Source organism: Dermacentor albipictus, chromosome 6 (genome assembly GCF_038994185.2).
Source record: "Dermacentor albipictus isolate Rhodes 1998 colony chromosome 6, USDA_Dalb.pri_finalv2, whole genome shotgun sequence".
Lineage (NCBI taxonomy): Eukaryota > Metazoa > Arthropoda > Arachnida > Ixodida > Ixodidae > Dermacentor > Dermacentor albipictus.
Window position 1 is genome coordinate 83,288,568 of NC_091826.1, and position 428,279 is coordinate 83,716,846.

The window sequence follows — 428,279 nt, forward strand, 5'->3', positions numbered from 1 at the left end:
TAGAAATGCGAAGATACAATGGAATATGCAATTGCGAAGATACAGCTTGTAAAGGGCAAAAGAGTGTCACTGGAAATACAGTTCACTGCACGTATACACAAAATCTCGCAACAAGAGAAACGAATATACGTATAAGTCTCCAATAAATCTAGGTATCTAAGAAAAAGTCACTACATAGAATGCGTCAATTAAGGCAAGGAAAGATGTTGCGAAATCACAGATTCACAGATCACGGAACCCTAAGGTACCCCTCCCATCCCTCCACTCCACCTGATGCATTGCGCGTGACGGAAGGCGGCGCGCTTCCTCCTCGCTTTTGTCCCTTGTGCACACAAGACTGAGCCTGCATCGCCAGCTCACCCGTGCCATCCACGCCCCTGTGTTTTCACTCGCACATGCAGCATGCGGTGCGCGGTCACGATGTTATCGCCCTTCGACTAAATACGGAACATGAGGGCGACGGCGGTGGCAGGAATGCACCTGCTATCGTAATTGCTATCGCAGTAATATAATAAGAGTATCCGGCAACTGGAGCGTCGCGTGCCCCATTACTTTCCGCAAAAGAAGAAGTAACCTAATCGAACTTTCACCTGCGACCATTCGTTGCGCCTCAACAACGTCTTTCTTTTTCTTTGGGGGGGGGGGGGTGGCTCTGAAATAAAAACAAGAACGCCAAGGAAAGCATCTGTACCACAGCCGAATGCATACTTTGGGCACCTACCAAAGGCCTATCGAAGAAAACGTGAGGAACTTGGTCCACATAGAACCATAATAACGCATACCGTTTGGTATCCCACACCGGCGAAACAATACTTTCTGGAGAGGTTGCGCTCAAGAGAACGCGTTGCAATCCGTTGCGTCCTCACAGTATTGGAGGTTAGCGACCACTAGTGCCCAGCGCGGTGATTGGGGCAACATGAGAGCAGCGCACGTGCTTTGGCTAACTGAGGCAGCTCACGTGTAGCGAGAACAAGAAAATTGAAGAGCCTCAATTGGTCCTCGTGAATAATAGTCAAAATAGAAATAAACCAGAACATACTTATTTTTGCCGGCTTTAGAGTCTTCACATCGATGATTTGGCACAGCTGAAAAAAATATTGATATTCTTTTATTTGACATCACGGCACAAATCAACCACCACAACGCTTCCTCTTATCAGACCGCGCTGTGTGATTTGTCAACATTAGAGTAGTACACTCTAGTCAACTCTTCTGATAGTGCGTTCATTTGGCTCGTCTCGTTGTATGGTCCAACGTACGAATTTAGGAAAGTGAGTGCACCTTTGGTGTCAAACGTTTATAACAACATTAAGCACACAAAGTTCAGGAATTGAAATTTTAAACCCTGACTTTCCAAATGTCAATGTACTTTTCGCATCGAAAGTTTGAGAATTTATGCTCAAAAGTTTCGGAATTGCAATCCATGCGTTCCGTAGATTCTGCGCCCTCCACGGGATGCCGCCTCGAGCCTGCTCGCCGGCGAAACTCCCTGGAAACTTTATGCTTTAATGTGGCCACTTGCTTTATGTGACTCCCGGTGCATGGGCGCTGCCACGAAATCCAGCCAGAGTTCGCATGATCACGCCGAAACGTCTTTTCGAGCATAAAATATAAATTCTAGACAGAGTCCGGAATGATTTCCGACGACTGGGGTTGTTTCGGTCGCCGGAAACCGGAAGAAACAATTGCGGGGCAGGGCTGAAGTCTCTTAGAAATTATCTTAGAAATCACAAAATCTCAATAACTGAACTGTCACGTTTTACAACCTTGCAAGTCAGCAACAGCAAAAAAATGACAAATTTGAAACTGAACCTAAAGCAGACAAGGCTGATGTATCACACATCGCTGCGAAATATACCAATTACATGCAAATAGGAATTTTGCGACGTCCTCAAAACGTTGCGACATAATTATGTCAGCTGTAAATTTTTATGTTATGTTTTTCAGCTTAATATTATCAAAAAGGCACAGTTGCAAAACTGCGATATCTGTTTTTCCTGTTTTTTTTTTACTAGCAAATTACACTTTCGTAAGCTTTGTGCTTCTATTCTGTTTTCAAACTCATCAATCTTCTAAGAAACTTCACAAAAACTACAAGCCTTGACTCAAGCTTCTGCTCCTATACACACACTCCAGTTTATATTTCTCTATCATGTGCAATATATTCTAATTTTTACATTCTAAGTTTGACATGTATTTGAATAGGCGGCATAGGAGTTTGCATCAGGCTAAAGCTTCGTCTTAAGTGTAATGCAGTAACAATATGGTGAATTGAAAGGAAAGCTGAATATAGCAAAAGAAAGAAAAGCAGTTGAATCAGATGGTAGCCAAATAGAGACCATTCGCCATTATGCATGCGATACTCTGCAATTAGGCTCCCGCAGTAGTCATTCTTACGTTCGCTTTCCTACGTATTTGAGTATGCGAATTAATAGAGCCTTAGGTGTGTTAAACAGCGCCTCTCATGGGCCATGGTGGCGGCGGTCAAACATCAACTGTTTTACCGTTTTTTTTTTAACTGTTGTCCCACTGTTGAAAGTCTGGCAAATATTTTAAAAGCTAGTATAAAGACTTGTTAGCTACGCAGAAGCTTGTCTTCCATAACCACTGCGCTGAAGCATTTGGCGATTTGCGGATGCTGTAATTCAGTAGTTCTGCGCCTTACGTCCATTCCTTCTTTTTTTAACATTTAACTAGGTTCATGGTTCACCTATTTTTTTTCAGTTCTATGCTATACACTGGTTTCCTGTGCTTGCATTAACGTTGTGACCTTTGAGATCGTAATAAGTCTGGTTTAAGTCATTAAGTATGACACACAGAACATTGTTCTGTTGCATTAAAACTCTCCATAGGGTAAATATGAATTCAGAATGCTTTCCAATACAAAATTCGCAATGTTCACGTGCGTTAGTTCTAATGAGATGCTTAGCCATACTGCGCACTTAAATGTACTCACTCACGTTCACTTCTGAAGGAAGCAACATAGAGACTTTCGAATATACTTGAAAGGATGGGTGAAAATGTTTGAAGGTGCCATGTGGCTTTGTTTCGGGCATCAGAACAACGGCACCACACACACATCATTTAATGTGCTTAAATACAAAATGGTATATGTTCTTGTTGGTCAAACGGGTATGTACATAAAGCAGGCGAATAACTTCTCCATTGACATGTGTGTCAAAGTAATAGTTTGGACACTATGTTTAGGTCCGACAACCATCGCGGGCATGCTACCACATTAGGTGAAGAACTAAACAATTCGATGCGCGTTAAAGCGCAATGAGAATCTGCTATACAACTTTAAGTGAAAAATCATGGTTCAGAAGCCCCATACCATCGGATAAACAATAGTTACTTTTGCATGGAACCAGTAAAACACCCAACTTTTTTGACGTGTCTTGCGTTTGTTTGAGTTAGTTATTTTTAAAGTTATTGCACATAATTATTTTTGATGGCTAAGGGACTATAATTTTGCTGCTCCATATTAAGCATTAAATATAAAACCTGAGCAGTTTTCTAGATCAGCACGATGCATTGGAACAATGAAATAAATATCCTCTGTCCCATTTGATTACCAAAATGAAAAATATGACAGAGAGTGAAGCACGATCAGGCCAGAACAGCTGTCACCTGTTCTTTTTTTTCTTCTAATGCAGTGGTGCAATTTCTGATGCTTTTGCCTTCCTTTTTTTTTCAGTTCCACCTATCACTTTCACCTTATTGATGATATCACTACTTCTAGAGTAATGGCACCAGAAGGCTGTTACAGCTAAAAGGTATAGGTAACTGTTACTGCGGTTTCGGGTAGCCACTTCAGTAACCTGGAGTACCAAGTTTTTCAGAAACCTGAAAAGGAAAGGAATCATGGTACTGGTTCTTAGTGGCGGCCTTTAGCGGAATAAAAATCTCTTTTGGGCAGTGTCAGTCATATAGATCATAGTCATATAAGATCTGTTTTCCTTTTCAAAACAGACATCAAGTTTACCTTGCTTTTTCTTAACACTGTCAGTTTTCCTCGATATGCTACTGTTCGCTCAGCTGCACGATGTGCTGAAGGATTTCGGATTAATTTGGGTCGCTAAAAGCCCAAATGACCCTTTAAAAGCCACTCTCGCGATGTGATAGCTGAAATTTCTTGTCTCTTTTATGTCAAAGGCTGCTTCTGTCGTGCCTGCTTTGCAAAAGTAACATCGTGGGGCCTTTTCTCAAAACATCTTGGCGCAGTGAGTTTTGAAGGCGCTGCCTTACCGGGGATATTGCATAATCAAAGAGTTTTCTCGAAACACTTCCACTCAGTGAAGATATCAAGTTACTTTCTTTCTGACTTCAGCAAACGCCATACATTGAAGCCACCGAATTTGAAGGTATTATTAGGCTAGAAGACCTATTTAACTTACAGCCTTCGATTAAACACAAGAAATCCACCAGCTAGAGCCTGGCTTCCACCATCGACAGCCATTGCACCATCATGCCTCCTATGCTTCGCGAAAAGCTTCTAGCGATGTCACTTGGCTGTGTCTGCAAAATTTCCTCCGTTGTTGCGACTCATGCTAGCGTAAGCATTCCGCAGCGACGCCCGCACACACTCCAGCCTGTCATCTCAACGTGTGCAGCCATGTCAACACTCTATGGTGTGCATAGGAGCTTTTGGTAGCTTTGATTTTCTTTTTTTCTTGCTTTTGTGCTTTTGCAACTCGTGCTTCAGGCTTCGCTTCGAATCAGCGCACTTATATGCGTTATTTATGTAACATCCGCGCCGTAGGTAGTTACGCAACACACGCCTCGAGTATAAACGATGCCTTCAGCGCACCATCTATAACCATCATATAACTGGCAAGCAGATTATTCTGAAAGTGACATACTTTGCGTTGGAGATGACCATGGTGGCTCATTATACTCTGGGTGTTACAACAAAACGAAAGCCAGGTATACAAGACTTTACCTTCTTGCAAAACTGCTAGATGATCACCGCTAAAATTCAGCACTCAGTTGGTATTGTGGATGAAGTTTGGTTTTCATCGCATAAATTGACGTTAGTAACCAGTTTATTCTCTTACGTCATTTCATTAGGCAGAAAACGGCGGGAAAACAGATGGTGTGTGAAGCATTTGCCGTGAAGAAAACCTTTCTTCTTACACGTGTAGGGTGTCAATATTTGTTCGTATACGGTGTTATAAAACGGCCTACATCCAGATCCCGCAGAAATCAAGACGAAAGACGAACTAAAAATGAAGAAATTAATGAACAAGAAGAAGGTGCGTTGTTTAGTGGCACAAGGGCCAGGTATGGCCAAAGAGTGCCATGACTGATAATGTTGTGTTAAGCGCTGATTGGTGAGTTGCGATGATGGGATGTAACATGGCTGTAAAGTGGCCTAAAATGAATCACTATCGTAGAAACGTAAAACAATATGTAGTATAAATTATGACAGTTATACGTGGAGTGGTCTATGGGTATAGTACGAATAAGTGACCACGGGGCTAAAATGCAAGATTATGGAAATTGCACGTATGCATCTTGAAGGCATTTGGGCCTAAAGGCTGAGAGGAAGGTGCTTTCTTTTAATGCAACTATCGCAGCAGAAACCTTTGGTAAAAGGCCGCGCTGCGGGTTTCCTGGGGCTATAACATGAAAACTATCTACATCTTTTAAAAATTTGAAAAGCGATTATTATTTAAAGAGAGGTTCTTTACCTATGATCATTAGAGGATGGACTGTAATTCGCTGCCAGTGTGTTAATCGAAAATGCTTTTTCCCATTAGCGTATGATTCAGTGCATCACACCAGGATGGAAATCATGGTAAGTAGCTCAACACATTTATCACACGTGGGTGTATCACCACCGGACAAGAGGTATGGGTGTGTGCGGTGTGTGCGTGTGCTATCTTAAGTGTGCAAAGTGTTACTTCTGTACGGCGGTTCTTTGATACCGGCGGCCAGTAGCCAAGATGCGGCTTGATAACATGTAGTTTAGTTCCTGTTTCTTTATCTCACAAGCGCTGCCAGTAAGCCCTGAGCGTTTTCCTTAGGCAGGGCTTGAGGTCCATTACAGGGACAGTCGTGGAAGAGCCGGCAGCCTTCGCATTGACGGATGTGGCTAGCTGGTCTGCCAGCACGTTTCCTTCAATCTCTCGGTGCCCCGGCGCCCAGCATACCACGATATGCTGCTTGGACGCATAGGTGGTGCATAATACTGAGTAAAGGAATAAAATTACAGGGTTTTTATATTTTTGGCAGTTTCCAAAGCGTTTACGACGCTCAAAGAATCTGTGTATATAACGGCCTTTGGAATATTCGAATATTAAATTATTCTATGTGTTCACCGGCGGCCAATATCGCGTAGGCCTCTGCTGTGAAAACACTTGTGCTAGGGTGCAGAACACCGGCATCCGAAAAGGATGGACGAACCACAGCGTAAGAGACGCCAGAATGCATGAATGTCGATGCATCTGTAAAAAAATCAGCAGAGGGGTACTTGTGCTGTAGTTCGAGGAAGTACATTCGTATATGCGCGACAGGCGCGCGCTTTCTAACAGCTACGAAAGATGTGTCACAGTTCATAGGTTGACCCTGCCACGGCGGGGGCCGTATAGCAGGGGGCATTAGGTGGTATTCAAGCAGTGCAACTTTTGTTTCTTCAGCTATGTCTCTAACGCGCAGTAGGAAAAGCTGTGCCACTGTAGGGCGGTTGCGAAAAAGTTGAAAACTGGAAAAATCGTTTATGGTGGAATACATGGGCTGCTCACTGTTTTCGTTCACTCTCAGAAAATAAATGAAAGATGTATGTGTTCTCTGCAGATGAAGTGACCACTCATCCGATTCAACGCAAAGGCTTTCCACTGGGCTTGTTCTAAAGGCGCCTGCGAACAGGCGAATGCCTAAGCGGTGGACAGGGTCTAGCATCTTTAGAGCAGTTGGAGTAGCCGACTGGTAAACTATGGCAATGAGGCTTTTATACAAGTTGATAAGACGTTTTATACCGCTACCCCAGGTTTTGCGTGACATCACCTTTAAGATATTCATCGTTTTCATACACTCATTTTTAAGATGCTTTATGTGCTGTACAAAGGTTAATTTCGCGTCTGAAATTATTCCTAAAAATTTATGTTCTCTGTTTACAGGCAGACGCTCACTAGGCAAAACAATTTTAGGATCAGGGTGCAGGCCACTTTTTCTATAGAAAACGACACAGGCGCTTTATTGTGGGTCCACTTTGAACCCGTTGTCATCAGCCCATTTGGAGACCTTATAAAAACCAAGCTGGACCTGTCGCTCAGAGATTGCGAGAGAACTTGATTGAAATCTTATCTGCACATCATCAACATATGTTGAATAGAAGATGTTACGTGGTACATGTAGACGAAGAGAATTCATATTTACTATAATGAGCGTGCAGCTGAGCACTCCGCCCGGCGGCACTCCAGTTTTCTGTACAAATTTCGGTGACAAAGCATTGCCCACTCGAACTCGGAATGCGCGATTAGACAGATAACTTTCGATAACATTGAACATATTACCGCGTATACCTAAGTGTGAGAGGTCTCTCAATATCCCAAACCGCCATGTAGTATCATGTAGGCTTTCTTCATATCAAGGAATACAGAAAAGCAAAAGTGCTTATGAACAAAAGCTTCACCAATACGTGCCTCGATGCGCATGAGATGGTCACTGGTGGATCGACCCTCCCGAAACCCCCACTGCTATTGGTCGAGCAATTTGTTGGATTCGAGGAACTGTAGTAGGCGACAGTTAATCATATTTTCGAATACTTTGCAGAGGCAACTTGTTAATGCTATAGGTCTGTAACTTGATACAGAGGAACGATTCTTTCCGTGCTTCAGAATTGGAGGAAGTTGGTGTGCTTAGAATTAGAAGTTAGGTGTGTTTCTTGCATACGAAGCACTTTATGATTAAATATACAGAGCATTTCTTGGACGTCATCTAGGTTTCTTAATAGTCCTCTAAGATTGCACTGTATGATGTTGTCCATGTTGAAAACAAAATTGTGCTGTGTGTCTCAAAAGGGAGGAGAGTGACCTAGATTACAGAGCCTTTGTTAGGCCCTGCGATTGGTGTTTTGTCTTTTTTGAAGCGGTCCAGAGAACCTCGCTGCTCCTTCGACGCTACCTGCTCCGTTTGGCTTGGACTGCTGTCCATAGCCTCTTGCAAGGCACTGGACACCCGCTCCAGAAAGCGATGTGTGCGTCGCTTAGAATTCGTCTCAAGCGACGAAGTCTTCGCCCGCATAGGGCCGGAGGGCGACAGTAGCACTGTGGCCTCTGCGGGGCCCTGGCTGCTGCCGGAGCTTGAAGAGGCCATGGGTGTGGTCACTGAGAGATGGCAGGGCAGCGTTGGCTGCTCCCACCATAGGGGCGAGTGGTGTAAGCCTCGGCACACTAGGCGTAGTCCGGGTGGCCGTCACAGGCCGTTGTGGTGCCGCCCCCCATTGCACCACTTCAGCGAAAGATGTTTTCAGTAAGAATAACGAGGAGATCCGTTGTGCTTCACGGAATGTTATATTCTCCTTAACGTTTGCCGTAATTATTTCCTTTTCTTTCTTCCAGGCTGGACAAGCTCCGGAGTATGCAGGGTGACTGCCGTCGCAGTTCGCACCATGTACCCCATCATTATGGCAGTCATCATCTGAGTGACTGGTTGTGCCGCACTTTGTGCACATAAGCTGCCCTCGGCAGCGCTGGGATGCGTGACCAAATCTCTTAAATTTGAAGCATCGTCGCGGGTTTGGAATGTAAGGTCGAACATGAAGTTTTACATAGCCAGTTTCAAGAGTCTCAGGTAAAGTAGTAGAGCTGAAGTGAGTATAGATTGCTTTGTCAGGATTTAGTGGTCATTTTTTCAGTTTTTGATGCGCTGCACATGGATTACGTCTTGGTCCTTCCATTCATCCAGGAGTTCTTCATTCAATGCCTTTAAGTCTTCATCTGATACTACGCCTTTGACTGTGTTCATAGTTCGATGTGCCCTCACAGAAACAGGGATGTTACCAAAGGCTACAATGTGTGCGAGCCTGTTGCACTGTTCCTTGTCTTTTAGTTCGAGGAGGGAATCCCCACTATCCATCTTTGTTACGTTATAACCAGTTCCAATGGTCTCTTTTAGGCACTCAGCGCCAAGAAATTCTGAAATTGCTCTAGTTTTTGTAGATGATCGCCCATAGTGAAGGACGTGGTATTTCGGGAAAGTAATGGCTTTTGGGCCAGAATAGTGAGGTTGCATCGGTGCGTACCCTTTTCAAAGCACGATCGGTTGAAAAAGTGTTCGAGGATCCCAAGTGATTTGTTCGGCAACGGCGTCTGCTACTCATCATGAAGCCCCAACAAGGGGACGTGGCAGAACATGCAAACAAGTCTGCACAGCACCAGCAGTATGCCATTTCTATAAGCCAGTACGGTATACACAAGGTAAGACAGCCATACAAGGTTAACCCTTGCCGCCAGGAAAAGTTGTAGTGAATGGGAAAGATGAGAGGACAAGAAAGAAAAGTGGAAGAGAAAGACGGGGATGAAGGTAGAGAGAGACAGGAAAAGGCGACTGCCGGTTTCCCCTAGATGGGGCAGTCTGGAGGTGCCGTCTAAATGAAGAAGAGGCCAAAGAGGTGTGTTGCCTCCTCCGAGAGGCCTTAAAGGTCCGAGCAACCGGCATCGGCTAAAACCACAGGAATCTTCTTTCCCCGGACACAGCGAAGTCGCACATGGCTACACGCGTGAGGGCCCAACCCTCGTTTGCTTGGGTACATGAAGTCGCAGCACACCAACCCCTTGCTGACGCAGACGTCCCTACGGGGAAAAGAAGAAAAGAAGATATCTTCGCTAGCCAGTCATAGACTGTGGCAGGTTCGTAAAAACACATTAGTTCCTGCTCTGTTTAAGCCGAAGGAGAAGAATCACGGAGGGAAAATTGATTTGGGGCAAATTGGGTAGAGGTAGGGCATCCACCTCGCGTGCAAGAGGACCGTGGTTCGAATTCCGCTGGTGCGCAATTATTCACTGGATTAAAAAACAAAGCACATCCGCGTGTTCATAAACAGGTCTAAAGTGCGGCCTGATGCCGGTGACCAGAACCGGTAACGTACGCCCTCACAAGAACAGGATTGGCCACAACTTCCTATATCAATACAACCATCAAAACCCGGCGCTCAGTCCCCAGCGGCTGCGCAGCAACTGACAATGGTGATGGTCAGACCTGTGACGCAGCAGAGGGTGCTAAGAATCCCTGGACCGGACAGGCCGCCACTGGAATCTGAACCTTGCAAGGTTTAACGCTAGAACGTTATCTAGTGAGGCGAGTCTAGCAGTGCTCTTGGAGGAATTAGAGGGCAGTAAATGGGATATAATAGGGATCAGTAAAGTTAGGAGGACAAATGAAGCATATACAGTGCTAAAAAGCGGACACGTCCTTTCCTACCGGGGCTTAGCGGAGAGACGAGAACTAGATGTCGAATTCATGATTAATAAGAATATAGCTGGTAACGTACAGGAATTCTATAGCATTAACGAAAGGATGGCAGGTCTTGTGGATCTTAATCAGAGGTACAAATTGACGGACCTACTTGTCTACGTGCCTACTTCCAGTGATGATGACCAGAAAGTCGAAAGCTTCTAAAAAGACCTGGAATCGACGATGTGTAAAGTCGAGACAAAATACACTATACTGATGGGCGACTTCAATGCCAGGGTAGGCAAGAAGCAGGCTCGAGACAAGGCAGTGGGGGAATATGGCATAGGCACCAGGAATAGCAGGGGAGAGTTATTAGTAGAGTTTGCGGAACAGAATAATATGAGGATAATGAATACGTTCTTCTGCAAGCGGGATAGCCGAAAGTGGACTTGGGGCAGCCCGAACGGCTAGAGTAGAAATGAAATAGACCTCATACTCCGCGCTAACCCTGGCATAATACACGATGTAGATGTGCTCAGCAAGGTGCGCTGCAGTGACCACAGGATGGTAAGAACACGAATTAGCCTAGACCTGAGGAGGGATAGGAAGAAACTGGTACGTAAGAAGCCGATCAATCAGTTAGCGGTAAGAGGGAAAATATAGGAATTTCGGATCAAGCTACAGAACACGTATTCGGCTTTAACTCAGGAAGAGAACTTTAGTGTTGAAGCATCATTAATGATTTAATGATGATTAATAAGTTGATGGGCATCATTAATGACTGTGAAACAGAGGTCAGTGGTAACTTCGTTAGAAAGGACACTTGTAAGCTATCGCAGGAGACGAAAGATTTGATTAACAAACGCCAATGTATCAAAGCCCCTAACCATACAGCTAGCATTGACCTGGCAGAACTTTCCAAGTTAATCAACATGCGTAGGAAAGCTGACATAAGGAAGTATAATATAGATAGAATTGAGCATTCTCTCGGGAACGGAGGAAGCCTAAACGCATTGGAGACGAAACTAGGAATAGGCAGGAATCAGATGTATGCGTTAAGAGACGAAACCGGCAACATCGTTACTAATATGGAAAAGATAGTTCAAGTGGCTGAGGAGTTCTATAAAGATTTATACAGTACTAGTGGTACCCATGACAATAAAGGAAAAGGTAATAGTTTAGTGGAATCCGACATTCCATAAGTAACGCCAGAAGAAGTAAAGAAAGCCTTGGGAGCTATGCAAAGTTGGAAGGCAGCTGGGGAGGATCAGGTAACAGCAGATTCGTTGAAGGAATGGTGAGCAGATTGTTCTAGAAAAACTGGCCACTCTGTATACGCAATGCCTCATGGGCTCGAGCGTACCAGAATCTTGGAAGAACGCCAAAATTGTCTTAATTCAAAGGAAAGGGGACGCCAGAGACTTGAAAAATTATAGACCTATCAGCTTACTGTTCATTGCCTACAAAGTATTTATTGAGGTAATCGCAAAAAGTATCAAGAACACCTTAGACATCTGTCAACCAAAGGATCAGGCAGGATTTCGTAAAGGCTACTCAACAATAAACCATATTAACACAATCAATCAGGTGAAAGAGAAATGTGTGGAATATAACCAACCCTCATATATAGCTTTCATTGATTACGAAAATGCGTTTAATTTAGTCGAAACCCCAGCAGTCATGCAGGCACTATGGAGTCAGGGTGTAGACGAGTCGTATGTAAAAATACTGAAAGAGATATATAGTGGCTCCACCACTACCGTAGTCGTCCATAAAGAAAGCAACACAATCCCAATAAAGAAGAGCATCAGGTATGGAGATGCGATCTCTCCAATGCTATTCACAGCGTGTTTACAGGCGGTATTCAGAGACCTGGATTGGCAGGAATTGATGATAAGAGTTAATGTAGAATAGCTTAGTAACTTGCGAGTCGCTGATGATATTGCCTTGCCTAATAAAGGGACCCTGAAACGCTTTTGACGATTTTCTACAAACGTACTGAGTCGTTAGAGTATGTCCTTCTGATCATTAATTGACACATCTAAGTGCTCTGTGTAAAACGTGTAATTTATTATAAGGTTTTAAAAATGCACATCACTGCCGATCGCAGCGCACTCCTCGGCGGAATTTTAAGCCGCCCCTACCCATATGACCGAAATAACCCATATGACGTCAGTGGGGTGAGCTATCCGATTGGCTGACCAGGGCGCGTGATCGATAATTTTTCCAACTTTATGGTAAACAAATGATCTTCGTAATTGTTGGAATGTTAGTTAATTTGTTTTTATAAAGAGAAAGTAGCAGAAAGAGAATGCACAAGAACAATTTTTCAGTACACTTAAGCACTTCCGGCACACAGCAAGTGTCGTCTGCTTGTGTTCCAACGTACTCCATTTTGACGAGAACTCCGCGGTCAGAGTTGGTCTCAGTCTTTTCGCGAGCACTATGATTCGACTTTGTTGCCTTGTGGACTGCAAACGTAGCGACTGGCAATATGTCAAGCTGCGACATCGTGTCCCTCTGCAGGGCAGCGTACGAGTGAACTGGCTGCTGCGCATCACACTGCCGCTATCCGATCGGCGCTAGGACTTTGCACGTTTGTGGCCATCACTTTACACCGGAAGATTACTAACGCACTAGCGTTTCGCGAGTCCCGTATTGGGGCAAACCTAAGCGCAAGGGGACAGGGTCTGGCCGCTTGACTGCCGTAACGGGATGAGCCGAGATGAGCAGAAGGGCAAAGGTGAATGGTCTGCACGGTGCAGCCACCTGGTGGCATAGAGCTCAACCATACACAGTAGCAGCAACGAAGCGTATTCTTTTTTGCTGCCGGTGCGTATTTTTCGCAGGAGTGTAATCATCAACACGTTGTTTTTGTAAATGTTTAAAATGTTTTACGCTTGGTTAGAGCAATATTAGAGCTTTGTTTGGCTGGTTAAGCGCTGCGCCAACAAGTGTCTGGACCGTGCAGACCGATCATGCCGCTCACGTACGTCTGCGCCAAAGTTCCTTCATCAGCTTGAGTTTATGCCTCCAGTCATTTGCCGATATGACCAGCTTGTCTGTGGCTAACAGAATACCAGACACGTTCGGCGCTACGACAGAATGCTCGCAACGCACGCTGCTTCGATAGCTCTCGCTTGGGGTCGACAGCCAAGCGGCTAGCGGAGAGGTTTCGCGCGGACGGGGGCGGGCTTCAAAACAACCGGAAGTGGACGATGCGACGTCGCATCGTGACGGAGGACCAGTGAAGGCGGAGCTTAGCCCCGCTCGCTCGGCGAACGAGTTGAGGAGGAAAAGCATGGCTGGGGAGGAGGGTAACTTCTAATCGCTTGTAGCTCCATTAATACGTAACGCTTCACTTAAATTATGGTGCGAATGTTCTACTTAAGCTGTACCCTACGCGTCTACAAAATTTGTCCGAACCATTTCAGAGGCCCTTTAACTCAGGGTACCAATTGCAATGCAGGCTCATTGACCTGGAGAAGCAAAGCAGAAGGGTTTGTCTAAAATCTAGTCTGCAGAAAACTAATGTTTCACAGTCTCGGAAGAAAACAGCAGTTTACGATAGGGAGCGAGGCGCTGGAAGTGGTAAGGTAATACATCTACTTAGGGCAGGCAGTGGCCGTGGATCCGGATCATGAGTCTGAAATATTCAGAAGAATTACAATGGGATGGGGTGTGTTTGGCAGGCATTCTCAGATCATGAACAGCAAGTTGCCATTATCCTCCAAGACAAAAGTGTATAACAGCTGTGTCTTACCAGTACTCACCTACGGCGCAGAAACCTGGAGGGTTACAAAGTGTTATACTTAAATTGAGGAGGCGCTACGAGCTATGGAAACAAGAATGACGGGTGTAACTTTAAGGGATAAGAAGAGAGCAGATTGGGTGAGGGAACAAACGCGAGTTGTTGACGTCTTAGTTGAAATCAAGAAAAAGAAATGTGTGTGGGCAGGGCATGTAGTGAGGAGGGAAGATAATCGATGGTCATTAAAGGTTACGGACTGGATTCCAGGAGAAGGGAAGCGTAGCAGGGGGCGGCAGAAAATTAGGTGGACGGATAAGATAAAGAAATTTGCAGGGTCAACATGGTCACAATTAGCACATGACCGAGGTAGTTGGAGAAGTATGGGAGAGGCCTTTGCCCTGCAGTGGGCGTAGCCAGGCTAATGACGACGACGACGAAATCGGGGGGGGGGGGGGGGTGGGGGGGGGGTGGAAGGAGTTAACGGACAAACAAAAGGCCGTAAATCAAACAGATATGAGCGCCACTAGCTATAGCTTTCTTAGCGTACTAAGCACTTGTTACCGCTTTCGTACTATTTGTAGCAGTTGTATCAGCCACACTCTCGGCCTTGTCACGGTAGGTCAAAGTGGGGTTAGTTGTATAGGGTGTTATGTTCTCAAGGATGGGTTGGTGGGCTAGTTGGTAAAGCTTTTTAAAGGGGCAACAGCGTACACATGGGGCTGAGTGAAGACGAACAGGACGCAGTGCTAATTGTTGTTGTTTACTCAAAACAGGTAATGTCAGTATGCAAATCACAGTATACATGCAAAAATACTAAATCGCATAATTGCTGAAAAATATTCAGCAGTCATGGAAACGAAAGGGAAAGAAATGCAATCTCAGGGCTCTTTAGTACATTATGGTCCCACGTACCAGCCATCAACCAACTGCTCCTGCCGACACAAAGATAGAAGAAAAGAAGATGCAGCTTCTATAGATCAACTACAAAAAGAACAAGGCAGCATGTAGTGTTGGACGGGAAATGATGGACAAACTTGTAAATGTAACAAATTTTTGCAAGTGAAAGAAAGTGTGAATGACTAAGTTCGCGAAAAGAATGATCAGGAGATGTACGGTAAATGTTAAATCACTCAGATGCGGAAGGTTTACTACCTTCTCGGGGAAAGAGTGTCTAGCTCCACTTTCTGCGATATGTTAGTTCATGAGGGAATTTCCTCCGGTCTATCGCAAAAAAAATTTGCTCTTTTGAGCAGCGCGTTACTGCTACCTCTTGTTAGCAAACCATTTTTGCCGGAAGGGAGAGAATTCACGAATGAAAATAAATGGATCAGTCGTACAAAAGTCCTTTCCCAGCGATCTTCATACTGATGAAGAAAATAATAACGCTGGATTTGCGCAAAGGATCTAAACCATATGACCTCACAAAAAACTGCCTGTCATGCGGCACAATCCGGAAGCACTTCTTGAAAAGCGCTTAGTGAAAGAGCCATCACCCAATTAGGTCACGCAAATTCGTTTAGTTACATTGAGGCCGCGCCCTTTTAACAGTAAGTGTGGCTTGCAGATACTTCGCGAGATGGACAAAGTGTATATGTAGTCAGTTTCGCAGGCCGCTGCCCTTTTTGTTTGGAAATGAAGGAATAATGGAACTGTATGGGCTGACTTGCGCTGTATAGAAAGAAGACACTTCCTGCACTCAACAATGGGCGCTTTTCATAATACATGTTCAATACTGACGAGAAGCATAAGAAAAAGAGAGGTTTTAACTTTCTAATTACCATACAAATTCAGTGATGAACAAAAGCCATGAACGCATGGAGGAAGTTCTATCTCTGTAACAAAGTGCAAAATTAACTACCAATGAGGATAAAATTTTTAAATAAAATTTCACTTCTTATTCAGAGACGGCGATGAAAATCATCTGGATTAAAACTTGCCGCCGATGTGGGCGGGGCCAATAACCTTTGCGTGTAGCTAGCTAGTGCACCTCAAGCGACTGAGTTAAAATGAGAGCTGTTTCGACGTTTTTGCTCGGTATAGTTATGTACAGGCAGTTCAATGTTAAAGGCAACACCTCAGTGAGTGGTTCTCTCCTTGCCAGCGCTGTAGCTGCAAGTGGTGCTGAAGTATTGTCAAAGCACTTCGCTGGTGCCTAGAAAGCTGTCAGGGTCCCAGAACCACAAATCACCTTCCGCAAGGCAGGACAATTGTACACTTGCCAGAGGGAAATAAGTTCCCATCTGTTCTAACCTTACGTGTTCCTCTCAACAGTGTACCGCACTGTGCAAGTAAATTTTAACATGTAAGGCTGCTCCCTTCGCTCACAAACATAGCGCTGGGCATGGGATACCCACTAAACAGCAAACATCGTGCAAGGCCCACGCAAAGTAATTACTTATAAACTCTCGCATCTGACTTCAAGGCATGAATTTACCAGAGGTGAGGCAATAGTCATAACATGTTTTTCCTGCACTGATTTATTCACTGGATGCATGTTGAGGAAAACACATGGAAAAGACTTTTCTGCTTGCAGAGACCGTGTGTAGAAGTCAATAGTTTTTTTCCCGAGATATTGAAGTGGTAGCCCCATAGCCCCTGGGCATAATTTTAGCTAGACTTTCTACATTTTTTCTCTGGCGCTATAATGCAACAACCTCAAATATTAAGTAGTCAGAAAGAAAGTAGACTCACACAAATGCTCTATAGGGACCATTTGGGATGGCAGAGAGCATTTGATAACCACTTAGCAGGCTTTCTTTGATGGCCTATCCTCGCTATATTTGATAGCGCATATCTTGAAATCGGCGTCATCCTCAGCATTTCTGATTTGATGTTCCTTCAAAACTATCTGAAATTTCTAGATTGAAATTTTTGCCATAAAGTATTTATTAAAAATGTAATTACTGCATGTCTATTATTTGCTCATTTAAACATACTTATTTCTGGTAGAGGTATTGGCTGTCTCGTGGAGTAATTGAGCTCACGGGCGATTTTTGATATTGTTGTGGAGCTAAAAATGGCTGTGGCTTAGGTAAGGTTAAGCCCAGGATGCGAAGCATACTAGCCTTTATTTTAGTTGTTGAACCACTGTTTAGCCTGGTGAACTGCTGTTGCTTGGCTATATTTGGTTCGGCTAGACGAAGAAACAACTCATGCATTACTTCTTCGCCTTCAAGAGTGGAACGCGACAGCGTTCCCGTCGACCCGCCAAGGGGTGTAAGACAATGGGCTACAGGGCAGCGACTACGCGCCCCGCATTGGACGCGGTGAGCGTCGAGCAAAGCAGCGTTCGGCGCGGCAACGAAATGTGCGCCTGAGCAAGAGACGCACGCCTTAGAAACAGCGCGTTTCTAAGGCAACACCGCATTCACTAGAGGCGCTTTTGTACCGCTTTGAAGCGTTGTACTCGTGGCTCAGTGGTAGCGTCTCCGTCCCACACTCCGGGGACCCTGGTTCGATTCCCACCCAGCCCGTCTTGCAAGAGTTGAGCCAAAGCCACTTCTCCTCTGTCGTGACGTCACGGTGTCACGTGATTTCATGGTCACCGCCGCGCCTGAGGAGCTGGGTTGAGCCCTCGTAATATGCTTCGCATAAAAAGATACGCATATAGCATACAGTTACACAGCCCTAAATTTGGTGTGGCGCCGCGCGTGGGATACTTTTTATAACTTTTCGACTAATGTTTTTTTTTCATATTTGAAACCTACTTATAACGTATATTGTCAAAGGAAGCAGTGCAGACAAAGAAAAAAGAAGAGCTCTCTGAAAACGTGCACACGCAGAACTGTTTCCCTCTCTCTATAAGGGCGAAGGGGTCGGTAACACTCCTAGGTGAGATAGCACAACACGCTCAATCCACGGTATAACAAAGACAGATTACTCAAATTATCTGATTCACGACAGCAAAATGCAAATTCAAAACTTTTTTCTTGGATATTAACGCGTATGCTTACAGCAAATATCGGTTATAACGAAGGTATTTTTGTTGAGTATGTTATAAGTACGCTCGATTGCTTAAGAGTACTGCCGTACTTCAACAACGAGATGAAAAGGCCGAGGAGATAAGTCAAACAGAACGATAATTTAGCTACAAAATTAGCTACAAAGACCACTCCCAGTCACTAGGATGTTTCGCGAAGTTTTTAGGTAGCGGCGGAATGGCCACTGTTCCACGATCAAGGTAAGTGACAGGCATTAGAAAAATGCGAAGGTCTCACAAAACAAACTGATATGAACGCATGTTTAAAAAATTGCTCGTATGTACGGGCGCGCCCGAGCGCTCACAGTATTCTATTGTGCAACTTGTGACTGAAAGAAAAAACAGCTCAAGGGCTCCACTAGCTATAGTTTTCTTAGCGTATTAGTGCTAGTTGCTAAGCGCTAGTTTCCGCTCTAGTACAAGTTGTAGTAGTTGTAGCCGCCGCACTCTTGGCATTGGCGTGATCGGTGAAAGTGGGGTTAGTTGTACAATAACAATGTACCCAAGGATGGCTTGGTGGGCTAATTGGTGAAGCATCTTAGAAGGCTAACAGCGCACACAGGGATAAAGAACAGCAGGACAAAACGCTAATTGTTCTTCACTCAGTTCCCACCGGTGTGCGCTGTTGCCCCTGAAGATGTTATGCTACTGTAGACGAATATTTATGCAGCAGGATACGAGGATTTGCTAATGGCTGATTTAACGGCTCTACTGCGCTGTGGACGCGGCGTTACGCACGTGCTATTTAAGATCGGTACCGATGAAAAACAAACATTTTCTATCTTTGTGTGTTATACAATATGATTCTATAAGTGCTCGACTGCTAATTAGGGATCTTCTTGCAGAAGCGATAAACCCAGAACACGCCATATGGCCTCGTTCACATGTGGTAGATATCGAAATCGGGGAGGCTCCTATGACCGACGAGGGGCTAATAATAAAGATGGGTGGCCGACGCGACCGGAAGACTGCGTTACTAGATCGTTCGGTTGCGCCTTGAACATGGAAGGCTGACAACGTTTTTGCATCGAGGTTATGTTTTTTTTTGCACAACACCATGACGTCCCAACTGATTGATTGTGTTCTACCGGGAGAACGTGTACCGATGTTAAGCCGCAGACAAAAATACCTCTGATCGTGTGTCTCCAGTCAGCGTTCGTGGTCGTCAAATAATCATCCACGGAAAGTCGGTGGTACGCTGGGCGGTTTCCGTACGATGACTGCAGGCAAAGCTAGATCTGTTAACGTAGCTGCTGAATTGATAACCGTTGTCTTTTCGGATTATCCGGCAGAGGACCGTGCTCCGAGGCCAAGTTTCGTAACCGTAGGCTACTCTGTGCTCGACGGCCCAGGGCGACGTTGACGTTGTTCTTCGTGCTCGGTGCTTGGGTCATGGCTTGATGGGGGCATCCCGTAAATGAGCGTAAAAGCACCTCCAGCACATGAACGTGGTCGGGACCCTGCAGAACTACACCGTATATAAAAAATATGGGGTTTTACGTGCCAAAACCACTTTCTGATTATGAGGCACGCCGTAGTGGGGGACGCCGGAAATTTCGACCACCTGGGGTTCTTTAACGTGCACCTAAATCTAAGTACACGGGTGTTTTCGCATTTCGCCCCCATCGAAATGCGGCCGCCATGGCCGGGACTCGATCCCGCGACCTCGTGCTCAGCCGCCCAACACCATAGCCACTTAGCAACCACGGCGGGTAACTACACCGTGGAACGATTGCGACTCACAAAACTAACAATTTATACTGCGAACCTGTGCCCCACAAGACAAGTTACACTCGGGCAATACGACAATGACGAACACATGCGTACATCTTGGAAAATTTGATGCGCAGAACAGACTCGTCGGTTATCTATACATGGTTCAAGGAGTCGTTCAGCGTAATCGTTGGTGCTCATGTAAGTTCTAGAACTTACACCACCACTGGCATTGCGCACGTAAGCTGATTACACAAGGCTAGGCGACAACACGCAGATGGAATCGGAGATGAGAATTGATAATGTTCTGGTAAATACAGGCGCGCCCGCGCCGAGTTAAAACTTTTAACCTTTGCTAGCCGGGGAACGCGGTGACGGGAAAACGATAAATGGAGTACGCGGGGCAACATTTTGAATTAGCAAACTTTCTGCACTGATCAAAAGACGTAGCACGTCATAGGGCGTCCGTTTGAGTACCACGACGGTGGTATGCCCTAAAAGCGGATAGTGCGCAGAGCGGGATAGCGTATGCGGAAACGACGCATTGCATGCTGGAGTATGCAAATAACGGAGCAGGCGTTGCCCTTGCGCTGCGCAAGGCAATTCATTTCTGAGTGTACTTCTGAGGTTTAACGTATGAAAACCACGATTTTAGTACGAGACATGCCGTAGCGGAGGACGTCGGATTAATTTTGACTACCAGGGGATCTTTACTGTGCGCGCAGTGCATGAAACATGGGCGTTTTCATTTGTATTTTTTTTTGCGTCGCCGACGGCGCCCGCTCGAGAGGCGATGAAAATGATACGCCATTTCAAATGATAGCGGCCACTTTTCGTCGCTCGTCTGAGTGTTACGCCGTGCGCTTCGACGAGATAAATCTCACGACTGTTTAGACTTCTTACATCGATCGCAAACATGTGCATTCATATGAGTGCCATGGACCTTTCGACGGTTTCACATCTCGCACAGTCTTGCCCCTCGATAAGCAATCGAATGTGTCACGGCAAATGCATAGAGCGTCTCTTCCGTTTTGCTTCCGCCGCTCGTTAAGCTCTGTGTTCTGGCGTTGCCGTGTAGTAAGAAAGCTTCAGCGCAAGGTGCTTACAGGCCGCAAAAGCTTTTGTGTCGTTATATTTTTTTAATATAATTTGGTCATGGTCTCAGAGTGCTGTTTCCGTTGGCCAGTGCTTTCGGAATCCGTCTTGAAAGTCATCTAACAAATTATCACGATCAAAATATAATAGAACACCATTACGCAATATACTCTCTTTTCCTTTGGAAAACAGTGCAAAAATTGAAATAGTGTGAAAATTCCCAAAGTCATTTTTAACCAGCATTTAACGACTGGCTTCCATTCTAGCTACCTGAACTGATTTAAAGGGACACTATAGCGAAACGATAAATTAGTTTAGACTAATGAAGCATTGTTTGAGAACCCTGTAGGCAGTCATTTTAAAGGAATAGTTTAATTATTAGATGAGAAAATGAAGGTCCAGGTATCAGTATTTGAATTTCGCGCCGAAACCCCAGCGCCGGTACGTCAGCGTGACGTCAGGGATCCCAAAGTATGTTTTCGCATTTGGGCCGCGTTGGCTGAATAAAGGTTCCCGAAACTCGACATGTTTAATATTTGGTATCCTTAGAACACAATGTAGTCAATCTGTACCGCTATATATAATTAGTAGGCCCTAAAAGATGCCATTAAAATCCAAGACGTCACAGCACCCAGGTGCGGGAACATAAGTAGGCGTCGCCACCCGTATTTCATTCTTGCGCTTTTTCTGGCTTACCAAACGTCTTAGCGTTGTAAGAGTGTCGTTTTTGGTGTTGTAGAACGGTAATTTACTGATGCAAATGAAATCGTTTTTCACTTTAGTGTCCCTTTAGGAAATTGACCTGACCATAAAGTGAGAATTTATATTTGGGAAAGCACCCGAAATATAAGGCTAATAAGGTGCTTTGCATGTTCTCTCTGCGTTCCAGCTGCATCTTCAGACCTATTGTTTCTTGTCAAACTGACGCAAGAATAAAGTACTCCGCAGTCAGTCGACCTGAAAACAGTCGAAAACAATCAGTCGAGCTGCAAAATGCGCTTGCAGTTCCCATAAGTGGCAAATCACAGTATATGTGGCAAGATTTAAATATGACTTGTTGTGTGAAGAAATTATTGAGTGTATTTGCTAGTGTCGAGCCAGAGAAGCGCCTACGGTCAGACTGAAAATTATCAGGACAGTCATAAGGTTTCCTAGGAGGCACCAAGTACTAGTTCAAGCTTAACAAAGCCACATCTAGTCCCGTATTTACTGGTTCTCAAAAATGGCAAGGTGATGGCTAATATTAGTATAGGTGAGGTCTGCGGTTGTATTAGCGTAATCAAGAGTGATCGCACAAAATTCTTCCACTGCCTGACAACTGACTTCATCTCTGGCAAAACTAGCGGCAACGCTTCTGCGCCTATAAAGGCGATTTTCGTAGGTACACTGATAGCCCAGTGGGTGAAACTTTTCTGACGCGTTATGCCAGGTTTCTCTAAGCATTATTCTTGTAAAAGCAAGGCCAAAGCTTTGTAGGAACATTGTCGAAATGTTTGTTTTATAGTTTTAAAGAAACATTCAAGCGGCAGAATGATAGCAAAGGTGCTTTAGTTCTGACACGGTCGTTAACTTTATGTGGCAAATAGCAGATAACGAGAGCATGTCATCTCAGAATGAGCAAGAGTTGCAATTATACAACGCTGGCCAAGTCATTAATATTATTTATTCAAACAATGGTCGACCCGTTTGTCTTGGGATCACATATTCTTACTTTTTTGTTCCAAGCATTCTTCAAATTACAGGTTTTCTTTCTCGCACTTGCGGCCCCAACAGATCTCTGCGCGGTCGAGCCCAAGTGTTCATTAACAAAATCATGCACTTTTGTCCCCAAGCCGAGACTGCCTGATCACAGCCGATGTGTTTTTACATGTGCAAAGAATGAGTCACGTTTTGCTGTGCCTGAAGACTTAACGATAATACTGGCATCCATTGCATTTCTAGCTATTTGGCTCGGTAACACGTTTCTATGTCACAGTCTTCAAGAGGCATGCCTATTGCCTGCCCTAGCTTTTTTAATAAGTTGAACCTGTTCTCATTGTGGGCTTCCGGCGCACCGTTCTCCTCAATGTTGCAGCATCTAGAATACTGCTAATTTTGTGTGAGTCTTGCTCCCTGTTCCCTAACTTGGACACGCAAGACATCACGATCATCCTGCAGATCTTGCTTGAACTGTCACTTTGAGCCCTTTACACTTTTTTTCCACGCGCATGTCTAACATCTTATTTGACTCGTAACTTTCACTGATAAATGCCAGGCTACTTCCCCAGTCTGCTTAATAAACTTGGCAACATTTTAGACCTAAATAAACAAATTTCCAAAATAGGTTTAAACAAATTCTTCTTGAAAATTGCATTGAATATGTTTAATTACTGTTTAAGTGTTGATTACAACCTCCATGTTTATTGACTTTTTTTTATCTTACTCAATATACACTGTGTTTTATTTCTTGGCACACAGTGTTTCTTTTTTTTTGCTGCTTGTTACAACATGTGAATGTCGATCTGCTTGTTTTCTTTACTCTGTTATATTTTTTGTTTTTTTATAACTAGAGACAATTTAAATTGTTCAATGATTATCTTTTGTCTGCTTATGCCTGCTTGCTGAACTGTATCTCGGAGCAAAAGCCTCTGTCAGGCTGTATAGCCTTTTACTTTTGCTTCGATTTCTGTTGATGTACAGAAAGGAATCAATAAATAAACCTCAAACCTCAAGGCTCTTTCGAGGTGCTTTAGGAAATTGCGAAGGCCACGCCTCCTTTCTTTCTTGAAATCCTCAAACAGGTTAGCACTTTCTCTCGCCATTCTTTATGATAGTTATTGCCAAGCAACTCTTTGGCACACACGCGATGTACACTCGACAACACACAGTCGTACGCAAAGGTCACTGTCGGGCAAATGAGAGAAGCAAACACGCACGCAAAAAAAAAAGGAAACTGGGAAGAAATGCTTAAGAGCACACTAACCTCTGCTGTAACAGCTCGGAATTTACGATGAGCTCCTACTTCCGCAAGCTGCTGTTGCCGACTGAAGCAATCCACTGAGCTCGGTGCGTTTTGAAGGTTTCTTCAGGAATCTACACAGACTGATTTTGAGATTTCCGCACGTAACTTAGACTGTACTGTCAAGACATATTGCATATTGAGTGATCTCTGGCAACTTCAGACCGCTGAGTAAAGTGATCACATTGGGATTGAGGTGTCGCCAGGGAATCATATGTTGCACCGACCTATAGTCGCGCTATATTGGTACACTGGCTAACTGGTACACTGCGCGAGTTATTTGACAGAACGTTATTTGAAAATTGGAGAGCTCTTGGCGCTACCTTTGTGGAAAGAGAACTGTAGCGCTTTAGGCTTTCGATACGCCATGCTTTCAGTTGCAACTGAACATTTGCAACTGATGAAGGGTATGATTTTGTGACTTTCTATGCATAAGTTGATAGGTGGCTTTCATTAATTGTAGTTTTCAGACGTGAGATGCAAGTAATCAACGCGCTAAAGACGAGCAGCTCATTTCAATCTCCAGCTGCTGAAGGAATGAACAACACTAAAGGGCAGTTGTATAAGCACGTGGAAAATCGATTACAGTATGATTACAGTACGATTACAGTATGAAATAAGGAAATCTTCTTGGATCTTAGCTTTTGACGACGAACCAAATATGATTGTCCTAACGCAGCAGAACCCATGTCTCTTACAAAAAATGTTCCCTATACTACAGGACAGCCTAGCAGGTTTCGTCACTTTTTGTGTTCACACAGGAAAAACGCCGAACCGATTGGGGTCATACAGAAGTACACTTACTAATGTTGCCGTTTATAAGTTATCAGACAAAGTAACGTCTTATTTTTGCCCTGCTGTCCGCTGTCTCCTGCTGTCTGGTGTGTTTCCAAAGTCACTGTCTACTCAGGGAAGAAGGGCCAATGTTCCACGACGAATTGCCCCGGCGCACTTGTATCTACTTGCATAGCATGTTCACGCCATCCCGTCACAGCCATGTCTAAGTTATTAGAGCACCTGATTTGCAAACGGAAAGCAAAGCGAAATTGCGCGCGGTGATGAGTATATTTTTCTTTTGTTCTGTTTTTCTGTGCTGAAGGCTATCGACACATACTTTTCGACGCATTCAGCATAGAATTTAAATAAAGTCATCATTACTATTCATATCGCAGCACTATAAACCTTTCAATCTGATTCATTTTTTCATAGATGATTTGGAGGCGCAATAACTTAATGAATAGCGCACTTTTCAGGATTAGAGTTAACACGGCTTTCCCGGGATCTACGCTGAGGGCGATTTTTTTTTAATTTAGGGGTTTTACGTACTGAACCACGATGTGATTATGAGGGAAGCCGCAGTGAGGGACTTCAGAATAATTTTTACCACCATGGAATCTCCAACGTGTACACAATGCGCGGGACGCGGGTGTTTTGGCATTTCGCCCCATCGAAATGTGGCCGCCGCGGCCGAGATTTCATCCCACGACTTCGCCCTCAGCAGCGCAGAGCCAAAGCCCCGAAGCAACCATGGCGGCTCGTTCAGGGAAAGATGGTACCAAATATAGTACATCTCGGCGGAAGAGACGGCTGTCTGTAATACGTGAATTTAGTACAACAGGAAAGTTGTGAAAGAAGCAAAAGACAAAATTGTCGTGTCAGTCAAAGTGAAACAGAACGAAACATTTCAATCTTACCGTACTTCAAGAGCAATATCACGGGTACTGTCGCTGCCGGGTAAACAATATATTCTTGTTGCTCTATATAACCCATACTCTCTGCGATCCCTTTATGATATCAAGTTGCTCGAAATTAGATTTGCAGAAAAGGGCGTAACGTGGCTACTAGACGCGGCTACTACATCTCGGCGGAAGAGACGGCCGTCAGTAATACGTGAATTTGGTATAACAGGAAAGTTGTGAAAAAAGCAAAACACAAAATTGTCGTGTCAGTCAAACTGAAACAGAACGAAACATTTCAATCTTACCCAACTTCAAGAGCAATATCACCAGTACCGTCGCTGCCGGGTAAACAATATATTCTTGTTACTCTATATAACCCATACTCTCTGCGATCCCTCTATGATATCATGTTGCTCGAAATTAGATTTGCAGAAAAGGGCGTAATGTGGCTACTAGACGCGGCTACTACATCTCGGCGGAAGAGACGGCCGTCAGTAATACGTGAATTTGGTATAACAGGAAAGTTGTGAAAAAAGCAAAAGACAAAATTGTCGTGTCAGTTAACGTGAAACAGTACGAAACATTTCCATCTTACCGCGCTTCAAGAGCAATATCACCGGTACTGTCGCTTCCGGGTAAACAATATATTCTTGCGACTCTATATAACCCATACTATCTGCGATGCCTTTATGACGTCTTGTTGCTCAAAATGAGATTTGCAGAAAAGAGCGTAACACGGCTACTAGACGTGCGTAAGTTTTCACTTCATAAGAAGCAAACATCATCCATACAGAGCACTGTTTCGCGCTGCCTGCTGCATGAAAAGAAATGCTGGGACCCAACTTGTCTTGAGCCAGGGTTTGCGAAGAATTTGGCGTGGACGAGCCCTCGCATCGCTGCTTTTATCGCGACATAGCCACGTCTCAGTTAGTCGACTCGCCTCTCTTCTTTATTTATATGTAGAACCATGGGGAGGTAAGGTGCATCAGACCGAGTTATAGCAAAATCTCAAAATTTGTTAGCCAAGAAAAATAAAGATGAAAGTTTTAAAAAATTTGTCACACACGTGGGATAGAAGCGCACAAAGATTGTCTCGACTATTGGCAGCTGCACCAAGAGCTCAGTCTAATATCTAGACTGTCGTCGCAGGAGTGGAGGAGTGCACGCAAGTCCTTTCACATATGCATATAAGGACAAAACCAGCATGGGATGAGCTCGTTAAACACGAACTTCTTTTTATTCTGTGCTTCCACGCATACGTCACTAGGTTCTCGCCCAGCAGCCATGAGACAAACCTGCGCGCCAGCTCCTCTTTCGTTTTAAGCAAGCTGTTGCTCTGCGAAATGGGCGCACGCATCGCGCCAACTGTCAACCGAAAACGCCATTTCTCACGCGACAGTACAGCGGTTGCGTTGATAATTAATCCGCCCCCCCCCCCCCCACCTAAATTCATGTGTTAGTATGAGGCTATCCGAGCCGTCTCCCCCTTTCCTCCTCTCCTCGTTCCCGGTGAAACGTGTAATCCTGCCCCCCCCCCCCCGGCCCCAGAAAGAGAGAAATCTGGCTACGCCACACCTTGTTACCTGCGTGCATAAGACACAGGTAATGCGGGACGACCCGCTCTAATTTAATTCGGCAGGTATTGTTTTCATCCATAAAGGTTGCCAATGGGATGCTTTTTCTACCCTTCTACCCGAACGTCTTACATGGGAAGCATAGTGCCCTCGGTGTTTTTCCTTCGTCAACTTTCCAACCGACCACGTAATCTAATCGCAAAAAACATATGTACACTAAGGCTTCGTCGAAGATATCGGCCTGAGATTGACGTATGGCGATGATGTATTTCGTATGACGCCGCACGTACACCGCTCTTAAAGGGCTCACGTAGTTCTACAATGTTATGCTGGCAAATAAAGGAACAATAAGGTCAGTTACAAAATCAAAAAGAAATTTCTTTTATTGATCAATAACTGTGCCCTCCAAAGGCAAAGCTTCCTTGCCTGCCACAAAAGCGAGAAAGTTCTAACTGAGGATGGGATCGCATTTTATTCTTTGCGGGTACAAATGCAGGTTTTCCGCGGTTCTTGTTTGATCTGTCATACAAGTGAGTGCTTCTACACTCAGATGTTGCATACTTTATCGGGTTGATTTTTTCATCACTAATGCCATTCATGGGCCACGGTGTACGTCGAAAGCGTTCTATATCAAGAAACGTAAAAGTAGGTACATAGCAAGTTTATAACACTTTGTAATGTCAGTGTTCTTCCTGCGAAGATTTCTACTTTGGTTTACTCATCTAAGGAGTTCGATGACCAAGCATCCTACCCACAACAGCCTGAACCCTGAAGTTGCGGGATCGGATACCGGCCGCGGCGGCCGTGTTTTGACAGGGGTGAAACGCAACACACACACCCGTTCCGAGCATCCGGTGCAAGTTAAAGAACTCCAGGTGGCAAAAATAACCCATACTTCCCCACTATGGCATGTCTCACAATCATAACGCGGGCTTGGCACTTAGAACCTCATAATTTCATTTTTTAGCACGCATACTCTACGAATGGGCGGGGTGTCTTCCTTTTTCTTTTTGCTTTGCAGTACGTTTGGGAGCGTAAGCATCAGGTTGTTGCAGCCAAGTCCTTCGAATAGGTTCGATGTAGTAGTCTGCCAGCAATCTATTTCCTTTTTAATGCTTGCTGTATTTTCTTTTATAACAGTCGTTAACTTTACTGCCGGGCGCTTAGCTATAGCGCTATGAAATAACCACCTGCAGGAATCTTTGTTCCAATTTTCAGGGTCCCCCAAAACACCCATCAAGTGAACTAATGTTTTTATATGAAAATAAAATCAAATCCTGATTTCCGCACCTAATAATTGCGAAGAAAAGGCCAATACAAATTGGCCTGACAAACGCTGTGCCACGAGGTACAATGTAGCTGGAGAAAGAAAATGTAACTCGGTATATGAATGAAGGCACATAGACGTGAGCGAGAGACAGAGAGAGATACAAGCTTTATTAATATGCTGGGGAAGTTAGCCTGTCACATGAGCCAGTGCACGGCAACATACAAAATTATTAAATTACAAGAATACCTGGAAACCATGAATAATTATAATATGCACAGACGATGCAGACGATGCATATAGACGATGCATTTATATATAATACATAAAATGCAGGCAACGAACAACAGGCCCTGCACCAATCATAATAAAACTGTCAAGAATACACAGAATTAAATTTGCCCAACGATAACATGCAGTGCACCAACCAAAATACAAATTGATAGCATCATCATCATCAGCAGCAGCGTCCGCAACAGCCAACTTTAAGTCCACTGCCACCCCTCCCCCCCTAGACAAAGGTCTCTCCAAGAGATCTCTAATTACCTGTGTTTTCCGCTCTCTGATTGCACTTTGTGCTTACATATTTTCGAATTTAATCACTGCACATAATTTTTCGCCGTCCTCGACTGCGCTTCTCTGAATACACAAACCAAGATTACCGAGAATTCACTGACGCAGAAGGCTGCGTTTCAAGCAATTACTGCGTCGCACAGGTAAGAAAAGTGTGCGCATTCTTATTCATAGCATATAAAACCACAGTCAAAATTTATGACAACGTTCTTGTTCAATAAGGATGTCAGTTGTGCTAATATCGCTGATATTTTGTTCAGAAATGATTGAATTGACTCATTGTTTCATAAAGTAATCGATATTAATAATTCTATTGCCAAACACAATAAGCTCTCCATTACAAATGTGTTTATTAAGCACAAAATAATTCATAAATTCTCCCTAGAGTTACTAGTTTTCGATAACGCAGAAGGTGTCTGGCTCCTCTACTGAGCATCCCAATGAAATGAAAAACAGCGGCTGCAATTCGGTCACTTGAAAGCGGGAGATAGTGTTACTACCTATGAAAACTATTTGAGAGGGCATAAATGTGTTGCATTAAAGTTCCGAAGGCTTATCCACCAGAAGTTCAGAATAATCAAGTTGTAGGCTATTAAGGGTACTGATTCATGCATACAAACTACACACCAATACCAAATAAAAGTTCAGCTATTTCAAGAAACATTCATAGTTATATAAGAAAACAACATGGGGACAAGTGCAAGGTGATGTTTTATGACAACTAAGGGAAACATTTGGGTCGTCAGTGCTCACGCATGTAAACAAATTTATCCTTTCATGCATTAAGTTTAAGAATGTGTTTGTGTACCTAATTCTGGGGACTTCTACAATATCTTCTTTTGGAATACCTGCGCCTTAAGAATCATTAGGTGGAGAATATTTGGCATCAAAATTCTTTCAAAATATGAATTTGCTGCTACATTGCCTATTGGCTTGTGAGAACTATAGAATTATTGAAATGCGTTCTTTTCGTCATGTGCCCTTTAATATCCACCTTGCATTGATGAATTGGTACATTTTATCTGTAAAAGAAGGTTAATCAATTGTATCGATTCGTATTCACTCGCTTGCATTTTCAGTTGTCTTGCCCCTTTAGAAGATGTTAAACCCCCGGATGGATAATTTGTTGTCGAGGTTGCTCGAACTTGTACAACTGTGCGATACGTGTATAAATGACACAGTTCCGTTTGCTAGCAGCTCGACAGGGATGACTTGGATAACCACCCATTAAACATTTTAACAGCCTTGTGGGTGCATAGAGACCGCTTGGTTTATCCAATAGCTAGCATTTTCACCCTTATAGGAAGGAGTAAGTCTGAAACGCTCAAGGGGCCGAATGATGCTTTCTTTTTCGGCGAATTCCTGAGCCAGGTAAAACTGAAGACTGCTGACATAGATGACACGACAACTGCTACTTCAGTCCCTTCCACTAATGCCCTTAGGTCTTTGAAAGACATGAAAATACACAGACAAATACACCAGCAAATTGTTTGAGACCGTATTAATGGGTGCTCAATGTTTCCCCAAAATACAGCGCAAACCGGAACGAAGGCCAGAATCGACGAAAACGAGCGCTTTCCGAGTGTGATGGTGACGTGTTTTCACGAAGAGAAAGCGCAAGACCCAACCGTATAATACAACTATTTACACGTGAAATGTTGGTGGTACACGCGAAGCCTGGTACACAGTTCGCAGCTTCAGTAAACAGTCTATACCACGTCTTCTTCATCTCTTTCTTGCGCCCGTGGTCCCGTCCTAATACACCGCAACGATTCACAAGTGTGAATGTTATCATCACGAACGAACAGAGAGAAATTACAGAATTTGAAGCGACCATGACTCAACGCCTACTGTGAAACACCTGGGAAACACCAACGCAAGCCCTTGTCTCCGGCCTTTCCTGCTGTTGCTGAGTTGCGCGCTGTAATTCGAGGTCGAACAATTTCAAATTTTCCTTTTGCCCGCATACAATTAAGTAAGGAAGTACTTTATTTAGAGTGAGCCATTTACGAAGCTCACTGCAGGCGCTAGGGCTGAAGGCAATCGAGCCTGACAAAGGCCCCTGTCCCTCCTCAGTTCGTGAGAGTTCATAAGCTTTGAGTTTAGCGCAATAAAACAAGGATTATAATATATTAGTTCCAGGCAAATGGTCCACTAGTAACTTGCAACAGTTCATATATCTAATCACACATAAACAAAAGATGAAGTTTACATAACATCGTTAAACAATCTTGTACAGAAGAGGTCGAGAGAGTCGAATTCGCTGACACAATAACTGACAACGCTTTGTGATGCTGCGTGTGCTTTTTAGCTGCTTTCACTTCCTACCTTTGAACCTACGTTATCAATTTCAGTATCAGATCTGCTTGGATCTTTAACATGATCTGCAGTATGAAATGAGTATTAAAGAAAATAAAGATAAATGTAAACTCGCCCATTAGGCGCGCAGCCAGGTTCAGAAGAGAAAGCACTGAAGCATGTTATTCTGGAATGTCGCAAGCGGCGCCGAAACGTAGCCACGTCATTTCTTCGCTATTTCGATTGTTCGTAAGACGAATAGTTTCCTAACAGTGGTGTACGTTCCAACTAAGTTTCCTTTGAAGTGGTCAATTTTTCGCTCTTGTCCACCAGAAGGAGCACTCAGAATTCATCGGCGAAGTTCGCGTCTCCATCTTGAATCAAGACCAACGCGGCTAAATTCACTTTTCAAGCAGTTGTGCGTAATTCTACTAAAAAGCTGAGGATTCGACTGTCGTAATGAATTCGTTCCTATAGGACTGAGAATAAATGTAAAAGAATTCTCGATTTAGGTACGAAAGCATTAAATACAGAAGTCCTTCACACAAGGAATGACTGCTTTCGGAAACGGCTTCGTCGTTCATCCACGAGGTAGCTTCAATGGTGCAATCACTGGCAGCCCACGGAAACAAGAACTCAATTACGCTACATCCGCCAGCCGCAAGATAAAAAAGCCAGCAAAGAGCGTGTGTGTAACGCAGATCTAATGAGTGTACAGGTGGAAATGCGGCCTCCGTCATGTCTTAGACCTTTCTGTACTGCTCAAAGTTGCGACACGCTTTATGCTCCGGAAATTACTGCACTCCCAGTCACTGCCTAAGTTCGTAGCAGTAGAGATTAGTATGCGTACGGCATTTCAAAACACGGTAATACGCAGCATCAAGTGCGGACCGGAGAGCCGCTTAAGTTGTGCCTTCCTTTTGAGGCCATTTCCAAGACATTCCAAGTATTTCGGTGGTTGATGGCGCTGCTGTTGAAATCTGGAATGAATGTGTGTGGTTTAGTGGCGCAAGGGCCAGATATGGCCAAAGAGCGCCAAGACAGTGTAAGTGATTTAGCGGTGGAATGATGCGTTCTGTGAAGATGTGACTTGGCTGTAAAGGGGCCTAAAAATAGTCGCTGTGAAGTGCGCAAAATCTACGTGCTATAAAATTATGCCGATGACTAATGACGAATACTAGGAACACTAGAACGAATTGGGAAAAATGATGCAATCTACAAAATATGTGGGATGGATGTGTGTTGTATAGTGGCGCAAGGGCCAGGTATGGCCAAAGAGCACCATGACTGATAATGTTGTGTTAAGCGCTGATTTGTGAGTGGCGATGGTGGGATGTAACATGGCTGTAAAGTGGCCTAAAATCAATCAGTGTCATGGAAACGTAAAATAGTATATAGCATAAAATTATGACAGTGATACATGTAGTGGTCTGTGGATATAGTACGCGTGATAAGTGATCATGGAGCTAAAATGCGAGAATATGTAAATAACACTAATGCCTCCGGGGGGCCTTTGAGCGCAGAGGCTGAGAGGCAGGTGCTTTCTTTTATTGCACCTACCGCAACAGAAACCTCTATTAGAGGCTGTGCTACGGATTTCCTGGGGCTATAATATGAAAACTATCTACATCTTTTAAAAATCTAAACAGGGATTCATGTTTGAAGAAAGGTTCTATACCTATAATCATTTGAGGATGGAGTGGAATTAGCTGCCGATGTGGTAATGGAAAATGCTTTTTCCAATTAGCGTCTAATTGAGTGCATTGCAGCAGGATGTGAAGCACGGTAAGTGGCTCACCACATTTATCACACATGGGCGGATCGCCACCGGACAAGAGGTATGCGTGTGTGCTGTGTGTGTGTCCTATCCTGAGTCTGCAAAGTGTTACTTCTGTGTGGCGGTTTTTTGATACCGGCGGCCAGTTGCCAAGATAAGGCTTGATAACATGTAATTTATTTGCTGTTTCTTTATCCCACAAGCGCTGCCAGAAATCTCTTAGGTTTTTTCTTATTGAGGGCTTGAGGTCCATTACAGGGATAGTCGTGGAAGTGTCTGCAGCGTTCGCGTTCACGGATGTGGCTAGCTGGTCCGCTAACACGTTTCCCTCTATCTCTCGGTGCCCCGGCACCCAGCATAGGACGATATGCTCCTTAGACGCATAGGTGTGTAGCAATTCTGAGTAAAGAGAAATAATTACAGGGTTTTTATATTTCTTGACAATTTTCAAAGCATTTACGACGCTCAAGGAGTCTGTGTATATAACTGCCTTTGGGATATTAAATTATTTAATGTGTTTAACAGCGGCCAATATCGCATAGGCCTTTGCTGTGAAAATACTTGTGTTAGGGTGCAGAAAACCAGCATCTGAAAAGGATGGACCGACCGCTGCGTAAGATACGCCAGAAGTACACTTCGATGCGTCTGTAAAGAATTCAGGAGAGGAGCATTTGTGCTGTAATTCGAGGAAATACGTTCGTATATGCGCGACAGGCGCGTGCTTTGTAATAGTTCCGAAAGATATATCACAGTCTATTGGTTGCCACTGCCACGGCGGGGGCCGTATAGCAGGGGACATAGGGTGGTATTCAAGCAGTGGAACCCTTGTTTCTTCAGCCATGTCTCTGACCCGCAGTGAGAAAGGCTTTGCCACTGTGGGCCGGTTGCGAAAAAGTTGACAACTGGACAAATCGTTTATGGTGGAGAACGCGGGCTGCTCACAGTTTGCGTTCACTCTCAGAAAATACATGAAAGAGGAGTATGTTCTCTGCAGATTAAGTGACCACTCATCCGATTCAACATAAAGGCTTTCCACTGGGCTTGTTCTAAAGGCGCCTGTGGACAAGCGAATGCCTAGGTGGTGGACAGGGTCTAGCATCTTCAGAGCAGTTGGAGTAGCCGACTGGTAAACTATGGCTCCATAGTCTAGTCGTGTGCGTATGAGGCTTTTATACAAGTTCATGAGACATTTTCTATCACCGCCCCAGGTTGTGCGTGAGAGCACCTTTAAGATATTCATTGTTTTCATGCACTTGTCTTTAAGATATTTTATGTGCTGTACAAAGGTTAGCTTCATGTCTAAAATTAGGCCTAAGAATTTATGTTCCCTGTTTACGGGCAGACGCTCACCATGCAACACAATTTCAGGATCAGGGTGCAGGCCTCTTTTTCTGGAGAAAATGACACAGGTGCTTTTTTGTGGGTTCAGTCTGAACCCGTTCTCATCAGCCCATATGGAGACCCTGTTAAGACCAAGCTGTGAGATGTGAGGTGTGAGATGTGAATATGTGAGATGCTAAAATTTTCTAAGAGCACTACTGCCTCGCCAGAGCCCTTGAACCCAAGGGACGAGAGGCATGAGCTATAGGAAACAACTATCACAGCGCTATCCTCTATAGAGAGGAGGCGCTACGAACGTATGGACTAATTACATGTATCACAACATCTTTCAGGAAACCTAGGACTGCGCTGGTATCAAGGAGTGGTTCTGCACCGAGTAACATAACAGGATGAAGGGGGATGTACTGCCGGTATGCTAAGGGAAAATGTTTATTTCTTTCATATTCGGCTTCCCGACGCTCCAGGAGGACGTGGAAGACGGTCAGCCTCTCCCCGCATCTCCCACAGGTTGGGGGCTCATTTGCAGTGAGTAAAAAAATTGTGGGTGCCAAATGTTTGTCCTATTCTTAGACGACAGAATAGGACATCTGACCGGCGTGATTTTGTTACAGGAGGCCAGAAACCTAATTGTGGCTTTATTACATGCAGCTTATTATTTGTTTCCAGGTCCCGCAAGCGTTGCCAGGAGTTTCGCAGTTTCCTTCTTAAGAAAGGCTTCAGGTCTGTGACAGGGACTGCAGCGGTAGAATTGACAGTGTGTGATGCAATCGATGTGGCCATCTGGTCCACTAGAACGTTACCCTGGATGCCCCTATGGCCAGGCACCCAGCATATAATCACATGCTGGTTAGATACATATGCTTTACATAAGACGGAATAGAGTTCAATTATTATAGGATTTTTATGCTTACAGAACGATATCAGACTTCACAACACTTAGGGAGTCCGTATATATAACTGATTTTTTGAGTTTTGATTTCCTTATATGCTTCGCGGTCGGCAATTTGCGTAGGCCTCAGCCGTGAAGATACTAGTTTCCGGATACAGTAAATCGTATTCCGAGAAGGATGGACCGACGGCTGCATTGGACACCCCATCGCGTGACTTCGATGCATCTGTGTAGAACTCCATGCAGGAGTATTTGTACTGGAGTTCCCGGAAATGCATTTGGATTTCAATCTCTGGAGCATGCTTTGTGACTTGCACGAAATATATATCGCATTGTATGAGTTGGCACTCCCAAGGAGGTAGCAGCTTAGCTGGATGCATTAGGCGAAGCTCGACGAGTGAAAGATGCATTTCTTGACTAAGCTCCATCACACGCAGCGAGAAAGGCTGTCTTACGGAGGGACGATTGCGAAAGAGTGTAGCATATGTCATATCATAAACGGTATTAAAACAGGGATGTTGAGGATTTGAGTGGACTTTCAAAAAATATCTTTCGCTGATGTATGTTCTCTGCAGATGAAGTGACCACTCATTTGATTCTGCATATAAACTTTCAATGGGACTTGTTCTGAAAGCTCCAGTGGCCAGTCGGATTCCCAGATGGTGGACCGGATCTAGCATCTTTAGCGCGCGCGGGGCTGCAGAATGATAAATCACGGCACCGTAGTCCAAGCGTGATCGAATGAGGCTCTTCTAAAGATTCATTAAACATTTCCTGTCGCTGCTTCATGTTGTGTGGGATAACACTTTAAGTAAGTTCATTGTTTTTAAGCATTTAACCTTGAGGTACTTTATGTGTGAAATAAAACTTGATTTAGAATCAAGTATGATGCCTAAGAACTTGTGTTCTTTGTTCACAGGAATTCGCTGACCATACATTTCGGTACTGGGTTCTGCCATGAGCCCTCTCTTTCTTGTGAATAGCACACAGGAACTTTTGTTGGGGTTCACTTTAAATCCGTTTTCTTCTGCCCATTTGGACACTTTGTTCAAGCCCTGTTGTACTTGCCTCTCACATACTGTAAGGTTAGAGGATCTGAAACCTATATGTATGTCGTCTACGTAAACAGAATAAAAAATGGCTGGCGGTAATGAAGCACGAAGGGTGTTCATTTTCACGATGAAGAGCGTGCAGCTAAGTACACCTCCTTGAGGTACACCAGTTTCCTGTATAAAAGGTCGCGACAGTACGTTGCTGACGTTCACGCGGAATGTACGGTTGGACAAATAGCTTTCAATTGGGGCGAGCATATTGCCACGGATGCCAATTCCCGACAAGTCTCTCAAGATTCCATAGCGCCACGTAGTGTCGTATGCCTTCTCCATATGGAGGAATACGGATAGGAAATATTGTTTATGTAGGAAGGCGTCACGAATGTTTCCTTCAATGCGCACAAGGTGATCGGCTGTAGACCGCCCTTCTCTGAAGCCACACTGAAAGGGATCGAGCATATTGCTGAGTTTAAGGAAATCTACAAGTCTGCGGTTGCCCATTTTTTCAAACCGCTTACAAAGACAAATTTAAGAGCTATCCGAGTTTGTAATTTGTAAGAGCTAGCCGAGTTTGTTCCTGGCATACCTGTGCATATCTTGCGCCGCAGAAACGTTTAATCACAGGCACCAAGTAACTATGAGTGACTATAACCAACGGGAAGTAAAAGCTCAGCTGTCAATACAAGAAGCAACTCATGGCAGCAGCAGTGGCACTGTTTAGGTAAGAAAAAAACAATGCTAGCAACTGAAAGTTCACCACATAACTGGGAAATGCAAAAAAAAACTTTATTAGTCAACGTCCGCGCACCGCCGATGACGCTGCCAAGAGTGACCTGGAAATCACGCTGTTTTATCCGCGCACTTGGTGCTGACGATAAGTCCGACGATGGCAGTAATCTCAGACAGATGACGTTGTTCGTAGAAGCGGCGCGAAGAAAACCGCTGAATGTCGTATCCGCGTTGATCGACGCCGAGTACTCCTAAGATCCCCAGTAGTGTCAGCACCGGTTCCAATATTCCGGAAAGTTGCTCGAAACTGCTGGCCAGGATCAACCAGAGAAATGCGGAAAGGCCTTATTAGTCAAGGTTCGCGCTCCGCCGCTGCCTCTGCCAAAAGCATACGCCCTCGGAGTCTGAAAGGATGGAAAACTTTCATTCGGTCGTTAATTTTATAAGTTTAATGGGCCGGCACAGAAGTTACTTGAGTAAATTCTCCGTGAGCAGATCCGCGCTGCCGCGTTCAGGCTACGAAGTGGTTTGTCGTGCGCATTGTTTGAATCTTTCGTGAATGGGGTCTCTCTGGTTGCTGAAAAGAGATTAGCTTGTGCTGCAAATGAATTCTGCCTAATGATTCAGCCAAAGCTCAGGAAGCCAGAATCACAAAAATAGAATCACTGGCGCAGCTGCTGCCAAGCAGCGTGCACATCAAATGGGGACCACTCCTCGGGGAGGATAAAGTGGCTCCAGGGTCTCACCAAGCGCTGTCTCGAAAACTCGCGGTGCTGTTCGTCGTGGAAAAGTCAGGCTAACGTTGGCTCATTTCGCAAATCAAGGCAAAATCTGCATAAATCATCGCATTGTTCTTGGAACGTTCTCGACAAAGACATTACAGCGCTTTTGCCTACCGTAGAGTTGATGGAGATTGCAGAGTACACGAACGAAGCTAAGGTCATCACCGCGTTGGGTACTTACCCTCTTCAAATAAAATTGCGCGTCTTTTATATAGCGGTGTGCGAGTAGGTTAAGGTTTTGAAACACTTCTAAGGACACTCATTAGAGTGTGCATTAGGGCTTGTGCGCACCAGCGGAAAAGTAATTACGTCTATATTGCAGGCGACGACAACTGCTACAAGGCAGAGTTGAAGTACGACGCGGCTGGCTACTCCACCTGCAGCAGTAATGTTCCGAGACGAGCTACGCAATGCCTTCGGTTCCATTTGACGTTGCACTACACGTATATTATTGGGAACTTGTAGTACAGCCCTCGATATTTATTAGTTAGCACAATGATCATTGGCGTTGTTCTGTGCAGTCTTATAGACACTTTCGTTCGCTTGCAAACGCTACGGATGGATAAACTTCTGAAAGTCAGAAAAGACGCCCGAGGTTATACAATGAAACTTTGTTGTGTGGCTTGCTTTCGCATGCGCATAGGTTAATTGACTGCTTCCGCGATATTTCCGCAATTTCTGAGCATGAAGCTTGTGTTAAGGTTGTATCAGATAACATGGCTTAGACTTGGCGGTTAATAAGTAAAAAAGGGAAGTTAAGAAGCAGCTAAATCAGTTGCGTGCATAATACTTCTCTTAAAGAATGATATTGAAATTCACGAGTGGTCTTTCTGAGAAAAGGATGTTTGCTGCAGCACTGGCTGTGGCGTGGTGGCTTGTAGACGGCTTCCCATTGCTTGAAGAAATGAGAGATCAATTTTTTGGTGTAGTTTAAGGTGGCTGAGCAGAAGTCCTGAGCAAGTTTAAGCTTCTCTCTAAACCTATTGTTACTGGCTGTAGAATGATTTTATTTGCAATTGATGCTGTTCAAGAATTTGTCATTTATGGACAGTGCTTCTCATGTTTCGGTTAAAAAATTGTGAATTGTCAGGCTACAACAGGTCTTCCAAGCTTTTTCTGTGCATGATAAGAATCTGCGGTAATATTCCCAGCCGCGCAGTAGTCCGTTTCCTTATCGAGTCTCTGGCCACGACGCATGTTTAATTAACAAAATCATTAAAAAAAGGTATCAAACATGCGCACGCAGCCTTGTGTGATAGAAGCACATCGATAAAGTGCAAATTTGTATTCCGTCCTCCAACAACTATACTACATTATTCGACATCCCTGTTAATCGTGTGGACAAGATCTAGAGTACCAAGGCACCACAAGAAATGGTGATTACCATCCCCGTCGCATACATACAATGCGAGCACTTTAGGACACGTTCCAGATTTTGCGATTGTAGTTCGCCAGTTTCAAGTGGTAGCAGATGTCGGGACAACCAGAAATCCATCCAAGTCATAGGTTTCAAAGATAAATATCCACCACCCAGCAAAACACCCAGCAAAGCATACACGCGGCGGTATAAGCACACGTGCGCACCGTCGGAACATGTGATGGATGTTGAAAGAATCCTTCGAAGTTATAAAGGAATGAAACTGGTGGGTCTCCGATAGAGAGGGTGAGTGAGCCAAACTCGGGTACGTTTAGTGAACCCCGACTATGTCTGTGATTTAAATGTGGTGTAACATTGGCTCAATGGTCTGACAAGATTTGTTGAGAAGCGTATAAGGTGGATACGTGCACCAAGTTTTGTATCTGTGTTAAAAGTTTTTTTTACGATTGCCTAGCATTTACGTACAGGATTTTAATTCAGTGAACTATTATTCCCTTTCTTAAGAGCAGTGTAGCTTTAAGTAACACGCATCCAGGAATAGTTGAATGAGATCCGTCGCGTGGCGATGAGGAGTCAAATGTGGAAAAATATTTTTAAGTGTGAAGGCGATCCGGTCTTGTGTCTGCAATTGAGGTTTCAATGTGTACAAAAAGAATGTTTTCAGAGGAACACTGTTATTCTGGGCAGAGACAGATGTTAAATGGCCCATTAAAAATAGCGTACTAGAAAGAGAAATGTTTAGTGAAGCACGCATTGAAATCTCTTCGTGAAAGCTATTTGGCCAACAACGAAATGATTACTTGCTGAACCAGGGAGGTTCTCGTTAGCTTAGACATAATTAAGCTTGCTTGGCTTGGTTCCCTTTCCTTTCCCCTTTAAAACAGGGCGGAGCATACGATCTGGTAGGCTGTGGGCAAAATGTAAGCGTTGATAGAAATAAAGGGAGGCGGATCGAAGGAGCAAATATTCTAATGTGCTTGTGATTGCTGGGATATAACTCGCCTGAATGAAAACCCGCCCAGTCATACTGCTGCCTAACGCATGCATGCCATATTGTATGTTTTGGTGCTCCTGACTACGGACATTAAATGCGAAACAGCCAAATTCTATGAAAAGACTTACCTGGCTTTTAAAGAGCAAAGAAACTCGAGGAGGACTTTTGGAAAGGTGGGCAAGTTTATGTGCAATTAGAACCCTGCCAGCGGAGCCTAAAAGAAAATAGAAGGAGGAGGATGAAAAGAAAGGAAGGAAAGGGAGGGAGGTCAACCAGATGGACGTCCGGCTTGCTACCTTAAACAGGGAAAAGGGTGTAACGGAAAAAAAGAAAAGAGAGGGAGGAGAAAGATGAAGAAAAGAGACAGGCCAGACAGAACGAAAGTAATGACAATTTTTCGTTATGTAATATTAGATTCAAATAATTTCTATTGTAGTAATCACGAACGATAAGTAGCAAAAATAGTATCTGTACGTTTACAAAGGCAGAAATGAGAACTGAGAACGTGGTGTCTTTCCTAACCTTTGCTAACATCATTTTCAGGCATCATTTTCGTCTTCTTGAGCACAATTTTCTCGTCTGAGAAAAAGAATAGCTCACGCCACCTATAGGCACTAAGATTTCCGTAAATAGTGTAAAAAGAAATCTTTCTGCGAGAGTGGAAACAATGAAATAAAAACTCCATCCGGTATTTTCAGTGCATAACACCTACTCGGAGGAAAAGAAAACTGACTTTTTCAAACGTCACAAATTCTTCAAAATGGGTTCCTCGATTGCGAGTTTGTCTATGGATTTCGAAGGTTTTTGCGTGCTCCGTTTTCACGTTAGCCTTCATACAAGACGCGCACGCGGTGTGATATGGATGTGTTGTAGCTGTGGTACGTAGTCGATTGCCTTGCTTTTTCACACGCACAAACAGTGCACTAAGTGCACCTTCGTATTATCGCGCTCACGATGCACGAGCGGTAACGCTATTTGTTCATCTGCTGGACCGATAACAAAGGGAAAGGTCAAGCCAGAAAGTAATGAGAACGCCACAGCTCCTTCACATAGGAAAGATAACGCATGAAGCGACGTCATTCCGTAATGGTTCACGTATTTTCCTCGACACTGCGGGAAAGCCCGCGTAGGCTCAGTGCCTACGCGGGCTATGTATATATATATATATATATGGGCTGGTAGAAGCCGCTTGTTTCCCCTTCGTTGCATTACCTCTGCAGGATCTGTTGGCGTGTCTCTCCAGGGTCTGCACATTTAGTGCAAATGCCGTGGCTGGTCGGCCGTATTTCCCACCGATTGAGCGCTTGCACACACACACACACACACACACACACACACACACACACACACACACACACAGACACACACACACACACACACACACGTATATATATATATATATATATATATATAATATGTATTCCGAAAAGACAGATTTACCCCTTTGCCATCAACTCAATCAAAACAAAATTTACAATTTCGCCAGCACGGCGAAGCACTTAGTGCAATAGCAAGGTTTAGCGTTACGCTTGAGCATGTAGGACGGTGATATAATTATATGGGGTGGTCTAGCTAACGCGGACCTGGCGTACGCGGGCGAGCCAACATTTCTAGCACCTGTAAAAGCTTTACCACGTGAAGTAGGCCCAGTAATGACGTCACACAGGCGCCACTATGCTGACCTTAAAGAACCGTATCAGGAAAAGTTACAGTTACAGTAAAAAGCATGCGCCCCGAATGCTATATTTCGTGACATTTGTGTGTGGGCTGCCGTTCTCAATATTCTGAGAAATAAGTAAGCCAAGAGCTTCAGACTTGCTTTGAGCAACTTTGTTTGTCGAATAGTGTTTCATTTCATTTCATTGTACTCTTCCGTCAACAGACTGAAGAGTACAACAGACTGTTATTGCCGCAAAAATGCGACAATAACATCAATACTCTGAACAAAAAACAAAGCATCGTGTAAGGTAGATGAAACATGCATGAATAAGTAAACGCGGAAGCAAGTAAAGCAACCTAAGTGACAATAATCATCGTACGGACAATAGCCCATACGTACTGTTTATATTAGAAAAAAAGGCGACAATCAACTGCTGTTTGCAATGTGTGAGACTGAAGTATATAAAATATGTGCACTTGATTGTTATGACGCACGTAAAACTGACACGCAATAACAAATCCATTCCAAAATACAGAGGCAAGATACAGCAACCAGTGCATGTATAGAACAAACGTGAAAACAGCTGTAACAGATGCTATTTTGAATTAGGAAATCTTCGAACGCACTCTTCGGTATTTTCGATTTGGATCAAACCACCTGGTCGGCGGTATTTAAAAGAAACGGCACCTGGTAGTCTGACTACTGTTTTCCGTACCATGTTCTTGTCCATGGGGCAATATAAGCGACAACGTAGAACGCGGTAGAAGGCTTTAGCGAAGCTAAGGAATAAACAGCCGATTTGAGGACTTCCGTCTATGCCCAGAAGTAGTCCGTTAGTAAACTGAAGTTGCTGTGTGTCAAATGATAGCACCTTCCTAAACCCACGCTGTTTTGAGAAAACGAAACCGTTGCTTTTTAAATGTGTTACCGTGTTAGGTGCAGGATATGTTGGATAACTTTGCAAGATGTGCATGTCAGTGATATTCGGTGACAGTTAGCAACATTAGTGGTGTCACCCAATTTCAAAATTGGAATGGCTTTTTCAATTACAAGTAATTACTGTGTAAGAGCAAGGGTAAATGGATTATGGCTAGAAACGAATTTATGGAAGAGGCAAATAAGTGCGATTGTTCGGCGAGATTCTAAAGACGGATAGGAAAATAATGTCTGAATGTCAGTTATGCGAAGTCACGATGCACGTGCGATGCCGCTCCAAAGTCAGTTCAGATCGGTCGAGAAGCTTCGGCATAAAAGATGTCTAGAGCCACTTGTCACTGAACCAAACCAGGGGAGAGTCGGGGGCCGTGATTAACTATACATTAGGAGGAAATAAACATTGGTAAAGAAAAACAGTTATTTTGTAATAAAAACAACCCGGAACATGAATATATATTCATAGGAAGGGAAATTTCTAATCAATTTTTTGTACATCTGCTGAGGATCGAAATCTTTCACTCGGAAGTTACCACCTAATGCCTGATTTCCAGCGCCCGCTGAAAACAGAAAAGTGATTCACAGCGTTATCAATCACAGTGAAATGCACCTCTTGTAGTATGAGAAAGGCCAGCTCGTAAAGTTCACCTGCTTCTATACGCCTCCTTCAAACGTTGTGTTCTTTCGCTGAACTTCGTCTGCATTTTGGTAGCGTTGTGCTAGTGAGGTGCGTTTCATCGCGGCTAAGGTGTTTGGTAAAATGTAGTGAGTGGCGACTGCCAGGTAATTTTACTGCGAAGCTGCATATGGCCAGCCAATTCGCCAGTCCGTCCGTCTGTCGCCTGTACGCCGCATGCGCGACGAAATAAAGAGAGAAACAGCGGTACGCGATTGGCTGCGCCAGTAGTGACGTAGTTGCTCTCCGTCGTCTCCGAGCGCGCGCGCAGCAGTTTCTCTCCGGCTGTGAGATGGGTACGCCACGCGTCATGCGTACTCCTGAGGAGCAGGCAGTTTCGGTCAGCAATGACCCGAGCAGAACCGAGAACGAGCTTGCCATTCCGATGCTCCAGCCCGGGCACAAGAACAGAGTGGTGCAGCCGGAAGCAGGCAATAACTTTGTACTCATCATCTGGCAACATACCAAGCAGTCGTTTAATGAACCGTGAGGAGTAACCCAATGATAAACACCGGACCGCACGTTCCAGCTTCGCTCGTTAACCATCTGTACAGAGTGCTTGGGCGGTGATTTACCTTTTTTTAACTTAGCCGCCTGCATGCGGCTGCGCTAGACAGCGTGCATAACGTCCGAGGATGCGACCAGCATTCAGCACCGAAAGCTTTCGTTGGCCGGTGAAGAAACAGTGTTCATTGCATGGGTGCAGAAACGTAGGGTACCCTCCTTTTTTTTCACCAAGACTACAGGAGACGCCCACGGGCTTTTCGATGGTTGGATTATGTAGTCACGCACTATTTCGTCGACTTGTTGCCTAATAGCTTCACGTTCTCGCGTCAAAACTCGGTAAGGGCTCTGGCGGAGTGGTTGAGTGCACTCTTCGGTACTTATGCGATGTTTTACAACTGGTGCTTGTCGAATCCTCGATGTCGTCGAAAAGCAGCCTATGTATCTTCGGAAAAGACTGCTGAGCTGTTGCTACTTACTCATGGTGAGGCTTGGATTTACGTAAAAGTCTGGTTCGGGAACTATGGTCATCGAGGTAGCAGCAGAAGAAGCCGAGAGGACAAACACATTGCTGTTTTCTGCAATTTCATATATGTATGCGATCGGTATGCCCTTGTTGGTGCGCGTCAATTTCTGGCTGAACTTTATCAGCATCGCTTTCGCTTCCCCTTATGCATTCGAGTGATCCCTCTTGCTACGCAAATTTCACAGTTCAGCAGTATACGTTGGTCGCTCTGGATGACACCTACGTTTGCGGGGGTTTCGCTGCTGACGGAAATGACAGTGCTGGAGCGAGGCGAGGTGCTGACTTAGTCCGCAAGTACACTCAAGGCACGCTCACTGGAAAGCCTTTTCATCAGTATCGCTTCGACTTTGAACAGCGTTATCGACTTCGACCTCAGGTCTATGATTGCTCCGTGTTGGTTCACGAAGTCCATGCCTAGCAATACATCTCGCAAGCTCTGTTTGAACACAACAAACATCACAGGGCCGGTCCATTCATGGACTCTAATTCTTGCCGTGGAGATTCCAGTCGGCGTAATGAAGTGTTCTCCAGATGTCCGAATTAGAGGACCGTCCAATGCAGACTTCACTTTCTACAACTTGGCGACGAATAATCCACTGATGACGGCGTAGTCGGCTCCACTGCCTGTAAGCGTGGTGACTTCGCGGCTGTCTGAAAGGACGCCCAGGTAGGTGGTTCTTTGTATTCCGTTGCAGTTAGTTTTTGGTCTTGGATCACGGCTGTGTTGCATTGACTTATGGCAGGCACTAGGTGTCGTCAGGAACTCTTTCGTCGGCGTATTCTTGTCTATCTCGCTTGTTCGGGATGGCGGCGTGTTGTTGCTACATTATCGAAATACATCTTGAAGCGCCATCGTTGTTGGTGGAGGATTTTTGTCATTTGGTCGTGCAACAACCGCACCTCCATCGATTGCTGCTTTTAGTTTTCCGGATAGGGGCTTGCGGACTGGACCCCGTCTGGGTCAGTGTATGGTCGGCGCTGCGACGAGAGGTAGCGTACTGGTGACGGCGAACGCGAGGGACGTCGGGGTCTCCACTCAGTTCCGGTCATGTAGTTGGCGATGTCACGTGGCCCTCATACCCGGAACGCCATCGCGTGGTATGGGAATGGGTGGTAGACGTGGCCCGCTTCTCTGCAGCAGTAGCAGAGCAGACGGTGGGAGGAGGTGCGCCGAACATCAGTCTGCCTTGGCATGGTGTGCGGGGCGAAGGGTGATGGCGGTGATGCACGGTGGAATTACGGCATTACCGGGCGCTGGCGAGGGTGCGAAGGGGGACCGGGCGGTGGGATACGGTGGCGTACGTTATCGTTTCTGGCTGAGGCAGCGGCAACTGAGAGTCTCCGAGTGACTGCTGGATCTCTTCGCATGCGACTTCGGCAATCCAAACCATTTGAGGGTGTGAAGAAGCGAACAACTTGTGAAGCTCCTCTCGCACGACCACTCTGATAGTTTCGCGCAGGTCGTCGGCACCCAGTGATTCAACTTCCGGGGTAGTTCATTGTGATCGTGCAGCGCTTGAATTGTCGGCTCCGCATTCGGCATTTTCAGTGTTTTCTCGATGCTCGTGGTCTCGGGAAGAAACTCTTCGACGGTGGGCTTCGTATCACACCGGCGAGAAGTTCTTGGCTGACACCACGCGTGAGTAGGCAAGTGTGTGAGCGAGGGAAAAACTTTACTGAGCTCTAGATTCGCTGGTCTTCTGCGGTCTTCAGATGGCCTCGTCCATCTTCTTGCACAACGATCGGTTGCCCTTAGTCCAGGGCTCCGCTGGATGCGGCTTCAAGTTGCGCTCGCCGAATCAGACATTCTTGGTCGGTCGGCGATCACTGGAGAGCACTCCCTCCCATTGCTCCTCACTCCGGTTTGGTATTACGGATGCCACGTCTATCTTCTGGCACGCGCACGTTATGTGATACAGCGTGGGTGTTTCTTGGCACCAGGGCCATTTGTCATTGTATTGTGTGGGGTACATTTTGCAGAGTACGCTTAGGTTCGAGTACAGGCGCGTTTGTAGCTGCCTCCACGCGACAGAGTCCTCTCTGCTAAGGGAGTTGGGGGTGGTGGATACCGCTTTCTGCAGCCCTTGTAGTAATTTAGTATCGTCGAATAGTCTTGGGGTACAGGTTCGGTCCCCTCGAGGTCGCCTGCGTTGGATGCTCGGTAATAAGCGTACCCTCGAGCTATCCTGTCCACCTCTTGGTTCCCTGCCCCTCCCGTGTGTCCCGGCATCCATACTATCGTATGCCTATTTGGTTCTTCGTTTGGTTGTCGTTGTACTATGTGGTCTCCGGAGCGGAGTATGCGGAGTGCTTCGTGCCCTATTCTGCCGCGTAGGTAGCTGCGGCACGCCGTTTGTGAGTCTGTAAGGATTGTTATAGACCGTTGAGACCGATATTCCTCCGCTGCCGCATGAGCGATGGCCGCTTCTTCAGCCTCGATTATCGTACAGTTTTGTAGTGATGCGCTATTAATATCGCGTAGGTTCCAATCAATCAGCGTTGCTATTGCGTTGCTGCTGCTCTGCCCCTCTGCTCTGGCGTATGTGGCTGCGTGCACGTATACCATCGTTTCTTGGGGTGCTAGTGTGTTTTGTTGGTATTCAGCCCTCGCCTCTCTGCCTGCTTTGTGTAGGTTGGGATCCATGTTCCTGGGTATCGGTGCTACTTTTAGTGTGTTGCGATACTCGTCCGGAATTGTTTCGGTCTTCTGTATCTCTTGAAGTTGAACGGCGCAGCCTAGTTTCTTCAGGAGCTCCCTGCCCGATGGGGTCTGCTGTAGTCTGCGCTGGTGGGAGACTAGTTGCCCCTGTCTCATTTCCTGGAAGGTGTTGTGTAGTCCTAAGGCTAGGAGCTTTTCTATCCCGTGAGGATAGCCTCATGGCTTACATTGTCAAAAGCCCCTTGATATCCAATGTCATTATTATATTCTCCCCACTCCTGGGGACGTTCCCGAGTACTTCTTTGATTTGAAGCAGTACGTCTTGTGTCGATAATTTTTCTCTGAAGCCAAACATACTGGGGGGATACTGCTCGTTCTCCTCTATGTACTGTTGTAGTCTCAGCGTCACCACTCGTTTGTATAGTTTTCCCAGGCACTATGGGAGCGAGATCGGTCTGAGGTTCTCAGTTTGCAGTTTCTTGCCCGGTTTAGGAATCATGACTAACTCCGTATGCTTCCACACCTCGGGGACGGTCTCTGCTTCCCAGTGCTTGTTGAGAAAGTCGGTTAATTCTGCGACTAACTCATCACTGAGATTGCGGATGAGTGATTTATTGATCTTGTCTGCACCCGCGGCCGGTTTCTGGTTGTGTTTCGAATAGCTGCAAAGACCCCTTCTCGCGTGATGGGTCTGTCCAGGTTATCGTTTTCTCTGCTTCGGCGGCGCTCTGCGTAAGCTGCTGGGTTTCTCTCCCCGAAGCACTTAACTCATATCTTTTCCAGGAGTCCAGAGTCTGGTACCTCGAACTGGTGGATGAACAGGTAGATGGCTTTGTTGTTTTCTGCCTTGGTCTTGGTCGGATCCATGAGAGCCTTGGGGATATGCCACGTCCTCGCTCTGCTCATAGTTCCGTTGAGGGAGTCGCTGAATTTCTGCCAATTTTGCCTTGCCAATTGTGCCCCGTACTCCTATCCTTTTGCTGTGACTTTTGCTATCTTAAGCTTAGGCTTCGTGCTGTATTTTTGTTTCTTCCACCTCTTGGTGAGGCCGCGTCTAGCTTCCCACAGCTTGAGCAGCCTGGCGTCTACCTCGGGCGCCTGCATCATTCGCGCGATTTCTTTGGTGCACTTGCGCTGTTTTTCATTGAGCATGTTTCCCCACTGTTCTATCGATCGGATCCCGTTTTCGACGAGATTTCCATCGCATGCGTCTCGAAAAGCGCTCCAGTCCATAATTTTTGCCGATCCCAGCTGACATTTTAGCCTGTCCAAGGTTATTTGCGTCTTGAGTATGTAGTAGTCACTACCCAGGTTCTCCAACAGGTTCTCTCACACTGCTTGTTCCGCTCCTCGTATGAACGTGAGGTCGGGGCAGGTGTCGGTACTAACGCTGCTCCCGATTCTGGTTGGAGTGCCTGGGTATGTGAGGAGATTGCACTCGGTGTTCTTTGCTGCCTCCACTAGCGTTTTGCCTTCTGGGTTTGCTGCTTGGTATCCCCAGCTTTTGCCAATGGCGTTGAAGTCTCCTAGGATGATTAGCGTGTTGCCTTTCGCTAGTTTTCGTGCGCCGTGGAAAAGGTCGTAGAATTTTGCCTCTTATGTTTCGGGGGTATATATGCATTTAAAATAAGGATACTGACCCTCTTTCTTTTCTTCTTTGGTATAATTTCTACTATCACGTGGCCTACGTCGGTGTCGGCTATCCTGTCATGGCTTATGGCACTGAGTGCCTTGCTGACTAGAGTTGCCGTTCTTCTTTTTTCTTGTGTCTCGGAACACGTGTATTCTGCGAGTGTTGGTGTGGTGCCCGTCTCTTAAAGCGTTATGATGTCGGGCGGTGTTTGTTAGTGTGAATCTATTGTTGGAGGAGGCCCTGCTTCTTACGGTAGGCTCTGCAGTTCCATTGCCATATATCTAAGGTTTCTTGCTTGCTTAAAGTTGTACTGGCCATGTTTAAGCCTCGGAATTGTTTTGCGGATATGTCGGCGAGGGGTGCCAGCGCGGGGTGGTGGTAGGCATTTTCTCTAATGTTCTCGGCAAACCTCTGCTTGCGGATGCTGCTCCGGAGCTCTGTGACTGGTAATTGTACTTGCTGCATTTGTTGCTGCTGTTGCTGCATCATCTGCTACATCATTTGCTGAATGTCTGCTTTAAACTTGGCGAAATCATGGTTGCCTGCTTGCGATGGGGCTTGGGTTTGTACAGTTTGTGGCTGCGGAGAGCTGTTTGACCTAAGGTCTCGCACTGCCTTCGTTAGAAACTGTTTACAGCGCAAACACATGCAACCACAAAGTATAAGAAACAGGACACAAGCGCTTGTGTCCTGTCCCTTATACTTTGTGGTTGCATGTGTTTGCGCTGTAAACAGTTTTTATGTCAAGTATGCACCAACTCGCCCAGAAAGAAGTTTTAATGAAGTGTCTTCGTTAGCTCGGCCATTTGGCGTTCTAGCTCTTTCTGCCTAGCGCGTGATAACTCTAATTCGCATCTCAGCGCTATTTTCTCCGCGTCCTCCTGTCAAGGCTGTTCGCGGTTGCTGTTTGTGTCCTTGTTCTGTTTGTTAGCTACCCCACCCGAGTGCGGAGCAAACGAGGGGTTTTCAGCTCCCTAGCTCACTTTGACGCCGCCGCTCTTTCGGGTAGGCTCTTTCTACGTCTTTTTCTGTTGCTGGTAGTGGTGCTGGTGGCTCCCTCTCTTGATGGCTGGGGGTGGCAGGGACGGGAAAGACCGTGACCAGCTCCGCAACGGCCGGAATCTCGAACGGCTCCCCGAGGTCTCCCCCTCCGAGCTGAACCACCTCGGCTTCTTCCCGCGGTCGTCCCAGATGCGGCGTCTGCTCTCGCGTCCACCGCCGTTGTTACCGCCGTTGGTCTTGCCTCACAGCTCCCTGGCTTTCTTTAGTCGCTCTTGGCACTCCCTCGATCCGGTAGCGTGGTTGCCTCCGCAGATCAGGCATCTCGGAGTACACCGGTGATCGTTTGGCGGGTTCTGCATGCCGCACCGTTTGCAAGCATTGAAGTCCGGTGTGGGGCAGATGTCGGAGCGGTGACCTTGTTGGCAGCAAACGTAGCAGATTTGTCTTATGGGCCGATACGGGTAGCACTTCTAGTCCGCTCCACAGTAGATGATGTGTTTTGGTGTGATGGGTCCGTCAAAGGTGATCACGGCCGTCTTGGTCTTGCCTAGCCTTCGGGCGCTGTGGATGGTGATACCCTGTGTGCACGTCCACAAGTCGGCTTTCAGTTCCACCGCTGTCACTACGGGGTCCACTCCGCGCATCATGCCACGTAGGGTGTCTTCCGGTGCGGCCACGTAAGCGTTCAGGTCGTATGAGCGTCTCTCGATCTTGAGGGTAGTGATGCACCTCGCCAGCTGGGCGGCCTCTTCACTCGGGGTGCTCACGATTATCATGTTGGATCCTGTGTGGAGCCTGGTGATCAGGTCTCTTCCCTCGAACTTGTTGCTGCATGCCGCGGCTACGGCCCGTGCCACTAAACATTGCTAAAGCGAATTGACTACGAGTCCCCTCGGTTGCAGAATACGCTTGAAATCCTTTCCCGTCTTTCTTCAGCGCGCCGGCAGCTGGCGCGCCAGCTGTCTGCGATGGGGCCGGGGATTCCTCTCCGAGGTCACCTTGAGCGACCGGGGAATTCCCGGCGCTGGCGGCGTTCCATCCGTTCTTCCTCTGTCGCTTCTTTTGGCGCTTGGTCATGGCCAATTCCCAATTTGCTTCGTCTTCTTTTTGGGTGTTTTGCTGCTCCTCCATGGCGGAGTCCTCGATCTCCCCGTCCGCCGAATTCTCGGAGTCGGAGGTGCCGAGGTTGTCGTCGTCCACCTCTTGCGCTTCTGGCAAATTCTGGGCTAGTCTACTCGTCGATGGCTCAAAATTAGCATATTTCGTGGAGTGGGAGTCGGTTCCAGGCTGCATCGCTGTCGCTGAGCGGGCCTGGGTGCCCGTTTAGCAGCGAGCATTTCCCGCCAAAGTCGTCCGAGCCACGTGGAGGCTGCAAAGTTCAGTATATTGCCAAAAATGGTCCTACCGTCTTGAAACCGGTGGCCCAACGATGTAAGTGTGGACTCCCGGTTCTCAAACCATATCCTTGCGGCATCTTCGAAGAAGTGCATACGAAAGGCAGGTGGTTGCTTGGATTTTTGAAGCACGATGGGGAACGCTGTGGGTGTCATTGTGGCTGTAGATTTGGCCACAGTCTTCCTGGTTGTCTCAGGTAAAAGTGTGTGCTCCGAGGCCAGTCCCTGCAGCCTGTGGCTATCTCGCTGGTCCGTGGAGCCATTGGGGTTGTCTTCGGAGTTCGGGCTCGGGCCACAGCTTGTTGGGGGCGTCCGGTGCATGAACGCAAAGCACCTCCACCAGATGTCACGCGGTAGTGACCGTCATGAACACTGTAGCAAAACTGCAAATGGCGAAACTGACTCTTTATTTGACGAATCGGATCCCATCGAAACGGGTTACACTCAAACCACAACGATAGCGGTGAACACACACAGCGCTCGTCGAAAATCTGCACTTTAGACCAAAGCTCGACTACGTTGTGCACAATGCCGCAGATTCTTTTTGTGTTGCCTTCAGCTAGTATAACAAGTGAAGAAAAATATTATCTTCTTCTCTGTCTCATTAGTTCAACTGACATGTACCTCATTCGCTTGAACTGACTTTGATAATAACCATTACTTTTATTATTATGTCATTTATGACACCCATTTGTCTTTTTCTTTAAAAACTTCTGAGTTCTACTTGCCATCCGGGGACGAACTGGCGTTTCATATTTCTTCTTACCCTTTGGTACTGAACTTCTCGTCACCTCGAATTTAAGAGCGTTAATAAATTTTTGTGTTGTCAAGTAGTAGCGATGGTCATGAACACAGAAGCGGAACTGCTAATGGCGGAACTAACTCTTCATTGGGCGAACCTATGAGTGTAGCCCATAAAAACGGGCTACACTCAAAGCACAACGAACACGGACGGCACTCGTCGAAAATCTGATCAGCGGGTGAAGCGCGTCGGCTTTCTATACAACAGTCATCCAAGGTTCCAGAGTAATCGCTGGTGCCCACCCCACGTGTGTTCCAGAAAATGCTACTCAATTAGCGTCGCTCATGCAGTCAAATTACGCAAGATTCGGTAACAACATCCCCTCCCCCCCCGCCCGCATACAACGGATAGAAGCACCGATAACATTCGCGAAACTTCAGATACATACGGGCGCATCCTGCGCTGAGCGATAACGCTTAGCCTGTTAGCCGGTGAGAAATGGTCACCCGAGGAATATAAAGTACACGTGGCAATTCTGCAAAGAAATTTAATCGCAGAAGTTTGCATACGGCTTTCTGCTTCTTTTATAGATTTAAATTCTTGTACGGCCGTATGATAGGTTGCAAGGTTTCAGAAGTTGCGTTTTCAGGAATAGACAAAATGTCAAAAACCATTAGTAATCATAACTATACATTCGCTTTTCAAATAAATAATATTCAAGAAAAATTTAACGCAGTCCGTATATAAATTGCTTAGTACAAGTCGTAATGTCAGGTGTTGGATGCGCATGCAATATATTTATGTAAGTTCACATTGTTGGCCTGACAAAAACGTCCAAAATATGCAAAACAATTACCCGAACAGTGCCGAAAAGAAATTAGCCGAACAGTGCCACTGGTCTCCCTGAAAGCTGCGCTGTCCCTGCAAAAGAAAGTGGAAAAGCCCGAGGCCTATGATACTCTAGGTATTCACAGTCGTGGGATTTCCGTGTCGAACATCAGTGGGCCTCCACCGACTCAAAAAGGGCCATCTTAAGTTCCTGTCGCTATCTCTTCCCTTGCAAGCGATTCAACATCGGTATCGCTTCAAGGGCGCGGTGCTCACGGCTGAGTCAATTAGCAGGGAAACACCGTCTATACCGCGCGTTCCCCACAAGAACCGTGAAAAGGTCACGTTGCGTACGCCCTCTCAAGCAACTATTTGCTTAAACTCTTCTGTGGCTAGCACATATAAGCAGGCACTTCACAGCGTTCCGCACATCTGCAGCCTTACTTTTATTCGGAAGTAGAAGCGGAATGCTTCTTGCCCGTGGGCTTATTTGTATCCCGAGCCTCGGAGCGATTATTTAAACCCTGAGTGCGTACAAATTATTGCACATAATTGAAGAGCCATTGTAAGGCATCTATCTGCTCATACCTTGGTGCAAAGTTCGGCAACCGACACAAGGGCATCGCTGGGCAACAAGGGCAACTGCTGGACATCGAATGAAACGTGAGAGCTTGAGAAGACGGCGAAGATTTCCATTGAAAGTAACATGGCTTTGCCTTTGCTTCGAAGCCTTGCGAACGTCAGTCTCGTGATTTGCTTGGCTCTAATCACCGTGCCGAGATCCCGTGCGGCCACCATAGAACGCTTCGAGAAATCGTGCGAGCCTGAGCCGACAGCGGAGCATCTGGGAGCAAGAGCAACTTGCCCGTTCGAAAGACGTCTCGACTACGACCCGATGAGAATACCCGCTGCAATACCGACTGTCACGTGCAATTGCCCGAATAGTTTGTGCCGAGGTGGGGGTGCCTTCCGATGCATCGAAGTGAGGGATAGCCTACGAGTGTTCTACAACAACGGGACTGCCCCGAGCCTACTCACGCGGGCGATACAGGTGACCACTTGTTGTGTCTGCGCCATCGGCCAGAGCACTCAAGCTGAGCCAGAAATCACGAGGCCGATGTAACTTGATCTTGACCATGTAGCCTTGTGGACGGTAGTGCGTGATGAACTGGTGATACGAGACTCCATGTGTTTTACAAGATCGACAAGGCCCGGCCACAATGTGCGTGAAGGAAGTTGAGTGCACTAAACTGGAGACAAAAAGTGAAAGCGCACCACTTGGAAAGCGAAGAACACTCACTCAGTTCTTTGTAAATTGTCCACTGCTAGTCCATATTTATTTCGCATATTGTTTTCGCAGATATTGTTGCGTCCTATTGTCACAGTTTTCCGTGAGCTTCCTATTTTTTTTTTTTACATCTCCGTGCGGGCGCACTCAACTAAACATCCAATTTCATACATCAATGGGGATGCCAACGATATTGGCGATACCATTCTGGGTCCGACAGTTACTCGGACTTCACATAAAATACCGCCACTTTAGGAGAGCAGCGAATTCAAAGATAAGTAAAGCCTTTTCTGCCGCGAGAAGCGGTACTGGTACATGCAGTCAACGTTTATGATAGCATTCTGGAGGCGCCCGTGGACACCTCTTCGCTTTGCTTCCTATACTGCTCTTCTGAGGCCCCATGCTAATCGTTTCCGTAATTTGCTATTTTCCTTCATGGCACTAATACAAAAGAGGTGGGAGGCACATGTCTCGCACAACAGGCTTAATCATTTGAATGTGTGCGGTAATTTGCAATCTCAATTTTTTTCTCGTAAGTAGTTTCTTCTATCTGTTATCGTCCTAAAATATGCTATTAAACAGACAACTCACTGATGTTCAGCTACCCCACTCATTTTGCTACTAGTTGGTTAACTGTTAGGCTTACGTTGAGTTGGAAGAGTTGGAATAGTAGTTCCCGCCGTGGCAGCCATATTCTTTATGACGAAACGAGAATCAGCTACGGATTGTTGTTCACATGACCCATAATGAACATGAGACAATAAATATTCACCCAACATCGTTTACGCCATGCGACATTGAATGCCTGCGTGTGTTGCATTTTGCTAAAATATGTCAATCGCGAATGTTTTCTATGAAGCATATAAATAATTTATTCTTGCGCAGGCTAACCTCCCTGCCTTTCTGTAAATAAAAGTTTCCCTATATATACGCTTTCTTGTTGAGTTCTTATTTCATGCCCAAAATTACTAAAAAACGTTTGATAGTTAGTAATGTTATTGAGAAAGCTCTTTCGCAGCCTTCCATACGACTCATAATATGTGTTAATGGCAGTCATAGTAGACAACGCGACATGCACAGATCATTCTTAGAATAAATATTGCATACCTTCTCTTGAATGGTCATCAAATACATGTTTGAAACTGCAATGGACTCTCGGTAAACGGAACCTCAAGCGACCAGCGAAAGAATTTCTGTTTATCAGGATCTAGTTAGTTAGTTAATTGTCGTTTAATGGCACAAAGGCGGCTAAGGCTATGCTGCGCCAAACACGAGGTGCTTTAAAGTCCAGTTTAGGAAGGAAAAAACCTATGTTAATAATTATTATTTGATTTAAAAATCCAGTGTCGTTTACAAACTTACGCACGTCAGATAATGGGATTAGCGGATCATCCCCTAAAATTAAAGCAGGGTGTAAAGTTATGTGTAGTTGATCTAAGTTGTGCGAAAGGTTTCGTCTGTGTATTTTGATGTGCGTACATGTCAGTAATATATGCATAACTGTTAGTGGTTCTTGGTATTTCTCACATATTGGTGTGTCTTCTTTCGTAAGTGAATAATTTTGTGGGAGGTGTGTGCACCCAATGAGTAGTCCGCATAAAACTGCTTCGAAGAACCGCTCCTGATGATAACATGACTTCCACTCAAAAAGTATGAGTTTAGTGAGATGTAGCTTGTTGTCGGCACAACGGTCCCATTCGTGTTGCCATTTTGATGTTAGGCCTTTCTAATCGCACGGCTAATACCTTTATATGGCAGTGTTGGGTTTGTCACGTCTTTGTGCGCTGCCATCGATGCACCTCCATCAGCTGCTATCCGGTATCCTAACATGGCTTGGAACTGAGCAGAAACGAATCGATCTCCCGTATTTCTAAAGCACAACAATGTTTAAAAGGTCTCCTATCAAGGGTTCATACTCAGATTTTAGATGCCGAGGCTTCGGTGTGCTTAAGGTATCAGTGTATATGACTGCTTTTTGGTGTTTATCAGCGATAATCTTTTTAACAACAACCCATATAGCGTAAACTTCGGCCGTGAAAACAGAGGCGTGCTGTGTTAATCGAATACTTGTTTCCCAAGCTAGGGTTACGGCCCCGACACACACGTGTTTTTTAATAGAGCTAATAGTGTAATATTTCATGCTATTTTGATATTTGTGCTGAAGAGCACAAAATTCTTGTATAATGTGTTCGTGTGGAGTGTCTCTTTTCTTTAGATGTGTTAACGCCCAGTCACATATCAGTGTAAAATCGTACCACGGGGACAACCATTGTGGTTTTTTGGCAATCTGGAGGACTTCATGAGCAATGTCTTAATCTCGACAATATTGCTCCTACTGCAGGACAAGCGGACTAATTATTTATATAGTGTAAGCGTGAGTTGCATTGTGCGAGGATATGTAGCATATGTGTCGCGGTGATGACTGAATTCTGAGTACGTAGAAAAAAGTGAGCAAGGAAGGTTCATTACATGTAAGGAAGGTTCATTACACTCAACGCATAAGCTTTGATTAGGCGATGTTCTGTAGGCACCACTTGCCAGAAGCAGTCCAAGGTTGTGTACTGGATCAAGTCGTCGCATGGAGGACTGTCTAACTGAGCCGTAGACCACGCAGCCGTAGTCTGAAAGGCTACGCACAAGAGACCGGCAAAGACGTAAAAGACAGGTTCGGTTGGATGATGATGATATGTGGTTTTTAATGGCGCAAGGGCCAGTTATGGCCAAAGAGCGCCATGACAAATGGTAATTTGGAGGATTTATTCTAAATAGCGTGAACAGTGAATTTATTATGGTAGGTGTGATATGGCTGTATAAGGGCCTAAAAACTTTAAAGTTGATTCGCTCTGAAGTGCGTAAAATACAAGTATAAAAAATGACAGTGATTGATGGTCTCTGCGATGAAAATAGGTGTTTCGCGAGATATGGATGTTCAGTAAAACATGTAATGGCTGTAGCACTAGTGTCTCAGCAAGACCTTGAAAGCAAGGGCTGGGAGGCACATGCTTTCGAAAATGGTTTCATTGCAGCTACGGCCTCCAGGTGGAGGCCGTGCTACAAGTAGCCTGGCCAAATTACATTTAAGGTGTCAGTGTCAGTTAAAAAGTTTAATACTGTTCCAAAAGTAAAAAGGGGTTCATTGCTCAGGAAGAATGCTGGGTGTAATGGTATGTGTTGCAGATAAGCGGAGAGGAAGTACTTTTTCCTTTCTGCCTCTATTTCAGTGCATTGGATAAGAACATGAATAACTGTAAGCCTGTTGCCGCATTTGGTACATGTCGGAGGTTCGCTTCCCGTCAAAAGGTAAGAGTGAGTGGCGTACGTATGTCCTATTCTTAATCTACACAGAAGTACTTCCTTATGTCTAGCTGTTCTTTCAGTTATCCAGTTCCCTAATTTTGGTTTGATAACGTGTAGCTTATTAAGTACTGCATTATCCCATTGATCTTGCCAGTACTTCCTCAGTTTATGGCGTAAGAAGGGCTTAAGTTCTGTTGCTGCTATAGGTCTATTTACATCCGTTTCATTAAAGACGTCTGACGTCGCACTTTCGTCAGCAGCTACGTTGCCTTTTATGCCCCTATGGCGAAGTACCCAACATAGGACGATGTTTTGGTTGTACATTAATGCTAGGCAGATTTGTGTGTATAGTTCATTAAAAACAGGGTTCTTATGTTTTCGAAAACTCATTAAGGCCCTTATTACGCTTAATGAATCTGTGAAAATGATGGCCTTATTCAGATTTGTTTGTCTGATGTGCTTTACAGCTGAAAGTATTGCGTACGCTTCAGCCGTAAAAATACTTGTGTTAGGATTTAGAGTACAGGACGTGGAAAAAACTGGCCCAAGAGCTGCATACGCGACACCAGCAGATGACTTGGAAGCATCTCCGACCCGCCGTGGTTGCTCAGTGGCTATGGTGTTGGGCTGCTGAGCACGAGGTCGCGGGATCGAATCCCGGCCACGGCGGCCGCATTTCGGTGGGGGCGAAATGCGAAAACACCCGTGTGCTTAGATTTAGGTGCACGTTAAAGAACCCCAGGTGGTCAAAATTTCCGGAGTCCTCCACTACGGCGTGCCTCATAATCAGAAAGCGGTTTTGGCACGTAAAACCCCAAATATTATTATTATTATTGGAAGCATCTGTATAAAACTCGGCACAGCAGTACTTCGCTTGGAGTTCGAGGAAGTGTGATAGTATGTGTGCCTCAGGTGCATGTTTCGTTATTGCAACAAAAGAGATATCGCAATCCATGGTCTGCCATTCCCAAGGCGGTGGAAGGCGAGTGGGAGGCATTAGAATATTTTCTGGGAAGTGTATGTCTGTTTTTTCTGCCATTGCTTCCAAACGCAGGCTCAAAGGAGTTCTAATAAGTGGGCGGTTACGGTAAAGTCTGGCAGCGGAGAGGTCGCTAACAATGGAATGGCATGGATGTTCGGCGTCTGATTTTACCTTAGTGTAGTATGTTAAACTTAGGAATGTTCTGCGTAGATGTAAGGACCATTCGTTGGACTCAACATAGAGACTTTCAACAGGGCTCGTTCTAAAGGCGCCTGTTGCAAGTCGTATACCGAGGTTGTGAACTGGGTCAAGAATCTTTAGCGCAGTCTCTGTTGCGGAGTGGTACACCACGGCTCCGTAGTCGAGACGTGATTGTACAAGACAGGCTAAGGATTGTATACAGGCTAAGCAGACACTTCCTGTCACTGCCCCAAGTTGTTCGAGAGAGCAGCTTGAGGAGGTTCATGGTCTTCAGGCATTTTTCTTTAAGATATTTTAAGTGGGGAATGAAGTTAAGCTTTGTGTCCAGGATAATACCTAAAAATTTGTGTTCAGGGCTAACAGTTAGTCTTTCTCCATTGAGGTTAATGTCTGGTTGTGGCAGTACACCTCTCCTGTTTGAAAATAAGACAGATGTGCTTTTTTGGGGGTTCAACTTAAAACCGTTCTCGTCCGCCCACCTTGAGAGTCTATTCAAGCCAAGTTGTAGCTGCCTCTCGCAAATGCTAGCATTGCATGACCTGAACCCTATTTGTACATCGTCCACATAGACGGAGTAGAAGAGTGCGCGAGGCAATATGGTGTGGAGGGAGTTCATTTTAACAATAAATAACGTACAGCTCAGTACTCCGCCCTGCGGTACACCTGTCTCCTGCAAAAATGGTCGAGACTGTACGTTGCCAACTCTAACACGAAATGTCCTGTCAGAGAGATAGCTTTCAATTATTCTTAGGAGGTTGCCGCGAATGCCCATTGCAGAAAGATCCCGAAGGATCCCGAAGCGCCACGTAGTATCATACGCCTTCTCCATGTCAAGAAACACTGATAACACAAGCTGTTTGTGGACAAACGCTTCCCTGATGTACATTTCCATGCGTACAAGCTGATCTGTCGTCGATCTGCTTTCTCTAAAGCCACACTGATATGGATCTAATTTCTTGTTAATTGCTAGATAATGTACCAGGCGACTGTTTACTATCTTCTCAAAAACTTTGCATAAGCAGCTCGTCAAAGCTATAGGCCTATAACTATTTGCCAAAGAAGGGTCCTTACCCGATTTCAGTATAGGAATTATGATGGCCTCTTTCCAAGCAGAGGGAATTTGGCCGGACGACCATATAGAATTGTAAAGACGAAGAAGCGTTTTTTGTGTTTCAGGCGGCAGATGCTTTAGCATTTCATATAAGATGCGGTCAGAGCCGGGGGCAGATTTGTTGCAGCTGTTTAGGGCTGCCTGAAGCTCTGCCATGCAAAAAGGTCTATTGTATGCCTCGCATATTGTGCTTTTCCGGTCTAGTGGTTTTCCTTCTATTTGCTTTTTGTACCTTTGGAATGTTTCAGAATAGTGCGACGAGCTGGATATCTGTTCGAAATGTGCGCCAGGAAAGTTCGCCTGGTCTTCCATGCTGTCGCCTTGAGTATTCACCAAAGGCAACGAGTAAGGCTGTCGACCGTTTATTCTGTTCTCTCTGTTCCAAACCTTTGTTTCATCAGTGTATGAGTTAATTCCCGATATATACTTTCTCCAACTCTCTCTTCTAGCTTGTCGCCGCGTTCTCCGACCCTGGGATTTGACCTGCTTGAAATTAACTAGATTTTCTGCTGTCGGAGAATCCCGAAGTAAAGCCCATGCCTTGTTTTGCTTCTTTCGCGCTTTTCGACAATAATCGTTCAACCACGGAAGACGGCGTTTTGTGGACAATCCACTTGTTACAGGGATACATTTGGAGGAGGTGTCAAGCAGAAAAACCATAAAATATTCAACCGCAGCGTCTATGCTTAAAGCACACATGTCGTCCCAGGATAAAGTAGCAAGATGTTTGAACTTTTCCCAGTCAGCTGAGTCAGTTCTCCATCGAGGTAGTTGTGGAAGGCATGCATTAGACATTGGTGTGCTTAGAACCACAGGGAAATGGTCACTCCCGTAAGGGCTTTTAATAACTTTCCATTTAAAGTGGGGTAGAAGAGTTGGAGATGCAATGCTGAGATCTATGGAGGAGTATGTTTTGTTTGCCAGATTGTAATACGTGGGCTCCTTCCCATTCAAAAGACATGCCCGTGAAGAAAAAAGGAATTGTTCAATCAGGCGACCTCTCGCGTCGCAGCGCGAGTCGCCCCATAAGTTGCTGTGTGCATTTAAATCTCCAAGCACAAGATATGGTTCGGGTAACTGATCTATTAATGTTTGAAATTCTTGTTTGTAAAGCTGAAAATGCGGCGGTATGTATAAAGAGCAAATGGTTATCAGTTTATTTAAAAGTACAGCACGAACGGCCACTGCCTCAAGGGGTGTTCTTAGCCGTATGTGTTGACAGGCTATAGATTTGTCAGCTATGATGGCTACGCCGCCGGATGATGCGAGGGCATCATCGCGATCCTTCCGAAAAATAACATACTGACGTAGGAAGTTTTTATGATTAGATTTCAAGTGAGTCTCCTGGACACACAGCACTTTTGGAGTTTGTTCTTTAAGGATTTCTTGGACATCGTCGAGGTTGCAAAGCAGGCCTCTGATATTCCACTGAATAATTAGTGTATCCATATTAACCTAAATGTTGTGCTATGTGTCAAGGAGAATGGATTTGATTTAGCTTACAGCGCCCTTTTAAGGCCCTGTAATTGGAGTTTTGTCTTTCCTGGAGCGGTCGACAAAGTCGCGGCGCTCCTTAGGCGTCAACTGCGCCTTCTGACTGGGTGTTGTGTCCATAGCCTCTTGAGAGGCACTGGACACGCGGTCTTGCGAGTGGTGTGTTTTCCGCGAAGGCCTTGTCTCTGAAGACAAGGCCTTGGAGCCCACCGTCCTGGTGGTTGGTGGGCTTGTCTTGACCTCGGAGCTGGGCTGACTGGTGCCAGCACCAGCAGAGGCCTCCACTGTGGACAATTTCGGGAGAGGTAGGGCAGCCTTTGCTGCTCCCACCGTGGGGGCGGGTGGCGTTGCCGCACGCTCGCTATGCGTGGCGCTGGCGTCCGCCAATTGCCGTTGTGGTACTGCCCCCCGACGTACCACTTCGGCGAAAGATGTGCTCTGTGCAAGTGTTGGTGGGATGCGCTGTCTTGCTTCTCTGAAAGTTATGTTTTCTTTTACCTTTATCGTAATTATTTCTTTTTCTTTTTTCCAGACTGCGCATGATCGAGAATATGCAGGGTGGCCACCGTTACAATTACTACAACGGGGCTCAGCCTTACAGTCATCTGCAGAGTGATCATTGGTGCCGCATTTCGCACATGTTAGCCGCCCTCGGCAGGTCTGGGAAGCGTGGCCAAATCTTTGGCATTTAAAACAGCGTCGCGGGTTGGGGATGTATGGTCGTACTCTGATTTTGATATATCCAGTTTCTAATGTCTCTGGTAGCGTGCTAGAGCCAAAGGTGACTATCAGGTGTTTAGTTGGAAGCTCCTTGTTGTCCCGTCTGATCTTTATTCGTTGTACGTTTATTACATTTTCATCCTTCCATCCTTCCAGGAGTTCTTCATCGGTCAAGTCCATCAAGTCGATGTCAGAGATTACGCCTTTGGCCGTGTTCATGGTTCGATGTGCTGTTACACTGACAGGGATGTCTCCAAGTTGTACAAGGCTCGCTAGCTTGCGTGCTGTGTTTTGTCTTTTAGTTCTAGTAATAGGTCCCCACTGGCCAGCTTGGTGATTTTATAGCCGCCTCCAATGGTCTCTGTGAGATACTTCGCCACAATGAATGGTGAAATCGTTCTTGCCTTCTTGTCAGGTTTATCACTGTGCACAATGTGAAATTTCGGGAAAGTCTGGGTGGGTTTGAGAGAAAACTGAAATGTTGCATCGGTGCGCCCCCTTTTAGAGGGACGATCGGATGAAAAAGGGTTGGAAGTTCCCATGAAATATCTTGAGTTTTCAGCGACAACGCCAGTCACCCACCACCGAGCCCAACAAGGGGACACGGCAAGGTATGTGGTGAAACAAGCCCTGCCATGCCAACTGTACGTCGTCGCTATAACCACATATGTTATAACCAAGGTAGGTCATACCACACTAGGTTAACCCTCGCCGCCAGGAATGTTGGAAATTATCAGAAGGAGAAGAAGACAGGAAAGACTAAAAGGGAGAGGGAAAGACGAAGATGTGCGAAGAGAGAGACAGGAAAAGGCGACTGCCGATTTCCCCCAGGTGGGTCAGCCTGGAGGTGCCGTCTATGTGAAGCCGAGGGCGAAGAGGTGTGTTGCCTCCGCCGGGGGGCCTTAAAGGTCCAGACACCCAGCATCGGCTCAACCCCCAGGATCCCCCTTTCCCCAGACACGGCTAAGCCGCGCACGGCTACACGCGGGAGGGGCCAACCCTCGTGTGCTCGGGTCCGTGGTGTCGCAACCCACCAAACGCCTGCTGACGCAGACGCCCCTGCGGGGGGGTTCGGTTGGAACCCCAGTGCTTATTAGATACAGGTTTGTGGGCATTCAATGCTTTATTTGCCTTAATCGTTAGTGTTTTAATGTGCACTAGGAAGTTTAGTTTTTTGTCAAAGATTACTCCCAAGAATGTATATTGTTCTACGGGCAGCGCAACACCATTTAATTTTAAAACCGGGTCTAAGTACAATCCTAGTTTTTGCAGCAATAGCACTGTAACAGTTCTTTGAGTAGAGAAGCGAAAGCCATTTTTCTGAGCCCACTCCATTAATTTATTTATTGTTATCTGGAGCAGGGCCTTTAACATGTAGGTAAGTTCGAGGCGCGGCATGCTATTTTCACATCATCGACGTATATGGAGTGCATAACAGAGGGGGAATGACTTGTTAATTGAGTTCATTTTTACTATAAAGAGTGTTGTGCTAAGTACACAACCTTGGGGCATGCCGTCTTCCTGGATAAATGTGTGCGAGAGCACAGGCCCTTGATGGATTTCGAACGTTCTGTTGGACATAAAATCAGGGAGACAGTTTAGCAAACGCAATGAGGTCACGTAAGATTCCAAATCTCCAAGTGGTGTCATACGATTTTCCAGATCGAAGAACACTGCCAGGTAGTGCTGTTTGTGTAAGAATGCTTCACGTATTTCGTATTCAAGTCGGACGAGGTGGTTGCTCATTGAACACCTTTTTTTATACCCACACTGATTAAAATCAATGAAGTTCTGTATATCTAGCCTGAATGTTAAACTTGCATTTGCGACACTTTCGTAGGATTTCGCCAAACGGCTTGTCAGGGCAATGGGTCAAACGTTGCTTGTGGATGTGGGGGATATACCTGTTTTTAACAAAAAAGGCACAACTATTGCATTTTTCCTACTTTTGGCATGATTCCTGATTCAAATACTTTGTTGAAAAATTTAATCAGGGCCTCTATGGACGCTTGGGACAGGTATGCAAGCATGGAATAGTGGATTCGGTGAGGGCCTATTGCAGTTTTTTTGCCAGCACAGGGAACCCTATTGAGTTTTTTTAAAGTGAATGGAGCAGCGTATTCGTCCCTTGGCATACAAGCAGTTAGTAGTTTCTACTTTTCTGCGGGCAGATTGTATTTTAAGAAAGTGTTTGTATATTTACACGAGCTGGAGACGTTATAGAAATGCTCCCCAAGTATATTCGCTCGTTCTTGTAGTGTTGTCTGAGTGCGGGAAGGTATAAGTAAGGTTATCGTGTATGATAAGCAGAGCCCCTTAAACTTCTTGACCTGTTCCCACACCCTTTTGGATGTGGCGGTGCTATGGTTTGTAGATAAATATTTCTGCCAAGACAATGTTTCCGTCTGTCTCCGAATATATCGAGCTTTCGCTTTGCTCGATTGAAATTCAGAAAGTTGCTATGTGTTGGGTATCTGTGTATGATTCCCCAGGCCATATTTTGCAGTTTTTTGCTACGGTGCATATATGTGTCCACCAAGGATTCAACTTTTTCCGAATGATGCCAGAACATTGTGGAATGGCCTTTACAGCTGCAGAAATAATATAGCTATTAAATTTTTCATTAATTTCGTCAGTGCTTAGGTCTGTTAAAATAAGCTCCTCCAGCCTGGCACACTCCGTGAAAACAGGCCAGTCTGCCATTTGTAATTTACAATGGCGCGGTTTGTCGGATATAATGGGTAGCGTTGATGTGAGGTTCATTATAGCAGGTAGATGATCACTGCCATATTAGGTCTTCAGTGCGTCCCATTTAACATCAGTAAATATATCCGGAGAGCAAAATGCTAAATCAAGGCAGCTAAAATTACGTGAGTTGAAAAATGTTTTGGCGCACCTGAATTCAAAAGACAGATGCTGTTTGTCAGAATGAAATCTTCGATAAGTTGTCCACTTTGGTCATTCTTACCACGGGCCCCAAAGAGTGCAATGAGAGTTAAAATCTCCAACTAAAACAAAAGACTCCGGCAGCTAGTCAATTAAATTTGTCAGGTCTCGAGTTGTAAAATGGCTATGGCGAGGAATGTACAATGAACAGATTGTGACAGCCTTAACTGACAAAACAGTGACAGCTACTGCCTCGTACGGAGTATTTTATAAAACGTTCCGTGTGGGGATGCCGCCTTGGACGACAATAGCGACACCTCCTGTTAGACGGCTGGAGTGCTCGAGGTCCTTTCTTACGACAGTAAAACCTTTAAGAAGATGTGTACGTTTGGATCCTAGGTTCGTTTTTGAAGGCAGAATTCTACTGGTGATAACTTATAATGTCTTTGACGTCACCTAGATTTTTCAATCGGGCCTCTGCAATTCCAACGAATGAATAAAGTCATTTTATTGGAATCGAAAAGAAAATACTTATGTGTGTGAGCTTAGAAGTTGTAGTTGACATGTATCTGAAAGCTGATTACTCTTATGAAAAGCGGTAACCGTTTAGGTTGCCTGACCCTTTCTTCGGCGGGGTTACAACATATTTCTCCTTTTCGGAGCGCTCGAAGGAGGGCGGATCTTTCGGCGTCAATGACTCCGCGGTTTTCTTATCGACCCCCATTGTCTTCTCGGAGGAGCTGTATGATCGGGAGCCAGGCGCCGGGACGTCCGTCTCGCGCCGTGTAGTTCGGTCCAACTTTAGGACCTGTAGCACTGCGGTCTGCGGCCCGTCTTCAATGACTATGGAGCAGCACTGGCTGCAACCACTAAGGGGGCGGATGGAGTTTCTTCAAGGATCCCACGCGTGGACCCTGTAGGCTCCTGAAGCCGGTGTGGCGCTGTCCCCTTCCACGTCACACTGGCATATCTCTCTTGAAGTGTCCTAGCCTTTTCCTAGCTTCATAAAATGAAATATTTACCTTTGCAGTGATTGCGATGATTTCGTTTTCTGTTTTCCAGCAAGGGAATCTCCGCTAGTAAGCAGGATGATCGACCTTGCAATTGACACATAGTGCGGGAGCATTGCAGTTACCAAAAGGATGGTCACTGGCACTACATGTCGTGCATGTTTCTTTGCCTCCGCATGATTGTGATGCATGCCCGAAGCTCTGGCTCTGCAAACAGCGCCTCGGGTTGGGAATGTACGGTCTGATGTTGATTTTCATATATCCTGCGTCAAGTGAACTAGGCACAGTGCTGCTACCAAATGTCAATATCACATGTCTCGTCTAGATCTATTGGTCATATCACTTAGTGTGATTCTTTATACCTAAATTACGTTTCGCTCCTCAAATCCTTCAAGGAGCTCTTCTTCACTGAGGCTCTTCACTCTTTGTGTTTTGTGAGCAATGCGGAGAGATCGTCACGTTAGTGTCACCAATACTGGCGAGTTTAGCGAGCTTTTCTGGTTGAATTTTCTTCGTCAGTTCAAGTAGGTGGTTTTCGCTAGTCATCTTTGAGGCCTTGTAACCTGGACCAGTCGTGTATGCTAGGCATTTGGAAACTAGAAATGGCGACAGTTTTCTTATCGTTGTGTTGCCTTCACTGCGGAGAACATGATATTTTGGAAATGTATCTTCATTTGGTTTCAAAAAGAACTGGAAAGCTGCTTTGGTTCGACCACTTTTCAGAGGCCGATCTGAAAGTCACGGGAATGCTTCCGCTGTTGGATGGTTTGGAAATTCGGTGACGGCGGTAGCCACCCACCACCGAGCTCAATAAGGGGACGCTACAGGTTCCGAAAAACCTGCAGACGCCAGCTATACACCGCCAGTGTAACCTAATGTATATACCCAGCTTTAAATACATTACACATGGTTAACCCTTGCCTCCCGGAAATTTGGAAGTGAGAATAAGTGAGTAGAAGACAGGAAAGATTGACAACGAGAGAGAAAGATAAAGATTAAAGAGGCGCACAGCAAAATGCGATGCTGATTTCCTTCAGGTGGGGAATTCCGGGGGTGCCGTCTACGTAAAGCAGAGGCCAAAGAGGTGTGTTGCCTCCGCTTGGGGGCCTTAGAGGTCCAAACACCCGACATCGGCTCAACCCCAAGGATTCCCCTTTCTCCAGGCTTGGCTAAGCAGCGCACAGCTACACGCGGGAGGGTACAACCATCGTGTGCTCGGGTACGTGGTGTCGCAACACACCAAACGCGTGCTGACGCAGACACCCCTGAGGATTTCATCAGGCTTTCATTTACCGAGAGGCAGAGCTCAAATATACACAAGATCATCTTTCGAAAGGCACAGACACTTTACTGTCAGCAACAGATAACAGGTGTGCCACCCTAATTACAGAGATTTCTCTTTAAAAACATCTACTCCAATGCAGCCGTTGACTCAAGCTCACAGCAGAGAACTTAACGCTTTGTGAGGTGCTACATTTTTCTTGAAATTTCATTTACAAAAATTGAAGAATAGCATTCAGGAGGGCAAAAGAAAATTTTTGACATGTTTTTCAAGAAACGTGGTGCAGCAGTTTTCGAAAAAAAGTGGTACATATATGTACCACTGACTTCACTAGAAGAAATGAAATGTGGTACACATTTGTACCGCTGTCCGCAGGCGGTTTGAAATGAAAAGACGCTGTGTAACAGGAACAATATTTACAAAGTCAATGCTGCTGTTAACTTGTGGAATGGCTTAAAACATACGACAAATAGCGGAATTTGGCATTTGCTGCGCAGAAAGCTCGTTCGAACTTGCTGCTGAGTCATGGAGCCCCACCTACACCTCTTTCGACTGGCCATCGCTGAGGGTGACGATCTTGGTCGAAAAATTTGATGTCGTCAGGAACTCCGACCATCTGCTGACCCCTTGCTGTCCCCTTCTTGCTTTTACGGGCGACAGCCCCTTCATGTGCCCTGATGGCTTGTCCATTTATTAGCCTACGGTCAACGGAAAGCCTAAAGAACAGGTATGTTGCCTTTTGGTGCGTGGAAAACTGCACAAAGGTATTTGGACAGGCTAAAGCTGACGCTTTAGCCTGTCCCCTGTTACTTCCGTCTTGAGTATGTAGTGGTCACCAGCAAGGTTTTCTAACAGGTTCTCCCACACTGCTTGTTCCTGTCCTCGTATGAACGTGAGGTCGCTGCAGGTGGCGGTACTAACGCTGTTACCGATTCCCGTTGGAGTGTCTGGACCTGTGATGAGGTTGCAGTCGGTATTCTCTGCTGCCTCCACTAGCGTTTTGCCTTCTGGGTTTGCTGTTTGATATTCCCAGCTTTGGTTCATGCCGTTAAAGTCCCCCTAGGATGATTAGCGTGCTGTCTTTCGCTAGTTTGCGTGCGCCGTAGAAAAGCTCGGGGAATTTTGCTTTCCTGTGTTTCGGGGGGCTGTATGCACTTACAATACAGATACTGCCCCTCTTTCTTTTCTTCTTTGGTATAATTTCTACTATCACGTGCTCTACGTCGGTGTCAGCTATGCTGTCGTGGCTTATGGCGATGAGTGCCTTGCTGACTAAGGTTGCCGTTCTTCCATTCTCTTGAGTCTCGCAACACGTGTATCCTGTGAGTGTTGGTGTGGTGCCCGTCTCTTGAAGCGCTATGATGTGGGGCGGTATTTGTTGTGTGTGCATGTATCGTTGGAGGAGGCCGTGCTTTTTTCGGTAGCCTCTGCAGTTCCATTGCCATATATCTTAGGTTTCTTGCTTGCTTAAAGTTGTACTGGCCATCTTTAAGCCCCGGTGTTGTTTGCGGATGTGTCGGCGAGGGATGCCAGTGTGGGGCAGTGGTAGGCTTTCTCTCTAATGTTCTCGGTAAACTTCTGCTTGCCGATGCTGCTCCAGAGCTCTGTGACTTGTAATTGCACTTGCAACATTTTTTACGGCTGTTGTTTCATCATCTGCTACATCATTTGCTGAATCTCTGCTTTGAACTTGGCGAAATTCGCGTTGCCTGCTTGCGATGGGGCTTACGTTTGTACGGTTTGTGGCTGCGGAGGGCTGCTAGACCTAAGGTCTCACACTGCCTTCGTTAGCTCTGCTTTTTGGCGTTTTAGCTCTTTCTGCCTAGCGCGTGATAGCACTAATTCTCGTCTCAGCGCTATTTTCTCCGCGTCCTCCTGTCTAGGCTGTTCGCGGTTGCTATTTATGTTGTTGTTCTGTTTTTAACTACCCCACCCGAGTGTGGAGCAAACCAGGGGTTTTCGGCTCCCCAGCTCCCCTTGACGCCGCCACTGTTTCGGTTAGGCGACTTTTTCGTCTTTTGCTGCTGGTGCTGCTGCTGCTGCTGCCTCCCTCCCTTGATGACCGAGGGCGGCAGGGGCGCGAAGGACGGCGACCGGCTGCGTGAATGGCTCCGCGACGCCCGGGATCTTGAATGGCTCCGTGAGGTCTCCCCCTCCGAGCTGAGCCACCTCCACATCTTGCCGCGGTCGTCCCGGCGGCGGCGTCTGCTCTCGCGTCCGCCGACATTGTTGCCACGGTTGGCCTTGCCTCGCAGCCCCTGGCTTTCTTTAGTCGGTCTTGGCACTCCCTCGATCCGATGGCGTGGTTGCCTCCGCAGATCAGGCATCTCGGAGTACACTGGTGAATGTTTGGCTGGTTCTGCATCCCGCAGTGTTTGCAAGCCTTGGCGTCCGGTGTGGGGCACACGTCGGAGCGGTGACCTTCTTGGCAGAAAACGTAGCAGATTTGTCTTGTGGGCCGGTGCGGGTAGCACTCGTACTCGGTTCCGCAGTAGATGACGTGTTTCTGTGTGATGGGTCCGTCAAAGGTGATGACGGCTGTCTTGGTATTGCCTAGTCTTCGGGCGCTGTGGACGGCGACACTCTGTGTGCGCGTACACAAGTCGGCTTTCAGTTCCTGTGGTGTCGCTCCGGGGTCCACTCCGTGTATCCCGCGACGCCGGGGTGTCTTCCATAAGCGTTCGCGTATTATGAGCGCACCTCGATTGTGAGGCTAGTGATGCGCCTCGCGAGCTTCATTCGGCGTGCTCACGATTATTATGTTAGATACTGTGCGGAGCCTCGTGATCAGGCCTCTTCCCTCTTACTTGTTGCTGCATGCCGCGGCTACGGCCCGTGCCGCTTGAAATTGCTGGAGCGACATGACTACGAGTCCATTCGGTCCCAAAATAGTCTTGAAATCGCCCCTGGGGAGTGGGGTCAGCCTCTGCCTAGGCTGCCGCTGCGCTCTTTTCCCGTCTTTTTTGAGCGCACCGGCAGCTGGCGCTCCAGCTGTCGACGGAGGGGCCGGGGATTCCCCTCCGAGTTCACGTTGAGCGGCCGGGGAATTCCCGACGCTGGCGGCATTCCCTCCGTTCTTCCTCTGTCCGTTCTTCCTCTGTCCCTTCTTAGCAGTTTGGCCATGACAAATTCCCAATTTGATTCGTCTTCTTTTTGGGTGTCCTGCTGCTCCTGCATGGCGGAGTCCTCGGTCTTCCCGTCCGCCGAGTTCTCGTAGTCGGAGACGCCGAGGTAGTCGTCGTCCATCTTTTGCGCTTCTAGCAAATTCTGGGCTAGTCTGCTCGTCGCTTGCTTAAACTTCAGATATTTCGGGGAGCGGGAGCCGGTTCCAGGCTGCATGGCTGTCGCTGAGCGGGCCTGGCTGCCCACTTAGCGGCGAGCGTTTCCCGCCAAAGTGGCCCGAGCCACGTGGAGGCTTCAAAGTCCGGTAAATTTACAAACAAATGGTCCTACCGTCTTGAAAATGGTGTCCGGGTGATCCAGCTTGTGAGCACTCTCAGATCCAACCAAAAGTAGGCGCCCCGGTGGGTCGAGATAGTCCATGGGGTTGGCAAGGTCGGCGTGGTGGAATGACAGCTCATTTCTTCTGTAAAGATGACAACGTTCTCCTTAGCTATCTGCACTGGGGCTTCGAATTGATCTTGGGTCCTTCCACTAGAAGTTGGGCCCTTCCTTTCCGGACCATGCTCGTGAACGTACTCAGGAAGTTACTGCGGAATAGGCCCAACGACGTAAGTGTGGACTCTCGGTTCTCAAACCATGTCCTTGCGGCTTCTTCGAAGAAGAATTGCATGCGAAAGGCAGGTGGCTCCTTGGGATTTTGAAGCACAATGGGGAACGCTGGGCTGTCACAGTGCCTGTAGATTTGGCCACAGTCTTCCTGGTCGTCTCAGGCAAAAGTGCGTGCTCTGAGGGCAGTTCCTGCAGCCTAGGACTATCTCGCTGGTCCTTGGAGCCATTGGAGTTGTCTTCGGAGTTCGGGCTCACACCACGGCTTGTTGGGGGCGTCCGGTGCATGAACGCAAAGCACCTCCACCAGATGTCACGTGGTAGTGACCGTCATAAACACTCTAGCAAAACCAAAAATCGCGAAACTAAATCTTTATTGTACGAATCGGTGCACATCGAAACGGGCTACACTCAAAGCGCAACAATAGCGGTGAACATAGACAGGCGATTCGCTCATGATATTGCCTTGCTTAGTAACTCAGGGGACGAACTGCAATGCATGCCCACTGACCTGGAGAGGCAAAGCCGAATGGTGGGTCTAAAAATTAATCCGCAGCAAATTAAAGTAATGTTTTACAGTCTCGGAAGAGAACAGCAGTTTACGATAGGTAGCGAGGCACTTGAAGTGGTAAGAAAATACATCTACTTAGGACAGGTAGTTAGTGCGGATCCGGATCACGAGATTGAAGTAATCAGAAGAATAAGAATCGGTTGGGGTGCGTTTGGCAGGCATTCTCAGGTTATGAACAGCAGGTTGTCATTATCCCTCAAGAGAAAAGTTTATAACAGCTGTGTTTTACCAGCACTCACGTACGGGGCAGAAAATTAGACGCTTACGAAAAGGGTTCTACTTAAGTTGAGGACGATGCGACGAGCTATGGAAAGAAGAATGACGGGTGTAACCTTAAGGGATAAGAAGAGAGCAGATTGGGTGGGGGAACAAACGCGAGTTGTATGATGATGATGATGTGTAGTGTTTTATGGCGCAAGGGCCAGGTTTGGCCAAAGAGCGCCATGACAAGTGGTAGTGTTAACGATGTAATATGGGAGATGTGACTTGGCTGTAAAGTGGCCTAAAAATAGTCGCTGTAAAGTGCGTAAAATCTGAGTGCTATAAAATTATGGCGATGACTAATGACGGATACTATGTACATTAAAATCCATCGTAAAAGAATGATGCAAAATAGAAAATATATAATATTCTAAAATTCACTAGAGCACCACTGCCTCGTTAGAGCCCTTGAGACACAAGGGCCTAGAGGCATGTGCTAGATAAAAGAAATTATCACAGCGGCATCCTCTGGAAAGAGGAGACGCTATGAGTGTGTGGGGCTTATAACATGTAATACAACATCTTTCAGGAAGCCCAGGACTGCGCTGGAGTCAAACAGCGGTTCTGGGCCTAGTAACATTACTGGATGAAGGGGGATGCGCTGCCGATATGCTAAGAGAAAATGCTTCTTTCTTTCATGTTCGGCTACCCGACACTCCAGGAGGACGTGGAGGACGGTCAGCCTCTCCCCGCATCTACCACAGGTTGGAGGCTCGTTTCCGGTGAGTAAAAATTTATGTGTGCCAAATGTGTGTCCTATTCTTAGACGACAGAATAGGACATCTGTCCGGCGTGATTTTGTTACTGAAGGCCAGAATCCTAACTGTGGCTTTATCACGTGGAGCTTATTATTTGTTTCCGCGTCCCATAGCCGTTGCCACTGGTTCCGTAGTTTCCTCCGTAAGAAGGGCTTCAGGTCTGTGACAGGAACTGCAGCGGTGGGATTAGCAGAATGCGATGTCACTGACGTGGCCATCTGGTCCGCAAGAACGTTACCTTCGATGCCCCTATGACCTGGCACCCAGCATATCATGACATGCTGATTACCTATATACGCTTTACACAGAGCAGAATAAAGTTCGTTAATTACTGGATTTTTGTGGTTAGAGAAAGCCATCAAGGCCTTCACAACACTAAAGGAATCCGTATATATGACTGCTTTCTGGAGTTTTGATTTCCTTATATGCTTCACAGCCGACAATAGTGCGTAAGCCTCAGCCGTAAAGATACTAGTTTCCGCATGCAGTACATCGGTTTCCGAGAAGGATGGCCCGACGGCTGCATAGGACACCCCGTCGTGTGACTTCGATGCATCTGTGTAGAACTCCGTGCAGGAGTGTTTGTGCTGGAGTTCCCGGAAATGCATCTGAATTTCAATCTCTGGAGCGTTTTTTGTAACTTCCATGAAAGATGTATTGCATTGTATCAACTGCCACTCCCAAGGAGGTAGCAGCTTGGCTGGATGCATTAGGCGAAGTTCGAGGATTGGAACATGCATTTCATGACTAAGCTCCCTCACACGCAGCGAGAAAGGCTGTCTTACGGAAGGACGATTACGAAATAGTGTAGCATATGTCATATCATTAATGGTGTTAAAACAGAGATGTTCGGGATTAGAGTGGACTTTCAAAAAATATGTTTGGCTGATGTATGTTCTCTGGATATGAAGTGACCACTCATTCGATTCTGCATATAAACTTTGTACGGGACTCGTTCTGAAAGCTCCTGTGGCTAAACGGATACCCAGATGGTGAACAGGGTCTAGCATCTTTAGTGCGCTCGGGGCGGCAGAGTGATAAATGACGGCACCGTAGTCTAGTCGTGATCGAATGAGGCTTTTATATAGATTCATTAAACACTTCCTGTCACTACCCCACGTAGTCTGGGAAAGAAGTTTCATTATGTTCAGTGTTTTCAGACATTTTTCTTTAAGATGTTTAATGTGGGGGACGAAAGTGAGTCTGTAGTCAAGTATGACACCTAGAAATTTATGTTCTTTGTTTACAGGTATCTGTTGTCCACACACTTCCAAGCAGGGATCCGGAACTAGGCCTCTCTTCCTTGTGAACAAAACACAAGAACTCTTATGAGGATTGATTTTGAATCCATTTTTCTCTGCCCACCCTGACACCTTGTTCAAACCATGCTGTACCTGTCTCTCGCACACTGCGAGATTACAGGATTTGAAACCGATTTGAATGTCGTCCACATAGACGGAATACAAAATGGCCGGTGGTAAGGAAGCATGAAGTGTTGTCATCTTAACAATAAAGAGCGTGCAACTGAGCACGCCACCCTGGGGTACACCGGTTTCTTGTGCAAAAGGATGTGACAGCACATTGCCTACTTTCACCCGGAAGGTACGATTGGACAAGTAGCTTTTTATTATGTTTAGCATATTACCATGAATGCCCATTTCTGACAAATCTTTCAAGATTCCGTAGCGCCAGGTCGTATCGTACGCCTTCTCCATATCGAGGAATATCGATAAGAAGAACTGTTTGTGTACAAACGCGTCACGAATATGTCCTTCAATACGTACAAGATGGTCGGTTGTGCAGCGCCCTTCTCGGAAGCCACACTGAAAGGGATCAAGCATTTTGTTTTGTTCAAGGAAATGGATGAGTCGCCGATTTATCATTTTTTCAAATACCTTACACATGCAGCTTGTGAGGGCTATCGGGCGGTAACTTGCCACTGAAGAAGGGTCTTTCCTTTGTTTCAAAACAGGGACCACAACAGCTTCTTTCCATGCTGTTGGAAGGTACCCTGCGTCCCACATAGTGTTGAAAAGTGTAAGTAGTGTTTCTTGCGTGTCATTGTGTAAGTTTTTGAGCATTTCATACATGACTCTATCGGATCCCGGTGAGGAGCTTTTGCATGCGCTCAAGGCAGCTTTCAATTCGGCAATACTAAAAAGGCAATTGTACGGTTGATTCTGTCGGTATTTATTGATGAGTGGCTTGCATTCTTCTATTTCTTTATATTTTAGGAAGGATTGCGAATAATGTTTTGAGCTTGATACACTCTCAAAGTGCTCCCCAAGTGAGTCGGCCTGATCTTTCAGTGTATCGCCCTGTGTATTTACTAGAGGGAGTGAATATGTTTGCCGCCCTCGAATCCTATTAACCTTGTTCCAGGCTTTGGCCTCATCTCTGAACGAGTTAATACTCGATAAAAACTTGTGCCAGCTTTCTCTTCTGGCCTGCCGGCGGGTTCTCCTACCTTGGGATTTTATTTTTTTAAAGTTGACAAGATTCTCAGCGGTGGGAGAACCTCGCAGCAACCCCCATGCCTTGTTCTGATTCTTAAGGGCGGTTCGACATTCGCTGTTCCTCCACGGTACACGTGGTTTGCATGCCAAACCACTTACTTCGGGTATGCAATGTGATGCGGCATCTATTATGAATGCTGTAAGATAATCCACAGCAGCATCAATTTCTAAAGAAGATAGGTCAGCCCATGAGATGCTAGAGAGAGTTCGAAATTTCTGCCAGTCGGCTGTGTCTATCTTCCACCTAGGAGCTTGTGGAGGATATTCGTTTTCTTTGGATGTTCTTATTAGTATGGGGAAGTGGTCGCTCCCGTAAGGATTTTTCATAACTTCCCATTCGAGTTCAGGCAATATACACGGGGAAACTAGGCTGAGGTCAATTGATGAAAATGTTCGGTTGGCGAGAGAATAATATGTGGGTGCCTTCTTATTCAGCAGGCATACACCAGAAGAGAAGAGGAACTGTTCAACAAGACGACCTCGCGCATCTATACGAGAGTCGCCCCACAGGCTGTTGTGCGCATTGAAATCCCCAAGTACAACGTACGGTTCTGGCAATTCATCTATGAAGGACTGAAATTCATGTTTGCTTAGTTTGTAGTGTGGAGGTATATAAATCGAGCAAATAGTGATAAGTTTGTTTAGCAAAACAATTCGAACCGCCACTGCTTCAAGGGCCGTTCGTAGCTGTAAATGTTGACATGCTATGCTCTTTTGGATTACAATCGCAACACCTCCCGATGATGCGATTGCATCATCACGATCTTTGCGAAAAGTAACATGCTGTCGGAGAAAGTTTGTGTGTTGTGATTTGAGGTGTGTTTCCTGTAAACACAGCACTTTTGGATTGTGTTTGTGTATAATCTCTTGCACATCATCAAGGTTCCTAAGAAGACCTCTGACGTTCCACTGTATGATTTGTGTATCCATATTTAAAGTAAGTTGGTGCTGTGTGTACGGAAACTGAAAGATGTCTTAGATTACAGAGCTCTTTCGAGGCCCTGTAATCGGGGTTTTGCCCTTTCTGGAGCGTTCGAGGGAGCCTCGCCACTCCTTAGGCGCTTGGCGCGCCGTGAGGGCAGTTGTAGTGTCCATTGCCTCTTGGGAGGCGCTGGACACATGCTCTTGCGAGCGAGTTTTCAGAGAGGGTCCCGCCTTGGAGGGCAAGACCCCTGCTCCCACCAGCCCGGAGACCGATGGGGCTCCCTGGGGGATCTGGCTGCGCCGGCCGTTGCCAGCGCTGGATGGGGCCGGGGAGGTTGGTGTAGCCTCGGCTGCGCCCACCTTCGGGGTCAATGGCCCCGTCTGCTGTGTTGGCGTAGCAGCGTTAGCTGCAGCCGCCGAGGGGGCGGATGGCGTCACTGCCGCCTCACTGAGTGTGGGTCGGACAGCCGCCGGAGGCCGTTGTGGCGCTGCCCCCTGACGCGCCACTTCGGCAAATGTGTTCTTAGGCAGGTATGCCACCCGCCTACGTGCTTCCTTGAATGATATATTTTCTTTCACTTTGATCGTGACAATTTCTTTTTCTTTTTTCCAAGATGGGCACGACCGCGAGTACGCGGCGTGCTCTCCATCACAGTTTACACAATGCAAAGAGTTCGTGCAAGCTTCAGACGTGTGTTCATGGGCACTGCATTTTGCACACGTTTGGCGGCCTCGGCAGCTCTGCGAGCTGTGGCCAAAACGTTGGCATTTGAAACATCTCAGGGGGTTTGGCACGTATGGCCTAACATGGAGCTTAATGTATCCTGCCTCGATTGACTCGGGCAGGATACTCGAACCGAAGGTGATTATCAAGTGTTTCGTTTGGATTTCTTTTCCATCTCGCCTTATCTTAATTCTTTTGACATCTATAACATTTTGTTCACTGAAGCCCTCCAAGAGCTCAGCCTCAGTGAGCTCCAGCAAATCATCGTCCGAGACAACGCCCCGGGTGGTGTTCATAGTACGGTGCGGGGTTACTGTTATTTGGTTATCCCCAAATGACACAAGCTTAGACAGTTGCTCGTATTGTTTCTTATCGCGGAGCTCAAGGAGGAGATCACCGCTTGCCATCCTGGTCGCCTTATATCCGGCTCCAAAAACATCAGTCAAAGTCTTTGATACAAGGAACGGTGAAATAGTGCGCACTGGTTTGCCGGTTTTTTTCCGAGTGAACTACATGAAAACGTGGGAAGTTGTGGACTTGGCGTCCGAAAAACTGAAAAACTTTTCTTTTCCTCCATTCCCGAAAAAAGGGAATGGAGGAAAAGAGATATCCATAAATATATGTGAAATTTCGGCAGCAACGCCAGCCACCCACCATGGAGTCCAACAAGGGGACGCTGCAGGGCCTGAAAAAAATTACCGACGATTACATTACTTCCTAATGCGAAATTTGAGCGCAGCAAATAAGCTGTTTCACCTTTTCGATAGATTGAGGCAAAGAAATCGAGCAACACATGTATGCGCTATCACAGAATTTTTTTTTAATTTTTCACACGTATTCCTTTAACAAAGACTCCACTAACAGTTCTTGACAGTCATGAAGGAAGCTTTGTGGTCGGAGAAATAGACTGATATATGTTCGACTTGGTACACCAATGCTTGATTCTCAAAGACGAGATCTATACAAGTGCCTCGCGAGGTTGTCACAGCCGTGGGACGCGTTACGAGCGAGAGGAACGGGATGTTCTCCCGCATAAGTGTTAGGAAATTGCTGTTTGTCTTTATGTCAACATTAAAGTCCCCCACTACTAACATCAGTGTGGATCGATGGACGGTTAATGCGAGTTGCAGGAAGTGCACGACGTCTTTCGTGAGTGCGGTAGCGGACTCACGAAAGCGGTATCAGTCGGTCGCTGCTAGCGCTGGGGGGATGAAAGGGGGGCGGAGCTGGTTACGAGGCCGACGATAACGCCGACGACGACGCGAAACCCAGGAACGGACGCCAAAGAGCCATTTGTGTAGCCAGCCCTCCTCCACAGTCTCTCCTCCTCCCTTCCATCATCCTCCCTCGCCCGGAGAGCCGACAGCGCGCATGCGCGGCGGCGGAGCAGATTTGTCGGCGAGCTGGTTACGAGGCCGACGACGACGCCGACGACGACGCGAAACCCAGGAACGGACGCCAAAGAGCCATTTGTGTAGCCAGCCCTCCTCCACAGTCTCTCCTCCTCCCTTCCATCATCCTCCCTCGCCCGGAGAGCCGACAGCGCGCATGCGCGGCGGCGGAGCAGCAGATTCGTCGGCGAGCTGGTTACGAGGCCGACGACAACGCCGACGACGACGACGACGCGAAACCCAGGAACGAACGCCAAAGAGCTGCGCTCTAAAACAGGGCCTGCAAACGCCAGCTGTACGTTGCCGCTATAACCTAATATGATATAACCAAGGTTGCCCAGTTGAAAATGACAACAGAGGTTGTGTTCAGTACTACAGAAATTTCTGTTGTACAACAGGATTTTTCTGTAGTAACTACAGATTCCTGATGGAGCGACAGACTTTTCTGATGTACAACAGACATTTGTTGTTGCTACTACAGAAATACTGTCTGTCGTATGTCTGTTGTTACTACAGAAAGCTGAAGCTCTACAACAGATTTTTGTAGTACTACAGAAATTTCTGTTGTACAACAGGATTTTTCTGTAGTAACTACAGATTCCTGATGGAGCGACAGACTTTTCTGATGTACAACAGACATTTGTTGTTGCTACTACAGAAGTATAGTCTGTCGTATGTCTGTTGTTACAACAGAAAGCTGAAGCTCTACAACAGATTTTTGTAGTACTACAGAAAAAATTGTCATCACTACAGGCACCCTGTTGTCCCAACAGAAATGTTCCTGAAGTAACCCGAAAAACTTCTGTAGTGCTACAGAGAGCTGTTGAAATACTACAGAAACCTATTGTGGCAACAGGCCCCCAATTGTCACAACAGAAGTGTTCCTGAAGTAATGTGACCAACTTCTGTTGTACTACAGCAAAATGTTGTTGTATGACAGAAGCCTATCATTGCAACAGGCCCCCAGTTGTCATAACAGAAGTGTTCCTGAAGTAATGGACAAACTTCTGTTGTACTACAGAGAACTGTTCCACAACGGAAACCTATCGGCGGAACATGTACCCAATGATGACAACAGAAGTGCACTGAAATTGTGTGATGCGACAAGCTTCTGTAGTGCCCGGTTGAAAAAGACAAAAGGAATTCCTGTCGCAACTACAGAAATTCTGTTGTACGACAGAAGTCGTTGACATTTCTTAATTGGGAGACATTTCTGACATTAGGACAGAAATTCTGATTTCGCAACAGAAGCAGTCTGTCGCGACAACAAGAGTTTTGAAGTCGGGCTTCTCGCGCTTCTCTGAAGCCGGCAATGCTGATGGCGCCGACACCGGTAATAAAGTCGACGTGGCGAATAGTTACAATTGTGCCGTGACGACGCGGCACCACCAACGCCCTACCGGCCACCTCAAAATCGGCCACTGATCAAAATCATACCATCTGCGGGAATGGCTGCGTATCCGTTTTTTTTTTTGTAAGATGTGGCACACAGGCCTGTGGACTTACATGTGCTGTTACACTGACACACTAGTTAATTTCCCAGGAATATTTCACAAGCTTATGCGAAGCAGAAAAGAAGATTTGGGTTGTTCCACAAAGTTGCGTGAAAAGCTGTCTCGCTCGGGTCTCATTAATCTGGTACAGTGCTGCCGTGAGAAGCCAGTATGCTGTCAGAAAGAACTCTCATCCACGAATGTTCATTAGCTATTTTGCATTCAACACACGAATTATATGCGCGCTCAAAAGTGTAAAGAACGAGAGACAACTGTCGAAACTAGCAGTAATAACCCTAAAAGTCAACGTTGTCTATTTCTGAATGTCTTATTTAATAAGGATATCGTACATCAAAATCGATGTTCTAGCACTGCAAGATGTACGTCGATGGTACGAACACTCTTGCTCTTCTAGAGATGCGGCACTTGACGCGGTGGAGTGATAGCGGATCTTGGCTCTCAAAATGCAAATGTAAACATCAGCGCATCGGCTCGTCGTACTGTTCACATGGCCAAAACGTACCCTCGAAAAGCATGTCAGGGGTGGTGCAGTGGTAAGATGCCGGGCTCGGAATCGTGAGGTCGCATGTTCGAATCCTAGGCGACGACGTTTTTTTTTTAAAATTTTTTATAACTTTTATGTTTTTCTTTTTTTTACTAACAAATTTACATAACCTTACGGACGTCTCTGTCAATTTTTAATTAAATATTGATCAAGAACTACACAACTTTCTACTACAGGACGTCACACTACAGACAACAGAACTACAGACAACAGAACTACAGGCAACAGAACTACAGGCAACAGAACTATAGAAACAACGTCCCAAAATACGACAGACTCTTAAAATTTCCTGTTGTGTTTTTCAACTGGGTGGCTACTCACACAAGGTTAACCCTTGCTGCCAGGAAGGTCGGAAGTAATAAAGAAATGAGAAGGAGACAGGAAAGGTGGAAAGTAAGGAAAAGACGAAGGTTGTAGGTAGAGAGAGACAGGAAAAGGCAACTACCGATTTCCCCCGGGTGGGTCAGTCCGGGGGTGCCGTCTACGTGAAGCCGAGGCCAAAGGGGTGTGTTGCCGCCGCCGAGGGGCCGTAAAGGTCCAAACACCCGGCATTGGCTCAACCCCCAGGATCCCCTTTTCCCCGGACACGGCTAAGCCGCGCACGCCTACACGCGGGAGGGTCCAACCCTCGTGTGCTCGGGTACGTGGTGTCGCAACACACCAAACGCCTGCTGACGCTGACGCCCCTGCGGGGAACGCGAGTTGTAGACGTCTTTGTTAAAATCAAGAAAAAGAAATGGGCGTGGGCAGGGCATGTAGTGAGGAGGGAAGATAATCGATGGTCATTAAAGGTTACGGACTGGATTCCAGGAGAAGGGAAGCGTAGCAGGGGGCGGCAGAAAGTTAGGTGGGCGGATGAGATTAAGAAGGTTGCAGGGACAACATGGCCACAATTAGTACATGACCGGGGTAGTTGGAGAAGTATGGGAGGGGCCTTTGCCCTGTAGTGGGCGTAACCAGGCTGATGATGATGATGATGATGCTGATGATGATAATGGCAGACTGCGCTCGTCAAAAATCTGCACTTCAGAGCGAAGCTCGACTGCGTCGTGCACAATGCCACAGATTCTATTTGTGTTGCCTTCAGCTGGTATGACAAGTGAGGAAAAATATTATCTTCTCTGTCTCATTAGTTCAACTGACAGGTACCTCATTCGCTTAAACTGACTTTGATAATAACCATTACTTTTTATATTAAGTCATTTATGACACCATTTGTCGTTTTCTTTAAGAACTTCTAAAATTCTTCTTGTCATCCGGGGTCAAACTGGCTTTTCATATTTATTCTTGCCAGTTGGTACTGAACTTCTCGTCCCCGCGGATTTAAGAGCGTTACTAAATTTTTCGTATTGTCAAGTAGTAGCGACGGTCACGAACACAGTAGCGGAATTGTTATTGGCGCCACTAACCCGTCATTGGGCGAACCTATGCCCATAATAACGGGCTACACTCAAAGCACAACAATAGCGGTGAACACAGACGGCGCCCGTCAAAAATAGGATCAGCGGGTGAAGCGCGTCGGCGTTTATACAACAGTCATCGAAGGTTCCAGTGTAATTGGTGCCCGCGTGTCTGCTAGAAAATGCTACGCAATTAACTTCGCTCATGCAATAAGACTAAACAAGGATCGACGACCCCCCCCCCCCCCCCCCAGATAACGGATAGAACCACCGATAACATTCGCGCAATTTCCGATACATACGGACGCATGCTGCGCTGCGTGATAACGTTTGGCCTGTTAGCCGGTGAAAAACGGTCACCCGAGAAAGATAAAGCACACGTGCCAATGCTGCAAACAACACTTAACCGTGGAAGTTTGCATGCGGCTTTCTGCTTTTTTAAATTAAGATTTTAATTCGTGTACGGCCGTATGGTAGGTTTCAAGGTTTCAGAAGTTGCGTTTTCGGGAATAGAAAAAATACTAATGTCAAAAATCATCAGTCATCAGAATTGCGCATTCGCTTTTCAAATAAATAGTATTCAAGGAAAATTTATCGCAGTCCCTATATAAATGTTTAGTTCAATTCGCAATGTGAGGTGTTGGATGCGCGTGCAATATATTTATTTAAATTCACATTCTTGGTTTGACAAAAACGTCAAAAATATGCAAAACAATAAAAATCAAGTGATTAGCGGCACAAATTAGCCGAACAGTGGCACTGGTCTCCCTGGAAACTGCGCTGTCCCTACAAAAAAAGTGCACAAGCCCGAGGCTTGTGATACTCTAGGTATTCACAGTCGTGGGATTTCACAATAGCACTCGTTCCTGCATAGATTTCGGTGTCAAACATCAGTCGGCCTCCACCGACTAAAAAAGGGCCATCTTAAGTTCCTGTCGCTATCTCTTCCCTTGGAAGCGATTCAACATTGCTATCGCTTCATGGGTGCGGTGCTAACGCGTGAGTCAATTAGCAGGGAAACACCGTCTATACCGCGCGTTCCCCACAAGAACCGTGAAAAGGTCACGTTGCGTAAGCCCTCTCAAGCAACTATTTGCTTAAACTCTTCTGTGACTAGATCGATTTGTTGCATATATAAGCAGGCACTTCACAGCGTTCCGCACTTCTACAGCCTTACTTTTATTCGGAAGGAGAAGCGGAATGCTAATGCCCGTGGGCTCATTTGTATCCCGAACCTCGGAGCGATTATTTAAACCCTGAGTGCGTACAAATTATTGCACATAATTGAAGAGATATTATAAGGCTTCTATCTGCTCATGCCTTGGCGCAAAGGTCGGCAGCCGACACCAGGACATTTTGCGAACAGCTGGACATCGACGGAAACGTGAGAGCTTGAGAAGACGGCGAAGAGTTCCATCGAGAGTAACATGGTTTCGCCTTTGCCTCGAAGCCTCGCGGACGTCAGTCTCGTGATTTGCTTGGCTCTAATCACCGTGCCGAAGCCCCATGCGGCCGCCATAGAACGATTCGAGAAGCCGTGCGAGCCTGAGCCGACAGCGGAGCATCTGGGAGCAAGAGCAAGTTGCCCATTCGAAAGACGTCTCGACTACGACCCGATGAGAATACCCGCTGTAATACCGACTGTCACGTGCAATTGCCCAAATAGTTTGTGCCGAGACGGGGGTGACTTCCGATGCATCGAAGTGAGGGAGAGCCTACGAGTGTTCTACATCAACGGGACTGCCCCGAGTCTACTCATCCGGGCGATACAGGTGACTACTTCTTGTGTCTGCGCCATCGGCCAGAGCACTCCGGCTGAGCCAGAAATCACGAGGCCGATGTAACTTGATCTTGACCATGTAGTCATGTGGACGGTAGTGCGTGATGAACTGGTGATACGAGACTCGATGTGTGGTGCAAGATCCACAAGACCCAGTTAGAACGTGCTTGAATGAAGTTGAGTGCATTAAACTAGAGACAAAAAGTGAAAGCGACCACCTGGAAAACGAAGGATACTGACTCAGGCCTTTGCAAATTGTCCAGTGCTAGTCCTTATTTATTTCGCAGAATGTTGTTGCACATAGTGTTGCGTCCTTTTGTCGCAGTTGTCCATGAGCTTTTTTTTTACACCTCCTTGCGGGCGCACTCATCTAAGCATCCAATTTCATACATCAATGGGGATGCCACCGATGTTGGTAATACCATTCTGGATGTGATTGTTACTCGGACTTCATATGAAATACCGCCACTTTACGAGAGCGGCAAATTCAAAGATAAGTAAAGCGTTTTCTGCAGCGACAACTGGTACTGCCACATGCAGCATTCTGGAGGGGTCCGTGGATAACTCCTCACTTTGCTTCCTATACTGCTCTTCTGAGGCCCCATGCTAATCACTTACGTAATTTACTATTTTCCTTCATGGCATTAATATAGAAGAGGTGCGTGGCTCATGTCTCGCGCAACAGGCTTACTCATTAAAATGTGTGCGGTAATTTCAATTTTTTTTCTCCTAAGTAGTTTCTTCTATATATTATCGTTCTTAAATATGCTAATAAACTGACAAGTCACTGATGTTCAGCTACCCCGCTCATTTTGCTACCATTTGGTTAATTGTTAGGCTTACGTGGAGTTGGAAGAGTTCGAATAGTAGTTCCAGCCATGGCAGCCGTATTCTTTATGACGAAACGAGAATCAGCTACGGATTGGTGTTCACATGACGCATAATGAACAAGAGACAACAAATATTCACCGAGCATCTTTTACCCCGTGCGACATTGAAAGCCTGCGTATGCTGCATTTTGCAACAAACATGTCAATCGTGGAAGTTTTCTACGAACCATGTATTTTATTTATGCTTGCTGAGACCAACCTCCCTGTCTTTCTGTAAATAAAAATTTCCCTATATATATGCTTTCTTGTTGAGTTCTTATTTTATGGCCAGAATTACTAAAAACTTTTGATAGCTAATAATAGTATTTAGAAAGCCCTTTGGCAGCCTTCCATACCACTCATATCATTTATTAAGGAAATTCATAGTAGATAAAGCGACAAGCACAGATAATTCTTACAATAAATTTTGCATACTCTCTCTTGAATGGCCATGAAAGAGATGTTTGAAGCTACAATAGACTCTCGTTGATCGTAACCTCAAGCGACCAGCGGAAGTTCCGTTTATCAGGATTTAGTTGGTTAGTTAAATATGGTTTAATGGCGCAAAAGCGGCTGTGTTGTGTTGTGTTGTGTTTTATGGCACATAGGCAACTAGGGCCATCATGCGCCAAGCTCGAGGTATAGAATTTTCCGTATAATTTTATACAAATATGGCTAATCGTCGGTGCTGTTGTGTGCTTAAATAGTTAGAGTTACCTCATGATGGAGTAAGAAAAAGTAGGAACAATTGGTACTGATAAAAACTTTTAAAGGAGGTCGGGTAACCTCAGCGGCTATCCTTGCCAGAGCAAGGATCTCGAGGCTCCTAACTAATCAAATAAAGTCCTCAGCCTTTTTCTCAGGAATGAGAAATGGCTTTGGTGTATGAGGTGAAGTACTGCGTCATGATTTACATACTTTTAAGAAAACCAGCTTCTGTTAAATATCTAAAAACGCTAGACATATCCACAATTGTATTATCACTCAAGAGCAGTGCTGGGTGAAAAGGGATGCATTGGTTATAAAATGGGGAAAAGCACTTTTTCCGTAGCTTTACCAGATTACAACATGAAATTAAAATGTGATTGATTGTAAGTTCATCTCCGCAAGTGCAGATTGGTTTGTCTTCTTTCTTCAGCAGAAAGTTGTGTGTAATGTGTGTGTGACCTATACGGAGACGGCATTAATGACTTCCTTGAAACGCTTCTGGTGCACGCATGACTTCCATTCACCTAGAACTGGTTTTATTAATTGTAGCTTGTTATTTAGTTCGCTGTTCCAAGTGGACTGCCATTTTTTCCTTGCATTACTATGCAGTAAGTTCATGCAATCTCTATAGGGCATATTTACATTCTTAATTTGCTTACCGTAAGCTTGAGCAGCGCACAAATCCGCTCTTTCATTGCCTTTTATGCCGACATGACTTGGTACCCAGCAGAGCCTGATGTTTTGGCCTTGAGCTGTGGCTGCTGTAATGCTGTGTATGAGGTCTCCAAGCAGAGGAGCCATTGCATTTCTAGAATGAAAGGCCGTGAGTACACTCAGTGAGTCTGTGTAAATAACACTGTTGGCGAGTCTCTCATTTACTATTTTTTCTATGGCTACACAGATGGCATAACTTTCCGCAGTGAAGATGGAAGCACACTGTGGAAGTCTTACTATTTTATTCCAATCCCCCTGTACAGCTGCGCTTCCTACATAAGCATCTGTTTTTGAACCGTCTGTGTAAAAAGCTGCAAAATTACTGTACTTTTCTTCAAGTGTGAGGAATTCTTGTATTATATGTTGTTGCGGAATTTGTTTTTTACGGAAGTGTGTTAGAGTGAAATGACAGATTTCAGGAAAATTGTACCATGGCGGCAGTGGACCTCGCCTTTGGGCAATGTTTGGCAATATGTCCAGCATGTCGAGGTTTTGGCATATCTCTTCGAAACGTAGGAGGAGTGGCCTAATAGCTTGCGGTTTGTTGTTAAACAGTGTTCTTGATGGGCACTTTGTGGCTATGGGGTAACATAGGTGTTTAGGAAGCGAACGGATTTTTAGAATGTACGAGCATGTGAGCATGGCTCTTCTATCTGTAAGTGATGGCGCATTGGTTTCTACATGGAGACTGCTTATGGGTGATGTTCTGTATGCACCAGTGGAGAGACGCAAACCTGTATTATGTACTGGATCTAGCCGTTTCAGGTACGATGGTCTTGCTGACCCATACACTATACATCCATAATCCAGGGTAGAGCGTACTACAGAGCGGTAAATTTGTAAGAGACAAGTCCTATCGGCTCCCCAGTGTTTTCTTGACAGCACTTTGAGTATGTTCAGCGACTGTGAAGCTTTCTTTTTCAAAGCATTTATGTGAGGCAGGAAGGTGAGCTTCCTGTCAAATGTTACGCCTAGAAATTTATGTTCATTTTTTACGGGTAGATTTATTTCGTTCAGGGGTAGGGTGGGGTCTATTTGTATGCCTCGTCTGAGTGAGAAAAGAATGGCCACCGATTTCTGTGGGGAAAAACGGAAACCATTTCTGTCTGCCCATGTTGCTAGTTTGTTTATTGTTAGCTGTATTTGTCGTTCGCATGTTGATATGTTCGAGGATGTGCAAGCTATCTGGAGATCATCTACACAGAGAGAATACATAACGGATCTTGGAATTATTTTCCTGATAGAATTCATTTTTACAATGAAGAGTGTTGTGCTCAAAATACATCCCTGAGGTACTCCATTTGCCTGAATAAAATTCCTTGAAAGGGTTGAGCCAAGGCGGACACGAAATGTACGGTTAGACAACAAGTCCTTCAGGCAGTTCAACATCCTGCCGCGGATGCCCAGTTCAGCCAGGTCCTGAATGATCCCAAACCTCCACGTTGTATCATATGCCCTCTCTAAATCGAAGAAGAGAGATAGACAGTGTTGCTTCATCATCATCATCATCATTTATTATTCCCTTAAGGACCCCATTTGGGGTATTACATAAGGGGGAGGCAAAACAATAATACAAACATCGAATGAATAGTCATGTACAAAGCAAAAAAACAAAGGCAACAACTGAAAAGACACTAGAAGTACAGGTTTTTGCATGATTAGCTGCAAATATGGGTGGTTAGTAACTCTCGAAATTTCGAAGGGTTTCGCTCTACAACAATGGATTCCGGGAGCGAGTTCCATTGTTCTATTGCAGAGGGAAGGAAGGATTTGTTAAAAGCGTTTGTAGAACCATGAAGGCGTTGGATACATAAAGAATTGAATAGACGATGTGATGAGCGAATGGGTGGAAATAAACGTGAGGAACGAAGGTCAGGAAAGTTATAGTACAATTTATGGAATAGGCAGAGTTGCGAAATTATGCGTCTTAATGCTAAAAGGCGTAGACCAATGGATAACTTTAAGTTAGTAACGCTGATAGTGTTGTCATAATTCGATAAGATAAAGCGGGAGGCACGATTTTGAGTAGCTTCTAAAGTGTCAGTCAAGTACTTTTGATGTGGATTCCAAATTGCAGACGCGTATTCTAACTTGGTACGGATGAAAATTTCATATGCTAGTTTACGAATCGACGGAGGAGACAAGGATAGGGATCTTTTAATATAGTTAAGGGACCTTGAAGCATCGGCGGTTATTTGTTGGATGTGGTTCGACCAATTTAGTTTGTTAGTGATGATAACGCCAAGGTAGCGGTATCTGTCGACCTCGGATAAATTCACAGAGCCCAAGGAGTATAGAAATTTGGATGTAGAGCGTTTACGTGATACATGCATTAACTTGCATTTGGAGACATTTAGATCCATCATCCAGCGTGAGCACCACTTGTCAATAGAATTTAGGTCATTTTGCAGAATGGATTGGTCAGTGGTAGTAGTGACACGACGGTAAATAACACAGTCATCGGCGAATAGACGTATTGTGGATGATATGTCTGTTGGGAGGTCGTTAATGTATATTAGAAAAAGGAGTGGGCCGAGGACGGATCCCTGTGGTACACCGGATATTACTTTGGTAGTATCTGAACAGCGACCGCCAACACAGGTGAACTGGAGGCGACCTGTCAGGAAGCAAATGATCCATGATAGGATTAGAGGGTCGAGATGAAGGCAAGAAAGTTTGGACACTAGTCGGTGATGAGGAACGCGGTCGAAAGCCTTTGAAAAATCTAAGTAAATTACGTCAGTCTGAAATGAAGAATCTAAGTTTAGGTGGAGATCTGTGGTGAATTCGAAAAGTTGTGTTTCGCATGATAAGCCTCGCAAACAGTGTTTTCAAGACGGACAAGGTGGTCGGTGGTGGAGCAAGCCTTCTTAAAACCGCATTGATGAACATCTAGGAGCTCCCGGTCTTCTAACACAAATGTTAATCTGATATTCAATAGACTTTCAAAAGACTTTGCTAGACAGCTAGTCAGAGCTATGGGCCTATAGCTGCTAGGAAGGGTGAATGGTTTTCCGGGTTTTAATAAAGGAACAATAATGGCCATCTTCCAGGCTTCGGGAAGTTTCCCCGATACCCAAACTTTGTTAAAAAAATTTAAAAGTGCTTCCACAGCCGGTTCAGAGAGATGAGCTAACATATGATAATGAATTTCGTCTGGGCCAGGTGAAGTTTGCTTACCAGCGGACAGCACTCTATTTATTTCCTGAACTGTAAGTAAGTTATTATAGGGTTCATTTGTGCCGCCACTTGTCGGCAGTCTTTGTCTTTCAGCTGTGTTTTTGTATTTCAGGAATGATTCTGAATAGTGAGATGAACTGGAGACTGCAGAAAAATATTCACCCAGAATATCTGCCTGTTCTTCTATATTTGTCTGTGTACCAGGGTCGGAGAGAAATGGAACCGTGAATGGGGAGTAGCTGCCCTTTATCTTTTTTACCATCTCCCACATTTGTTTTGACGTAATTGTGCTATTTATTGAGGACACGTAACCTTGCCATGAAGTTTTTTCTGCATTACGGCGGATATACCGGGCTTTTGCTCTGAACTTTTTGAACTTAATGAAATTTTCCTGCGTTGGGTACCTACGAAAAATTCCCCAGGCTTTGTTTTGTCTCCTTTTTGCGTCTCGGCATTCTTGTGTGTACCAAATTTTGTGATTCTCTTTTACTACTCCTGAAGGCTGAGGAATTGCCAGGCGTGCAGCGGTTAAAATACAGTTGGTGATAGCTTCATTCAGTTCGTCTATGCTTAAATCATCTGAAACTATTTTATATAAGCTGGCCCTTTCTTTAAAAAGTGCCCAGTCGGCTAAATGGAACTTCCACCGTCGTGGTTTTGTTGGGATAACTTGTGGTGGAGAGGTTAGGCTGATTAATACAGGCAGGTGATCGCTGCCGTATGGGTTGTCGATGACATCCCATTTAAAATCGCTAAAAACAGAGGGTGAACTAAAAGACAAATCTATGCAACTCATTTTTCCCGTGCTCGGAGAGCAGTATGTACTTTTGCCGGTGTTTAGGAGGCAAACATTATTACTTAAAACAAAATCTTCTAAAATACGGCCTCTCGCATCAGTGTGTGCACTTCCCCAAAAACCAGAGTGGGCGTTGAAATCACCAACAAGCAGGTACGGCTCTGGTAGTTGTTCTAAAAGGATTTCTAAATCATTAAGTGTTACTGTTAGGTGTGGCTCAAGATATATATTGCATATTGTGATCGTCTTAAAATGGATGACAGTGACAGCAACAGCTTCGTATTTGGTTTTAAGTTTGATTTCTTGGGTTGCAATACCAGTCCTAATTACAGTAGCAACACCTCCAGACAGTCTACTTGCGTGTTCTCGGTCAGACCGAAAGGCAATGTACTTGTTTAAAATGTTTTTTTGTTTGGGACCTAAGTTGGTCTCCTGTAAGCATAAAGCCACTGGGGACAGTGTGTTTAACAGTTCTTTTATGTCACTGTAGTTATTTATTAGTCCTCGGCAATTCCACTGTATAAGGAACGACATGTTTGATGAGTGTAGTTAAAATTAGGATGCTGGTTTTCGGGGTGCCAATACTGGGGTTCTTTCTTTTTTTTCCGCTCCAGGGAGCTGTGCTTCTGCTGCAGCAGAGGCGAGTTTTGTGTTATGTCCATTGCCTCACTAGAGCCTCTGGACTTCCGCGGTGAACCCGCGGGTGTACGGTTTGCAGGCCTCTCTCGACTGGGGGAAGCCTTGCGGGTGGCCGACTAAGAGGCCGGCGCGTTTTTGTTCAGAGGTGCCAGAGCAGCCTTCGCTGCGTCTGTCGGGGGCGGGAGTGGCCCTGCCTCAGGCTTTGCCTGGGCGGTGGCCGAGGCCTGGTGTGGTGTGCCGCCCCTGCGCACCACATCGGCGAAATTTGTTTTTGCTCTGAATTGTATTGTTGAGGGGAGTCGTTTTCGTGCCTCTTGATACGTTATGTTTTCCTTGGTCTTGATCGTTATGATTTCTTTCTCTTTCTTCCAGGTCGGACATGATCTCGAGTACGCGGGGTGGTCCCCTTCACAGTTCGCACACAGTGGTGCAGCGGTACAGCTCGCAGATTCATGAGCATTTGATGAACATTTGGCACATGTTTGGCGGCCACGACAGCTCTGAGAGCCATGGCCGAATCTTTGACATTTGAAACATCGTCTCGGATTTGGAATGTATGGTCTTATAGTTATTCTAAGATAGCCTACTTCTATGGATTCGGGGAGTTGGCTGGAGGCAAAGGTCAGGACTATGTGTTTTGTAGGTATTTCCTTGTCATACTTTCGGATTTTGATACGATGGACTTCGGTGACATTCTGGTCTTTCAGACCCTCCAACATCTCTTCTTCAGAAAGGTTCAGGAAATCGTACTCAGATATTACTCCTTTGACTGTGTTTAGTGAGCGGTGTGTAGTTACAGTAACCCGGACGTCTCCAAAGGACACTAGGGTTGGGAGTTTCGAGTATTGTGCTTTGTCTCGGATTTGGAGGAGTAGGTCGCCACTGGCTAGCTTGGTCACCTTGTAGCCAAGGCCCAGGGCGTAAGTCAGAGATTTTGATACTATGAAAGGGGACATTTGTCGAGCTGGTTGATCTGGATCTTCACTGTGTATGACGTGATACCTGGGGAAATGTTCGGTTGTTTTTTGGAAGCATTGGGAAGTTATGTCCTCGGTCCGCACTCTTTTTGGGGTGCGATCATTTACTGAAAGAGGTGGAGCCATAAAGTGCGTTTAATGTTCGGTCATGATGCCAGCCGCCCACCATGGAGCCCAACAAGGGGACGGGACAGGAACTCGCAAGCGAGTCCAGCCCACGCCAGCTGTACACCTCAACTATAACCAAATATGACACAACTCAGGGTAGTTGGTCAAACAAGGTTAACCCTCGCCGCCTATGAAAAGTGAAAAAACTGAGAAGAGAGGAGGACACAGGAAAGTTGTAAGAAAGAAGATAGGAAAGTGAAAGGTGGAGGGGAGGATAGGAAAAGACGACTGCCGATTTCCCCGGGTGGGTCAGTCCGGGGGGGCCGTCTATGTGAAGCAGAGGCCAAAGGGGTGTGTTGCCTCCGCCGGGGGGCCTTAAGGTCCAAACACCCAGCATCGGCTAAACCCCCAGGATCCCCTTTTCCCCAGACACGGCTAAGCCGCGCACGGCTACACGCGGGAGGGTCCAACCCTCGTGTGCTCGGGTACGTGGTGTCGCAACACACCAAACGCCTGCTTGCGCAGACGCCCCTGCGGGGCAAAAGCGGCTAAGGCTAAGCTGCGCCAAACCAAGGTGTTTTAAAATCCAGGTTAGGAAGGAAAAGCCTGTGTTAATAAGCTATATTTTTTGTAAATATCCTGTGTCGTCTAGAAATTTACGAACGTCAGATAATGGGGTTAGCGGATCATCCCCTAAAATGAAAGCAGGGTGTAAAGATATGTGTAGTTGACACAAGTTGTACAAAAGGTTTCGTCTGTGTATTCCAATGTGTGTACATGTCAGTAATATATGCATAGCTGTTAGTGGTCCTTGGCGTTTCTCATATGTTGGTGTGTCTTCTTTCGTAAGTAAATAATTGTGTGTGAGGTGTGTGTGCCCAATGCGTAGTCCGCATAAAACTGCTTCTAAGAACCACTCCTGATGATAACATGACTTCCACTCAAAAACTGCGAGTTTAGTGACATGTAGCTTATTGTCGGCACAACGGTCCCATTCATGCTGCCATTTTGACGTTAAGCCTTTATAATCGCACGGATAATAGCTTTATATGGAAGTGTTGTGTTTTTCACGTATTTGTGCACTGCCATCGATGCACCTGTATAAGCTGCTACCCGGTATCCCAACATGGCTTGGAACTCAGCAGAAACGATTAGACCTCCCGTATTTGTTAAGCGCTACCATGCTTAAAATGTCTCCTATCAGTGTTTTGCACTCAGATTTCAGATGTAGAGCCTTCGGTGTGCTTAAGGTATCAGTGTATATGACTGCATTTTTGGTGTTTATCAGCGATAATATTTTTAATAACAACCCATATAGCGTAAACTGCGGCCGTGAAAACAGAGGCGTGCTGTGGTAATCGAATACTTGTTTCCCAATTTAGGGTTACGGCCCCCACACCCACGGTTTTTTTGTTTGTTTTAGAGCCATCAGTGTAATATTTCATGTTATTTTGATATTTGTGCTGAAGAGCGCGGAATTCTTGTATATTGTGCTCGCGTCATGTGTCTCTTTTCTTTAGATGTGTTAACGCCCAGGCACATAACAGTGTGAAAGCGTACCACGGGGGCAACCGTTGTGATTTTTTTGGTAATCTGGAGGACTTCATGAGGAATGTCATAATCTCGACAATATTGTTCCTACCGCCGGACAAGCGGCTTAATCATTTTCGGTTTATTTGTATAGTGTAAACGTGAGTTGCATTGTGTGAGGATACTGTAGCATATGTGTTGAGGTGATGACTGAATTCTGAGTACACAGGAATAAGTTAGCAATGATCTGCGCTGCTCTAAGGAAGGTTCATTACACTCAACGTATCAACTTTTAATAGATGATGTTCTGTAGGCACCTCTTGCCAGTCGCAGTCAAAGGTTGTGTACTGGATCAAGTCGTCGGATGGAGGACTGTCTGGCTGAGCCGTAAACCACGGAGCCGTAGTCGAGAAAGACTACGCACAAGAGACCGGTAAATACGTAAAAGATAGGTTCGATCGGAAGCCCAGTGCTTATGAGATAAAACTGTGAGGACATTCAATATTTAATTTGCCTTAATCTTTACTGTTTTAATGTGCACTAGGAAGTTTAGTTTCTGTCAGGGATTACTCCTAAGAATTTATATTGTTTTACGGACAGCACGACATCATTCAATGTTACAACCGGGTCTAAGTACAATCCTAATTATTGCGACAATTACACTGTAACAGGTCTTTGAGTAGAGAAGCGGAAGCCATTTTTCTGAGCCCACTCCATAACATTATGTATTGTTATTTGGAGCTGCCTGGCTCCTGTTGGTAAGCTTGAGGCGCGGCACGCTATTTTCAGTTCGTCGACGTATATGGAGTGCATACCAGATGGGGGAATGACTTGTTAATAGAGTTCATTTTTACTATAAAGAGTGCTGTGCTAAGTACACAACCTTGTTGCACGCCGCTCACCTGGATAAATGTGCACGAGAGCACAGTGCCTAGACGGATTTGGAAAGTTCTGTTGGACATAAAATCAGCGAGACCGTTTAGCAAACGCAGTGACGTCACGCTACATTCCAAATCTCCAAGTGGTGTCATACGCTTTTTCTAGATCGAAGAACACTGCCAGGTAGTGCTGTTTGTGTAAGAATGCTTCACGTATATCGTGTTCAAGTCGAACGAGGTGGTTCGTCATTGAACACCCTTTTCTATACCCGCACTGATGAAAATCAACGAAGTTCTGTATATCTAGCCTGAATGTTAAACTCGCATTTGCGACACTTTCGTACGATTTCGCCAAACGGCTTGTCAGGGCAATGGGTCAAACGTTGCTTGGGGATGTGGGGGATATACCTGTTTTTTTTAAAAAAGACACAACTATTGCATTTTTGCTACTTTTTGGAATGATTTCAGATTCAAATACTTTGTTGAAAAATTTAAAGAGAGCACCTACGGAAGCTTGGGACAGGTATGCAAGCATGGAATAATGGATCCGGTGAGGACCTACTGCAGTTTTTTTGCCAGCACAGGGAACCCTAATAAGTTCTTGTAATGTTTATGGAGCGGTGTATTCATCCCTTTACATACCATCAGTTAGTAGTTACTCCTTTTCTGCGGACAGTTCGCATTTTAAGGAGTGTTTGTATAATTACCCGAGCTAGAGACGCTATAGAAATGCTCCCCAAGTATATTCGCTTGTTCTTGTAGTGTTGTCTGAGTGCCTGAAGGTATAAGTAAGGGTATCGTGTGTGATGAGTAGACCCTCTTAAACTTCTCGACCTGTTCCCACATCCTTTTGGATGTGACAGTGCTATTAATTGTAGATAAATATTTCGGCGAAGACAATGTTTCTACCTGTCTCCAAATATATAGAGCTTTCGCTTTGGCTCGTTTGAAATTCAGAAAGTTGTTATGTGTTGGGTATCTGTGTAAGTTTCCTCAGGCCTTATTTAGCAGATTTTTTTTTGTTACGGTGCATATATGTGTCCACCAAGGATTCACCTTTTTACGAACAACGCCAGAAGATTGTGGTATGGCCTTTACAGCAGCAGATATTATAAAGAGTTAATAACGTTTTCATGAATTTTGTTAGTGCTTAGGTCTGTTAAAATAAGCTCCTCCCGCCTGGCACTTTCCGTGAAAACAGGCCAGTCTGCCATTTGTAATTTACAATGGCGTGGTTTGTGGGATATAATGGGTAGCGTTGATGTGAGGTTCATTATAGCAGGTAGATGATCACTGCCATATTAGTTCTTCAGTACGTCCCATTTAGCATCAGTAAATATATCCGGAGAGCAAAATGCTAAATCAAGGCAGCTAAAATTACGTGAGTTGAAAAATGTGTTGGCGCACCTGAATTCAAAAGACAGATGCTGTTTGTCAAAATAAAATCTTCGATAAGTTGTCCACTTTGGTCATTCTTATCGCGGGCCCCAAAGAGTGCAATGAGAGTTTAATTCTCCAACTAAAACAAAAGACTCCGGCAGCTAGTCAACTAAATTTTTCAGGTCTCGAGTTGTAAAATGGCTATGGCGAGGAATGTACAATGAACAGATGGTGACAGCCTTAACTGACAAAACGGTGACAGCTACTGCCTCGTACGGAGTATTTAATAAAACGTTCCGTGTGGGGATGCCGCCTTGGACGGCAATAGCGACACTTCTTCATAGGCGGCTGGAGTGGTCGCGGTCCTATCTTACGACAGTAAAACCTTCAAGAAAATGTGTACGGTTGAATCCTAGGTTCGTTTCGTGAAGGCAGAATTCTACTGGTGATAACTTATAATGTCTTTGATGTCACCTAGATTTTCAATTCGGCCTCTGCAATTCCAATGAATGAATTAAGGTATTTCATTGGAATCGAAAAGAAAATACTTATGTGTGTGAGCCTACAAGTAGTAGCTGACATGTATTTGAAAGCTGATCACTCTTATAAAGGGTGGTAACCGTTCAAGTTACCTGGCCCTTTCTTCAGCGGGGTTACAACATAGTTCTCCTTTTCGGAGCGCTCGAAGGAGTGCAAATTTTTGAGTGTCAATGACTCCGGGGTTTTCTTTCGACCTCCACTGCCTTCTCGGAGGAGCTGGATGATCGGGAGCCAGGCGCCGGGACTTGCGTCTCGCGCCGTGGAGTTTGGTCCAACTTTAGGCCCTGTAGCACTGCTGTCTGCGGCCCATCTTCAATGATGACGGAGCAGCATTGGCTGCAACCACTAAGAGCGCGGATGGTGTTTCTACAAGGATCCCAGGCGTGGACCCTGTAGGCTCCTGAAGCCGGTGTGGCGCTGCCCCTTTCCACGTCACACTGGAATATCTCACTTGCAGTGTCCTAGCCTTTTCATCGCTTCATAAAATGAAATATTTACCTTTGCAGTGATTGCGATGATTTCGTTTTCTCTTTTCCAGCAAGGGCATCTCCGAGAGTAAGCAGGATGATCGCCCTTGCAATTGACACATATTGCGGGAGCATTGCAGTTATCAGAAGGATGGTCATTGGCACTACATTTCGTGCATGTTTCTTTGCCTCTGCATGATTGTGATGCATGCCCGAAGCTATCGCTCTGCAAACAGAGCCTCGGGTTGGGAATGTACGGTCTGATGTTGATTTTCATATATCCTGCGTCAAGTGAACTAGGCACAGTGCTGCTACGAAATGTCAATATCACATGTCTCGTCGAGATCTATTGGTCGTATCACTTAGTGTGATTCTTTGTACCTAAATTACGTTTCGCTCCTAAAATCCTTCAAGGAGCTCTTCGTCACTGAGGCTTAGGAAATCTTCTGATGTAACACCCCTGTTTGTGTTTAGTGAGCAATGCGGAGAGATTGTGACGTTAATGTCCCCAATACTGGCGGTTTAGCGAGCTTTTCTAGTTGAATTTTCTTCGTCAGTTCAAGGAGGTTGTCTTCGCTAGTCATCTTTGAGGCCTTGCAAGCTGGACCATCGTGTTCGCTAGGCATTTAGAAACTAGAAATAGTGACAGTTTTCTTATCGTTGTGTTGCCTTCACTGTGGAGAACATGGTATTTTAGAAATGTGTCTTCGTTTGGTATCAAAAAGAAATGGAAAGCTGCTTCGGTCCGACCACTTTTCAGAGGCCGATCTGAAAGTCACGGGAATGCTTCCGCTGTTTGATGGTTTTGAAATTCGGTTTCGTCGGTAGCCACCCACCACCGAGCCCAACAAGGGGACGCTACAGGTTCTGAACAACCTGCAGACGCCAGCTATACACCGCCAGTATAACCTAATATATATACCGAGTTTTAGATACATTACACATGGTTAACGCTTGCCTCCCGGAAATTTGGAAGTGAGAATAAGTGAGTAGAAGACAGGAAAGATTGACAGTGAGAGAGAAAGATAAAGATTGAAAGGGGGACAGGAAAATGCGATGCTGATTTCCTTCAGGTGGGTCAGTCCGGGGTGCCGTCTATGTGAAGCAGAGGCCAAAGAGGTGTGTTGCCTCCGCTTGGCGGCCTTAGATGTCCAAACACCCGACATCGGCTCAACCCCAAGGATCCCCCTTTCTCCAGGCTTGGCTAAGCCGCGCACAGCTACACGCGGGATGGTCCAACCATCGTGTGCTCGGGTACGTGTTGTCGCAACACACCAAACGCGTGCTGACGCAGACACCCGTGAGGATTTCATCAGGCTTTCATTTATCCAGAGGCAGAGCTCAAATATACACAAGATCACCTTTCGAAAGGCGCAGACACTTTACTGTCAGCAACAGATAACAGGTGTGCTGCACTAATTACAGCTATTTCTCTTTAAAAACGTCTACTCCCATGCAGCCGTTGACTCAAGCTCGCAGCAGAGAACTTAAATACACAAAGAAAAATAATTATCAAGTTGTAAAATGTCCCCTTTTAGTAAAGGAACCACTCGAAGTAATTGATACCTATATTCATGGCAAAAGAAAAGGTATCCGAGGACACTTATGCACTTATGAGCTGCGAGTGCGAAAGCATAATATCCCATTGAGCGGCGCTAAGCGGTCCTTTGAGCTCTGCGCTGCGAGTAATGGACCATAGCGGTACGCACTTCGCGAGCCAGCAAGCAGCACCAACCTGCCGTGCCAACGGCACGTGCCACCGATGCGGCGATGCCCTATCTCCTTACCGATTTCACTCTCGATCAGGTTTTTCTTTTCGCACACTGTGCACAGGCCTCTTAGATAGCAGAAAGACTGTGCATTTGGATCGATTACGTCATTCTACTTTGCCTGGCGGCCATATAATCTAAGGGGTGCTCCCTAGTAAGGCGCGGTGATTTTGACGTCACCGCTTGGTCTAGGTGCTGTTGGTTTGACAGCGGAAATTTCAGTCCAGGTACCACGACATTATAACTCGAAGTGCACAGGCCTACTATCAAGGAAGCATTCGCTGTGCTCAGTGTCATCTAGAAAATGTTAAGGACGCAACAGTGTTGCCGTGACGCCATGAGGTGAATGCGCACGCGCGCCGTGCAGGAGGTACTATACATGCATTTACGGTCGCAGTAACTTTGCTTAAGGAAGCGTATTGACGCTATTTGTATTTCTTTATATGAGCGAACTTTCGGTGAAAGCGTCGATTAAGAAATTACTGAAACGACAATGAACGGGTGTAACCATTTTGCTCGCAGTAAGTGATATTTTGCCAGATTAAATTTTGCACAGATGTCTATCGACAGACGCCCCCGAGCCTTCTTCTCAGAAAGTAGCCTCAGCTGTTCTACCAAGAATCGTTTTGCGTGGCCATTGTCCTCATCCGTCGATGTCCTTGACAGCTTACTGAGCAAAATAAATGGCTTCTGCAATATATCCGGTTCGTCCTTTCGACGGCGAATACGTGCTAGTTTCCCAAGCCTGGAAACTATCAAGTAATTCCATTACAGCCATCAGCGTCTCCATGAAATGGCACGTACTCGTCAAGTGAGCTTACGCAGCTGTGTACAGTATCAAAGCCGCTTCGTCTTTCATGTTGTGGGAAAGCGGAAGATGCTCATCGTCCTACATGCGGCGCCATGAAGTTGACTTATGCGTTTGAAGGGAAAAGCCACGTCTCAAACGCACATTATTATGCCTACCTGTTGTTCTAGGCGAGATGGCTCCGCAAATTCTACAAAAGCAACCGAGACTGTTGCTCTTTCAGCCATTTTTGTTCGGAGTCAGAGCTTTGTCTCGTTGTACGCTCTTCTGAAAAATAAGCTGGGCAGACCGGAAATATCGCCGGAACGACACCGGGACGAATGCGCGGACTGGGAATTGATGCGATCACCATGTGTCCTGTTTCTTCGTCAACCTACGGAGCCTTTTGAGATATGCCTTTAGGCGCGAAGCATATCTAGTAAAGTTACAAAAAAGAAATCGAACCCTCTTTAACCGCTATCTTTGCAAGACGGCCAATAATACGTTAAGTATGTACGCACTACATAGGCTTCCACTATCATGCGCTCTTTGAAGCTGGAACATTGCGTACTTCTAATGCGAAGGCATTTTATTTCGCAGGAGGCAGATAATCCGGTTTCATCAAATGATGGCACGAAAAGTGGGCGACGGCGCAAGTAGTAAAAACACACGTCGAAACATTTGGAGGACGTTTAGGCTTCTACTTTATGAGTAGAAGCCTAAGAATGACAGCAATTTACTGTCATAAATGCTGCAGCCTCACACGTAAAAACAATAAAATATGGTGTGCCTCAGGGATCTATACTCGGACCTGTACTCTTTATTTTATACCTGAATGATATTGTGAATATACCAGGCAGCGAAAACCTAGTGTTGTACGCTGATGACACTAATGTCTTTTTCTCAGGTATTGACCCCTACGCGCTCGAAAGAAAGGCTAACTATTGGTTGACCGGCTTGAGTACATGGTTAAAACTAAACAAGATGCAATTAAATGCTAGTAAGACCAAATACATTCTCTTCAGAGCAAAAGGTGTAAAAGCTCCTGACAACCTAAACTTAAACTTTGAAAACACTCAGCTGAAACAGTGCTCGCAAATTCGTTTTCTAGGTGTTCTGTTTCAAGAAAATCTCTCTTGGAATTCGCATGTTGATCAGCTTCGAAGTGATCTTTGTCGGGCGGTTGGCATTTTAAACAAATTGAGATATCTCCCGGCGTCCATAAAGCGGCAAATATACTATTCATTAATACATTCCCGTTTAAGCTACTGTTCCCTTGTATGGTTAACGACGACACAAACAAATCGAGATTCCCTCTTTGCAATTCAAAAGCGGGCGTTACGAGCTATTGGGAAAATACAGTTATTGCGCAGCTGCTGGCCCTTGTTTAGGTCTTATGGAATACTAGAAATAAGTAAACTGCACACATACAAATTATGTCTGGAAATATTACGCCAGTACAAACTAGACAAAATAACCTTCGAAACCACCTATCACACTAAACTTAGCACATACGAACTTAGGAAACAATGTATGGAAACACCTCGTGTACGCACTAATTACGGTTTTCAGAGGTTAGGATGGCAAATTCCTGACTTAATTAATCAATACCCTATTATTCTGGATACTGTACGCAGCACTCCCTCTATACGTAAATACAAAATGTTAATTAAAGCAATGCTCATAAATGAACCTTAAAGGTGAAAACTGAGCGTATACCTATCACTAGTGTGTTTTGTAAATACTGCTATGGTCGAATTGTGCTTTGAAGTATGCTGTTTTGTTTTTCCGCCGAAAGCCTGTGTTTTTGTAAGGATGTCTTATGCATTGTGTAAAAAATATTGAATGTGTGTTCTATTATGTAATGCTCTTTCTTGATTTTTGTAGCCTGTGGTGCCGCCTGTCATCCGGGTGGCGTGGCCTCGTCAGGCAAAGTATGCCTTTTGCCACGTCACCCTGGACAACCTTTTCGTTGTCTTAAATAAATTCTGAATGAATGAATGAAAAAATGAATGAGTGAGTGATACGCGATAACATTACGAAGATCCCTGATTGCTTGTCATGCTTCCCTGCAGCCGCAGCTTCTTTTTGGATGCGCAGAGGTGAGCGCCACGTGGATGGTGTCCTTGCAAGGAAGCGAGTGGGCCGCGCAGCTCTATGAATGACAGAAACGCTAGAAAATGGGTTTGTGTGTCAGTTTCCGCGCAACAGAAATATCTTTTCTGTTATGTTCAAATTACAACTTGGATCCATCATGTCTGTAGGTTGTGGTTAGTTTGTACTTTAAGATTTTTCTAACGTATTTTACTTTGAGCTGTTCAATTAGTTCAGTAATGCCTCTGCGCCAAGCATAGGACTTGCGTAGTATGGGTTCGGAATGACTTTTCTGCGAAACGACGTCCGACAGGGTGCTTAACGCTTTCATGGTAAAAATTCTTGATTTAATGTCTTATTTCAAGCCACTGAGCGGTCCTTAGAGTCATGCACTCCTGTAGGTCAAGCCAACGGACTGAGATGGTTGGCGCGTTTAGATGCGACCTTTCCGAGGCGCGGTTAGAACGTAGCCGAGAGCTTGCACGGACAGGTCACGCGTGGACAGAACCGTTTTTTTTTTTTTAGTATGTAGTATGTTTATTTGGCCATATTATATACAATACAATATGCCCTCGAGGTAATATGCCCCCAAAGGAACTATAACGTTTTCGTATTCCAACACGTAAGCGGTCTTAAGTGTGCCTTCCGGGTTTCAATCGCACTGTGAAGCATGAAGAAAATACTGCAGGATGACTCACCCTGGAATACCGTGAAGGAGTGAAGTTCACCATGGAATTGCGCGCACGAATTTTGTGCACAGCTCGTCGTCTCGTGGAAATCTGAAGACGCGCGCCGTACACTAGTAATCGTAATGGCCATGGCACTGGTGGACACATCACTTGTTCGGCATGACGAATTCAATGCCCCATCGTGGCTACAGCACGCACGATGCCTTCACAACTTCTCAGAAACGCCACACTGAGGAGACCGATGCACCACGTGTGGCGGCAAGAAATAAACTGACGTGCTCGGTGTGCTGCCGCACTACATGTCCTCCGTCGTAAAATATAGTGCGTTTTGACTTCAACGCTCTCCGGCTAGAGGGTTATATTACATTCAGATATTACTGTCGCATGATTATTACAGTTTTGTTCGGACAGTTGTTCTTTATTCAGAGAAAGACAGTGAATTTCTATATGACGATTACTGACGGGTCTCAAGTTGTATCCGCCCACGCTTGACGTGTTTCCCGATGCAAACTAGGATGCCTCAAAATCCTCCTCGCCCACCGCTCCGTACAGGGTGAAGACAACCGCCACCATTCTCACGGCTGCTCCCAGGGACGCCATCGAAATGCGGCAAGCGTTCACGTCTCGACACGTGACCTGGGCATGGCAATGGCGGTTCTGGCGGGGAGAACCCCGTGAAAAAATGCCTCTACCCTATACAGAGCAGCGGGCGAGGAGCACATTAGAGAGTTTTAGCCCAGCGGGTTTACGGCCAGCGGAGCGGAGCGGTCTACACCGTTGCGCCAGCGGAGCGGCGCGCGAAAAAAGAATTTTAGCCCAGCGGATCACCCGCTCGAGCGGGGTAAAGAGCGGGGAGCTCTGCTGCCCCACCTAGTGGTTCGAATAGGAATTACTGAGAAATGAAATTGAATTACGCTTGCTTTTATTATGCAAGAAATGTTGAATAAAAATATATTACATGTTCTCAGTGCATTATTTGCTAATAATGTACTGAGTATTAATGTACGGGTCAGCGCGGCAGTCGCTGTCTTCGATGCAGAACTGCCGGCGTTCATGTTCGCGGCTGCCGTCTTGCATTTCCCATACACGCCCGCGCGCCCTTACGCACGCTCGCGCGCTGCGTATACGCTCCGCTGGGGAGTGCTTTCCAGCGGGCGTAAACGCTGCTCCGTAAAACCGCTGGCCGCCTCAGCGTGGTGCGCATGCGCAGTCGCGTCTCCGCTCGCCCGCTCCGCTCCGCTGGCCGTAAACCCGCTGGGCTAAAACTCTCTATTTAGACACCCTAACGTAACCCTGTTAAGCGCGCCGCCGTCACCACCGGTTGGTGACGTCATCACTCGGAATGCGAAGAGCCCTCCGGCATTTAGAATGTAGAAGGTGTTGCTCTGTTCCGTCGAGGAGCGCTCGTGCCTAGAGCGAGTGCGAGGGTGACGTGCATCGCCGCGATGCCCTCTCCCACCATGCAACACTTGGCGCGCTATGGCAAGCAAGGTGTTCCCTTTCACCCGCTCTGCTCCGTCGAGCTGCACTTTTCACGTGGCAATGCAGCCAATGAGAAATCCCTATAAGCGCGCTTGTTACGCGGTGTCGCAGCAATTGGCAATGCGCGTTTACGTGCCGTTTCGCTGCCATAAAAGACAGACGCCGGCTTTCTCCCTCAATGGGTGATTTGACGCTTTGACACACACGCATAAGAAAAAAAGAACGCTTAACAGCGTTTATTGTCTCGAAATATTTTATGTGAAGCATACCAGCCGCAGAACCACGCTCTGCCTTGCTGCGCCGCGCGCGGCCGCGTAGCTACCATAAGACGTCATAACAGCTGCAAAAGCGAAGGCTCAACTCGTGCGCTCGCTTGCGGCCGCGTAGCTACATAGCCGGGTCTCAGCTCGTGCGCTCGCCTGCATGAGTTGTTTCTTCGTCTAGCCGAACCAAATATAGCCAAGCAACAGCAGTTCACCAGGCTAAACAGTGGTTCAACAACTAAAATAAAGGCTAATATGCTTCGCGTCCTGGGCTTAACCAGTAAGGTACCGTTCAACGAGCGAATTTTTTTCTCTGGCACCGCCTTAATGCCTTAATGCAAGGCCACCCAAAAACTAGGCTGCTATTCCATTCTGGCGACAATTCTGTTTTCCGAGGTTCTATTAATCGAAAACGATTCAGGAAACTACTTAGCGAAGGGGAAAAAATGTATGGCAGTTGTGAGCGGCAGCTTAGGGTGCTAAAAAAAAACAGTGAGAAAGCAACTCTTGCAGTAATTTTTACTGTGTTAGTTTTCCTTACGGCGTCGAAAGGAAGTGTTGCACACGATTGCTAAGCTCTGTGTCTTACATGAAATGCAAAAGTAAGCGGCGATGAGGGCCAAAGATGCGCTCGTGTATGTCTGGCAGCATAATAAAGTGAAGACCCACCCGGCTGGGATGACGTCGACGAACCGATTGCAGGCCAGGGCATGTGCACAGCAAGTGCTGTACGTCTGCCTCCAGTATACTGGCGCTTTGTTCTCCGTTATGCTGCAACTGCGTACAGGAGTTTGATTCAATATTATTTAATAAATAGCGTTCTAACATGTCGTATTTAGGAAAGATGTTCGAATTATATTGGAGTTGGAGCCGAGCATAGAGAAGTTAATTATGTTTAATTAAAGAAATATCGTTAGAACCAATTTTGATATACTCCAGTTTAAAATGCTTTACAAAATACACTGAAACTTCAGCGGATTCCCAAAATGATAGTCAAGCAGCTTGGTATGATAACTTTAAAACGGCAATGCAATGATTTAGCATATTTCGGAGACACATGTCTAAAACGTTACGCTAGTCTCAGCATTACTATTAAGAAAACATAAGTTCACCACTAATCAAATCAAATCAAATCAAGTTTATTTCAACATACAACAGATGCTGAGGACCATGGACAAAAAGCCAGCAAGGCTTGACGTGGTCCATGGCCCCGTTTTACAGGCAGCAACAAATGCAACAAAGGATTAGCATGGTTAAATACAATAGTAATTGGAATAATAGGATTTCCACACTAATAATTACGAAACATTAATCATGATAACTATGAGTAAGTGTAACCAAAACAGAAAAAAGTATAAAAACAACAGCTATTCATGAAATACATCACAAATACAAAAGATATAATAAAACAAATGCAGCACTATGTACATCGTTATTACGACACAATATATAACATTATTTAATACAGTAACATATACAGAAGGATTCGATACGCACAATAAAAAAAATGATTATACAAGAATTGAGCCTGTTCAAAGAAGATTCATACGTCTATGTACATATTCGCATTTAGATATATGTTTATCGTAGCACAGAAGTAAGCATTACTTTGTTTGCCTTGTTTAAATGGTAGGGTAGTCGAAAACGTAACATTTGATAAGTATAATTTGTTCTAGGCCTTGGTAGATCCCATATTTCAGAACTCCTTGTACTGACCGCCTTATGTTTTACTATTAAGTTGGAAATACGTTTAATCAGATTAAATTTTGCAGTTGGAAAATATGCCCTAAAGTTCGTCAATAAAAATATGGGGTAGCTTAGTTTTCAACTATAGCTTAATGAAAATTGCCATTTCTCGCGCAAATAAGCTCTGCCTCTTCAGGCAGAGTTTACTGAACAGGTTACTTTGACTGATATGCTGTATCGAATGCTTAGAAAAAATATTCACACTAAGAGAAACGAACGATATATTTATGCTTTATTTGTTGCGTCAATTCTCGTTCTTTAAAGTTTAGACGCTGTGTCTTCCAATAAGAATTCCTGGACACCTAACCACTTCTTATGATTTGTTAATACGAAAGCATTAAAGTCCACCTGAACACCGCTCAGCGGGCAAGTGAGACGCTTAACCAACGCCTCCTACGTAGCACAAGTCCGGTGCGCATCAATCCATGACGTTATGCTGCCTTGCCCGACTGCCATACAATCTAATGAGGACACTCCCCAGTAAGCCGCGGTGATTTCGAAGTCACCGCTTTCGTCACAACATGCTTGGCAACGTAAATTTCGATCCAAGTAGGATGACGTCATAATGCAGAGCGCACATGCCTGCTAATAAGAGGTGATGGCTTGGCGCGTTTAGATTTGGCCTTACCGAGGCGCAGTTAGAACGCAGGAAAAACAAATATATATATATATATATATATATATATATATATATATATATATATATATATATATACATATATATAATCATCAGCCTAGTTACGCCCACTGCAGGGCAAAGGCCTCTCCCATACTTCTCCAACTACCCCGGTCATGTACTAATTGTGGCCATGTTGTCCCTGCCAACGTCTTAATGTCATCCGCCCACCTAACTTTCTGCCTCCCCCTGCTACGCTTCCCTTCCCTTGGAATCGAGTCCGTAACCCTTAGTGACCATCGGTTATCTTCCCTCCTCATTACATGTCCGGCCCATGCCCATTTCTTATTCTTGATTTCAACTAAGATGTCGTTTACCCGCGTTTGTTGCCTCACCCAATCTGCTCTTTTCTTATCCCTTAACGTTACACCCATCATTCTTCTTTCCATATCTCGTTGCGTCGTCCTCAATTTCAGCAGAACCCTTTTCGTAAGCCTCCGGGTTCCTGCCCCATATGTGAGTACTGGTAACACACAGCTGTTATACACTTTCCTGTTGAGGTATAGTGGCAGCCTGCTGTTCATGATTTGAGAATGCCTGCCAAACGCACAACAGCCGATTCTTATTCTTCTGGTTATTTCAGTCTCATGATCCGGATCCGTGGTCACTACTTGCCCTAAGTAGATGTATTCCCTTACCACTTCCAGTGCTTCGCTACCTATCGTAAACTGCTGTTCTCTTCCGAGACTGTTAAACATTACTTTAGTTTTCTGCAGATTAATTTTCAGACCCACCCTTCTGCTTTGCCTCTCCAGGTCAGTGAGCATGCATTGCAATTAGTCTCCTGAGTTACTAAGCAAGGCAATATCATCAGCGAATCGCAAGTTGCTAAGGTATTCTCCATCAACTTTTATCCCCAATTCTTCCCACTCCAGGCCTCTGAATACCTCCTGTAAACATGCTGTGAATAGCATTGGAGAGATCGTATCTCCCTGTCTGAAACCTTTCTTTATAGGGATTTTGTTGCTTTCTTTGTGGAGGACTACGGTGGCTGTGGAGCCGCTATAGATATCTTCCAGTATTTTTACATATGGCTCATCTACACACTGATTCCGTAATGCCTCCATGACTGCTGAGGCTTCGACTGAATCAAACGCTTTCTCGTAATCAATGAAAACTATATATAAGGGTTGGTTATATTCTGCACATTTCTCTATCGCTTGATTTATAGTGTGAATATGGTCTATTGTTGAGTAGCCTTTACGGAATCCAGCCTGGTCCTTTGGTTGACAGAAGTCTAAGGTGTTCCTGATTCTACTTGCGATGACCTTAGTAAATACTTTGTAGGCAACGGACAGTAAGCTGATCGGTCTATAATTTTTCGTCTTTGGCGTCACCTTTCTTATGGGTTGGGATTATGTTAGCGTTCTTCCAAGATTCCGGTAAGCTCGAGGTTATGAGGCATTGCGTATACAGGGTGGCCAGTTTCTCTAGAACAATCTGACCACCTTGCTTCAACAAACCTGCTGTTACCTGATCCTACCCAGCTGCCTTCCCCCTTTGCATAGCTCCTAATGCTTTCTTTAATTCTTCTGGCGTTACCTGTGGGATTTCGAATTCCTCTAGGCTATTCTCTCTTCCACTATCGTCGTGGGTGCCCCTGGTACTGTATAAATCTCTATAGAACTCCTCAGCCACTGGAACTATCTCATCGCATCGTCTCATCCATATTAGTAACGATATTGCCTGCTTTGCCTCTTAACGCACACATCTGATTCTTGCCTATCCCTAGTTTATATATATATATATGTATATATATATATATATATATATATATATATATATATATATATATATATATATATATATATATATATATTTATTTATTTATTTATTTATTTATATTTATATTTATATCAACTCGAGTTAGAACTCCATGAATGGCACCTACTTACTTGTGTTCTTACTTTTTTTCACGGACTTATTCTCTTGCCCACCACAATTATAAGTCACCAATATAAAGGCAAATCGTCGAATGAAAAAGCGCTAGAATCTTGTAAACCATTTCCTTTTGTGGAACCGTACTACGATTGCGCCAATTGCGCCGGCACAGGGCACAGTTTCTATATATATAGCTCTTATTTCTCTCTCTCTCTCTCTCTCTCTCTCTCTATATATATATATATATATATATATATATATATATATATATATATATATATATATAGATATATATATATATATATAAATTCTATTTCACAGGAAGAGACTTTAAGGAGGGGTGGTCAGAGCCGCCCAGTCCAGGATCCCACTGGCCTCTGCCGTCAGCCTGAAATGACTAATTACGGACTTTTCTCCTGCCAAGTCAGAATGGGTAAGCTGTGCCTCCCACTGCTCCTATGCGTCACTGCTATTTGGCCTATGAGGGCACTTAGTGCACTCCCAGGTTATGTGTACTAGGGTGGGTACGCCCCCGCACCAAGGGTAGTTGGTTCTATATCGAGTGGGATACGTGGCGCTTAGCAATTTCAGATGAGGGAATACCCCAATCTGTGTCTTGCACTGATCGGTTTCCTCTTCTCCTCTAAGTTGTCGAAGAGGCTTCGGGTATTTTCTGCGGACTCCGCGCTGATGTGCAGCGATGTCATTTCTATTTAAATTGATGGGATTTTGAGACGGATATATAGTGCGAATGGGTTTTTGTTAGAAGAGGCAGCCGTCGCTCGGTTGATACAGCCTATATAACGTGTAAGCATGTTTGTTTCATTCTACCCTCGCGTGTCTGGGACAGCAGAGTAGACCATGATAACTTTCCGATTAAAATGCAGGTGCTGTTTTGTGCATCGTGCTGGACTGGCCGCCCTGAATCATTGCGGTAATTTCAATATACCTTCTTCCGAGTGATATAGGGAGGTGCGTAACGCCGGCCACGTAGATCCTGAGGGTGATTTCTGTGGTGCGCAAATATATATGGCAGGAACTAATTTTACGTTCCTGTGGGTGTCACAAAACATATTTTTTGATGTCACCTTGCATTTCTTGAAAAAAATAGTTATGAGTTGTCTACTAGTGCTGATCTGCAACCGGTCATAATACAAATGGTCCTCGTGTCACCATTAACAGTAAAGACAAAGTATGTTTTTTGTATATTTTGCACGGTTTTTCTGCAAACATGCATTTATCTTAAGACTGCTGCTCCTTGGGCGACGTAGAAATATATATTGTGGCGGGAGCGCTTTGAAGACAAGAACAGAGTCAGGCGCAAAAATAAGCAAACCGGCTATTTCTCCTTATTTCTTGCTTATACTTATTTCTGTGCCTTATTCCGCCCCTATTTTAGCTTTAGTTTTAAAAGCTCCCCCCCTCTTCTTCCCCCCGCCACTGTATATTTGTCTCATCTGCGTGTTTCTACACGTTCTAGGCGTTTTACAAATCGTGAAGGAACATATGTTCAAGGAAAACTTAATTTGCCTGGTTTGAGCCTGAATTTTACTTGGAACATGACTCGTGCATGTAGGCATGGGCGCCTCGCGCATGAAGTATTGGGAGGTTCTTAGACAGGAGGAGTGAATTTGGCTGCAAAATCGAGAAATAGGCTCGTCATCACGCTCTGCTCAATCGGCCGAATGGAATTTCAATAAATAGGTGGACTGTGCAAATGGGGCTTTCGCATAACTTTGACAAACAAACTGGATGGATTCTACGCGACATTTCTCTTTTCTTCGTCGTTTTCTTTTTCTAGTACCACGTCTTAACATCCACGCATTCTAACTTTTGCTTGACTAAGCCTCATTGCAGTGATATTTTCGTTATTAGCGCTGCCTTGCCGTATTATTGCAGCAGTTCAGCTTTGGGTTCCTGAGTTGGTTTTCTGGGATTTTTATAGTGGGAGCATGCATTCTTTATTGTTTTTTTTGTGTCTCTCATATACCTTATGTGTGTTGATATTATAAGTAAATGAAGTCAATCACAATTGCTTTATTAAACCCCCGAACCACAGCAATGTGGTCATTGAGTTTGAAATTATACTTATCGTTTCAGAATCACCTATATAAGCCCTAGGCCATCATACGTTTGTTGCAATATCCATTGCGCCCGAGACACTTCTCGACCGGGAATATGGTTCCGTCTAGCACTCGCGTCAATGTTGTTTGCAGATGTGTCAACAGCCTTCCGAGATTGTAGAAGAAACCGGCTCGGGGTAAGTGCTGTGGGTGTGTTCATTCGTCGGGCCTGTTTTCTTATCGGTATCAGTTCAGCGCATTCCCCACACCCACACGCAGAAAGCACCGAATGAGCGCACGGCCAGTGACATCTCAGCTGAGTAGAGTGGTTCTTCGCCAAGCTCAGCAGTTTATTGAATAACCGTGCGGCCTTGCTTGCCAGTATTATTTGGAGGATTTGGAGAGGCTGCTCATTGGTACCAAGGTGAGAACTGACGCAAGCGGACAGTCTTATATTATATGCAAATGTCAAGGTTAAAATTGTGATACATTCCCCAGCGCACTTCAATTGCAGCATTTTCAACAGAAAAGTGTTTTGTTGCGAATAAATAGGTTCAGAAGGGTCAATTTCTACTCAGTGTAGACTTTTTGGAGATAAGATGATTTTACATACAATGGGTGTCTATGCCGAGTGTATAAGTTGCAAAAAAATACCGTTGCAATAAAAATATCCTCCGTAGTCACCAATCTAATCGCAAAGTGCAACTGAAGTGAAATATGCAAAAGAAAGGCAGAGTGAGACATATTAATTTTAATTGACGGCCATGGCCCACAGGTGGAAGGACATAAAGGGAATTCAGCTACCTACGGCTCACTATGGAATCTGCGCATGCTAAGCTCCGTAGTGATTTATGAATAGCGTCTCTTTGACATTATCCCTTAGCCAGACTCTTTCTTAGAACGAGGTCTCATCATTAAGGGGAAGCTTTACCTCGGGCCTACTCCGATTTCCTTATTCAAATCCTTCAAAAAGGGCGCAAATGCTCTCATTAGAGCACCAGATGAATTCGAATCAGTTACTTTCTAGCAGCAGGAGGGGAAAAAGAATTGCCTTAGGAATCTTAATTAAGAAAGGAAAAATTCTTAAAAATTGAAACACTGAAAAAAAAACAACAACAGAAACATTAGGTTCACAGTTGCGTGCACTCCACGGCAAAATTACTCAATATTGAAGTTACGGAGCTCGATGTGCCACCGTGATTAATAGTTTGTCTGCTGGTGAAAAAATTCACATGCATGCCTGCCGCATGCACATGTGGAGGACTAAGCGTTACACCGTCCTTAGGGTGGCACTTCTTCAGGGGATGAGCGCTATTGGTTAGCGATGCCCTCAAGTCGGCTACCACTGGCTTGAAATGTAAGAAAAGTGAAGAAAATTGCTATGGTGTATTGAAACAGATGCGGTTGAGCATATGGCGTTGCTTATCTAAGAAAAGCAACGATTGATTGAAAGATAGATTGAACTTTAAAGGTAGTAGTGCTGCATTTAAAAAACAAGCAAAGAACTTATTAATTAGCACATGTATACAGTATAAACATTAACCTGTGAATTTTAATGCATCGACCAATGCTTAAATCATTGAAGAATTAGTATTTTGAGTGTTTCCATGTATAATGTAAATTCATTGTATCCTCATGCATTCTTAGTTTCAAATTTCTTGAAGCTATTTTGTGTAGCTTTATATTATGGCCTGCGCGTGACCTCTTCTGTATGATTATTTAGAGATGTTATGTAAATTTTTCTCTTGTTTATGTGATTTCTTATGTGTACTCTTGCAAGTAGCTAGTTGTCCATTTTGCTGAAACTGATGTACTGCAATCCTTTTTTTTTCTACTCTGTTGAACTCGAAGCGTGTGAGCTGCCACGAACTGCGGAGGGACAGGGACCTTTGTCAGGCTTGATTGCCTTTAGCCCCTGCCCCTGCAGTGAGCTTTGTATACTGCTTACTGTAAATAAAAACACTTACTTACTTACTTATCCCTCACTTAAATCTGTGGTGGCTAAACGCCGCGTTGGACTTCCCTGCGCATTCACAGCACCGCGTTTTCACTGGCTGCAAATGGCGGACGTGAAGATGTCTTCGCGTCTATGGCTTTACTCTTACAATATGGATCAATCGATGCGCGAATCCAAGGCAAGTAAGTGATCCTAGTGTTATGTTCATTTTTTTTCCTGCAGAGACACGCTAGGCGAGCGAAATCTACCACAATAGCCAGTGGCGGTAGCGGTACAATCGTGCTCTGTGAGCGCGCCCTGTAAGGTGTAGTCGTACACGGCTGTCGCTGTTGATTTTGGTATGGCGCTCTCTCTTTTTGTGATGTGTGGCCGGTATACCATTTCATGCGTGCGCACCGTACGAAGTCAAGAGTCGTTCATATCACATTGGTATTTAGCTAGAGTTGAAATACACTGAACTCAGTAGGCAAACATTTGCGTCATGTCGGCCTAGTGCGACTTTGCTTTTAGTTCAAGTGCGCTGGAAGCGGGTGCACAAATCACTCTCGGCGGCAGGTTGGCCCTCCGCTGAACATGAAAATTGCAGGCTCTCTTAAGATCTCTCTTAAGAGGTGCACGGCGAAAGCCTACTCTTCCTCCTGTTATCATTCGCCTCATTAGTTAACATATTGAGTCATTTGTAATCAGTGGTGGCTACACTTGGTCGTTAAACATATTGTTCCTTAGTAGTCATTACAAGTCATTACAGTAATTATTATTCATTACTGCTGACTACTAAGCATTTTTATTTACTTGTAATCCATTGTGGTGATTACAAGCCATCGTTAGACATATTGGCCATATCATAGTCATGAGTAGCCACTACAAGTCATTTCAGTCATTATTAGTCATAACTTTTCATTACTAGGCATTTTTAGTCACTTCTAAACAATTGTAGTCGTTACAATTCGTCGTTAGACATATTGGTCATTTCGTACTGATTAGTAGTCATTACAAGTCATTTCAGTATTTATTAGTCATTACTGATCATTACAAAGCATTTTAGTTATTTTTAATCAAACGCCGTCGTTACAAGTTGTCATTAGACATACCAGTCATTTCATAGTCATTACAAGTCATTTCAGTCATTATTATTTATTACTGCTGACTGGTAAGCATTTTAGTCATATGTAATCAATTGTGGTCATTACAAGCCATCGGTAGACATATTGGTCATTTAGTAGTCATTAGCAGTGATTACAAGTCATTGGTAGTGTTTTTAATGATGACTGCTTATTACTGGACATTTCTAGTCATTTCTAATCGACTGTGGTCATTACAAGCCGTCGCTAGATATATTGGTCATGTCAGAGTCATTAGTAGTCATTAGTAGGTATTATTAGACATTTATAGTCATTGTTAGCCTCTATCAATCTCTATTATAACGTTATCATTACTAACTGTCCCCATCAGTCATGTTTTATTCTTTAATCTGTGTTTAATCTGTCTTCATAGGGCGTGATGACGCTACTGCGGACACTCGGGCGGTCAGGTCTGCTGACGCAAACTTCAACATGAAACCTAGAAAGGCTTTCGCCTTAATAAATAATGGCTCAATAAGGTCATTTCAACGGCTGTCGAGGACTGGCTATATATAGTGCATTTCAACTTCGGAAGCACGTTTTTATTCATTGTGAGAATGAACAAGTGCATATACAACACAGCTGTTTCGGGAAACTCGCTGTCAGTGCGATATTTTCGATCTGCCGCTGATTTCACGAATACTTGACCAGCGTTGGTCGGCAGGCTGGTTTCGTGGGCGTCAGCGACACGAAAGCCTACCACGCTGCGCAGACTCGAAGTAGTTGGTTTCGGCAACGGCGTTGTCGGCCTATACCGTGACAGCGGTCCCAGGTTCGAGTAACGGACCAGAACGATTTTTTCTTCAACTGCTAGGCTTTTCTTTCGCGAAACCCGCATGGGTTTCCTTTGTAGCAAGTGCTACAAACGGGTGGATGTCTGATTTGCCCTTTAATTGCGCATTTGTTAAGAACTATTACGTCAAACTAAAATAATTAGTCGCGATGTTCTCTCGGCGAAGTGGGCCGATGCCCTGCACAGCTGCACACTCTGTGAGAAAATCTGGCCCTTGAAGCAGTGACTAGCCAAGGCCTGGATGTCCCGACGTTGGAGACCCGAGCCCGGGTCATCGATCTGCGGGACACCCAATAAAAGATTTGACAAACCAGACTACGTGGTGCACGCCTCTCACCACGGGCTTGTGTTGCACCTTATATAGTGTTGAAAGCGTGTCTTGAATAATTCAGAAGATTTCTGTTCAAGGGGGCATCTCCTGCGTTGCTTCTTTGAGGAAGGTTTGGTTATTTGGCAAGCTATCGCTTTCAGGGCGCTTTGTGTGGCCTCTCAGGGAACGGTACACAGAAAAATTTAAAAAATGTCTTATGTCATTTGCGATCACTTTTTGGCACACTTTGGTGCAATGAGTCTGCCGAAGTAGTAAAGCACTTTGCAGGATTTGCTGGTAGATTTCCAGGCAAAGTGATAATCAGCTTTTAGCCCGCAGTAAAGCGTGTTGTAGGACGATCTGTCAAGTTTTAGGGCGTAATTTATGAAAACGAACAGTTTATCATTGGGTATAAACAGATCATCAGAATTCGGGATGACTGGATCATCCTCCGGGTGTATCTGTCTTGACAGTTTGTCTAGTAAGATGCAAATTAGGGCTAAATCTTTGTCTGTTGAGGTGACGCTGCGGGGACTAACAGTTTCTTGAGGTTCAGCTTGATGGGGAACAAACGTTAAACCTTGTGCTGTTTGTTTCAAAAAGAATTAATCGTTGTTTCAGCGTATAAGTCCCTAAATGGATTAACCACACACCACTTTGATTTTTTGGGGGGGGGTAAGGGTGTACGACTGCACCATAAAATATATCACGGCCCTGTAAATTATTTTTGTTCGAGTATCTTCGGCGTATAAGTTCTCCACATAGGCGAAATCATTGCTATCTTTAGGTTTACGTGAGTTTTGTAATGTTCCTACTGAAAAATTTGCCGTGCATTTGAGAGCTGTTAAATATATATGGGGTGATAATTTTCATGTTTTGCGGAATAAAAAAAAACACCTGTGGCAGATAGCATATTTCTGCTTGAGATGGATAAATCGAAGACGCGGATATGAGAATTTGAAACATTTATTGAACTAATTGACGAATAACCACTAAATAGGTTTATACTAATTGATTTACTGCTCATTACTCGTAACCTAAAGTTTTCAAAATTTTGTGTGTTTAATAAAAAACATATGATGTAGTTAGAAAAGGCGCTTTCTACAATTACTGAGTTTGAGAATCTCTTCTATGCAACAAATCTCCGCGCAATTTTAGTGGTTGGCAAGAAAACGATTTTTCCGTGTACCAGTATATGTAGGAGCTCGCGTGTTAAAGCATCATCGTAAGGTGGCTGCTTTTATCAGAGAATCTCTTTAGGTCTTCTTATTACCTCACGAAGTGATTGCAGTTACCTTGCTTATGTCTGCGTAGCAGTTCACTTGCACATGAGAATGAATGGGACCACGTATGCGTTGCCGTCATTGCTGTCGTAAGTCGATGACGTCGTCTCACAATGTGCAATCTGCAAGTGCCTTGGCTAGAAGAACTCGTACCTTTGGGAAGAAGTTCGTCTGGATCAGAAATCACAACCAGCGGGTTTCCTCTACAAGTTTTCTTGTGGTAGTGTCGTTTCTCTTCAAAACAATTCATCCAGACCTTCCGGGGGGTGAACCGATGGGTTAGGAGTGGTAACAACCATTCAAGGACTGGAATGGAAACGTTCGAACCATTCTCAGTAATTCGCCCAGGTCACTGGTTAACAGTTGTCTGCACGTTTTACTTCTCCAGAAGTATTCTGCGAGGACGCCTTGGCTTACGAAGACTGCTCGAAACCAATTACCAGCCACCCCCCCCCCCCTTTCTTCCAACCTTGGAAAGTTGCTACGAGGCCATGTTGACGCTCTTCTTAAATGTCTGTGAACAGTTAAATGAGTCACTTGCCACTAGAATTAAAAGGTTATTCGTAATCATTATGCGCCGAAAGCGTAATGTCATATGAGGATAAGAGGGGAAAGAAAAGTGGGAAAGGTGCTAGCTCTGTCGATCGGAGCTGCAACAGAAAATATTGTTGAGGCTGTATGGATTCCAACTTCACAGATAAAGTAAGTATAACGGCTCAAGTTACGAAGTCAGAAATTGTGACAACAAATACGTGGAACTGCTTTTTATTTGCTGTTTGATAGAGTTTCAAATATGTTTCAATATTTTAAATTAAAAACATTTGGCCTACTTTAGGTTCATTGCAGCTAGTACATTGTAGTCGCCACAGTATTGTTCACCTTTGCACATAGTTTAGGTAGGCAAACGATATAAACTTTTGTGTTTCTGCGTTTTCAACCGCAATTTTTCATGAATGTAAGTACTATTATGGGGTTATAAAAACTGTTAGAAAGTACGAAGAGCGGAATCTAGATATTTAGAGCAATGTATTGGTTTTACCTATTGCTATAAAAATACTGTATTTGTTTTTCTTCCTGCTGTTCTTGCTAAAAAACATTTAGGAAGTGTTCCTAAGCGCAAGGATGATATAGCTGGAGAAAAATCGAGAAAAAAGAAATGCAGGCTTTAATTATCTCAGAAAACTAGAAACCCCAAGAAGAGAATGCGCATCATTGCGACTACTCACCGCCTTTACGGACAGAGAAAGTGTGAGGTATAAAAGAAATTCCTCATAGTCCATATCTAGCATGAAGGCCAAATGTTTGAGATGGTGGTTCTTGAAGAAAGCGACAACGTAACAAGTATGACTGCATTCATCCCTGGCGTGGTAGCTGCCTGATGAGTTGTGAACTGTTCGCATCAACTTGTCCTTAATTCATTTTTGTATTCCTATTTTCATTACACATTGAAGCATAGAGGTAGCTAGCACTTGTGCCACATGCTAACATTTCTTAAATAGAATGAAGAAATACAGCTTTGATATCAGCCCCAAAGCTTCTTTCTGTTTTTCGATTTAAGCACAACTGGCAAGCAAGCGATAGGCGAGAAAGATAAAAACCATTCGATTAATGCTTGCAAGAACGTTGTTTGCTCGCGCGATGGCCAGCAAAATCTGAAAACACTTTTAGTCGGCTATTGTCATGGGCATTAAAGTTCCGTGGACGGGACAGGAACAGTACATTTTTTGTCATATCTGTAATGTTGAATAACACTGCCACGCAAATAGTTGCAGGCAGATATTTTTTGGTCAAAATATATAGTGCGCTTATAGGTAGCGCGATTAAATTTCGCCAAAATTCAACACAAAGTGTGTGATTTGTTGTACTGCTTAAGAAGCAGCTACCGGTAATGTTGCATTCAATTTAAGTTTTAGTTAAACTCTACCGTGTTCACCCCCATATACTACCTGCAACTGGAACACAAAGTGTGTGATTTGTTGTACTGCTTAAGAAGCAGCTACCGGTAATGTTGCATTCAATTTAAGTTTCAGTTAAACTCTACAGTGTTCACCCAAATATACCACCTGCTACTGTAAAGCAAACGAAACCTTCGTATTAAATCATCGCTTGCCATCGCTGATAGAAATCGCAGCTTATCCAGGGTAATATGTATCAACTTTTCACGGAAAGCGAGGTAACCGACACTGCGGCGTTTTCAACATAAGCAGAGACACATGATCCCAGTTTTCATATAGGCTGCTCACATTGTTTTCTACCAAAGAAGTGCTAAGAAAGTTATCAACAAGTGTTATTCTAATGTGTTCTGACTCCCCGTTTGCCGGTATTAACATTCCTAAAGCGGGTAAAAAATTATCACAGACAATAAGATAGTCGATGTAGGTAGCAAACTTACGTAAAACGCAGAGTATCACTGTGATGCAGCCGGATGGATTGGAGTAAGTTATAATTAGAAGGACGGAAATTAGCGAAATTATGTTACGCTACTAGCGAACAGGATGCCACAATTCTGAAGGCTGGAGCACGCCCCCATGCGAGGGGTCTGAGAGCGTTTAAGTGGTGTTCGTCAAGCACAATAGCACTCGACTGCTGAGGGGCTATTTTGATTGGCTATAAGAGGATAAAATTTTGTTGGGTAGAATGCTTTGCTTTCCGACAATGAACCAGGTTATTAGGTAGCGAAGTGGCATCTAATGTTCAAGCGAGCTAAGCGTGACGCAAAATAAAGGTGAGCCTAAAAGGAATGTCCCGTTTTTAATGCCTGAGAGCAGATAGACTACACTCATGCCAACCCAGGAACAACTTCTAACGCTAAATGCTCGGCTGTAATAGCTTCCAATTTATTCAGGAACTCCTGCCACAAAATACGATTAAGTTAACGTGATAGAAGCTTTACTTCCTTGGTCCAAAGAAAGCAGCCTAACTTTACGATTAGTTGAGCAGCAACTCCTCTTGTTTTTCTTGTAATAGTAAAATTTGTTAAAGAAAAAGTAAAGGTTCGCAAAGCTGGTGAGAGAACGCGCACAGGTTTCTCGGAAAAAATCTTCGCAGCTGAAAAAATAATTCCTCCTGATTCGTGGATGTGACCCCGGCACATCTTTCCAGGTGAATTGTTCAGTCTTCTCAACTAACAAGAGGCTCCAAATGTCATCTTACATGTTTAACCTTGTTATGAAATAAGGAATGTTGCTTTCGGCAAGAAAAAGACCGCGGTCTCTGTCGTTTATAAACCTGGAATCAAAAGGACATTGTGAAAAACTAATGGCCGATATCTGGTCTCTTGATATATTCCAAAAGATGTGAGAAAAATTGTGTTTTCACCTATGAATTTCTATTGGATTATGCCAAAAGATAGTTTTCTTTGGATGTCAGATTATTTTTTTTCTGGCAGTGACCGAAAGGACTTCGTGTTAAAAATGTAACCAACTTCTCAATTTGAAATATTGATCTCAATGAAATCGCAATAAAATTAACCCTGCGAAAACTGTGGCGAGCTTCTTTAGACACCAGAAGAAATATTGTAAACGAAATATTTAGTTTTCTGCTATAGAAATTTAACTCGCGAATGAATTTCAAATTCTTGGTGTATATTTTGTGCGTGTCATTTGAACTGGCGCATTGATAGGCTTTATAAAGTAAAACTATTCCAATATGTGTTTATTCCATTCCCTGACGTCAAATTTGCGAAACTGCCGACGCAAGCATCGGGCAGTTTCCAGCAGGGTTGTCTGATCAGACCAATCAAATGCTCTCCTCGTTCATAGGAGGTCACTTTTGCTTGCTTGAAAAACGAATAACATAGCCTACACTGAGCGGCTTGTCTTATCTAATTGGCTGACAAGAGGCGAGGAGCACGCTCAAATGGAGAGGGATTCAATGGGGCCGGGCCACTGCACTAAAAATCGATAACCGGATGAAAGAGCTGGTGCAGGCGTCTGCGATTGGTCCGCTTTCCCTTACTTAGCTTCCGGTGGCTAGTCGAAAATCACGGCGGCATGCAACGGAATATTACGAATGACGTTGAATGGATCCTTAGCAAAGGAAAGTTGGCAGAACGAGGCGTAAACGTGCCGAAATTGCTTGAAAACGTTACACGGTCACGCAAGAAGTTTTATTATAGGCAGATAAACACATGCTCTCCGGCAGTTGCGAGTAGTCAGTACGTGAGTGATCGGTGGTAGCCAGCTTTTATTTCTTTCGGAACGGGGCAGCCTGCCGCTATTCAGAAGAAAATTCAGTTTTGTTCGGCATAATAAAGGCTCTTTAACACGTACATGTCACTTTGACGCGGTGAGATTTCGCAGTTATGTGACGTCGCGTGACAGGTAGGTGAAGTGGATGCAGCCTCAAAACTTTTGACTAATAGCCGAGGTCTAATGGCGAAAAGGCGTCGAATCTGAAATAACTATTTTTTTGTTCAGTCCAATCATGCATAATCAATGTGTACGCGTCATATCAGATGGGGAGTTATTGCGGTTTTCATGACGTCGCGTAATAGACAGGCGAAGGGTGGTGGGGGTGTTTCCAAAATCTTTCTGACCAATCCTGGAGGCCTGATTGCAGAATTGCAATAGAAAATTTTGGAATAGTTTAACGTTATAGCACCCCATGTACTCCGCAACAGCTCTATGTTATTCACCTCTGTGGCAATGCTGTCTTCTTGCCATACAATGCCCACTGAAACTAAGATCCCGCTATATTTTCCCTTCTTTCCATTCCATATAATTTCCTGGAATATTGTTTGGTCTACAACGACAAAGAAAAATATCAATAACATTACAATTCTGCAGAAAGCATTTAGGCAATATGTTGATAACATTGAGCGTAGATCATCACCTAACTGAATTGCTAAATACAATCAGGCCGCGCCCAATCTCAAGCTCAATAAATAACCACAGATGGCGAAAAAATCGACCACAACGATGCTAATAAAACAACCAGGGTGCCTCCATTTCAAAATATTTCCTCGTTACCACAATATCTTCCACTAGAGGCTCCATAGTGAGCACCGTTTAACCAACGAACTTTCTTCAGCACTTCCGAAACGTTTTGATATCATGACAGAGACCACAAATTTATAATTCTTATTTATGCATTGTACTCTCGAGTACTAACTCTTTTATTTTTTCTTATCGTAAAATAAATATAACGTTCACCATCATGGACGGCCCTCGTTACCTCTGGCCTGGATTTTAAATTTTTTACTGTAACGTTTGCTTGCACAGCAGCCACGGATTCATTGCTTCATACGCTTGAGCTGGTTCCTTGCTTTGTGATAAAACCAATTTATTGCGCTTCAATACTTCCTGTGAAGTTAAGTGTTTGAGAGCATAGATGTATGCCGGAGAGCTGCGTTAAGGTCGTGATCAGTACGGAACGAGTCAGCATCGAAACGGGGAGCGGGCTTATGCTGTGTCTAAGAACGGCCATACCGGTGGCGTTTAACATCCCTGTGTGAATCGTTATGCAATATCCTGATCTGTGCGGAATGAGTCCGCATCGAAACGGGGAGCGGGATTCTGCTGTGTCTAAGAATGGCAATACCGGTGCGTTTAACATCCCTGTCTGAATCATTATGTAATACTCGTCTCGTTAACGTTCAAGTGGCAACAATTCAACAAATTCAATCGTGAGTTATTTTCGACAGTCTGGACCCTCGGTTGCTCTCCCCGAAGAAAAAAAAAGAAACTACAGTTGCGAATCATCGCCAGTGTTCGTCGTCTTCTAATTCTTGTCCTATATTTGCGCTGTTTGTTCCCATTAGGGACACTCCGTGCAACACTGGGTGTGAGATACGCCGCACACTCGCACCAGGCCATCGTTATAGAGACGAAATCAATCACGTTATACAATATCGAAAGAAAGAGAGAGAGAAAGCGACATCGGACCGCACGTCACACTTTCCATCTGTTCTATGCGTGCCCATGGGCTACTGAGTAGCTTTGTGTCTGTGTCTGCCGGTAGCTTCTTTCGTCCCCAAAATCAAAATACCGTTCGGCAAATTGAAGTGAAAGTACTGATTTCAATGTATGGTTTGACTGTACTGATTTCACTGTAACAGTTGCACGCGTGATAAATCAACCATATTTCTTACTTGTTGGTTTCAAATGTTCTTTCTGGTCCGTTTGGCTTATTTTAGGGTATATATATATTTTCAGTAGTGAAGCGGTGCATTGCTCATAGATTTGCTTGCCCATCTAGCAGTCTGATCACTTCTGGTGTATATTGTAAATGACAAGTATTGTAGTTAGGAAGACTTCTGTGTTATGGACAGTAGCACTATTTATTTAATTATCATGCTGCTTCAAGTACCCTAGGACAAACAGTTCACATTTGCATGTGTTCTGCCATCGAGAACGATTACAATGTCGCTTAGCTTCTTGCATTTATTATAACAAAATTGTGTGTCATTTTGTAATTTCTGATGCAGTCAATATTTCTGTACTAGACGTACAGTAAAGACGTTGGCACCAGTGTAAAGCAACACACAACCGGCAATAGAGAGAGGCTACTACCTGCTACAACAAGGTCATTGTGTGGATTTTGGCTGCTACTACAAGGTCCGAAGGGTATGATGTTATAAACCCCCCCTTCCGGAAGGGGGTGAGGCCTGCGAAAGTGACTGTTGAAATTTGAAGACTGGTCGTGCTATAGCATATTAGAGGTAGTATTGCGCAACATATCTCACAAGGTATACAGAAGAGAAACACACACCACAGAATACTCCGTGGTGTGTGTTTCTCTTCGTTGTGTCTCGTCAAAATGTTGCGCAATCCAACCTTTAAAAAGACTACTGCCAGTGGTGCCCTGGAAATCTACCATGTCCATTTTGAGAGAAAGGCTGGGCCCCAAGGGTCCGCGGCCAAGGAGCGGCCCCACAAAACAGTATAAAGAAAAGCTTGGAAAATAGCAATTCTAAAATTCAGGGTATTCCGTGCCGTTGTGCTGGCTGCGGCAGCAGATGCCTGCGCCACCCGATTGCTCCACCCGAAACGTGGGATCTGCTTGCGCTGCTGGAGGTCGCTCGTTACACGACCGCCACGTGCGGTGACGAAGGTGAGCCATTTACGAGTTGGCTTGAATGGCTTCAGGGTATCTCGACATGCAAATCTTGTTTTCGCTATTGTAAGAGGAGGTGCACTGCTTGTCTTCTGTCAATAAAGTCGCATGTACTGTTCCCTCGCTTGTGGTTTGTTTGTATGGGAATGTCTGCAGAGGCTCTTTGGTTTCCTTGTGATCAGAAAGCACCACCTGCAAGGTAGTCAGAGCGCCGAGGCATGCTGCAAAGCTACCACGGCTAGCACAGCGCGTACCAGCGTACGCTACCGGTAAAAAGGGACAATATTGGATTTCGCTTTAAAAACATTTTCCTTCCGCTGCCTCTTTGTATGGCACCATCTGTGGTATTTCGTCGTATGTTCCGTGAACTTTCACTGCTTATTTTCGTGTCACTGCAGAAGGTAGTTTCCTTTCTCTAAAGTTGTTCTTTATTTTAAGGTATCCACTATGAGGAGGCCAGCCGCATGGTGGCACAGCGCTCTACTTACCAATTATCAAGACATGGGGACCTTAAAAAACCTGTTAAGATCGTATTGTGCTCATCCATAGACCAATAATTCCACCTATGTGAGATGCTGCTTCTTGAGTCTGCCTTATTTGTATAGTCCCATTCCATGCACATTTTTGTAGTCACTATATTTTCTCCGCCAGCATTAGACGTAATTATGTGCCTCAGTATGTTATATTTGCGCATTCTTCTGAGATTTAATTTTCTGTGTAAGCAGTGAATTGTTCCTGCTATCCATAGATGTATTTTCTTCTTTGATTCTAGTGAATCAAGGTGACGCATAAACTATATTTCTTGTGTTAATTAGTTGCTGATTGGGCGGCTTCTTCGGGTAAAATATAGGCTATATTTTTAGTGTGTACTTGGCAGTTATTTGTAATGCACTTAAATGGCTTTCTTGCTGTTAATAGTGCCTTTTACCTTGGCTAGCGCACGTTTGTCAAGCTGCTGATTACACCTGTAGGCGAGAAATTCTCCCAGATGCTTGTGGAACATAAAGGTTGATTTCATTTCATATGATGTGACTGGGGCCAATTATTAGACATCTCGTAAACGTCGGGACTCCTCGTATGGGAAATACCCTAACCCCAGTGAAAATTCGCCAGAGGGGCCAAGTTTCATGAAAGTGAGAACTGTTGTCAGCCTGACTGTAACTCAAAGCTGAAAAAAAGACCCTAAATGCCGTACCTTCGTTTGCGATCCTAAAATCATCAATTTATTAACATAGTAAAGACGCCTTTTTATCATCGCCGCTCTATGACTTGTAGTTAACAAGGCGGCAAATGGCACGAGTTGTCACAAAAGACAAAAAAAGAACATTTTTAGTAGCGCTTATGGTATTAATATTGTTGCATGCATTGAAGACCAAACATTTACGCTGCATGTCCCATCTCAGCTTAAAAGAAGGTAAGAGGCAGCGAAGTCACTATACACTGAAGCACTGTGCTGGTGTCCACTCAGTCGTCCCACCATGCGTCCGATGGTTCATCTACAGCATATAGACCACTGTAAATAGACATGTCTCAAGAAAGAAAGTAAGAAGAAGCATTGAGTTCACTGAATTTTTCGGCACTTTGCAGATGCTCTTTGTCCCTTTCAGGCAACCTGCTCACAACACAAATGCAGGGTAGCATAGCGGTGGTCATGAGATCGATGAGAAACGTGCGTGAATTGCAGAGTTCTAATAATGTTCCTGGGTGACCGTTGATTCGCCATTTTCTCGTTCTTATTTTTTTTTTTTTTGCTTCGTCGTGCTCGGAAGATATCGGCTAAGATGAAACGTGCCTTGGCGTTGAACTTGACGAGTGCACAAGATTCGTTGATCAAGCAGTACGAGAAGTCAACAATCCGCTGATCGGGCTTAGAATCGTGCATTCTCAACGCCGCCCTCAGGAGTCGATGTACAGAGACCAATACACACAATTAAGCAGGATAAAAGACGTCGGGAATATGACGCGGCTGATCTTGTCCACGAGCATTGCCCTTTCACGGCACTCGCTGGCGATGGCCTCTGGTGGCTTCGGAAGCTTTGTACCGTTCGGCAGGGCGGAATTTTCCTGCAATGGTAAGAAAAGGAGGCGACTGGTAGGGAGGCAAATTAAGAAGCAATGATCTAAAATTTTTGCTTAATCGCTAACGTGTTATGCGTCATTCTAGAATATTTGCCCTACCCTACTGAATCAATGGCACACTTAGTTCAAGAATGATGTATGAGAGCTATTTGTTCTCCATCAAAAAAAGATATGGAGCGGAATCGAGGACAATACAGCAAACTAGGCACAATATGGCTTATAAAATTTGTAGTATCAAACAAAGGATTTTCTTCGAGCGCATCGTTTCTCCGAGCTACCTTGAAACACAAGATTAAGGGAGACTCAATCGTATCGCAGGCGAATTCATTGAGGTGTTTCCTTCATCACTTCGGCTGTCAGTGAACTAGGAGATTTTGCTGCAAAGATCTTGTTTGGCATGTTGTGATGTGAAAACGAAGCAATTACTCATGTCTTTATGATAAAAATAAGGTGCAATCGTGTACCCATAACAGCATTTCTTCCAATTTCTGCATAAAAGCAAGACGCTCAGTACATCGTCCGGCTGTGTGAAATAAAGTCCTCACTTTCAAGGAATTGGCATTTTAGCGCTATAACCTTTTGCAACTCAAGCGTCTAAGAGGAGACAGAATGGACACACATATAGAGCAGTAATGTGAGCATCATATTTCTGGCGACTTTGACGCACTGGATGATGCATGCCTTCAACCTACAACCAAGTTTCTTCACAGTTCCCCCAGAAACTGTAATGCACGCTGGGAAGGCCTCCTTTCACTGGCAAGAAATTATTTGTATGATTTTTATCGCTGCTTTCGCAGATGGAATCCCACATAGGCATGTAGTTTCATAATTTTAATCAAGCTATCACAGGCAGTCAAAGAATTTGTAGTGGCATTTGTTAAATTTGTCCGGATAAACAACGTTCATTTCGTCCGTCTTTGCAACACACAGCTTCCCTATTCTCCTGAGTTTACCTGCTGGGGGAAAAAAGACGTCCCCAAACGTAATTTTCTGTTCGGAGTAGTTTCGAAAACAAACATTTTGCGGGTTACATGCGCGGAGGTGCACGGTGTTCATCTGAATTTTTTATTTGATTAGTGTCTTTGGTAATGGCCTACCTGCTATTTTCATATATTCGTTACTGCACATGAGGATTCCCAACATTCCCAAGAGCTTCAGTGCATCCACAGATATATTGCAGAAGTCAAGAGCAATCAGTAATATTCTTTAAAAACCCTGCGCACGGAAGTAAGAAGCAGTTGTAACTGAAATCTGTGAGCATATACTTCTTCAGTTTGGATAAAAAAAACAATGGCTATGTTGCACTTGTGTATTTGACGCAAATGTAAGGATTGTTAATAAAGGCTAGAATAGTAGTTTCTCGGAAGTTGAGAGGTTCAAGCAATTGACCTCCAGTATGGAAAAAAAACTAATGGCGCTAAACCTTCCTCCACAATCAAGACCACCAAGACCGATATGCTGGTTCTTAACAGTTCTTAAAGCCAGGAAGCATAAAAATAGTAGTTGAATAGAAATGATACTTATTTTATAAAACGGGCCTTGTTACGAGAACATGACATTACGAGAACATGAAATTACGCCAGCGAATGCAACATTCATAATTTTGCCTATTATTTATTGGCTTGCGCAATATACGCACCTTTCATGGCGTTTCCATATATTACAAAAGAAGGGAAAAATACATATTGTTCCCGAATACACTTCAACTAAGCAAAGCTTTCAGTTAGAGTATCCTTTCTTTAAAAAATTTTATTACTTTCGTAAATATGTAACTAAGAGCATATACGGGTCCCAAAGGACTAGTTCTTAATGGAAGCTGTGTTCGGCGGGAATGAATCAAACAAGGTAAAGTGGAAATGCATTCAGTACAACGTTAACTGCATTTCTAGCGCTCTTGAAGTTTTACATGTGTGCAAAATTCGGGAGTCTTCCAATCATGAACACTTTTTGTTCAAAGGGAGTACTTTAGGGAAAACATTAGTCCCATTAGGGGCAGTTCAACTCACGCGTTGAAAATGAGATTTTCTCAGAGAAGTTTGTTTGAGACCGCGAATAAAGCTGATCCATTAAAATCTTTGTTTCTGAGCAGGCACTATCAAAGCATCTACTAAGAGATTGACTAAAGGACAAGCAAGTTCGGTCACTGCACGAGCCAATGTCGTGCCCCACTTTGCAGACCTCCCGTCGCGTTCTATGCTTTCGGGCACTGAATGCGCTAAAAGCTCTGTGAATTCCACAAAAAAGCGACAAGACAATGGCTTCACCCTTACGTCGTACACTCTTAGACAAAGGTACACCCCTTTGGGCTGTATATCTGCCACACACAACAATAATCGCCATAGGCCTTGCTTGCGTTTCCTTTCTTGAAAACGCCGCACCCGCTACTTCCCTGTTGGGAATGCTACGTCATGCTGATAACGCGCGTGCCGTTCGTTACTGGGAAGTACCGTGCTCGCCGCGTTAAAGAAAGGAAATGTGGACAAGACAGGTCACGATTATTGTTGTGGCAAGATACAACCCAAAGGGTGTTTTTTTTGTTTTGGAGTGTAAATTAAGCATGCAGCAACTTACAGCTATTCGTGGCGAGACTACCACAGCTCTTATGCTTCTCCGGCGACCGTCGTCGTCTGGTTGGGATTCACCCATCAGTATGTTCACAAGAGCGTACTCCATGAGCGAGGCGAACACGAACACGGTGCACGAAGACATAAAGATGTCGATGGCCTTTATGTAGGACACGGGCGGAAGAGATTTCTGCGACTGGGCGTGCTGCGTCGAAAGAGTCAGCAGGCTGGTGACACAGAGGGTCACCCTGGCGGGCACGGCCTCGGGCTTGATCCAGAAGGAGATCCAAGACATGATGACGATCAGGCATGTCGGTATGTACGTGTGGAACATGTAGTAGCCCAACCGTCGCTTGAGCGTGAACACGAGCTGGATGCAGGTGAAGTTGCCTGTCAGAAAAGGAGATACAGTTCTAGCGCCAAGAAATGTAGCGATATATAATTGGCCCGAAAGGTCTGCCATTTTCAAACCAACTCGCACTGATATGTTGAAGGACCCATAATAAAGAAACACGTTAATAATAACTAGCTATAATGAACACGCAAGCAAAGTTGTGTATTTGATGGAGAAATACGAAGGGTAACTTTTATTCGATTACTTCTGAAAAATACGTTTCGAAAGAATTTATGGGTTGCGATCATGCAGTTTGCGTTGCTAGGTGTTTTCTTTACGTACACGCAGCCGCACTACTGACGTCAGCCTTCGCTGTAAAACAAAAACGGCCATAGAAGTCGCCCGAAGACCTTCACTGCCGTACGTTTCTAAGCAAGGTTGTTCGTAAAAGAAGTCAAGTAGCCATGTTCGAAATATGATTAGCGAAGGCAGTCAGCCAATACCAAAAAGCAGCTACGCACTAAATGCCATGTGAATTCAGGAAGGAGCAGCAATGTTTTGTTCCCTCGTACCACATTTATTCCTGTGGCGTCCGTGGTTAAACGACTATTCCATTTTTGTGTGTTTGGTTGAAGCTATGTGCGACACAGTGAAGTTAGAAAAGGTGCAAACTACAAAAAATGCGACCTGTACTCCATTGAATTTACGAAGACATGATCAGCAATTCTTTTCCTTCCGGATGTACTTGACGTAATTCAGTTTATCACGGGAAATATAAAAGAATGAGACAAAATAATGCAAACTGCATTACGCGAATATTATCGGTCAAGTCGGAAAGCAAGGAGGAAGAAAGAGAATATAATCCACTTATGAAAATTGTAAAGCATGCCATTTGAAGAACGGTTCTTTCTGGTGAAACAAAGTTGATGAAACAAGACATCGGCACTATCAGTATTACTCACAGGGCAATTTTAATGCGAAACGTTTTCGTGCACTACATAAGGAATTGGCACCACAGACATGTCGGAGCATTACTTTGCACAGTTGATAATGTTACAAATGAGGTCCTTAACTCCTGCTAGAATTCTGGATGAACGTCGTACGCGACTTCGCAGATGCTAGCGTTCCTTCTTCCCTTTTCTTATTTTTTTTAACATTGACGCGCTCGTGCCTTTTGTTCTTCTAGCAGCCCATATATTTCTGACGATGCAAGCGAATTAATTTCCAGGAGACAGTGTCTGGGCAGAACGATTCCGTTGTTCTCGCTGTAACCCCGCGTTCTTGAGTCTTTGCGAGAAATGCTTCTTGTCGAAGCTGCGATTTGAGCTTGAACAGCTTTATGTTTATTGCAACTAATGCTTCGTCTTGTACTGATCTTTTACCGTCGCAAAAAATGGCGCCACTTCGGCGTGGGCTGGCGCACATACCTGTGGAGTAGACCTGTGTGCAGTCTCCCATGGTGGTGGAGACAAGGTTGTGCTGGGGCAGCTCGATCGAGTCATCCACCACGAGAGGCACGTCCTCTTCCCACGCGAACACCAGGTCGTCCGTTGTGTACGAGACTGTGGGAGACAAGACAAGCGTGGGACTTAACCATGCCGCACGAAGTTAGTGCCGCGTGTGTCGAGTCCCCCGAAAAGGAATGGATCGAAGAGCGATGGAATACTGAAATCGAGTTAGCTTGTCCGTCTTGGGGTATTAATTTAAGCATCTATTAATAATTGTATTCCACGATAGTTTGCATTATTATAACGCAAGGTGGTTATTTGCTGTATTCACTCACGAATGGACGCTTCCACAAAGCCTCAAGAAAGACAAGCGTTTGGACAAAGGTGGTATTATAAAGAGAACGACACCTAGCATGATGACTAATTTGACGATTCCTAAATTGGATTTTGGTCACTTACGATAGTGCAACAGTGCTGTAATCATAAAGCACTCATAAAAATGCACCCAGCATTAGATGTGTAGCGCTCGTTCTAGTTAGAAGGCGAGCGAAAAGGACATCGCTATGAGGACGAACGGTAAAGTGAATGGGCCAAGTTGTTTCAGTGCTCTATCCTAATAGATTTTTCATATGTTAATCAGAAGATAACTAAGCTGAAATGGAATGCCCTTTACCTTACATTTAGTTTTTTTGACACGGTACGTCTACTACTTTCTGCAATTATTCAGAAGGAAGACACGCTCAATCTGAATGTTCGTTCACACTACAACCAAGGAAGGTATAACGATTAAAAGAACTGTAAACTATTAAGGTTAATAAGGATGATGATAACTGTTTGCAATAAAACAGAACTCTGATTATATTTAGTAGGGTCCTACTTGTCGGTTCGCAAGATTCCATGAGGGCGGGCTTTAGCGTAAAAACAAGAAAACGAGGTAAGGAGACTCGACAAACTAAAGCGCAAGCTTTCAAGTCAATTTTATTGTCGAAAAGAGTGGAGGTGCACTCACAGGCAATGTGTGACCTGCTTCCTGTCGACGAAAAAAAAAAAAATCAGCAAACAAGTGGATTACGAAAACAGTATCACATGGGGAATGGATCGAAGGAGCTATGTAAACGCCACGCATACCTAGTTGATGCGAGTTCTTTAGCTGTGGATTGTGTCATTTTCAATCCAACTCTTTTTGTGACAATAACCAGCTCTCTTGCAACGATGCAAACGAAAGGGATGCATCCCCCGCATGCGTTCCCAAGGGGGCTGCCCTGGGCGTTTTACGTCCGCATCGGGGACACGGCGCGTGGACAGGAATGGAGACGAATAGGGAAGAGGGGAAAGAGTGTGGTGGGAGCACTGCAGCAGTGGAAACGGCTAGGGGAGAGGGGGAAGTGTGGCAACAGCGCTGAAGCAATGGAGACGGGCAGCGGGAGAGGGGGAAAGAGTGTGATGCCGGTGTCTGTGCACGTGGCCTGCGTTGCTGTCGTTATTACGTCACGCGCATAGGAGGTGCCGGCGTGGCCACGGCAGATGCACAGGACGTGCGGCGACCGCAGTATCACTGGTGTTGGTGTAGTGCGGTGCCGTATGGTAAAATATGCATGACTTTATATGGCATGCAGCTCATGTATGCAGACCATGTATGCAGCCCATGTATGCAATCTAAGCAGCTTTGCTGATAATTCGCCATAATACGAGTGTTGCAGCCTCACAATTTCTTGTGATTTTTTGGTATCTTGTTTCAACAACCAGTTGCACGTCATACATGGTCGATATTTATAACTTCACCCTTCTCGCCAATAAAATTTAGTTGGCAGTTTGCTATTGTGTGTCTCAAGACTCGATGTCTTCTTTCTTTAGTTTGTGCGTGAATTCCTGCGTGATGGATCATTTACGATACTATAGAACCATTTTCAAAGCAAATAAGTATAGAAAAGTTCACTTGGAACCAGTAAAGCTTCTACCGCTACGAAGGCTAAATGTTATGCTAGAGGCAGAATAAGTCTCCTAACAGCCACTAGGCTGAGTGCAAGATCCGGACAGGATTCTTTGGAGAAAGAGATGGGTGACTTGGGCTTGGTCTGAGGCACTAGTTGCAAGTGTGACTACAAACATCGTTTTTTGCATCCGGCAAGTGGAAGCATTTTTGGTCATTATTCGCAAGGAGATCCCCGTTTGCACCTAGAACCAGCGCATTTTCTCAGGCATGCCCTCACCATTAGAAACGAGGTGGTTTGCACCAGACAGCTGGCACATTTTTATGGCAGTATAATTTAAAATGGCAGTATAGGTGTATTTACGCCGTCACCGTCACGCTATGTCGGTATCAAGGGCGTATGATTTGGAAGCGTGCGGAGGACTGAGGCTGACTTGGACCGGCTTTCGTGCTTGGCTAGCTACTTCGGGCGTCACTGCTGGGATCTGGCGTAGACAGACTTCTGAGATGTCGAGCAAGCGTCGCCGCAGCGTCGAATTGTCGTTGACGATGCCGGTTGAGCGCCCGCCGGCGTCGGCGCCGAATATTTGTCAGAAAGATATTCCTTGTGGTAGGAAACTGTTCCGTCCACCTAAGGCGGAGCCACTCCTGCCAGATGGACGTTCAGGTCACACGCTCCACAGCGCGCACCGTACCCCGCCACGGGTGCAAGTTTTTCGCAGCTGAAGACAAGAAGCGCTCTACAAGCTCTACCAGCTGCTAAGAAATACTAGCCAATAACGACAGCGAGCATATCACAAGCGACGTTAGCCGACCAAGGGGAATGAGCCCTGATGTAAGAAAAGCTTTCTTAAATTAAGCCCCAGGTACACAACAAAATTATTTGTAGGGTAAAATCACAGTGGAATATGTTATCACAAATTTTTCCAGTTCACACAATAAAAGAAAACATCTCCACTCACTGCTCTCAATCTTGAGCGTGCAGACTTGGGTGTCGTGGGGATAGGTCTCGAACTTCATAGCACACGACAGCAGAAGGGTTAGCCTAATAAAAAAGACAAAAAAGGTTGTTTTAGAGTAATCAGGAGGCAGCATGCACCATTGACTAGATTGAATTTTCTGCTTTTTTTTGTTAGGCGACCCGCCAAGAAAGCGAACTTGCAAAAAGCGGATTTCTATTTTGTTGCTGAGCAATAGGTCACGGGTATGATTCAAAGCCGCCACACACACATTTCTAAGACGGAAAAATGCGGAATATGCACTTGTACTTAGATGTAGGCGGGTGTAAAGAAACAATGTCCACGAAATGAACTGTACCCGTCGTAACAGCGTCCCTCAAAACCACTGTGCATATTCGGGAAGTTAAAGTCCAGATTTAATTTTTAACTTTTACCTCACAAGTGGTCAGCTGACGCATTTTACGAAATTTATTTATTTAGTTCTTTACATAATTATTTATTTATTTTATATTTGAATACTGAAGCCCACGATGGAGTTGTAGCAGGAACGTATGGGTAGAAGTGGATGAAGTACAAAAACTGGTAAGAAACTGATTCCGTGAGTCTGAACACAAGACTTAACATGTAGATGAACCGAACAGAATATTGAGAACAACGAAAATAACATGCAGCAGGTCCCCTGATAACCTGATGTCATCAACATAATTAATTCAGTATGCAGGTATGCGTTAGAACCTGCTTGTTAGAAAAAACTAACAAATTTTGTCTGAATATTTAGGGAATACCTGTTGCCTGCCTCTGCAAAATTACCCTCTTCCGCCTTTCAGCAAGAAATCCTGCTTCGTAGTAGATTATCCGCATTCAGCTGCTTCTTTACACCCTCCACTCGCCACTTCTCTGTGGTGGCGAGTGGAGGGTGTTTTCGCCACCACTTCTTGTGGTGGTGAAAAGGACAAAGCTCGTTTGAGATATGAAGATAACTTATTGTTCTAAATTGAAATTTACGCATTCTAAGTGTTTACTGTGAACATTGGCAGGAAAACATCGAAGGAAGTAGAGTGACAAGAACTTTCTTTGAACTGCCATGCGTAAGATAGCTATATATACTTCTGATTGTAGAGAGAGATTATACGCAAACAATGTTTATCGCATACACTCATGTGGCAAAAGAGACACGAAAATTTGATGAATCTCTCTCTCCCTCTGATGAACAATCACGCAGTTAATCGCACTGGCCGCGGTGTAACAAAGGCGAACACGTAAGCTAAGGGCGACCTTGAAACTTATGGCAGCTCTTAAGAACTTAAACATACTACCATTATTTGCAATCAAATCTGAATGAAATTTGCACAATAACAAGTGTAACGTCACTCACTCTAGAAGGTACATTTGAAATAATTATTGCAAATGCATTCGACTCTATTGTGAGCAATGATTTTGACACGGCATGACGTAGCCGCAAGATTACTTGTATGTCAAATCCAAACAGCGGCGAGCTGAAATAACTCTACGTTCATTACGAAAACATTACGGCTTGCTAAAACGTGTGTCACAAACGCAAAATTAGAATACCGAGAAAGAAAATATTTGGTCCACGTGGTGAAATCAATTCTGCGGAAGCCACAAGGTGGAGTAATATTCATGAAACAAAAAGACTGTCACCTATACCCGATTATCCTGCAGGCACAAAGAAAACCCATCGGTTTCTTCAAAATCTGCAGTTGTCACTGTCTACTCTAGATTACGGAGTCACTATCAAGAGCGCGGGCAAATAGTGTCAGAGAATTACAGGTATTTTTTATAACTTTTTGATGCACTGACCAAAAATATATATTCTTCGTTGTGTGGGTTTCCTTTTTCCTTTTTTTTTCAGCTAAAGATGTTGTTGAAGATATCTCGACTTCTGAACATGTACTGGCATTATCTAGCCTTATTTACCTTACTCAACAGTCCTTATTGCTCTGAGCTACCCAGATTTGGCGAACGCTTCATTGTTTAAATACGCATGCGTGGACACTACATCGCCGCCAATGTGAGCTAAGATATATTTAAGCTCAAGTTTGATGACCGCGCAGGTTATGCTATTGCATGCAGTGAGTAAAGTGAATGAAATACTCCTTAACTTTAGTGTTACTAAAGGGTGGTCATGAGAGACTCCCTGACAAGAAATATCATGACATCGAGTGAGAGGCAGTGTAAGTTTGACAGTATTTATCAGAAAGGGCTTTCGCTCTCTCGTCCCAATCAAGATTGTCCGTTACAGTGCCGCACACCAAACGCATGTACACCCGTTAACAAAAGTATACGGACCAGGAGATTGCAAGATAAAGCCGATATTTCTTTCCCCTGCCTGAACGCAAATTGAAATTGAGGACTGCAGCCCAAACTTGGCATTGCGAACTTTCCACTGCACTCGTCAATTTCAGTTTGTGCATGGTAATCACAAAGAAATTTTGTTCTTTTTCGCAGACCCTGTCGTATGCATACTTTTGCTCATGGGTGTACTGCCTGGAGGCACGAATTCAACGCAGATAAATGACTGGAGCATAGTGTACCTTTCTCAGTTCATATGCATTCATAATGGCGGCCGAAAGAGACGTCTGAACATGTGCTTAGAATTTCAACATATTTTGAAAATCGCTTGGGAAAAGCCATGTTACGTCGCGCTATGCAGAAATTATCAATAATGTTTACTTTCATGAGAGTCTGCTGGTTCGCGGTTCACGTCGTGGTAATGGCCCACCTTTCAGACATTTAAATCGTCTGTATCCGCAGAAACCATTACGTATAGTGGCAAATTCTGAGAGCCAGATGTCACTTACTTGACCATGTAGAGGATGCGCCTGTCGGAGTAGAGCCAAATGTAGTGGTTCGGGATGGTCATCTCCTGGAACGTGACCCGCTTGGCGTTCTTGAAGAAAGAGTCGGGTCGCCACATGCGCTGAAGCCAGCTCACAGGCAACAGGCGGTACTTGGACGTCATGTTGCGCGGAAGACGGAGCCGGTAGTCGTGCCAAGTTTGGGACATGAATATGTCCGCGACGTAAGTCTGTGCGAAAGATTTCACGCTAGATTGCATCGTGTGCACAGTGGGAATACCTAATATTTCTTGATCCCGCTTAGGGCAGGCTGAGCAGTGAAGAAGACCGACATTCACAGCAAGATAAGACGTGAAATGAACTCAAGTGGTAGAAGAACAGTCGTCGCTGTAGCCAACGTTTCCGCAAGGAGACATATCCAAGACAAGTCCTGAGAAAGACAAGTACCTTTGTCGAGATTGACCAGATATATTGTGGAACCATACATGCCCAATGGTTAAAGGGAGTAGAAGGAGACAGGCTTCCTCAGCCAGTGTGTCAATTAGGTGACTCGCCAAGAAAAAGCTAAAGATCATATACCATCTTGGCAAACTAAAGATAAGTATTCCAGCATAAAAATGGCAAATGCATACGTACGCTAATTGCAAGTGCCGCAAGATTAAAGTTTAAGAAAGGCTGCCAATGACACAAATGATTTCGAGCAAGCTTAGTATTTTTCATTGCACTCACGGCATCATTGACGTGCTTAAGCCACGGCTCGTATTTTCATGGCGAATACAACACACTGGAATGAGTAATGGTTGGACAGCAAGGCCGCTAGTGTTTCATTGTCTCTGGAAGGAAAGCTATCAATGGATAATTTTTTCGTTACAAATTTGGTTGCGTTTCGCAAATCGATGAAACAAACCAGTTTTCCGTACGGCGAGGAACTGATTTATTGCTATACCTAAACGCCAGCTAGGCGGTCACCTGACAATTCACAATTAACTTTGGTGTGTTTATGTTGAATATTTATGGAAACAGAATCCTAGGCTCGACATTAGGTGTAAGGAAAAGATTGGTGTGGACTGAAGGAAAAATGGGGGCACTCAATATCGCGGGCAAAATTAAAAAAGAAAACGTAATAAACAAAGGCTCGCCATGTTGTGCGTAGCCTGGATAGCTGGTGATCTATTGGAGTTACGGAATGGGTGCCAGAATATGGGAGGCGCAGTCTTGGAATGCATTGAACTAGGTGTGATGTAATTAAGAAATTTGCAGGCATAGGGTGCTGTTAGAGGACGCAAGGGGCAAGTGGACGCAAGTAGTGTGATAACGATAATGAACCCTGCAGTGACAACAAAGAAATAACCGGCTTACCATTGATCCTTCGTCGATGGAATCTAAGCTGAGCACAGTGACGTGGAAGCTCACCACGGTAGGCTTGCCTTGGTGAAGAAAGAAATGCAAGAAATTCCGAGCATTTGCCGCAAATGCACGAATGCATTCTCCGTAAAAGTGGGTCAAAATGTTAATAAAACTGGCCGTCACAAAACGTACATTGCGGGCGAAAAGGCGCCTGAAATGTGCAGTACTTATAAAATAGTGTATTGGTGTTAGCGAAAGCAGTCGCCAGTTCAACTAGAGTTCAGCGTATATATATATATATATATATATATATATATATATATATATATATATATATATATATGAATGTGGAGATATGTTCTACTAGAAATACTGTAGCTTAAAGCTTAACTAGCAATTCGTTCTGACGCATCAATTTTCCTTGAGCTTCTGAAGCTAACAAAGACAAAAGGCTTTATCACGTTCAATAAATTATACATTTCATACCGATACAGTAACATGAGCTTACAAACAGCAACCCATTCGCAAAAGCTCACACAATTCTTGGTTACCTTGAAATTTTGCCTGGAGAAATCACGCCCTTTTCTATATTCTACCACCTCTAAACGCAGCCGCCACAGCTGCAAAGCACACACGTGAGCACATCTCCTTTTCATATTTAATGCCTTCTCCATAGTAACGCATTCGTTGAAGACTTTCAGAAGCACTACAAGCAATGTGGTTTATTGGTTATTTTTGTAAATGCAAAAAAAATCTAATCCATAACGAGCAATTAAGAGACGTCATCAAACTGCACCTTATTTTTCGATTTCAGACTGATTCTACCTAGAGTAGGAAATTTTTATTTGCCTAGTCTTCCGTAGATCATCTCATTTGTAGACGCATCATAAGTTTCATTTCCAGTCAATGACATTTTAAGAATGAATTCCGGAAGATACCTTGATTCAGATAAAGAAAGGTGGGGTCTGCATATATCCGCGAAAAGCAACTCATAAATTGAAAAGTGACCGGTCGTGTCGAAGCAGCCAGTGGGTGTATGTGATAAGAGTATAGCGAATGTAACACAATCAACTGTTTTGCAGAATCACACCTGCAAAATGTGGTGATAGTGAGAAAACTATCGAATAACTTTGTCATATAGCGAACGAATGCTTCCCAAACAGCATGGCAAGTGGCACAAATTGCAGGGATCTTGCACTGCGGTGAATCAACCTGAAAAGGCCGTAGTTTGGCCTTTTCGCCTGTTACTTGGCACCGTTAAGGAAATGTGTTATGGCAAAGATAGTATCAACGTAAGTTTGACAAAAATCTATCCCGTCCAAAGAAGATGACTACATTTGTAGTGTGAGGCATAATTTGTGGAATCTGACATATATGACATGCAATTATTAGCCACGAAGTTGGCAAAGAAAGCATTAAAATGCAAGAGCACAGAAACAACTATTACCATTTTCTTTTGGAGGTTCAAGACTGTCATAGTCTCCGGGATTCTCTGGGAGGATTGACTCCAAGTCCAAAGGCTCTTCTCTGGAACAAAAATGTGCACATTTGATGAAACTTCCAGTAGCCATTGGTGAAAGGCTTCAGAATTTTAAGCTCTTCTCGGACGTCATATTATTACTAGGACCGCATCAACTGATAATAAATTTCTACATAACTATGAAGGCAGAAGTAGAACAACGATAATTCAAGTAAAAGTGAGATACATATTATCAAGCAACATTCCAAAGAACAAAAAAAAATGAATAGCGCTTAAACGCCATCCAAGAAATAAAGGCGCAGGCAAGGCTCTCGCCCCAAAGAAAACGCGGTCACCGTGTTCTATTCAGTAATAAAATGTGCCAGAAACACAGCAGTGAATCTCCTGTGATATAGAGGAATCCTTGCTCCAATGGAAACTTCGAAGAGACTTTGTAATGTCATTAGAATAGCCTCTATATGGGTCTGATATATTTACCTGATTATGTCGCCCCTTATACTTTCTATTAATTGTGGGGTTGCCATAAAGTATGAGTTTCGAGTAGTGCAAAAGTAATAGATTTGAAAAGCAGATATGACACATGTCGTCGGGACCTGGGTAGATAGGAATTTCTGCGTTTAACAGAAACCGTGATACCAGTCAATAACATATTCACTCAATGGGAACCTTGCGGCGAACTCGACAGATAAGGTGCGAATAAATGGCAAATAAACACATAATGCATCCAGGACTGACATATTCAACAACTCACACAACTCAAGAATGACAGGCACGCGAGGGTATAGCTGAGAGAGTGTGAGAACTAGAATATATAGATTAACAAGTAAACAACTAAGTACATAAAACACAAATAAAGAAATAAAGAAATAAATGCAGTAGCTTAACTTCTATATATGCAATTTCAAGTTCTGGTAAATATAATTCACTGCAAGTGCAAAGCCTTCGTTCTGACTTCCGCCCTTTCTTTTATACCTACTTGACGTGAACGTAACTTTTTGTAATCCTTGAGCCATAACAACATACGCAGACCTGCACCGCTTTCTCCGCTCTAACATCCTGGAGAACGCGGGGGGCGCCGAAGCTTCCGCCCTTTTCAACACTGCATATAAAAATTCGATTTATTTACTTCAAGTAGTAACTAGTAGATGTCGCATGAACATGCAACTTGAATGGAATGGTTTCTCACCATGCCAAAAACACATGGCACTAGTACCCAATTAAAGACATAACGAATAAAGGGTGTGAGTAGCCTTAAACACGTTATAGGTGCGGTCGAATGTGCGTGCCTGTGTCGCTGTCGTCATTTGCCGTGCAGCCGCTAACTGCCACCTGCCTCATTGGGCAAGCCCTCCATCAGAGAGAGAGTAAAGTACCGAGTGCTTGATGGAGGAGGGCTGGGTCGAAGTAGCCGGAAAAGCGGAGAGCCCCAGGCGACGTGAGCATCATAATACACGTCGACATGCACATTGAGGAAAACATTCATGCCTATCATTAGGGTATGTGCTTTTGATGATCAGAACGCATTAGGGGAAAAAACAGAAAGTGCGAACCATGTGTCGATGCAATACCTTATGAAATACTATAGAAGTAGGCTGCCGAATGAGTTACCAATTTTTAATAAAAAGAAAAAGAAAAAGACACAACACCGACATTGGTTAAAGATATAATGATCAAATCATGTGAACCGCCCTGCACGTCCACCTTGTTTTTCATTAGTGCTGACACTTGGTTGACCTCTTATTTTATGCTACGCCTCAATAACTCGCCCTTTAATTTTCGTCAGACATCACATGCGAAAATTCTGTAGTTGAGCACCATATATGAACACATAACTTGCGTGCACTCTTCGCATTGTATCCTAGTATGCTTGAGTCCCACAATATTTCATTATGATAGTGCCAGCTTCCGCAACCACTCTGACAAGTGAAAAAGTGCTGTATTGCGCCGGCCATCGCCGCAGGGGATGCGCGTTTCCAGAATAATCTCGAATATATGTATAGCTACTAACGCGTTCTTATGAATTTGTCATCTTCATTCTTATAATACATGAGCGCGTATGCCTCGCAGATTTATGAGCACGCGAACAAGCACATTGCCTGCAATTCTCCTTATGATATCATAAATCATTAGTCACAATGAGCAATTTAACAGCAGGTGCTTTATAATGCTGTGAATACTATGGCCTGGCAACGTTTCTATATTATTTGTGCATAAGGCCCTTTTTATGTTAGAGAACTTTTGCAATATATTGAATTATACTCTCTTATGCCGTTATGAGGGCGGCGCTGAATGACGCATTTTTTTGGTAACGAACCTTCCACTCTCATTGTGAACAGATCCTCACCTTTAACACACACACACACACACATACACACACACACACACACACACACGCACGCACACATTGGTGTTTTACGTGCCAATACCAGGATGATATAATTATAAGGCTCGTCGTAGTGGGGGAGTCCGAACAAACTTTGACCAGCTGGGGTTGTTTAACGAGCACCCAATGAACGGTACGCGGTCGCTTTTGCATTTCACCCCCCATCCAAGTGCCGCCGCCGTGGCCGGGATTCGTTTCCGCATCGTCGGGCTTAGCGTAAGTGACACAGAAATCTGCGTTTCAGACAATATAGTTTATTTATTGCTTAGTGGATACTTGAAAGGAAAAAAACTGGCAGCGACTCAAATTGCAGCACGCAGGTACAAAAGAAACCCATACACGTTTCTCAAAAAGAATGCCTCGCTCTTGAACAAAAATTCTTGCTGGTCGAGTAGTCGAACCCGGGAATAACACCTTCCCGGCGCCGTCGCTCTATCATCTGAGTTAACCAGGAGGATAGATAATCGCAGACCGAAGGTGAGGCACTAGGACACTGCACATGGCAAATCAGTTCGTCTGGAGCCCGCAAGGAGCACGGCTTTCCTCCACCTTGCGGGCTTAAATAGAACTGATTTTCCATGTTAGCCGATACTTATTTCGAAAACACGCAATATGGCTAGTGTGAATACTTGTTTTACGCAAGCACCTTATTTCTGGCTAATTTAACAGATCCGTTTTGTCAAGTCGTCTTGTCGCCACATAGTCAGAGGCTGCAAAAGCACGAAGCGCTCTTTAGGTAATAAAGGCCGAGAAGTGTACCATTTTAGGTGTAAACTAAGTGACATGTAGGTCTACCTGTACCACACCTGCCGGTTCTAAGAGTGTTTTTTTTTCTTCTGAGAATGTTTGTTTCCTTATCCTTATTTTATTGTCTACATTTATGTTTTTCTTTTCACGTGTTTCATGATACGATTAATCATTCACTTTGCCGTCCGCATATTTGTGCGTGTGCTGGCTTCCGCATGCAAGCGTTTGCTGCAGCCCGTCTTTTTAGTATGCAGCCTTCGGACTGGCATTTGAGAATTCATTCACTGATTTACTGTCTTTATTTTCAATCAGGACTCCTTATATCTGTGTGCTATTTCAGCTTTGTTTTCCTTACGGTCGGGATTATCGCATGTCACACTGTTCTGGCGCGCAGATCCTTGCAATACTTATAATGGCTTCTTGTCGGTTATGTTCAAGCAGTGTGTCTGATACCGATATTATTGAATGATTGCTTGCTTGCTTGCTTGATTGATTGATTGATTGTTTGATTGATTGATTCAGAAATGTTGAAATACCTTGTGAGGTCCACGGTGAGGCATAGCATGCAGTGAAGCAGAACGGCACGCAGGCATTTCATAGCGAGGCTAACCGTAGGCCGGTTCCATTGGCCCCACCAAAGCGTTGCCCTGCAAGCATGCAATGTGGGGGAGAGATACGTTAGACACTGTATTTTTTACTACTGCGAGACATACGCTTACATTATATTCAGTCCTTCAATGTTTCGTCTTTAACAAATTGCACGCTATTTCATGGCACCTTCATTATGCGAGAAGTGGAAGAAATTGTATAGAATGTGCTTGCAAATGCTTATGCGAAAGCGCAAACGAGCAATTTGCTGAAGAAAACTAATACTTTACTATTTCGCTCGTGAAGAAAAAGTATGCTCGTGGCAAAAGAACAGAAAGCTAATTGAGAAAAATATTACTATTCCCTAATATGGCAACTTGTCTTAGTTACATCACGCTAAAATAACCGTGGAGGACTTGTTTAGGATACTTGTACGCGAGATGATTTTCGCGCAATACAAGAAAGCCTTTGACAAGAATGTGAAAAACACGTGCACATTACTCAATAGCGCAGAAAACATTTGTTATGACTCATGCTCCTAAAGCCTGGTTGATTTGTTTTAATAACATTTAAACATTTGTAGGAGTGGCTGTAAGGTAATGCAATATATTCCTACTATATTATGTGCGCTCGATAAGCTACATTTGAGAGCGATCTAGCCATACCGCACGCAGTCAAGAAATATTGGAGCTATCGGCTAGTACGGTATAGTCTAAAACTGAATCTTACTCGCTTGTTTTAACAATCATGTTCGATTGCTTCGGCGAAATTTCTCGCATTGACTCTTGCATTGCTGCATCTCAAATGTGGAACCAATCGCAACAAGTGCAGTCTTTCAGAATTCGACCAGAGAAAAAATTGAGCTTGCGTATGCTTAGGTAACATTGTGCGTCAATACGTATCGATTCCATGTTTAAAACTTGCGCTGACAAAAGACACGTTCTCTCGTGGAAATTACAACGAGTAAAATATATCCGCTACTCGAACTGAAACGCGTGCTTATGTGGAAAGCACGAAGGCGATCGATTTTTATTCGACCTCACGCTTACTTTCCAATGAAGTGCGCTTCAACCAAACTGGCAAGCTGAGCCTGAATATGAAACAATGAACAATGCTTCCTTCAACTTATAAGGAAGCAAACTGCTTGCATAAATCTCTAAAGCTGTTAGGAGTCACAAAACATGTATTTGTTCTTGTAGGCTTATTTTGCGTCGTATCCCTGAATAAATGCGCAATCAAAAATGAACGAAAAAAAATCTGAATTACAAAACCAGTCTTCTGCTTTGTTTGCCCCAAACTTGGAAATACTAAGATTTGTTCAGAAGGCTCGACAACAACTATCTGCTCAAAGGCGGGAAAAAGAAAAAACTCAAGTAAAGGAAGGCAAGCCTTCGAAACAATAGTGTCGATTTCGTTGTATTGCGCAAATAGGCTGACAAGCAGTACCAGCGAAGGCTGTATTAGATCACCAGCCAAGAAAGGAATGTTGCATTGGTGGTCTCGAAAAAAGACGATGCGCCGGAGATGTGCATGCCGACAATCGCGTCGTTTGCCAACATTTCTTAACAAGTGTTTGGGGAGGAGAAGGAGAAACAATGTTTATTCGGGAAAAGAAGCGAAATAAGAACGAAGGCAGACTTGGTTTTTCCTGCTTGCACCCACGAAGAGGGGGGGGGGGGGGGGCTTGGACCGATACTTCGGCAGCATCAGCAGCCTCCCGGATCCGTGACATCAATCTGCGCTTGTAACGCGGGCTCGCATTGGTCAGCCAGGATTTCCACTGTTGGGGCATGCGGTCGGTGATGGGAAGAGTATTTCGGGACTCAGCACGCTCCTAGACATCTGACCATGTGCAAACAATTCTGCAGATTGCCTGAGATCTCACTCTGGAAAACGAAAAAAAAAATGGACAATTTATTTTTCTTTCGGAAACGCCTCTTCGCGAAGCTGAGCGTAAGGGGATCGACATGACAACGGCACCTGTGAAGGGTTTTTGTGTTTCTTTTCTTCAAGCATACGAGGACTCTGCTACTGGGAAGTTCCTCTTTAGGCGAGCATAGGAACTAAAATGAAAACGAAATTACAGCAGCACCCATCTAACGATGGCTGTTAACGGTAATGCGATTAGAATCCTAGGAATGTGGTGTCACGCCGCATTCCCGAAGTCACGCTTATATAACATCCGCCTAGTTCATTCTAAGGCTTTCGATGCTTCGACTTTAGGAGACATAATCATTGTCGTACTCTGCTGTTGCACTCACTTGGCAAGGTCGCCCGTGAGCAAGGCAGCACGACAACGACGGTATGAAGCTGGCGTAATGACAACGATGGAATGAAGAAAAAGGAACGACGTCGAAGGAACGACAAAGGCGGTATGATGAACCCGACATGAAGACAATGCGATGAAAATTCTTATATGACGATCGTATAATGGCGACAGCGCGAGGACAAGGACGTGAGGACGGTTGCTTGAGGACGATGACTTGACGAAGACGTTATTATGAATACCGGATAGCGCAGCTGAAATAATGATAGCCTGAAAATGACGGCATGGCGTCAACGTTATCACAACGGATGTATGATAGCAACTGTACGACGACGCAAGGAAAATCATGGGACGCCAACGGTGGCCTGGATTAGAATAACGAAAAATAAATTAAGTGGATGAAGGCAGTGTGACGACAACGACGGAATCACGGTGATGGGATCAAGTTACTAAAGTGATGTCGATACTAAAGCTACGACATGGCGAAGATGGCATCGCGACAACGCTATGACGCCTACTGTGTGACAACCATGGCTGACGACGACGGCTTAACAAGGGTCTGATATCGTAGGCAGAACGAAGATATTGGATTCATCCGGACGGCATCAAGGTGATGGTAGGACAATGAACACATGATGGTAAAACTCTGATGATGACGCTTTGGTGTGACAATCACGGGATGAAAATGCTATGACGATGAGTGTAGGAGAAATATTGTGTGACGACGACTCTATCCTGCAGCCAGTGGGAAGACGATGGTGTGAAGACAACGGCATGACAAGAGTCGAATTTTAAAGCTCGAATGAGACACGATGGCACGATTGCGAAGGCACAACAACGGTGGCGCAATCGCGGTTGAATGATTACAGTATGCTTACGACTGAATGAAGAACTGACACTGATGGATAAACGAAGAGCGCATGGTGACACTGGGATGACGTTACTGAAGAGATGACGATGGTAACGTAACAGCGGGACGACGAAGGTACGATGACAGTTGTGCGAAGACGACTGCGCGGCAGCCATGCTGTGATGACGGCATGAGGAGAGTCAGAATCACAGTCAGAACGACAACGGCATGCCTTCGAGAGCATTTCAACGATAGTATGCGAACGTAGCATGACGACGACTGTATGAGGACGATTGCATAACAACCATGTGAGCAGAATGGGATGACGTCGAGTGAAGGACGGCGATAGCGTGACTACTGTATCGCGAAGCCTGCACATGACGATGGCATGACGACGACGGCATCGCGACCTTGAGCACACACCTATTGGCCCAAACTAGCACAGATAGATAGATAGATAGATAGATAGATAGATAGATAGATAGATAGATAGATAGATAGATAGATAGATAGATAGATAGATAGATAGATAGATAGATAGATAGATAGATAGATAGATAGACTGAAAATGGCAGAAGTCGGCAGAGAATACCAATCGCATTATTATACGAGTTATATTTGATATTATTTAACTAAGCATAGAAATAATTTCTGTTCTGGCTTGCCCGTTACTTAACAGAATTTAGCGCAACAGCCAAACGAGGCCGTAGAGCAAGTCAATTTTCCCATTTCAAAAATGTTCGTTGCTGCACACTCTCTTTTGGCCATTCCAGTTCCCACCTAAGTTGTTTAAAGAGTGATCCTCATTATTGATTTATGTCGCTAAACCCTGAAGTAATTGCTGTTCTGGACATAATATTTTCATGAGGGTAGAATGGGTAATGGAGCTGTTGCAGACAAAAAGAAATATATTGCAGTGTAATAACTTCAACAAATGCACAGCGCTCAACAACGCCTACTACATGAAAATGGGAAACGAAATTATATGGTAAAAAGTATTTCGGCATTGACGGTAGCCCGAAGATGTGCGATTCGCAAGTATGAGACCCGCCACAGCTCAGACGCAGACGCGTTCTGCTTATTTTTCACAAAAACCTTACAGCTTCGGCAACACTCATTCGGGTTCAAAATTTAATGAAAACGCGATTTGAATACCTTAGAAATATTACAACATAATTTTTCAAAAGCAGTGGACTCAGTAGTTATTCAGCTCTTAATTCGCCTTATGATGCCAAATAGCGCGAATTTTGTCCGAACTGAAATGTGACATTAGCTGTACTTCAATATTTGAGGAACAAAAATTTTCGTAAAGGAGCCGGAACATTTAGCGTTCCGTCATGCTTTGTCAGTTTAGCCCACATGTTAGATTAGCCCACATCTCTCACTCACAGCAGGTGTAATGAAAAATGTCAGTAAATTTTTATATGTTGATGATGATATGTGGTGTTTTATGGCGCAAGGGCCAGGTTTGACCAAAGAGCGCCATGACATGTGGTAATGTTGGCGATGTATTGTGGATGACATGCACAATGAACTCATCATGGTAGATGTGATGTGGCTGTAAAAGGGCCTAAAAACTTACGCTGTAAGTGGAGTAGAATATATAGGTGGTAAAATAATGACGGTGACTAGGATGTGATGTGGGCTATGGCAATGGGCTTTCGTTAAAAGAGGATGCAATAAAACATAACACTGACACCAGAGTTTCAAGAGAGCCCTTGAATGCAGGGCTGTTAGTCGTGTGCTTAAAAGTTGCCTGGCCAGATGATTTTTAGGGTGTCCGTTTCGGCTAAAAACTCTAAAACTGTTTCCAGATTAAAAAGAGGTTCATCGCTAAGAAAAAATGCAGGGTGAAGGGGTAAATTCTCGCGATATGCAGCACGGAAATACTTTTTCCTTTCTGTTTCTATTTCAGGGCACTCAATAAGAGCATGCAGGACAGTGAGATTATTGCCGCACTTAACACAAGTTGGAAGATCGCCCCCAGTCAAGAGATGAGAGTGGGTGCCGTATGTGTGGCCTATCCTTAATCGGCAAAGAATTACTTCCTTGTACCGTGCTGTTTTGCCACTTATCCAATTCCGCAATTTTGGTTTGATAATGTGTAACTTATTCAATGTTTGTGTATCCCACTCTTCTTGCCAATGATTCCTCAATTTACAGCGCAGAAGGGGCTTTAGGTCTGTTGCAGGAATGGGGATATTTCCATCTGTGTTGCTAAAACTCACTGACGTAGCCTTTTCGTCAGCAGCTACGTTGCCTTTTATGCCTTTATGGCCAGGTACCCAGCATAGTATAATCGATTGGTTGCACATGTATGCGGAGCATAACACGCTATACAGCTTATTAAAAACCGAGTTCTTGTGCTTTCGTAAGCTAATTAGGGCTCTCACTACACTTAACGAGTCTGTAAATATAACAGCCTTAGCGATATTTTTGAGCCGTATGTGTTGAATAGCCTTAAGAATAGCGTATGCTTCCGCTGTAAAGATACTGGTGCATGGGTTTAGTGGTCCAGATGTTGAAAGTGAGGGTCCCAGAGCTGCGTAAGCAACACCAGCTGGAGACTTCGAAGCATCTGTGTAAAATTCATCACATGAAAATTTCTCTTTGAGTTCCATAAAATGTGAATATATGTGTGCCTCCGGGGCTCGTTTCGATATTTCTAGGAAAGAGATGTCGCATTGGATAGTCTGCCACTCCCAAGGCGGTGGAAGCCGTGTAGGAGCCATTAGGATATTGTGTAAAAGAGGGACACCTATTTTTTCTGATAGTGCTTCCAACCGGAGGGACAGAGGAGGCCTAGTGGCTGGGCGGTTACGAAACAGCCTAGCAGTGGACAAGTCGCATATAGTGGAATGACAAGGATGTTTAACATCTGAGATAACTTTAAGGGCGTAGGATAAAGTTAAATATGTTCTTTGGTAGTGCAATGACCATTCGTTTGACTCGACGTAGAGGCTTTGCACAGGGCTAGTCTTAAAGGCGCCTGTAGCAAGGCCTATACCTAAGTGGTGAATAGGATCAAGCATTTTCAGAGCACTAGGTCCGGCAGAATTGTAGACTATTGCTCCGTAGTCAAGGCGTGTTAATACTAGACTTTTGTAGAGCTTTAAAAGGCACCGCCTGTCGCTTCCCCAAGATGTACGTGACAAGAGCTTCAGCAAGTTCATAGACTTGAGGCACTTTGACTTCAGATACTTCAAGTGTGGTACAAAAGTCAGCTTACTGTCTAAAAGGATTCCTAGAAATTTGTGTTCATGGCTCACAGATAGCCGTTCTCTATTTAGATCTATTGCGGGGTCCGCCATTATGCCTCTCTTGTTAGAAAATAGGACGCATGTACTTTTTTGTGGGTTTAGTTTGAAACCATTTTCGTCCGCCCACTTAGATAATTTATTTATGCAAAGCTGTACTTGTCGCTCGCAGATACTTAAGGTACTTGATTTGAAACCTATCTGGATGTCATCCACATATACGGAATAAAACATAGTATGTGGTATGGCAGTCTGGATCGCGTTCATTTTGACAATAAAAAGAGTGCAGCTCAGCACACCACCTTGTGGAACACCAGTCTCTTTCGTAAATGGACGAGACAGAACGTTACCAACTCTAACACGGAACGTCCGATTGGAGAGGTAACTATGAATCACGTTCAGCAAGTTGCCTCGAACTCCCATTTCAGACAGGTCACGGAGGATTCCAAAGCGCCAAGTTGTGTCGTATGCCTTCTCCAAATCTAAAAAATACGGACAGGAAAAGCTGTTTGTGGACAAAGGCATCGCGGATATTTGTCTCGATGCGGACCAGGTGATCTGTTGTGGATCTACCCTCTCTAAAACCGCACTGTAAAGGATCGAGTATCTTGCTGCTTTCAAGAAAATGGATGAGGCGACGGTTAATCATTTTCTCAAATAATTTGCATATACAACTTGTCAGAGCTATGGGCCTATAATTGTTGGGTGAGGAAGGGTTCTTGCCCTCTTTGAGGATAGGGATTACGATTGCTTCTTTCCAAACAGAAGGAATGTAGCCTGCAGAGAACAAGGAATTAAAGAGTGACAGTAGTGTTTTTTGGGTTTCGGGGTGTAAGTGTCTGATCATCTCATACATTATCCTGTCACTTCCTGGAGCGGACTTGTTGCAACAGCTCAGTGAGGCCTGGAACTCAGCCATTCCAAATGGACGATTGTATACTTCGTTGGATGTGCTTTTCCGATCGAAATTCATCTGTTCTGCTAGTCGCTGATATTTTACGAATGTATCTGTGTAGTGAGATGTACTGGAAATGTGCTCGAAATGTGCTCCTAGACAATCTGCCTGATCCTCCAGGGTGTGTCCTTGTGTATTTAATAAAGGTAAGGGATGAGTTTCGCGGCCTTTTATTTTGTTAACCCTGTTCCAGGCTTTTCGTTCGTCTGTGTATGAATTGATGCTGCTTATGTAGTTTTTCCAACTTTCCCGTTTAGCGCGGCGGCGTGTTATTCTCCCTTGCGACTTGATCGCCTTGAAATTAATTAGGTTCTCTGTGGTTGGTGAGTTACGGAGGAGATTCCAAGCCTTGTTTTGTTTTTTCCTGGCTTCCCTACACTCCTCATTCCACCATGGAATACGTCGTTTCGAGGGCGACCCTTTTGTTTGGGGGATACATACTGATGCAGCATCAATAATGAACGCTGTTATGTATGCTACCGCGTCGTCGAGGTTAAGTTCACAGATATCATTCCAGGGCAGCTGCGTTAGTTCGCGAAACTTCGTCCAGTCGGCTGAATCAACTTTTCATCGAGGAACATGTGCAGGACACTCACTTTGTTTTTTAAGGTTTAGGACGATGGGGAAGTGATCACTGCCATAAGGGTTATTAATGACATCCCACTGGAGATATAGTACAATTGTACTAGACACTACGCTTAGATCTATCGAAGAAAATGTTTTATGTGTAGAGCTGTAAAATGTTGGCTTTTTCTTGTTAAGCAAGCAGGAACCTGAACTGAATAGGATGTTTTCTATAAGGCGTCCTCGCGCATCACAGCGAGAGTCGCCCCAAAGTGGGCTATGCGCGTTTAGATCACCGACGATTATGTAAGGGTGAGGTAGCTCATCAATAAAGCTTTGAAATGTTGTGCTAGAGAGTTGATAACTTGGGGGGATGTATATGGACGTGATAGTAACTACTTTATTGAATAGTACTGCTTGGATAGCAACTGCCTCAAGGGGAGTTCGGAGTTGCAGTTGCCGACAAGCAACGCCTCTGTCTACTAGTATTGCTACGCCGCCGGACGATGCAACAGCATCATCTCGGTCTTTCCGGAAAATTGCGTATTGCCTAAGAAAGTTTGTTTGTGTAGATTTAAGATGTGTCTCCTGAACACACAGCACCTTTGGATTGTATTTGTGTAAGAGTTCTTTGATATCATCGAGGTTATGGATCAGACCTCTCACGTTCCAGTGTATTATTTGTGTATCCATATTGTTTGTGTTTATGTGCTGTGTGTCAAGAGATATGAATTAGGTTGGCTCAAGGGACCTTTCCAGGCCCCTTGATGCGGGGTATTTCTTTTTTCTTGGCGCGCTCCAGGGAGCAACGCCGTTCCTTCGGCGTCTGAGACGCCGGCGAAGTTTTTGTTACATCCATCGCCTCGTCAGAGGCGCTGGATGACGCCCGCTCAGCGGGCACTCTCGGGAGTTTTTCGGGCCTGTCTGCACGGGCAGTGGCCCTGGGACCGGCAGGCTCGGAGGTCTGCTGGTCCTTCGTGGTAGGGGGCGGAAGAGCAGTGGCTGCTCCCACCAGGGGGGCTGATGGCGTAACCGTCGTCACACTCCGTGTGACTTGGGCGGCCGCCGAAGGATGTAGCGCTGCCCCCCGGCGCGCCACATCGGTGTAGGAAGGACTAGAGTGGTTGTGGAGAGCGAAACGTTTACGTGCCTCTGGAAAAGATAGGTTTAGTTTGACTTTGAGTTCTATGATTTGTTTCTCCTTTTTCCACGAGGGGCACGATCGCGAGTAGGCGGGGTGATCTCCTTTACAGTTGGCACAGTGGTTTGGTGAAGTGCAGATGTCAGAAGCGTGTTCAGAAGAACTACACTTAGCACAAGTAGCACGTCCTCTGCAGGTTTGAGACCCATGCCCAAAACGCTGACACTTGAAGCATCGACGCGGATTTGGGATGTATGGTCGAACACGTAGCTTGCAGTAGCCGGTTTCTATTGTTTCAGGCAGGTCGCTGGTTCCGAAAGTAATGATTATGTGTTTGGTCGGTATTTGTTTGTCATCTCGCCTTAATGTTATTCTTTGGACTCTTACTACGTTCTGGTCTTGCCATCCTTCTAGTAGTTCGCTTTCGCTCAGTTCGAGAAGGTCATCTTCTGAGACGACTCCGCGGACTGTGTTCATGGATCTGTGTGGGCCCACTGAGACTGGAGCTTGTCATATTGTGTTTTGTCGCGAAGTTCGAGAAGATCACCACTTCCCATCTTCGTTACTTTATAGCCTGGGCCAATTGCTTCCGTGAGGCATTTTGCTACAACAAATGGTGAGATCATTCTGACTGTTTTGCTATCGTGCTGACTGTGTACAACGTGGTACTTGGGAAAAGATTGCTTTGTTTGCATGAAAAACATGAAAGTTTCATCGGTGCGCCCCCTCTTGAGGGAGCGATCAGGTAATGGTGGAAAGTTGCTTGCCATAAAGCATTGGAAATTTCGGCGGCGATGGTGGCCACCAACCACCGAGCCCAACAAGGGGACGCTACAAGGGTAGAAGAATACCTGCAGGCGCCAGCCATGCATCGCCGCTATAACCTTATATATATACCCAAGGTTGGATATACTACACACGGTTAACCCTTGCCACCAAGAAATACGGAAGTAATAAGAAGTGAAGAGGAGACAGGAAAGGTGAAAAAGTGGGAGAGAAAGACGGAGATTAGAGAGGAGGACAGGAAAAGGCGACTGCCGGTTTCCTCCAGGTAGGTCAGTCTGGAGGTGCCGTCTATGCGAAGCAGAGGCCAAAGAGGTGTGTTGCCTCCGCCGGGGGGCCTTAAAGGTCCAAACACCCAGCATCGGCTCAACCTCCAGGATCCCCCTTTCCCCAGACACGGCTAAGCCGCGCACGGCTACACGCGGGAGGGTCCAACCCTCGTGTGCTCGGGTCCGTGGTGTCGCAACACACCAAACGCCTGCTCACGCAGACGCCCCTGCGGGTAAATTTTTATATGTAGCGACTATAACTTGTAAATAATTATTGTTTACAGCACACAGATATTCTTACGCTGAACAGCACAAATAGCCATACTTTCAAAGTGTATTTTATTTTATTTCCGCATTTTCTGTATAACAACTTCCAATTTTATGCACATTCTCAACTCACAAGTGACATTTGCACGTCCGCAGCTTGCTTGACTGATGAGCAGAGACTACATTTAAAGAAATCACGATGGTGGTTATTAAATAAAAAGAAAGCGCGCTCCAACATTGTCTGAGCCGATGACCATATATAATGAAGGAGACAAGTTCATCACGTTTCTCCGTCTAGTACCATCGAGGAAATATTCCACGAGCGAATCAATGCCAATTCAATCGATATCATCTCACCATCAGAGACAATCGAAAGCGAGCGTGCAGGAAAATTCAAATACTGTGCGATAACAAATCAATAGGGAATTTACCATCACCTAGGCAACTCAAGACATACCCACGTCATAGCAGTTTTACAGTGAAATTCAGATTTCACAATTAGAAACATTTGCAGTTGAATATGCGCAACCGTGATACCTCAAGAGAGTTTTTTTTCCTACGTTCATTGCGTACCGTTCGGTAAACCAAATTGACTTGAAAAACGACTTTGTCCTTGAGCTGTCATTGGGGTTTAGGAGGATGGGGCGCAATAAAATATAATAATTGAAGGCATCGCGCCATCTTTTTAGCAACTGTCCAGACATTTAAATGTTTCCTGAACCCAATCAAACGCATTTGCTTCATTTGCAGAAAAGTCTCTTTAGAGATAATGGGCACGCTCTGAACTTAGCTTAATGTAATCGAGACTCCCGCTTGACGCGTCCCACAGGAACTAGTCTCACAATGGGAGCCAATTAAGGGTGGCCTGCTTTGATGGACGCTCATTACAACAGGGAGCCAAGAGAATGGACTAACTAGGTCACCCCAGCGGTCTTTCAGTCTTGCTTAAGGGATGAATAAAGAAATGTGGAAGGAAGGAAAACGTGCTATGGCCTCGTTGTCTCTGCGAACGTTTGAAAAGCAGTGAAAGTGTCAGCGCTTGGAGCGAAGGCAAAGAACGGCCAGAGTATGCAAAAAGAGAGAGAATGATTTCCTTAGATGACGGCTCTTATCTCGCTTGGCAAACGGATGAGAGAAAGGGAGATTGAGCTAAATATGCTCATTTTAAAGGTTTCACCTGCCAAGATCCACAACGAGGTTAATGCTTCGTTAATGTCACACTGTAATCATAGCAAGTCAACGAAGGTGGTCACTGCTATTTTTTCGTCCAACTACAGCCGGAAAGTGCAGAAAATTTTGGAGCCTACAGTTCACAATACTCCGCTGCACTTAAGAGATACCAAGCAGTGTTCCTACCGATACAAGAGAGGGTCGTGTCTATGTGGCAAGACGAGGGTAAAATCGATACGAATGTTCAAAGAAGGTGCTGAAGCTCCCATCGAACAGATAATATTTTCATCTCACATCTGACAATGCCAATTAATAGAACACTTTGCGCTGCAGGGGACGTGATCCTTTGGTCAGCAACGTTTGTTAAAAGCGATGTACACCCGTGAGCAAGAGTATCCGGACCAGGGTTTCCGCAATAAAATTCATTGTCTCCTTTGTCTTTGAATGCAACTTGAAATTAAAGGCGGCAATCCAAGCTTGGCATTACGAATTTTCTAGTGCACTCGTGAGTTTTTGTTTACGCATGTTAACTACGAAGAAATTATGCTTCTTCGGAGACTCTGTGGTCCGTATACTTTTTCTCACAGATGTAAAACGTAGATGCAACGTTGACGTCTGTGGTAGTCGCCTAATGGCATCGCTGACGCAGACAGAACAAGGTTGTACGTAAAAGACGAAGTATAAAAGTCTTAGAATGGAGGACGCGTCAACGAAGAATATTGTGACCGTATGAGGACAAAGAAGTGACGATGGATGGATGGATGATGGAAGGAAAACTTTATTGAGAGTCCTGAGGTAGGCGATTATCGCGCAGCGGTCCGCTCCTACGTTGCGACGGGCAGGCCGAATCTGACCGCCTCATCGTGGGCTCTCTGGACGGCCCAGCTTTGGTCCCCGTAGCCGGGGCTACGCAGTGAGGTATTCCATCTTGACTGGTCGGTTTGATCTGGGCTTTGTAACGAGGGGTATCACCAGAGCAGGCGCTCTAAGTTAGCTGAATCGCCGCACTGAGGGCAGGTATTGATAGTATAGATGCCTGGATAGATAGAGTGTAATAAAAATGGGTGATGCCCGTGAAACTGTTATTAACAATAAAAACGTATACGTGGACGTAAACAGCACAAGAAAACGGAAATTCTTTTCCCTTGCCTATTTCATTTTTTAGCGTATCCTGTTTCAGCCGATCCAATATGTGCATATTCCTGACACAGAAGTGACATTTGCATATCTGCAGCTTGCTTAATTGAAGCAGAGAATACTTTTAAAGAATACACGAGGGTGCTTATTTTATAAAATAAACGCGCTCCAACATTGTCTGAGCCGATGGCCATAATGAATGGGAGAAGTTCATGAGGTTTCTCCATCAGAATTCTATCGAGAAAGCTTGCCGCAGTCAACAGACAAACAATACTATCGGGCGGTGACATCCAAATCGAGAACTAAGCCAAATCATTCTGAGACCCTTAATTTGTTATATTCGGCGTCCAGTCAATTCGCCAGAAGATTGCATAGGAAACAATTACGCAATATATTCATCTCGCATATAAAACCAGAGCATGTGCAACTGTATGAAACAGGTTTCACGATATTCCACGAGCAAATAAATCCCAATTGAATCAACATCTACTCGTCGTCAAAGACAATCGAAAGCAAATGTGAGGGATATTTCCAATACGATGAGATAACAACTGAATAGGGAATTTAGCGCCTTCTAGGCAACGCAAAACATACCCACGTCACAGCATTTTTACAAGGAAATTGAGGTTTCACAATTTGAAACCTGTATAGATGCATATTCTGTCCACGCACACGGAGAGATAATTTTTTATTATGCGCGACCATGAAACTGAAAGATTATTTTATTCAACGCTCATTGCGCACCACTCTGTAAACAAACCTGACTTGAAAAACGACTTTGTCCCTGAGCTGTCGCCGGGTTTTAAAAGGATGGGGCGCAATAAAAATGGATAATGTGGAGGTGACGCGCCATCTTTTTCGCAACTGTACAGACACTTTCACTTTTGCTGAACCCAATCAAACGCATGTGCTTGGTTTGCGGAAAGGTCTCGTTAGAGATGATAAGAACGCTCTGAACCCAGCTTAATGTAATCGAGTCTCCCGCCTGACGCGTCACACAATAACTTGTCGCACAATGGGACCCAATTAAGGGTGGCCTACTGTGATGGGCGCTCAGTACAACGGGGAGCCAAGTGAATTCGCTAACTAGGTAACGCTAGCGGTCTTTCAGTCGCCCTTAAGCGATGGGTACACAAATTTGCCAGGAAAGTATAAGTGGTATAGCCTCGTCGTCTCTGCAAACTTTTGAAACTGAGTTAAATGGTCCGCGTTTCTGGACTCTCGTGCTATTGTTCTTTTTGGAGCGAAGGCAAACAACGGTGAGAGTATGCAATACAGCAGAGAATGATTCATTTAGGCGACGGCTGTGATCTCGTTTAGAGAAATGGATAAGAACAAATCAGATTGAGCAAAGCGTGATCATTACAAAAGCTTCACGTGCCAAGCTTCACAGCGAGGTTAATGCTTCGTTAATGACACCCTGTAATGAGAGCTAGTCATCGAAGGATGTCGTTGCTTTGTTTTGGTCCTACTACAGCCGGAAAGTGCAGAAAATCTGGGATCCTGCACTTGACAATACCCAGTGCACATCAGCGATATCAAGCCGTGTCCCTTCTGAAAGAAGAGAGGGAAATGTTCGTGTCGGCAAGACAACGGTGAAATCAATATGCAGGTTGAAAGAAGGTGCTGAAGCTGCCATTGAACAGATAACATGCTCATCTCACAACTGCCAATGCCACTAAATAGAACAGTTTGCGCTCCAGCGGACGTGAGTCTTAAATCAGCAACAATTATACACAGCGATGCACAACGTAGACGCAATGTGGACGTCTACGGTATTCACGAACTGGTATCGCTGACGCAGACAAAACAACGTTTTACGTATGAGACGGAGTATAAAAGACTTAGAACGCAGGAAGTGTCAACGAAGATTAATAGGACCACATAATTACAATGAAGTGAGGCCTGTGAAATCATTATCAACAATAAATAGTGTTCGTGGATGTAATTATTATTATTATTTGTTTTGAACACATATACACATATACACACGTATTAGGAAAGGGAAAGCGAGGGGCAGGCTGGCAACTGCCACCGGAAGGGGCACAACGCCTGCCTACTCTTCTGAAGGGAGGTGACAGCAACACAGAAATAGAGGATAGGAAGGAGGGGAGGAAAACGGAAACAGGAAAGGAGAGCAACAGGACACTGCAACAGGACAAATCTAAAGACTAAAATAGAACTCAGCATCTGTAATTAAAGTGACGCCGCGTCGAACAGCCTCCACAATTATCAACCACATCCATGGCTAGTTCCTATGCGGCTAATTGTGTTCTCCACGATGAGACGCCAAGTAAAGCTGCTCGTAATCACCGTTTCACCGTTAGTCGGTTCACAATATACACTATAAGGTGTTTGAACCCGCCACCTCCCATCTTCGAAGGAAGAAGCCTTGGATGTAAACAACACAAGGAAAACGCAATTCCTTTTCCTTGCTTATTTAATTTTTCAGCAGATCAAATCTCGTGAGTGAAGTTCCGCCAGTTGAACATAGATCTTCGACACTAATACTTCTACATTCCAGGCTACTACAGCTATTCGCGAGATCAATATATGTTAGTGCGGCGGGATTTCTTTTTGCAATAGCTTCTTTTGAAACTAAAAGCAAGTGAAAGTAAAAGAAAAAAAATAGATATATATCTTTTTAATTTCTAGAGAGAATTCTTACTGGGCTTGCATTATCTTACAAGGTGCAGTGGAAAGACATATTGAGGGAAAGCAGCTGACTCCCTGCGGATGTCAAGAAGCAGCTGGCTGTGCTTTAGCGGATGGTCGATTTGTACAAACCCTTGGAGAGTTGAAGAGAAAGAAGGTGTCCTGTTGACGATTATATTCAGCAGGTTTTGCGCCAAATGCAGGCGCAGAAAGTGGTGATAGTCACAAAGAAGACAAACAACTACCATTTGTTTGCGCGTGTGCCTCGCACCAAAATTTCAAAAAAAAAATTGCACCAAAATGGGGGTGCGGTTTATACGCGAATTTCGCCCTAGAGTGTGGCTTCACGCCCTGCGCAGCGCGCGCTGCACACAACTCAGGACAAGCTTCTCCGCCATTCAAAGTTTCGTTATCTCACTGGGAATCCCAGCTCCTCCCCAACCCTTCGTGTTGAAGCTCCCTTCCACCCGTCTTTCACGGTCACCCATGCTCCTCGGTCACCCATGGGTGACCATGCGTGGAGCATGGTCACCCATGCTCCACGTCACAAATCGTCAGACTCAGTCGTCCACCATAATGTCCCACCTGTCACTCCAGCTTTGTCGGCACGGTAGAAGAAAATCGCGGTAGAAAATCGCACGGTAGAAGATCGCGCATTCGCAAACGGAGACTGTTCTTGCAAAGGTTTGAGAAATGTTGTATGCAGCTACTTCCTCGGATTAAAAGACATGTTTTTTTGCCGCAAGCTAAAACACACACAAAAGGAAGACAAATAAAGACAACGCCGGCAGGATTTCCATATGTGATTCCTTATGTTCATAAAGTCTTGCATAAAGAAGGTGGCAGGCCGGTATGGCGTAGCCATTGCCTTTTCTGGCCCCGTCAAACTGGATCGACTGTGTTCGAGAACCACTCGCGAGGAGACCGGTTCGCAAGTCTGTGGCAAGAAACATGGCATGTCCTACAGGAGATGAGCTACGGGCTTGGTGTACGAAATTCCCCTTGAGTGTGACAAGTCCTATATAGGACAGAAGGACGCTGCATAAATGAATGAGCCAGGGAAAACGAACCAAATCTAATGAAAGAAGGCGTGGCACATTTTCCAGGGCACTGCAAGGTCTGCATGTACAAACCACGTTTTTCTGAGATTAGGATTCTTAGCAGAAGTAGAAATCAAAGAGCGCGTGAGCTAATGGAAGCTTACTATATAAAAAAGAAAGATTTAAATTGCATTAGCGATACATTTATCTTGCTCTACAAATCGGAAACAAGATTGTTTGACCGCTGGGTAACGTAGATTTGTGAACAGCCTGCGCATGCGCGTATGTGCATATATATTCCTGGGTCACAGCCCAAATTAAATCATTTGGAAGTGCCGCCCGTGTTGTCTTTATGTGTCTTCCTTTTATGTGTTTTAACTTGCGGCAAAAAACATGTCTTTTAGCGAGCACTAACTAGGCCAACAAGCAGTTCCGTTGCAACATATTCCTCGGATTATACGCGGGGTGTATTTTTTTTCCGCGCTGTTCTGATTCGGGGTGCAGATTATACGGGGCGGCGAGTTATACGCCCAAAATGCGATATTTATATTAAAGTGGACGTGGCGCGATTCGGGCTACAAGTAAACATGGCAGTTTACAGGCGCAGTGACCAAGACTAGGGACCGTGTCGCGTGCACCAGATGCCGGAGACATGTGAGTTATACCTGTGCGCTCAGCGGACGAGAAGAGACGAAGTGTTACCTTTCGTCGTAGTGCCTTGCATGCTCCACGCCACGCGAAGCAGGCACTCGCGTGAGCTGACGCCGAATTTACTTACATCAGACACTTTACAAAATCCACGTATACAACCTGCCGCCGCTTCCTTCTTGACTAAAGTGCGGAGTGCTTTCGTGCACCTCAAAGACGTTTTCATTGCTTTCACTGTGCTTGTTTGAATCTTTCTGGTGTGAAAACGTGTTGTACGCGAGCAGGTCAAATATTTCTACGCAAGTCGGTCGAATGCGCATAGGTACACTTGCGATTTGCGAATACCTCCTAGAGCAGCTCTCCGCTTTCAAGCGCTTTCTCCAAGCATGGCACGTTAAAGAATATGACACACATCTAACACTTTCAGTATGTCGATAAAATTACAAACGTTCTTGAACAGCTTTTGCAGGGGACTGCAATGGTGTATATATATATTAAATATTCAACAAGCGAGAAGGGGAGTAGGAGTAGGAGGAGGAGAGAGGAACATGGAGCAATTTCTAGGTGGAGCTAGCCCTGAAAAAGCATGCCGCCTGAGCATCTCTTACCTTGTGGGGACGCGCAGAGGACAGGGGAAAAAAACACCTTAAGGCTGCGTTGTTTTCACTGTCCAGGGAGTCACGGATCCACGATATTACAAGCACAAACTGTACACGTCAATGAGGCATTGCGAGCTCGATAAGTTGAACGCAGGTTGTTTTGATTCCGTCGTACTGCGCAACCTTCCACCAGGGATTCAGAGACGATAGGGAAGGTCAGCTCATTTGTTGATTGCTCGCATAACAAATTACTGAGGCAATTACGTCGCTTTAAGCCCTGTTACTATTTTACCCGCCAAACAGCCACATCCAGAAAGAACACTTACGAAGGACAAAATGTAAATACATAATTATCATATCACGTGTTTTATTAGGTTACTTCCTAGGAAAAGGCTGTCAACGAGGCAATTCTCGTCAGGAACAGTGGTGACAGGGCCAGAACGAGAGCGATAGTAACCATCCATACTTTCGCGCCACCTGGCCGGCCACATTATCCTCCTTTCGCGGCTCGAGTAAATGTCTGCCGGCCGGCAAAGTGTGACAGGCACTCTCATTTGATGTCACTTCTCATTATCCCCTTTTATCGTACCCGTCGCCTCAAGATTCTGCTCCTCGATGTGTATTTATTTTACCCGTTCTACATCCAATGGCCTGTCTAAGAGTGAAAAGTGCTTTTACGCCTATGGTCACTTTGTTAGGGCCGACACTCACCGCGGAGTACTTGGTTGTGAAAAAAAAAACCACCACTACTAGCTTCTGTTTCTCGCGTATACAACAAAACATCACATATGGAACTCCTTCCTGAAGACGCAGTAATTAGACAAATAAACCATTTAGCTCGAGCAACCTAGATCCATGGCTGATACTCTTAGCGCACTAACCGTATGAACGCAGTTAATATTCTTATTTCGTATTGGGCCCTAGAAATAGAAAGATATAGGCCCATTAAGCTGCTTTCGAATGCCCTACCTAATATTCAATCAAGTAATTTTTAAGAGAATTAGGGCAACCGTTCATCTCAATAAACACCTAAAACACATCGTCCTTAGGAAGAGATGTGAAGCAGTGAATTATATTGATATCAATGAGGTAATCGAGAATTATGAGGAATATGCATGTCTTATAGTATAGCTCACTTACAAATTACAAAAGCGCCGTCAATTTCGAAAAGATAACGATCACGAAGGCCTTGCGTAGTTAATGTTTCAAATAATGTTTGCAGAAATGCGACCGACGACATCACGGTTTCAGAAAAGTGCGGGAGAAGATTATTGATCAAGAACGATGTCAGACAAAGAGACACAATCGCTTCAATAATATTGAGTGCGTAATTGAAAGAAATATCCAAGAGTAAATTTGGAGGAATTACGTGCGAGCATCAATGAGAAATTTTATTTATACTTGCGCTTGAACTAACATAGAGCTGTTATCAATGCTTGTTATGATTTAAAAGAAATCAATTATAAACTACGTGCAAAGGGTGCCCGTAGGTTTCACGATAGAGTCGCTGCATCAAAGGCAATGTTAAAAATACTTCCCAAGACACAGGAGCTGGGGCTCGGTAGTCAACCTATAGAAGCTCTGTGAGAGAACATGCATCTAGAACAAGTAATCACGGAGGACTCAGAAAAGAAAAAAATTGCAAGAAGAATATAGGTAGCTTTAAAGGTAGGTTGGAAGCACTTTTTTATTATGACTGGCAGCTTCTTCTTGAATACATATCTAATACCTGTGCAACGCATATTATAGTTGAGATTTGGAAGAAGGTGCGTAATTTGGCAGGTCACGTGGTGCATTCACCATATAACCTAAAAGCAGACATCTGGACTACTTAGAATGTCGCCATTTCATGAATTTCCAGCGCTTTAACGAAATAGGAAAATTAAAAAAGAAGAAGGAAGACATTGAGAGAAAGGCTTCTTATTACTCCAACGTCCTGCCTGTCCGTTCGTCTTCCTTCTCTTAATTTTACTGTTTTCTTGGAGCACAAGAGATCCATGAAAGACCAAGCGAACGCTAGCGTATGAGAATAATATTGTTGGTGCCACCTTAAAGGAAACGCAATTAAGGACAATAGAGGATTAGGTGGAAGGATGACTTAAGAATTGACAGTACTGCACTGCACACTGGACAGTAGCCACGCCCTGTTCCGCACGAAAGAAGAAACGGTCGTGTGCACAGTGCGGGCGTGAGTGCAGCACCACATCAATACGTCTTATGAGAACTTATGAAAAAAAATATGCGGGTCCCATGGGGGAGCTGTGGCGATTGGTTTACGCAAAACTTTCATAATTGTTTGCAAAAACAGATGCTCTTTTTTAGCAACTATTTGCAGCCACAAAGCAAAAGAGCATGTTTTACATATTTTCACCAGAGGACGCCTAATTCCACCTTAATATGGGACACTCCGACAAGCGGGTGCCCAAGAGCATGATATGGCGGTGAACCATGATGACTAAAGGACGACGACGGTGCATTACGGTGAGTTATTACGACGGCTGCAACACGAAGATGGATCGACGACAATCAATCAATCAATCAATCAATCAATCAATCAATCAATCAATCAATCCATAAGTAAATCAATCAGTAAATCAATCAATCAATCTTTATTTTCGCCGCAGACAATAAAGTGTTACTGCGAAAATAAGGGGCCAGAGAAAAAGCTGCATCTGTGCAGCTTGAGTTAGCTCTAGCCTCTAGCTTCACTAAGCTCTAGCTTCACGTTGGAGTGAAGGCATTGGAATGATAACAAAGGCAAGCCGACTGTGAAATAACGACGATAATTTGACGATGATGAATGTGCTCAGAAAGGGGGGAATACGGTAGATTCACAACAATCGAAGGGTTACGCCAGAGCAACAATGACGCAATGGTGACCTGGCATGGCGAGGAAGGAACGAGGGCGACGGACTGACAATGACGGCCTACAGAAAAAAATGCATAACGGCAATTAAATACTAACGACGATGAAATGAGAACGATGGCGTGACAAAGACGCGTCACCTAAGGTGGCATCTCGACAAAGCCATGACGGTTACGAAATGACGATGGCGTGAGCAGGAAAAAATTACGACGACGGCGCAATGATGAAAATGTGACAACAGCGGTATGACAAGGCTGGAGTGTCTACGACGAAACAATGATGACGGCATCGCAACGAAAGAAGGACGCCAGAGTAATAACAACCGAATGACGACGAAGGCATAGTGACAGAACCATGACGACGACGCAATGAAGAAACATGACACCAACGAAGAGACAACCCGACAGTAAAGACAACGGGAAAAAAGAAGGTAGTATGACAACGCATGAAGCAGGACCGCAAAATGAAGGCGAAGAAATGGCGACAGTATGATGACGGCATATTGACAAAGATATGACGACAATGGAGTGAAAAAGACTGATTGGGAATAACACCGCAACCACGATGCGGTGATGATGAGGACATACGCATTTGAAGAACATCGCTATTCAGATAGACGCCTAAAGAGTGCGGGATTTCCGCAATGATTTTCTGAATTAACTGGTTGACAAGCTAGTATTTCGGGCCTAGGCCAAATTCCTGGCTCTAACATCGATGGGGCCGACGGTAGTGCAAGTTGTTCACTATATCCTACACCGAGTAATTCCAACAAGATGCTGCACTGAATTTGTTTAATTTTAAGTCGTACGTGCATTTCGGTGTGCTATAAATGGACCGACGACTTTACGTAGTAACGCTAGGACAGAAAAGGTGTCCGACAATTACGACACTCCCTAATGCGAAATTTGAGTGCAGCTGGATACGTGTTTTATTTTTTCGCGATATATGACGCCACGCAAATTTGAGACCCAGATCACTGCACCGACAAGCAGTGGGCCAGTGCCGTAAGCACCATCGCAGAGTCGGGGGGGGTGGGGGGTAGGCGGCTCGGGGCAGTGTGGAAACACTGGCATGATGAGCAGCAGCGGAGCTAGCTGTGAAAGAGGAGGAGAGTGAACGCGCGAGACGTGGCACGAGGGTGATCAAGCCGTTACGCAGAGGGAAGTCGACGCTTAACCCAAGAACGGGCATCCAAGAGCTGCGGTCTAAGGCATCTGAGTGGAACAGACGGGGAACGAAACGTGTACTTGCTTGTAACTGAAGTTGTCGCGATGCACACGTGTGAAGCAACATTTCAGGTTTCTGTGCCTCTTCGGTCGGTGTGGGACGTACCCGTTCTCGATAATTGGTCAAGAACGGGCATTCTCCCAGGGGCACATACCGAATGGCTAAATCAAATCAAATCCAATATAATCTAAGAAGGCGTCACATATATCACCATTTCTTTTGTATCGCTCTTCCTTTACAGATGCCTGTGAGCTGACATAACATGCAGAAGTGTACGCTTTTGGGCTGGTTGGTTAATTATTACGAGCAGACAACAAACCCAAACAACAGGATGAAGAGAGGGACACAGACCACAGCGCTGTTGTCTGCTCATGACATTATATGTTCAGGTTTGGTGTAGGAATCATAGCGCGACATGCCAACTGTGCAGGTTTGATCAAGAATTGGCGCACACCCCATGGCAGGTATTGTTTGAGTAAATAAAGAAGTACGCAACTATAAGTAATATCCCGTTAAATGTTATTCAGCAATGCATTAACAGATTGGTGAGCTTTAGGGATGCCTGTTAGCTGACATTATGTCTTCTGGCTTCATGTAGGAAAATATATCTGAGTTATCGCTGGTACCTTCGCTCGGCGCAAATATAACCTTTCGATATACATCCACAAACATATCCGCCGAGATAACGACAGGTCCAACAGCACCCAGCAGCCAGACGGCTATAACAAACTCGAGAAAGAAGGGAAAGAGCGCATAATTTCGAGAGCACTTTTCTTGAGAGATTCCTAAGCAAACAGGCCTGTCGAATTTCCTTAGCTTCCGCACTGCATATGTTGGAGGATCACGCGAAGATCCCATCGGCATAAATTTTTCGCCGTAGTGAACGTGAGACTATTCGTTTACTTAGGTGCGCATATTAACCTCGGTGAATTCAACTAAGCTGAGTTAACGCATTTCATGGGCCTGACCACTCCGAGGAATTGCGCTCCCTCAACAGCAAAACGCTGTGGCCATGTTCCGAAATGAGAAATCTTTGCCTTGTTTCGAAGATCTCGAAGCTTGTTAGGGCTTGACAAACCTTTCCGGGAACTTGCTGAAACGCGTGGTTCTCGGACGAAATTACTCGAAGCTGGCACTACTTGAGTACTTACCTGAAAGACGTCCATCAGCTTATTTTTTCCTTCTCTGTCGCTCTGGCTCAACTATTTTAAAACATGGGCGTATTACTTCTGAATATATGTCGCAATCAAGCGCGAACCTTTAAGACGGAATTAGTTGTATTTGTTTTATTTGAGAGCTGAATCGAGGTAAAACAGCGGTAAAATTGCGCGACGGCCACTATCACCCGAGCGCCACTATACCGAGAAGACAGACGTGCGCTTGGTTTTCTAACGTGTGCCTTGCGCAACGGAAACTGCAATTTTTTGTGAAAGTCAATTTGCGTCGAAACCTTCGAGCACAATCAAAATGACTCAGTGACATGATTTATTAAAATCTTACGATGGATAGTTAATTGCACAGTTGATGTTCGGGTGACGTCTGAAACTGAAGGTAGATATAAAAAGGAAAAAAGGAGTGTATAAGGCAAAATAAAAGTTAAAAGACGTGTTTTTAGCGAGAAAAAGGTGTTGTATTTGTTTAGTCGTCAGGTCCGCCTAAGCAATCTTCGATTGATGCGTACTGTGTTATAGCTTTCAAGCATGCCCCCCCCCCCCCCGCTTCCGAATTTATACACTATAATTGAGAAAGAATGTACACCCCTAAGATGGTTTCACATGGGTTCCAGTAACTAGGTACAGCCTATATGGAAACAAACTTCTTGAGAATTGGCTCTTCGTCAGGCGTGGGTTCCTGCCACGTATATGGAGTCGAGTCTAGTTATTCAGACCATTGCGGGACCACCAGACTTGGCCTGGTTATACTGAAAAATCGAATGAATACACGATTTGCAAACAGAACGAATTCAATTCATTTTCATTGATAGAAGTAGCACGTCATGTATCTTTGCTTTTTGCCCTTGAAGCACGACTGAACGAGCACGTGGTGATGAGCGCCGACATGAAAAAGCACTGCCTCGCTGTGACATGGCAATAAACAAGCTAGAACGGATGGATACAAGGGAGGCAGGAGCATCGGCCACAATAAATAAATAAATAAATAAAACACCCAGTGCCCTTCCAATCTGTGAAGAAGGACGACCGGCGAAGCTGTGTATGTGGGCGCGCTAATGCTGAAAACTACAACTCCGCCATGGGTCGGCCCGGCACTGCACTATCTTCGGGATTTTGTGTCTACACAAGGACAAGATCCTGGGGAAACTAGTCCATAATAGCTCCAATGTAAGAAATGTATATATATATATATATCTATAGAAAATTCACGCCTAGTGAAGTAGTAGCGCCATCTGCTCACTTTCTTGTCTTTTCAAGCTTGTGGTTATTGCTGCGCTCACGAGGGGGCTGCCGGTGGAGGGCGAAATAGCTCATGCGGCCTGCTTCGCGCTGGAACAGTACGAGTTTTACTTCTACAGCCATCTATGGTTTCTCACCGGGACTATTCAGTATGTTCAAATTAGCCGAAACGGTGAATTGACTGAGGTCCAATCAACAAGATCACCCTTAAAACTCATTAGGTTTAACTTAACATAACAAAATGCGATATCGTAATCTTTTGCAACATAGACTCCTGCGTAAGAAAGTGGAACATGGTATTCTATTCGCATATAGGTTGCAATCAAGAAGTGCAAGATATTTGCGAAAATGCCTAAGTAGAATTTACGTTACGCATAAGTTCCTTTCCATTTGTCAACTAAACTTTTGCTTACATATTTTAAAGCGAAGCTTTCTTGGCGAATCCTCCCCATTTTCCTGACCGTTGATGCTTGCCGGGTAGGCGCTGCTGCTGTCTTACGAAAGAACTAACATGCACTACCGTGTTTAGTGCCCTTATAGATGCCCAGGCTGCTGGCCTTCTTTTCTGCGGGATTACTCACTGATGCAAAGAAAGAGATCTAAATATCTTCATTGCAACAAATATACGCCACGAAGAGCATACTTTCTTCAAAACGCAAACATTCCTTACCCTTCTACGTCTAGTTTCCTAACATCTGTGCGGCAATCGCAAGTATACTTTCATTGTGTCGACCCCAACTATCACTTGGTGATGATCGCCGCACGTTGATGAAGATCATGATGATAATGAAGATATTCATATTATTGCATGTACACACAACCGGACACTGACCAAGAAGCCAGCGGTATGTTTAAAATAAAGAAACAGCAATGAAGAAACCCAATGCACTACATGAGTTGTCACACCACGTAGTACGGGTGTACGAGTACTAATGCGCGCTCTTAGGTTTTCATCGCGCCATAGAACAATAATGGGTAAATTTTGGAGCACTTCATTAAGCGCTACACGAAAGGTCTCTCTTCACAAATACTCCAAAATGTTCCTGGTAGCTGTGTAATCCTCGTTCCTGCTACCTGACCGCACTTGAGTGAACCCAGGGTGACCGCACATCACGTTAGATAATTTGTACCGTTATTGAATAAGCGTCATTGAATAAGGATGGAAGGCCAACGTGCGAGGATATATAGCACTGTATAATTGCTCCATGTAATCAAATCTAATTTAACTTGATCAAGTGTGCCCAGAACTGCACTTGCGGCAAGCGTATTCAAAACTATGACAGTAGCAGTTCGAATTGTACCCTGCGCTGTCGGTGAGCTATTACGAGCACTTAACAGGAAGACGAAACGAGACATCCATGAAGCGATATCGAGTTATCCAATTTCTCCTTTTTATTTCTGGATTTTCTTCAACGGCAGCGCTAACTTGTAATACACTCCCCATCTTCAACATCTGCGTTACTCGCCGTTCGCACCTTTTTTTACATCGCAAGCTCTGCATTTAGCGAGTTACTTGCTGCTTCAGTATCTTAAGAACCATTCTTGCAGAGGCGCGCACCTACATAATGAACAAAATAGTATGATTAATCCTTTAACTGGCAGCTCAACAATATTGCTGACCTTAAGAAATGACTGTAGAAACTATACAAACGCAAATATTAGTGTGTGGCTTTTAACCTCCCCTAATTAATGTACCTGCTCAACAGTGCTAATCACAAAAATTTCGACCGTGCACCGCAGCATATGTTTTGGTGACAAAACTTGAAGAGCTCGTCGGTGTTGTTTTAGCGGATATGGTGGTCATATCACTTATGCGAAATCTGTTTCCCTCGTATAAGAAACCTATTTTTTTTCCTTTGAGGTGGATCTCAAGAATGCGCATTTAGCTCGTCAAAGCATGTACCAATCAAAATCTTTGGACCATACATTCGTCTCTAATCGCCTGCTCAAATTGATTTCGACCCGCTGTATGTCGCTTAGTTTTCAGAGAAACACTTTTTTATTTCATTCAACATGCATTTGAACAATATCAAAAATTAAAAAAAATCATTCTAGGACAGGTCTCTCTGATCTTGTCAGTTAAAGGGTGATTGCCGTGGACAGTTTCCTTGCAGCCTACATATTCCGGCTCGCATTGCTAGCTGCTGATAATTTATTGGAGGGATAGACTTTTCGGGTACCATCAATGCTTACGTCAATTCCGCTTGCGTTGGCTTCTACGCAGATGTTTTTGTTTTCATAAAAACCGCCCTACAATGCACACCTACGCTGCCCTCACTCCGAAATCACGAACGCTTTCTTTTTCTGCAGACTCATTGATTTCTTCATCTTGGAGGCGAACCTCCACATACACGACAGCGGTCCGCCCATAGCACTGTTATCGAGCACTGTTATCGAGCACTCTGCCTGCCTACGGATATATGCATTGGTGGATACAGTGCTTTAACAATTTATTTATTTAGTGACAATACCTCAAGGATTCTATACAACGCATTTTACATAAGTAGTGGGTGAAAAAACAAATTACTTTGTGTTGACTTAAATGGACTCATTGCTGGCTTCGAAGTGAGCAGTCTTGATATGAAGGACGCGTTGACTGAAGGTGCGTGGCGGTGCGATCTCTGGCAGAGTGTACAGTTTTAACAAAAGCTGACGCGCTGAGAGATACGGTGATCTGGTTTAATGGGAGAACAGTTGGCCAAGACATCAAAAAAAACTATTTTAAAGTTAAAGCATTGAGATTTGGAGACGTACATGAAGAGCTGGTAGACGTAGACGCGCTAAGAGCGTGGCTGGCACCCTAAGCCACTGCAGTACGCAGGGCAAGTGGTTTCTGATCGCGTTTCCCTCGAAAGCCGAAGAGAGTTATCGCTTTCGAGAATGTGCTGCTTTTACAGATGAGTGACTTGCTAACCACCCACGATTACCATTGATAACTGCATGCATGGCAGTGGTCGCTGTGATTCCCTGTTTTGACATTCCATGCTCAGGAAGTTACTTTAAACTTTAAATCCATACTTCCAGCAAAGTTAGCAGTACCTTTGTTAGTATGTTGTACGGACTATAAGAGTTATTTGTAACAATGGTGCACTTTCCAGACTTAGTTCTTTGCTGGATCCCCTTGTTATGATCACGTGCTCGGGTCAGTGGCGATTTACGCACGTGCCAAACAAGCGTCGACTGTGGCGTGTTAAACGCAGGCACCTGAGCATTGCTCACGCGTACTACGTTTTACTGGCAGCACAAGCTTGAGTCTCGCTACAGGCATATGAAGTAGTGGTGAATATTAAAACGAATGCCGGGCACCTTTAGCGTGACAAATCTGTGCAAGTGTACTTTCCCAATCTTGGCTTTTTGAACACTGAAGTGAAAGTGGAGTACTAGTGTAGTCATTCTCGTATTACATGGATGGATGGATGTCTGTTGTTTAGTGGCGCAAGGGCCAGGTGTGGCCAAAGAGCGCCATGACTGATAATGATGTGTTAAGCACTGATTGGTGAGTTACGATGATGAGGTGTAACATGGCTGTAAAGTGGCCTAAAATTAGTCGCTATCGTAGAAGCATAAAACGATATATAGGTATAAAATTATGACAGTGATACGTGGAGTGGTCTCAGAGTATAGGACGAGTGACAGGTCATAATGGGGCTAAAATGCATGAATATGGAAATAGCACATATGCCTCCTTAAAGCCTTTGAGCCCAAAGGATGGGAGGCAGGTGCTTTCTTTCAATGCAGCTACCGCAGCAGAAACCTCTGTTAAGAGGCTGTGCTACGGATTTCCTGGGGCTATAGTATGAAAGCTGTGTACAGCTTTTAAAAATTGAAATAGTGATTGATGTTTAAAGAGAGGTTCCATACCTATGATCATTTGGGGATGAAGTGGAATTTGTTGTCGGTGAGGTAATGGAAAATGCTTTTTCCTATTTGCATCTAATTCTCTGCATTGCATCAGGATGTGAAGCACGGTAAGTGGCTCACCACACTTATCACACATGGGTGGATCACCACCTGACAAGAGGTATGCGTGTGTACTGTATGTGTGTCCTATTCTAAGTCTGCAAAGTATTACTTCCGTGTGGCGGTTCTTTGATACCGGCGGCCAGTTGCCAAGATATGGCTTGATAACATGCAGTTTATTTTCTGTTTCTTTATCCCATAACCGCTGCCAGAAAGCCCTGAGCGTTTTCCTTATGGAGGGCTTAAGGTCCATTACAGGGACAGTCGTGGAAATGTCTGCAGCGTTCGCGTGCACGGATGTGGCTAGCTCGTCAGCCAACACGTTTCCCTCTATCTCTCGGTGCCCCGGCACCCAGCATACGACGATATGCTGTTTGGACTGATAGGTTGTGCATAATGCTAAGTAAAGAGATAGAATTACAGGGTTTTTATATTTCCGGACAGTTTTCAAAGCATTTACAACACTCAAAGAGTCTGTGTATATAACTGCCTTTGGGATATTAAATTCATTAATGTGTTTAACGGCACCCAATATCGCGTAGGCCTCTGATGTGAAAATACTTGTGTTAGGGTGCAGAACACCGGCATCTGAAAAGGATGGACCGACCGCTGCGTAAGATACGCCAAAATTACACTTCGATGCGTCTGTAAAGAATTCAGGAGAGGAGTATTTGTGCTGTAATTCGAGGAAGTACATTCGTATATGCGCGACAGGCGCGTGCTTTGTGACAGCTACGAAAGATGTATCACAGTCTATTGGTTGCCACTGCCACGGCGGGGGCCGTATAGCAGGAGACATAAGGTGGTATTCAAGCAGTGGAACCCTTGTTTCTTCAGCCATGTCTCTAACACGCATGGAGAAAGGCTGTGCCACTCTGGGCCAGTTGCGGAAAAGTTGGCAACTGGACAAATCGTTTACGGTGTAATACGCGGGATGCTGACTGTTTCCGTTCACTCTAAGAAAATACATGAAATACGAATATGTTCTCTGCAGATGCAGTGACCACTCGTCCGATTCAACGTACAGGCTTTCCACTGGGCTTGTTCTAAAGGCGCCTGTGGACAGGCGAATTCCTAAGTGGTGGACAGGGTCAAGCATCTTTAGAGCAGTTGGAGTAGCCGACTGGTAAACTATGGCTCCATAGTCTAGTCGTGTGCGTATGAGGCTTTTGTACAAGTACAAGAGGCACTTTCTATCACTGCCCCAGGTTGTGCGTGAGAGCACCTTTAAGATATTCATTGTTTTCATGCACTTGTCTTTAAGATATTTTATGTGCTGTACAAAGGTTAGTTTCGCGTCCAAAATTATGCCTAAGAATTTATGTTCCCTGTTTACGGGCAGACGCTCACCATGCAACACAATTTCAGGATCAGGGTGCAGGCCTCTTTTTCTAGAGAAAATGACACAGGTGCTTTTCTGTGGGTTCAGTCTGAACCCGTTCACATCAGCCCATTTGGAGACCCTGTTAAGACAAAGCTGGATCTGTCGCTCACAGATTGCAAGAGAACTTGATTGAAAACCCATCTGCACATCGTCAACATACGTCGAATAGAAGATGTTATGTGGTATGTGTAGACGAAGAGAGTTCATTTTTATTATAAAGAGTGTGCAGCTGAGCACCCCGCCCTGCGGCACTCCAGTTTCCTGTACAACTTTCTGTGACAGAACAGTGCCCACTCGAACACGGAATGTCCGATTCGACAGATAACTTTCGATAACATTGAACATATTTCCGTGTATACCTAACTGTGAGAGGTCTCTCAAAATCCCAAACCGCCACGTTGTATCATAGGCTTTCTCCATATCTAAGAATACTGATAAGAAAAACTGCTTATGGACAAAAGCTTCACGGATACGTGCCTCGATACGTATGAGATGGTCAGTGGTGGATCGACCCTCCCGAAACCCGCACTGGTATGGGTCTAGCAATTTGTTTGATTCTAGGAAGTGTAGTAGGCGACAGTTAATCATTTTTTCGAATACTTTGCAGAGGCAACTTGTTAATGCTATAGGTCTATAACTTGATACAGAGGAAGGGTCCTTTCCGTGCTTCAGTATTGGAATTATAATAGCCTCCTTCCAAGCAGAGGGGATCTCGCCGGAAGACCATATAACGTTGTATAGGTAAAGGAGGGTTTTCTGTGTTTCGGATGGTAGTTGTTTTAACATCTCATATTTTACGCGGTCTGAACCTGGGGCGGATGTATTACAACAGTTTAGTGCTGCCTGTAGTTCTGCTATAGAGAATGGATCGTTGTACGCAGCACTTTTAGCAGATTTTCTTTCTAATTTTTGCTGTTCTATTTGTGTTTTGTATTTTAGGAAGGTTTCGGAGTAGTGTGAAGAGCTCGATATGTATTCAAAATGTGCACCGAGAAAGTTGGCTTGGTCTTCAAGGCTTTCTCCGTGGCTATTTACTAGAGGTAAGGAATACGTTTCTTGCCCATTAACTTCCTTCACTCTATTCCAGACTTTTGTCTCATCTGTGTACGAGTTGATGCTTGATATGAACTTCGTCCAACTCTCTCGTCTTGCTTGTCGGCGCGTTCTCCTTGCCTGGGATTTGACATGTTTAAAATTTTCCAGGTTTTCAGCAGTTGGAGAATCGCGAGATATCGCCCACGCTTTGTTCTGGTTCCTCCGTGCTTGCCTGCATGCATCGTTCCACCAGGGAACACGCCGTTTGGAACTCATGCCGCTCACTTGAGTGATACATTTGCATGCGGCATCAAGTATAAAAGCTGTAAAATATCTAACAGCGTCATCTATGGTTATACCGGACATCTCAGTCCAAGTCATATGTGTAAGAGTTCGGTATTGTTCCCAATCGGCTGAGTCAACCTTCCACCGAGGGACCTGCGGGGGAAGTTGATCTTCTTTCGGGGTTGTTAGGATTATTGGGAAGTCGTCACTCCCATACGGGTTGTTAAGCACATTCCATTTAAAATAGGGTAAAAGCGTCGGCGATAAAATGCTAAGATCTATGGCAGAGTATGACTTGTTGGACAGGTTAAAATATGTGGGCTCCTTCGTGTTCAGCAGACATGTTCCAGAGGAAAAAAGCACCTGTTCAATGACGCGACCTCGCGCATCACAGCGTGAATCGCCCCACAAAGTACTGTGTGCATTAAAATCACCAAGAATAAAATAGGGGTCCGGGAGCTCATCTATTAATGACTCTAAGTCGCGTCTGTGAAGGTGATGATGTGGTGGTATATACAGAGAACAGATTGTAATGAGTTTATTTAAAAGTACGGCTCGAACGGCCACGGCCTCAAGGGCCATTTGGAGCTTTAAATGCTGACATGCTATACTTTTGTCAGCAATAATGGCTACACCGCCAGATGCTGCGACAGCATCCTCGCGGTCTTTGCGAAACGTAACATACTTTCGGAGAAAGTTTGTGTGTATAGATTTTAAGTGTGTTTCCTGTAAACACAGCACTTTTGGATTATGTTTGTGGATGAGTTCTTGCACATCATCAAGGTTTCTAAGGAGACCTCTGACGTTCCACTGAATTATTTGTGTATCCATTTTTATAGTAAATTGGTGCTGTGCTTACGGAAACGGCAGTGATGCCTTAGATTACAAAGCTCTTTCGAGGCCCTGTAACCGGGGTTTTGCCCTTTCTGGAGCGTTCAAGGGAGCCTCGCCGCTCCTTAGGCGTTTGGTGCGCCTTGAGGACATGTGTAGTGTCCATTGCCTCTAGTGAGGCTCCGGACACGTGCTCTTGCGAGCGAGAAGTTTTCAGAGAGAGTCCCGCCTTGGAGGGCAAGACCCTTGCGCCCACCAGCCCAGAGGTCGATGGGGCACTTTGAGGAATTTGGGTGCGCCGGCTGTTGCCAGCGCTAGAAGGGGCGGGGGAGGGTGGGGCAGCCTCGGCTGCACCCACCTTCGGGGTCGGTGGCCCCGTTTGCTGGGTAGGCGGAGCAGCGCTAGCTGCAACCGCCGCGGGGGCAGATGGCGTAACTGCCGACTCACGGCTTGTGGGTCGGACAGCCGCCGGAGGCCGTTGTGACTCTGCCCCCTGACGCGCCGCTTCGGCAAAGCTGGCCTTAGGAAGGTATGCAACCCGCCTGCGTGCCTCCTTGAATGATATGTTTTCTTTTACTGTGATTGTGACTATTTCTTTTTCTTTCTTCCAAGACGGGCATGACCGCGAGTATGCGGCATGCTCGCCATCACAGTTTACACAGTGGAAAGCATTCTCACAAGATTCAGAGGAGTGTTCATGCGCGCTGCATTTCGCACAAGTTTGGCGGCCTCGGCAGCTCTGCGAACTGTGGCCAAAACGCTGACACTTGAAACATCGGAGGGGATTTGGCACGTATGGTCTTACACGGAGCTTGATGTACCCGGCCTCGATTGACTCGGGCAAGACACTTGAATTGAAGGTGAGTATTAGGTGTTTGGTCGCAAGTTCTTTTCCATCTCGCCTCATCTTAATTGACATTTAGAACATTCTGTTCGCTGAAGCCCTCCAAGAGCTCAGCCTCAGTGAGCTCCAGCAAATCATCGTCCGAGACAACGCCGCGGGAGGTATTCATCGTGCGGTGCGGGGTTACAACTACTTGGGTCTCCCCAAATGATACTAGCTGTGGCAGCTTCTCAAATTGCTTCTGGTCGCGGAGCTCCAAGAGGAGGTGACCGCTAGCCATCCTTGACACCTTATATCCTGGGCCAAAAACTTCGGTAAGGGACTTAGATATTAGGAAAGGGGAGATTGTTCGTACTTGTTTAGCCGGTTTTTTTGCGTGGATTACATGAAAACGAGGAAAATTGTGGACTTGGCGTCCGAAAAACTGAAAGACCTCTTCGGTGCGCCCTCGTTTCTGAGGGCGATCAGGGAGTTTAGGAAAAGCGTTTTCCATATGTACAGTTGGGTTTTCGGCCGCGATGCCGACCACCCACCATGGAGCCCAACAGGGGGACGTGACAGGAGCTCCTGCTATAGAAACCCTGCCAACGCTAGCCGTACATCGCTGCTATAACCAAATACAGCATAACCGAGGCTGGCTAGCTACACAAGGTTAACCCTTGCCGCCGGGAAACTAGGAAGTGAGGAGAAGTGATGAGAAGACAGTAAAGATGTAAAAGACGAGAGAGAAAGACGAAGATTCGAGAGGAGGACAGGAAAAGGCGACTGCCAATTTCCCCCGGGTGGGTCAGTCCGGGGGTGCCGTCTATGTGAAGCAGAGGCCAAAGAGGTGTGTTGCCTCCGCCGTTCTCGTATTACATGTACAACTTGTGCCACTTTCGTTTGACTTGTGACTTGTACGTATGCTGTCATTTTTGTTTGTACGCCTCCATTTACACAACAAATACTTAACTATTAATTAGATTCCAGTCACACGCGATCACTTCCTGCGCTGGGGTATTACTATCTATACACAAAACTGAACTAATCCACGAGTCAAACAATATAGATGCCATGAGGAAGGAGGCAGTATTTAGGAGACTGTGGAGCTCCATATTCGTCAACAGAATAATCGGTTGAACGTTAAACTGCACTACTGTCAATGTGTTCCTCATCTCGCACGAGATAAATGAATGAAACCACACTGAAAACACACATGCCTGTCGATGGTATTTTCCACCTAATTATGCGAAGCATTTAGATTGACACAACAACATGCAAGCAAGAAGCTGCACAGCTTACTTCTCAAGGAATACCCCATAGCCGTAAAACTCTATACACATGCCTTTTGAAGGGTGCCTAATAAAACTGGCCTGGGTGGATTTGTGCTGAAACAATACAATAATATCAAGCTCCTTGTGTTTATTTTTCTGTGGTTGAATTATAAACCTGAGTCTTTTGAATGGAAGAGCCAAGACAACCTTCGTAGTCATTCAATGGCTACGGCGTGTGACTGATGATTGCGAGGTCGCGCATTCAATTGTCAGCCGTGGCGGTCGCGTTTCGACCAGGCCGATATGCAGAAACCCTCTCGTACTTCGATTAAGGTACACTTGAAGGACGCCAAGGTATTCCAAATTACTCTGGGGCGCTCCCCAAAGGCTTCTGTCATAGCACCAGAGATATTTTGGGGCGTCGTACCACCTGAATCAATAAATTTCTTTTCTAGTCTCAAAGATGCTTACGACGTAGCGGACGTGTCAGTTTCCCAGGCGCTTAGGCCTGGAAACATATGCCAAGGTGCCTGGGCAAATGCTAGCCAGTGTTTGTTCCACCCCATGAGCGATTTCCTGCTGTTCGGCTAGAGTGGGCGTGCAAACACAAAACAACAACATGAATGAATGATTTAATGAACGAATGAATGAATCAATGAATCAATAATTTAATCAATGAAGAAGTGAATGAGGAATCGAAAGTGCGAACAAAGCCCACAGAAACACATTTCCAGCATGGAACTTCTGAGCCAAGCGCAACAGCAAGTCCCGTTGCTCTGCGCCAAAGCACGAGCGCTCCGTATACGGCGCCACAAACACCTGATTTCTCATTATCTGCCTGGCAACGCGACGTTCCTTCGCTGCTCGCAGTTCTCTATCTAGTTACGCGTGTGCACCTGGGACAGGAAAGCCTTCACGCGCTTACGTCTTAAGTGCCGCCAAAGGCAAAGTGGCAAAAGCCGCAATTTGCGGATGCTGTTTGCCGTGGCAATCAGCAATGCGGGAGTCCGACTTATCCTCGGAGCACTCACTAGACGTCGGAGCACTCTCCTCGTCGGCAAAGGAAACAAACTTGAACCGACTGGGTAGTGTTTTTTTATGCCAATGTCGTCTTGCAGCCAAGCCATTACACCACCAAGGATGCTTTCTCTCTGTCCCTCTCCCATTATCCATAGTGTTTGCCGTCGGCTGCACACATGGCACCAAAGGAACGCTGCCATACTTGAAGGTAGCAGAGAGTCAAAAAAGGAGACGCCAGAAAGCAATAGCAATGACGAGTATCAAAGAAGAGTTATCACCTACACCTCCTTTGTGCTGATTCAGAGCTACATTATTCTATTTGCACACTAATCAGGGGCGCGAACGCAATCAGATTATTGCGCGGCCCAGCAATTTCCACCCTATGCACTAAAAAGCAATTCGCGATGGGGAAGGTGTAACACGGCGCGCTATACCGTCATGATGGATCATTTGGGAAAGTGATTGCATAAACTCTGGAATAGCGGAAGTTTGTCGGAACCTTTCGCAATCTCTATGGGAAATCAAGAAGCTTCTATTTGTGCCATGACCGCATATAGGGCTACTCAGATTCTGCGCTCGTAAGCTGCCGCCAGGTTTTCTTGGCGTTATGAATGTTCTGTAAACGCGAAATAAACTGATCACTTTGGCAAATGGAACCTCCACAGAAGGTAAGGTTTTCTTTACGAGTTTGCTATTATATGATGACTCTGGAAAAGAAGTGTTTATTGAAATTAACGCACGCGACAACATCACGCTATGCTATGCCGTTGGCCGACGAATCAACGTCCAATGGCAAAGAAATACGGAAGATATATACAACGTAACATTGGCGCAACTTTCCTTCGAAATCTGTTAATATATTCAATTTGTCATACATTTCAGCGTTATTTGGCCATGTATTCTGATCTAACTGGTCAAGAAGGTAGCATTGCTAAAATGTGAACATACGTTGTTGCACAGGCATCATAACAGTCATTTGCAACGCGGTTTCATTTATCAAGAGCCTCACCTTCCGACAGTGGTCCACTGGGGCCCATCTTTCTATCATGATTGCACGTGTTACCCAGGTTTTAGTAAGATTTTGCCCATGGTTTAGACTTACAGTCAATAGCCTCAGATACTTTTGGCGCGAGAGGGATGCATGCTGTTTAGAGCACATAGGTTTACTCGTGGAAGACACGTAGCAAACCTTATTACGGTTTTCTAAACCTTATTAAGCTTTAGGGATCTTTAATAAAGTTTTCTAAGGCACGTTGCTCTAGCCAACTGTCTTGCGCTAGGAATAGATGAAAATAACGGAGCACAATATGGGCAAACATGATAATCAAGGAAGCTGTCAACAGCACGCCTACTCTACACTTAAGAGTCCATGACGCCCCTTCCTGAAAGTCATGTAAGGCCTTATAACAATTTATTATCGGCAGCTATATGAGCCAGCAGCCAAATACCTTCCGGACCCGGTTCGCGGTCAGAACAGGCATGTGTACTAACTACCCAACCTCAGTAAATCTCATAGAGTGCAGTTGCATAATTGAGGGCGGTTACATAGCACACGCTCTACATATTCATGCACATGGCACGGCTCCCAGTCTGGAAGCCCAGTGCGCCGAACAATCACGACGTGTGCATGGTATTCTCAACTTAAAAAAGTGCTGAAGACTGGTTTTGCTACTTTGAATTTTTGGTGCCACTACGATTATCGTCATGCGTTCTACCCTAGAGCATGAAATGGGCGTATGGCCAAGGCCGGGGCTGGGGAATATTGAAGTTGCAAGAAAAAAAGATATGTTTCAAGCCACGTAGAACGCAGACGTGGAACCCGTACTAATAGCAGGAACTCCATAAATTGCTTCGATGTTACCAAAAGCGACTTTCGGCGTATGGAGAAGACGGTCTTCAGAGCTGACCATTTAAGAATTGCCAACGGCCATGGAGGAATCAAAATCTCTCAACGTGTATGCCTATGCAAGAGACGTAGGTTTATGCACTGTGTTATAGCCTCAGTGAATTGGTCTTATCTGTAGAATAATAGGCTCAGTGAAATTAATTTTTGACATGTTGTGTGATGGAAAGAAAAAAAAACTGTGGTGACTGTATGCGTAGTCAAATGTGTGATTAGATGGCTGGAGGGACTACAGAAGCCGAATGCACTCATAAATACAAAAGAACGCGTCTTGCGAGACATAAGTGAGGCTTTCTACACTATTTTGTAAACTAGGATTATCAGAATATGGCCTCTCGATGAAGATCGACGGCATGTTAAGCGTATTTTGTTTTGCAATCGAATTTCACCATATAAGTTTAGTAACTCACGCTTTTTTCCCTCTCTCTTTCATCTCTCCACAGAAAGCATGGACAAGAGTATGGCAAGAACTAAAATGTCTCATGAAAAAAACAATCACGGTCAAAATATGTTTACGGCAAAAAACATTCCTTCATTTCATATTTGCTTCCATTTACGCGGTGTGTCGCTTACGGATTTCGTCGGTAATTCCAGGCAATCGGAAATATCGTCATAGAGAAATTGCGGGACGTGGTGGGTCTGATTCACTGCTGTAAAGCGAAATAGCTGCAGACTCTTGGTCAACATCGCTGTCAACGCGTACGAGTAACGCTCGCGTACAACCACGCACATGAGGGCGGGTTAAGGTTGTATACCTAAGAATGACAGTTGGTACAGGTATCGGTTTGTTTGAGAGCACAGAACACGGGCGCTAGATACTCACCGTCTGGCATTAAGTTCTACTAGCACACTATGTATATTGACCAACAAGGCAGCCGGCACTGACGCCAAAATTCCTATACTCCATGGGCGCAGCGCTCACTTTGAATGTCTGGCTTTTATTTGTATTTTCCGTCCCTTTCTCTTTGTGTAAGGCATGTGATGCCAGCCAAAAGGAAATGCCTACCGCCTTCATGTGTGGGATTGCCATTATCATCACGTTTATTTCTTTTTTTTTCACGAACGTCAATAAAGCCGCGCTGCGCAAGTCGTATCCATAAAGTTGAGAGTCTCTTCGATCGCGCAAGCTGAGAAGTTTGTGAGACAGCGACACGTCACCAACAGCGAGAATCCGCCTCGAATCTGGTCCATTTTTAATTTGTTCAGAGTGTTTGTCTCTTTCAGTTGTGCAACGAATGGTGTAAGCGATCTTATATTTTGGTGCAGTCATGTTGTGTATGCATGTGGCATGCGAGTGTGTGCTTGCTTTTGTGTGTGAGCATTATGCCCAAAAAAAAAGAAAAATAGACCCAGCTGAACCGTGGAAACCGCAAAAGTACTATATAATAATACAGCAAGGAGGAGACGTTTACTGATTCCCACATGTGTTCACCGATGCTCAGTAGGGCAAAACCCCTACTGTAGGCTTACTTATTATCTTATGCGTCCCGCTTTCAAAGCTGGATTATTGGAATCGTCTGAACCAAAATAAGAATCTGGAAGACAAGCCGATACGCAGAGAAAAAAGAAGCATTATATTATGGAATTTTGCGTGTCAAAACCAGGATCTGATTATGAGGCACGTCGTAGTGGAGGGCTCAGGAAATTTAGACCATCTGGGGGTTTTTAACATTCCCCTAAATCTAAATACACGGGTGTTTTTCGCATTTCGCCCATATCAAGATGTGGCCGCCGTGGCCCGTATTTGATCCCACGACATTGTGCTTAGCAGCCGAACACCATGGCTGCTAAGCAGCGATGGAGGGTTTACTCAGAGAGAGAGAGTGACAACAGGGGTAAGCCAAATTATAAAAATACGCTCGGGCACAAGGCTCCTTTATTTCAACCGAGATGGCGGGCGTCGGCTCACAGAAATAGACAAAAAGCATGTGTGCCCATGCTCTTGCCACTATCCTTGATATCATGGCATGTTTAGAAAATCCTCGCGTTTTGTGAGCCACCCTCATATATATGAGGCCGTGAGTGGGATATCGGCACCTTGTGTAATTCAGGCTAGCGTAAAAGCTTGCTTTAAGTGTTTTACATATTCTTTACTCATGTGTCCGTATTGACCATCACCAGGACGACTTTCAGGTAGTATTTTTCAGACAGTGGCAGCAACAGACGAACGTACTTCCAATTATAGGCGAGAACTTATGTTTGACTTCGTGTGCGAGGAATCGTCGACTTCTCCAAGTATGTTACACATAAAGAAAAGCTATCTCGGTGTAAAGTCAATTCAAGATCACAATAGAGTTTTTTATTTAAGTCCACAAAGGTAGACGCCAACAACCTTTCTTTCATGCGCACGCTTTCTCCAATGAATCGATAGGACAGACACCGTCTTTCAGTCATTTCGTTTTCCTTCATATGATATGTTTACTTCCGAGTCGCTGTAAAATTCAATGACATGGTGCTTACCCAAGGCACTCAATACTGATCCTCTGAAGAGAAAAAGCCTTTGCGGAAGGGAAGAAAGACAGAAGCTCTTTGTTGGAATGCAGATATTAGTTTCCGACGTGTTCGGGACCGTCGACATATTGTACTCTGCATAGAAAAGCGGACAAAAATAATGCATCAGAGATAGCGAGAAACCTCAGGTGTAGCTGGGGTGTATGACACCAGCGTCTGCGCTCCGCGTCTTGTAGACCAAAAGGTCCTGTTGAGGAGCAAAGATTTCTACAGAAAAGGGGTGGAGGCGTCCTGTATGGCGTGCAAGCTAGGGCAAATCATGCGTGAGCGAAGCGTCCATTTCTTTGTTTAGCGAAGAAGAGAGGCTACGGCGCGGCATGTTGCAGTTGAGCGTCTATTCCAGTGAATTTGTTACTTTTTTTTCCGCGCTTGTGTTCACTGCAACAGCGACTGCTTCGATCCTGAATACGCACATCTGAAAAGTGACTTAAGCTGAAGGCTTGTAAGAGAAAAAAAAATGGCTGTCGCTTAGCTAAGGTTAAGCCCAGGATGCGAAGCATACTAGCCTTTATTTTAGTTGTTGAACCACTGTTTAGCCTGGTGAGCTGCTGTTGCTTGGCTATATTTGGTTCGGCTAGACGAAAAAACAACTCATGCAGGCGAGCGCACGAGCTGAGGCCCGGCTATGTAGCTACGCGGCCGCAAGCGAGCGCACGAGTTGAGCCTCCGCTTTTGCAGCTGTTATGACGTCATATGGTAGCTACGCGGCCGCGCGCGGCACAGCAAGGAAGAGCGTGGTTGTGCGGCTAATATGCTTCGCATAAAAAAGGCCAGGCTTAGCTTGGTTAAGCCGAGAATGCGTTGCATATTGCGCGAGTTAGGGCCCAGCTTTTCCTCCGGCTGTCGTGACGTCACGTCACGTGGTTGCGCTAAAGGTCAATGGTGGCTGCCCGGCCCGCCCAAGGGCTGAACTGAATGATTGCATTATGCAACGCATAAAAATAGAAGCAACTTAATAACAAACATAGCAAACTTAAAAGAGAATTAATAGACCCACATATGAGACGCGCAGCAATGAACAATGGCTCATACCCTCAATGGTAGCTACGCGGCCGCGCTCGGCGCAGCAAGGAAGAGCGTGGTTGTGCGGCTAGTATGCGTCGTATAATAAAGCATTTGAAAACTCATTACAGCCTGGATCTGTTCCTTCGTTTGTCCTTGTTGCGCTGTGTCTTAAATAAGAAGCTATTATATTTATTTCCCTGTAGTAAGGACAACAGAAAAAGAAAAAAAGAGAGAAAAAGATTATGTGGTTTTGCGGGCCCAAATCACGATCCGATTACGATGCACGTCGTTGTGATGCCTGATGTCTGCGGAATTGTTTTGACCATCTGGACTTTTCTAACGAGCCCTCCTAGCATGTATACGCGAGCGCGTGTGCATCACGCCCGCCGTGGAATGTGGTAGCCGCGGCCGGGTCCGAACCCGTTACCTCGAGCTGAGCAGGGCAACGCCACACTCACTGGGTTGCCGCGGCGGCTACATATAACACACCGTCCTGGCATGGTCGCAGAGTAACATGGATAGCATGCTTAGATGTATAACATGTAAAACATGTATAAACCGCGTGGAGTGAAGACGCGACCTGCATGAATGGTAAGCGCCTATGCCGACCACGAATGAATCCGACAAATAAGAATAAGATTGCTGGCTAACACCGCCTAACCTAAAGAAATGCAAACTATTGGTGTTATCCTGCCGACGTATTTTACCATATATAGCTCACCCATACGTAATAAATCATGTCACATAGAAACTGGACAGTATTGCAAACATGTTGATTTTATATTTACTATTGACATTTCATGTCCCGCACGCATTGATATCGTCATCTCAGCTCCTAATGAATATCTCGGTTTCTTAAAACCTAATCTGAAGGAAGCCCCGAAGCGTGCGAGACTGCTAGCCTGTCAAACCATAATAAGACCTGAAATCAAATTCGCATATGCCGTATGGAGCCCAAATCAAGCATATCTTGTCTACGCGCTCGTATAAGTGCACAACTACGCCATAAGTTCGATCCACTCAGGATATTCCTGTGGTGTCCACGTGTCATCAGTTGAAAATGAATCCGGTCTACTTACAATCGCTAAACGCCGCCGTGTCTCAACCATCTCTCTTTTTCGTAAGTTGTTCCATACCTTGCTTAACCAACCAGCGTAAATTATCGCCGCTGCCAGCACATCACACTGCACTCGGCGCCGTACTAAAACTACAAGTTTTTGGGGTCATTCGCTTCTTGTCAACGGCAGAACGCCCCCCCCCCCCTCTCCCCTACCCTCCACTTCGGTGTTGCCTCATAGCCTGTGCACCAATATTCACATAGAGACAACGTGCGCCGTCCAAGCGTGTAGAAAGCGCACTTTGATACAATTAACAGTGAGAGCTAGCATGGTCTATCTCGTTTCATTGTGAAGTATTCAGATAACACTGGGCCTACTTCCCAGCTGCGTTACGCTTCCAACACGTAGGGTACGTGCCCGCCCACATTAATTAAGAAAAAAGGTAATCGTGATGGGCAGTGAAGGGACAATAGCGACAAACGTGACTCGGACACTCCTCTTTTTAGCTCGTAGAAAGCTACTTCCCCTTGACCAGATGCGAAAACCAAGTCGCACTAATGAGCGAGACTGACGTATGACATAATCGTACCGTCTTACACAGCCAGTATTGTCGCTAATGCTGGTGGGGTTGTATTTGTGACCACCCGCTACGGACAACGACCAGTGTCCCTGGCATCCAAAGCACATGCGTGCGCCTTTCAACGTAGGCCCTGCCGAATCGCCGATGAAGCTTCGTGCCTCTGCAGGTCAGTGCGGCCGAAATTGAGGGGCCCGATTGTGGGCACCGAACAAAAAATGCGGTCAAAACACCAATAAAAACTGTCTTAATGGACGCGATACAAGGTCTTAGCAGTATATAAATATCTGATCCGTGCTAACACGGACGTAAGCATCAATGCGTGTTCCAAGAAATGGAGACACTGTCACAGACATCCCACTGTGGCCCATAGGCAAAATTAGACCGAAGACGTTAACAAGTGCAAGCGTAGAGCCTAAGCAACGCATCCCCATTCTCATTATCGCGCTTCTTACTTATGCTAGCTCCAAGGTATCGCGCCTGCGCAGCTGGTCGTTGAGTATGAGGCAACTGTTCCCTAAGTAAGGCACCATTTCAAGCACTACACTCTCACGAATTACGCATAACAGCAAGCAAGGGTCCGACGAGGCATGCGGAGTCACGTTTCGAGAGAGTAGGTGGCAGCTCCGCCTACACTCTTGATATTCAGAGCGTAAGTGGGCCGGTATTACAAGCGTGTTATAACGAATGGAAGGAGCACGCGCTTACACGAGTGCGTCACTTGGCAAAATGTCATCGCACGCTATGGTCGAGAGGAAGTATAATTGCATCTGAGAGAGGCGGCTCTGCATATAAAAGAACTGTGAATAAAGAGTCGTTGGGATTAAGGGCGAAGTGCTTCTGTCGTCCACTTTGAAGTAGCGACTTTAAAGATTACTTCATAACCTAGTCTGTTATTTTCGCAGTGTAATGCCACGCACCGACAAGCCGCACTACGAAGTCAGATTACCCTCTTGAAATGCAAAAGAAGAAAAAAATGCTTTGAGAATTGTGGCTCTTGAGTTGATGTGGTTTATAGAAATTTCAGAACTCAAGCGCGTTGATTTTTTTTAAACAATGGCTGAGAAGCCTATGACACACATGTGCACACACAAGAAGTTACTAAGAAGAGTGGTTCTATTTCTTTATCCGTTTGATGGTTCTTGATGTTCTTGATGTTCTTGATGATATCCATGTGCGGGATCATTCTAAGTATGGTTGGGCCCTAGCTACTGGCCTTCACTGTGGATTGTTTCAATCAACTGAATGGTCCCTGACGAAGAGTGCATTTGCTATTGAAATGTATTTGTCATTCTCAGCCACAATGCCTGCCATATCCTTTTATTATTTTTCATTAGAGTTTGACATTGAAGATACGAGCGCGGTACAGTAAACACAACGAATGTTCAACAATTGGCAACGTACACAGCCAGCCTCATCGAATTCGGCGGTGACCTTCAGCCGAGTAATCTGTGACTTAGGGGGGGGGGGGGGGAGGGGTAAAGTTTGAAATCTGTAGTTTAATTAGGGACGTTCTGAGAAGTTACTACAATTTTGTTATTTTGACTTGAAGCCCAACTTGGTACTACACAATGCGCCGTTTAGGAACTATCAAAGAATTCGACAATGCAGCTTGATGAGATTACAGTTCGTCGTCGAACTAGTAAACTGCGCAAATGTCAACGTTGTATAGGTGCTTTAGAAGTGCCGTAGTAGTGAATCAAATATTCATTAACCAGGATTGTTCTTCATACTATAGGTAAAATACGTTTGCATTTCACACTGTTGGATTGTGAGATTATTCGTATGAACTGAGTGTCTGCGACGAGAACTTAGTTTTCGAATCTTCAGAGCCATCGGTGCATTGTGGACTACCTATGAGTGTCCTAAACGCACTCGTAGCCGTTACAATAGCCGCAACTTAATTTGGAGATAATTAAAGTGCGCTTTGTTCGAACTCTACACTCGGTTAACTCGCATGTATGTATCACAGCCAAAAGCAACCAATTGTTTAGAATCGTGTTTGGTTTTTTACAATCGGCAATGAACACTCTGTTTACAATAACTAATTAACGGCCTTGCTCTGTTAAAAAGGGGACAAAAAGGTGATCTTAAGTCGCACGGAATCAATATCAAGATATTATCCCATGAACCCAAACCAACCTTCATGCGCTAAAGTAGGTTCTTTTGCATTCTTTAAAGGGAAGCTGAAAGGTTTTCCAGAAAAAAATGAGTGAACATGTGTACATTATGGTTTTCAACCCTCCGAATTCGAATATCGTATCGAAATTGAGCGAAAGAAAGCGCAAATATATTTTATTTCGACGAAAAGTGCAGCAGCGGACACGCCCAGCTCGCGCGTCTCGTTTCCGCCTGTGATTGGTCGGGCGACCCGTGACGTCAACTTTAGCGACCGACCGCTGCCGCTCCACATGAAGCGCGGTGCCAGGTAGTTTGGTGCCGTAATGGAAAATTAAGAGGTAATAGAAAATTTAGAGAGACTGCGTTTTTCTGAAGAGTTCGGCGTTGCTCCCTACATGTACGAGCCGATTGCAAAGAGCCGGCCTCTCGAAGAAGCAAACGATGCTGGTGCGAGCAGTGCTTTCTACGAGAACGAAAGCAAAGTCTTGGGATCTCCTCGTGTTGGAAATGCTCGTTGGTATGTTTTTTGCAAAGCGATCTAGTGATCTCGCCGATCATTCGCCGATCTAGTGAGCTCGTTTCCGGTCAAACAACTGCAGTGTTGTGTTCCTGCATGCCTCCTCGTGGAACGTAAGCGGGGATGCGATCGTCGGCATTTGTGCGCTGTCCAAAGCTGTCGGCAACCTACAAAGACGGTTCAAACGAGTGAAAAGATTCCCGGTTCATGCAGTACGTGTAGTGACCTTCATCTGTGCGCCATCCGCACACTACTCGTAACCGAAGTGGTAAAGGCGGCGAATTCCGTCGGCTACGTGAGACGGTCGGTTTCTCGCTGTGCGCGAGAGACGGGGGGAGCGTAGCGTCCTGGCGTGCGCCGGCTCTCCAGCACATGCAAACTCTACATTTGCACTGCGTTATGGTAACTGCGTGCAGGCTGTTTTACAACACACGTGCAAATAGAAAATTTGCGGTGCTTTGCGACGAAACCTGCGTCGAGGGCGGGAAATAAACATGCACCTTCCGTTCAGCGTGCTACATGAAGGAACTCGCAGTAAATCAAAATCCAGGTTTGGGCGAGTTCGTGTATTTCTGAAAGAGTACGTCTGAAAGAGTATGAAAGAGTATGTCAAATGTATGTCTGAAAGAGTATACAAGCCTCTTGAAGACCTCCAAAAAGAAATTCTTTCATCAGGATCTACTTAACATAATGAGCAAAAATCCACAAAAATTCTGGAATCTGATTTCCCCTTCTAGCTATCAATCGCACAACATATCTCTTTCTAACCCGGATGGTTCGCATGTGTCGCCTGACGAACGTCCTGATGTTATGAACTCCTACTTTTCTTCGATATTCACTCATGAACCGCATCATAACATTCCGAACTTTTTTGATCCCAAATTTTCTCAGATGCTGCCCATTACAGTTACGGCGGAAGGCATTGCAAAGCTGATCAAAAAGTTGAAATTATGAAGCAGTCCCGGCCCCGATAACATATCTGCTAAAGTGCTCAAAGCAACCGTAGTCCCATCAAGTCGTTTACTACAAATAATCTTTACGCAATCCCTCAATGAAGGCGCGCTTCCAGATGACTGGAAGGTAAGCAAAGTAGTTCCAGTATTCAAAAGTGGTAACCGGTCTGATCCTTCAAATTATCGTCCCATCGCTTTAACATGCATTGCGTGCAAACTAATGGAACATATAATTTATTCCCAAGTCGCCCTACACCTTGATAACAACGGGTTCTTTTTCGCCAATCAACACGGTTTCAGGTCTGGTCTTTCTTGCGAAACGCAACTTTTTGAATTTACCACCGAGCTTCATTTAAACCTAGATTCATTATTTCAAACTGATGTAATATTCTTAGACTTCTCAAAGGCATTCGATCGTGTTCCCCATCTACGACTAATCTGCAAACTCTCTTCTCTCAGCCTACACCCGCAAATTCTAGCCTGGATTAAATGCTTCCTCACCGACCGCCTCCAATACACCGTTATAGGTGGATGTTCTTCAGCCTCAAGCAAGGTATTTTCTGGAGTTCCACAAGGATCAGTCCTTGGTCCCCTTCTCTTTCTCATCTACATTAATGACCTCCCTTGTGGTATTTCATCATCCATACGCCTCTTCGCGGACGACTGTGTCCTGTATCGTCGAATTTCTACTGAGTCTGACCAGGCCCTTCTTCAGAATGACCTGCACTTAATAGATAACTGGTGTACCAAATGGTTGATGCAGCTTAACATTTCTAAATGCAAATTTATTCAAATTTCCCGCAAGCACACTAACATCACCCATGAGTACTCATTGCGCACAGTCAACATCTCGCAAGTACAAACGTATCGCTACCTCGGTATCCTAATCACTAGCAATCTTAACTGGTCGGAACACATCACGAAACTGATAGCCGACAGCTCTAAAACACTAGGATTTATCAGAAGAACATTATCGTTGTCACCCCCTTCCGTCCGTAAACGGGCATAAGAAACTTTTGTTCGAACAAAACTTGAATACGCTTCCGCGATTTGGTGTCCACATCAAGCATACCTAATCAATGCAATAGAATCGGTCCAGAACCGTGCTGCACGATTCATATCTTCAAAATATGACTACAAAACTAGTATCAGTAGTATTAAGTCATCGCTCAATTTACCCACATTAGTCTATCGACGCAAAATAGCACGTCTATGCTTATTCCACAAGCTGTACTACCATTTTCAACATCTGCGCGAATCACTTCTACCACCAGCACGTTCGTCACGACGCCTGTTCAATTCACTCAGTTTACAGCGCCTGTATGGATCAACTGCTGCCTTCAATAAATCATTTTTACCCACAGCAATCCAGGAATGGAATGCACTCCCAGATGCAATTGTCAGGGAGCAGGATCCTGAAGAATTTAAAGAGCGGTTGCTTTCACATTTTGGAAACTACAATTGAACAATCTCTCCTTTCATTCCAAGTGTTGTTGCATTTGAAGTTGCCTGTACTCCTATTTTGTATTCCTGCATTTCTTAACCTACGCTATTTCAATTCATTCTTTATGTAACATCTTTGAGTTATGTATATCTATGACTCCCCCCCCTTATGTAATACCCTGTAAAGGGTCCTTAAGGGTCCTATAAATGATGATGATGATGATTCATAAGGCCTTCCAACACCAGTTATCATCAGTCAGTCCGCACTCGTGCCGTCTTTGTTTTCGTTGCTCCGATCTTTTCGCGCTGCGTTTAGAAAGCCTGCTAGTGGAAACTCTGGTGATAATCGTCGTCACGGAAGTGGTTGGAGCACAGCAGTGTTGTTCTTGAGGGCTTGAAATTTTTTCGCTTTACAGCAGCCTCCCACTTCCTTAAAAGCTTCTTGTCTTGTGGGAAGCAATGGAAGACAACATCGTCGCGGCCGCTGGTGTTCGTGCAACCGTAGGCTGCACAGAAAGACGGCATGATCGGCCCACCACATCAATTGATGCTGCGCACGTTGACCACCACTCTACATACACACAGACGCACCAAGAAAGACATGCAGGGTCGATCGAAGCAGATTACGACGGCACGCACGCTGAAACAAGCACGGTCACGCACGGTCGCGCAGGCTGCGAAGGAGCAAAACACTAAAGTTGACGTCACAACACCGCGGTTTCCGGTCTCCGCTCGCATCGTCAGCGTCAGCAGCAGCGCGCGGCATTCGACGGGGGGCGGAGCTACAGCGCAATTTCAACCGACGATTACGTCGCTCCTATTTGAAAAAAAACCCAAATTTGACCTACATGGTTTATAAGGTTCCCGCATCCGTATATGAGCGTGTTATTGAATTCGACAGACTCTTCAGCTTCCCTTTAACTGCAGCCTGACCCTGTTATTAAATAAGCAATAAGCTGGAACAAATAATGATGGGAATGCTCTTGAGCGCTTTTTAGAGGCTAAAAGACCCAAATACGCGGAATAAGAATTGTACTTTGAACCGAAGAGATCTGAAGCCTTTACCGGATTTTGGCGCATAGAGTGATCTAATCCATTCTCCGTCATTAGAACTTCATGCTCATTCTTCATTTGCCATAGGGTAACATGACGTACCCATGCCTGTTTCTTGTTGTTATACTCGTTTTTTCTCTTTATCCCAATTTTATTCCGGACGCACTAACTTTGTTTGTAATTTTTTTGTTATTTCGCAACAGACTCATTTGGACATTTCTTCACAATTTCACTTCTTTTCATGTTCATTCGTCACCTACGATATTGGAATTGCCGACACATTTTTGCCGCCAAACTTGCCGCGTTTCACATCTAATAACAGTGTTGAGCTAAAGCGCATGCGTCTACTTTCACCAAGCGCCGAAGCCCGGCGGGCCTGTCGGCGTGATAATGTGCCGTGGCGCATGATTGTTATCGTGAGGATGGTTGTTTTTCCCTCTCCATTCGTGAAGACAAGGCTCGTAAAAAGGACAGTGGAGCCACGCCGAGAGATGCTGTGTATCTACCGGCAGCAGTTATGCCGGATTAAAATAACGTTGTTCGTCGTCCGGCGTCGTGTTCCTGTCTCGGCTCGGAGCCCTGCTCCTCCAAACGTAACAGCTGGTGGCAGCGGTGGGATGGCGGATTCCCAGAGGCTCTGCCGCAGCAGTCGGTGAGGACTTGGGCCTAGTACTCTGGCACGCCGAGCGTTGTAATTTCTTGGCATAAGCAGGAAATGGGAAAGGCGACTATAGGGGACTTTTGTCACAGTTGTGGGCAGCCATGGATCTGAATAGCGTGCAAAAAGTAGATTTATGAGCCGTAGCAGAAGAACTCGGTGTGGAATTTAGCAAAGCTATACGGAAACGCGAAATCGTGGGCAAAATTTTAGTTTGTGGGACCAAATACGACATTACTGAAGCAGTGGATGAAATCCAGACGAAACGCCGAGCCAGAGAAAGAGACGAGGAACTTAAGCATTGTCAACTGAAACAAATAAAGCAGGCACTGGCAAAGAAGGCAGAACCGAGACCGGTCAACTATGACATGGGAGGTTTTCTTCAGCCTTTTTCCATCGGCAGTGAATTGGGGCTGTTTTTGACAAACTTTGAGCGCACTTGCACAAGAATAGGCTTTGAGCTGTCTTCCTGTCCACAGAGGCTTCTGAGTTTGTTGCCGGTGGAAGCCACCACATTTCTATTCAGGCTGAGCCGCGAAGAGGCGGAGGATTACATGGACTGAAAGGAGTGTTGTTAGCAAAGTATAACTTGTCGCCAGAAGCTTTCCGGTTGAAGTTTAGAAAAACAGCTTTACTGCCAGACAAAAGCTACTAAGAGTTGGCATACAAGCTAGCAAGCTTTGGGCAAAACTGGCTGAAAGGAGCTGAAGCGTTTAATGACAAGGTGAAAATGTTTGAGGAAATTTGCCTAGATGATTTTTATTCCACGCTTCTAACTAAGTTGAGGGAATGGATGCTCGAAAGGCCAGACGTGACAACTGCACAAAAAGCAGCGGTGTATGCCGATGACTACTGCGCCAAACACCGTTCAGCTAATACCAAAAAAAAACGGACGGGTAGCAGGGGTCTCCACCGCACATCCGGGATAATTTCTTAAGCCAAAGAACAAGGATGACAATGGACTAAAAGAATCCCTTAATTTATGGTTCAAGTAGTTTGAGGCGCTGAAAGAAATTGTCGGCTTTAACTGCCAGAAATCGGGACACGTAGCCGTGGGATGCCGGGTTCTGCAAGCATCCCCATTGCTGCTCGTTCTCGAGCCAAATGAAGACCTTGTGATGTGTGTAGTGCGTGACATGGTGCGGTGGTCGGAGAGGACAAGAAGCAGACGACAAGTAGTGCACGCACCGAGGCAAATTATGTGCTGGATGGAAAGCGACAACGCCAAAGAGCTTCCCACGCGTGAACGCGCAGTGCAGGAAAATGAACAAAAAGAGAAAAATTCAATCTAATCAGGAGAGACCACGGAGCTTCAATCAGCCAATAAGCAAACGACAAATCGGCCAGAGCGGGAGAAAGAGCGAGGCGCGCAGGCAGAAGGGGAAGACGCAGGGAGAGTTCCAGGAAGCGACGCCAGGTGAAAGTCGGCCACCGGACCGGGAGTTGAAGACAGGCCGTCGGGTTCCTGACCCAAGCCACCAGGACTTTATCCAACCGGGGCCTCCTGCCAACCCATTCCTGTGTATCGCCACTCTACCCGATCATGAACTGCTGCCCGAGGCCGGTGAGCTTCTGCGCCCGTGGGCAGGACGAGAGATGTCGGGCTACGGGCCCGAGTTCTACGCCCAGCTGCCTGGCCAGAACGCCGCCGCCATCTGCTCGTGCCGCCAAGCCGCCGAAAATCCCTCTCTAAGCTCTGCCCCCGTGGGCAAGACGAGAGCAGTCGGGCTGCGGGCCCAAGTTCTACGGCCAGCTGCCCAGCCAGAAAGACGCCGCCATCTACTCCTGCCGCCAAGCCACCTGCCTTCCCTCTCAAAGCCAGAGCTATCGCGCTCTGGTCACCCGATCAACAGTCCAACACCCCGATCTTGGCAAAACCGGCACTACTTCTCTCGTCATCTTGTCGCCATTTCTGCACGTTGAGACTATTATGTGCCCTTGCCGTCGTGGTCATCCTCGACTCGCGTACTGTTCACACCACCCTACCCCAAAGTGCGTTTCTTACCGTGATGTATCGTAGAGGGTTTATGTTTGATCATCTTTCTAGCTTTATTAAAAGGTTGTGTGTGTGTTTTTGAAACAAACTGCTTTGTCGTCAAGAGAACCGTCGAGAGAATAGTCTGAACCCTTAAACAAAAGAATCGACCTACTGCATCTGTGCCTTCAGGACATGGAAGTTAACGGAAAAAATGTTTATTGCGTGACACAGGTGCAAGGAATGACGTGGTGCACTCGTCCATCATAGAGGCGGCAGATTTCACGGGGGATTACATGCGCTTACGGCAGGCCTCGGAAAAACGTACGCTGAGCCTACCAGTAGCCAAAGTAACTTTGAAAGGTTCGTTCGGTGAAATTTAGACCGAAGCAGCCGCTTTGGATGAAGTTGTGCTAAGGTGTCCATATTTGTTGTCAAACTGAACGGCAAAAGAGCAGCTGAAGTCGCGAGTCACGCTCCACAGAAACCCTGTAATGACATTTACTACGTCGATGGCGAAAAAAGCTGACACTCAACCGCAGCTTCTGAAACCAGTGGCATCCCTCACCCCCCCCCCCCCCCCCCCCAACGAGCCACGATTTTCAGGCGTCGCCTTCCGTTGTTAAGGGTACGTTGATCGAGGAACAACGATCCCATGAAAGTGTCTTCAAACAACAAACAGGCAGCGGCTCGTCCAATAAAAAATGTGGCATATTGTACCGTGTATTTCACGGAAAAAAAAGGTATAAGCGTTGACCAACTTCTGGTTCCTCTTCAGTACCGCGAGAGAATTCTGGAGCTTTCCCATCGGGCAGGCTGGTCCGGTCATCTCGGCATTAACAAAACAAAAGCAAGGTTGCTATGCGAATATTACTGGCCCGGCTGCTTTAAAGATGTGGAACAATTTGTTCGTAGTTGTGACGCTTGTCAGAGTACAGGTAACTGAACGAGAAACGAAAGGCGCACATGGCCACCATACCCATTATTACAGGGCAGTTCCGCTGCGCCATGGTAGACGTCGTCGGGCCTTTGCCTGTAACAAAGTCTGGGTTTATGTATCCCTTGACCGTAATGTGCCACGCAAATAAATTTGCTGAGGCTTTGCCATCGCGTGCCCAGACGTCTACAGAAATAGTAGATGCACTCCTCTAGATTTTTTTCCGCGTTGTTTTTTTGAGTGAATCCAGTGAGATCTTGGCAGCGTCTATATGAGCGAGTTGACCACCACGTTTCATAAGTGTGATATCAAGATACACCACAGCTCTGTTCACCATCCACGGAGCAACAGTGTAGAAAAGGTTCCTTCAGTAATTAAGCGCGTATTGCGGGCCTTCTATTGCGAATAGAAAAAGGAATGGGACACTGCGTTGCCAGCTATGCCGTTTCCTTTACGTTCTGTGGCCCATGAGCCTACAGGTTTCAGTCCAGCAGAGCTCGTGTATGGGAGGGCATTGCGCTCGCCGCTGAAGCTTGTTTGTAAGAAGTGGGAAGATAAGGGAAGTGATCCAACGGTAGTCGAATACATTTTTCAACCTGCTGCAGTGCTTGTACGACACGCACATTCTTGTAGAGACAAACATGGTTGCAGCACAGACAAAAGCGAAAAAGCGTTATGATAAAAACAGCAGCATACGCCAATTCCAAGAAGGGCAAAAAGTGCTTATGCTAGCACTTCAAACACGAACAGTTTGGAAGTACACTGAGAAGGCCCTGGGACTGTACAACAAAAGCTTTGAGACGCTAACTACGTTATCAAACAGCCGGGTCGTAAGAAGGAAGTGCGCATCTATCACTGTAACCTCATGAAGCCGTATGTAGAACGAGTGCAGATCGTGAACTTGTTGCTAACTGAACTGGAAGAAGTGATAGCCGGACTTCCAGATATCCCACGTAACCTAATTTGTTGTTTTGTTGAGCATATCCTTGCTTTACCAGTCAACAGAACTGTTCTCGCCGAAAGTCAGCTTGCTGATGTGACAGATTTGATAACTGACTATAAACAAGTGTTCTTAAAAGTTGCCAGTCGAACCACTTTTATGAATCATGATATTGAGTTAACCTCTCCTGGCAGCACGAAATGTAAAGCTTACCGATATTCACTTCGGCAAGAAAGACTGATGAGGGGGGCCGCCTAACAGATCTTGTCGCTCAAAGTGGCTGAACCGGGTGAAGGAGAATTCATGTCCCCAGTGATAATTGTGAAAACTAGCAGTAAAGAGCCCCGCCCCTTTATCGATCACCATAAACTTAATGCGGCGACTGTTACCAAAGTGTACCCCATACCAGGCGAAGATTGCCTTGAAAAAGTGAGCAGAGCGAAGTGTATTTCCACGCTCTACTTAGTGCGAGGGTGCTGGCCAGTGCCGCTGAGTGAACGAGCGGGCCACTTAGTGACGCCTTTCGGCACCTTCCGACTTTTGGTTTTTCTTTTGGGCTCATCAATGCCCCCTTTGCATTTGCCTCCGCTCCATCAATGATTGGTTCATTAGCCTTGAATTTGCACTACCCTACCTAGACGACATCGTTGTATTTTCAGATTCCTGGCGTTAGCACGTGAACCAACGGCGCGAAGTGCTGGATAGGCTCCGAAAGGCTGGCTTAACATTAAAAGCTCAGAAATGTAGGTTAGGTTGTTCTGAAATTGACTACGTTGGACAGAGGTTAGGCCAAGGGCACCGAAGCCCACTTGAGTTCAAGATTCTGGCGATCAGAGTTTCCCCAGCCGGAAACGAAAACAGACATCTGCACGTTTTCAGGGCTAGTAGGTCATTACCAACACTACATCAAGGATTTCCTGTAGGTTGCTATTACTTACAGACGCACTAAAAAGCCCCTAATTGGGTAGCAAGGGAAGAAGCCAAACAGACTGCATTTGCTTCTTTGGAAGCTGCATTCGCAGAAAAGTCAGTCCTCGCAAGCCCGGACTACTCAAGCCCCTTTTTTGTGCACTGTGACGGAAGCTAAAAAGGGGTGGGTGTAGTATTAAGGCAGCAAAACGATCACGGGCACGAACATCCGATTCTGCGCGTGAGCTGAAAGATGACTACTCGCGAACAAGCCGACACTGCCATAGAAAAAGAATGCACTTGCCTGGAGTGGACTGTAGGGACGCTCTCGTGGTACGTGTCGGGTTCAGAATTTATTTTTATTACAGATAATAGGCCGCTCACATGGCTTCAGCGGATGTCGAACAAAAACGGTAGATTGCTACGTTGGAGGCACGGTTTACAACCGTATGCCTTCACGGTTAAACACAGGAAAGCATCTCTGCATGTAAATGCAGATGACCTAAGCAGGGCCTTCTGTCACTCGCCGTCACTCGGCAGTTATGCAGCAAAGCATTCATTTTCAATTCATTATCCAGCCTATGCCTGTCAAGGGTCCTCACTAGTGGTCAGTTCTGTTCCTTTAAGAAAGATTCCAAAAGCGTCTGTGTATCTTGGTAGAGCGGTGCCACATTCGACGGTTGTTGTGGGGCTTGCGGGGCTTGCCTTCCTGCCTATGCCCAGGGTCGTGGCCATGGGCGCCTCCACGAGCAGCCCTCTGACGTCAACGGTCACCTGAGGACCCGGTGCCGGATCCGTCTGTGCAACACTAGCTCAATTCCAGAACCACTTCACACCATGGCCTCATCTGTCAAAAATGAGCCCGATTTTGGCATGGACGCCTCCATGAGCAACCCTGTGACATCTGAGGTCACCAGAGGTTTCGGCACCTGATCCATTTACGCATCAGTAGCGGCCAGTATCACCGAAATCACTCCGTACCCTGGGCTCGCCTGCCGAGACTTCGCCCGATTTAACAGCTTAAAAAGAAACACGAATGTGCTTCTCTGTCAACCTCAACAAACTTTCCAAAGTGCGTTTGCGTTGCAGTGTGGACCTTCTTGGAGCACCCCTCCCCCGCCCCCCCCCCAATTCCTTTTCCGTGGGGAGAAGCCGTCGCGCTCACTTTCGCGAAGCGTCGAAGCCCGGATAGCCTGTCAGCGTAATGTGCCGTCGCGTATGGTTGTTATTGTGAGGAGGTTTGTGCTTTCATGCCCCTTCGTGAAGGCGAGGCTGCTAAAAAGGACAGCGGAGCTACGCCAAGGGACGCTGTGTATCTACCGGCAGCAGTTATACCGGAATAAAATAACGTTGTTCGTCGTCCGGCGCTTCGTCTTCCTGTCACGGCTCGGAGCCATGCTCGGCGAAACGTAAGAAACGTTAGGGTGAACACAGGAGAGACAAAAACAAATCTCTAGAGCTGCTAGATCGCAGCGGAACGTCATAAGTCTCTTTGCCGAAAATCCCGAAGGGACATGAGCATGCGCTCTGCTGCCTAGCGCTCTAATCAAAATGGAAAGCAATCACATTAAAAGCAATAGCAAGGTTTCAGCGTATCGCTATAGCTCCTCACAGGTTGTTCTAAAATATTTGCAGACGACATGACACGACACAAGCTAGAAATGCAGAAACAGGGTCCTGACAGAAACCACTCCTGTCACAATCAAGGAACTTTCAAAACAAAATTCCTTTATAGCGAGAGCACTACTTGGCTCATTATGCTTACCGCACCGTCTTCAAAAGGCCGTGATAGTAAAACGGCGCACAGGTTACATCATCTAACTAAATTAAAAAAGGGGCCACGGTAAGGATTCAGTCTCTTCCCCACAACCACTACTGCTGGTCCGTAGCTGAGCCTGCTAGCTACTGCGCTACCGCTGCATGTGTCCACCGTTGCAACAGTCGAGAGTGCTGAATATCGTAGACGCCGTGCAGGTGGTCGGTTGCTTGTCTGGTGTACCAGTCACTAGATGGTGTAGTGCAAGCGCATGGCATATATATATATATATATATATATATATATATATATATATATATATATATATATACATATATATATATATATATATATATATATATATATATATATATATATATATATATATATATATATATATGTGTGTGTGTGTGTGTAAACACTGAAGCATAGCATCACAAGATTCGGCTCAAAAATAGTCCAAGGAATAGAAGCACATGTTAACATAACATGATTTTACGGATGTTACGGCCGGAGTCTTGAACTCTTGATGAAGGGCGGATTGCGGCCGAAACGTCAGTAAAGGCATGTTAATTTTCCAACGTGCTGGTATTCCTCGAACAATATATATATACATATATCTATCTATCTATCTATCTATCTATCTATCTATCTATCTATCTATCTATCTATCTATCTATCTATCTATATATATATATATATATATATATATATATATATATATATTTATTTATATATATATATATATATTTATATATATATATATATACCAGGAAAGAAGCAGTTCTGGGTCCGGGTAAATATTCACACTGAAGTAGACGCGCGTATGAAGTGGTTTATTGACGTTTCGGCCGAGGTCCGGCCTTCATCAGAATGCATTGCATGGTGTCAGTACAGTTATTATACATGTGCTTATCAACCAAATGAAGATACGTTAACATGAAAAACGAATAAAATGGGCGAAAAAAATACATCCGAATCGTTCAAAGGATAGCTGACACGTGTATAGACCGATGGCGATTGCAAACATATAATCTAAGATACAAAGTATAAAAACGTACCGAAATGTAAAAATCGATCGCCACGTGACAACAAAACGTCGATATGCGCTCAATATGTGCTATGTTATCAAGCAAACACAGACACAGAAAAAGGGGAATAGCGACGTACTAGTAGAAGAATGGACAAGTGACGGGCTACAAAGACAGGCAACTCAATTTTCCTACACATTCATTCATACCACACGCGACAGTATCAAACTTATAGATAAGGAAGGATTCGCGGGCTTCTCTATCATAATTTGAGCGAAATCCAGATTCAAGCAACGTGACTTTCAGTTTATCAAATGAGTGGTCAGGAAGATGTACGTGTTTTGAGATGGGCAGGTTGGGCAACATGTTAGCGTGGGATTTATGATTCTTAAAGCGGAATCTGAAAGGCCCTTCTGTTTGTCCGATGTACCGTTTTTTGCAGAGCGTACATTCAAGCATATATATAACGTTTTTTGTGTCGCAGTCGAAATCGCCTTTGATTTTTATACAAAAGTTTGAAGACGTACTAGTAACCTGTTGCGATGTGGCCATGTAGGGACATACTTTACATCGCGGTTTTCGACAAGGATGGCATCCGATGGCATCAGGGCAGTCAGTCTTAGATGATGATGCTAGTATATCTCGAATATTTCTAGCTTTACGGTAGAGCCCACACGAAAACCGTGGATGACGCACCGGCAAATTGACTAAAGGCTGTGTCTCCCGGTAACAACATTTCTTACCTCTGTTCGCATGAATTTCTAAGGCTAAGGAAGGTTACGGAAAAAAGAATTCGCAATGCTCTACATGTAGATACGCTAAATACCTACCTAGCTGCGGCTGTTGCACCAAAGGGTCTCCGTATTGTTGTAAAACCCGCTCTGTCGGACATGTCTGAGCGCAATATAGCTAGATGGGATAACATACTAACAAATGCTTCACTACAACTCACCCGTGTCGTGTTAGATCACTATCGTTCTTCCAGTAAGAAATTCATGAACCAAGAAAGTCAAATTGCTGCGAGCTTGAACTTGTCCTCTAGCCAATCCGCCGCGTTAGAGGCATTCGCAACCAAAAAAAGGAATGAAATCTACACATTGAAAGCCAAGAAACTGTCCCGTGACGGTGTTGTGTGCCCTTCTGGAAGCCAGAACAAAGTATTCAACTCTGCCCCTTTTCAAACCAAACCTCTAGAAGTACACTCCGGCACTTCTTCGTCATCCTCTGTTAGTAGGTTTGCCCATCAGGAGCTAAATAATATTGTTAATATTTCGGACGTTCAGCTAACAACTGAGGAGTGCAGTGTTCTACGTCGTGGTCTTAATTTTTGTCCAGCAACAGGTGGACATAATGAATTTCAACTACTGAAAGATTTGGATAATTTCGCCCGTAACTTACGCTTGCGCGAATACTTCCATGACCGCTCCAATTCAAGCGATTCGAAACAGGCGTTACCCTCTGGCAAGCACTGGGTCCCTCCCACACAGAGCGATAGATTTTTGGACATGTATATCAAAGCAGTACAACGAGACGTTCTGCAATTGTATCAAAAACAAGCACCCTTCCGCCGTAATTTGTCCGCCAGCGAAATGAAAGCACTACATACCCTTTCCTCTCGCAAACACATCGTCATTAAGCCTGCTGACAAAGGTGGTGCCGTTGTCATAATGAACAAGTCCGATTACGCCGCAGAGGCCCACAGACAGCTAGCAGACGCGACGTTCTATAAACGCCTTGATCATGACCCCACTGAGCAATATAAATCTTTGATCAAAAGCACAGTGCTAGATCTCGTCAAGAAGAAAAAGGTGCCTGACAATGCGGTTCATTCTCTAATTCCACTAAGTCCTGTTGCTGGTCGTTTCTACCTTTTACCTAAGATACATAAGATAAACAACCCAGGTCGTCCCATCATTTCTGATATAGGTACAGTCACAGAAAATTTGTCCAGCTACGTAGATTCCCTGATTAGAAATATCCCAGCTACGTTTTCATCTTACGTAAGAGACACTACCCACTTCCTGTCGGATATAATCGATCTCATTATTCCTCAAGGTTCTCTTTTGGTCACACTTGATGTAGCATCTTTGTATACTAACATTCCACATTCTGATGGCATCATGGCAGTCGTCAATTGCTACGAATGTGTATCACCCGAGAAACTCATCGACAACGACACATTGGCAAGTTTGCTAGCCCTTATTTTGGAACTAAATAACTTCGAATTTGAAGGACAACACTATGTGCAAATTAGTGGGACGTCTATGGGTACGCGAATTGGCCCGAACTACGCTAATATATTTATGGGTCAGCTAGAAGATAAATTTTTGCTAACCAGGACCTTAAAACCTTTTTACTACAAACGTTACATTGACGATGTTTTTCTGATTTGGCCTCATGGGGAACAGGAACTGCTTTCTTTCATATCTGACTTTAACAATGCCCATCCATCTATATCATTTTCTCACACGTATTCTGCATCTACTATTAACTTCCTTGATGTCAGCGTTTCAGTGTTAAATGATAAACTATCTACTGCCTTATACAAAAAGCCGACAGATAGATGTCAATATTTACACTTCGATAGCAGTCACGTTAAACATTGCAAGACAAGCATTCCTTATAGCCAAGCCTTACGTTTTAAAAGAATTTGTTCTGAGCAATCAGAGTTTCAAAAGAATTGTGGTACCCTAAAAAACGCTTTAGCCAAACAAAATGACCCGCCACAATTAATTGACGATGCAATAAAACGCGCAGACGTGCATGACCGAAGGACGCTTCTTTGCATTAAGAACAAACCGACTCCCTCACCCCAGGCAAATCTTGTCCTAACCCACACTGCGTCAGTCTCAAATGTTTCGCATGTATTAAAGAAACACCACAATATTCTAATGCAAAGTGAACGCCTCAAAAACATATTCTCTGATCCGCCTAAAGCAGTATACCGTAAAGCTAGAAATATTCGAGATATACTAGCATCATCATCTAAGACTGACTGCCCTGATGCCATCGGATGCCATCCTTGTCGAAAACCGCGATGTAAAGTATGTCCCTACATGGCCACATCGCAACAGGTTACTAGTACGTCTTCAAACTTTTGTTTAAAAATCAAAGGCGATTTCGACTGTGACACAAAAAACGTAATATATATGCTTGAATGTACGCTCTGCAAAAAACGGTACATCGGACAAACAGAAGGGCCTTTCAGATTCCGCTTTAACAATCATAAATCCCACGCTAACACGTTGCCCAACCTGCCCATCTCCAAACACGTACATCTTCCTGACCACTCATTTGATAAACTGAAAGTCACGTTGCTTGAATCTGGATTTCGCTCAAATTATGATAGAGAAGCCCGCGAATCCTTCCTTATCTATAAGTTTGATACTGTCGCGTGTGGTATGAATGAATGTGTAGGAAAATTGAGTTGCCTGTCTTTGTAGCCTGTCACCTGTCCGTTCTTCTACTAGTACGTCGCTATTCCCCTTTTTCTGTGTCTGTGTTTGCTTGATAACATAGCACATATTGAGCGCATATCGACGTTTTGTTGTCACGTGGCGATTGATTTTTACATTTCGGTATGTTTTTATACTTTGTATCTTAGATTATATGTTTGCAATCGCCATCGGTCTATACACGTGTCAGCTATCCTTTGAACGATTCGGATGTATTTTGTTCGCCCATTTTATTCGTTTTTCATGTTAACGTATCTTCATTTGGTTGATAAGCACATGTATATTAACTGTACTGACACCATGCAATGCATTCTGATGAAGGCCGGACCCCGGCCGAAACGTCAATAAACCGCTTCATACGCGCGTCTACTTCACAGTGTATATATATATATATATATATATATATATATATATATATTGTAGCGAAGAGACGCTATTGGGTCGAGTGCTCCTGCTCAGCAACGGCTCTCGTGCTTGGAAGCTGTGACTGCCCCGCCCGTCAACGTTGCGCTGCTCCGAGCTCTGCCAAATAAACACCTTTAGAACTGGTGGAGTGTGCGGGTTGCCTGCCCTCAGACGATCATCCTGGAATTCCGGTCCCATACCCTATCATCTACCATGCCCCAAGACGCCTCCGAGCAAACTCCTCCTCCTGCACCCACTGCATGTGCCGGGGGGCCTCGTTATCGCGACCCTCCTATCGACACTGGAGTGGACGACACTGCCGTGGACGAATGGCTCACGGCGTACGACAGGGTAGGCGACCATAACAAGTGGGACGAAGTGGCAAAACTGAGCCATGTTCTGTTCTACCTCGCTGAAGTGGGCAGCCTGTGGCATAACAACCATCAAGCAGAATTCCAGACATAGTCGGAATTTAAGACTTCCCTCGACGATGTATTTGGTCGCCCTGCTGTTCGCAAGCTGCGTGCCTAGCAACGTTTGCGAGAACGAGCTCAACAGCCAGGCGAAACGTTCACCAGTTATATCGAAGATATCCTGGACCTATGCAGGAAAGTCGATTCGACCATGGCGGAGTCTGATCGAATCCGAAACATCCTGAAGGGCATAGAAGACGACGCCCTTAACATGTTGCTGGCCAAAAGTCCACGCTCTGTGGCCGAAATTGTCACACTGTGCCAGAGCTATGAAGAACTCCGCAGGCAGCGGTCACTGACCTATCGATCGCTACCGCGTGACGAACACCTCGCTGGTTTGGCTGCCATGTCAAATCAGGCAGCGTTGCTCGCAGAAATGAAGGCGTTTGTCCGCGAGGAAGTTGCCCGGCAACTCTCGTTGATGGATTTTGCACAGCCGCAGTCGGTACACGCGCCTACGCCAAGTTTTGCGCCTCCGCTTCGCCGCGTCATAGCGCAAGAACTGCACGAGGTTTTGCCTGAGCACCACCAGCATGTTCCTGCGGCTGCGCCTCACAGCTGCGCCGAAGTCATGGCCAGGCCCCAACAGATCCCGACGGCTGTGCCACTCAGCTACGCGAAAGTCGTCACCCAGCCTCAACAACTCCGTCAACGGGCACCTCTCACGTGTGCCGAAGTCCTCGCTATGCCCCAAGATCCTGCTATGCAATCACTTCACCAGCTGCCACGTCCAACGCGTTCTTCCACATGGATGGGGCCTGCCGCAACGACTCGGTGGCGTACAGCGCACAATCGACCGATATGATTTGCGTGCGGCTATGCAGGCCACGTCGCATGCCACTGTAGTCGCGTGCAGTCGCCTATCGTTACACCATATGTGCCAAGTTCTATGGCGGGTTGTCCGCGCCCTTATTACGACGACGAACCTCGGGCTGCGTCACCACCATTCCGCCGGTTCGCCAACATCCGCCGCTCAACTTCTCCACTCCGATGCTCCCCATCACCGATTCGGCCTCGTTCCGAAGCTCGGGATGAGGAAAACTAATCGTCGCAGCCCATGAGGCAAGGGCTGCGACGCCGTCGAAACGCGGAAGTCCTCAACGCAGCCCGACCAATGTGATAGACGTGTTAGTCGACGGTGTGCGCACATATGCCCTCGTGGATACCGGAGCCGCTGTATCAGTTGTGGACGCAAAGCTTTGTCGCTTCCATCAAAAGGTTAGAACGCCCATTGCTGGATTCGCCCTCCGCACAGCAGGCGCACAACGTATTCACCTGATTGCGGCATGCGCCGCTCGTGTTCTCATCGAGGACGTTGTATACCCCGTCGAATTTATTGTGATTTCCTCGTGCTCCCTCGAACTTATCCTGGGGTGGGACTTTCTCGACCGCCACGATGCCGTCATTCATTGCGCACGGGCCGAACTAGAACTGTCGCCGATCTCAGATATGGCGCTTGCCTATAGTGCTTCTTTTGCGAACAAACTACTCCTCAGGCACGACACCAACGTTCCTCACAACTCGCCAGTGATTGTATCAATGCATTGCAGCAGCCTCTCTGACGCCATCGCACTACTTTCTCCGTCGGGCAGCTTTTATACTCGAAAACGTCTGCTGCTGCCTTTCGCGACTGTGAACGTCAAACAGGGCTCCACAGCTATTCTTGTCTGTAACCCCTTCTCATACCCTATAATGCTGCTTCAAGGCTAATGTCTTGGCCACGTGAAAGTGATCGACGCCGTACAAATTACAGATGTTCCCGAAGACACGTCCTGCGCCAGTTACAACACGCTCGGTTCTCTCTCTACATCCGACTCTTTGCCCACAGGTGTGTTCGATTCATCTATTGCCGATGGCCTCACCCCACCTCAGCATTCCCTGGGCCTTACGTCTGCTGTCACGCACCACATTGACACTGGCTCCCAACCGCCATTGCGGCAACGACCATATCGCGTCTCTGCCACAGAACGTCGTGTGATTAATAAGCAAGTGGACGATATGCTTCGACTCGAGGTGATCCGATCCTCCAACAGGCCACGGGCATCCCATGTCGTCCTTGTTACGAAAAAAGACGGCTCGGTACGGTTCTGTGTAGACTATCGGCGCCTGAACAAGATCACTCGCAAAGATGTACACCCGCTGCCGCGAATCGATGACGCCATCGATAGCCTACAAGGCGCAGAATTCTTTTCATCTCTAGATTTACGCTGCGGCTATTGGCAAGTACCCATGGCTGACATCGATAGGCCGAAGACAGCCTTCGTTACACCGAACGGCTTATACGAATTTAACGGCATGCCGTTTGGAGTTTGTAATGCGCCAGCAACCTTTGAACGCATGATGGACACAGTTCTCCACGGTCTGAAGTGGCACACGTGCTTATGTAATCTCGACGACGTTGTTGCTTTCGCCTCTGATTTCACCACGCACCTTCAACGCCTACGGTATGTTTTGACGTACTTAGCAAACGCTGGCCTCCAACTGAACCTAAAGAAGTGCCGATTTGCAGCGCGGCAGCTCACAATACTAGATTACGTCGTCTCCAAGGATGGAATCCTCCCCGATCCAGACAAACTTCGTGCCATGGCTGAATTTCCTAAAGCGACGTCCGACAAAGAACTGCGCAGTTTTGTACTTCAGGCGCTTCATTCGCAATTTCGCCGCCGTCATATCGCCCCTGACGAAGCTCCTTGGCAGCAACGGACCTCTCCATTCGTGGTCGTCCGAGTGCGACGAGGTTTTCCCTAACCTCCGTCGTTTGCTGACGTCTCCTCCCATTTTGCGCCACTGCGACCCAATGGCACCTATTGAGGTACACACAGATGCCAGCGGTGTTCGCTTCGGCGCGGTCCTAGCGCAGCGCATTGTAGGGTTTCCTGAAGATCTTGTGGCATATGCAAACCGTATGCTTACTAAAGCCGAGACCAATTACGCCGTCAGGGAAGAAGAATGCATGGTGATCATCTGGGCGCTTACCAAATTCCGGCCCTATTTGTATGGTCTCCAATTTGATGTCGTCACAGAACACCATGCACTATGCTGGCTGTCGTTATTGAAGAATCCCTCAGGCCATCTCGCCCGCTGTGCGCTTCGCTTACATGATTACGATATCCGCGTACTGTACCGCAACGGACGCCAGCATGGTGATGCTGACGCCCTCTCACGTTCTCCCTTCCCAGACGACAATGCCTGCTGCGCAATATCCCAGCTTGACGATTCTTCCGTCGACATTGGGACCATCGCTTCTGAGCAGCGCAAGGACCCCTGGATTGGCTCCATCATAGACTGCTTTTCTGATCCGTCATCGCAGCCAACCACTCGTGCATTGCGCCGTCAAGCTCGCCATTTCACCATTCGCGACGACCTGCTTCACCGACGCAACTACATCTCTGACGGCCACCCGTGGTCATTAGTTGTACCTCGAAGCCTGCGTTCTGAAATCTGCGCATCGTTCCACTCTGATCCACAGTGTGCTCAATCGGGACTTTTCAAAACCTACCAGCGCCTCCGACGACGCTACTACTGGCGAGGAATGTACAACTACATTCAAAAGTTTGTTCGCTCATGCCCCGACTGCCAGCACCGAAAATCTTCACCCGACCTCTCGCCAGCTGGTCTGCAGCCTCTACCCTGCCCTACCCGGCCGTTCGGGTGCGTTGGCATCAATTTGTATGAGCCACTTCCCCTGACGTCGGCTGGTAACCGCTGGGCCATTGTGGCAGTAGATCACCTTACACGATACGCTTGAACTGCCGCTCTCCCAGCAGCTACAGCGCGCGATGTTGCATCATTCCTGCTTCGCCGATTCATCCTGCGGCATGGTCCACCTCAAGAACTGCTCAGCGATCACGGACGTGTCTTCCTGTCGGAAGTAGTTGAAGCGATTCTCAAAGAGTGCCACGTTGTTCATCGCACGACTACGGCGTACCACCCTCAAACGAATGGCCTCACAGAATGCTTCAACCGTACGCTCAGTGACATGCTTTCAATGTACTGTACGTTGCCTCCGACCACACCAACTGGGACGCCATTCTGTCATTCGTCACCTACGCGTATAATACCGCTACGCAGAGCAGCACTGGATTTTCGCCCTATTTCTTGCTGTATGGTCGACACCCTTCGCACACCATCGACACCATTCTTCCGTGCAGCCCGGATGCATCCGAGTGCGTGCCTATTTCTACCACGGTAAGACATGCAGAAGAGTGCTATGACCTCGCACCGGCCCTTACTTTCGATCATCAAGAGCGCCAGAGGAGCACTCGCGGTGACGCCACTGCAACGGTCACCGATCCGGGAGCGCTCGTGTGGCTCTCAGTCCCTTTAGCTGCCCCTGGCCTCTCATCAAAACTGGTCCCTAAGTATGAAGGCCCTTATCGTGTTCTCGAACGCGCATCTCCTGTGAACTATGTCATAGAACCAGTTGACCCATCTTCAGACATGCACTGCCGTGGACGAGACATTGTCCATGTCGACCATTTAAAGCGTTACTACGACCAGCTAATCGTGACGAGCTGTTAGGTCGCCGGACGGCTCCCTTCTCGCTCCCGAGGGGGGAGTGTAGCGAAGAGAGACGCTAGTGGGTTCAGCGCTACTGGCTCTAAACGGTAGTAGGTCGAGTGCTCCTGCTCAGCAACGGCTCTCGTGCTGAGAAGCTGTGACTGCCCTGCCCGTCGACGTTGTGCGGCTCCGAGCTCGTGCACATCTTTAGAATATACATATCTTTATAACATCATATAACAGCTTTAGAATATATATATATATACATACATACATATATATATATATATATATATATATATATATATATATATATATATATATATATATATATATATATATATATACATACATAGCGCATTGGGTTATAAGATTTTTAACAGACGTATTTTTTGTGTGAACTCATAAGAAACAAAACAAGCATGCTCTTTTTCTTTTCGCTTACCTCCCATGTCGTCCGAAGCGCGACGTATAAACTACTATTTCCTTCTTGCGCGCGCGTTTTCCATAGCATCTACGAAGTGTCCAGAAACGGCTAAGTGTGCTTTCATGTTCTCAGAAAGTACAGCATAGATATCGGGATTTCTGAATTCACAAGTCGTGTTGCTGGAGTCAAATTGCCCATTGAGCGAGAAAGCCGGCGTTTGTCGTATGTACCAGCGAAACGACACCTATACTACATCTCGCAAGTTAGTTGCAGGCGAAGTTACGAGGGGTACACTGGCAATATCCTTGCGAAGCGGTATATAGTTCCAGGCATAACTACCTGGTTATTGGTTACACTAGATAGTTTTATTTTTGCTGACTGCATGATACGGTACAGCGATACGTGACATGTTAGGGACTTTGAGCATCTACATCCTATACCGAAAAATACTCAGGCAGTTACCGCCGGTTACCGTAATAGCCACCCTAACCGTGGCAACATGGCAGCGCCCATACACTGCCGACTACCCGCTTAGATCCGAATTGGTGCTTGTTACTGGCTCTGAGCCTTGTCAGCAAGAAAGTAGTGGCAAAATATGTCATCGCCAGGTCTCATCTCAAACTGAGGTGAAATCACTAGGTGTGTTTTGTCGTAATTATATAGTTCGGCTTTTTGTTCTCATGCTGCTAGGAACTGCAGGCTCCGCAGCAAGCCGTAAAACTAGTTTGATTTCTAGTTAGCAGATGGCGCCACAGCATTATCAGTGGTTATGCTTTGACGATGCGCGACGCTTTAAAAGCCTAATTGTTCACTGCATCATTAACCTATTAGCCCGCTTTGGCGTTGCACGCGATGACGGTAGCGAGAAAACATCATGTCGAGGCCGAGCAGACGCTGTGGCGCAGGCATGCATGTAAACGCAGCTTATGGTCACGGAGTACAAACATTTCTTGCGGCAATTCTACAGTTATGCAGCATGTAACCGGATGGCAAGCTGACACTGAGAACACGACGCGGAGCGAATTAACACTTCTCGAGTGGTATTCTGCCTACCTATTGGCTAAGTATTCGCGTAGCTTCCATAGTAATACAACCAGATTGTGAGATCTAATTGCATTGCAATCGCATTGCCATTGGCTGCAACGCCATGATGCACGTCACGAGCGCGCCTCGACGGAGTTCACATTGTCTGCGACGCCACGTCTCAAGCCTGCCGTGACGCAGTTCACATTGTCTGCGACGCCACGTCTTGAGCGGTCCTCGACGGAGTTCACATTGTCTGCGACGCCACGTCTTGAGCGTGCCTCGACGGAGTTCACATTCTCTGCGACGCAACGTCTCAAGCCTGCCGTGACGCAGTTCACATTGTCTGCGACGCCACGTCTTGAGCGGTCCTCGACGGAGTTCACATTGTCTGCGACGCCACGTCTTGAGCGTGCCTCGACGGAGTTCACATTCTCTGCGACGCCACGTCTCAAGCCTGCCGTGACGCAGTTCACATTGTCCGCGACGCCACGTCTTGAGCGTGCCTCGACGGAGTTCACATTGTCTGCGACGCCACGTCTCAATCCTGCCGTGACGCAGTTCACATTGTCTGCGACGCCACGTCTTGAGCATGCCTCGACGGAGTTCACATTGTCTGCGACGCCACGTCTTGAGCGTGCCTCGACGGAGTTCACATTGTCTGCGACGCCACGTCTCAAGCCTGCCGTGACGCAGTTCACATTGTCTGCGACGCCACGTCTTGAGCGTGCCTCGACGGAGTTCACATTGTCTGCGACGTCACGTCTCAAGCCTGCCGTAACGCAGTTCACATTGTCTGCGACGCCACGTCTTGAGCGTGCCTCGACGGAGTTCACATTGTCTGCGACGCCACGTCTCAAGCCTGCCGTGACGCAGTTCACATTGTCTGCGACGCCACGTCTTGAGCGTGCCTCGGCGGAGTTCACATTGTCTGCGACGTCACGTCTCAAGCCTGCCGTGACGCAGTTCACATTGTCTGCGACGCCACGTCTCAAGCCTGCCGTGACGCAGTTCACATTGTCTGCGACGCCACGTCTTGAGCGTGCCTCGACGGAGTTCACATTGTCTGCGACGCCACGTCTTGAGCGTGCCTCGACGGAGTTCACATTGTCTTCGACGCCACGTCTCAAGCCTGCCGTGACGCAGTTCACATTGTCTGCGACGCCACGTCTTGAGCGTGCCTCGACGGAGTTCACATTGTCTGCGACGTCACGTCTCAAGCCTGCCGTAACGCAGTTCACATTGTCTGCGACGCCACGTCTTGAGCGTGCCTCGACGGAGTTCACATTGTCTGCGACGCCACGTCTCAAGCCTGCCGTGACGCAGTTCCCATTGTCTGCGACGCTACGTCTTGAGCGTGCCTCGACGGAGCTCACATTGTCTGCGACGCCACGTCGCAAGCCTGCCGTGACGCAGTTCACATTGTCTGCGACGCCACGTCTTGAACGTGCCTCGACGGAGTTCACATTCTCTGCGACGCCACGTCACCAGCGCGCCTCCACGGAGTTGCTGGGCTCTGGCGCGTCAGGTTGGCCAAATCAATATGCGTGAAGCGTATCAACGCGCTCTCTTGTCCGCGATGAGTTCGTAACTCGAAGGACCGCTCATCCGCGTTCAATGGGACAATATTGTTTTTGCATTGTCAACTTATAATTGCTTAGGTGTCCTCAGATTTTTGCTAGACCTCCTTGGTCACAACTCTAGAGCGATGAGAAACGGCGATTTCAGCGTTACCGGTGGAACACATTGATGATGCAAGAGATTGACGGAAACCCGTTGGCGTATTTTTTATTCATGAATCCTAAAGGCTCTTTTACAGGCATAACATAGGGGGTTACATAACTATACGTAACTTATGACGGCGAATAAATAATGAAAATATACAATCAAAACAAAATCTATTTGCTGAGAACATGATAAAACATACTGGAAAATACTTTGACAACATACTGTAAAAAGTAGAACTACGATGGTAGTCATAATAATAGAGAATAATACAATTCTAATAGTCGGCACCCAATAAGCACTTCACTTTGCTAACAAAAGCGTCGTTGTTGTTGACAGAAACGATTGCCACAGGCAGCTTATTCCAATGGTAAATGGAAAGGAACAATGGTGAATGACGCATAAGCTTGGTACGTGCGATCTTTGGCTATAGCTTACAGCCGTGCTCTAATCGGGGAAAGACGCCATGGGCCTGTTTGATATAAGATTCTGTGAATGGTGCAGGATTGTAATAAAGTCGGTGAAAGTCAGATAACAAAGTAACAAGTCATCGCGTTTCCAGTGAACATAAATTTAGATGCGATTTCATATCAGTAATGCTAGAGTAGCGAGATGTCTTCCTTGAGATAAACCTAGCGGCCTTATTCTGCAATGATATGAGTTTCCTGGCACGGTATGCTTGATGCGAGTTCCAGATGCTAGCGGCGTATTCTAGTTGCGATCCGGCTAAATTTATGTATGCAAATAGTTTAGTTTCCTGATTTGCGGAATGTGACGCCCAATAAAACCCAGGGTCTTCGACGCTTTGATGGTGATGTAAGCAATGTGTTTTTGTCATGTTAGGTCTGAAAAAAAAAAGACATTCTATGCGAATGCCAGGGACTAATACAGGACAATGAGAGCGAAGCCTCCATAGACAGGCTCCGCGCGTGATGTCAGGTCACGCTGCTCACCTCCAACTCAGAAGACCAACTCTGGCAGTTCAGCGGGCCAAGGAAGCCACCGAGAGGCAAGAACTCTTCGCCGTAATCTCGCCTGGTGCCCCAGTCCACTAACTTGCCGGACGCGAATCGTTCTGATACGAAATAAAATTTCCTCACTCACTCACTCACTCACTCACTCACTCACTCACTCACTCACTCACTCACTCACTCACTCACTCACTCACTCACTCACTCACTCACTCACTCACTCACTCACTCACTCACTCACTCACTCACTCATTCACTCACTCACTCACTCACTCACTCACTCACTCACTCACTCACTCACTCACTCACTCACTCACTCACCTTAACAGTGGCCACATTATTTATAGAATAAAAGGAGGACACCATGAGTTTAGCCGTGGTAATCGTCGCAGCATTTGTTTTGGAAACATTAATCTCCATCTGCCATTGTTCACACCATTTAGCGATTTCGTCAAGGTAGAACTGTAAGGCATTTGTATCAATAGGGTCAGTGATATTTCTGTAAATAACAGAGTCGTCGGCAAATATTTTAATAGTAGAAGTAAAGTGGCTGCCAAGAACATTAATGTAGGCAAGGTAGAGAATCGGCCCAAGCACATAACCTTGTGGAGCACCATACTTTTCACGGCTTAGTGCAGAACAAGGCCCATTGGCAGAAACTAACAGGTGTCGTTTAGTTAAAAATTTAACGATATAGTTCAGGACATTCCTGTTTATATTACGATTTGCTTTGCACTAGTGTCTGTGCCATTGCGCTCACACCAGTGTACGCTCCACTGCGTGCTATGCGTCTGGCTCGTAGCTCAGCCGGAACGATAATATGATGTTGCGCAGAGGCCATGCCAGCAGCGGAAGGAAGAACACTGCCCTGGATCCGGTAGAGACAATTAGGCAGGGTCTGATAGTGCGTCCACTTCGGCGTTTTTGCAGCCAAACCCACAGGGCGGTTACGGAGGTTTTTCGAATATCCGCGCGTGGGCCACGCATAAGCCGTTCATTCCTGGACAGCACGACAACTGTGGCAGCTACGGGAGGAACGCACCCCGGTTGCACTTGCAACGCTATGTAAAGAAGTATGGCCAACGAACTCTAGAAAACATCTGTGGCTGAAGTTCTTATACTAAGTGGTTCTACGAACACTAAGTAATTTTCATAGAAGCGCTTGCTATAAGAACTTCAGTCGCAGATGTTTTCTAGACTTCATTGGCAGCAAGGCAGCAGATAACCCTTTGCAGATGTCCTGCAAAAGATTATCTGCTGCCCTGTTTCTGACTGTTAAAGGAGCGTACGATAACGTAATGGACGAAGCAATTGTCAACGCGTTATAGGCAGTAGCACTAGGCGGCACGATCTATTTCTCCATTATTAGCTATCTACATAAGAGATCTTTTTTCATGCTTATCGAGAATGGCCCGACCTCCCAGCATTACAGTAACCGTGCTGCGCCTCAGGGCGGAGCATTGAGCGTAAGGCGCTTGAATCTAACACTCATCGGACTCACCAACATCCTACCATGCACCCTTAGGCTCTTCATCTATGCCGACTACATCTGTATTTGGACTTCGGGCGTGGCGCGACTGCAGCTTCACGCGCGGCATGAGAAGGCAGCTACTTTAACATCATTCTGCCTTCGGGAACAAGGACTTCATCTATCATGTGAAAAGTGTGCAGTGGTTCCGTTTACCTGGAAATCAATGTCTCTATACGCGATATCCGTCTACGGACAGCTGATCTCATACAGCGCAAGCCACAGATTGTTGGGGATGGTCATTGACAGAAATTTCGCCTGGCACCTCATGGGAATTATGTGAGAAAACATCTGACGAGAACCTGCCATGTGTTTAAGTTCCTAGCAGGAAAGACCTGGGGAGTACCAATACAATGTACGCTGCAACTGTACAAGGTCCTCTTTATTGGATTCCTGCGGTACAGTCTAGTGGTCATCCCCAACACCTGCACAACTAACCTGACTATAATCCAAAGCATCCAAGCCCAAGCCCTCAAGATATGCGTTGGTCTACCGCGGAGTGCGTCAACGACTGAAGTTATTGCAGTCGCTCAGGATTGCACTATTAAAACGCACATTACCATTGGAACAATGCTTGTGCTCAAAAGATACTTCGCCCGGACCCCTACGCACCACCTCGCAAGTGTCTCAGTAGAAAGGCCCCACACGACATTCAGTACTGTATTCGCGCCTCGCGCCTCTCTCAGGTCAGGTTACGCACCTGCGGCAAGTCCTTCGATCCCTCCATGGTATGTGAGCCGTAGTCAAGTAAACCTTGCAATCCTAGGACTTCAAACTAAGTTGGACTTGCTGTCATCAGCACTCAAGCAACTAACTTTACTTCTCTTGTGCGAGAAATACAGCTACTACACGTGCGTCTATACTGATGGGTCAACTACATCACCCAGTTCCGGGGGCGCTCTAGTTATACAAACATTGAGAATAACACAGTGGCTGAAGACTTCCCATGTCACTACGTCTACGACTGCAGAGCTCGCGGCTCGCCGCGACGCGCTTCCTGTGATAAATGCTGGAAGTGCTCGAAAACGGGCACTGTTCTGTTATTCAAGGCCGGCCTTGCAATGTGTGCAGTCGTTTCTCCGACACCATACTCACGATCAGCTCACGTGCGAAATCGGGTAACCTGTCAATCACTTCATAGAAAAAGGCCATGATATCGCTTTTAAATTTTCATTGCGGTATCATTGGAAATTATAACGCAGATTGGGCAGCTCGGACGTCAAACCAAGAACGCTTCCCCATTCCTCTCTCTCATTTCACTCTCCCTCTTGTGCAGCGCGGTTGAGGTGTCCTCTACTGAGAGACAGTTACTGCGCTACACTTTACCCCAGTTTTTCCTTTCCCAAACAAGAATCTCTCTATCCTATTCCTCTCTCAAGGACTGACGCTGCTAGACAACTTCGCATTCTAGCACGCACGCTCTCGTTAGAAGAGTGGAATACCGCACACACAGGACGCACAAGACTGCACAGACTATACCTTTCACTGCAACTCGGACTTGCGACCGGACTTCTCCGACGCTCTTCGATGTCGGTTATGACGTGGAGTTGCTTTCATTAAAGGCTACTTAGTACTAATTGGAATGGCTGATAGCTCCGTATGTGTTGTTTGTGGATGAGAGGAGAATATTGAACACTTATTGTGCCATTGTCCTCAATTTCAAGCACATAGACAGTATTTGTCCAACACATTGAGGAAAGTGGATGATCGTCTTCTCAGTGAACAGACATCACCAGAGTACCATCCCTGCCGATCGTCGGCTCAGAAGGCAGTGAGAGCACTTTTGTGCTTTCTCAGAACGTTTGGCTTGCGCGAGCGGCTTTAACTCAAGTAATGTCGGTGCACGTCTCTATTCCTTCTCTCTATTCCCCTTCTCTCTTCCTCCAGCGTAGAGTAGCCAACCAGACTTTTGACTGGTTAACATCCCTACCTTCCTGTATTCCCCCCTCTCTCTCTCCCTTTAAGTAATATTTTTAACAAATCACCGATGATTAGCGTGCACCATAATACAAAATTTAGGCGCCGCTATATTCCGCGATATACAGGCATTGCACCGATGACCGCCCCGACTTGCAGAGCCACGACGCATGGCGTTACTTACAGACAGGTAACACAGTCGCCGCTTCCCAGCAACTGCAGCTTATGCAACCGTAATCTTTACCGGGAAACGCTAGCCGCGAATGCTATGCACAAAGGCGAGCTTTCTGGTTCCTTTTTTTTTCTTTCTCCCGCACAGCCGGTATTTGTGTTATCGCGCATGCGCGGACGTGAGGGCCATCTCGTGTTGCTTGAAGGTGGCTTCCTGCGCTTTCCTTCTCGTGCTTTTGCTGCACCCTCCTCCTCTGTTTTCCTCCTCCCGCTCTCTACGCTCTCGCCGTATTTGATCTCCTACCCCGGTGCACTCCGCAATCACACTTTCATTTTTCATTGTGCTCATTCGCTCAATTAAGCCGACGAGGCGAGCCGACGCTAAATGCAGGAACGGGTGCCTAATATCTGCGCTCCAATTAAAAGCGCCGTTTCGAAAAAAAAAATGCTGACCCTCTCTTAATCGAGAGTAGATGTAAGCATGAAGTTGCAACCGGCAAAGCTGATTGGGTGGAGATAATAGCCACAATTTTGAAATGGGTGTAATGCATGCTCGCAACTGCACACCCCACCACACCACACTGCACCAAGCGATACTGTGCACTGGTCTATATGGACGCAATAGTTTACTGTCACAGACAGAACCGAATTGCAATTGTGGTCTCGGTCAAACAGTCCCCGGCCGTGCGTTAGACGCTACCGGCGTTGCCGGCGTGCCGCACGCGCTGCGGGCTTCACGTTCCACTGGCGTTGAAAATAGCACAGGCAACTCACAGTGCTAAAAGATGACAACCAAGTGTATAGGCACCTGTATCTGACTTTTGAAACATCGACATCGGAAAGGACATGAAACTTCAGCGTGGTAGAAGTTACAGCTTGAGTGATATTGTGAACAAACATTAGAAAAAAACTCGGAAACAATGTCTTTTGTTGTTTGGCAGTAATTAGGGTATGTAATATGTGCTGTAGTGCTGCGTCAATATGTCAGTCGCCTTGAAAAAGACAAGTCCACTTGTCGAAATGCTGGCTTCCATTTCACCTTGTTCTCATTTTGCTCATCGTCTACAGTATGAATGAATGAATGAATGAATGAATGAATGAATGAATGAATGAATGAATGAATTGATTTCTCCTTTTTACAACAGAAAGGAAGCAGAAGCTAGAGGCCATGTGGCCTGACGAAGGCTTCTGCTCCCGCAACAATTCGGCACGCAGGCCGTACGCAGCAACATGTATCATGCATACATACTGAAATCAACTGAAATAGTCACGAGACAATATTGTTTTCGTGAAACAAAACATGTATACAAGAAATATGAGAAACGAACAGGATACTCAAAGTACGATGCATTTTGTATGAGACCAACCACAACCAAAGAACAAAAGAAACAAAAGACTGACAATTTATAGTGTGGTTCTAATCAGACGAACTCAATATTGTTCAGGATGAGAAAATGTTTGAATGATTTATTCGAATATTCTATAATTTCATCTTCAAAATCACGTAGGCGATTTAGTAGTGAAGGTGCCTGGTAACTGACTAGTTGTTTTCCGTAATTGGTTCTTATTTTTGGTGTTCTCATGTTATGTTGCCGAAGGCTGTAACGCGGATTCGTGGGTATTTTCAAGATGTACTGTGATTTGTTCTGTTTAATGTATTGCAGCAACTTGTAATAATACACCTGGTTTGGCTTTAACATAGAGTGTTTTATAAAATATGGTGTGGTTCCAATGTTTTGCACAGGGCCATAGTATCCCTCGAATGCGCGTAGGACTCTTTTTTGTAGCACTATCAATTTATTATATTTTTTTTGCGAAGTAGTGCCCCAAATTAAAATACAGTAGGTTAATCTAGAATAAAAGAGTGCGTAGTATAAAGAACTTTTCAACCATGGAGGGACCAGAGTACTCAGTCTGTATAAGCAGCCAACAGTTCTGCTTAGTTCGATAGCAAGTTTGTCGATGTGCATGTTCCAGGCCAAATCCTCTTGGAACCACACTCCTAGAAATTTTTGACATTTTACCTGTTCTATCAGCCCGTCTTCAACGAGAATAGCCGCAGTGCAGTTACGTGGTTTATTAGTAGGAGCAAATATCATATATTTCGTTTTGGATTAATTCATTTGTAGCTTATTATGTTGTAACCAGCAAGAGAGTTGCTTCAGGTAATTGTTAACTTTTGATTCGAGCTCTATTGCAGTAGCAGTAGCAGCTACAGAAGCCATTAAGCCACGGACGCATGCATCGACAAGCGAATGAAATGCCCTTATGAATTTATCGCGGGCACGGCAATGCCTTGAGACGCTTGGCGCGTTTGAATTTGGCCACCTGTACAAGCTCAATCGTTGCAATTAATAGCAATTGCACGCGTTCCCGGCATCTTCTGTACTTCGAAGAATATAGATTGCTATGAAATATACGATAATAAGATTTATATAGCGCAATATACAAAGCCACAAGAACGTCTGAATCCACAAGCACGAAGATCAGACAAATCCATGTACTTCCCATCATTCCCATGGTAGGACAACGACTGCAGCGCCAGAGTTCCCTCTAGTAATTTTTGTAGGAAACTCTATGCCCGGATGGTCTCATTTCAGTGCTCAGGTGATGTCTCTGGCTTTTTTGTGGAGGTCCCTTGAAGGTCGTTGAGAACAAGGGATAAAAGCATTTCATGCTTAAAAATCCGAGGGCACGTAAGCACTTCGCATGAGCTGTGAATGCGAAAGCAGTGATAGCTAAGTGAACGCCGTTGAGAGGCCCTCCAAGTTAAGAACTGCTTGCGGGCCAGCAAGCGCGCTGAGACGCTTGGCGCGTTTTCATTTGGCTTTACCGAGGTGAAGTTAGAACGCAGGCGATAGGTTGAGCGGTCAAGAAACGCCCGAACAACACACGCGTCCGAAAGCGAGAACAAGTGTGACGCGGCGTCGCGGCCATGCCCTCTCCCCTCAAGCAGTACCGCTGCAGCAGGTATTGCCTTTCACCCGCTATGCTCCGCCGAGGCCTGAGGCTTGAGCAAGCACGAGCAATGCCTCCTGTACTAGATGCCTGCCGCGTCGCTAGTTTTCCCATTAGAGCAGGTGTTCCTGTAGTTCGGGGTAGTCGCGAGAGACGACGCTCGCTGCCGGCCCTACTTCCTGTTGCGGAGGAAGTGACGATTACTAGGCTGGCGCGCGCTCGACCAATGGCTTGACGAGAGACCGTGGGTCCTGCCTCTGGTATTGCAACAGACGCCGCTAAAATCTCGGAGGCAGGGGTACGTGAGTCAAGTAGGGAGCAGCCGCCGCGACTAGCATTCGCAGCCGACTCTTGTGAAGCGGAGTGAAGAGGACAGCGGCCGGAACCGGCTGCTCAGCTCACGTGGCAGGCATCTTGTACAGGATGGGAACATTGGCACAAGCCAGCGTCACATGAGCGCGCGAGGCACGCTCGTGACGTGGCTTTGCAGGCAATGGAAAGCCGCCAGCCCGCCAGCCTAGACCCCGCCAGCCTTTTCGATCAATGGGTCATTTCACACTGTCGCAACAATATGAGGGCGGTTTCTTCAGAGACATGCTGCCAGCGGGAGTGACGACAGGGTGATTGGTGATAGTGGTTTTTTTTTTCGGTTATAACCAATGATCCAAAACTTATAGTTTAAATACCTTCAGCGGGCTCATCGTAATTAGGAAATTGAAGTGAATTTTATGCAGAAGCCCTATAAACTGCTTGATCTGGAAAAATGTGACTTCTCGTGTAGCTGTGGCACGGCAATTTTAGGCTATCAGAGGGCGCGAAACTGAAACTGCACGGCAGCAGCGAGCGCAGTGCCGCGCCCGTTGTGCTTACGTCATCCAGCAGCGGGCAGCAAGCGTGATGGGGCTCCGTGCTTCACGTATCACGCGTCACTCCGTGGTCGTCACTGCTGACGGCATCATTCAGAAGAAACCGTCCTTTCTTTTTTATTCCAAAAGCATTATATGGCACATAAAACGGGAAATATGGCATCCGGCTTTATCGTTTTATGGTATCAAAACTCATGTGACCAAAGGTTGACGTCACGTCCCCGGCTCGCACTGCGATATGCCTCGGCGTCGGGCGGACACCGTGGCCCACATACTAAAAAACCGACCTGGACCACTCCAAAAATTCCATTAAGGTGGATTAAAGTGTATTACGGTGCAGTGAGTTGTATTAAGCTGGATTGAGGTGGATCAGTGTGCATTGAAGTTGATCAAGGTAGATTAAGATGGGCGTTAATTTAACGTGATAACTTAAGTCCTCATGCTTTCGCTTCCAAATCAAATAAGGACACTTAATGGCTCAGATTTTCTTATAACGGATATTTTTAAATAATAATTAGCCTTCGTAGAAACACCCATTGTATGAAAAAGAAGTTAAAAACAAAGGATTTACCAGTTATCCCGAGAAATTCGGCAAACTCCTGCTTATTATAACGTCATGCTTAGCGATATGCCGCTTTCCTAGAAAACCTGCATGGAAAGCTCCGCGCACTACGCTTATTCAGGTTCAAGGGCGTACTAAATAATTACATTATCAATTGCGGCTGATTTCATGAGACAAATCAGCACATTTCGCGCTTAGAAGGATTAATTATCCTCAATCCTGCCCTTAGAAAAGTTGGCCTGTCATCGATTGCCGTAGGCACAATGTGTCGAAAAGAAAAGCGGATTAAGCTCTTAGTGGGCTTCATAACGGGGACTGAAGAACTACATAGTATGGCTAAGTCTCTAATACACAGGCTGTTTATTTAAACAGAATATGTGGAACTATGAACAAAATACACATTTTTTATGCCTTAAAGTGGATATTCACGTCATTTATGCTCCTAAAACAAGTTCTGAACAATCTTACAAAGCATGAAGTCATAGAGGGTCTTACAGAGCCGCGGGCAACATGTTCTGGAGAAGGTTTCGCTCAAGAGGGCAGTGGGTTGGAGGATCACAGGGCTGCTTTGAGATTGTTGGCACTGAATAATTATTAGGAGTATGTGGATAGTAACGTTTCACAACGAACTAATTAGGAATAGAAAGGTGCAATGAAATCTTGTACATATCATATATGCTTATCAGTTTTTTTCGTATACCAAGTAATATTTCGAATGAGCGAATGATTACTGTTTAACCTCTAACCACTGGTTCCACCTCGCCACTTCTTACATTGCATATTTACTAAGGCCGTCAGGATAAAATATATCGCAGCCTACCTCCAATCTGATTTTTGATTGAGGAAAGCTGACAATTCTAGAATATTGAATTTCATATTCTGGAAAGCATTCGAATATATCTGTACTACCAAATAGTGATTACCCGATTAGAATACACAGTCGAAACGAGCAATAGTTTATTCCTAATTTGAAAGCTTCAAATGCATCTTGCTTGTTGCGTTTGTCTGCTTTTTGACAGCTGACCATGAGTCAATGTGCCAAAAAGTCTGCTGGATTTCTTGATTCTTATTGTTTTCGCACCTCGTTGTCTTGGATATGTTTGGACGTACTTTTATCTCCAAGCCAAAGCATGACGCCAAAGTGCGACGTAAAGAAAGCACGCTTCCAGCTTTTTTTAGTTTGCTTTGGCACGTACACGGCCTTTAATTCAAATGCTATAGTACGTTCAACCTTTAACGAAACACCACTGTTAACACTTTCCGGGTCGAACCAACGTGTAGTTCGCGTTAGAGTCTATTTTGTATTGTTCTGCAACAATATGAATCTTTCTCGTCCTTTCATGTCCAGCAACATTACAACGAAATATCTGATGGCTCCGGTAAGATATTTAGATCTTCAGTGCAGGACCAAGAACGAGCAGTCCTGATATCGCCTGCAGTCTGTCTAGTATTTCATTGCACTGTTATTGAGAAATGGGATAGGGAATTGCTGCGCCTCATATGGGGCTGCTTCAGAATACAGAAATATTTGATTTTTAAATTGCTCATGTATTTCAAACTGCCTGCTACAGCGGGCGCCAGTACGTATATTTAGAGACACTGCATCTTTGGTTATAAATCATGGTTGATAATAATGTGTCTCAAACCTCCTAAATGTCATTCTTTAAAAGCAAAAACCTTGCTTGGCTTGGTGCTTCCTTTGTGAACAGCTGGCAGCATGCTGCAATCATTTGTAGCATGCCAGCGGCGATTAAGTATTGATGCGAAAGCGTCAAATGCCCCACTGAGCGAAAACGCCGGCGTCTGTTGTCTGTATCAGCGAAGCGGCACCCAAAATTCCATTCGCTGGGACGCCTGGACACGAGCGCCCCTCGACGAAGCATAGCCGACGACAGGAAAAACAGTGGCCGCGATAGCGCGCCATGTGTTGTGTGAGGGGAAAGGGCAGCGCTGTGACAGCCACGTCACCATCCTTCTCGCTCTCGGAAGCCTGTGTTATCCACGCGTTCCTCGTCAGCGCAAGCACTCGCCTGCGTTCTAACAGCGCCTCGGCAAAGTCAAATCAAAACGCGCCACGCGTCTCAACGCGCTCGCTTGCCCACCAGAAGTTCATGGCTCGAACGACGGCTTAGCGGCGTTCAATTGCAAATTCATTGTTTCACACTGACAACTTGTGAGAAGTGCGTATGTATCCTCGGATTTGATTTTATCGCATTTACCATGCGTACTACTGCTGAACTCTGCCGGAGGACCTCTGAGCACGTCGAACATCCACCCGATCGACGTCGCCCGATGAAGTCTGCACGACGACCACATGAAGTCAGAATAGGCCTCAGAACGGCAGAGATCTTATTTAATTTGCTCACAAGCCTCCGACTTTATGGGATTAGCCTGGATTATAGGCGGGGTCGTCACTTCAGAACTGTGAATTAAATTTACGCCCTACAGTCAACGACACATATTCCTCGGTTGTAAAAGCCTCCTTGTTAAAGACTCTCTTTGATTCCGCAGCAAGAAGACAAGCATGCGCAACCTTCGCTGCGGCGTCCCCAACTCCAGCGTTAACAAATAGATGCGTATATCACAGTGAAGGTGAAAGCGGTTAGTCAGAAGTGAAGTCAACCAAATACATTTCACGCTCCACGACACTCGTTCTGAAACCTAATATTAAGCGAGGTCGTCTTTTCAGGACTTTCTATTTATGTTACACGATGCAGCAAACAACTTTCGTTTTGAGGCCCTGAATGAGCAGCTGCTACTACGGCAACCGCTGAATGGAATGGCCTTTACGCTGTTGCTCAAATGTCACTGCCTTTTTATCCAAGCGGGAGCACTTTCGCGTTTACTTTGGGAACATAAGTATATTTCCTTTCATGGACTAGTGGAGTGCTCTTCTTCTGAATTAGATGGCTAAGGTCCGATACTGCAAGGATGACCAAATTAAGGTTAAGAATACTGGAAACCACACTATGGCTCCACAGTATTTTCTAAAAGCTATTATTAGTGCTTCCAAAAATGTTGGTGCTTCATTGACGGCGCCGGCTAGGCCTTTCATTCTCCTTTAAGAAAGTGTTATTCTGCTTGCACATCGTGCACATTGTGTACATCTTGCTCGTGGCCATTTCAGAAAAAAATACATAAAAATTGTGGTTGGTGCACAACGGCACTCAACTAAAAACCAGATGAAAGTTATAAGCGTACTATGAAACCAAATTATTATTGTCAGTTGTGTCAAGCTTCAAGTTACCATAGACGTCATTGGAACTTTTCATTCTGTCCCTCAGGGCTGCTACTGTCACGTAGTTTTCGCGTGCTACTTTTCCAAGCGGCTTCAGGTATCTTTCAAACCACACGCCACCAGTCGGTCGGCAAACAGTTCTTGGTTTTCGATCTTTTTTTATGGAGACATTCTCAGTGGTAATGGTAAACTGCTGTTCTTAATTGACTTATCTGAGATTTGAAACATATCACGCCACACATGAAATCAAAGGCGTAAAATCAAAGGCGTACAAGCACAGTCACATTATTTTTGTCAGCCAAAAGAAGTCAGGAAGTTTGGCGCCGTACTTAAATCTATCATTTAGTGTGTCTACATTTAATGGCAACCTCTAAAAAAAGCAGCTCATGGCCTAAATGTTTTGGAAGGCCCCCAGTGGCTGGCCTATTTTGCGTCCTTTTATCTACTGCATACAAAAAGCCTACAACACATTAAAACAATATTAATATGTCAGCACAAATACTTACATTCAAAACAACCAAGGAAGCTGCCGCCCAAGTACTTTTGCTATATTTTTTGTCGAGGTAGCAGATTAACGTTCATCACCTTTGAGCCTGTACGAGCTCGCGTGGACCCGAACAATACAACGGCCCATCGCATCATTCAGTACAACGGGGTACCAAAGTCGACCCTCATTAAACTTATTTATCACAATGACTACGTACATCATCAGAACCCAGATGGGAACACCAACTCCGTCCACATATTGCAGTATTTCGTCTTTTTCATGACTGCAAGACTTATTGCCACATTCACTTACGCCCTCAGCAGAACTCATCACGTGGTCACGAGCATGCTCCAGTGCAACCAGCATGCACTCACTACCCGCGAACTCTGACAAAAGCAGAACTAGGCAGAATGCATGCAATAGTTGCGTTTTAAGATGGACCCCACTTGCCTAGCACCTGACGCACATGAGAATTAGGTGAAATTTGTAGCCCTTCAGGCACCTCTCTCTACGAGTTGCGCAAGGGTAATTAGTAACTCCTGAACATGTTATTAGTTGAATAGTGCCAGAGCAAACTGCATCCACGTCATTCTCTCCAATTGTTCAGTTACCATACTATAAATTCATTAGCAATTCATTAACGCTCAGATTCAATAAAATGGGAAACATGGCGAGTTGGTGAAGCTTCGTGGTAGCTACACAGGGACAGATGCGGACAAAAGGAGTAGAAGTAGGTGCAATACGGTGCAGTTCAGGTTTTGGTTGCTGTGGCGGCCTTTTAACTTTTGTGAACGACTGCAAAGCTCCTATTGCGTTTGAATTTTGAACCATGCTACCATTTTGTATGTCTACATTGCATAATTTTTCCATATTGTTTTCATATTCTTCTTTCTTATTTAGGCCATGAACATGTTTTACTAATGTATGGTTAGCTATTTACTTCTGGTGTTTTTTTTCTTTACTTTATTTGCGGAAGCTATAACTGTCCGACAGTTCTTTCCGAGCATTTGGCAGGCTATTTGCTCACTCTTAGAGTAAACTGTACTAAGAAAATCAATATAGGCAAACACTTAGCACTTTGCGAGCTTACAGCGTAGGTTTTTGTCAAGAACTTAGTGTTGAAATGGCTCTTTTAATAGACCGAAGCCTCCTCAGCGAGCAAAATTTCTAAATTAATTGAAGCGCGTTACTTATCAGCAATATGTACCTTACAAATCTGTAGAAAGTGCGCGCAAAAATGCGAAACTGCGTTCTTTTCACATGTATATTTGTTTCGGCAATGGAAACAATGTCGTAAGAAGTCACTTAGCAGGACTGATTGCTTCACAGGTCCTAAGTCTTGCCCACTTCTTATCATGGTTGAAATAATCACACAAAAACAAAAGAACTTACATAGTCCCAGAGAAGCAACGTGTTCAACTAATTATGAAAAAAAGAGAGACATGTTCTCACCTGTGGAAAGTGGAAAACGGTTCGACAATACTGCTTCAGTTGCTCCAGGCGGCCGTTCTTTATCCCATGTGACAGATGGCTCTCGCCTTTCTTCCACTCCTGCGGTCACAGTTCGCCCAACACGTCACGGCCGCAAGCAACTTCACTTGCACGAACGACGCAGCTGCAGCATTCTAGCAGCTGTTTTCTTCCTTTTCTATATTTATATAGGCCTGAATTACGAAACGCACAAAGTGTCCTGCACGAGCAGCTGTGGACTACGCAACTGGCAACACGCGCAAATCGTCAGTCATGATGGGGGACGGCGCTGTGGTGTGAAATGCTTAACGAAGAGAAGCGGCGGACGCTAAAGGCATCGCAAGCTCCCCAACGAGCTTCGGAGGAAGCGATCCCTAATTTGCGAGAATTTCCTTGCGCCACGCGGGGATGCGGTCGCGGGGTCGCGGAGCGGCGCGAGAAATGCGCGCGGCTGAGAGGATCGCGAGCGAATGCTGCCGCTAAGCATCCGCCGCGGGAACCGGAGGCGCAGCTCATCCCACTCTCCCTCGCCTTTCTCCTCTTTCCCCGCCTTCTCCCCTTTTCCTGACCCTTTCTGCCAGCGATGCCTTCCCCACAATTTGACAGGCGCGCGCGTCGACAGATGTCGCCACGATTCAGGGAGCGCAACAGGCGCAGGATTCAGGGCGCGCCACAATTCAGAAAGCGAGATCGGGATGCCTTAGAACACGCACCTATAAAGCGAGATATAAGAAGAAACAAGAAGCATGTGCTTGCTGCGGTAAAGCTAGGGAAACGATGGAGCATGTTTTATTAGAATTTGAAGACGTTGACCCAGCGGTCGTTTTAGGCACCACTGGCCTCCTTGAAGCCCTTGGGTTCAGCGGGAGTAGTGGTAAAGCAAACATGTCCGCTACAGGCATTAGTAAGAGGCGATTGGAGGATTGGTGGAAGAAAAGTAGGGAAACGACAAAAGAAGGAGACGTACAAAAGCACAGTTCGCAATAGGGGATCAGAAAATTTGGGCGTGGTAGTTCATAGTGGTTTTTTTTTCTTTTTTCATTGGTTAACCTAGGTAGGACATTAGGCAGTATATTAGCAAGAGCTTGGTGGCGCAACTCACCACCTCGTTCTAAAGGGGACGCTCATAACATCCATCCATCCATCCATCCATCGCTTCTCTCAGTGCGCTGTGGTGCAGCCTTCGAGATCTGCGACGGTGATCGCTCCGTTTCGCTCGTTGTAACCTCTATAGAGTTTGTAATTCGTAGAGCTTGCTGTGCACGGAGCCACTAAGAACGCTTTTCGGGAAATAAACTAACGAAACAATGGACCAATACATCTGAAATTGTTTTTTTCTCTTTAGTGTCCCCTTAGCACCGCCCGAACGGGAAAAATATTTCATGGCGCCAAGTGTTAACCCTATTTCTATAACATCATAATCTCTGCAGGTTATCGCGATCAGCCTTCTTTGAGAACTTCTAAACTGCTAAACATTTTTCACGCTATCTTGTTTGACGGGGCAGTCCATTGTCTTATGCGCACAGCGCCTGCCGGCCCCTGTGCTGAGAGAACCGGGATCAAACCTAACCATCGGAGCAAATTGGGGCATTGGGTATGTGACGCAGTTTCTGCGCCGTTCTCCAATGAACCTATTTCATACCCCTTTAGTCATTGGGCATGTGCCACTTTTTATGTGCAGGTGTTCAACGAACCTCTTACGCACCAGCTTCGGTCCCTCGGAATTAGGGCCCGTGTGAGTTCTCGTTCGTGGGCGAAGAATTCGCTTCCTAGCCCGCTCATTAGAACCACTCATACGCTGCTTGGTATGTGCCACTGGATAGTTGCCACTGGTAATGGCACATAACTAGGTGCGCTATTTACACCAAGTACGCACGCACACCATAATATAGGCTGATAATCGCATTAACGACGACAACTATCTGTTTATGATGGATGTACCACTATCTTTCTTTCTCCATCCATATCCAGCTTTTCTGGACACGTACCAACTAGCGCCCCAAGCGGCCCCGGCACGAAGCTAGCGCGTTTTCAATGGAACGAGCGGGTTTTTCGCGAATAACAAAAGCTGCAGGTCGATTATTGAAAAACGCAGGCGACAGACGTGTTCTGGAAGACAATCCACACGAGCCAAATGCAGTGATCACGCTAAGGCACGTAAGAATTTTGTTCCCACAGCGGTTAAAGGTTTAGCAATGGGAGCCTATGGAAACGACGAAAATTTGTACTCGATTTTCGAGGCACGAACGGTGCCTGTAATTAACCTACGACGTCTATCGTAATACGCAGTGCAGCGTATGTAGTCCGGAGACTCAGCTTTCGATTGATGCCTATCTCGACTCTCCACACATGGTGCAACATTGTTCCCAAAAGCGTTTTTTGAAACACTGTCGTGAAAATTCACGTGGTATCTATAAAAATATGAGCGTAACACTGCCCGTAGCCACGGAAGCCGTGGCCGAGCGGTAGAATCGCGCGCACCTTTCGTCTCCCTTCGCGGTGGCCGCGGTTCGATTCCCGCTTCGCACTTTTCTTTTAAGCCGCATAGGGCCTAGTTTTATAGTCTGTCACTAGATGGCAGAAACACAAAATCCAATATTTGCTTTCGGTTCTGGTTTTGCAGCGTTGCAGTTTCTTTTTTTTTTAGAAGCCATAGGACTTAGTTTTACAGTCTCCCAACAGATGGCAGAAACACAAAGGTCATGGTTTGCTTTCGGTTCTAGTTTTCCAGTGGTTCTCTTGAAATATTATGTTTTCTATTTTCCTTCCTAAAACATAGCAGTGTTGTGTTCATTAGTTAGGTCACCGCATTTATGAATATTTTATTCATTGGACATCATAACTAGAAGCTTGCGCATAGCTTTGTGTTATGCAAAAAAAAAACACTTTAGTGCTTAGTAGCGTGGAACCTGGGAGAACAAAATGGCTATTCTTATTGCGTTCTTCTGGAAGGTCCGTTTTCACGACTTTCGCCTGTCCTTAATGGCACATACTCCGAGCGAATTAGGTCCGCCTGGGCCACAATGCCACCCGGTGGCCAGTGCTATTCCTATGCAACATTCGTGCGGAACAAAGGGTCTGCTAAGCTGAGTCGCTGCCCGAACGTTAACTATTTCTAAAGATTCATTCAAATAAAAAATGCGCCAACTAGGAGAAGACGTGCAGCGTTTGGATTAATAGCTACTGTTAATGTGTTGCCTACAGCCAAGTGGTATGAATGTGTAGGTGTGCCCGTAAAAAATTCATTTGAATAAATGTCCCGTGTTGTGGCTGCCCCGGTCGCTCTACAGAGAAGCTAGCTTGGCTAGCCGTCAGTATTTAGGATCAACACATGGCGTCGCTCGTTCGGTGCAGTTGCTTTTAATGCGCAGCATTCGTTGGCGAGTACCCCAGCAATTTGGTAGCAAAATCGTGCAAAATCGTGTCTGTAACGCCAAAAAACTTGACGCATTTCCCATATGAATACATAGGTCTTCATAAAAAGGGTTGGGGTGGCCAACTTGAAATTGGAAGTGCCATCAGTATCAATTTGGGCGTGATACAGGGATGGGCCAAGCTGAATTTGGTAGTGATATGGGAGTGGCCCAACCTAAATTTGGGGTGAAATGGTAATGAGTCAAACTGAATTTGAGCCTGATATGGGGGTGGCCCAACCTAAATTTGAGGTGATATATGGGTGGGTAAGCCTAAGTTTGGGGGAATATGGGGGGTGGGTCAGTCTGGATTTGGGGATGATACGGGGGTGGGAGAACCTAAATTTGGTGGGATATGGGTAGTGGGACACCTTAACCATGGGGGTGACATGGGGCTGGGCGAAGCTGAATCGGGGGTGTAAAGGGGATGGGCTAACCTAAATGTGGGATTGATTTGCGGTGGCCCATCCTAAATTTGAGGTGATAGAGGGGTGGGCCAGGCTAAGTTTGGGGCTGATATGGGGGTGGGCCAACCTGGATTCGGGGATGATATGGGGGTGGGCCAACCTAAATTTGGGGTGACATTGGGACCGGCTAACCTGACCACGGCGGTGATGTGCGGCGGCGCCAAGCTGAATTGGGGGGTGATATATGGGTGGACTAACCTTAATTGGTGTGTGATTTGCAGTGGGCCATCATAAATTTGAGGTGATCGAGGGGTGGGCCAGCGCTAGTTTGGGGCGGATATGGGGGTGGGCCAACCTCGATTTGCAGGTGGTATTGGAGTGGGCCAACCTAAATTTGGTGGTGTTGTGGAGGCAGCACAGTTTGTATTCGGGGGTGATATGGGGTTGGTCCTACCTAAATGTGGGGGCAATCTCGAGGTCGGCCAATCTGAATTTGGGGGCGATATGGGGGTGGACAAGCCTAAATTTTGGGGTGCGCCGACTCGAAATTTGGACGTCGATTTACGGAAATTCATGCGTGCATGCACCAACTTGAAAATTAGAGGTGGCCCAATTGAAATTTGGGATTGCGATTTGAGTTTAAGAGGAAGCTTTAGCTCGGGCCCAACTCCGACGCGGCGTATTCAAATACATGTAAAACGCAAAAACGTTTTTATGAGATAACCCCTGGACCGATTTTGATGAAATTTGTTGCATTTGAAAGAGAAAGTTAAATTCTAGTGACTGTTGTAGCGGAATTTCTATTTAGGGCTTGAATTTTCTTAAAACGATTTTCAAATATTTGACCGTTTGAAAAAAATAGAAGCACGAAGTTTACAAATTCATAGTTCTGCATAAAGAATTCATATCACGGTTCTGTAAACGGCATCCATTAGACCATTCAAAGCGGACAAATTCAATATGTCATTTTACATCTTACATGAATTTGTTACGTTGGTTACGACGGTTTTGCAAAAGTTGTATTTCCCTATGATTAAATTTTTTTTATGTTCATGTGTAACATATCAATTTTGTCCGCTTTGGATGTACTACTAGATGCAATTCACAGAATTGTATTATCATATTTAGTGGTTGAGTTACAGAGTTGTAAAGTTCATAGTTTCGTTTTTGAAAATTTTCGATATTCGGCAATTTTTAACGAAAAATTGACAACCTAACTCAAGAATTCGAAACCAACAGTCACTAGATTTTAAGTTTTTCTTTTAAATGCAACAAACCTCGTCAAGTTTGGTGCAGTGGTTGCCGAAAAAAACGAATTCTCCTTATACATGTATTTAGATAGGAGCACTCGAGCTAAAGCTTCCTCTAAAGCTGGGCGAAAAGAAAATCGGGCGTGGCCGAATTTAAATTTGAGGGGGGTGGGCCAATTTAAATTTGAGGGTGTGCCAACTTGAAATTCGGGGGTGAGCCTACTTAATGTTTGGGGTGGGCCAATTGAAATTTGGGGGCCTGTTTACGAATAGTTAGACAACACCAGTGGTGTTTCTGCATCTTTTTCATCATCGCAAAGTACGTACATTAATAATTGTTAGCCAATACCCCTCAAAGTGAGCTACCACTCGAGCCTTCCCAGCCCACTGAGCTAATAATGTCACAGGAGTGCTCTCATCGTGACGACTGCGACGTTCAATGTGGAGATCCACAAGAACAAATCGCAGATAGAGCTGACCATTTTCACACCAATGTCATTGTTAACACTACTCGCGCGTGCTAGACGTAACACAAGCCTACAACGATCATAATTCAACTTTCCATTGCACGCTAGTCGACACGCTCTCAGTGCACTATTTCGCCAATCATTGGATAGAGCCTTGCTGGATGTTTTACTGTCGTGTTGCGTCGTTTTTCACGAAGGCCGTCTCCCGAAAAGAGAATACATTTTTGAGATTGACGAGGCAAGCTAGTATATAACTCATACGAAGCAAATGTATAAACGGTTATAGTGATTTTTCAAAAATCAATATAAATAAATAAGATTTCAGATGGTATTGTTTCGACCGGGCATGACAACGAGTTTTTCCCGCCTGTCACAGTGCTTTGATCGAAAACCTAATCATTTTGCTCAAACGTGTTGCCCCAATACTACATGTGTTAAATGTAGAAAAGTGCGGTGCGTGGTCACAGCTTCAAAGCCAGTCTATTTTGTGTACGGTTGTTGATATTGTAGTAATGTGGAGTTTTCTTCTTTATAAGAGCACAAAAAGAAGAATATAACATATGGTAGCTAAGCGCGAAGTAAATTGGAAGATCTTAAACCAGCAATTATTTTTAATTTGTGGGTTGGTCTTCTCCACCGGTAGATCGCTGTCGGATAACTTCAAAGAATTTTGTTTGTGTGCAACTGCAGCAAAAACGAAAATAATACCATTTCATTGCCAGGACCTCTATGCCCTCCACACACACAAGAAGGACACCAGATAATTGGCAATATCAGTTTATAAACTGACATTGTTTTACTAGTTTCAGTGTAGCGTGGTGCCTGCGGACGGAGTATTTTCTTAGTATCAGTCCAGTGTTAGCAGTGAGCAGCAGTTCGGTCTACCATTCCCATGAGGGCATACTAGCCATTGTAGCGCTTTACTGTAGGACAAATTAAGTGCTAAAAACTTGGTGTGCCTTGTCCTTTCCGCAGGTCGTCCATCCATTCTGTTATGGTGACGATCAACGTTGTGTCCGTCAGGCCTCCTCCTCATTTTTAGCTTCACCATCGCGAGAGTGGACAGAGGAAGGAAGCTTTCTTCACAATCAGCCCCAGTGGGATTTCACCACTCGTAACTCGTAAGGATGCCACTCACATTTCACCACTCGTAAGGATGCTAAGCACATCCTTATTTTCACAATGACTAGAGTACGAAGAAAAAGTAGAGCGTTGGTCGCTATCACTACCATGAACCCATGTCAATGCAGATATAAGTACGTGCAGGGGCTGAGTATGCTAACCTCTCCGCTACCACCTGCTTCCACCACCTTAGATTTTCCAGGCATACCTGTTTCTTGTTTTCATCGCAGACGCATGCAGGGTAAACGCGGATAACTAAAAAATCTCAGTGCCCTTCCACTCTGTGGAGAAACATGACCTGCAAAGCTGTGTATGTGGGTCCCTTAATGGCGAACTGCACCTCCACCGTATGTCGGCCCCGCATTGCACTGTCTTCGGGATCGGCCCACGTATGGGGAGTGCTTAACGCCTGCTTCATCTCCGCCGCGGGTCTCCCCGGCAGGGCGTTACATTCGGGATCAGCCCACATATGAGGAGCGCGGAACGCATGCTTCACCACCACTGTGGGTCGGGCCGGTATTACGCTATCTTCGGGATTTGGCTCTACACGCGGACGCGATAGTGGGGAAAGTAGCCTTTAAGAGGAAGCTTTAGCTCTGGTGGTCCTATCTAAATAAATGTAAAAGGAGAACTCCTTTTTCTCGAAAGCCACTGCATCTAATTTGACAAGCTTTGTTGCATTTAAAACAAAAACTTAAAATCTAGTGTCTGTTGGTTTCGAATTCTTGAATTAGGTCATCATTTGTTTATTCAAAATTGTCAAAAATTGCACATTTTCAGAAAACGAAACCATCAAGTTTACAACTCTCTTTCGGCAATGAAAACTGATATCAAAATTATGTACATTGGATCTAACAGCACATCTAAAGCAGACAAAATTGATATATTACGCATGAATCTAAAAAAATTTAGTAATATGGAAATACAGCTTTTCCACAACCCTTGTTCACAACGTAACGACTTCACGTAAGATATAACTCGGCATATTGGAATTGTCTAATGGATGCTGTTTACAGAACCGCGATATCAGTTCTTGATGTGGAGTTAATAATTTCTAAACTTCGTGCTTGTGTACTTTTCGCACTTTCGAATTGTTTAATATCTTTTACCAGAATTCAGGCCCTAAATAGAAATTCCGCTTCCAATAGTCACTAGAATTTACTTTTCTTTCCCGAATCCAACAAATTTCATTAAAATCGGTCCAGGGGTTATCTAAGAAAAGCGTTTCGGCGTTTTACATCTATTTGAATAGGCCGAGTCGGAGTAGGGCCCGTGTTAAAGCTTCCTCTTAACGACATCGCTGTAAAAAAAAGTATAAAAGAATAAAAGAAAACAACAACGCTGCAGCCATCAATATCGCCGGCTCAGATTTCGTCATGATGGCACCGTCCCCATCGGCACGGCTCCGTGAGCAGCTACCAAGCTTTCACTTTCGTTATCTTCCTTCCCTCGGCGGCAGCGCATTGTCTTGATGCCAGCGACGCGCTAAATCTGCACCATCATTGCGTCATGCATCACTCCTGCGACCAAGCAAGCTTTCTGCGGCACACGTACAATGCCGCATTGACACCAAAACTTTAAACTGCTTGCTTTCGAGAAAACAGCATGAATAAAAATGGAACGCGACTATAAGGCCACGGGGAATATGTTCGCGGGGCCATACTATTGATGACAGAATCCCGAAAGGCTAGATGTGGTCAGGTTGACTTTACAGGTTTGGAAGGAATGACTGACGGTCTAGTTGCTTCATTATCACATAAAGAACAGCGCTTAAGGTTAGCGCAGTTTGTGTGTGGTTCCTCTTTTGTGTCCCGTCGTGAACTGCTGTTCTTTCTGTCGCTTTACAGATGTTCCTTTTCTGCGTCAGTTACGCCTTCCAAGAGTGTTTACTTGGAAAATTTTTGTTCGCATGGCTCTTACAGAAGCATGTTTAGTCGAAAGTTTTTCGATTGGCTGCATAATCTCGTGGACGGGCTCCAAACTGCTCACTTTCTTTAGCCACGTAAGAACCATTACTGAAAATTTAATTAACGTAGCTTTGTTAATTACGCAAACAACTTCTCAACTTACTCCGCATCTAGAGATTACCAATCTGAACACTCGAATGATAAAATGATGTTAACATTGTTTGTATCATTTTAATAGTTTTGTTTCGTGCAGTTAAAAGCAGCCGGCATATTGATGGTGTTGTAGACATCTTATAAAGTAACTGTGAAAGCTTGGACAGGTTATCTTGACACAAATCAACTTCATGAGCTTAAGCGCATGTGTCAAACCTTGCACGACTGCCTTTACAGCCGATTCTCATATATTATACAAGACGCACCTCAGCGTTACGGTACATCCCACAAGGTGTGCGAGAACATTGTGCGCGCTCCGGATTAGGTTCCTGAGTGTTGGTGGCATCAGGCTCGGTTTCCTGGCATCATATGGAATAAAAACTGCTGCCTGGAGGAAAGCATGGGGTACATTTTCAGTACTTTGTAACATATGAATCAGCACGGATGTGTACGTTAGAACGAAAAGTACTGAAATATTAAGATGAGGATTTCGCTGGATGTATTTTAGCTGTGTAATGATAAGATCTAAAGAAAAAATACTGTGATTTTGTGACAATTAATGCTGACATGAAATATGAGCTCCGACACAGTACCCGTGGTGGAACTGGCCCCTGAACTATTGGGATACATTGAACCACGATACGCTGGTTTGATAGTTCGCGCTTGAATTTCCTGTATGTCAGTGCCGCTGTGCAGTGTTGGAGGCCCTTTTTAAACGACAAGCACTATTTTTCAGCTAATATTGAAAGCAACTGTATTCTTTTTTTATGGGGGAGGCTTTTTTTAGCGTCTAACCACAGTTCCAGAGTTATCAGTTAGCTCAAGATGTGCCTGCATGTGTTTCTAACATCCAGTATGTTGTCACGGATTCAATAGCGAAAGAGCGTTATCTTATCAGATTGCGCGCGTGAAGCGAATACGGGCCTACATTCGCCGTCACATTTGAGGACCCGAGATTGCGCTGTAATGTACGACCATTTCAGTCTGACGAACTGACGCCTTGATCCGTAGATCGGAATCAGAGCAAGCACTTTGCGCGCAGCCATCGTTGCGCTTTGAGCGTTTTCTTTTCCCGCGCAAGCTCACCTTATAATGACTTATATTCGTGACTCACTCTTTGGAAGTGTTTTGTTCTTGACATCCCTACAATGTGAGAGTATAGAGGCGCTCCTTCTTCATTGAGTGAATACTTGGAAACGGACACGGCCTTTTCTTGCGTCTGCGTTTACACACTTCCCGCATCAATTTATTTTTTATGCCCTAATTTAGGAGGCTGTAGAACACAGCAACCTTTTATTAACAGGTCGTTTTAATAACACAGAAAATATGAATGCTTATTAGTCGGCTTTCACCTAATGGTAAGGAATTTCAATAAAGATATCTTTATGGTAATTAAAAGCCTATCCTCTTGACAACGTTTAATCTGAGTTCCTCTTTGCAAGCTGATACAGACTTGCAGGTGGTTCGTATCGGGGCCCTCAACACATGTCTAACCGTCAAACAAAGAGTTATTCCGAATGCTTAATTTCAGGAAGGCGTGTTACCCTCCTGTCTTTCATTCCCGTTCGCAAACACGCATAAGACGAAAGTGCTGCATGAAGAGTGTCGTTAGTCAAGACCAACGAGCTAGCGTAACTCACCTCGCTTATATCGCTGTCATTTAGGATTATATACGAAATATATATATTTTATATTGACGCATCACGAATCCAAAAAGAGCTGTCCGTGACCAGCCCAGCTAGGTTTCTTTCATTTCGTACTTCGTAGTAGCGGCTAATAGTAGCTCACGAAGCAGAGCACTGAGTGTGGATATTGCAGAGAAAGTGTTCTATATACTGTCTCGTCACCCACCGAAAATTGCCCGCCGTGCTACTGGCCATTCCTAGAAAATTGTATATGTGACGCCCAGTCATTTGCAACACCGCAACTTTGTTTCGCGATTGGAGAGTCCAGGTGAGAGACAGGGTGGTTATGTAGATAAAGACACGCTATTTTTTGCAGTAACAGATGAAAGCATGAATGAATGCCTTCATTTATTGAGAAAAAATAAGACCAACCATCAGTGGAAGCACGTCTCAGCAGATTGGGAAAGAAGCGGGGGACAAAGAGGAAAAGCTGGAGGCCGGGTGGTAGGCGAAGTCGCAGTTTAGGGGCGAGAGAATATAAGCAAGAGTTGGTGAAACCAGTTGAATTCTAGTGTAGATCTGTGATGTGGCGAGTAAATGATTGGAGTCACCGCCAAGCGTCCGTCATTTGCGGTAGTATAAGCACCCGCCGTTCTTGGTAACAAACGTTTACTGAAAACCAATCTTCGCAATTAATTATTCATCAGCCATACCTCGCCACGTATTTCTTAGTGGCAGGGTCAGTGGATTTCAACTACGCTGTCACGACAAGTTACGACTATAACGTGGCGCTTGCGGTTACGGTTGCCATACTCGTGACTCTTACTATTGTGCGAATACTATAAACATGGGTTTACTACACAAGTTAGTGAACAGACATTTTAGAACCGCGTTTCTCACCTTACATACGCGCAACGCAATCACCATTGCAGCATGTTACGGTGCGCGTCCCTTCAAGACAGAGACAAAAATAAAAGAACGCGTTAGAAGACAGGGTACCGACTTGGGCCTCGTGCCAAACATATCCAAGCCAACAATATTTATTTGATTTCAATACCCTAAAGGCCCAATGCGGGCGTTACGTAGGGGGGGATTCATCAAAGAAACTTAACAATATACAACACAGAATATAAATGGCTGAAGACAGGAATAAACAAGTTAATAAGCCAGGTACAAGTTGACAGGGGAAGAAGTGGCTAGGAACAGGTGCTGAAAAAATGCACATGTAGCAAATCCCACAAAACAAAACAAAAATCGCACCTTCAGAAGTTACAAAACATGCCATCTAACATTCCACGGAACGTTACGGCCCACACGCACACACTGCAAAAAAAACGAAAAAAAAACGCTCATCATTGTACAGTGGAATGTTCTAAGTATGGGGGGGGGGGTACCAAAGAGCTGTTTGAAATGATGATGGTCCAGCGATAGCCGCAATGCTAGAAGGAAGCGAATCCCACTCTTCAATAGCCAGGACAAGAGGTGAGTATTTGTGTCGGTCTGTCCGAGCGAAAATGGGTTTAGTCTTCTTCATGTGATCTAGACGAGCCGGTGTGTGCGGCACCGGGAGAAGATGTGAACTTGCGAATGGTGTGTTGCTGTGGTAGAGAGTATGGAAAAAAGATAAACGGCTGAGTTTTCTGCGCATGACCAGAGGCGGGAGACGGGGCGATATTTTCAGCACCATTACACTTTGATACCGAGAGTAACGGAAAAGGATGAATCGAGCAGCTTTGTTTTGTATAGATTTCAACATGTTAACAAGATAGATAAAATGAGGGTTTCAGATCACGGGTGCGTATTCTATCACAGGCTTGATTAGCGCGTTGTATGCGTGTAGTTTTGTATCCTGGTTGGCTTGGCGTAGTCGGCGTTTAAGAAGACAAAGTTTTTTTAAGTCTTTCGTAGTAATCAGTTCAATATGAGTGCTCCACGATAAATAAGAGCTAAAATTTACACCGAGGTATTTTACCGCCGCTGAAGTTTCAATGATAGTATTATTAACTGTGTGGGCATTAGGAATCGTCTTAGCAGCGGAAGTAAACTTGAGATGTATAGTTGTGTCTGCGTTAATTACCATCTGCCCTACCGCACCAATGAGTTAGCTCATCAAGATCAGTCTGGAGAGCAATGATGTTAACAATCATGCCGTCATTTCTATGCAAAGAGGTTATGTATTTAAACTTCTCGAGTGACAGTCCAATCGGCCACCTACGGGAGCGCTTGAAGCCGCCGGTAGCCATATTGTTAGAGGAAAAGGAGCACGGCTACAGTACGTGGCTGCAAGCACGCGCGACGCAACTGTGCTTGCAGTTCTGCGATGAAAAATCAAATGAGACCCTTTTAGGAAGTATATCAGTCCGGCATTGTGTGTCGCTGTTGTAAAAAAAAAAAGAATGTCATGATGGTGGGTGCCTTGTGTTCTGTGTACAATGTGTTGCGAGAACTGAAAAACAGTCGTTTCCTGTTTTCTTCATTCAGTAACCTGCCGCGTGCATAGGCACTGTGATGCCCTTTCGTCGATACGTGGTGCCGGGCCGTATTGACAAAACATGACCTTGAAATACAGTATCCTTATGCCATTTCTTAAACAAATCACTATTTGTGTTAATGAGCATTTTTGCTTTAAACCTTGAAAACAAGAAAAATAGTCAACGATAGGTCTCATTTTTGTCTGGCGTTTCAGTTCTAGCTGAAAAGAGTTGGTGAAAGCAAATTTACATTAAAGCTAAGGCGACCCACAATCTGCACGATGCCGCAAGCCTACATGCGATCCAATGAAGGTCCCCTGCCAAAGTTAAAGTCATGCGTCACTGGCGGCTCAAGCAATCTTTACTTCTTTTTTTCGTTTCTGCATCCGTTCTTCCTGCGTCTGCGGCAAAAACGAGAAGTGGGAAGGCAGATAAACGGAAATTGGTGGAGGCAGGTGGTAGCGTAATGGTTAGAGTGCCCATCTCCCAAATGCAAGATGCTGCATTTGGGAGATGGGCTCGAATCCCGGTGGTTTGTTTGGGAAGACAGCTTTCTGTGCACTCTGGTGACTGCGACGCTCAGAATTAGGCGGCAGCCTGACGACAACGGTCGCCGTCAACGCAACAGAATAAGCGGGCGTGCAAGGTCCCACTTAAAGCGGAAGTACATTCAGCGGAGATACGCTATACTCTTGTCGGGAAAAAAAAAGTGATGAGTAACGAGCGGTGTTGTTGAGCGAAGCTGTAGACCGATAATGTCACCATAGACATGACCACGCTCCAATCCCGGTGCTCAGCGGAAATATACGTCGACAGCATGTCAACTAGCGTGTTATAGATACTTCATTTGGGTCGTTGCGTGTTTGTGTTGTGTCTAGCAGGAGCGAGTAGTGTAAGAGATGACACTGGAGGGAAGGCGGTGAGCGAAGTCCGCGAAAAGTAATTGAGGATAGCCGTATTGAACGTCGACGCCGTGTTGAAGAAAGCCTGCGACTTCAGTTGCTCAGCCGACAGAAAGGCTTGAGTGGTAGCATACCGCTGGGCGTATTTGGTAACCACAGCGATAGACACACACTTTGCGGAAGTAAACAGAGGAAAGGGACGTAGTGAGTTGGCCGCCCTTTTCAAGCTCTGCTTGAAAAATGCATGTGGCGAAGTATGACGCACCAAATAGTATATGCCAACCCAAATGAATCAGCGCGGTCATACTTGCGCGACATGCCATGGTGGCCTGCCACCAGGACATCATGAAGTTGCAGCGATTACAGTTTTCATTGGGTACTTGAGAATAAAAACGAGCACATCAGAGAGGTCTGAGGGATGTTTCTACGGTATAAGAACACATCGCTCTCGCCCCTCCCCCCCCCCCCCCAAGTAACTAAATCACGAATATAAGCTTACGAATAGGGGCATCATAAGATCGAGCACTAGGGCGCTTGTTGATCTTGTTCAGGATGACGTCAGCGTTTCATTCAGCGTTTATTTCTGAGAAAATGAGTTGGAGTTACGTTTATTTGCATCACAATGGTGGGCGTAATCAGGCAAACATTGACAGCATTTCATTAGAGGGTGCCTGACTACTCTGTGGAGATTACGTTTAACAATGACAACAAACACAGAAAGCTTTGCTTACATCGATTCGCAAATACGTGGGATCCGCATAATTTTGTGACTATCAATTTAGGTTCCTGAGAATGGCGCTCATTAACGCAACATTTCCATCCACAGTGAGCATAAGCGGCTGTCGTATCCACAGTAGAATTGATTTAAATGGCTTTAATCCCATGGACTTATCTTCGCCAACTTCCGTGGGAATGGAGTCGTCAAAATGGAATACAGGTGACAGGGAAATCAGGAGGTTGAGGAACGGCACGAAGGCGGAAGCTTGCGCATGACCTCAGGGATATAAAATGACTTTTTGAGCAGCTTGGCCAGGGGGCCATGCAATGGTTTCCACGTCTATTAAAAATCCTCCAAAATATTAAGAGGCCGACGAAAATGCGGGCATTTTGGGAAAGGTGAAACCGCTGGAAATTTCACGACAGCCTTAGCCTAAATATTGTCACGTGGTCGTGACGTTGAATAACACAGTAGCAGTACTGTGAACGACAAAACTAACTTTTATTGGGCGAACCTGTGCCCACAAAACAGGCTACACTTATAGCACAACGTTAGCGGCGAACACGCTCGGCGATCGTCGAAAATATGATCAGCGGGTCAAGCGCGTCGGCTTCTTTAGAGCAGTCATCGAATGTTTCAGACTAATCGTTCGGACCCGCGTGCCTTCCACAAAGTTCTGCACCATTCGCGTCAGGTGATGAAATCAGATAACATAACGTTCGGCGACAACAGACAGCGGATAGAAGCATCGATAACGTTCCAGAAACTTCGGATACATATACAGGCGCGTCCCACGCTGTGCGATTACGTTTTTTAGGCTGCGAAACGTGGTTGCCCGATAAAGATAAGTATACGTGTCAATATAAAAGATGACTTAACATAAGAAACCATAACGTTGACAGGGTGGCCAAATTCTGGCACAAATAAATCGGCTGTTGAAGCAGTTAAGCTGAAACGCAAAAGTGCGAAATAAGGCGAGAATGTCGGCAAGTGTTAAAAAAAGGTCAAGTAGGTCCTGTGGCCGACGCCAGCGCTCGGCAGCTGTCAAACGACTGCACGTATTAGCGAGATACCTGGTCGTCAGTAATTACAGTATGATTCGGCTCTGAAATATTGGACGCGGACTCCATCACATTGAATACAGTGCATTCTACGGTGTCATTCTTGGACAGATGGTACCCATTCTCCAGCAATGAGGATGGGAACAAATTGTCCCACGGGCCGGCCGTCACCTTCCTCCTACTGCCAACATTCGTTTCCCTCCGTAGTTGCTTAGCTTTTATTGGGTTCGGCTGCTAATCACGAGGTCTCGGGATCGAATCCCATCCACGGCAGCCGTATTTCAATGGGTGTGAAATACGAAAACCCGCGTACTTAGGGTTAGGCGCACGTTAAAAATCCCAAGTGGTCTAAATTATTCCCGAATCCTCCACTACGGCGTGCCTCATAATGAAATCGTGGTTTTGGCAAGTAAAACCTCATAATACGTTATGTAACATTCGTTGAGGATGTCCTGGGCAGTCGCACAACTCTTGAATTTCAATACAATTAAGTGTCAGGAGTTGCGCGTGAGGTCCTTGAATATGTCATCATCATCAGCAGCAGCAGCAGCATGATCATCATCAGCCTGGTTACGCCCACTGCAGGGCAAAGACCTCTCCCATACTTCTCCAACAACCCCGGTCACCTACTAATTGTGGCCATGTCATCCCTGCAAACTTCTTAATCTCATCCGCCCACCTAACTTTCTGCCTCCCCCTGCTACACTTCCCTTCCCTTGGAATCCAGTCTGTGTATAATAGCTGTGTCTTACCAGTACTCACCTACGGGGGCAGAAACTTGGAGGCTTACGAAAAGGATTCTACTTAAATTATGGACGAGGCAACGAGCTATTGAAAGAAGAATGATGGGTGTAACGTTAAGGGATAAGAAAAGAGCAGATTGGGTGAGGGAACAAACGCGAGTTAATGACATCTTAGTTGAAATCAAGAAAAAGAAATTGGCATGGGCAGGACATGTAATGAGGAGGGAAGATAACCGATGGTCATTAAGGGTTGAATATGTGGATAGCCTTTATGGCGTTCGATAGCTGCTAGTCTACATTGCGGCTATATAATAAAGGTGGAACGGCAACATGGTAGAAAATGTGGAGAACATACAAATTCCGCATATATTATTCCGCAATAATTTTAAATAGCGTTCTTGCTTCACACACGTGGATAGCCGCCATAGGAGACTACTTTGGAAACTAACTGCAAGTACTGTATATGTCGTACCCAAGGGTGTACCTGGCCTGGTGGCCAGTAAATGTGACGTAATATTGCGAGCAGCTTCGGCCATAGCATGCTAACGGATGACGACACAGACTGAAGTGACTAGCGCAATAGTGGACAATAGAGAGACGCTACAAGGACAAGCGCCCAGTTGGAAGTTTGCGCTTATCCTTGTCGCCTCTTTAGTGTCCCGTGTCCACTCTTGCGCTAGTCACTTTAGCATGGAATACCAACTAGCCCCCTCTCACACCCTGCGACGACACAGGGACAGTTTGCTCAACTCTTGTTTCGTGACTTTTGTGTCAAGGTGAAAAACCGACATATCCATGTATATGTCCTGATACTTAAGCACATCTAGATTTGCAGCTGCGTCGATAGCCCATGAGTGCGCATTGCAAAGTCGCTAGTGAAATAATTGTGTGCACCTTAATGAATTCGATAAGGGAAAATCAAAATCCATCCACGACGGCGTCTCTAGTAGGCGCGGTGCGATGTTCGGACGTTAACAATGTATGCCGATTGAAGAAAGGCTGCCCCGAAGTGCTTCTGACGGTTAGGCTATCTTCTTTACTCCGTAGAATGAAAAAAAGAAAAAGAAAAGGAAAAGAGAAAAAAATAAGAACCGAATCAAAAGCCCAGAATCAACAATTGCTCGTCGCGAGTAAACGCTGGATGACGAGCAATTTCCAGGCGACGAGCGAATACGCTTGATCAAGAACACTGATAACGCTGGCGGGACAAGCATTGTGGCGAAGTTCAATGCACAGGGATAGCTTTTACTTTTTTATTTTTGTTTGGTTGACGTCATCACGCGTCACCGCGGGAAGTTTGAAAAGTTTAAGGTGAGTACGCCACGTGGTGGCATTCCCGCGAACTAAACCCTCGTGTCCAGAAAAGCTGGATACGCGAAATTCGCATTCAACAAGAAAACAAGATATCGCGGCGTGGCGCTTTTTTGATACTTCAGGTTTGTGAGGGGGCAACTATATCCCAGCTTTATTTCTGTGCTTCGGTTTCCAACCACTGGTATATTGCTGTTGAATCTAAGAAGTCTTTTCTTGCATTGAGCCATTTGGGAATCAATAAGCGTTGAATAAGATATGAAATATAAAGAAGTAAAAATAAAAGCAGCGCAATTACTTACATAGAGAAGTCAAACAAACGCCATAGAAAAAGAATGCCTAGGAACACTTCGAAACGCCGAGAAAAGCTGGGCTCGATTGGCAGAATGGCAGGACTTCAATGCCACAGAAACAACAAATAAGGGTATTTGTTGTTACATATAAAAAAATAAAATATTGGATGATTCGATTTGTGTCTAGCCTACGAACACACGCACGAGATAAGTCTCAGTACAGTGGGCTACGAACTGTCCAAGAAATATTTTAGCTTGGACTGCAACAAAAATGGACGATACGCTTTTTGTGCAGAGCTTCGCTGCAACAGTTTTGTTGAAATAATCTCCATTCTTCTTTCCGAAAGCTCTGATAAACGGAATTTTGTTTGAGAGGAAAAAAATGGCCATGAGACTTTGTGAAAGAAAATAACATTCTTACATAAACAGGTGCCCGTAGTGTGAAGCTCTGCATCCCAGACCTCATCTCTTCTCCTCTCGCTTGAGCATCATGTACACGCGACAGCAAAATGCAGTAAATATAACGGCCATACACGAAAGCCCGAACTTGCTCCCCTGGAGCGAAGAGAAATTGTACACCACATCAGTTGACGCAAACCACCGAGGAAAACTTGAATTGGCACACGTCAAAACAAAACACCGAAGGAGAGCCATCCTATGGGAGTTGAGAGTTGCATGCGAATGAAAACGGAAGGATGCCACAAAAAAATGTCTGAACAGCGATTTCTATGTTGAATGGTAGGCCAAGCGAGACCGAAGTACTGACGGGTAGAGGCAAAATCGTTGTGAGATCCAAACAGACTTTGCGAGCGTCTTTCTTCCGTTGAACCGGCTCCACCAAACGAGAAAGGAAGGCGCAAGCAACGTAGGCTTCTAGGCGGCGTCTGTGGAGCTTCTGAACAAGCGCGGCAAAATGCTCGACCATTACGTGTTATTGTAAGGCCCCTCGTCACGCTTGGCCTATTTTTTCAGCCATCTTGTCTCCTGTGAGCAGCTAGCAGCAGGGAAGCTGGCGTGGCTGAGTGATTCTCGAGGTACATAGGAAGGGAAAAAAAAGGACTACCCTCCTTCTATCTTGACCTGTACGTAAGTGTGAGCTTGGTTCATTGCGACTGACCTCTGTAATTTATGCGTGCCCTCTTTTCGGGAACGGCTTTGGGTAGTTTTTATTGCGACGGATTCTTTGCCGATCGTGCACTTTCTAGCAGGTAGATTGTGTACACGGCGCCGCCTTCGCAATTTGCCTAATTTCTAGATCTCCCGGGCGCAGGCTTCGGGGTCACGTGCAAGCTTGCGCGAGTTGCGCCATGCTGTGCTCGGCAGTGCGAAATATAAGTACGTACCCTACGTTCCCTTTTGTCTTTCTATGCGGCGCGCCGCGCAGACAGCCTCTGTTGCGCTTGGCCTCAGAGATCTCCGATGGCGATATCTTTGGCGTCACTGTCTGCTGCAATCTCGGAAGCCACGAGCAGGCCCAGCCAAGACCGTGCGGTGAAGTTCGCTTGCCTTCTCGATCGCAACGATATGTTGTGTGCCACGTAGTACGTTCTGCTTGAACGCAGCGAGCCAAGAGGAAACCAGGCGCGGATAAGCATCACATGCACTGGAACAGAAAGCATCTATATAAAGGTTGTTGCGTCAGGAGCTCAGTGGCGTGTGGCCCACGCCTAAGAATCTTACTTTTTATTTACTTTTAGTGACTGCGCACGGCCATGTAAGTGGTTCGGCGGGTCGCAAAGTCATCTTCTTATTTCCACGTTTAGAATTGTGCACCCGACCAAGCATATATGCCAGTAAGTCACAATTATGGATATAACGAAGTAATCCACATAACCAGGTAATTTCGGCTACCCCTTCAACTTCGTTTTAACGAGGTTCCGTTGCAGCTCGGGGAGAGGATTGCCGCGTATTGACAATAATTATGATTTCCGTACTATGACACATACCCAAAACATGGGATTTACCAAGAAATATCCGGTTCAATTAAAATAAATCAGAAGAAATCAAGAAACAGAAGTCCATGCGAAATTTGTCACATTGAACAGTTCCCGTTTTTCGCGGGTATTGTTAATGCCGACGCCGGTATTGTTAATGCCGATGACGCATGAAGGAAATGGGCCAATTTATAGCAATTAATTAGCCGCTCCAGGAAAGCTTCGCTTCATTGCTTAACATGTGCATTGGGTCTGCATAATATCCTATTCACTCAATTACAGTAAATATTATTGATAATTACCAAGTAAGCGAGCGCAATGTTAATAGAGAGAATACCGTAAGAACAACAGTAGAAGGAAATGCGACAACTGACGACCACCCACCACAAAGATGCAAGATTCACGCACAATTTGAAGTATCGTTTGCAACAGCATTTGTACAAGAATTATTGCATGTGACGGAACGCTACGCGGAAGGTGATTACAACGCAAGCAACTGCTAGGTATAAGAAAGTAATAAATTATTATTGATAGCACTTCGCGTTCTCAATTGGAACTCCTTCTTTATGATGGTGATCAATGCATGTGTAAATCTAAGGGATGGATTTGTCACGAGCTCATCATAAAGCGAATGAACTCTGGGGTTTTTAGTGCCAAAATTACGACTTTATGGTGAGGTACGCCATAGGAAGGACTCCCGAATAATTCTGATTAAAACAAAATCTATAATGTGCCGTTAATGCACGGGACGCGGGCGCTTTGGCATTTTGCCCCCATCAGATTTTGGCCGCCGCGACTGCGATTCCGAGGCGCGATTTCGTAATTATTGCTTAATTTAAAGCTGAACATCATTAAATAGTACATATTTGGCTACTTCTAAAAGTAACTTTCTAAAAATCTACTGCTTTTGATTGTGTAACATTTGTTTACCAGAAATAATGCCTACAGGAACAATAATCAAAATTAGGGTGGCTGAAAGATTACCAATGTTTAAGCGAAAATATTCGGTACATGCAAATTCATTGCTCGTATACTGACCTAAATAAACAGGGAAATTTTATAAATGCGTGCACCTGTAAAGTAACATGAAAGGACTGCACCAGCAGAATATTATTAAGTAAGAGTTATCACATTGCGCTATAGTTAAACTCTTCAGTTTAAAATGTTTACCTCTAAGCAGCATATGCTTCTTCAGGGAAACTTCAAAGTGCGCTTACGTCACCAAAAATTTTTGTTTCTCAGAAGAAACACTTCGTAAAAAGCTCGTTCACACAATAACCATGGCAACGTGCCCAAATTTTAGAAAAGAAACGTTGATCGCATTTTTTCGGGTCTGGTACGTTTCGCGTGGAATGAGTCATCTGGGACACGAGCGTTGTGACGATGGTTGGAAAGAGTGACACCTGATGCACGGTTCTGAATTGAAATAATTGTATTTGTGGGATTTTACGTGCCCAAAACTACGATTTGATAATGAAGCACGCCACACTGGGTGACTCCGTATTAGTTTTCACCACCAAGGGGTCTTTACCGCGGCGGCTGATGCACGGTTTGCACCCCTCTCTAAGACTGCTATGAATGATTAGAAATTAAGATCTCCTAAATAACATTAATACAACGTTCCCTCCAGCGTTTCATAGTGATGTAATTTGAGTGAGACGTGGTCTGAGCAAAATTTTAATTCTATTCATCCCTTTCCCACAAAAGCCCGAAAACACTGCTATCGCTTTTCTAAATATAGAAAAAGAAACCTGCTTAATGCGTCGATTTCGTTGTGGGCTGGTAACACAAGTATAACTTCTGGTGTCGTGAAGCGACCTCGTCATTCCCAGTACAGCCATTGCCGCAACTTCAATTCGCTTCTCTCCTGTGAAACAGTCATATTCATTTGTTTTCACTGCTCATTAGAACAATGTCTAGGCACGTATCTGTCCAACGCCATTGCTGCATATCATTCGAGATGACCTTCAAACCTGGCCTGCTTACAGAAGTTTTAAACCCATTGCTTTTCTTGTAAATCGATATTTAGGACGCAGCTACTGAGGCGGTTGTTGTGTTAAAGGCTCAATGCTTTTAAGCTTGACGGCTCGTTTGTTGAAAACGTCTGCTGCAACTAATGTCACGAGAAAAATCGGGCAGTGCCCTCTTCTAAATTTGATATATTTCTTATTTTTTGGTTCCCAGCGCTTTTGCAGTGCTGCTATATAGGGCACTTAGCGACTGTCAATCCTGTGAGTTACTGTGTAAACAATTTAGTGTTGCCGCTGCTTCATCGCTGTTGGCATTGGCGTTGTCGATGGTTTCGACGTTGTTTTCCACCAGGCGCCTTACTTTCGGCGCCACGTCCACTTTGGTTATGTGCCATGTTTGAGGCTTTTCATTATCAATATGCGCCTGCTTTGTGCAGGCGGTGAGCATGACAACAGAGAATTGCACGCAAACACACCGCCGTCATGTCAAGAAGAATTCCTGCGCGATATCACATTATGTGACCCCCGTGCACCACAGTACTGCTTGTTCCTGCCTACGACTTACACGCACAGATTCCACGGCTCTCAGGAGCGTCTATGGGGAGCCTAATGCCTTGCACTCATTGCCCAGCCCTGCTGTTGCGCGGTAGCGCATTTATCAGTCCGCTGGGCTCCCCAATGCACATGGCTTCACTGCCATGGGTTCAAGTCCCCGACGTTTTGGATAAGTTTAACTTTTCTTACCGATCACGCAATGGTGATGCATGTGGTGACATAGTGCTTTGACAACGACAGAATTGTTATTACGTATTATCGATGACTACAAACATCATCATCAGCGTAAGACAATAGATGGACGGTCGGTCCGTCTGTTGATGAAGTCAACCTTATTTCCGGCACCCCGCTACTGCAGCAGTAAAGATGGTCTGTTGGAAATTCAACGCATTAACGTTCGGAGACCCACGCCAACCCCGCTTTTACTCGTCGACCAACGTGTGGTAAGCGTTAAGAGGAAATAACGACTGAGCGCCCAGGTCCGCCTGTCCAAGCATAGGCATTTGCAAAACTGATGCACGGCACAGTCACATGTGTTATGCTATAGTTTGTACCAAAGTGAGGCACGCAGCATAACTTGTTAACAGATTGCCTTGTCAGTGACATAGCTGGTTCCAGCAGCAGCAGCAGCAGCAGCAGCAGCAGCAGCAGCAGCAGCAGCAGCAGCAGCAGCCTGGTTACGCCCACTACAGGGCAAAGGCCTCTCCCATACTTCTCCAACTACCCCGGCCATGTACTAAATGTGGCCATGTTGTCCCTGCAAACTTCTTAATCACATCCGCCCACGTAACTTTCTGCCGTCCCCTGCTACGCTTCCCTTCCCATGGAATCCAGTCCGTAAGCCTTAATGACCATCGGTTATCTTCCCCCCTCATTACATTTCCTGCCCATGCCCATTTCTCCTTGGTTTCAACTAAGATGTCATTAACTGGCGTTTGTTCCCTCACCCAATCTGCTCTTTTCTTATTACTTACCGTTACACCCATCATTCTTCTTTCCATAGCTCGTTGCGTCCTCCTCAATTCAAGTAACTCAACTCAATGTACTCAACTACAAATAAGTTTTTGCGTGTACAAGTCTGGAAGACGTGAAGGAAATGTGGAGACGGGAAGTCTTAGGAGAGGAGGCAAGAGGAGAGGAAGCTGTGACAGATGTAGCGGGCACAACCGGAGGGTACGTCCAGGCCGTGCAGTCGACTGATTGGTGTTGCCAGTGAAGATTTCAGCTCCACCGCGGCAGATATACATCTGCACTCAGTCAATGCAAAAGCAATGCGCCCCTGCGGCATTTGTTATGCCAGCACTCTGCATTGCCATGTTTCTCCACACTACAGAGATGGCTACGAATGGAGCGATTCCACGTGCGTGCTAGGAGCTGGGCGCCCCGATAAGCTGCTTCAGCCAAAAGAAGACAAGCACGACCACCGACCACAGGCAAGCAAGACATTCCAACAACAATATGCTTTCGTTCCTTCGGGACAATCATATTCCATGGTTTCCCGCTTCCTGATCTCACTTTGTCGTGGTGGCAGTAATAGCCAATAAAACAGAAGACCGCAATTCAACTTTAGTTAATTGACATGCTCAATGAGAAATGCATCGGATCCGCTTCAAGACATGTCCATCCTGTAGAGTTGAACGTAAAGGCCAAAGCTGTACCTGTAACTTTACTGGGTGTCCGCATAAAAGTTAAAGGGTCACTAAAGGCAAATATTAAGTCAAGCTGGAGCGATGTATTAGTTCTGGAGAATATAAGGCGTAAACATTATCGCAAACAGAGCCTTAATAATCGAGAAATTGAAGTAAATGCAGGGCATGATTAGAGACTCCCCCTGGACATCCAAGTACTTGCCCGATGACGAAACCACTCCTCAGTTAAATTCTGTCACTAGTACTCAACCCTTCGATGCAAAAAAAGTAAAAAAGAACACTTGTATTATAAGACAAAATAAAACCGTACTTGTCCACTTCTTTACTATTTCATTTTTTGAAAAAAGAACTCATTGAAATTTCCCTTGACAACGACGCGGGCTGTAGCCCTTATCGCGTAGTGCTGTGCTGGTTTTGCTGGCTCGCGAAACTCGCACAAACTGCAAGTAGCAGAGAATTCAACTTCCACGTGATGTCGCGGGATTCCCGAATGGTCTACGCCGCTTGACCAACAAGCAGCTGCAGCGGCGAATCCACCGATCTGTCTTGGCTCGGTACCGCCGATTGTCGTGCACCGTTTTAATCACTGATGGCAGCAAAGGCTGGTGACGGCGTATGCAACATCACCAGTCCCACAGTCGGGTGGCAGGATGTTTGAATTTCGAAAAAGGGATCCAGACCCTTGAGATTGCAATTTTCTGGTAAACTAAGTTTTTTCTTGGCACGAAAGAAGCATTTTGACGTTTGTGGAATGATATTTAAACCGCCCACGTCGACTTAGTATTTGCCTTTAGTGTCTGTTTAAAAGAGGCACATGTTTAGGGATACGCGGAGGCAAAGATGCAGCAATATTGCACTGCCTTTACAGTTATATAAAATAAAGGCCGTTTTCTGCGTTGAAGTGCCAAAGTAGCGGTAGCCTGAATGTATTTCCTTGCAAATTTGTAAATGAATATCGCGAAACTGGTGTCGTCCTGAAAATTCGTTCCGACCACATATGCTCCGCGTACTCACCACTCACAATTCGTAAATTGCTTTAATTGCCGTAAATGATTGGTTAAATACGGAATTAATCCAGTTGTGGTAATTAGTTGGTTACGAATGTTGATTGTTCGTGCAAGCAATGGTCGCGCTAATCCGGTTCGAACGTTAAGATTGTTCTATTTGGGACAGCCAATTTAAATTTTGCGCAACCTAAAAAGAAAGCACCCTGTACATTTATCAAACCTACTCGCCTGAATGTTTCTGATGACTCTGAGCAATTTATGCTTTTAATATCTCCCGCCTAAATTAAACGTTTAATATGCAATGAACCAAACGTAAACAAATGATCAGACAAGGTCATCTAAAAAGGTCGTGCGAATTGTTGAAGAAGGCACTGAACAGCATTGCGTCAGCCGCGTTTTTGTAGAATGCCAACATGTTTCAAGCATGCCCAATTGACTGTAAAAAAAATTAAAGTACTGTAATATGTAGTCGGTCTCTGACTAGAGGAATATTCTGATGCTGATATTCCGAATACTCTGATTCAGGAATATTTCGGCACGGAAGCACATGCTATCTGCAAATGATAATGCATTTGTCGCTTTCTTATCTTTCCCTCTTTCTTTTTGCAGAAGGCCGGACACACCTGGGAACCGCCACGGCAACAGTTGCTCCCGAAGCCATTGCGCGCTATTTCTCGCATGTGTAGGCGAGCACCAGAAAAGCAGAAGGCATCTTCCGAAGACAGCCCGAAGTCCCGCACATCTACAGTGCGCCCGCTTACGAGCGTACTGAACCTTTTTTTTTTTACCTATCGCGTTTGGTTCGGCGACTACTGAAAGTGAGCACTGCGCCAGTACTGGCGTGCGAAAGCAATTTCTCCTTTGAGGGAATGCCGCTGCTGAGGTGCCCTTTATTGGGAAAGGTCACCGACCGCGCTGAATGGAAGCGCGGGAGTGGGGGCCAAACGCATCTGCGTGCGTGACTGGTCGGCTGAGCAGACAAAAGCGGCGGATCGTGCCGAAAGCAATTTAACACGTTACAAATACGTGCGCGATTCAGTGAAATGAGCATTCGCAAGCTCCACTGCGAGGCGCTCCTGGCCAAACGAGTTTCCCGTAGATCGCCGCGTGCATATGAGCGTTATCATTAAGTAACAGCGCGGCTGCCGTTTGCCCGTGTTAGCAAGAGTGGTATTACCCAGGACTTTGCTATAAATCACGTGCGAATGCGCACCGGAAAATGACGCGTGTGAAAATACTTAGTGATACGCGAGGAATTTCCCTTTCGGTTACATCGGCGATGGTGCAGGAGACACCCAATGTTTAACTGTTACATGTAGTCGCAATAAATATGTCGAAACAAGAAGAAAGCCAGTTAGCGCGTGAGCTAAGTGTCCGGCAACCGACACCAGTTCTTTAGAAACTTCGAAGTACCTTTTTTGTGTATTTTTACGTAAGGCCCAGAACTTTGCCAAAGTACTTTAGATTGTTGGGCCAGCTTTCATTGCGGCGTTTCGAACTAAATGTCTCCGAACATCATATATCATACACGATTATATTTAATTCTCAGTTGGTCTAGTTATTTGTGCCTATACACGTAATTTATTATGTTTTCGGACGGAAGCTAAATACGAGCTCAGAATGAAGACAGCATTTTCTTCAATTACAGTACAAAACAACCCTGGTACACGACTGCCAAAAAAGAGTAGCACAATCTCTGCTTGACTTAATAGTGAAAGAAGGACGACGACCCGAGAGAAAACGACACGACAAGTGCCTTACTTGCGCTATAAGTCAGACATGCGTGCAACGTTACCACATAGACAAATTGACTGCGTCGGTCTATTGTTACAGTCGTTACCTTTAGCATACGGGGCATGCGTACGAGTGAGCATTGGCCCAGGTATGCATATGAAACATAAATATTACGTCAGAACTCATCTCGCGATGTCTGTCGATTATAAAGCGATTAGCATTGGAGAAATTTATCGACACACTGTATTTCTGAGGTCTTGTTTGTTTAACATCTGAAGTGGTCATTGTGAGACTCCCCTTGCTTCTGCTATATGCAACATACTTCGGTGTTCTCTCACTTTGTTGTGACACTGGTTCGTCAAGGCCGCCCGTGAGCATGGCGGCATGTTAGCGACTGTCTGATGTGGACGCAGTGGGAAACGAAGGAACGGTGAAGAAGGGATGACGTCGATAGAACGACAAAGACTATATGGCGACGACGGTATACGATGTCTATGAGATGACGGTTCCGAAATGATGCCAACCGTTTAACGGCGACCGCGTGACGGTGACCACAGGATGGCAACCGAATGACGACGAGTGTATTGCGATGACGTGAAGAGAACGGTTCGACGAAGACTGGGTTAAAAAGTTCGAATGGCGGCGCCGACACGACCGCGATGGCACGACGAAGAAGTTAAAGACGGATAGCGACTGTCTGGCTATGACGCGCAGATGATGATGGCACGCCAACGGCCTCATAATTGCGAGTGTATGACGACAGCATGAGTACAATACAACGACGAAGAAAGAATGACGTGTATGAATTGCCGAATGCGGCATGACAAACACGGCATGGCGACAATGCGATGACCCTATTAAAATGGTGACGATGATAAAATGGCAGCATGAGGTGGCATGGCAACAATGGTATGAAGACGACGGCGCGACGAGAGTCAGCTGATGAAGTTAGAATTACGACGAAGGAACGACCGCAATGGTACCGCAACGAATGCTCGACGGCAACTGTGAGACGATGACGTCATGACGAGAGTCGAGATGGCCAAGCTGGAGTGAGGACGATAAAGTGACCGCGACGGCATCGCGACGGTGGTCGTGTAGGTCTTTCTTTGCCTTTGCTTGACCACCTTCGATGTATATGTTCAGAGTCAAGGTTCTCTACAATTTCACGTTATGAAAAGCTCTGTCCGAGCAGAATACTTTGTCCCAGCAGAGTGCTCTGAGTGTGCGTGTCTCAACTTAAGCCAGAGCGTTGTGTCTCGCGTCTTTAATTTTGATGAAGCGCGAGTTATCGTCACGAACACATGTCGACTGTATACGACGACGATCGCGTGGCGACGACGGCATTATGAGAGTGCGATGACAACGCTGAAGTGACGGCGATGAAAGGAGCATCACCGCATTCCGGCCATGAGCACGCTCCTAACGGCCGCATCTATCAGACCACTCGGGTTACTAGCTCTAGCCGAATATTATTTATTTTATTGCAGTCCCAGGTTACTTACTGTGAAAACACTGTGCCAGCAGAGTACTCATGACGGTGTGCGTCTGAATTTTTTAGATCGTTATCTCTCCAAACGCTTATTTTTATGAATCGCAAGCAATTGTCAATGAAATATGCAGTACCTAGTTATGCGTGTGCGCGGGTGCGACAAACAAAAGGTTTCCGAATTTCCGTAAAAAAAAAACAACCTGAGGCCTTCTATTATCAATAGGTTTGAAGAATAAGCTGTACCAGCTGCCTTCAACTCCCGCATTTACAACAAACTAAACGCATGAATGCACGTAACAGAAGATATCATGAAGCACTAACCGTGTAGAGATGTAAGCGGTCAAAAGAAAACATTGAAAACTACGAGAAAGAAACATTTACTTCTTGCGTTTTTTGTCAAGCAGAATAAAATTCGAAAGAAAAAAAGAACAAAAACTGCCCTTCCACGCCGAATCCTCCAGTTACGATGCGACTCCTTTCGATGTATCTAAAAGTGTGGTGAAAAGAGGGAGTTTGGGAGTCTGCGAAGCACCTTGGTCCATCCGCGTGGTGGCAAGGACTTTGAATCAACCAACCCTTGAGCCGCCTCGCGGGTCGCGTACTGCAGATTCCCCCTTCTTCTTCGGTGCGTGAAAGAAACTGGTCCAACTTTAGGAATCTGCACATCCTATACCGTAAAACTATTCCAATATTTTTATTACAATCTCCTGACGTCAAATTTGCGTCACCACTGACGCAAGCATCGGGCAGTGATCCGCAACGTTGCCTGAGCAGCCCAATCGAACGCTCTCCTTGATTATAGGAGCTGACTTTGCTTTCAAAATGAATAATATTGCCTACTTTGAGCGGTTTTTCTTTTCTAATTGGCTGCCAGGAGGTTATGAGCACATTGAAGTGGGGAGGGCTTCCATGGGGCCGAGCCAGCGCACGGAAAATCGATGACCTTTGTCGGCGTCTGCGATTGGCCCGCTTTCTGTTACTTAGCTTGCAGTGGCTCGTCGGAAATCGCGACGGCATGCAACGAAAGGTTAAAAATGCCGCTAAAACGCATCATCAGCAAAGGTTGGCAGAGCGATATCTTAAACGTGCTGAAAGTGCTCAGAAACGTTGCACGGCCAAACAACAAGTTTTATCGTACGCAGATAAGCCCAAGCTCTCGGGCAGGTGCGAGTAGCCAGAGCCTGAGCGATGGGCAGCACCTTTTATTCCTATCAGAGAGGGGCAGCCTGCGGCTATTCAGAAAAAAAATTAGTTTTTTTGCATAATAATGCATCTTTAACTCGTGCACATCACTTTGAGGCAATGAGTTTTCGCAGTTTTGTGACGTCACGTGACAGGCAGGTGAAGCGGGTGCAACCTGAAAACATTTCACAAATAGTAGACGGCTAATGGTAAAAAGGCATCGAATAAGAAGTAACCATTTTTCTTTTGTTCAGTCAAATCATGCATAATCGGTGCCTACACATCATATCAGATGGGGAGCTATCGTGGTTTTCGTGACGCCGCGTGACAGGGGAAATTGGGGTGGTCCAAAAATGTTTTTCACAAACCGCGGAGCGCCCATTGCAGAATTGCAATAGAAAAGTTTGGAATAGCGTTACACATCAGGCTCGATAAGAATCGCGTGTATAAACTTGCGTATGTGCGTTTGAACCTCAATATCCGGAAGACTTCGTCTGCTGTCCAGCGAAGCGTTCACGTGTCGAGCGAAAATGAATGGACGCAGATTGACGGAAATCACCCGCCGTGGTTGCTCAGTGGCTATGGTGTTGGGTTGCTGAGCACGAGGTCGCGGGATCGAATCCCGGCCACGGCGGCCGCATTTCGATGGGGGCGAAATGCGAAAACACCCGTGTGCTTAGATTTAGGTGCACGTTAAAGAATCCCAGGTGGTCAAATTTTCCGGAGTCCTCCACTACGGCGTGCCTCATAATCAGAAAGTGGTTTTGGCACGTAAAACCCCAAATATTATTACTATTAGATTGATAGAAATCGTTTTTCGTGAAGTTTTGAAGTGAAATCAATGCCTTGACGTGAAATCATGCCTAGATTTTGAACCCGGAAGCTGCGCTGGGACTTTTGTGATGCAATAATGTAACGCTTATATTATTTTCAGCGCTAGAAAAAGAAAATGTGTCAGGTTTCTAATACCTCTGTGCTCAGTCGTCTTTTTTTTTTCAGTTTCTAATATATTTAGAAACCAGTTCTGTTTTGCGTCATTATAGTTTTATGAAATTTTAGATCTCTATAACTGCGTAGGTAATTGAAGTGTAAGCGCGGGAGGTAATCCGGAAAGAACGTCTTTGGAGGGGATTACGCGATGACTCCTGCTTCTTCATTTTTTTATGCGAAGCATATTACGAGAGCTCAACCCAGCTCCTCAGGCGCGGCCATAGAGTTTCCTACAAAATTACTAGAGGGAACTCTGGCACTAGTGTCTACGTGAGCTACAATGGGAGCGGTTGTCCCAGCATGGGAATTATGGGAAGTACATGGATTTGCCTAAGCTTCGTCCTTTTGGCTTCAAACAGCTCTGTGACTTTGTAAACTCGTCATTTTCAACAGTTTATTGCGTAATAAATAAATAAATAAACATAATTAAAATTGCCCGATGGCAGAATTCGAACACAGGGACTCTAGCACAGAAGCCTGATATTGAAACCATTAAGCCACGGATGCATGTATCGACAAGCGAATGAAACGCACTTATGAACTTATCGCGGGCATGCCAGTGCTTTGAGACGCTAGAGACGCTTGGCGCGTTTCGATTTGGGCACATAGACAAGCTCAATCGTTGCAATTAATAGCAATTGTACGCGTTCCTGGCGTCTTCTGCACTTCGAAGAATATAGATTGCGCTGAAAAATACGACAATAAGATTTATATAGCGTAATATACAAAGCCACAAGAACGTTTGAATCCATAAGCACGAAGATCAGACAAATCCATGTACTTCCCATCATTCCCATGGTAGGACAACGATTGCAGCGCCAGAGTTCCCTCTAGTAATTTTGTAGGAAACTCTATGGGCGTGGCGGTGTTGCCTTCAATACCACTTGACACCGTGACGTCACGACAGAGGAGAAGCGGGGCTCCAACTCGCGCCGTCGCTCGCAGCGTCGCGGCGGTATATAAGCAGCTGCGCTTGCCTCTGCTAGACACTCACAAGGTGAGATGCCTCCTGGAGACAGAGCTGCTCGTTGGAATGAGAAGCGAAGGTTGCGGCGGGCTACAGAGACTGATTTTATAGGTGGCTTTGGCTCTACTCTTGCAAGATGGGCTGGGTGGGAATCGAACCAGGTTCTCCGGAGTGTGAGACGGAGACGCTACCACTGAGCCACGAGTACGATGCTTCAAAGCGGTACAAAAGCGCCTCTAGTGAATGCGGTGTTGCCTTAGAAACGAGCTGTTTCTAAGGCTCAGGCGTGCGTCGCTTGTTTAGGCGCACATTCCGTTACCGCGCCGAACGCTGCGTTGCTCGACGCTCACCGCGTCCAATGCGGGGCGCGTAGTCGCTGCGCCGTAGCCCATTCTCTTACACCCCTTGGCGGGTCGACGGCAACGCTGTCGCGTTCCACTCTTGAAGGCGAAGCAGAGTAACGCATGAGTTGTTTCTTCGTCTAGCCGAACCAAATATAGCCAAGCAACAGCAGTTCACTAGGCTAAACAGTGGTTCAACAACTAAAATAAAGGCTAGTATGCTTCGCATCCTGGGCTTAACCTTAGCTAAGCCACAGCCATTTTTTTTTCGACATACATGTTTAGGACTGGCACTTCTCTCTTTTAGGGAGAACAAAGCTATGAGACTGAGTTACAATGTTGAAAGACAGATTGTGAAAACCTAAGAAAATACGCTAATATTCCTCACACCATTAAATTCTGTGGGAAAAAGAACTTTCTATTAGTTCGTTGGATTAGGAAAAGCAGATGCGCTCCCGATGGCAAAATCTTTCCCTGAACGACACATGATAATGAAAATTAGCCAACCAGCCCAGTTTCAGCCGTTTCGGACGCCGGTCATGGCTAAGCTTACGATGCGTCTTGAGTGGGAAGCGGACTAACATAACGAAATCCATCAAAGGGCTTCTCGCACTCCGTTTGTGAAAATAAGCAGTCGGAAAACGCAGTTTAATGTGCGCTCTCAAACTGTACTTCCATTTTGTGTTAAAACACTTAGAGCTTTACTTATCAAAAGGAGCAAGAAAACCAAATATAACACATATAATGTAGCAAAGATAATAAGATAACATGGATATTTATATGTACGACGCAGGCTTCAATATATCAAGTATCCACTCATCTTGCCAGACAAGCAACCATCCTCACACGGATTCCAGATAAACATAATCTTTAGTTAATATAGACTAACATTTCGGAATTGCGCAAGGATTTCTCAGAGATTCATGAAAAACTAAGTAAGGTATGCAGTGGAAATTCACTGTTAAGAAGAACCTAAAGCTCGCGCATACGCCGTATTAGTTTGTTCTGTTTGTAATAATCTAATGGGAAAAAAGTGGTTCACTCTATGTAGAACATGTCAATCTAGAGCCCCCGTAGCCTTACCTTATATTCGACAACCAGCGTCCTAGTTGATGGCAAGGCTTCCGTGGTTTCGCTAGGTAGAAAGAACACTTTTCACAGCCTGGCTCTCAGACATGCAGTGTACTGACAACTCGCAATTAGCATAAGCAAAGCGTCTCTCCCATAGAAAATTTACTTACTCTATAGGGTGCTTGTACGCTTCATGCGCTGTCATAGGAGTCTACAATTTGTAGGGCTTAGTGTAGCGCGCAGCAAAAAACAAAAAGAAAAAAAATAAGATGGACCCTTAGCCACGTTGTTTTCTGTCTGTCGTTGTTTTGCGCCCTTGACTAAGTCACAGATCCCCAACAAGCACAAACTTGTGCGTTCCTATGTCTATATCAGTGGATATGGTGTTAGGCTGCCGAACACGAGGTCACGGGATCGAATCCCGGCCACGGCGGCCGCATTTCGATGGGGGCAAAATGCGAAAACACCCGTGCACTTGGATTTAGCTGCACGTTAAAGAACCCCATGTGGTCGAAATTTCCGGAGTCCTCCACTACGGCGTGCCTCATAATCAGAAAGTGGTTTTGGCACGTAAAACCCCATAATTTCTTTTCCTATGTCTACAGTGTTGCGGAGCAAATGAATGCCACTTCATTAAACCTTGTTAGTAACAAAGTTATTAGCTGAAAATACAAGGACCGTGCACGTTGCTGAAAGCAGGTTTATATACATGTGGCATCGGCTGGGATCGCCGGGTTGATGCGGTTGGTTACGTAAGCGCGATGACTTCACGAAAACTTGGGGCAGCAGCGAGTGCTGGCAGATACAATAATCAACAAACTCTCTTGAAGGGTGCATGGGTATATGCGCATAACTACATGGTTATTGGAGCGTTAAAAACACTAAACATGCACATTTTGCGCTGCTCCGCGAAATTTTAACGTCATGTACGTCCAGGTAAACTTACGGTGCCCCAGCAAATGAATTATCGGAAATTGTATCTGCAGCTTACGCTATGCACATATATTGCGCAATTTGCCCAGCCAATATTTTGTACGTGTGGTTCAACCAATCACTGACGTTGGCCTGTTGACTACTCATCAGCAGTAAACTGTATAAAGTTTCTCATCGCAAACTACGCATATGAGCATTGAACGGCATAACAACATAAATGTAAAGTACTCGCTGTGCTAGCAACATTAATGAGGCAGGGCCCCCTCGCCTTTATGGACTTCCGATGGCGAGACGCCGTTTTCCGAGCTCTTTATAAAGTCTCTTCTCTAGGCACTCGCATTCGATGATCAAATTGCATGGAAATGGCTCCATGCAGCTATTCTTTGGCCTTATTGCTTTTCATGGGTTTGTTTAGGCTTGTTTTTGCAAGGCCCAGACGTTCGTTCCCAGCATGTCTGGGCGCAGATGGTGACAGCCGTACACAAAGGTCTTTCAGGTGCACATCTAAGAATTCGACAATTTGCCGTATAGTTTATTTCCTTGTCAGCGCAGGGAGCGAGGACACGTGGTAGGATGTGAAAGAAAACTACATCTTACATTACGAATACCCTAACTGCGCACAGCGAACTAATGGGATAGTCAAGCACCGAGAGCGCCAAAAGATCCCATTTGCAGCTTTGAATTATGCAGAACACCTGCTTCCTCGAGCTGTTTGAATTACTGAAAGGAGCGTTTTGTGCCCTGCAAAACGTAAAAATGCTTCCGACGTCGGCTGCAATAAAGTATATTGAAAGCAAGGCAAGCACTGCCAGTTTATGTCAATGCCTAGGGATTCAAGCAAAAAATGAGTGCCTCAATTACGGACTTACTATTCAATAAAGAGGCCTCGTCTCATACATATGTTAAACATCTTACAAGACAAAAGAGCACTAGGCTTTCGTCAGTACCTAAGGAACCCCGCATCCTTTTATAAATGTGTGAATGTGTAGAAAGTTGCTGTGTCGAACGTTATTTTTTTATCCTTCACTATCTTTGGAATACGTTATTGCCATTCAGCCAACCGGAATATTTCACTTGAGGACACCCATTCACATTAGTGCAAGCGTTTTTGTCCAACGTTCCGATGGCACAGTTAGGAAGACTGACAATGTCGACGGCAACATTTCTTTTTTACTCGGTTAAGGGCCACGGACTGCATTCAGCGAGTCGGCGTAAGGTGAAAGACATGCAAGAAATTTAGGTTCAGGAGTGGGGAACATTGGACCAGTTGGTCGGACATGTATAAAGAGACAAAGAACAGCGACTTCAGATGGGGCGCGACGAAGGAGTGAACAAGCGGTGACTAGCAACAGAGGTTTATTACCATGAAACACTTAGCAGCAAAATGTCACATCTGCGCGCAGCCTGCCTGTACATACTTATGAACAAAATAAAACACGTGGCAGAAAGCACCCTAGATGACTATGAAAAGTGCCAAGGGGCAATAAATAAACTATCAAAGGTTAATCATAAACCGGGTTTCTCTGTCTAGGAGAGCCACCGAACGCACGCATCTAGGCCAAGTCTGCGCATGTGTACCGCTTCCGTAATTTATCGCTCAAGTCTAGAGCCTCCCGTCCTACCGCGATGCACTGACTGAATTTGCCGCAGCAACCTTCGCATTCCCTAGTGGGTCGCTCGTCGCTACCGCTCGTCCTGTCCACTCCTTCGTCACGTCCCGTCAGAAGTCGCGGTTCTTTTCATCTTTAAAAAGAAATTTAGATACAAAGAAAAACGTTCATTTTTTATACCGCCCTTTATTTCATTCTCAGGGTTTCATTCCAAAACTGCATTTAATATGTGGTTGCCAACACTTGCCAGAGCGAACGTGGAATGTAAAAGATAAGGACAGGTTTTGCACAATGCCTTTGCGAGTCTTAGCACACCGATGCTATCAGTGCAATTCACTCTATGCATTGCAGAGTGAGAACAAAATTAAGTTTTTTTTTTACTTTACTAGAATTTACTATGCAGCGTGGGGGATATTATACACTATGGGGTCTATAGTCAACTTGATATCTACGGTGTGTTTCCCAGCGTCTATTTCTGTGCGCACATTGCCTAGAAAAAAAATTTGGCAGAGATATTTAGGACTGCTTACATGTGGGAATGCGAAAACATTTTATTCCCTTAAGTGAATTAGGCCTCACCTTTAGTGAGCGGTGTGGCGGCAACATGACGTGTGCAATGACGCACTCACTAGGCAAGCTAGGCACTAGGAGAGCCAAGCGGCGTAGACGTGCTTCGCATGGGCTCTGTCGACTTTCATTATTCTTTTAAGAAATTCACATCGGAGGACCGAAGTCTTTGTCGGACGACCTTCGTGAAGTCTTCCGGAACCCCCTTGTGAAGTTTGAAGACCGTGAGTGCATATTATTTTGCGCTTTTGGACTTTGAAGTTCTCCGGGGTGGCGCTGCCATGTTAAGCCTGACGCTGCCGTACGTAGCAGTGCGTAGGTAGGCGAGGCGCTCCGCCGCCTTTGCCGCCGCTCGCTTGCTATGACACTCACTATGGCGCACAATGCTGGATCCCAGCCGGCCGCTTCTACTTCTACCGGAGGGGGTGGAGGTGGTGTTGTTGCTACAGCCCCACCCGCCCCCGGTGCTATTGTTCGAGCTGCCGCTGCGCCTTCGTCGCAAGAAACTACAGCCATGGACTTCCAAGACATTTCGGAAGATCGCCACGACGGCCCTGACACTATGGAAGAGGACCTTTCGCAAGGGATGCCATCGGAATGCCCTTATTCCAACTGGTCATTACACCTCAAGCGAAGAACGAAGAAGAAGCTCGCCAGAGGCGAGCAAGTGTGCGTGCCAGGCAGGGTGATCTCTCCGCTATCACCCTCCTCTGCCACCGCATTATCATCATCATCCTACGCAGCTGCAGGCGCTGAGGCATCAAAGAAGCTTTCTCTTAAGAAGAGGCGACGACTCCCCCCACTGCCACGCAGCGACTTCAAAATCATCATTCGACCCAAGAAGGGCCTTCAGGTGAAGAGTTTCAGCAACCACCAAATATCAAAAGCCGTCTCGGCCGCCTGCGGAGGGAAAGTTGACGATTCGCATTTCACCGGGCGCTTAAGACCCGGTTCCAACATAATTATTGTTAGTACCCCAGATCAGGAGGTCGCGGATATTGCGCGCAAGATCACGCGGATTGTGCTGGGCGGCAACCTTTACGAAGTCAACTCTTACGTTGCGGCACCAGACGGAGTGGCCCGGGGCGTCATTCATGGAATCGACCCGGATACCCCGCCCGAGGAGCTTATGACTCACCTAAGGGTTAGGACCCAAGGCGTGGAAATCGTGCAGGCCCGCATGCTGGGAAAGACCAAGACGGCCTTGATCACGTTGAGCTCTCACGTAGTTCCACGATACGTCTACTACTACGGAGGGGAGACCGAGTGCCACCCCTACAAGCCCACAAAACAAATCTGCTATGTTTGCCAGCGCATGGGACACCGATCGGACATTTGTCCTAACCCGAACATCAAAATTTGTCTCGCTTGCGGGACGCACGACCCGACGGACGACCACGAGTGCTCGCTCAAGTGCGCCGTCTGCGGCGAAGCCCATGCCACGGGGTCTCGCGAGTGCAAACAAAAGCTAAAAAACAAGAGCACTACCACCAAGAAGCATCCTCCACCCGGAAGGAGGAAGGAAGACGACGACAATGATGGAGGAAGGCCAATTCGAAGCCGTCTACGGTGGTTCAGCTCGGAATCCTCGGCGAGCCGCTCAAGGTCCCGGGCCCAGTCCAGGTCAATGTCCCGGTCCCGGTCCCGATCCCGATCCCGGTCCCAGTCCAGGTCCGGATTCCGCTAGGAGTGTCCAAAGCTAGGAGAGAAGCAAGGGCAGCGGCAGCCTTCTACCTCGACATCCACGTCTAAACAGAAGAACCAATCGGGCAAGAAAAACCAAGCCACCAACGACAAGGTGAGCCGGAATCAGTCTAGTACCTCCTCCGCTCAAAATGCCAGTGAAAATAGTAAATGCTCCCCAGAATGTACGCGCGTCAGGGAAGAAAATAAAAACTCAAGGCTCAGGTTAACGACCTAAACCAACGCATGCAACGCTTAGAAGCCTTGCTAAGCAAAACCAGCAACAACACACAGGCAGGGTCGCAAAGCGGAACGATAGGCCACGAGCCCACCATCTCTATTCCTGCCCCCTCAAGAACTACCACGCCCTCATCGCTCCCCGTTGCGGCCTCGGCAGCGGCAGTCCAGTCAAGTGTAGTCACCCTCGAATGTATTTATGCTACGATACAACAGATGCTTTACCAGATGGGCGAATTAAACAATAAAGTCAAGGAGAACACACTAAGCCATGAAGACCTTGAAAGAAGAATACGCAAGGTTGAGTTTGGCTCGCGCAAGCGGGTCGACGACGAGATCAGCAACCCACGTATTAAGGCGTACAGGCGCATAAACAACACGGGTGACGTCAGGGACGCCGACAACTGCGACGACGGTGGCATGAACGTCAGCAATGGCTAACACCACCCGCAGCGCGCCTGAACACCTCGAGATCTGGCAGTGGAATTGTCGCTCTTTCAACAAGAAGGCAAGTTCACTCCAACTCTTCATCCAAAATCACCTATACCCCCCGACGTCATCTGCCTTCAGGAGGTCGGGAACCAGCCGATCAGGCTACGGGGTTACTACGTAATTAAACACGCGGAATCTCCGAAGGTTGCGATTTTAGTTCACAAAACGGTCACGGCCGTGGGAGAACATTATCAACATCATGACATTAATCACGTGCTAGTGGAAGTCCTCCCGCAAAAGAGGGGTAGACGTAGCACTTTCATCCTCAATTTGTACAGTCCGCCCAGGGCTCAGAAAGACGACTTCCGCAACATTATTTATGACAGCGTGAGAGCCGCTGGCTGCAACCAGCTGGTAGTTGTGGGAGACATGAACGCTAGACACACGACTTGGGGCTACCAACAGGACACGCAAAAGGGAAGGTCGCTCCTCAATGCGGTTGACCAAATGGGCCTCGAATTGATAACCATCCTCCTCCAACCAACCCGAGTAGGCAACAGTGTAAGTCGAGACACGTTTCCGGACCTCTCATTTGTCAAAAACGTAAGGGACTACTCATGGGCGCACCTGGGCGAAACATTGGGCAGCGATCACTATATCCTCAGCATCTCGGTATCCACGCCGAAACTCAAGAGAACAATTGGCGAAATTAGGCTTACGGACTGGGAGGCATTCAGGCAGTACTCCCCGCCCGAAAATGGTATAACGGACATAGCGGAATGGATGCAGCACCTCCGGGACGCCCACATCCAAACCACTAAAACCATCCAGCGCACGGTCGAGACGCCCGAAGTCGACCGCCAGCTCTTACACCTGTGGGAAGCCCGTAAGGGCCTCCTCAAACGGGGGAAGCGACAGCGGTTAAACCGGAAACTACGTCTACGAATCGAGAAAATAACAGACGAAGCCAGAAATTACGCAAACGAGTTGATGCAGCAAAATTGGGTACAGTTTTGCACCTCGCTTAAGGGTACCCTAAGTACGGCGCAGACGTGGGCCATCCTACGTTGCCTGATCGAGCCCGACAAGGCGAAATCGACAACCATTCGGATGCTTCTAGAAATTGCCCACAAGTTCCCCGGAACCGACTAGGATCTGATTGACACCCTAAAAACCAGATACCTGGGTAGCGACCCCATACAACCCTGCCTCCTAAAATATGAAGGAGAACCAAGACCAGAACTGGACGCTCCCATCACGGAGGAAGAGGTGTATGCCGCGGCACGAGCCTCACAGCGCAACACTGCTCCCGGAGTTGACAAAATCACTAATGCCATGATTAGAAACCTGAGCCCGATGCGCATCCAGGACTTGACCGAATACCTAAACGAGAAACTCTGGAGCAAGGGCCACGTACCGAACGAGTGGAAACACGCGGAAATCGTGACCATTCCCAAACCCGGCAAGAAGCCCGCGATCGACGCCCTCCGTCGCATCTCGCTGACTTCGTGCCTCGGCAAGCTGTACGAGAGGGTCATCGAAACCCGCCTCCAACATTACATAGAGGACGGTGACCTCTTCCCGCACACCATGCTTGGCTTCAGGCCGGGACTTTCTGCTCAAGATGCGTTCCTAATCCTTAGGGAAGAAGTTCTCAAGGGCATCCCGAAGGGAGGAGAACACCTCCTGCTCGCACTCGACCTAAAAGGGGCCTTCGATAACATCTCCAACGAGGCCATTCTCAAGGGACTGAACGACATCAGCTGCGGGGAGCGCATCTTTAATTACGTTAAATCGTTGCTGACGGGCCGGACGGCAACTATCGGAATAGGCAAGACTCGATCGGATACGACTGACGTGCCGAACAAAGGAACACCGCAAGGGGCGATAATCTCCCCGATTCTATTCAATGTCGCAATGCTAGCGCCGACCAAAGAGCTGCGGAAGATCCACCCCTAACAAAAATGACTTTAAACTGTCTATAGAAAGTCTATAGACTTCTTATAGACGACCTTTCCTTTCTATAGATTTGGACTTTTGTTGATACAAAGTCTGTAGACTGTCTATAGACGAAAGTCGATAAAGTTTCTATTTCTTTTTGTCTATACGCAGTCTATAGACGGTCTATAGAAAAAAGTCGATAAGGTGTTTGCTCTTTTTTGCCTACTTCCCCTCTATGGACTACCTATAGACGAAAGTCGATACAGCTTCTATCTATTTTTGTTCATACTTTGTCTAAAGACTTTCTATAGACGAAAGTCGATAAGGTTTCTATTTCTTTTGTCTACTCGCAGTCTATAGACAGTTTATAGAAAAAAGTCGATAAGGAGTTTGTTTCTTTATTGTATCCTTCCCCTCTATGGACTACCTATAGACGAAAGTGGATTACGGTCTCTATCTATTTTTGTCCATACTTTGTCTATAAAATTAAATTAAATTATGGGGTTTTACGTGCCAAAACCACTTTCTGATTATGAGGCACGCCGTGGTGGAGGATTCCGGAAATTTCGACCACCTGGGGTTCTTTAACGTGCACCTAAATCTAAGTACACCGGTGTTTTCGCATTTCGCCCCCATCGAAATGCGGCCGCCGTGGCCGGGATTCGATCCCGCGACCTCGTGCTCAGCAGTCTAACACCATAGCCACTGAGCAACCACGGCGGGTATACTTTGTCTATAGACTTTCTATAGACGAAAGTCGATAAGGTTTCTATTTCTTTTTGTCTACTCGCAGTCTATAGACAGTCTATAGAAAAAAGTCGATAAGGTGTTTTTTTTGTATCCTTCCCCTCTATGGACTACCTATAGACGAAAGTGGATACGGTCTCTATCTATTTTTGTCCATACTTTGTCTATTGACTTTCTAAAGACGAAAGTCGATAAGGTTTCTATTTGTTTTCGTCTACTCGTAGATTATGGACGGTCTATAGAAAAAAGTCGATAAGGTGTTTGTTTCTTTTCTGTCTACTTCCCCTCTATGGACTACCTATAGACGAAAGTGGGTACATGTCTCTGTCTATTTTTGTCCATATACTCTGTCTATATACTTTCTATAGACGAAAGTCAATAAGGTTTTTATTTCTTTTTGTCTACGCGCAGTCTATAGATGGTCTATAGAAAAAATTCCGTAAAGTGTTTGTTTCTTTTTTGTCTGCTTCCCCTCTATATGGACTACCTATAGACGAAAGCCGATACAGTCTCTATTTATTTTTGTCCATACTCTGTCTATAGACTCTCTATATTAGACAGTTAATAATAATAGTCGGCCAAGGTTTCCATTTCTTTTTCTCTCCTGGTGTATTGAATGTCTATATAAGAAAGTAGATAATATGTAATGCCGAGTTCCCATACTCCCCGCCCTCTGCGAAGGCGATGATATGGCACTGGTTCATGCGCGACCGGCACCGCGTGCAACCCCGGCGCGGCGGGCAAACCGTGCAGACTGCTAGTCGTCATTCGGTGCAGCTGCACCGAACGAGGATCGCGGCGGAACAGGCAACGTCCGAGTCACAAAGGTCTTCCAGGCACCCGAAGGCCCTAAACCTGGCTGCTTCCCGGACGTACACTTCGCGAGACCAGCTGGCGAAGGTCAGATGGTGATGATGTGGCAAAGGTGGTGAATAAGTCGCGAAAGCCGGCAGACCAGGTGGTGGTCGTGGTATTGCATGTCTATAGATTAACAATAGAAAAACATCGTTAATCTGGGCCCAACCCGTGTACGCTGTAACCAAGCGCAGGTACCGGTGGATAATACGTAGCTGCGTTTGATATAAGCCACTGAAGTTGTATACTGCTGAGATTGCTGTAGAGCCTATTTGTAGACATTAGTATACACATAGTGTATACCTCCGCATTTGTTGACCACATGATATGATCTACGTATTCGGTCTCGGCAATCCCAAGACAGTCTTCACAGTTGTCGCATCACTTTTGCGGCAGTAGAATAAAGAAAGCGAAACGCCGATCCAATTGTTATAATAGTTGTTATGAACGCCAGCTTGAGCTACAAGTGGATTCCAAACAGGCATCGAGCTAACAGCAAGGACACTCGTAATGTTTGTAGCTGACAACGCGGACTTTGTGAATGTGCGATGAACCGATGTCACGCATGTGGTGTTCGCGTTGTGTGTCGTCCGATTCTCGGATACTTTTCACATTTTCTTCATACCTCGGCTGCGTCACTAACATAGGGCGGTTTTTTGTTGACTGATATCCTGCACTATAAACCCATCAAAGTTTCTCATTCACTTAAAATAGGTGCCAAATTATCAGAGCCCACCCAGTATTTCGCCGACGGTATGCCTCGGCAGCCACGCATATGAGTACCTCAATGCTGTACTGATTGCTTTGACCTATCACCGGAACAGAAAATTAGCACTAACATACGTGCGGGCATCACATTTGGTGGTACGCTGGACGATATGCTACAAGTATGCTGTATTACTAATCGACGCTGGCAATAATGCGTCTGAAACGTTTGAAGGGCCCTGTAATGGCTTTTACAAACAGCGCATTCAGGTTAGCGTTCCAGTCTCATACGATAGCCCACAGCGTTTGTCATACAACCTGCCAGCGCATTTCCTTCGTCCACGAAAAAAGATGAATAATGGTGATAAAGATGAATAAGCCACCCGTTCCGGCGCGCATGGCGCGCATAGAGAGAGCGAAAAAAAAAACAAAATGAGGGAGGAAAAGGCGCTCACACTCCTCCGAGCGCACGCGCCCTCGCGCGCGGAGCTCCTGCGCATGCTCAGAGATCTTGCGCATGCGCGGCGGTGCGCCATCTCAACGAGTGCGCCGGGCACGTAAACGGTTGTACCGGTGTGCGGTGTCCGCCTGAACGTTGGTGTCTGTGTATGCGTGTCATCTTTGTGGCATCACACGTCAACTACACTGAACGGTAAGCTTTAGCAAAGATGTTTTGCGTCAATAGCTCATGATTATGTGAGCGCATTTCGTAGCGCGAAGCGGCTGCATGTAGCGCAGGCGACTCGGGTATAGTGTCGGTTTGTCGTTGACATGGTTTCATAACGCGCTCTTGTTCTCGCTTCTACTATACGGAATGTTTTACGGCGAGCGATCGCTCGGGCTTGTTGATTTTCGCACAGTAGTTTAGGTGCGTAAAGAAGGAAGCTACACCATGTTTTAACTTGATATTGAGCTACCACTAAGCGGATTGTGTATGTTGGGCAGCCAGTGTGGTAGATCTCATTTCGTGGAGCTTGATCCGGCCGCGATGAATGCTGCGCCGCATGTGTAGTGAAATTCTCGTGACACGCTTTACGTATATATCTCGAAATTGTGTTAGCATCAAGAATGTTCTGACATCATCATCATCATCATCATCATCATCATCATCATCATCATCATCATCAGCCTTGTTACGCCCACTGCAGAGCAAAGGCCTCTCCCATATTTCTCCAACAACCCCGGTCATGTACTAATTGTGGCCATGTCGTCCCTGCAAACTTCTTAATCTCATCCGCCCACCTAACTTTCTGCCGCCCCCTGCTACGCCTCCCTTCCCTTGGAATCCAGTCCGTAACCCTTAATGACCATCGGTTATCTTCCCTCCTCATTACATGTCCTGCCCATGCCCATTTCTTTTTCTTGATTTCAACTAAGATTTCAATAACTCGCGTTTGTTCCCTCACCCAATCTGCTCTTTTCTTATCCCTTAACGTTACACCTATCACTCTTCTTTCCATAGCTCGTTGCGTCGTCCTCAATTTGAGTAGAACCCTTTTCGTAAGCCTCCAGGTGTCTGCCCCGTAGGTGAGTACTGGTAAGACACAGCTATTATACACTTTTCTCTTGAGGGATAATGGCAACCTGCTGTTCATGATCTGAGAATGCCTGCCAAACGCACCCCAGCCCATTGTTATTCTTCTGATTATTTCCGTCTCATGATCCGGATCCGCAGTCACTACCTGACTTAAGTAGATGTATTCCCTTACGTCTTCCAGTGCCTCGCTGCCTATTGTAAATTGCTGTTTTCTTCCGAGACTGTTAAACATTACTTTAGTTTTCTGCAGACTAATTTTTAGACCCACTCTTCTGCTTTGCCTCTCGAGGTCAGTGAGCATGCATTGCAGTTGCTCCCCTGAGTTACTAAGCAAGGCAATATCATCAGCGAATCGCAAGTTGCTAAGGTATTCTCCATTAACTTTTATCCCCATTTCTTCCCAATACAGGTCTCTGAATACCTCCTGTAAACACGCTGTGAATAGCATTGGAGAGATCGTATCTCCCTGCCTGACGCCTTTCTTTATGGGGATTTTGTTGCTTTCTTTATGGAGGACTATGGTGGCTGTGGAGCCGCTATAGATATCTTTCAGTATTTTTACATACGGCTCGTCTACACCCTGATTCCGTAATGCCTGCATGACTGCTGAGGTTTCGACAGAATCAAATGCTTTCTCGTAATCAATGAAAGCTATATATAAGGGTTGGTTATATTCCGCACATTTATCTATAAGCTGATTGATAGTGTGAATATGGTCTATTGTTGAGTAGCCTTTACGGAATCCTGCCTGGTCCTATGGTTGACAGAAGTCTACAGACAGTTCTGACAGACACCGTTCTGACACGGTCTACAGTTCTGACAGACACGTATAGTTAAATAACTGCTAACGTACTCGGATGAAAGGACGTGTTTGCGGGGCATGCATCAGCAGTGTGTGCACTGCCGTTTTCGCATTGTTTAAAGGTAGCAGTATTTTTAAGGTTTCCGGCAACCAATCTAAATAATTTTAGGACGTTACCGCAAGCAAAACACGAGACTTGAAGAAATGTCAAGCGAAAATCTCTAGATTCACCCAATCTATTTATATGCAACCACAAACGCTTTTGGAGCATGAAACCTGCGATAAGCTCAGTCACTCGCAGCTTCGCAACTTAGCCGAAAAAATTGGAGCACAATAAATTAGTCGCTCCGGGAAGCACTTTTACACGTTTCAGACTGAAGGCATTGCGTTTGACGGTAGTTGGAAGATTAGTTTTTTGTCTCTTTTTTAAACAGTTTAGCAGCAGAAGTTATCTTTCGAGCTATATGAAAAGCGTTAAGCGCCTTTCGATGCTTCGGGGTTATGCAGTTTACGTGCTCTTAATCTCTAGGCAGCTGCTGGCGCAGATTCGCATTGTGCCAGTCGTGCACGGTATGAAGCCCTTGTCGTGCGCAATAAGTGTTCCGGTTTTCATTACTGTTGCATGTAGTGCCGTCGTCTTGGACAGACTGCATACTATATGCGCTGTACAAAAGAAAAAAGAGCCAGATTATGAATTTGGTGGTCTTTTCTTAGTAGATAACGCACAGATTATTCAAATAATTCAGTGGACATTGCATTTGTTCTACCCTTATTAACACACCTAAGAGATCGTAACATGTTTTAGTTGATAAGTAACCTGATCAGTAAGCCCCCATTCATGTGCATTCTACTGAAAGTGTGGCAAATGTATTCATCTCGAAGTATGAGAAAAGAGACAATGCAGACTGTTCTAAGCGGAAATAAATTGCAAATGTTAACGTGATTGTTCAAAACTGCAGTCAGTATGCTGAACATGTTAGATCGGCACGGGCACATTGCATTAACACCTGAAAAATGTGCACAGTCCAGCAGGGTATCATTGTTTCAACAATTATTATTATAGGAATCGTTTGGGATTCTCACATTTCTATTATTTTTATAAGTACACTGTGTGTCACATGAACCTGTCTTGAAACGAAACGTACCGTTGCTAACACCGGCAACCATTATGGTTGTCTAACTGCTTATCATACTGTAATATAACGAAACATCATAATGGTACTGATTAATATTGCCATGTAGTCTTTAGTCATAGGTAAACAAAGTTAACTAGAGGCATAAGTGGTGAGAGCAAATTATATAGAAAACTACTATTGAACCGTAAAAATAACTCATTGTATAGTTTTCCCTCACATTGTTGCATTTGTTTTACGCGTGTCTCTGTGTCTTCCGTGCTGTACTCGTGTGGCCATCAATTACGAACTTGCCGAAGCCCTTGTCAGCTTTATTAAACAAGGGATTCAAGTCAGTTGCATCTAATACTACATGTTGAGTGACTGACGTGTTATTCGTTTTATCTAAATATTATGGACTGGCACTACTTGGCAAGCATTAAACCATAGTATTTTTTATTGCACTTAAGCTGCAGGCGTCATAGATTGCCAGAAAATTTTCATGAAAACAGCCAGGAAAGGCTTGGAAAAAGATCGGGAAACTTTAAATTGGCCACATAGGTATGCTGTCTTGTTACATGTCAAAGTTTCCAGAGAGTCTCTGTGTTAAATATATTTTTGAAACGTTTCACTTCATAAAAATTAAGGGAAATTGGTTCTATCTATTGAAAAAAAAAAGAAAGTCAAGCAGACTGACAAGGCATTTCTTACTCAATATATTTTTTTTGCGTTAACTAAACGTCCTGAACCTCGATAGCCTAGAAAAAATTTTCATCTTTCAAAGCACCTTAAATAATTTACTGTGATAGAATTCATTCGAACTATACTATCAGTTCTGTTTCCTAGGAGGTGCATATCTGTCGTGCCATGACACAAAGTGTTCGTGTGGTATTTCGGGTGCTCATGTGGTATACCTAACTTGGAAACCTGTTAGCATGCCCAAGAGGCCTCATTACCTGCAAGAAATTAAGGTACCATATCAATACAATCAACCCATCTGCCATCTGTTGAAGTTATGGCCAATGACCCATTCATTTAAAAGTATGAGAAATACATTTCAATGTGTACTAAGCAAAATAAATTACAATATTAATTAGGCGTGATACTAGGAATATTCCAGTCATGTCTTCTGAAAACATCCCTCTGCACGGGCATATTTAACTACCAGCTAAAAAAAACTGCACAGACAGCCCAACTGGGTAACGTTTCCGCAATAAATATAGGGACCATTTGGGATAAGTACATTAATGCATCATATATGAACTTGTCATAAAAGGGAACATACTGTTGCTGACACGGGCAGCAGTTGTGACTGTTTAATTGTTCACCATACCATGCAATAGAACATTGCATAAAGGTACTGATTTGTATTGACAAGCAGCCATTAGTCATAGTTAAACCACATTAAGTATTGACTTAGATGGTTTGAGTAAATATATTCAGCTGACTAATGAACATACAAAGAATACACATCTGTTATTTTTGCCTCATATTGCTGCATGTACTTATTTGCAGCATACACCTGCAGCACCTTTGGGACTAATGACACAAAGGTCAAGGCCAGCCTGGCGACCATGCTTGCCAAGGAGTAGTGTAAATATTTAATCTGTTTCCATAATAGCATAAGACAAGAATTTAAGGAATTCATGTATTATATCGAGCAATAAAAACGGTTAATGCATTGCCGGTGCATTTGTTTTGTTTTTTGCACTGCATGATTCAGCACTATATAAATTCTTTCTGTTTATGCAACATATATGAAAGTACAGCTGGTTCAGTAGCTTTATTAATCTACTAACGGTAATGCATAAGTGCAGATGAAAAGGAACAGGTGCACATGCATAATATCTGCATTCCATGCATTTCCATGCATTTCATATCTATAAAATGAAATGAAATACATTCAAAACGTTTTGCTACCGCATGTAATGAAAAATGTAAACTAACATGTAGATAGCCGCTATGGAGTTATGGTCTTATACACTCTTTGTAGACTTGTCTATAAAATGTCTGTGTCTATAGAGTGCCTATAAATTAATGAAATGCATGTTTGTTGGCAAGTGTGTGCAGAATGTCATAGAAAAAAGTGTATTGGATTATAAAGTTCTGTTTTTTAGACTGAAGTCTATAGAATGTCTATAGTATATATACATTTGTCTGCAGACATTCCATAGACTTCAGTCTACAAAAGTAGAACTGTAAGCCTATACACTTGCCCATAGACATTATGCAGACAACTGTCTACAAACATGAATTTTAATTAATCCATAGACACTCTAGACTCAGACTTTTTACAGACTAGTCCATAAAAAGTGTATGGCCATAAATCTATAGACGGTCTATAGACAGTCTATAGACTCAGACTTCTTATAGACTAGTCTATAAAAAGTGTATGGCCATAAGTCTATCGAAAGTCTACAGACAATCTATAGACTCAGACTTTTTATAGACTAGTCTATAAAAAGTGTATGGCCATAAATCTACAGACAGTCTATAGACAGTGTATAGACAGTCTATAGACTCAGACTTTTTATAGACTAGTCTATGAAAAGTGTGCGGCCATAAGTCTATAGACTGTCTATAGACTAGTCTAAAGAAATGTCTATAGACAGTCTATAAACTCAGACTTTTTATAGACCAGTCTATAAACAGTGTATGGCCATAAATCTATAGACTGTCTATAGACCAGTCTAAAGAAATGTCTATAGACAGTCTATAGACTTCATAGACAAATGTCTATGGACTGTCTATGGACTTTCTATAAAAATTTTTGTAAGGGCCGACCTAGGTTACGCCCTGTACGCAGACGACATCACGCTCTGGGCAACCAAGGGCTCCCTAGCGCGAAAAGAGGCGACCCTTCAAGAGGCCGCGATGGCCGTGGAGAGATTTGCGGCAGCGAGCGGGATGCGTTGTGCGCCCGAAAAGTCCGAAGTGATCCGAGTGCACGGAGGAGGAATCTACAAGTCCCCCGGCCCTATCGACCTCTATCTTGAGGGCCAGAAGATAACGGAAGGCAATAAGGCTAGGATTCTGAGTTTTTGGATCCACAGCAACCTGAAAGCCTCCCACACCATCCAAACCCTAAGGTCTGCCACCAACCAGATCTCGCGGATTATAAAAAGAGTTACAAGAAGCCGCAAGGGCATGCGAGAAGAGGACACGCTTCGCCTCGTCCAGGCTCTGGTGATCAGCAGAATAACGTATAGCATGCCGTATCACTATCACTCGCTAAACAAACGCGACCAAGAACAAGTCGATGCCATCATCAGAGGCGCGTACAAAACGGCCCTCGGTCTCCCTGTCACCACCTCAAACGAGAAGTTAGCGGCCCTCGGGATCCACAACACCTTCGCTGAGCTGTCGGACGCGATTATGGCTTCGCAAAAGGCCAGACTACAGAACACGTCGGCGGGCAGAGCCATCCTCCACCGGACCGGAACGGCAAAGGAGCTCCGTGCCCTCGATGGGCAACGATCACTCCCGCCTGAGGTCAGAGGCAAGATCAAGGCGAACCCGATACCGAAGCACATGAGTCATGAACTCCATGAAGGACGACGCAAAGCTCGCGTCGAGAGACAGCGCCGACAATTCAAGGGTGACCCGTACGTAACGTACGTGGACGTGGCGGCGTACTCTGTAGGGGCCGGGCCTCTTCGCGCTAGCCGCCGTGAACGGGAGAGACAACTCCTTGAGCCTCGCGGCCTCCGTAAGGGCACAGACCCCAGCTGCGGCTGAGACCATAGCCGCGGCGCTGGTTATAAAACAAGAAGACAGGATAGGCAGGGAAGTCCATGTCGTTACCGACTCCCAACAGGCCTGCCGTAACTTTACGAACGGAGGAACACCGCTGCTGGCGGCTCAGATTCTAGGCCCGAGGCTGCAAGAATACCATCAAATCACGTGGACGCCGGGTCACGCGGGTCTGGAGGGGAACGAAAGGGCGAACGCCCTAGCTCGAGCGCTAATCAACCGAGCGGGGCAAGACCAATCGTCTCATCAATCCCCACCCTTTACCTTCATGCCCCTGCCATCCAATTACTGCGACCGACTCGAGATCCAGCGACTCAACCGCAGGATTTATCCACCGTCTCACAAAAACCTCAGCACTGAAGATGCCGTAGCTCTCCGACTTATACAGACCAACACATTTCCAAACCTACACAGGTACAGTAAAATGTTCCCCCATACATATCGCGGCATCTGCCCCTGGTGCGGTGACACACGCCCTACACTCTTTCACATCTCGTGGGGGTGCGAGGGCAAACCTCAACACTTAAAGACTCCTAGCACATCATTTGAGCGGTGGGAGGTACAGATGACCGGCGATACCCTGGCGGGACAAGAAGCTCTCGTCCAGCAAGTACGTCGAGCAGCCATGGCCAGTGGAGTCCTGTAAAGAGGACACCACCCACTCGACCTCAAGAGCAACCTCCTCGATGGTCCGAATAAATGTTTTTTCTCTCTCTCACTAGGCACATCTTTAGTAAGCCAGTACCTTGATTTGACAAATACACCAGCGCTAACACATGCAACAACAAAGGAACAAGGACGAGACTCAAGCGCTGCCAAATCAAGTGTGCGCCAACTTGCCCGCCAAGAAGTTTTGATCAAGTACTTTTCTCATTCAGTGGGCCCATGCTTCTGTGTTCTTCCCTCTTCTCCAACAGCGCTTGTGTCTCGTTCATGTTCCTTTGTGGTTGCATGCGTTAGCGCTGTTATATTTGTCAAAACGAGTATGTGCCCGCTCGGCCCGAAAGAAGTTTTAATAAGCCAGTACCGTGGAACCGCCGAAGCGTCGGGGAATCGTTCTCTTCTCACACCCCGGGGGCCCGGTTTCCACGCCTCCCCCCCCCCCATACCAAAACGTGCCGAATTTTCTTTCCAAAAGCATTATGGTACTTTATTTACACGGACCTCCTTGAGAAATTGGACGTCAATTCGAGCATTTTGACGTGTTTTTACTTTTTGCGCCGTCCGCTATTTCAGGTGCCATCGCTCGGTCACGCTGCCGCCGCCGCCGCCGCCGCCGACGACGACGCAGGATTTTATCGTAATGAAGCATATAATGCTTGCGCATTAAATGTCAAAACTGAATGCCGTGCTGCGGCATGTCTACATTTTCACCGTTGGATGATATTAGTGCCATCATTTCAACGTAAACAGCGCACATTTGCCATGTAGTTGCAACGAGGACAGATTGAAATTACAGCGAATATGCGTTCTAGCATGCTGGCACAAGCAAATATTTTTTTTAAATAATCCCTGTTAACTGAACAAAATAGCAGCCTTATGCTTTAATGGCTCCGAAAGATGACAGTACGGCCACTGAAAGCGTCGGCTACGGTAATAACTTCGCCGGAACAAAAGAAAGAAAAATCAAGAAAACATAAAAAAATAACAGGGCACTATAGTTAAGTTTTCATAGATTACGATGGAATTTTTGAAAGCTACCATGGAAACCCACTTCCCATCCCTTGTACCCTCGAATTTTACCAGAAAGGGCAGAGCTCTCCCCTTCCCAGCTCCTCCAGCTTCGGCGACGCTTAAGACCCTGCCCCAACAGCGAAGATGAAACAAAGTAAAAAGATCCATAAAAATTTTATTATATGACGCTCAGGACACTAGAATGTATGTGTGACTCAATATGCAAGCCAAAACCCTTCTGTACTCCTACTGAAAGATGAGAAGAGCGCCGACATTCAGCTAGCCGGAACAAGTTATCATACATGCTAAGAAAACTAGGTATATATAGTGCTCTTCAGAAAAATTTATTCAAACCACTGTGCGTTAAAAGGTTTGGTGGAGCTAGGAGCGCTAAGCTCCTTTTCTTAAGAAACGATGACTGCTGCTTTAATTGACGCATAGAGAAAAAGAAGCTAGGCCACCTCGCTTTGAGTTTCCTTGGGGAAGAATCCAAAACGCATATGTTCGTCATGACTATGTCATTTCAAGCGGCCTTCTACACGTCAAAGCTGGTGCATTTGAGCAACTACTGCAACCAGAAAAGTAAATCAATTAGACACAATTAAAAACAAAGTCTAGCTGCTAAGGGATAATTTTTACTTACCGAAGCTGATAGGAGGGGGGATTCAGAATTTGTGAAAATATTGTTCGAAACGCAATACGGCGGCAATTTATGACTAATACGCTGTATAATTCACAAACTTCTGTACATTTATAGGACGCAAGGAGTTCACAGCGCTTAGAAGGGAGGAGCATCGATGAAAACTATCAGTCCCCGCAGGGGCGTCTGCGCAAGCAGGCGTTTGGTGCGTTGCGACACCACGGACCCGAGCACAGGAGGGTTGGACCCTCCCGCGTGTAGCCGTGCGCGGCTTAGCCGTGTCCGGGGAAAAGGGGATCCTGGGGGTTGAGCCAATGCCGGGTGTTTGGACCTTTACGGCCCCTCGGCGGCGGCAACACACCCCTTTGGCCTCGGCTTCACGTAGACGGCACCCCCGGACTGACCCACCCGGGGGAAATCGGCAGTCGCCTTTTCCTGTCCTCCTCTCCAATCTTCGTCTTTCTCTCTCGTCTTTCTCATCTTTCCTGTCTTCTCATTACTTCTCCTCACTTCCTAGTTTCCCGGCGGCAAGGGTTAACCTTGTGTAGCTAGCCAGCCTTGGTTATGCTGTATTTGGTTATAGCAGCGATGTACGGCTGGCGTTGGCAGGGTCTCTCTAGCAGGAACTCCTGTCACGTCCCCCTGTTGGGCTCCATGGTGGGTGGTCGGCATCGCGGCCGAAAACCCTACTGTACTCATGGAAAACGCTTTTCCTAAACTCCCTGATCGCCCTCACAAACGAGGGCGCACCGAAGATCTCTTTCAGTTTTTCGGACGACAAGTCCAGAACTTTCCAAAATATCATGTGATCCATTCAGAAAACCCAGACAAACTAGTGCGTAACATCTCACCGTTCCTTGTTTCGAAGTCTTTAACTGAAGTTTTTGGAACAGGATATAAGGCGTCGAGAATGACAAGCGGTGATCTTCTCTTGGAGCTCCACGATAAGAAGCAGTACGAGAAACTGCCGAAACTCGTCTCATTTGGCGAAACCCAAATAACAGTAACTCCGCACCGTACCATGAACACCACCCGCGGCGTTGTCTCGGACGATGACATGCTAGAGCTCACTGAAGCTGAACTCTTGGAGGGCTTCAGTGAACAGAATGTAATAAATGTTAAGCGAATTAAGATCAGGCGAGACGGTAAAGAGATCAACACGAAACACCTTATACTCACGTTCGGTTCAAGTGTCCTCCCCGAGTCCATCGAGGCCGGTTATATCAAACTTCGTGTTAGGCCATACGTGCCAAATCCTCTCAGATGCTTTAAGTGCCAAAGGTTCGGCCACAGTTCACAGAACTGTCGAGGCCGGCTGACATGTGCCAAGTGTAGTGACACTGAACATTCCTCCGAAACATGCCAGAAGACTCCACATTGTGTCAACTGTGATGGCGAGCACGCCGCATATTCGCGCGCCTGCCCATCCTGGAAAAGAGAAAAAGAGATTGTGACAATCAAAGTCAAAGAAAATATATCTTTCAAGGAGGCACGTAGGCGGGTGTCATACCTGTCTAAGAGCAGCTTTGCCGATGTGGCGCGTAAGGGGGCAGCGTCGCAACGGCCTCCGGCGGCTGTCAGACCCACAGGCAGTGAGTCGGCAGTTACGCCATCTGCCCCCGCGGCGGTTGCAGCTAGCGCTGCTCCGTCAACCGAGGAGAAGGGACCATCCACCCCAAAGGTGGGTGCAGCCGAGGCTGCCCCAACTTCCGAGGCCCCTTCCAGCGCTGGCAACGTCCAGCGCAGCCAAATCCCTCAGGGTACCCCATCGACCTCCGGGCTGGTGGGCGCAGGGGTCTTGCCCTCCAAGGCGGGACTCCCTCTGAAAACCTCTCGCTCGCAAGAGCGCTTGTCCGGCGCCTCACACGAGGCAATGGACACTACACCTGACCCCAAGGCGCACCAAACGCCTAAGGAGCGTCGAGAATCGCTCGAACGCTTCAGAAAGAACAAAACACCTATTACAGGGCCTCGAAAGGGCTCTGTACTATAAGGCATCCACTCCGTCTCCGTAAACACAGCACCAATTCACCTTAAACATGGATACACAAATCATCCAATGGAACATCAGAGGTCTCCTTAGAAACCTTGATGATTTGCAAGAACTCATCCACAAACATAATCCAAAAGTGCTGTGTTTACAGGAAACGCACTTAAAATCTAAACACACAAACTTTCTCCGTACGTATCTGACGTTTCGCAAAGATCGCGATGATGCCGTCGCATCATCGGGTGGTGTTGCGATTCTTACTCATAGAAGTATTGCATGTCAACATTTACAGCTACAAACGCCCCTTGAAGCAGTGGCGGTTCGAGTTGTCCTACTAAACAAACTCATCACCATTTGCTCCCTTTACATACCCCCGCATTACCAACTGAACAAACATGAATTTCACTCCTTGATCGATCAATTGCCAGAACCTTATGCTGTTCTTGGCGATTTCAATGCGCACAGCTCCCTGTGGGGCGACTCTCGTATAGATGCGCGAGGTCGCCTTGTTGAACAGTTCCTTTTCTCTTCTGGAGCGTGCCTTCTCAATAAAAAAGAGCCCACATATTACTCTCTTGCAAACCGATCCTTTTCGTCAATAGATCTCAGTATAGTCTCCCCGTCTGTACTGCCTGAACTTGAATGGGAAGTTACCGACAACCCTTACGGTAGCGATCACTTCCCTATACTGCTAAGATCATATAAAGAAAACGAATATCCACCATACGCTCCTAGGTGGAAGATTGAGACAGCTGATTGGGAGAAATTTCGATCTCTAACTAGTATCTCATGGGCTGACCTGTCTTCATTAGAAATTGACGCTGCAGTCGAGTTTTTTACAGCATTCATAATAGATGTCGCATATAAATGCATATCAGAAGTAAAAGGCTTGGCCTGCAAACGGCGTGTCCCATGGTGGAACGACGATTGTAGGATCGCTCGTAAAAAACAGAACAGGGCGTGGGGGTTGCTACGCGCTTCTCCCACTGCAGAAAATCTAGTCAACTTTAAAAAAGTAAAATCCGAAGGCAGGCGAACCCGCCGACAGGCCAGACGAGAAAGTTGGCAGAAGTTTCTATCAAGTATGAACTCGTTCAGAGATGAGGCGAAAGCTTGGAACAGGGTCAATAGGATAAGAGGGCGACAAGCACATGCACTCCCTTTGGTAAACACAGAAGGCGATACCCTACAAGATCAGGCGGACTCACTTGGGGAGCACTTTGAGAGCGTGTCAAGTGCCAACCATTACTCGCAATCCTTTCTGAAATATAAACAAATAGAAGAACGTAAGCCACTCATGAGAAAATGTCAACAGAATGAACCATACAATTGTCCTTTTAGCATTGCCGAGTTGAGAGCTGCCTTGAGCGCATGCAAGAGCTCTGCCCCGGGATCTGACAGAATCATGTATGAAATGATCAAAAACTTACATAAAGACACCCAACTTACACTACTCACACTTTTCAACACCATCTGGGATGCAGGGTACCTTCCAACCGCGTGGAAGGAAGCCATTGTAGTCCCTGTTTTGAAACAAGGCAAAGACCCTTCCTCAGTGGCAAGTTATCGCCCGATAGCCCTCACAAGTTGCCTTTGTAAGGTGTTCGAAAAAATGATAAATCGGCGACTCATCTTTTTCCTTGAACAGAGCAAAATTCTTGATCCTTATCAGTGCGGCTTCCGAGAAGGACGCTCCACAACTGACCACCTTGTACGTGTAGAAGCAAATATCCGGGACGCATTTGTACACAAACAATTCTTCTTATCCATATTCCTCGATATGGAGAAGGCGTACGATACGACGTGGCGTTACGGAATCTTAAGAGACTTGTCAGAAATGGGCATCCACGGTAATATGCATAATATAATAAAAAGCTATCTGTCAAATCGTACCTTCCGGGTAAAAGTCGGCAATGCACTCTCACGTCCTTTTACGCAAGAAACGGGTGTACCCCAAGGAGGCGTGCTCAGCTGCTCGCTATTTATCGTGAAAATGAACACGCTTCGTGCTTCACTACCACCCACCATCTTTTACTCTGTCTACGTGGACGACATTCAAATAGCTTTCAAATCTTGTAACCTCGCAGTCTGCGAGAGACAGGTACAGCATGGCCTGAATAAAGTCTCAGTGTGGGCAGACAAGAATGGATTTAAGATCAATCCTATCAAAAGCTCTTGCGTTCTTTTTACAAGAAAGAGAGGCGTGGTTCCGGATCCTTCCTTAGAACTGTGTGGACAACGAATACCTATCAGCAAACAGCACAAATTCCTAGGTGTCATACTTGACTACAGACTCACTTTCGTCCCCCACATTAAATATCTAAAAGAAAAATGTCTGAAAACAATGAATATAATCAAACTTCTATCCCAGACTACATGGGGTAGTGACAGAAAGTGCTTAATGAATCTCTATAAAAGCCTCATTCGATCGCGACTAGACTATGGCGCCGTTATTTATCACTCTGCCGCCCCCAGCGCGCTAAAGATGCTAGATCCTGTTCACCATCTAGGTATCCGGTTAGCCACTGGTGCTTTCAGAACGAGCCCGATTCAAAGCTTATACGCGGAATCAAATGAATGGTCCCTCCATCTACAGAGAACTTATATCAACCTTACATATTTCCTTAAAATACAATCCAATCAACAACATCCATGTTTTAACACTGTTAACGATATGACCTGCACTACCCTTTTCCATAATCGCCCCTCTGTAAGAAAGCCTTTCTCGCTACGAGTGAGGGAGCTTAGTGAAGAAATGCACGTTCCACTCCTTGAGCTTCGCCTAATGCATCCAGCCAAGCTGCTACCTCCTTGGGAGTGGCAGCTCATACAATGTGATATATCTTTCGTGGAAGTGACAAAGCATGCTCCAGAGATTGAAATCAAGATGCATTTCCGGGAACTCCAGCACAAATACTCCTGCACGGAGTTCTACACCGACGCATCAAAGTCACACGACGGGGTGTTCTATGCAGCCGTCGGTCCATCCTTCTCGGAATCCGACGTACTGCACCCGGAAACTAGTATCTTTACGGCTGAGGCCTACGCACTGCTCTCGGCCGTAAAGCATATAAACAAATCACAACTCCCGAAATCAGTTACATATACGGACTCCCTCAGTGTTGTGAAGGCCTTGATGTCTTTCTGTAATCACAAAAATCCAGTATTTGTTGAACTCTACTCCGCACTGTGCAAAGCATATATATCTAAGCAACATGTGATCATATGCTGGGTGCCTGGACATAGGGGCATCGAGGGAAACGTTCTAGCAGACCAGATGGCCACATCAATCTCATCGCATGCAGCTAACTCTACTGCTTCGGTCCCTGTCACAGACCTGAAGCCTTTCTTAAGAAGGAAACTACGAAACCACTGGCAACGCATGTGGGACGAAGAAATAAATAATAAACTGCATGTAATAAAACCACAATTAGGTTTCTGGCCTCCTGTAACAAAATCCCGCAGGACAGATGTCCTATTCTGCCGTCTAAGAATAGGACACACTTTTGGCACACACAACTTCTTACTCACGGGAAACGAGCCACCAACCTGTGGTAGATGCGGGGAGAGGCTGACCGTCCTCCACGTCCTACTGGAGTGTCGGGAAGCCGAACCCGAAAGAAAAAAACACTTTCTCTTAGCATACAGGCACCACATCCCCCTTCATCCTGTTATGTTACTTGGTCCAGAACCACTCTTTGACACCAACGCCGTCTTAGGTTTTTTGGAAGATGTTGTGTTTCATGTTATTAGCCCCACACGTTCGTAGCACTTCCTCTCTTCAGAGGATGCTGCTGCGATAATTTGAATAAGCACATGCCTCTAAGCCCTTGTGGTTCAAGGGCTCTGGCGAGGCTGTAGTGCTGTAAGAAATTCAACGTCTCGCATATTTTAAACAATGCATCATTCTTTTACGATGGATTTTAATCTTCACAGTCTTAGTCATTATTCATCGCCATTATTTTATAGTACATAGATTTTACGCATTTACAGCGACCATTTTTAGGCCACTTTACAGCCAAGTCACATCTTCCATAATACATCATTAACACTACCACCAGTCATGGCGCTCTTTGGCCAAACCTGGCCCTTGCGCCACAAAACAACACACATCATCAAAACTATCAGTCACGTGAAAGAATTCCGGGAAGCGTCGAAATACATAAACGTTTTATCTGAGACTGGACTCCTTTTAAAAAAGAAAAAAAATCCAAAGGAGGTCATGCAGATAATTGTTTTTTACCAGAAGTTGTTCGTAGCAGTGTTGATCGGAAAGAAACCCAACATGGCGCTCGACTTTTTCATTTCCATCCTTCCTTGTTTGCGCCAAGAAATCATATTAATCGTCTACTCAGCAATATTAACCGACTAGCGCAGCAACATGTACTTCCACTGAAGTTCGGCATAACTAAATTAGTGGTTCGCGGTAACCATTCTTGTATTTTATTTTTATTTTTCGCGTTGTATTGGTGAAAAAACAACAAAATATGCATTCATTGTTCCTGATATTCAAAAATTTGGCCTGCCCTTGTTTTCTGTACTGCATTTTGCTAGAGGACATCCTTTACGCCCTTCGGGACCGCACTGGGTAGAACATCAGTGAATATCGCACGAATTATTTCCCGAACAATTGTTTGCAAAGTGATGATGGTGATAAGACTATTAGCAAGTGGAGGTGTTTTCATCTGTGAGCAATCTTCAAAGTGAAACATCCAACCCGAAGTAACTAGCAGACAGGCGCGCATGCCCGAAAAGCCGCTTCAAAAATTGATTGTCGATTTGAAAGACGTAATGTGTCGACAATGTTTTGTGCATTTTACAACCCCTCACCTCTGCATTCGCCTAATACGTCTTGAGAAAGGAAAAGCTATGCTTTCGACCTTCTCTAGAAAAATATCTTTCCATTCCGCGTTTATGAATGCACAAAGAAAAAGAAAATATGGCAGTGATGTTGAAAATGAAAAAAAAAAGAGAAAAGTTGCTGCAAGATAAGTAAGCAATTGATTGGAAAACTTAATTGTGAGTTCCTAATAAATAGGCTAGGGGTCTTTTACAGTTAGCAATTAGAATTTAGGACGCACGACGGCGCGTATTAGCCTCAATCAAAAAACTTAGGTGTGTCAGCAAAACAATTGAGCAAGGCGTCTTACCTACATTGCGCTGCTCTTTGAAGCTGCTTCCTCATACAGACTGGATGCCCGGTGTTTCGTCACTGGCTAGCAATTGGGTCCAAAAATATTATATCTTTCAGTTTTTACAGTAATGCTTACATACTGGAGGCTGTTTGTACAACACTGCACTTTTATACACGTTTGCTGACATAAGATGGGGCACGAGCGAATGAGATATCTTGCCGCATTTTTTTTTAAACGAAGGCGCCATAGTATAGCAGGTAATTGTATTGATGGACCGGGCTTAACAAAATATGCAGTGCGTGCATACAAAAATAACCGAGAGCACATACGTGCTTTCTTACTATTGCGCCTTAGGGGAAAACCATACGACAGCAGCCCGACGAACAATGTTATCCTTTTAAGGCCATCCATTTTTGTTTTCGTATGTGAAAATAAAAATAAAGACATTGTTAGTGCGCTGGTACAGGCACTCGAAAGAAGTAGGCAAGTGGAGAACGAAGGAATGGAAGATGCGGAGACTCTGTAGCCCTCAACGAGAAAATGAAGACAAAGGTGAATGCGGAAAAAAAGAACGACGTGACAAGTCCACACAGCCACGGTTGCCGCCTGGGATTCTCAATTGTGCCACTTGCACGCATTCCTCCAAGTAAACACTATATTTGGGTGTGAAGGAGAGGCAGACAGACGCTAGAATAACAACACACAAAAGCGATTTGTGCGTATAGGTGGAGTGTCTCCTATTGCGTCGGAAATGAATTTCTATCAAACGCCAACAACAAGCCCAGGAATGTTTCCTTGGAGTAATGCGCAATCCATCAAAAGAATTTACAGTATATTCGTATTTGGTATCTGGGTCGCTCACGCGCACACACACGCGCACACACACGCGCACATACACACAAACACACAAATGAGAACACAAACGCTCGAAGTGTCGTCATAAAGAACCGCGTCGAAAATCCAAGCGCAGTGGATTACCTACTAGCCCGAAGCAATTTGCCTTGTTCTGTAAACAGCGCGTTAAAATGCAAATATGCTTCATGCAAGATGTCGCGATCACATCGCGTCTCCGTTTCCCTGTTTCACTTTTAGGTCTGTGTCTTCTTTCACAGGAGTTTTTTTTTTTGCCACTGGAAACTTAGGCCTCGGGTTCGATCACCTACCGGAGCCACGAAAATTTGATGACGCCACAGCGAAAATGTTCTCGGTACTTAAGTTTGTCTGCACACTGAAGGACGAAGAGTTACGCTATAAAAAATAAACATATATTCAAAGGATTCGTCCCAAGTACCGCTAATATACAGTCTTTCGCATGTAATGTACGGACTACGTTGCCTGAGATGCCCGCGTTGCCACGCTGGAGGTCACAGGCCAGAAATCGCTAATGACACAGTTGCTGCGGTATGCTACAAGTTCCAAAATCTTGAGGTAAAAGAATTCCCGTATTCAGCATGCAAACGTGTGGAGTGTCGCGAATGGCACGAGATCCACACAACACAGTCAAACGGAATACGTTGCGATCAGGCCGACTAGCCCGCGCAGTTTTGACAAAGAATGTACATCCGCAGGCTGTCGAAATCGATGCAATAACGCACAGCACTGCCCAACAACTTTTCCAAATCTACGCGCTACTTTAAAGCGGTATAACTTCATAGCTTGAGTAGCGAGGATTTCTATTTCTGGAACGCCATAATGATGTTATTATTTCTGTTGTAAGTGGATAGACACATTGTTAGTTTCCGAACTCAATAAGGCAACTTCCGATATGGCAGGGATCATTCTGTGCTGTACATTTCTGGCTTCAAACTGTAGCAGTTACTTTTTTTCTGTCAATTCTGGTACCACTGTTTTGCTACATGAACCTTCATATAATACCGGATGCATTCCCCTTGAATACCTATGACATGTCTCAGGAAATAAGCCCCGTATATTTGTCCTGGTATGTGCACGTGCATTTCCATTTTCTTCTCTAAAGGCTGTGAAGATGTATAGGTAAGAAAGACTGTCTAAACTTTAGGTTTGTTAGCGAATAGTTAACTTCTATACCCTGAAGCTCATGCTTTTTCCGAAATGTAGCGAAAACATTTTGGCCCCATCGGTTAGTTTGTTATTTAATAAGCTAGTGTGTTAGTTAGTTAGGCCCTATGCAAATAGTTTCATGGTATTCGCTAGACCACTTTGATCCAGAACAAAATGCCTCAAGCCAGAAAGACTGTCGAGTGCTGGCCAAAGCTAGCGGTTGGTTTGAATTCAAAATTCTAATAAATGACCCTTATAGATCTGCATGATCCTGCCAGAGGAAGAATACTACATGAAAGTATAAAGGCCCACTTCCTTCACTTCAGCGAGAACATCACACGCTACTGCTATGAAGAGTTGGATTACACCAACACAGAAAGCACGCAGGCTCAGTGCTCGGCATGGATTGAAGATATGAAACCTGCAGTTGCCGGGACAGAAAAGGAAAAAAAGATGGACTCTCTGTATGTTAAGTTGGTACCATCATGGGCACCTAATTAGTCTCGTTGGCTTAGTATTTACCTCTTCGGGGAATTATGCTTATGAGAGACTTCTCCTGAGATGTCATCTGCAATGATGATTTCGGAACCATGCCCGCCTAGACATTCTGCATCGTGATCGAGAATAGATGTGACCATCAGTGAAAAGGAGGCCAAGACCATATTTTTACCTCCGATCACGCCAAACAAATTGTTCTCTTCTCATTCATGCTTTTTCCTTTGGGCATGTGTTAACGCTAGAGACTACGGCGCATTTGTGTGATGTATGTACTTGGACTCCCGGCTGCCTGATGAACACGCTTCTAGCAAAAATTTACTGCTTCTCGTTTTCTCTATTGCCTACTAGAGGCGCAGGTGGTGTTTTCGCTAGCGCGAATCCTTTTACGCACTGTGTGGCAACATTGAAGGCACTGAGTTGCGGTGGACATGACTGGCATTAAAAAGAAGCGTGGCTGCGCTAGGTTAGCGAAACTTCCAATTTGGCAAATGATTCGCGAAGTTATGTCTGACACCCGATCAGCTCTTTATCACACGTTCTCATACCAATACTGACCCTGTCATTGAGGCTTACGGCTTGCTGCTTACATCAACGTAAATGATCAAAGGGTGAACTGAACCGTCCATTTTTTTACTCAAAGAGGTTGGGCGAAGAAAGAAGGCTAAGCGTTAGTGGTTGTGTACGAGCCCAAGAGGAGGATATGGCGTAAGAGGTCTCTAAGAGGTTAGGCTTTCTTCCCACATTATCTTCAGGTGCAATGTCTTTTAGTGCAAATATATGGAACAATGTCATTTCCAAAGAATTAGCAGATATATTATAAAGGTGGCTGAAGATAAGTAAGGTGGGATTTGCGAACATGTCTACATTGCTGATCCGCACCCCTCCACCCCCCATTCTTCCGTACTAATCTTCATCATTTTATTTTAGATATCCCACCCTGGCACTGGTGTTTCGCTTGAATATCAGCTAGAATAGCATCCTGGTGTTAACAGCGCGTTACGTAGAAGGGACACGAGACGAGAAGACACCACATGCGCTGTTAATGTTGAGTTAATGGTTCGCTCACTGCACCGGAAAAACTGAAAAGCCTCTGCCGACGCGTCAATTCAGAAGAACCTATGAAGCAGCAAGGATGCACGATATATCCCGAGAGCCGCTTTGTGGATTGCGCAGAAGCCGTGGTGTGTTCTACACCTTTGAGATGTGGGAAAAAGTACGTAGGGAAAACTGGAAGGTGCACAAACGAAAGACTAAAAGAACATAAACTTAACGTCGAGCAGGCGAACAGGAATCTAGGTATCCACGTCAAGGATTGCCCCTCTAAAGCTTGTGCCGCAGAATTTAGATGCTGTGAAGTCCTGAAAAACACAATGACCAGCTGGTTCGGGAGATTAGTGAGGTAGCCGAGATAACCAGACTTCGTGAGCAATGTGTGAGCCCGTCTACCTTATTGCTAACAAAAAAAAGAAGAAATAGAACTTGAGCTTTTGCAAGTGTAATCATTATCTTGATAGCGACAAATTGCGTGTTTCACATGATGTGCAATGATGTGTGTGTGACACGTGTGGGCAAATGTATAAGAAGCCGTGTTTCTTTCAAATAAACGTTATTGAAAGTCAGAGCTTGTGGCGTCGGGTTCACGTCTCGCGTCCCTCCTACATTTTGCGCTGTTAACACTTGCCTGGGAATGAACCCATCGCGACAAAGAGCTGGAACCGCCGTTGATGTTTCGGTGAACTAAGGCGCAAAATTGAATTGCTGCAAGTGTAAAACACTTCCGAAGGTTTAGCAAGACGGGTGTAACGCTCGTGATAATTTAAACACGAGTTTCATTTCCTATATGCATCGCAGACTATGGAAAAACTGGAAGTGAGGCTTTTTTGTATGTTTTGGTGTTTTTAGTCGCAAATGAACTAGGCCGGCTTTGCCAACGTCTTAGCTATTAACGGGACAATAGGGATGACTGTGTCATCATGCGTACCAAGCTGCACGTGAATTCTGCCGTTGACGTTGTTTACTAAAATTACTTTCCTGCTTAAAGGTGCCCATAGGCCAAATCTCCCACTGCCTGAAGGCTTTTCTTGACGAATATCGCAAAAGCGGTGCCACTTGTCTTAGCATACCTTCAATACTTTAAAGTCACAACACTAAACATGTGAAAAAAAGGGTGTGTGCTTTGAAAATGAACCCTATAAAATTGATGCGCAAATATTTCTTTGAAAGGCGCAGGGGGTGGGGGGGGGGGGGGAAGGCGATGTTTTTGAAAATTGACGCGTAGATTTTTGAGCGTTTTTTCCACTCTGATATGCGGTAACTCTTCATTCACGCTTTATCATCCTTTGAAGAAGCGATGCAGGCATGCGCGAGGCTGTTCTCGGTGCATATTGCGTTGCAGCACTAAAGAAACTCTTAGCGCTTGTCTTTCCTCCCTAAATGTATTCTAGGCGCGTAATCTTAAACTTTTGAAGCAAGAAACTCCACCGAAGGAAGAGCCACTGCTCATTGAGAATGGTGACACGTATCTTCGACTTATAACCTGCAACACTTGCGGAAATATATTTCACCTCTGAAGTGGCACTGGTGTAGAACAAGTTTGTGATTGTAAAGCTGATGTGTATGCCATTAAGCAATGTCCCGGCTATTCCCACTTTCTGTTGTGTGTATTTTCTTCGCCGTGTTTCACTAACATGCTTAGTGTTATTCTCAGCCATATTAGCGCCATGAAAATTATAGCCAACAAGTTATGAAGGTCCCAAGTGAAGACGTCGTCTGTACATGTGAAGTGACCATAAGAGACGCCGTGTCTTGAATATGCGTTTCTTCGCTAAATCGCCGGGTGGTGAAACCAACCTTGCAGGTGCGCTCACTTTCAACGTTGAGTGAATGAACTATTTCTTTGTTTTTAGGAATCACATATTTCCCCCCTCTATGTATTCATGCACCTCTCGGGGCGTATTATGTTCTTCTGCGTACGACTCCGTATTGGTTACCCTTTATCGTGAACTGGTCAGAAATCCCCCACAGCAAGAGAAGGAATGTGGGCCGCTAAATTATCTAACGTACGCTCAACAGCCTTATCGTTTCCTTACTGCCAAAACAACCACATACTGAAAGATTAAAGGTTGAGAGGGCCGGGAGTTTATTTTTCTGGTTAGAAGTATCAATGGAGGCAACGAAGACATCAATTTCCTGCCAGCTGCGCAGTGTTCGTTTCCTCTGCACGCACTCTGTCTTTTGTGCACATGGATTTCCTTCCAATTAGTTATGCGCGGTACCAACCTATGCGTCACGTAGGCAGGCCTGCGTATAGACCACGTTCATTACCATTCGATGGAGATATACTGTTTTTGTTATTCCTAATCCCTTTCAGTAATCACAATTTTCGGCGTTGATCTTAACGATAGACGCTCAGAGCACTTATAGTGGATGCAATAGAAAAGCCTTGAGCGAAATAAATTCTTTAATGTTTCTTGTTAACGTTGCCTTTGCACAAAAATTGATATATATACATAAAGCTCTCAGTAATAAGGACATTTAAACAAACCGTTTCCCTTAATAGACTCCCTATTTCTTATGCGAGTGTTGCGCAAGCATCAACAGAGCCCGTCAACTGTGGAAAACAATTCTGTGTGCACCCACACGTAACCACAGCACCAGATTCGTTATCGTGTTGTTCACCTTGCAGATTACACTTCGCGAATTCTTTAAATAGTCGCAGCTGTTGCTTGAAAGCTGAGAAAAAAAGTAATTTGTTGTTGACAGAAGTTGGCTACTGTGCTTTTTATTTATGTGCGACATCATTCGATGCACCTAAATTTTGAGAACTTCATGTGGGCATTTTTTAAAGGTATCCTTACGCAACACTGACAAAACTGCTCGAATGATTTATGCAAGCTTTTAATGATTATTTTAATTATGGAGTAATACGTGCCAAAATCACCATACAAATACGAGGCACGCCACAGTTTGGGATTTATTTTGACCCCTTTAGTTCCTTAAAGGTCACTCAACGCACAGTACAGGATTGTTGCTTTTTTACTTTCAATCCCATGGCACGTAAATCAAGTCAAGGCATTGTTCCCTCTGCCCAGGCACATATGAACAACGTCAGTGACGCACTTCTATCGAACATAACGTAGGCACGCACACAGCACACAGAACACAAGCAACACGCTCGAGCAGTCAAGAGATATCTACATATTGTCACGTTGTGACAGTGAAGGAGGAGAGCGTGGCACGAACGCGAGTCACAATAGCAACGTTTCATTGAACCAAGCAGCACCCACTAAAAAACAAGTTACACTCGTGCAGAACCGTGGTGACGAGACATGCGTCGACCGCCGGAATATGATGTGCGGTAAGAAGTGTCGGAAGTAATGCCAGCCCATGACTCACTCAACCACTTAGCGCAAACGCTGGTGCTCACGTGTGTTCTAATATTTACACCACTGTTCTCGTCGCGCAGACATCCTGATGACGCAAGGCTCGGCGCCATCATCACTAGCAAACGGAACCAGCGACAACATACTCATCCGCGACAACCGTACTCATCTGCAAAAAACTTTCGAACGCATTGTACCTGAACTATGACGCTGCTAACTTTCTTTTCCTGCCAGAGCAATGACGAAAAAAATAAATAAAAAACAAACGTTGATGATCCCTAATGCTACTGTAATGGGAGCTTCTTACCTTACGACAAGCAAAAGTGAAACTTGATTTCAGAAGTAAGGGCAATTTCCCAAGCCGTAGCTGCAACATTCCTTTTTCTATCTTGGAGCGACAACATTTGTTAACCGGTGAAAGTTGATCACCGGCAAAGATTATTAAGTGCGCGAGCAACATGTCCATCAGCGAAAACCTTTTGAACGCATTTTACCTGAAATATAAGGCTGATAAATTTCTTTTCATACCAGATAGACGACGAAAGAATCAAAAACAAAACCGACGTTGACGATCCCTAATTGCAATTGCCAGTTGACCTTCTTGCCTTCAGGCAAACAAAACCGAAACTTGATGTCAGAAGTTGGGGAAGTTTCCCAAGCCATAGCTGCAACTTCCATTTTTCTGTCTTCCAATGTTACTACAAAAGTTTATATACATGCACACTTCGTTATACAATGCATGCACGCCACAGGAAATTGAAACTTAATTGACAATGGCTTCGGACAAACAAAGGGAGCACAGGGCTTTAAAGAGTGTGTCGGAACAATGGGGTGTCTTTCGAAAGTGGTCCGCGCCCTCTTGCACCAAACAACGCATCAGCGGGAAAGTATAACGTTTCACATGAGACCTTTACACTCCCAATCAACCTAGTCCTCGGGCAGTGAAAATGCTCTGAGGGGACACAACCGAGGAAACAAAGAAGCTTTGCCTTGGATGAGTAAAGCAATACTCAACGCTCTGTCGAAAGAAGAATCACCTTTCTGCGGCAAAGTCGGAGGTATAAGGTACCGGCAGAGAAAGATGATGAAGCTTTGGACTGGCACTATGATGCAAGTGTATTACAGTGACCAAGAGGTTTAAATAAAAAAAATGATGCTTGCTCTCTGAAAGAAAGAAATGAAATGCAAAAATAGTGAGAGAACACATTTTTGTAATTACTGTCTGGAGGTGTACGATGAGAAGTATTCCCAAGTAGTCACCGAAGTTTTGCAGTCAACATACAAGTAATTGCTTTGTTTAGGATTTGATGGCGTGGTACTACATTACCAGCATCGAATTCAGCCAATCAATGTGTGGTTTTTATTGGCGCAAGGGCCAGGTATGGCCAAAGAGCGCCATGCCATCTAACATCTAACATTGAGTTATAACATACACTCGTAATTTTGTTCGATTGCGAAGACACGCTATTTTTAGCGACCCCTCATCTGGTGTACCAACGCCATAGAATCTGAGCCAGCGTAAAGATAGCTAGCTCATGCATCTCGGCAAGCAGTGCATAGTAAGCCTCAAACATTAACCATTGTTACTATCGTCAATTATACGGAGTAAAAACGAGCACGTCACTCTAAAGCTTAACATTTGATGCTCGAGGCTGGTAATCTTTCCTGCGCTGAAGTTGTGCTAGTGGTACCCTGCACACGACAGGCATTTATATGTACACTGCGCATTAACCCTAAGGGAATCCCTATCCTGCACTGCTATCACTGTATTCGGTGTCGTGTAACTTGGAACATCATTTTTTAACAACGTAGTTATCTTAGTGAATCCTACCAGTTCGTTGACTTCGGCGCACAGCTATAAAAAATTTGCCGGACGTGAAGGCGAACCTACTATTTCTTTTTTTTAGACCGTTGCACTGTGTAGACATGGTAGACACGGGCCATGAACACAATTTGGCGTGGCAGAAGCCTTCAGCTAATTAGTCTATGCCACGAGGTCTCCTTTCCTGAGGGCAGCAGCATAAAATATTGGCAGGCGAAACTTTGTGTGCTTGATTTATGCAGACGAAATCGCGTCACTCAAAAACAAAACACTGTGCAATACCTATTCATGAATTCTGAAAACAGATACCGGCGATCAGTCTTTTTAATATATTTTAAAATTATTGTTTCGGAAATTCATCTGTACAATTTTAGCCAAGTATCTCATCGCATAGCTCAACTTTTGCATCGTCGCAGCTTTTTTATAAAGCGCCAGAAAACTGCTTCAGCTCTTGAAGTTTCGTGAAAATAATGAATCCCTGCGTCCTGAGGGGCAACATACCCAAGGCCCACATTTATTAGGCACTTTCAGAGTACAATATTATTTTAATTTTCAACATCGAAATAAAATAAACAAGGAAACCTTGCTAAGAATATTTTAACCTTCAGATGTTAGGCACAACATATATAACACAAAATTGAAGTGTCTCCAAAGACGGGGGCCTCACAATTATGAATAATTTGATTTATAAAAGCAGTGAGGGCACTTTCACAGGCAGCATTACTGACCAGTCTTCAGAAGATTATTGTGAAGAAACCTCATGTGGATTTCTTCAAAAATTCTACAGGAGGCTTTACTGTCTGTGCTCTTTACCTAGAGACAACAAAAGGCATAGAATTACGTCTCATAATAAGCTATCGATATATCTACGCTGCGAACTTCACGTATCCTTTTTTTTAAATTAAGTTCGCTGTAGTTTTTATTAAGGTGCGAAAGAACTGCCAATTGTTAGTGGCCGAGCAAATGCGCTACGAGAAAAAGGCTGCCAATGAAGAAAAAAGAGCAAATTAGAAAAAAACACCAGATCACTGCCTTAGGAAATGGCGTTGGAAAGCGGCGTTCTCCTAAGCCTAGAAAAATAAAACGCAGTTAAATACCCCTCCATCAAATTTCAGGGGTCTGGACAGCACCTAAGTGGGCGCTGTCAGACAGACTTTGAGTGACGTGGTCTGGCTCCTTTAATCTCGCTGCGTAATCTTGCTTGTTTCTGTGCTGAGTGGCGGAAGGAAAGTTCACGCTCATTTCTCAGTTTTGTAAAGTAGGCTTTTCTCTGAGTGCGCCAGTGACACGATGGCATTGTTTCCATCCCAAGGGAACCCACGGTGAGGGAATCGACACCCCTTGTGGAAACGAGGATACCGCCTGCTTCAGCCCGTTGGCATTGCCGTATCAAGAAATGGTGCCAGCTTAGCGAATCGCCCAATGAAAATAAAAACGAAAGCGTCACAAAGTCGACAGGACGTCGCTGTCGCAACGAAGTTTGTCTTTGTCCTGCTCACCAAACGAGCAGCTGGTTGCGCCATGGGCAGATGGAGAACGACGTGCTAGGCGTTCAGACCCTAGAGTTGCGGCTCCCGTCTAGACAAGAATACCGGCTGCCCTAACAAGCCTTGTTGCTTACAGAATGATTCGTTGCCCACAAGCAAAACAAGGCAAGAAACTGCGGTAATACTGAACACATTTTCAAGCAAAGGTTTCAACGACTTTGAATGCATCCAGCATCGATTCATGATTGTTTAAAGAATATATGTCTGTATTGGTGCATTTCATACCTTCTACATGTCCGCTGTATAATTGCTTTTCTTCACTACATTGCAGCAATTGTACAGTAGCTAACGGCGCATAACGACGGGCCCGCGCCTATGACATAGCAATGCATTTATGCGCATTATCTAGTAAGCTACAACGGAGCTTTCATGAAAGTTATAGCGAATATTTGCACCTGAACGCTACACCTATTGCAATATAATGAATAATGCGCCACCCTTGCTTGAGCCACTCGATTGGGCTCACGTCAATTGGGGAAACTTCTGTCCTACCAGAGTGGCAGTCTTGGCACACTGATATTCCATGAGGATGGCGAAACAAGCGCTCACTATACACAGCTATAAAAAGGCACATCGACACATACGCCGACGCACATTTTGCGCTTGTAGGTGTGTGCATGAGCGTTGTGGGCACTGGAGACTATAAGCGCACTAACATTCCTGCTAAGGTGCTTTGTGAACGAAGTGTTCTTGGGAAAACGTGCGGAAATTGTCAATCGAATACCATCCAATATTTCAATGTGCACTGTGACTAACGCCGAAAGTTTACCGTCGGTCTCAAGTAGGGAATCACTGTAGTGCAACGTTACAACTCCACCGGCGTTCTCCTTCAGACCAGACGCCTGGTAACAGCCAAGGGCTTGGTAAGTACCAACTCCCAGCAGCAGTTGCTAGCGTGCTGCGTCGATCCAACATGTCCCACAAGCGTATAGTTCGGACATGGTATGAGAAGCTCAAGCGCCACCATGAACCTAGCTATTTCCGCCAATGCTTTGCGCTTCGAGCAAAACACCTCCACTTTTTTTTCCTTTCGTTCTTTGATCAACGCATAAAGGCGTGTCAATAACAGCGTCTAATATCTATTCTACTCCGCATGTGTTTGTCCTTGTAGATACAATGCCGTTCTTCTGCTTCCATTATATCTCTTTGGCATATTGCTTCGTACGTTCATCGCATTCTTGTTGACTCCCCTTGACGCTCCATGGCACTTTGTTTCCAGCGCTGCCAAAGCCTAAAACTGGAACACAACCATGTTGTCACACGATATTGTGCTGCCTCATTAGCCTTAGACGCATTTTTTCTATTTTGTAATGCCACCAACAAGTGACAGAAGAGTTGCCATCCTGGCACGGCATGATATCATCATCATCAGCAGCAGCAGCAGCAGCCTGGTTATGCCCACTGTAGGGCAAAGGCCTCTCCCATACTTCTCCAACTACCCCGGTTATGTACTAATTGAGGGCATGTTGTCCCTGCAAACTTCTTAAGGGGGTATGGTAGGGTGCATGAACTATCTTGGTTTCAGCTTTATATCTCAACAACTGTTCTATATATTAGCGTGAAATTCTGCACGCTCAATAGCAATAGCGTTGGCCTTAATTGGTGTAATTTTTTACTGCAGGCCTTTTTTATTTTTTGTGTAGTTGAGAACCAAACTTTAAGCTATGATGGAAAATAAAGTGTACCTTTTCTCAGAAACAAAAAACAGCATGACCGTGAAATTTCGCACAATAATTCTGTATAATAGTGGGTTTAGCTGGAACCTTTAAAAAATGCTTTGCTACATTTACGTCACAAGAAAAAAAATATTGCCGTCACACGTCTCATACTGTGAAGGGTCTTTCTAATAATCTTTTCTTTTTTTTTAGTTGTAACTGAGTGATTTTTTCACACATTTAGGTTCAGATTACTTGCAAGGGATGTGAGTATATTCTGGGAAAATTTCAGCGCAATGGGCTGAGTAGTTTTCCAGAAAAGGTACATCAAGTTCTGAAAATTTTGAAAAAAGTGATTTTGAGAAAAACGCATTTTTATGTTTGCACCTTCACTACAACCGTTCAACATGCACCAGCAGAGTACAGAAATTTTCTGGCTTTTTTGGTGTCTTCCCCAAAGCCTTTCTTCCTGTTTACGTAAACGTAAACATGAAGTAAACATAATTACGTAAACACTGAAAAAATAACGGAAAACAACATGTAAACAAACCCTCGCGTCTGTCACGTTTAAATACCAGGCGGCGCGCTTTTTGGCGCCATTCTTAAATGGCTTAGAGTGCTCCTACGCGCTCGCCGCGCCACTGTGTTGCTCCCCACAGTGTGTATTATTTTTTATTGATGAAATCAAAAAATCAGTTTTTTGGTCGATTTGCCCTACTATACCCCCTTAATCTCATCCTCCCACCTAACTTTCTGCCGCCCTCTGCTACTCTTCCCTTCCCCTGGGATCCATTCCGTAACGCTTAATGACCATCGGTTATTTTCCCTTCTCATTACGTGTCCTGCCCATGCCCATTTCTGTTTCTTGATTTCAACTAAGATATCATTAACTCGCGTTTGTTCCCTCACCCAATCTGCTCTTTTCTTATCCCTTAACGTTACATCTATCTTCTTTCCATAGCTTGTTGCGTCGTCCTCAATTTAAGTAGAACCCTTTCCGTAAGCCTCCAGCTTTCTGCCCCGTACGTGAGTACTGGTAAGACAGAGCTGTTATAAACTTTTCTCTTGAGGGATAATGGCAACCTGCTGTTTATGATCTGAGAATGCCTGCCAAACGCACCCCAGCCCATTCTTATTCTTCTGATTGTTTCAGTCTCATGATCCGCATCCGCAGTCACCACCTGTCCTAAGTAGATGTATTCCTTTACCACTTCTAGTACCTCACTACCTATCGTAAACCGCTGTTCTCTTCCGAGACTGTTAAACATTACTTGAGTTTTCTGCAGATCAATTTTTAGACCCAGCCTTCGGCTTTGCCGCTCCAGGCCAGTGAGCATGCATTGCAGTTGGTCCCCTGCGTTACTAAGCAAGGCAATATCATCCGCGAATCGCAAGTTACTAAGGTATTCTCCATTAACTCTTGTCCCCAATCCTTCCCAATCCAAGTCTGCGAATACCTCCTGTAAACACGCTGTGAAAGGCATTGGAGAGATCGTATCTCCCTGCCTGACGCCTTTCTTCATAGCGATTTAGTTGCTCTCTTTATGTAGGACTATCGTGGCTGTGGAGCCGCTATAGATATCTTTCAGTATTTTTACATATGGCTCGTCTACACCCTGATTTCGTAATGCTTCCATGACTGCTGAGCTTTCGACAGAGTCAAACGCTTTCTTGTAATCATTGAAGCCTATTATAAGGATTGGTTGTATTCCGCACATTTCTCTATCACCTGATTGATCGTGTGAATATCGTCTATTGTTGAGTAGCCTTTACGGAATCCTGCCTGGTCCTTTGGTTGACGGAAGTCTCAGGTGTTTCTGATACTATTTGCAATTACCTTAGTAAATGCTTTGTAGGCAACGGACAGTGAGCTGATTGGTCTATAATTTTTCAAGTCTTCGGCGTCCCCTTTCTTATGGATTAGGATTATGTTAGCGTTCTCCCAAGATTCCGGTACGCTCGAGGTTATGAGGCATTGCGTATACAGGGTGGCCAGTTTTTCTAGAACAATCTGCCCACCATCCTTCAACAAATCTGCTGTTACCTGATCCTCCCCAGCTGCCTTCCCCCTTTGCATAGCTCCCAAGGCTTTCTTTACTTCTTCCATCGTTACTTGTGGGATTTCAAATCCTCTAGATTATTCTTTCTCCCGTTATGGTCGTGGGTGCCACTGGTACTGTATAAATCTCTTTAGAACTCCTCAGCCACTTGAACGATCTCATCCATTATAGTAATATAATTGCCGTCTTTGCCTCTTAACGCATGCATCTGATTCTTGCCTATTCCTAGTTTCTTTTTCACTGCTTTTAGGCTTCCTCCGTTCCTGAGAGTATGTTCGATTCTATCCATAATATAATTCCTTATGTCAGCGGTCTTACGCTTGTTGATTAACTTCGGAAGTTCTGCCAGTTCTATTCTAGCTGTAGGGTTAGAGGCTTTCATACATTGGCGTTCCTTGATCAGATCTTTCGTCTCCTGCCATAGCTTACTGGTATCATGTCTAACGGAGTTGACACCGACCTCTATTGCAGACTCCTTAATGATGCCCATGAGAAAGAACCCAAGGTGGTTCAAATTTCTGGAGTTCCCCATTACCGCGTGCCTCATGATCAGGTTGTAGTTTTAGCCAGTAAAACCTTATAATTTACCTTTCTGTATCACTAAATTGCTGAAGTATACGTAGAGCTGATATATGAGTAAATGTGAATTGTTTATTTCTGCAACAACGCTATAGATTGTCATCTCCTGTTTTCAGCATAAATGTATATTTTTGTAGTTCAGCAAATGTTCCCCTGAGGTAGCCAATAAGAGTGATGTTAACTATAATTGTGTGTAACATTTATCAACTTCATCCATATAAGGTATGACATGTCACATAGGTGCTTGTAGGCATGTTTGCATTGTAGCTTCTAAACACAATAAAATCTACTTTTCGGTTTTCATGATGCAGCTTCTAATCAACAGTATTCTCGAGATGAAGGAAGGCTTTTTGTACTGTAAGTGCATGTGTCCTTTTTTCATAGGAGAAAAATTTGTCGCTATCTTACACATGCATGTAAATCGCTTTCGTTCAGTTACTTTTTTTCAACACGGGTGCTGTACTGTCTCTGTAATTCAGTCAAATGCTTTATTTTATATATACTTTACCTGAGCCAATGAGGCAAATGGTGTTTTGTATGTGCATTCATTTGCGTTTTTCACTATTTCACCAATCTGGGTGTCCAGTCAATGGAACATTTTGTTGTTCTTTATAATGATTATTTCTACGCTATGTAATGCTGCAAGTTCAAATGACGATTTATTTGGTTGCTGGAAATCGTGTTAGGTGTGTGTTAGCACTTAGTTTTCAGTGCTAAATGAGCACTTTTTTCTCGTATAGGATTGAAAGTATAAGCTTGTTTTGCCTTAGCTCTTATTAGCAGAGGTATTACTTAGTTGCTGGATATGGTGAAAGAGGCCCAAAGAAGTGCTTTCATCACCTTTCTGCATGTCCGGAAGAATTAGCTGAAGATGAGTTCACTAAATTGAGGATGTGCGACAAGTAAACCCTTTTGTACCTCTAATCAGCATAAGAAAAGTAATGGCGTGCAGCTATTTCCTCACTTCTCTCAGGGAGATAAGCTGCATTCTGTATACAAAAGCTTGAAAAGTTAATTTTTGAAGAAAGCTAACTTTGCAATCATAAACACAATATTCAGGTGTTTCTCACCCTGACGAACGACTTTGTAAATGACTCCTCGTCAAACAATTACTAAGTAGAGTGATGTCATAATGTAGAATAATTGGGCAAGAGAAAATATATACATCTCGAGGGCAAAAACCTCAAAGCAACAGAGAAGTCTACTCTGGCACTTTGTTAGATTTTAATTGTGCAAAAGTGTATGCTCACGCTTGTATATATTTACGTGAAACCATTTGTTTGCAATATATTTGTTATTTTTCCTTCTCACAGGCAGTTAGAAGTGTTGGTGTCTTAAACATCTTAATGTAAGGTATTCAGAGGTTTTTTGGTTTACACGTGCAAGCCAGCTTCAAGAATTCATGTGTTCAAAGTTAGCTGTTGTGAGGGTGTGTTTAAGCCTTGCCATCTGAAACAGTTTGCCTTCTAGTCATAAACATAGGTCACACGAGAAGACGACATTGATTGTTATGATTGAGCTCAAATGTATAGTATTTTAAAAATATATTTACACTGTTAAAGGAGTGCATGGGCACACGACTGTATTCAGGTTCCTTGCAACTGTGCTTTATGTTTTGTAATAATGTTTCATGTGCACGCATTGTAGTGCAAAAAAAAGATGCCTGAAATAGGTCGGTCTTTTCTTTAGTTTCGTTCATTAGGAAAGGTTATGAACAGGCACAGGAGCATGCAATGTGAATAGCAAAGCAATTTCAAAAATAAATGAATAAAAACCCACTAGTTCATTGAAATATCAATCATATATCAGTGGTGACTTTTGAAATCTCAATGTCATCACAATTAGGCCCCAATCTACATTCAGTGATTTAGCAATGGTGATTCAACAAATGGCCAATAGAACTACCACGCCAACATTTCAATGCTGCATCAATGGTAGCTCAACAACAATATAGCAAACAGAATGATGTGTCTAAGCACAATTATTCTTCAATGGAAACTTAACAATTATTCAACACTGAGCCACTCGATAGTGTTTAAATAAAATTTCAAAGGCGAATACTCAAGAGCCCATGGTATTACACTTTGAATGCGATATTCTACAATTATCAATGTTATTTCAATGCCTTCTCAATATTTTCTTTAGCGGCTTAGCAAAGTAAGCACGCCAATTCACATTGTCCGAATGTTGCGATTGGAGTGGTTCATTCTGAATTGTATCAGAAAACCTGCAATTACTACGCAATATAAAAATGGTAATGCAAATATAAGAGAGACACTTAATCAATGATTCGTGACGGGACTACAGATGAGTTTGCTGAGAGATATTCCTCGCTATTCTGGAACGTTCCTGCACTCAACTCTGCACTGATACTCGAATTACAATGCAGCAACCGTTTTGATCTTTAGTGTTGGTCATCCTTCTGAATATGCGCTCCTTCACGCGTCACGCGTCAACGCACCACGAGACCTTGAAGGGACACCTAGTCCACCGAGTCACCCAGCGAACGCATAGGAGCATGTGCGAATGTAACTGCCATCTATCCTGAAACAAGCGCTCGAGCGACTTACCTGTTCAGCTTCGTCGAAGAGCACAGAAGTGTAAGTTTGCTGTGCCAGCAGAAACGCTTTGTAAGGAAGCTTTGTTATTGTCCTTTTTGTCAATTATTTGTGTTCTTGTAATTGTATTTCTTGGCTTTGAATATATGTTTGTGTACCGTGCCTCTCAGCCTTTCTTCGTTGCTGCCTTCAGAGGCGCCTCCGGCTCGCACCACAACCCTGCTACACAAACCAAATTATAAAATTAGTCATCAAAGTGCTGTCGCGCACGCCATTGTTATGATTTGTTTCGGGAGCATTGACGAAAATAAGCATTGTGCCTCACCTATTAAGACTGTTTACACGGTAGTGCTTTTGCTATCTTGTCCTCAATATTCACAACGTCAGTGAACTACACCTGGTAGACAGCTGCCGCTGAAACCGTAGTTTCCTTTCGTTAGCTGGCTTAGCATTAATATAAATGGCGCGCACAAGAAAGAAAAACGAAAAAGCAAGAAGACCGATATCATCAAAAGGCGCTTAGGGACCATGGCAGTTTCCGTGCTTGTTTTGAGTGTTTTCTCGCGGCAGTTGCAGTTATCAAGAACCAGTGAAAAAACCGTTACGGATATTGAGTTCCATATACATGCGAACGTTTCCCACATCTCTTCAAATCGTTATGCGAAGATTGCTGTCAGAAAAAAGTAATTATAAACATGGGTAGGACGACAAAGTACCATAACAAGTGCTACGGTAAACAAAGGGTCACTGCTGGGCTGTTGTCGCCTTCATCGTCGGGCAAAGCAAGTACCCTCTTAATTAGCTGAAGATTGCGAAACGTATGCAGAATGCCTAAAATTAGAAATGATATGCAGTTGGAAGAGGCCTTGGGCCTCTTCTTTTTGGAGTGGATAACTTCATATGAGCGTAAAGTAGGCTACTCGAAGTACTTTGCCGCAAAAAGTACTTCAATGCATTCAGCAGAAGCGGAGTTATTGGCCATCAAACAAGCCCTTCGCGGTATTTCCCCCCCTTTCTTCAATGCCTTGACTGCGAAGGCAACGGAGGAGCGAGGCGTGCCCAGAACGCTCCGCCTACTGGAGGTCAGCGTGGCGCGCAGTGCAAATGCGATTTTGGATGGTAACGCAAACACCGCTACTTCCAACTTTGGCGTCTACGAAATTAACTCCATGCACCAAACGCAAGCCAAGCGCCGTTGCTCTCAGCGAGCCGCAGTGCGCTTAGCCAGCGGACTCGTCGCGTTAACCTACGGCGGCTGTGTTATTTACGCTACGCATTGGACCCACGCTATTTTAGTGCGCAAGCGGAGCGTTTGCTTTGCACATGACAGGGCTTGAGAGGCGTGCTCGCGTTCATATGCTCGTCCCGCCGTGCTACGTGATGCAGAATGGCTTTACACCGACGCATAGTAGGCACATCCAGCTTCCGTATTTTGGGGCGCCACCAACAAGTCTGCCAGGCCGTCTGTCCGGAAGTGGCCAGGACTGAGCGCGCGCTGGCAAGCGCACGTGTGGTGTGGCCTGAAGTTGCGCGGGGTTCAAGGATAGCTGAGCGTTCAAAGCTAGCCAAAGTTAGAGAGACCCGACTGCTACGACGCCGGTAGGCCGGGTGGCCAAGGCTTAATTGCTACACTGGCGGCCTCCGGCCATCGCGAGCAGCCGATAGCCGGCGTTTTCCGGAAGAGCGTAATTATTCTAGAATTTCTAAAGCAGATATTCGCTTACTTCATCCTGTTCATTACATTTCGTCAATAAATACACACTGCAACAGTAGGAAGAAGCACGCTGATCCAAACACCCTTCTTAATTGACGTGAGCTGTCGGCCAATAGGAGCTGCGTACCGCAATCCGCTTTATCGTGAAATGAAGCGTCCAGAAAAGAGTGAGGAACAGGCACCTGTTGAAAAGAGAGCGTTCGATAGAAGGGTGATCTTGTGCTCTGCTTGCGAACTCCACGTGCCGCTCATGACTGCAACATTTGGCTGAAATGTTCACAGCATCGTATCCTATCCGCGGACTAGGTTTTTTCACCAAGCCCGAGGGGTGGTTCAGCATCCCTTTAAGGTGTCGCTGCACTGAAAACACGACAAAGCGACAATTGCGCACGTCGTTTGTGGAGTCCAGGGCAAAGTTTTTTGCTCAAACGTTTTCGTGTGACTCCGCTGTAACATTACAGCAAAAAATGTCAGGTGGTTGACATGCAGACGTGTGGCGGTCTGACATCGGAAACTATTTCTAGAGAGCTAGCGTTCGCACGTTCTTGAGAATGACGCACTAAGTGGACATTTTGAGAGGTCAGTGAGAATTAGATTAAACCACGTGTATTACATGCATGAAAATAATGAAAAACCAGTGACTCTATCCGGCTTGATGTGTCACCTATATGTACTTTCTTGCGCAAGACGCGAAATATTATTTCTGGCAAAACTGTATGACAATGATGATGTATGGGGTTTTTTGGCGCAAGGGCCAGATATGACCAAAGAGCGCCATACACATGGTAATCGGTTTTCAATGAATTGTTCGTGAAGTGAAGAAATGTACTTCGAATGGTGGATGTGGCATGGCTGTAAATAGGCCTAAAATCAGTCGCTCTGGATTGCGTAAAATAAATAAGTATTAAAACAATGACAATGACAAGAGGTGTGAACTATGGAACTGTCATGTTACACGCGGGTGATGAAACAAAACATGTAGTGAATGCAGCACTGATGTCTCTCACAAGGGCCCTTGAATGCAAGGGCTTGGAGACACGTGCTATGCTAATGTAACAGACGCAGCAGGAGCCTCTGCTAAGAGGCCATACTACGTAACACTTGGTCTGATAATGTGCAAAGTTTGAATGTCGTTTAAATAATTTAAAACTGATGTGGTGTTGAATAACGGGTTCGAGCCGAGAAATTGTGCAGGATGTAATGGGATATGGTGTTGATACGCCAAGGGAAAGTGCTTTTTTCTCTCGCATTCTGTTTCCCTACATTCCACGAGGACGTGGATGACCGTTAGTCTCTTACCACATCTACCACATGTAGGAGGTTCCTCACCAGTCAGCAAGAAGTTGTGTGTACTGTATGTGTGCCCTATTCTTAGTCGACAGAAAGCGACATCAGTCTCTCGTAATTTTGCTATAGATGGGGCGGTACCTAAATGTGGCCTGATTAAATGAAGTTTATTCGAGGTTTGCGAGTCCCAGAAGTGTTGCCAATAATCTCTTAGTTTTTTGCGAATAAAAGGTCTTAAATCAATGGCGGGGACACCTACAGAACAGTTCAAAGCTTTTCTTGCTGTGGATGTGGCGATTTCGTCAGCGAGCACATTACCCTCAATGCCTCTGTGCCCTGGCACCCAGCATATAATGAGACGTTGATTACACCCATAGACAGCGCACAAGAGCGTATAAAGGTCATTAATTACGGGGTTCTTGTGCTTTTTAAGCGATACTAACGCCTTAACAACGCTCAGAGAGTCGGTATATATAATTGACTTTCCTAGTTTTAATTGTTTTATGTGTTTCACAGCTGATAATAATGCATAGGCCTCCGCCGTAAAGATACTTGTCTGCGCATGCAAGATGCCAGAGTCGGAGAAGGACGGACCAACTGCTGCATAAGAGACGCCGGCTTGCGACTTAGATGCATCGCTGTAATACTCTGGACAGCAATACTTCGACCGAAGTTCAAGGAAGTGCATTCGAATGTGCATCTCAGAAGCATGCTTACTTACTTCAATAAACGACATGTCACATTCCGGCAGCTGCCACTGCCACGGCGGTGACAGCTTCGCTGGATGCATTAAATGGTGTTCTACAAGTGGGACAGACATTTCTTCACTAAGATTCCTTATACAGAGCGAGAAAGGCTGCCTGACTGTAGGCCGATTATTAAAAAGTGTGGCACAGGAAACATCATTTACAGTTGTGTAACAAGGGTGTTCAGGATTCGAGTTTACTTTGAGGAAATATGTAAAGCTGGAATATGTCCTCTGTAGACGAAGTGACCACCCGTTTGATTCTACATAGAGACTTTCTACAGGGCTTGTCCTGAAAGCACCGGTCGCTAGGCGGATACCTAGGTGGTGCACAGGGTCTAGGATTTTTAGGGCGCTCGGTGTTGCAGAATGATAGATTATAGCACCATAGTCAAGACGAGAACGGACAAGACTTCTGTACAAGTTTAGGAGACATTTTCGATCACTTCCCCAGGTTGTGCGAGACAGAATTTTTAAAATATTCATCGTTTTCAAACATCTTGCCTTCAGATATTTGAGGTGGGGGATGAAGGTAAGCTTGGAATCTAGAATTATTCCCAGAAATTTGTGTTCACTGCTCACAGACAGTTCTTCTCGATTGATGGTGAGTTTCGGCACTAGTGGTATGCCTCTTCTGCTTGAGAAGAGTATACACGTACTTTTGCGGCAATTTATTTTGAAGCCATTTGCATCCGCCCATTGAGATAATTTGTTTAATGTGAGCTGTATCTGTCGCTCGCAGATCGCAATGTTGCATGATTTAAAACCTATCTGTATGTCATCGACATATACAGAATAAAACATTGTGCGTGGTATGACTGCATACAGGGAGTTCATCTTTACAATAAACAGTGTGCAACTAAGCACACCCCCTTGCGGCACGCCAGTCTCCTGAGTGAATGTTCTAGATAAAGCGGTGCCCACTCTCACACGAAACGTGCGGTTGGATAAATAGCTTTTGACTGTGTTTAACATATTTCCTCGGACCCCCATCGCATAAAGATCTCGCAATATCCCGAAGCGCCATGTCGTATCGTATGCTTTCTCTAAATCTAAGAATACCGAGAGTAAGAACTGCTTATGTATAAACGCATCTCTGATGTTCGCCTCGATGCGGACGAGGTGGTCTACTGTCGATCTACCTTCTCGGAACCCACACTGGAAGGGGTCTAGTGTTTTGTTATTTTCTAGGAAAGAGATTAAGCGCCGGTTAATCATTTTTTCGTAGAGCTTGCACAGACAGCTTGTTAGCGCTATTGGCCTGTAGCTGCTGGCTAAGGACGGGTCTTTGCCTTGTTTAAGTATCGGGATGACTATGGCTTCTTTCCATGAGGATGGAATACACCCAGCCGCCCACATGGCATTGAAAAGAGATAGGAGCGTTTTCAGTGCTTCAGGGTGGAGATATTTAATCATTTCATACATAATGCGGTCGCCGCCTGGCGCCGAGTTTTTGCAACAAGCGAGAGATGCCTTTAGTTCCGCTAAGTTAAATGGAAGATTGTAAGCTTCATTCGAGGAGTCTTTGTGATTAAGAGGCTGTCTTTCTGCACGCTCTTTTAACCTCAGGAAAGATTCTGTGTAGTGCGATGCACTTGAAACATATTCAAAGTGTTCACCTAGACAATCCGCCTGAGCCTCCAGGCTATCACCGTGGGTGCTAACCAAGGGTAGAGGATGCGTCTGCCGGCCTATTAATTTATTCACTCTTGTCCAGACTTTTGTCTCGTCCGTGTAGGAATTTATGCCAGAGATGTATTTCTCCCAGCTCTCCCTTTTAGCACGTCGACGTGTTCTTCTACCCTGAGCCTTTATTTGTTTAAAATTAATCAAGTTTTCGGCGGTTGGAAAGTCGCGAAGTCGTCCCCAAGCTTTGTTCTGGTTTTTCCGTGCTTTTTTGCATTCTTCGTTCCACCATGGGATACGACGCTTATTCGACATTCCATTAGTTTCGCAAATGCATTTTCTCGCAGCCTGAATTATAAGGCTTGAGATATATGCCACAGCATCGTCTATATTGAATGAATCGATTTCATCCCGGATGGTATATGTTAGTTCGCGGAAAAGTTCCCAGTTAGCCGACTCGATCTTCCACCGGGGAGCATGTGGCAAGGATTCATCTTGTTTGGTCAGGTTTAATATAACTGGGAAGTGGTCGCTTCCAAAGGGGTTCTTCAAAACGGACCACTCAAGGTACGGCATTAGAGTACTCGACACTATGCTTAAATCTATCGAGGAGTATGTATTATGTGCCACACTGTGGTACGTCGGCTCCTTTTTATTAAGTATACATGCTCCTGAGGAAAAAACAAAGTTTTCAATTAGACGACCTCTCGCATCGCAACGAGAGTCTCCCCACAAAGTGTTGTGTGCGTTTAAATCTCCGACAACTATGTACGGCGCGGGAAGTTCATCTATGTAGTTTTGAAATTCGCTTTTCTTAAGTTGATAATTTGGAGGAATGTATACAGAGCTGATAGTGACCAGCTTATCAAACAACACCCCTCGGATAGCAACTGCCTCTAGGGGCGTACGAAGTTCTACTTCTCGGCAAGCAACACCTCTGTCTACAATGATTGCAACACCGCCGGATGAGACGAGGGTGTCATCGCGGTCTTTACGAAATATAGCATATTGTCGAAGGAAATTTGTTTCCGTATGTTTGAGGTGTGTTTCCTGAACACACAGCACTCTTGGAGTATACTTGTATAGGAGTTCTTTGATGTCATCAAGATTGTGCAGCAGACCTCTGACATTCCAGTGTATTATTTGCGTATCCATGTTGACTGTGGTTTATGTGCTGTGTGTTTAAGAAGACGAGTTACCTCACGGAGCCCTTTGAGGGCGCCAAGATGCGGTGCTTTTCTTTTTGGGAGCTATTGCGAGAATCTCGCCGCTCCTTAGGCGCTGGCGGCGCCGTCTGGCTGGTTGTGTCCATCACCTCGGAAGAGGTGCTGGACAAGCGCTCTTGCGAGCGCTGCGTTCGAGAAGAAGGCCTCGTCCCTGTAGACAAGACCTTTGAGGCCACCTGCTCGAAGGTAGATGGCCCCTTCTGCTGGGTTGGCGTAGCAGCGCTAGCTGCAGCCGCCGGGGGGGTGGGAGGCGTCACTGCCGCCTCACTGGGTTTGGGTCGGACAGTCGCCGGAGGCCGTTGTGGCGCTGCCCCTGACGCGCCACATCGGCAAAGCTGCTCTTGGGCAGGTAGGAAACCCGCCTGCGCGCTTCTTTAAATGAAATATTCTCTTTAACTTTTATCGTCACGATTTCTTTTTCTTTTTTCCATGACGGGCACGACCGTGAGTATGCGGCGTGCTCGCCATCACAGTTGACACAGTGTAGAGCGCTTTCGCAATTTTCAGAAGTGTGATCTCCTCCACTACATTTAGCACATGTCTGCCGGCCTCGGCAGTTCTGGGAACTGTGTCCGAAACGCTGGCATTTAAAGCATCGAAGAGGATTTGGGACATAGGGTCTGACACGTAGCTTTACATAGCCTGCCTCGATTGTCTCGGGCAGGATGCTTGAGCCAAAAGTGAGTATAAGATGCTTTGTTTTGATTTCCTTACCGTCACGCCTTAGCATAATTCGCTTGACATTGATAACATTCTGTTCGGTCCAGCCTTCCATCAGTTCGGCTTCTGTCAGCTCCATTAGATCATCATCAGATACAACACCACGGCTCGTATTCATAGTTCGGTGCGGGGATATAGTGACTGGAATTTCTCCAAATTTAACTAGATTAGGAAGGCTTTCATGTTGCTTCGCGTCGCGGAGTTCCAGAAGGAGATCTCCACTAGCCATCTTTGATGCCTTGTAACCTGCACCAAGTGCTTCGGTAAGACATTTTGACACAAGGAAAGGTGAAATCATTCTCATCGTCTTTTCAGGTTTGTCGGAATGGATGACGTGGAATCGGGGAAAGCTTTGTAATCTGTTGCCAAAAAACTTGAAAATATCTTCGGTGCGCCCTCGTTTCTGAGGGCGATCAGGAAGTTTAGGGAAAGGAGTTTCCATGAGAATATATAAAAATTCGGCAACAACGCCGACCACCCACCACGGAGCCCAACGAGGGGACGCGGCAGAGCTTGCATGCAAGTCTGCACGACGTCAGTCGTACGCCGCCACTATAACCAAATATGGTGTATCCAAGGTTGGATAGCCACACAGGGTTAACCCTTGCCGTCAAGAAGAAGGAAGTAAATAGAAGAGAGAAGGAGACAGGAAAGGTGGAAAGTAAGGGAAAGACGAAGGTTGTAGGAAGAGAGAGACAGGAAAAGGCGACTGCCGATTTCCCCCGGGTGGGTCAGTCCGGGGGTGCCGTCTATGTGAAGCAGAGGCCAAAGGGGTGTGTTGCCTCCGCCGGGGGGCCTTAAAGGTCCAAACACCCAGCCTCAGCTCAACCCCCAGGATCCCCTTTTCCCCAGACACAGCTAAGCCGCGCACGGCTACACGCGGGAGGGTCCAACCCTCGTGTGCTCGGGTCCGTGGTGTCGCAAGACACCAAACGCCTGCTTACGCAGACGCCCCTGCGGGGTATGACAATGAGAAAGCGGAAACACGATGACTGATATGAACGCGCGAATATAGACAGCTATAAATAACGAATGAACGGTTCACTATGAAAAGGATTAGGGCAAGCACAGCTTAAAAGAAATTACAGTGCGGTCTAACCGGCAATGGAAAGCGACATTACAGTAGTTAGAGAAAATGTTCTTTATTACTGAAACGTAGACGTTAGCAGATTCACTTACCGTAGTGCCTAAACGTGTATTTAGGCACACATAAAAGGCACAATACAACGTGGACTGCTAAAAACAAGCGGGTCTACCGTATAACTTAAGAGTGGCAGTCTTGTGCTTTCTGCTGTCAGTGACGAAATTAGTGATTGCTGTAATGAGGTCTCAAGAGCCAGCTTTCTTTCTTTCGTTCACACTCAAACCAATTGTGGAATTTTTCTTGGTGCTCAACCGAGGCGAGCGTTTTAACTCCATAACAACAGCTTCAAGTTTCTCAACTGAGAAAATTCTTTTCGTATTACGTAGAAACCAGCATTATTGTTTAGCCAAACTGCATGAATGCAGCGTACGGTTGCACCAACTATTCTACAAGAGGAGGAAAAACATGAAAGTGAAGGCTGCAGAAGTATTTCTGACACGTCTAATTCACATCGGTGCTGACAGCTTAACTGCTGTTATGACTTTACGTTTCCATCTCATTGGCAATCTCCCCCACTGTGTTAATAAACAGTTGGTCTCAGAGTTTGCACTTTCAACACTAACGTCATGCTAAGCTTTTGCTAGGCTATTCGCGCTAATTGTGTCCGTAGGGAGTGATGAGTCAATAGCGTTAGCGATATACTGATCATTACATCAGCAGCTGTGTGCCACAATGGACTGATGTAACCATTCGACAAAAGCGGATGACTGGTAATCGGGTTCGGTTTATCTCACATATTTGGGTTTACAACAAAACCCACCACGAACTCAGCAAAAATATCTGGCTTGTCGAAAACAACTCGGTGATTGGATTACGGTTCATTCCCACGATCCACCCCCATTGCGATCCTCTATCTTCTCCTCTTTCCCTTCCCTTGCGCAGAGTAGCATGCCAGAGACTTCACTTTCCGGCCGACCTCTGTGCCTTTTCCAATCAATAAAATTTTTCTCCTTCTTATGCACGAAAAAGTTCCAATTCCGCAAGTGATAAATGCAATAGAGAAAAAGGAATATCGATAAGAACCTGTAAAAAGACACAAAGCTCTTGCTTTGAGTCAGTGTCTTCTCAAAGCCTATTACCGTAAAATCGATCATCACAGCCATAGTGTCATGGCAAAGGCGACGCTCTATTCAGAAGACCTTCGTCCTGGGTAATGACCTCCACGTTGCGAGTGTTCAATGTTTTCACGTACACTCTCTTCTATTGTAATGGCTTGTGCACGACAAAGAAAAGGGGACTCCGCTCGGCTTTATCGAGCTGGGATGCCCTGGAAGTCTTGCTGCCGAAAGAGGCATTATCGAAATACCGAACTTTTCAATCTTCTCTTCTTATCCATAATGCAAGTAGCCCGGCGCAATATGCGCTATGGAGAACAGCGCGTTAGTGCCTACCACAATGTGAAGTGAGAGAGGCGAAGCTGGTATTTGTCGTCCTCGGCACCTCCCTCCGTGAAATCGGCTTCTACTGTCTTTGAAAAGCACGGAAGAGAAGCCGTTAGGCCATCCCTTTCTTTATCTCCACCTTTGAATTTGGGAGTGTGTGCACACGGAAATCTTCTGTCTTATTGGATTTAAGAGACGCGGAAGACTGCTTCTGAACTGTAAGCATCAAACAATGGTGTTATCCCATGCTTATACGGAACGAAAAGAACGTTGTACCGCTAGTCTTTTAGTACTCTAGAGTCCGCAAAAGACGTTGTCTAATGGGAAAGTATTGTTAATCCTTACGTTGTGAGGGAGCAAATATAGGCACCCTATGACGTAAGGCTATTCCAATCCCCTGATGTCAAATTTACGTAACAACCTGCGCAGGCACCAGGCGGTAACACATGGCGTTGTTTGAAAAGAACAACCAATTACGCTTCTTCTTTAGACGATGACACGTTTTCTTTTTCTGTTTGTTTATTCAAGTTCATTTTTTCCTGTAAAAGCGAATAGCATTGCCTACATTGAGAAGTCATCTAATCGGCTGAAAAGAGGCGAGGGCTACACTCAAGTAGTAGGAGTTCCGGTGGGGCCGAGGCAGCACACCGATAATGAATAACCGGATGAGGAGGGTAGTGCCGGCAGAGTAAATATACATGCTAGCGAAGGCTCCATAGAAGCCAATACGTTGAAAACATAGCGGTTATTCGGCCGTTCATAGGGCTTAGCGCCATCTGTGGGACGAGGAAACAGCTCCTAGAGAAAGAAAAACGATGTGACGCCATATCAGTTGAAAACAGAAGGGACATCACTTTGTCTTCAAAGGTGCGAAATTAGTTTTGGTGGACTGCCATTAGAGCTGCATATTCAAATGCCCCGCCATTCGACTCTATGGGCGCTTCGAGCTTTTAGCACACACAGAGAGAGAGAAAGAGAGAGAGAGAGAAAGAGACATAGGGACAACATTTCTTGTTAATAAGGTGGGGCGACTTCCTCGTAGGGTGCACCCCTTAGTTCAAGGCCCCATTGGCTCGCGCCACACCCCGTGCCCGCTGGATCAGCCGTTGCTGCGTTTGCGGGTCTAAGCTGACCAACTCAGTCTCCCAGGAGGAAGCTGAAGGTGAACGAATAAGGGAAAGTAATACAGCAGAATCTCAGCCGTATGGGTGTTGGAATCGCACCCTTGCACAGAACATACTTTCTTTGTAGGTGAACGAAAGAGTTGGGTGTAGATTGCTGGTCCCATCGTCGGACGCCTATCTCGTCGGCGAGTGCTGCCACAAGAAAACACCTAAAGTAAGCAATTATCTGGTGGTTGTGACTCATTGCTTTTGACTGAACAAGTTAAGCAACGATGAAACTACCCATGGCACCGAATTCAGACGAATGTCGACAATCAAATCAACAATACGTGTGCAGGGAGGGGAGTTTAGAGTAAAACGTGAACTTTACGAGCATGCCTTCCTGAGCGCTTGAAGAGCTGAAGTGCATTGCAAGTGATAGCGGCTTCACCACCGCCTCTTATGATCGGCACTGAAACAATGTATTTATTGACAATAATAAAATAAAATAGATTTTTCTTTTCAAGCCGTCTATATAAAATTGATTGGGCATTATATTTTCGTTGAACGATTTGAGCTATGTCTCCTTGCAACAAAAAAAAAAAGAAAACGTTTTTTTTCTTTCTCAACGTTTGTTCTCTGCTAACACATAGAACTTCAATCGCTGCTCCCATAACCATCCTTCCTGATGTCGGTGACAATTTGTTCTGAAGCGCTTTTCGACAGACGCCTCACGGCCTGTTTAGATCAACCTTAGTGCAGGCGTGTGCGATTGGTCCATTTTCCCTTACGTTCTTTCTTTTGGGGGGGGGGGGGGGGGGTCAATGCCTCAGGGCATATATGGATATGGGAGGCGGACGAATAAGGATGATTAGCTGAAGCTTGCGGTGGCTGGCTCCGGACAGCTCCGGACTCCTGGCTCCGGACAGGCCGCCATTCCAATATGGACCTGGCAACGCTTAACGCTAGAACGTTATCTCGTGAGGTGAGTCTAGCAGTGCTATTGGAGGAATAGGAGGGCATTAAATGGGATATAATTGGGCTCAGTGAAGTTAGGAGGCCGAAAGAAGCATATACAGTGCTAAAAAGCGGGCACGCCCTGTGCTACCGGGGCTTAGCGGAGAAACGAGAACAAGGGTTTCGGACACCTGATTAATAAGAACATAGCTGGTAACATACAGGAATTCTACAGCATTAACGAGAGGGTGGCAAGTCTTGTTGCGAAACTTAATAAGAGGGACAAAATGAAGGTTGTACAGGTCTACGCGCCTACATCCAGTCATGAAGACCAGGAAGTCGAAAGCTACTATGAAGAAGTGGAATCGGCGATGCGTAAGTCAAAATAAAATACAACATACTGATGGGCGACTTCAAGGCCAAGGTAGGCAAGAAGCAGGCTGGAGACAAGTCAGCGGGGGAATATGGCACAAGCACTAGGAATAGCAGGGAATAGTTATTAGTAGACTTTGCAGAACAGAATAATATACGGATAATGAATACCTTCTTCCGCAAGCGGGAGAGCCGAAAGTGGACGAGGAGGAGTCCGAATGGCGAGACTAGAAATGAAATAGGCTTTATACTCTGCGCTAACCCTGGCATCATACAAGATGTGGACGTGATCGGCAAGGTGCGCTGCAGTGACCATAGGATGGTAAGAACTCGAATTAGCCTAGACTTGAGGAGGGAACGGAAGAAACTGGTACATAAGAAGCCGATTAATGAGTTAGCGGTAAGAGGGAAAATAGAGGAATTCCAGGTCAAGCTACAGAACAGGTATTCGGCTTTAACTCAGGAAGAGGACCTTAGTGTTGAAGCAATGAACAACAATCTTATAGGCATCATTAAGGAGTGTGCAATAGAAGTCGGTGGTAAATTCGTTAGACAGGATACCAGTAAGCTATCGCGGGAGACGAAAAATCTGATCAAGAAACGCCAATGTATGAAAGCCTCTAATCCTACAGCTAGAATACAACTGGCAGAACTTTCAAAGTTAATCAACAAGCGTAAGACAGCTGACATAAGGAAGTATAATATGGATAGAATTGAAGATGCTCTCAGGAATGGAGGAAGCCTAAAAGCAGTCAAGAAGAAACTAGGAATTGGCAAGAACCGGATGTATGCGTTACGGACAAATCCGGCAATATCATTACTAACATGAATGAGATAGCCATGAAGTGCCTGAGGAGTTCTATTGAGATTTATGCAGTACCAGTGGCACCCACGACGATAATGGAAGAAAGAATAGTCTAGGGGAATCCGAAATCCCACAAGTAACGCTGGAAGAAGTAACGAAACCTTGGGAGCTATGCAAAGGGGGAAGGCAGCTGGGGAGGTCAAGTAACAGCAGATTTGTTGAAAGATGGTGGGCAGATTGTTCTAGAAAAACTGGCCACCCTGTATACGCAATGCCTCATGACCTCGAGCGTACCGGAATCTTGGAAGAACGCTGACATAATTCTAATCCATAAGAAAGGGGACGCCATGGACTTGAAAAATTATAGACCGATCAGCTTACTGTCCGTTGCCTACAAAATATTTACTAATGTAATGGCAAATAGCATCAGGAACACCTTAGACTTCTCCCAACGAAAGGACAAGGCAACATTCCGCAAAGGTTACTCAACAATAGACCATACTCACACGATCGATCAGGTGATAAAGGAATGTGCGGAATACAACAAACCCTTATATATAGGCTTCATTGATTACGAGAAAGCGTCTGACTCTGTCGAAAGCTCAGCAGTCATGGATGCATTACGGAATCAGGGTGTAGACGAGCCATATGCAAAAATACTGAAAGATATCTATAGCGGTTCCACAGCCACCGTTGTCGTCCATAAAAAAAGCAACAAAATCTCAATAAAAAAAGGCGTCAGGCCGGGAGATACGATCTCCCAATGCCCTTCATAGCGTGTTTACAGGAGGTATTCGCAGACTTGGATTGGGAAGGATTGGGGATAGGAGTTAATGGAGTAACATAGTAACTTGCGATCCGCTGATGATATTGCCTTGCTTAGTAACTCACGGAGCCAATTGCAATACACGCTCACTGACCTGGAGAGGCAAAGCAGAGGAGTGGGTCTAAAAATGAATCTGCAGAAAACTAAAGTAATGTTCAACAGCCTCGGAAGAGAACAATTCACAATAGGCAACGAGGCACTGGAAGTCGTAAGGGAATACATCTACTTAGGGCAGGTAGTGACGGCGGATGCGGATCATGAGACGGAAATAATCAGAAGAATAAGAATGGGCCGGGGTGCGTTTGGCAGGCATTCTCAAATCATGAACAGCAGGTTGCCATTGTCCCTCAAGAGAAAATGTATAACAGCTGTGTCTTACCAGTACTCACGTACGAGGCAGAAACCTGGAGGCTTACGAAAAGGGTTCTACTTAAGTTGAGGATAACGCAAAGAGCTATGGAAAGAAGAATGATAGGTGTAACGTTAAGGGAAAAGAAAAGAGCAGATTGGGTAAGGGAAGAAACTAGAGTTAATGACATCTTAGTTGAAATCAAGAAAAAGAAATGGGCATGTGCTTGACATGTAATGAGGAGGGAAGATAACGGATGGTCATTGAGGGTTACGGACTGGATTGAAAAGGACGGGAATCGTAGCAGGGGGCGGTAGATGGTTAGTAGGGTGGATAATAAGAAGGTTTCAGGGACGACATGGCCACAATTATTACATAACCGGTGTAGTTGGAGAAGTATGGGAGAGGCCTTGGCCCTGCAGTGAGCGTAACCAGGCTAATGTTCATGATGATGATGAGACTTGCCGAAGTAGATTAACAGAATTTTGTCAAAAATGTTTCGTTCTGCTATGCATTCCCTATCTGTGCTGTCGGAGTTCGCAACAGCTAAATTGTCGCGAAAGCAAAATTTTGAATGTTACCCGCTCATTTAGTTATCGCTAGGTTCCACCTGGTGTTATAAACAGACTATATATATTCTAAGGATTTCACGTTGAGAAACGAGCTTAATTTGAACTTTTCGGCCATGGACCGGTCATAACGAATCGTAGCAGCCGGAAGGACAAATGTGTTATTTTTTTTTATTCAGCATTTATTTAGACACAGTGAACGTCTTGGGTGGTAAGGCTAAATGCAGAAGGTTGTCTGCCTGACTAAAGCCCTGTAAAACACGCAACAAACCAGTTGGCACAATGTCAATCAAAAAGGCTAAGGAAATACTTTTCCATAGCACTTTTAAAGCAGTTTAATGATCTGAACTTTTGCGCAATAGTGATCGTGATAGGATGTCCATTTACGTAGGATGGGACTAAGTATGCGAGTTGTTTTCTACTGTAGTTAGTCCTGGAAAATTGAAATCTGATATGGTGATGCCTGAAATTTTATCGGGTGCAACTTGAGAGGTAGTTTTGAAAAAAGTTGAGTTAATTTTTCTTGAGTTCGCCTGGTATGTATACACATTGAGCAGAGTCTTAATGCAACATTGCGCAACTTGTTTGCAACGAAGAAGTTGTAAACAGAATAAGAAGAGAAGAAAGAATAACGAGGAAGCAGGATACGATACAGAGATAAAATAAATTGTGAGGATACAGAGTGCGGTGCAATGTCATCACGAGCCAAGACATCATCGTAGGAACTGTGGTAACAGTTGCAAATGCTTGTTTATATGGTTTTATGAACCTTTTGTATGGCTGCACCGATACATAATTTATTTTTCTGGGAATATCTAGACTGTATTGGTCATTTTACATCCAGTTTTACGGCCTATGTGATGCCTCCGCAGAGGGCGTTTAGTGGTAGCTTGAATAACTACATAGCTCTGAAAGTGCTGATAAAAAAAGAAAAACATATTTTCCCGACGCATGCCTTAGCTTCGTTCATCTATTGCGTATATGCAGTTATTTCCTTGGTAATAACAAAAAATTGGGCTCCTCGGATCCTTTGAGCCTTTTTGCCGTTGGCACCATACTGCAAAAACAGGCAGCCACTCTCACAAGTTGACCGCCTGGGGTCAACTCTGCTTCAGGAGTGGTAATGTTGGGAAACAGAAACCAGGTTCGCGTGCAGAAGAGAGAACTAGTAGGCTTTTTTGGCTGATGCCAACCCCATCTGGATCTCGCACATGTGATAAAAAAATGCACGGACCCTTTTGCATGACGAACTTATCGAATCTCATAACTGTCCTCATACACTTCCAATATACCATTGGGTTGTAATGGCGTTATCTTAAGCCCCTCGAACTATTTCCTGATCCTACATTTCAATACCCATAACCTAAACACGCAACTATTTATTTTTCATATCCTACTACCCTGAGGCATTCGTTGAGTTTTAGCTTAACGTATGGCTACAATTCCAGGCAGGGTCGTTACAGAATTCGAAATTCAAAACAGAATAAGTAGGCCGCCATTCTAGGTTCTTTACACTTGAAATGTTCGCGTGATTATCACCATTAAAGTGAAGAAGTTGGCGCTTCACAACTCACTCCACCAAAATTGCTAGTGAGCAACGAGTATTGTTGTCGCACTATAGGGTATTACGTGCGCCACGTGAACGCTATGTGGAATTGGGAAAGCACCGCCTAGCGCATGCGTGAGCAGTTCGAGTAAATACGCTCGTGAGAAAAAACTTGAGCACAAGTGCAGTAAGTGTGCTTAATGCGAGCCGTTTAGTCAGAAGCGCGCGAAATTACCAGTGCGGTCACCTCGATTATACGACAGTTACGACGGTAATTAACCCTAGAGTCTACAGATTATTCTGAATGCGGACAGCTGCATAAGCGATGCCCCGCGGGTCATGACTTGCCAATTCAGGAACCAATTGGCCAACATTTGTGAGATAGCAGGGCACTGCTAGTCACCGCGAGTTTCCTCCTCCTCATCCCCCTCCCTCTCTTTTCACATCAGCCCTCGTTTCGCTGCAGGTTGCAAAAAGCAGCTTCTGCACTTCCTGGCCCTTGAGATCACAGTAATTGAGTCGGTTTAGGGAATTCCTGGGAGCCTTAGGCGGTCATTAGTGGAACGGGGCTCCCATTTTCCTAATAGGCACAACCATGTCGAAAGCCCAGAAGAAAATACGTCTGCTTCAAGTGCATTTTTTTCATTTTGTTTTTCATTTCTTTTTCTTTGCGGGAAGAAGCGGGACGGGCGTTGTATTGCATAGCTGCAGACCTTCGCTCTCTGGACAAGCACTTGGCAACCTGATCTAGGAGCACGGCACAGTTACTTATAAAGGGAAGCTACTGCGCTCAGATTTCGGTTTCGAAATAATGGTATACCTGAACGACTGTTACCTGTCTGATCGTGCATCCCATCTTACCCCATCTTGTGTCTTGCAGTTTGCATCCGTACCACCTCACACAGCTGTCAATCCATCTAACGGTACGTCGTTAATACGAAAAAAAAAAAAGCCTGAACGTGCCACAAGTTGGACCTGCGCTGAGCTCTCAGGTTCTTCATGTTTCCCTGCGGCGCACGTGGAGTCAGAGAGAAACCTGGCACACCATTTGCGCAAGACGTGGGCACGAACACAGCGTGTGTGCAGAAAAAGAAGCAAATTTAGGCATTGGATTCATGTGACTCTTTCATCAAAGGCCGCGGAAACCCGGCAGAATAATTTAAAAGTCTTTTAGCTAGCAAATGTGCTCATTGGCATTGGCTGGTTGCACGCGCTAATTATGTACTTCTCAATCGCCATTCGCTTATGCCTGCACTAGCGGACAGTTCCAGAGCAAGTGATCGTTCTGAATTTCGGGCTCCGTTTAGTTGCTGCTTGGACGCACGTTCCTAAAAGCGCAGACCCAGATTGTAGCGTCTATGTCTGACCGGCTGAAGCATACGCCATGGAAGGTTCGATCCATTGACGCGCTTGAAATGCTTCTTTAGGGTATAATTCAACCTGTAATGAACTGCATAATATCGCGGTAACATTAGATGCTACATTGCAACTGTGCCTGTAATGGACAAGCTGCAAAAAATTACTACATTCTTCCAATCTTAACCCACTCCCCTAAAACTAAAATGAGGTAGCGCGGAACGTCCTTTCCGTTTGATATATTGTGGCTACAATATTGCCATAATTCCTGTAATCTTGCCACTATTGCTGCAGTTATGTTCCCATTATCAAGGGAAGTTTGCTTTTTCCCCCGCTTGCGGGTTGGCTGCCGAGTGCAGCTGTGTTCCCAATACAGAACCTGGCTTTGTGCGTGTGTGCGTGGGAAACGAATGGAAAATGAATCCAACGATAGCACAGGATAATTAGATTTGGTTTTAATTGAAATGGAATAGTAAGAATACAAAATGAAACTATAAGTGACGAAAACAGGTGGTATGAGAACCCAGCGCTTTTCGCAGTGACCGGACCAGCTTCGGGTCGACCCGCTGCTGTAGCCTCGTGGCTAGTGGTTATGGCATTGCGGTACTCAGCTCGAGGTCGCGGCTTGGATGCTGGCCGCAGCGGCCAGATTTCGATGTGGGCGGAATGCAAAATCCCTCGTGTACCGCCTGCATTGGGTGCAGGTCAATGGATCACGAGTTTTCAAAGTAATCAGAAGCCACCCACTCCCCCTCTACGCCATCCCTCCCCCATTACCTTCCACCGTAATCATATCGTGGCACGTCAAACCCCAGAATCCATCTATTTTTCGGAAGTAAGGATAGGAGATATTAGTTATTGTTTAATTGCAGAGCGTGTACTTAGTTATTCAAGCTACCACAAAAAGCCACCTAGCATACCGCATAATCATATAGAGGTTTGGGCACCTGAAACCCCAAAATTATTTTTTTTAATTTTAGGTCCAGGTCCATTGCCGGAACGGCACTTCTCGTCATTCTTTTGCTTTTCATGTCTTTATAATCTATACAGGGCATTAAAATGTTTATAAAGCTAATCTATGAGCTTATATGTACATACATATGTATATATATGAGTATATTCGCGAAGTATCCCTTTTGTATGGTTTGAAAAGGAAGACGAAATGCTCTGCACAAAACACCAATATTAAAGCATAATGGATAGGCTTGGCAATATTTGCAAAGTGTTGCGTAGATGTTAAAAATCGGTCAAACAAGGCTCACATAAGATTTCCCAAATGTGTGAGAATTTCTTTTTTTATCGATGTCTTTAATGTGGCATAGCAGTTGCTAAAATTGGAGTGCACTTGCAATTTTTTTTTTTTACGTCCAATTGTATTGTGGCGTGGCACATTTACTGAGATCTTGCCCGCTTTGCGTTTCTCGCGAATCCTGCATTGGTTCCCTCTGACGCTAGCCATTTGTCCACTGTAAGCGACATACATGTGATGCGAAAGCATCGTTCACGTGAAATCATCTCTTACGGCCAGAGTGGCTTCGTTGATAAAAAGGGTGCACGCTTTCTTTTTGTTTTATTTTTGAATTTTCAACTCTCTTCGAGACATATATTGACTTAATATTTTGAGACACAATCATCGTGACGTTATCTACAAACCCCAAAAGTACATTCGTTATGCCATAACTTGGTGAAGGACCTAGCTGTTAAGAAGTGAAGACAGGAAAAGCACTTTTGACGTCCGCCAACACAGAACCATCGTAGAGCGTGCCCTCTCGGAGCTACAGCCAGAGTTGCCCTACTGCACAAAAACAGTTAACCACTATTTCGCGATAAAGAGTGCACGCGATGAAAGAAAGATAAATGGGTGATTCTTAGAACGGTTCACTGATGAAGCGATTGTAGTGATGGCATTTGTGGACTCTTTTATGCTTGGTTGGAGACGAAATGATAGGTGATTGTATATATGTGTCCATATATGGCTTTCATGCAAGTGCTCATACATGAAGGATATTCTCAAGGAGCTGAAATCAATGTCAACAAAATTATCGCGAGTATTAAACGTTTTATGCAGCTTTGACTGTGTAGCAATTTTGAGAAAGACGGAGAAGTCTGCATAATACAGCATACAATAACATTATAGCCCGAAATTGAGTCGAGTTGGCGGTGGAGTTGGTGATACACTCTTAATCACTGTGCCAGTGAGGTTCCACTAAACAAGTGCAACATAATTGCCAAAATATTGCCTTAACTGTTCGAAACGTACGCGCAACAAATGTCCTTGAATACAAGTTTTTTTTTCGGTAGGCAGTTCGTTTCCTACTGTAAAACTTAACTATTTTCTACATACTATTATCCCCTAAGTAGAATATGCACGCGTGTGTACGTGTGTATGTGTTTGTGTACTCGCGCGTGCGTGCTTTTGCGTGTCTACGTGTGTTTGTGCTGTAATCTTCGTTTGCTTTAGCGAATAATACTATATCTAGAGGAGCGAGGTCACTGTCCTTGATCGATCGGGTAAATTCACTTCGGAGGAGAGCGGTCGTGCCATGCTTGCGCGTCGAGACAGCAGCTTGTTTTGAGGTACATACAACCGAGAGCGCCGCTGAACAAGAAAAGCTTGTTCACGCGGGGGAATTGGCGAAGCCCGCCCTGTCGAGGCATGACAGATTGCTTGTGCAAGCTAGCCAGAAATGTCGTCTCTCTTGCGGCAGCATGGTGGGTCGATAGAAAGAGTCAAGCGGACAGCTTAAAGGGCAGCGCATCTGATCGCCCTCGGTGATATCACCACACTCAGATCTTAATTAAACATAAACGCAGTGCTCTGTAACCTAATGCATGTCTTCTGTGATTGCCCATCCTTGGTAAAGTTATTTCAGCTTGCACATGGAACAGGCATAATTTATGTTAATAATTCTTTCACCGAAATGTTCACTGGAATCTAGTTGTCAGAGTTTTGAACAGTCCAAGAAATTGAGGCCTACTTTGACGATACAAATTGAATAAAAAAAGGACATGCCAGAAATACTTGTTCACAGAGCGCAGCTTTCTTTAAAGAGAAAAAATGGGAATGCAGAAATAACGAACGAATTTCCTCTTGAAGGGTTACTCACCAAGTCTGGCCATCTAGAACTGACAAGCGCCGTGCATACAATGCACGCTAACGATCTTGTCTGCTAAGTATTACATCGCTACGTGCTTCGGAAGGAGCTGAAATTTCAAACCGAACGCCGTTTGCCCTTCTCCTCGCTGGTGCCGTGCTGCAAGCCGGAGCTGACGTATACCGAGCAGGTGCGCCTACGTACATCGCACTGCTGCGACATCGTTCGTAGTGGCATGTGACATCGATAATTATTCAAGGTAACACCTTGTTCATTGTGCAATCTGTTGCTTCAATGGATGAAGTAATGTTTACAGAAATAATAAAACACAAACGGAATGTCTGCGTGTTCTCGTTTTACTTCGCACAACAGCAAGAGAGATGTACTTCCGTTTTGTTTCCACGTCGTGCTGTCGTGCGCGCAGACAATGAAAGTACGTCATTTTATACCGTGTACCAGTGCGCGATCATGCTCTACGAACCGCTTGTGTCTGCCCCAGTATTCGCGTAGCGCTGCTTCATACCGCTAGTCAGGTGTCCCCGTGCAGAGCGCGCAAAATAGTGTGCTGCGTGAAACGAGACAAACGCAAAAGATGGCGCGCGACGCCATCGGCGGAAGCGCGCCACGCAGCAAAAAAATAAAAAATAAAAAATAAAATAAAATAAATAAATAAAGGCGAGGGAAAAAAATGAAGGCGGGACCCGTGACGTATCCGTCACGCAATGCTCGAACTCTGGTATGGGAGACCCCAGATAAGGAATTTCGCTTGCCGAGGGTAGACGGGGCAAGTGGAGAGAACGTCTCTCTTGCCAGTGGTCATCCCCTCCTGAAAGCATGGGTTAGCGGCTCTGAAACATTTATATCTTGGCTATTATTGAACCAATTTCAAGTTTTTTTTTCTGCAGTACGCTCCCTAGAGAGCATGTAACACCTTCCAGTGTAGAACTAAAAGTTGCTATTCGGTCCAGGTAAGGGCCCTTTAATGATCACGGAGGCTTTCAGTTCCGTCATTAGTACCGATAGTGTAATTAACTTTTGTGCACAGAAATGAATAGTTTTAATAAAGCAAGAAAAGACCGCAGTGACTAAGGTATAATGATTTCAACTGGTTGATGAAAGCTCGTCTGGTTGGCATTAATTACAGTCAAAAGGAAAAGTGGAAGTCAAACCCAAACACAAATGAATAAAACCAGGGCGTTCCGGCTCCCATACGGCAGTCTCGTTCAAATGCAGCGACAAATCTCTGTCACGATAGCCATGGTCTTATATTTATTTAATTCTCACGCAAAATCGCACTGCTTTCGGAGTTGCAAAAGCTGTCCATAATTTCTGCAGCCTAATGGGCTTCAGCCTTTCGCCCCTAGAAAAGCGAAAGTGAACTGAGGAAGAGCGCAACTATCATGCTTTTGGCAGACGGTCATGAGCAACGTGACTATGTTTCACGATCAGGCGAGCATGAATCGATCGTCCTCAGCAAGCCGTCACATCGCTCGATTAAAATTTTCATTACGCTAAATCGTGTGATGAATTAGTTATTTACTATTTGATGTTAATTTAGAAGCTAAGCCTCTGTAAGAAAGACACTGCTGAGGAAGTCCCTTTCCGTCCGCATCTTCCCTTTGTTCTAATAATTTCAAACGCATTTTCTGAATCACGTCTGGGCTGCTTGATTGGACTGAATTTTCAAATTTGCGTGAGGCAAATAGCGTGATTGTATTCCCAGAGCTGTGGAACTCGAAGCTACTGACATTATATACTCACACAGATTGCATTGAGTAATAGACTAATAAACAAAATGTGTCATTAACATCTAAATTATTTAATTTACGGCACATACTGAAGTTCGGGAATTAAAGCCGGTGAGGTTGTGACGAATATGTTTGGTAAACTGCTGAGGATGTTACTTTTTTTGAGATATGCCCCATAAGTCTTGCGGTACGAATGAACTTTTGTACAAATTAGATTTAAAAAAACGTAGTTTTATGCAATGAAACACAATTCCAACTAGTACACCCATTTATTTCGCCATCCACTTCAGGAAATGATATTTCGAACACGGTGTCATTCTGAAAATTTGGCTCAAGTGGATAGGCTTTGGGAACCAATCGTCTACCATCCACAAATCGCAATATGTGCCCTTAAAGGGACCCTGAAACGATTTTGGCGATTTTCTACAAACGTACTGAGTCGTTAGAGTAGGTCCTTCTGATCATTAATTGATGCATCTAAGTGCTCTGCGTAAAGCGTGTAATTTATTACAAGGTTTTAAAAATACACATCGCTGCCGATCGCAGCGCACTGCTCGGCGGAATTTTAAGCCGCCCCTACCCATATGATGCAAATAACCCATATTACGTCACATGGGCGAGCTATCTGATTGGCTGACCAGGGCGCGTGGTCGATAATTTTTCTAACTTTATGGTGAACAAATGATGCTCGTAATAGTTGGAATGTTAGTTAACTTGTTTTTGTAAAAAGAAAATAACTTAAAGAGAATACACAAGAATAGTTTTTTAGTACACTTCAGCACTTCCGGCACACAGCAAGTGTCGTCTGCTTGTGTTACAACGTACTCCATTTTGACGAGAGCTCCACGGTCAGAGTTGGTCTTAGTCTTTTCGCGAGCACTAAGATTAGACTTTGTTGCCTTGTGGACTGCAAACCTAGCGACCTGCAAACCGCGAGTCCACTATTAGGGCAAACGCAAGCGCAAGGGGACAGGGTCTGGCCGCTTGACTGTGCCGGGATGAGCCACGAGATGAGCAGAAGGGCAAATGTGAACGGTCTGCACGGTGCAGCCACCTGGTGGCACAGAGCTCAACCATACACAGTAGCAGCAGCGAAGTGTATTCTTTGCTGCTGGTGTGTATTTTTCGCAGGAGCGTAATCATCACCACGTTGATTTATAAATGTTTAAAATGCTTTACACTTGGTTAGAGCAATATTAGCGCTTTGTTTGACTGGTTAAGCGCTGCGCCAGCAAGTGTCTGGACCGTGCAGACCGATCAGGCTGCTCACGTACGTCTACGCTAAAGTTCCTTCATCAGCTTGAGTTTATGCCTCCAGTCATTTGCCGAAATGACCAGCTTGCCTGTTTTTAGCGGAGTACCGGACACGTTCGGCACTACGACAGAATGCTCGCAACGCACGCTGCTTCGATAGCTCTCGGTCGACGGCCAAGCGGCTAGCGGAGAGGTCTCGCGCGGGAGGGGGCGTGCTCCTAAACAACCGGAAGTGAGCGATGTGACGTCGCATCGTGACGCTGAACCAGTGAAGGCGGAGCTTAGCGCCGCTCGCTCGGCGAGCGAGTTGAGGAGGAAAAGCATAGCTAGGGAGGAGGGTAACTTCTAATCGCTTGCAGCTCCATTAATACGTAACGCTTCACTTAAATTGTGGTGCGAATGTTCTACTTAAGCTGTACCCTACGCGCCTACAAAATTTGTCCGAACCGTTTCACGGGCCCTTTAAGTAGCTGTTAAATATCTAAGAAGAAATTTTTCTGATCAACGATTTTTCTTTTGGTTGTCTCGCGCAAATAAGGTCCACCTCTATGGATAATTAGCCCAATAACCAAAAGTGTTGAAATTGAAATTGAAATTTGTGAAATGCTTGATGATCTAAAAGAAAGAATTAAAGACAGCTGCTATATCGAAAATTTTTCTGCACTCGGGAACTTCAAACCAAACCGCACTATCATGCTGCACAACGCGTCTTTTTGGACCTTACTATGGACACCTTAAATCCAGTTACCGCATTTTTTTACCATGCATATATGTCGCTTTAGCGGTCGCTAACAAACAAATAATGACTGATTGTTTTATTTATTCCATTAATGAAAAGTTATCCTATTGTTAAATGTTCATGTGGAAGTTATAACGAAGTTCGTGTTCATTGCGTGGCCGAGCTCGATAAGCCGAGCGGGCGCAGGTGGCCCGGACTGGAAAGGTCGCGGCCCGCGTACCACGCCTACGGTGCTACAGACAAAACATGCCGCATGTTCGGCGGCAAAGTGAAACTCTAGAAGCAAATAGTGCAAAGGCATGGTATGATGGTATGAGGAACTTTATTTGGTCCTGAAGGTCAACCATAGGTTGACGCGGGCCGCTCCCACGTTGGGACTGTCAGGCCGAGCCCTTCAGCCACATCGCGGGCCTTCTGGACTGCCCGTAATTGGTCAGAGAGTGATTCGCTGTGTAGCATTTGCCGCCACCATTCTTCTTCCTTGTCACAGTCTGTGAAGACCGCGGGGCACTGCCAAAGCATGTGGTCAAGAGTAATGATGCCATTGCACTTATTACAGTTGATTTGAGTTTCCCTCTCAGGATAGATCCTGTTAATAAAATATGGACTTGGGTATGTTCTAGTCTGTAGCAAACGTAATGTGACCGCTTGGGCTCTGCAAAGCTTACCGTGTGGCAATGGGTACTCCCTTCTGCTTAAATAATAATGCTTCGTGATTTCGTTATATGTTAATAATCGATCCCTGTGTTCCCCGGGTGAAGTGTAAGTTGCTCGGTCTTGAAGAGCACGGCTAGAAAGTCCTCGTGCTGCTTCATTTGCCACCTCATTGAGGTTTCTCCGAGCTCCGTCCACCACCCCCAGATGTGCAGGAAACCAGCGGATTTCAATCCTCTCACTGTTGACCTTCTCTAGTAATTTTGTTGCTATCCGTGTCACATATCCGTTGGTAAAGTTGCGTATGGCTGTTCTGGAGTCGCTGTAAATATGTGTCCACCGATTAGCCCGAATGGCTAAGGCGATTGCTACTTGTTCTGCTACTGTTGGGTCCTTGGTATAGACGGTGATGGCATCCCGTATGTTACCTTGAGTGTCTACAACAACGGAGGTATACGCATCCTTATTTTTAACCCAGGCAGCGTCAACGAACACCGCCTGCTGCTTATGTTGATCTATGTCTTGAAGGAGTGCCTTCGCCCTTGCCTTTCGTCTCTCGAGGTTATGTGTCGGGTGCATGTTCCTAGGGAACGGGGTCGTCTTTATTGTTTCTCGTAGTCCCGCTTGCAATTGTGTTAGTAATTCTCCTTCGTTGGTGTGGTTGTTAATTTCTACGCCAATTTCTTCAAGTAGCGCCCTCCCAGGTCGTGTCCCCATTAGTCTCTCCTGGTGGGCCACCTGCTGAGCCTCAGCTATCTCTTCTAGTGTGTTATGCAGCCCTAGGCGCAATAAGCTATCGTTAGCCGTGCTGATGGGAAGTCCTAGTGCAGTCTTTATAAGTCGTCTGATTAAAGCGTTTAGCTTGTTCTTGTCAGCCTGTGTCCACTGTAGCATGCCAGCCACGTACGAGAAGTGGCAAAAGGCGAATGCATGTACCAATCTTATGGCACTGTGTTCTCCTAGCCCCTTATGCCTGTTGGTAACTCTACGCAGAAGCCTAATGACTTCTTCTGACTTGTTAGAGATGTGTTGTATCATCCTGCAATTAGATCCATTCGCTTGCAGGAGAAGTCCTAGCACTCTAATAGTCTCCACCTGCCTGATTGGTTCTCCATTCTTCGCGTATATGTCAATGCGGGGTTCTTCCTCTGGGATATATCCGTTCGGTTTGCGCCCACGCTTACTGTTCCGTAGTACCAATAGTTCAGATTTCTTAGCAGAGCAGTTCAGTCCCATACCCTCAAGTGTTGTTTCCACCACATAAATGCTTTCCTGTAGTTTGGTCTCTGTTTGTCCCATATTACCTTCGGCACTCCAGATTGTTACATCATCTGCATATATAGCAAAGTGGATACCCTCTATCTGCGCGAGACCTCGAGCCACTTTTGACATTGCCAAATTAAATAACATGGGAGATAGGACGGACCCTTGTGGTGTCCCACGATTCCCAAGTTCCAGAGTTGTCGATTGGAGTTCGCCTAACCTGAGACAAGCAGAACGGCCACCGAGAAAGGCTTTAACTATATTGTGCAATCGTTTACCCAATCCCATCTCCGAGAGGATATTCAATATGGCCCTGTGCTTGATGCGATCAAAGGCCTTTTCTACATCTAGGCCTAGAAGAGCTCTCATATGCAGCGGGCTAGCAAGAATAAGGTGATGTTTGATTAAAAGCATTGCATCTTGAGTCGAAAGTCCAGGACGGAAACCGATCAGGTTATGCGGAAGAAGATTTCTGTTTTCTACATACTTAGTAAGTCTATTGAGTATGACATGCTCCATGGTTTTGCCCAGACATGATGTTAACGATATGGGTCTTAGGTTATCTAGATTTAGTTGCTTGCCTGGTTTGGGAATAAGAATTGTGTTAGCAATTCTCCATTCCTTTGGATAATCACCATTTTTCCAGAGTTCGTTGAAATACTCTGTTAAATATGTTATAGATTCATCGTCCAAATTTTTCAACAGCCTATTGGAAATGCCATCTGGACCGGCAGCAGATCTACTGTTGAGGTCGTACAGGGCTGCGCGAACTTCGCTTTCTGTGAAGTCTTGATCCATAGGCTCACAGTCTTCCCCTGTATATTCAGGCGGGTCTGTACTCTCATTGCTATCCTTAAGCGGTAAATACTTAGCTGCAAGCCGATCCAGAATGGCCTCCTCCGTTGTGTCCTGACTCTCACGATGGACGAGTCGTGCTACTGCTGTTCTCCTATTAGATTTCGTGTCGTTCTCATGAAGCAAATGTCTAAGTAAATTCCAATTTCCACCACGTCTGATTCGACCATCTATGGAATTGCAAAGCTCATCCCATTGTTGTTTCTGTAAATTTCTGGAGTGTTCTTCAATCTCCCTATTCAACAATGATATGCGCTTCCTGAGTCTCCTGTTCAGACGTTGCGTTTTCCATCCTTTTAACATAGATTGTTTGGCTTCAATCAAGTGCGCCAGCCTACTGTCCATTATTTCGATATCCTCCTCTGTGGTAATATCCTTCGTTGCCGCCTTTACATCTTCCCTGAGCTGAGTGGTCCAAGTTTGGAGTGTTTTCTTTTCTCCTGTCTCTGTCTCAGCTCTGCTTTTCCTTGCTTTCCGAAAAAGATCCCAGTCAATGTAGGTAAAATGCTTTACCTCATTACTTGGTGTTTCCAATAGTATTTGCAATATGTAATGATCGCTACCCAGGTCAATATTGGAGTTATTCCAGCCACACCTGTACCACACCACACCTAGTACCACCACACCTATGTACCACACCTAGTGGGATAAGCCGGGTTTGTGATGAGGGAGAGATTAAGATCTGTAGCTAGGTGCCAGAGTCCATCCCCTTTCTTAGTATTCCAGCGATATCCCCAGGTTTGATGTGGGGCGTTGAAATCTCCTCCAATAATGAGTGGAGCGTGCTTAGTAATAGCCATAGTCTTATTAAGAAGTGCCCTGAAACTCTGTTTCATGTCGCTAGGGCTGCTATAAACATTAAGACAAAAGAGGCTTTGCGGTTTGCTTCTATTCCTTTTCAGAATTATTTCCACAAGTAAGTATTCTAATTTGTTTAGTCCAAGGTGCAAATCATGTTCTATGTAAGGTATTTTCTTATCTACGAGCGTGGCTAGCCCTCTACCCGGCTCTTTGCCCCTGCATGTCGCTTTGTATCCGGAGAGGCTAATGTCATCCGCCAAGGTTTCCTGCAGCATAATAATTTTCGGTTTGTCTGCAGAGTTTTTTATTAACTGCATGAGAGGTGCTTTTTTGTGATAAAATCCTCGGCAATTCCATTGCCACACGGTAAAGCTCCCCCTGCTAGCCATTGCTTATAGAACCCGCCTTACTGCTACCCGCTAGAGTACGCTTCGTAGAACCCCCCGACGCGCCAGGGAGTGATCTGACGCTTTCTGCTTCTGAGGGTAAGTATTCGTCGTCCTCGCCTTGCGCTTCTACTTTGGTAAGCCTCTTTTCAGCCGTCAGCCTCCATTTCCATAACTTATCAACTTTGAAGGTAGTTTTGTCTATGGCATCTCTAAGTTGTTTAATCGCCTCCTTGATCTCTTCTAAAGCCGAGCACACTGTCGTTTCTACTGGGCTTATTGCCCGCTTCTTTGGAGCTGGTGTGTTTTCTTCATCCTGACTGTTGTCATTATTCACCGGTTTGGCTATTGCTACTTTTGTGGAGCTAGTCTGCGAGTTCTTGCGAAGTTCTACAACCTGCTTAGTAAGTTCTTCATTTGCCTTTCTCAGATACGTTACTTCTTTAATTAGCTGTTCTACCCTGGCATCATTATCTCCGACCGGCCGCCCCGCACCGCTCTCCGCGGTCCTCACAGTACCTTTCACTTTGTCGGCCCAGGTTGTTCCAGATGTCGTCTTGTCGCCAGGCGTCTGCCCTCCTCCTTCGAAGCGCACCTGCACTTCACGTGATCTGGAGCGGCTTCTGCCCTTCGACGGCGAGCGGCGTCTTGACCGTGTGGAGCTCCTTGAGCGCGTGCGCCCCCTGGTGCCCGTTTGGGCATCCCATTGCAGCTGAGGTGGTGTCGACCCCGATGCAGATCTGTTGCGTTCTCGTCGTCGAATTCGCACCACGTATGGAATTTGGTACCGCTGTCGGCAAGTCTTGTCCCCAGTTGGGTGGTCCCCTCCACAGAATTTGCAGTTAGGCACACACATGTGATTGTCCTCCGGGTTTTGAGTTCCACATCCTCTGCACTGTACCACGTCCGGTGTTGGACATACATCTGCCCGATGTCCAATCTTTCCGCAAGCATAGCAGACATCAAACTGCTTCCTATACAGGTAACACCTTACAAGGGTCGACCCGTATCTGACATAATTGGGCACCTTGAGCCCATCAAACAGAACGATGACCGAGCCCGTGGATTTAATGCGTTTGGCTGCCAATGCCAGTGGGTTAAAATCATGCACAATGTTCTGCGTTATCGTGGCCTGATTGTCTCTGAGGTCAACTCTCCGAATCACCCCTTTACACGTGGTATGCGGAGCTGTCTCGTAGGCGTTCACTTCATATTCGGTTTCCCCTATAACTATTGACCTGATTCGCACATACCTGGCAGCATGACTGGGGTCTGGTGTACTAACCACCACGATGTTTTGCGTGAAGTTAGGGCAAACGACATCCTCTCGGGCTTGTTGCGGAGTCAGGCCTGATGCTTCAATAATCGCCACGCCTATCGCTGTGGTGCTCACTTTGCTCAAGTTGAGACCTCCTCGTGGACGGATGATGATCTTGCTGTGCTCCTCGGGCAATTGGGGCATTTGGCCATGATTTTATTTTATTATGGTATTGTGATAGCGGCATTTGAAGTATCAAAGAAGCTTATAAAAGAAAACAAAATAAAGAAGAAACGCTTTTGCAGTGAAGTTCGCCTATCCTGTAAGGCAACGGCGGCGTGAAATGCATAACGGAATCAAGAACTATCTTGAAGAAGCCATAAATGAGACGGCTTTTGTTGGCCTCATAGCAGTTCCCATATCGCTACAGCTTACGTTAGTAGCTATAGCTCATTTAATGCGGCATACTTGACCGCAGCACAATGACATTTTCAGAGACCGTGAGCTGACATCCAGTCGAGAAACAGGAGCGCCAATATGCGTCGGGTGTTTCAATGGTAAAAGGCGATTGCCAGAGAGTTGAGTAACATGCTCAACTGCCCAAGTCTATCCCTCCATAGTTGCTTAGTGGCTATGGTGTTGGCCAGCTAAGCACGAGTTCGCGGGATCGAAACCCGACAACGGCGGCCGCGTTTCGATGGGGGCGAAATGCAAAAACAGCCGTGTACTTAGATTTAGGTGCACGTTAAAGAACCTCCTGTGGTCAAATTAATGTGGAGTCCCACACTATGGCGTGCCTCATAATCATATTGTGGTTTTGACGCCTAAACCCCATAAGTGATATTTAACCGCCCAGCTCTCCAATTAACGAACAGGGCTAGTATTAACCGAAAATGCAGAATGACTGATACTGTATTTGATACACACTTAAATAGCGGAAACATTTTTCGCAATTCAATGTCCCTCTTCCAAGTAGCATCTGCACCGATTCATCACAAAGAGTAGCCATGCGAACTATCTGAAATAGATGGTTCAAGAGCTCATTCAGGTGCCCTTTGTTTTTTTCGGAACCAACTCTTCAGACCGTTTGCCAATACCGAACTGCACTGCGTGGAAGCAATTGTGCGGCACAGATACGATTTTGTGGAAAATAAGGAATGCGCAAAATTATTATTGTAATTTCCAAAAATATCAAGCAAGCTGTCACCGAAACAACGTACCAATCACCCTTACGCAAAATAAAGAGAACAACTTCATTCCTGGGTGTATTGCGGTGGCAGGAAAGGGTCTTGGGGGAAAGGGTCCTGACGAATGCGTTCCCAAATTGCTCATCGACAAACTTTTTTTACCGCACTGCTCATGCCATAAGTCATCTAAGAGCATTTTGCCAATTTGGTTTCAGGTGTCATTTCCTTCAACTAAATAAAGGAACTGATGCCTTCACATGGCGTTATTGAAGCCGATATTTCTCTGCTCTGTTTTGTTCATCGTCCATTATTTGAGAAGTTCCGCACATGTTACCTACGGGTTGCCATAAGGAAAAATGTGAAACGTCATAAAACGAGAACGGTCCAAACAAGCCTCGCTACCGCCGTCTTGAACCAGCGGCCTTCATAAATGCCAGGAGCTACGCTGTCTAAAAACTTCCAGGCTTGGACAAATGATATCTAGCCATGGGGAACTCTCCACAGAAGAAAAAAAGCTGGACACGAGGCTAAATTGACCACGACCGAGGTTCGTTTCAAATTGCGAGCCTTTTCGTGCGGCTTCCGTTTTGTGATAGCTTCAATACGACGTAACCTACGCGTCTCAAGTAAAATACCCCCTGCAATCAATTGTACACAGGTGGGAGTTCTACCAATCTAGATTCCTCATCTCAGTGGATTCCTTCCTCAGTGGAGCAGCGCTTATGACAGTATGCTTCACATGCATCATTTCTTCGCTCCTCAGGTGTTGCTGATCCTGGCGATTGTTTCACCGTCTGCGCCCCTGCATATCTACCCTCAGGCTGGCGCTTGCGCGTTTGCTGATCATGGCCAACGTGTTTTCATCGACAGCACACGTGCTGAGACCTATGAACCGCCTTTACACAGTTGGCTGCTGGACAGGAAGCTCATCGCTTCTGGGACGACTACACCGGAAGGAACGCCCAGTCCCGGCCTCTACAAAAGCAACGCGCGGATGGTCTACCACTTTAGTGGGCAGTGGAGCAGCGCTTATGACAGTATGCTTCACATGCATCATTTCTTCGCTCCTCAGGTGTTGCTGATCCTGGCGATTGTTTCACCGTCTGCGCCCCTGCATATCTACCCTCAGGCTGGCGCTTGCGCGTTTGCTGATCATGGCCAACGTGTTTTCATCGACAGCACACGTGCTGAGACCTATGAACCGCCTTTACACAGTTGGCTGCTGGACAGGAAGCTCATCGCTTCTGGGACGACTACACCGGAAGGAACGCCCAGTCCCGGCCTCTACAAAAGCAACGCGCGGATGGTCTACCACTTTAGTGGGCAGTGGAGCAGCGCTTATGACAGTATGCTTCACATGCATCATTTCTTCGCTCCTCAGGTGCGTAACAATTTGGCTTTGTACGCTAGACGGAGTGACAATCGCTCCCTATTGCTGCTCCCCTGCCCACTTGTTCTCTTTGATATTGTGTGCGACTGCGTTAATATGAGTCTGCTGTTGGTAAAATGTGGCGATGTCGAGGAAAACCCAGGGCCTCCAAAACCACAAAAATCAAGCCAAGATGTCGTTGCTTCTAATAATGCTAATGAACTTCAGTCCGATGAAATTTGTTCTGTCCTACAAATGCTAAAAGACATAAAAAAAACAACAGGTGAGCTTGCCAAAGGCCAGGCCGAGTTAAAAAAGGACGTGAAGGACGTCAAAACAAGCCAACAAGTTATTGAAAGCAAGCTAACTAACATTTACCGTCGCCTGGAATCGCTAGAAAAGAAATCCGAAACGCTTGACAAAGTCTGTAGTGACTTGGTCAAAGTGCAACAATCAGCAGAAAGTCTGGAAAATCAGCAGGTTACCCTTATCGCTCGTCTAGATGATCTGGAGGACAGAACAAGGCGTAACAACCTAATTTTTTATGGCATACCCGACTCCCGTGAATCATGGCTGCAGACCGAACAGAAAACAATCGCTGCCTTGTCGTCTGCGATGGAACGTGATCTGCCACCGAACTCGGTAGAACGTGCGCATCGTATCGGAGCTTTTTCAGACGGGAAGTGCCGCCCCGTCATAATGAAATTAACGAACTTTAAGGTCAAGGAAACCATACTTTCCTCGCGGAGCAGGCTGAAAGCTAACAACATTTCTGTTTCTGAGGACTTCTCGCCCGCTACAAGGCACGCAAGGAAAAAGCTTATCGAATTTGGTAAGCGCCAGCCCAATTCTCCCCCGTTTCAGATAAGGTTTAATAAGCTTTTTATTGGTAGGCAATCCTTCCTGTATGACCCAACGAGTGACTGCGTCAGGCAAATCACGCATGCACTGCCTGATGGCGCGGCCACAGCTGTTAGTTCCGGCAGTCCCTTCGCTACGTAGGAACACGAGAGGGGTAGTGGCGTTGTTTCATCAGCACATATCACAGTGCTTCTTGCTAATGTAAGAAGTGTGATAAACAAGCGCGAAGCAATTAACTCTCTCGTCGACAACTGCGATGCCGGTATAATCGCTCTAACTGAAACGTGGTTGCATCCTCAGGTGTACGACTGTGAAATTTTTGACGTATCCCGCTTTCATATCTTCCGTTGTGATCGCATGGCTGGCCACGGTGGAGGTGCACTGCTTGCCATTTCGAAATCTTTGCCTTGTCATCACGTTACCTTTCACAGCAACCTAGAAATAGTGTGCGCCTGCGTTGACCTAGGCCATCGAAAATTTATTTTCGCTGTTTGTTACCGCCCTCCCTCTTACCCGTCTTCTTTCAGTGCCGAACTTCATGACGCACTACACACACTTTTTGTGCTGCATCCAAAAGCACCTGTTATATTAATGGGGGACTTTAACTTCCCGAATATAAATTGGAATGCTGATCCACCTGCTTGTCATCCATATTCTTCAAAGTGTAGTGAATTTCTTGATCTTTGTTCTTTATTTTCTTTAACTCAACTAGTCTCTAAACCAACAAGAATTTCAAAGGGTACTGCCAATATCTTAGACTTGATACTATGCTCTCATCCTGACCTTATTACGAATGTTTCATGTATACCTGGTGTAAGCGACCATCTAGTTCTTTCATTTAACATTACGTCTCCTCTGTCAAAGCCGGCTGTTAAAAAAAAGTTAATATATGACTACGACAAGGCAAACTTTAACGATATAAACTTGGAATTATCAAATTTCCTCGACCTCTTTTTCAGTAACTTCGAAGATCGCACGGTAGACAATAACTGGATCATATTCAAAAACAAAGTACATGAACTAACTGATAAGTTTATTCCGTCGCGTATTATATCGTCGAACTCTAAGGCGCCTTGGTTTAATTCTCACCTAAAGAGGCTTTGCAATCGTAAGAAGCGCTCGTACCGCATCGCAAAAAAATGTCGCGTGGTATCCAAGTGGGAAGCTTACAAGGACGCCAACGAAGCTTACATAGCAGCTAAAAAACTCGCCAAAAGTATGTTTCAAGAACACGCTTTGCCTACAATACTTACAGAAGACCCGAAAAAGTTTTGGCGCATCATAAACCCTTCCAAAGATGATACAATAACCTTAGCTGATTCTAGTGGATCAAAAATACCGGATGCTGAATGTCCCCGAACCCTAAACTCCATATTCTGCAGTAATTTCGTCCTGTGTCCTAATCCTGTGTTTCCCACCCTAAATAGCTGCAGTTACCCGGTCATGGATTTTATTAGGATCGAGCCACTTGGTGTAGAAAATGTAATTAAAAACCTAAAGATGTCGTCAAGCCCTGGTCCAGACCTGGTTACCCCAAAGTTTTTGAAAAACACTTCTGTTTACTCATCTTTATTACTTTCAAAAATATTCCAGCAATCTTTGGACACTCATCAGCTCCCTGCAGACTGGAAAATTGGGAAGGTGGTTCCACTTCACAAGTCCGGCGACAAATGCTCACCTCATAACTACCGCCCCATTTCCCTCACTAGCATTCCTTGTAAAGTACTCGAACATATCTTGTTTTCTCATTTAATTAAGCACTTGGATGATAACTCATTCTTCACACGTGCACAGCACGGTTTCCGCAAACATTTGTCCTGTGAAACACAACTGCTTTCGTTCACTCACGATCTTCATCTTATTCTTGATAAAGGTTCATGCGCAGACTGTGTTTTCTTTGACTTTGAAAAGGCTTTCGACAAGGTATGTCACAAACTACTCATTTTTAAGCTTAGTAAACTAAATCTTGACCCTAATCTGTTTGCATGGCTAGAGCACTTTCTTCTTAATCGATCCCAGTTCGTTGCATTTAATAACCACTTCTCCACATCTAGCCCTGTTGAATCTGGCGTTCCTCAAGGTTCAGTGTTAGGCCCTCTTCTTTTTTTGATTTATATTAACGATTTACCCAATGAAATTTCTTCTAACATTTATCTCTTTGCCGACGATTGCGTTATTCTTCGTGAAACCTCTGGCGCCGATGATGCTAACATTCTGCAAAACGACATTAACGCTATCTGTAACTGGTGCGACTTGTGGTTAATGAAACTAAACCCATATAAGTGCAAAACCATGCCTGTAACCCGCCGTGAACTTCCTCTTCCAACCTATTACCTTAGTAATACTGCCATGGAAGCAGTTACATCCTACAAATACCTAGGTGTCCATTTAACCTCTACTCTTTCTTGGTCTTTACACATCGACAGCGTAATCAATAAAAGTAACCGCATGTTAGGTTATATCCGCCGAAACTTCTCTTCCGCTCCGCAATCATTAAAGTTAATTTTATACAAGACGCTAATTAGGAGTAAAATGGAATACGCTTCGTCAATTTGGGACCCATATGCTGAGACGCTGATCCAGTCTCTCGAACGTGTCCAAAATAATGCCTCGCGTTTCATCCTGAGCAATTATAACCGCATGGCTAGCGTAACTTCCATGAAAAACATCCTCCAACTTCCACCACTTTCTGCTCGTCGCAAATGCTCTCGCCTGGCTTTGTTTCATAAAATATATTTCCATAATTCATATCTGCGCGATAATCTTATTTCATCCCCAACCTACATTTCTCCTCGCATTGATCATCATCACAAAGTTGGAGTTTTGCAGTGTCACACTAGAGCTTGTCAAGAGTCTTTTCTTCCTAGGACGTGTCAAGAATGGAACCACCTTCCCGCCGAGTTGATTGCAATTGAAGACCAAGCACAATTTCGTACGGCCATAATCAACACCATCGCTTCGGACGTCTCATGTGTATGACTACATCACTTGCTGCCTTCTTTGCTTTCTTTGTTATGTAACCTTTTTTTCCCCCACTCCCCTCTGTAATACCTTGTGGTCTTGAGGGTATAATAAATGAAATAAATGAAATCTGTATGCCTCGACATAGCAATCCGCTTAGGCTGTATGTTAAAAAAATGAGAACGGTGAAAGGTGGCATCGCAAGAAATACACATTAAGAGCCACAAGCACAAAACAAAATAGACACTATTGTCATCTACGTTATGGCATGAAAAAGGCCACTGCGATTGAGAAGCGAAAGAACACTATAGGACAAGCAAAGCTTCAACATAAATTTTTTTATGGTCTTTAAAACTCAGGAGCCTTGTTCTGGTTAAGTATATCAACACTCCCTACATAACTATATTATAATGATGTATGGCGATAGAAAAAAAAGCCCCTTAGCAGAAAATGCATTGTCCTGTTATGATTACCTCATATTTTGCTTTGAAGCCCAGTCAACTATGTTATAAACATACACACCCGCCTTTATTTGTACCTGCTTTACGTGCATAGTTTTTCAAAGCTTCGCTAGCTGGATAACAAAGTAAGGCGTGGTATGAACGCAAAAAGTTAGAAAAAAGACAGGGAGAACTCAGCGCGAGCGCTAACAAGTCTAATGTTTTTATTGCTTCGCGCAATATATAAGTTGAATGATTGAGATTACGTGCTTGGCACTTGACGTCAGCTTATGAAAGCACTGCTTAAGCAAGACGGACAAAGAAAGAAAGACATGGAGAAGGGGCCCTATAACGTAAAACTATTCCAATATATTTATATTCCAATTTCCTGACATCAAATTTGCGTAACCACCGGCGCTAGCACCGGGCGGTCACCCATAGGGTTGTCTGAACAGACCAATCAAACGCTCTCCTCGTTCATAGAAGGTCCCTTTTGTTTGCTTGAAAAACGAATAACATTGCCTACACTGAGCGGCTTGTTGTATCTAATTGGCTGACAGGAGGCGAGGAGAACGCTCAAGTGGAGAGGGATTCACTAGGGCAGAGCCAGTGCACTGAAAACCGACAACCGGATGAAGAGGGTGGTGCCGGCGTCTGCGATTGGTCGGCTTTCCCTTACTTAGCTTGTGGTGGGTGGTCGAAAATCGCGGCGGCATGCAACGCAAGCTTAAGAATGACGCTAAAATTGACCCTCATCAAAGAAGAGTTGGCGGAATGAGGTAGTAAACGTGCCGAAAGTGCCTGAAAACGTTACACGGTCACGCAAGAAGTTTTATTATACGCAAATACACCCATGCTCTCCGGCAGGTGCGAGTAGCCAGCGTCTCAGCGATCGGCGGCAACCATCTTTTATTCCTTTCGGAACGGGGCAGCCTGCGGCTATTCCGAAAAAAATTCTGTTTTGTTCGGCATATTAATGCATCTTTATCGCGTACACGTCACTTTGACGCGGTGAGTTCGTGCGGTTTTATGACGTCGCGTGACAGGCAGGTGAAGTGGGTGCAGCCCGAAAACTTTTTACCAATAGCCGAGGGCTAATGGCGAAAAGGGGTCGAATCAGAAATAACTGTTTTTCTTTTTTCTGTCAAATCATGCATAATCAGTGTGCACACATCATATCAGATGGGGAGGTATTGCGGTTTTCGTAACGCCGCGTCACAAACAGGTGAAGTGGGGGGTGGTCGAAAAAAGTTTTTGACCAATCGCGGAGGGCTGATAGCAGAATCGGAATAGAAAAGTTTGGAATAGTTTTACGTTATAGCGCCCAAGATTACTTTAAGTTAGCAGAAGAATAATACTCTTGCCAACGTGGCACAGGCACAGTTTAGTCGATGAGCCATGGTATTTCTATGCATGGGTAAAATGTTCGATAAGGCTAATAAAATACATGCTAGCAGTATACTAAAATTCACACCTGCAGCTTCCAATACTGTACATTTTCCTTTTTTGACATCTTCGCCATTTGATATGAACCTCCGTGCATTTCTCTTCCAAGAGTCCTGCCCTGAACACAAGTCCTTAGATGAATTTTAGGGTCTGAAAGGCGCAATATTATAACTAATGATGGCATAACTACGCCATTTTATCTGCGGAGCCAATTTTAATAGCTTCGTTAGTTGAGGACTGTGTTCTGCGTGCAAAATTATGGCCCAAGCTATCCATAAACTGTAGCCATCAGGCTTCTTCACTTTTTCACTTCTATTCTCAACGCCTAGCGCGGAAATTAAGCTAAGTCGCCTTCGGGTGGTACTAATTATTGTCGCGTGGGCGGTACTAAATACTGAAAAGAGCCGAAATATATAGTATCGCGTGATCGAAATTCACTGCTCCCAAACCCCGTTCTGTAAGACCAAATAAATGAAACGCGAACTCTTCCTTGCCACCAAAATTCTGCTTTGGACCACGGTATCGATAAGTCTTACCAGTACTCATGTACGGGGCAGAAACCTGGATGCTTACGAAAACGGTTCTACTTAAATTGAGGGCGACGCAACGAGCTATGGAAATAAGAATGATGGGTGTAACGTTAAGGGATAAGAAAAGAACAGATTGGGCGAGGGAACAAACGCGAGTCAATGACATCTTAGTTGAAATCAAGAAAAATAAATGGGCATGGCCAGGACATGTAACGAGGAGGGAAGATAACCGATTGTCATTAAGGGTTACGGACTGGATTCCCAGGGAAGGGAAGCGTAGCAGGGGGCGGCAGAAAATTAGGTGGGTAAATGAGATTAAGAAGTTTACAGGGACAACATGGCCACAATTAGTACATGACCGGGGTAGTTGGAGAAGTATGGGAGAGGGGACTACCCTGCAGGGGGCGTAACCAGGCTGATGATGACGGAGACCGATAAGTCTCGCGGGCTAAAAAAAAAAGAAACGTGGTGCCCCTCCACTCTGCGAAGAAGGATAACCAGCGAAGCTGTATTATTGTGATGACTATTGTGCTAAATATCTTGATTTATATAGATGTCGTTATATTGATTGAGTAAAGACACATGCACGTAACTTTGTGGTTGTTACCGTATTCTTTTATTTTCTCTCATTCGTTTCCACAGTGACCATAGCTTGGTGGTTGCTGTGGTACACCAACAAAGAGGTACTACAGAGGGCCCAGCCCGTCTGCAGCGTCGGCTGCAGGAGCAGCGAGAATGTGTGCCCCGACGGCGAGCAAATGCGACCGACGAGGAGCGGGCCGCGGCCGCGAAGTGCAAGCGTCGTGCCCGTCAGGACCTCGAGTGCACACACTTGCCGCAAAGCCACCGCCGCACGTTCACGCCGATGTCAACCACGCACGTCGCCGACGGTGCTCATGTCTTCGGCAAACCAACAGTCGATCACACACCCCACACGTGGTGCATACGGGTTGCCCGCAAACTCCCTCTCGAACGTCGCCGTCAACCTAGGGAAACTTTTCCAACGGATCGTAGCCACGTAGACGCCTTGAGTTTTCCAACTCACGGGTCCTGACGGGCGCAATGCTTGCGCTTGGAATTCGCGGCCCTGCTCCTCGGTGGGTCGTATTCGCCCGCCGTCGCGGCACATGTTTTCGCTGCTGCTGTAGCCGGCGCTCTAGGGAACTTCTGTACTTCATGGGCAAGAGAGCAGCTACGCGATGGTACCGACCCGTGGGCCGCTGTGCGTTTGGCAGAAGCGGTTTCTCCGTCTGTTTCCCGCTCACGCGTGCTTTTGTTCACGTCGGCGCTCTTTGAGGGCTCGTTCTCCTTGTTGAGTGCGAACTACGCGCTTCGTGCCCATAACACGTACGAAGTGCCACTGCTGATAACGTCGCAAGGGTGATGAGAATACGTCAGAAGAAAACACCGCACAACGACTGCTCCATGGGTAGACTATGACGTTTTATTTTCTCTGTCGATGCGACTGGATAGACGAACGCTGACAGTTTGAGAACCTAGCCACACACAGCTTGACAGTAAAAATAACCAGTGCACATCCCAAGGAAAATAAATTAGGCCCATCCCACCTGTTATGAAGCGACTATAGTCCGTGTTCATGTTGGAATAGATGAGGACATAATGTTATGTATATCGACTTGAGCAAGACCAACATTTGAGCGCATGACTAAACTTCTTCAAGAGCTCGAATTATGCCGAATGGTATACGATGCTTAAGTTTAAGGCTGCCGGTGAGGGCTATCGAATTTTCCCCTTAGGACTGTGCTGGTCACTGTTTTCTACAAGCATGCGTTTTTTTTTTAGAATTGAGCAATACACTCCTATTGTGTGACTTGTTTCAATTTACAAACATTCTCATTATAAGAAACGGCCAAATTTCTCCACGACTGCTTGAGAACGATGACTGCTTATATTGTGAGGTTGATCCTGTATACACTTGTGATCTCAACGCAAAGCTGATAAAAAATTATATTAGGTGATTTTACGTGCCAAAACGACGCTTTTTTTTTAAAGGCAGGCCGTACTGGAGAGCTCGGGAATAATTTAGACCACCTGGGGTTCCATAACGTGCACCCAAAACATGCACTGTAAACGAAAATAAACCCACCTGGGAGTTTTTAAGAGGTGATGTGCCCTAAAACATCCTCTCCTCAAGTATTTACTCCGACGTATGGGAGCAAACCAGCGCCATTCCCTCGTTTCACTCCGCTGGCTAGCTGCGGGAGTATTAGGGCGACATGACACGACTTTACTCCGCTTAAAAATCTTGTTCTCCCGTGAAATTCCGACAGGGAGTTTTAAAAAACTCCCCTCCGCCGAAAGAGGTTGATCACGTGGCGCTTCCCATGAGGCTGTGCGCCTCGCCAGCGACCAGGCGTATTCGCCGGAGTCGGCAGTGCTCATGGCTGACGGTTTGTTTACATTTGCGAAGTGTCGTTCCGTGACAGCGTTTCGTCAATTTGTTTCTTGTATATCCTTCCAGAAAGTGTTATAGGCATGCCTGAAGCTCGCTGTTTGTCAGCTTCAAGTACGTTAGCTCTGATCACTTTGCTGACAACGATGATTGCAAGAGCAACGTTTTCAAGTGCGGAAAAAGGCTTAGGTATACCTCGAAGCTGCTCACTGCGGCTCGTGATGTCGGCTCACGTTCTGACTGTGTTTTCGTGCTGCGTGACCCTGGATTGTGTTCTTCAGTACGTGAAATGCGACTTCTATGTCCTTTTGGGTACATGCTGACAACGTCCGGTGTAATGTTTGAAAGGACCGCGTAGCAATGGCAACATCAGCCACTGTTCGAGCGACGACGTCCGTGCTAATCGCACATGAATGGCGTACCCCAAGTTCGTTGCGGTGCTGTGTTGCCAGTGAGAAAGATCGGAGTGCAAGCAACTGTTTTTATGTATCTGCGAACGGATATTCTCACCCGAAGAAAAACGGTAGGACATAAGTATGCGTACTGTAAATAAAGCTTCTTATTGAGCGATGTGCATCGAATTGTTATCGCACATATAGGTTTTGGTCACGTCATTGCTTCCGATATTGCATTAACATTACGCTCTATTCGAGACACTGATTTAGACGCATGCCTGCTGGCTCCGAGTTTAAGGATTCACTCGACAGATCAGCGATGTAGCTCCTTTTCACAACCGAGAGATATTACTTGGACGCGGAGCAAGTAGTGCGGTGTATAATATGTACGACTGCGCATTTTTCGGTGTTACGTCGGCTGTCATGCTCACACGTAATAATTTGTTGCTGCGCTACCACTATATCGCAAAAATTTAATTTTGCTCTGAAGCAGACGCACTTACATTTTTCTTGCTTACTGTAACTAACGCACTACTTTTTGGCCGCGAACGCCGGCAGTGTGCGAAGTCGCTCCCGCACTCACAGAATGGCATGCTAATTGTGAAAATTTGCGCCATTAACTTGTTTCTCTCACTATTCTGAATTAACAGTATTGTGTAGATTGAGGTATTCTGTTAATATCAGAGAGGCACATCTCGCATAAACAAGCATGTGAGTCGTAATTCTGAAAGCAGCACAGCTGCTCCCCAGGCGGTTTCGAGGCACACAGTATCGTGGCTATATATACTGGCACCGTTGCTTCTTGAGTATCGCGTGTACGTGGAGTGTCTTTCAAATTTCTGCATTGGGCGTTTCTGAAACGTTTATGTATGTCATGATGTATGTGCTTTCATTGACTTGTTTCGTCGAATTTGACGCGGTCTCGTGTGCATATTTCGAAATTTGACCAACAGCCTCTGTATGTAAAGATGCATGCGCAAACTCACGCGATGCCTCTTTTTATACTCCCGTTGCACCTCAAAAAAACTCCGTCCATTGCAAAGCAAAAAAGAAGAAAAAAGACAGAAAAAAAGTCCCATAATTCCACGCAAGAATTCCGCTCGCACGGAGTAAAAATTCTACTCCGATCATACGGAGCATAATAAACTCCGAACCGGGGGGTCGCTAGAGGACAAGCGTTATACTCCCACCTCGGAGTTATTTCAGTTTACAGTGCACGGTCTAGGGACGTTCTTTTTTTCTATTTGGCTCAATTGGACACGCGGCCGCCGTGGCCGGGATTTGATCCCGCAATCTTGTACTGAGCAGCGTAACGCAATATCCCCTAAGCAACCGCGGCGAGCAGATGATAAAAGTATGTGTACGGCCGTTGTCCTGAGGTGACGGTGACGGCGTGCTCGGCATCAAATACTAATAGAACAGCCAACAACATGGCGTCGTCAAAGTTCTTCCATATTTGACACTTAGTTATCAATTCATTTAAAATAAAAGTTAACCTGAGTAAATCTCACTCAATGTACGAAAGCCTAACTTCGCCGCGTGTTTAGCCCTTGATTAGAGATTTCTTTTCTTGTCTGATATTGCGTTGCACCGGCTTCACTTTAAAGTCAGCCATGGTTCGATACAGCTGTGGCGGTGACATATGTTAGCGCGCACCCAACACGGCTCACGTGGTAGTGTTGAAGCGATGGTACGGCCATGGGACACAGGCGATCGACGAAGAATCATTACTATAAGGACTTCCAGCAAAGGCCCACTTACAGTCTTCAGAGGAACTTCAGTTCGGCCTAGCTGGTGTTTACTGCATATCATATTGACCGCAAATAAAGACGGGGACGCGTAAGAGGACACAAACACGACACGGGTGGTCACAAAAACGACGTACCGCCCGTGTCGTCCTTGTGTTCTTTTTCGCTGTCCCCCTGTTTATTTGCGGTCCATATGATATTCACTTACAGTCGGCGACAACCTAACAATGAAATGCTTATGCACGCGAACGCGAACATAATTTTCATATATCACAAAGAATTTCATTCGACCACAGGCCGAGTTTTTCTGAATGACCCCGCACTATCACACGTGGTTTGCGCAGTAAGGCGTAATTCGATTTACTTGATTTCCGACATCGTTCTGCATTTGCGGAAGCCCCACAAAACGTAGCTAGTGCTGTAGTAGACGAGACGTGCGAACCGACTTCACCACCGAGGTGGCCGCACGATGGATACTCCAAACATTCTTGCAATGAGGGGCCCTATGACGTAAAACTATTCCCACCTATTTTGGCTCGTATCTCCTGACGTCAAATTTACTTGATCGCTGATGCGAGTCTCGGGCGTTGAGCTGCAGCGTTGCCTAAACAGCCCAATCAAACGCTCTTCTCGGTCATTGGAAGCCATTTTGTTTGCTTTCAAAACAAACAGCGTTAGCTATGCACGGATACGATACGAAGAACTTTGTTAAAAGGATCTTGAGAAGCGCCGCCTCTTAGGACGACAACGCGGGCCGCTCCCACTTGGGCACAGTTAGGCCTAACCTAACCGCCGCATCGCAGGCTCTCTGGACGGTTCAAAGCTGCCGATAATATTCCGAGCTCATGATGGCCTAGTTCCATTTCTGTTCAATGATGTTCTTATCCTCTCGTAACGAGAGACATCGCCAGAGCATGCGTTTGAAATTGCATGTTCCCCTGCCTACATGAAGCGATTTATTTTATCTGATTAGCTGACAAAAGACGAGACGCACGCTCAAGTGGAGAGGGCTTCGATGGGGCCGAGACAGCGCAGTGAAATTAGATAACCGGATGAAAAGGGTGGTGCAGGCGCCTGCGATTGGCCCCCTACCTTTCAGATAGCTCGTAGTGGCTGGCCGAAAATTGCGGCGGCGTGCAATAAAAGGAAGCCGCAAAAAAGGATCGTCAACAAGAAAACGTTGGCATAGCGAGGTCGTATATGTGCTGAAAGAGCTCGATAACGTTTTAGTGCCACGCAGAAATGTTTATAATACGGAAATAAATGCGTGCTCACTTACAACGATTTCACCCAGCATTATAAGTTATTCAAGAGAACCATGCCACTACCGCACAAAGCACTCAATAAAGCACAAGAAGTCACGTACAGGCGCCTTCAGACGGGCACCTACCCTTGCCCGGCCTTCCTGCACAATATCTTTGCGGACGCGCACCCTAGCAATGCGTGTCGCTACTGTAAGGATATAACTAGCCTTGCTCACATGCTCGGGGCTGGCCCCCTGGCGCCGGGGGCCAGGACCACCCAGGGAGAGCGGGACCGAGCTCTACGCAGCTCGGACCTTGAAGCACAGCTCCAGGCTGTCCATCGGGCCTGCGACGTGGGCGGAGGGGCATGGCCTCTCTGTCCCGATGTGGGAGCGGCCCGCTGCGCCTAATCGCGCGCACCGACGGACCACAAGAAAGTTATTCATCCATCCATCAATGGCATCTGAGAGTAACGAGTGCGTTAGTGATCGGGCGGGTAGCCATGTTCTATTCCTTTCGGAACGGGACAGTCTTTCGCTATTCAGAAAAAAAAAATCTGCTTTGTTCGGCTTATTAATGCGCATGTAACGCGTATACATCAGGTTGACTCTGCGAGTTTTCGCGGTTTTGCGCCGTTGCATGACAGATGTGCGAAGCGGGCGGAGCCCAAGAACTTCTGACCAGAACCAGAGGGATAATAGTAAAAGGCCGTCGAATGACGAATTATAACTTTTTTGCTCGGTTTAGACATGCATATTCCGAGTGTACACGTCACATCTGATGGGGAGCTATTGCACTTTTCGTGATGTTGCATGATAGACAGGGGAAGTTGGGGGCAGCCCGAAATCTTTTCGACCGATCGTTGAGGGCTGACTGCAGAATTGGAATAGGAAAGTTTGGAATAGATTTACATTGTAGCACCCCAGCTCCCCAAAAGGTGCGTGCTACAACAAACTTCCTTACAACCTGTGCATTGATCTAAGTTTGTGCGCTGAGCAAGTGTTTGTCATTCGGTACCATTTCCCAGCGTTCTGGCCTGTCTGTAGGTGCAGCACCTCACCGACATTCCAAATCAAAATCCTTCCCTTGAGACGACGAATCCGGTGAACGCACGGTTGCTCGTGTTTGTGCAGTAGCTGTGCCTCGACGTGCTGCTGTCGCATTTCTTTTTTCATTTGCGCAAGCTGCCTTTGTAAGTGCGCAGCCCCTGTAAACTTCGGTGCTGGCGATACGGTAGTCGGAAGCAAGTTACAAGTTGACGGTAATAGCTCAGCCAATAAAGAAGCAGCGACCAACCCGTGTACTCACTATCAAAAAGGTCACATGTACTCTTAGTGCACTGCAGGCTACTAAATGTAACTATGCACGGAAAGCTCCATCCTCCGTTGGCTGTCGGCAGGTGCAAAAATTTCAGCGATACGTTATTGCGACTTGTTGAGCCAGAACGATGAGAATATCAGTGTACTGAAAATAGTACGCTTACTGTTGGTGATGACGGGAGAGCTGCGCTTGCAGCAATACACAGTTTACTGCATGCGCCAGTCAATTAGGTACGCTTATTTTTCCCGCATCATGGACCTTTTCGTATGGACGGCTATTTTCAGCGCCAAGATGTGTCTTGGTTTCATAGCTTTTAGGATAAAACCTGAACGCCTGGTAAAATATTACTGATGATCCTGATATTACTGTACAACCAGAGGTAATATTTTAGCTCGAAACAACGAGCTTTTACTATCCAATTAGCTTAGGAATCGTTTTAGGGCAGGTATTCTGTAAGAGTCCATCTAGTGGACTGTTCATTTCGGCCGCTGCTGATTGAATGGAGCTGTACGAGTGAGGAATATACGAGCGGCCCAAGCCAATCAGGAACGGCTGAAATGGACAGTCCACTAGGTGGACTCTTGCAGAGTAGCTCCCTAGCAGAGCATGGTCATGAGGCTGTCAGCGGTCTACAGCTGGTTCGACTCTCTCTCAGAGGGGAAGAGTAGGCGCATTGCATTTTTGTGGGAGCAGCTTACAGTGTATTCTAAGGTTGTTCTCCAATATATCACTTCCTATGGGGACAAAAGGTTGCTTCTACACACTCTTCAAAAGGACCGTACTAGTTACATGTGTCTACAGCAGTAAGGAATTCCCACAAAGCTTACTAAGATCCTAGTAACCGCTAGGAGTAACGGCGCAGGTTGTGGCATATAATGCGCAAAGAAATTGGTACATATGACTAGTACAGAGAGCTACATGTTACGAAGCGTATACAGTAATGGCACCGGTATAGTAGCATTTTCTGCATTTGCAACGGGATAGCCTAAAACTATTATATTTACATAATGAAATATTCGACAGTTTTTCTAATGTGCCATTACGACCGCCGCTAAGCAGCATTTGAGGCGTTAATCGTGAGTCAAGCTGTCCTTACGAACTTCACCGCAGTGCATCCGCGGATCCCTTGTATTAGTAATTAGCTAGTAACAGTTTTCAAACGGTCTGTGAAAGTCATAGTAACTTATTGTTAAAAAGAGCACGTACTAAGTTTGAATTAGTGAAGGCAGTAAGCCGCTAGCAAAGACGTCCTAATGGATGGTGAAATAATTAGCTGCACCGCCTACAGCTTTTTTCTCAGTGTGCCGCTTTATTTTTTTATATTTATGAGTTGCTGACATTCAAGCCCACCCCCGAGTTACCTTTTGTTAAGTGGTTCAGAGAACACATTGGTTAGACGGTCACGTATCTGTCTCTTCAAGTGCCTTCATTGGCTTTGTTGCATCCAGACAGAAAGGAAAATAGGCGGCTTGGAGAAAAAAATTCATGATAAGTTTACGGGCAAGTTTACAGGAAAATACACGAAAAATACCAACACTCATTTAGAGGTGCTTAAGTAAAACATCCACTTTTTTCTAGCTTTTTTCTTTAGTTTTACTGAAAGTGCATGCAGGGACTCACGCTTTCAGACTCTTGAAGTTTACAAGCGGGACCATTATTTTTACCTTCAGTCACCAGGCACCCACCGAATATGGTCCCACATATGGCACACTTAGTAAGCGTATCATGTTTCCAAATTGGTTCACTGACTGAATCGACCTTCAGTGGAACAAATAATCTAGAGCGTCCACTCATTTTCCGGTTGATCTTCTTGCCTCTGACGCTGCATCACATCCGTAATATCGTTCCAAGCGCGTTTCGATGAGTAAGCCGAAACATTGAACATGGTTATACAACAGCACAGCCAACAAAGTGGAACCTATTTGCAAATTCGAAGAGCACAACTGATGTATAGCGGGAGTACGAGTGCACCTACGTAAGGCCTCAACTGGAGCAGAGTGTAAGTTGAATTCTACGCCAGTTAAGTGAGGTTAGCCCAGCAGAAATAGATTGGTTTACTGCGAGATACTTCGCTCCAAGGAACTTTTGTTAGGAGAGCGCAAAAAAAAAGGGGGGGCTGTGTTTTTTCACTCCTTTGTTTCTATGACGTTTAAGTGGAGGACCAACGAAAGGTAAAGCTAGCCGTTCTCGGCAACGTGAGCCTGACCACACCGCTCTTAAGAAAGAGTACGTAGCGCGAAGCGGGCGCTCGAAATTAGGAGGCTCTCTATGCCACTGGAAATAAATGATCGGTGAATAAGTAATAACGGGCACCCTATTTGCATTGCACAAAGTGCGGGGCCATCTATGCTTTTTTTGTCAATGAAAACGTATTTGGATTTAATGTGAGAAGATAGGAAGGAAATTGTGCCCCAAGGGCAAGTTGCTCGAGGCCGCTGATGTTACTGGTTAGCAATACAGCGCCTCTTACCTAAACCTTATGCAGTGCAAAGTCTGAAGCTGCATCACAGTATTTGCACTTCGCGAAGGGTTCGCAATGCCAAAGACGCCGCTCTCAGTGCGATTTGCATGAGGGCAATATTTTTTAAAGAAAATGAAGCAAGTGCGCACTGGGTTTCTGAAAGCATCGAAAAGCCTGTAACCAGAGTGGTTAGCTGAATGCTAATTGCCGGCATCTTTAAATACTTGCGGTTCGTACGAATACTAACCAATGTTATTAGGTGTTTTTTATCGATCTCTTCGAAAACCGCTTTTTTTTTCTACTTCGGGTGCTCGTAAACGGAAACTGTCGCAATATTCCTGTGTACTTAGGCCTGGTTAACGCAGCTGCTGCGACAATGCTCTCGCGCAACCACCGCAGTCTTGAAAAACAGTCGCATTTATTGCGGGGCGACTTTGACGTGCGTGTCCAAGCCGAGTCTAAACACTCGGTACAGCAGCAACTTCTGTATACAAGTTTTGCCAAGCAGTCAACAGCGACCAAGATATATCGGTCGCCAGCTGCCTTAATTGATAAAGGAGCGATGCGATCTATTCCGACCTTATATGAAATACAGCCTCAGAAGGCCGAATAGGCGTAAGCAGCCAATATTTGCACCCTAGGAGCTTGTGCAGCAGTCACTGAGCATGTGCTGGTGGGCTAGTTGGTTAAGCACAATTACAAAAACGGCGCCGAATAAAACAACGCACGAAGAAAGGAGACACGAGACAAGCACGTAGGCGCCGGCAACAATGAGAGCAGCGACGAACGAAGGTTCGCGAGTGAAACAAGGAAAAGGGCTCACTGAACTAGAGATGAAGTCAGTGAGCATGTGCTGGTGGGCTAGGTGGTTAAGCATGATTACAAAGACAGCACCGAATAAAACAACACGAAGAAAGGAGACGCGAGACAAGCACGTAGGCGCCTACGTTCTTGTCTCGGGTCTCCTTTCTTCGTGTGTTGTTTTATTCGGCGCCATCTTTGTAATTATGCTGTAGGCAGAGTTCGTAGTTCACGACATTCGAGCGCACACTACTCTCCATTCTTTCGGGCACGAAAAGCGTACTTCCACAATAGGTAACGTGCATTGGTGACCGATGCGCCCTCCAGTGTGTCGTGCATAGCGGGCGCAATTTACGAACGCAGTGAGACGGGAATAACTAATAATTTGTTGTTTTCTCGCTGATTTTCCTTTCATTTACGGCGCTTTATAACGCGCCTCCTCGCATGAAAAAATTTAGAATTGTGCCCCACATCCTCGTGTGACTCCGCGATTGTTGACAAATCGGTGTCCTCCTCTTGTGCCTCGGATAGGTGCTGCTGAGAAAACAGTATCCAGCACTCGCTATTTCTAAGCGTGTCATCGCATCTATGATTTCCCGATAGAAGGTAAGCAACTCGGTTCAGAGCTACAGGGTGGTTTCGCACGCTGTAGTTATATTCTCGTAGTCTTATAGTCCACCAGGCGAACATAAGAAGCCAGCAAACAAAGAAATCAAGGACAACACAGTGGAAATTACTTTTGCTTACTAATTGAAATAAAGAAGTTATAAATTCATCAAACTGAAAGTGGATGAAAAAGCAACTTGCCGCAAAGTGGGGAACGATCCCACATCTTCGCATTACGCGTGCAAGAGCATCGCACGCATATATATATTTATACAAAAACTCTCAGATTACGGGGTTCGCGGCAGGCAGCTCGAATGATTTCGTTTATATTTAACCAACCGGTGTCAGTGTGTGTATATTGGCAGTTGTCATTCACCCTCACTCCTTATCAAATGTGGCGTTCCCCAAGGCGGTATTTTAGGTCCTCTTTTGTTTAATGTACATGTAAACGTTGTAGTGAATATTGATAGAAGCTCAAAATTTATTCTATATGCGAATTACAGCCCTAGTTGCTGTCTGGCCCTAATGAAAGCGATCTAGTGTCAGGATGTAGTCACGTACGTCCTTGGGAAACTACCATTTTCGTCCCATTCAGTTTTAAAGTTAACCCAGCTAAAGGAAAGATACTTTTTTTCCGTGCCCGAAATAAAGTAATTAACTTTGAACAGGATATATACTGGGACATACACAAAATTGAAATTGTCAATGAGCATAAAACTTCTGGCAGTATATTTAGCTTGTATTTCACTTGGCTTCCATCATTAACAACTTGCGTAAAAAACGTTCAATGCGTCCAGGAGCGCTGTCACGTTGTCGTGCCGTTATTTCAGTGCAAGCAAAATTACAAATCTATTCCGCACCGTTTGCTTTACATATTAACTATTGCAGTTTGGTATGGCTGGCTACTACGCAAAGAAATATCAGAAAGGTTTATTTATTACAAAAGAAAGTTATGCGTAACACTGCAAATATTCACTACTTATCTTCGTTAGAACATTATTTCCCATCATACAACATTATCAAAGTGCAGCGTATGTATTAATTTCCTGCTTTGCGCTCATTCTATATATCTTCACACATTTGAAGCATTTCATTACTTAAAATGAACTACTTCAAGAGTATAATGATATTCGCACATGTAGCAGTAACGTATGGCTAATGCCACGTTTCAGTAATTTCTATAAATTACAGTCCTTGAAACATAACCTTCCTTTAAACCTCAATTGTCAAAGATATAGTGACGCCCGCATTACATTACTACGCCAACATTTTTTTGTATTTCAAATATTTTGGCGTGCGTTCATATATGCTTCTTTTTTAAGGTATGGTTTCTCTAGTGCACGAATCTTTCATCAGCGGCCACCCGTATTTGTTGTAGAAAAGTAATTCACTGTCGTTTACTGTGAATTTGATATGTGAAGTTTAATACGATGTTGAGAACCAACATGGTACAAGGAATTCTTGAAACACAAAGAAATTTATTTCACTTTCTTTTTCGTTGCCGGTGGCGCGTGACTTGCAGATTTCATCGATTTCGCCATCGCTGCACCTGTTTGATCTTCTACCGGCATTGCACATCAGATTTCAGGCAACCGGGAACCGTACGTCGAATATGACAACAAGGTCTCCCCGCTTCGTTGGATCTTCAGAAGCAGGCAAGCCATGGCCGTGAATGCGTCTGATGGCACCAGACCGAATGACTCCTTTTAGCGGTAGCGAGATCTTGCTTGCAGTCAGCGTTGGAACCTCTATGTTCGCCCCCCAGTGAGTCTGTCCGATCGTGACCTTCGCAACATAATAAATGTCGACCCCTTCTCTCTTAAAAAATGGATGAGGCTTGTAGCGGATGACAAAGACGACGTTGCAGGGGGTGTTTTGCTGCGAATCGCCGCCTTCACACGTGAACGCCACCTTCGATCCCTCTGGCAAGCCAGGCTTCACGCTCACTTTGAGTAGCCTCTCTTCAACCCTTGAATTTCTGGCGTCTGCACTCCCCACGAGCCAGGTCGTTTTTATCTTCTTCTTGCAGCCCTGTAGAACTTCTTCCAGAGTCAGGTACAGATCTCGTTCAACAGGTGTGCTGTGCCTCTTCGGGGTTTGGCTTGTCGAGCCGTCACTACCGTACCTCACTGACCGCCGCGAGTTGGAAGCATGTGGCCCGCCATGCTTATTTTGTTCGAAATGACGTGCGCCTGAACCCGCTTGCATGGGATGCGTCGTGCCTTGGTAGTGCACGCTTCCAGAACTCTGATACGTCTGTGTACGGCTGAAAGAACTGTAAAACCGTCGAAATAAACTACCTTGACTGGAGCTTTGCTGAAAGCTGTAGCTGGCCCGAAAGGCCCACTGGTAGGAGCTGTCGGCGCAGAAGTTCCACGAGAAGTTTCTGCTATATCCGTAGCCGTGGCTAGCATAGGCGTCACCTGGCCAAAAGGGTCCGCTGTTTTCGCTGTTCCTCCTGTGGAAATGCCCGCCTCGCCAGTCGCTGACCTGCTTCTTCCCGCTGACAATCTCGTAAGCCTCACGGATCTCCTTGAACTTATCTTCAGCGTCCGGCGACTTGTTCTTGTCGGGGTGGTACTGGAGCGCGAGTTTTCTGTAAGCTTTCTTGATGCTGTCCTCGCTGGCGCCCTGGCTCAGGCCGAGCACCTTGTAGTAATCCTTCGCCATCTCTTGTTCAGGGCGTCGGTGCTTGGAGGCGGGAAACACTCGGCCCTCTTCCGCGACAAAGCAATTCTTCTTCGTCTTCTGCTTCGAACCGCTGTATAATAATCGTCCTCCATGCTTGAAATGTTTTTGACCGGAGTGCGAAAACACAGCAATGGGTGTGCAACAGAGAAGAATGCTTGTAATGCTGTAAAGTTTGCATCTCCCGCATACAGCAATGCATCCGTATTTTTGCAATAACTACCATGCATTCATTATTGTATTCCACTTTTTCGCCAACAGGAGCCTGTAGAGCAATGAGAAAGAAGTGAAAATAAAATACCAAAACAAAATCGAAAGTCGGTATTTTTCCATGCTTAGTACATTTTAGTGAGCTTAAGAGAAAGATTTAGCTCGGAAAGAACTTCCGTTTTTCTTCTTGAAATGCATGATAGTAAACGTCTTTATGACCAATGTGAATGCAGTTAGTGGGATTGGTGAAAAGTAAATTGTAATAATTTTGTGATTCAGAATTTAAATGTAAAATGTTCAATTCATAAAGCAAGTTTTTGACAATTGCGAAGTTTCAGAAAAGATCGACGCGAGTAGTTTATGTATCCCTAACTGCACAAAAAAAAGAAATATCGCAATAGTGTAAACTGTACCTGTTAGAGCATTTGAAGTGCACAAATGTGTCACGGAGTATACAACTTACGGGAGTGAATTCGAATGCTTACGAGTGTTTGGCGAAAGTCTAACTCACAAATAAGGGGTGATATTTCCGAACAGTATAACACCAATTTTGCCCGCTTCAAATGCGTCGTTTGGTGTGGCTTACAGAATTGTAACATCGCTTTTTATCGCAGCATTAGAGAGCCGTACAGCTTTATTTTACTGTGTCGAACCTTTGTAATGTTAGAAAATTCTTTCTGAACAACTATTAACCCAAATACGAAATCGGACAAAATCCATTTCATGATAACTGTGGATGGTGACAAGACTAGCACACAAGGAATGAAGGGACAAACCGTATTGCTGAAGACTACATAATCTGTACTTGTCATTATGAGATTTTATGGGGATAGCAATAATACGGACACTCCAGGCGCTTTTCTAGCATCGACGTGGTCATGAATTCTGAATAAAGTTCAGGCACGATAACATGGTTGGCGCGCGCCGTGTGCTGAATGTGCGAATGAAAGCTTGCGAGGCTCAGCCGACGATCGCGGCTGAATCTCGCAAGTCCAAGGAATGAAAGTGGGGAAGAAGCGTGACATCTTTTGTCGTGCGTTAGGCTCTGGGGGAGGGGAGTAGGGTTGGTGGGAGGGTGTTCTACTCGTGCTGCTGTTGCGTACGGTGCGGCCACGCGGGCGCCCCATCTTGAAAGCGATCTGCCATGTGGACAAAACGCGCCGGGTACTGGTAGCTTCGTATGCGCTGCGCTTTCGACGCTTATTTCGCGCTGAAGCGAGAGGTGGCATGAAGGTCAAATCGCTCGCTGCTGCCTCGCTTCCTCACTCCAGTGTTTTGACAACGAGTTACAGCGGTCATAGAGTGAGATGTACTCATGTCTATCTTTGCACGCATGGCACCTTCCTTGTTAATTTAGTTAGTAAGCGAATGTTCGCGTGCTTATGAGGCCGATAAAACTACTATCCTTACCTCGTATAGCTGTCTAGTAATTCGTCACTGCAATCCATGCTTCGTACTTAAGGAGGAATTGGGAGTTTCTTTATTACGCTAAACCAATGTACGACAGATTTATTCTTCATGACTCTTATCGGACGTGCGGACAGTCCCAAGTGGTGCAAATTCTGCCAAGCGTTAAACATTCTACAACATCTATTGTGTGAATGCATTCTCTTTGGGTCACAGATGAAGGCGCTGACGTTTACGCTGTCAAGCACTGCAAGACAAACATGATTTGAAAGGAGCAGGCCAGTGTATAGTAGTTCATGCCGATCTCCCTGGCCTTCTTGACATCTATTCTCCTCTCTTGCAATCGGCAAAATATTGTGTTAGTGCTCGGAATCTTATAAGGTGTTAGGCCAAGTCACCCTTGCGTCGCACAACGTGAAGTCAGAGCATTGACTGACGATCTTCCTGGTGTAGCGTGTAGTACGGGCTGTGGGCTCCAAGCACCAGGTCGGCTGACAGCATCCCAACATCTGGACACAGAGCGACCGATGTCCTCAAGCGCCACTAAAGTTGACGACAGGGAGTCCGAGAGTGGGTAAACAGCCGGTACTAATCGAGGGTTGAAGAGGAAGTTCCGAAATCAATGTTATTAAGGCGATTTTGCGGCTAGCTGGGCTACTAGGCGCAGTTTTGTGTTCTCTGGAGTGTGCTACGAGATCAACTGGTGCTTTCGTGTAAGGCGAGCAATAGTATGAGTGCGTGTGACCAGAGCTTGTGCGTTACGACAGCACAATGCTTTGTTTAGCCCTTTCTATAGATTTCGGGGTAGGTGCTAGGTAGTCGAATTTGGTGGTCCAAATTGGTGGGTGGATGTGACCTGTAAGAGGCGACAAGTAGAGGTGAATTTCACAAAAACGTCAAGACATCGGGCACGCGCACTGGCGTAGTGGGGTGCTTTTGTCGCCGAAGGCCAACTGACACAACTCTGACAGGCACTTGCTGTCCACATATAGCGACGTCTACATATACGCTTGTTGACGGCTCTGATTTCTAAAAAAGTACGCGTTGAAACACGAAACGCTATCTTAGTATCCTCGCTGCAACCAATATTTGTCGTGAAGTGGACGATTCATTTAATAAAGCGAGCAGCTTTCTCGAACCGTTGGCTCTTCTCTTACAGTGGCAATTTATTTCTTGAACCGTGGGCTCTTCGCTCACGGTGACAATTTATTTTATTCCGGCGAAGAAGCATTATAACATGTATCATCTGGGCCAATGCTGAAGGCGGTACAAAGCCGTACAGGGTCTACAAGGAGCATGGTACTGGAAGGAAACAAATCGGGAATATGGACCGATCCCGAATGTGTTGAAGCCTAACACGACGCCTCAAACTGCTAGTAACCAGGTGCGAGGACGAATAGAAACTTGCGCGCTCTCTCTTTTACACGTATTTGTTACGTGCCGTGACAAAGGCCCAAAACTGCAGTAAGAATTTATTCCTTTAATTCCAGAGTTTTTTGCCTTAAAGGAAACTGTCTGGTTTGCTCCTGCTCGGCCATGCGCGTTCTCTTGCTCGTGCTTGATGTGCTATAGGCAAGGTCGTCGATAGGAAGCAGGATGGTGACCGCCCTGCTGCTCTGTGAGTGTTCTTATACCCTTTCTAAGTAATCTCATCACGCAGTGCTGAATCCTAATATCGTCTTACCAGGTTAAGTGCTTTTTTATAGAGAATCCCTTTCCTGCCAAAAAATCTCAAAATTTGTTCTGTCTGTGACGATTTTTTTTGTTCATTGAAACATTTCCGCTGTCATTTAGGTGTAATTTTCACAGACGTGTGGGCTTTATTTAAAACGAATTTTCTGAAGTTTCAGTAATACAATTTCTTTAAACTGTCAGCGTTGCGTGTGGTTAAAGTAAAGTAATGACAACGAAATAGTTCCAGGATGTCCTACGAAGACGGACCGACGTTGTGAGCCGTCAAATAAAAGCAGCTCGCCTTAGAGGATCAAATTTGTTGGTTGAATGAATTGAGGCGTTCAAATGCAATGTAGATGCTATAAGGATGGGGCCCAGTAAGTGGGAGTAGCCTATCGTAGACCTCACAACTGAAGTTGCAAAGAGCTCCCACCAAGGCAGAAAATTGCCTCTCGCGTGCTCTCTGCTAAGCGAATCATTTCAAGGCGTCCCATCTACTGATTCCAGCATCTCCGCTACAAAAACAAAGATCGGGCCAGCATACGCTGTCATGTCGTGCAGCACTGGGCCGATTACTTTGGTGGATGGTACTGCGTCAGCATCCACCGTGCCCTCAAGCAATGCACTCGATTTCTGGCCACTACACGTTGTGCCATCGTCTCTAGAGGATATCAGGCTGCGAAACGTTTTGAACTTCTAAAACCATGTGTTTCCGATCTTGGCATCGTTCAGTGCTTCTTAGTGGACTTTCGTTATTTGCATTCCGCTTTTTCTGCCACTAGTTTCAAGACAGCGTTTCATTTTTCTGTTTTAATATTGTGTGTAGTTGTTTCAACGTGCACATCCAGCCTCGTTGTTTCTCGATGAGCATGTCCACATTCTGCTGTTCAAGGCAATATTTAGTTGATGTTTAAAGACGATGACATGAAAACTAACATGACGCCATTATTACATGACTAGTGAGGTAGCCATATGCATAAAATACGGCCATAAAGCAAAACTTTTATGCGAATATATTAACTTGTTACAAGTGATGGAATGTTGGCGCTGATAGAGCAACGCCGGATATTTTTGACTACTCCAATGTAACGTGAATATTGCGTTCCAAAGACCTACCAATCATGCGTTTGTTAGGAGAATTTCTGCGCGATGTGGAAAATTGTATGCAGGCACACCAGTGGAAAAACATTACAAAAACAAGACCTGACCGAACTATCGAGCGAACCCTTTCTTGTGATGGGTATTGATGCACGCCAGCGGGGCAGGCACGTCAGGCATGCCTACACGTCACAATGGAGAACAAAAACAGTGAAGTGGAATCGGTCACCTGAATTTTTGAGCGCACCGAGCCATTGACACCGCGTCTTCTGGTGACATAGTTAGGTGACCAGCTCTTCGGAGCTGTCAAACAGTCACAGTCCTGATTCGGGGGTAATGAATAGTCTTAAATTGCCATTCGCATTCGACGCACCACCACGAGAGCTAGTTGCTGAGAACGCACTGGCATGCGTCAGTAGCGGCAGCATGAATCGTAGCCTAAAGTATATTCTTATATACGACGCACATGCGCGCGCGTCATAATCAACTCACTTCGATATCTCGACTCCCCGTTATCGCTCGGCGCCTGGCGGCCGCACCGCGAACCAGAGAATCCAGGTTTAGGCTTGAAGAGAAACAAGTTCTCCTATTACAGCAAGCGCTGAAAATTTGTCTCGTATTACTCAAATCATTAGGATGCAGCCGTGCACAAGCCCGAAAATGGAAGCGAGAATGGTTGTGGAAAAACGTTTGATCTGTACTAGGTATTTGCGCGTGTCATGGTGATTGTAAGAAAGCAACGTATAATTTCATCCTTTCCTGAAAGAAGCCTACACAACGCGCATCTGAGAACGAAATAAACAATAAACTTGTACATCGGGAAAATGTCACTGAAGCGATACCGGTTTGTTCGAAACATTTCACTCGGGACGACCCCACTCTTCCCTGGACCATTGCTTACATTTTTTATTATTTTAAATAACTATTGGGCGTTTCAAATCGCGGAGTTTAGTTGCGCTTAGGCAGGTGCTTCAATAAATTTAGTGATACATGCTTCAGTTGTTTGTTTTTGTTAGCTTAGTAGCATTTTTAAGGGTTAGCGTTAACCGGTAGGAATATACCGCGCTAATGTGCTTTTGCTCGCAGGCACAGTAGCTGTGAATGATAACTAGCTCGGCAGGTCAGAAGTAGATAGTGGCACATGTTATGCCATGAGGCAATATATCGTTTTGACCTGCTCTAGTTTTGCGGTGTAAGCAGGTAACGCTGTTTTCTAACTTGCCGCGTTCAATTGTCAGTTCATATGCTAGGAAGAACTTTCGGACCAACCGCTGGCAGGCTTCGTTTTAGCTTTGTAGCATTCGACCCCAGCACTCCGCCGTTACGTGTCTTTCCTACCGCATTTAACCAGCTAAATTCCGTTACAATTGGTCCATTTCCTTTCCACGTCACGCATCTACGCTGACAGAAAGGGTTCGCTCAAAATACTCCATCCAGGTATGCCAGAAACCTGATGGAAGGAAGGCAATTTGGGATGACTGGTTCTTATTCATTTCTCACGTTCTCACGTTTCGCCCAGTTTTGAGCCTTCCTACGAGCGGCGGGTGTCTGCGTTGTTTTTACTTAGCACCGGCCCTAGATCTAATAATGCGTACTGAAAACCTGAAAAGGGCAAGCCATCAGCCGCAGACGATTTTCACACGCGCATCGGCGAACGAAAGGGAAGGTGCAGCTTGACTCTCAAAGGAAACTGTCATTTACTTTTCTTCACAAGACACTGAGCGGGTGGCCTTACAGCTTTTCGTCTTGTTCCATCAGTGCACAATACGTGCACTTAGCTCCTCAAAGAGCGATAGGCATTACTGCCTGTACATTGTGGGATGCTGTGCGATATACTGCGACACGCGCCGCAGCTCAGAGTGGGCCATCGAGGCCCAAAATGGTCAAGTATCTTACGTGTAACCGTGGAGCAACACAGCGCAAAATCGTTTGCATATTTCAGAGAGGTCCGCTACGCACAAAGAATTGCCTTCTTTAACCTCCGGCTCGCTTGAAAGGGTCGTAACAAAAGTCCAGCTCGCCGAGCAAGCCGGACTTTTACGCTCATGACGCGAATAATTCCGCGGTTTCGTAGCTAAAATCCATGGGACCGATCAAGACAAGGTGATCGATGGCACGGACCCTTTCGGCTTTGACGAAACACCTCGATTCGACTCCACAATCGCCAAACCTGAGCACACCACCAAATTATAGTGCAGCCATGGCCCTAGATATCGCAGCTCTCATTGTTTATTTTGACCTTGCTGCCAACACACGTAATGGTTCATGAAGTTGGTCACAATGATGCACCGCGATTGTGCGCTTGCGGATGCGGCTGTCTGTGCATGCGCGACAGTTGCTCTGTCAATGCGTGCCATCGGTGCAGTTGCGGCTGGTTGTAGTACAGGTACAGCGTCAAATCCAGTTTTAACGCGACAGCGTTAAGGAGCTCGTGTCGCAGAAAAGCTGGTGTCGTCGGTGTTGGCGTCGTCGGCGTTGGCCGTGAGCGATAAATCCCAGCAGGCACTTTATGAATAAAAAACAACTTGCAAGATGGGCTGGGTGGGAATCGAACCAGGGTCTCCGGAGTGTGAGACGGAGGCGCTACCTCTCAGCCACGAGCTCGATGCTTCAAAGCGGTACAAAAGCGTATCTTGTGCATGCGGTGTTCCCTTAGAAACGAGCTGTTTCTAAGACTCAGGCGTCCGTCGCTTGCTCAGGCGCACATTTAGTTGCCGCGCCGAACGCGGCGCTGCTCGACGCTCACCGCGTCCGATGTGGGGCGCGTAGTCGCTGCGCCGTAGCCCACTGTCTTACACCCCTTGGCGGGTCGACGGGAACGCTGTCGCGTTTTCTTTTCACTCTAGCTCAGAAAAGTCCGTGCTCACTTTTACTATTTTTACTTGCTGCGAAGTTGCACAAAATAAGTTTTTTCGCCATTTGCTGAGTGCTATAAGTTCTGCACTTTCTTTAAATATATGTTTTCTATTCAGAACAATAGTTACTAACGCCAGTTCACACCAACACAAAAAATACAAGGATGTTCAAGAACGTTTCTGTCCAGCAGGAATACTGAAGCTCGAGGTGCATTTAAACGCTATCGCTATAGTATCTCCACAGAATCCAGGAAAGCTGGAGACTCATATCAAGCGCGGTCGTCTCCTGATACCAAGGAAACAGGCCCAAAGCTTTTCAGGACGTTTCTGAACGGTAACTTTTCGTACAAATTGAGTAGCCATAATAATGCTAGCTTGTAATTATAACAGCATACCGATACCTGTCTCTTCCAAGAAATTTTAACAAGTTCTTCTATGAGTTATACACCTCGCTGTTGATGAATTTCACATAGCTATCGGCTGTGTTTCTAATCAATTCATCAAAACGTCTTCGCTTAATTCACTTGGGGCAGAAGTATTTCGTGCACTAAATTATTTAAAATATGTGCTCTTTGTGTACTATAAAAAGCCGAAAATCAGGCAAAATAAGCTTGTAACTAAGACCTTCACACTTATTTATGATGTATCCCGATGATGGCATTATACACAGGTATACATCATATACGAGGGTTGATACAGAAATAAGTTTCCCATAAATTTATAAATAAAAAACATTGTTTATTCTCATAGGAATTTAGATCATTGGAAAGATAAAACTTTCCTCTATTTTTCAACGTAATCGCCATCTTTTTCTACGCATTTTCATAGACAGTGCTCCAATTTCTGTACCAAATGTCGTAGAACTCGGCTGCCAACCCGCTGAGGAAGCGTTTCACCTCTTCGTTGATTTCTTCGTGGCTCCGAAAGCGTTGGCCCCTCAAATGTTCCTTTAACTTGGGGAACAAGGGATAATCACTAGGGACGAAGTCTGGAATGTACGGTAGGGAGAGGGGTACGACAGTTCATCCAAAGTTTGTCAAAAGTTTCTGGGTTTGACGGGAGACGTGAGATCGGGTGTTGTAGTGAAGCACTGTTACACCGGCTGCCAGTCGTCCCCGCCGGCGGTTCTAGGTAGTTCGCCTGAGCTTTATTAATGTTAAACACTAACTGTCTTAGTTGACTGTTATCCCATGTTCCATGAAATCGATCAGCAGTATCCCCTTACGATCCCAAAAAACACTGACCATGACTTCCCCAGAAGATGGAGGTTGAACTTTTTGGCACTGGTGAGTCTGCGTGATGCCACTGTTTGGATGTTTGTTTCGTTTCCGGAGTGAAATGAAACACCCACGTTTCGCCTCCCGTAAATATGGAGTCCAACAAACCTTCTTTATCTTCTTGACCCTTTTGAAGGAACTGGCGAGCACAGTCAAGGCGTTTCTCCTTGCGGTCAAATGTCACTGACCGCGGTATCCATCGAGCACAACACTTGTGATGCCCCAATTTGTGAGTCATAGCTCTTTCCAACGTACCGTAAGAACTGCCATGAATCTGAGCAAGTTTACGGACGCGATCCTCCTATATTGAAGCACTTCGCGTTAGACCATCTCGATAACAGCCTCCGAAGGTGACCGTCTTCCACACCGTTCTTTATCGTGGGCTTCCCTCCCCACCGGCACTAAACTACCTGCACCACTTTCGCACGTGTTGAACGAACATACACTTCTCGCCATGCACCTCTGTCAACTGACGGCGAATATTCAAGTCCCTTTGACGGGCAAAAAGCGAACTACAGAACGTATCCCACACTCGGCGGGATCAGCAATAGGAACCTCCATATCGGACGGCTGCTGAGCCAAGCATGAGCGACGCAGGGAAGCGCGGTCGGAGGGAATCGAAAGTGGGGGAACAGCCGCGTGCATCAGTCTTGCCGGATTTCGCCTCGCAGCTTCCCTTGGGGCTGGAGCTCTTTGGGAACCTTACGTCTGGATCAACCCTCGTAGCACCGAAAACTGCAAGTGGTTCGATTGCATTTATTAGTGGCGATAAAAATATCTTGACGAACCACCCTGCAATATGTGTCTTCTTTGGATTTTACGCCACAGTGCAAGAAATAATGTTGAGATAATGAGATAATAAAAAAAACGAAGCACTTTTGCAAGCGCAATTTAATAGGTGTGTTTCAGTTTGAGTTAAATTTGGAAAAACCTGCTCCACGGAGCGCATTTCGATTGGAGCTGGTTCACTAGCTCCATTACTTAAAGAAGCATATTTAGGCAACAGAAAGAGAAAAGAATGACAAGGCAGACACACTTAGGACTGCTTACGTGTGGGAATTCGGAAACTTTATATCGTTCGCAGACCTCGGGGCGTCATCCGCTCGCTCAATTTATACACTCAAGACGTGGCGCCACCTCCACCCCACCGTCATGTACGCCGCCTAATGAGGCACGCAGTAGTCAGCGAGATGGCTATCAGCTATCAACTATCAGTAGTAAGCGAGATGTGCAATCAGGCACTCACTAGGGCCTAGGCACACCTTTAGTAAGCCAGAACTGTGGACCCATCGTGGCTTCAACAAAGTTTTAACTGCAATTTAAAAATATATATATTTTTTTTGCCCCATGAAGCATAGGCATGTTACGGACCCGTCTAACTTGGTTAAATTCTAGGGGCTGCTTTGTGCTGTGGTCAATGAACTGTCGACTCTGTCATCGTGCTGAGAGCGTAGATCACTGTTTCATAGATTGTAGGGAAGCTGTATTTTTCGGGACATTCTCCAACGGACGCTCATAAAGGACATTGGTATCACTCCGTACTCAATTAGGTTTCTGCCGTTTAAGATTAGCGGCAGTGCTCGCTACGACATGTTCATAGCACTGAGTTTTTACAGCTTATGTAGATGTAGACTGTATGATCGCCATGACGAAAGCCCGCGATCTGTAAGGCCCTTCTTCCGGAAAAGTGCAGCCTATCTGAGAATTAGGTGTGTACGCTGGCAGGAACTTTCGCCAGACTGGATGCTATTGTTGGACGCATATGTGTTTTCCCGAGATCGGAGTGTGTAGCTGTGCCCGGTTTGCAATATATCCCAAATTTTGTTTTCCACGTATTAATGAAAAAAAGGAGGGCAGCCGTGCGTTCAGGGAAGTGTGCTCGTCTCCCACCCCGGCCGCCCGGCTCCAATTCCCGCCAAGACCGAAGTGTACCAAATTTCCTTTTCAAAGCCAATAATTTACTTTGTTTACAGGGTCCTCCCTGAAGAATGTGACGCCATTCCAAGCATTTTCCGACGTGTCTTTTTTTTTTACTCTTTGCGGCGTCAGCCATTTTTCGTCACAACACACTTTTCCAAAGGTAACCGCCAACATAGACACCTAAGGCTTTGCCTTAATAATGAAGACAAGTCTGGGACCTGTGCGAGTCAAATGAAAAAACCACCAACTGAATGAACACCAAGCACGCGCAAGTACGTGGAAGTAACAGCGCGCAAATTATAGCACCAGAGATCAACCGCCCCAACTTAACATTACGAAACCTGACTCTACGATTTTGTTTGTTTGTTCAGACAATAGTTATCTAGGCTACGTAGGGAACCGACAGCTTATTCGTGAGTCCAGTCAGTAGTCGAAACATGAATGGTCGTTCAAGGTCACCAGTGCAGAAGGCATATAGTCATTCTGAAATTTCGCAGGGATGGTCGAAAGGCTTTTTTCAAAAATTCGCCTTGTGCCGGTCGCAGTGCAAAAATGTGGACGGAGAATATCTACACCTGAGCCTTCAATGCATTGCAAGGACCGGGTCGCGCTTATGTGAAGTAGTTGCTTTTCTTCTGCAGCTTAATGCTACAGCTCCACAGGTCCCTAAAATGTGGGTCTACAGTGTAGTGATACGTACCAATATTCTCAGTTTAAACTCCTCGTCTTATGTTTCCTTCTTTTACGACCCGGTATTTTCTACACGATGTAAAAGGCACTTTCGCTTTATTGGAAGGCTAATCTGGTCTCATTCTTGCTTGTTTTATTTTGTCGCAATTTGATCACGTGCTGTCGAATGGATTTAGGAGCCCAGACCTAAAACACGGATATTTTCCTCATAAAGTGATTGATATCAATGATTCCACAACACCGTCTAATCGTGCGCTAAATTCCTGTCAAAGAAAAGGAAGGACGCTGAATAGATAGCGCTGTTAGGAATGATTCCACATATCAAATTGCTCAAAATGGTGAGCTTACGTACGTTTCCGTGCCCGACCTACCTATGTTGTGTATGCAGGCAAGAGAAAGAGAAAAAGGGTTATGTAGTATGATAGAAATGCTGAGAGCTAGGCGTGAATCAATGCTCTTAGTTGCTACACGGCGTTGGGCGAAGGTGAATGGGTGTGGAAAGGAAGAATAGAAAATACGTCGATTACGAAGGTGAAAATGGCGGTGAAAAACTTGCATGTTCCAGGACTCTTCAAACTCTCTTGTCCCACACCACTCTCATACAAAATTTTGTTGAGAGCCTTCAGACTATCAGGCTGATGACGACGATCAGGCGAAGTTCCCAATAAAACCATTTCAGTCAATCGTGCAACGACAAATTTCCGCAAGGTGTTTGTCAGCGATTTGCTGTGTTCATCAAATCGTGGGCAGATGCAGAAGAGTGGTTCTGTCGTCTCAGGAATACCGTATTCCTAATAATTCTGTCTGTCCGCATGGCCGATGATATGCAGGTAGCGCCAGGCAATGGCCACAGTCAATCGTAATCTGTGAAGCAAGCTTGCACTGCACCTTTTCATAGTGGGTAGTATCCGTATTTTCCTCTCTGCGTCGAGTTCGTGAAGGCGGCGATGACGATGACTTGGCGAAGCCAAATATACCGCGGTATATATAGCGCAGAAGTCTGTACCATAGGGGGTTAGTGTCTGGTCGTGAAAATGGGATGGACACTGGTGTGGCAATATTGTGGGCCACTTTTGCCTCCACGTCGGCGAGCTCATTTTCATGTAAGCCACAGTGTCCCGGAATCCACTGAAACCCTATGCAATGGCCAGCTCTTATGGCTACATGGTGTGATTTGATCTCCTATTGTGCAAGGACATAGTAAGGCCTTCGTCAAAATGCAGAATCGATTACTTGGAGTGCCGGCTTGGAATCGCAACATATAGTCGAAGTCTGATGTGGCTCCATCGAGATATAACGTATTGCTTCCCGAATGATAACAATCTCTGCGGCCGTTGATGTAGTTTGGTGGTCCAGAGAGAAGCGCTTACTCCTGCTCACATTCGGTGTTACGAATGCCGCGATCCAAGTAATTGCTGACACCGACCGGTCAATCAATATATGTATGGAAGTGGCATATTTTTCAGATATATGGGATAAAGTAAGTTGTTTAGGTCCGCATGAGGGGATACGGGACCTTTCCTGACTCGGGGAATGCGTAGGTTTACCACAGGTCTTAAAAATGTCTACACTGATACGGCCGATGCTGGTAGTATCTGGCACTATATCGGCGAGTCCAAGAAGAGTTATATTGGACAACGTAGGGCCGAATACGCCTCCTTGAGCGGTTTTCATTTCTTTTTCTTACATTCCTTTTTTCGTGCAGTCTAGAAATCAGTTGACTCAAAATAGTTCTGTCAAGCCCAGCTTGTTTTCACGATCTTGAAGGAAGTCATTATGGCCTCCCAAGGCCCAGGTATACATCACTAATAAAATAAAAAACACTCATTTTTATAATAACAACTCAGCATTACCCATGCACTTCAATGTACATGTTTGGTTAGGTAAAAGCAATTTCGCAATTTCGTACGTTCTTGTTAGCAAAACTCAGCTATTCAAAGATATAAACGCGCCGTTGAAAGGCGAAGTCCACACGAAGCAATCCATGGCTTGTACTGACAAGCGATTGAACAAAGGACATGTCATGAAAGAAACAGAAGAAAAGTGAGGAAACGAAAACTAACTTGAAATGCCGCTTACAAAGCAGGTAGTAAGGCTGAAGGGATAAGCTCTTTATTTCGAACACACTGGCTTACTTCGAACCACCAATCTGACAGCCAAAGCTGCCACTGCCGGAGTGTGAACAAACTATAAAAAATAATAGGATTCAGAAGCTAAGAGGAAAGTATAACGCTAGGCTGAATTTCAGCCGTAACGAACGATGGCACCAGCGCTGAAATATCTACTCAGCAAGAAAGTCTTGCCATGGCCATTCGATCGTCGTAATGCATGCTGTTCAAATGCATGGCGTAGGACTTGGAGGCTCCAAGTTGGCTCGTATAGTGGTATGTCGCGAGTACCTCCCTCCAAAATCCAATTACTGGGAACTATTCGCGCACATAAGTCCAAATTTCCTTGTACCCTTCTTACCGACAAGCAGGGCAACTTCATTCAGATTTTCTGCATGTAATGTTTGCGTGTTATTTGCTGAGTAGCGTAATATATTTTGTTGATAAATGAGTGCTAACACAAGAGCATCGAAAAAGATAACGCCAATCTTTAGCATTGCAATGCAATCTGTATTATGTCATTGAAAAATTTGTACGACTGTCGTAACTTAGGCTCTCGACCGAGTCGCATAAATATTGTTACGTTCCAATGTAACATGGATATAAGAAGAAAAATAATGTAATGTAGAATTATTTATTGCCCCATAGTACGGATGGAGCCTTTCTTCTGCGTTATCTCGCACAAAATGTTTTCATTTTTTTATTCCCCGTTGTTATTTGCGACACTTGCGTGATACTGTGGTTAGTAAAATTATCTTTTGAGTAATGCAACCAAACATTGGCGAGTAAATGCCGCTAAAAACGTAGGTTCTTGGTCAATTGTTTAGCTGTTGATTCTTCGGGAAATTTTCTAACGCTTCAGTCACTGCAAGACATTAAGAAAATGGCAAGTGAGTTCTTGCAAATGTCGAGTAGATAATCCTCGACCACTGCTGCGTAACTAGGTTAAACAGGTCCCGTGTTCTCTCCTAACTTAAGCCAAACACCTCTAACAGAGAAAATCATTTTAGAATGCCAACATCAGAAGCCATCGCAATGGAGGGCCACAAGGGCACTATTGCTGTTTTTAAGGGCATAAGAGTTGGACATGCGGCTGTAGCCTGGATAAATGTTTATAGTGCTGCAAGTGCTACTGTGCTATGAAGTGACGGTAGGCGGTGACAGTGACCGACTGTGATTGCATGTCTATGGTCCTTTCTTTCGTTGTCTCTACTTCGCTATCACTTTACCTCCCCCTCTTCTCTCGACTCAGCATAGATTAGCAAACCGAATCTTCCCATCTGGTTAACCTATATGCCTTTCCCCTTTCTTTTCTCATTCTCTCTCTCTCAAGGCAGCAAGTGGTACCATTGGGGCATGGTATCAGCGTAGCTTCACCTGGTAGCCTGAGTTACAAGCGCAAAGCGACTTTGACAATATTAGGAATCTGAAATTTGCAATAGAACACGAAATCACGTGAGCTGGCTTCCAGCGAGAAATAAGGATCAGAAGCTGTCTTGAATTCGAACAGCACTTTGTAACCGGAACTAAACATGCAGTTTCTCTAGGCTTATCCGAGTGAGGTTCTAATCTATTGATAACGGAGCGCACCGATGGGAGTATATATAGACTCGGACGAAAAGTCAAGCTGCCTGATAGATAAGTGAACTTCAGTTGGCAGTGGGCAAAAAAAATTAAAGGGCGCCACACCTTTGAGATTTTCAAATTGCCTAACACAAATTTCAGGTTGCTCTTGCACCACAGGTTCTGTCGAGGTTCAGAGACTTTGGCATAAACTTTCGGCTTGATATAGCCCTGTACTCCCGTAAAGCCTTGACAGCCCCAGTGCCCACTCAGAAGCTGAAAACACGTGTACAACACCTAATTTAACAAACGCACAACTTGCGCAGGGCAGAAGATGCACACAGTTTCTAATGTCATTAATGACCGTCAGGGCATGGAATAAATGTCCTAAAAGGCACGGTAGCTTAGTGGCTATGGCGTTTGCAGACGAGCTTGTGGTCGAGCGTTTCCTACCATCCGCGGCTGCCACATTGAAAATGAAAACGAAGAAACAAACAAAAACAAAACAAAAAGTCTTCTTTTCCGTGCCTTGGATGAGTGGTAAGAAAGCCTAGGCAGTCAAAATAATTCCATATTCCAAACACAAACGTAGCTTTGTCGCAGGAGCACTTAACAACAACAGCCAATACCGCACAAGCTAGACTACAAACAGGATACGCATCGAGACGGTGGAGGAAGCGGCTATTGCGTCAGCATTGCCCAAACCGACGCATATTGCGTAACCAGAAAATGCACAGTAACAAGGAAAAACCGATGCGTCCAAATCTTACGGAAACTAGCATACATCCCCGACTGAACGATAGAGGACAACCCTAACGAGGCGGCACACAAGGTAGCTCCAGGACTCACTTTTCGAAGTGCGATGAACGCGGACCCCTCGACAAGGCCCTCCGAGGTATGGGAATGGGAAGACAGAATGACCAGGTTCAACGACATCACCAACCTGATGCAACGATGAACTTATCCACCACCCCATACGCAACTAAATAGATCGCAAGCTGTCTAGTGGCGACAACTACAAACCAAATCATACAAGAGTCCTATACTATAGTACATGCTGTTTATCCATAAATACACACAACAGATAGATGCAAAGTGCGTGGCACCAGAACCACGCTAGAACACATGCTATGGGAATTCCAGGGAATAATACACGATAATGAGAGCGAGAACTCCACCGACAGCCTCCGCGCACGATGGCAGGCCACGTTGCTAAGCTCGAACCTGGAAGTCCAGCCGGCCAAAGAAGTCGCCGGGAGACACGAACTCTTGGCCGCAACCTTGGCGTGTGCCCTTGCTCACTAACTCGCCGGAGGCGAATTGTTGGGATTCGAAATAAAGTTTTTCTCCCTCGCTCGACAAATTCGGCCTGCTTTAAGTTGTAGATCGCGGTTATGGCTGGTAAATCTTTGTACAAAATTTTTAGATACGGCACATCTTGCCAGACAGCTTTCCTTGAGATGATATGCACTTGGTTCTTCCTCGCTTTTGGCACATTTCTTTTAATAGTGCACCATTACTTTCCTCACGCAAGACACTCTACGGTAGGATGGCAGGTGAGTAGGCAGGCATTTCCTCTCTGGCCACACTTCGGGCCTATGCGATAAGAAGTGAATGACCGACAATGGATGCGAACCCTTACCTTCTAGCACAGCAGCCCAATGGCCACGATCGCGCGCGCACTCTTGTCGTGCCAAAGCCGACTGACCTTTTGAGACGTTTGACGCTTTGGGCCCAGAAAGTCCCTGAGCTACTTTCTATGAAATTTTTGCATTTGGTCCGTTTCCTGATTGACTCGGGCAAATAAAGTTTTGAGCCAGCACACCGTGCCAGCTTCTCTGGTTTTTTTCCTTATCCCAGCTAACATTTACAGGCGCTGTGTTAGACTGCACAACCTACAGGATTGGCCCATATTCTTCGCTGTTTACATCGCAGCAGCACATAACAATATGTAGAAACTGTGAGACACTGCACCGCCTTCATGGTCAGCCTGCCTCGAACAGGTTTAAAAATTTCATTGCAAGATCACAAATGGCATGTTCACTGTAATACACACCACATTGACGCAGCCATAGGCACGCACGATAAATTTATAAGTTGTCGCTATTCACATTACGATTCGTGCTTTTCTCCCTTACATTCGTTTATTAGCTATGTAGAACTCCACAACCGTGATGACGTAAGCCCGCGTAGAACGGCCTGAGTAGAAATGCCGTCGGCGTCACGCGACTTTCATCACCGTCGTGCCGTCGTCACGAACACGGTCGCGTCAGGCACATAGTTGTTCGTCGTAAAGGAACACTAAAGGTTACTGTGAAGTCAAGTTAAAGTGATAAAGCAATGTTCTAGAACGCCTAAGCCGTCAATATAATTGCGAACTGAGCTTTAGTAAGCAGACATTGAGGTAAATGCATGACACAATTTGAGACTCCCCAGCGACATTCCGGTACTAGCCCGATGACGAAGGCACTCCTCATCATAATTTATGTGACTAGTACTCAACTACTCATATTAAAAAGATAATTTCATTAGATTATAAGACGGAAGAAAATGCTACTTGTCTAGTTCTATTCGATTCTAAGAAAAAATAACATTTTGACGTTACCCTTGAGTAGTATGGGTGATCGAAAGGTTTCGCTTTCGCTCGACTCTGCGCGCTTGACTTTACGCCGCGCGCGCTTAGGAGTTTCAGTTGTTTTGTCATCGTGTCGCGCTGCGGTGGTCCTGCTGGCTCGCGAAACTTGCATTTGGAACAAGCAGCGAGAATTCCACATCCATGTGATGTCGTAGGGTTGCACAAATGGTCCGCGGAACTTGGCCAAGGGCAGTTGCAGCAGCGAATCCAACTTGTGTGCCAACGAGTGAACGTCTTCGTTCGAAGTGGTTGAGTGCCGTACCTGTGCCACAGCGCGCTGGCAAAGAGCCGAAAAATCACGTAGTGTGCTCGCTGCACTTTCGTCCAGAGGATTACGAGTTCAACCCCGACTTACTGAGGTCGTGTTGAGTGCCTTTCAAAGCAGGCCGCCGTCGTAGTAGCACGCAGCGACGCCGGCAGCGCGAGCCCTCAGTAGCAGGTCAGGTCACGTTCATCAGTGCCTAAAACGCTGAAGTCGAGCCGAGCATCGCGTGCCAATGTGTCGTTGTCAGGGTCGTCCATTGCAACGAGCGTCGAAGTTGGCGTCATAAAATAAAGAACCAGCTTATCGTCGCGCGCTTTCCCTTCCGCTAGCCACCGTAGTTTCACTTTCGCGCCGCTGTCGGCTCTGTCTTGGTTGTTTCTGCCGCGCCTTTGCGTATTGCGCAGAAAAGCCGTAGCGCCGTCTGCGGGTGCTGTTTTGCTCACCGACGGTGCAACGTCACTATGAGACCATCACGTCACCACTCCTCGATCGGAGGGCGGGCGATTTGAGCTGCGCTAGAGGTACGTGGACGCTGCAGAACACATTTTCTCTTAAAATAAGTCTCTCATTCGCACGAAACAAGCGTTTCGAGGTTTCTGGGGTGGTATTTCAACAGTCCACATAGACTTAATATTAACATTTATAGTCCCTTGAAACAAACACGTTAGTGTATTTTGCAAATGCCCCGAGCGCGCGGTATATGCCAGACTTTTGGTGGAGTTGTTTCACGGATCCAGAAACCTTGGGCAAAGCACGAGCTGTGAAATTCTAGGTGAGTGCGCACAGGCAGGCAGGCAGGCAGGCAAGGCAGGCAAGGCAGGCAAGGCAGGCAAGGCAGGCAGGCAGGCAGGCAGGCAGGCAGGCAGGCAGGCAGGCAGGCAGGCAGGCAGGCAGGCAGGCAAGGCAAGGCAAGGCAAGGCAAGGCAAGGCAAGGCAAGCCAGGCCAGGCCAGGCAGGCAGGCAGGAAAGCAAGCGGGCTCAATGTGTCCGAAGTAGGTCAAGGATATTAACCACAATGAAAATTGCGGCGGACCCTACCTCAGGATCGATTACTGTCGGTGGCGATGAGTTAGCATTGAATCAATAAGGCGACACAACATGCTGCCACCGCCGAAACAAGTCATGTAAGAGACGTGTACTGCAGTGGGGCTACTCTTTCGTGCTTCCCTAAGAACACTTGGCGCCATCTAGCGCCGCCACCGTGAAGCCCGCGGGTATCTTTCGAAATGCATGACGCGCAGGTGCGAGTGAATGCTGAGAAACGCGTCCCCATGCGCCGACGGGTGTCTTCTATATCGCTTCTTTATTTACACTCTGCGGCATCTGGTTGGGCAGCGCGTTGCCCCCGAGATAAGAAACGAGGCGCGCCGATGCCGTTGAACGCTAGGAATTGTTGCCCCTCTTGTCGTACACTTAGAGTCTCACGTTGGCGAAAGGGTAACTGAAAACGGGTACCTACGAAGCGCATTCATAGCGCCGCTAGCTAAAGCGTTGCCTGAAAGCCATCAACGAAAAGCCGCAATAACCGGTGCAGTTGTGGCGCTGGCTAGTTATGGGTCGTGTTGGTGACCTGAAGGAACCCCCGCGACGTATGTTCGACTCCGCTCACCATCGCAAAAAATTTGGATATTTCTTGCCATTCCCAAACGGCGAATTCGCTGTCACACGTACCTCTAGTTACCCTAATTGGCGTCCACGACCTTCATTGAAGACCAGCACAGAGCGGGTGGCACGTACCAAGTGTTCTAAGTCACGTCCTAGGGTTTCTTCGAACAGCGAATGCCCACAAAGTGCCTCGAGTGGCCCGGCGCGCGGCAGTTTTTGCGTGCATTCGCGAGCTTCTTTCACGCTCGAAAAAAAATTTATATGGCTTGTACTGAGCAACAGAAAGCTGTATCGGGAGATTTTCATGTCGCTCTACAATTTTTTTATTGACACTTTTCGTTTAATTGTAATTGAGAACTTGATAAAAAACTTCAGACTAATTATTTATTTAGGCGGAATGGAAAAAATGGTTCCCCGCTCACATGGGGAAAGACATTCACCCGCAAAAAGGTAACCTCAATGAAACGGCCCACGACCGTGCGCGAGAACTTGCCCGCCGCGACGGTCCCACGGCCTACGAGGGGCTGGATATTCAGTTTAATGACCCGCTGCTCACTTACCAAGAGCTCACCTCCCACTATCGGAAAGGCAGAGCCAAATTCCCGCTCCCACACGCCAAACTCGAACGCGCGCAGGCGGCCGCGTTTCGAATGCTACAAACGGACTCGTATCCGTCACGAGGCCTACTAAGTCACTATAACTCAGAAATCCCGGCAAATTGCCCAGACTGCCCAGAACTTTATTGCTCACTCTCGCACATGCTATGGCAATGTACCGCGTTACCAAAGGGCCCTCTCTCCAGTGAGCCCGAATGGGAAGAAGCCCTCAAAAGCCCGGACCTCAAACTTCAACTCAAGGCCGTCCAGAGGGCCCAAGAACTGGCGGAGCGTCACAACGTTCCCGTCCCGACTTGGGTGTCGCCTACGGTTTCTGCCGAAGGAGTTGCCCGCGTGGGATCTCCAACGGATTGAAACTCCTCAGGACTTCAATAAAGTTCTTGACTGACTGACTGAGTATCTCCAAGTGACGGCAAACAACATTACCTTGGTTCGGTCCATCTAGGTGGAATTTGCATATCTTTATTGTTTGGCCTAAGTTGCGTGAAACACCCCGTATATCTCTAAGGGACCACCGTTTATCGGTCCTACACATTTAATGAAATGGCCGAAATTTCATCTGGTATTATCATGTTATCAGAACTCGAGTGTCGGCTACCCCCGTTCGCTCTCTCATCTATACCACCGTCTTCAGCTCTCTTAACCTAACGTTTATAATTTAGCCGCACAATTTGGCACATGTTGCGAGCGAACTGAAAGCAAACGTTATTAAGGACGGCAAGAATGTAGGTTTTCTTATGAAACTATGAAATTTCCAGGCATAGGAAGGTATCAGCTGGAGGAAGGCAGGGGTAGTCAACAAATGTAATCGATCAAGTGGTAATCTGGTAATTGCACTGGTGATACGCACATAACGCCAATGTTCAATAAATTTCTGCCGACTTCAGCTGTTCTTCCGAGTCTTAACTTTAAACTAACCTTATCAGTCTGAATTTTGCGCTGTTCATTGCATATCTGCACAAACTCAACAGGCCTATATACACCAAAAACGACATTCGAGACACCGCATAACTTCGATGCTAGTTGATCTCAATACGCAATTCATCACATAGTACGGTGACCTATACATTTTTCGGATTAGCTGCCTTTATTAACCTACGGTACATGTGTATAAGGCACATAAACTTCCACAGTTTACATAGTTCCCACTACATATAGTCAATCAGTCCAGTGATTTACCTTTTATAGTTGTCGCCAATCAAAGTACTTAGTGATTTTCCACCACCGGAAATATTAAACGTACAATTAAATCAATGAAGCGACTTGCATTGTCTTCATTTCAATACTAACTTCCGGCAGTGGCTGACGCAGTGCCATGCGCTTGTTATAATCACTAAGCACTGCATTTTTTTCCAATGCCTTCTTGCACAAACAGACGCCTTCTTGAAGCAATCCTTCTCGGAATTCTCACTGCTGTCTCTGTAGCGAAGGAAAGCGCACGCGAAAGAAAATCGGGTTATGTGAATTTGTGCTAGAAGCTGCGGCCTAGGTTGCGTTTGAAAGCACAATATTAGTGAGCGAGGCAATGTGGAACTGGATGAAAGGGCAACGTTAGGTTATGCAATGCTGATGTAACGTAATGCAACTCGGTTTATAATAGCGACGAAATTCTCTCTGCTATAACTCTAAGACTAGGGAATGGAGAAGCGCGCACGTGGCCCAATTTGTGGAAGCATTCTCGATGTATCAATCAAGTTTTCAAACATGGAAGGTAACTATCGTGTATATCTTTTTTCTAGAGCGTGCAACTTGATACGAAACGTCGCGACAGCAAAATTAATCTTTAGAAACTTAGTTTATTTTCTGTGTTTATCTGTTTCCTTGGTTATTTTTTTGCCTTTTCGAGTTCTTATAGATGTGAGACAGTAGCACGTTTTACGTTTTACGTTTGTCTCGAAAGCAGACTAGCCTGCTTGTTTTCTGATGAGTGTTCATCGCCTCGTGACGGGCCTTTGCAGCTCTGCTCAGAGACTGTTGACGAATTGCTGTTAAAAATGGCTGTCGAAACAAACTAAACACATCGTGTGCAACGTTTGGGAAGAAGGCAGACAAACCCATCCTGAACTCACATCTATGCCCTTTGAAATAATGAGCTATCCAAGGTCGGAGAACCCGTAACGTGGTCTTATACTCGGCCGCACTACGTTGCGTGTGAATACATGTTCTCCCGAATGGCATCCGCCCCCGTGGCTTTCACTTTATAGCCTAACAAATATTTTCGCGGTTGTAGACGGTGAAACTGCCATTTTGTTAGAGAGCAAAAGTTAAAGGTGCGAAGCGTTACGGAGTGAGATAATGGAAGTAAGTTAATACAAAGTTGCCGACTTCGAGTATAGCGTCCCGCTATCCGCACCTTTTACAGCTACTGAAGACAGTTTTAGATTACTTAGCGAGCATCCCGGAAATAAAAAAAAACATCTAATGAAATGGACTCTATCATATACTCGATGCAGCGCTCACTGTGCAAGCTGTCTTTGATTTGGATATGTGGTAATTACCAAGTGATTGCTTCATAATAACGTTGGGAGCAAGCGTAACAGCTCTCCATTAAGTAATGAGGAATTCAGCGTTCGTAAAGCCCAAAGAGACTCCACCGTGTTAGCATCGACGTTCGTTTAAAATAGCGGGAAGGCAGGTAGCACTGGGGACAGCACAGGACCAGCCAACTCCGTAGAGCAGGTAAAGTTAGATCAATTTAATTAGCCAAAGTCGAGTGCGCAGCTACTGTGGTGCCGTACAGCTGTGGCATACGAAGTGCTTAGGATCTCCGATTTGATTAAGTATCCGACAATTCTGAAAGCAGGGTGCCATAAAAATTTAATGAACCGTGAAAGCCCACATTGTAGGCCTGCCTAATTATCTCGGGATCTCTAAAGTTGTGTGCTTTGCATGCTTTTAGAAAAACTATACAGAAGCGAAGCGAAATGGTGGCCTCCTTTCTAAATAATTGCCACTGGCTTGTTTGCCAGCACAGATGGTCTTATATAGTTCATGTATCGAACATTAGTAAAGGTAGCCATACATACAGAAGAGTTGGTCGTGTACTACGCAGCAGCTCATTTCATTAAAAACGGATTTTTAAGCGCTATCGGGGAAGGTTTGGAATAACGCACAGTTCTCTGGTTTCTTCGTTACTGTAAAGTAGGTCAGGTGCACAAGGTGTAACTAGAGGGAAATGAGCAATTGCCGTTTTCTTATAAGCTCATATCTTAGCACGGATATATGGTTTTTATTTGCACCCGTTATGCCTGCAATACCAAACGGCTATGACTTAAAGGCAATGTGACACGTAGTAAGAAATAAATAATGATGATTCTAAGACCTTTGTTTGCCGTGACTTGTTGCATTCTCTCTATTCAAAATGCACCTGCACGAGGATAACCAAACATCAACCTTTTAGCACTGTATTCATAACTATTGAGCAGACGTTTCATAGTCGGAAACGACTGTAATGTCAAGTTATGTACTGCCCTGCCTTGAGCTTCAGAATGTGGAGGACGAGCAGAGGAGGCGCGCATTCTGCTCTACTTGCGACAATTTTTTTATCTCCTTCATTTCAGCATAAAGTTAACCAACTTGTTTCTGACTTTTGAGCACTTGTCTTATTCTCTTGGCGGGCATGACAAACTTGTCCCAATGCTATTGTTATAGACAGATACCCTAAAGTATGCTTCTGTCGTACACACAAAAACGCCTTCAAGTTGACTTGGAACAAATTGAACGTTATAGTGTTCCAATATACCGAATGCAATGCCATGTGGGCGCCTCGACCATGGTGCATATATAGAGAAAGGGAAAGCTTGTCGCAAAAGTATATTAAGACATTTACCGCGTATTCAGCCCATTAGCAGAGTTCCTCGTTTAAATGGTGCGACGCTGCCGCCAATAAACTGAAAATATCCACCGAAAAGAGAAAAGAAAAAAAATCAACGAAAGTAATTGGCAAGCATTCCTTTTTCAGATACAAATGCGCCAACGGATTCCATGCACGTACGGATTTAGAACTAGATTGACTCCATTTCGAGCAGTACGGGTAGAACAGCGACGTCCACGTCAGCAAAAAAATAAAAAAATAAGAGTTTAATAGCTATTATTTAGAAGTGACCGACTCACGTAGAGGATACAATTATTATTTTTTCAGTACCAGAGCAATTTGAGAAATGTCCTTAAGGCACGTCAGCTTCTTGTTGAATATGACGCCTGCCGATTCGTGACTCTGCAGGCTAAGCGTTGGCGCTAAGAGTTCGGTGCATCGCCGTGCACCGTTCTTCTTTTTTTTTGCAGTCCACAAAACGCGACACAGTTATCGCATTGTGAAGATGTCACACGCTTGGAATGTCGCCAAACTGCAGGGGCGTTTAGCTAAAATGTGATCTGTAAATAGGCTTCTTGTTTTACAGGGCCTACGTTTCTTTGCAACTACTCACGGTTTGCTTTTTCTGACGCCGACGCCCCTTCTGCCAAATTTATTTGGCCTCCCTGAGGGAACCAGAGTTTCCACACGACTTGTTAAAAGAAAGCGAAGACCAGTGCGCAGCTTTGAAAGGCTTGCTTCCCTTTCAGGCACTTTAATCGAATTTATCGCTCGGAGAAACGAAATGCACATTCAGCTCGTTGAACTAAACCGAGAGTTGGTGTAAGCGCTGACGCTACAGAAAACGGGAGCTTTATTATTATAAAATGCTCGCAGGACATGTAGTCTGTGGACACTGCCGCAGACAGGCTGAAAAAAAAAAGAACGTACGTCAAGGGACGCGGAAGTGCGTTATATTAAGTCAGCAGGTCAGACATTTGTCGAAGTGATCATTTACCTCGCGTAATTAACTACTGTGCGAGTGTGGGCTGGCCTAAAACCCACCAAAGCGGGACAATCGAGCTTGTTCAGGTTCTGAAGCATGCGTCGTAAGCACTCCGAAAGAACTGAAAAGTACACATGGTGAAGGAAAGGCAATTTTACGTGAAGCTTTCTTTTAAGTTTAAGTTTCAGTTTATTATTCATTCAGGATACAAAGTTGGTTATTAGCAGTATACAGCCGAGGGTCCCAAAGTCAAATTATTGCAGCGGGACCCTCGGTTAACAAAGAGATTGGTACAAAATGAATAATTAATCCAGTGGTGCAAAATTATGCAATATATATACAAATGAAAACTGAATGTAGTGAAAAGGAATACATTCAATTTCTATACAAGGAGTCATACATAATAAAAGAGAAAAAAATGCACATTACAAATTTAACTTAACCTATTTAACCTGTTTAACAAATGAAGTACACACTTTATATAAAAAAGTAAATTAATAAGGACAACCCGTTATACAAAATGAAATTTTTATGTTCATATTTAAATGCATGTAAATATGACGATACTTTAAGAGCATTGGTAAATCATTTGGCACTTGACTCACCCAGAAGGAGGAAGTTATTTTGCCACAGTTCGTGTGGCATTTAGGTAATAGAAAGCTGAGATTATGGGCAAACCTAGTTCTATTGTTATTTGTGAGCAACCTAGGGTCCGTTAATTGAAACGAAAACGTGAGCAGCTTCTTTCATTTAGATAGAGTGATAAGTAAATGAAATTTAAACAAGCCAGATATAGGAAGAATGAAGTCAGCCTGAAGGATTGGAGCAGCACCAGAGCGAAAAAACTGCTCGTAATAATGCGAATGGCCTGTTTCTGAATTTGCTGTATGGATGAAAGGTGACAGTTATAAGTATTTCCCAACTAAGTAAAGCAATAGGTGATGTGACTATGTATGAAGGCAAAGTATAAATACAAAGCGTGAACAGAAACAAATGGGCGAGATTTAATTAGAGCACTTATGCCAAAAGCAGTTTTTTATAACATAAGCGAGCACGCAACACAGCAGGTAAAGATGCTGTGTAATGTCATATCCTATATTACCCGTTGCTCTAGCGCGGACTTGTTCGATTTCTGAATACACGCCTAGTTGCAATGCAGACAATTGTAGATTTTAGCAACACTATTCACGCTAATCAGTGACTCAGAAATACGCTTTCTTTTAATCGAATTGAATTTTCCTCTCAATGATAACGCATATTCAAAATATAGAGTTGGTAAAGAACCAGTTGCTGGTATCAAAAACACAAGGCGTCGTTTTAGGGCAAACTGGAGAATGAGAGCGATAACATCTCGGAAACAACAATTAACAAAAATGAGGTTAACTTTCAGCACGGAAAGGGACATTCAGTCGGAAAAGGAGCAACCGCAGTGACATTGCTCCCAGGAAAAGTATATGAGCAATTGAGGTTTCTCGCAGCTTCAGTGTCTAGTTATATGACATTTCCTGAGCCAATCAACAAATATCATGGCAGATTCTAAACAAAACAATATTTTCTGCCAAAAACTATAGAAATAAATGACAAAAAATGGCTGTGGCTTAGCTAAGGTTAAGCCCAGGATGGGAAGCATACTAGCCTTTATTTTAGTTGTTGAACCACTGTTTGGCCTGGTGAACTGCTGTTGCTTGGCTATATTTGGTTCGGCTAGACCAAGAAACAACTCATGCAGGTGAGCGCACGAGCTGAGACCCGGCTATGTAGCTACGCGGCCGCAAGCGAGCACACGAGTTGAGCCTCCGCTTTTGCAGCTGTTATGACGTCATATGGTAGCTACGCGGCCGCGCGTGGCGCAGCAAGGAAGGGCGTGGTTGTGCGGCTAGTATGCTTCGAATAATATATAAGTTTTTAGATGCTCTTCTAAGCGCCACTGGTGCATCAGGTTTTGCGTGTGAGCCACATAAGATTAGAGGCTACACGGACGCAGAAAATATCTTAATTTCGCTGTCTTCTGATTTGCGGTAGAGTCTGAGTATGGATGACCGCTGCTTACGAAGTATGCTATTCATTATTGAACTTCATAACAGTGCTTGACACAGTGTGGTGGCAGTTTTTGTCCATACTCAGAAATTGCAAATCCATTATAACTTTGCTGTTGGAAAGATCTGACTGCTCAAGAAATGCTTTTAATTGCAGTGTTCATGCTTTTATTCAATCACTGTCGTTAGTATAACTACATATGTGTCACCCCTCAATGCGCTCAAGCAGATTACTCCTTACGATTGAAGATTATTTGCTATATTTACGTGTTATGCTTGGCGTTAGTGCTGTCTTTGTCCATGCATTGATTTTATGTGTACCCAATCCTTCCGAAGCCATGTCAGATACTTAGGCTGGCAGTATGCATAAGACCGACCGACCGACCGACCGACCGACCGACCGACCGACCGACCGACCGACCGACAAATAAATTAATAAAATAGATCTTAACGGAATGCAACAGTTTCAAGCGCTTTACATCTATTGAACTAACGAACCCAAAGGAGAAACCATTTATTTTTCTGTCATGGGGTACTTGAGGCGAAACTCGGCCACTCGGAACATCTATTTCGGACCGCAATTTAAGTCTAAGTAACTAACCCGCGAGACAAGGAATTTTGAATCCCTCCAGGATGAAATTGTTTCTGATGGCGTTAGTCTAACCGGCTATTCCGCAAGTGTGTTTGCTATGAATGAGTATTCTTCACACCAAAAATGGCATTTTTCTCGCTCATTTTACGGCAGTCCTCACTTTCCAATGCGTTAGAACCCTTTCCCGATGTTCTTTTATGTAACAGGGTATGTAACAGGCTATGTAACGCATTCAATTTCCGCAACATTCCACGCTTCCGTCCAAGTCGGCGTCTGCGAAGCTTCACGTCATGGCCTTCGGGATAGGCTCGTTTCGCGATATTGAGACCGAAGCGTTGCAACACTCCACGCAGTACATTGAGAATACACTCTCAGTAAATGCAATTACACGCATGAAGAAGACACATGCAGGTAAGCTGCATCCTTTTGCTTATCGCTCTTCATCATTACGTCAAAAACAATATTCGTTGAGCCCAACAACTGTTAACCGAAACGCTCTGCGCCATACAGGGACGGAAAACGCGGCCTTCCAGGCTTGCGCAGAATGAACGCCGATCGATGAATGCGGGAGGCCCCCCTTTGGCGCCGAGCACAGCTATAGTCGCGTGCAGCATTCCAGGAACAATTAAATGTTGTGCATAAGTTTCGTGTGTTTCGCAACATAACCGAGCGAAAAATAATGACAACGTTCTTTTAGTTTTTACGTTCTGCGGTTTTCCTTCAGAAAACCGAAATCTCTAACGACAAGGCACGCCGTAATGAGGGACTCATTATGACCGCCTGGGATTGTACAGCATGCAGCTAAATCCCATCGAAATTCGACCGCCACCGTTAGGATCGAGCCCACGGCCTCTAGCTCAGCAGCGCAAAGCAGTAGTAGTGGTGCAACCACTGCGGCTAATTATGAAACCGACAGGCTCATTATTAAACATTTTCGACCAGATGGAGCCGAAAGACAGTTCAGACACGGAATGCACGGGATCCCATAATTGTCCTTTTAATCGAAAGGGACCTAGAAGTAATGTAAATCAAGAACGGAAAAAAAGAAGGAAATTTTCTGTAGACGAAAAAACTAGGAGCCGCCGGGAGCAGAAATCGTGTATTCCACATCATACGAGTGCTATGCGCTCTACCAACTGAGCTATGAAGCAGCTGTTCCGCCACCCACCATCCCGGCTCTTTCGATATGGATACTATAGTACTACACTATACTATATATAGTACTACTATACTATACTATAGCTCTGTGAGTACAAACCAGTGCAACTCGCGACCACGACGGTGGATGTGGACATTTTTTTCAGCTACCGCTATCCTGAAGCACTCTAATGTGGGACTAGACAATTTGCCAATAAGCCCTCGCCCTCACGACATCAAGGCGTTACTACAGTCGAGGCACACGTCCCGGTCAAAAAATCCGTCAGGGCTATCCTAATGGACTTGTAGAATTCTTGAAAGTCAGTCAGGAATTCTTACAGGTACTCTCCCAATACCAATAGGATTCTTAAAGGTCAGTCAGGAATTCCTACAGGCACTCTCCCAATAGCAATAGGATTCTTAAAGGTCAGTCAGGGATTCCTACAGGTACTCTCCCAATACCATTAGGGTTCTTAAAGGGGTGGAGACGTCAAAATTTTCGTTCATGCGTTTGTTGATTCAAACGTTGCGTCATGCTTCAGGGAGCACGATACACACAGCGGGATTCATGTATATCCGATAAATAATTTAATAATAGCATTATTATACCGAGCGATTTCGGTTTCGGTTTCTGGGCTCCGGGGGATGTTATGACGTCACAGAGGAGGAAACCCAACATGGCTTGGTCACGTGAGCCACAAAAAATAGTGACGTAAAACTATGCTGCGTCGTCTGCTCGCGCATACGCGTGCTCTGCTAGCAGAGGTCAACAACTGCCGACTCGAAGTGCATGTCGCAATTATTATAATTATTGCGAAGAGCGACAACAACGGTAAGACAATATTGCGGCTTGTGAGAGTCGGTGATTCATTCCGAAGCGCCGTTTAGCTTTGAGTGAACCGGAAAAGGCCTAGCGACGATATCGGCGGCGCCGAACGATCAGAGGCGGTGAAGCTGCCGTCGGTGTCAGAGTGACCACTCCTCGGTCGCTGATTGGCCGCTTTGCCGCACGGCTGCCGCACAAATGGGTCCCGGGCACGTCCTCTCTACGGCAAGGAAATCTCGCCGTTCGCGAGCAAAACCGCCGTCGCACGGGTGCCCGGCGAACAGCAAACGGCGTGCGGCGAGTTTCCGCGCCGGCAACGTGGACGGGCCCTCACATAGAGAAAGGCCAGGCGAACGAGAGACCGCTCCGAGCTGCCGAACTATGCGACTATGCGAGGAGAGAAGCGGACAACACGAACGCCGCATATCCTGGTCCGTTTCGGAGTCGGCCGGCTGGTGTTCAAACGTGTGAAGGCCCGTCCGCACGGCAATTCGCCGCACGCAGTTTGGCGTTCGCGGGCCGCCGTGCGGCGTTCGTGTTGTCCGCTTCTCTCCTCTTGTGTCCGTGTCTGCACGCTTTCTTTGCATTAAGAAAGTATTTCTATATGCCTGTAGCTCGGTCATAGTGGAGGCTATGCTCGGTCGCTCGGCTCAGCAGGCTCCGTAATCGGCATTTCATCGCTACTCATCATACGTCACGTTTTTGTGTTAGTGTGCTATGACGTCAATATTTTCGTTCCTCCTCTGTGACGTAATAACTGCCGCGCTAGCGATGGGTCTCGACTACGAGAAGGAGTTTTTAATGACTTTTTGGAGCTGAATTAAAATTATTTTGAAATGTTTGCAGCGTCCGATACCTCGTTCTGGGTGTCCTTGCATACGGAAGCAGCCTACGACATGCTTTTTATGGCTTCAAAATTTGGTGTCCCAACCCCTTTAAAGGTCAGTCAAGAGTGTCTATATGCACCCTCCCAATACAAACAGGGCTCTTAAAAGTCATGTAAAAACTCTTACAGGCAACCCTCCACTGCCACTAAGAGTCTTGTCGTTTATTGGAGATCCTTTACATGTAGCTTTTGTACACCAGTAGGGCGCTTAAAGGTTAGATAGATTTCTACGGGCATCATGACCGTCCGAAACGAAAACGTCCGCGCAGCCGATTAACCGAGTTGAACGTGTAAAACCTCATGAAAAATCTGCAGTAATCGAAACCGCGATCAGTCTTTGCTTAGTGCTTTTACTTTTATTTAGCCTTTGTGGTGCCGAAATCGGCAGATGCATGAGGCAACTAGCAACCGAGTGGCTTTCCGCAGTACATCGGTGAATGATATTTCTTCACCTCATGTTAATTACGGTTACACAATAACATGAGTTGCGCTACCTTAAGAGTGTCGAGGAGAGCAGAAACTAATTGCCGCTATTTTAGCACAGCTACCGCGAGTATATTATGTATATATAGTATATATAAGCGACATCACAAACTTGGGCCAGTTAGAAGCGTAATGAAGGCTGCGCTACAATATTTTTCGGTGACTTGTCAGCAACTCATAAGCTCAGCGGGTGATTAAGATCTCGTACTCTATTTTTGTGGCTGCCGGGCAGTACACCATGCATCTATGCGTTGCTCTTTTGCACCACTCATTTCATCAATGTAACGACAAAACCGAACTGGTCATGTCGAGTGCAATTAAAGCTTCAATTTCCTTAATTTTGTTTGTCCTGTTAAAAATGGAGTGTGGAATGCGCACATGCCTGCCTACTGACTGGCATACAAGCTGCCCAGGTGGCATGTCAGGTTGGGCCAACGTTGGAAACATATTGGCACTTCTTGGCCCAATGACGGCCTAAGATTAACAGCGTGATTCCAATATTGGCAGTGCCATTCTGGTTCCTGGCCCAATGTTGGCCTAAGGTTAACAGCGTGGTGTCAATATTGGCTGTGCCATTCTGATAGAGATCCAACGTTGGCCCACATTACACAGTCAGTAAACAATATTGGCTGTGCCATTCTGATAGAGATCCAATGTCGGCCCACTTTACACAGTCAGTAAACAATATTGGCTGTGCCATTCTGATAGAGATCCAATGTTGGCCCACTTTACACAGTCAGTAAACAATATTGGCACTGCCGTTCAACAAGGCGGGAATTATTGGACCGACTTTCGTATGGATTTGCCAATATGGGTTACTAGTTGGATTTCTTTGGAGGACATTGGCCCGTAATAAGCTAATTTTCGCCTTGTCGGCTTTTAGTGCTCTACGACTTGCTGAGATTGAACAACGTGTTTTGAAAACTAACGCACTGATCACAGGCACACTGCGCAGGAACCAAAAATATGTTCTCCCATGTCAACTCCATGAATGGTACACCGCCATTATTGCACTTCTCCTTTACCGAAATGTGTCCCCTAAAGAGAAAAGCCAGTGTACCACTTAGCAAGCAGGGGAAGTCGCATAAATTTAGCCGCTGCTTTATTGATCATGAATAAGAACTTGAGCTTAACATAAGAAGCAACGGTATTGCGAATTTGCCTGCGCATTGTATTTTTTGCATGTACGCTCCGCGGCTTTAGTGGGTCAAGATTCTGAGGAGAATCGAGAATTACAGTGCCTCAGAGCTGATGGAACCGTTTTATATTGCATCGAGAATGAGCGCATATGCATTAGTGAAACTATTGTTTGTTTGTTTAGCATGCATGGCATGTTGCGGCGACATCATGCTGCTATTCTAATATATTTGTTTGTTCGTGCATGTGTAGTAAGCTCCTTGTATGAATGCCCCTGACAGAAAAAAAAATTAATTGCACGTTTTGGCATTTGCGTGTCAACAACCTCTTGCATTGCCTTTAGTAGGCACGGCGCATTCCGGATTTTTTTTTCGGCCTAGCTTTCCGTCCTTCAGCCCCCCATTGCCTCTCCCCCACGCACCCAGGTGAGCCTGGTCAATGCTATCAGTCAAGCGTTCAGGCAGCCATAAGCTGCTGTGTCGAATTGGGTGCTCTCGGAAGGATGGGGGAATGCCGCGGGGTCACTATTGTCCTCCTTGTCGCCCTCCATCGCTGCCACCCCAAAACCCGGTCGGGCTAGGTTCAGCGGGGGAAAGTGGCGTTTACGCCGCATTCTTCGTTCACCCTTTCCTTTCGCTCTTTCCTTCTATGCGTCGCTAGCACGCCGACTGGGTGCAATACCGCCTGAGTGCTTGCCGTCCGTTCTTGCCAGCGCACTCCTCTCGTGAAAAATGCTCGCTTGCGCTCGTCATTCCTACTGAGACGCCTACATATTGAAATACGCAGCAATATGGCCACGAATTTTTGTGAGTGTTAGAATTAATATAGGCGAAACAACAATTAGAAAAAAAGTCGGCGCTCGTGGCCACCGTCTTCGATGTGGGATGAACTCGGATACAAAGAAGCATGGATCATACAATGGTGAGTGCATTTGTTTTGCGCATGTTATAAGTTTTATCAGAAGCAATATCACCCAAGCTATATCACCCAAGCAATATCACACGGTATATATATTACTGAAACAGGCCTGGCTAATGTAGAGTGCCTGTAATTAAACAGCTCTTTTTATTTGCAGTCTTTGAATAGTGCCTGGAGTAGAACCACGTGTAAATCTCTGTGAATTTCACCCAAATTCCAGGACTATGATTTTATCAAACCACGCGTGCGGCCTGATCCTGCTAGTGATACCGAGGAACCGCGCTTCTTCTCACTGGTATAGGTCAAGCATCATTTCCAGCTGACAGTATTTCTTTCTTTTCGTATAATAAATGCTTCTTTTACTAGTGTTTCTTGACGGAACTTCTCGGTTTCCACATTAAAAATTTCGCACGAAGGCCGCATTGTGTCTACACAGTCTGAAACTAGGCTTTTTGTGCTGCAGCACGTTTTGCTGCAATTTTTAATTTTAAAGTGTTACGCTGACTAGGTGTGAGCTGTAAACAAAGCGGACGGATCCTGCGCATTTTATGTCTGTTCTAAATATTACGTTAGACCTTGTACAAGGTATGCCATATATGTCGAAATATCAAGAAGTGTTACCTGACAAATCTCTTGCAAGAAAGTTTCTTGATTCACCCCTTCGAACTCTCTGCTCAGACTTATAATATTGTGGCAGTATGGCGAAACTCTCCCACATACATTTGTCATACCAACATCTCTGACAATGTTTCTTTTCATTTTACAGTGCAAACATTGCTTCCAAGTAATGGTGAAGTCGCTATGGGATATTGTAGCAATATCAACGAAACCACCGCGTTATCGTGATCCTCGGGGGCCTGATAAGCCCGCTGTCATCCAAGCACTGACAAACCTGCCTACCGACGTCAGCTCCCTGCCCTGAAACCCCTGACCAGCCCACCGTCCTCGGCACCTTGCCCAATTCCTATCCTGAGGGCAGTGCCTGTAAATAAACTGTTTGAAGATAACCGAGCGCCACCCATCTAGGTCCACGAAAAATGCCTGTTTGTGAAAATTTATTCGCAAATAAACTGTCATAAACGTCAATTTCAGTATTCTTTTATTATTATTTGCAATCATATATGACTTCTGCTTCTTGACATCTTTTTGTCGAGCTTTCCTAGCTACTATTGAGGAAGACGGAAAGGGGACAATTGCTACAAAAAATGCCGCTGGCAAAATGTTTGCGGTAAGAATATGTGCGTGCTCTAAAGCCAGCATATCTAGAATATTCGTCATGCAAAGGGCATTGGCTCAAAGCTGGCATTAAGAATGGCAACGATATGGCTCAACACTGGTACTACGCTGGCAGCACGATGGCTGCTGCATTGGCATAACATTGGCCCAATCTTGGCTTTAACGCTGGTCCTACGATGGCTGCTGCATTGGCATAACATTGGTCCAATCTTGGCTTTAACGCTGGGACAGCATTGGATTGGGTTGCACTTTGCCAATATGCCAACATAGGTCAAACATTGGTACCAATTTCTGCCAGCATTGGGCCATGGTTGGACCAATGCTGGTGTGCTGCCTGGGTGGTTGAGACGCACAACAAGAATGTTATTCCTTCAGCCTGCGTAGGACTAGCGGTGCCAATATGTCTTAAAATTGATGCAATCATGCATTTGTGCCATTAATGGACAAACTAATAGGGACCGATAGATTGGTAGACCAGTAGACTGGTAAAGACCAATAGACTGGTAGCCCATCAGACTGGTAGACCATCAGACTGGTGGACCATCAGACTGGCAGACCATCAGACTGGTAGACCATCAGACCGGCAGACCATCAGACCGGTAGACCATCAGACTAGTAGACCTTCAAGGTCCGAAATTACGTATAGCCATCAGACATGTAAGCCGGTAGCTTGATGGAATTTTTGACTGGGACGCTACGGAATGAGCGCGAAAAATACAAATGAATCCGAAATTCACCATGTTTCGTCAATTCAGAAAGGTGATGGTGACAAAAAAAAGCGACCGCGTTAGTGCCTTTATTTATTAAACTCGGGGCTCTTGCGAGACAAAACCAACTGTTAATGATGGCGGGTGCCATTGTGAGGGACTCTGGAAATATTTTGCCTACCTGTGGTTCCTTAATATGCAAAGCAGGACACCCCGATGTGAGGTGAAGTCAACTCGCCGGCCATAAAACAGGAAGGAAGGAATATTAAAAAAATAGTTAACCACCGGCAAACACAATTGGTGGCTAGAGTGTGATGAGTTACAAAAGCGTCCATCATAAACCCAGCACAGCCATCCAGGCTGATTTACCTGGCTAAGCGAAGAGGGGGCCCGGAGGTGCAATATTGGACTGGATCTTCATGCCACATAAGAAATAGTTCTTTTTTCTGCGTTTGAAAGTAAGAGTGGTCTTGCAGAAAATGTCGCCGAAGGCATCATGTCGACCATTCCATGTTCACCGCTATCGGGAACGGTGTCGCTAGCTTTCAAAGCAATTTCCTTGCCTCTTGCAACAGCAGCAGCAGCTGCTGCTGTCTGGCACACCGCGTCGGGTGGTGGTTCAGAGCGTGTGTATACATGAAAGGAGCGCGAAGAGAGGAAATGCGACAAGATAAACACGTTTGGACCTTTGCACCGCGTTGAATGGGCACAATTCCCTCTGGTGCTCCCGACCCGCTACTACATTTGACACACAAAGCGCTGTGTCAAATGTACCTTTTAATTGTCCTTGTCGTTCCGCTTGCCCTACAAGAAAATAAGATATGCCATACTAACAAGCCTCAACAGCTATCCTCGACGACTGAGTAACAGCCCTGTTGATGTTGGTTCGCAGTTACCATACATGTGATGAGGTCGGCAGAGTGAGTAGGTGACGTGAGAAGGTTAGCAATCGCTACTACTGGACACGACAGCCGTTGCGGGAAAACTGGGTAAATTTAAATTCAACGTATGGAACGGCAAGTTTCTGATATTTCTGAAAAATAAACAAAATGCTAATTTGCCACGCGAACAAGTTACTGGGGGCGTGCAGAAGTAAAGCCGCATTAAGGCGCAGCGTAGGGTCTACGCGACACAACGAAGTGGTCGCACGTCAAATCAACACATATGTGCCCGCCGTGGTATAGCTTTGCGGCTATGGCTTTGCTCGAAGCCACTGGTTTGATTCCGACCGCGGCAGCCGCATTTCGACAGGGGCTGAATAAAAACGCTAGTGCATTTAGATTTAGGGATACTTTCAAGAAAACCAAGTTGTCAAAATTAATCCGGGGTCCGTCACTATACGGCGCGCCTGATAATCTTATCGTAGTTCCTCCACGTAGAGCCCCATAATTAAATTAAAGTTTGATATTTCGGCCACGATGCGATGTGCCATGTGAGGCAATGAGAATGCTCCTCTCTCTCAGAGGTTATCAAATATGACGCATAACAACGCCTCAAGCAAAGACCTCCGCCTGTGCATTCTGTGTACGACGCAGACAAACAGCAGTGGCGCACTCAAGCTGTCGTTTAACATCAATTCACCGCTTTCGTGTTGGACTAAAGATTCAAGTAATTAAACATTCTCCGTCTATCACCGCTAGTAATCGCCAGTCAACGGAAACAGCACAGTGAGCTTCAAATACATCGATTCCCAGAGTTTGTGGGATGCCCATGTTTTTCTGTTTCTTTTTTGATTTGCATTAAGGAATCTCAGTAGGGCTGTCCACCTGCAAGGTCAGATTACCTGGCTTCTCGGACACCACGTTGGAGGAACTGCAATAGACACCACCATTCCACTGACATTCTGATCGCCGCACACGGTGACCAGAATGGCTTAATGGAAGGCTCGTGAGTTGCTTTCCGCTCTGTATCGGAAGTTCCCAGATATGTATCTAGGAATCCGTAGCACCGAAAGCTTGCGAGGAACGCCGCATGTCGTGTACTTTCTCGAAGAAACATATTCCTTGATGCTCTCAGGAGAACGTTCGTCTTTCAATTCACTGTACCTTGTGGTGTCTCTTTTGTTGCAGGCGTATATCGTGTGGGTATTTTTCGTGAATGCTGTTCTTTATATTTGTGCCAGTGAGATTCCATTCTTAGACCTTTGTTTTCGGTTGCGTACAGGAAGAAACGAAAATCCGTTCGTAAGCGTATACGAAACCATCACCTATTGCAGAAACCGAGATTATTCTTTTATCCTATTTCGAGAACCGCAGCCGGTGGTCAAGTTTTTTACGCATAATGGGTAGAATTGAAGCCCCTTCGAGGACAGTTTCGATAGACCATATAATGTGGTAAGCTTGCTATCCGCTGTGTTACGGAAACATTCTACGAAAAGGTATTGGGCACAAAAATTAAACAATTTCATTGGAAAAAGAAAGACACGTAGCACGCAGAGGATTTTTTTTTTCCGTTCGCGCTAAAGGTATATTTATAGGGTGTGGACATGGCACAATTATTCAGTATCTGATTTCTTATTTTCATCTTGCGCAGAGGGGGGCGTATTTATGGGTAGTAGATAAATTTGGTTTGTATTTGCTGAATTTGGCCGAAGAATGCACTTTTATCCGCAAACAACTCATCTAAATTCAACTAAACACCAAACGCGAAAGCGAGAACACCAACGCTTTAGAAGGTCGGTCTTTTAGAAACCTGCAGAATTCCTCTGGAGAGAATATTTGCGGGTTCGCAGCACAAATCTTGCAATTTCTGTGCACGTTTATGTGCACAGGCCACGTTGGACCTGGAGGGTCGAGCAGCCGAGCAGGGCGGCCTCCCAGTCCTCTCGGGTAGGGTGGGGGTTTGGGGGGAAAGCAGGGTTGGAGGGGCATGCCCACATCGTGTGGTATGTGTCCGCAAACACCTCCCCACAGCGCGGGAACTCGCCCGAAAATGCCGGGTTGAAGTGTTTCAGCACCGCCGCGCACAGTACTGCATTCGTGTAGAGACGGAGAAGCCAGCGCTCCTCCGTCTTTTTGAGGCCTTTGCAAGGGGGGAAGTATCAGCCGTGATTAAGCTGATACAGCTGTGTGATTTGTTTAAAGGTGATTGCCGGTTCGAATTCAGGGACCTCGTCGGCGGGTGATAGAGGCGACGCCCGGAAATGAAGCGCGCGGGTTGCAGCGTCGGCTACTTCGTTCCCCTCTATTCGCTGATGAGCTGGGGCCCAAATGATGGAGTGCCGGGGTTGGAATCCCTGGTTCTCACATTTCTTAAGAATTTCGAAGGCGCGATATGGGATTTGGCCTTGTTCTATATTGCGGCAACGGGAGCGCGAAAGCGGAGTCCCACTGCAGTACACGCCTAATACATAACTCGTTTTGACGGGGGCAATACGGTGCGTCGCTATGTTGATTCAACGCTAACAGTCAGAAGTTTTAATGGGACGGGTAATGCCACAAATTTTATGAGTACTGTGTGCTTAAACATATTGTGCGCAAGCTCGTGCAAGTAGTTGTTGGCTGCGCGCACTTCATCAAACATTCAGGAACTCCGCCGATTTAGCTTAGTGCCTATGAAGTGGCACTGCTGAGCGTGAGCGCGTGGGTTAAACGATGGACGTGGTGGGCTAACTCCAATGGAGGAGGAATGCACGAACGCACTTGTACTCAGAAGTGGGTCCAGGTTACCGAACACCAGGTGGTGAGAATTATTGCCGAGTAGCCCACTACGACGAGCCTCATAATTATTTAACGGTTTATGACTCATAAAATCCCACAATGTTTAACAATGTTAAGCAATCATGTGCGGCTGTGTAACCGCCACTACGTTGTCTGAACTGCCTGCTTAGTTCTTCGTTATCCTTATCCCTTTTATGGTCATTTCTTTTTTCTATTTCATCACCACAATATACTCTGGTAAAGTGCGCACCCGTTAGTACATTCCACAGAAATCTTGCGTCGTCGTACAATAGCGAAGAGGAAGCAAAACTCCGATTCAATGGCAAGAAATTAAACAAGCATGGCCAAGTGATAGCACGATCTCACATCATGTATATGTAGTTGATGCCGTTTCCTTACTGAAAATCACTACGCATCCCAATTCTACAACTTCCTTTTCCGGGCGTCTCCTACAGCGCCGACAAGCACAACCAGTGCTCGCCCGTTCAGCGCACCACCGTCAAAATAAGGACCGTGGAACTATCACGCACTCTTCTCACATTTCTGCGAGGCACAGGACTAATAGCCTCATAGTGGCATATTTGGCGCAGAAAAAAGGACGCTCATGCGGAGCGTATTCCGACTGGGTCTGCCAGACTAACCACGACTGTAACAAGATCTCAACCACCACCATATATTAGAAAGCAACTAAATGTCTTTATTCCAATACTAATTAGGGGAAAAACAAAACTGCATAATACAAACTTTTTGTGGTCTAAAGGCAAGACGACCCCTATGTTCATCGGTATGGTATGTCATTGCGCTGCACGCGGTCTCAGGTGTTGTTCTAATGCTGCACGTAGGCTCAATATCTGCATCCTGGGCAGATGGTGCCGTCTGAAGGGCTGGTCGACGAGGTCGTCGGATGCCAAGCGACGACGAAATACGCGCTCCATTTGGCATAGGATCGCTGTTGAGGGCTCGAAAACAGAGCTATGGTCTGTTTTTACAGCAGATCTATCAAATCAGCCCTAGAACAGAAATGCAGAAAGAACCTGTGGTTATCGACAATATCAAATTATGAGAGAAAACTTCGCTCCGTGACATCCACACGTACAAGTTTTGACTGCCTACCACACTGGCACCGTATCCGTGTTCATCGCTTCTCCTTGGCTTCTCCTCAGGGGAGAGAACACGATGATGCCTCACGCCAGGCGAAGATATTGCTTTGCAAGCTTGCAAGCTTAGGCGACCGCTTTCCAACAGAGGCCAGCGGCATCAAGACGGATACACTTCAATTTTGAGACAGGTAATAAATGGTAACTTGGTAACGTCAGGGCCTGGAACCCCTAAATATTTTAAGGCAGTTTATTGTGTGCGTATCATAGCCACGCACGCTTATATCGCCTTGCGTTTCTCTACTACGGGTGCGCTTTAAAACCACGGCTCTGCAATTTTTGCTTTCCTTTCCTTCCTTCTCCGCCCTTAAACTGGCTCTCTTTACTACACGCAGAGACAAAGCAACAGCGCGCGCATGCGATCCCATAGATGAGATGAATACATATATATATAGAAAATAATTAGTCATAGCTTTCGTAGTATAGCCTTCTGGGCCGTTTCTTTTTTTTCCTTTTGAAAGTAGTCCTATTAGGGTTATTATAATTACACGAAGGTATTTCGCCCTCGTCAGCAGCAGTCCTTGAGATAGTTATTCTGGCGGCTAGCTTCCCACGCTATGCGTGCCGCCCTCGCACCTGTTTAAGCTTTTCCTAGACGCTAGAGTTATACTATGCCCTCGCAACCTTGAGCGATAGGAAAGCGCGTTTTCCCCTCTTGGCCGGCGGAGAAGGGAGGCTTTGTTTCCGGCCGCAGAGCCCTCCACGTCTCAGTAAGGTGCCTGGTGGTGGTCTCGTGCGGACGATGCCCTCTCGGTGAGCGCATATTTCCGCCCTCATCTTTTAAGAGGTTCAATACTTACAAGCATTTGTCACGCAAACCATACTTATTTCAAGGGAATTTTCCACGTCTCAATAATTTCTCTCGTCGTATTCGAGTGCTGATTGCCGTTTTATAGTTTGTTAACGAAGCTTTCCCTCACGTCTAAATATTTTAAGGCAGTTTGTCGTGTGCGTATCATGGCCACGCACGCTTATATCGCCTTCCGTTTCTCTACCACGGTTGCGCTTTAAAACCACGGCGCTGCAATTTTGCTTCAGAGACTTTCCTTTCCTTCCTTCTTCTCCGCCCTTAAACTGGCTCTCTTAACTACTACACGCAGAGACAAAGCAACAACGCGCGCATTAGATCCCATAGATGGGATGCATTTTACAATTATTATTAGGGTTATAATTATACTCGAGTGCTGATTGCTGTGCTATCGTTTGTTAACGAAGCTTTTCCTCAAGTTTAAATATTTTAAGGCAGTTTGTCGTGTGCGTATCATAGCCACGCACGCTTATACCGCCTTCCGTTTCTCTACCACGGGTGCGCTTTAAAACCACGGCACTGCAATTTACCCTTTCCTTTCCTTCCTTCTTCTCCGCCCTTAAACTGGCTCTCTTTACTACACGCAGAGACAAAGCAACAGCGCGCGCATGCGATCCCATAGATGAGATGAATACATATATATATAGAAAATAATTAGTCATAGCTTTCGTAGTATAGCCTTCTGGGCCGTTTCTTTTTTTTTCCTTTTGAAAGTAGTCCTATTAGGGTTATTATAATTACACGAAGGTATTTCGCCCTCGTCAGCAGCAGTCCTTGAGATAGTTATTCTGGCGGCTAGCTTCCCACGCTATGCGTGCCGCCCTCGCACCTGTTTAAGCTTTTCCTAGACGCTAGAGCTATACTATGCCCTCGCAACCTTGAGCGATAGGAAAGCGCGTTTTCCCCTCTTGGCCGGCGGAGAAGGGAGGCTTTGTTTCCGGCCGCAGAGCCCTCCACGTCTCAGTAAGGTGCCTGGTGGTGGTCTCAAGCGGACGATGCCCTCTCGGTGAGCGCATATTTCCGCCCTCATCTTTTAAGAGGTTCAATACTTACAAGCATTTGTCACGCAAACCATACTTATTTCAAGGGAATTTTCCACGTCTCAATAATGTCTCTCGTCGTATTCGAGTGCTGATTGCCGTTTTACAGTTTGTTAACGAAGCTTTCCCTCACGTCTAAATATTTTAAGGCAGTTTGTCGTGTGCGTATCATGGCCACGCACGCTTATATCGCCTTCCGTTTCTCTACCACGGTTGCGCTTTAAAACCACGGCGCTGCAATTTTGCTTCAGAGACTTTCCTTTCCTTCCTTCTTCTCCGCCCTTAAACTGGCTCTCTTAACTACTACACGCAGAGACAAAGCAACAACGCGCGCATTAGATCCCATAGATGGGATGCATTTTACAATTATTATTAGGGTTATAATTATACTCGAGTGCTGATTGCTGTGCTATCGTTTGTTAACGAAGCTTTTCCTCAAGTTTAAATATTTTAAGGCAGTTTGTCGTGTGCGTATCATAGCCACGCACGCTTATACCGCCTTCCGTTTCTCTACCACGGGTGCGCTTTAAAACCACGGCACTGCGATTTACCCTTTCCTTTCGTTCCTTCTTCTCCGCCCTTAAACTGGCTCTCTTAACTACTACACGCAGAGACAAAGCAACAGCGCGCGCATGCGATCCCATAGATGAGGTGAATACACATATATAAAACTACACTGTCTGTCATAGCTCAAATGACATCTCGTAGAATTGAAGCCCAATCAGTCAACATCACCGCAATTGTGAGTCCAAATATTTTCATGAATTTACCAGTCACATAAGAACACAAGTTAAAGTGCACGCCAGATATTGCGCAGCGCCATACGCGAAGTATATAACGGTTCAACATTCTACCTATTTATGGACCAAATCGCTTCAAATACTCAATCTTGTGACACTGACGTACTTTCGTTCGGAGCCGCCACTGCAGATACAGTACGAGGACAAGGTTGGGGTAGTGGTATCCAAGCGGCAGCAGACGCCGTTCTGCAAATATACGAATGTTCCCTCTCTGTACGAAGCGAACTGTCGCTGAAGGGCAAAACTGTGCTAACATTGCAGACGAATTTCGGATGTTGTAAAAATTTATCAGCTTACTATTATGTTCAGTGCAAGACGAATGCTCCTCTCAGCGATATGAAATTACCTCTGGCCTGTGCTCGCTGATTCGAAGTTGTGCCTGCAAATTTTCCTATGTCATTACCTCACGCAATTTTCTACACCCTCGGCAGCGCTCACTTCCCCCTGGTACCCGTTCTGTATCTTTAATTGAGCGCCGATTATCTTTCACTGAACGCCTACACCCGTTTGCTTTCTGGTCCACACCATTCTCTTCCTGTCTTTTAATTTTAGGCCTAACATTTTTCGTTTCATCGCTTGTTTGAGTGGTAATTGTCAGGCTTCATTGTTGGAAAATTTCGAAGTGTCTGACCCACATGAACGCACTGGAACAATGGAATAATCGTGTACTTTTCAATGACAGCAAGACCGTGAGTGCTCTTGGCCTCATCCGGAGGATCACCGACAGGCGCCGGGGAATCAAGGAAGACAATCTCATCCGCATTATACATGCTTTTGTTCTCTGCCACTTTTAATACTTGGCGGCCATGCATAATTGGCATATTGCTAAGAGGAATAAGCGCAATTGTCTCATCAGAAAATTCTTTAAGCTTGCCCTTGACCTACGTGTAGGAGGAGGAGGAGGGAAGAGAAATGTAGAAGGCAAGGAGGTTAGCCAGAATAACGTCCGGTTGGCTACCCTACACCGGGGGAATGGGAAAGCGGAAAACAAAGATCACAGGGAAAGAGACCAGGGAAGGAAAGATGGAAGTTGCGGCGAGTTCGCTGACACGTGTGGACTTACAGAAATCGCATTAAAAGTCAGAGATGGTCGCACAAACCCGTCGTCCTTAAGAAACACAAAAGCGCCTTCACCGCTTTATGGGCCGACGGGCGATGGGGGCGGTGTTCCAGCAGCACTTGCACAGAAAGTGGCCGATTGCCCAGCTTTCGGAAAGCTTTGACAAGTTCTTGTCTCTCTGGGCCATATCTTGGACAGTGGCACAGCAGGTGGTCGATGTTTTCTTCGGTGCCACAGACATCGCATGCTGCGCTGTCAGTCACTCCAATTAATGAAGAGTATGCCTTTGTGAACGCAGCTCCTAACCAAAGGCGACAGAGAAGCGTAGCTTCAAGTCGAGGAAGTCCGAGTGGAGGTAGGAGTTGCAGGGAGGGGTTTAGTCTATGCAGTCGCGTAAGTCGTAAGTTTGGCGAGTTCCACTCGGTCAGTGTGAGACTGCGTGCCAGGTGTCGAAGCTGCCTTGCAGCGTCAGTCTTCGAAAGCGGGATTGGAACGCTGTGCTCTTCTTGATGTGATGTGCGAGCAGCGTTACGTGTAAGCAGCCTACGTGTAAGCACCCACACCGAAAACATGCTCAAGCTCAGAGCACACAACACGCTCGAAGAAATAATAAAGGCGCAAGAGCGCTCACAACTTACGCGAACAGCCTACCTGTAAGCACCCACACCGAAAACGTGCTCAAGCTCAGAGTCCACAACACGCTCGAAGAAATAATAAAGGCGCCAGAGCGCTCACAACTGTTCAGGCTATCCAGCACCCTGGCGGGCCACAAGGTACTCGACGAGATGGGCCTCAACCCTGTTTACCAGTGCCCCGACGAAGTGCGGATTTCGAGCAACATCAGGTCTCAACTGCACATCGTGCCCATCCCCCGCAATAAGCACCCCGCAAACAACGTTGACAGACGGCGGGCCATGGGTACAGCTCTACTCGAGCATGTCCCCAACAACAACATTGAAGCAAGCTTCGTGGATGCTGCGGCATGTGTCCAACAAGAGGCATTCGCCGTCTCAACCGTCGACTTCAATTCCAGGCTCACTTGCTGCGCTACGGTACGCACTTCGAGGCCCATAGTAGCCGGACAGGCTCTAATTACGCTGGATGTGCTTTATGGTCGCAGAGAGGCAATATATAATGATTCCAAGGTAGCCATTAAGGCCTACCAAACCGACATGGTCTCCCCTCAGGCCCTCCGCATTCTCTAAAGCACCAGGAGTATCTCTGCGCATTCTCTGACTTGGTTTCCCGCTCACTCGGGGTCGACTGAAGGCTCTCCCTCTCACCCTAACGAGGGTGCGCATGAGGCCACGCGAGGACTCACTGACCGCGCCACCTCCGCAGTCCCCCTGCCCCGCGAGGAACCCTTGCTCACGTTGCTTGACTCCCCACGCTCTCTTAGCTATCGCAGTCTTTTGCTTTTCTCCTCACCCTTTTGCCATACTCTCCTCCTCCGCTTTCCACCTCATGCTTTCACTGTAGCTTCCTCGTCCACTTTCCTCCTCGTGCTCTCTTCGCTATCGCCTTCCATCATTGCTCGCTGCTCTCCGCGGTCGCTCGGTTACGCCGAGGCAGGACGACGCACGCCTACGCTCAACACAGGAAGGGGCGCCTAAGAGCGGCGCTCTGAAAAGCGATAGAAGTGCTCAACACACATCAATTGCAAACATGACGGTTGTCAGAGACGGACACTATACATCTATTTGCTACCACCCAATGGAGTATCACGATGAGTATGAAAAGTGAGGCTATCACGCGCAGAAAGGAACACAGCGTATCAGACATTAAAGAAAGGTCGCAGCAGAGCATATTTGTTAGCGCCTTCCACCGCAGCGGGACCCCAATACAGTTATGCTTTAAAGCCACGGCTATGAAAGATGTTATACCTCCCCATTAAATGGCGAATTACGTCACGAGCTAAGTTCAATGAATTCACTCGTTGTCCACAATATCTCCTCGCCTGCCTAGTTTTCAGTTAACAACCACGAGCATCGCACATCGGAGAAGAATACCCGATAAAGAACAACAAACAAGCAGGCGTAATCTTTTTTATTTGTGGCATGCAGCATTTTGCTATGTAATGTGAAATGCGCCCTGCGCCGTAGCACCCAACGCGAAGGATGCAGCACTTGCGGTGTTTTTTGCTCCAACGCGAGGCTTTTTCGATTGCTTTCAGCACGTTGTCAAATGCTAGGCGACTTGAAATATATAGCCAAGAACAGCCAACCGTAATTTTCTCTAAACAAACCGCCTCGTCCTTGCCGCTAGCAATCAAGCATCTTCAGCAACGATAAATTATCAGTTTTTTTTATTATTCTATGAAGCGAACATCAGTCACCGAGATATGACGAAACGCAAGTACCGTCATCGAGTTAGCTAGCACTCACTCGATTAAGGAGCCGCGGACGATACGTAGCTTCAATTTTACACACCGCAGACAACTGTAGCGCGTACCGAATGTCCTTCCTTTCGTATGATAGCCGTTTCGACAAGGTTAGTGGTGATTCGCTACATAACGAATGCATAAAAGGCGTGCTTACCTTTCATTCTCTTGGAAAAAGGAAAAAGTGGGCGTGCTGTCTCCCCCGCGTTGGCCCACCATAGATCCGCGCAGGAAGCGTTGCGCTCTTTCTTCTGTTTTTTTTTACATCGCTTGAACACCGGCCGATACAGAAGCAATATCTTACAGCGCACAGTTGAAGGCAAAGGCGCCCACGCGTGCTGAGAGCGCCAGCAGCAGACGAGCAGAATGTCCACCGAAGCGATAAGTGCGACAGCGACGCACGTCGGCTCAGCGAATGAAACGACCAAAAACAAGAAAGCACGCTAAAAACAGAAAATAGGAGCAAATATGTTTTTGGCCTACGCACAATTCCGTAATATTACTGCAATTATTCTTTGGTTCCAAGCATAGAACCAAATACGGAATATGTATTTAATTTTCTGTTTGCCTCCAAGAACGTCGGAGGGCACCTGGAAAATAGACTTTCCAGGTGCCAAAACTAGCCCAGCTGACCACCCAGCGCTAAAGCTGCACAATGCGCTGTGAAATGACAAATCTGCCCGTCACAAAGCCATAAGCGCTCACCATTCTCGGCTATCGGTGGCGGCCTCTGGCCAACCGCCCGCAAAAGCGTGTTTCAACGCTCACCCGCGTCAGCTCTAGCGGCGCAGGTCGACATAATTATGTTCGTAAGACTGCTACCATCCTATTTTAGAAATGTCTTCTTACGTAGGCAGCTGCAACGGCTGTTTAGGTTTTGTGAATGGACATACGCCTACCTTTGGCACAAGTACTGTACCTTCCACCTGTGTTACCATTACATGCACGCCTTTCTTACCCTACTGCTCTCGTCTTTTCAACCATGGGCATTGTAAATGCGCCTTTTTCTTTACGCCAAACATTGTTCGTAAGTTCGCTTACTCAATTCCGCGCCTGCACCTTTGGACGGATTAACCAGAGCACCCCTAGCTCTTTTGCGCCACTAAGACTTAGATCACGTCTCTTCGCGGCGCTGCGAAATTTCAGCAAACACTTTACTATGTTCACGGAGAGAGCGGGGTCTAAGTAGGTGTTGCACCAATTCCAGCTAAGCGGGCAATGCGGAGTCTTCGAGAGATCTAGGCGTAGTACAAGCAGCACCACAGGCGGAGGATCTCGCACTATTGGCGTTACCCTTTCTTGGAAATCTGCCCGGTCTTAGTCACGTTTCTGTAGTGCGTCTCTATCAAAGTTTGTTCATCCATGATGTCGCGTCTCCTGTGCTCCTTCAAAGACTGAACGAAAGCGGAGAGATGGTAAGCGGCTCTTGACCTCCGGAACATCGCACGATTATGCGAAAGGCCTTGGGTAGAATGCGGCAGTGCTTATAATTAATTCCCGTTGATCTGTTTCGTTGCTTTGGTACACTGAGCCAGGCAGGGTAAGCGGCTTGGGCGGTGAGAGCGAGCCCAAATCGCTAGCAGGACGTACTTAGATGGCCTAATCTCTAATTAGGTGTAACACTGTTTTTGTATATTTTGTAATAACCGTGTTTAATCGGGAATGGGAGATTTAGTCGCCTCAATTTATAACACTTCGGGAAGAAAACCGTTGCGAACATTTTCCAATGTACACTTGCCTTTTGCCCGCTGGTTGGCGTGACGTTTCCTTAAGCGACTTAGCCTTGCCCAACCAGTAAAACTTGTCCACAAGAAAATGTTGTGTGAAATAAACATTTTCACACATTAAGTGTTCAAAGCGAGACGCAAGCGCGAATCGTCACACGTAGCCTTACCTTTAACAGTCTAGTAGCCTTCAAGGCAGAACTGGTAGAGGGTATTTTTTGGAGCAGGTCGTTTTTTTTCCCTCCTTTCCCCTTGGAATACCTTTGTTATCGAGGAAATGCTGAGTTTGCGCTGTTACAGACATGGAAAAGTGTGTCAAGCCTGAATAAGCCATTATTATGAAAGTTCTTATAAATGCGGACGCAAATCAGGTGAGCGCTCTCCAGGGCTTCTGGGAGCCCAGTGACGGATATTATTTGTATATCTTCGTTTTCGGAATCAGAATATTTTATTCTGTTACACAAAATATATGCACAAAATAGCAAAAGCCGAAAACACAAAGAAAAATAAAATACAATTCAATTCCACAGATACAAATATATATGATTGGGTTTGTGCAATATTGCTCTAGCATATTGCACAAACCAATACATAATATATACACAATACATAACAATGTTAGAAATTTTGCGGACATCACAAGAACAATAAAACCAAGTATAAATACTATGGACTATTTGGCAAAGGTATTTAAACACGTGGGCCCGCCTTTTCCATAAGCGGGGCCAAAGGTGTGTTCCAAGCTATTCAAACTTTACGCTCATGAAATGTATCAGGCTTTGTCTTTTTTGCTCGGCGTTCTTTATTTGGCCGATATTTTGATGCAGCGGCTTGTCACATTCCTGAATTTCTCGGTGCGGTCCCTATCTGATCATTCTCTACCTAATCGCTCGCAGGTGTGCTCAATTCCGATAGATATGTTCTTGCCACAGGCAAGGCTTGAAACGTAGCTGTTTCGTACTTTGTAAGACTTTGTAGGAAATATGCGTTATCGCTAGTAACTCGCTGTATAAAAGTGACTTTTTTTTGTATAAGAGCAAACTTTGAAAAATTGATAATTTCACTGGAACAGGCACATATATTTTACCGTTGCTTCTGCTTACTATATGTGCATGCGCAGCAGAAGAATTATTCTCGCTCCTTGCTTTCTTTTAAACTGTAGGAAGAATTTATCCCTATGACACTCTGCTTTTCATACTAATTATTCTTTTACCAAATTTGCATGCTATTCTTTTTTTATTGCCATGGTACATGAGCAAATGAATGAATCAAATACAATTGTTATAATATTCTTTAAAGAAAGAGAACATCACCTGCAACCAACTTTCTTTAAACCAGCTTTCTTCAAACGAAAGTAAGAACAGAGCCCACCAACGTTTTTAAAACTTTATTTTAACGAACTTTATTCAAACGAAAGTAAAAGCGGAGCCTACGACATTTCTTGTAACATGTGTTAATAGGATTTAAAATTATATAGGATGTTAATAATGTCGATAAAAATTTGGAAATAGTTCTAAAAAAGTATAAGGTGGCATTTTTGTTTGGGCAGTGAAAACGTTGGCTTGAAAGATGCGGAGCTTAAACCATGAGCAGAGGAAAAAGCAACGAGAGCACGTGACGAGTGTGCAGAAGCACGTAAAGCCAAGAGCCTTAGGCTTGAGTTAGAAAGTGAGGCTTTGAACCGAAAGTTGGGCCTTGAAGAAGATCGTACACAGCGGCCGTTGAATAACACAAGTGTTGAGGGTGAGACACGACAGATCGTACTAGAGCCAGATGTTTTTAATTCTGAACTTCGCGTCAACGAAACGCAACCAGAAGGCTCACAAAGGCTCTAATCACTGTCAGGATTTGACCGTTTTGCCGTTCAACCACTGTATTAGTCTCGCTGAGCTCAGTAATAAAGTTGATAGTGATCTTGTTGCCGACCTGCAAGACAGATTGACAGATTCAGAGCGCAACCAGCTTGCATATGATGTGTCTCCTCATCAAGTTTTTGATACTTGTGAGCAACAAATTGATCTGGACTTTAGAGTACAAAACGCTCTTCATATGGTTACAGGCCATAGCTTTCCTGGTGCTATGGGGCACACTAACATCAGTATTACTGATTACATGAACCGAAGTTTTTTAATATTAGCGAGACCAGCCTTCCAGGGAATTTTCTATATTGAACAAAGAGGTAAAGAGCTCCAAAATATTTTATTTCAGGACTCTGATACCTGCAGAGAGGCAGGTAAATTTCACACCGCCAGATATAGGAGGTATCGGAAAGAAGAGTAAGGCCGTGAACGCTTTTGAGGTTTACACAATGGCTTCCTCTTAGCAGATGAAAGGCTTGAAGATTCAAAGGACGTCAAGGACTCCCGAGTGTTGCCTGTCAAACCAGCATGGCCGATTGTTTTCGAATGTTACCTTGACCTGAAATCGATTGCGGTCACGCATACGATGCCAAAAACTGCGTGGGAATCTGGAAACAAAAAAACTGTATTTCGGCGCCTACGGCAAAGCAACTTGCGTGAAGAAAACAGCCTAAAAGAGAGCAACAAATGGGCGAAATCTGAAAAATCAATTAGGCTCAGCGTTTTTCACATAAATGCTCTCCGAAGGGATATGCTTGTCAGGTAGGTGAAAGCTGACATCGTTTCTTGCAGAGACAGGCAATTCAGGGTCGCCCCGTACGACGTGCGAATGCCCACCAAAAATTCGTCGAGTAGAAGAGACGTGTGGTTTTCGTGGCGCATTGTGTCGTAAAGCTTGAGCTAAATTTGAGAAAGCACGTTTATGCTGCCGGGAGGAGCCCTTGCATCGCCAAAATTATTTTGTGTTGTCTGAAAAATATTGTTCTATTTTATTCCTGTACTCTCATAAAAGATATCAGGTGTCAATTTTCCGGATACTAAACAATTTCAGTTCTAGACAATATGTGTTGATGCTATACTGTACACGTTTCAAAGTATCTGCTCCGAAACTGTAACAGCTAATGATAATAATTGAGTACAACACTGCTATAAAAGTGTGCTGTTTTGTCAGAAAAAAAAAGCTGCGCATGTAGTTAAAAGGATGTTGACTATCCTTTTTATTTCAGAACAATTTTCAGGAAGACGCCTGTGTTGGGTTATTTATAAACACTTTTACCGCAATCTCTTAAGCTTATGAACCTCTTATGTTCACCTGTGTGATGTTTTAAAGGCAATTCAGAGATATCTTATAAATCATCATTTGGAAGTGTTAGTTTCAAGAACGTTTTAGTGATATCTGTGCGCATCCAAAAGATCATCACGTGGAGTCTTCGCGTAAGGTGTTTGGCGCCCTTCTTGAAATGAGGGCTCGTGTGGTAAAGTGCCAAGAGACGCCTAGAAGACGACAAAGTGGCGTCGAAAACATGACAGCACTTGCACCGCTGCGACTCCATTGGCCACTGCAAGGACTACACTTCGCTGCAAGTGCACTCATGGCGTAAAAAAAAAAATCCAGACAAAAACTACGAAGGAGCAAGAGCCACAACATAGCGCGCCGTGAATCGGCAGCTAACACATGGCCCATGTAGCCTATACGAATGGCAAAGCGGCCACATCGGCAAGACATAGAGAGCTGAGAAGCTGAGAGAGCTGAGAAGCATAGAGAGCTCGAGCGTTGGCTTGAGTCAGATGTAAACGTTCGGGGAGCCAACAGCTGTCGGAGGGACCCGTTCGAGCGCCAACGCTCGACCGATTACCGCACGAGGCGACCTCCTAACGACACGGCTTCCGCGCCCGTCAACCAGCCGACGAACCAGACTCGGCGAGAGCGCGCCGGCCGTCTCCGCTCGTTCCGTTAATCGAGCGCCGCAGCACCAGCCAAACTGTGAATGCGCTGTGAAAGTCGCTATTAAGGCTTTGTACGGACGCTTGGCCTCGCTTGCGCCATGCCCTGCGCCTTTCTACTTGTATTTTGTGTGTGTGAATATATGTTTGTGTGGAGTGATTGTTGCCGTTCCTTTCTTGCTGCCCTCGGAGGCGCCTATGGCTCACAAAATGAAGCCTGCTCCCCGAGCCACATTTTAACATCGGGTTAATATTGAAGAAGTTACACCAGTGCCATTCAAGTATGTTATTTAGGGTAGTGTTTAGTCTAGCGGTAAGAAAACCAGAGGCCAGAACGTAGCAAGTATAGCAGTGCCGTCTGCATATAGGAATGGTTCAGCGTGAGTTAGGAAGGTCATTAATATAGATAAGAAATAGAAGTGGCCCGAGAATCGACCCCTGGGGTAAACCTCTCTGAATGGATAAGTAATCCGATAACGTTGGATTAGTATGAACAGCTTGCTGCCAGTTGCATAAATAATTTTTGACTAGGCTTAGTGCGCGATCACTGATACGGATAGAGTTTAAGTTCATTGAAAATGCTGCAGGGAGCTATGGTGTCAAGGGCTTTGGCGAGATGGATAAATAACGCCCCAACATAGTCACCATTATGGATAGCCTGTTTAATTTTCTTAGTAAAAAATACGAGGGCAAAGTTAGTAGAAAAGCCTTCGTTAGTGAGCTAATTCTCTTCAATAGTTAAGTTCCGATTTGGATTATGAATCGTTGATACTTATGCCGAACATTCAGCCAGTGTTAATGCGCTTAGGATCCTTTTCATTTCTTTAGCAAACGTGATTGACTTGTGCGCAAATAATGCCACTGTTATGGCGCAATGCACGTGAATAAATTGCTACTTAGTACTGAAACTCCATGAAGTTATGCTCCACAGATAAACGTGTCTCAATACTGGCGCACACCGCCTCCAGCGATCCCGCCATTCCCGCAACCACTTCGTCCGAAGGGCCTAGACAGCTTATGAATTGAAAGAAAAATATCACTGATTCTCCTTGGCAAATTCAGCGACAAAAACACACACTTGCTGCCAAAATATATAGCTAAAATGAGTCGGTGGATAGTATATTAGGGGGCATTGCTCGCTAGCATGAACGGGTTCATTACTCTGTCCGCGTCTCAGCTTTGTTGAACGCTCCTTCACAGTTGTGCTTCTGCCATTCCAGCATGTAAGCGCACCGAGCTTTTCTTCTCGTAACATTACACGTTTTTAAACTTTAGTCCTTCACCTTTCCCTAATATCTAAGGGCATATACATGTATAACGCGTTAAGGCATCAGTTTACTATTTCATAGTTTCTGGAAAAAATGCCTGTTTACCGTGCATTAGCGGAAATAGGTGTCTTTTGGTGGCATCGCAACTCATCGGCTTCGCACCTGCACCCAACTTCACTGGCAGCTGCAGCAATATGATTGTATGATTAATTAGTACGATGGTCGTTGTTATCCCGTCGTTAGACACACTGTTATCAACTTCATTTCCATAATAGCACCGCATAATCAAATGTATTTCATTGCAGCGGTAACCCTCCACCAGCCCAATTAAACGCCTAGGGCTTTGCATTATGGCCGTGGCGGCCGCATTTGGATGGGCGCGAAATGAGAAAACACCCGTGGATTTAGATTTAGGTGCCCGTTAAAGAACCGCAGGTGGTCAAAATTAGCGGAGTCCCCCACTACGGCGTGCTTTATAATCAGATCGTGGTGTTGGCATGTAAAATTCTGTATCTTATTTTAAGGGTTTTGCGTTGCTGAGCACCAAGTGGCGAATTCTATTCCCAGCCTGAGTGGCTTCATTGTAGTGGGGAGGAAAAAAACTGCGCAACAACAAAAACAAGAGCGCTGTAAAGTAATGCTATTCAAAAATTTTCTATTCCAATTCTGGAATCGGCTCTCCGCGATTGTTCAAAGACTTTTAATGAAACAACATCCACTTCGTCTGGCTTTCACGCGACGTCACGAAGAGTGCGTAGCTCCCTATCTGATATCACGCGTGCGCACTGATTATGCATGATTGTACCGGGCAAAGGATAAATAGTTATTTCTGATGAGACGCCTTTTCACCATTAGCCCCCGGCTATTGGTCAAAAGTTTTCGGGCTGAACGCACTTCACCTGCCTGTCACGCCACCTCACAAAACGCGAAAGCTCACCGCATCAAGGCTACGTGTACGCGTAAAAGATAGATTAACATGCCGAGCAAAAGTGAATTTTTTTCTTAATAGTCCCAGGCTGCCCCGTTCCGAAAGGAATAAAAGATGGCTGCCGCCGATCGCTCAAGCACTGGCTGCTCGCATCTGACGGAGAGCATACAGTACAATAAAACTTTCTGCGTGGGAGTGTAAAGTTATCCAGCACTTTCGGCACGTTTACGACCTCGCTCTACCAACTCTTCTTTGCTGAGGATCCGCTTTATCATCGTTCTTAACCATCCGTCGCATGCCACCGCGGTTTTCAACCGGCCACCGCAAGCTATGTAAGGGAAGTGGATCAATCGCATACGCCGGTACCACGCTGTTCTTGCGCTTATAAATTTTCAATGCACTGAATCTGCCCCATCGAATGCCTCTACCCTTGAGCGTACTCCTCGCCTATTGTAAGCCAATTAGATAAGACATGCCGCTCAGCCTAGGCGCTTTTATTCGTTTTTAAAGCAACAAAATTGACCACCTATAAACTAGGAGAGCGTTTCATTGGTCTGTTCAGACAACCGTGCGGGTCAAGGCCCCATGCTTGCGTCGGCATTTCCCCAAGTTTGACGTCAGGAGATTGGAACAAAAACACATTAGAATAGTTTTACATTATAGGGCCCGAAATTAAAGCGCGTAGGTACCTAGCATGATATATATATATATATTTATATATATATATATATATATTGTCGGGCCCTTGGGCCCTCTCTGCAGTGCGCACGGGGGAAGTGTTTGAAACGCGCGCCACAACGGCACTCGTCGCATGGAGCATGCGCACCGATCGCGTATCGTAAGAACTCGCGCGGGGACTGCCGGGAAGGCGGCTGCCCGATAAGAAGGCAGCGGAGACGGCACTCAAGGCTTTTTGCGGGGCGCGGGCCTGGGGAGGCGCTGGTGGGTCGTGGCCCGTCTAGGTTTCTTTTACCGAGCATACTGCAGAGCAGGGGGAAAAGCGTCTTTGCATTGTGTCTGCATGAAAGAGTGTTGTTGTTCTTGTTGTTCGCTTTTGGCACTATCTGCGCCCCTGGTTCGGTGCTTGCTTGCTTTCTGCGCTTTATGCATTCTGTTATCGCCCGAAAGATTGTGTTGGTTGACGGTTTGTAGCGGCCGTTCTTTCGTCGCTCCCTTTCGCTTGCATATTTTGTTGCCTGGCTCTTTTGCTGCTTGCCTCTTTGCTTTTGCTGCTCTTTGCTGCTTTGCTTCTTTGCTGCCTATTTCCTTGCCTTGTTGTTTTGCGCTATTGGCCGCAAAGCTGCGGTAATTTTGAGTGTTACATTCTATCGTAAATTAAAGTGGTTTTTGTTCCTTGCGCCTTTGGTCCTTTGTCGTGCTGGTCGCGGCTCGCGGACCCCCTGAGCGAAGGCGAGGGGCCTTCAATATATATATATATATATATATATATATATATATATATATATATATATATATATATATATATATATATATATATATATATATATATATATATACGTATATATTTATGCGCGACGATATAAAGCCAGGTGTCAGTGAAGCCAAGGGCCAAGGAAGGCATCAGGAAAACCAGGTATGGTTAAAATTGAAATATAAAAAAATAATAAAGAAAAGGGAAAGGGCAGTGGACGGCATGACAACTTGTCCCCGGTGTGAACCAAACCCCCAACCTCCGCATTATGCTTGCGCTGCATAATACCATAATATATATATATATATATATATATATATATATATATATATATATATATATATATATATATATATATATATATATATATATATATATATATATATATATGGGAAAATACTTGTGCTTAATAATTGAAAATAACGACACCATAAATTAATGGAACTGAAAGCGCATGAAAAAAGGACTTCCCGCAGGTGGGGAAAGATCCCACAATCTGCGATATTCGCGTGTGATGCTCTACCAATTGAGCTGCCGCGGCGCCGTTTCCCCATCGACTATCTTGGGTAATTATGTCTCCTAGTAGAATTCTGGGACTGTTAGCCAGCGCCACCACTCACACATTTTGACGCCCGATGTTAGACATCCTTTCTGCCGCAGGCGTCAAGAGAACACCATCTTTTTGGGTGAAGGCAACCAGTCAATAAACCCACACATGCTACCTGAAGGCATCAATGTTGCCGGATTCGAGACCCTCGTTATGTGAGAAACGGGAAGAAAGGCGATTAACCGAGGGGCCCTACCTTTATTAGTCATATCATAAGAAGCCAACAAACACTCACATCAGGGACAACATAGGGGAAATTAGTTCTGCTTAACAAATGAAATAAACAAACGATAAATTAATGGAAATGAAAATGGATGAAAAAACAACTTAAGGACATGAGAGCCGCAACGTGGCAAAATCGCTATATACGAACAAGTAGGGTGGGATTCAAAGCAAGGGAAACGACTGCTTCACGCTTCATCAAGATTGATTCGACAGCGCACTAGGCTGACGAAACTACGCATCGGAAATATAAGCTTGAAAAGTCAAATGAGCTGACGGATTGCTACTGCAACAGGCATAAACCTTCATTTTTTGTGTTTTATTGCTGCGTTTATTGTTTTGCTTTTCTTGTGAGTTTAGCTGTACATACTACCGCGGCTACAGCTCATATTCCTGCAACCAGGTGTGGAAAGCGCTGTGATACATTGAAAGCAGCCGTTTGCGTACGAGTGCCTGTTTTGGAAGGTAAACCCTGTGACCGCGTGCGGCTGATTCGAACAGTAATTAACATATACAACATTTAAGATGTAGAGGTAAGTAAATTGCAGTGCCTGGAATTAGTCAGTCGTAAGTATAATTAAACTTTTATGTGTGAAAAGTAAGTTTTTTTCACTTGTACTATACAATGTAGTTTTCACGCAAAAAAAAAATTGCGTCACATCATCTAAGTCGCTGGTTTTATAACGGTATTAGCTCGATTGGTCCCAATTTCACAGCGTCTATTTGAAACACTCTTTGTCCTGCCATTATAGGTAGTAGGGGGCACTCAACTCGAGGCATGAAGGCATAATAACGAATCAAAAGCAGTCGTTACAGAATACATATTGTTCACGCCTGTGACCATCTCTGCGCTAAGAGTGCACCTCACGTTGTTGTTTCGAAGATTACAGAAAAAATTGACCTTTTCTTCGTAGCAACGTGCTCAGAAACATGGAGTTTGAATTTATGACCAACGCTGAGAATAGAAATACCAGTAACATCCACTCAGCTTTTCTAAAAGACGTGCAGAGGAAAAAAATAATAATGAATGCAGGTCTAAGAGAAATGTTGAAATTTGGTTATGCAAACTGATGTCGTGAAGCTGATACTTAAAGGCTATAAATAAAATTGCACCCGTAGAAGCGTCTTATTGTCATCTTATGGTGGAACCCACTACCGGATTAATGCTCTTTTCTTTGTATGAGCTATTCACCAAGAGAGCAGCACAACCCGCAGCCACAATCAGCAAAGGCTGGTGAGGTATGCTTAGAGACATGTTTTTTTTTTAATATAGAGTAAAACGCAGTGCATGTCGGATGCTGGTAGAAATACAGAGACAGCGAAACGTGCAGAATGTTTCGTATATATTTACCTATACCTATATAAGGATATCTCAGGGACTGCAAAGTTCACCAGCGCATGAGATTGAGGGGGTTCACAGGTTTGCAACGCATCGTCTCCCACCTTATCGCCAGAGTGTAGGGCATCCTCGTGCGATCACTCGAGTTAGTGGTAATGTGCGGCCATTTGTCTCGAGCACGTCTTCGATTTCGTCACGCACCCGAGTCTGCATGTGCGGTTTTAGCGATGCACGTGAGCAACAGCCACTCTAGGGACGTTCGCATCGTTCCGCAACCACCAACAAAGAGTGTCGCCGCGTTCCCTATGAGAACTCTGCCTGTATATTTGCCGAACGTTTCCGTCGCATCTTACCGCAAGCGTGGGGCACAGCTGAAATGCTGTGGCATGTAGTGACACTTGGCCACCGACAACGGGTGACATCTGCGCAGACAGACCCGAACGCAGCGAGTTATTTGCAATAGACCCTTTCCGGGTTTCGCAAGTTCGCTTCTCTGCCTTGCAGATTTGCCTAACTAAAGGCGGCATCGGCCATTGTTCAAACGCAGGCGAGGTGCTAATTGTTCATGCAGTGCATAGTCTCGTCACGACAACCATGTCTACATGTCATAATACAAGCAAGGTGTGATTGTACTATGAATACTTGGGTAAGCTGCCTCGCACTTTACCGAGCAATCTTACAGCTCCGGCGTCGCGTTTCTACGCTGCGCTTGAACATACCTTAGACCGTTAAGCTGTGTGTGCAAAAACAGCTCTTAAAGCTCAAGCTCATATGTAATGCAGTGCACAAACTACTCGGAATTCTAAACTTCTAGTCTGGTGCGCTAATGTCTTTTGTTTGCGATTGCCTCGAACGTCTCACTAATCTCACTGGCTGACTACTGTCGGCGCTTCCAATTTGGCACGCATTACATAGTGTGTTTCAAGGTAGCTGCTTATGGCGAGGTAGATTCCGCGCGTCTTGCCCTACGTGATTCTCATTTTTCTCCTACGTTTTTACGCTAGGTAAAAAGGTCTGAATTCTGGGATTTCAGGTTTGCGGTGTAGTGGTTATGCGCGCAGTTTTTTACTCAGTTCCATACATATTACCATAGACATATGAAACGAGGTGCATCTTGAGCAAATATATATTTCTTTGTGAAGACACAGATGAACTTTGTTGTGTTCTTTTCTTGGCAGGGGGGGGGGCGAGTTTCCTCTTACTATAAGGTTAGATTGCTGGCTAGGGCGAACTTTTTAGTCAATTCTGACAGCGAAGCAATGCAATGCCGGTGAGGCCGGCGGTAACAACACCTGGTTTTGTGACTTTTATATTGTTGGCATCATGCGTTCTATTTATTCATTTCGTACCGACCTTGTTATTGCAGGTATTACAGCAGAAAGAGGGTATGATTCATGAAGCAAAACCAAAAGAAATACACTTTACTAGAGCAAAAAAGAAATCATCTTTAGAAATATTCAGAACAATATTGGGCGACAGAGCGTTCCAAACTCTGACTTACTGTACACAAAATGCTGAACGGAGTCGCCTTTCGCCTGAATCTCGCCGATTTTCAACTCATTATTCGGTCTTCTTGAGAATGAGCTTGCCGGCTTAATATGCAGCTCACTGTTGAAGTCGCCTGTAGTGCTGTATGCGCTATGCAAGAAACCTTAATGTAATGTTTTGACGCTGGTCTTCAGACAAACTGGGCTACGCTGTTCTATCATTTTCAAGTTTTTCTGTGAGCTAAGCGGTTTGTGGATACCGACAACCGCTGAAATATTCCTGTATACTTTGCATTGGTGGAATATTTCTCTTAGGAATTTCTTTAGAGCCAGCTCAACTGTCACCTTCTATATCACATCGGTCCAGCGGGTTTATATTCTTAGTGACTTACGAAATTATCCTTTGTTATATTTAAAGTTAAGAGTCGAAAAGACACACAGTTTGCTTTTTTATAATGTAAATATAGATCCTTACCTAAGCTTCATGGACAGAGTTTATACTATTAGGTGAACGTTTTTGGTAATCACTTCTTCAGGCAAACAAACCCCATTTCGTTTATGTTTATAGTCTACACAATTTCAGTGATTCTCCAAAACTATTTTTCTCAACTAATAGCAAAATCGCGAGTTCTCACGATTAGTCAAGGTACCCAGGAATTCATCCATAATTTCGTTGCCTCTATCTGTAGAAGATTGATGGTCATCCCTTTTTGATAATCTTTGCGGAATCCAAACGACCTTTTACATGGTGCGAGACATTTTACAAGTCACGTTGTTAAGATGACAACGCAAAATTACTGAAACCATTAAATCCCTTCTTTTTTACAGTATTCACAACAATTAGAATTCAGGACATTGGCGGACCTCGTAAATGCTCGAAGAAGTGACGCATGAAGAATGCAACACGGAGGAGAAAAAAAGGAGAAATAAAACACATGACTAGAACGCACCCATCAGTCTTGAAAACTACCCAATCAGCACGTTTTGTTTTTCGCAGGTACCACAGGCAGATTATGATTGGTCAAGTTGTTTGTGGAAGTAATGCGCTTGCTCTTTCACTAATATTCATTTTCAAGACTGCAACTGTACAAGCGAATTAGCCCAGTCCTTGACTGGGCACATCAGAGTCCAACTTCTTTGTTAATTTCAGTAGCAGGCATATTATTGTCCAAATGAATACAAGCGCATTATTTGACACCAAGAAGCGACCTCGACGGCCAATAACTTCCTTCGACTTTCCCGAGATTCCTAGGCCAAGGAAACATGTCAGTTTACGCAGTCAGGGCAAGAACCTAATTGCAGTAATTTGAGCGTACAACGGCGGTAAAAGACCGAAAATCTCAATGATCTCGTTAAGTGTCATGCGACCCGAAACCCTTCGCAAAACTGCTCGCAAAACAGGTAAAATTCTTGCGTGGGCTAGTTGGTTGATGCTTGAATGAGTAAAGGCAAGGCGCGAAAGACCAGGACTAAAGAAGAACACAAACGACAGGACCGGCGCAAAATAGGAGTGACGCCATCATGTTCGTGGTGCTCGCAGTCAGCATGGCAATCGGGACCACTGCTTTGCAAGTGAAGGAGTCAATGTCGCATAGGAGATGCGAAACCTCGAGTTGCTGTCTTGAAAAAAAAAATCTACTAAGCGTCTTTCATTAGCATTTCTTACGGCTGCGAAACTGCAGTAGCAGCATGCAAGCCCCTTAGAGTATGCTAGAATTTTATTTGGTGAAATGGGTAGACCCCAGGAGGGCTTGCAACTGGCGAGCTAACAACTGAGCTTGATTATTCAAAGTGTTGAGGGTAATTGGAGCCAGAAAACGCAAATTACTGAAGTGATGAGGAAGAAGAATCAACACTTATGCGAGCCAAAGTAACACAACAGTTACTCCTGCTTTTTTGGCACGAGTTGGTGAAATTAACCTCATTCTGTGATACTCTCGTACGCCGAGTGAAAGAAAAAAAATGTGAAGTAGCAGAAAAAGCTGGAAGATGTCTTTATCGATCATCAGAGAAATTTGTCAATGAAAATGCGTTCACTTACAAGATAATCTGCGAGAAAAGGCAAAAATACAGCGCTGAAAAAAAGGGACAAAACTAACTTAAACATTTGATATCAAAATGCAACTTCTTATCGCGACCGCAGTCATTAAACGACACAGTACGATCGACAAATACAGTTCGGAAAGGCATTTAATTCATTGATTATGGTTAATAAATCAAGAGCATGACGCTGCCCTCGTGGATAGCGCAAGCCATCTAATATGAGCATTCCATTCGGAACGCATGGATAGAGTTTTGTCACATTGACAATCTACATATTTCCTTGACTGCGCACTATAGGGTCTAATACAGAAGTGTCACCTGAAGAGACACAGCCGCATTTAATGCTACTGTGACTTCTAATTCTGCTGAGGCCGTGCAAACGGATGTTTGCGTGCTCGACGTTAACCCGTAGTTCATAGAGACATGATTCTGTGAATATATTACAAAGTAGCAAAATCAATATGACATTGAATGCTAAGGACGTTCTCATCTGCACACAATGTAATCAGCAAATGAGGGCACTTGCCTCATCACATTGTTCTCGATTTGCTGAGGAGATAGGCGTCAATGAAGCCCCATAGTTTTCAGACGAGGGTGATATGATAATACGGATTGTCATTAAATATATCTTGGCAACAAGCGTTGTCTGTCGCCAAGTACCAACAAAATTTTCGACAAATCTCTACAATTCGGGTAGTCGACAAACTGACAAAACCCAATCTTCTCGGGAAAAACGGCGAGAAAAAAGAAAGGACAGACTCTGAGCAATACGAAAATAAATTATTGAAAACTTTTTCTTTCAAAACCCACATGGCTCCTTTGAAAGTGCACAGGGCTCGCTTGCAAGAGACAAAACCACGTTTTTAATTATTCCTTCAGTCTTTAAGCATCCAATCGATTCCCACTCTTTAAGTAAATATAACAAACCTAGCATTTTATTCATTTTGTTTAGATTACTACAGTCTCTCGTATCTCCTTCATTCCCTCTATAATTTTATCTTTTGTTTCTTGGCTTCTAGCATTGTGAAAAGTCTTCCGAAATGTTGCCCAGAAAGATAATTTTTCCCTACGATTCTAGGGGAACAGTTCACCGCCCTTACATTTTATTGATTGTTTTTTCCTGACTCATCCACCACTTGCATTACTGATATATTTTCACCAAAATATGGGCCGTTTATCTATATTAATTTAGAGATCATTTTATGTAGACGAAATTAATACCTAAATATGTTTCGGTGGTAAATCAATAGTGGAACATAACGGTCAATAAATATGGCACGCTGAAATACTGAATATATTTCGTCAATAATATTACGACTGGAGAACTTCAGGAACTTATTATGATTTCTTGTTGATAAGTGACATAAAGAGTGACAGTGGACTTTTGCGACCTTGCAGAATCACAACCCAATTAGCAGTGAAGCTGCTCTGTTCGAGAAGTTTTAATAGAAATTTCATTTGCCTTTAATCATAGGATATACATTAAAACGTTACCCGTAGATGACTGGCCCATAGGAAACCTTGCCCGCCTATAGCAATTTTTAACGCTCGGTAAGTAATTGTTACAACGCCAGTATTTCACCTAAACATATTTTACGTAGCGAGAACATTCAATTTCCAATGTTCTCGAGACACAATTTTTTCCCAAATTACAATAGATGCCAGTGCGGTATCATTTAGAGTTCTCCGAGCGCAGAAGTGTAAATTCTGCGTTGTTCGTAACACAGGGCTGTAACACTCAGTACAACTTTCATACGTGATTTGCGGCTAAGACTGTAATTTGTCTGCAGACTTTAAACTACATCTACACATTACCGTAACCTGTGCTTATTCAAAACAAATATACACAATGTAGCCTTTTCAGTTCACCTATGACACAGGGGAACCTGTGTCATAGGAAGGTGAAGGAGGGTGAAAAAAAGGAGGGGGAAGTAATAATTTTTAACACTTTTAGTGAAGTCAGCAACAGTTATGGTTGGTCGCTTCAAGTTATGTTCAACTTCCTGCAGTTGCCACGATTCTCATGTCCACCAAACGAAGACTTAGTGTAACGCAGTTATTTCGGCACGTTGTAAAGTGGAGTAGGTAACGGTCATAATAAATTTTCAAACACGCGCATAAGGCGTTTTTAAACACAGTCTTAAACGAAGACTCATTTGTTTCCGTGCAGGAATTCGGCACATAACATTTTCCCCATTCTCGCTGAATGTGATCTTCGTGGCATTTGTAGTTCTGCCAGAAAAACAGGCTAAAATATGTGCGGTCGTGAAGAAACTAATAAGGCTCCTCAGCACTTGCATACAAAATTTATTGCAAACGCCGCAATTACTTCACCAACTCTGAACCGAGCTCGTGGGGAAAACATTGCAGAAAGCATGGAAACACCGAAAAACAGCAGGGTCAACGAATGACCCGCTGTGGCTGCTTAGTGGCCACGGCATTGGGCTACTAAGCACGAGGTCTTGTGGTCGAATCAGGGCCACGGCGGCCACATTCGGTGGGGTGACATGCAAGAGGGCCGTGTATTTAGGTTAAGGTGCACGCACATTAAATAACCACAGGTGGTCCAGATTTTCGGTGTCCTCTACTTCGGTATGCCTCATAATCAGACCATGGTTTTGGCACGTAGAACGACACAATTCAATTTTTATTTTTTATTGTTTAAGAATTATTTGTAGTGTTTTTAATTAGGCCAGAAACGTTAACATTTCGCGATACATTCCACATTACATAAATGACACTTTCCGACACGTGCATATGAAGTTCTTTTCAAACTCCTTATGTTATGCTCTTGCACTTATCTGCGCGTACTAATTAGTCGTTGTGGTCTTGTCATTTTTGCTAAGACTGATTTTGGTGCTGGTTATAGTTGTACGAGGGCCGCAGGCTAAATTTTGCAGCGCTTGCAAGTTTCCGTCATATATAGAATCTGGAACAATTGAATACATCCTTTATGGCACAAGCCACAATTAATCAAACACTTTTAATTTTACGTACGCATAAGCCGTAAAAAGCCCCTCATTTTCAACAAATACAAACTAAGTATTACATAGGAATCTCTCGGTTAGTAGGAAACGTAGCGTAAGTTGGCCACATAACCCTTTCGAGCATTTGGCGAATGATGTTTTTGCAAGAGCTGTATTGATGGCATATTCGTTTTCCTGCTAACAAAAACACCGCTCAGCATCGCCTGCATTTTTGCTACATTTGTTCTAGGTAGCACATGTAGTCAGGCGATGCGCAGTGGGCAATATCTTGAGTTGTTCATAAAACCGAACCAAGCACTTCCTAATACATAATTTATAGCTCTGGACACATTTATTTTACACATGTTCACCTCTCTGCATGATGATCATGATGATTTATTGGCAATCGCTTTGGAACGGGGCGCTGACAAATATTCACCTAGCTTGCTTGAGCTAATGAGGCAAACTTTTAGCTCGTAGGGTGGTCCGCATTGCATCAGGCTGTGAAATCTTTAGCACTCTAGGTTCTCCCTGGGAAACAGAGACACATTTAAAGCATTTCATAGAACACCTGTAGAGGGGCCGAAAACGAGGCTTTAGCTATGTTCAAGTAACACCTAATTAAGAAATCAACTAAAAATATTTTTTCTGGTAACCACCCCTAATACTTCGCACATTTCCCTATTCATAAATAAACTCCGCGAGCATGCAGTTATTAACGCGATAGCGTTAAGGAGCCCGTGTTGTCGAAAATCCGGTGTCGGCGTCAGACGTGGTTTCGGCAAAAAGATTTCCGAACCACGCATACCCAGGCCCTTCATATGACGCAAGGAATTTACTGAACTGATTGAATTTCTCAAGCTAAAATACGTGGAAAAATCGTAAACTACGACTGACACACAACGTAATGATGGCTCTCGGATTGTAATTCGACTATCCGCGAAAAGATACGTCTTTTACGCGATAACTCAAAGAAACCTCTTCTCCAGCGTTTCTACAATCCACAGACCGGCCACGCCGAAAGCTATTACCGCGCGCCGGCGCCCGAGTGGGTGTCGTGGGGGCCACGGAGGGGCGTGGGAAGTTCGTTTCAGTACCTCCAGAAATATACATGGTGGTGTTGGTGCCAGTCACTTGACGTAGAAATACATACATACATACATACATACATACATACATACATACATACATACATACATACATACATACATACATACATACATACATACATACATGCATACACACATGCATACATACATGCATGCATGCATGCATACATACATACATACATACATACATACATACATACATACATACATACATACATACATACATACATACATACATACATACATAGATTGTTTCCAGCTGTGAAGTTTTATTTTCTTGAAATGTGTGTCGGAAAGGTAGACGTTTTCTATATAGCTCAATTTGTATCCGTACGTGCCATTGAACTCCCTCTATGTTTTCGTGCTTTATAGCTTTCGACAGAAGAATTCTTATTTCTCCAATTTGTCGTGTTTACGGGCTTGAGGATACTCATTTTTCCATGAATATTTTGGATAAGAGAGCGCAATATTCCTACATTGCTTTTAGGCCACAATATAATAAAAAGAGCGCGCGAGCTCGTTCGTCGCGAAGCCTTATTGAAAAATTAGCTCTTAGCATTTCTATCAGAGTGTCGTGCATAGATGGATTCTTCGTTCAACGGCATGCAACAGGAGTAAACTCCACTAGTGAAAAACAACTGTAAAGGCAAAGTTTCTATGAATGCGTAACGAACGTTGCGGCACCTAACAACGATGCCATATCTCAACACAGAACACAAGAGACGGCGTATTCAGCCTTACCGGTACGCGCGTCTCCATGGTACAGGTGCAACGGCCTACCTTCCTGAATATCCCCATGGAAAAGCGGCCCTGCTCCTTCCAGACAGACCCATTCGTCACAATCAGGCCTGCAAGGAAAATACATTTTTTATCATCCGCTCGTCAAGAATTATTCTACTGTTAGGAAGCTCCACCGAACAAAATTCACGCGCGTCTTTTTATTTTGTTTTGGGCAGTAAGAGTGTAAAGTGCTGAAATATCCTAAAGAATATTATCATAGCAAAACTGTCACTATAAATAATAATCAAATCCAACGTATCTTTTCAAGAACTCGCATTTTTATGCTTCCCTTCCAATCTGAACTACGCTGTATAAATTAATGCAGCTATGTTGCGACCTATTTCTCGCAGCGGATGAATATATCCATGAAAGCCATGGTGGTCTGCTGCTACTACTGCGGCAAGTAGGGCCATCATTCTGTATCAAAAGAAGACCATTCAGACATGATGTGGCATATCTATTGAAGCCTATTTTTTTACACAGAATGCCGATTACAAATCTGCGCTCTCCGATGTAAAGTTTCCTACTTTATCATGTGCCGTTCGCTGCTCATCCCTGATTGTCTGATTCCGTGTTACTCACTGGCACCTTTCGGTGCAGATGTATCGTGCTGCGCATATCCGGTTGGAGAACATTCACGTATTGGACATGGATAACACCAATTCCAGCAACTTGCTAAGAAATTATATTCTGAGCCATCAAGGAAACAGTCGATGTTTACTTGTTGAAATAAAGTTATGTTGTTATTCGTTGTGTTAGAATAATTTGACAGGAGCAGTAATAAAAATAAAAATAGGTTGCAGCTCTACTTATATATTACGCTTATACAATATCAAAACCAACAACTCTACAGCGAGGGTATCTTTACAAAGCTACAAAAGAGAAAAAATGAAAGACGCGTGGAGACGCTACATCGAAGTGCGCCCACGTGCCTATCGTCCCGGCCTGAATTTTCACGGTGCGTGGTCGCACCTAGCTAACTTTAATCATTATAGAATGAGTGTACTGATTTCTAAGAGAGCCAAGGACTGATTTTACAATTTTTTTTATGCTTTGAGGGAGCTATTGTAAGAGGCATCAACTGTATCAAATGCATGCAATATAGGGCACACTCTAAAAAATTGTCTTCGAAGTAAATTAGTGTTTACCGTTCTATAAGATGCATTCTTTACCAAAATTTTTGTTCGTGCATCTATATATGAACGAAAGCATGCATGCTGACAGCGTTTATTTTATACGAGCACAATAAAATGTACACCACAGCGTTCCCCCCAAAAAAACACATCTTGTTTTTACAGTGGACACACCATAGCACTAGCCGTCACCTCGTAGGACTTGCCGTGTAGGCAGCTCAGCTGCCGCAGCAAATATCTGCGGTAACGGCCACAATAATGGCCTCGGTGATGCCTCTGTGATTGGAGACCACGCGTAGTTAGTTTGCTGTTGTAGTTAGGTTTTCCCCGAAGAAACTTTTCAACCCCTATAAATGGGGCAACAAATGCATAAGGGCATCACAATATTTCGTTGTTATGTTGTGACGCCTGATCTCTACACGTTCGTTAAAGAACAAGCAAGCGCCCCATGGTTGTCACGAACATCAGTGGCCTGTGCAGGAGACGTTTCTGCAGCCCAGGAGTAGCCGCAGTGCTTTGCGGCTTCCAGCCAACGTCTCGCTTTTTTGTGCTTCTGCTTAGGTGCTGTGTGATCGTCGTTCCTGTGACCGTCCCCTGCAATCCACGACGTGCTTCAACATCTTTACAGCGATGCATAAACGTTATTCAGCGACCAATGACGGTAAACCCGCGATGGTGCCGAACGAAGTGGCTGAGCTTTCTGAGTGTGATTCGGAGGAGACCTTTCATAACTTTGAGTAAAGGACAATAAACGTTGGTTTCCCGTGCCTGAGAGGAGGGCTCGTACTACTTTTGTTCTGCTAGGATTTGCAGCAAGTGAAAAGTTTGTGGGCGGAATTTTAGCGACCTGGAATCACCTTTCATCACAGCGACCAAGTTAAAATTGGTGCGTCTTTTGCGCAACTTTTTCTTCTCAAGTTTCCAAAAGTAAAAGATGCGTTTTGTACAATTATATTAATTATTGTACAATATTAGTATTGTACAATATTGTACAATATTGTCGTACACTATTAATTATTGTACAATATTATTGTACAATTAATAATTAAGGCAATTTATATGCCGTAAATATTGTTTTTAATTTACTGAAATATACTTTCTTGAAATATAGCATGCATGTGGCTTTTCAATAATCGTATGCGCCTATGCTATTAGTGCATCAAAAACTCCTAACGTTTTTCTTGCCTGCCTCAAATAAAATTCCATTGGCCGCATGTTTAAAAGCGCTCCGAGTTCAAAATATGCACGGGTTGACAATTTGAAAGCACGCACAAACCTTGACAGATGCCCTAAATCTTGTACAATAACTGGCCTTCTGTTTTATTACAGGCAAACCGGGAAAATGGTTGTTCACCTGAAGCGGTGGGAATGGCTTCAGGGACATAGCCAGTGTTTGTCCTGTTTGTGCGAAGAACAACACTGCACTGAACGCTCGTGCATCAGTGGCAGCCAAGACGAACCGATGCCCGTTCACTGTTGGCGTCGTAAGCGCTTTTAACACAACGCATCGTCTTCACATCTATATAAACATCATCATCCCGTATCTTCTTCTTGACGGGGGCTATCTGCAGCCTCACTGAACAGAAGAATTTGGTCTGGTTATGACCTTTTCCGTGCTAGAGGTGTTCCTCGATCGTTGTGCCGCAGAGCTTACCGTTCTCTCTGGAGCTGAGCTCAGGCCGCCGGGCGAACTTACCCAAAATCGAAATGCTGGAATCCAGCTGCTCTGCTTCTACCAACCTTATAGCTCTAGCAGCCCCAAGCTTACCAGTGTTTCCACTGCCAATAGTCATGAGCGTAATCTGCAAGTCTTTTCAGGACTCCCTGGTGACGAATCTATGGACTGGATTGGCAACTACAAAAGAGGCAGTCACGATACCAAGTTGGACGACTATGCAAAGTTAGAAAACGTCGCATTCTACCTCACCCACAACGCCAAAACATGGTTGCTGAACCCCGAATAGAAAATCGGTTATTGGGCTACATTTACACAGAAGATCCGACAGATCTTGGCGCAACTTCTGGCCAATCTGATGCCCCGAGAGAGAAGCTCGCCGAGCACTTACAACAGGAAGGCGAGTTGTATGATTCGTACATTGCTCCTCTTCGATTATCAGTCCGTCGCGGTCCCGAACTGCTTGAGGCTGCTGTACCGCATTCAATTTTCTCGAACATCTGCTGAAGCTCTGCCCTCTAGTCTGAGAGCTGCCAGAATAGCGTTCGTTTTCCATGGACCAGAAGTCGTGGACTGTCCGCGGAGTCCCGGAGCTGGTAGAAGATTTTTGCTTGGACAAGCGCAAGCAGCTAGCAGACGTCCGCTGTGTCACAGATGCGCGTGGCGTTGACATCATGGTGTGAAAGTTATCCTTGTGCTCCTGCGTACTTTGCGCATCACAGACGGCAAATATTGATTCTGTTACATCAGTGCGTTGTGTGCCATCATGCGTGTTTTTCACGAGTGGCCTAATTGCTGCAGCTTTAGTCTTCGTGTTTTTTAAGGAAGGAACTGAGCGATAAAGTGCACATGCATGATTTTCTTGATGTGCCTTCCGAAATATGTCATGCTCAACTGCTATATGCGTAGCAAACGGGTAAATTTCGCTTTCATGTGAGTCAAGCTGGTTTGAGAGAAAGCTTATCATATTGCACGTGGCTACTTCACGCCGGTAGCTGGGTTGGTATACAAGAAGAGCTTCGCCGATTACTGTCGACATATAAAGCTATGTTGGTCTCTTCTCTTGCCAAGTTGGAGCGTTTGCTTTTGAACGGGCAGAGAGAAAGAGAGAATCAACTTTTGTGCTGAGCCCTTAGTGATGGTTGGTGCGCGCTGGCACCAGATGGGTTGGAACCTTCTTCTCAGGTCCCATATGTGTCCAGCAGTTCCTGGCCCCTAGCCGCCAGCGCGAGCTGGGTCGGTAGGTCGGGGCTGGACAACAGGGTCTCCCATCGCTCGGGGGGGTTGGGGCCGGGGAGGGTGTGGGGTAGGTATGGTGGGGGGTTCTTGAGCTTAGTGCACTTTGCAAGGATGTGCGCTAGAGTGCCTTTTGACCGTCTGCAAAAAGGGCATGAAGTGTCATGCTCTGTTGGAAACATCTTATGCAAGAGCACGGGATGCGCTAGCGACCCCGCTTGCGTGCGTCGCACGATCGTTTGCTGAATTCGGTTGAGTTGCGGATGCGGACGGGGAAGCCTACATCTGCCGCTTCTGTACATTTGCGTGATTTCTTTGTAGCTTGTCACGGGGTGCGGTAGCCCTGGCTCGTCCTCGGCCCGGATCGACAGTTCTCGGGCATAGTGGTCGGCGAGTGCGTTGCCTTCCACTTGCGAGTGAGCCGGGACCCACACGAGCTCAACGGCCCACCCCGGTGATTTGCATTTGTTGAGGATCGCTAGTGCCACAGAAGAGATGTTCCCCTTGCGGTAGCTTGCGTAGGCGGTCTGGGAGTCTGTGACAACGGTCCCCACTCCCGGTTGTGCGAGTGCGAGGGCCACGGCCATGGCCACTTCTTCTGCTTCGGCTGTATTTGTCGTCCGTATCGACGCGCCTGTGACCAGTTTATCGATGGTGGTGACGACCGCCGTTGCTCTGGTTCCGTGCTTGGGAAGTGAGGCGTCCGCGTAGAGGACCTCGGGGTCCTCTTCCAGCTGTCGAGCCAGTGCCTTGGCCCGCGCAGAGCGTCTCTCGTTGTTCCTCCCCGGCTGCATGTTCCGGGGGAGGGGCTTTGTCTTAATAATGTCTCTCCACGTTGTAGGGAGCGGCTCCATTGTCGGTAGCTGTTCAATTTGCCATCCTATCTTGCGTAGGACGGCCCGACCGTGCTCTGTCCGGCTCAGCCTTACCCTCTGGTGGGATAGGTGTGCTTCCACCAGCTCTTCCACCGTGTTGTGGGCACCCATTTCCAGCAGCTTCTGCGTTGACGAGTAGACTGGGATGTCCATGGCGAGTTTTACTGCTTTCCTTATGGTCGTGTTCAGCGTTTCGCGGTTCACCTTCGCAAGCTGGAGGTACGGGGCGGAGTACGTAACGCGTGACACGACGAATGCCTGCACCAGGCGCAGTGCGTCTTCTTCTTTGATTCCTCTGTTCCGGTTGGTGACTCTCCGGATCATGCTCAGGACTTGCTCGGATGTGGTCTTGATTTTGTTGACGGCTGCGTGCGCCTTGCCATCGCTGCGCAACAGCAGGCCCAGTATCCGGATCTGCTGCGTTGGTTTGATCTCTGTGCCGTCGATGGCGATGATTATGTTCGGCTGCGCCTCTTTCTTTGGTCGTCCAGGCTGTACCATGAGCAGCTCCGATTTCTGCGGAGCGAAGCTCAGGCCACAGGTCCTGGCATACTCGTGGACGGTCGTTGCCGCTCTCTGCAGGGCTTCTTCCGCCCAGGCATCGGAACCCGCGCGGTTCGTCCACACCGTTATATCGTCGGCATAGAACGCGTGGTCCACGCCCTCGATCTGATTGAGTAGTTCGGGCAGGGGCAGGAGTGCTAGGTTGAAAAGCAGAGGTGACAGGACAGACCCCTGTGGGCTACCCCTGTCTCCGAGCTCCACAGGCTCTGACTGTTCATTTCCTATCCGGATAGTTGCTGTTCTATTGGTTAGGAAATCTTGGATATAGCCGTAGGTCTTGCGGCCACACCGCGCGGATTAGTAGACGGTGCGCACGCACTCTGTCCTAGACATGCGTCGGGCCTTTAGTAGACGTTCTCGCGAGCTTTGAGAATACCGGCGGGTGCTTTCTGCGTGAACAGCGACGTGGAACAACCGTTATTTCGCGTATATCCGTGTAGGAAATCTGCTTAAATTTCGCAGGCAAAGAACTAGTTTTATTAGACCGGTTACGGCACAGGAAGAGCGAGGGAGTGACGTAAACTGCGCTTTTCGAACACGTTCTATGCGCGGAGGCTGCGATTCATCGCACATATTTTGTGCTCGTGTCAGTGACGTGGCATCTGATACTGCACCATTTCGGAGCCCATGTTAATGAATTCTCTGGGTAGGGCGCTGCCTTGGAGCAGCTAAGAGCAGACGACCGTAACCCGAAGACTGAGTTTGGTCACGGCGCTTTGGAACCAAACCTCGGACAGTTCCCAACAGCTGAATCGCGTGACTCTGACGCGCTCTACTGTCAGGGCTAGTCACACGGGAAGCCGCACTAGGTTTGCGAAGAGTGCGGGGCTGCATAACCGAAGAGGCCCATTGAAGACGTCTTGGTGCTTTACTGACGAGCTAGTAACAAGATGACGGAAGCATGACAGATTCGACACATCTTGAATGGAATCAGCCGTGTCGGATTTAACACCCTCGTTTTTCAAAATCCCCTTGCGGTTACTTACATACCGAGTACACGCCAGCGGCTTGTACGAGTCCTTTTAACGCACATCATCGTTTTCATCTGTATATATTCTTCGTCATACCATATCGTCTCTTTGGCTGGTGCTATCTGTGGCCTCGAATAATAAAAACGGTTGGTCTGATTTCGCCCTTTCAGTATACAAATGTGTGTACGTCACAAATGGGCCTGGCATCACTTCAAGACCTGTGGGATAGCAAGACCGATATCATGTATACTTTCGAGGTAGACAAAATAAAAATACAAAAATACAAGAACAACAGTTAATAGAAGCCCGCTGCATAGCCTTTAGACATAACGTAATGATCTGGTTTCCTAACGTCCTGACCAAATCACGGGAAGTATTCACCTGGAAGTACCAGCAATGGCATATTATGTTGCTCCTCCTGGGGACAGATTGTATTTGGATGGGCCGTGAGTTGGCACGTCCATTCACATCGGCACCTTAAATGTCCCGAGGAAAGTCATGTGTCTCCTGTCGGAGTATGGACCTATGCTTGGCGCTTGCCCGACTAAGGCTTTCCTGTTGCATCGCATCTGGACCACGCTCGCCCATGTGATGACATATTACCACGGCCGTTTTGCCCGCTGAAAGATCACGCCTTTCCGTCGGCATTACTTGGCCCGCACCGAGTCACGTGGCACAAACGGAACAAGATGATGGACAGCATGGCGGAAGTCATAATTTTGCCTTTCATTTTCCTTTACAGACACGTCCGTCTTCCGTACTTTTTTCAGGCAGGACGTCATTGCTGCCAGCTTATTTTGGTGTAGAGGCGGCGTTGAACGACGCGGCCTTGTTTGCCTAGTTGTTTGCCTGCGGATACCTAACCTCATGAAAAAATGTCAGACAGGATGTACGAGAAATTTCGTACGTAAGAAGTGCTTCTTATACGGTACGTTTTTTCCTAGACTACGTTTTCTCGCAGAATTAACGAGATTTCGTAACACACACGTGTATGCAATCTTGTTCTTGTCACTGAATGAGATTTTCGTACTGCAAAGCCACTTTTCTATGCTTTACAAGGGCGTTCATCATGATCGAGTTGGTTTGTATGAGCTCAGCTCTTACAAGATGAACCAGTTTTTATGACGCGTAAGAGAATGTGCACACATCAAACGATTGGCACCTCATTTTAACATTTACCACAATAATGCCAATGTATTTCTTATAAATGCAGAACATGCACTATCACTTGTACTTATATTATTGCAGTGAAAACACTGCAATAAGGTAAGGTAAGGTATCACTTAACAATAAGGTAAGTTATCACTTACGTTATTGCAGCAAGCTATCAGACCGCCAGGAGAAGGTTCAGCAGAGCACATGCCCTTTACATTAAAGGGACACTAAAGCGAAACAATAAATCAGTTTAAACTAATGCAGCATTGTTTGAAAGATAGTTTGATTATTAGATGAGAGAAAGAAGTTCCAAGCATCCGTATTTGAACTTTGCGCTGAAACCCCAGCGCCGATACGGCAGCGTGACGTCAGGGATTCCAAAGTATGTTTTCGCATTTCGGCCGCGTTGGCTGAATAAAGGTGCCCGAAACTTGCCATGTTTAATATTTGGTTGCTTTAAAACACAATGTAGTCAATCTGTACCGCTATATATAATTAGTAGGCCTTAGAAGATGCCATCAAAATCCAAGACGTCACAGCCCCCAGGTGCGGAAACTTCAGCAGGCGTCGCCACCCGTATTTCGTTCTTGCGCTTTTTCCTGCTTACCAAACGTCTTATCGTTGTAAGAGTGGTATTTTTTGTGTTGTAGAACGGTAATTTACTGATGCAGAAGAAATAATTTTTTTCACTTTAGTATCCCTTTGAGTTCGATGTGGTGAACAGTTTTTTTTTTGCCCTCAGAAGTGTATTTCATACCTGTTTTATTATATGTTGCACATATGAGCTTTTGTACCCTAAAGAGGGAGTAATAACTGTGTCATACTTGCGTGCTCTTTGAAAGAAAGTTCAAATCAACGACTATTGAAATACGTGAAGCTTATTGGTTCCTTTGTGCAAGCTCGCGTAGGGAGCCAATGTTCCTTTTATATTTCGGAGTACATCGGTTTCAACGATATTTGTTAGCATGATTAGCAAAATGCTATGAGGCAGACACCAGGCGGTGACTCTCCTAATAAGGCAGCGCAAATAGTTTCCTGTCGATTGAAGCATCGTGGATCAGTAATTGAGTTTCCCAGAAACATTTGTAGGGGATTCACTGCGTTACCTCATAATGGCAGAAATGCTGCGAGCTCTTGACGAAACAATGGTCCTACAGCGCCTTCCTCCAGCAGCGTAGGTAAGTTTGACACGCTTGTATGCGTGGCCTGAAAGAGTTAAAGCATTTTAGATCTTGGAGGCCTTGTTTTACGGCACGAGTTTCCCGCTACTGCCGTGAGGTCTCGCGATGTTAGCAAGAAAATGCCGATGAGCGCCTTCCGTTTTGGCGCTCAGGTCACAGGCATGCTTTAAGGCGTGCCAGCTAATTCTCGAGTGGGGCGTCGGGTGGCGGGGGAGGGGGGCGTTGAGGAGCCGGTGGCTGCGTTTCAAACCTAAAGAAGGCCTGCCGCACCTCCGCCGTTGGTCGGCCCGGCATTGCACTTTCTTCGGAATCGACCCACGTGTGGGGAGTGCTTAACGCCTGCTTCACCTCGGCCGTGGGTCGGACCAGTAGTGCACTATCTCCGGGATCGGCGCATGTATGGGGAGTTTCTTGCTTACGACATGACAATTTCCTTGGACGGTAGAGGTACACAGCTTCGCTGTAAAAACACAGTCCGCGGATAGCACAAGCTGCTGCGGGCATCTCAGTCAAATTTTGCACTCGTCCACGCCACGTGGGGCTCGCAAGCGCAGTGCGAAGTCACATTTTTCTCAAACACTCATTTTTAAACAGAAGCCTGCTCATCACATTATAATGAACGCTTTATATTGTATTACGGCAGATTCCCATATGCGGCTGGTATCGCCCAATAGCTGGCATCCATCCATCAAGAAGGGTGTTTGGATCAATGAACTTCTTCCTACTGTTACTGTGTATATTTACTGATGCAGTTGATTAAGCAGGCTTAAGTAAGCGCAAATCTGCTTTCTAATTTCGATAATTACGTCCCACCAGAAGAAGCCGACTATCGCTTGCTCACACGCATCGGTGATCGCCCTCGTAGAAATTAAACTTTGCGCACCCTGCTTATCCGTGTCGTGGATGTCGGGTCTGGATAATTTCGACTAGTTTTAAACGCTCAACTAACCGCAACATCGCAAATCTTAAAGTCACACCCTTTGGCCTTGGCAGACTTCGCTTCGTATTGAACTGTTAATAGCGTTTCAAAAATTGTCAAGTTGGATGTGGCTGCTATTCCTTGGTCAAACTGGTGCAGGAAGAAGCCGGTCCGTACATGTAACACGGCCAGACTGGAGCATATGAATGCGAGCGCGCACTCAAGCGCCAAAGCAAAAGCGGCGCGTACACGCTAAAGTTGCATGTAGCGTCGGTCTGCGACATAGGTTATAGATATACCGCCACCGCCGCGGTATGCCGCGTAGAGTGCGCTGGATGAGCGTACCATAACAAAGAACGAACTATAGAGAATGGAAACTGTGCCTTCCACAGTGGTACGAAAATAAGAAGCGGTAGTGTATGCAACTTACCGGGGTACCGGAAAGATGGCGCTGTTCAAACAGAAGCGGAAACCAAAAAAAACTTTTTCAGTGCAAAATGCAATATGGCCGCTTTCTACCGGTAGCGTATGCTGGTACCCATTGTACTCACCCCGGTGGCTTTGCGGCATGCCTCAGTGCCTTGGCTGCCGCGTAGTAGGTGCGTTGTAATTGCCATGAGACTAAAAAGCCTCTGCTGATGCACATACAAACAAGCCACAAGTGATTGAACAAGACGTACGACTTTATTGACAGAAGATAAGAAGTGCACCTTGTCGTACAAGACCCCAAATAAAATTTGTATCTCGAGATACGCTGAAACATCTAACGCAAGCTGGTAAACTGCTGATTTTAGTAGTCGCTCATGGTGGCCTGGTAACGAGCGACAACCAGTAGTGCAAGCAGATTGGACAGAGTGTCCTGCCAGCTCCATATCATTCCACAGCTCTCTTTCATGGCGTACCCACATAGATTATATTGCAGCAAAGGGAGTTTCAGTAGTGGGATTATTACGTAGACTAAGCAACAGTCGATCAGGGATGCGCAGGGCCACCTTGTTATCAATATACCGTATTTATGTACGCCCTGTCATGATATTGACCTCTGTGCTACACTTTGGGGCACCTACCTGCCTATACGTTTCACGCCTTCGCTTTTCTGGCAAAGCAGGCGTTAATACAATGTTTAGGGATGCCTAAATCTGTAGCAAATACAAGTTGTATCTAGAAGCAATAATACGTTCTTCCCTACTTCGGTTTCGTGTAGTTGCGGTACAAGCATATTTAAGGGCCTGCGAATCACCAATACAACGCTGCCAAAGAGTGTTTGTTTCTCAGCCTAGCGACTTACTGGCCAGAAACGTAGCCTATCCGCGGCTGCTGAACAAGATCTTCCTGCCGGCAACGCTTCGCCGAACTCCCGTGCTGCACTCGGGCGAAGTTCCCACTGAGTTCGACATGAGCGCCGTCGGTATCTTTCAGGTGATGCAGATGTTCCATGCCAGCAAGCAATGGGAGAGCGGCTACCAGAAATGGTACGATCCAAGGGTGCGCCTTCGGACGCTGCGTCAAGCAGTCGAAAGCGCCCACGATTTCCTCGCACTTCGACGCGCTGCCGCCGAGCGGCTCCGCGAGCTGTCCGCGTGCACGTACTCACTTAGGGTCGTCCACAGAACGCTCAGCGAGCACTACGACGGGAATTGTTAGGCCACCAACTTCGATGGCGAGTGGAGAGAGGCGCGGCGTACACTTTTTTTTTTGAGCAGGTTCTGCCTGCTGTCGTTCGGCGACAGCGGACGCAACAACGAAACGACCGAGTCGCAATTGGAATGCCTCCTGCCGGTCTTGAACATGCCAAAGCTCCACGTAGCCTTCGAATGCACAGGCCACGACGCAATGGCTACGGGAAAGTGTACGAGCTTAACACAGAGCGCATGGCAAACAGTCCGTGTATTTGGCAACATAAACGCCGATGCCGTACCACCGACAGAGGTTTCTTGTG

At 45.3% G+C, this 428,279-nt stretch overlaps 2 protein-coding genes and 1 long non-coding RNA gene across 8 annotated transcripts; 1 reads left to right on the top strand and 2 right to left on the bottom strand.

The window, feature by feature from the left end:
- Positions 1-123,158: 123,158 nt before the first annotated feature.
- LOC139061254 (glycine receptor subunit alpha-3-like) lies at positions 123,159-416,617 on the bottom strand. Of its 6 annotated transcripts, XM_070540964.1 has the most exons (10): positions 397,081-397,598; positions 222,863-222,961; positions 140,589-140,699; positions 136,890-136,969; positions 135,455-135,522; positions 134,099-134,325; positions 131,280-131,362; positions 128,367-128,501; positions 126,613-126,995; positions 123,159-124,026 (listed from the first exon to the last, which is right to left on the bottom strand). In XM_070540964.1, exons 3-10 carry the CDS (start codon positions 140,648-140,650, stop codon positions 123,859-123,861), a joined length of 1,206 nt encoding a protein of 401 aa, XP_070397065.1. In that variant the 5' UTR covers positions 140,651-140,699; positions 222,863-222,961; positions 397,081-397,598; the 3' UTR covers positions 123,159-123,858. The 6 variants fall into 6 exon arrangements, with proteins under 6 accessions (XP_070397065.1, XP_070397069.1, XP_070397064.1 ...); XM_070540968.1 differs by lacking the exons at positions 222,863-222,961; positions 397,081-397,598 and adding an exon at positions 416,593-416,617; XM_070540963.1 differs by lacking the exon at positions 222,863-222,961.
- Positions 265,878-270,462, top strand: LOC139061255 (uncharacterized). The gene is made up of 2 exons (XR_011515278.1): positions 265,878-265,977; positions 270,292-270,462. It is a non-coding gene; the product is annotated as an uncharacterized lncRNA (long non-coding RNA).
- On the bottom strand, positions 350,109-351,417 carry LOC139046941 (dnaJ protein homolog 1-like). Its single transcript, XM_070520870.1, has one exon. It carries the CDS (start codon positions 351,318-351,320, stop codon positions 350,235-350,237), a length of 1,086 nt encoding a protein of 361 aa, XP_070376971.1. The 5' UTR covers positions 351,321-351,417; the 3' UTR covers positions 350,109-350,234.
- Positions 416,618-428,279: the final 11,662 nt, after the last annotated feature.

Bases quoted from the DNA above. Each gene is read 5' to 3' on its own strand.
- LOC139061254 (XM_070540963.1), bottom strand. From the start codon at position 397,142: ATGGTGGGCCAACGCGGGGGAGACAGCACGCCCACTTTTTCCTTTTTC. The intron at 131,363-134,098 runs GTAAGTGACATC...CTTTTTTATTAG, and splicing joins CGCATCCTCTACATGGTCAA to GCTAACCCTTCTGCTGTCGT. The intron at 124,027-126,612 runs GTAAGTTGCTGC...TTACCATTGCAG, and splicing joins TAGTCTCGCCACGAATAGCT to GAAAATTCCGCCCTGCCGAA.
- LOC139046941 (XM_070520870.1), bottom strand. From the start codon at position 351,320: ATGGCGAAGGATTACTACAAGGTGCTCGGCCTGAGCCAGGGCGCCAGC.